General features: G+C 43.1%; 2 protein-coding genes across 3 annotated transcripts; one reads left to right on the top strand and one right to left on the bottom strand.

Annotated features, from left to right (window-relative positions):
* The first annotated feature begins 135,442 nt into the window (after positions 1-135,442).
* PLPPR5 (phospholipid phosphatase related 5) lies at positions 135,443-456,775 on the top strand. The gene is made up of 6 exons (XM_077277317.1): positions 135,443-136,423; positions 264,335-264,467; positions 285,059-285,309; positions 350,492-350,668; positions 351,879-351,998; positions 456,130-456,775. The coding sequence occupies exons 1-6, from the start codon at positions 136,193-136,195 to the stop codon at positions 456,160-456,162; spliced, it is 945 nt and encodes a 314-aa protein (XP_077133432.1). The 5' UTR covers positions 135,443-136,192; the 3' UTR covers positions 456,163-456,775.
* On the bottom strand, positions 456,732-494,470 carry LOC143788003 (uncharacterized). Of its 2 annotated transcripts, none has more exons than XM_077277315.1 (4): positions 493,434-494,470; positions 487,661-487,753; positions 485,585-485,672; positions 456,732-456,835 (listed from the first exon to the last, which is right to left on the bottom strand). In XM_077277315.1, exons 1-4 carry the CDS (start codon positions 494,241-494,243, stop codon positions 456,813-456,815), a joined length of 1,014 nt encoding a protein of 337 aa, XP_077133430.1. In that variant the 5' UTR covers positions 494,244-494,470; the 3' UTR covers positions 456,732-456,812. The 2 variants fall into 2 exon arrangements, with proteins under 2 accessions (XP_077133430.1, XP_077133431.1); XM_077277316.1 differs by having other exon boundaries at positions 456,751-456,835; positions 485,609-485,672.
* Positions 494,471-576,716: the final 82,246 nt, after the last annotated feature.

Genomic DNA, 576,716 nt, shown 5'->3' with positions numbered 1-576,716 from the left:
TATATAGTATATACCTCTATGTCATCTCCTCTGTAAATAGTATATACCTGCTGTATGTCATCTCCTCCTGTATATTGTATATACCTGTATGTGATCTCTTCTGTATATAGTATATACCTGTATGTCATCTCCTCCTATATATAGTATATACCTGTATGTCATCTCCTGTATATAGTATATACCTCTGTCATCTTCCCTTTATATAGTATATACCTGCTGTATGTCATCTCCTCCTTTATATACCTTTGTGTCATCTCCTCTTTTATATAGCATATACCTGTATGTCATCTCCCCCTATATATAGTATATACCTGTATGTCATCTCCTTCTGTATATAGTATATACCTGTAAGTCATATCCTCCTGTATATAGTATATACCTGTATGTCATCTCCTGTATATAGTATATACATGTGTGTCATCTCCCCTGTATATAGTATATACCTGCTGTATGTCATCTCCTCCTGTATATACCTATGTGTCATCTCCTCTTTTATATAATATATACCTGTATGTCATCTCCTCCTGTATATAGTATATACCTGTGTGTCATCTCCTCCTGTATATAGTATATACCTGTAAGTCATCTCCTCCTGTATATAGTATACAGGTCCTTCTCAAAAAATTAGCATATAGTGTTAAATTTCATTATTTACCATAATGTAATGATTACAATTAAACTTTCATATATTATAGATTCATTATCCACCAACTGAAATTTGTCAGGTCTTTTATTGTTTTAATACTGATGATTTTGGCCTACAACTCCTGATAACCCAAAAAACCTGTCTCAATAAATTAGCATATTTCACCCGTCCAATCAAATAAAAGTGTTTTTTAATAACAAACAAAAAAACCATCAAATAATAATGTTCAGTTATGCACTCAATACTTGGTCGGGAATCCTTTGGCAGAAATGTCTGCTTCAATGCGGCGTGGCATGGAGGCAATCAGCCTGTGACACTGCTGAGATGTTATGGAGGCCCAGGATGCTTCAATAGCGGCCTTAAGCTCATCCAGAGTGTTGGGTCTTGCGTCTCTCAACTTTCTCTTCACAATATCCCACAGATTCTCTATGGGGTTCAGGTCAGGAGAGTTGGCAGGCCAATTGAGCACAGTAATACCATGGTCAGTAAACCATTTACCAGTGGTTTTGGCACTGTGAGCAGGTGCCAGGTCGTGCTGAAAAATGAAATCTTCATCTCCATAAAGCATTTCAGCCGATGGAAGCATGAAGTGCTCCAAAATCTCCTGATAGCTAGCTGCATTGACCCTGCCCTTGATGAAACACAGTGGACCAACACCAGCAGCTGACATGGCACCCCACACCATCACTGACTGTGGGTACTTGACACTGGACTTCAGGCATTTTGGCATTTCCTTCTCCCCAGTCTTCCTCCAGACTCTGGCACCTTGATTTCCGAATGACATGCAAAATTTGCTTTCATCAGAAAAAAGTACTTGGGACCACTTAGCAACAGTCCAGTGCTGCTTCTCTGTAGCCCAGGTCAGGCGCTTCTGCCGCTGTTTATGGTTCAAAAGTGGCTTTACCTGGGGAATGCGGCACCTGTAGCCCATTTCCTGCACACAGTGGACTCAGTCCACTGCTTCCTCAGGTTCCCCAAGGTCTGGAATCGGTCCTTCTCCACAATCTTCCTCAGGGTCCGGTCACCTCTTCTCGTTGTACAGCGTTTTCTGCCACATTGTTTCCTTCCAACAGACTTACCATTGAGGTGCCTTGATACAGCACTCTGGGAACAGCCTATTTGTTGAGAAATTTCTTTCTGGGTCTTACCCTCTTGCTTGAGGGTGTCAATGATGGCCTTCTTGACATCTGTCAGGTCGCTAGTCTTACCCATGATGGGGGTTTTGAGTAATGAACCAGGCAGGGAGTTTTTAAAAGCCTCAGGTATCTTTTGCATGTGTTTAGAGTTAATTAGTTGATTCAGAAGATTAGGGTAATAGGTCGTTTAGAGAACCTTTTCTTGATATGCTAATTTATTGAGACAGGTTTTTTGGGTTATCAGGAGTTGTAGGCCAAAATCATCAGTATTAAAACAAGAAAAGACCTGACAAATTTCAGTTGGTGGATAATGAATCTATAATATATGAAAGTTTAATTGTAATCATTACATTATGGTAAATAATGAAATTTAACACTATATGCTAATTTTTTGAGAAGGACCTGTATACCTGTGTGTCAACTGCTCCTGTATATAGTATATACCTGTGTGTCATCTCCCCAGTATATAGTATGTACCTATTATTTGGTCAGTATTTTTACCTCAGTATTTGTAAGCTAAATTGGCAGCCTGATAAATCCCCAGCCAACAGTAAGCCCACCCCCTGGCAGTATATATTAGCTCACACATACACATAATAGACAGGTCATGTGACTGACAGCTGCCGTATTTCCTATATGGTACATTTGTTGCTCTTGTAGTTTGTCTGCTTATTAATCAGATTTATATTTTTGAAAGATAATACCAGACTTGTGTGTGTGTTTTAGGGCGAGTTTCATGTGTCAACTTGTGTGTGTTGAGTTGCGTGTGGCGACATGCATGTAGCGACTTTTGTGAGATGAGTTTTGTCTGGCGACATGCGTGTAGACACTTTTTGTGTGTCGAGTTGCATGTGACAGGTTAGTGTAGCAAGTTGCGTGCAGCAAGTTTTGCGCGTGGCGAGTTTTATGTGTGGTGCGTTTTGAGTATGTGCAAGTTTTGTGTGAGGCAACTTTTGTATGTGTTGCAACTTTTGTGCATGTGGCAATATTTCCGCGTGTGCAAGTTTTGCATGTGGCGAGTTTTCCATGAGGTGAGTTTTGCATGCGTGGTGAGTTTTGCACGTGTGGCGAATTTTGCATGTGGCAAATTTTGTGCGTGGTGAGTTTTGAGTGGCGACTTTTGTGTTTCGACTTTTATGTGGCGAGGTTGGTGTATGTGTGGTGAAATGTGTGCTGAGGGTGGTATATGTGTTCAACACGTGGTAGTGTGTGGCGCATTTTGTGTGTGTGTTCATATCCCCGTGTGTGGTGAGTATCCCATGTCGGGGCCCCACCTTAGCAACTGTACGGTATATACTCTTTGGCGCCATCGCTCTCATTCTTTAAGTCCCCCTTGTTCACATCTGGCAGCTGTCAGTTTGCCTCAAACACTTTTCCTTTCACTTTTTCCCCATTATGTAGATAGGGGCAAAATTGTTTGGTGAATTGGAATGCGCGGGGTTAAAATTTCACCTCACAACATAGCCTATGACGCTCTTGGGCTCCAGATGTGTGACTGTGCAAAATTTTGTGGCTGTAGCTGCGACGGTGCAGATGCCAATCCCGGACATACACACACACACACACACACACACGCGCGCGCACACACGCACACACACACACACACACTTTCAGCTTTATATATTAGATTTATGACCCATACCGGCATGTTGTCCATCGCTTTGATGTTCTAATGCAGGGGTGGGGAATCTTTTTTTCTGCCAAGGGCCATTTGGATATTTATACCATCCTTCGGGGGCTGTAAAGACTCTGTCCACAAAGTACATCCTGACTCTGGCTCTGGTTTCAGGATGTAGTCTTTCATTGCATGCCCTTCAATGTTCAGTAGTGACCACTGTGTTTGTGTGCTAACAGAGCAAGACGAAATTAATGAGCTGGTTGTAATCAAAATACAGCTCCCTGCCCAAGAATGAGGTCCCTGATAATCTGCTCGGGGCCTGATAAAAGGTCATCGAGGGCCGTAAATGGCCCTAGGGCCCGAGGTTCCCTACCCCTGTTCTAATGATTTAGCTGATATTTGGAATAATCTATATTTAAGTGATCGATTTGTAGGTCCATTGCCTAATACTACAGACATTGCCCATCGTTCCATTCATTGTGAGCGATGATTGCGCTCTGTGCCTGGAAGCATTCATTAACTAAATTACTAATAACACTGCTGGGTCAGAGGATAGTGTTGGGTTGATATTAAAAAGTGTATTCACTTCCCTGGTAATATGAAAGTGCTTTTTTCCTGCTAGTAGGTAAGATATATGCAGGTGGACAGCATGGCAGAAGGGTAGAGAACTGCAATTCCCAGCAGAGAGCTTCTGCACTACAGCTAGCTATTGATATGTGTGAGTAGCAATTAATATTTATAATGCTATACCTCAGGGTTGTAAGCTCTCATGTAATAATATTTGTAAATATCACAGTTATTTCCTCTTCGTAAATGCTCATTGAAGGTTTACATCCTCCCTATTGCTGGACATAGGGCTTATACCCATATGCGAGATAAAAAACAGTCCCATTTCCAGACTGAAAAAACGGGCGAGTGCTATGTGAGTGTCATGCGAGTATAATACAATTTTTAAAGGCAACATCCATATCACATCCATATGCAATCCATGTGCAGTGCGATTTTAACATGAGCTTTTACATACAGCAGTTCTCTGTCATTTACACATCGTTTTAAAATGAAATATTCTTCAAATATATATATATATATATATATATATATATATATAATAGATAGATAGATAGATAGATAGATAGATAGATTAAAAGCCGGCAAATGATCTGCCGCATACAGTATAATTACAGACAGGTTAGAATAGAATAAAAGCCGGGAAATTCATCTGCCGGCTTCTGTAAAATCACTGCAAGTGTCAACAGGATAGAAGAGATGGATTACATACAGTGAATACATATAGAATAGGTAGATATATAGATGTCAGTGACAAATATAATTAGTACAGTGTGTGTGCAAATTACTGGAATGCACCTTTTCTGGGGCAGCTGAGTGCTGATGTTTTTAGCCAGGGGGGCCAATAGCCATGGTCCCTTCCTAGGCTATTAATATCAGCCCGCAGCTGACTGCATAGCCTTTGCTGATTATTAATTAAAGGGGAACCCCGCTTAGTTTTTTTTGGGGGGGTCCCCTATTTTACTAGCCAGTAAAGGCAAAGTATCCAGCTGTGAGCTCATCTTAATAGCCTGGGAAGCTCCATGGGTATTACCCCCTTCCCAGGCTGTAAACATCTGCCCCCAGTCGCTGGCTTTCCCTCTGCTGGTTGCGAAAATTGTGCGTGAGCCCACGCCATTTTTTTTCCTAAAATGATCTTCTATTAATTAAATACTTGTCCAGTAATTTGCACACAAACTGTACTAATTATATTTGTCACCCACATCTATATGTATCTACCTATTCTGTATGTATTTACTGTATGTAAGCCATCTCTTCTATCCTGTCGGCTCCTGCTGTGATTTTACAGAACCCGGCAAATGAATTACCATCTATTCTTCTATCTATCTGTCTATCTATGTATTATAAACACATATCTATGTGTGTGTGTCACTGACATGTGTATATATATATGCATTCTATGTGTATATATCTATTTTATCTTTTCTATCATAACCTGTCAGTGTGATTTTACAGTAGCCGCATATGAATTTCCGGCTTTTCAAAGGACACCGCTGCATTAAAATCGGACAGCACTCACATGGTGCGAGCGCTGTGCAATTTTTTTCTCGCACCCTTTTACTTGCATTTTTTATCGGATTGCACTCATCCATATTTCTCGCAAATGGGTATGAGCCCATAGAGAGAAAGTTGGAGAAACTAGAGAAAGTTGGGAATCAGCAAGGGTGGAAAGGAGTCACAGTTGATACATTTTCTAGTATCCTGCCTCCACAGTGGAATCCTTGCTGGTTGTATTCTGTAAGGTTTAGTATTGTAGGTTCTGCAAAACAGATTTTATTTTATTTTCCAGCAAATAATTGATTTATAATAGTTTTCATTTATCCGCACTCAGGGAATATTCGAGAGGTATACAACTGGCAGTGGTTTTTAAACCCGTCCCACACCACGTGCATGCTGCTGTCCCTTTAAACTGGCATTTCTACATGAGTGGTTGCCATGGAGATGTTGATCTGTAATAGCGGTGCTCCAGTTTGTCTTTGCATCACTGCAAACCCTGCAGCGGATGTAACATTTAAGATGTTTCACTACCGTCAATGTCATTATTAATTCTGTTTTCATATTTTATGGCTTTGCCCTATGAGAGCAAAATATTTTCAGCCAATCTATTTACATTGATGGGACTGTCACAGTTTAGTGCAATGTCTGTTAGCTGCCATCAGTGAAAGAAGAGGTTGATTTATCTCCAATGGTCTTTTGCCACCTGGTGGTGGAAATGAGGTATTGCACATTCTGCCTTTGCTAACTTGGAATCTTTTTTTATTGACAAATGTTACATTACATAGTCAATAGAATAATATGTGCATTGATTTTCTAAGAAGATGTTGGAATAAAAAGTGAAAAAAAAATCAATTGGAAACAGAAAACTGGAAAAAGACTGTATATTCACATACGTTCATGATTTTCAAGCTTTATGCATTGAGTTGTTTGTGGGTCTTATAAAAAGTAATACTCTAGAGTGTAGCAAATCTGTTCTAAACAAATAAAATTTTCAAATTTTGCACAAAAAAAAAAATAATTAATATTCTCCATAAGAGAGATAAGTTTTATTATGTTGTGGGATCTGAAGAGAATTCAGAACATAAAAATGAACATTTTGTATCAACTTTGAGGAAAGTTTAATTTCCTCGCTACATTTTAGGAATCTGATGAATTTGAATCTAGGTAGAATTGCTCATCTCTATAATATTCCATTTCTTTTTTTAAAGGGCACTGATGAGCAGACTGCAGCTAGTAGTAATGACATACAGCATAAACCCAATTCAAAATCCCTTTTAATTCTGAAATTACCTGTAACAAATCCTCATACAAATACGTTTAGGATTTTAAGGGACCAGCAGGTTGGAGTCTGCACAGTTGGGCCCAACCGATCAGGAAGTGATGGATCATGATCGATCACAATGATATGTCATTACTTTAAAGTTTGAAAAACTGATTTATTGAAACTCCTTTCAAAAATGATCATCATTTCTTAGAGAATTGCCTATAGTGGTTCTCCACAACCCTAACATATTTTGTGATTTTGCCATTAATCCTTTGTCTTATTGCATCTAAATACTCCCAAGTTCTCATGTGGCCAGCTTTTACCTTTTTTCTCTGCCCCAGACTTCTGGTCCACTTTTACTACATTTCCCGTCATGTGTTGTGCTGGTGTAAGCAAGAATCTAGCCCAACCCCTTAAAATCCTGCCCAAACCCCTCTGCATCCAATCAGCAGCTTCATATTTCCATTCACATAATTTCTGAAAATCCTTCACACTGGTGAGTAGCGAGTGTACAATTCGGATGAGTGCTAGCTGATGTTTCATTGGATAGCACTCACTCCAATGTTATGCTATAGAGCGGCGCCAATTAGTAATTTTTTTCTCATGCCGAGTCGGCATGAGAAAAAAATGCTGTATGCTGTGACTGGCAGCATAAATTGGATGGCGCGCACCCATACACGTCTATGGGTGCGTCCAAAGTATCGGACTGCATTATGATAACATCCGAGTTCAGTCTGATACATGCCAACTCACACAATGGAGAAGATGGAGAAATTAAGTTCTCCATCTTCTCCGCACCTGGGATCTGATTCTCGCATGCGAAATAATCTGATTACAGTAAATTGACACTCGGCTCACGCTCACAGCAGAGTTCGAGCTGAGGGTCATTTGCATATATCATATCGCATGAGGGAATCATCGGCTGATATAAGCTAGTGTGAGTGAACCCTAAGCAGGAGAGTGCTACTGACAACTTCTTTACACGAGTACAGCACCACGCACCACATACAGTAAACTTCCTTTTATTATACTCCGACCAGTTTTCATCCTTTCATTACTACTCATTTCTAATCATCTATGTAGCATGAATGCTCAGACAAACTATCAACTGGTTCAAAGTGTCCTATCTCCACCATCAACAAAGTTACCTGCTCCTATTATTCCATTCAAATCCCAGAAAAAAAGCCAGATTAGACAACACAAAGCTAGAAGAAAGAACTGTACGCCAACAATTTCGTGATACATTTGTGACATCCATGTCAGTGCTTGACTCCTCTTTTTTATGCTTCTGTCTCTTGGCAGCGGCGCTCCTTTGTTGCAGGTTAAGGTACCTTCACACGAAACGACTTTGTAACGATATCGCTAGCGATCCGTGACGTTGCAGCGTCCTCGCTAGCGATATCGTTTAGTTTGACACGCAGCAGCGATCAGGATCCTGCTGTGATATCGCTGGTCGCTGAATAAAGTCCAGAACTTTATTTGGTCGTCCGATCGCCGTGTATCGTTGTGTTTGAAAGCAAAAGCAACGATACCAGCGATGTTTTACACTGGTAACCAGGGTAAACATTGGGTTACCAAGCGCAGGGCCGCGCTTAGTAACCCGATGTTTACCCTGGTTACCAGCGTAAAAGTAAAAAAAACAAACAGTACATACTCACCTGCGCGTCCCCCAGCGTCTGCTTCCTGACACTTACTGAGCGCCGGCCCTAAAGTGAAAGTGAAAGCACAGCGGTGACGTCACCGCTGTGCTGTTAGGGCCGGAGCTCAGTCAGTGTCAGGAAGCAGACGCTGGGGGACGTGCAGGTGAGCATGTACTGTTTGTTTTTTTTACTTTTACGCTGGTAACCAGGGTAAACATCGGGTTACTAAGCGCGGCCCTGCGCTTAGCAACCCGATGTTTACCCTGGTTACCCGGGGACCTCGGCATCGTTCGTCGCTGGAGAGCGGTCTGTGTGACAGCTCCCCAGCGATCAAACAGCGACGCTGCAGCGATCGGCATCGTTGTTGCTATCGCTGCAGCGTCGCTTCGTGTGAAGGTACCTTAACATGGAACAACAATGTAGTGGTCCTGCTTATTCTCTGAGACTTGTGTGCCAAATCTGACTTTGAGCTCGGGGATTAACTTCCCTTTGCCAGTTATTAGGTCTTCTAGACCTGGTTCAAACATGTCTGCCTTTTTCCTGCTTGTAGCTTGCTGTTATTGTAGCGACCCAGTCGAGAGTGTGTCCTTCCCTTTAAGAAATCCTGCATTGTGAGAAGCTTCTGTACACTACAGCTCACTCTCTAGTTGCCACTCTACATTATCCCCTGCATTTGTGAGCTGTAATTCTCCATTTCTAGTCACCTCCATTTTAGATGCACTGCATTTCTCATTTGCTGTGTTCTGACATCATCTAATGGTGAAAGTGTACAACGACTCATAATTATTGTATTGTAAGGATCTGGATGTGAATCCGGTGTCGTATTGGCCAGCTCCTAGTCACATGGTCAATAGGAGGAGCTATTTTCCTGGCAAGTCTAGAATGTTCTTTAGTCTGAGGGATGCCCTCAGGGAGAGCAGAACACATGTGGAGGCTGTTTTCACTACAAGGTCTCCTGCAGTCAGGGCTGTATTTAGAGTTTCTGCTGCCCTAGGCACTTTTAGTGCTGCCTCCCCCTTTGGTGAGTATGACACTATCGGCAGTGACTTTGGCAAGAATCGCTGATGTGAAAGTTGCCTTTTGCAGCAGATCGGGCAGTTTTTCCGCATCTGCCATGTAACAGATCACTTACGGCAACACTGCGTTCAGCCTCATTCATTCCCTATGGGATTTGCGGCGCGTGTAGTGTGCAGCAGCAAATTTCAGGCCACGCCTCTGACCACACCCATTTCACAACTAGTCACACCCATATCCACATCCCAAACACACTCATTTAGAACTGCTGATCACACTGTTTCATAAACAATAATTATAAACAAAAAAAATATGGCCACACAGTGCTCCATACTGTATAATGGCCACACATGATGCTCAATACTGTATACTGGCCACACATGATGCTCAATACTGTATAATGGCCACACATGATGCTCCATACTGTATAATGGCCACACATTATGCTCCATACTGTATAATGCCCCCCTCCCATCTTGTATGCATGGCTCATCTCCTCCTCATCCTGTATGCATGGCTCATATCACCCCTCCTGTATGCATGGCTCATCTCCCTCCCATCCCATCCTGTATGCATGGCTCATCTCCCCCTCTCCTGTATGCATGGCTCATCTCCCTCCCATCCCATATGCAAGGCTCATATCCCCCCTCCTGTATGCATGGCTCATATCCCCCCTCCTGTATGCATGGCTCATCTCCCTCCCATCCCATATGCATTGCTCATATTCCCCCCTCCTGTATGCATTGCTCCTCTCCCTCCCATCCCATATGCATGGCTCATATCCCCCCTCCTGTATGCATGGCTCATATTCTCCACCACACATGTATGCATGTCTCATCTACCTCCCATCCCATATGCATGGCTCATATACCCACCCCCACTCCTGTATGCATGGCTCATCTCCCATCCTATATGCATGGCTCATATTCCCTGTTGTGAATTCCGTCTGGGCTCCCTCTGGTGGCCTTTAGCGATACTGCGGGTCTGTAGCTGGGCTCAGTTGCCTCATTTCCTGCTATGCTGGTTCCTATTTAACTCCACCTGGACCTTTACTTGTTGCCTGCTGTCGGTGTATTCAGTACTGGTTCTGACCTCTCCTGGATTTCCCTTGTGACCTGTCTCCTTTTGGAGAAGCTAAGTCTTGCTAGTTCTTTTTGCTCATTGTTTCCTTGAAAATGTTTCTCAGTATATGATGAGTTCTGTCCAGCTTGCTTATATGTGATTTTTCGCTTGCTGGTAGCTCTGGGGTGCAGAGTGCTCCCCTCACATCGTGAGTCGGTGTGGGGGTTCTTGTACTTTCTGCGTGGATAGTTTTTGATAGTTTTTGTACCGACTGCACAGATCCCTTGCTATCTTCTGTCTATTTAGTGTTAGCGGGCCTCATTTGCTTAAACCTGTTTTTCATTCCTACGTTTGTATTTTCCCCTTAACTCACCGTTATTATTTGTGGGGGGCTGTCTAAACTTTGGGGTTATTTCTCTGAGGCAAGTGAGGCTTTGCTTTCTCTCTAGGGGTAGCTAGTTTCTCAGGCTGTGAAGAGGCATCTAGGTTTTTAGGTAACGCTCCACGGCTGCCTTTAGTGTGTGTGGATAGGATCAGGATTGCGGTCGGTATAGTTCCCACATCCCCGGAGCTTGTCCTACTATTCAGGTTTACCTATCAGGTCAGTTTGGTGATCCTACCACCGGATCATAACAATTCCCCCCTCCTGTATGCATGGCTCATCTCTCAACCCCCAGCTCTCGCTCCTGCTCCCCCTCCCATCTTGCATGGCTCGGCTCCCCATCCTCCTTCATCCCCCATCCCTCATACTCACCTTTCCCACACCACATGGCAGCGCCGAACATCCCTCTTTCTCTGTCCCGACTCCCGCGGTACAGCACGTTCCTCCTGCGTGAGCGGTCATGTGTTACCGCTCATTAAGGTCATGAATATGGGCATATTCATGACCTTAATGAGCGGTACCACATGACCGCTCACTCAGGACGCGCTGCAGGCACTGAGACCAGGCATCGCTGGAGCAGGGTGAGTATGACGTCTTCAAGGAGGGTGGGAGGCGGGCAGGTGGGCGGCCTGGGTGGGAGGTGTGGCAGGGGGGGGCGGTCGGGAGGTGATCCAGGACTTAAATAAAAAAAAAACTTGCTCAGGTGCCGCCCCCCGCATCATTCCGCTCTAGGCACGTGCCCTCAAGTGCCTAGTGGCAAATACGGCCCTGCCTGCAGTCCTAAGAGCCTGTGTTCCCTCTAACACCTCTACAGACATCATTCTAAAGTCTTTCCGACTGGAATCACCTCAGTTTTTACATTCACCTATAAGTACTTTTGCACGTTGGTAACCCCTTATTGCTGCATCTACCTCCTTCTGTAAGCTATCAAAAGACACTGTTAAGTGCTCTTAAAGCTCCAGACCCCAGTCACATCTCAGCATCTAAGTGTGAACTGTAATCGCCATGGACTATCCATGAGAGACTGCTCCTTATTTGTACCGAGTTATAATTCCCATTCCGGCTGAAGTAAAAGCAACTGTTATCCCCAAGACCGGTTTATGTCATAATTCCTTCGGCTGCGGACACCATGTGGGGGTAAATAGCAGGGAGCGTTCGGCCTGGTCATTACATTGTTTTTCTCAGCCTGTATTTTGACTATTCACCTACCTTACATTCTGCCTCTGCTCAGAACCTCTTATTTTTTATGCAGATTCCCAACTATCCTCTTCCAGCCTGCTCCTCCGGTCATTAGCCTGCAATAGAAGCCCTTTTATTCTGCCAGGTTACCACGTACAGAGTCCCTGTAACCTCAGGCCGAGAAGAGCTCAGAGATGAAGTGTTGATAATAAAAGTATATTAGAGCACTATAGTTTGGTGGAGCTAGGACGTATGAAAGGTGGTTAAATAATAGTGGAAAATGTCTTTCAAATAACATCAACTACCCCCATATCTCCCACCTGCACTTTCCCTACGTGCCATGGACACAAATGATCTTTGTATGCGTATGGGAGAATTGAAGTGCGTCAAACAGTTCTGAGACCGGTCTAAGAATATTTTGATGACAAATGGCAAAAGTACAGTACTTTTATAACTGATGAATGACCTTTTATACATTTTGCATTGCAACCTGTGATTTTTTAAAGACTATAGACAATTTTGCAAAAAAAATATATATATTTCTATAAACAATTTACAATTTGCAACCTGTTGTGCCTACATGTGATCTCATATTCCTCTAATGATTTTCCTTTCTAATACAGTCTCTGTATCATCTCCTCTCCCTTGTACAAGTACTGATGTTGTCTGTGGGTGTGATCTCTCTCCACTTCCCATGTGCAGTCTCTACCTGGGCTCTCTCCTTCCTCTTTACACTGAAGTCATTTTTTGATCTCTCCCATTCCACCTGCTGGTACTTTTCCTCCTCTCTAATACGTTTTGTTCTGCTGTCTACATACGCCTCCAACTTTCTTCTGCCATTTCTGAAACCGTGCTGCTGGGTGAGTAGTCATGGGTGCGCCGAGAGTTTAAAAAGTTCGCAAATCTATGTTGGATTCATCAGCACAGCTATGTAAACTGCACAGACTCTACAACAACAAATTGGGAACAAATAAAGAAATGTACACAACAGTCTTTAGAAAGTTTTTTTTTTACATTAAAACAAGAGAAGTGTAAAGTCATGTATAGTTTTCTGAATATCTCTGAATAGATATATATATATAATCTATACAAATAGGTATAGAGCCTATATTGTATATGCCATTTACAAATCTGTTGCTCTCGTATGTAGCATAGGACCTCCCTACTTCACAAGCCATTACTTCTCTGCTGTCTTCCTTTGACAAAGGAGCCCTTGAATCTCTCAGGCACCAGGATCCATCATCCAACATCAAGATGCTTTGGATCCTAGGCTACAGTAAGTGTAAAGTAATATCTATTCCTTACATTCATCATTACTAAACATTTTTCAAATAGCAAAACAGGGTAAAAGGGTTGTCCGGTCACCACATATTGATTATCTTTTTACATGAGATCGGTGGGGGTCTAACAACTGTCACTCCCATTGATCAGCGGTTATTTGTGATTGCAGTTACTGGATATCTGAAAAGTTTCAAAAGCTGAAAAATGTCTAGTTGGGTATTGCAATGACTCCGGTGTAAATAGCAGCTGATCGGTGTAGAGGCCGAGTGTCGAACTCTCATCATTCTCAAATTGATGACCTATTCTTTTGAATAAAGGTACCGTCACATTAAGCGACGCTGCAGCGATAGCGACAACGATGCCGATCGCTGCAGCGTCGCTGTTTGATCGCTGGAGAGCTGTCACACAGACCGCTCTCCAGCGACCAACGATGCCGAGGTCCCCGGGTAACCAGGGTAAACATCGGGTTGCTAAGCGCAGGGCCGCGCTTAGTAACCCGATGTTTACCCTGGTTACCAGCGTAAAAGTAAAAAAAACAAACAGTACATACTCACCCAGCGTCATACCTCCCCCAGCTTCTGCTTCCTGACACTGACTGAGCTCCGGCCCTAACAGCACAGCGGCTTTCACTTTCACTTTAGGGCCGGCGCTCAGTCAGTGTCAGGAAGCAGACGCTGGGGGAGGTATGACGCTGGGTGAGTATGTACTGTTTGTTTTTTTTACTTTTACGCTGGTATCCAGGGTAAACATCGGGTTACTAAGCGCGGCCCTGCGCTTGGTAACCCGATGTTTACCCTGGTTACCAGTGTAAAACATCGCTGGTATCGTTGCTTTTGGTGTCAAACACAACGATACACGGCGATCGGACGACCAAATAAAGTTCTGGACTTTATTCAGCGACCAGCGACATCACAGCAGGATCCTGATCGCTGCTGCGTGTCAAACTAAACGATATCGCTATCCAGGACGCTGCAACGTCACGGATCGCTAGCGATATCGTTTAGTGTGACGGTACCTTAAGTCATCAATATGCTGTGGCCAGACAATCCCTTTAATTTAGTGAAATTCAGTATAATTAGACACATAAATGTTATGACCCCAATGGCGAGGGTCTCAGAGGAACGTGGAAGTCTGCAGAGTACAAAAATCCAGCTCATAGGGCAGTGGTAACTGGGTTGACCATATATCTACTCCTAACGCCAACACTAGAAGTAGCCGGGGATCATTCCTACGTTGATTCTAGATGACACGCGCCAGCCGGAGAATCTAGCTACCCCTAGTAGAGGAAAACAAAGACCTTTCTTGCCTCCAGAGAAGGGGACCCCAAAGCTGGATAGAAGCCCCCCACAAATAATGACGGTTAGGTAAGAGGAAATGACAAACACAGAAATGAACCAGGTTTAGCACAGAGAGGCCCGCTTACTGATAGCAGAATAAAGAAAGGTAACTTATATGGTCAACAAAAACCCTATCAAAATCCACACTGGAAATTCAAGAACCCCCGAACCGTCTAACGGTCCGGGGGGAGAACACCAGCCCCCCTAGAGCTTCCAGCAAAGGTCAGGATATAGATTTGGAACAAGCTGGACAAAAATACAAAACCAAAACAAATAGCAAAAAGCAAAAGGCAGACTTAGCTGATATAACTGGAACCAGGATCAGTAGACAAGAGCACAGCAGACTAGCTCTGATAACTACGTTGCCAGGCATTGAACTGAAGGTCCAGGGAGCTTATATAGCAACACCCCTAACTAACGACCCAGGTGCGGATAAAAGGAATGACAGAAAAACCAGAGTCAAAAAACTAGTAACCACTAGAGGGAGCAAAAAGCAAATTCACAACAGTACCCCCCCCTTAGTGAGGGGTCACCGAACCCTCACCACGACCACCAGGGCGATCAGGATGAGCGGCATGAAAGGCACGAACTAAATCGGCCGCATGAACATCAGAGGCGACCACCCAGGAATTATCCTCCTGACCATAGCCCTTCCACTTGACCAGGTACTGAAGCCTCCGCCTGGAGAGGCGAGAATCCAAGATCTTCTCCACCACGTACTCCAACTCGCCCTCAACCAACACCGGAGCAGGAGGCTCAGCAGAAGGAACTACAGGCACAATGTACCGCCGCAACAAGGACCTATGAAATACATTGTGAATAGCAAACGACACAGGAAGATCCAGACGAAAAGATACAGGATTAAGGATTTCCAATATCTTGTAAGGCCCAATAAAACGAGGTTTAAATTTGGGAGAGGAGACCTTCATAGGAACAAAGCGGGAAGAAAGCCATACCAAATCCCCAACGCGTAGTCGGGGACCCACACCGCGGCGGCGGTTGGCAAAGCGCTGAGCCTTCTCCTGTGACAACTTCAAGTTGTCCACCACATGATTCCAGATCTGCTGCAACCTATCCACCACAGAATCCACCCCAGGACAGTCAGAAGGCTCCACATGACCCGAAGAAAAGCGAGGATGGAAACCAGAGTTGCAGAAAAAAGGCGAAACCAAGGTGGCGGAACTAGCCCGATTATTAAGGGCAAACTCAGCCAACGGCAAGAATGTCACCCATTCGTCCTGATCAGCAGAGACAAAACACCTCAAATAAGCCTCCAAAGTCTGATTGGTTCGCTCCGTCTGTCCATTAGTCTGAGGATGGAAAGCAGACGAAAACGACAAATCAATGCCCATCCTACTACAAAAGGATCGCCAGAACCTGGAAACGAACTGGGATCCTCTGTCTGACACAATATTCTCAGGGATGCCGTGCAAACGAACCACGTTCTGGAAAAACACAGGAACCAGATCGGAAGAGGAAGGCAGCTTAGGCAAAGGAACCAAATGGACCATCTTGGAGAAGCGATCACATATCACCCAGATAACGGACATGCCCTGAGATAGCGGAAGATCAGAAATGAAATCCATGGAGATATGTGTCCAAGGTCTCTTCGGGACAGGCAAGGGCAAGAGCAAACCGCTGGCACGAGAACAGCAAGGCTTAGCTCGAGCACAAGTCCCACAGGACTGCACAAATGACCGCACATCCCTTGACAAGGAAGGCCACCAAAAGGACCTGGCCACCAGATCTCTGGTGCCAAAAATTCCCGGGTGACCTGCCAACACCGAGGAATGAACCTCGGAAATGACTCTGCTGGTCCACTTATCCGGGACAAACAGTCTGTCAGGTGGACAACACTCAGGCCTATCAGCCTGAAATCTCTGCAACACACGTCGCAGATCCGGAGAAATAGCTGACAAGATAACTCCATCTTTAAGAATACCAACAGGATCAGCGACTCCAGGAGCATCAGGCACAAAGCTCCTAGAAAGAGCATCGGCCTTCACATTCTTAGAACCTGGTAAATACGAGACAACAAAATCAAAGCGGGAGAAAAACAATGACCAGCGGGCCTGTCTCGGATTAAGGCGTTTAGCAGACTCGAGATACATCAGATTTTTGTGATCAGTCAAGACCACCACACGATGCTTAGCACCCTCGAGCCAATGACGCCACTCCTCAAATGCCCATTTCATGGCCAACAACTCCCGATTGCCCACATCATAATTTCGCTCGGCAGGCGAAAACTTCCTAGAGAAAAAGGCACAAGGTTTCATAACAGAGCAACCAGGGCCTCTCTGCGACAAAACGGCCCCTGCCCCAATCTCCGAAGCATCCACCTCAACCTGAAAGGGAAGTGAGACGTCAGGCTGGCACAAAACAGGCGCCGAAGTAAACCGGCGTTTCAACTCCTGGAAAGCCTCCACGGCAGCAGGAGCCCAGTTAGCTACATCGGAGCCCTTCTTGGTCATATCCGTTAAAGGTTTTACAATGCTAGAAAAATTAGCGATAAAACGACGGTAGAAGTTAGCGAAGCCCAAGAACTTCTGAAGACTCTTAACTGACGAGGGCTGAGTCCAATCAAGAATAGCTCGGACCTTGACTGGGTCCATCTCCACAGCAGAAGGGGAAAAAATGAACCCCAAAAAGGGAACCTTCTGTACACCAAAGAGACACTTAGAGCCCTTGACAAACAAAGAATTTTCACGCAAAATTTTAAAGACCAACCTGACCTGCTCCACATGCGAATCCCAATTATCAGAAAAAACCAAAATATCATCCAGATAAACAATCAAAAATTTATCCAGATACTTCCGGAAAATGTCATGCATAAAGGACTGAAAAACTGAAGGCGCATTGGAGAGCCCAAAAGGCATCACCAAGTACTCAAAATGACCTTCGGGCGTATTGAATGCGGTTTTCCATTCATCACCTTGCTTAATGCGCACAAGGTTGTACGCACCACGAAGGTCTATCTTGGTGAACCACTTGGCACCCTTAATCCGGGCAAACAAGTCAGACAACAGCGGCAAAGGATACTGAAATTTGACAGTGATCTTATTTAAAAGCCGATAATCAATACAAGGTCTCAAAGATCCGTCCTTTTTTGCCACAAAAAAGAATCCCGCACCAAGAGGAGAAGAAGACGGACGAATATGTCCTTTCTCCAGAGACTCCTTGATATATGAACGCATAGCGGTATGTTCAGGTACCGACAGATTAAACAGTCTTCCCTTAGGAAATTTACTGCCTGGGATCAAATCTATAGCACAGTCACAGTCCCTATGAGGAGGCAGTGCACTGGACTCAGACTCACTGAAGACATCCTGATAATCAGACAAATACTCCGGAACTTCCGAAGGCGTAGAAGAAGCAATAGACACAGGCAGGGAATCCCCATGAATACCACGACAGCCCCAACTTGAGACTGACATAGCCTTCCAGTCCAGGACTGGATTATGAGTCTGTAACCATGGCAGCCCTAAAACAACCAAATCATGCATTTTATGTAAAACCAGGAAACGTATCACCTCGCGGTGTTCAGGAGTCATGCACATGGTAACCTGTGTCCAATACTGCGGTTTATTTGCTGCCAATGGTGTAGCATCAATACCCCTAAGAGGAATAGGATTTTCTAATGGTTCAAGAGTAAAACCACAGCGCTTAGCAAATGAGAGATCCATGAGACTCAGGGCAGCACCTGAATCTACAAACGCCATGACAGGATAAGATGACAGTGAGCAAATCAAAGTTACAGACAGAATAAATTTAGGTTGCAAATTACCAACGGTGACAGGACTAACAACCTTAGCTATACGTTTAGAGCATGCTGAGATAACATGTGTAGAATCACCACAGTAGTAGCACAAGCCATTCCGGCGTCTATGAATTTTCCGCTCATTTCTAGTCAGGATTCTATCACATTGCATTAAATCAGGTGTCTGTTCAGACAACACCATGAGGGAATTTGCAGTTTTTCTATCACATTGCACCGAATTAGGTGTCTGTTCAGACAACACCATGAGGGAATTTGCGGTTTTGCGCTCCCGCAACCGCCGGTCAATTTGAATAGCCAGTGCCATAGTATCATTCAGACCTGTGGGAATGGGAAAACCCACCATAACATTCTTAAAGGCTTCCGAAAGGCCATTTCTAAAATTAGCGGCCAGTGCACACTCGTTCCAATGTGTCAGCACGGACCATTTCCAAAATTTTTGGCAATACACTTCAGCCTCGTCCTGCCCCTGAGACATAGCCAGCAAGGCCTTTTCTGCCTGAATCTCAAGATTGGGTTCCTCATAAAGTAAACCGAGCGCCAGAAAAAACGCATCAAGATCAGCCAATGCCGGATCTCCTGGCGCCAGCGAAAAAGCCCAATCCTGAGGGTCGCCCCGTAAGAACGAAATAACAATTTTTACTTGCTGAGCAGAATCTCCAGATGAACAGGGTCTCAGGGACAAAAACAATTTACAATTATTCACGAAATTCCTAAACTTAAACCTGTCTCCGGAAAACAGTTCAGGAATCGGTATTTTAGGTTCTGACCTAGGATTTCTGATAACATAGTCTTGTATGCCCTGCACACGAGTAGCCAGCTGGTCCACACTTGTAATCAAGGTCTGGACATTCATGTCTGCAGCAAGCATAGCCACTCTGAGGTAAAGGGGAAGAAGAAAAAAAAAAAAAAAAACTCAGAATCTTCTTTCTTATAATCCCTCTTCTGCAATGCATTAAACATTTAATACTGGCCTGGCAAACTGTTATGACCCCAATGGCGAGGGTCTCAGAGGAACGTGGAAGTCTGCAGAGTACAAAAATCCAGCTCATAGGGCAGTGGTAACTGGGTTGACCATATATCTACTCCTAACGCCAACACTAGAAGTAGCCGGGGATCATTCCTACGTTGATTCTAGATGACACGCGCCAGCCGGAGAATCTAGCTACCCCTAGTAGAGGAAAACAAAGACCTTTCTTGCCTCCAGAGAAGGGGACCCCAAAGCTGGATAGAAGCCCCCCACAAATAATGACGGTTAGGTAAGAGGAAATGACAAACACAGAAATGAACCAGGTTTAGCACAGAGAGGCCCGCTTACTGATAGCAGAATAAAGAAAGGTAACTTATATGGTCAACAAAAACCCTATCAAAATCCACACTGGAAATTCAAGAACCCCCGAACCGTCTAACGGTCCGGGGGGAGAACACCAGCCCCCCTAGAGCTTCCAGCAAAGGTCAGGATATAGATTTGGAACAAGCTGGACAAAAATACAAAACCAAAACAAATAGCAAAAAGCAAAAGGCAGACTTAGCTGATATAACTGGAACCAGGATCAGTAGACAAGAGCACAGCAGACTAGCTCTGATAACTACGTTGCCAGGCATTGAACTGAAGGTCCAGGGAGCTTATATAGCAACACCCCTAACTAACGACCCAGGTGCGGATAAAAGGAATGACAGAAAAACCAGAGTCAAAAAACTAGTAACCACTAGAGGGAGCAAAAAGCAAATTCACAACACATAAACATGACCAGAAGCAGTCCTATACCGTATACATATCTCTAAAGCAGAATTTCAGTTTAAGTCCACACATGAAAGAAAGAAAAAACAGGACAGCGCCAAGGAAAAAAAAGAAAAAATGCATGATAAAAAGGGCATGTGGGGAGTGGGGTTGTGCTAGGTAGAGTATGACCTCATTCCACAATTTTCTCCTGTCCTGCAAAATCTGACAGTATGATCCAGCTGCACCAGGTTTTGTTAAACTTTTCTTGTGCATCAATATCAGTAAGGGTGCGTTCAGATGTCCGTACAAATCGATCTGAGATCGGAACTACAATGCATGGACTGTCTGTGATGCTAGTTATTTCTAACGGCAAAGCCGTGAGTCAGAATAGTTAAGGAGTCCTAGATCAGAAGCCAGGAGGGTACGTCATAAACAGAAGGAAGAGACAAAAGCCTGGTCAGGTAAGGTTCCGAGGTCAGAATACAAAGTGGAGAGCGGATCAAAGCAGAAGGGGTTAAACAGACGGATGGTCAGAACGAAGTCCAAGGCCAGGCAACAAAAGATCAAGCATTCAGAACTCAAGGCAAAGGAAGCACAAGCTTCATTAGCTGAATGTACGCCTGGCAAATGTATAGGAGAAACAGCTCTGTTAAGTAGCCTGGCAATCACCTGGGATAATGAAGACTGCCGACGCCTCCCAGTCTCAGATTAGATATTCGAGCTGTCAATCAACACACTGACATCTCAGCACGCTCCTGTACCAAATAGGATGGCTGAGCTGTCAATCAAAGTACTGACAGCTTCAGCACCCCCTGCACCTGATTGGACGGCTGAGCTGTCAGTAACTGCATCCCAGACATGCTGAGGGGTGGCACCGTGACACTGTCCGCAAGTCTCCCGAGTGTCGACCCAAGCATGACCGCTTCATAGAAATATATGAAGCTGTCATGCAGGGTCCAGAGACCCTTGGCTAGTCTGCACTCCGATCTAAGACTGATTTTTACAGTCATCTGAATGCGCCCTAACACAATGGACCACATTCCACAAGTCTCATTACTAGAACAAAATAAAAGTCTCTGTCTCCTGTTTTTCTATTCTCTCCTTCTCTCTTCATATATCCCTCGCTATTTTTTATGTGCAAATTTAAATGGACCTTGAGAATGATTATGAGGATCTGCAGAGGTTTACTGTTCCCTTAATGATCATGGATTCAATATTTTCAGGCTAATTATGATTGCGGAGATGCTCCCCCTGTTTCTATGTTCAGCAAATACAAATCTTAATTCCAAGCAATGTTATAATACTAATAGGATCTGTTTTTGCAGTTTGGTTTTAGAAAATCATAATTTCATTTCTTCCTCACTCAAGATCTTTTCAGATGTTATTTTACAACAGCTTGATTGTTTCTTACTATTGCAGCGACAAAAAATTGGTTATTATGTTGCGAAAACCCATGCCATCCCCAGAAGTGCCCTCTCGTGGTTTTTGAGGCTGTATTAACATGCAATATGCACCATTTGGGGCCTTATCTCTTCTTCCTCTAAGCTGCTGCACATTTCTCATCCCATGAGTCCAGCACAGCATCTGCTTCATTTTGCCTTTATTTTCTATTAAAAAAATCTGATGTTACAATGCTTGTATCTGCACCTGATGCTGTATGTTACACCGTAGACACATTCTAACAGGGAATTCCAATTTTAACAAATAAATGGTTTTCCTTGCATAATAGAGAGGAGTATATTTTTCAGCATCCTTTAATTTACAATTCCTCACAGTCTTTAAGATCTCTGCTTTCTTTTATTCAATGACAACACTTATTGTTTACTTACATATACAGTAACTTAGTCATGTGAAATACACATACTGAGATCTTTAGAGGTGATTTCTTTTTACCCTGTTGAATCCAACATAACAAAATGTGTCATGCTCCATTGCATGCCATATTACTAAAAGGATTCACTTATAAAAGCATTGCCCAGCACCAATGATGCATCAGACGCTGTCACATGGAGTCCCTGAGGATTGTCTCAGATCCTTAAATGGATAAAATTGCAAAATGATGATACCAAGAAGCATCTTTTCAATTTACCTCTTAAAAAAATCCTTTCTGTTCTCTAGAACTGATAAATTCTTAATTTTATAGTTTTCTGCTAAATGTCTAAGTTACTGTCCACAGCTGCAGTCTATTAGAAGTGGACGGTTTCCTAGGCAAATAGCATAGACTTACGAGCAGTTTTCAGTAAACCTTGTAAGTGTAAGGAGATAGATAACTGAGAAGACTCACACAGTTAAAGCCTAAAAGAGTGGCTGGAAGCGAACACTGCCATCTGCTGGTCAAAGACCATAGAGAATGTGAAAGGAAAGATGAAACAGAAAGGATTGCATTTGTAGGAACCCAAGAGCGAAGTGCATGTTCCCTCAGGGAAGACATTGGAGGAGATACCAGGTCAGGTGATAGCTGATGTGCAGTTAGTAATTATAAAAGGCCCAGGAGGGCAGGGAAGGGGAAGAATTGATACCCGAATATGTAGCCGGATGGACGTGCGATGCTGGCTTACAGCCGCCATTACAGACCAGAGTAAAGTCTCTAAAGAGATCAGTTCCGAGTGAAGACTCTAGAGAGACCAGACTCAAGTGAAGACCAGAGAGAAACCAGACCCAAGTGAAGACCAAAGAGAGACCAAGTGGGCCGAGTAACTCACCAACCTGGGATTTGCGGCCTAGAGGATAGTATCGCCGACTCCCATTAGGACTGAATCACTCGAGCAGTGCACCTGTGTTCCTCACTGCAGAGGCAAAGCTGCCTCTGTTTGCAGCATGAGAGAGCGCACAGTTCAGACAAAAAGTGCAAACATGCCACTGATGAACTGTTCATCTTTAAGAATGTTCTGCTTTACCAGGAAGCAGGAAACCAGGAGGCAAAAAGTAGTGCACTCTTGAACAAAGAAGATTAGACATTCTGATGACCTATCCAGTATGAGAACAATGGGGGTCTAACACTTGGGATTCAAACCAATCAGCTAGAACTAGCTCCAGCGGTGACCAGGCATAAGCAACATAAGGAGAAAAGCAGCCAAATGCATTGCTTAAGGCAGAGGTCTCAAACTGCATTCCTTGAGGGCTGCAAACAGGTAGTTTTCAGGATTTCCTTGTATTGCACAGGTGATCATTTCATCACCTGCACAGATAATGATTCTAGCACCTTGTGCAATGCGAAGGAAATCTTGAAAACACGCATGGTTTGCGACCCTCAAGGAATGCATTTTGAGACCCCTGGCTTCGGGACTGCTGTCAAGGACTACCCCTTATCTTTTATTTGCTTGTATGGGCACTTGGCACCACCCACCAAGCAATGTCTGACCAATATTGTAGCTCAGTGGTTAGCTGGGGTCCTGGGTTCAAATCCCACCATGGAAAACATCTGCAAGGAGTTTGTATGTTCTTCCCGCATTTGTATTGGTTTCCTAATTGTTCTCTGTTTTCCTCCCACACTCCAAAGACATACTGCTAGGGAATATAGATTGTGAGCCTTGATAGGGACTGTGTCTCTGAAGCACTGTGCAATTAATGGTGCCAAATAAATGAGGAAAATAAATAAAAACGTGGGTCTGCTAGATTATGCCCCTTACATCCGGTAGCTTCTGTAGTGTACTACAACTGATCGATGGCAGTGCTGAATGTTGGACCCCAACTGAATTCATATTGATGACCAATCCTATAGATTGTACAGTGATATATCAGTCTCGGACAGCCCCTTTAAATACTTTTGCAAGATATTGATTAGTAGTTCATGTCGGATATTGAAGGCAAAAAGATAGTTAAAGGTGCAGTACAGTTTAATACGTGTTTTATAGATTTCTCTCCCTGATTTTAACACTAAGCTGTGAGCTCTGATGTCCTTTCACTATCCAGATTTATTATAAAACAGCTGCTGCATTTCCTGCTTTTGCTTTTATACAGGCTATATTAGTCTCTCCAGTTTGGCTGCGGTTTACCATGTGATGTGATAGCTGCAAAGCATTATAGAGAAGCCCACCTGCCTTGTGAACATTCTCTGGTTGATGCAAGCTTCTGCTCTGTTTAAAATAGCAGCAGGAATTTTTGGCAAATCACATGACACTTGAATTCGCCAGGTCCAGCATATTTCCAACTCTTCAACATAATTAAAGTTGCATTGAATCAATTCGCTCTTCTCAGTTAAATAGACTAAGGGGAAAAGTCAGCTTACCTTTACAGGATTCAACGTCCAAACGTGGGATTTCAAGGAAGAGAAGAAGAAGAGAAGAAGTTACCACAAGGCCCGGCACTCACGTTGCTGGAATGGCGCCGTCACTGGAAGTGAGTGCAGACTGTTTTTATTTTATATTGAGGAATATAGCATTTGAGAAGGGGTACCTGAGTAATAGATAACCCCTTTAAGGCACATTCATACTTGCTGTCCATCATGAATGAGTGTTCCTAGGACTGCTTGCTTCCTATTGGCCAGTCTAAATAAGTTACCCAAAATGTTTGTTAATTAAAAAAAATGGTTCATCACCAGTTAAAATATTTTTTAAGGGGGTTATCCGGACTCAGAAATAAAGTCTGCCAAATCATGATAATATATGAGGCGCATGATTCGCATGCTATCTTGATTCCCCTCTATTCCCAGTGCAAGTGGAAGGTATTATCCAGCTTCTTTAAATAGAAGGGAATAGAGAGACGTCAGTATGTGACTGCAAGTATGCAAATCTCACACATGCCGTCATGTAACAACCCACCTGTATATGCAATATAGGACAATTTTGACAGCATGTGCATTACACACCGTCATAATTCAACAGTCACATAGAACGCCTGTAGACTTTTCCTTTGAGACTGGACAACCTTTTTTAAACTTATTAAAAACCACTGTTCTCGGCAGAACGTGGTCCTGTGTAATCAGGTGATGTGCTGTCGATAATATGTTTTATGCACACAGCGATCAGCTCTGCGCGCATGGAAGTTCAGTAAGTCTTTTTAACCTCTTACCGACCTCTGATGTCCCCAGTATGTCATGGAAGGGAATGACTTCCCGTCATGCCAATTTTGCGTCATAGGAGCTGTGCGCTTGTAATTGCAGCCAGGTGTTCAGCTAACAACATAGCTTATATCTGGCTCTCCGAGCATTTTAACCCCCTAAATGCTGGTATTAATATTGATCACAGCATTTAGAAGGCAGATACAGGGAGGGGACTTCCTCTCCTCTCTGACTGGCGCCTCCGTGACTTCATCACAAGGTCCCAATCATTGCCATGGTGACCCAATGTCATCATGACAACCGGGCTAGCAAGCTTGTCAGACCATGCTCAGAACATGGTCTAACAATCTTGTGCGTCAGTGCAGAACTGACCATTATAAAGCACTGCCATGATAGTGCACTGCAATGCTTTATAACTGCGATCAGACTACAGAAAGTAAAAGTTCCATAAAGGGACTAAGTAATAAAGTAAAAAAAAAAGTTTAAACACATTGTGAAAATATGTTTTAAAAATCACAACATGATAATAAAAAATATATTGTACACATAAATTTATATTGTTATGTAGACAATATTTAGTACTGCCGCTTCCAAAATGACCAACACCATAAAACTGTCATACTAGTTAACCCCTTCAGTGAACACCGTAAAAAAAACGCGTGGCAAAAATACCTATGCTTTTTCATTGTACCGCCAAATAAAACGCAATCAAAAAGACGAATGTAAAAAAAAAAGGTATTGCAGAAAATGTCATTTTGTTTAAAGGAAAATTATAGCTTTTAAAATATGGAGATGCAAAAACTTGTTTTTGCAATAAAAAGCATCTTTTAGTGTGTGACAGCAGCCAAACATAAAAACCCAATATAAATATGGTATCGCTGTAAACGCACCGACCCGAAGAATAAAGTCGTCTAATCATTTCTACTGCACGAGGAACGGTATAAAAAATAAATAAAACCAATTTTTCATCTGCTGTTGAGTTTTTCATTCTGTCTCCGAAGGATCACAGTAAGGCTTGGCTCACATTTATTTATCCTGCGCACTACCCTGAGCGCTTACACCGGGTTTCTGTGTAAATCTTTGAAGTACGTGATTTAGATGGAACCCACGGTGGAAGATTCTCTATAATGAGGCAGCTGGAGGCATTGTAGATGCCGTCTGGCCTATGATCCAGCAGTGTCCATCTTTTTAGGTATGCATAAAAGCGCAGTCCGCCACAGTTTTGTGCACTTCTGAAATTAAGGACACCGCTCAACAGAGGCCAACAAAACGAAGTCCAGAGTATTTCTGCTGCCTCACTATAGTGAATTGATCCCTCATAGGTTTCATCTGAATCAAGTCACTTTGAAATTTAGATGGAAACCCCAAAGTAAGTGCTCAGCATGGAATGCAATGTGATTAAAAATGTCTCCTAAACTGTTCTAACAAAAGCTTCAAATCAATCCACAAAAAAACAAGTCCCCACTCAAGGTCTGTCATTTGTTAACAGAAATATAGGGGGCTTCCACGTTACTGGTAATACAAAGGCTCTGGAGAATCAAAATAACTCCTTGCCCCCCCCCCCAAAAGAAGTTTAGCAAATTTTGAACTCCCAAATCCAAATGCCCCCTCCCTTCTGAGCCCCATTGTGCCTAAACCACACTAAGCATTCACACGTTTTGCATTTTTGTAGCGATGAGAGTCCAACTAATTTAAGGATGCATGTCTCCAGAAGCACAAGCTGGGCATAATGTCTTGGCACTACAATTTGCTGCTAACAAAAGACTGACTGGCACTTTCAAGCTAATGTGAATAGGTGCATACTAGGAGCAGCTACCTCCATATACAATGTACAAAAGAAGTGGCACTCTGTCGTGCTAAAGCATGTGGACATGGAATACATGAAATATGAATAGCAATATTGCTCTGTATAAGAAGAAAAACTTGAGACGCTTAGCACATAATTTGGCCAATTCATGCATGCCCATCAACCAACGACAAGGTGGTCTCACGCTGCTTCACTGCCCAATGGTATAAAATTTTCTGACCAACCTGTGATGTCAATACTATCATTGCACCCCTACATGAATTTATTGAGAGATATAATTCGTAAAATGGGGTCACTTAATGGAGGTTATGCTGTTCTGGCACCTCAGAGTCTCTCCCAGTGGGTTATGGCACCCACAAACCTAACAGTAAAATCTGCACTATAATCTGGTGCGCCTTCACTTCTGATTCACTTCACTTTTCCGACTATGTGTAGACTATTAGTGCACTCAGGAGAAATTGCACAACAAACTGAGGTCAAATGTTTTCTACTAGCCCTTAGAAAAATTAAAAACTTGTGTCTAAAACAAAAGTTTAGTGCTAAAAATGTAATTATTTTTTTCTCCACTGACCAATGGTATAAAATTCTGTGATGCTCACTGCATCCCTAAATGATTTTATGGGGGGGGGGGGGGCGTAATTTGTAAAATGAGGTTACTTATGCTGCTTTGACACTGAAGGGGCTCTACCAATATCGCATGGCACCCTCAACCCATTCCAGCAAAATCTGAACTCCAATATGATGCTTTTTTCCTTCTGAGCTTTGCCTTAGTGTACTCAGGAGAGATTGCACAACAAATTTTGGTGTACATTTTTTCCTGTTAACATTGTGAAAATGAAGAAATTGAGAGCTAAAACAACATTTTTTGGAGAAAATTATTTTTTGCCATTTTTACAGTTCAATGTTGTAATATTCAGTGAAGTTCCTGTGGGTTCAAGGTGCTGACCACACATCTAGATAAATTCCTTGAGGAGCCTAGTTTCCAAAATGGGGTCACTTGTTGTTTTTTCCACTGTTTAGGCACATCATGGGCTTTCCAAATGCGACATGACATTCACTAATGATTTATTTAAGTCAAACAGTGATTCTTCCATTCTCAGCCCTGCCATTCGTCCAAACAGTAGCTTTCCCCCATATACAGTGCATTGCGAAAGTATTCGGCTCCCTGGAACTTTTCAACCTTTTCCCACATATCATGCTTCAAATAAAGATACCAAATGTTAATTTTTAGTGAAGAATCAACAACAAGTGGAACACAATTGTGAAGTTGAACGAAATTTGTTGGTTATTTTAAATTTTTGTGGAAATTCAAAAACTGAAAAGTGGGGCGTGCAATATTATTCGGCCCCTTTAACTTAATAACTTAATACTTTGTTGCGCCACCTTTTGCTGCGATTACAGCTGCAAGTCGCTTGGGGTATGCCTCTATCAGTTTTGTACATCGAGAGACTGAAATTCTTGCCCATTCTTCCTCGGCAAACAGCTCGCGCTCAGTGATGTTTGATGGAGATTATTTGTGAACAGCAGTTTTCAGCTCTTTCCACAGATTCTCGATTGGATTGAGGTCTGGACTTTGACTTGGCCATTCTAACACCTGGATACATTTATTTGTGAACCATTCCATTGTAGATTTTGCTTTATGTTTGGAATCATTGTCTTGTTGGAAGACAAATCTTCGTCCCAGTCTCAGGTCTTTTGCAGACTCCAACAGGTTTTCTTCAAGAATGGTCCTGTGTTTGGCTCCATCCATCTTCACATCAATTTTAACCATCTTCCTTGTCCCTGCTGAAGAAAAGAAGGCCCAAATCATGATGCTGCCACCACCATGTTTGACAGTGGGGATGGTGTGTTCAGGTTGATGAGCTGTGTTGCCTTTACACCAAACATATCGTTTGGCATTGTTGCCAAAATGTTTGATTTTGGCTTAATCTGACCAGAGCACCTTCTTCCACATGTTTGGTGTGTCTCCCAGGTGGCTTGTTGCTAACTTTAAACATCACTTTTTATGGATATCTTTGAGAAATGGCTTTCTTTTTACTACTCTTCCATAAAGGCCAGATTTGTGCAGTGATTGTTGTCCTATGGACAGACTGTCCCACCTCAGCTGTAGATCTCTGCAGCTCATCCAGAGTGATCATGGGCCTCTTGGCTGCATCTCTGATCAGTCTTCTGCTTGTTTGAGATGAAAGTTTAGAGAGACGGCCGGGTCTTGGTAGATTTGCAGTGGTATCATATTCCTCCCATTTCAACATGATCGCTTGCACAGTGCTCCTTGGGATGTTTAAAGTTTTGGAAATCATTTTGTATCCAAATCCAGCTTTAAACTTCTCCACAACAGTATCACGGACCTGCCTGTTGTGTTCCTTGGTCTTCAGGATGCTCTCTGTGCTTCAAACAGAACCCTGAGACTATCACATAGGAGGTGCATTTATACGGAGACTTGATTACACACAGGTGGATTATATTTATCATCATTAGGCATTTAGGACAACATTGGATCATTCAGAGATCCACAATGAACTTCTGGAGTGAGTTTGCTGCACTGAAAGTAAAGGGGCCGAATAATATTACACGCCCCACTTTTCAGTTTTTGAATGTCCACAAAAATTTAAAATAACCAATAAATTTTGTTCAACTTCACAATTGTGTTCCACTTGTTGTTGATTCTTTATCAAAAATTTACATTTGGTATCTTTATGTTTGAAGCACGATATGTGGGAAAAGGTTGAAAAGTTCTAGGGGGCCGAATACTTTCGCAAGGCACTGTATATGATGCACATATTTTGCATTTTATTAGGTGCAGTCATTACGACTCTCTGAGCAAGGAAAAAAACAATTTGTTCTCCCATTAACATGCAGGTATTTTCTTGATGGTGAATTTCAGGTTTTCCTTTGTGCTGCTGTTCCAGCATTCTAAAAAGTACAAATGTAAAAAAGGGCATCAATTGACAAAGTCACTGTGCAAAACACATTTACTCTGCAAGCGAATGATGCCATTATAATGGTTTCAGTACCGAGAATACCCCCTAAAACAGCAGAAACATTGTTTTCTCCACTGCAGGCTCCAAGAAATCTTATTTCACAAACAATAGAGAACCACAATTACAAGAAATTGAGTGAGGAAAATAGCAGGGGGTGCTCCGACAGTACACAGAGAAATAATGGTGGCCTAGTGTGAGCTAAACCATTCACTGAATTCTCAATAGTAATTGAAGAGAATTTCCCGATAAAATGACGCTACGTAAGACTTCACCTAGAAAAAGTCACTGAAACTTTTCTTTTTGGGAGAAATTCCAACTGTGAATGGCTGAATACATTCTTGCTATTAATGTGTGAAGTTTTAGAGCAGATGATTTCTGCTGCGTGAGAGTTCACATTCATTTAACTTCCTAGTATCATAGCGATAAAGTTAAAGCAACCATATATTTCATAGCTGTTGTACGCTGTGTATAAGAGGATGGACACCAAATTTTGTTGAGTTATCCCTTACTAATAAGAAGAGTAGTCCAAGTGGTGGTTTGGAATGGGTGTCTAAGCTCTTACAGCGAATCTGTCAGCAGGTTTTTGTTATGTAATCTGAGAACACTATTATGTAGGGACTGAAACACTGATTTTAGTGATGTTTGCTATAGTTACAATATTGTTAGTGTTTTATCAAAAGGAGATTATCACTACCGGACTAGCTGTCCATGTGCCTCCTGGTCTAACCACGCCCCCAGCACTGATCAGCAGCTTATTGTCAACATACAACGTACATAGAAAGCTCCTAATCATTGGTGTGGGTGTGGTCAGCTTTCTGAGCTGTAATACTTCTACACCAGAAAAAACTTTGCTTGTATCACAATTGTTACACCCAACAAAGTAAGTTACACATTGCTGGGATCAGGGTCTACTTCCCTACCTTCTGCTGCTATCTGATGAGCACACCAAAGAGAGAAAAAGAGAGCACAAAAAGTCCCAAAATAAAATAAAATCCAATTTATTCATGAACAATACAATACAGATAAAAGTAGTAATAATCAGTGGAAGATAAAGCAAGATAGTACATGTCCTAGGTGTAAAGTACTGGGACCAACAGAATTCTAGTGGGGGGCAAGGAATAGGAAATAGCAGCAATTCAAAATAAAATATAAATATAAAGTGCAAGTGCTATCTAAAATTGGGTGTTCCCATATAGCTATAAATCAAAAAAGCACACACTGTTAGGGGTCGAGTTCCCGCCTCAGCACAGGGGGAATCTCGGGCCATCTCCTCTGCGGTCTCCCATTCTTCTCCAGCCACAGTAGAGCCTGCTCAGCGGAGACGTCGGCTCAGCTTGACACTGTGCGGATGGTTTCTGATGCTTTCCCAGGCTCAGCCATTGTAGCCAGTACTGGTCAGTGGCGAGCAGATGTCTCTAGGACGAAGTCCTGCTTTTTCCCTTCTGAGCATGCCCAAGGTAAGACCTCCCATTGGAGGTCAGGGGTCACATGCTCAGGTACTGCTGCAGCTTCCATTGGTCCTCTAGGTAGGTCCTAAAGTTGCTCAGTTACTGTAGCAGCTTCTATTGGTCCTCTAGGAAGGTCCTGAAGCTGCTGCAGCTATAAAAAGTTTGCATGGCCGCACGGCCATGCGCTAGCATCATTTCATGTTATGAGCTTGCTAATTGTGGTCGTGACTGTATGATTGTATTCAGGGACCCAGCTGAAATAAGCCCCTAGAATACCGGCACCTCCAGTGAGGAGTTTGTATGATTGTTTTCAGGGTCCCGGCTGAAATAAACCCCTAGAATACTGGCACCTCCAGTGAGGAGTTTGTATGATTGTATTCAGGGTCTAGGCTGAAATAAGCCCCTAGAATACCGGCACCTCCGGTGAGGAGTTTGTATGATTGTATTCAGGGACCCGGCTGAAATAAGCCCCTAGAATACCGGCACCTCCAGTGAGGAGTTTGTATGATTGTATTCAGGGACCCGGCTGAAATAAGCCCCTAGAATACCAGCACCTCCAGTGAGGAGTTTGTATGATTGTATTCAGGGTCCCGGCTGAAATAAGCCCCTAGAATACCGGCACCTCCAGTGAGGAGTTTGTATGATTGTATTCAGGGACCCGGCTGAAATAAGCCCCTAGAATACCGGCACCTCCAGTGAGGAGTTTGTATGATTGTATTCAGGGTCCCGGCTGAAATAAGCCCCTAGAATACCGGCACCTCCGGCGAGGAGTTTTTGTGTGCTTCTCTGTGTGCGTGACCACTGACTGCCATCAGCTCAGCAGTTAGCTGTGTTCCCCTGTAACGCTAACAGGGCACAGCGTGTTCTTTTCTGCATGACTCAGTGAAGTAACTGAGTTCACTTATACCACCATATAGTGCCGTCATTTTCTAGTCTCCTGCACGGTGGACCCCAGGCTGCGAACGCACCAATTATAACATCCATATTTACTCGGTGCGTTCCGCCAGTCCTCACACACACCACCTAAAGTCCAGCTTCTTAACACATGCAAAAAACAAAAATTGATATGTGCACAGTTTGATTTCACAGACGTTTGATTTACTTGGAGTTATATTCTGTTGTTTAAGTGTTCCCTTTATTTTTTTGAGCAGTGTATGTTGAGGGTGCCAACAATTTTGTCTGGCCCATTTTTGTGGTTTTGTGTGAAGTTATGTCCAATTTGCCTTCTTTTCTTCTTTTCTGTTTTTTTTTCGTGCTGTTCCAATACACACAAAGGAAATAAACATGTGTAGAACAAAATGTGTAATTGCAATAATTTTGTGGGAGAAAAACTTCATTTCCTGGAACAATTTCAAGGTTGCCAACACTTTTGGCCATGACTGTGTACCTGCACCTTCTGCTCTGGGAACCTAATCTATACAATCTCTACCGTTGGCAAAGCAGCATCAGACACATCAGAAAATTCTGTATTTTGCAGATTAACAATTCATGTAAAGATTAATCTCTTGTTGATTATCTCAATGTGTTGTACGCTGCATTCTCAGAGTTTTTTTTATTAATTCCTTCTGTGACAGATAGCATCTTATGCAATGCTCAGCTGTGTCCTCTGGCAAAACTCCTCAGTGTTTTCTTCTTGACTTCCAGACATCCACATTTCCTTAAGATTGGTTCATGCATTCATCACCCTGAATAGATGCCTTTATATTTTCTCACTAAATATATTTTAGCACTGGATTCAATTCCATAACTTTAGTAGAAATATGACTGATACATTGTGTTTTATGATCCTTTGACATACTTATCGTATTACTCATACTGGAGCAATTTTATTAAAATTCTTCTCTGCGGTTCTGCTGAAGGGCTTTTATTTTAACTTTAGCACACAATGGTAGAGAGGTCATAAACAGGTCTTTGAGCAGAAATAGTGTAAACCAGATATTACTGATACCACCATGTTTTATGGCGAACCAGTAAGAGGGGAGTATTCAACGACCAACCCTTTGTATTGTTCTATCTGCAGGAACTTCCTGGTAATTGGCATCATACTTTTTAATAATTCAAAACAGAGATCTGATTGAAATGGCGAATTATTCAACGTTTTGCACTGTCTTTGATATATCTCCCTCACTGCACCTATGTTCTTTCCTATACAGATAACTGCTTAGTCTGGAGGCATATCTATAATTGTCTTTAAAAAGGGGTAAGAAAAATGGACAGGTTTAAACAAGCCAATATTACGTTGGCCACACATGTGATAGAATTCGTCCGTCATTTATCACTCCTGACTCCCCCATACACACGAATGGTCAACTTAGCCAAGTGATCATGTATTTTCAATTGGGAAAGTAGAGGAAGCTGCTGCCAAAGAATGCTGGTCAGCCATATTGGATGATTTTGGCTGTTTTTTGTCACAAAGAGGTTTTCCGAGTTTCAGACATTAATCATCCATATCAGACTGTTGAGGGGGCTCAACACACAGCACATTGACCAATCAGCTGCTCTTGGATCCAGTAGTGGACAAGTGGAAACTGTAAAAGTACAGCATGACTCCATATACTATGCAGTAGCTGCTCCCAAGCTGAGCTACTCTACCCAAAGAAGCCACTTCCCAGTGTACAGAGTTCTGTAGTTTTGGCTCTGCCCTCTGCATACTTTCAGCTGACACTAGAGCTCACAGCAGCTGATCGGTGACAGTGCCGGCTATCAAACCCCACTGATCTGATGTTGATGACCTACTCTAAGGACAGGTGCAGATGACCGTATTTTCAGTTCGAGTCCCATCTGGTAAAACATTGGATCGCACTTGGACCAATGTTAGTCTATCGGCCTTGCACATGTCTAATTTTTTTTGCCCTGACAGATACTATCGGAGGACAAAATCACTGCATGCTCGCATTTGATCCAATATTCAGATTGCATTCTACCATACAAGTCAATGAGTGCTTGGAAATCATCGTACCACATTGGATGAAATTTGCTTACAGTCAGATTTTCACAAACTGTCACAATAGGGAAGATATATAAAAAAATTCTCTATCTTCTTCACATCTGAGAGAATCGAATCACACTATGATCACACTCGGAACAAACTCTGATCAGACTTTGGTTGGAATGTGAGACCCAATTCTCTCAGATGAAAAAGTGTACGTCCCTTTAATTAATAATGTCTTATGACAAAGTCCCTGATAAAGTGCTGGAGGGGGGATATGTTTCACTATGCCTAATGGCGTCAGTGACATGAAATGCAGAGTTATTCCTCCAGCACACTATGCGTTGTGAGGGGTTAAGTTAATTTGCATAATGGGCTGGCTTTTATGTGGACATCAATAGAGTCAGTGGGAGGATGCGCACCTTATCTCCACTCAAGGGTGTTGTCTGGGGCTTAAGTAGCTGGCCTCCAAAGGCAGCAGTGTTCAGTGTCTGGAGAGGAACACTCCAAAGAAGTTGTTGTGCTGGAACCAACCTGAACTGTGTGTATTCTGCTAGTGGTGAGAGGGAGGAACCCCTACTCCTAGAAGGATTGTGCTTTTTGATACCATTTTGTTGTGTTTACCTGTTTTTGCCCAGAGGGCTGTATTTATTTTTTTCTACACCTTGGTTTATGCTGTCCATAATAAACCAAAGGAAGTTCTTAAAGCCGCAGTGTTCCCGTGTCTACTTCCTTGTATAGCTGAGTGAGCTGATCTACCACAGTCTACATTGTTGGATTTTCTCATTTGATACTTTGCAATTTATTGTCTGATCTTGGTTAGATGAAAAGGTGATTTGTAAGGACTGTTATTATCTACTGTACAATAGTCAATCACACGCAAGTCATATTTCATCTAGTAGTGGGCACAGCTAGGGCATTACAGTTAAAGTATTAAAATTAAAACATTAAATTGTAAATTTAAAATGAAGTGGCTCAACAAGTATAATAATAATAATAATATATGCATTTCTTTAAAATAAATACTTGTTGGTCCACTTTAATTTTAGAATTAAAAGTTAATTTGAATACTTTACTTTAATTTTAATAAATCATATTACTTATGGTTGGATTCAATACCTATTACTTTCTTATGGAAAACTGTCAGCAGGGTAACCAAGCATTGCCTGCAGTTGTGCATACATTAACATTTCCACAGTTCTCCAGATAGATGCAACTTGAATCTCTTGGGCTCAAATGCAAAATATATATTATTAGTATTTTTATTAATATTTAACTGCCTTCGACTTGGTCTCAAGCCATTATTGACTTGTTGGATGAGCGATCCTGCAGGAAGATCTTGTGCAAGCCTAGATAGGTCCACCAGGGTCTTCTACACCATTATCTTGATAGTATCAAGCCATCGGTTGCTGGTCTTCCTCTCCGCCTTGTTCCTTCTATTATCCGACCATGATGACTTTCCCTCGTGATTGCTCTCTTCATATAATGTGTCCAAAGTAGGCAAGTCCTAGCTTGGTGACCCTTGCTTCGAGTGACATGTCTGGCTTGATTTGGTCCAAGATTGATTTGTTGTTCTTGTCATTCATGGTGTTGATAACATCCTTCTCCAGCATCACATTTCGAAGGCGTCAATTCTTCTCCTATCAATGACATCTATAATAGGCCCTATCATAATATATATATACTGTATATATATATATATATATATATATATATATATATATATATATATATATATAAAAACATATTAGACCTATGATACTATAAAATATTTAACAGGATCCCAATTTACCATGTGCCATTTATAGAACTGAAGTAGCAGAGAGATCTTAGACCTGGTTGCACTTCTGACCTCGGCTCATCCTATAACTACACCTCTTGTATCTTTACTAATATGTGGTCATTTTTTTTATTTTGGGAAGAAACTTCCTATCATTTTCTGATCTTTCCTCCGTGGCCATAAGAGTAAATAAATCCATCATCTAAATAATCTGTTTCTATGATGAGTACAGAAATGCAAACTTCTAATACTGTATAAAAGGATTTTTACTATATAACAGCATGTAAGATTGCAAAAATTATTTGCTCAAAAGCAGGCCTTTTCAGTTTAGCAGCTTGTCATTGGCCCTACTGGGCTTAAAGTATTGCTTCGGTCTAAACGTGTCTATTTCCTATTAGGGTTAGGAGGGTTATGCCTGTTATAACAAGTCTGTGCGAGCGTAACACTCGGACTGTTTTCAGCTTTGTCTTGCAGCTGGAATAAGATTTAGGTCTTGGAGTCCAAATAAGGACAATCGCAGAAGCAGCTTCTGTGCACATCTGCGATGGGGGGGGGCACCAGATAAGCCAAGAGAAAACAGAATGGAGGCGTTACTGACTCATTTATTTATTTTCTAAAATGTTGGAGCCGTTTGAGCTTCATTGATTAAATTCTAAGAGTGTGATCATAACAAAATTCTGTAGATCTCCTGTCGAGTTGGCAATGTCACAGTATATAGGATATCACACTTCCAAGAAACACTGCTGATTATTTTCATCAGAAACATATCCCAGGTGATGCTGAGCGGCACATCCAGGCTTATGTGTTTTTTTTTCACCTGGAAAGAAAATACATGTATTATTTTCAAAATGCAGATATATATACATTCCCATGTAATTTAGTTAGTAGTAAATAATGTTTTCACCGACTGGCCGGGTAATTAAAACCCTGGGGGTAAGATTGTATCTATATTGGATAATTTACCATATTGGATTTGGAGATTTGATAAGCCATGGGATACTGAATAGTTGGTCCCCGCAACTTAAAGGGATTTTTTCAGGTACAGGAAAAAAAACTATTTATTTAAATAAAGGAAGAAAATATGAACAAAAAAGCAAAAATATTGTTTATTTATTTTACCGTGATAATTGGTTATGTAAGCGCTTCTCAAACAGAAGAAGAAGAAGAAAAAAATTGATGCGTGTAGGGCACTAGACTGGAAGCAGCTCGCGGCTGCAGGAATCCATGAGCTTCTTCTTTACTCATGCTATGAAGTCTTCTATAAGAAGCCACTGGCATCACATTGTGACGTCAGCATCAGGCAGCCAATCATTAGGAGATTATAGAGCTGCGCAGGAGCATCTCATGTGCGGTGAGGGTTTATTTTATTTTTATGCTCTTTTATTTCAGGCCCAGAGGGAGGAGTCAGGGGCACTATAATTACATAATATTTAGGTTGATGGTGCTCGGTGTTGTTTTTTTCAAATATTCAGGGAGGGCAATTCATTTTTTTAAATTAAAAGCTCAGAGTTTCTTTAAAGGGAATCTGTCAGCAGGTTTTTGCTACCTCATCTGAGAGCAGCATAATGTAGGAAAAGTGTCCCTGATTCCAGAGATGCATCACTTAGTTTACACAATCAGAATATTTAGATGTAGCAATACAGCAGAGCTGAGAAAGGTAACCCCACCCACACTACAGCTTTCTGGGTACATTGTCTATAGACAGGGAGCTGCTTATCACAGGAAGGGGTGGAGTCAAACAAAGGCTTTTGTGCCATGTAGTCCAGGAAGTGATAGTCTCCTGCAGATAAAACACTCATTGTATTGAAACAACAGCACACAGCCTAATAAGTGACACATCACGGAAATCTGTGTCTCAGCCCCTACCTCATGCTGTTCTCATATTGCATATCAAAATCCTACTGACAAATTCACCTTAATATTTAGGAGGCACAGTTTATTTTTTAAAAATATTTAAGGAGCAGAGTGAAATATTTTTAATATTTGGGGGCAATGTGTATTTGTTTCTATTCACGGGGCATAATATATATTTTTACATTAATGGGCACAGTATATTTTATATTCAGGGACACAGTATATTACTTGTACATTCTGGGGGCCCAGTATATTCATTCTATGTTCTGGGGCATGTTATATTACTGTATATATTCATGGTTTGCAGAGACGTCCTTCCTCTTTGGTTGATGGCTCCAGCCAGGAGACATTTTTAAATCCAGCGCAGACACTTGCATGATCTGAGCTCAGAACGCCTCTGTCATGTGCAATGATCCCTGGTGTATACACCTCAGCCTCAGGAAGCTCACTGAGCATGACAGAGGCGTTCTGAGCCAGATCATGCAAGTGTCTGCTCTGGATTTAAAAAATGTCGGCACTGAAGTCACCTGGCGGGAGCGATCAAGAGATTGTCTCAGCAAAGCCTGACTTGGTGACTCGGCCAGTATACCGTACCACCTGGATAAATCAGCGTAAGGACTCATGCACACGACTGTATTTTCGGTCCAAGTTCTATTCGATAAAAAAAATGGATAGCCCTCTTACCAATATTATTATATTTTTCACTTAATGAATCTGCATGTGAAAAAAAAATTGCAGCATGCATTAGTTGACTACCATTCAAGTCTATGGGAATGAGAAAGAAAAATGGATGCCATACAGAGCCACAGTATGACATTAGATTTTTAGGAACATATTGCATTTCTATAACATAGGAAATTGTAAATGATCTTGTAAATGATTAAAGAAGTTGTCCTCTACTTGGACAACTTCTTCTCATACCCCTCGTTTGGCCCAGATAACATTATAAAGCTTATGTTCACCTCCCGTGCCGGAGCCGTTTCAGCGGTGTCGGCACTCATTCTCCCCTTGGCTTGCATGCGGTGATGTGACACTGGCGCCGCCTTCAGACGTTTGGAGCATGAAGAGGAAGTCAGAAATTAGCTGCAACCCGTACTTCCCCTTCAAGTTCAAATTGTCCGAAGGCGGAGACCGTGACGACATCACATGTCAAAAGACCACATGAGAGCCCCGGGGAGAGCGAGTGACCACACTGCGGGAATGACACCAGCACAGGAGATGAGTATAGGCTTTATTATTTTATGGGGGCCAAATGTTTCGATCAAGAAGGGGTTGTCCTAATAGTGGACAACCCCTTTAATAGCTGCTGAGTAAAAAAAATGAAAAACTGATTGTTCATGGATAGCACAAAGATGGCAAGTGAGAAAAAAAATTGTCCCACATTCTGGATGCAATTCTAGGTGGTTTTTTTCTCACAGCGGGAAGTTTTTACTTGATGAATACAGAACAACTTTTACAAGCAAAGTTTATCTAAAAACATCCTAGTAATGATCACGGAATTTCCTGAAGAGATTAGTTTAATTGGCAATTTTTGGGTGTCAGGTTCCCTTTATTTGCATAATCAGGGGGCATACTATATTAATTTTATATTCAGGGGGGGCACAGTATGTTCATTTCTAGCTTTCATTCAGACAGAATACCTTTCCATCACTGCAAACAAAGAAAATGTTTAAATTCTGTTGAAAAGAATCGAGAGGGTGCATTACAAATATGAGGCCACAGACTCAAGTCTTGTGCAAGAGGATGCAAGAACAGGTGTTACTGAGAAGGCAAACTGTTTTTTTTCCTATTTTAAAGTAAAACTTCCAACACAGCTAATATGTATTGTGTATTCACGTGTCTAGTTATTATTGTAAAAAATAAAAATTTGATATGGGTGACCGTAGGTAATTTTATTAGTCAGAATTAGGGTTGAGCGAAACGGATTGGACAAATTCAAAAATCGTCTACTTTCGGCAAAGGCCGGTTTCATGAAACCCGACCCAATCCTAGTGTGGGATCGGCCATGCGGTCGGCGATTGGCGCGCCAAAGTCGCGTTTTGTATGACACTTTCACCGCCATTTCTCAGCCAATGAAGGAGGACGCAGAGTGTGGGCAGCGTGATGACATAGGTCTCGGTCCCCACCATCTTAGAGAAGGGCATGACAGTGATTGGCTTGCTTTCTGCGGCGTCACAAGGGCTATAAAAGGGCGTGCACGCCGACCGCCATCTTACTTCTGCCAATCTTAGCATAGGGAGAGATTGCTGCAGCTTCATCAGAAGAAGGGATATAGTTAGGGAGGGGAAGATTAACCCCCAAACTGCTTGTGCTGTAGCGATTTCCATTGTCCAACACCACCTTTTTTTGCAGGGACAGTGAAGGCTATTTTTTTGTGCATCAGCTCTGTAGCTTATTAGGCTGCTTTATAAGGCTCCCTGATAGCTGCATTGCTGTTTGCACGCTGCTGTGCAAACCAACTGATTTTTTTAAAGCAAAAATCATGTTGCTCCTTTCTGCACAGTTATCTTGTTTATTTGTCCACACTTTTGTGTGCAGCAGTCCTTTTTACTGCTGCCATACTTGTCCTGAGATCATTGTAGGGAGATTGAAATTGTACTACAGTCCTTGTATTTTTTCATATATCTTCCAGCCACTTTCTGCCACTTACATTGCGTTGTTTTATACACTGGGCCTGAGTTTTGGTTCAGTCTCCCCCCCAAAAAAGCGATATTTAAATTCCCACAAAGTGGATATATTTCAGTCCTGTTAGTTTGTCGTATATCATCCAGCCACTTTCTGCCACTAACATTGCGTTGTTTTATACACTGGGCCTGAGTTTTGGTTCAGTCTCCCCCCCAAAAAAGCGATATTTAAATTCCCACAAAGTGGATATATTTTAGTCCTGTTAGTTTGTCGTATATCATCCAGCCACTTTCTGCCACTAACATTGCGTTGTTTTATACACTGGGCCTGAGTTTTGGTTCAGTCTTCAAAAAAAAAGGGAGATTTAAATTCTCAACAAGTTTATATACACCTTCTACCTGGTTTTACAGTACCATATAACGGTTGTTGTTTTGGTTAGATTTTCCCAAAAAAATGAGGAAGTCTGGTGGAAGAGCCCGTGGGCATAGGTTGCCAGCTGGTACTGATGGTGGTGGTGGTAGTGGTGCATCTGGTGGTAGTGGCAAAAGCACAATAGCACCTAAGGCTGGAGGTGTTGATCCAGCGTCATCGGCTGGCTACACAAGGCCTCGATGGCTCCCTTATCTGGGAGTAGGAAAACAGCTTTTAAAGCCGGAGCAGCAGGAAAAAGTTTTGGCTTTCCTTGCTGACTCAGGCTCTAGCTCTTTCGCCTCCTCTTCAGAAAGTTCAAAATATAAAAGCAGCGAGTCGTCAGTGGATGCTCCCAGTCAGGAACAAGACATTTCCTTGTGTCCTTCACCCAAACCAAAAGTGAAGGATGCGCCAGGTGACACAACAGGTTACTCCATGGAGCTCTTTACACATACCGTGCCTGGGTTAGAAAGGGAAATTGTTAACTGCCCATTACAAGATGAATCTGACATGGAGTGCACTGATGCACAGCCACAGCTAGATTATTATACTGTTCCATTGAATCAGATCACTACATTGCCCTCGCAGTGTACTGAGCCAGAATCTGACCCTGATGAGACTATGGAGCCCCGTCTCGAACACTATAGCACCTTACACGGTGACACAGAGGAAGGTGCACATGACATTGAAGAGGAGGTGATAGATGACCCGGTTGTTGACCCAGATTGACAGCCATTGGGGGAAGAGGGTGCCTCTGCCAGTAGCTCAGAAGCGGAGGGGGATGATCCGCAGCAGCCATCTACATCGCAACAGCTGTCATCTGGCAGGCCCGTATCAGGCCAAAAACGTGTGTCAAAAACAAAAATAGTTTTACGACAGCTTGGCCATCCGGTGAAAGTAGCAAAGCGTGCAATGCCTGAAAAGGTATTCCATAGTAGGAAGAGTGTAGTGTGGCAATTTTTTAACCAAGATCCGTATGATCAGTGCAAAGTTATCTGTAAGAAATGCTCAAAGACCTTTAGCAGAGGGAAGAATCTTCAAAATATAAATACAACGTGCATGCTTAGACATTTAACCAGCATGCACTTGCAAGCCTGGACTAACTACCAAACATCCCGTACCGTTGGTGCACCTGCTCAGAATGAAGGTAGTCAGCAACGCTACATTGCTTCCCTCACTGTAAGCCCACTGGTTAGGACACCACCAGCAGCAAAGGTGGAGGTATCGTTGCAAGGCCAAAGCAGTCAGGGAATCACAAGGTTATTGGTAGGATACACTGTATGTAGGCCAACATCAAGAATACCATCACCAACCCTCTCTCAATCAACCATGTCCACCATCCCCACCGCTAGTTCCACCATATGCAGCTCTCCAGTCCAGCTCACCCTACAAGAGACTCTCATTAGGAAAAGAAAGTACTCATCCTCTCATCCGCGTACACAGGGTTTGAACGCCCACATTGCTATACTAATCTCGTTAGAGATGATGCCCTACCGGTTTGTTGAAAGCAAAGCTTTCAAAGACCTGATGGCCTACGCAGTACCACCCTATGACCTACCCAGTCGGCACTTCTTTGCGAGAAAAGCCATCCCAGCCCTCCACCAGCATGTCAAAGACCGCATTGTCGATGCACTGAGGCAGTCAGTGGAAAGGTGCACCTCACAATAGATGCATGGACCAGTAGGCATGGCCAGGGACGTTACATGTCCATCACGGTGCACTGGGTTAATCTGGTGGATGCAGGGTCCACAGGGAACAGCCATAGAGGGACAGTTCTGCCTAGCCCACGGTCTAGGAAACAATTGGCTGTAGGCATTCGCCACCCCTCTTCCTCCTCCTACAGAAGCGAAAGCTCATCCACAGAGTGCAGTAGCATGACCACTCCATCCGCAGCTGCCAGTTTTGCACACGAGGTGTCCCATTATTGAACAGCTAGTGGTAAGCGTCAGCAGGCTGAGTTACAAATGAAGTGTATGGGCGACAACAGACACACCGCAGAAGTACTGGCCGAGTACTTGCAACAACCAACGCAGTCATGGCTGGGCAGTGTACATCTTGAGGCAGGCAAGGTAGTCAGTGATAACGGAAGGAATTTTATGGCTCCCATAGCCCTTTCAGAACTGAAACACATACCTTGCCTGGCTCACACCTTGAACCTGGTGGTGCAGTGCTTCCTTAAAAATTATCCGGAGTTACCAGCCCTGCTCCTGAAGGTGCGAAGACTTTGCTCGCACATCCGCCGGTCGCCCGTACACTCCAGCCATATGCAGAACCATCAGCGATCGCTGAATCTTCCCCAGAACCACCTAATAATCGACGTTGCAACAAGGTGGAACTCCGCACTGCACATGCTTCAGAGGCTGTGCGAACAGAGGCATGCTGTAATTAATTTGTGAGAGGATACACATACATGGGCAGGCACTTGGATGGCAGACATGGAGTTGTCTGGTGTGCAGTGGTCGAATCTACAAGACCTCTGTCAAGTCCTTCAGTGTTTTGAGGAATGCACAGAGCTGGTAAGTGCAGACGACGCCATCATAAGCATGAGCATCCCACTAGTGCGTCTGCTGATGCAAAGTTTGATGCACATTAAGGAGCAGGCAACTGCAGCCGAGGAGGAGGGAAGCCTTGATGAAAGTCAGCCATTGTCTGCTCAGGGAACTCTCCTGGATGAGGTGGCAGACGAAGAAGAGGAGGAGGAGGATAATGGGGATGAATATTTATGGGAGGAGGATGCTGGAACATTGGCCCACATGGCTGAATATGCCTTGAGTATCATAAAAGGGACCCCCGCATTATCAAAATGATGACCGATGACGATTACTGGTTGGCCTTCCTCCTGGATCCACGATATAAAGGAAAATTAGAAAATATCATGCCACATGAGAACATTTAGCAAATATTGGCTACCAAACAAGCAACTCTTGTAGACCGTTTGGTTCAGGCATTCCCAGCACACAATGGCGGTGATGGTTCTCACACGAGCCGTAGGGGGCAACATGGCAGAGGTGTTAGAGGTGCACAAATCTGAAGTGGCGTTGGACAGAGGGGTTTTATGACCAGGTTGTGGAGTGATTTCGCCATGACCGCTGACACGACAGGTACTGCTGCATCGATTCAAAGTGACAGGAGACAGCATTTGTCCAGTATGGTTACGAACTATTTTTCCTCCCTTATCGATGTTCTCCCTCACAGGTCATTCCCCTTTGATTACTGGCCATCTAAAATAGACATCTGGCCTGAATTGGCAGAATATGCATTACAGGAACTTGCTTGTCCTGCTGCTAGTGTGCTATCAGAAAGAGTCTTCAGTGCTGCTGGTTCAATACTGACCGAAAAAAGGACACGTCTGGCTACCCGAAATGTTGATGATCTAACCTTCATTAAAATGAACCAATCATGGTGTGAAGAAACCAGATTGTATCTTAATTACCCAGACAGCTATGTTTTTGCAAAACAATAAGGGTACTGTCACACAGTGCAATTTTGATCGCTACGACGGCACGATCCGTGACGTCGCAGCGTCGTATGATTATCGCTCCAGCGTCGTAGACTGCGGTCACACGTTGCAATCACGGCGCTGGAGCGATGCCGAAGTCCCCGGGTAACCAGGGTAAACATCGGGTTACTAAGCGCAGGGCCGCGCTTAGTAACCCGATGTTTACCCTGGTTACCAGCGTAAACGTAAAAAAAACAAACCGTACATACTTACATTCCGGTGTCTGTCCCCCGGCGTTCTGCTTCTCTCCACTGTGTAAGCACCATAGCCGGAAAGCAGAGCGGTGACGTCACCGCGTCACCGCTGTGCTCGCTTTCCGGCCGGCAGGCGCTCACAGTGCAGAGAAGCTGAGACGCCGGAGGACTGACACCGGAATGTGAGTATGTACTGTTTGTTTTTTTTACTTTTACACTGGTAACCAGGGTAAACATCGGGTTACTAAGCGCGGCCCTGCGCTTAGTTACCCGATGTTTACCCTGGTTACAAGCGAACACATCGCTGGATCGGTGTCACACACAACGATCCAGCGATGTCAGCGGGTGATCAAGCAACGAAAGAAAGTTCCAAACGATCTGCTACGACGTACGATTCTCAGCAGGGTCCCTGATCGCTGCTGCGTGTCAGACACTGCGATATCGTAACGATATCGCTAGAACGTCACGAATCGTACCGTCATAGCGATCAAAATTGCACTGTGTGACAGTACCCTAAGAACTGACTTTTCATCTGTATATTGTCTTGTGCATTTAAGTGTTTATGTCTGGTGGTTCAAGAAGACAGACTTGCAAACTGATACCATTTAACATACAGTGTAAAGGCCCCGTCTCACATAGCGATTTACCAACGATCACGACCAGCGATACGACCTGGCCGTGATCGTTGGTAAGTCGTTGTGTGGTCGCTGGGGAGCTGTCACACAGACAGCTCTCTCCAGCGACCAACGATCAGGGGAACGACTTCGGCATCGTTGAAACTGTCTTCAATGATGCCGAAGTCCCAATGCAGCACCCGGGTAACCAGGGTAAACATCGGGTTACTAAGCGCAGGGCCGCGCTTAGTAACCCGATGTTTACCCTGGTTACCAAAAAAAAACAAACAGTACATACTCACCATCTGATGCCCGTCAGGTCCCTTGCCGTCTGCTTCCTGCTCTGACTGAGCCGCCGTACAGTGAGAGCAGAGCGCAGCGGTGACGTCACCGCTGTGCTGTACTTTCACTTTCACTTTGTGGCGCTCAGTCAGTGTGGGAAGCAGACGGCAAGGGACCTGACGGACATCAGATGGTGAGTATGTATGTTTTTTTTTTTTTTACATTTACGCTGGTAACCAGGGTAAACATCGGGTTACTAAGCGCGGCCCTGTGCTTAGTAACCCGATGTTTACCCTGGTTACCAGTGAAGACATCGCTGGATCGGTGTCTCACACACCGATTCAGCGATGTCAGCGGGACCTCAACGACTAAAAAACGGTCCAGGCCATTCCGACACGACCAGCGATCTCGCAGCAGGGGCCTGATCGCTGGTACGTGTCAGACATAGCGAGATCGCTACTGAGGTCGCTGTTGCGTCACAAAACTAGTGACTCAGCAGCGATCTCGCTAGCGATCTCGCTACGTGAGACGGGGCCTTAAGTCTGTAATAGTGACTTGTACATAGTGTGTGTTTATCTTTGTTTATTGATGTGTGCTGATATGCTAATTGTGCATTGAATTCCAGAACTAGCTTGGTGACTTCTAAAGCAGAGAAGGAAAGACTGTGCAAATAGATTGAATGGTCAAGTAGTACTACGTAATCTCAGCACCATTGTTTGCCATATCTTGATGTTGAACTAAAGGACACTGGGTAATTCTAAAAATAGCTTAGGGTACCGTCACACAGTGCCATTTTGATCGCTACGACGGCACGATCCGTGACGTCGCAGCGATCGTATGAGTATCGCTCCAGCGTCGTAGACTGCGGTCACACGTTGCAATCACGGCGCTGGAGCGATGCCGAAGTCCCCGGGTAACCAGGGTAAACATCGGGTTACTAAGCGCAGGGCCGCGCTTAGTAACCCGATGTTTACCCTGGTTACCAGCGTAAACGTAAAAAAAACAAACAGTACATACTCACATTCCGGTGTCTGTCCCCCGGCGTCTCAGCTTCTCTGCACTGTGTAAGCACAGCGGCCGGAAAGCACAGCGGTGACGTCAGACGTCACCGCTGTGCTCGCTTTCTGGCTGGCCGGCGCTCACAGTGCAGAGAAGCTGAGACGCCGGAGGACAGACACCGGAATGTAAGTATGTACTGTTTGTTTTTTTTACGTTTACGCTGGTAACCAGGGTAAACATCGGGTTACTAAGCGCGGCCCTGCGCTTAGTTACCCGATGTTTACCCTGGTTACAAGCGAACACATCGCTGGATCGGTGTCACACACAACGATCCAGCGATGTCAGCGGGTGATCAAGCAACGAAAGAAAGTTCCATACGATCTGCTACGACGTACGATTCTCAGCAGGATCCCTGATCGCTGCTGCGTGTCAGACACTGCGATATCGTAACGATATCGCTAGAACGTCACGAATCGTACCGTCGTAGCGATCAAAGTGTGACTGTGTGACAGTACCCTTACATGCCTTGAGTATAAAAAGATTCAGAGATCACATGATTGAGGCTGAAGTAATACAGAGCTACCAGCCAGACATTCTGCAAACCACCCAACAGACAAGAGAAAGGACTGCAGCCAATTCATCATGGCACCATCACGAGGGACACTGATCTAGGATTCTATAGGATACAACCTAGGGGTTTTCAGCTCCAGTTGGAAGGACACAGATCTGATCCAGTGACCATCTCTGCACCATGGATATGTTTGGAGAAAGCCAGGGTTGGGACCCGCTGGTCGCCTGGTTCCATGGAGATGGTCAGATAAGCCAGGTGGTGACTCTCGTGTCAACTGGCTTTGGACCTTGTATGGACTCTATGGACAGTTCTTGGTCATCTCCCTATGCTTGTCGTTACCCCTTCTCTGTGCGTTCATCCACAGATGGAGTAGTGACCCTGGGAGCTCTGACATCAAGTCAACTGGCTTTGGACCTTGTATGGACTCTATGGACAGTTCTTGGTCATCTCCCTATGCTTGTCGTTACCCCTTCTCTGTGCGTTTATCCACAGATGGAGTAGTGACCCTGGGAGCTCTGACATCATGTCAACTGGCTTTGGACCTTGTATGGACTCTATGGACAGTTCTTGGTCATCTCCCTATGCTTGTCATTACCCCTTCTCTGTGTGTTCATCCATAGATGGAGTAGCGACCCTGGGAGCTCTGACATCATGTCAACTGGCTTTGGACCTTGTATGGACTCTATGGACAGTTCTTGGTCATCTTCCTATGCTTGTCCTTACCCCTTCTCTGTGCGTTCATCCACAGATGGAGTAGCGACCCTGGGAGCTCTGACATCATGTCATACTGGAAATACATGGAGACGCAGTGATCTTTTAGATGCGCCCATGTGACCCTGGGAGCCCTGACATCGTGCCATACTGGAAAGACTTGGAGACACAGTGATATTTTATATGCGCCCATGTAACCAAATAATTCCAGCCATGGGGGGATTGTTCTGTTTGCTATTGTGTGTTGTGGTTCAATACAGTATTGCCACAGTGTTTTACCTAAACTCTGTGTTGTCTGTGTAGCGTATTGACCACGGGGAGATAGAGCGGGCGTTCAGTGGTATGAGCCGTGGTCCATGCAGTCTTGCTAAAGACAGCTGGGCCAGCGGACGAGAGCACCCACTGACCCCATTTCTCTACACATGGATTTTAAATTATTTTGCCCCACCTTCCCCTGCTGACACGTAGCTTGCCTGAAAAATGTCTTGCTTTTGGCCTCCTCTTACTGACTTCTCCAATTCCTCCATTTGCAGCTGCTGAATGTCCACCATAGGCCATTTTTATACCTTCCTAAACAGCCTGACTCGCCCCACAGGGCCGTGGTCACCACCTGGCGCAAGCACCCGTGCGAGTGCCGTTTGCCTGAACAGGTGGGTGTGCCCACTCTTGGGTGACGGCATTGGCACAGGGTCCCTCATAGTACAATGAAGTGTCTCTGAGGGTGGTGGTACACAACCAACATCAGACACACCATCGTAATATGAGGGGCCATGTGCCAGTACCGCCGCCCATGAGAGAGTGTTCCCCCCAGCTCGAACAGTGCTCTACCACTTGCAATACTTACCTCTCTCTGCTCCACCACTATGTAGTCTGTGCTGTTAAATCCTTCAATGGCACTGCCAATACAAATTTGTTGAAATGATAGATGATAGTTAAAATATACAGGGGCCCTGGCCTCCATTTAGACCAGTTCATACTTTGCGTCTACTACCACTGTCTGCTACTCAGCAGAGGAGCCCACCCCTGTACCTAGCTATGCCACCTGTTTATTTATGAACATTTTTTTGGCAGACATTTAGCCCACTTTATTATTTGGGCCTACTAACTGTGTCTGCCACTCATTACAGTTGTCCTCCACTGAACAAAGCAATGCCACCTATTTAGTGCTGTTACCAATTTTTAACTGCATTTAGGCTACATTATTATTTGGGCCTACTAAATGTGTCTGCCACTCATTACAGTTGTCCTCCGCTGAGCAAAGCAATGCCGCCTGTTTAGTCCTGTTACCAATTTTGAACTGCATGTAGCCTACTTTATTATTTGGGCCTACTAACTGTGTCTGCCACTCATTACAGTTGTCCTCCACTGAACAAAGCAATGCCACCTGTTTAGTCCTGTTACCAATTTTGAACTGCATTTAGGCTACTTTATTATTTGGGCCTACTAACTGTGTCTGCCACTCATTACAGTTGTCTTCCACTGAACAAAGCAATGCCACCTGTTTAGTCCTGTTACCAATTTTGAACTGCATTTAGCCTACTTTATTATTTGGGCCTACTAACTGTGTCTGCCACTCAATACAGTTGTCCTCCGCTGAACAAAGCAATGCCGCCTGTTTAGTCCTGTTACCAATTTTGAACTGCATTTAGCCTACTTTATTATTTGGGCCTACTAACTGTCTGCCACTCATTATAGTTGTCCTCCACTGAACAAAACAATGCCACCTGTTTAGTCCTGTTACCACATTTGAACTGCATTTAGCTCACTTTATTATTTGGGCCTACAGTATATCTGTGTTTCCTCCTCATCCTGCCCATTGCCCAGCCACTGCTAGATGAGTCTGCTGGTACATTGACCCAGACCACTACATTCCCCTCGCACTCAACACAGCCAGAATCTGACCCTGCTGAAAGTCAGGTTCCCCTTCCCACATACTATACCACCTTACACGGGGACAAAGAGGAAGGTGCAGATGAAAGTGCAGGTTCCTTCATCAGGTGGGGGGGCATACTCATTGGCGACATCACTGGCACAGGGCCCCTCATAGTATGTAAAAGTGTCTCTGCCGGTGGGAGGCGCCACCCGCCGTCAAACACACCGCCGTACTATGAGGGGCCCTGTGCCAGTGCCAACGAGTGGACCCCTCCTGCTTGCTCAGGATCACAGCACTTGCAAAGTTGAAATACTTACCTCTCCCTGCTCCACCGCCGTGACGTATTCTGCATTTCCTGGGCCCACGAAAATCTTGAGCCAGCCCTACCCCCCACAACTTTAGCCAAATGACCCCCAGTTTTCAATGCCTAACTATTATTGTAAAGTACATTAAGATTGACAAGCTCCAGTAATAAGAATTGATGTTTTTGGCATTAAAATGGGCACTGTAGGTGTTTTCCTGTCCTCCACTCACTGCCGACTTTGATTCCCCATTGACTTGCATTGGGTTTCGTGTTTCAGTCGGCCCCCGACTTTTCACAATAATCGGCCGATTTCACCCGACCCGACTTTTGATAAAGTCGGGTTTCACGAAACCCGACTCGATCCGAGTGGACCCCTCCTGCTTGCTCAGGATCACAGCACTTGCAAAGTTGAAATACTTACTTCTCCCTGCTCCACCGCCGTGACGTATTCCGCATTTCCTGGGCCCACGAAAATCTTGAGCCAGCCCTACCCCCCACAACTTTAGCCAAATGACCCCCAGTTTTCAATGCCTAACTATTATTATAAAGTAAATTAAGATTGACAAGCTCCAGTACTAAGAATTGATGTTTTTGGCATTAAAATGGGCACTGTAGGTGTTTTCCTGTCCTCCACTCACTGCCGACTTTGATTCCCCATTGACTTGCATTAGGTTTCGTGTTTCAGTCGGCCCCCGACTTTTCACAATAATTGGACGATTTCACCCGACCCGACTTTTGACAAAGTCGGGTTTCACGAAAACCGGCTCGATCTGAAAAAAGTATGTCGCTCAACTCTAGTCAGAATTGCTTCCACGCAGAAAAGGAGAAACGGTTAAAATAGATGTAAAAGTTGTTATTCTTAGGAATCTGTCATTCTTTATTTATTTTCCTGCACCTCACCTTTTTCTCTATATAAATTTAGTTTTTTAGCCAACTGGATATGGTCCTGATGAAGACTCCAATAGAGAAGAACTGATGACCATGCCCACTTTGATAAAAAGACTAGATTAACAAACAGGGAAGAGGGGACCATATATCGTGAAGGGAAAGGTGCAGGAAGAAAAGTAAAACAATGACCAAATAGGAAACGGTGGAATTTCCACCAAATAAAAATTGCATATTTATGGAAAGTGACAGGTCCTCTTTAAGTATAATCCCTCATTTTACAACCCATCTCATAGATATCAGTTTTCAAGCAACTTCATCTGGAGACAACTGAAACATTTTCATCAGCCCATTAAGAAGACATTGTACATTGAACTTGACGTAACTCATTTATTTTTCTGCATAAATTCTTCCCATGCATTTCATTAAACTGCGAGTCCTATCGAATCCCATCATACTTAGTTATACTATAAGTGCCCAGATAGAGGATTATTTTTAGCTGAATTATGCATCAGGAGCTACAAATACAAAGTAAGCTTGACAGCTAGAAGCGCAAATAACCCAAATGATTTGAGCACACAGGTAATTACTGATTAATTCTCCAAAAAGGTGTGTAAATGTTTTCAGTACATCTGTCTTCCAAAATGGTAAATATGTTTGAATCATTCATTAATGCCAACTCAATCCTTAAAATAAGGGAGCATTTACACTGTACGATTATCTGGAACAAGCGCTCCTAGGAGGCTCTTTCTACATACTTGTATACACAATAATCAATAAGCATCTATCACTGGCTGAGAGCATGTTAAATAGTCTGAAAAAGCTCTCCCAATATCACAAAAGATCTAAAGGAGCATCACTCCCAAGGAAACGTATCAGATACTAGCGAATTGAGGGAATGTAGATACTCAATAATATAAAAAAGAAGTCAATTTTATTTAAAGATACAAAAAATATATATTGTGTAGATAAAATACAACAGCATGACAGAATACATAACAAATTCCAGCATGCGGACAGGAGGAAAAACAACCAGTACACTGAGAGATAGGGCACACTACCGGATCTGACCTGGGTGAGTCTAGTAATATGATGCGATATGCTTGGTATAAGGTAAAGAGTCACAGAGGGAACCCCGCCCTCTCCGTACAATACATATCCATAGATTAGTCTAACCAGTGGCCACCACCTAATAAAGACTTACCCATAGTTGGTCACGGTCTGTGTGTTTCCTTCCCGCTACCCCTGACGCGCGTTTCGCACGATGGCTTTCTCAAAGGGGAGGTAACAAATGTGTCTAATTGTAGCTGCGGCTTATATAGGGAGTTAGACATCAGATTTTAATTGGCGCATGCGCATCTGCATCCAAAGCTTAAATTAGTGCAATCTCCAATGGCGTGATTGTGCGGCGTGTGTGCGGGCGGAAAACCGCCTATGGTACCAGTGTGCATCCACACCGCACAACGTATAACCGCCATGGAGATTATACAGCATCGGATACGCAGACTCGCGCATGCGCGCTGCCAATGCCAATAGTCCCGGAAGTCAAAGCGGCCCGACCCGGAAGTGCCCGAAAGCCTATGCGCCTACGTGCGGTGAGCGTCTAGTATCCACAGGTCCACGGCAGTGTTGCCATGGGAATCCGGGTAAGTATTGCGCGTGCGCATATAGGGCACAGCTTCCCCGGAATATAAGAGCTTATTCTCAGGCATTATCGCATATCTGTATACAAATGACAATTCATGTGTCTTGAGAAAAAATATATATGACTATGTGTCACATTGTGGACCCTAGAGCTGGACCTACAGAAAAAACGGGGAGGAATCATATCGGAGGCATACATATGTGTTGCAAAATGATTGCGGACAATACTAGTACCCTCTTGAGTACCTAATGTGATTAAAAATCCATATGGAAAAAAATAAATTAAGTGCAAAATAACACCAAAAACTAAATATACAGTCTAGAAAAAATCCATAAAGTACCAGCTAAGAATGATATTGATCATACAAACATGACCACTACGTATATTGTAGAAGTGCATGGATCAGTGTATATGACACATACATGCCTGTATAATTAAAGTGCGTAAGTGACAAAGATAAATATCCAGACTTTAATCTGGAGATTGTATCAAAAAAAACAATCCATTATATTACAGTGAGGTATATCGATAACAACAAAAAGACTGAAAATCAATATGACAAATGAAAAAAATAAAAATAAAAAAGTACAATTTAAAATCTATATATAACATCCCCCCAGAAAATATTCCTCCTTCCTTCAGTTCAGCTCCCGAGAAGAGGAAAGTTCATAGTGTCTTCTGTTTTACGAAACCGTCCCAATGTCCAACTCCATATATTTGGCGCAGCAGATTGTATGTCACATGTGGAGAAGAGTACTAAATGAAAATATACATAGATACAAAAATAGAAAAATTAGAAAGATAAAAAGACACACAAAGTTAAAAAACACATGCAGGGCTCCAAGATATATATGTATAAAACTCTAATTTGTACCACTATACATAGACTCAATGGTGGAAACAGGACCTCCCGGGGAAAATGCAATCAGTGGCAATCAAAGGGGACAAAGAGACAATAGAGCATGGTGGGTCATAGGAAGGGGACAAATGTGATTTTCTCATTTAGCCCCTTAGGTGAAACTGTATCAAGAACAGTGATCCACCTACATTCACGTTGCGCAAGAATTTTTTTCAAATTGCCGCCCCTAATCCCTCCATGGACACAATCAATGCCCCTTATTTCTAGTCCCCTCGGGTCGCATCTATGATGTTCCCTAAAGTGCCTGGGTAGGGTCTTTAAACTTGCGATATCGGACACTTCTATTGCACTAATTTAAGCTTTGGATGCAGATGCGCATGCGCCAATTAAAATCTGATGTCTAACTCCCTATATAAGCCGCAGCTACAATTAGACACATTTGTTACCTCCCCTTTGAGAAAGCCATCGTGCGAAACGCGCGTCAGGGGTAGCGGGAAGGAAACACACAGACCGTGACCAACTATGGGTAAGTCTTTATTAGGTGGTGGCCACTGGTTAGACTAATCTATGGATATGTATTGTACGGAGAGGGCGGGGTTCCCTCTGTGACTCTTTACCTTATACCAAGCATATCGCATCATATTACTAGACTCACCCAGGTCAGATCCGGTAGTGTGCCCTATCTCTCAGTGTACTGGTTGTTTTTCCTCCTGTCCGCATGCTGGAATTTGTTATGTATTCTGTCATGCTGTTGTATTTTATCTACACAATATATATTTTTTGTATCTTTAAATAAAATTGACTTCTTTTTTATATTATTGAGTATCTACATTTCTTCTACATACTTGTGCAGTATAAACAGATCGTTGATAACACGACGAACAAACAAAACATTTGTTTTAACTTTATCTTATCATCTTGCTTAACCCTAGAACGCATACCCATAGAAATCTACACATTCACGCACCTGGGGCCTTTTAGGCCTGTTTACAATTATCATGGAATAACTCAAATAAAAATACTTTTCAAAGTTTATTGCAAAGTAAGGATGCATTCCCACTAGCGCAGGGGTCCGCCAGGACAGGATTCTGTAATGGATCTGACCTCCTGGTGACCCCAGCTAAGGCTGGTGGACGCATACCTGGGGCCTCGCAGGCCTGCCAGGTTACTTGTTTTCTATTTTGTGTAAAATTACTTTAGTTAGAATTTTGAAACTCTAGGTATTCCTCAGGTATATAGTTGTTAGTAATTTCCAGTTGTTCATATATTTTTATGTTATAGGCATTTCGGTATAACAACCTTTTTTTGGGACTACCCCATATTCACGCACCTGGGGCCTTTTAGGCCTGTGTGCAAATAACACGGAATAACTCAAATAAAAATACTTTTCAAAATTTAGTTTACAATTGCAAGGTAAGGATGCATTCCAACTAGCGCTGGGGTCCCCCAGGAGGGGATCCATAATGGATCTGACCTCCTGGTGACCCCAGCTAAGGCTGGCGGAATCCCGCCATTCCGGCAGCCTTAGCTGGAGTTACCAGGAGGTCAGATCCATTATGGATCCCCTTCTGGCGAACCCCAGCGCTACTGGGAACACAGCCTAAGATGTGTATATTTCAAAACATAATTCTGTGCATAAAACAACAAAAAAGTAAGTAAACGGGCACGCCAAATATAGGCATTCTATATGCAATTTTTTTATGAAAACATTTTTTGGTTGTAGCAAACTTGGTGCAGGAATATTTATTTGTAACTTTACATATTCCCCCGACAATTCTCGCATATTATTTTTTCGGCTGAATGTTCCTTGCATACATTTTGTCCGCAAGTAGAACAGAAACGCTCCAATTTTCTTTCCTTCTTTGCTGGACAAAAATAGCAGCGCTTTCTTTTTTTTCTCTTTGCTCTGGATGTTCCAGAAAGCGTATTCCACATCAGATCATTGCCTCCGTAATTTGCCTTGATAAGCATATCATGCTGCTTCTCTCCATCATAGTAGGCATCAAAAGTTCATAAGACGCCATTGTTGCTTGATTGCAGAAACCGAATACACTCTCGCAGATTGTTCGCTGTGCATTGTGCTTCATGATTGGAGGAATTTTCGCGGCGGTTTGGCCTCATAGTACCAACAAGTGTAAGTTGCTTTTGAAGCAAAAAGTTGGCCATTTCAAAATTGGTAAAGTAATTATCCATTGTAATATTTTTATTCTTTTTTTTTTTTATTTTTCTTATTTTTATTATTTTTATGTTGTCATGCAGAATCCACACTCTTCCCAGCAATAGCAGAGTCATAAAAGTTCTTCCCCAGCAAAAATACAAACAAAAAGACTGAGTATCACATGTAAACCTAGTACAGGCCTAAAAGGCCCCAGGTGCGTGAATATGGGGTAGTCCCAAAAAAAGGTTGTTATACCGAAATGTCTGTAACATAAAAATATATGAATAACTGGAAATTACTAACAACTATATACCTGAGGATTACCTAGATTTTCAAAATTCTAACTAAAGTACTTTTACAGAAAATAGAAAACAAGTAACCTGGCAGGCCTGTGAGGCCCCAGGTATGCTTTCTAGGGTTAATAAGATTCTCGGCAGCACAGCGACCCGTGTAAACAGGACATGTGCTGCTGAGAACAATGCTGATTATCTGCACAGAAAGTTCTCCTCCTGATTGCACGTTGCAAGAACTTTCAGGCTATACAAATAGTCTATTAAATGATCAGTGATCGGTAAACAGCAGTTATTTAATCGTACAGTGCAAATCCAGCCATAAGCAACATTTACAATGAAAGACTATCATGAACGAGCATTCTTAAGAATCTTTCTGTGTAAACAGGCTGCCTATCGCCCGATGAATGAGTAAACGCTTGTTCATCAGGTGAAAAGATCTTTTATGCAGTGCTAAAGACCATTGCTTTCTGTGGTCCATCATCCTGTGTAAACAGGACTCGTGCTGCCGAGAACAATGACAGTCTACATACACTGAGCAATCTATTATCATTTACTGTGGTCTGTCAATGTAAACAGGCTATATAACTGCCGCCATTCAGTAAATGTTTTTCGATTGGTGGTTGTTTAGTGCTGCTGGATTGGTCTGTGAAAAATGTCTTATTTGTTACTGTATATGCTGTTATACAAGTGTTGAGGTTCATCGGAAAACGTTTATGTTATGTTTATGTTTCCAATGTGGCCTTCTAGCTCATACACAGGAGCACTTATTAGGCCAAGGGTGCCTATGTTCTCTAAGAGAGAGCTGTCACCAGACATGTTTGGTGGCGGTTCACTTTCAAGAGAACAAAGCAATCGTCATTCCAAAATCAGACATGCCCGATCAGCATCTCTTCCAAAATCAGTTTCCGGGCCCTCATACACATTAGACTGTCATCTGAATGCGTCAATATTGTTGGGTTCGGTCGACATTATTCTAATGTGTATAGACGATTTTAGTCTCCCATCAGTGTCTGTTCAACTATTTTGGCAAATACATGGAGGGTTAAAATGTGACAGATGCAGTTATCTCTTCTGAGGTCATCACTGTGGCAAGTGATTGGCTGCAGTGGTTACATGCTGAGACATGCGAGTGGCCACCATTAGTGGTGCTTAGTGCACATTGTTTTATTTTCCAATATAATGTATAACCAGTATACAGTAAGTTAAAGGTTAGCACCAATGCAGGCAGATGTTGGTACCACTGGACGAAGGGTGATGACAAAGGTGATGAACTGAGTCCTTGTGTTAAGACCCTCGCTCCTATTGAGTTTTCTCAAAAAGAGAACACCAGTTTTTATGTTATCAGCAAAAGTGATATAGAGAATTATGAGACTTTCGAGTTCAGACTAGAGTTGAGCGACTTTCATTTTTTTAAGATCGAGTCGGGTTTTGTGAAACCCGATTTTGTCCAGAGTCGAGTCGAGTGCAGTCGGCCGATTATCGCTAAAAGTCGGGGATCGACCGAAACACGAAACCCAATGCAAGTCAATGGGGAAGCATAGTCGGCAGTGAGTGGAGGCCAGGAAAACACCTACAGTGCCTATTTTAATGCCAAAAACATCCATTCTTGTTTCTGAAGCTTGTCAATCTTAATTAACTTTATAATAATAGTTAGGCATAGGGAATTGGGGGTCATTTGGCAAAAGTTGTGGGGGGAGTAGGGCCGGCTCAAGTTTTTCGTGGGCCCAGGAAATGCGGACTACGTCACGGCGGTGTTGCAGGGAAAGGTAAGTATTGCAACGTTGCAAGTGCTGTGATCCTGAGCAAGCAGGGGGGGTCCACTCGTTCGCATTGGCACTGGCACAGGGCCCCTCAAAGTACAGCGATGTGTGTTTGCATGGCGGGGGCGCCTCCCACCAGCAGCGACACTTTTGCGTACTCTGAGGGGCCCTGTGCCAGTGACGTCGCCAACGAGTATGCCCCCCCACCTGATGAAGGAACCTGCACTTTCATCTGCACCTTCCTCTCTGTCCCTGTGTAAGGTGGTATAACATGCGGGAAGGGGAACCTTACTTTCAGCAGGGTCAGATTCTGGCTGTGTAGAGTATAAGGGGAATGTAGTGGTCTAGGTCAATGTACCAGCAGACTCATCTAGCAGTGGCTGGGCAATGGGCAGGATGAGGAGGAAACAGATATAGGGCCAAAGAATAAAGTAGGCTAAATGCAGTTCAAAATTGGTAACAGGACTAAACAGGCGGCATTGCTTTGTTCAGTGGAGTAGCAAACCCAAGAGCAGCAGACACTGTTTCAAGGGCCTAACCACACTAGTAGGCCAAATGCAGTTTAATATCTGATAGTATAGGGTGAAAGCCAGAATGTGGAAGCTCAGCTTTGTTCAGTTGAGGACAACACCAGGCAGGGGCAGACAGACACCTTTAGTAGGCCGGAACAGCCAATTTTTTAAAAAAACAGCAGTTAGTAAGAGGCAGAAGGTAGAAGCTCAGCTTTATTCAGTTGAGGACAACACCAGGCAGGGGCAGACAGACACCTTTAGTAGGCCGGAACAGCCAATTGCATTTTTAAAAATGGTAATTTGGAACTGAAGGTTGAAGCTCAGCTTTATTCAGTTGAGGACAACACCAGGCAGGGGCAGACAGACACCTTTAGTAGGCCGGAACAGCCAATGGCATTTTTAAAAATGGTAATTTGGAACCGAAGGTAGAAGCTCAGCTTTATTCAGTTGAGGACAACACCAGGCAGGGGCAGACAGACACCTTTAGTAGGCCGGAACAGCCAATGGCATTTTTAGAAATGGTAATTTGGAACAGAAGGTAGAAGCTCAGCTTTATTCAGTTGAGGACAACACCAGGCAGGGGCAGACAGACACCTTTAGTAGGCCGGAACAGCCAATGGCATTTTTAAAAATGGTAATTTGGAACAGAAGGTAGAAGCTCAGCTTTATTCAGTTGAGGACAACACCAGGCAGGGGCAGACAGACACCTTTAGTAGGCCGGAACAGCCAATGGCATTTTTAGAAATGGTAATTTGGAACAGAAGGTTGAAGCTCAGCTTTATTCAGTTGAGGACAACACCAGGCAGGGGCAGACAGACACCTTTAGTAGGCCGGAACAGCCAATGGCATTTTTAGAAATGGTAATTTGGAACAGAAGGTTGAAGCTCAGCTTTATTCAGTTGAGGACAACACCAGGCAGGGGCAGACAGACACCTTTAGTAGGCCGGAACAGCCAATGGCATTTTTAGAAATGGTAATTTGGAACCGAAGGTAGAAGCTCAGCTTTATTCAGTTGAGGACAACACCAGGCAGGGGCAGACAGACACCTTTAGTAGGCCGGAACAGCCAATGGCATTTTTAGAAATGGTAATTTGGAACAGAAGGTAGAAGCTCAGCTTTATTCAGTTGAGGACAACACCAGGCAGGGGCAGACAGACACCTTTAGTAGGCCGGAACAGCCAATGGCATTTTTAAAAATGGTAATTTGGAACAGAAGGTAGAAGCTCAGCTTTATTCAGTTGAGGACAACACCAGGCAGGGGCAGACAGACACCTTTAGTAGGCCGGAACAGCCAATGGCATTTTTAGAAATGGTAATTTGGAACAGAAGGTTGAAGCTCAGCTTTATTCAGTTGAGGACAACACCAGGCAGGGGCAGACAGACACCTTTAGTAGGCCGGAACAGCCAATGGCATTTTTAGAAATGGTAATTTGGAACAGAAGGTTGAAGCTCAGCTTAATTCAGTTGAGGACAACACCAGGCAGGGGCAGACAGACACCTTTAGTAGGCCGGAACAGCCAATGGCATTTTTAAAAATGGTAATTTGGAACAGAAGGTAGAAGCTCAGCTTTATTCAGTTGAGGACAACACCAGGCAGGGGCAGACAGACACCTTTAGTAGGCCGGAACAGCCAATGGCATTTTTAGAAATGGTAATTTGGAACAGAAGGTTGAAGCTCAGCTTTATTCAGTTGAGGACAACACCAGGCAGGGGCAGACAGACACCTTTAGTAGGCCGGAACAGCCAATGGCATTTTTAGAAATGGTAATTTGGAACAGAAGGTTGAAGCTCAGCTTTATTCAGTTGAGGACAACACCAGGCAGGGGCAGACAGACACCTTTAGTAGGCCGGAACAGCCAATGGCATTTTTAAAAATGGTAATTTGGAACAGAAGGTAGAAGCTCAGCTTTATTCAGTTGAGGACAACACCAGGCAGGGGCAGACAGACACCTTTAGTAGGCCGGAACAGCCAATGGCATTTTTAGAAATGGTAATTTGGAACAGAAGGTTGAAGCTCAGCTTTATTCAGTTGAGGACAACACCAGGCAGGGGCAGACAGACACCTTTAGTAGGCCGGAACAGCCAATTTTATAAAAAAAAGCAGTTAATAAGAGGCAGAAGGTAGAAGCTCAGCTTTATTCAGTTGCAGCTTCTTGGCAATAATATAAAGAAGACGCGACAGGACAACACTCGGTGGATGCCATATCTGTGTTTTCAATGGAAAAAAACCTTTCAGTTAACTACTTGCAGGAGCAATTTTTTGTAGCTGGTGGACAATTTTTTTTAAAAAAAGCAGTTAATAAGAGGCAGAAGGTAGAAGCTCAGCTTTATTCAGTTGCAGCTTCTTGGCAATAATATAAAGAAGACGCGACAGGACAACACTCGGTGGATGCCATATCTGTGTTTTCAATGGAAAAAAACCTTTCAGTTAACTACTTGCAGGAGAAAGTTTTTGTAGCTGGTGGCCAATTTTTGTACTGTACCAGTTTTTTCTTGTATGTGTTTTTGTTTTTAATGTTAAAATGTCTGCATTTGATATCTCTCCAGTATTTTCTTTTTTATAAGCAAAATACTGCAGTTTTACATCGGTTACATGGATACACAGGCAGCTTGGTGGTGAGTGTAGGAGTATTTAAAGTAGGGACCGCAGACAGGCTATCAAAGGCCTAAAATAACAAACAATAGGCTCATGGCAGTTTTATATCGGTTACATGGATACACGGGCAGGCAGCTTGGTGGTCAGTGGAGGAGTATTTAAAGTAGGGACCGCAGACAGGCTATCAAAGGCCTAAAATAACAAACAATAGGCTCATGGCAGTTTTACATCGGTTACATGGATACACGGGCAGGCAGCTTGGTGGTCAGTGGAGGAGTATTTAAAGTAGGGACCGCAGACAGGCTATCAAAGGCCTAAAATAACAAACAATAGGCTCATGGCAGCTTTACAGCGGTTACATGGATACACGGGCAGGCAGCTTGGTGGTGAGTGGAGGAGTATTTAAAGTAGGGACCGCAGACAGGCTATCAAAGGCCTAAAATAACAAACAATAGGCTTATGGCAGTTTTACAGCGGTTACATGGATACACGGGCAGGCAGCTTGGTGGTCAGTGGAGGAGTATTTAAAGTAGGGACCGCAGACAGGCTATCAAAGACCTAAAATAACAAACAATAGGCTCATGGCAGTTTTACAGCGGTTACATGGATACACGGGCAGGCAGCTTGGTGGTGAGTGGAGGAGTATTTAAAGTAGGGACCGCAGACAGGCTATCAAAGGCCTAAAATAACAAACAATAGGCTCATGGCAGTTTTACAGCGGTTACATGGATACACAGGCAGCTTGGTGGTGAGTGGAGGAGAATTTAAAGTAGGGACCGCAGACAGGCTATCAAAGGCCTAAAATAACAAACAATAGGCTCATGGCAGTTTTACAGCGGTTACATGGATACACGGGCAGGCAGCTGGTGATGAGTGGAGGAGTATTTAAAGTAGGACCCGCAGACAGGCTATCAAAGGCCTAAAATAACAAACAATAGGCTCATGGCAGTTTTACATCGGTTACATGGATACACGGGCAGGCAGCTTGGTGGTGAGTGGAGGAGTATTTAAAGTAGGGACCGCAGACAGGCTATCAAAGGCCTAAAATAACAAACAATAGGCTCATGGCAGTTTTACAGCGGTTACATGGATACACGGGCAGGCAGCTGGTGATGAGTGGAGGAGTATTTAAAGTAGGGACCGCAGACAGGCTATCAAAGGCCTAAAATAACAAACAATAGGCTCATGGCAGCTTTACAGCGGTTACATGGATACACAGGCAGCTTGGTGGTGAGTGGAGGAGTAGTGCAAGGAGTGTCTGTCCCAGTACTCCCAAAATATAAATAGATGTTAATGTCTCGCAAAACAACCAAAACAAAAAAAAAGGTGGCATACTTAGGTACAGGGGTGGGCTCATCTACTGAGTTTCTGACATAGTAATTTGGCAGTAACTATTTAATGGTGCCAATATAGGACACAGACACAGACTACTTTAAGTTGCATCATAGATGTCTACAAATTTGTATTGTCAGTGCCAGACATTGAATGATGTCAGCGAATAGACTAAAGATTGGTGGAGCTGTGCGACATAATTTTGCACGTGGTAGAGCACATTTTGAGCTGGGGTAGGGGGGAACTCTCTTGAGGCCGGCGGGACCGCCCCAGGGCCCCTCATGTTACAACGGTGTGTCTGACGTTGGGTGCGCACCACCACCGCCAGAGACACTACATTGTACTATGAGGGACCCAGTAGCAATGCCGTCAACCAAAAGCGAGCACACCCACCTCTTCAGACAAACAGCAGTCTCACGGGTGCTTGCGCCAAGTCGCGATACCACGGCCCCGTGTGGGGAGTTTTGCCATTTAGGGAGGTGTAAACATGTCGTATGCTGTACAATCAGCTGCAGCAAATTAGACATTAGAAAAGTAATTCACAGGCAAGAGCTTTTCATAGGAAAGCTAGGTGTCGGCCGGGCAAGGTGGGGCAAAAGATTTCGAAATCCAGTTGTGGTTCATTTTAATGAATGTTAGATCGTCAACATTTTGGGTAGCCAGACGAGTCCTTTTTTTGGTTAATATTGAACCTGCAACACTGAATACTCTTTCTGATAGGACACTTGCTGCCGGGCAAGCAAGCTCCTGCAATGCATATTCTGCCAATTCTGGCCAGGTGTCTAATTTGGAGGCCCAGTAATCAAATGGGAATGACGGTTGAGGGAGAACATCGATAAGGGATGAAAAATAGTTAGTAACCATACTGGACAAATGTTGTCTCCTGTCACTTTCAATTGATGCAGCAGTACCTGTCCTGTCTGCGGTCATAGCAAAATCACTCCACAACCTGGTCAGAAAACCCCTCTGTCCAACGCCACTTCTGATGTGTGCACCCCTAACACTCCTAGTCTGCTGCCCCCTGGAGCTCGTGTGAGAACGATCACGTGCGCTGTGTGCTGGGAATGCCTGAAGCAAACGGTCAACAAGAGTTGATTGTTTGGTTGCTAATATTAGTTCCAAGTTCTCATGTGGCATAATATTTTGCAATTTGCCTTTATAGCGTGGATCAAGGAGGCAGGCCAACCAGTAATCGTCATCGTTCATCATTTTCGTTATGCGTGTGTCCCTTTTTAGGATACGTAAGGCATAATCCACCATGTGGGCCAAAGTTCCAGTTGTCAAATCTCCGGTTGTGATTGGTTGAGGGGCAGTTGCAGGCAAATCTACGTCACTTGTGTCCCTCAAAAAACCAGAACCCGGCCGTGACACGCAACCAATTTCCTGTGCCCCCGGGAAAGGTTCGGCATTAAAAATATACTCATCCCCATCATCCTCCTCGTCCTCCACCTCCTCTTCGCCCGCTACCTCGTCCTGTACACTGCCCTGACCAGACAATGGCTGACTGTCATCAAGGCTTTCCTCTTCCTCTGGTGCAGACGCCTGCTCCTTTATGTGCGTCAAACTTTGCATCAGCAGACGCATTAGGGGGATGCTCATGCTTATTACGGCGTTGTCTGCACTAACCAGCCGTGTGCATTCCTCAAAACACTGAAGGACTTGACACATGTCTTGTATCTTAGACCACTGCACACCTGACAACTCCATGTCTGCCATCCTACTGCCTGCCCGTGTATCCTCCCACAAATAAATAACAGCACGCCTCTGTTCGCACAGTCTCTGAAGCATGTGCAGTGTTGAGTTCCACCTTGTTGCAACGTCTATGATTAGGCGATGCTGGGGAAGGTTCAAAGACCGCTGATAGGTCTGCATACGGCTGGCGTGTACAGGCGAACGTCGGATATGTGAGCAAAGTGCACGCACTTTGAGGAGCAGGTCGGAGAACCCAGGATAAGTTTTCAATAAGCACTGCACCACCAGGTTTAAGGTGTGAGCCAGGCAAGGAATGTGTTTCAGTTGGGAAAGGGAGATGGCAGCCATGAAATTCCTTCCGTTATCACTCAGTACCTTGCCTGCCTCAAGATCTACTGTGCCCAGCCACGACTGCGTTTCTTGTTGCAAGAACTCGGATAGAACTTCCGCGGTGTGTCTGTTGTCGCCCAAACACTTCATAGCCAATACAGCCTGCTGACGCTTGGCAGTATGTCATGATCTCAATGGCAAGAGAACATAGCATAAGCATATATAGGAACTAGCTCTTGGAAGATGGGAACTGAGCTGACCATGAACTAAACCTAACGCACAACTAGCAGTGGCCGGGTAGCATGCCTACGTTGATTCTAGATGCCCAGCCCAGCCGGAGGACTAAATAAAGCTAGCAGAGGAAAATATTAGTCCTAGCTCACCTCTAGAGAAATACCCCGAAAGGAGACAGAGGCCCCCCACATGTATTGGCGGTGAGTTGAGATGAAATAACAAACGTAGTATGAAAATAGGTTTAGCAAATTTGAGGTCCACTTACTACATAGCAGAAGACAGAAAGGACACTTTCATGGTCAGCTGAAAACCCTATCAAAAACACCATCCAGAAATTACTTTAAAACTCTGGCATTAACTCATAACACCAGAGTGGCAATTCCCGTTCACAAGAGCTTTCCAGACACAGTAACGAAACTACAGCTGTGAACTGGAACAAAATGCAAAAACAAACATGGACAAGAGTCCAACTTATCTAGTAGTTGTCTAGGAGCAGGAACAAGCACAGAGAGGCTTCTGATAACATTGTTGACCGGCAAGCAACTAACAGAGCAGCAAGGTTATATAGCGACTCCCACATCTTGATGGGAACAGGTGAACAGAGAAGATGAAGACACCAGTTCAATTCCACCAGTAGCCACCGGGGGAGCCCAGAATCCATATTCACAACAGTACCCCCCCCCTCAAGGAGGGGGCACCGAACCCTCACCAGAACCACCAGGGCGATCAGGATGGGCCCTATGAAAGGCACGAACCAGATCGGAGGCATGAACATCAGATGCATTCACCCAAGAATTATCCTCCTGGCCGTATCCCTTCCACTTGACCAGATACTGGAGTCTCCGTCTGGAAACACGAGAGTCCAAGATTTTCTCCACAACGTACTCCAACTCACCCTCAACCAACACCGGAGCAGGAGGCTCAACGGAAGGCACAACCGGTACCTCATACCTGCGCAATAATGACCGATGAAAAACGTTATGAATAGAAAAGGATGCAGGGAGGTCCAAACGGAAGGAAACAGGGTTAAGAATCTCCAATATCTTATACGGGCCGATAAACCGAGGCTTAAACTTAGGAGAAGAGACCCTCATAGGGACAAAACGAGAAGACAACCACACCAAATCCCCAACAGAAAGCCGAGGACCAACACGACGGTGGCGGTTGGCAAAAAGCTGAGTCTTCTCCTGGGACAACCTCAAATTGTCCACCACCTGCCCCCAGATCTGATGCAATCTCTCCACCACAGCATCCACTCCAGGACAATCCGAAGATTCCACCTGACCAGAGGAAAATCGAGGATGAAACCCCGAATTACAGAAAAACGGGGACACCAAAGTGGCAGAGCTGGCCCGATTATTGAGAGCGAACTCCGCCAATGGCAAAAAAGCAACCCAATCATCCTGGTCAGCAGACACAAAACACCTCAGATATGTCTCCAGGGTCTGATTAATCCGCTCGGTCTGGCCATTCGTCTGAGGATGGAAAGCGGACGAAAAAGATAAATCTATGCCCATCCTAGCACAGAATGCCCGCCAAAATCTAGACACGAATTGGGTCCCTCTGTCAGAAACGATATTCTCAGGAATACCATGCAAACGAACAACATTTTGAAAAAACAGAGGAACCAACTCGGAAGAAGAAGGTAACTTGGGCAGAGGAACCAAATGGACCATCTTAGAAAAACGGTCACACACCACCCAGATGACAGACATCTTCTGAGAAACAGGCAGATCTGAAATAAAATCCATCGAGATGTGCGTCCAAGGCCTCTTAGGAATAGGCAAGGGCAACAATAATCCACTAGCCCGAGAACAACAAGGCTTGGCCCGAGCACAAACGTCACAAGACTGCACAAAGCCTCGCACATCTCGTGACAGGGAAGGCCACCAGAAGGACCTTGCCACCAAATCCCTGGTACCAAAAATGCCAGGATGACCTGCCAACGCAGAAGAATGAACCTCAGAGATGACTCTATTGGTCCAATCATCAGGAACAAACAGTTTATCAGGTGGGCAACGATCAGGTCTCTCCGCCTGAAACTCCTGCAAGGCCCGCCGCAGGTCTGGAGAAACGGCTGACAATACCACTCCATCCTTAAGGATACCTGTGGGCTCAGAGTTACCAGGCGAGTCAGGCTCAAAACTCCTAGAAAGGGCATCCGCCTTAACATTCTTAGAACCCGGTAGGTATGACACCACAAAATTAAACCGAGAGAAAAATAATGACCAGCGCGCCTGTCTAGGATTCAGGCGCCTGGCGGTCTCAAGATAAATCAAATTTTTGTGGTCAGTCAATACCACCACCTGATGTCTGGCCCCCTCAAGCCAATGGCGCCACTCCTCAAAAGCCCACTTCATGGCCAAAAGCTCCCGATTCCCAACATCATAATTCCGCTCAGCGGGCGAAAATTTACGGGAAAAGAAGGCACAAGGCCTCATCACGGAGCAGTCAGAACTTTTCTGCGACAACACTGCCCCAGCTCCGATCTCAGAAGCGTCGACCTCAACCTGAAAAGGTAGAGCAACATCAGGCTGACGCAACACAGGGGCAGAGGAAAAACGGCGCTTAAGCTCCCGAAAGGCCTCCACAGCATCAGGGGACCAATCAGCAACATCAGCACCCTTCTTAGTCAAATCGGTCAATGGCTTAGCAATATCCGAAAAACCAGCAATAAATCGACGATAAAAGTTAGCAAAGCCCAAAAATTTCTGAAGACTCTTAAGAGAAGAGGGCTGCGTCCAATCACAAATAGCTTGAACCTTGACAGGATCCATTTCAATGGAAGAGGGGGAAAAAATATATCCCAAAAAGGAAATCCTCTGTACCCCAAAAACACACTTCGAACCCTTCACACACAAAGAATTAGACCGCAAAACCTGAAAAACCCTCCTGACTTGCTGGACATGAGAGTCCCAGTCATCCGAAAAAATCAGAATATCATCCAGATACACAATCATAAATTTATCCAAATAATCGCGAAAAATATCATGCATAAAGGACTGGAAAACTGACGGAGCATTAGAAAGACCAAAAGGCATCACTAAATACTCAAAGTGGCCCTCGGGCGTATTAAATGCGGTTTTCCACTCATCCCCCTGCCTGATTCGCACCAAATTATACGCCCCACGAAGGTCAATCTTAGAGAACCACTTGGCCCCCTTTATGCGAGCAAACAAATCAGTCAGCAACGGCAATGGGTATTGATATTTAACAGTGATTTTATTCAAAAGCCGATAATCAATACATGGTCTCAAAGAGCCGTCTTTTTTTGACACAAAGAAAAAACCGGCTCCTAAGGGAGATGACGATGGACGAATATGTCCCTTTTCCAAGGACTCCTTTATATATTCTCGCATAGCAGCATGTTCAGGCACAGACAGATTAAATAAACGACCCTTTGGGTATTTACTACCCGGGATTAAATCTATGGCACAATCGCACTCTCGGTGCGGAGGTAACGAACCAAGCTTGGATTCTTCAAAGACGTCACGATAGTCAGACAGGAACTCAGGAATTTCAGAGGGAATGGATGATGAAATGGAAACCACAGGTACATCCCCATGAGCCCCCTTACATCCCCAGCTCAACACAGACATAGCTCTCCAGTCGAGGACTGGGTTATGAGATTGCAGCCAAGGCAATCCTAGCACCAAATCATCATGTAGATTATACAGCACCAGAAAGCGAATAATCTCCTGGTGATCCGGATTAATACGCATAGTTACTTGTGTCCAGCATTGTGGTTTATTATTAGCCAATGGGGTGGAGTCAATCCCCTTCAGAGGAATAGGAGTCTCCAAAGGCTCTAAATCATACCCACAGCGTTTGGCAAAGGACCAATCCATAAGACTCAAAGCGGCGCCAGAGTCGACATAGGCGTCCGTGGTAATAGATGACAAAGAGCAAATCAGGGTCACAGATAGAATAAATTTAGACGGTAAGGTGCAAATGGAAACAGATTTACCAAGCTTTTTAGTGCGCTTAGAGCATGCTGATATAACATGAGTAGAATCACCACAATAGAAACACAACCCATTTTTCCGTCTAAAATTCTGCCGCTCGCTTCGGGACAGAATTCTATCACACTGCATACTCTCTGGCGACTTCTCAGTGGACACCGCCAGATGGTGCACTGGTTTGCGCTCCCGCAAACGCCTATCGATCTGAATAGCCATTGTCATGGACTCATTCAGACCCGTAGGCACAGGGAACCCCACCATAACATCCTTAATGGCATCAGAGAGACCCTCTCTGAAAGTCGCCGCCAGGGCGCACTCATTCCACTGAGTAAGCACAGACCATTTACGGAATCTTTGGCAGTAAATTTCCGCTTCATCTTGCCCCTGAGATAGGGACATCAAAGTTTTTTCTGCCTGAAGCTCCAAATGAGGTTCGTCATAAAGCAACCCCAAGGCCAGAAAAAACGCATCCACATTGAGCAACGCAGGATTCCCTGGTGTCAATGAAAAAGCCCAGTCTTGAGGGTCGCCCCGGAGCAAGGAAATCACAATCCTGACCTGCTGTGCAGGGTCTCCGGCAGAGCGAGATTTCAGAGACAAAAATAATTTGCAATTATTTCGAAAATTCTGAAACCCGGATCTATTCCCCGAGAAAAATTCCGGCAAAGGAATTCTCGGCTCAGATACAGGTGCATGACAAACAAAATCTTGCAAATTTTGTACCTTCGTGGCGAGATTATTCAAACCTGCAGTTACACTCTGAAGATCCATTACAAACAGGTGGACACAGAGCCATTCAAGGGTTAAGAGGAGGTAAGAAGCAGCTAGACAGCAATTAAGGGCTAGGCAGCAAAACTCTGAGGGGAAAAAAAAAAAAATTTCCCTTCAACACTTCTTTTTCTCCTGCTTCAGCCCAAACAATTAACACTTTGCGGGCCGGTCAAACTGTCATGATCTCAATGGCAAGAGAACATAGCATAAGCATATATAGGAACTAGCTCTTGGAAGATGGGAACTGAGCTGACCATGAACTAAACCTAACGCACAACTAGCAGTGGCCGGGTAGCATGCCTACGTTGATTCTAGATGCCCAGCCCAGCCGGAGGACTAAATAAAGCTAGCAGAGGAAAATATTAGTCCTAGCTCACCTCTAGAGAAATACCCCGAAAGGAGACAGAGGCCCCCCACATGTATTGGCGGTGAGTTGAGATGAAATAACAAACGTAGTATGAAAATAGGTTTAGCAAATTTGAGGTCCACTTACTACATAGCAGAAGACAGAAAGGACACTTTCATGGTCAGCTGAAAACCCTATCAAAAACACCATCCAGAAATTACTTTAAAACTCTGGCATTAACTCATAACACCAGAGTGGCAATTCCCGTTCACAAGAGCTTTCCAGACACAGTAACGAAACTACAGCTGTGAACTGGAACAAAATGCAAAAACAAACATGGACAAGAGTCCAACTTATCTAGTAGTTGTCTAGGAGCAGGAACAAGCACAGAGAGGCTTCTGATAACATTGTTGACCGGCAAGCAACTAACAGAGCAGCAAGGTTATATAGCGACTCCCACATCTTGATGGGAACAGGTGAACAGAGAAGATGAAGACACCAGTTCAATTCCACCAGTAGCCACCGGGGGAGCCCAGAATCCAAATTCACAACAGCAGTAGCTGGCCCATAATGGGACAACTGGTGTGCAACAGTGTCATCTGCCGATGGAGTGGTTGGCAGACTGCGTTCTGTGGAAGAGCTGTAGCTTCTGCAGGAGGACGAGGAGGAGGAGGAGGAGGGGGTGCGAACGCCTACAGCCAACTGTTTCCTAGACCGTGGGCTAGGCACAACTGTCCCTAAATTGATGTCGCCTGTGGACCCTGCATCCACCACATTCACCCAGTGTGCCGTGATGGACACATAACGTCCCTGGCCATGCCTACTGGTCCATGCATCTGTAGTCAGGTGCACCTTTGTACTCACAGATTGCCTAAGTGCATGGACGATGCGCTGTTTAACATGCTGGTGCAGGGCTGGGATGGCTTTTCTGGAAAAAAAGTGTCGACTGGGTAGCTCGTATCGTGGTTCAGCGTACTCCATCAGGGCTTTGAAAGCTTCACTTTCAACTAACCGGTAGGGCATCATCTCTAACGAGATTAGTCTAGCTATGTGGGCGTTAAAACCCTGTGTACGCGGATGCGAGGATAAGTACTTCCTTTTTCTAACCAGAGTCTCATGTAGGGTGAGCTGGACTGGAGAGCTGGAGATCGTGGAACTTTCGGGTGTGCCGGTGTACATGGCAGACTGAGAGACGGTTGGAGACGGTATTGTTTCCGCCGGTGCCCTAGATGCAATATTTCCTCCTACAAAACTGGTGGTTCCCTGACCCTGACTGCTTTTGGCTGGCAAAGAAACCTGCACAGATACTGCCGGTGGTGCGGAAAATGGTGGCCTTACAGTGACGGAAGGGATGTTGCGTTGCTGACTAGCTTCATTGGCTGAGGGTGCTACAACCTTAAGGGACGTTTGGTAGTTAGTCCAGGCTTGAAAATGCATGGTGGTTAAGTGTCTATGCATGCAACTAGTATTTAGACTTTTCAGATTCTGACCTCTGCTTAAGCTAGTTGAACATTTTTGACAGATGACTTTGCGCTGATCAGTTGGATGTTGTTTAAAAAAATGCCAGACTGCACTCTTCCTAGACTCGGATCCCTTTTCAGGGATTGCAGACTGAGCTTTAACCGGATGGCCACGCTGTCCTCCAACAGGTTTTGGCTTTGACACGCGTTTTGGGCCAGATACGGGCCCGGCAGATGGAACCTGTTGCGATGTTGATGCCTGCTGCGGCCCCTCCTCCACCTCCGCTTCTGAACTACTGCCGCCTGCACCCTGTTCCCCCAATGGCTGCCAATCGGGATCAATAACTGGGTCATCTATTACCTCCTCTTCGAGCTCGTGTGCAACTTCGTCTGTGTCACTGTGTCGGTCGGTGGTATAGCGTTCGTGGCGGGGCAACATAGTCTCATCAGGGTCTGATTGTGGATCTGTACCCTGAGAGGGCAATGTGGTGGTCTGAGTCAAAGGAGCAGCATAGTACTCTGGCTGTGGCTGTGCATCAGTGCACTCCATGTCAGAATATACTTGTAATGGGCATGGCCTGTTAAATGTTTCACTTTCTAAGCCAGGGACGGTATGTGTAAAGAGCTCCATGGAGTGACCCGTTGTGTCGCCTGCTGCATCCTTCTCTCTTGTTGTAGTTTTTGCTGAGGAGGACAAGGAAGCGACTTGTCCCTGACCGTGAACATCCACAAGCGACGCGCTGCTTTTACATTTACCAGTTTCGGAAGAGGAGGCAAAAGAGCTAGAGGCTGAGTCTGCAATGTAAGCCAAAACTTGCTGTTGCTGCTCCACCTTTAAAAGCGGTTTTCCTACTCCCAGAAAAGAGAGCGTTCGAGGCCTTGTGTAGCCTGACGACGAAACTGGCTCCACAGCTCCAGACTTAGGTGGAATATTTTTATCCCCACGACCACCTGATGCTCCACTACCACTACCATCATTACCAGCTGACAATGAACGCCCACGACGACCTCTTGCACCAGACTTCCTCATTGTTTTAAAATCTTAACCAAAGTAACTTTATTTGTTGCTGTCAAACAACTTACACGGTGAGCTATAACTTCAGTATGATTTCAATATCCCTTAACAGGTTGGTGAGACCACAAGGAAAATCAGGCACAATGTTACACACTCTGTTTTCTGTGGCACAAAATCACAGAGATGACACACACGCAGGACTGTCACTCAAGCACTAATGTCAATATTAATCTCCCACCTAATTTATTTATTTTTTTTTCTCAGGGAGACTTTAGAAACCAAATAATATTAAAAAAAAACAACAAAAAAAACAACAAAAAAAAGGCTTTCTATGGCCCACAATTAGAGAGAGAGAGGTGGCACACCCAGGAGTCAAGACTGGCGCACAAGCTGAAAGGGCAATATTACTCTCCCACTGTTTTTTTAAGTTTTTTTTTTTTTATTTTCAGGGAGACTTTAGAAACCAAATAATATTAAAAAAACCAAAAAAATAAATAGCCTTTCTATGGCCCACTGAATGAGAGAGAGAGGTGGCACACCCAGGAGTCAAGACTGGCACACAAGCTGAAAGGGCAATATTACTCTCCCACTGTTTTTTTATGTTTTTTTTTTTTTCAGGGAGACTTTAGAAACCAAATAATATTAAAAAAACCAAAAAAATAAATAGGCTTTCTATGGCCCACTGAATGAGAGAGAGGTGGCACACCCAGGAGTCAAGACTGGCACACAAGCTGAAAGGGCAATATTACTCTCCCACTGTTTTTTTTTTTTTTTTTTCAGGGAGACTTTAGAAACCAAATAATAAGAAAAAAAATAAATAAATAAATAGGCTTTCTATAGCCCACTGAATGAGAGATAGCACACACAGCAGTGGCACACAAGCCCTGACTGAGGCCAATATTTTTCTCCCACTGATTGATGTAGTGTTTTTGTGTTGAGGTAGATTTTAGAACACAAATCAAGGAAAAAAAAAATGCTTTCTATGGCCCACTGAATGAGAGAGGTGGCACACCCAGGAGTCAAGACTGGCACACAAGCTGAAAGGGCAATATTACTCTCCCACTGTTTTTTTATGTATTTTTTGTTTTTTAAGGGAGACTTTAGAAACCCAATAATATTTAAAAAAATAAATAAATAGGCTTTCTATGGCCCACTGAATGAGAGAGGTGGCACACCCAGGAGTCAAGACTGGCACACAAGCTGAAAGGGCAATATTACTCTCCCACTGTTTTTTTATGTATTTTTTGTTTTTTAAGGGAGACTTTAGAAACCCAATAATATTTAAAAAAAAAAATAAATAGGCTTTCTATGGCCCACTGAATGAGAGAGAGAGGTGGCACACCCAGGAGTCAAGACTGGCACACAAGCTGAAAGGGCAATATTACTCTCCCACTGTTTTTTTATGTATTTTTTGTTTTTTAAGGGAGACTTTAGAAACCCAATAATATTTAAAAAAAAAAATAAATAGGCTTTCTATGGCCCACTGAATGAGAGAGAGAGGTGGCACACCCAGGAGTCAAGACTGGCACACAAGCTGAAAGGGCAATATTACTCTCCCACTGTTTTTTTATGTATTTTTTGTTTTTTAAGGGAGACTTTAGAAACCCAATAATATTTAAAAAAAAAAATAAATAGGCTTTCTATGGCCCACTGAATGAGAGAGAGAGGTGGCACACCCAGGAGTCAAGACTGGCACACAAGCTGAAAGGGCAATATTACTCTCCCACTGTTTTTTTATGTATTTTTTGTTTTTTAAGGGAGACTTTAGAAACCCAATAATATTTAAAAAAAAAATAAATAGGCTTTCTATGGCCCACTGAATGAGAGAGGTGGCACACCCAGGAGTCAAGACTGGCACACAAGCTGAAAGGGCAATATTACTCTCCCACTGTTTTTTTTTTTTTTTTTTTTTTTCAGGGAGACTTTAGAAACCAAATAATAAGAAAAAAAATAAATAAATAAATAGGCTTTCTATAGCCCACTGAATGAGAGATAGCACACACAGCAGTGGCACACAAGCCCTGACTGAGGCCAATATTTTTCTCCCACTGATTGATGTAGTGTTTTTGTGTTGAGGTAGATTTTAGAACACAAATCAAGGAAAAAAAAATGCTTTCTATGGCCCACTGAATGAGAGAGGTGGCACACCCAGGAGTCACGACTGGCACACAAGCTGAAAGGGCAATATTACTCTCCCACTGTTTTTTTATGTATTTTTTGTTTTTTAAGGGAGACTTTAGAAACCCAATAATATTTTAAAAAAAAATAAATAGGCTTTCTATGGCCCACTGAATGAGAGAGGTGGCACACCCAGGAGTCAAGACTGGCACACAAGCTGAAAGGGCAATATTACTCTCCCACTGTTTTTTTATGTATTTTTTGTTTTTTAAGGGAGACTTTAGAAACCCAATAATATTTAGAAAAATAAATAAATAGGCTTTCTATGGCCCACTGAATGAGAGAGGTGGCACACCCAGGAGTCAAGACTGGCGCACAAGCTGAAAGGGCAATATTACTCTCCCACTGTTTTTTTAAGTTTTTTTTCTTTTATTTTCAGGGAGACTTTAGAAACCAAATAATATTAAAAAAACCAAAAAAATAAATAGCCTTTCTATGGCCCACTGAATGAGAGAGAGGTGGCACACCCAGGAGTCAAGACTGGCACACAAGCTGAAAGGGCAATATTACTCTCCCACTGTTTTTTTTTTTTTTTTTTTTTTTCAGGGAGACTTTAGAAACCAAATAATAAGAAAAAAAAATAAATAAATAAATAGGCTTTCTATAGCCCACTGAATGAGAGATAGCACACACAGCAGTGGCACACAAGCCCTGACTGAGGCCAATATTTTTCTACCACTGATTGATGTAGTGTTTTTGTGTTGAGGTAGAATTTAGAACACAAATCACGGAAAAAATAAATAGGCTTTCTATGGCCCACTCAGTGAGAGATGGCACACACAGGGATGGCACTGTAGCAGAAATGCCAATCTTAATCTCCCACAAAAAAAACCAAAAAAAAAAAACAGGGACTGTCCTACAATTACTATCTCCCTGCAGTAATCTAAGCCAGGTATGGCAGGCAGCAATAGGAGTGGACTGATGCACAAATTAAATAAAAAGTGTGGACAAACAAAAAAGATAGCTGTGCAGAAAGGAACAAGAGGATATGTGCTTTGAAAAAAGCAGTTGGTTTCCACAGTGGCGTACACACAGCAATACAGCTATCACGGAGCCTTCTAGGGCAGCCCAATGAGCTACAGCGCTGAGGAAAAAAAAAAAAAAAATAGCTTCCACAGTCCCTGCACACCGAAGGTGGTGTTGGACAGTGGAAATCGCTACAGCACAAGCGGTTTGGTGGTTAGTGGACCCTGCCTAACGCTATCCCTGCTTCTGACGAAGCGGCAGCAACCTCTCCCTAAGCTCAGATCAGCAGCAGTAAGATGGCGGTCGGCGGGAACGCCCCTTTATAGCCCCTGTGACGCCGCAGACAGCAAGCCAATCACTGCAATGCCCTTCTCTAAGATGGTGGGGACCAGGATCTATGTCATCACGCTGCCCACACTCTGCGTTCACCTTCATTGGCTGAGAAATGGCGCTTTTCGCGTCATTGAAACGCGACTTTGGCGCGAAAGTCGCGTACCGCATGGCCGACAAGCACAGGGGTCGGATCGGGTTTCATGAGACGCCGACTTAGCCAAAAGTCGGCGACTTTTGAAAATGATCGACCCGTTTCGCTCAACCCTAGTTCAGACCATTGGGATCTGAAAATAAGTTTTTTTTTTACCCGTGCTGGAAGAACAGTGATCATGGCATAGCAATAGCGGGGCAGAGGTACAGTAGAAATTGTTCACGAGGGACCCCATCTCTCTCATCATTAAGCTTCTGTTACAGATTTCAAATTGGGTCTCAGGACATCCAAGTTACATTTCTGATAGTTGTTAGATGTTACTGCATCATGAATAATGGTTGTTATCATATAACATGAAAAACATTTGTGTAAGGGCACAGTACAGTTTGATGGAAACAACCTCAAATACTTCACAGTTTATTTTAATGCACGTTATTGTAATCTTTTCAGATAAGAATGATAAGGCAAATACGTGGCGCGAGAAAAAGGAGTTATACCATCATTCACTGCTTTCTCTTTGTGGAGGTAGGTAACATGTGGGAATGTAATTAAATGTTTTTTCATTATTTCACATCGACACGCTGATGTTAAAGTTTTAGCCCTGATTAAAATATGAGACACAATAGACACGCCAGATGAAACTAATAGAAAAAAAATTGCAAAAAAGTATGTTAAAATTATAATAAAAAAGTAGACTGCTGGCCTGATTTAAATAAACCGACAGGTATTATACGTAAAACTCAGAATAACACATAAAGTTTTGTGGAGGAATAATGACTTTTACTTATTGAGAGCAAATTCAAAAAAGTCCAAAGTTTAAAAAATGCTCATCCACAAGTAAATAGAATCCAGGCGAAGAAGAAAAGTCACAAAAAATAGTCTGATGGATAAGACAGGCTCTATTTATTTATCATTTTGTTGTTCTGTCTCTCTCTCTATTCTTTTACTCTTTCACTTTATTCTACTATCTCGATCAATCTATATTTAATTTTATGAACTATCTACTTTATAATGACCAAGAAAGAAAGAAATGCAGCACTGGTCCCAAAAGAACAAATCTCCAGGCTTCTAACCAGTGATCCTCTTGTACTAAACACCCCTGTAGTAAGGAAGATTTGTAAGATTCATCAAAACCGGCAATTTTTGGAAACATCTCTGGAGTAAGATTTTATGGAACACCAGATCTTGTTATGAATTAGACGAGTCGTGATGTTATCCTCCATTCCACCTCAGCTCTAGATCTGGGAGAAATTTCAATGGAAATGCCACAGTGCTGAGTTATGCCAAATTTTGTGACTTTTCAAAACTTTTTTACCACTTTTTTTGGCCGACAAACCTTTGATGAAATGGGCCCTATGAGAAAAACGGCACATGTTACCTATAGCAGCAAAATACAGAAAAACAATTAATGCTCTCCATAGCAACCTATTACAGAACAGCTTTCATTGCTCAAAAGTATTAGTGGAGAATAAAATCCCATTGTGACTAGCTGCTATCGAGAAGAAAGACAATTTATCTATTAGACAGTTGTGTCAAGCCACAAAATATATAAAGAGAAAGTGCAAAAAATCTACAGTCCTTTCTAGCCCAAGGTTATTTTTTACGAAATCAAAATAAGTTTTACTGCCTCTGTGCTGAATACGTGCCGAGCTTTTTGACTGCAGGGTTCAGGACACTTGGTTTCCAACCTTCAGTTTTCTTTTTTCCTTAACAACTTATGCAAAACTCAGGGATGGCTAACACTTTCATGGCCACATTTATACATAAAACTTAATACATTTTGTATAGTACAGATACTTACAAACCGTACAAGCTCTCTGGGCTTCAACACAAATTTTATTTCATGATAGAGATGAGTAAATCTACCAAAATTCAAATGTGACCATTTCGCTCAAATTCTGCTAAAATTCAGATGAAAATTGATTTGCAGATAAAAAAGACATTAATTGTCCTTGGAGATCTCTCCACAACCCAAAGCATGGTAAATGGAGGGGTTAGAAAAATCATAAACATTATACACACCTGTGCTGGTGCTGCGGTCATTTGTCCAGTCCTCTGCTGGCTCCCTTTCTCCTTCCCACTCAGGTTTTATCTATGATCCATACTCTTTAGCATCAACTAAGTCCCAGGCATCACTGTCTAGTCTTCACACAATGATATGACGATGCCTGAGGCCAAGTCAATGCTGGAGGTGCCAAAGTGGAAAAAAAAAGAGAAGAATGCAGGAAGAGAGCCAGCAGAGACCAGGCGAGGAGCTACAACATTAGGACAGGAGGTGGGCGAGGTGAGAATATTTTTTTTTATGTTTTAACCCCATCATCACCTTCAAATAATCAAGCCAAATGGCCACTGGAAGTATTCTGGTGAATTTTAATTTCTGTGAAATTAGAAGCAAGTTTGATTCACCTTGAATCGATTCGTTTATCTCCACTTTTTTTTTTACAGTCTGTGAACTTGGGAACAGTTGGAAAAGCTTTTAGGGCCAGTGAGGGTTATTCCAAAAAAGTTTGATGAGGTCAATTTATTATGGGCTCAGATGGGGTCATGTGGAATCTGTTAAGACCGCACAGTCTGGCCATTGTACATGGCAATTACCAGCTCACTCTTGATGGCCAATGAGTGCCAAATTTCCCCAAAAGTTCATGCAGCCTTTGACCACCATGACTGAGTAGTTTCAACCAACCTTTTGTAGACAACTCGTAGAGATGAATACGTGAAGTATTTATTCTTTTTGTATCAATTCATCAAATGATTGCCATTGGAGAAGATTTGATTGAGATTGGTTCTGTTCGTCAGTATTAACCTATAATAATTAGTTTGTAACCACATTTCTCATCATTGGTTGTTGTACTCTAAGTGCCTTTTCGCTTCTAGTACAATTTAATTACAGTACTTTACATTACTTCTACTCAATTAAGAGGGAAATTGTCAAAGGTGTTTCTCTGGGGATAGAAGAGAAATCAATCTTTTCTCCTGCTGAATCACATCTGTTTCTGTGATACAAAGTATCCCAGCTGTGACAGTTCGGCACTCTGTGCCTTCCAGTAGTAATTATTCAGGTCTGTCTAAGGTTGCTATAAGCATCTCTGATTTATTGAGACGTAGAGTAACGAGTCAAGCAAATTACTGCAAACGTCTCTGACTTTGGATTTACACGACTATTTACAGCCATTTAGATTTTCCTAGCCAGAAATTTGTTTCCATGCCCTCTAAGAGCAGAATATCAATATGAAGATTTGTTAATGAATTACCAAGTTCCTCTATCAAGTTGGGCTCAATTGATAACTTTTAGAGGCCTACAATAATTTCTCAACAAAAAACAATGTTTTTACATGTTTTACAGCTTTTTCTTTTTGGAGACAGAAAAAAGCAATAGGAAGGGTTCATTTTGCAGTCTAAGAAAACTTAAACTGTTTTCTCTATATAAGAAAACTTAAAAGATGACCTGTTACATAAAGAAAAAATGCAGGGATTGCATATTTGTCAGGGAATCCCCACATGTATTCAGGCTGTCTAGCAGCCGCAAATCGTGCAGCTGCGGGGACTCAAACATAATCTACAAGCACGCCCAAGGTACTCGGAAAAAACCCCTAGCATGCTCAGAAAACTCGAGTAACGAGCACACTCACTCATCACTAATGCCAACGAATGTGTGTTATAAAGATATATGACTGCAGTACCTCAACAAAGGTTTTTTTTTTATACTTTTTTGATTTATTGATATAATATTTTTTATGCTGATGCTAGAAGTCCTTCCCCACAAATTTCCCTTGACTAATCTTACCGTCTTGTATATAAAGCTAATTAAACCTTGTTTAAGCCTCATTCTATATTCTTGATGAAGACCAATACAGAGTCGTAATCTAGCTATTATCTATTAAGCACAACAGACTTTTTTTCATCTTTACTACCCATTGGGACACTGTCTACCTGTTTGTGGTTGCGGATTTTTATCTAGTGGGATTCCATGGTTTATGGACTCTGTCTCATCGCAATGAGAGTGCTACTGACCTCTCCATATGTGCCTTCTTGAGTTCCAGTTTTATTACACAGGGTGCTACTTTCTTGGAGCCTTGCTTCTTGCTTAAAGTGGTTGTCCACAACTAGGATAACCCCTTATTAAACTAAATGTTCGGCCCCTACAAAATAAATAAACCTATACTCACCTCCCGTGCAGGCTTCATTCCAGTGGTGTAGGCACTCGCGGTCTTGGGGCTGTGATGCAGTGAAATGACACGTGATGCTCGAAGTCCAATCAGCCCTTGCGTCACAATCTCCACCTTTGGACAAACTGAACATGAAGCCAAAGTCCGGACTGCAGCTGATCTCAGACTTCCTCTTCATGGTCATTTTGACAGGTGGCAGAGACAGTGACACCAGCGCTGATTGGGCACCGAGCACATGTCATTTCACTGCATCGTAGTTCCTGGGTTGCAAGTGCCGACACTGCAGAAATGGAGCCGGCACGGGAGGTGAGTATAGGTTTATTTATTTTATCAGGGCCGAACATTTAGTTTAAGAAGGGGTTATCCTAGTAGTGGACTTTGTGATCCAAGAAATGTCTATAGATGGAGATAGAGGTACACTGTAAATACTAACATTTTGGGGATACTGGGCAGAGTGTGGTTAAGTGGGTTTTCTGATCTTGTACGTATCTCACATATCTTGGGGACTTCTAATAAATGTGTTATAGATGTGATATCTCAAGAATTTTTTTCTTTGCAATTTTTAGTACTCTAATATTAAAAAAAAACATGTACACCCACCTATTCAATGACAGGTTGGAGGGACCCCATTCTCAAGATTAATGTGGATCCCTGTGATGGGACCAACATCTATTATATATTTATAGCATATCCTAGCCGGATAATTCCAGAAGAGAAAAAGTAGCGCACTCCTCGATCCAGGTAAAAAATCTTTATCTTTATCTTGATCGGGACCTGTAGAAGCGCCTTCTGCGCGAAACAGCTGTAGTCCATCACTCCTTCCCCACCACGTTTTCTCCCGCCCGCCTGTTGTTATAAAGATGTCCCAAAAAAGATAAAGATTTTTTACCTGGATCGAGGAGTGCGCTACTTTTTCTCTTCTGGCATTATCATAATTGAACTCTTTGAATGCGGCACCTTCGAAAGGATCGACTACATGTGACAACGGGGTCTCAGCTACTTGGAAAAAACTCCACACACGAGGGGTGAGTGCGTTTCAGCGGTGCTGATTCTCTTTCCTTATCTTTCGTTTTTTTTGGATATATCCTAGCCGGACTAGCGATGGTTCAACTGAATCTAATTGAGATGACTTCAGTATCCAGGTGGTGTAATCATAATACTAACATTAAAAGACACTTATTAAAGTTGCCTTATGTTTATGCAGGGACATTGTGCTGTGGAGGTTTTTAAGATACTAAGAAAGTGAAATAACTGTCACTTGATAAATATCTAGGATTTGTTGAATTATTCACTATTACGCATAAATCATTTTCTATACAAACATCAAATTCTGCAGTATTGTTGAGAATGTGCTACATCTGTAATTATATGTATACTTATTAATTTTCTTCCTTAAATCTTATTATCATAGACCAAGACTGGCTATCCTGTCATGCTTTAGCAACTCTTGAAATAGAATTCGCCTTGCATATCAGTCCTGTTAAAGGGCATCTATCTTGGGTCAGAATTTAATTGGTGTATGTAAACTCCTTGAAAATTGTATTTTTTTTTTTAAACATATACTTTGCAAAGATATTCTTCAGCAGCTGACATGCAGCTTTATTGATTTGACACACTAGTGTCATCCATTTTTTTTGGCAGTATGTGTGGTAGATTTACAGACAGCTGAAAAGAGACAGAGCATATGACTTACTGTCAGAAAAGCTAAATGTTAATAAATATATCTTTCACTGTATAGCAAATTAAGCGTCATGCCTGTCAAAAGGTATAAAAATTCACATCAATCTGTGCAATCCTGAAACCGTATGTCTTGCTCAGAAAATATGGAAAGGTCCAGATTACAAGGTGCCTTTAAATATCCACTTGTCAGAATAGCAGGAATAATAGTAATGTATCTCCAAATGATGAAGATAAGGATGATGATGCTTAAAAAACACAAGTCCTGACTATATTATTATTATTACTCATCAAAGTTACTGTGGATATGATTATGGTATATACACTCACCGGCCACTTTATTAGGTACACCATGCTAGTAACGGGTTGGACCCCCTTTTGCCTTCAGAACTGCCTCAATTCTTCATGGCATAGATTCAACAAGGTGCTGGAAGCATTCCTCAGAGATTTTGGTCCATATTGACATGATGGCATCACACAGTTGCCCCAGATTTGTCGGCTGCACATCCAAAAGATGCTCCATACAAGGCAGGATGGATCCATGCTTTAATGTTGTTTACGCCAAATTCTGACCCTACCATCCGAATGTCGCAGCAGAAATCGAGACTCATCAGACCAAGCAACGTTTTTCCAATCTTCTACTGTCCAATTTCGATGAGCTTGTACAAATTGTAGCCTCAGTTTCCTGTTCTTAGCTGAAAGGAGTGGTACCCGGTGTGGTCTTCTGCTGCTGTAGCCCATCTGCCTCAAAGTTCGATGCACTGTGCGTTCAGAGATGCTCTTAGGCCTACCTTGGTTGTAACGGGTGGCGATTTGAGTCACTGTTGCCTTTCTATCAGCTCGAACCAGTCTGCCCATTCTCCTCTGACCTCTGGCATCAACAAGGCATTTCCGCCCACAGAACTGCCGCTCACTGGATTTTTTTTCTTTTTCGGACCATTCTCTGTAAACCCTAGAGATGGTTGTGCGTGAAAATCCCAGTAGATCAGCAGTTTCTGAAATACTCAGACCAGCCCTTCTGGCACCAACAACCATGACATGTTCAAAGGCACTCAAATCACCTTTCTTCCCCATACTGATGCTCGGTTTGAACTGCAGGAGATTGTCTTGACCATGTCTACATGCCTAAATGCACTGAGTTGCCGCCATGTGATTGGCTGATTAGAAATTAAGTGTTAACAAGAAGTTGGACAGGTGTACCTAATAAAGTGGCCAGTGAGTGTATAAGGGTTCATCCACATAGTCATATTACATCTTCTTTTTGTACAGAGCAGTATAGGGCTTCCTTAAATATGTATTTGCTCTGTGTTGTACCTTTTGTGAGGCAGCGACAGGTGTTATATGCGAGGGTCGCTATGTGTCCCCCGGGATGCGCACAGAAGCGTACTGAGACTGCTGGAGTGCATTGCAGTCACAGGAATAGCTGTGATTGCAGTGCAAAATAAAAGTAAGTTTGGTTTTGGGCAAGCTATTTGCCCAAGGCAGATTTAAGAGAACCTGGCATAGGCTTTTATTTTTGGAGCGGACTACGGGATGGTAGTGGGGCAGTCCATTTCTCCAGGCCCGGTCTTACAAGTATAAATCCAAAAGCAAAATATACACACCACACCGAAAAAAATGGAAGGGGTGTCAGGGTATATCTAATAGGGTTCAGTGCCAATTGAATATAATAAACCAATAAGAAAAGAAGCACCAAGAGAACCAAATATAAAATATGGTAACAACTTTATTGAGTACAAGAATGTAGACATAAAAAAACACAGAAAAAACACAGGACAGATGACAGGGAACACACCATAAAGGTGGCACCACAGGAACCGGCAGGCAAACCACAGTACAAGAGCATCACAATAAGCCTAAATCATGTGCACCCAAATAAGGTAAACATACATATATACCAATATGTTTGGACAAATGCCAATAATGAGGGGCACCGATAAGGAGTAGCTATATCCAAAGGAGGACATATAGAGATGCAAAAGAGTGAAAATAAAGAGGATAATACCTGCGGGACCGTGATGCCACCCACCCCAACGCCGCGTTTCGGCCTCGTGCCTTCTTCCGGGGGTATGGCATCATCAGTAGGGGCCAGTGTTTTAAAGGTTATAATAGCCAATCCAGATCGCCGTAACAATAAGGCCCATATGTCGGCGTATCTCCTGCCCAAAGTTCACAAGCAACTTCAATCACCTCCAGGTAGGCCTATCATCTCTGGGGTGGGTGGGCTTACGGAAAACATTGGGAAATATATTGACTTTTTTCTCAAGCCCCTGGTGGAGACTATACCCTCTTATCTAAAGGATACATCAGATTTTTTACAGAAGATTGACTCCATCCATGTTGACGAGGACATGCTCCTCGTCACATGTGATGTTGAGTCACTCTATACCAATATTCGCCACCAGGATGGCTTGAGGGCAGTCTCACACTTTCTTACTATGACGAGTCTCTCCACCATTGACATCAATTTTTTGTCTCTTCTCTTGAATTTTCTCCTGACACATAATTTTTTTCTTTTTAACGGATCCTTCTTCCTGCAGCTCCAGGGAACAGCGATGGGCGCGGCTTGTGCGCCCTCGTATGCCAACCTGTTCCTGGGGCTGTGGGAGAGGGATCTATTCTCGTCAGATCATGGTTCGTCGATGGAGCGGGTCATATTTTGGGCCTGCTACATCGACGACATATTCTTGATCTGGCGAGGGACTCCAGTTGAATTACGGTCGTTTGTGCAGGAGCTAAATGACAATCAATTGAATATTCATCTCACTTATAAATATGATTTTTCCCGCATTGATTTTCTAGATGTCTTGGTGGAGAGAAGTGTGGATGGCTTGCTTTTGACCAGTGTTTTCCGTAAAGAGACAGCTGTGAATGCAGTACTACATGCTTCATCTTCCCACCCACCCCATGTGATAAGAGCGGTCCCCACGGGACAATTCCTCCGGTTGAAAAGAATATGTACCACCAACGAGTCTTTTGAAATCCAAGCTGAGGATTTGAAAAACCGCTTTGTGGACCGCGGCTATAGCAAAAGAAGTATTAAAAAAGCGTACAACAGGGCGAAGTATTCAGATCGCCATCAACTCCTTTTTTCTTCTAAACCGACCAAAATTACAAATCAGGTCAGATTCGTTACACAGTACCATTCTAGGTGGGGGGAGATGTCCAATACCTTGGCTAAGCACTGGCCCATTTTGCTTGCGGATCCCATTCTAAGACAATATTTGCCTTTATATCCATCTGTCACGGCACGGAGTTCTAAAAACTTAGGGGATCACCTTGTTAGGAGTTATCTTAAACCGGCATCACCTTCTCCAATTTTTTCCAATGTACCTAATCGTTCTCGATGGGGTTGCAGACCATGTGGGAACTGCATAGCATGCCCCAACATTAATTCTGCTACGCAATTTTTGTCATCAGACGGCCGTGAATACACCATAACGCATACGATCAATTGTCAGACTACAATGGTGGTATATCATGGGACATGCCCTTGTAATAAATTATACATTGGGCTTACAACACACACCCTAAAAGTTAGGGCACGGGAGCATGTATGTGACATCTTGGCGGCTGCCAAGGTGGAGAATGCAGAGTGTCTAAAAACTATTCCTAGACATTTTAAGTTATATCACTCCTGTGATCCCTCCGGTTTTAGGATTAAGGGCATTGATCATCTGATTGTTAATTTACGTGGTGGTAGATTGAGTCGCCATCTAGCGCAGAAAGAGGCGCGTTGGATATGGAGACTCCAGACATTACATCCCTTGGGTCTCAACGAAACACTTAGTTTCGCCTCATTCCTCTGATCATCATAGTCACACTTTTTAATTGGCATCTTGTTTCGTGTTATATATTTTTAACCCTTTTGTTGTGTTATTGTTTTATTCTTTTTAGATCGGGGTCCTCAGGATCCTCATCATTGTGGCTCCTTACTTTTCTCTTAGAACCATGTGGGATATTAACCTTCTATGAAGATTACAGTGACTGACTTACGGATTACTCATTTTTGAATGTTATTTATTGTTCACGTGAATTTATTCTGTAGCACTGGTATAACCATGATCATTGTTATTTATTTCTTCCAGTATTTGTTTTTTATACCTTTTTTTATTTATTGCACAATTTAGCTTTTGCAATTTTTTCTCTTTTCCCCCCTCTTTTTGTGGGGGGTTCATTTTATCATTTACACTTTTGCACCTTGCACTTTATGATCACTATTGCACCTTATAGTTACTGATTGGTCCCACTTGTTCTTATGTCCGCAATGTTTTTTAATTACATATTTTTTTATTTGGGTTTCTCAGCCAGTGGTTTTGTTGGGGTGCCGTTCCTATTATACTTACCTGACCCAGTGCGCATGCGCGTCGGCGCTCTGTTGCCAGGCGATGCTGATGGCGTCTCACAGGCTTGTCTGGGGTCTGACATCGCCGCCGCTCACGTGATCACATGTGGGCGTTCTTTGGTGACGCGGTCCTCGGCCTTGCTTGACGCCCTCGGTGTCGGCCTGTCTTCTGGATGCAGCCAATTTGCGCATGCGCCGACATATGGGCCTTATTGTTACGGCGATCTGGATTGGCTATTATAACCTTTAAAACACTGGCCCCTACTGATGATGCCATACCCCCGGAAGAAGGCACGAGGCCGAAACGCGGCGTTGGGGTGGGTGGCATCACGGTCCCGCAGGTATTATCCTCTTTATTTTCACTCTTTTGCATCTCTATATGTCCTCCTTTGGATATAGCTACTCCTTATCGGTGCCCCTCATTATTGGCATTTGTCCAAACATATTGGTATATATGTATGTTTACCTTATTTGGGTGCACATGATTTAGGCTTATTGTGACGCTCTTGTACTGTGGTTTGCCTGCCGGTTCCTGTGGTGCCACCTTTATGGTGTGTTCCCTGTCATCTGTCCTGTGTTTTTTCTGTGTTTTTTTATGTCTACATTCTTGTACTCAATAAAGTTGTTACCATATTTTATATTTGGTTCTCTTGGTGCTTCTTTTCTTATTGGTTTATCAGGTCTTACAAGTGGCCCATGGCCACAGATTTCATTAAAAAACCCTGCAGCAAAGGGTTGGGTGTGTCAGTCTTGGTTTGCAAACTTGCAGAGCAGGTGGCTCTACAAAACTCAGACTGTGTGAGGCAACATGGAACCAAGCAGAGCCAAAAGGCCTGGCACCGTTCAGAATAGCACGATGGTGCAGTTGCCCATGGCAACAGGTCTCGGAAAAGGGACTGTCTTGGTTCCCAGCTGTGATCAGGAGGATTCCACATTCTGTTTCTTTTGTGAGTTTTTTTGGACATTAAAAGAGATTTTCTTTGAACTTTCCTGTGGTCCCTGCCTATTTGTCACACTGCACCAACCCTGCTGCACTACACTTTGCATGCCTCCAATTTTATACAGGGTTACATGCCTTTTAGAAGTGAATTGAACAGGAAAAACATGTGGACTCAATATGTATGGATATGTTTTTCCCCAAAGCATTGCTTCTAGGTGAGATGCAAATTGTCAAGCTTTCCGAGATGAGGAGATTTTCAAGTTGCAATGCTCCTCTGGGAAATATGAGGCTTGAATGTCTCCTCAACTTGGCATACTTGACATGTCACTCTCCACAAGGAGAAACATTACCCCTTGGATGCCGGTCAGCCGCCTCTCACCCAGCCAAACCAGATCTCACACTTTGCACTGACGAGGGGCAGTACCCCGAAACAGTGTATACAAATTGAGATTCTGTTTTTGGTTTTTATCCTAAATCATGTGACCAGGCTCGTTAAAGGGTCGACATTTGGCATGGATGAGGAAGGCAGGACTGAGAGGTGACTCAGAATGTCCCAGGTGTGGTGAGGAAGGCGCTGATCTGCTACATATGATGTGGTCGTGTGCTCGCCTACAACTCTTTTGGGTGAAGGTACTTAACTTGATCCAGGAGGCGACAGGAGTAGATGTGGTGCGTAACCCTCTGACTTGCCTTTTGGGCTGTATGGATGATATTGCTACGGATGAATGTGGAAGGCTGACTATCGCAAGATTGTTGTATGCTGCGAGAAAGCTTATCGCAATGCACTGGTTGGATGAAAAACCGCCAGGGAAAAAGGAATTTATCAACAAGATAAATTTTATTGTCCTTATGGAAAGAAATATATACAGTAAGAGAGGTCAGAATACAAAATTTGAAAATGTGTGGGGTGGATGGATGGATTACCCAGGTGTGGCGTCTGCTGAGGTACTGCAAAGTAGAATGGGTGTTGTGTAGTTGATTCTGGGGGGACTCCTACATGTACAGGCGTGTTTTTGTAAAGCTTGTTATCTTTTCTCAAGAGGTGATGCTGTCAGATGGTTGTATTGGATAATGGGCAAGAGATTGGGGGGAGAGAGAGGGGGGTTGGGTAGGTGGTAAGGGTGTTGTTTAGTAAAATGAAAATATATTGTCAGGTCATGTATCTAATGTACGTTATTTGTCTGGAAATTGTATCGGACTGTGTTAATGGCGTGTCATATGCTTTAATAAAAAATACATGATTTAAAAAAAAAAAGGGTCGATATTTACTTTTTGGATCGCTACTTCCTATAGGTGGCACTAGAGTTCTAGTCCTCTTCCTCTCTGATGTGACAATTTTCATATTACCTAGAGGAGCATTGCGGCCTGAAAGTCTGCTCATCTCGTTGTGCTTAGCATGTCATTCTCAGCAAGGAGAAACAATACCCCTTGGATCCCCTTCTAGTTTCTGTTAAAACACAGTCAATACCGGGACTGTACAGGTCCATACTACTGCAATGTTCTAAGAATAATTATTCATACAGGAAAAATATATATCTTTGTACCATGTTGGCCAGGAGACAGAAAAATATTAAGATTTTAGACTCCTTAGTGGTTGATACCTTTTAATGGCTAACTGAAAAGATGGAACAAATTGCGAGCTTTCGAGACTACTCAGGTCTCTTCATCAGAATTGTGTTATCCTATGCCTGATGAAGAGACCAGAGTACTTTCAAATCTTAAGAATAATTACTGAAATTCATAGTCCTTTAGTGATAATATCCTGCTAATAAAACACTGATTGTTTTGAAACTACAGCACACACAGCCTAAAAAGTGAAACATCGCTGAAATCAGAGTTTCAATCTACTATTCTGCATTTCTTTTAAAGGGACTCTGTCACCCCCAAAAAGGTATATGAGGTAAGCCCACCGGCATCAGGGGCTTATCTATAGCATTCTGTAATGCTGTAGATAAGCCCCCGATGTAACCTGAAAGATAAAAAAAAGAGGTTAGATTATACTCACCCAGGGGCGGTCCGGCTGCGGTCCAGGTCTGATGGGCATCGCAATCCGGATCCAGCGCCTCCTATCTTCTTACGGTGACGTCCTCTTCTTGTTTTCACGCTGCGGCTCTGGCGCAGGCGTACTTTGTCTGTCCTGTTGAGGGCAAGGCAAAGTACTGCAGTGCACAGGCGCCGGGAAAGGTCAGAGAGGCCCGGCGCCTGCGCACTGCCGTACTTTGTTCTGCCCTCATCAGTGCAGACAAAATACACAACGGGGGCAGCGGATGCATTTTTCCAGCGCATCCGCTGCCCCATTGTGAGGTGTGGGGAGGTGCGGGGAGGTGGGGGCGGAGTTCCGGCCGCGCATGCGCGGTCGGAAAAAGCAGACCGTCGGCAGCAAAAAACGTTATATGTAACGTTTTTTGCTCCCGGCGGACCACCACAACACAGCGCAACCGTCTCACAACGGTTGCAACGTGTGTCAATGCGTCGCAATGCATCGCTAATGTTAGTCTATGGGGCAAAAATGCATCCTGCAGACAACTTTGCAGGATGCGTTTTTTCCCCTAAACGACGCATTGCGACGTATTGAAAAAAATGCCAGTGTGAAAGTAGCCTTAGATACCAAGAGAGCTTGTCGTAAATTAAGAGAAAAGACAGAGGCATAGTCTGGTCATGATCTGAGGTCAGAATTCCAGGGAAGTAGTTTATCAAGACAAAGGGACTAGGCTAAGGGATAGTCAAAGGCAAATCCAAGGTTGGGCAACAAATATCTGAATTCAAGCACTGCGTGCAGACACCAAACATACATCACTAGAGCTAAGCTACAAATAGCAGTAATTGTAGGCAATTAACTAGCTAGATAGGCAGGAAATATTCCAAAGAGGAGAAACATGGAGGAAACCCCTCACGCACTGGCACTAATTGGGTGGCTGAACTGTCACTCAAGACATTGACAGCTCAGCACCCTCTAGCCTCTGATTGGATGGCTGAGCTGTCCATCACCATACTAACAGCTCAACACGCTCCAGCCCTAAATTGGCTGGCTTAACTGTCAGGCCATGTGTACACGTTCAGTATTTTTCGCGGTTTTTTCTCGTTTTTTCGCTATAAAAACGTGATAAAAACACGAAAAAAACGCAAAAAAAACCCGCTTACATATGCCTCCCATTATTTTCAGTGTTTTCCGCATTTCTTGTGCAAATGTTGCATTTTTTTCCGCGAAAAAATCGCATTGCGGAAAAAAAAGCAACATGTTCATTAAATTTGTGGAATTGCGAGGATTCCGCACACCGAGGAATGCATTGATCTGCTTACTTTCCGCATGTGGCTGTGCCCACCATGCGGGAAGTAAGCAGATCATGTGCGGTTGGTACCCAGGGTGGAGGAGAGGAGACTTTCCTCCACGGACTGGGCACCGTATAATTGGTAAAAAAAAAAGAATTAAAATTAAAAATAGTCATATACTCACCTTTGATGGCCCCCGGAGTCTTCCCGCCTCTCAGCGGTGCATGCTACCGCTTCCGTTCCTATAGATGGTGTGGTGAAGGACCTGCAATGACGTCGTGGTCACATGACCGCGATGACGTCGCGGTCACGTGACCGCGACGTCATCGAAGGTCCTGCACCACACCATCTATTGGAACGGACGCCGCTGAGGAGATCAGCTGTCTGCAGAGGGTGAGTATAACCATTTTTTTATTTTTTTTATTATTTTTAACATGATATCTTTTTACTATTGATGCTGCATAAGCAGCATCTATAGTAAAAAGTTGGTCACACTTGTCAAACACTATGTTTGACAAGTGTGACCAACCTGTCAGTCAGTTTTCCAAGCGATCTGTAGCATCTGTAGCTTGGAGATCTTTAGCATTCTGCAAGCTAATTTCGCTTGAAAAATGCTAAAAAAAACCGGGAAAAAAACGGGAAAAAACGCAAAAAAAAATGCGGATTTCTTGCAGAAAATTTCCGGTTTTCTTCAGGAAATTTCTGCAAGAAATCCTGACGTGTGCACATACCCTCACTCACTGCATCCAGACACACCAATGGGAGGATTCATGACAGGTGTCTTATTTCAGTGACGCAGAGGACCTAATAAGCTCTTTACTCTAATCCTGATGTTTGCCAAAATAAAAATATTTTAGGCACGTATCTTAATATTGTTAGATTGATAACATCTGCTGCTGATGTCTGTGAAAGTGGTGGACTCCAGCTGATACTAAAGATTGTATTAGTGGAATCCTATTTCTTATAGAGAATTGGTCACACATGTGTAGAGATTCAGTCATAGCTGTCACCATGTCTAACTTATACATTAATGGAGAGTGACCGAGGCAGTCACCTAATCCAACCAGAAGGACCTTCAGGTTTATCATGGTAATCATACCTTCCTTAGATGCCTCTTCTCAAGACTGATCACATTTTATTATTTTATTCCTTCTGGTGATGAGCGAGTGTACTCGGTACTCGGGTTTTTCTAGTATGCTCGGGTGGTCTCCGAGTATTTTGGGCGTTCTTGGAGATTATGTTTGAGTCGCCACAGCTGAATGTTTTATGGCTGCTAGACAACCTGAACACATGCAGGGTTGGCCTGTTTGTTAGTGAATCCCCACAAGTATTCAGGCTGTCTAGCAGCGGCAAATCATGCAGCTGCGATGACTCAAACATAATCTCCAAGCACGCCCAAAATACTCAGAGACCACCCAAGCATGCTCGGAAAACCCGAGTATCGAGTACACTCACTCGTCACTAATTCCTTCCTTATAACTAAGATTCTACATGCCCCTTATCAGTTTTGTGGCTCTTCTATGTACCTTGTTTAACTTTTTTCTATGTCTTGATGCTCAGAACTGAAATTCATGTTCCAGATGAGGTTATTCTAAATGCTTTTTGAAGCGGTAGTATTATGTTTTTGTTCTGCGAGTCAAGGCCTCTTTAATGCATGACAATATCCTAATGGCATTAGAAACTGCTGATTGAAATTGTATGCTGCTATTTAGTGTGTGATCTACAAGTTCACCAAGGTCCTTCTTTTCAAGTGACTCTCCTAGTTTTACTCCCACCAGAACATGTGGTGCCCATGTTAGCTTGTAACTTATGAATAGAGATGAGCCACCTCCCTAGTGTTCGGGTTCAGTTCTGTTCATCGAACAGGGACATGTTCGACAAACTGTTCGTCGAACGTTCGACGAACACCGTCGAACCCCATTGAAACCAATGGCAGGCAAACACAAACACAAACACATACAAACACATGGAAAACACCTTAAAAGGTGTCCAAAAGCTGACAAACTGCTCAGAAGACACAACAAACACATGGAAAAGTCACAACTACATATAGTCATGCGAAATGAAAAGAGATGGAGGAGTAAAAGGAGGAGGAGACACAGATATAGGCATGTCATGCCCTTCTAAAATCAAGAAAGGCTGGAGTAAAAATCTAAACTCACTCTACCAACACCCAGACGTCTTGACAAAAAAAATAAAAAAAGAAATATCTTCAGGTAGAATGGCGGTGGGTCCATTCAGAACACTTTCCTGAGAAGATGTAGTGGTACCCCCATTGGGAGTTGTGCCAAAAAATGAACCCAATACATTCAGACTAATCCACCATTTGTCATATCCAAGGGGCAGGTCAGTAAATTACAATATCGACGTGGAGCCAAGTACAGTACTATGTACTGTACCTCCTTTGACAAGGCAATCATGCGGGCCAAGAAGTTGGTAAGGGGCACCCTAATGGCCAAAACAGACATTGAGGGGGCGTTCGGGTTACTACCGTGCCTCCGAATAGTGTCCTCCCATTGGGCTGCTTCTGAGAAGGAGCATACTACATAGATCGCTGTTTGCCCATGGGGTGCTCTATATCCTGCTCACTATTTGAGGCATTTAGTTGCTTCCTCGAATGTGTCATCATGGACGTTTGTAAGGCGGCACATATTATCCATTACCTCGATGACTTCTTATGCCTGGGCCCAAAAGATTCGCCATAGTGTGAAAACACACGGTAGTCCACCTGTGAGAAGGAGAGAGCTGGAGGGAGAGTGGACACCCCAGAGCCGAGGGGTTAGATTGAGAAAGAAAGAAGGCGGTGTAGCTTGCTTCATGGGTGAGGTACTCTGCTGAGTAGCAGAAATTGCTACTAGGCCCAAAAGGATTTCCTGGGCCAGATGCCATTACAAAATAGTAGTTAGGTAAACAGGCGGTGTAGCTTGCTTCATGGGTGGGGTATGCTGCTGAGTAGCACTAAATTCTACTAGGCCCAAAAGGATTTCCTGGGCTAGATGCCGTTAAAAAATAGTACTTAGGTGAACAGGTGGTGTAGCTTGCTTCATGGGTGGGGTACGCTGCTGAGTAGCACCAAATTCTACTAGGCCCAAAAGGATTTTCTGGGCCAGATGCTGTTAAAAAGAGTACTTAGGTAAACAGGTGGTGTAGCTTGCTTCATGGGTGGGGTACACTGCTGAGTAGCACTAAATTCTACTAGGCCCAAAAGGATTTCCCTGGCTAGATGCCGTTGCAAAATAGTAGTTAGTTAAACAGGCAGTGTAGCTTGCTTCAAGGGTGGGGTACGCTGCTGAGTAGCACTAAATTCTACTAGGCCCAAAAGGATTTCCCGTGCTAGATGCCGTTACAAAATAGTAGTTAGGTAAACAGGTGGTGTAGCTTGCTTCATGGGTGGGGTACGCTGCTGAGTAGCACCAAATTCTACTAGGCCCAAAAGGATTTCCTGGGCTAGATGCTGTTACAAAATAGTGCTTAGGTAAACAAGCGGTGTAGCTTGCTTCATGGGTGGGGTACGCTGCTGAGTAGCACCAAATTCTACTAGGCCCAAAAGGATTTCCTGGGCCAGATGCTGTTAAAAATAGTGCTTAGGTAAACAGGCGGTGGGTGGCTGGGCTACTCTGCTGACTAGCAAACACTGAAGCTTTGGAGCAGACCTCTGAATCCCAGGCCATAGTATGAGTAAACAACTCTGCAGATGACCTCACCCACCTGGAATTGACGATGGCAATGTCATGTAAAACTCAGCAAGGGGACTAAATAAAAGAGTCTCCATTTTTTTCAAAAAATTCAGCCACAGACACCACTTAAGTGGCATCAATTTTGCCAGAGTTATTTAAAAACGGTTGGTGAGATGATTTTCAAAAATCATCAAGCTTTTAGTCTCCCCAAGATGACACAGGGGTAGAAAAGTCCTTGTGGATCCAGGATTTGTTCATCTTGATGAACGTTAGTCTGTCTACATTGTCACTGGACAGCCGCGTGCGCTTATCTGTCAGCACACCACCAGCAGCGCTGAACACACGTTCAGAGAGAACGCTGGCTATGGGGCACGACAAGATCTCCAAGGAGTGAGTGGCAAGCTCAGGTCATTTTTCAAGATTGGATGCCCAAAATGAGCAAGGCTCCAGTTCCACAGTCATGGCATCAATGTTAACTTGGAGATACTCTTGTACCATCCTCTCTAGGCGTTGGCTGTGCATCAGACTTCTTGTCTCCTGTGGCCTTGCAAAGGATGGTCTAAAAAAATCTTGAAACGATTGGAAACAATTGCTGTTACCACCAGATACAATGTTACTGTTACGGTTAGAGTGATGACTCGATAGTCCCACGGTTGGCAAGTTAGAACTCAGAGATTGACTACGTGCACCACTGGTGTTTTGTGGAAAAGCAGATGTTAGATTCTGTAACAGTCTCTGCTGATACTCCTGCATGTGTGAATCCCTTTCTATGGCAGGAATTATTTTGCCAAATTTGCTTTTGTACCGGGGATCTAAGAGTGTGGCAACCCAGTAGTCGGTATTACTTAGGATTCTGACAATCCGAGGGTCATGTTGCAGGTAGTGCAGCAAGAAGGCACTCATGTGTCTTGCGCATCCAGGAGGACCAAGTCCTTGTTGTCTTGGTGGTGGCGAGGTGAGAATCATGCTTCCTTTGTCTGCCCTCTCCCCCCAACCTCGCACAAGAGAAATTTGATCAAGGTCTCCCTCATCTGATGAGTCTTCCATGCCCAGCGCCAGTTCGTCCTCCACTTCTTCCTCACCTCCTGCACCTTCCTCAACAGTTTGGCTGCTACCATGCGCCCTCGGTAATCCCTCTCCCCCAGCCTCTAATGCCAGCCGCCTTGGTGCTGCCAACCTTCTTGACCTTGGAGATATGGTGCCTTCCGCATATGACTCCTCCTGTTCCTCCTCCTCCTCTTGTTCCACCACCTGACTCGGAGCACTGTGTAAGGTGTGCTCCAGCATGTAAATCACCGGAATGGTCACGCTGATAATGTCATCGTCAGCACTAAACATCTTCGTTGCTATTTCAAAACTGTGCAGAAGGGTGCATAGGTCCCTGATCTGAGACCACTCCTGCAGCGTGATTTGCCCCACCTCTTGAGCTCATTGGCCCAGGCTATACGTCATAACGTATTGCACCAGGGCTCGTCGGACAGTGCAGACACTGCTCCTAGGCCCAAAACTATTAACTGGATTAGATGCAGTAAAAATTGAGATACACAGGCGGTATAGTTTGTTTCACAGGCTGGCTACTCTGCTGACGTGCAGACACTGCTCCTAGGCCCAAAACTATTAACTGGATTAGATGCAGTAAAAATTGAGATACACAGGCGGCCTAGTTTGTTTCACAGGCTGGCTACTCTACTGACATGCAGACACTACTCCTAGGCCCTAAACTATTAACTGGATTAGATGCAGTAAAAATTGAGATACACAGGCGGTATAGTTAGTTTCACAGGCGGGCTACTCTGCTGACGTGCAGACACTGCTCCTAGGCCCTAAACTATTAACTGGATTAGATGCAGTGAAAATAGAGATACACAGGCGGTATAGTTTGTTTCACAGGCTGGCTACTCTGCTGACGTGCAGACACTGCTACTAAGCCCCAAACTATTAACTGGATTAGATGCAGTGAAAATAGAGATACACAGGCGGTGTAGTTAGTTTCACAGGCGAGCTGCTCTGCTGACGTGCAGACACTGCTACTAAGCCCAAAACCCCAAAATGATTTACTGGGTTAGATGCAGTAAAAATTGAGATACACAGGCGGTGTAGCTAGCTTCACAGGCGGGCTACTCAGATGACTATCAGACAATGCTTCTAGCCCAAAAGGATTTGCTGAGCTAGATTACACCAAATACTGTTACAAACACTTGCACTGCACTGGCTCAGACCTGCCTGGCAAACAGTGCTATGAACTGCTGTAACCTACCCTGAAAAGGGCAGATATTACAACTAGTCCCGACTCCTCCCGACTCCCTAAACCTATCTCTCTGACAATTCGCTCCAAAAAACACTCTTAGTCTGTATAGCGCCCACAGCAGCAGCGGTGCCGTCTAACACTAAGCTGCAGCAGTGAGGAAATGGTGGCCACGGGGCAAATGACTGGTTCTTATAGGGTAAGGACATGTGACATACACAGCCAATGACACATGCCCTTGCTTGTGTGCATCACATGCACATTGGTGTGTGTGCAGTGCTGATAGGCTGAGAGACTGCACCGCCCCTCTGTAAATGCGGGAAAGAAAAAAAAATGGAGATCGGCGTTATTTCAGCACAGATCTATCCCCCGCCCACTATACACTGAAACAGTCCATTAACAATGATAAACAGTTTTAATGTGCAAATCAAGCTAGGCTGTTGGTGAACGAACAGTTATCGAACAGAAACTTGAACAGCCGAATTTTAAGCAAATTGTTCGGGTTCGTCGAACGACTCGAACACCGCCCAAAACAGCTCGAATTTGAAATTGGCGAACAGTTTGACTCGAACACCGCTCATCTCTACTTATAAACATCTTCCATAGTCTTCACTACTCTGCGTATCTTGGTTTTATCTGCAAAAGTTGAAACATTGCTATTGTTCCATCTTCCATATCATTAATACATAAGTTAAATATTACCAGACCCAGCACTAAACCTTAGGGTGCATCACTTAATTATATTAATATCAAAAGTATCATATAAATCATATAAATAGCCATTCTCAAGATAATCTCATATTATCTTAATTATATAATATCCTAAAATGATGCATAACTTTGATATATCTGTGTTTATTTAATTTGGACATGATGGTTGGACATGTTTTTCAGCTTCAGGTTATAAAAATATTTAATCCATTGATCGTCTGCAGCTATCTTCCAATGCTTCCAAAAACATATATAGACATCTTCCCTTTGTTAATTCAATAAAATGTTTTCAAAATTAACAGCTCATGCAAAATAAAAAAAATGGCAAAATGAGCTGACAACATACAAATTCAACTGGGATCTGGAAGAAGAACAAACATTTATAAGAGTTGACTGAAACTAGAAAACAAGATTGAAAGAAGCAGGTTTTGCTGGTTTTCAGAATGGAGTGTGTCGCCTTTAGCTTGTTTGCCAATTACAGGGACAGGGACACTGGGGAAAAAAACATTTTAGACTTTTCCAAAATTCATGTTTTGCTGATGGATAAAAATATTTTAAGTAGCAGAAACATACAAAGATGAGTCTGCCCGTTTAATGTACATTTTCCTTACAAGCGTTCCTTTTGAAGCAGATTTATTAGAATTCTATTTTTTGCCACCCTCTGTTATTCACCCTGGAAATGTAAGAATTAGAGATGATCAATTTTTAAGGTGTTGCTACTGCAATATATTATAGGTCAATGAATGCACAGTTACACTGACTATGCAGGTCCAGCACCTCTCTATCTCATGAGTCTTTGAATTAATATTCCCAGACTGACCTCCACTCCCATTTTCAATGGTACAGCACAATCCAATTTTCCCTGTTCATAGATGGAATGAACTCCAATTCTTAGGCTGTAAATCCTAAAATCGTGCTAACGGGTCATCACTCTTTTTTTTACTGGCTGTGAAAGTTCCCCCTCTTTGACTGCTAGACCATATTATATGATAGCTGAAGGGCAATATGATCAAGCCTGCACGGCTGCCCTTGACTGATGATATTAGTTCACTCTGTGACCCTTTAGTAGTGTGTGAAATGGAGCAGGGAATTTTTTATTTTTTTTGCCGATCCTCGGGAATCACAAGCTGTTTAAATTTGCGGGGAAATGTGAATAGTAGGAAATTTGGCTCAAAGTCGATTCTCTGTGGATCAATCAGTTCGTCTCTGGTAAGAATGCTAGGAATACTTAATAAGTGGATATTCCCAGGGACGTATTTGCCACTAGGCACCTGAGGACAGGTGCCTAGGGTGGCACAATGCGGGGGGGGGGGGGGCGGCACCTGAGCAAGGTTTTTCTTTTTAAATAAAGTCCAGCCAGGGTCACCTTAAACCCCAAACCCACACCCCCAGCCCGCCTCCCTGAAGACATCATAAAGTATGACTCATACTGTATGATTCATACTCACCTACTCCAGCGATGGTCTGGTCTCAGCGACAGCAGCTAGTGCTGTGCGAGCGGTCACGTGGTACCGCTCATTAAGGTGATGAATATGGATGCATATTCATGACCTTAATGAACGTTACCACGTGACAGCTCACGCAGGCAGAAGGTGCTGCGCCGGCCGCCGGGACAGAGGTGGAGGAATCTGTTCTGCGCAGGCGGTGTGGAAAAGGTGAGTATGACTGTATGACAGCCAGGGAGGACGGGGGGAGGATTAAGGAGGATGGGGAGCCGAGCCCTGCAAGATGGGAGCTGATCAGCCATGTATACGGGGGGGTCAGGGGAGATGAGTCAGAGCCACCCACCATGCATACAGGAAGGGGGAGATGAGCCACGCATACAGGTAGGGGGGAGAAGATTGAGCCACCCATGCATAGAGCCAGGGAGGGGGAGATGAGCCACCCATGCATACAGGAGGGGGAGATGAGCCAAGCATACAGGAGGGGGAGGGGAATATGAGCCATGCATACAGGAAGGGGGAATATGAGCCCGGCATACAGAGGGGGGAATATGAGCCATGCATACAGAGGGGGGAATATGAGCCATGCATACAGGAGGGGGGATATGAGCCATGCATACAGGAGGGGGGATATGAGCCATGCATACAGGAGGGGGGATATAAGCCATGCATACAGAGGGGGGAATATGAGCCATGCATACAGGAGGGGGGAATATGAGCCATGCATACAGGAGGGGGGATATGAGCCATGCATACAGGAGGGGGGATATGAGCCATGCATACAGGAGGGGGGAATATGAGCCATGCATACAGAGGGGGGAATATGAGCCATGCATACAGGAGGGGGGAATATGAGCCATGCATACAGGAGGGGGGATATGAGCCATGCATACAGGAGGGGGGATATGAGCCATGCATACAGGAGGGGGGAATATGAGCCATGCATACAGGAGGGGGGGAATATGAGCCATGCATATGGGATGGGAGGGAGATGAGCATACAGGAGGGGGATATGAGCCATGCATACAGGAGGGGGGATATAAGCCATGCATACAGAGGGTGGAATATGAGCCATGCATACAGGAGGGGGGATATGAGCCATGCATACACGATGGGGGGAGATGAGCCATGCATACAAGATGGGAGGGGGGCATTATACAGTATTGAGCATCATGCGGGGTCATTATACAGTATGGAGCATCAAGTGTGGTCATTATACAGTATGGAGCATCATGTGTGGCCATTATACAGTATTGAGCATCATGTGGGGCCATTATACAGTATTGAACATCATGTGGGGTCATTATACAGTATGGAGTATCATGTGTGGCCATTATACAGTATAAAGCATCATGTGTGGCCATTATACAGTATGGAGCATCATGTGTGGCCATTATACAGTGTAAAGCATCATGTGTGGCCATTATACAGTATGGAGCATCATGTGTGGCCATTATACAGTATTGAGCATCGTGTGTGGCCATTATACAGTATGGAGCACTGTGTGGCCATATTTTTTGGGGGTTATAATTATTGTATATGAAACAGTGTGATCAGCAGTGCTAAATGGGTGTGGTTGGGACATGGATATGGGTGTGACTAGTTGTGAAATGGGTGTGGCCACAAACTTTATACCTCTTTCCCTTCTTCAAAAGTTGGGAGGTATGGTACCGCATTTGCCAGATCACAGCAAGTGCCGCAAATCCCATAGGGAATGAATGAAGCCAAACGCAGTGTTGCCGTAAGTCATCCGTTACGCGGCAGATGCGAAAAAACTGCCAGATCTGCTGCAAAAGGCGACTTTCACAACAGCGATTCTTGACAAAGTCACTGTCGATAGCACTAAAAGTGCCTAGGGCAGCAGAAACTCTAAATACAGCCCTGGATATTCCCCATTGTTATTAGTACCCCCTTCAATAATGATGACACTGTCCAACGTGTGCTAATAGTGACAGGATGTTGCCTGAGACACCCTAGTGATAAAGGTAATGCAAACACCCAGATGTCAATGTATACATTTATTCTAGTAGGAATAACATAGAAATTGCACTATGCAGAACTCTAAAAATAGATGATCTCAGATAATTCCATTTTAATATAGGACTTGTGTACGTGCCAGTAACATGGATCTGTGCTATAATAATCTGCCATAGTTTGCAATTGATGCACAAGAACCTCCATGCATCTAATTTTAAGGGTATCTGTGAAAAATCAATAATGACATGTTAGCATGCTCAAGACATCAGCCAAAACGGCAAATGAGGGCCACAGGCACTAGACATTTGTTTGTTTACTTATCATTAAGTTTAAAGCAATGTCCATGGAATACTGTATTTAATTGATGATAAAACTACATAATTTTTTTTACTGCCTATTTTGGTAAGTTAGCAGACAGAGTTCCTACAGGTGACACAAAATAACTTATGTGACTTAAATACTGGACATTTGTTCCATTTCATGAAGTCTTTTAGATGTGCCCCTTTGGTGCATACCAAATTCCCATCATTTGTTACAACGTTGATAGAATTCTGGCTCGTTTTACTTTAGAAATCTCTCCCATTGACTTTAGCTTTCTCTGCCGAATAAGCCAACATATTTCAGGAAAATCCATATGTCAGTTTCAACTTTAGGTACATCTCTGCATAGCCAGACTTTAAAGTTAATGTACACTCTTGAATGCCCTTTTAATGGTTAAAAATTTAAATAGGATCAGAATTCTATGCAGATTAATTTATTAACACATTTATAGTGGTCCTCTGATATAGGGCTCCAAATCTCCTGTCCAGACATACATTTAACTGCCTATATATTGGCTATCTACAGCTGCCACTAGAGCTGCATGCTGTCTTATCTTTAACTTCTGTTGTATGATTGTTCGTGGAATCTGGCAATTTTTAGTAGAGGTTCCATAGAATGTCTTGTCACCAAAACCTCTGCCTAAACGTTCCCAATCAACCATTTCACCCCTGTAAAGGCATCTGATGTTCAGTGACAAAGGTCCATGGGTTGAATTAACAGAATAGCTGCTGGCCTGTGGAGCGAGTTGGTAGTGGAATTGTTACCAAGCCAGGTCTATTTATTCCTAGGGACAAATCCAATTATAAAATCAGAAGACAATTATGTAGAAAGGAGAATATCCTCAGCCAAATCCAGAGAAACATAGTGATGAAAAAGGTTTTGCCATCCAGCAAAGTTAGTTAAAATAAAAAAAAGCCTTTACTATGATTTCATTAAAATAGTAGAATGAACATAGAAAAATATTTGGTGCATTTCAAACTTGGCTGATTCTTAATTGTAGATAAAGTAAAAAAATGATAAAAATTACTGGTATAAAAACACATAAAGTCCATTTATTTTTAACCATTTTCATCACTTTGAAAAAAGCTCCCAAGATTTATCTGTGTATAGTGAAGTCGGCTGCCCAGGAATCAGATTGCACCAAATACATATATTTGATGGGGTGTGCTGTAGTTATAAACTTTCTTGTATTACTCCTGAGAAATGGAACCAATTCCAAAATCTTTAGGCAACTGAAGGGTCTAACAGTCTAAGGTCAAGGGTAAGTGATCTAATGGGATAAACAGCAAATGGTAATGGTAGACGATTTGGGTAAGGTACCAGAATAGCAATCATGATATGTGGCATCAAAGTAACAAACACCAACACTGGTATAGTGATAGGCAACTGAAACAGAGGGCAGTAAGCCCCACCATTGGCCACTAGTTGGAACATAAGATTGGCATCTGGCAACACTTTCTTCTATATCTATACATGTCAACTCACAGCCCAACTAGAGGAGAGATTGCTCTCCCAGCTAAATGGCGAGCTGAGTTGTGAACCCAATCCAAAGATAATGTCTTCTCCTCCTTCAAGTTAGAAAGATGGTGCCTGAAAACGGGGGTAGTTTGCACTAGAGCATAATGAAGTCAGCATGTGACAAGTCCAATGTGCACAAGTATAGAGTGAAGTCTCATGCTCCATCTTTGGGGCAGCCGTTGGACGCTACGACCATTATAAGGATATGCTAAAATTATATCAAGAAGAGAATTTTGAAGTTAAAAATCGAATTACGATATAAGGTGGAGATTTGTTATTTATCTACACTTTTCTTTTCTTTTCTTTTTTGCATAATCTTGAGGATTATGAACAGTTAAAACTGATCTGGCCAAGGTCTCTGCTGTTGTGATTTATTGCAATGATAATTACATTCAAGACTTTGTTTTTATACATTACAGCTGTATTATAATTCTAATATTTTGCTTTACAATTATTATGATAGAAATAATAATTTCAGTGGAAAAATGATTGCAGTGTAAGCTTCTAAAGTCATTTCTCCCCTTTGGCACGTACCACTTTGTCTCTCTCTTTGAAATTTTGCTGTCATGTACTGTTTTCTGCTCTACTTTGAACCACTTTCCTTTCCCTGGTGTGTAAATCTTCAAAGTAAAGAATGCTTGTTTGTGCATCAGATGGTGCATCCAAAATCCTTTGGTTTAATTGGAATTTATAAATACATAAAAAAACAATTCCCAGGTCAGACACACAAAAATGTAAATAGGAAGTTCATAGGCTTATGATATAAAGTATCATGGTATACAAACATAACAGCAATCCCTGCATGCGCTGCGGCTGTCGAACAGCCACAAAACATGGAGCCGCGGGGACTCAAACATATTTTTCGAGCAGGCTGAAGATACTCTGTTAGCACACGAGAATGTTTGGATAACACCTTATCAGAACACCTTCCCTCATCATCACTAGTTCTTAACTCTCCGGAAATCAGATATCGTTTTTGGTTGCTGTTAAAGAAGCACTCCTATGAAACTTTTAATTGGATAAACCAGAGTAAGTATATATGGTATGTAGTGTAAGTGTTGTAATATATGCAATGATTACCACCTTTCCCCATTTCAAGTGCTGCTTCAGTTCTCTTCTGAGTCATGTGACTTCTATTTTGAATTGCCGGCTCACACCGTGGTCGCTTTAATTCATTTATAATGTTTTATGGTAATGATTTCTTCCAGGCTCCGGGGCATGCGGTGCCTGGAAGAAATCACTGCCTCCTGACTTCATTAGTATGGTATCCCCCTCTCATCAGCGTTACACTGACCTGTTCAGCGCTGTAATCTCACCCTGTCCTTCTGTCTATAGGTAGTGTCTGCATTGATCTTCTGCGCAGGCGCCTGTGAGTCTCTACTACTTAAAGAGGTTGTCCAGTCTAAAGCTACAAAACTGTAATCACTTTATGTGACTGCAGACTTGTGATCATCACATCGGGCATGCTATGAGGATTCTCCGGTGCTGGTATGAGGAACAGATGGTCATGTTATCGCAAGCATGCAATATTCATACTCACAGCCAAACCCCGACTATACTGTTTCCGGCCTCACTCAATACATTTGCATTGAGCAGTGCTGCGCCCATCTAGTCAGAATGTGGTCCAGAGTATACATATCACATACTTGCAGTCACATGTCCACATGCTCCCAGCATGTGTTGTGAGTATTCACATAGAGTGACTACAGTCTTGTAGATTTAGACCAGACAGACACTTTAAGAAAAATACAGTACGGGTTGACTGGTGGGATGTTCTCCTCTTTCCTCTTCCCTTGGATCTTTCATGACATGTCTTCTCTGAATGTTCTTCAGATTCTCCTCTGTACACAAACCTGATTGATCTTTTCTTAACCCCTGGCTTTTCTTGTCTAGACGCATCAAATCTTTTGCATTTGTCTATAGGAACCATACAGCCAAACAATTTCCATTATGTTTGCTTTTACCTCTTCTCTTCTAGACATTATCCTGAGAATCACTAGACCAGTTTAGAACACCAGAAACTCTACTTAGTAAAAAGAAAGAAAAACTGTGGTGAGGCATAACTATTTTAATATACATATGATAGAATTAAACTAAGTACAGTTCTGGCAACAATTCTAGATGGGATCCTTCATTGTCCATGTTCTACATAGATTTGGTCAATATTTTTCTACAATAGAACCTTATGTTGATTATTTTTGTCTCTTTTAAATAGAACAACTTTTAAACTGTACTATTGATTTTACTCCATATTACGCATTTTGAAACTGCACCACTCTCACCATATGTGATGAAAATGGGATAAAATCTCACAACATGTAGTATGTCTTTATTAAAAATAACTTTCCAAGGAAGCAATTGCTACATCCAGAGCATCGTTCAAAAACATTTACGTCCACAAGTCTTCCAAGTTTAAAACTTCATTCTCACGTTCACAAGCATGGCTCTCTGTCATGATCTCTGCAGGCAGAGATCATAGCAAGCCTATAGAGGGACAAGCTCTCGGAAGATGGAACTATACTGACCATGAACTAAGCCTGCCGCGCAACTAGAAATAGCCAGGTAGCATTTCCTATTTATCGCTAGATGCCCAGCTCTGGCCTAAGACCTAAATAGCTAGCAGAGGGAAATATAAGACCTGGCTCACCTCTAGAGAAATATTCCAAAGAAGCCAGTAGCCCCCCACATATAATGACGGTGAGTTCAGATGAAACAACAAACGCAGCAGGAAAATAGTCTTAGCAAATTTGAGGTCCGCTTACTAGATAGCAGAAGACAGATAGTATACTTTCATGGTCAGCAGAAAAACACTAACAAAACACCATCCAGAGATTACCTTAAACTCTGGCATTAACTCATAACGCCAGAGTAGCAATCCCTGATCAACGAGAGCTTTCCAGACACAGTAACAAAACTTCAGCTGTGAACTGGAACAAATAGGCAAAACAAAACATGGACAAAAGTCCAACTTATCTAGTAGTTGTCTAGAAGCAGGAACAAGCACTGAGAGGCATCAGATAACATTGTTGACCGGCAAGAAACCACCAGAGAAATGAGCTTAAATAGCGACACCCACTACTGATGGAACCAGGTGAAACAGGAAAGAGGATGACAAGTCCAATTCCACAAGCGGCCACCGGGGGAGCCCAGAATCCAAATTCACAACAGTACCCCCCCCTCAAGGAGGGGGCACCGAACCCTCACCAGATCCACCAGGGCGACCAGGATGAGCCCTATGGAAGGCACGAACAAGATCAGAAGCATGAACATCAGATGCATTGACCCAAGAATTATCCTCCTGGCCGTAACCCTTCCAGTTGACCAGATACTGGAGTTTCCGTCTGGAAACACGAGAGTCCAAAATTTTCTCCACAACGTACTCCAACTCACCCTCAACCAACACCGGAGCAGGAGGCTCAACTGAAGGTACAACAGGTACCTCATACCTGCGCAATAACGACCGATGAAAAACGTTATGAATGGAAAAGGACGCAGGGAGGTCCAAACGGAAAGAAACAGGATTAAGAATCTCCAATATTCTATAAGGGCCGATGAACCGAGGTTTAAACTTAGGAGAAGAGACCCTCATAGGGACAAAACGAGAAGACAACCACACTAAATCTCCAACACAAAGCCGAGAACCAACACGACGATGACGGTTGGCAAAACGCTGAGTCTTCTCCTGGGACAACTTCAAATTGTCCATAACCTGCCCCCAGATGTGATGCAATCTCTCCACCACCGCATCCACTCCAGGACAATCCGAGGATTCCACCTGACCGGAGGAAAATCGAGGGTGAAACCCCGAATTACAGAAAAACGGGGACACCAAGGTGGAAGAACTGGCCCGATTATTGAGGGCGAACTCTGCCAATGGCAAAAAAGCAACCCAATCATCCTGGTCAGCAGAGACAAAACACCTCAGATATGTCTCAAGGGTCTGATTAGTCCGCTCGGTCTGGCCATTAGTCTGAGGGTGAAAAGCAGATGAAAAAGACAAATCTATGCCCATCCTAGCACAGAATGCCCGCCAAAATCTAGACACAAATTGGGTACCTCTGTCAGAAACAATATTCTCAGGAATACCGTGCAATCGGACAACATTCTGAAAAAACAGAGGAACCAACTCAGAAGAAGAAGGCAACTTGGGCAGAGGAACCAAATGGACCATTTTAGAGAAACGGTCACAGACCACCCAGATGACAGACATCTTCTGGGAAACAGGCAGATCTGAAATAAAATCCATCGAGATGTGTGTCCAAGGCCTCTTAGGAATAGGCAAGGGCAACAGCAGTCCGCTAGCCCGAGAACTACAAGACTTGGCCCGAGCACAAACGTCACATGACTGCACAAAGACTCGCACATCTCGTGACAGGGAAGGCCACCAGAAGGATCTTGCCACCAAATCCCTGGTACCAAAAATTCCGGGATGACCTGCCAATGCAGAAGAATGTACCTCAGAGATGACTCTGCTGGTCCAATCATCCGGAACAAACAGTCTATCAGGCGGACAACGATCCGGTCTATCCGCCTGAAACTCTTGCAAGGACCGCCGCAGATCAGGAGAAACGGCCGACAAAATTACTCCCTCCCTAAGGATACCTGTGGGTTCAGAATTACCAGGAGAGTCCGGGTCAAAACTCCTAGAAAGGGCATCTGCCTTAACATTCTTAGAACCCGGTAGGTATGACACCACAAAATTAAAGCGAGAAAAAAATAAAGACCAGCGCGCCTGTCTAGGATTCAGGCGTCTGGCAGTCTCAAGATAAATCAAATTTTTGTGGTCAGTCAATACCACCACCTGATGCCTAGCCCCCTCGAGCCAATGGCGCCACTCCTCAAACGCCCACTTCATGGCCAAAAGCTCCCGATTCCCAACATCATAATTCCGCTCTGCGGGCGAAAATTTGCGAGAAAAGAAGGCACAAGGCCTAATGACGGAGCAGTCGGAACCTTTCTGCGACAACACTGCCCCAGCTCCGATCTCCGAAGCGTCAACCTCAACCTGAAAAGGCAGATTCACATCAGGCTGACGCAACACAGGGGCAGAGGCAAAACGGCGCTTAAGCTCCTGAAAGGCCTCTACAGCATGAGGGGACCAATTAGCAACATCAGCGCCTTGTCTGGTCAAATCAGTCAGTGGTTTAACGACATCCGAAAAACCAGCAATAAATCGGCGGTAAAAGTTGGCAAAGCCCAAAAATCTCTGAAGACCCTTAAGAGAGGAGGGCTGAGTCCAGTCACAAATAGCTTGCACCTTGACGGGATCCATCTCAATGGAAGAGGGAGAAAAAATATACCCCAAAAAGGAAATTTTCTGGACCCCAAAAACGCACTTAGACCCCTTCACACATAAAGAATTAGACCGCAGAACCTGAAAAACTCTCCTGACCTGCTGGACATGAGAGTCCCAGTCATCAGAAAAAATCAGAATATCATCCAGATATATTATCATAAATTTATCCAGAAAATCGCGGAAAATATCATGCATAAAAGACTGGAAAACTGAAGGGGCATTAGAAAGACCAAAAGGCATGACCAAATACTCAAAGTGGCCCTCGGGCGTATTAAATGCGGTCTTCCACTCATCCCCCTGCCTGATCCGCACCAAATTATACGCCCCACGAAGATCAATTTTAGAGAACCACTTAGCACCCTCTATACGAGCAAACAAATCAGTAAGCAATGGCAATGGGTATTGATACTTAACAGTGATCTTATTCAGAAGCCGATAATCAATACATGGTCTCAAAGAGCCGTCTTTTTTTGAGACAAAGAAAAACCCAGCTCCCAAGGGAGAAGAAGATGGACGAATATGTCCCTTTTCCAAAGACTCCTTTATATATTCCCGCATAGCAGCATGTTCCGGCACAGACAAATTAAACAAACGACCCTTTGGATATTTACAACCCGGTATCAAATCTATAGCACAATCGCACTCACGGTGCGGAGGTAACGACCCAAGCTTGGGTTCGTCAAAGACGTCTTGATAATCAGAGAGGAACTCAGGGACTTCAGAGGGAATGGACGACGAAATAGAAACCAAAGGTACGTCCCCATGAATACCCTTACATCCCCAGCTCAACACAGACATTGCTCTCCAGTCCAAGACTGGGTTGTGAGACTGCAACCATGGCAATCCCAGTACCAAATCGTCATGTAAATTATACAGCACCAGGAAACGAATAATCTCCTGGTGATCCGGATTGATACGCATGGTTACTTGTGTCCAGTATTGTGGTTTATTATTAGCCAATGGGGTGGAGTCAATCCCCTTCAGAGGAATAAGAGTCTCCAAAGGCTCTAAATCAAAACCACAACGATTGGCAAAGGACCAATCCATAAGACTCAGAGCGGCGCCAGAGTCAACATAGGCGTCCGTGGCAATGGATGACAAAGAACAAATCAGGGTTACAGACAAAATAAACTTAGACTGAATGGTGCCAATGGAAACAGACTTATCAAGCTTCTTTGTACGCCTAGAGCATGCTGATATAACATGAGTAGAATCCCCACAATAGAAACACAATCCATTCTTCCGTCTAAAATTCTGTCGCTCGCTCCTGGACAGAATTCTATCACACTGCATACTTTCTGGCGTCTTTTCCATAGACACCGCCAGATGGTGCACCGGTTTGCGCTCCCGCAGACGCCTATCAATCTGAATAGCCATTGTCATGGACTCATTCAGACCTGCAGGCAAAGGGAACCCCACCATAACATCCTTAACGGCATCAGAGAGACCTTCTCTGAAAGTTGCCGCCAAGGCGCACTCATTCCACTGAGTAAGCACAGACCATTTACGGAATCTTTGGCAGAAAACTTCAGCTTCGTCTTGCCCCTGAGATAGTGCCATCAAAGTTTTTTCTGCCTGAAGTTCCAAATGAGGTTCCTCATAAAGCAAGCCCAAGGCCAGAAAAAACGCATCCACATCGCGTAACGCAGGATCCCCTGCTGGCAATGAGAAGGCCCAATCTTGAGGGTCACCCCTGAGCAAGGAAATCACAATCCTAACCTGCTGAGCAGGGTCTCCAGCTGAACGAGACTTCAGGGACAAATAAAGCTTACAATTATTTCGGAAATTCTGGAAGCTAGCTCTATTCCCTGTGAAGAACTCCGGCAAAGGAATTCTCGGCTCAGATACCGGAGCATGTACCACAAAATCTTGTAAATTTTGTACTTTCGTGATGAGATTATTCAAACCCGCAGTTACACTCTGGAGATCCATTATTGTCAGGTGCACACAGAGCATACAGAGATTAGGAGGAGAGAGAGAAAAAAGACTGCAGCAAGGCAGACTGGAGGAAAAAAAAAAAAAAAAAAATTCCAGCAGACTTCTTATAACTCTCCTTTCTCAACCTGGGTCTTTAACACTTTATTGGCCGGTCAAACTGTCATGATCTCTGCAGGCAGAGATCATAGCAAGCCTATAGAGGGACAAGCTCTCGGAAGATGGAACTATACTGACCATGAACTAAGCCTGCCGCGCAACTAGAAATAGCCAGGTAGCATTTCCTATTTATCGCTAGATGCCCAGCTCTGGCCTAAGACCTAAATAGCTAGCAGAGGGAAATATAAGACCTGGCTCACCTCTAGAGAAATATTCCAAAGAAGCCAGTAGCCCCCCACATATAATGACGGTGAGTTCAGATGAAACAACAAACGCAGCAGGAAAATAGTCTTAGCAAATTTGAGGTCCGCTTACTAGATAGCAGAAGACAGATAGTATACTTTCATGGTCAGCAGAAAAACACTAACAAAACACCATCCAGAGATTACCTTAAACTCTGGCATTAACTCATAACGCCAGAGTAGCAATCCCTGATCAACGAGAGCTTTCCAGACACAGTAACAAAACTTCAGCTGTGAACTGGAACAAATAGGCAAAACAAAACATGGACAAAAGTCCAACTTATCTAGTAGTTGTCTAGAAGCAGGAACAAGCACTGAGAGGCATCAGATAACATTGTTGACCGGCAAGAAACCACCAGAGAAATGAGCTTAAATAGCGACACCCACTACTGATGGAACCAGGTGAAACAGGAAAGAGGATGACAAGTCCAATTCCACAAGCGGCCACCGGGGGAGCCCAGAATCCAAATTCACAACAGCTCTCTTTCTGAGAAAAGAATTATGCAAATTGCCTCTTCAGAGAAAAAGAGAACTTAAACTCTATAGTGCCACCTGTTGGAAGTAGCGATCCTACAAGTCACAATTAACCCTTTAACGAGTCGTGCAATATAATTTAGAATACAAGCCAAATCAGTATCTCAATTCGCAGACACGGTGTTTCGGGCTGTTGGCCCTCGTCAGTGCGAAGAGGCAATTTGCATATTATATTTCCCAGAGGAGCATTGCACGGCGAATAAGCTTCCTTACCTTGACAAGCCAGAGCTGGTATGTCACTCTCCATAAGGAGAAATGTTGCCCCTGAGAAAAGAAAGTAACTTTTCCTTTTAATCTCAAATACCAAACTTTTATTGAAGTCACAGAGCAGAGCCGTGACCTCATCGAACCAACGTACAGTTACGTATTTTTTCATTGCCCATCAGGACAGCCATTTATGCAGGAAAAAATATTAGATGGCATGGAAGTGAATTACTTTATTTATATGTGAGCCATAACATTGGGACCCATTATTCTATTTTTTAAAAATAATGTTTTTAGGTAAGATTCAGCAAATTCATTTCCCAACATGTCATATTTCTGTGAGCTTCCAACAGTGTTAATTTATTAATCGATTGTATCAGGAAAAGACGCTGAAATGTCTTTTAGCATTTGCTAATTAATATTATTACATCTGCAGCTCTATTGAGCCAGAAAGGCACCGATGTATTTTAAAGTGGATATGATTTCCCAGTTTCTTGATTTTATGAGTGCTTGGTTCAAGTCTCTAAAGTGATTCTACATTGAGTTGTCAAAAAATAAAGAATCAACACATCTTTTGTGCATTTTTCAAGCACTCATTCACTGATTGTCCTATGGCTCTCCTAGGTACCAGCTATAAACGTTCACATCCAGTTTTCTTCATAGATGTAATGTAGCTGTATAATCAATGATTCTCAAGAATGTAACAGTGTTCTTCAGACCAATAAAGCAGGCATAGCAATTATTGCCCACCTCAACCTTTTCGACACCATAGTCACTATTGGCCATTGGGACTCCCTCTTACTCCATTGTTGCCTCTTAGAACATGGGTTGACATGGAATCCAGGAGGACCCTATGGAAGGACCCTACATCTGCCATCTGTATTTGTTTAGTAAGCCCTGTGTGGGGCAGAACCTCAGTAAATCACTTTCATACAATACTACACTGTAATACAGGAGTTTTGTAGAATCCTACTGATGCAATTAGATGAATGTACAGTCAAGTTCAATAGCAAGATGGAAAAAAATATTTACATAGCATTTATTAAAAGAAATGTAAAACGTTTTATGGGGTATTCCTATCTCTGAAATCCTATCCCAATATGTAGTAAGTGTAATAATAATATTAGCAAATAGCTCCATTTAGAAATTTAGTATAGTTTTTCTGATTCATTATGTCGCTAACCCTATTTGCAGAGCATTGCAGTAGCTTAGATATCATGGTTATGACCACTAACAACTAACAAACTGTTGCTATTTGAGTGGTTGTAATTATGTAGACCTAAGATACTGCAATGCCCTGCACATGGGGTAAGCGACATAGAGAACCAGAAGAACTGTTCTACTTTTCTAATTGGCGATATTTGCTAATATCATATTATCATTTTTACACCTACTATTGGGATAGAATAATGGAGATTGGAATACCCCTTTAAAGGGAACCTGTCACCCCGTTTTTTCCGTATGAGATAAAAATACTGTTAAATAGGGCCTGAGCTGTGCATTACAATAGTGTATTTTGTGGACCCCGATTCCCCACCTATGCTACCTTAATACGTTAACAAAGTAGCCGTTTTCGCCTGTCAATCAGGCTGGTCTGGTCAGTTGGGCATGGTGTCTTCCCCCAGATCTTGCTTATTTTTCTGTTGGTGGCGTAGTGGTTTGCACATGCCCAAGTCCAGAATCCACTGCACAGGGGAGGGAAAAGAGCGTGATCTGCGCTATTCCCCTGGTGATCGGTGGGGGCGGCCATCTTCCTGTGGCCGCGCGTGCGCAGATGGAGCACTCTGCTGCCCGGGGCTTCAGGAAAATGGCCGCGGGATGCCGCGCGTGCGCAGATGGAGATCGCGGCGGCCATTTTCCTGAAGCCGAGTTCGCTCTTTTCCCTCCCCTGTGCAGTGGATTCTGGACTTGGGCATGTGCAAACCACTACGCCACCAACGGAAAAATAAGCAAGATCTGGGGGAAGACACCACACCCATCTGACCAGACCAGCCTGATTGACAGGCGAAAACGGCTACTTTGGTAACGTATTAAGGCAGCATAGGTGGGGAATCGGGGTCCACAAAATACACTATTGTAATGCACAGCTCAGGCCCTATTTAACAGTATTTTTATCTCATACGGAAAAAACGGGGTGACAGGTTCCCTTTAACCCTTTCATGACCTTGGGATTTTCCGTTTTTCCATGTTCGTTTTTCGCTCCCCTCCTTCCCAGAGCCGTAACTTTTTTATTTTTCTGTCAATTTGGCCATCTGAGGGCTTATTTTTTGCGGGACGAGTTGAACTTTTGAACGACATCATTGGTTTTACAATGTCGTGTACTAGAAAATGGGAAAGAAATTCCAAGTGCGGTGAAATTGCAAAAAAAGTGCAATCCCACACTGGTTTTTTGCTTGGCTTTCTTGCTAGGTTCACAAAATGCTAAAACTGACCTGCTATTATGATTCTTCAGGTCAGTACGAGTTCATAGACACCTAACATGACTAGGTTGTGTTTTATCTAAGTGGTGAAAAAAAATTCCAAACTTTGCTAAAAAAAAAAAAAAATTGCGCCATTTTCCAGTACTCGTAGCGTCTCCATTTTTCATTATCTGGGGTCAGTTGAGGGCTTATTTTTTGCATGCTGAGCTGGCGTTTTTAATGATAGCATTTTGGTGCAGATACGTTCTTTTGATCGCCCGTTATTGCATTTTAATGCAATGTCACGGCGACCAAAAAAACGTAATTCTGGCGTTTCAAATTTTTTTCTCACTACGCCGTTTAGCAATCAGGTTAATGCTTTTTTATTGATAGATCGATACCAAATGTGTGTAAGTTTGATTTTTTTTTAATGATTTATTTTGATTGGGGCAAAAGGGGGGCGATTTAAACTTTTATATATTTTTTTTTTCACATTTTTTTTCCTTTTTTTTTTTTTACTTTTGCCATGCTTCAATAGCCTCAATAGGAGGCTAGAACCAGGCACCACTCGATCGGCTCTGCTACATAGCAGCGATCTGATGTTCGCTGCTATGTAGCAGAAATTCAGATGTGCTGTGAGCACCGACCACAGGGTGGCGCTCACAGCTGCCGGGGATCAGTAACAATAGAGTTCTCAAGGACCTCTATGGTTACTATTCTGAAGCATCGCCGACCTCCGATCATGTGACGGGGGTCAGCGATGCAATCATTTCCGGCCACCCGGCCGGAAGCGGTAGTTAAATGCCACTGTCTGCATTTGACAGCGGCATTTAACTAGTAAATAGGCGCGGGCAGATCGCGATTCTTCCCGTGCCTATTACGGGCACATGTCAGCTGTTCAAAACAGCTGACATGTCCCGGCTTTGATGCGGGCTCACTGCCAGAGCCCGCATCAAAGAGGGGCTTCAGACCTCGGACGTACTATCCCGTCCGAGGTCAAAAAGGGTTTTTAAATAAAAACATAAATAATTTTTTCTCAGTATTAGAGGGGTTATTTATTCTTAAATTATAAGTCTGCTGTCACTATATGTGACTGCAGACTTGTGAATCCTGACAATGCTCACACTGTGCACTGCGAGGATTCTCAATTGCCTACACCAGGAATGGTCAGAGAGGCCCGGCGCCTGCACACTGCAGTACTTTGCTCTGCCCACAACAGGGCAGACAAAATACGCCTGCGCAGGAGCCGCGGCAGGAAGACAAGAAGAGAACGTCATTGTATTAAGATGGGAGGCGCCGGACCCGGACCGCGACGCCCATCGGACCTGGACCGCGACGCCCATCGGACCCGGACCGCGACGCCCATCGGACCCGGACTGCGACGCCCATCGGACCCGGACCACAGCGGGACCGCCCCAAGTGAGTATAATCTAACTTGTTTTTCTTATCTTTCAGGTTACATTCGGGGCTTATCTACAGCATTACAGAATTCTGTAGATAAGCCCCTGATTTTGGTGGCCTTAGCTCATATACGATTTTTGGGGTGACAGATTCCCTTTAAATAAATATTTTGCTGAACTTTTTTCATTATGTTTTGGGGACGTTTGCATGTTTTTTATATTATATTGATACTAATTTGACTTAAGGGGCTTATTATTTTAATGCATTATTGCCTATCAGTGATGCTTCTGGCGATGTCCCTGAATTTATATGAGATAGACTGATGACATCTGAAATATTAACACAATAAACATTACATACATTAGGAATTGTTCCAATATCAAGTTTTGGACATAATTTGCATGTCGGGAGAACATGTACAAATTTCCCCTTGCATATGTTTTTCAGCAGGAGAGAGGGAAAAACGCCTGCTCTTGGGGTGAACCTACTGTGCTGTTATGTTCACAATACTTAGATAAATACCTTGTACAATTGTCAGTAATTTTCTATCTCCAATGCGTACAGCCATTTAGAGACACATGCAGTGTGCTGATCCTCGCTGGTAATGCTTATTGAAGAAGCCATTATGTTACATTAACTTGCCATCATTCAGATCACTGCACACTTTATTATTCATTTGGTAGTTGGATTCCTTCAGTATTATTTTTGTAAATGATTAGTCTTTCCCAGGATCCAAGAAGTATCGTTTCTCCTTGCGGAGAGTGACATGTTAAGCATGTCGAGATGAGGAGACTTAAAGCTGCAATGCTCCTCTGGGAAACATGCAAATTGTCTCTTCAGAGAGGAAGAGACTAGAAATCTAGTGCCACCTATTGGAAGTAGCAATCCTAACAGTCAATGTCGACCCTTTAACGAGCCTTGTCACATGACCTAGAATAAAAGCTAAACCAGAATCTCAATTTGCAGACACTGTGCTTCGGGGTACTGCCCCTCGTCAGTGCAAAGTGGAGATCTTTAACATGCTTAATATGTCACTCTCCGCAAGGAGAAACAATACTTCTTGGATCCCGGTCAGACGCCTCTCACTCAGCCAAACCAGATCTCCACTTTGCACTGACGAGGGGCAGTACCCCGAAACACAGTGTCTGCAAATTGAGATTCTGGTTTAGCTTTTATTCTAGGTCATGTGACAAGGCTCGTTAAAGGGTCGACATTGACTGTTAGGATTGCTACTTCCAATAGGTGGCACTAGAGTTCTAGTCCTCTTCCTCTCTGAAGAGACAATTTGCATAGTCTTTCCCAGTTACTTTTACAACTCTGATGTAGCCACTTGAGAATAGTTCAACATACTAAAAATGGCGTAAAATGTTGTAATATGAAATCACATCTTATGGAGAATATGTTATTCTTTGTGACAGATTAGATCTTTTGGAAGGTACTAATTTGGATCATATATATTCATAAAATTAAAGAAGCACTCCTCCTCCTCCCATCAAAGTTTTATCTTCTTAACATATTGCAGTCATCATATTATATAGCACTGTGTACTTACAATTGCTCATTTTGCCTTTCTACCCATCTAATTTTTCTCTTTTCATTTAGGTCTATGACATTACGCTATTAAATATTGATTATCTAAATAATTCTAAGATCTATATAGAAACCGGAGTCTATTTTCCCTGCATGAGTCACTACTGCAAAAGTCCATGGTGGAGGAGGGAGGAGCTGGGTCAGGAGTTGAAGAGGGAGATGATTCATGTAAGGAAAAGAGACTTCCTGTTTTTACAAAGAGCAGAAAAAAAAGAGAATAATTATCTCGGTAGAAAGGCAAAATGAGCAATTGTAAGTACACAGTGCTATATAATATGATGAGTGCAATGGACTGTATTAAGAGGATAAAAACTTTGATTGGCGTGGCCATGGAGGGTTATTGGTAACGGCTCCACATGCCAGGATCCCACAACCCAGAAGTTCAAACCTGACTTTAGCTAGAAAGTCAAGGCCTTTACGAGTCCATTAATGACATCTGACAGCAATTTTGGTAACGTTTGTAATTTAGTAAAATCACCAATCTGCGGCGGCTCATTGTTCTTTTAAGTAAAAAGTGCAGCCACAGACTGCTGATAGCTATTGCTTACATAGATAAGCAAAGCTCACAAGGGGTACAAGAATCCAAATAATCTAAGTAGGGGTAAACAGGATCAGATGTCATAAATAAAATATAACTATTAATATTTAAGACTAAAATACGGGCAGGGCCGGACTGGGACTAAAATTCAGCCCTGGCATTTGAAGTTACACGGGCCCACTTGTCACATGGTGAATATAGAATATATTTGTGCACCCGTATGTCATAAGATGTGAGGTGCGTTTAACAAGACTATATAACATACAGTCCCAGATGGTCCAGTATTACAGCTCACTCATATTATTATTATTGCTCCAAGGCCGGGGTCACATGAGCTTATAACATGGCTGAGTGCTATGTGTACAGCTCAGATCTGCGATTATTTTCACATGTCGATTTGGCAGGAGAGAACAATCGCGGCATGCTGCGATAGGCAGCAACATTCGGGTCTATGGGTGCATGTGAAACATCAGACTGCATTTGGATGTCATCCCAGTGCAGTCCGATTTATGCAGAGAAAGGTAATGGAGGAGATGGAGAAATTACTTTCTCCCTCTCCTCCGCAGCTGTGCTCTGATTCTCCCACGTGAGAGGGAGGAGGAGGATCGGAGCACAGAGCTCTGACACTCACTTCAGAGCTGGAGCCGAGGGTCATTGGCATATCGCATCCATTGCTCTTGCATCTCATGTTATATGCTTAGTGTGATTCCAGCCTTAGTTGCAATACCAAAGAAAGTTGCTACTTTACACACAGAGCGGGGTCTCGTAGACAATGAAGATGATGCTGCGCTTTCCATAGTGCTATGGTCTGGTCCAAAGTGACCACATCTACTATATAATTGTCTGAGGGCACTTCCATCTGTCTGTCTGTCGCGGTTATTCGTTCGCTGATTGGTCTCGGCAGCTGCCTGTCATAGCTGCCGCGACCAATCAGCGACGCGCACAGTCCAGAAGAAAATGGCCGCTCCTTCTTCCCCGCAGTCAGTGCCCGGCGCCCGCATACACCACTCCGCTCACCGCTCACACAGGGTTAATGGCAGCGTTGACCGCGGAGTAACGCACTCGGTTAACGCTGCTATTAACCCTATGTGACCACCTTTTTACTATTGATGCTGCCTATGCAGCATGAATAGTAAAAATATCTAATGTTAAAAATAATAAAAAAATAGTTACATACTCACCCTCCGGTGGCCCCTGCATGCATTGCGGTCTCGCGAGATGATGACGTGTGGTCTCACGAGACCGCTACGTCATCATCTCGCGAGACCGCAATGCACTCTTGGGACCGGAGCGCGCAACAAGCATCGGGTACCGGCCGCTCCAGGAGGTGCAACAAGCATCGGGTACCGGCCGCTCCAGGAGGTACAACAAGCATCGGGTACCAGCCGCTTCGATCCGGAGGCTCCAGGAGGTGAGTATGTAACTATTTTTTATTTTAATTCTTTTTTTTTTTTTACAGGGATATGGTGTATACTATGTGACTGGACAATATACTACGTGACTGGGCAGTATACTACTCGGCCCTGTGCTGCATACTGCGCGGCTCTGTGCTGTATACTGCGCGGCTCTGTGCTGTATACTGCGCGGCTCTGTGCTGTATACTGCGCGGCTCTGTGCTGTATACTGCGCGGCTCTGTGCTGTATACTGCGCGGCTCTGTGCTGTATACTGCGCGGCTCTGTGCTGTATACTGCGCGGCTCTGTGCTGTATACTATGTGGCTGCCCAGTATACTATGTGGCTGCCCAGTATACTACGTGGCTGCCCAGTATACTACGTGGCTGCCCAGTATACTACGTGGCTGGGCAATATACTACGTGGCTGGGCAATATACTACGTGGACATGCATGTTCTAGAATACCCGATGCGTTAGAATCGGGCCACCATCTAGTTAGCTATATTTTGCTTCTATGGGAAAAATGTGCACAGAAGTTTAGCATATCTGCAAGAAAAATGAACACGTTGGGAATGTGAAGCACTCACTGCAGGTCAGTTTACACTGCTTAAAAAAGCCCATTGGGCAGTAGATTTTTATACGGTAAATCCCATCCACATTGATGAACTGTAAGATGCTGCCTTTTTGATGCAACAAAAATATGTAGCGCCAAAACACACCAAAATCTGAGAAGCCTACAGCGTTTTGGACACAGCGGATATGTGCTGCGTCCAAAGTGCTGCCTAAGGCTATATGCACACGTTGCAGATTTTTCAGCTCAGTTTCTGAAAAATCCGCAGGTAAAACGCACTGCATTTTACCTGCGGATTACCCACGGATTTACAGCGGATTTCTAGCGTTTTTGTGCAGACTTCACCTGCGTTTTACACCTGCGGATTCCTTTAAAGGAATGTAAAACACTGCGGAATCCGAACAAAGAATTGACATGCTGCAGAAAATACAACACAGCGTTTCCGCGCAGTATTTTCCGCAGCATGTGCACTGCAGATTTGGTTTTCCATAGGTTTACATGGTACTGTACAACGCATGGAAAACTGCTGCGAATCTGCAGCGTCCAGTCCCCTGCAGATCCGCAGGCAAATCTGCAATGTGTGCAGAGACCCTAATACTGAACATCTATACATACCCTTAAAGTGAACCTGACCGCTGATACGTGCTGAGTGACCCATGGGCAGCACATATCCGGTATTGGCTGTACGATCTAAGCCAGGTATGTTTGTCTCTGAAACTCTGCGGCATCACAGAGAAAAACATGTCTGACTTCTCCTCTTCGGCTGCCAATGACTGGTGTGTACTCGCACGCAGGAAGAAACTTGTCCCTCAGTGGGAGCGGATGGGGAGAAGCCACCAGGGACCCGCCTGTCTGACTAGTCATCCGTGTGGCTGTGGTTCTCCGCGGCTTTTAAAGTGTTTTTTCCCTGAAACAGCAGCAGCATTTCAGAGTCAACCATACCTTTCTGGAATCATACAGTCAATGTCTGATACATGCAGCCTGCGGAACGAGCAGCATGCATCAGCCATCAGATTCTCTTTAAGATCCCATAGGTGCCATTTATGTCACATGGTTGACTATTATCCTTATCCCTTTGAGAACTATAACTCCCAGCATGTACAGAAGCTCCTATGGCATGCTAGGAGTTCTAGTTCACCACAGGAGTGGTGATTTTCTTTTGAGTTAGGGTATGTTTCCACGGTCAGTAAACGCTATGGATTGGACGCTGTGTACAGCCGCAGCGTCCAATCCGCAGCATAAAGATGTTACAGCATAATAGTGGAGGGGATTTTATGAAATCCCATCTCCACTATGCATGCAGGGACACCCACGGCTTCTCTGCGTATACACACATGCGGTGCGTCTTTCTAGACCGCAGCATGTCTATTTATCTGCCAGAGATGCTCCGTCTCTGCCAAATAGCACAGTCCAATGTTTAGAATGAGGTGATTCCGCATGGTTCAATATACACATGCGGAATCACCGCACGAACAAAAGCCAACAGCGCTTACGACAGAGCGGGAATGTGCTGCGTCCAAAGCGCTGCCAATACTGATTGTGGAAACATAGCCTTAGACCAGGTTCACATTGCGCTAACAGCAGCCCGTTCGACACTTGCATTAACGGGCTGCTGTTAATGCAAGTACTGATATGTCGTCGCGCTAGCGCAGATAGAGCTAGCAGATGCTCTGTCTGCGCTAGTGGTGATGGACCCGGAAACGCTGCAGCCCGCGTCACAGGGTCCGTCACTCAATGACGGCACATCGCTAGCGCACGACCATTGTGGGCATGCGCTAGCGATGCGTCTGTCATAGGAATGAATGGCGGTGTTAACGGACTACGTTACACCACGTTATGTCATGGTGTAACGTAGTCCGTCTAACGGACGCCTGCAATGCAGTGTGAACCTGGCCTTAGTGGCATTGGAGCAGAGTGGACACAGCTTTTTTTTTTCCTTTCTTAATTCTATTAATGCTTGCCTTTTAGCAGCTTCTTTTTTCAACTCTGGTACTTCCTGGGCTTCTGCTCAGGACACTCACGTTAAGGTTATCAGACAGCAGCTCCTAAATCTTTTCTGTCCCTGCTGCCTGGCTGGACAGGAGGAAGTGGGCGGTCTGATGTCCTGATCACCGGCTGCAGTAAAAGTGGCAGGGTCGGAGCAGAAGAGAAGAGCAGAAGAGAAGAGCAGAGCGCGCCTCTCCGCCTCTCCCCCTCCCTGTCTATGTTACCTCACTGCAGCTGGTGACCAGGGCATCAGACGGCAGCCGCAAACTTCATCCCATACAGCGGCAGTGATTTTAACAGAGTAGCGCGCTGCTGGCTGCAGAAGCTGACAGCATGAAGGAGCAATAGATCGAGCAGCCCACTACAGGGACCGGCCATTCTGGCATTTGCCAGAAATGCCCGATGGCCAGTCCGGCCCTGAATACGGGTAACCAATGCCTCGCAATGACATATACAGACGATAAACAGTGATAAACTGAACCAGTGCTCAATTAAAAAATACTTGGATCTTATCATTAGAAATTTTCAATCAGCAAAAACATCATGCAGGAGGGAGAAAAGGGAAATGAAGTCAGACAGGTAAAACTATGTCCCCTGTCGTGCCCAATGCAATATCTCCTGTCCTGAGAAGGACAGTGCCCAAGTGTTATTGCTCTAAAAATGTCCTTGTGCAAACCCAGTGCATTTCATCACCCTGTAATGGGGGACTCCTCAGGTCAGATGAATGTATATAAAATTAATAGACTCTAAAGAGTCCTGGGTAATAAGAACCCTCCTACCTTTCAAAGAGGACAATTTAGGGGGTGCTGTAATAGTATCACAGCCCCTTTATATGGTAGAATGCTGACAGAGTTCTGTGCAACACACGGACCAAAGGCTCTCAGCACCAACATGATGCTGCTCTCGGATTACATAGCAAAAATCTGGCAACAGATTCCGTTTCCAGAATTTATATCAAGAGGAATATCAATTAATCACTTTGACATGGAAGTTACATTTTTGACCTTACAAGATTATTTGCTATCTATCTTAAAGAGATGTCCCTACCTTCATTTTACAACTGAGCATATTGGTTTTGAATACCTAGATCATAAGTATTTATTTAAAAGGAATTATTTGCCAGCACAAACCCCGTTAAATTAGGGAATCTTACAGGTACTACCTGGGAAAAATGCTAGCTTGTCCTTTTACCCTAATTAAGCGAATTACCAAACTGCCTGTTGGGGCACCACAATTAAAGCGTGCCCTGTGAGTGAATTAGTGGACCACATGGATAGCATTTGGCTTCATCTTCTGTCCTAAGCTTCTTAGGGTAACAGGCAGATGGCTACATTATAAGGCTCTATCTGGGTGAGGTTTGTCTCCCTTACGGGTGGCACGGGAAGTCACCCATTTATGACAGTATAATATTATAGAATTGAACTATCCAGTACTCTACAATTCTAATTTGTTTTCAAAGATGCGTTTTTGACCTCGAATAATAGCGTTTTAGACTAAGACAATGTTCTGTTAATCTAATGTTCTTTATTGCTAATCTGTCACAATTTGTACCATGCTTTCAGAGAAGACTGGAAAATTACTAATATAAAACTCCCTAAATAAAAAAGTTCACATCTCTCAAAGAAGACAAATGACAGAGCATCAATACTTCTCCTCGGAGAGTATAATCTGACAGAAGATGTCCACCCACATAATACAGTCTATAAGATGGAAGTTTCTGAATGTTTTAGTATTCATTGCTATTGTTTATATTCATAGGGAAAAGAAGATGAATGTTTACGACAATACAACGATTTGCAAAATAAATTGGATAATTAATTTAGTTATGAATTTCATGTAACTGGTAGAATTTGTAAGATTTAAAAAGAGCATTTTAGAAGATTTTTGGCACTTAGCTTAGCTTAGTTATAAAGCAATGTTAGCCTTAAAGAGGTGTCCCAGTCAAAACCGATAAGTCTGCAGTCACTCTGTGTGACTGCAGACTAATGAATCCCCCCAGCGCACGCTGGTTTCAGACCGAGGAACAGAGGGTATGTATGAGTTATACATACTCCCAGCCAGGATGCACAGCTTTGCTCTGCATACACTTGTATGGAGTGAGGCCGCGCACTCCGGTCGGCCATGCTCACTGGCCATCTGCATGTCTGTTCGGGCCTTGGCTCTATACAAGTGTATGGAGCAAGGCTGAGCCCACTGGCTGGGGGTATTTAAAACTGATACATACCCAGGCCTGAAACTGGTGAATCCCCACTGGGGGAATTCATAAGTCTGCAGTCACACAGAGTGAAGGCAGACCTATTGGTTTTCACTGGACAACCTCTTTAAAGAGGACCTGTCACCAAATCAAAAGTGATCAGGTTTTGCCCTTATTTTATTCTCATTTTTCCACTGAGTATGCTGTTTTTTTTCTAAATCCATCGTATGGTTCTAGAAATATGGTCATTTTTACTTAGTTTTAATTTTTAGTTTTCTTCACCAAGGGGGGCATTGCTCACAGGATTCTCTGGAGGGATTTTTTAGGCCACTCTGCAACATTTATCTAAGTAACACCGCTTTTGCAAAGACTATAAAAATGTATGACTTAATAAAAGGTCTTATATCGCTGGAACCATATAACGGATAACTCCCCCCCCACACACACACACACGCACAAATAACACTCAGGGGGAGCAGCGGAAATTAAATAAGCACAAAACATGGTCACTTTTACTGGTGACAGGTCCTTTTCAAAGCGTTTTTTCCCATCTATTATATTGATGACATATCCACCTCTGTCTCGAGAACTGGGCCACCACATAACAATAGAGCTCTCTCCATTAACTTGTGTGGGAGGTCAAAAAATTGCAGAGGAACTGCAATCAACAAATATGTTGTTAACAAACACAATGTCAACTTTGGGCCTAAGAAACCTAAATGCTGGGCTTGGCTTTTTCCAGTTGTTTTTTTAATCAATGGCGAGAGCTGAGAATTCGCAGCCACATGTTTCAGAAGCCCTTCACAGCATGTATGGAGATCCCAGGTACTGGAGCCCACCAGTTGACAACTTTCCTAGTGGTTAATAATTTCCTTTTGATGAAAAAATCTAACAAAAAAGGACGCAACACACTTGTATAAGAATAAAATATATTATTTATTAAATTCATACAAAACCATATACTCCATAATATAAAAAACGAATTTCGAACCCGTCACCAATGTTCTAAGTAAATATATTTCTAAAGGTGCTATTGACATGAAACTCTCACCAGATGTGGGTAGCAGCCCATCCAAAACACACCGGCAAAGAAGCCAACCTATAGATGTCTATAAATTATGTGTAATAATGAGAAATGACACAGAGATAAAGTATTGATCATGCTTACAGAAATGTATTTAATAATTTGTACAAAAGCCTTTTGTTGATGATGACAGCTCCAAGATGTCTCCTGTATGGGTAAACTAGTCACAGGCATTGCTCAGGTGTAATTTTGGCCCATTCTTCCACACACTCTTCAAATCCTAAAGATTCTTTAGGCTTCTTCTATGAACTTTGAGCTTTAGTTCCTTCCATAAATTTTCTATTGGATTCAGGTCTGGTGATTGGCTGGGTTTTCAAAATTGTTTATAATTTCAAGGGAATTCATAATTGTATACATAATCAAAAAATATAGACACTCATATTACAGAGCATGTGCCTAAATATCTAAACCCAGTTAGATGTAAATTTAAAATATAAATTAAGACATAATAGGTACCCCAAAAATCACTCAAGATGTCAGGACTACGATGCACGTTTCGCACACTGCTATCTCAAGGAGACACCCTTATCATTTCATTTTAAGTTGAAATTGGTGTCCATTAGTGATGTGAACATAGTTTAACCTGTAATTTATGGTGATTTGTGAAAAGAAATTACAAAAATAATATTTAATCTATTTTTTTTAATTGTGTTTTCCTACAAACGTCCGAACATCTGTGTAATGTTAAAATTACTGTCTCTAGCTATAAGTAAAACACATGTTACAACTTGTGAATGGAAGGAAAGTAGAAAATGTAGGCTGACTACATACACAGCTAAATGCTATTAGAATATGCACAAAAGGGATTATTCCATCAATCCCTTTTAATGAATCCCTTTAAAAGAATTATTGCTTTTTAATTTGGACACTGCAGGTAAAATATAAATTACTGCATCAATTTTAATATAATGTAGATTGTGCTCAGTCTACCAGAACAGTTCTTTATAAAAAACACGGCGGTGCAAAAACATTGGACTAACCAGGACTCAGACAAGGAAAATAGGTGAAATATTACAAAATTTTGTACGCCCCCTGACGAAGTACTTGCTCCGAAACGTGCGTCGGGGCGCGTGTATGCTGGACCTATTCATCCCTTAAAGGTACATCGCTTTATACTTATAACCCTATATGCTTTGTAAGTTCACCTGATTATTGATTTGCACTGGTTCACTTTTTGAGTGTGCTGGCTTTCTATTTAGGGAATTGCTGTCCCTTGCACTTTATTTTTTATATATCACTTGGCACAATTTTGTGACAGTATATACTGTCCTTATTTGTATTTTATTTAGATTTTGGCGTTTTTTGCACATATTTTGCAATCCTTGCACAGATATTTTAGCATATTGGTCTATGGGTTATTACCTTTTTAGGGATTTTAAATGATTTATTATGTATATTGAATAATGTTTTTTGTATCTATGCAGCATACATGCGCATTGATTTTTTATTTGTATTTTTATAGTGGAATATTGTTACCACAAATAAATTAATAAAAATTTTGTAATATTTCACCTATTTTCCTTGTCTGAGTCCTGGTAAGTCCAATGTTTCTGCACCGACGCGTTTTTTATACATATATAGGAGTGGTTTCCACTTTTTTCCTTTTCTTCCTAAAAGCACCACTACTGATTTATATACACAAGGTATAGTATACACTGGCAAATTAGACATTATTATTTGTGCTTTGGTTGTTGTTTCTAAACAGAACAGTTCTTTGCTGTTGTTTTCCATCAATACAGGGTGAGATCCTTACTGATTAAACTCTTTATGTGATGTAGATATGGAGCATAGAGAAAAGGTTGTCCAGGCGAAAAAAAAAAATTTTTAAAGCTTTTTCTTTTTGAAAAAGATGCTCAAATTGGCAGGCAGATTTGATTTTTTTCTGTTTTAGTCTTTAATTTACTCTAAGTCAAAATGGCACCAACTGCCATCAAAAGGTCTGAGATTTCCCTTTGATCCCAAAGCATTATAAACAGAGGAGTGGGAAAAGTTTTTAAAAAATAAGCAAATCACATTATACTCACTTGTTCAAAGATGGACTTCACCTGGCTCCTTACACTGCATCCTCCTCATTTTCCTGGTCCTCAGCTCCATACTTTGGTTCTTCCGGCACTGAGGCCCACAAGGTCATGTGTGAGGCAATGCACGTCATTGACATAAATAAATTGGTCACAGACCTGGAAAAAAGGTAGACCCGCGTTGAGGACTATGCGGATGCGATGGAGGTTTGCATAGAAGTTAGGTGAGGGTTTAAGGATGGATGAGTATAATGTTTTTGCTATTTTAACCCCTTTCAGGCACTTAAAAGGCTCCAGTAAAATAGCAGCTGGCTGTCCAGAATCCGAGTTTTCTGGGGTTTTTGGTAACAAATTTGATTAATTACAAATCAATTTGCTCAGCTCTAGTTATAATAATAAAAAAAGAACTACACACCTAATCAATCACTCGCAACTTTGCTGCTCCAGTGGTCTACTCTGGTTCTCAACATCCATCTGTTATACGTCTACTGCAGCTAATCAGAGGTGGTGGTGGTTGCTTATACGGCCAGTAATAGCCGAGGATGTCAATTTTGCCTATTTTATTTTATTTTTTTTTAAATTTTGTGCCTTTAGTCTGCTTCTTTTTAAAAATCCAGGAGATCCCATTTAAGATTGCTGACAACTGTGAGTGATCTAATAACAGACATCTAAAGTTGTCAGGTTTGGACATTGAGAAGCTTTTACAAGAATTTCGGAAACAGTTGTAAAGAGAATAGAAAATGCCACATACTTTTTTTTTAAGTTTGTCTTTTTTTTTTGGTAGATGGGAGGGGGCTGACTTTACTTGCATTTTTTTTTAGCTGAATAACCAATAAAAATAGAAAGATCACCTTTAACCATCAAATACGACTGCACTGCTATTTTAAACCCGCTGCTTGTATAAAAATAAATCAGGTCTTATTTCTGCTCTCCAGAGAATAATGGGAAGGCACGCTGGTTTATCTGTCAACTCCTATATTCATGGGCTTCAACCATCATGTACTATATGAGCAGTGTTCAATAGGGCTGTAGCAATAGTGATGGGATGTAAATCAATGTTGAGCTGACATTGAAGAGAACACAAAACTTTAAAAAGGTAGTGATTGAACAAAAATAAACACAGAAAATAACTGTTGTCATTTGTCATTGAAAACAGCATTTTTTGAATCCACAAGGGTAATTGTAATGCAATTCTGAAACTTTTCCGAGAGTATAGCATTTCTTCAGAGAGTGACAGCTTAGCTGTGAAACACAGAAAAAAAACTTCAAGATCAAAGAATACACACAGAAAATAGGATCTCTGACCAAAACAATAAATTAACTCGGACTCAGGAGATCCTCTAGTGGACTTACTCTCTGCCCTTTCCTCTCACCCCTCTTAAAAAAACAGTAGCGAAGAACACCATTTTGCAATGATTTTGGAGTCTATCACCAATAGTGTCTTTTCCTTAGAAGTTGATTCACATATAATCGATTAGATCTTGTTGATATAATGTCCTATGCATACTACCATGACAACATAATTTATGGTACAATTAAAAGTTGACATGTTTATGTTCAGATTAGATGATGGGTGGACCTTTAGAATCAAGCCTACCGGTGCCTCCAGAAAAAAAACCCAGTCCAACTCTGTTCAAGATAATATGATAAAAGTGCAGTCACATGGCCTTATAAATCGGACCAAGATTGTGAAACACCGACTGGAAAGGCAGCCCTTTCGACCCAAGCGTGACAGCTTTATGTATTTCTATGCAGTTGTTACAGTCAGATGAACAGAGCTGCCGGCCAGTCCGTGCACTGCGTTACAATACCTGTCCGATTGACACCACCGTCTGACTTCACCTTTACTGTGAGGGCACACAAAATATGACTAATGAGTGGATGGCCAGTCTTGGGAGGTAGCCTGTGATAGTCCAATCTATCCCCATTAAGCTGAGTTCATATGAGCATATAAAAAATTGTACATTCCAGATGCAGAAAGCGCAGACAATTTTCAACTCATTTGTGATCCTTGTGCAATCTGTATAGCATCCATTTCTACACATCAGCAGTTATTGAAAATTACAAAACCAAGTACGGTTTCATATGTTAAAGAATTGCACTGGACCTATAAAAAGGGGGGTCAACAGCATATATCCTTATAGGATTTATAACGCAGCAAGGGTCCATACATTTGACCAAAATCCGGGGTGGGGAGGGCAGGTCCAAATTTTGCCATTGACGTCAACAGCTCTACATGGTCAACAGAGCAGAGTGGAAGAGAAGGACCTGCTCTGTTGACATGACATCACAGGAAGTGGGAGAATTACACCGGGAGCTGTTCTGTGACCACTCTGAGCCAGGAGAGTGCAGAACACAGCAGAACAAACAGGTACTTAGCAACTACATACAGGTAAATGCTTAACTCCCCAGAAGAAAAAAAATAGTGACCCAGATAACCCATTTAAAACTTGATGTGTTATGAATCTATGATATTATACTACAGCAAACTTTAAAATTACATTTTCAATGGATTTTGCTTCGTAATAGTATGTCAACCTAACACTTGCTACATCTGTATGTTCTGACAATGGACCACATAGCATAGAGTAAAAAACAGTGATTTTACTGCAGCAGCTGCATTTAAATTACCATAAATATTTTTATTTTTCATGCAGAAGCAAGTCTTCAATATTGCTGATCAGAAATCTAAACTCTTTGTCTGCCAAACAACACATATATGTGATAATCTACTGTAGTGAGTTTTTGCACACATGCTATATTAATTCAGTTTGATTTACCACAAGTGGTATTGGAAATTGACCAAGTACTGCAATATAAAACACCCGGGCAATGTTTGGATCATCAGTGATGCAGCACAGCAACCAGTTTAAGTGGTGAAGCCTCCACAGTTAGATGCTAGGTCTGGTTTCAACGTCATGTGGAACATATCCACCTCCTCCACATCCTTTTGAATGGACATCACTCCATATATAACAGGTCAGAACATTGCATCCACATCCCATCCTCAGACTTTTTGCTCTTGTTAGCTTAAGTGGTGCAAAACTGCTTTACAGCTTATTAGCATAGGAGACAAAAGCCATACATTGGACAAATTGCTCTCTGCATCAAGCAGCAAATCTCATGCTGGATATCTTCCCTTCAACTAAAACTGGTCATTTTCATAAGCAATAAAGCCTTGAATATTGTGAATGCATTTTGTTTGAGCTAAGTAAATCATGCTCCCTGCATGGTGCACATTCTTATTTTGATTGCAAAAAGTTTGATAAAGAAAAATACCCACTTGAAGAATGTAACAGTTATGACTAGGAAACTCAGTCCTCACTGGACTGTGTCCTTTCACCAGTAGAAACCCTGAGTGCTGACCCAATGCACTCCTGGGTCTGAAGATTGGACCAGTGGCAAGAACTGGCTCAGATTGACCTTGAGCATACTGTCTTGTCCAGACTCCTGTGTATTATCAGATAGGGTATTCATTGCTTCACTGTGGCTTTATCACGCCCAAGCAGACCAGTGCTGCTGCCAATGCCCCCACTCAGCTAGGCATTTACTGCCTGTCCATATTATTACATCTTTTCTATGCTACTGCTGCTCCCAGGCTGCCAGTTGTTTGCCCTACTCAGCCAAACATCTCCTGCTTGTCCATCATGTTGTATATTGTGCTGTTGCTGCTGCCATTGCTATGTAAATAGCCATACATCTCCTTCCTGTTCATTGTGTTCTATACAAAACCAGCAATGGGGGCAGACTAGACAATTGTTCAGGGCCCCCAGTTCCTTGGGTGCCCTCAGTGTCTACAGCAGGAGCAACACTGAGAGTAGTATTTTAAGTGTAGCTTCTGATGTGGAGACTACTTCAGGACCTTTGGACCTTTGGTGAGATCATGATCACATGACCGGTCATGTGACCATGATGTCACCACAGGTTCTGCACTCTGTGAAAATTAGAAGAACTGAAGAAGAGATGGGCTAGTGGTGAGTCCTCTAGTGTGCGTCTGCCTGTGTGTCTCTGTGTGCTTCTCTTTGACTGTCTGTCTTTGTATCTGTTTGTCTCAGTGTGTCTATCTGTGTGTCTGTGTGTGTATATGTTCCTTTATCATCACTGGCCATCCTGTGGCAGTATGTCACGTTTACCTGGTGCAGAATACAAAGATTTCCTCATATAACATAACTGATAACATCACAAATAAAAAAATAAACACATCACCAGCAAAAAAGATGCAGCACAGTCAACATTCATAATAAAATTGTTAATATTTATTGGATTTATATTGCAGAAATTGATACAGCTAATAATTATATCCCCTTAATGACCGCCAATACGTCTTTTTACTGACATGAGATATAAGAGACTAGCATCTCCATACAGGCGACAATCGTCACGCTGCAGCAATGCAGGTATGTGCAGACTCCATGAGGGCGAGTGGGTGAGAGAAAAAGAGGTTGCACTTGCCGCACCGCAGCACAGTGCATGCTGCACCACGCCACCAGGAGGCGACAGAGAGTGGTCAAAACAAGCCAAGTAAGTAATGGTTGGTAAGCATATAGTTTAAAGGGGAAAACAGAACTCGTAATCAAAATACAAGCCGAGGATCAGAACCAGCCAGGAGCAAAGGTATCGGAGACGTGAGACAGAGAACAGAGTCAGAGTAAGCCAGTAGGTCTGAAGCCAGACAGACGTGTGGTAGCAAAGATGGGAGACAGGAGACGAAGTCAGAGTTCAAGCCATGTCAAAAAACGGAGGGGATACGCACCAGAGTCACACTAGGTCAGGTACAGGAGACAGGTCAGGCACTGGTAAGTCAGGTCAGAGGCAAAAGGAACACTGGGGTTAAACAGGTTAGCAGCCCCAGCAAGCCCAAAAGTATCACTGACACAAGCTTCCAGTAGAGCACCAAGAAATAGCCACTCCCAAATCAAAGAGAGGCAGAAATAGTTAACCCCACCATGACCAGGCCGGAGTAGGAGAAACAAAGCAAACTCCGACCAGGATTATGACAACAATCCAGAAGCTGTCGGCTGTACACTATAGCTGATCAGTGTTGTCACCGTCCATATCTGTTTAACCCCTTAGATGCTGCTGTCAATAATGACTATATCATATAAATGTTTAAAAGAGTGTGACTTCTCCCTCTTTATCCCCATCGGCACACTGAGATCATGATTGTGTGGTCCTGATGTTTGTCATTGCAATTCATGACCAAATAGTGGCCTCACAGTCTGCCGGCTACGGTGGCCTGTTCAGAAGTAGGTGACATTTAGGGGGTAAAAATCGACTTTTTCATTCCTATCATGCTACTTTGTATTAATTCCTGAAAAGCACCTGAAGGGTTAATGAACTACGTGAAGGCAAATTTAAATATGTTGAGGTGTGCAGTTTTTAAAATGGATTACTTTTGGGGGTTTTCCAATACACAGGACCCCTAAAGTCACTTCAAACATGGACAGGTCCCTAAAGAAAAATAATTTTGTAAATTTCCATGAAAAAATGAAAAATTACTGCTACACCTCCTAAAATACTAACAAAATAAAATAACATTTTACGACTGGTGCTGATGTAAAGCCAACATGAGGGAATGTTATTTTTTAATGTCTTGCTGTGGTATGACTATCTGAATTAAAGGGATAATCATTCAAAGTTTGAAAATTGCTAATTTTTTTTAGATTTTTGTCAAATTTCTGATATTTTTTTCATAAATAAACACAAAACATATCAACCTAAATTTACCATTATCATAAAGTATAAGGTGTCACGAAAAAAAATCTCAGAATCACTGGAATTGTCAAAGCATTTCAGAGTTATTATCAAATAAAGTGACACTGGTCAAATTTTTAAAATTTGACTCTCTCACTAAGGGATTTAAACAGGACAGAAAGAGGAAATAATAGATGCAGGCACAAGAGAATGACAGACAAAGAACAGTTCCTATAGTATATTGAATAATAACATATATAATATTATGGCACTGGTATCTAAGTACATAATAATATAGCTGCAGAGATTAGGGATGAGCAGAGCCTTGGAAGTTTGGGTTATGGTACTTGACCTGAACTTTATTCCAAAGTTTGTTTTGGGTACCAGAACTGTACCCAAACTTGAAGCAGAACCCAAACCCCATTGAAAACAACGGGGATCCCTGCATTTGAGCTGTAAATTTTGTCTCTCCCCCTGACTTCCCAGGATCTCCGAACATTACAACAGACTTCTAGAAGTCCGTATTTGATGTTTAGCACTGGACACTGACTGTCCGGTAGGAACCAGAACTTTTAAGTTCGGGTTCGCTCATCTCTACTGCAGATCCTATAGTCAAGCTGACTTGTGTAAATAATATGATAAAATGATTTAGCGCATGAGACAGTGTCCTATTTCATATTATATGTAATACTATAGTGAAATACACCAAATCACTATACACAGCAGTAGTAAAAAAAAGACAGGTGTTAATAATACAGTGTATTAAAGGAGCATAATAGCATGGTAATGATTAGAGATGAGCGAACTCTTCGGAAAACGTTCACCAATCTCAAATTCGGCATGAACGTAGCACATTCGGATTGATATTTGCTTTCATGAGCATTTTTACTTAAAGTTGTCAAAATTTGGTCACAGTTTGGTAAATCATCATCGCTTTTCCACTAATGCTTTTGTCATTGGATATTGGTGCTGTATGATGAGCATGGGGGACATGTTTAATGAGGGGAGGTGGTGTGGAGAGGTTAGAGGAGTGGTGTGCACTTTTTTATTTCCCTTAACTTTATGAGTGTTGATACCGGCAGCTAATCAGGGTGCAGAAACCATCCTCAACGTCACAACACAAGGTTTTCTGTGATTGGCTGCTGAAGTAAAGTCCTTGGCCATATAAATAGCGAACGCTCTGCTTTGCGGGTGCCATTGTCTCAGTATCACAATGCTGAGAGGTCGTTCCTGTGCTAGTGCTGCTGCTGAAAGTGAACTTGTCAGTTAACTAGATAGGATCTTGTCCTGTGTGAAATCGATCTTCCAACATCAAAACAGATTAGTATGTTCAGTACTAATTATCCTTTTGTAGCAACTCCAAGAAAAATTTGCTACTATCTTTCCTCACCAAAACAACTTTCTGTCTTGGAATATATAGAGAAGAACTCGGCACTCAGGGTATACAATGAAATAGTGAACACATATGAATGTTTTGGTCTTAAGTTCCGGACCTTCAACAGAATATAACAGATTGCCGTGAATGGAGCAGTTTAGGAAGAGTAGTGCAAAGGTCACGCGTTCAGATGAAGGTCTGGAACTTAGGACCAAAATGTTAATATATCTTGTAATTTTCACTATTTCATTGCATACCCTAAATACCGAGTTCTTTTCTATATATACTTTATGGACTGGACCCCTTCTCCTGCACCATCTCTGTCAAGGAGTGATGTAGAGTTCCATATATTATAACTTTCTGTCTTTGTTTCTGCTGCCCAAAACAAGGCAACCACTTTATCCTCAATTTATTTTCTTTTAAAGAAGGTAATGTCCTAATGTATCAAGGTGTTCATTTATTATCAATGCTGTCTACAATGCTTAGCTGAATCTTGCAGTGTTATCTCTGCAATTATCCCAGTTTTCTGGTGAAATTACATTGAAATGTGAGGTGTTCAGAATGGAGCCAACAGTTTTTCCAACACTTGTGACAATTCAAAGTGTCATAAAAAAGGTTTCTAGTAGAAGAAAAAAAAGTTGGTAAAACTGTGCTGCTGGTTCTGAGTTCACAATCAAGATCCCATGTGCGATTTCAGATCATTTATGTGGTTTTAATCTAATTCTCAATGGGTTTTGAAGTTACGAGAGGCGTTCATTAAAGATTTCCCCTGACCCCCTTCCTGAGGACTGAGAGCAATGAAACTTGACAATGTTATTAGTCCTTCTCTACATGGGTGCCACCTAAGGTCACACTTCTCCCATCTCTTTAAGCAACTGTAAACACCTCGCTTGTAGAAGTCAACAGGTTGCTCCAACAGCCACGTTGTGTCTTTGGAAATCAGAGTCTTATCATCTGGAAAATGCTTGCCCTTCAAAAATAACTTCATTGTTGGAAAGAGGTGGAAGTCCGATGGTGCGAGGTTGGGTGAATTCATGGATGCGGTAGAATTTCAAAGCCACAGGAGTATGCTTCCATTTGGGCAATATGTGAGCTGTGAACGGATGCACTGTCTTTTAGAAGGTGGCCACCTTTGGTAAGCATGCCAACTATCTTGGTTTTGATGGCCTCACGCAATTTCCACAGCAGTGAAGCATAGTATGCCCCAGTGATTATGGTACACTTAGCTAGGAAATCCATCAATACTACTCCGTGTTGGTCCCAAAATACTGTATGCATGACCGTGCCTGACGAGGGCTGGGCCACCTGCCTTTTTTGGAGGTGGTGAGTCATGATGCTTCCATTGCATCGACTGGACTTTAGTCTCAACATCATTGTGCTGGACCCAGCTGTCATCCCGTGTGATCAGTCCTCCTTGTTTCCATGACATAGCATGTGGTTCTCCTGATGAACTGTGCTAACTTTGAAACTCATTGAGATTATAACCGCATAGATGATCTGAATACGGAACCTGCAGCACAGTTTTACCAACTTTCTTTTCTTATACTTGATTACTATTTTGCATTTTCCAACCTGTTGTTGTTGCAGCAGCTGACATTACTATCTTCCAAAGCGCAAACCTTTGTTGTGGGTCACACAACCTTATAAGATGAGCAGTTACATCCTTTAATACCTCATTGGTTTATTCAGAACCTCTTACTCTTGTACTGTCCCCCTTATTTTTCTGCTACAAAAAGGTTTCTCTAACATGATAGTGATAGAGTGATAGTACATCATGATAGAGAAAATGTTGCTTGCTACGATATAATTTACAATTGAATGGTAGACTAGTAATAAATATTATTGCCAATTTTCACATACTCTTCCTTGTCTTCATATTCTTCTCATTTACATAAAACTCTCCTTTTTGCTCCCATTTGTCCTTCTTGTCTCCCAATTTATTGCTTTATGTTCATCTCCACCTACCTGGTTTCCTCATGTTTTTAGCCACTAATTTTATCCTTGTATTTCCTGGTGTCATTGCAGCTTTTCTTACAGTTTATTAGGTGCTATAATTATTGTTTCTTTAAAAAGCCCTGATACCATGCTAAGGACTGTCTCTGTCCATTCTAAAAGTATAGAAGAGGACAACACATTTTATCGAGACTTGCAATATGTCTTAGGAAAAAAGACAGAATATCAATTAGCAGAAACACTGTGTTTTAGGGTATTGCTCCTCCTTAGTGCAAAGTATGAGCACCGATTTGGCTAGGTGAGAGGCTAACAGATGGAGCCATATAGTTCCAATCTTCTTCCTTTCTGAAGAGGCAAGTTGCAAATCAAATTTTCCCATAGGAGCATTGCACGGCGAATAATCATCCTAATCTTGGCATGCCAGAGCTGGTATGTCACTTTCCACAAGGAGAAATGCTACCCCTTAGACCTCAGTCCAGGACCTCTCACCTAGGGAAATCAGTTCTCATACTTTGCACTGATGAGGGGCAATAGCCTGAAACACTGTGTCTTCAAATTGAGATTCTGATTTGGTTTTTTCCTAAGTCATATTACAAGGCTTGTGAAATGGTCGATAGTGACTTGCAGGATCGTTGCTTCCAACAGGAGGTGCTATAGAGTTCTAGACTTCTCTGAAGAGGCAATTTGCATATAACTTGTAGTAAATAAATGATTAAATAGTAATAGTACATGTAAATAACAGAGGCTACTTAGTTAACACTATTATGATAAAAGTGTAAAAACCGTCCCACCACGACAAGGTGTACCCAGTCGGGCTGGTCCTATTCTGTCTGCTAAATATTCATTTCCATCTATCGGGTTGCCTCGGGTTCTTAGCCACTAAATTTATCCTTGTATTTCCCTGCTTTTCTTTATTATGAGATATAATTAGTGTTCTTTTTAGGAGCTTTGAGTTCATGCTAAGGACTGTCACTGTCCATTGTAAAAGTGCAGAAGAGGATGTTATATTCTAGGCTGTAGAGAAAGCATTTGCTTCTTAGATGGGAGGAGTATAAGCAATGAGGGGGACGTTACATTGCAGAGATTTAAAAAAAATAGTGTGATTTGCCAGGTTCATCCAGTACACATGCCAGCATAATTGAGACTATATGTGTAACAGCCATAGAAAGGATCCTTCAGCGCCAAGTTGCTACTCCGACTACCTATTCAGCAATGGATGGACACGTACTGTATTCTATGGAAGGACGAGCTGATATCACTTCCTAATTCAGAATTATTAAGCTCTGTTCTTCAGATCAGGACAAGGGCTTCTCTGTCTCTCTCCGCACAGTGGGAGGATCTGAACCTTTTCTGCTGGGATTTCTGGTTTTAATTCCAACCTCAATAGTGGGAAAGAGAGGATGGCTTTGCAATGGGGCAGGCTCACCACTTGAATTTCTTTTTCCGAACACAGCACTGTGGCAAGGAAGAAAAAAAAAAGCTATCCTCTATTTTTCACCACCTGGGAAGCAGCTGGAACCATGTGAATTCTGTTTGGCAGCTACGATGGATCAGTGATCAGGCGAAAGGGAGAAATCATTATTGCATGCTTGAGCTTGAAGCATCAGTCTTTGAAGGCAACTTACTATGTGTGGGCATCTGATCTAAATCTGCCAGTGGATCCAGACAACCATTTTAATTAAGTAGATGATCTTGTTTGCTGGAAGCTGCTTTCTAGGTGAAGGAAACGAGGGAGCTGAACTCGACAATCCTTGTATCATTGTGTCTCCAGCATAGAGATGTAGATATCAGCACTGGTGGCATGGACAGCTCCTAAAGCTCCGGTTGTGCCTTTGATTGTGTGGATGGTTCTTTAAATGAGTTTTCAATTCTCCCTGACGATCATGCTTTATTTCCAGATGGTGATTATGGCAGGGACTGTAATGCTGGCTTATTACTTCGAGTACACGGACACGTTCACTGTGAATGTCCAGGGGTTTTTCTGCTTTGACAGTTCCTACACCAAGCCCTATCCAGGACCTGATGAGAGCAGTGATATCCCTCCAGTTCTTCTCTTCTCTCTGGTCACTGGGGTACCTGTGCTGGTGGTAAGCATTTCTTAATCACTCTAATTAATATGTGCTGTCTGTTTTTGGTAAGAAGCTGGCACCTTTCTCTGATCATGCCATGCACATATATGCAATGTGGGTGAGATTAATAATTGTAAAGTGCTGCTGAATATTTTGGTGCTACAGAAGTAAAATTATTATTATTACTATTATTATTGTTATTAAATGGAAACTCATTCAGATACTACAAGAAGGGGTTAAATAGTACTTGTTTCTGCACTGATTATTGCATGTTATTATGTTACGTGCCATTATGAATGCAGATTTCCCATTTTATGAATTTTGATCTTTATCCCACTTTATTTGCATATTTTTTTCTTATTCATTGTGGATTGGTTTTAACTGCCTGCAGCTCCCTCTTCTGACAATCTCTCCTCTCCGATTCCTCCTCCTCCTCCCTTTTCTCTATTTTTTCTAGACTTAAAGCTGCTGCTCTCTCTCTCTGTCTCAAGTCACAGTGAGCTTTCATGTGCTGTGTCTTAATGCAGCGCAGATCTGCAGTTCACTGCTGTGTATTCTTGGGGTCAGCATTAAAGGGAACCTATCACAAGGAAAATGCAGTCAAAACTGCAGTCATCATGTTATAGAGCAGGGGGAGCTGAACAGACTGATGTATAGATTTCTGAGAAAAGATTCAGTATAAACTGTGCTTTCATCATTTAAACCTCTGCTCTTCCTAGGGTTTTGTGTCCAGTGGGCAGTCCTATCAGTGACTGACAGCTCCTTTTCTAGGCATGCTTATACAGAGACAGCTGTCAGTCACTGATAGGACCGCCCACTGGACACAACACCCTATCAGTGATTGACAGCTCCTTTTCTATGCACGTTTCTACATAGACAGCTGTTAGTCACAGGTAGGACCACCCATTGGACTCAAAACCCTATCAGTGACTGACAGCTCCTTTTCTGTGCACGTTTCTATATAGACAGCTGTCAGTCACTGATAGGACCGCCCACTGGACTCATAACCCTATTAGTGACTGAGAGCTCCTTTACTATGCACGTTTCTACATAGATAGCTGTCAGTCACAGGTAGAACCACCCATTGGACTCAAAACCCTATTAGTGACTGACAGCTCCTTTTCAATGCACGCTTATATATAGACAGCTGTCAGTCACCGATAGAACCACCCACTGGACACAAAACCCTATCAGTGACTGACAGCTCCTTTTCTTTGCACGTTTATACATAGACAGCTGTCAGTCACTGGTAGGATAGCCCACTGGACACAAAACCCAATCAGTGACTGACAGCTCCTTTTCTTTGCACGTTTATACATAGACAGCTGTCAGTCACTGGTAGGATAGCCCACTGGACACAAAACCCAATCAGTTACTGACAGCTCCTTTTCTATGCATGCTTATACATAGACAGCTATCAGTCACTGATAGGATCACCCACTGGACTCAAAACCCAATCAGTGACTGACAGCTCCTTTTCTTTGCACGTTTATACATAGACAGCTGTCAGTCACTATTAGGATAGCCCACTGGACACAAAACCCAATCAGTTACTGACAGCTCCTTTTCTTTGCACGTTTATACATAGACAGCTGTCAGTCACTGGTAGGATAGCCCACTGGACACAAAACCCAATCAGTTACTGACAGCTCCTTTTCTATGCATGCTTATACATAGACAGCTATCAGTCACTGATAGGATCACCCACTGGACTCAAAACCCAATCAGTGACTGACAGCTCCTTTTCTTTGCACGTTTATACATAGACAGCTGTCAGTCACTATTAGGATAGCCCACTGGACACAAAACCCAATCAGTTACTGACAGCTCCTTTTCTATGCATGCTTATACATAGACAGCTATCAGTCACTGATAGGATCACCCACTGGACTCAAAACCCTATCAGTGACTGACAGCTCCTTTTCTTTGCACATTTATACATAGACAGCTGTCAGTCACTGATAGCACTGCCCACTGGACACAAAATCCTAGGAAAACAGAGGTTAAGATGATGAAAACACAGGTTATACTGATTCTTTTCTCATAAAACTACATATCAATCTGCTCAGCTTCCCTTGCTCTATAACATGGTGCCTGCAGAGAGGACGGCATTTTCATTGTGACAGGTTCCCTTTAAGGTTCACTATTATTCTATTGGGAAAAAAAGAAGAGTAGCGGCCTTTTATATGAATCATTCAGTGCTGACATGCCACAACTAAGTAATCTCCTACATAAAGGGGATCCCATCTGTGACCTGGTACATGATGGTGGTTTCATGTGCTGTCGGATCAGTTATAGGCTAAGATTGATGGCTGCAAGCTTCTTCATTCACAAAATGGTGTTGTCAAATAACCGCTGACCACTTATTATAAGATTAGGGGGGTTTAGGCAGGATTCAACCCAATTCCTTTTCTACTTAATGAAATTAAACTTTAACCCATTCAGTGCCTTATAGAATAACCACAGTAATGTATAACCTCATATGACCAATTAGTTCTGTACAATCCTCCTTCTCTCCATTTCATTGCAATGATTTACATGAAACTATGGTTTTGCTGGCGATATTCATTAGTTCGGTTTTTAACAAGATATGATAATCATCTGGGTTTTTTTTATTTTACTTGCATTGTTCCTTGCTAAACGGCTATTACACATTCTTCTTGACTGCAGTACATGGAGCATTGATATTGTAATTGGAAGTCATTTATGACAATTGCTATTACATTTAAGGAGGGAGAGGAGTGACGAGAGGTGATGCATTCTTTATTTATTGTCATAATAACTTTTTCAAGTAACCTAGGAGAATGGTTAATTGGGGACCGTATGTCTAGTTCCTCCATATATTTATTTTGCAACTTAAGTGTATTCTAGGCCTTTGGTAATAAATGGGTTAAAATGAATTATAAATGTTCTGTTCATATTTTAATAATATATCTAATAAAATGAAATGTAATATAATATTGTGTAATATTTGTCTATAATTAAAAGAAAACAATTACAAAAATAATTATTTACCATGCTGTCCATTAAATACTTTTTTTTCTAATTTGTACTCAACATGTGAGAAATTATGGCTGAGGGTTAGATTGTTTATTGTGCTAAGATGATAAATATCAGCTAAAATCTGTACAGGAAATCATTAGTATTGTATTGCCCTGCAGCAGCCCCGCAGGAGGAATGAGGAACTGCACATCTCTTATTAAACTCAATGGTCTGTGTTATGTATGGATCCACTGTGTCCTCCGAAGACTCTGACAGAGAGTCACTTTTGTAACTAATCTCCAACTTGGGTCAGAATTGTCCTAGATTTATGTGAGTGAAAAGAGTATTTGCAAGTGAATTTCCTAAGACTCGGCTTACAAAGCAATTTTGACTGTGAGATTGCCATGTGACACTACTACTACAGGTGAATGGGGGTGCAATGCAAGCCTTAGGTTACTGCAAAAAGTCCAACTGGGTCTGACATTTTGTGATTTGCTTGGTTGCTTGTCAATCACAGTCGCGGTACTGTATGGGTTGTAATGCAGCCTGTTGTGAATTCCGTTCTTGGGCTCCATCCTGTGGTTACGAATGGTATTTTTGGGGGTTCTGCTCTTGGGCTCCCTCTGGTGGTTTCGAGTGGAACTTAGCAGCTGCTTTCACTAATCAGTTCCCTGGCCTTGTTATTTAACTGGGCTTTTGGCTGTAGTTGATGCCAGCTGTCAATGTTTTTCCTGTGGATTCAGTTCTTTCCTGGAAGTTCTCTGTTGGCCAGTCCATTTCAGCTTAAGATAAGTTCTGCTAGTTTTTGGGTGTTTCCCTGCTTATGACCTTCTGTTCAGTTTAAGTTATGTCTCTTTTGTCCAGCTTGTCATTATGAAATATTCTGGCTAGTTGGAAGCTCTGGGGTCGCAGATTTGCCCTTCCACACCGTGAGTCGGTGTGGAGGTTATTTTTGTAAACTCTGCGTGGACATTTAGTTTTTATACTGACCGCACAGTAGCCTTTTCTATCTCTGTCTATTTAGATAGTATTGGCCTCCTTTGCTAAAATCTAGTTTCATTTCTGAGTTTGTCATTTCCCTCTCCACTCACCGTCAATATTTGTGGGGGGCTATCTTCCTTTGGGGGTTTCTCTGAGGTGAGATAGTTTTCCGTTTCCATCTTCAGGGGTAGCTAGTTCTTAGGCTGTGAAGAGGCGTCTAGGCAGAGATAGGAACGCTCCACGGCTATTTCTAGTGTTGGTGTTAGGAGTAGGGATTGCGGTCAGTAAAGCTACCACCTCCTCAGAGCTTGTACATTATTTGTTTTACCCACCAGGTCATTTCAGTGCTGCTTCGTAATCACTAGGTCATATCAGTGATTTCTGTCTGTGGAGCTGCCACCTCCTCTGAGCTTGCCCATGATTGGTTTTACCCACCAGGTCATCTCAGTACCGCTCCGTAACCACCAGGTCATAACAGCAGCCCCTTCTACCTGTATAACACATGAGGCATCAGTGGCATATAGCAATTTTTGAATGTGTGTCCTGTTTTGCAGTCAAAGTCATCATGTAATGTCAAAAGTCAACCTTCTTAATTCTCTATAATGCACTTTTGGCGGTTATGGGCTCCAACATCTCTTTTTTCCAATACAGTTGTCCTACAAGACTACAAGAATTTAGCCTTTTGAAGGCTTAAGGCACCACTCAAGTATTTTTTTTCATTTTATCGCTGGAGTGGTGTCACTAATATAAGTTACTTGCCCCTAGTAATACACTTACCAACCAGTAATACACTTACCAACCGCCATCTTCTTCTCATCTTCTGCAGGTTTTCACCTGCTGAATCACTCCAGTGTTTGCTGGCAGTCCAGAAGCCACTGCTCAATGTTAGTCCATGAGGGCCAGAATGAGGCCAGAACAAGGGTCTCATACACTTACATTGTGAGCTTGTGACCATTACCTTTGACTTCCGGTCAGTCAGAAGCTGCGGTCACAAGATGGCAGAGTGAGACCAGAGTGGCACTGGGAAGAACAGAAGACTGCAGCTCGTAATAAAATACTAGTGGCATGGAACATAGATTAGCGATACCACTCTACGCAGTAAAATAATAAAAAGAATGCTGGAGTGGTGCTTTAAAGTTTACCTCTAGCTTCAGATGACTAACACTATTCTGCATTTTACTTGTTTCCCCCTCTGCTAGCGCTCTTTCTACTTGTCATTTTTCTTCAGACAAACTACTATGATGTCCCCCACTACAAAATACACAGAAACATGAGGGATTCCTGCTCTCCCATCTTTTTATAACACATTTTTGTCCTTTTAATGTCACATTCACCCTAACAAATGGGCTGTACTTCAATAAATGTTATAATAACCACAACCAATTTACCTATTGGTAAACTAATACCCAGGTAAAAATGAAGTACACTTTTCTTGATAAAACATAATATTTTATTAATATCAATATATTAAAAACATTTTAAATAGTTTAAAGAAAGGAACTGAAAAAGAAAAGAGGGACACTATCCCATAGTATGCATTGCGATCAGGAAACATAGATCTATAGAACTCTAACAGAATTAATCACAATAGAGTCCCGTGTTTCCGTGTCGATTCAGCAAGAAAAGGGTTAATGCCCACCACTTTTCTGAGCTGTAAATAGCCATCAAAATGTTAAAAAATAAAAAAAAATCCTTACACTCCTCTTACCGCTCACCTTTCTGGTCCAATGGCTGGCTGGAAAGGCAAAATGAGCAATTGTAAATACACAGTGCTATATAATATGATAATTGCAATATATTAAAAGGATAAAAACTTTAATGGGAGGAGGAGTGGTTCCTACATGATTATACCGAAAGGATTTTGTAGTTGGCTTTATGCACAGAAAAACAGAAGCCGTTTTTATTGTGCAAGACTCCAGATATCATCTCTTAGTTCTGGTTTGCCCCGTTCCATTCCTAACCTAGTCATTGTGCGTTCTTGTGAATAATTTATCTAAACAATCAAACCCTAAGAGAAAGATTTCTAGTGTGAGCTTTTCTTTTTTAATGTATCTTTTCCTAATCCTTCATTCTTCAGCATACTGAGGAAACGGCCTAGAATATAAAAGCAACAAATTTCCTACTACCTCAAGCATTATAAATAACTAGCTATTGAACCCGTTCTACGCCCGGGTGGCGAGCATTTATATTGGTATATGGTCTCCATCCTGGTATGTGCTGCTCCCATCTTGCTCTCCCATCCTGTCATGTGCTGCTCCATCCTGCATCCCCATCCTGTCATGTGCTGTTCCATCCTGCGCCCCCATCCTATCATGTGCTGCTCCATCCTGCGTCCCCATCCTGTCATGTGCTCCCATCCTGCGCGCTGAGTGCGGGCGGCTGTGCTGAGTGCGGGCGGCTGTGCTGAGTGCGGCCGGCTGTGCTGAGTGCGGGCGGCTGTGCTGAGTGCGGCCGGCTGTGCTGAGTGCGGGCGGCTGTGCTCAGTGCGGGCGGCTGTGCTCAGTGCGGGCAGCTGTGCGTGGCGGTGCTGAGTGCGGGCGGCTGCGCGTGGCGGTGCTGAGTGTGGGCGGCTGTGCTCAGTGCGGGCGGCTGCGTGTGGCTGTGGTGAGTGCGGGCGGCTGCGCGTGGCGATGCTGAGTGCGGGCGGCTGAGCGTGGCTGTGGTGAGTGCCGGCGGCTCTGCGTGGCAGTGGTGAATACGGGCGGCTGTGCATGGCGGTGGTGAGTGCGGGCGGCTGTGCGTGGCGGTGGTGAGTGCGGGCGGCTGTGTGTGGTGGTGGTGAGTGCGGGCGGCTGTGCGGGCCGCTGTGCTGAGTGCGGACGGCTGTGCTGAGTGCGGGCGGCTGTGCTGAGTGCGGGCCGCCGTGCTGAGTGCGGGCCGCTGTGCTGAGTGCGGGCCGCTGTGCGTGGCAGTGCTGAGTGCGGGCAGCTGTGCGTGGCGGTGCTGAATGCGGGCGGCTGTGCGTGGCGGTGCTGAGTACGGGCGGCTGTGCTGAGTGCGGGCGGCTGTGCGTGGCGGTGCTGAGTGCGGGCGACTGGGCGTGGCGGTGCTGAGTGCGGGCGGCTGCGCGTGGCGGTGCTGAGTGCGGGCGGCTGCACGTGGCTGTGGTGAGTGCGGGCGGCTGCGTGTGGCTGTGGTGAGTGCGGGCGGCTGCGCGTGGCTGTGGTGAGTGCGGGCGGCTGCACGTGGCGGTGGTGAGTGCGGGCGGCTGTGCGTGGCGATGCTGAGTGCGGGCGGCTGCGCGTGGCTGTGGTGAGTGCGGGCTGCTGCACGTGGTGGTGGTGAGTGCGGGCGGCTGCGCGTCGCGGTGGTGAGTGCGGGCGGCTGTGCGTGGCGGTGGTGAGTGCAGGCGGCTGTGCGTGGCGGTGGTGAGTGCGGGCGGCTGTGCATGGCGGTGGTGAGTGCGGGCGGCTGTGCGTGGCGGTGGTGAGTGCGGGCGGCTGTGCGTGGCGGTGGTGAGTGCGGGCGGCTGTGCTGGGTGCCGAGTGCCTGAGCAGGCGGGGACACCGGCGCTCTGGGGGGGGTCAGGTGCCGGAGTCGCCGCTAGCTCAGGCCTCCGGCACTTGCTATATTTACCTGTCTCCCGTTCCACTGCTGCGTGCCGCTCCATCTTCCGGGTCCTCTGTCTGTGACTGTTCAGTCAGAGGGTGGCGCGCATTAAGCACGTCATCACGCCCTCTGAACCGTTCAGTTCAGAGGGTGCGATGACGCGTTAATGCGCGCCGCCCTCTGAGTGAACAGTCGCAAGCGGAGGATGGAGCAGCACGCATCTCTGGAACAGGAACAGGAAAATATTGCATACTCACCCTCCTGGCTCGTCCCTGCTTCTCCGTTGGAGATCGCGGTGTGCGTTCAGTGCTTACGCATACCGCGATCTCCTGGGAGCGTCACTCTGTGGGGTCCAGACTGCGACGGCGCTTGCGCAGTCTATAAAGGCTTCGGACAGAGTGACGCTCCCAGCGTTATATTATAGATCTTTTTAACTAACCTTATTTAAACACTATAGTAAATTATTGAGAAGTCTACATGCACAATGTTTTTGCTTTTGCCATTTTGGGGGTTTGTGTTTTTTTGTCAAAACAGTATGTTTTGAGTATAGCTATTTCACGCCATATAATCTGTAGGTTTCCCTATATGACTTAAAGGAAGTATGTCAGCTTATTTATGCTGCCTGAACCACGAGCTGCATGAATCAGAGGCTATCACCATTATTGCTGCTTTTTATGTTATAGTCTTATACTCTTTGGCATTCAGAGAATATATACCTTTAACCCCTTAAGCCCCAAGGGTGGTTTGCACTTTAATGACCGGGCCAATTTTTACAATTCTGACCACTGTCCCTTTATGAGGTTATAACTCTGGAATGCTTCAACGGATGCTGGTGATTCTGACCCTGTTTTCTCATGACATATTGGGCTTCATGATAGTGGTAAAATTTCTTTGATATTAGCTGCGTTTATTTGTGAAAAGAATGGAAATTTGGCTAAAATTTTGAAAATTTCGCAATTTTCCAAATTTGAATTTTTATGCCCTTAAATCACAGAGATATGTCACAAAAAATACTTAATAAGTAACATTTCCCACATGTCTACTTTACATCAGCACAATTTTGGAACCAATATTTTTTTTTTGTTAGGGAGTTATAAGGGTTAAAATTGACCAGCAATTTCTCATTTTTACAACACCTTTTTTTTAGGAACCACATCACATTTGAAGTCATTTTGAGGGGTCTATATGATAGAAAATAGCCAAGTGTGACAGCATTCTATAAACTGCACCACCCAAGGTACTCAAAACCACATTCAAGAAGTTTATTAACCCTTCAGGTGTTTCACAGGAATTTTTGGAATGTTTAAAAAAAATGAACATTTAACGTTTTTTCACAAAAAAAAGTTAATTCAGCTCCAATTTGTTTTATTTTACCAAGGGTAACAGGAGAAAATGAACCCCAAAAGTTGTTGTACAATTCGTCCTGAGTACGCCGATACCCCATATGTGGGGGTAAACCACTGTTTGGGCGCATGGCAGAACTCGGAAGGGAAGGAGCGGCTTTAGACTTTTCAATGCAAAATGGACTGGAATTGAGATGGGAAGCCATGTTGTGTTTGGAGAGCCTCTGATGTTCCTAAACATTGAAACCCCCCACAAATGACAACATTTTGGAAAGTAGACCCCCTAAGGAACTTATCTAGATGTGTGGTGAGCACTTTGAGCCTCCAAGTGCTTCACAGAAGTTTATAATGCAGAGCCGTAAAAATAAAAAATCATATTTTTTCACAAAAATGATATTTTGCCCCCAATTTTTTATTTTCCCAAGGTTAAGAGAAGAAATTGGACCCCAAAAGTTGTTGTGCAATTTGTCCTGAGTACACTGATACCCCATATGTTGGGGTAAACCACTGTTTGGGCGCATGGCAGAGCTCGGAAGGGAAGGAGCGCCGTTTGACTTTTCAATGCAAAATTGACTGGAATTGAGATGGGACGCCATGTTGCGTTTCGAGAGCCCCTGATGTGCCTAAACATTGAAACCACCCACAAGTGACACGACTTTGGAAAGTATACCCCTAAGGAACTTATCTAGGTGTGTTGTGAGAGCTTTAAAGCCCCAAGTGTTTCACTACAGTTTATAACGCAGAGCCGTGAAAATAAAAATTCCTTTTTTTTCACAAAAATTATATTTTAGCCCCCAGTTTTGTATTTTCCTAAGGGTAACAGGAGAAATTGGACCCCAAAAGTTGTTACACAATTTGTCCTGAGTATGCTGATACCCTATATGTGGGGGGAACCACCGTTTGGGCGCATTGCAGAGCTCGGAAGGGAAAGAGAGCCATTTGGAATGCAGACTTAGATGGATTGGTCTGCAGGGGTCACGTTGCATTTGCAGAGCCCCTGATATACCTAAACAGTAGAAACCCCCAACAAGTGACCCCATATTGGAAACTAGACCCCCCAAGGAACTTATCTAGATGTGTTGTGAGAACTTTGAACCCCCAAGTGTCTCACTACAGTTTATAACGCACAGCCGTGAAAATAAAAAAATCATTTTTTTCCACAAAAATTATTTTTAGCCCCCAGTTTTGTATTTTTCCAAGGGTAACAGGATAAATGGGACCCCAAAAGTTGTTGTCCAATTTGTCCTGAGTACGCTGAAACCCCATATGTGGGGGGAACCACCGTTTGGGTGCATGGCAGAGATCGAAAGGGAAGGAGCGCCATTTGGAATGCAGACTTAGATGGATTTGTCTGCAGGTGTCATTTTGCATTGCCCCTGATGTACCTAAACAGTAGAAACCCCCAACAAGTGACCCCATATTGCTAACTAAACCCCCCAAGGAACTTATCTAGATGTGTTGTGAGAACTTTGAATCCCCAAGTGTTTCACTACAGTTTATAACGCAGAGCTGTGAAAATAAAAAATCATTTTTTTCCCACAAAAATTGATTTTTAGCCTCCCAAATTTTTATTTTCCCAAAGGTAACAAGAGAAATTGGACCCCAAAAGTTGTCCAATTTGTCCTTAGTATGCTGATACCCCATATGTTGGGGTAAACCCCTGTTTGGGTGCACAGGAGAGCTCGGAAGGGAAGAAGCACTGTTTTACTTTTTCAATGCAGAATTGGCTGGAATTGAGATCAAACTTTAGCCCCAACCCTAAGGGTACCGTCACACAGTACCATTTTGATCGCTACGACGGTACGATTCGTGACGTTCTAGCGATATCGTTACGATATCGCAGTGTCTGACACGCAGCAGCGATCAGGGATCCTGCTGAGAATCGTACGTCGTAGCAGATCGTATGGAACTTTCTTTCGTCGCTTGATCACCCGCTGACATCGCTGGATCGTTGTGTGTGACAGCGATCCAGCGATGTGTTCGCTTGTAACCAGGGTAAACATCGGGTAACTAAGCGCAGGGCCGCGCTTAGTAACCCGATGTTTACCCTGGTTACCAGCGTAAACGTAAAAAAAACAAACAGTACATACTTACATTCCGGTGTCTGTCCCCGGCGTCTCAGCTTCTCTGCACTGTGTGAGCGTCTGCCAGCCGGAAAGCGAGCACAGCGGTGACGTCTGACGTCACCGCTGTGCTTTCCGGCTATGGCGCTTACACAGTGGAGAGAAGCAGAACGCCGGGGACAGACACCGGAATGTAAGTATGTACTGTTTGTTTTTTTTACGTTTACGCTGGTAACCAGGGTAAACATCGGGTTACTAAGCGCGGCCCTGCGCTTAGTTACCCGATGTTTACCCTGGTTACCGGGGACTTCGGCATCGCTCCAGCGCCGTGATTGCAACGTGTGACCGCAGTCTACGACGCTGGAGCGATAATCATACGATCGCTGCGACGTCACGGATCGTGCCGTCGTAGCGATTAAAATGGTACTGTGTGACGGTACCCTAACTGTAGCCCAAACCCTAACTTTAGCTCAACCCTAATTTTAGCCCCAATCCTAATTTTAGCCCCAACCCTAACCCTAACTTTAGATCTAACCCTAACCCTAACTTTAGCCCCAACCCTAACCCTAGCTTTAGCCCTAAACCTAACTGTAGCCCTAACCCTAACTGTAGCCCCAGCACTAACTATAACTTTAGCCCCAACCCTAACTGTAGTCCTAACCCTAGCACTAACCCTAGCCCCAACCCTAGCCCTAACCATAGCCCTAACCCTAGCCCTAGCCCTAACCCTAGCCATAATCCTAGCCCTATCCCTAGCCCTAGCCCTAACCCTAGCCCTAACACTAGCCCTAACTCTAACCCTATCCCTAGCCCTAATGGGAAAATGGAAATAAATACATTTTTTTAATTTTATTATTTTTCCCTAACTAAGTGGGTGATGAAGGGGGCTTTGATTTACTTTTATAGCGGGGTTTTTTAGCGGATTTTTATGATTGGCAGCTGTCAAACACTAAAAGATGCTTTTTAATTGCAAAAAATAGTTTTTGTGTCTCCGCATTTTGAGAGCTATAATTTTTCCATATTTTGGTCCACAGAGTCATGTGAGGTCTTGTTTTTTGTGGGACGAGTTGACGTTTTTATTGGTAACATTTTTGGGCACGTGACATTTTTTGATCGATTTTTATTCCGATTATTGTGAGGCAGAATGACCAAAAACCAACTATTCATGAATTTCTTTTGTGGGGGGCGTTTATACCGTTCCATGTTTGGTAAAATTGATAAAGCAGTTTTATTCTTTGGGTCAGTATGATTACAGCAATATCTCATTTATATTTTTTTTATGTTTTGGCGCTTTTATACGATAAAAACTGTTATATAGAAAAAATAATTATTTTTGCATCGCTTTATTCTGAGAACTATACATTTTTTATTTTTTTCACTTATGATTAGTGTTGAGCGATACCGTCCGATACTTGAAAGTATCGGTATCGGAAAGTATCGGCCGATACCGGCAAAGTATCGGATCCAATCCGATACCGATACCCGATACCAATACAAGTCAATGGGACTCAAGTATCGGACGGTATCCCTGATGGTTCCCAGGGTCTGAAGGAGAGGAAACTCTCCTTCAGGCCCTGGGATCCATATTAATGTGTAAAAGAAAGAATTAAAATAAAAAATATTGCTATGCTCACCTCACCGAGGGAACCGGCAGCGTTCTTTGCTTAAAATTCGCGCGTTTACTTCCTTACGTGAAGTCCCGGCTTGTGATTGGTCGCGTGCCGCCCATGTGGCCGCGACGCGACCAATCACAGCAAGCCGTGACGTAATTTCAGGTCCTTCAGGATTTTAAAATTACGTTCTGGCTTGTGATTGGTCGCGTCGCGGCCACATGGGCGACGCGACCAATCACAAGCCGGGACGTCACGGGAGGCAGGACACGCGCGCATTTTAAAATGCGCGGGTGTCCAGCCTCCCGTGACGTCACGGCTTGTGATTGGTCGCGTCGCCCATGTGGCCGCGACGCGACCAATCACAAGCCAGAACGTAATTTTAAAATCCTGAAGGACCTGAAATTACGTCACGGCTTGCTGTGATTGGTCGCGTCGCGGCCACATGGGCGGCACGCGACCAATCACAAGCCGGGACTTCACGTAAGGAAGTAAACGCGCGAATTTTAAGCAAAGAACGCTGCCGGTTCCCTCGGTGAGGTCCAGGCTGCGTCGGAGAGGTGAGTATAGCAATATTTTTTATTTTAATTCTCTCTTTTACACATTATTACATTAATGTTGTTTCGATACCGATACCCGATACCACAAAAGTATCGGATCTCGGTATCGGAATTCCGATACCCGCAAGTATCGGCCGATACCCGATACTTGCGGTATCGGAATGCTCAACACTACTTATGATGCAGTTTGGCAGCTCATTTTTTTGTGTGACAATATGACATTTTCAGCGGTACCATGGTTATTTATATCCGTCTTTTTGATCGCGTGTTATTTCACTTTTTGTTCGGTGGTATGATAATAAAGCGTTGTTTTTTGCCTGCTTTTTTCTTTTTTGTTTCAAAGGTGTTCACTGAAGGGATTAACAAGTGGGAAAGTTTTATAGGTTGGGTCGTTATGGATGCGGCGATACTAAATATGTGTACTTTTATTGTTTTTATTTATTTAGATAAAGAAATGTATTTATTGGAAGAATATTTTTTTACATTATCACATTGCCCCGGGGGGGGGGGGGGACATCACTATATAGTGACAGATCGCTGATCTGACACGTTGCAGAGCACTGTGTCAGATCAGCGATCTGACGTGCACTGCTCCAGGCTTACAGGCGCCTGCTCTAAGCAGGCGCTTGTAAGCCACCTCCATGCAGGACCCGGAAGTAGCCCCGTGGCCATTTTGGATCCGGGGCCTGCAGGGAGGAGACGCTCGGTACAACGCGAGCACATCGCGTTTACCGAGGGTCTCAGGGAAGCCCGCAGGGAGCCCCCTGCGCGATGCTTGCCTATGCCCCCGGAACGCTGGGATCATCTTTGATTGCAGTGTTCCGGAGGTTAATGTGCCAGGAGCAGTCCGTGACCACTCCTGGCACATAGTTCCGGATGTCTGCTGCGATAGTCAGCTGACACCCGGCTGCGATCGGCCACTCTCCCCCCGTGAGCGCAGCCGATTGTATATGACATACTATCCCATCACTGGGAATTAAGTCCAAGGTCACATTGACAGGATAGTATGTCATATGGGATTAAGGGGTTAAAACCCAGCCGAAGAGCATGTGACGGATGACTTGTCCAAGAGGCAGGTCCTTGGCAGATTCAATCCATCTAGCTCATTTAGACTGGTAGGTCTCTCTTTATGTGTATTTATAGTTAGAGACATGTCAGTCCTGTCCTGTCCTATATTTATAGTGAGAGACATGTCTGTCCTGTCCTGTATTTATAGTGAGAGACATGTCTGTCTTGTCCTATATTTATAGTGAGTGACATGTCTGTCCTGTCCTGTATTTATAGTGAGAGATATGTCTGTCTTGTCCTGTATTTATAGTGAGAGACATGTCTGTCTTGTCCTGTATTTATAGTGAGTGACATGCCTGTCCTGTCCTGTATTTATAGTGAGAGACATGTCTGTCTTGTCCTGTATTTATAGTGAGTGACATGTCTGTCCTGTCCTGTCCTGTATTTACAGTGAGAGATATGTCTGTCTTGTCCTGTATTTATAGTGAGAGACATGTCAGTCCTGTCCTGCATTTATAGTGAGAGACATGTCTGCCCTTTCCTGTATTTACAGTGAGAGACATGTCAGTCGTGTCCTGTCCTGTATTTATCGTGAGAGACATGTCAGTCATGTCCTGTATTTATAGTGAGAGACATGCCAGTCCTGTCCTGTATTTATAGTGAGAGACATGTCTGTCCTGTCCTGTTGTTTATAGTGAGAGACATGTCTGTCCTGTCCTGTCCTGTATTTATAGTGAGAGACATGTCAGTCCTGTCCTGTATTTATAGTGAGAGATATGTCTGTCTTGTCCTGTATTTATAGTGAGAGACATGTCTGTCCTGTCCTGTATTTATAGTGAGAGATATGTCTGTCTTGTCCTGTATTTATAGTGAGAGACATGTCTGTCTTGTCCTGTATTTATAGTGAGTGACATGCCTGTCCTGTCCTGTATTTATAGTGAGTGACATGTCTGTCCTGTCCTGTATTTATAGTGAGAGATATGTCTGTCTTGTCCTGTATTTATAGTGAGAGACATGTCTGTCTTGTCCTGTATTTATAGTGAGTGACATGCCTGTCCTGTCCTGTATTTATAGTGAGAGACATGTCTGTCTTGTCCTGTATTTATAGTGAGTGACATGTCTGTCCTGTCCTGTCCTGTATTTACAGTGAGAGATATGTCTGTCTTGTCCTGTATTTATAGTGAGAGACATGTCAGTCCTGTCCTGCATTTATAGTGAGAGACATGTCTGCCCTTTCCTGTATTTACAGTGAGAGACATGTCAGTCGTGTCCTGTCCTGTATTTATCGTGAGAGACATGTCAGTCATGTCCTGTATTTATAGTGAGAGACATGCCAGTCCTGTCCTGTATTTATAGTGAGAGACATGTCTGTCCTGTCCTGTTGTTTATAGTGAGAGACATGTCAGTCGTGTCCTGTCCTGTATTTATAGTGAGAGACATGTCAGTCCTGTCCTGTATTTATAGTGAGAGACATGTCGTCCTCTCCTGTATTTATAGTGAGAGACACGTCTGTCCTGTCCTGTATTTATAGTGAGAGACATGTCAGTCCTCTTCTGTATTTATAGTGAGAGACATGTCTGTCCTGTCCTGTATTTATAGTGATATACATGTCAGTCGTGTCCAGTCCTGTATTTATAGTGAGAGACATGTCAGTCATGTCCTGTATTTATAGTGAGAGACATGTCATTCCTGTCCTGTTCTGTATTTATAGTGAGAGACATGTCAGTCCTGTCCTGTTCTCTATTTATAGTGAGAGACATGATAGTCATGTCCTGTATTTATAGGGAGTGACATGTCTGTCCTGTCCTGTATTTATAGTGAGAGACATGTCTGTCTTTTCCTGCATTTATAGTGAGAGAAATGTCTGTCTTTTCCTGTATTTATCTTGAGAGATATGTCAGTCCTGTCCTGTTGTGTATTTATAGTGAGAGACATGTCAGTCCTGTCCTGTATTTATAGGGAGCGACATGTCTGTCCTGTCCTGTATTTATAGTGAGACATGTCAGTCATGTCCTGTATTTATAGTGAGAGACATGTCAGTCCTTTCCTGTCCTGCATTTATAGTGAGAGACATATCGGTCCTGTCCTGTCCTGTATTTATAGTGAGAGACATGTCAGTCCTGTCCTGTATTTGTAGTGAGAGACGTGTTAGTCCTTCCTGTCCTGTATTTATAGTGAGAGACATATCAGTCCTGTCCTGTTCTGTATTTATAGTGAGAGACATGTTAGTCATGTCCTGTATTTATAGTGAGACACATGTCAGTCCTTTCCTGTCCTGTATTTATAGTGAGACACATGTCAGTCCTTTCCTGTCCTGTATTTATAGTGAGAGACATATTAATGTATTATTAAGCTTCAAGTCCTTTCTGTAGTTTAGCGCGAATTTTAACTATGGGATTATGTGTTATTTTAATTGTTAGTTGTTTTGTCTTTTTTGTGGTTATTTTGACCATATATAGTCTCCCTATATCAACGGATATGGATGTGTGTAAAAATAGCATATTATATGTTTAACATCTATATCTGCTCCAGTTAGGCCACAACAGAAGTAACATCTGGGATAAGGACTATGGAAACCAGATAACTTAGTCTTCTCTGATGAGTAATAACTTTAAGAAGGAGCATATTATATGGAGGGCGATCTCCCATAACATCTTCTTTGAAAAATCGCAAGATCTACACTAAGTGGATGAAGATGCCGTACTATACCGTTATATCTGTAATTACAATGTCACGTATTGTATCTTGCGTCATTTTGATAGGGAGATGTAAATGCAATGCTTTGTAACTATAGATTTTGTTGTACCTATGAAACTATGTATGGATTATTCCTGCATTGATGTTGCATTTGCGGTCAATTTATAGGTTTAGCTGGGGGATTATGTCTACAATACCTCCTGTTGGAGCTGGTTTCCTAAGGGATGCTTGGCAAACTCTGAGTTACGCTATATTCGTTCAGTCTTTTCTGTAACTTACAGACATCCATTCTGTCCTATCCAGTGCCAGTGGCTGGAGCATGCACCGCGCATGCGCTGCCTCTCGGTTAGATGTGCGGCTGCTCTGTGTGGTTGGCGTCAGCATGGTTACGGACCTGGTCAGGTGACCGGATCAGGTGACAGTGTGACGCGATCTTTGAGCGCCGCTCATCTTCCCGCGACGCAACATGGCGGTGGCGTGCCGCTTACAGCTGATTTCAGGATTTACTAAGATGGGAGCAGTATAAAAAACCGGACAATTATGTTATCTATGACCTCCTGACGAAACTGCGGGGGCAGTGAAACGCGCGTCGAGGTGCGCTACGGGACCACCACTCAGGGATACACAATGACTGCAGGTAATATATGAGCTTACTGTGGCGTGCTGTACTTTTATACAGAATATTTGCACTATAGACACCACGCAGCTCTTCTATAAACTATTAGCCTGGCTGGTACTCAGGTCTGGTGTCTCTATAGGACATTGTTACCATTAGTATCACAATTTGGGTCACCTTTTACATCTATCTTTAAAGTTCCGTTACTCTGGAACTCAGTGGTATTTGACCCACTATGATTAGAGTAATTTATGTGAACCCCTAGCGGATATACTATAATCTGGCAGCCTTTTACCTTCCAGGCAGTTATAGTGATATACACCTTATCTGAGTGGTGAGCCCTATCGGTTTTCTTCTTATATATAGCTTACCTTGTTCCTCCCCTGTTTATAGGGTATTGACATGTAATTGTATATGTATTTATAATCTGTTCTATTTGATATGTATATGTCTTGATACATGTTGGTTTAATAAATTTATACCTTTTTACATATTTGTACCTTCCCTGTTCTCTATTGGGTTCATATTTATATATGGAAGGGATCACTTTGTGATCGTATGTTAGGCAGTTCGCTTTAGTTGATATCAGTCCTGTCCTATATTTATAGTGAGAGACATGTCAGTCCTGTCCTGTCCTGTATGTATATTGAGAGACAAGTCAGCCCTGTCCTGTCCTGTATTTATAGTGAGAGACATCTCAGTCCTGTCCTGTTTTTATAGTGAGATACATGTCTGTCCTGTCCTGTTCTGTATCTATAGTGAGAGACATCTTAGTCATGTTATGTATTTATAGTGAGAGACATGTCAGTTCTTTCCTGTCCTGTATTTATTGTGAGAGACATGTCTGTCCTGTCCTGTTCTGTATTTATAGTGAGAGACATGTTAGTCATGTCCTGTATTTATAGTGAGAGACATGTCAGTCCTTTCCTGTCCTGTATTTATAGTGAGAGACATATCAGTCCTGTCCTGTCCTGTATTTATAGTGATAGACATGTCAGTCCTGTCCTGTATTTATAGTGAGAGACATGTTAGTCCTGTCCTGTCCTGTATTTATAGTGAGAGACATGTCAGTCCAGTCCTGTATTTATAGTGAGAGACATGTCAGTCCTGTCCTGTATTTATAGTGAGAGACATGTCAGTCCTGTCCTGTCCTGTATTTATAGTGAGAGACATCTCAGTCCTGTCCTGTTTTTATAGTGAGATACATGTCTGTCCTTTCCTGTCCTGTATTTATAGTGAGAGACATCTCAGTCCTGTCCTGTTTTTATAGTGAGAGACATATCAGTCCTGCCCTATCCTGTATTTATAGTGAGAGACATGTCTGTCTGTCCTGTTCTGTATCTATAGTGAGAGACATCTTAGTCATGTTCTGTATTTATAGTGAGAGACATGTCAGTTCTTTCCTGTCCTGTATTTATTGTGAGAGACATATCATTCCTGTCCTGTCCTGTATTTATAGTGAGACATCTCAGTCCTGTCCTGTTTTTATAGTGAGAGACATGTCTATTCTCTCCTGTCCCGTATTTATAGTGAGAGACATCTCAGTCCTGTCCTGTTTTTATAGTGAGAGACATATCAGTCCTGCCCTGTCCTGTATTTATAGTGAGAGACATGTTAGTCATGTCCTGTATTTATAGTGAGACATGTCAGTCCTTTCCTGTCCTGTATTTATAGTGAGAGACATATCAGTCCTGTCCTGTCCTGTATTTATAGTGAGAGACATATCAGTCCTGTCCTGTATTTATAGTGAGAGACATGTCAGTCCTGTCCTGTCCTGTATTTATAGTGAGAGACATATCAGTCCTGTCCTGTCCTGTATTTATAGTGAGAGACATCTCAGTCTTGTCCTGTTTTTATAGTGAGAGACATGTCAGTCATGTCCTGTATTTATAGTGAGAGATATGTCAGTCCTGTCCTGTATTTATAGTGAGAGACATGTCAGTCCTGTCCTGTATTTGTAGTGAGAGACATGTCAGTTCTGTTCTGTATTTATAGTGAGAGACATATCAGTCCTGTCCTGTATTTATAGTGAGAGACATGTTAGTCCTGTCCTATATTTATAGTGAGAGACATGTCAGTCCTGTCCTGTATTTATAGTGAGAGACATGTCAGTTCTGTTCTGTATTTATAGTGAGAGACATATCAGTCCTGTCCTGTATTTATAGTGAGAGACATGTTAGTCCTGTCCTATATTTATAGTGAGAGACATGTCAGTCCTGTCCTGTATTTATAGTGAGAGACATGTCAGTCCTGTCCTGTATTTATAGTGAGAGACATGTCAGTCCTGTCCTGTTTTTATAGTGAGAGACATGTCAGTTCTGTTCTGTATTCATAGTGAGAGACATGTCAGTCCTGTTCTGTATTCATAGTGAGAGACATGTCAGTCCTGTCCTGTATTTATAGTGAGAGACATGTCAGTCCTGTCCTGTTTTTATAGTGAGAGACATGTCAGTTCTGTTCTGTATTCATAGTGAGAGACATGTCAGTCCTGTCCTGTATTTATAGTGAGAGACATGTCTATCCTGTCCTGTATTTATGGTGAGAGACCTGTCAGTCCTGTATTGTATTTATAGTGAGAGACATGTCAGTCCAGGGAGCAGAATGTTTAGAAGCCACTGGTGACCCACCACTTGAACTAGTCTTCTGAGTTGCATGTTTCCCGGCTGGCATTGAAAAGTATGTTTGTATACATGGCTGGGCTCCAATAATGGAAGTGGACTCTGATTCAAGCTCTCAGTGGTTCCTTTTAAAAACACCAGTAAAACCACTGTTAGAAAGATTTAAAATAAAAACTCAAAGGACAGACCACACTAGAAATTTTTTTTTACAAAATGCTTGACAACAATTGCAATTTTTTTTTACATATCCTGTTCCCGTTTTTGCATGACAGAAACTGGGATCTGAAATTTTTCATTTGACTTTTTTAAGTTTTTTGTTGTGTTTTTTTTTTAAAATCAAAGCACACTTTTGTTATGACGCTTTTATTTTGTCTTTGTTAAAAAAATACAAGTGTTAATATTTATTGGTTTCCTGCGCTTTTGCAATTACAACTCATGTTATTGCTAGAGAAATTCTGGAATCACATGATCTATGACTCAAATCACCTGTAATGTTAAATAATGGAATAAAGAAAAAATCTAATTAAATAATTAAGGTAAATTCTATGTTTAAAAAAATGTAGAAAAAAATCATATAAAATATAAATGTATATTATTTCTGGGGTACATTTCACACAAAGGGCATGATAAAATTGCACAAAAAATGTGCGTGAAGGTATTTTTGAGACTGCTCACACAATCACATCGCAGTCTAGCTGAAACCTGAAAAAACCTGAAAAAGCCCTGTGCAGCTGCGCTTTTTTTAATACTGTATTTATTTGCATAACTACTTAATAATAATTGTTTCCCCTCCAAGACTGTGCAGCCAATAGAAACGGCCCCACTGTTTTGCACAGCTTGATTAATAGCTTGCTGTCTGTGTGAAGTCAGGCACTAAGCAAGAAAACTGGCATTGAGGTATCAATCAAGGTAAAGGTCCTGGGTGGGCAAACAGCCACTGAAGGCAAAGGCAGGGGATGTGCTCTGACATAGCCAGAGCACTTAATGCCTCATTTACATATTAATTCAGAGACTAGTTTCTCAGGAATGCAGCAACAGATAGACGATATAAAGGTGTTGATGGATTTAGCTTTCATAGACCTGCATGTGGTTTGCATTAGGTTGATCTTTCTGACAGATTCCCTTTAATAGATGCTGTTTGTCTTACATTTGTCATGAAAGCAGCATGTAAAGATAATAATACAGCACAAGTTAGCTCCTCTAACAGCATGATAAGTAAACCCACAAGTCGCAGCTGCGGATGACAAGTCTTGTCCAGATTATTTTACGTTGTCATGACAGCATTGACTGGAAAACATAATGTATCATTTGTACGAAGTTTTTATCTTTGGAAAATAATAATAAAGACACAATCTACTTCCAAATATACTAACCATCTGCAGAAAGGAAAAAACAACATTCCCTATTTTTCATCCAGTTTATTCTGTATTATTAGTCTTACTAATGGCAGGGTTCACATCACATTTTTCCCCTCCACTTAGCATGTATGCTGGGTAAAGCTCTCAATGACCTGTCCATAGTTCTCCATTAGTCCAATAAAGGCCATACGATTGTATTAAAGGGAGGGCAATTCATTTTTTTATTAAAAGCTTGCAGCATTTCATTAAAGGGAATTTGTCACCAGATTTTTGCTATCTCATCTGAGCGCATCATAACGTACGAAAAGAGACCCTGGTTCCAGCTATGTGTCACTTAATTTACTGGGTGCATACAGCAGAGCTCAGAAAGCTGACCCTGCCCACATCACCACCTTCTCTGTACATTGTGTAGTGACAGTGAGCTGCTTATCACAGGAGTGGGCATAGTCTGACCAGGGCTCATGGGAGCATTAGTCTGGACAGTAATTATCTCCTGGTGATAAAACATTTATTGTATGGAAATAATGGCACACAGCCTAATAAGTAACACATTGCTGATATACCAGTCTCAGCCCCTACCTAATGCTGCACTCAGATTGCATAGCAAAATCTTGCTGTTAGATTCCCTTTAATTCCTGTCAGACCAATCTGATCAATTTCTATGAAGAGGTAAGTTCCGGACTGGACCAAGGGAACCCCGTGGACGTAGTGTATATGGACTTTTCAAAGGCCTTTGATACGGTGCCACACAAAAGGTTGATACATAAAATGAGAATAATGGGGATAGGGGAAAATATGTGTAAGTGGGTTGAGAGCTGGCTCAGGGATAGGAAACAAAGGGTGGTTATTAATGGAGCACACTCGGACTGGGTCGCGGTTAGCAGTGAGATTCCACAGGGGTCAGTATTGGGCCCTCTTCTTTTTAACATATTTATTAATGACCTTGTAGGGGGCATTCAGAGTAGAATTTCAATATTTGCAGATGACACTAAACTCTGCAGCGTAATCAATACAGGGGAGGACAATTTTATATTACAGGATGATTTATGCAAACTAGAAGCTTGGGCTGATAAATGGCAAATGAGCTTTAATGGGGATAAATGTAAAGTCATACACTTGGGTAGAAGTAATAAGATGAATAATTATGTGCTTAATTCTAAAACTCTGGGCAAAACCGTCAATGAAAAAGACCTGGGTGTATGGGTGGATGACAAACTCATATTCAGTGGCCAGTGTCAGGCAGCTGCTACAAAGGCAAATAAAATAATGGGATGTATTAAAAGAGGCATAGATGCTCATGAGGAGAACATAATTTTACCTCTATACAAGTCACTAGTTCGACCACACTTAGAATATTGTGCACAGTTCTGGTCTCCGGTGTATAAGAAAGACATAGCTGAACTGGAGCGGGTGCAGAGAAGAGCGACCAAGGTTATTAGAGGACTGGGGGGTCTGCAATACCAAGTTAGGTTATTACACTAGGGGCTATTTAGTTTGGAAAAACGAAGACTAAGGGGTGATCTTATGTTAATGTATAAATGTATGAGGGGACAGTACAAAGACCTTTCTGATGATCTTTTTAATCATAGACCTGAGACAGGGACAAGGGGGCATCCTCTACGTCTGGAGGAAAGAAGGTTTAAGCATAATAACAGACGCGGATTCTTTACTGTAAGAGCAGTGAGACTATGGAACTCTCTGCCGTATGATGTTGTAATGAGTGATTCATTAATTAAATTTAAGAGGGGACTGGATACCTTTCTGGAAAAATATAATGTTACAGGGTATATACACTAGATTCCTTGATAGGGCGTTGATCCAGGGAATTAGTCTGACTGCCGTATGTGGGGTCGGGAAGGAATTTTTTTCCCCAATGTGGAGCTTACTCTTTGCCACATGGTTTTTTTTGCCTTCCTCTGGATCAACATGTTAGGGCATGTTAGGTTAGGCTATGAGTTGTACTAGATGGACTTAAAGTCTTCCTTCAACCTTAATAACTATGTTACTATGTTAATAGCTATGCATTGGTACTCAACAAGGTATGTAATATTATAGTACTATTGACTACATTATTCCATAGAACAGTATCCAGCAAAAAAATAAATGCCATAGAGTAAAAGTTTTTTTTACAACTGGGTCCTAATGATGACAAGTGACATTGTATGACAATGTATGCAAAAGAGGCTTCCATTTAACATACACGTCTGGAGTTTGGAACATATGCCAAACAGAAAACATAAATGTATTGTGAACAGGGCTTAAAGGCATTGTCCTTTTAGTCCTTTTGTCCTTGATCAAAATGTTTGGTTCCATAATATAATAAAGCTTATACTCACCTCCCGTGCCGGAGCCATTCCTGTGGTGTGGGCACTTGCTATCCCCGGGGCAACCGTACAGTTGTTGTGATGTGTGATGGCGGCGCCCAATCAGTGCTTGTGTCACTGTCCTCGTTTTTGGACAAATTGAACATGAAGAGGAAGTCCGGGCTACAGCTGATCTCAGACTTCCTCTTCATGTTCAATTCGGCAGGAGGCGAGGACAGTGACGCCAGCTCTGATTGGGCGATGGGGTCACGTGTCACAACAACACAACGGGAGCCCTGGGAGAGCGAGTATGTTCTATGGAACTGATGGAGAAAAAAAGGTTTGCCTATTTCCTGCAGTCCTATAGTGAATGAATGGAAAAATAGAAGGAAATCAGCTCATCACGTTGTCAGGATGCAGGCAGGGAGTCTCGCATGGAAAGGCCCAGAAGAGGCAAAACTTCAAATGGAAAGATCCGTAACCCCATCTTGATTGGAAAAGGGCTGTGTCGGTCTCTAATTCTGTTCCCTTCATTCACTATGGACAGAAGAGTGGTATTCCAGCGGTATAACCATAGTAAAATCCAAGGAAAACTTTATTAGTCAAATATTAAACAATAGTTAACCATGAATAAAGTTTCCTAATCCAAAACGTGTTGGTTAGTGTGCCGCTGGTGGTTCTACCATCAATTTTTTTTTTTTTTTTTTGACTAATAAGGTTTTCCTAGGATCTTACTATGTTTGTCTCGCTGGAATACCACTCCTCTTTCCATAGTGAATGAGTGGAGCAGAATTAGAGACCGACACAGCCCTTTTCCAATCAAGATGGGGTTACGGATAGCCTCATTCCTAGGATTGCTGGGAGTCCTAGACGTTGGATCTTCCAACGATCATATTTTTGGATGACCCATTTAGGGTAAGATCACACTAGGTGTTTTTTCAGCATTTTTTTCTGCAGGAAAGAAGATACAGAAAAAAAGTCATGTTTTCCTTGGTTTTTCTGAATATTTAGCCGAATGATTTTACAACAATCATGTCTTGCTTTAATACTACAGTAAGTATATTCATTTATGGATAACCTAAACCTTCCATTTTTTTATTGTTACATGTGCTACAGTGTGTTTGTGCATTGTCTATTCATAGGTATTGCATGTAAATACTTCCAGCATGGTTGTTTTCAGCCTTGAGGCATTCATGCATAGTCTATGATTAAAATCATAGAGCTATGTTCCACAATTAAAGGAAAGGACATTGTCTAGCTGTTAGCTGGCAGATTATCATATATTTATTTTTATTTCCATTTTCCAGATTGAATAGAATGGTTTATTGACCTTCAAGTAAGCAAATATCAGCTACAATCCAATACAGCGCTCGTTTTCTATTTAATGTAGACACACATCTAAATTAGGAAAATCAAATAGCCCCATAGGAAACTTTTTAAAGCAATTTCAGAAGTAGATTATATTCAGCCAGAATGAATTTCCTGCAAGGCATCATTAAGATTCATTAAAAATATTTTCCTACCATGCTATGTGGTAAAATAGTAGAATATACTAGGAAAGGAGAGGTTAACGCACAGACATCTAAAAGTCAGGAATTAAGTGATGCAACATTAAAGGTGTTATCCCACAAACAAATTACATTTTAATAAATTCATCTTGGAATAATAATAGGTTGCACAAATAAAAATGTTAAAAAAATGTTTCTGTGCTGAAATAATATAATTGTGGTCAGAACACTAGTGTTGAGTGATACCGTCCGATACTTGAAAGTATTGGTATCGGATAGTATTGGCCGATACCCGAAAAGTATCGGATATCGCCGATACCGATACCCGATACCAATACAAGTCAATGGGACACCAAGTATCGGAAGGTATCCTGTATGGTTCCCAGGGTCTGAAGGAGAGGAAACTCTCCTTCAGGCCCTGGGATCCATATTAATGTGTAAAATAAAGAATAAAAATAAAAAATATTGATATACTCACCTCTCCGATGCAGCCTGGACCTTACCGATGTAACCGGCAGCTTCCGTTCCTAAGAATGAGCGCTTGAAAGACCTTAGATGACATCGCGGCTTGTGATTGGTCGCATTCTTAGGAACGGAAGCTGCCGGTTACATCGGTAAGGTCCAGGCTGCGTCGGAGAGGTGAGTATATCAATATTTTTTATTTTTATTCTTTATTTTACACGTTAATATCGATCCCGATACCGATTCCCGATATCACAAAAGTATCGGATCTCGGTATCGGAATTCCAATACCGCAAATATCGGCCGATACCCGATACTTGCGGTATCGGAATGCTCAACACTACAGAACACGACAGATCCTTGCAGGAAGGGGAAAAAAAGAGATTGTACAGACAGAACAGAATGTGGTTGCAGCTGATTCTTTCTGTGAGATAAAAAATGTCACTGTCTGTTTTATCACAGGAGAGAACGCGTCTGCCTTGTCTCCATTTCCCTGCGCTCATAAAAAGTTAAGTCCATGTCATACAAGCTCTGCGGCAGCTGGAGCTCCTACCTCATTTCCTTGATGTACAATAAGCTCAGGGGTCTGGAGACAAAACAGCAAAAACACTTGCTTCTGTGATAAAACAGGCATGAAAATGTTTTACTTCACAGAAAGCAGCAGCCTTATTGTCACGCACTACTTATGGATTGTGGACACCAACCAGGTCAATACAACTAGGAGTGCACTATTCTATCCCTGTCTCCCAGATTATTCTGCCTTGCTATGCTCCTATATCAATCCTTAACTGTCCCCTCCTCTACATAGGGAGGTGGGAAGCCAAAATGTATAGGATAACACTAACCGGTGAAACTAAAGAGGATGGACAGGGACAAATGGCAATCACAATCATATAAAATACACTCCCCGAACAATAGAGTGGAACACAGAGGAGTTAAAGGAAAGAAAATAAAATAAGAAAGGATGAGGATGTGCACGCAAAGAAATCTCCAAGCATCAATCTCCTGAACAAATTTCCAAACACCAACTCCAACCATGACCTACACCTCTAACTCCAAACAGGGAGTAAGAACTAACAATGGTAATTCCTAAGTGCCAGAGGCGAGCATATATAGCAGAGGAGAGTGGCCAACACTGAACAGCTGAGACCACCCAGATAGGAAAGCGCCAAGATCTTCAACTGAACAGATTAACCTATGGACTGCCAGCAAAGAAAAGCCTGCACTATTTAATAAGATGGTGAAGTACTTCTAACCAGTACAGGAATTTGTGAAACCAGATGCTGTAATCTTCTGGCCCCTCTCTGTTGCGGTACCCCCCTGACACCTATTCTTCCTCCCCAGGCCAGGAATTCTGGCATGTGCGGACCATGTTATCTCAGCACATTTTTTCAACACATCAACATTGTGGAATTCCAAAATCTATTGATTAAAATGTACTTTGTTCATGGGGTAACCCCTTTATACATTGCCGGTATTATACACAGCAATTCTTTGATATTGTAATACATTGGGAAAATCACAAACAATTGCAGGTTTAAGTCTCTGATTAATAAAATGAAAACAAAAAAAAGATAAAAATCCAACTTTGGTTCCTGAAAAATACACAAACACTTTTTTTTATATCACTGTAATTCTACTGCCCTGGAGAATCATGGTACACAATAAATGCTGTAAAAATAAAAAACAAAAAGCAATTTGCATTTTTTTAAATTATTTCACCTCACTTGTTTTTTTCCATTTCTCAGTACGTTAGATGATTTAATAAATATTGTCACTAAAAAATGAAAGGAAACCTGTCACTATGAAAATGTCGTCCAATCTTCATGGACCATGTTATAGAGCATGGGGAGAGGAGCTGATTGATATATAGTTTTGTGAGAAAAGATTCTGTATAACCTCTGTTTTAATAATTTAAAACTTTTGCTCTTTCTGGGAATTTTTGTCCAGTGGACGATCCTTTAAGGGAATGACAACTTTCTTTGTATAATTTTACATACAAAGGTGGCTGTCAGTCAATGATAGGATGGCCCATTAGACTGAATAAACCAGAAAGAGCCGAGATGTAAATGACTAAAACACTGATTATACTGAACCTTTTCTCACCAAACTTTATGTCAATCTGCTCCCCTCCGCCTGCTCTATAGCATGGTGTCTGCACATTGGACGGCGTTTTTATGACAGGTACCCTTTAAACTTGTTCTAACAAAATCAAGCTATCATGGCAATGTTGATGGAAAAATAAAAATGTTATTAAAAAAGAAAGTTTAAAACAAAATCACACAAAAAAATGGCTACTTTCATTTAGGGTTAAGGAAAATACTTATTTTGACGAATGGATAGATGTGCATGTTGTCCTTATTCATCAGTATTTCTATACTAAACCTCCTTACTACTAGCACAAATTCTGCAGCTCCAAGCAATAACTCATATCCAGTGTGACACAAACACTATTTGTACGAATGAACAAAGCATTTCATAAAGAATTAATTCAAGATTAATTAAACTCTTTTGAAATTGGAACTCTCCAAACCTCTGGGGTATTTTTATTGAGCCGTTAATGAAAATAGAGCTTCATAAAAATTCACTTTCCCTGTGACACAAATCAATACCAGCAAAGACATGAGGTTTGTGAAAACATGCCTTATTGATAGTATATTGCAATGATCATTGGCAGGCATGGGTCAAAAGTGAGAAATTATCTCTGTCATAAGGTCTGACCTTCACATTATTGTGTAAGGATTCGGCCACTTTGTGCTAATATTCCATTAAAGGAAACTTGACAGTGGACGCAAGCCACAGGCAAGATGTATTGCTACTACTACAACCTTGCATATCTTACTCTGAAAGGCTTCGGCATTCAAAAGAAAATATACTTTGAAAATCCTGTTGGGAAATATGCAATGACTATGTTTGATCCAAATGGCTCCTTTCCACCTTTGCTTCCTTAAACTGATATGTTTCAACCAATGCATAAATATAGAGCGATAACTGTCAGTCTAGAGGACTGAAAAAGGGAGAAGCCGCCAAGGACCAGCAGCGGACTAGTTATCCAAGACGCAATTTTCCCGGCCAGCTTTTGAAAGTGTGCCTACCGTCAGGCTCCCTTTCTGCTGATTGGCGAAGGGCCAATTAATTGTAATATTCCTGTCCAAAATAGTCATAAAGCCACTCTCCGGGATGAAATACAAATTCATTATGTAATTGGTTGACGGAAATCACTTTGTGCATCTTAATACGACTCACTGAACACTGTCTGGGAGACCATGGTTGATGTTGCCCAAAAAGTTGATCGTCAATATATTAAGAAACTGACAGACTCCATGGGTGAAGCTTAAGACTATTATTGAAACAGGCAACTATATTGGTCAGTGATATGTAAACAAAAAATAAAAAAATATTTTGCACATATTTAGTTGTTTGGTCACTATTCTCAACAGATGAAAATAAACAATTGAGATGGGCAAACGTTTTTCATTAAGTTGCATAATGATAATTGCCCAATAATTCTGCACACATAGATTTTTTATTTTCCTAAGAAATTCAAAACCTCACTTTTACTTTTTTAAATATTCAGGTTTATTAACTTTTTGGATTGACCGACAGTTTTGTAGTTCAACAATAAAATTAATCATCAAAATACGAATTGCCTTATAATTCTGTGCACAGTTTACAGAAGGTGTACACCTTGAAATATTTAGAATAGATTACAGAAAACTATTTGTAAATTTACGTAAATTTGAAGCAATTAAATATTGGTTGCAAAAGTAGGCATAGACATAACACATAAAAAGAAAATCTCAGGTTAACCTAATATGATTCTTGGGGTTAACTTTAAGGGACGACCAATAATGTTAAACTGGCACCCTAACTTTTTATATGCCCCACAATGAAACAGCATGATGTTCTACACCGCTCCATTCACCTAACAATCAGCCACCTCTTTGTTGGCCCAGGTGTCAATTTGTTTCTTTAACCCCTTCATGACTCAGGCTATTTTGGCCTTAATGACCTTGCCGTTTTTTGCAATTCTGACCAGTGTCCCTTTATGAGATAATAACTCAGGAACGCTTCAACGGATCCTAGCGATTCTGAGATTGTTTTTCGTGACATATTGGGCTTCATGTTAGTGGTAAATTTAGGTCGATAATTTCTGAGTTTATTTGTGAAAAAAACGGAAATTTGGCAAAAATTTTGAAAATTTCGCAATTTTCACATTTTGAATTTTTATTCTGTTAAACCAGAGAGTTATGTGACACAAAATAGTTAATAAATAACATTTCCCACATGTCTACTTTACATCAGCACAATTTTGGAAACAATTTTTTTTTTTGCTAGGAAGTTATAAGGGTTAAAATTTGACCAGTGATTTCTCATTTTTACAACAAAATTTACAAAACCATTTTTTTTAGGGACCACCTCACATTTGAAGTCAGTTTGAGGGTTCTATATGGCTGAAAATACCCAAAAGTGACACCATTCTAAAAACTGCACCCCTCAAGGTGCTAAAAACCACATTCAAGAAGTTTATTAACCCTTCAGGTGTTTCACAGCAGCAGAAGCAACATGGAAGTAAAAAATGAACATTTAACTTTTTAGTCACAAAAATGATCTTTTAGCGAAAATTTTTTTATTTTCCCAAGGGGTAAAAGGAGAAACTGGACCATGAAAGTTGTTGTCAATTTGTCCTGAGTACGCTGATACCTCATATGTGGGGGTAAACCACTGTTTGGGCGCACGGCAGGGCTCGGAAGGGAAGGAGCGCCATTTGACTTTTTCAATGAAAAATTGGCTCCAATCTTTAGCGGACACCATGTCGCGTTTGGAGAGCCCCCGTGTGCCTAAACATTGGAGCTCCCCCACAAGTGACCCCATTTTGGAAACTAGACCCCCCAAGGAACTTATCTAGAAGTATAGTGAGCACTTTAAACCCCCAGGTGCTTCACAAATTGATCCGTAAAAATGAAACAGTACTTTTTTTTCACAAAAAAATTATTTTAGCCTCAATTTTTTCATTTTCACATGGGCAACAGGATAAAATGGATCCTAAAATTTGTTGGACAATTTCTCCTGAGTACACCGATACCTCACATGTGGGGGTAAACCACTGTTTGGGCACATGGTAAGGCTCGGAAGGGAAGGAGCGCCATTTGACTTTTTGAATGAAAAATTATCTCCATCGCTAGCAGACACCATGTCACGTTTGGAGAGCCCCTGTGTGCCTAAACATTGGAGCTCCCCTACAAGTGACCCCATTTTGGAAACTAGACCCCCCAAGGAACTTATCTAGATGCATAGTGAGCACTTATAACCCCCAGGTGCTTCACAGAAGTTTATAACGCAGAGCCGTGAAAATAAAAAATAATTTTTCTTTCCTCAAAAATGGTTTTTAGCCCAGGATTTTTTTATTTTCCCAAGGGTAATAGGAGAAATTGGACCCTAAATGTTGTTGTCCAGTTTGTCCTGAGTACGATGATACCCCATATGTGGGGGTAAACCACTGTTTGGGCGCACGGCAGGGCTCGGAAGGGAAGGCACGCCATTTGGCTTTTTGAATGGAAAATTAGCTCCAATCATTAGCGGACACCATGTCGCGTTTGGAGAGCCCCTGTGTGCCTAAACATTGGAGCTCCCCCACAAGTGACCCCATTTTGGAAACTAGACCTCCCAAGGAACTAATCTAGATGTGTGTCGAGCACTTTGAACCCCCAAGTGCTTCACAGAAGTTTATAACGCAGAGCCATGAAAATAAAAAATAATTTTTTTTTCTCAAAAATGATTTTTTAGCCCACAATTTTTTATTTTCCCAAGGGTAACAGGAGAAATTGGACCCCAAAAGTTGTTGTCCAGTTTTTCCTGGGTACGCTGATACCCCATATGTGGGGGTAAACCACTGTTTTGGCACACGTCGGGGTTCGGAAGGGAAGTAGTGTCGTTTTGAAATGCAGACTTTGATGGAATGCTCTGCGGGCGTCAGGTTGCGTTTGCAGAGCCCCTGATGTGCCTAAACAGTAGGAACTCCCCACAAGTGACTCCATTTTGGAAACTAGACCCCCAAGGGAACTTATCTAGATGTGTGGTGAGCACTTTGAACCCCCCAAGTGCTTCACAGAAGTTTATAACGCAGAGCCGTGAAAATAATAAATGTGTTTCCTTTCCTCAAAAATATTTTTTTAGCCCAGAATTTTTTATTTTTTCAAGGGTAACAGGAGAAATTTGACCCCAAAAGTTGTTGTTGAGTTTCTCCTGAGTACGCTAATACCCCATATGTGGGGGTAAACCACGGTTTGGGCACATGCCGGGGCTCGGAAGGGAAGTAGTGACGTTTTGGAATGCAGACTTTGATGGAATGGTCTGCGGGCATCATGTTACGTTTGCAGAGCCCCTGATATGCCTAAACAGTAGAAACCCCCCACAAGTGACCTCATTTTGGAAACTAGACCCCCCAAGGAACTTATCTAGATGTGTGGTGAGCACGTTCAACCCCCAAGTGCTTCACAGAAGTTTACAACGCAGAGCCGTGAAAATAAAAAAATAATTTTTCTTTCCTCAAAAAAGATGTTTTAGCAAGCAATTTTTTATTTTCACAAGGGAAACAGGAGAAATTGGACCCCAATATTTGTTACCCAGTTTGTTGTGAGTACGCTGATACCCCATATGTGGGGGTAAACCACTGTTTGGGCACACGTCAGGGCTCGGAAGGGAAGTAGTGACATTTGAAATACAGACTTTGATGGAATGGTCTGTGGGCGTCACATTGCATTTGCAGAGCCCCTGATGTGCCTAAACAGTAGAAACACCCCACAAGTGACCCCATTTTGGAAACTAGACCCCCAAGGAACTTATCTAGATGTGTGATGAGCACGTTCAACCCCCAAGTGCTTCACAGAAGTTTACAACGCAGAGCCGTGAAAATAAAAAATCATTTTTCTTTCCTCAAAAAAGATGTTTTAGCAAGCAATTTTTTATTTTCACAAGGGTAACAGGAGAAATTGGGCCCCAATAGTTGTTGCCCAGTTTGTTGTGAGTGTGCTGGTACCCCATATGTGGGGGTAAACCACTGTTTGGGCACACGTCAGGGTTCGGAAGGGAAGTAGTGACATTTGAAATGCAGACTTTGATAGAATGGTCTGCGGGCATCACGTTGCATTTGCAGAGCCCCTGATGTGCCTAAACAGTAGAAACACCCCACAAGTGACCCCATTTTGAAAACTAGACCCCCGAAGGAACTTATCTAGATGTGTGGTGAGCACTTTCAACCCCCAAGTGCTTCACAGAAGTTTATAACGCAGAGCCGTGAAAATAAAAAATAATTGTTCTTTCTTCAAAAATTATGTTTTAGCAAGTAATATTTTATTTTTGCAAGGGTACCAGGGGAAACTGGACCCCAACAGTTGTTGCCCAGTTTGTCCTGAGTATGCTGGTACCCCAAATGTGGGGGTAAACCACTGTTTGGGCGCACGTCGGGGCTTGGAAGGGAGGGAGCACCATTTGACTTTTTGAACGCAAGATTGGCTGGAATCAATGGTGGCGCCATGTTGCGTTTGGAGACCCCTGATGTGCCTAAACAGTGGAAACCCCTCAATTCTAACTTCAACACTAACCCCAACACACCCCTAATCCTAATCCCAACTGTAGCCATAACCCTAATCACAACCCTAACCCCAACACACCCCTAACCACAACCCTAACCCCAACACACCCGTAACCCTAATTCCAACCCTAACCCTAATCCCATCCCTAACCTTAATCCCAACCCTAACCACAACTGTAACCCCAACACACCCCTAACCCTATCCGTAACCCTAACCACAAGCCTAATCTTAACCCTATTTCCAACCCTAGCCCTAATTGCAACCCTAACTCTAAGGCTATGTGCCCACGTTGCAGATTCGTGTGAGATTTTTCCGCACGATTTTTGGAAAATCTGCAGGTAAAAGGCACGGCGTTTTACCTGCGGATTTACAGCAGATTTCCGGTGTTTTTTTGGGCGGATTTCACCTGCGGATTCCTATTGAGGAACAGGTGTAAAACGCTGTGGAATCCGCACAAAGAATTGACATGCTGCGGAAAATACAACGCAGCATTTCTGCACGGAATTTTCCGCACCATGGGCACAGCGGATTTGGTTTTCCATAGGTGTACATGGTACTGTAAACCTGATGGAAAACTGCTACGAATTCGCAGCGGCCAATCCGCTGCGGATCCGCGGCCAATCCGCTGCGGATCCGTGGCCAATCCGCTGCGGATCTGCGGCCAATCCGCTGCGGATCCGCAGCCAAATCTGCACTGTGTGCACATGCCATAACCCTAACCCTACCCCTAACCCTACCCGTAACCCTAACCCTACCCCTAACCCTACCCCTAGTTCTAACCCTAGTTCTAACCCTAACCCTAGTGGAAAAAAAAATAAATATTTTTTTTATTTTATTTTTGTCCCTACCTATGGGGGTGATAAAGGGGGGGTTTATTTATAATTTTTTTTATTTTGATCGCTGTGATAGAACCTACCACAGCGATCAAAATGTACTTGTAACGAATCTGCCGGCCGGCAGATTCAGCGGGCGCACTGAGCATGCGCCCGCCATTTTGGAAGATGGCGGCGCCGATGGAGAAGACGGACCGACACCGGGAGCCTCGGTAAGTATAAGGGGGGGAATCGGGGCACGGGGGGCGTTGGAGCACGGGGGAGGAGGCTGTTGTGAACTGTGTTTCTGGGCTCCCTCTGGTGGTCACTAACGGTACTGTGTTTGGCATGTCTTGTTGCAGGCCTGGGCTCCAGCTGGGTCATTAAGCAGCGGGTGTTCCCTATTTAGGTCTCCTCTGGACTCAGTCTCTTGCCTGGCATTGTTGTATCCAGTCCTATAAGGTTTCCTCCTGATTCCTTTCCGTCTGTCTCATGCAAGAAAAGCTAAGTCCGTTTTGAATACTTTTATCATTTGCATTTTTCAGTGTTTTTGTCCAGCTTGCTTGATATGTGATTTTCTGGCTCGCTGGAAGCTCTAGGGTGCTGATATTCCCCCTCCGCACCGTCAGTCGGTGTGGGGGTACTTGTAATATTCAGCGTGGATGTTTTTGCAGGGTTTTCTGCTGACCGCATAGTCCACTTACTATTTTCTGCCTATCTAGACTAGTGGGCCTCACTTTGCTGAATCTAGTTCATCTCTACGTTTGTGTTTTCCTCTTGCCTCACCGTTATTATTTGTTGGGGGCTTTCTATATCTTTGGGGTTCAATTTCTCTGGAGGCAAGTGAGGTCTTATTTTCCCTCTAGGGGTAGTCAGTTCTCCGGCTGGCTCGAGACGTCTAGAATCAACGTAGGCACGTTCACCGGCTACTTCTAGTTGTAGTTGTTAGGATCAGATATGCGGTTAGCCCAGTTTCCACCTCCCTAGAGCTGTTCCTATGTTTTTTGTTGACCTTGCCGGAATACCAGAGATCCTCTACCACTGGGATCATAACAGAATGCCAGGCCCAAAGAAAATGTTTATTGCATTGCAGAAGCGGGATTAAAAAGAAGTTCTGATTTTTTTATTTTTTTTTTGTGTTGCTGCAGTTCGTCTAGCTTCTTCCATCCCCTTTTTCTCTGAGTGGCTTGAGCTCTGCTGCAGATATGAATGTCCAGACTCTGACTTCTAGTGTGGATCAGCTTGCTGCTAGGGTGCAAAGCATTCAGGATTTTGTTATCCATAGCCCTATGTCTGAACCAAAAATGCCTATTCCTGAGCCGTTTTTTGGAGATAGATCTAAGTTCCTGAATTTTAGGAATAATTGTAAATTGTTTCTGTCTCTGAAACCTCGTTCCTCTGGTGATCCCGCTCAGCAAGTTAAGATTGTTATCTCCTTCTTGCGCGACCCTCAAGATTGGGCCTTCTCTCTGGCGCCAGGAGATCCTGCATTGGTGAATGTTGATGCGTTTTTTCTGGCACTTGGTTTGCTTTATGAGGAGCCTAATCTTGAAAGTCAGGCTGAAAAGATGTTGCTGGCTATCTCTCAAGGCCAGGACGAAGCTGAGGTGTATTGTCAAAAATTTCGGAAATGGTCCGTGGTTACTCAATGGAATGAGTGTGCCCTGGCCGCAAATTTCAGAAATGGTCTTTCTGAAGCCATTAAGAATGTGATGGTGGGGTTTCCTATCCCTACAGGTCTGAATGATACAATGGCTCTGGCCATTCAAATTGATCGACGTTTGCGGGAGCGCAAATCTGCTAATCCTTTGGCAGTGCTGTCTGAACGGTCACCTGATTCTATGCAATGTGACAGAATTCTGACCAGAGCCGAGCGGCAAAATCATAAACGTCAAAATGGGTTGTGTTTTTACTGTGGTGATTCAACACATGTTATCTCAGCATGCTCTAAGCGCTTAAAAAAAATTGTTGTTAATCCTGTCGCCATTAGTACTTTTCAGCCTAAGTTTATTTTGTCTGTGACTTTAATTTGTTCATTATCTTCTTACTCAGCTATGGCTTTTGTAGATTCTGGTGCTGCTCTGAGTCTGATGGATTTGTCGTTTGCCAGGCGCTGTGGTTTTGTCCTGGAGCCTTTGGAAAATCCTATTCCTCTTAGAGGAATTGATGCTACGCCATTGGCAGAGAATAAACCTCAGTATTGGACGCAAGTGACCATGTGCATGACTCCTGTACATCAGGAGGTGATTCGTTTTCTGGCACTGCATAAAATGCATGATGTTGTTGTTTTGAGTCTGCCATGGTTACAGGCCCATTATCCAGTTTTAGATTGGAAAGCTATGACTGTGTCAAGTTGGGGTTGTCAGGGGATTCATGGCGATTCTCCATTGGTGTCTATTGCTTCTTCTACTCCTTCTGAGATCCCTGAGTTTTTGTCAGACTATCAGGATGTATTTGATGAACCCAGGTCCAGTGCCCTTCCTCCTCATAGGGACTGTGATTGTGCTATAGATTTGATTCCTGGTAGTAAATTTCCTAAGGGACGACTCTTTAATTTATCTGTGCCAGAGCATGCCGCGATGCGGAGTTATATAAAGGAGTCTTTGGAGAAGGGACATATTCGCCCATCCTCTTCTCCTCTTGGTGCAGGATTCTTTTTTGTGGGCAAGAAAGATGGGTCTTTGAGACCTTGTATAGATTATCGTCTTCTGAATAAGATCACGGTGAAATTTCAGTATCCTTTGCCATTGTTGTCTGATTTGTTTGCTCGGATTAAGGGTGCCAGTTGGTTCACCAAGATAGATCTTCGCGGTGCGTATAACCTTGTGCGCATAAAGCAGGGAGATGAATGGAAAACAGCATTTAATACGCCCGAGGGTCATTTTGAGTACCTGGTGATGCCTTTTGGACTCTCTAATGCTCCTTCTGTGTTTCAGTCCTTCATGCATGACATCTTCCGGAAATATCTGGATAAATTTATGATTGTTTATCCCGATGATATTTTGGTTTTTTCTGATGATTGGGAGTCCCATGTGAACCAGGTCAGGATGGTGTTTCAGGTTCTGCGTGAGAATGCTTTATTTGTGAAGGGTTCAAAATGTATCTTTGGGGTACAGAAGGTTTCTTTTTTGGGTTTTATTTTTTCCCCTTCTACTGTGGAGATGGACCCAGTCAAGGTCCGTGCCATTCATGACTGGACTCAGCCCACGTCTGTTAAGAGCCTGCAGAAGTTCTTGGGCTTTGCTAATTTTTACCGTCGTTTTATCGCTAATTTTTCTAGCGTGGTTAAACCTTTGACGGATATGACCAAGAAGGGTTCTGATGTTGCTAATTGGTCTCCTGCGGCCGTGGAGGCCTTTCAGGAGCTGAAGCGTCGGTTTACTTCAGCACCAGTCCTGTGCCAGCCGGATGTCTCTCTTCCCTTCCAGGTTGAAGTTGATGCTTCGGAGATTGGTGCAGGGGCCGTTTTGTCGCAAAGAAGTTCTGATGGCTCCGTGATGAAGCCATGCGCCTTCTTTTCAAGAAAATATTCGCCTGCTGAGCGGAACTATGATGTTGGTAATCGGGAGTTGTTGGCTATGAAGTGGGCATTTGAGGAGTGGCGACATTGGCTCGAGGGAGCTAAACATCTTGTGGTGGTCTTGACTGATCATAAAAATCTTATTTATCTCGACTCTGCCAAGCGCCTGAATCCTAGACAGGCTCGTTGGTCATTGTTTTTCTCCCGTTTTGACTTTGTGGTCTCGTACCTGCCTGGTTCGAAGAACGTGAAGGCTGATGCACTTTCTAGGAGTTTTGTGCCTGACTCTCCTGGAGTCTCGGAGCCGGTTGGTGTTCTCAGAGAGCGAGTGATTTTGTCTGCCATTTCCCCAGATTTGCGACGAGTGCTGCAGAAATTTCAGGCTGATAGGCATGATCGTTGCCCACCGGAGAGACTGTTTGTCCCTGACAGATGGACCAGCAGAGTTATTTCTGAGGTTCATTCCTCGGTGTTGGTGGGGCATCCTGGGATTTTCGGTACCAGAGATTTGGTGGCTAGGTCCTTTTGGTGGCCTTCCTTGTCGCGGGATGTGCGTTCGTTTGTGCAGTCCTGTGGGATTTGTGCTCGGGCTAAGCCTTGCTGTTCTCGTGCCAGCGGGTTGCTTTTGCCCTTACCTATCCCGAAGAGGCCTTGGACGCACATTTCCATGGATTTCATTTCGGATCTTCCGGTATCTCGGAAGATGTCTGTCATCTGGGTGGTGTGCGATCGTTTTTCTAAAATGGTCCATTTGGTGCCTTTGCCTAAGTTGCCTTCCTCCTCTGATTTGGTGCCTTTGTTCTTTCAGAATGTGGTTCGTTTGCACGGCATCCCTGAGAATATTGTGTCTGACAGAGGATCCCAGTTTGTGTCCAGATTCTGGCGGTCCTTTTGTGCTAGGATGGGTATTGATTTGTCTTTTTCGTCGGCTTTTCATCCTCAGACTAATGGCCAGACCGAGCGAACTAATCAGACGTTGGAGACTTATTTAAGATGTTTTGTTTCTGCTGATCAGGACAACTGGGTTACCTTTTTGCCACTGGCCGAGTTTGCCCTTAATAATCGGGCTAGTTCTGCCACTTTGGTTTCACCCTTTTTCTGCAACTCTGGTTTTCATCCTCGTTTCTCCTCGGGTCAGGTTGAACCTTCTGACTGTCCTGGGGTTGATTCTGTGGTGGATAGGTTGCAGTGGATTTGGAACCATGTGGTGGACAATTTGAAATTGTCACAGGAGAAGGCCCAGCGTTTTGCCAACCGCCGCCGCGGTGTGGGTCCCCGACTTCGTGTTGGGGATTTGGTTTGGTTGTCTTCTCGGCATGTTCCTTTGAAGGTCTCCTCTCCTAAGTTTAAGCCTCGCTTTATCGGTCCTTATAAGATTTTGGAAATCCTTAACCCGGTGTCTTTTCGCTTGGACCTTCCAGCGTCATTTGCTATTCATAATGTGTTCCATAGGTCCTTGTTGCGGCGGTACGTGGTGCCTATGGTTCCTGCTGTTGAGCCTCCTGCCCCGGTTTTGGTTGAGGGTGAGTTGGAGTACGTGGTGGAGAAGATTTTGGATTCTCGTATCTCTAGACGGAGACTTCAGTATTTAGTTAAGTGGAAAGGCTATGGTCAGGAAGATAATTCTTGGGTTGTCGCCTCTGATGTTCATGCGACTGATTTGGTTCGTGCCTTTCACACTGCTCATCCTGATCGCCCTGGGGGTCTTGGTGAGGGTTCGGTGACCCCTCCTCAAGGGGGGGGTACTGTTGTGAACTGTGTTTCTGGGCTCCCTCTGGTGGTCACTAACGGTATTGTGTTTGGCATGTCTTGTTGCAGGCCTGGGCTCCAGCTGGGTCATTAAGCAGCGGGTGTTCCCTATTTAGGTCTCCTCTGGACTCAGTCTCTTGCCTGGCATTGTTGTATCCAGTCCTATAAGGTTTCCTCCTGATTCCTTTCTGTCTGTCTCATGCAAGAAAAGCTAAGTCTGTTTTGAATACTTTTATCATTTGCATTTTTCAGTGTTTTTGTCCAGCTTGCTTGATATGTGATTTTCTGGCTCGCTGGAAGCTCTAGGGTGCTGATATTCCCCCTCCGCACCGTCAGTCAGTGTGGGGGTTCTTGTAATATTCAGCGTGGATGTTTTTGCAGGGTTTTCTGCTGACCGCATAGTCCACTTTCTATTTTCTGCCTATCTAGAGTAGTGGGCCTCACTTTGCTGAATCTAGTTCATCTCTACGTTTGTGTTTTCCTCTTGCCTCACCGTTATTATTTGTTGGGGGCTTTCTATATCTTTGGGGTTCAATTTCTCTGGAGGCAAGTGAGGTCTTATTTTCCCTCTAGGGGTAGTCAGTTCTCCGGCTGGCTCGAGACGTCTAGAATCAACGTAGGCACGTTCACCGGCTACTTCTAGTTGTTGTTGTTAGGATCAGATATGCGGTTAGCCCAGTTTCCACCTCCCTAGAGCTGTTCCTATGTTTTTTGTTGACCTTGCCGGAATACCAGAGATCCTCTACCACTGGGATCATAACAGGTGGCATAGGAGCAGGGGGGGAGCGGACAGGAGGACGGGGGAGCGGAGCACAGGATGGAGGGGACTACGGGACAGATCGGTGGCTTGGGGGGGCGATCGGTGGGGTGGGGGGGTGATCGGTTGGGTGGGGGGGCTCACATCAGTGTTTCCAGCCATGGCCGATGATATTGCAGCATCTGCCATGGCTGGATTGTAATATTTCACCAGTTTTTTAGGTGAAATATTACAAATCGCTCTGATTGGCAGTTTCACTTTCAACAGCTAATCAGAGCAATCGTAGCCACGGGGGGGTGAAGCCACCCCCCCTGGGCTGAAGCACCACTCCCCCTGTCCCTGCAGATCGGGTGAAATTGGAGTTAACCCTTTCACCCGATCTGCAGGGACGTGATCATTCCATGACGCCACATAGGCGTCATGGGTCGGATTGGCACGGGTTTTCATGACGCCTACGTGGCGTCAAAGGTCGGGAAGGGGTTAATCCAAATATTGGCCATGAAAGTGAATCGGGTCAACTATTGGAGAATGGAGGTCATGTACAAGTTAAACACATACTCAGTTTCAAGTTGCATGGGGGAATGAAGGAAGGGTTCCAGTTTAATTTTTTTGGGGGGACAAGACAGGGCCTCTGGTCCAGCCATTTCTCCTTTCATCTCCTTTCATTGTATATGAGATTCCTTCTAGGTTCTAAATTATTTAGAGCCAGATCATAACTGGAGTCCAGTTGTCCATGCACTCAATACAAAATATTGTCCTGGATTGCTCTATAATTTCTTGCCGTAGCACAATATTTATATTACAGAAAAATTACACTTTGAGCAGACAGATATTTGAAAAAGAAGACATACTGTATGTCCATTAAGTTCAGTTAGGGAAAGGGAGTGCGCATGGATAACAGAGGGGTAGCTTAGTCTCTTAGGGTAGATTTAATTATTTGGCTGTATCATTATTTTTCAGTTGATTACTATATAATCTTGAATTCCCAGCATCAGCCTAATCCATTCTGATTATTTGGTAGTCTCTTATAGTGAATAGATTGCCTTGCTGGTGTTTTGGAAATAATACAGACTGCCGCATCTCGCCAGCGCTGCAGATCAGAGAAGGACTTGCCAGGACATTAGGGATTTGGCTCAATCTGATACTGCAGGCTGGAAAATATTCAACAAAATGTTTCAACTGTCATATAATAAATGCTTTCTCTTGTTAAGATTCTGCCTTGATCTAATAAGAAATATTGAAGTTATCGTGAATTTATACAGTATGTCTGCTGCTCACATTCACTTCTGCTTTGTGTATTAATTAAATTTGGATTTTTCCAAATGAGTCTGTGTTGCTTACTAAGGAAGTGAGAGAGTATAGGAGGGGCAACTACAAATCCTATCTCTAGGGTCATGTTTGGTCACAGCAAAAGTATTTACGCCATTAGATGTATTATTGTCTTGATTGATATATTCATAGTAGAGATGAGCGAATATCCTGAAATTCGATGTGGCTGGTTTGATGTATTTAAATCAAATCAAATCTCCTGAGAATGGGTTAAAAAACCCTAAACTTTATACTCATCTCACATCTCTGTAGAACCAGAACTCATCTCACATCTCCTTGGACTTCCCCATACCAGTCCACTAATGCCTCTACCGATCTGCTTCTCTTTCTTTTTTTATTCTTCCGGTCTCACCACCGCCTAGGCCCCACGTAATCATATGGGTTGTGGTGGACTTCAATAGCTTGCACTGTTTCCTCACATGGTCACAGTAGAGATGTGATGCATCTTATTGACATGTGTCACACCCTCCATGACATCTTGGGGCTTAGGCAGTGAAGACAACGCTGACCAAGATGGAGAAGAAGAACAAAGTGGAGCCATTGGAGTACTAGGTATGGAAAGGCGGCTGTGTGACCAATATTGTAGGGCTGAGGAAATTTCTACCTTCAGAATCCTGCAAAATCCCACCAAAATTATAGTAATATGTAAAAGGAATGTCTTTACCGAATTTTCTTATTTTAAAGGTAATTGCTGAGGCAAAACCCAAGGCTCCCAAGACCAGATACAAAAACTTAGGTCCCCCTGTCATCAAGTTCAACTTATACCACCACAGTCGTCTAGTGCAGCAGGGGAACAATTTAGTCACCATAGGAAAATGTCAAATTCTATTAAAACACTGTTCCATCAATTATCAACCTTCTGGGTCACTATAATTTCAATACTGAGAGTGTAACAGAATAAACAAGCACAAGCTTACTTATCTGTGCACTGGCTATTTCAGCTTCTGACTACAGTTTTTTGTCTATTATTAGAAACCCTTGGCTAGTTGAAGATGGTCCAATAGATCAGTCATTTTCTGCTCCTGACAGCTGAAACTATTGATCAGTAGACATCTTTATTCTTGACCTCTACATCTGTATGTCATGTCAAAAATATAATAAAATGTCAGTATCTCCTTAGGCTAGGACACGGTGATACGTGACAGTGCAACATGAGATCACAATCATCTGCTGCCTTAATTCCAGTAATGATGTTTAATGGAATTATGCAGAAATTCTGTAGGATTGGAATGTGCGCAACCTCATTCGCTATCATTACTTGCGATGTTGTCTTATGATGTGTTGGCTTGAGTTATCTTGCAGCATTCACCCTAACCATGTACAGACATAGTAGCTGCCAATGTAACTGCTGATTCACTACACCAATAAAGTATGGAAGAAGAAATCCAGTTACTCCAATTTTAACACAGATGAAGAAAAATATATTGAAATTATTTATCAGCATATCGGTTTTCACATAAGGAAATGGGCCAACATTTCTGTAGGACTCAGACCTTGATGACCTCAGGTATGGGCTGGTTCATTTTCCCATAATCTCTTGCAGTTAGGACATCATATGGTAAAGCAAAGCCAACAAGGAGGTACCCTGTACAATTGTAGAAACAAGATGTGCAGCAGACATTTTATGGTAAAACTGGATAGTGAGAGGATATCAAAGATACAGTTCAGCCATAGAAATAGGAAAACAAATCCATAAAACACTGAAGGCCCTAAGGACCTCTACATATTAGATTAATTTAGAAGAATTTACTGTCAAAATTTGGAGAAGCTGGCAAATTTTAATTTCAAAAGACTAACGACTCTACTTGTTAAGAGTGACATGTTTGTCATATCAGTGTGTGGAGACTTATAGGCCATGCAACGTTCTTCTGGGAAATTTAAAATTCAAATTGTCTCCTCAGAGATGAGTCGGTTCACTGATTTCAGGTGCACCTTGCCTGGATGGAGATCACCACTTGAAGCTGCCCAGGTCTTGGTCGAAGTAGCAATGTAGAAAGAAGAAGATTTCTCCAGTAATGACCAGTGAGGTTAATATAAAACTTCACATTTATTTACAAAGCGTTAAAATCCATAGTTATTGGCAAATCACAGTAAGTCCACAAAACCAACGCATTTTATCTTCAAGCCTTCGTCACGGTCTGAGGCTTGAAGCCGAAAACACATTGGTTTTGTTGACTTACTGTGGTTTGCAAATAACTATGGATTTTAATGATTTGGAAATAAATGTGAAGTTTTATACTAACCATCAGTCTTCACTAGAGAAAACTTGCTCTTTCTGCATTATGTAAAAGTCTCCTGCCTTTTAAAATGTCCATCTTATAGCATCAGAATGAATGGTCGGTCCATGTGTCTTTTTCAGAAACATACTTTGTTCTAATAATGGGATATGTCTGGTGCTTATATTGTACCTGTTATTAAGGAGACAGACATCTGAGTCAGTCTATAGAAGCTCAGATCTATTACATTGCAAGTTTAATTGAATATACGTTAATGATTAATACAGATAGGGTGAGAAGGTTTCTGAGGAGGTCGTTGGAAAAAATGAAAACTTTGTAATACCAGGTATTTGATGTGAGCCAGATTGTTCCTCTGGGAAAATACACTTAAAAATACCTTTGGGTCTTTGTTTCTGAAAGGGACATAGCAAATTGTTCTGCCACGCTGATCTTAAATGGATGTGTTGGTATAGCAACAAGTACAGAATGTTTTCCTTGATTATAGTCTATAGCGAACAAGCCATCAGCAAATTTTGAGGTGAGAAAATCCCTTTTTATAGAGAAATATGTTTTTTTTTCAAGTATACGTGATATACTGGAGAGAGGGAAATTAGACAGATAGACATTTCCCCATATTATATACTTTTTATATACTTCATTTCAAGCCATATATTACTTTCCTTCTATACAGTTAATCATACTGTATATACTCGTGTATATGCCAAGTTTTTCAGCAAATTTTTTGTGCTGAAAACGCCCCCCTCGGCTTATACACGAGTCACGGTACAGAAAGCCGGTGGGGGAGAGGGGGGGGGCAGAGCAGCGGGTGCAAGGAACCAGCGCACACATCATAGTCACCTACCTGCGCGCCCTCGGTGCTGGCACTGCATCTCGTTCCAGCTGCCGGCACCTGCCTGCAGCTCTCCTGTGCTCAGCGGTCAAGTGGTACTGCTCATTAAGGTAATGAATATGGGCGCGTCTCCACTCCCATAGGCATGGAGCGCATATTCATCACCTTAATGAGCAGTACCACGTGATGGCTGAGCACAGGAAGAGCTGCAGGCAGGCACTGGCGGCCAGAACGAGATGCAGTGCCAGCACCCAAGGCGCGCAGGTAGGTGAGTATGATGTTTTGCTTTTTTTTCAATAGGAAACATGCACACAGGGATAGGAGATAAGGAGGCATGCATACAGGGATGGAATGGGGGAGGCATACATACAGGGATGGAACGGGGGAGGCATTCATACCAGGACATGGAAGGGGGGAGGCATGCATACAATGACAGGGACAGGGGAGGCATGCAGACAGGGACAGGGATGGGGAGCATTCATACCAAGACAGGGAATGGTGAGCCATGCATAGCAGGACAGGGATGAAGGGACAATGCATACCCAGCTTATACTCACGTCACATTCTTTGCAAACTATCTCTAGCTCAGTGAATTTGGGTGGAGGTGTTGATGAACAGTAATGTTCTGGACTGTGATTTGCGTACATCAATATGCTTTGATGTAAACAATTCCATTGTAGCTCTGGCAGTATGTTTAGGGTAACTGTCCTGCTGGAAGGCAAACCTATGCCACAGTTTTAAGTCTTTTGCAGCCTCTAACAGGTTTTCCTGAAGGATTGTCCTGTATTTAGTTCCATCCATCTTCCCATCAACTTTGATCAGCTTCCCTGTCCCTGCTGAAGAAAGCAGTCCCTTTAGCATGATGATGTAACCATCATGTTTGACAGTGGGGATGGTGTTTTCAGGGTTACGTGTAGTGTTAGCTTTCTGCCAAGATAGCATTTTGCATTTAGCCCAAAAAGTTCTACTTTGATCTCATCTGACCAGAGCACCTTCTTCCACATGCTAGTTGTGTCCTCTACATGACTTTTTGCAAACTGCAAATGGGATTTCACATAGCTTGCTTTCAAAACTGGCTTTCTTCTTGCCATTCCTCCACAAATGCCAGATTTGTATAATATACATCTAATAGTAGACCTGAAGACAGATTATCCACCTAAGCAGTGGATATCGGGAGCTCCTTCAGAGTGGCAATGGGTCTCTTGGCTACTTCTCTAATTAGTGCTCTCCTTGCTTGTGATGTCAGTTTAGATGGACGGGCAAGTCTTGGTAGGTTTGCAGTTATGCCATATTCCTTCCATTGTAGATAATGGATTGAACAGTGCTCCATGATATGTTCAAAGCTTGGGCTATTTTTTCTATCACCATCCTCTGTTTCACTCTTCTCCACAACTTTATCCCTGACCTGTCTGGTGTGTTCCTTGGTTTTCATGATGCTGTTAGGTCCCTTTTGTTTTCAAACAAACCTCTGAGGCTTTACAGAACAGCTGAAGTTATACTGAGAATAAATTACACACAGGTGGACTCAATTTACTAATTATATGACTGCTGGAGGCAATTGGTCACTCAGGATTTTATTTACGGGCATCAGACTACAGGGGGCTGAATACAAATGCATGTCACAATTTTCAGATTTATATTTTTAAAACAATTAGAAAACTAAGTATCATTTCTTTTACACTTCACAAATACGTGCTATTTTGTGTTGGTACATTACATAAAATTCCAATAAAATACATTTAAGTTTGTGGGTATAACGATAAAAAATGTTGAAAAGTACACAGGGTATGAATACTTTTTCAAGGAATAGTATCAATCAGATTACCTACTTTTTTACATTTAATTTTCAATTTTTAAATCACTTTTTCTTATGGCTGCATTGTCTTACTCCACTTTCACATCCGCTTCTAGCTGTAGTGAGTTTGTGACTTTTTGGGCTACTTTTTTAAAAATCTATCTTAAGGGGAATCTGTCAGCCGGATTTCAGCCCCCAAACAAGCTTTATGCATATGTAGCCCTTTTCAAGACAAGTCCAGCAATACCTGGCCAGTCTGTTCCACCATTACTGAGAAATCTGCATTTGAATTGATATGCAAATGAGGCTGAAGGGCTATTGTAGATTTGAAGCCTCCATCACTCCAGCTCTATTCCCTGGAGTGACCAAGGCTTCAGATCTACCGAATCATTTGCATATTAATTTAAAAGCTGATTTCTCAGCAACAGAGGAATAGACTGGTCAAGTAAAAGTATTGCTGGACTTGTCTTTGAAAGAGCAAAATGTGCATCTAAATAATTTGTGGGCTATGCCACTATTGATGAATCGGTCCCATAATATTTAGAGAAGAAAAACAAGTGATGGGTTCTCGTTAATCTACAATCAGTAGGACCAGGTACTACTGAAAAGATAGAGAAAATCATATAAAATTCCTTATAAAGATAACAAAAGAAAGCCTAAAAGAAAGAAAAGAAGGAATAAATGTTATATTAATTTAAATCAAAATGGCTCATGTATCCACTCTGTTCACTCATTTGTTTCCATGTTGCTAAACTCCACAATACAAATTTTAGTTATTTGCTAAAAATTATCCCCAAATTATAATACTTTCTCTATGGAGAATGGTGAATTACAGGAATTTGCTGGATTATAGAAATAGTAGTAAAGATTAATACATTTACACATTTTAGTACTTTTTCCTAACTTTAGATACATTTTATAATAATAATAATATACACTTTTTCATTCAATCCTCACAGTGCAATTACCAGCAATCATTTCCTGCTACCTCCATCAATCGACCTAGATATTTGTCAGGGTTCCCATCTCTGAAAAAGTGACATTTCTCTCCAACTGGAGCACAGACTTATAGTATCAATGGAAAAAGCTAAATTTTAAGTTATCGCTGCTTTTTAGGTTGGTATAAATGCTTGCAGCTATCTCAAGAGAACTAGGCTGAATACTTCATAATTAGTGTTGAGCATTCTGATACCGCAAGTATCGGGTATCGGCCGATATTTGCTGTATCGGAATTCCGATACCGAGATCCGATACTTTTGTGGTATCGGGTATCGGTATCGAAACAACATTATTGTGTAAAATACAACATTAATGTGTAAAATAAAGAATTAAAATAAAAAAATATTGCTATACTCACCTCTCCGACGCAGCATGGACCTCACCGAGGGAACCGGCAGCGTTCTTTGCTTAAAATGCGCGCTTTTCCTTCCTTCCGTGACGTCACGGCTTCTGATTGGTCGCGTGCAGCCCATGTGGCCGCGACGCGACCAATCACAGCAAGCCATGACGTAATTTTCAGGTCCTTCTAGGCATTAAGTATTTTAAAATTACGTTCCGGCTTTGTGATTGGTTGCGTCGCGGTCACATGGGCGACGCGACCAATCACAAGCCGTGACGTCACGGGAGGCAGGAAACGCGCGCATTTTTAAAATTACGTCGCGGCTTGTGATTGGTTGCGTGCCGCCCATGTGACCGCGACGCGACCAATCACAGCAAGCCGTGACGTAATTTCAGGTCCTGAATGCAGAAATAGGCATCAGGACCTGAAATTACGTCACGGCTTGCTGTGATTGGTCGCGTCGCGGTCACATGGGCGGCACGCAACCAATCACAAGCCGTGATGTAATTTTAAAAATGCGCGCGTCTCCTGCCTCCCGTGACGTCACGGCTTGTGATTGGTCGCGTCGCCCATGTGACCGCGACGCGACCAATCACAAAGCCGGAACATAATTTTAAAATACTGAATGCCTAGAAGGACCTGAAAATTATGTCACGGCTTGCTGTGATTGGTCGCGTCGCGGCCACATGGGCGGCACGCGACCAATCAGAAGCCGTGACGTCACGGAAGGAAGGAAAAGCGCGCATTTTAAGCAAAGAACGCTGCCGGTTCCCTCGGTGAGGTCCAGGCTGCGTCGGAGAGGTGAGTATAGCAATATTTTTTATTTTAATTCTTTATTTTACACATTAATATGGTTCCCAGGGCCTGAAGGAGAGTTTCCTCTCCTTCAGACCCTGGGAACCATCAGGAATACCGTCCGATACATGAGTCCCATTGACTTGTATTGGTATCGGGTATCGGTATCGGATTAGATCCGATACTTTGCCGGTATCGGCCGATACTTTCCGATACCGATACTTTCAAGTATCAGACGGTATCGCTCAACACTATTTATAATTGTAAGCAAAAATTTTCAGAAAAAAAAAGAAATGCTATCAAAGTCTGGCAGCACTTTATATTAAATTAATCCGTCTTTACACATGACTGTATGTGCAGTCAAATGTATTCTTCTTATGTAGCTTGGCATCTTATATAAGCATTTAAAAAATCATTGGAATATATGTAATCTAATAATATAACGTCAATAGTGACCGGATTTGTAACTTATTATGAACAGGTACACCTTAGCATAGACCACCAAATTGTTATTATTAGTGGACAACTCACCTAATTAGCTGCAGTAAGTGCTACTGCACCTTTATTTTTAATCCACTTCCAATTGATGGTTTGTATTTTAAACTAACTCTTTCTGATGGGAGTCCAAGATTTGACATTTATGTTTTGGAATATAAATCCTGACCATATCTATATATATAATTGTCTAAGGGTTTTTCTGTCTGTCTGTCCTAGAAATCCCGCGTCTCTGATTGGTCAAGGCCGCCAGGCCTCGACCAATCAGCGACGGGCACAGCATGGCGACGATGATGTCATAAAGGTTGCCTCGTCCAATCAGCAACGGGCACAGTCTGCCGCGAATTCGCCTCGACCAATCAGCGACGGGCACAGTATCGACGTAGATGTCATAATGGTTGCCATGGTGACGATGATGTCATAAAGGTTGCCTCGACCAATCAGCGACGGGCACAGTCTGCCGCGAATTCTGGAATCATCATTGTCCATATACTACGGGGACATGCATATTCTAGAATACCTGATGCATTAGAATCGGGCCACAGTCTAGTATCTTAGATAATTGTCTGCAAAAATTGTGCCAATTTCAACGAGATCTGTTACAAACTTAAGGTCCTGTTCAGATTAAATTTGGGATCAACCAGCTAAAAGCTGCTCACATACATGTTAAACATAGCCATAGGGTCAGTTCACACACAGAGGCCTCTATTGAGCTGGCATGGACCAGACTTCCTCCACAAGAAGGAGCATAATCACATAGTTTTAAAATGGAGCAAATCTCCAGAAATTTGATTTGGGCATAGTCTATTTACATGGAAGAGAATTAAGGGAGAAAATTCAATTTTTGAACGGTATGCTGATAACAAGCTGGATGGTCCCTCTCCTCTTAAGTTTGCAGAACATAGTGTCCATTGTTATGATCCTAGTGGCAAGGATCGCAAGTTTGACTAGCTAAGTAACTAAACCGAAGACCAGCTCTGGGGAAGTGGTATCTGGATTGACCGCAACCTGATCCTATCCGCAAACAACTATAGGCAGCCGTGGAACGTTACCTGAAAATCCTAGACGTCTCTTCACGGCCTGAGAAACTACCTATTCCTAGAGGGAAAGTAAAGTCCTTACTTGCCTCAGAGAGATGACCCCAAAGATATAGAAAAGCCCCCCACAAATATTAACAGTGAGTTAAGGGGAAAGCGCAAACGCAGAGATGAAATAGATTTAGCAAATGAGGCCCGCTAACACTAGATAGCAGAAAATAGGAAGGGAGCTGTGCGGTCAATAGAAAACCCTAAGCAAAATATCCACGCAGAGATTGCTCGAGCCCCCGCACCAACTAACGGTGCGGGGGAAGCAACTCCGTACCCCAGAGCTTACCAGCAGCAAGAACTCACATATTAGCAAGCTGGACTAAACTCATCATACACTGAAATCATATTGCAGACTGATGAGCAAAAAATAATCAAACAGAAAATTAGCTTCTCCAGAAGAGACTGAAAACCAAGATAATCAGGGGAGATCAGATTAGCACTGAATACATCGACAGCCGGCAACAAGTGGAGGTGAAGCAGAGCTAAATAGGAAACTCCCTAGTGCAAAACGAGGCAGCTGATTCAGCCACAGATCCGCAGGATAACAAACAAAGCCACCAGGGGGAGCCCAAAAACAGAGTTCACAACAGTCCATGGTTTCCATAAAGAATTTAAAATTTTGATTCATCTGACCACAAACCATTTTTATATTTTGCCTCAGTCCATTTTAGATTAGCTTTGCCCAGAGAGGACAGCAACATTTCTAGATTGTCTTGTCCCTTACGCAAATGGATTTCTCTAGCATCTCTGAATTTTTTGATAATATTATGTACTGTTGTTGGTGGCATCTTCAAAGTCTTAGCAATTTTATGCTAATGAATATTTTTTTCAGAAATTTTTACTCAATTTTTACAAGCAGTTGTTCACAGATTGGTGATCCACTGACTATCTTCATTTCTGAGAGACTCTGCCTCGTTAGCATGTTCTTTTTATACACAGTCATGTGACTGAAAATTTACCCTCCAGCTATTTTTCATTAGTTCCACTTATTTTATCAGCCTCTGGATAACTCAGTCCCAACTTTTGTGAAATATTTTGCTACCCTCAATTTTTAAATGAGTTAATTTTTCAAATAAAATGGAAAAATGTCCAACACCGGACTTCTGATCTGTGTTCTATGTTCTGTTATGAATAATATGTGGATGTTAGAGATTTCCAAACCTTTGCATTTTGCTTTTCATTTGTAATTTACACATCGCTCCAACATTTTTGGAATTGGAGTTAACATTGGAGTAGGTAACAAGCAGTAAACAATCCAATTAAAAATCTCTCCTTCCTTGAGAACAGAAAATATTTTTAATAAGTAAATTGCAAAGGTACTTGGTTTTTCAAGTACTTTGCAATGTTAACCATTTATCATATTTAGAATAAGTAACTTATATAGTTGATTTGTCTAAATATCCTTTTAAATCATAAAGTAGCACATCCTGCCAAGGAATCGCTTGCCAAATAACAATATCATCTGTGACTTTGACTACATTAATGTTGCCATGTGGAAAATAACTGAGTACAAACAGGTCTCTATTATGTAAATCCATAGCAACTGACTTGTGTCTTTATGTGCTTAATGTAAATGTAACCGTAAGCACAATTGTATTTCTTAGCTACAAATGAACTAGACGTTCTTCGATGTTTTCAGCAGTTTCATGTATATATGCTCTTTCATATCACATACTGTATATTAATTGAGGTCTATAAATCAACATAATTATTCCAATTGGAATATAATCCAAGGAAAAGTGAATCTTTAAAACTGGGACAAGAAGCTTAATGAGGACGGTAGCTTTCGGTTCAAAGTAATTGCTGGGAGACATTTGCTTATTCTCGAATAAGATACCGTATATACTCGAGTATAAGCCGACCCGAGTATAAGCCGACCCCCCTAATTTTGTCACAAAAAACTGGGAAAACTTAATGACTCGAGTATAAGCCTAGGGTGAAAAATGCAGCAGCTACCGGTAAATTTCCAAAGTAAAAATAGGTACCAATAAAAGTAAAATTAATTGAGACATCAGTAGTTTAAGTGTTTTTGAATATCCATATTGAATCAGGAGCCCCATATAATGCTCCATAAAGTTTGATGGGCCCCATTAGATGCTCCATATTAAAATATGCCCCATATAATCCTGCACAAGTGTTATGGCCCCATAAGACGCTCCGCACAGCCACTTGCCCCATATAGTGCTGCACAAGTGTTATGGCCCCATACAGATGCTCCGTACAGCCACTTGCCCCATATAGTGCTGCACAAGTGTTATGGCCCCATACAGATGCTCCGTACAGCCACTTGCCCCTTATAGTGCTGCACAAGTGTTATGGCCCCATACAGATGCTCCGTACAGCCACTTGCCCCTTATAGTGCTGCACAAGTGTTATGGCCCCATACAGATGCTCCGTACAGCCACTTGCCCCATATAGTGCTGCACAAGTGTTATGGCCCCATACAGATGCTCCGCACAGCCACTTGCCCCATATAGTGCTGCACAAGTATTATGGCCCCATACAGATGCTCTGCACAGCTACTTGCCCCTTATAGTGCTGCACAAGTGTTATGGCCCCATACAGGTGCTCCGTACAGCCACTTGCCCCATATATTGCTGCACAAGTGTTATGGCCCCATACAGATGCTCCGCACAGTCACTTGCCCCATTTGCTTTTGCTGCCATAAAAAAAAAATCACATACTCACCTCTCCGTCGCTCAGGACCCCGGCACTTTTACCTGCTCCTCGTGTGGCTCCGTCTTCGGCACTGACGTTCAGCAGAGGGCACGCACTGACTAGGTCACCGCGCCCTCTGACCTGAGCGTCACTGCCAGAGGACGATGAAGACAGAGCCGCACTGGAACGAGGAGGGGTAAATATCGCGCAGCGCTGCGCTCCCGCTCCCCGTATACTTACCTGCTCCTGGCGCTGTGTCCCTGCTTCTTCCCCGGCCCTGCATCTTCTTCCTGTATTGAGCGGTCACCGTTACCGCTCATACATTAATGAACATGTGGCTCCACCTCTATGGGAGGTGGAGCCGCATATTCATTTCTGTAATGAGCGGGACCATGTGACCGCTCAGTACAGGAAGAAGCTGCAGCGCTGGAAGAAGCAGGGACGTCCAGGGACCGTGCCGGGAGCGGGTAAGTATAATTACACAGCCCCCGCCCCCCCTCACCTGCCGACCCCCGGGTATGACTCGAGTATAAGCCAAGAGGGGGACTTTCAGCCCAAAAAATGGGCTGAAAATCTCGGCTTATACTCGAGTATATACGGTAACATTACAATAAACACGGCCAACAGAAGCATTCATAGAAGAGTTAGGGAATGGTCACACAATTTGTTGCAGAACTTTCTGTGACTGTTCAATAGCTAAAAACTATGGTGGATTGAAAGTTGAAAAATGTTGTATTTGTTATGCTTTGCTTTTATAGCGCCATCATATTCCGCACCGCTTTACAACCATTATCATTGCTGTCCCCATTGGGGCTCACAGTCTAGTTTTCATTTCAGTATGTCTTTAGAATGTGGGAGAAAACCAGAGAACCCAGAGTAAGCCCACACAAACACGGGGAGAACATACAAACTCCTTGTAGATGCTGTTCTTGTTGGGATTTGAACCCAGGACCCCAGTACTGCCAAGCAACAGTGGTAATCACTGAACCATCATGCTGCTCTAAGAACATTTCATTTACAGTAAATTCATGAATGAATATTCCCTGTACTAATAGTCTTTATTAGTTTTACACTTTCAACACTTTTTTTTTTTAGCAATAAAGGACAATTCTTTATGAACATTAGCCCAATGAATTCATGAAAGTTTGTGAATACTTCTAAAATGTTCCATATTTCTGCACACATTTAACCAAAAATTCCTTTAGACCTCTATACAAATCCTAAAAGTAGATAAAGATAACCAAATCAAGCCAAAGAGTCAAAAATGTTGGAGTTTTTAATGAGGAAAATTATTCAATATCAAGTCGGATAGTTGCAAATGTAAGTTAATCTTTAGGATTGGCAAATAATTTGGAGGCAATATTCAAATCTGGTGTTTTCAATCAATGGGATGACAATCTTGTCTGAGTGAGTGACCTGTTTTATTTAAAGAACGGAATGACAAACTCACTAACAAAGTATTAGAGGGGAGGTGCGTTTCACTAAGGGTGTCAGCTTCTGTGATAGTAACCTAGGAAACCTAGGGGTTAATCAGCCATGTTTAGTGCTAGGTTAATTGAACAGCTGTAGAGTGAGAGGAGTCCAGAGGATAAATACTTAGCCTTCTAGAGCATTCAGTGTGGGGTGTTGGTATATTAGTTGTGTTGAGCTATTTATATTGCTCTTGCTTGAATTGTTTATTGCAAAAAGCAGAAAGTTGGACTTGAACTCTAGTGCTACTTATTGGATATAGCAGTCCTAAAAGTCAATATTAACCTTAACTCTTTTATCAATATTAGCATTAATCATTTAAAGAGCCTCACCACATGACTTAGGAGAAGTTAGCCAAACAAGACACTCCATTTGCAGACACATGTTTCATGATCTTTGCTCCTCATCAGTAGAAAGCAGAGTATCAGATTTGGATTTTAGTATTGCTTCATCCATTAGGTGGTACTTGAGCTCAAGTCTTCTTCTTCTCTGAAGAAGCTATTTGCATATTTAAATTTCCATAGGAACATTGCGTGGCCTATACATTTTTTTTAGATGATGTGGTATTCTTCGCAAGGAAAAACTTTTACCCCATAGACTCCCTGTCAGTGGCTTTTCAGAGAGGCTATTGGATATTCATTGAAACATGTGAACTTTTATGGTGCTGCTTTTTTCTTTGTAGCTTGGGTACACAATGGAATGCTCTTTTTTTTAATGCTTGGATTAGGGTGGCCATGGAAATTGTGTATACGCAATTTTTTATTACGCTGATGCTATAACTGCAATTAGCGCTAAAATATATGCAAATAAATAATGACTATGGACAATTATTGTTGAACTAGTAACATAAATAATATATTAAAAAATGTGATCTTAGATAATTGATATGAATATTATAAAATATTAAATATCATTTTCTTTGTAATTAGTTTCGAATGTCTTTGACACTTTTTTTTAGCATAAATATTTAATATATTTAAAATATTTAAAGGGATTGTCTGGTCCAAATCAATAATTCTGCAGTCACTTTGTGCTGCAGGGATTCACCGGTTTATAATCCAGGATCGGAGAGTATGTATGAGTTAAACATACTCCCTGCCTATCCAATGAGCTCGGCCTTGCTCCATACACTTGTATTGAGTGAGGCTGTGCCACGACTAGTGATGCAACCGCTAAGCGGGAGTGGCCAACTAGAGGGCATGGTCTTGCTCAAAACAAGTGTATGGAGTGAGGCTGCGCCCACTGGATGGGCTCTGTCTGGGAGTATATATATCAGGCATACATACTCTCCAGTCCCAGCAACCGGCAAATCCAGTACATGTGCTGGGGTGATTCATAAGTCGATTTGGGAATAATAAATTTATTTGGACCCAACAACTCCTTTAAATAAAATATAATTCACATTATATAATTACTGTACCAAGATATTGCAAGTCTAAGAAAATTAACCTGTATCATACCTCCAAGATAAACTGATTTGACTACCTCCATAAAAATTAATCTCATTATGGTGCAGCTTGTGATAATAAAAGCTTCTGGTTTCATTAAAAGAGGACCTTTCACCAAATTTTTCATATTGAACTGGGAACACTAGGTAATAACTTTTTTTAGCAGAGATATTTGCAATTAAAGTATTTGGTACCTAATGCATTCATTTTTGCTAAGGCCAAGTGCATGTTATCAGATAGCAACTCAATCAGAGAGAAGAAGTACAGACCCCTGGAGAAAACAATTTAATGACACCCAATTGAACAAAGTTAACTCATTAAGTGCCAAATACTTTGATTGCTAACATCTTCGCAACAGAGAGTTAAAATAAAACAAGAACAAAGTTTTATTCCTCTCCACAGTTATTAGTACATAATATATCCACTTCAATATCAAAACTTTGGTGAAAGTTCCTCTTTAATAGCTGAATCTAAACAGGATAACAGGAGAAAGTGAAAACATTCGCTTATGTGTCCCGCATGGATGAGCGGATCGACCTACAGAGGATAAAGTTTGAGTCGAATTTCCCGAAATTCACTGATCCACGTAAATTCAAATACTTTGAGTTTCTATTCAAGATTTAGAAAATAAAACTTTCCCAACACCATTTCCCATATTACTGAATCATCAGTGAATGGCAGAGATAAGAAAATCTTTTGTAATTTCAATTAGCCAAATCTGCCAAATTTTTCTTGAATCTTAATCCTGCAAAAGTTGAAATTACTTGGAAAATACACTTGAGAGAGAGAGAGAGAGGAAAGAGCGAGAACCTAGCTGACTATAACAGCTGACACTTTACAGGTGAGGAAGAACTCCACTGACCATAAGAGCCTCTTCTTTCCCATTCCCCTATCATGTAGATTTTCTTTTGCCTTTTCACTCCAGTCTGCAGTTTCTGCCTATCCCTACATCTCTGTTATGCATAGAATTATACCTCACCATCTCAGCAATACACAGTATGATGTCTCCACAGCTCTCTATATACAGCATAATGGGTCCACACAGCTTCCCTATACAAAGTATGGTATCCCAGTTCTACCTACTGTATATACAATATGATGGGTCCAGAACTCCACTATGCACAATATGATGCCCCCATAACTCTCCTGTACACTGCATAATGCCCCCTACAATGTATGCTATACCTATAGTAGTTCCCACACTGTATGATGGCCCCTACGGTAATGTACACACTGTACTGTATGTTGGCACCATAGTAGTGCCCACATTCTATGATGGACACACTGAAGTCCCCACACTCTATGATGCCCTCATAGTCCCCTTGCAAGTACAATTAAAACATAACCATCAAATACTCACCTAATCCCAAATTCTGACGAGTCCACCAGCAGACAGCAGCAAGGCACAGGTGGTGATGTCACCATGCCATGGCACTCACAGGATGTCAGAGTCCTGGTGTGATGTTGTCATTTTGTTGCACCACTCCTACCAGGGTCTCACACTGTGAGTCACCCTGCCATTCTGTTGGTCGCACACCTAAAGAGACCTGCAGCCTGTAGAGTGGCGAGTTTTAGTGCTGATGTTAACACCAGAGAAGGTTAATAGCTCTGTAGAGGCAGCGTAAAATTGGTGACTTTTATGTTTTATGCTCTTCAGCAGTCAGCAACCCTGCTCCGTTACTTAACGCTGTCTGTCACTTCTTCGTTGAGTTGCTGTGGCTCCTTTCACTTCTTAGCAATAGCACTCACAGTTGATCGTGGAATATTTAAGAAGAAAGACATTTAATGAACTGACTTGCTACAATGGTGGCATTATATTACAGGACCATGCTGGTATCAGTGATTTCTTTAGAGTGAGCAATTATTTTACATGTTAGTAAAGGCAGGCTATCTGCTTGATTTTATACACTTTTAGCAATGGGAATAAATCCAATGATAAATGTGTTCTCCAATATGTGTGTCCATATAGAGTAGGAATTCTCCTCTAAAGAGTTTGCCTGTGAAGAATAGAGAATAAATCACAAAACTTAGGAAAAGCAGTACACAACATTGGAAAGCCAGTTGAATGACATGTCTAGAACTGAGAACTGCTTCATCAATGCAAGTGTTTTGCCTGATACCCTATTACCCTCAATGATGCCAATTCAAAAACATTTCAAGCTAAAGGATTTGTTTAGAGCTAGTAATATACTTGTTGGGAGATGTGAGATTTCGATGAACGATTTTGCAAGTGTAGAAGGTTAGAGATTAGAGTTGAGCAAATTTTTGAAAGTTCGGTTCTGATTATGATCGGCATCTGCAATATTCTCCGAACACAACCGAACGTCATTGGAGTCAGTGGGAGTGGAAATGACCCAATATGTTCGGAATCAATCGTCAAAGAAAAATATGGCATGAATAGGGTTCCAATATGGCACAAATATGGCAAATTCAGATTCGGCGATCGATTCCTAACATATACGCTCAACTCTATTAGAGATCACACTGAATGAGAAGAAGACCATTTGATGCAAAAGGGGAGGCATGACAGAAGTCTTGTTTGCCAGAATGTGAGGATCTGATTACAGTGGTAGAGAAGAGGTTTTATTAACAGATGAAAAGATTAATGTGGGTTGATATCTGTGAATAATAGAATAAATGTAGGACAGAGCAGAATTGGAAAGGCTTTTGTATGTAAACTGGGAAAATGTCATTTTCATTCTGATTGCAAACCAATGAAGGAACGTTATAAATGAATCCTCTTTAAAATCCAGCATAATTACATACGGTGCTGTGCAAATTAATTGGGACAAAGCATTTTTTAAGTAAAATAGTAAGTTGGTTACCAGTCAGTGATTCAAACCAGTTTTAATATATAATAAATAAATATTGGTCAACTAGCCAGTGGAAAAAGGTAATTTTCAGAATTAGTATGTAACAGTGCATTATAATATTTTATTTTTTTTCTTTGTCCCAATTAATTTGCACAGCACTGTATTAGCTATAGTTTAATTAAATATGACAATGCCTTACTTGATAAAAAAAAACATTTTATGTCAGAAATTCACAGATTTTTTAAAAACGTCTATCCTTTTCTGTGTGTGTATGAAACAAGCAAATCATTGATTAAAAGTGACAGGAAACACATTATTACATTTCACATTCCAGTCTTTTCTATTTCCTTCTTAGCAGTTCATTTTGACACATAAATGTCATATACAATGTTCTCGATCCATGTAGACCTTCTCTGGGGACGTCATTTATGGCTGTTTAGACTCCACGTGTTTCACTCTAGAGGACTCTTTAGCCTACTTTACAAAAGTGAGAAATAAAACTTCTCAGTGTCAAGACAGATCTTTTCAAAAACTCTTCGGCAGAGGTGATGTTCTAATGGTGTAGGTTTATGTATTATATATTATATACAGGATGTTTACTACATTATATATGCGTTTGGATGCATAACTGTAGAAGTTAAAGTATCAAAAGATAAAGTTTTTGAATCTCACTCTTTATTACTATTTTATAGGAAATAGATGGTTAAAATAACAATGTGACATTAGCTATTACTCTACTTAAATTGAGATGAGACCGCAATAATATCCTAGACAGATTAGTGGAACAGAAGTAGCAGATGGCCCTGTTCATCCATTGTTCAAAACTGTTAATCTCTTGGATCACACAGATTACCATTAGAGTTCTGCCCTCCATCCTGCCGAGAAAAGCCAAAAAATGAATAAAGTCATGGAAAAAGCAGTTCTCATCTATGGATATTAGGAATATGTGTATCACTAGAGTTTTTGGGAAAACCTTTGTAGAGAGACCAAGGGAGGATACTTGGGATATAGGGACTAATAGAAAGAAGTCAACCTATAAAACTTCTCTTCTTCATTTGCTGTAAATCTTGAACCTGACTTGTTGATTCTACCACCTATAATGACTCCTTCCACTTTTACTTACAATTTATTCCTCTTCAGTCAGTAGCACATAATTGACTCTTATTAAAAACGCTCATTAATGGTTCACATCCTTTTTCTTTACTAATTAAAGCACCAATATTTGATACAAGCTTAGCATTAAAGAGCTATTTTAATTATCTACTGTTTATAAGCATAGGACTACTTACAGATTAATCAGGGAATGTGCTTTTAGCTATTCAGTTGTTAAAGGGAACTTACCATCCGTTTCCTACTGCCGAAACCATTGGCAGCATGAATCATATCCAAGCTGTATGATTGCCGTCAGGTATATTGTTCTTTTTAAAGTAAACTTTAATACTCGGGAACTTTTACTCACACAACTTAGTGTGGCTCTCTGCCCGTAACATCAGGCTGCGTGTCAAGTCCACTAAGTTTGCACCTCACTACTTGGGTCCCTTCAAGGTCCTTGAACAGGTTAACCCTGTGATCTACTGTCTGGCCCTTCCTCCACGCCTAGGTATCACCGACACCTTTCATGTGTCCCTCTTGAAGCCCGTATACATGTCCCGGTTTTCCGAGTCATCTGCCTTGACATCGGGTTCTTCTATGGACGATTACGAGGTGAACGCTATTTTGGGGTGCAAAGTGGTTCGTAGCAAGAAATTTTCTTTGGTGGACTGGAAGGGTTATGGTCCAGAGGACAAGTCTTGGGAACCTGCTGAGTAAATTCGAGCTCCACAGCTCATTGTGGCCTTCGAGCGTAGGGAGGTCCAAGGAGGGGGGCCCTAAGGGGGGGTAATGTTAGGGCTCGTGTTCCCGCCTCTGCACAGGGAGAATCTCGAGCCATCTCTGCTGCGGTCTCCCATTCTTCTCCAGCCACAGTGGAGCCTGCTTAGCGGAGACATCGGTCCCAGCATCTGGCTCAGGCAGATACTCTGTGTCTGGCTACTGCTGTTTTTCCAGGCTCTGCCATTATAGATAGTACTGGTCAGTGGTGAGGACTCGCTTCTGGGACTAAGTCCTGCTTTCTCCCTTCTGAGCATCCCCAAAGGAAGACCTCTCATTTGAGGTCAGGGGTCACACGCTCAGGTCCTGAAGCAACTCCCATTGGTCCTCTAGGAAGGTCCTGAAGTTGCTGCAACTATAAAAGGTTTGCATGGCCGCACGGCCATGCGCTAGTATCAGTCTTTGTTATGAGCTTTGCGCCAGTGTGGTCATGTATGCTAGCGATCAGGGCTCGACTGATATAAGCCACTAGAATACCGGCACCTCCAGTGAGGAATTGTTTGTGTGCTTCTCTGACTTCATGACCACTGACTGCTATCAGCTCAGCAGTTAGCTGTGAACTCCTATGAGCTTAACAGGACACAGTGCTTTACTTTCATGGCGACTCTGAGAAGTAACAGAGCTCGCTTATACCACCATATAGTGCCATTTGCTAGCAGCAGGTTCTCCTCCTGCACGGTGGACCCCAGGCTGTGAACGCACCAATAATAACATCTATATTTACTCGGTGCGTTCCGCCAGCCCTAACAGGGTGGGGACCATACCCAGAGGTAAGACTAGCCCAGCACTTTTCCACATGGCTAGAGGTGATTAACAGGTCTCTCCATTGCATGTACTTAAGAATACACCTGTCAATCACCTCGAGCAGCGTTGAGAAGAGCCGGAGCATTTTCTAGGAAAATATACCTGGCTCCAATAATGCAGCCAAGATCCGATTCATTCTGCCCGCATTAACCAGATGACAGGTGGGCAACATTAATCAGATGGCAAGTTTCCTTTAAGAACCTTTTCTCTAAATAGCCAAAAGCACACATCCTGATTGACCTGCAAGTAGTCATCTGCTTATAAATAGTGCTCGGACCAGGTCTTATCCAAGCATGCCTGTGTGCTAACCGTGTGTCTTCGGCATGCTCGAAAAATATGTTTGATACATGTCTTGCAAGTGTTAAGCAATCCATGCATGTGTTGCGATTATTGAACAGCCGCAAGACATTTAGCCGCGGGAATCAAACATATTTTTCGAGCACACCGAAGACATTCAGTTAGCACCCGAGTGCTTGGATAAGATCTTATTTGAGCACATTCGCTCATCACTGCTTATAAATAGTTAATAATTAAAACAGTTCTCTTTCAAAGCTAAAACCAAGCATTGGCACTTTAATTGGTATAAACAGTACCTGGCTGCAATTGTGTATATTCTGCTGACAGTTTAGATGGACGACAGGTTCCTTTTAGACTATTGGAAGAACCATGGGTGTTAAGAAAAGACGTTGTTCACAATGCTGTCAACCCCATGTGTTCTAGTACTAAGCATACTAGGGTTGCTGAGGTAAGAAGAGGGCACACATAACTTCTGTCAGCCATGTCTTTCTAATATAATAATGGGATGCCAGGGGTGCTGAGATAAAGAAATGCTGCTCACACTGCTGTCCAGCCCATCTATCTGAACGACTGCAAGTGGTATAAGTTTTCTCCGGGTCACAGCAACCGAGCTTCCTACTGCATATGGACACATGCACCTTTGCTAACATTCTAAGGCCGGTTTCACACGTCAGTGGCTCCGGTACGTGTGGTGACAGTTTTCTCACGTACCGGAGACGCTGACTCACGTAGACACATTAAAATCAATGTGTCTCTGCACATGTCATCGTGTTTTCACGGACCGTGTGTCCATTTGAAAAACACGGAGAGATGTCAGTGTTCGTGGGAGCGCACGGATCACACGGACCCATTAAAATCAATGGGTCCTTGTGCCGTCCGTGTGCCATGCAGGAGACAGTGCTACAGTAAGTGCTGTCCCCCCAGCATATGGAGCCGCATATTCATCACTGTAATGAGTGGTACCACGTGACCGCTCATACAGGAAGAAGCTGCGGCGCTGAGAGGAAGAATTGAGGGAGCCGGGTGAGTATTTTATTTCCAGCGGGCGAGCGCACGGGGGGTGGGAGGGGAGTGGTGATAAGGATCTTTATTTTAAACACAAAAATAATAAAAAAAACTATGATTTTTCATTCCTTCTCTCCAGCGAACGCTGCTGGGGAGAAGAAATGAATGGCGGCTTCAGCACCAGATGCAGGGGACAGCGCTTATCTCTAGCGCTGTCTCCTGCACGGTCCGTGTGGTACCCAGTCGGCACACGGGCGGCACACGGCTGCCGCACATGTGCCACACTGATGTGCCACGTGAGCACACGGACACATGGACACAGATAACTCCGGTACCAATTTTTCCGGTACCGATTTTTCCGGTACCGGAATTATCTGGACGTGTAGGACAGGTCTTAGACAGATTTCAGTCATTGTAACAAGGCAGTGGCTATTTTAATAATTATAGTTATTCTCTTTCTAGACTTAATGATTGTAATTTGCTAATTAAAAGTATTTAGGAATTTATTTGTAATAATTTTCTGTTCAGCTGTATTGACTGTTGGAATCATAAGCAAAACCTATTTTACTGTCAAATGAACACTGTAAAAACGAAAAGCAAAAGACAATGAAAGCGCTGCTTTTTTTTCACCTCACTTGGAATTTTTTTCTCTTTTTCAGTAATTTATACAGCTCTGGCAAAAATAAAGAGACCACTGTAAATTGTTCAGTTTGCCTGATTTTTCTCTTTATAGGTATATTTTTGAGTAAAATGTAAATTGTTCTTTTATCCTATAAACTGCTGATAACAAGTCTCTGAATTTCCAAGCAATACATTTTTTTTTCTGAAAAGGAGAAATGGTCAATATTTTAAAAAAACAGTGCTTTCAGACCACAAATAATGCAAAGAAAACAAGTTCATAATCATTTAGAAACAACAATACTAATGTTTTAACTCAGGTAGAGTTCAGAAATCAATATTTTGTGGAATAACCATGATTTTTAATCACAGCTTTCATGCGTCTTGGCATGCTTTCTACCAGTCTTTCACACTGTTCCTGGAGCAAAAATTTAAGTAGTTCTTCTTTGTTTGATGGCTTCTGACTATCCATCATCCTCTTGATTACATTCCAGAGGTTTTCAATGGGGTTCAGGTCTGGAGATTGGGCTGCCCATGACAGGGTTTTGATGTGGTGGTCTCTTAATTTTTGTCAGAGCTGTATGGTAAAGTGACTAGTGTCACTACAACTCATCAAAATATTGTTATGACGACAGTAAGGTAAAAAAGTTAAGGCTAGGAACAAAGTTTGAAATTATGAAAATATGAATTATACCATGGTGGGTATATTAGACAATGACAGAACTGTTTGTCTTTACAGAAGGCTAACTGTATTTTGTGGACTATAAGACACATTTACAAATTTTGGGTATGAAAATGGGAAAAAGCTTTTTTAATAAACTGGTGCTGCATCTTATAGTCCTATTTGACAGTAACTTATCTGGGGGGTCAGCGGAGGTGGAGCGGGGTCACAGGAGGCAGGGTCACTGCTGCAGATGACCGGTGGCTGCAGGAGTGCGGTGATGCTTCGGGAGCAGGGCTTGGAGGAGGGGGTGACCCAAAAACTGCAAGGCTGTGGGCCCTGGTCTGTCAGAAAATGTCAGCATTGAACGGAGTACCTGCACTTTCCTATTAATTTCCCTGTGGTGGCCTTCAAGAAAATGGCCGTCCGAGGCGAATCATGCACAGATTGTGATCTCGGCTCCAGAGATCTCATGAGCTGAGCTCTCAATCTACGTATGCACCACCTCCGTTGGCCATTTTCCTGGAGCCCACCTCAGAGGAATCAAAGGGAAAGTGCAGGTACTCCATTCAATGCTGACATTTTCTGACATCTCAGGGCCTGCAGCCTAGCAGCGCCAGGACACCCCCTCTTCCCAGCACGGAGTCTGCCGCATTGCCCCACTCGTTCCACCACTGACCTCCTACAACAGCAACCCTGCCTCCTGTGACCCCGCTCCACCACAGCCACCTACCTTCCTCCCCTGGTAAGCTTAATTTGGATCATAAGACACACCAGTTTCCTCACAAATTTTTGTGGAAAAAGTGCTTTTTCTAATCCCCAAAAATTTGGTAATTTGCTGGAAACTGGAATGACCCTTTAATAGAGAAAAATATTCTTATCTTCTTAAAGGGAACCTGTCACAGCCAAAATCAAAGGTGAGCTAAGCCCACCAGCATCAGGGGCTGATCCACAGCATTCTAGAATGCAGTAGATAAGCCCCCGATGTATCCTAAAAGATGAGAAAAAGAGGTTAGATTATACTCACACAGGGGCCTTCCATCTATGTCCGATGGGTGTCGCGGTCCGGTCCGGCACCTTCTATCTTCATCAGATGACGTCCTCTTCTTGTCTTCATGCTGCGGCTCCGGCGCAAGTGTACTTTGTCTGCCCTGTTGTTGCCTCTCTTTCCCGGCGCCTGCGCACTGCAGTACTTTGCTCTGACCTCAACAGGGCAGACAAAGTACGCCTGTGCCGGAACCGCAGCATGAAGACAAGAAGAGGATGTCATCATAAGAAGATGGGAGGCCCCGGACTGCGATGCCCATCATACCGGGACCGCCCCTGGGTGAGTATAATCTAACCTCTTTTTCTCATCTTTTAGGATACATTACAGAATGCTGTAGATAAGCCCATGATGCTGGTGGGCTTAGCACACCTTCGATTTTGGGGGTGACAGATTCCCTTTAATCATCATAATTTTTTTTTTTTCATTATCAAGGATAATACAGGAAAGTACAGGTATGCCGCATATGAGCATGAGGGTATTCCTGGCATATCACAATACAACGTACATTTTTCATTTTCAAAAATTGGGTTCAGAACTAAAACAATCCATCTATATCTATTATTTCCTTTGTAGCTCTGCAAATGAACTGTAGTCAATGTAAAGACTACAGAAACAATTACAAGTGAACCTTTACTCACACAACAATTAGATCTTACTTAGCATCTTGGGCGCCTGTAGCATTTCTTCTAAGAAAATGTTAACCTTAATGGTTGCTAAATATAACAATTAAAGCTCAATTCTCTGTAGAATAAAAATGAATTCATTTGTCTGATTATATGCTTAGTGTGTGATACTTAGCTGATGTCTTATGTAACCACATTCATACTTTCCGCACTGACGGGTTGGAAGGAGTCTTTTCATATACCGAAGTGAAAAGCCGCTCTTGTTTCAGTGACTAAGTCATGTCAACACTTCTGTGACTCACTGACACTAGTAATAAATGATGAAAAATTTCCAGTCCTCAAAATATTTTAAAATTTGAAAAAAAGCTCCTGTATCGCCTGAGCACAGTGATCCTCAATCCTATGCTCATGAGTTTCTTTACAAGGGTAGCTACTTCTGAGGATGGAAAAAATGAGCAATTCATTTCCATTAGTTTCCACTTTTGTTTTTGCTTACGTAAAACTACTTGAGCTTACGTTAAACTTAATGGTGTTGTCCACTTTTGGGACAATGTTGATTTTTTTTAAAATTCTTACGTAAATGCATAAATTTAGGATTCAACATAATTTTTGCAATTGGGTTTCATTTAAAGGAACCTGCCATGTCAAGATTACTATTAACCGGTAGGAATATAGTTAATCAGCAGGTTAATAGTGTTCTAAAGCCATGTGGTCGCTGAACTAAAAGCCCGGCTGCTGGGAGCAAATGAATACTATTCCTCCTGGAAACTGCTGGCTTTCAGTCATAGTGGCGCAGCTGCTGCACCTTCAGTCACAGCTCAGTACATAGTGAGTGGCACCCTGGCACTAACTGACAGCCAGCTCTGTGCTGACACACTGCTGAGTCAGCTGTCAGTGCGGCGGTCGCACAGCTTTAGAACATTATTAACCTGCGGATTAATCTCATATCTACAGGTTAATAGCATATTTTGACACGACAGATTCCCTTTAAATATTTTGCACCATTGCCTTCTACAGTCTCAGATTTGCAATCTCTATTACAGGCTGCAGAATTAGTTGACTGACAACCCTGATGGTCTGACAGGAGAGTTTTTAACTCTTATCTGTCTTTTCCTGAGCTTCACCCAGCTGATTTATGACAAAAGACCACATTATAGTTGAATGTGCAAGTAAACAAAGAGCCGGTAAAAGCCAAACTGTGCAACATTTTTAATGAAACCCAACCGCAAAAACAATTTACAGTGCTATATACATGTATTTAATAAAAAAAGCAAGCACCAAAGACAGTGGGGTGTGGCGATAAATTCAAGGGGATGTCTTAGGGTATGCTTACACTGGCATATAACACGACCAAGTGCTATCCGATGTTTTATCGGATAGCACTCAGCCCAATATTGTACTATGGGGAAGAGCAGAGTTGCAGATCAGACTCACATGACATTCGAATCAGACCCTGACAGTTTGAGATGAGTATCATTAGTATACCCTAAGGTTGTTTTTGTTTTTTAACCTTTTGCTTGACTTCTACAATTTGGCAAAATGGAGGGTACATCTGGAGCAAATTACAAAAAATCTGTAGTCTGTACCGTTTTTTGTAAAGTTTGATTAGTATTCAATTCAAATAAATTTGTCCATCTCTACTGATATCTCAATCCCCCCAACATGTTTCCCCAGTGAATTGGCATCATCAAGGGTGCAAGTAAAGCAATGGGCAACAAGGTTTCACTTTTACTACCTAAACAACTTTGACCTGACAAGACATGGACATCATATTATCTCTGAAGATGCCATGTAGTATCTTGTACCTAGATATTGACAGCAGATCTTTTCAGTAGGAAGAGTGGGTACTACTAACTACTACATACCTGGGTCACCACTCAAGACCTAAAGTTTTGAAGTAACTATGATCCAGTTTTGCAGCCCACGCAATTTGATTCTTGACTCTCAGACCTTGACCATTTTTTCTGCTTCCCACACATCAGCTTTGGGAACTGTTTACTTACTGTCTAAGATATCCCACCTCTTATTAATAGATATCAATGTCACAAAATAATGATGCTGACACAAAATAATTGCTGTCCATATGTACCTGTGTAATCCATTTTGCTTTTAAACTTGATGGAAAAAGAATTCATATTTTATGTACCAGTGAGCGCCACCTTATTTTCTACTTTTAAGTAATGTCAGATCCATGCCAATGAAACTGTTGCCAGATGTCGGCCTGTTATGATCCTGGTGGTTAGAACACATGAACTGACCTGATAAGTAAACCAAAAAATAAGGACAAGCTCTGGGAATGTGGGAACTTTACTGACCGCAATTCTGATCCTATCAAACCACACTAAAGGCAGCCGTGGAGCGTTCCTAACTCGGCCTAGATGCCTCGTTCACAGCCTGAGAAACTAGCTACCCCTAGAGAGAAACAAAGCCTCACTTGCCTCAGAGAAATTTTCCCCAAAGTGAAGCAGCCCCCCACAAATAATAACGGTGAGTTTAAGGGGAAAACACAAACATAGAAATGAAAATAGGTTTTAGCAAATGAGGCCCGCTAATAACTAAATAGTCAGAAGATAGCAAGGAATCTGTGCGGTCAGTATAAATACTACAAAAGTGTCCACGCAGAGAATACAAAAAGACCCCCACACCGACTCACGATGTGAGGGGCGCAACTCCGCACCCCAGAGCTTCCAACTAGCAATCAAATAGCATATAAGCAAGCTGGACTGAACTCATAACATACTGAGAAACATTTTCAAATAGAAATGAGCACAAATGGACTAGCATGAACTTAGCTTCTCCACGAGGAGACAGGTCACAAGGGAAGTCCCAGAGAGATCTGAACCAGTACTGAATACAACGACAGCAGGCAACAAGTAAAGGTCCAGATGGAGTTAAATAGGCAGCAGGCCTAGCAGGAAACGAGACAGCTGGAGTCCAGCTACAGACCTGCCGTAACACTAAAAGCCACCAGAGGGAGCCCATGAACAGAACTCACAAAGTGCCACTCATGACCACAGGAGGGAGCCCGAGAACGGAATTCACAACATCGGCCATCCAAATAATAGTGTATAAGTTGTGCCGGTACTCATCTGTATTGATTGTCGCACAACAATCAATGTAATTTACTGACTTTAAGCCAGACTTCCACAATGACATACAGTGGCCATTGACTTCATGTTTGGTTGGTAAAACTGAAGTATTACCTTTAAATCATATGACAATCGGTTTTTGCATGTGGACAAGCATTCGACAAGAGGCGGACAGCATGGCACCTGAGCCTTATGGAAAATGCTAAATTATATTTGAGTAATAGAGGAAGACATCAAAAACAATAACAAATGTTTCTGAAAAATCTAGAAAAATACATAAAAACTATTTACTTATGTCTACAAATGTGAATACCGGTAATATCGTAAATCCCACCAAATAAAAAACTAATTTTCAACCTTATTTAAAATCTCTGCGCAGTTGAACTACGTATGGTCTCAATATATATTTTCCAGCTTTTAGATGTTTCTATGCCTGTAGGAAAATTGAAAAAAAAATTACTTTAACCCCTTTCTGCCATTGGACGTACTATTCCGTCCATGTGGGGTGGGCCCTAATTCCCAAGGACGGAATAGTACGTCCAGCACGATCGGCCGCTCTCACGGGGGGAACGCGGCTGATCGTGGCCGGGTGTCAGCTGCCTATCGCAGCTGACATCCGGCACTATGTGCCAGGAGCGGTCACGGACCGCCCCCGACACATTAACCCCCGGCACACCGCGATCAAACATGATCGCGGTGTGCCGGCGGTACAGGGAAGCATCGCGCAGGGAGGGGGCTCCCTGCGCGCTTCCCTGAGACCCCTGGAGCAACGCGATGTGATCGCGTTGCTGCGAGGGTCTCCTACCTCCTATCCCTGCAGGCCCCGGATCCAAAATGGCTGCAGGGCTGCATCCGGGTCCTGCAGGGATTACTTCCGGTTGCAGAGCAGGCTGCAGATGAAAGCTGCAGTCTGCACGGCTGTAAGTGAGATCGGTGATCTGACAGAGTGCTGTGCACACTGTCAGATCAACGATCTGTAATGTCCCCCCCTGGGACAAAGTAAAAAAATTAAAAAAAAAGTTCCCACATGTGTAAAACAAAAAAGAAAAAAAAAATTCCTAAATAAAGAAAAAAAAAAAATATTATTCCCATAAATACATTTCTTTATCTAAATAAAAAAAAACACACAATAAAAGTACACATATTTGGTATCGCCGCGTCCATAACGTCCCCAACTATAAAACTATATCACTAGTTAACCCCTTCAGTGAACACCGTAAAAAAAAAAAAACCGAGGCAAAAACAACGCTTTATTCTCATACCGCCAAACAAAAAGTAGAATAACACGCGATCAAAACGACGGATATAAATAAGCATGGTACCGCTAAAAAACGTCATCTTGTCCCGCAAAAAACGAGCCACCATATAGCATCATCAGCAAAAAAATAAAAAAGTTATAGTCCTCAGAATAAAGCGATGCCAAAATAATTATTTTTTCTATAAAATAGTTTTTATCGTATAAAAGCGACAAAACATAAAAAAATGATATAAATGAGGTATCGCTGTAATCGTACTGACCCGAAGAATAAAACTGCTTTATCCATTTTACCAAACGCGGAACGGTATAAACGCCTCCCCCACAAGAAATTCATGAATAGCTGGTTTTTGGTCATTCTGCCTCACATAAATCGGAATAAAAAGCGATCAAAAAATCTCCCATGCCCGAGCATGTTACCATTAAAAACGTCAACTCGTTCCGCAAAAAACAAGACCTCACATGACTCTGTGGACTCAAATATGGAAAAATTATAGCTCTCAAAATGTGGTAACGCAAAAAATATTTTTTGCAATAAAAAGCTTCTTTCAGTGTGTGACGGCTGTCAATCATAAAAATCAGCTAAAAAACCCGCTATAAAAGTAAATCAAACCCCCCTTCATCACCCCCTTAGTTAGGGAAAAATAAAAAAAAATTAAAAAATGTATTTATTTCCATTTTACCATTAGGGTTAGGGCTAGGGTTAGGGCTAGGGTTAGGGCTAGGGCTAGGGTTAGGGCTAAGGTTAGGGTTAGGGCTAGGGTTAGGGCTAGGGCTAGGGTTGGGGCTAGGGTTAGGGCTAGGGTTAGGGCTAGGGTTGGGGCTAGGGTTAGGGCTAGGGTTGGGGCTAGGGTTAGGGTTGGGGCTAGGGTTAGGGCTAGGGTTAGGGCTAGGGTTGGGGCTAGGGTTAGGGCTAGGGTTGGGGCTAGGGTTAGGGTTGGGGTTAGGGTTGGGGTTAGGGTTAGGGTTGGGGCTAGGGTTAGGGCTAGGGTTAGGGTTAAGGCTACAGTTAGGGTTGGGGCTAAAGTTAGGGTTAGGGTTTGGATTACATCTACGGTTGGGAATAGGGTTGGGATTAGGGTTAGGGGTGTGTCTGGGTTAGAGGTGTGGTTAGGGTTACCATTGGGATTAGGGTTAGGGGTGTGTTTGGATTAGGGTTTCAGTTATAATTGGGGGGTTTCCACTGTTTAGGCACATCAGAGGCTCTCCAAATGCGACATGGCGTCCGATCTCAATTTCAGCCAATTTTGCGTTGAAAAAGTAAAACAGTGCTCCTTCCCTTCCGAGCTCTCCCGTGCACCCAAACAGGGGTTTACCCCAACATATGGGGTATCAGCGTACTCGGAACACATTGGAGAACAACTTTTGGGGTCCAATTTCTCCTGTTACCCTTGGGAAAATACAAAACTGGGGGCTAAAAAATAATTTTGGGGGGAAATTTTTATTTTTTTATTTTCACGGCTATGCGTTATAAACTGTAGTGAAACACTTGAGGGTTCAAAACTCTCACAACACATCTAGATGAGTTGCTTAGGGGGTCTACTTTCCAAAATGGTGTCACTTGTGGTTTTTTTTACTGTTTAGGTACATTAGGGCTCTGCAAACTCAATGTGACGCCTGCAGACCATTCCATCTAAGTCTACATTCAAAATGGCGCTCCATCCCTTCCGAGCCCTCCCATGCGCCCAAACAGTGGTTCCCCCCCACATATGGGGTATCAGTGTACTCGGGACAAATTGGACAACAACTTTTGGGGTCCAATTTCTCCTGTTACCCTCGGGAAAATACAAAACTGGGGGCTAAAAAATAATTTTTGTGGAAAAAAAATATTTTTTATTTGCATGGCTCTGCGTTATAAACTGTAGTGAAACAATTGGGGGTTCAAAGCTCTCACAACACATCTAGATGAGTTCCTTAGGGGGTCTACTTTCCAAAATGGTGTCACTTGTGGGGGGTTTCTACTGTTTAGGTACATTAGGGCCTCTGCAAACGCAATGTGACGCCTGCAGACCATTCCATCTAAGTCTGCATTCCAAATGGCGCTCCTTCCCTTCCGAGCCCTCCCATGCGCCCAAACGGTGGTTCCCCCCCACATATGGGGTATCAGCGTACTCAAGACAAATTGGACAACAACTTTTGGGGTCCAATTTCTCCTGTTACCCTTGGGAAAATACAAAACTGGGGGCTAAAAAATAATTTTGGGGGGAAATTTTTTTTTTATTATTTTCACAGCTATGCATTATAAACTGTAGTGAAACACTTGAGGGTTCAAAACTCTCACAACACATCTAGATGAGTTGCTTAGGGGGTCTACTTTGCAAAATGGTGTCACTTGTGTTTTTTTTTACTGTTTAGGTACATTAGGGCTCTGCAAACGCAATGTGATGCCTGCAGACCATTCCATCTAAGTCTGCATTCAAAATGGCGCTCCATCCCTTCCGAGCCCTCCCATGCGCCTAAACAGTGGTTCTACCCCACATATGGGGTATCAGCGTACTCAGGACAAATTGGACAACAACTTTTGGGGTCCAATTTCTCCTGTTACCCTTGGGAAAATACAAAACTGGGGGCTAAAAAATAATTTTTGTGGGAAAAAAATGTTTGTTTTATTTTTATGGCTCTGCATTATAAACTTCTGTGAAGCAGTTGGTGGGTCAAAATGCTCACTACACCTCTAGATAAGCTCCTTAGGGGGTCTACTTTCCAAAATGGTGTCACTTGTGGGGGGGTTCAATGTTTAGGCACATCAGTGGCTCTCCAAACGCAACATGGCGTCCCATCTCAATTCCTGTCAATTTTGCAGTGAAAAGTCAAACGGCGCTCCTTCCCTTCCAAGCTCTCCTATGCGCCCAAACAGTGGTTTACCCCCACATATGGGGTATCAGCGTACTCAGGACAAATTGCACAACAACTTTTGGGGTCCAATTTCTTCTCTTACCCTTGGGAAAATAAAAAATTGGGGGTGAAAAGATAATTTTTGTGAAAAAATATGATTTTTTATTTTTACGGTTCTGCATTATAAACTTCTGTGAAGCACTTGGTGGGTCAAAGTGCTCACTACACCTCTAGATAAGTTCCTAAGGGGGTCTACTTTCCAAAATGGTGTCACTTGTGGGAGGTTTCAATGTTTAGGCACATTAGTGGCTCTCCAAACGCAACATGGCATCCCACCTCAATTCCTGTCAATTTTGCATTGAAAAGTCAAACGGCGCTCCTTCCCTTCCGAGCTCTCCTATGCGCCCAAACAGTGGTTTACCCCCACATATGGGGTATCAGCGTACTCAGGACAAAATGTACAACAACTTTTGGGGTCCAATTTCTTCTCTTACCCTTGGCAAAATAAAAAATTGGGGGCGAAAAATCATTTTGGTGAAAAAATATGATTTTTTATTTTTACGGTTCTGCATTATAAACTTCTGTGAAGCACTTGGTGAGTCAAAGTGCTCACCACACCTCTAGATAAGCTCTTTAGGGGGTCTACTTTCCAAAATGGTGTCACTTGTGGGGGGTTTCAATGTTTAGGCATATCAGGGGCTCTCCAAGCGCAACATGGCGTCCCATCTCAATTCCAGTCAATTTTGCATTGAAAAGTAAAATGGCGCTCCTTCGTGAAACAGTGGTTTACCCCCACATATCGGGTATCGGTGTACTCAGGACAAATTGTACAACATCTTTTGGGGTCCATTTTCTCCTGATACCCTTGGTAAAATAAAACAAATTGGAGCTGAAGTAAATTTTGTGTGAAAAAAAGTTAAATGCTCATTTTTATTTAAACATTCCAAAAATTCCTGTGAAACACATAAAGAGTTAATAAACTTCTTGAATGTGGTTTTGAGCACCTTGAGGGGTGCAGTTTTTAGAATGGTGTCACACTTTCGTATTTTCTATCATATAGACCCCTCAAAATGACTTCAAATGAGATGTGGTCCCTAAAAAAAATGGTGTTGTGAAAATGAGAAATTGCTGGTCAAATTTTAACCCTTATAACTCCCTAAGAAAAAAAAAAATTGGTTCCAAAATTGTGCTGATGTAAAGTACACATGTGGGAATTGTTACTTATTAAGTATTTTTTGTGACATATCACTGTGATTTAATTGCATAAAAATTCAGTTGGAAAATTGCGAAATTTTCAAAATTTTCGCCAAATTTTCCTTTTTTCCACAAATAAACGCAGGTAATATCAAATAAATTTTACCACTATCATGAAGTACAATATGTCACAATAAAACAATGTCAGAATCACCGGGATCCGTTGAAGCGTTCCAGAGTTATAACCTCATAAATGGACAGTGGTCAGAATTGTAAAAATTGGCCCGGTCCATAACGTGCAAACCACCCTTGGGGGTGAAGGGGTTAAATTCATTATTGCTTTTTACCTTGTAATTTGAAATGTATCCAACTCATAACAGTTCATAGATAGTAATACGGTAACATTTATACATTTTCAGCCAACTATTTCTTGTGTTATCCTTAGTATTCTTTGTTCTGCATTTCTGGATATCTACAGCCTTCTTCTATTATTTTTTATTCTGAATTCTCAATGATAAGAGTTAAAATTACTAAAGATACATGAATAAATATGATAGAGATCTACATGTTTGTATCTATTAAACATTTGGTATTCACATGGGATTTGTTCTGCATAATCGAATCCTTCGTTTCCTATAGAGTCCAGTTATCTTTACTGAATAAGCGAAACAGAATTGCTTTGAGCAAACTTTATCTGTCGACACAATATCTGATTGCGGAACATAAGAGAGCAATGGTTTTCATAAACACCAAGGTCCCAGAAGTGTTTTATCAGCATATATTACCAGTGAGACAAAAATAACTTTAATTAGAGATACAGCCAAAGGAGCCGAGCTGAAATTTATTGTTCTGGCTGTTGTATTGTGTTCAATGTGGTAATAAAATGTTCTATGTAAGTGCATAATGCATAGACAAGTAGAGGCTGGAGCATTTCACTGTGCTGTGGCTGCGGGGGCAGGAGGAATATTCATGCTCACTGGACCAGCTGTGGCCCTGGAGTAACAGCTGTGTGTGCCGGCAAGAAGCTAAGGACTTCCTTACATAAGATAAGGTATTTCATTTTAAAAGGAACCTGACAACAGGATTTGTCACGCTTAGTGTTGAGCGATACCGTCCGATACTTGAAAGTATCGGTATCGGAAAGTATCGGCCGATACCGGCAAAATATCGGATCCAATCCGATACCGATACCCGATACCAATACAAGTCAATGGGACTCATGTATCGGACGGTATTCCTGATGGTTCCCAGGGTCTGAAGGAGAGGAAACTCTCCTTCAGGCCCTGGGAACCATATAAATGTGTAAAAGAAAGAATTAAAATAAAAAATATCGCTATACTCACCTGTCCGACGCAGCCGGGACTTCAGCGAGGGAACCGGCAGCGTTGTTTGTTTAAAATTCGCGCTATTACTTGGTTACGTGAATTCCCGGCTTGTGATTGGTCAGGTCGGCCATGTTGCCGGGACGCGGACCAATCACAGCAAGCCGTGACGAAATTACGTCACGGCTTGCTGTGATTGGTCCGCGTCCCGGCAATATGGCCGCCCTGACCAATCACAAGCCGTGACGTCACGGGAGGCTGGACACGCGCTCATTTTAAAATGGGCGCGTGTCCAGCCTCCCGTGACGTCACGGCTTGTGATTGGTTGCGCCGCGGTCAACCAATCACAAGCCGGGAGGCTGGACGCGCTCATTTTAAAATGGGCGCGTGTCCAGCCTCCCGTGACGTCACGGCTTGTGATTGGTCAGGGCGGCCATATTGCCGGGACGCGGACCAATCACAGCAAGCCGTGACGTAATTTCGTCACGGCTTGCTGTGATTGGTCCGCTTCCCGGCAACGTGGCCGACCTGACCAATCACAAGCCGGGAATTCACGTAACCAAGTAATAGCGCGAATTTTAAACAAACAACGCTGCCGGTTCGCTCGCTGAAGTCCCGGCTGCGTCGGAGAGGTGAGTATAGCGATATTTTTTATTTTAATTCTCTCTTTTACACATTTTAACATTAATGTTGTTGCGATACCCGATACCCGATACCACAAGAGTATCGGAATCCCGGTATCGGAATTCCGATACAGCAAGTATCGGCCGATACCCGATACTTGCAGCATCGGAATGATCAACACTAGTCACGCTATCAGTCTCCTAATAGTTATTTAATGATCCCTGTTTTATACCTAAATGCTATATATATATATATATATATATATATATACACTCACTGGCCACTTTATTAGGTATACCTGTCCAACTTCTTGTTAACACTTAATTTCTAATCAGCCAATCACATGGCGGCAACTCAGTGCATTTAGGCATGTAGACATGGTCAAGACAATCTCCTGCAGTTCAAACCGAGCATCAGTATGGGGAAGAAAGGTGATTTGAGTGCCTTTGAACGTGGCATGGTTGTTGGTGCCAGAAGGGCTGGTCTGAGTATTTCAGAAACTGCTGATCTACTGGGATTTTCACGCACAACCATCTCTAGGGTTTACAGAGAATGGTCCGAAAAAGAAAAAAAATCCAGTGAGCGGCAGTTCTGTGGGCAGAAATGCCTTGTTGATGCCAGAGGTCAGAGGAGAATGGGCAGACTGGTTCGAGCTGATAGAAAGGCAACAGTGACTCAAATCGCCACCCGTTACAACCAAGGTAGGCCTAAGAGCATCTCTGAACGCACAGTGCGTCGAACTTTGAGGCAGATGGGCTACAGCAGCAGAAGACCACACCGGGTACCACTCCTTTCAGCTAAGAACGGGAAACTGAGGCTACAATTTGTACAAGCTCATCGAAATTGGACAGTAGAAGATTGGAAAAACGTTGCTTGGTCTGATGAGTCTCGATTTCTGCTGCGACATTCGGATGGTAGGGTCAGAATTTGGCGTAAACAACATGAAAGCATGGATCCATCCTGCCTTGTATGGAGCATCTTTGGGATGTGCAGCCGACAAATCTGCGGCAACTGTGTGATGCCATCATGTCAATATGGACCAAAATCTCTGAGGAATGCTTCCAGCACCTTGTTGAATCTATGCCACGAAGAATTGAGGCAGTTCTGAAGGCAAAAGGGGGTCCAACCCGTTACTAGCATGGTGTACCTAATAAAGTGGCCGGTGAGTGTATATAAACACAGTTCTCACAATAAATAAGTATACCCCCTTTGATTATTATTATCATTATTTAGCGGCCTTCAGCTCAGTTACATGCCATGGCAACTTGATGGATGAACAATAATATATGGAAAGATCAATCTTGTGCAAGTCTACATAGGTCCACCAGGGTCTTCCCTGCTGTTATCTTGATAGTATCAAGCCATTGAGTTGCTGGTGTACCTGTTTGCCTCGTTTCTTCTATTCTTCCAACCATAATGTCCTTCTCCAGTGCTGTCTTTGTATGATGTGTCCAAAGTACCGTATTTTTTGGACTATAAGACGCACTGTACCATAAGACGCACCCCAAATTTGGGGTGAAAATTGCAGAAAAAAAGATTTTTTATAAGATGTGGGTCCGTCTTATTGTCCGAATTTAAGATCTCTTACCTGAGGGCAGGCAGTGGCAGAGCAGGGTCATAGGAGGCATGGTGTCAGCAGAGGTGCGGTGATGCTGAGGCGCGGTGGGCGGTACGGCGTGCACCTGAGCATGGTCCCTTCCTGCTTAGGTGGGTGATGCCATGGCCTGGTGTCAATGGGGAGGTTGCGGCAGTGCTGTGGCGGCGGAAGATGTGCGGTCACTTCCTCAGGTAAGGTGATGCCGTGGCCCGTTATCCAAGGAGAGCAGCAGAGCTGTGTTAATCATCAGTTTCTTGGTGGCGGCGGCCACGGTCCCTTCCACATTTGAGGGGACGCCACGACGGTATTGAAGGAGAGCAGTAGAGCTGGGTGAGTAACGGTTTTCCCGGTGGCGGCAACCATCTTCCTGAGGCCGCGCTTGCGCAGATTCAGTACTCTGCTTCCCAGGGCTTCAGGACTTACAGTGCTGGTAAGCCTGCATTCTAACTATAAGACGCACTCCCCATTTTCCTCACAATTTTTTTGGGGAAAAAGTGCGTTTTATAGTCGGAAAAATACGGTAGGCTAGTCGTATCTTGGTGATGCTTACTTCGGGTGACATGTCTGGCTTGATTTGTTCCAAATTGAATTTGTCTGTTCTTCTTGCCATCTATGGTATTGATAACATCCTTCTCCAGCACCACATTTCAAAGGCATCGATTATTCTTCTGTCTTGTTTCTTTATCGTCGAGGTTTTGTATCTGTATGTGACAACTGAAAAGACCAAAGGATGGACAAGCCATGTCTTTGTCGCCAGTGAAATGTTCCTCAGTGTGAAGACCTTGTCCAATCATTTCATTATTGATTTGTCCATAACTATTGACTTCTTGTGTCATCGCTTTATCTTGAATTATCTTCAATCTGAGTAGGTTAAAGCCCTTTACAACTTCCAGTTCGTTGACATTCATCTCAAATGAGTCCAAGTCGCACCTGGCAGAAGTCAATATTTTTTTCTTATTTTTGTTGAGTATCAGTTCCCTATTCGAGCTTTCCATCTTGACTTTCCATCATAAGTCCTTCATTCCATCAACGCTTGTTGCTATCAGTGTTGTGGCTGAAAAAAGCTCATAATACCACCTGGGGTAAATCTAGCTGTCATTTTCCTTCTAAATGGGGGCAGACTGACATAATGATACAACAGATTTAGATTTATTGTTATGACATATCACCAGTAGCTGATCCCTTTAAAGTGATTGGGACTCTGGAGTGACCGAGATTATGAGGGTTTGTTTTTTGCAGGATGAGTTGTACATTTTTATGGCACCATTCATTATAGTATATAATGTACTGGAAACAGGGAAAAAAATTCCAAGTGCATTGAATTTGTGAAAAACAAAACACAATTCTGACATTGTTTTTTGGGATTTGCTTTTGTGGTGTACACTGTGTGGAAAAAATGACCTTGAAATATGATTCTGCTCATCCATATAATTATGGCAATACCAAACATGTACTGTTTTTCCTTTATTAGTTTCGTGGTGAAAAAAAAATCAGAAGTTTGAAAAAAAATTACAAAAAAAAATTTTGTCTTTATTTTCTGAGACCCATAACGTTTTCATGTTTCAGTCTATGGAGCTGTGTGAGAGCTTATTGTTTTTGGGGAGAGTTTACATTTTTATGGATACCATTTTGGTATAGATATGAAATTTTGATTTCTTGTTACAGCATTTTTGTGGTATTGCAACGACGGGAAAAACGTAATTTTGGCTTTCTTGCTTTTTTTCAGTTATCCGTGTTTACCGATCGGGATAATTATTTTTCACTGTTCTTGTTAGTTCCCTTAGGGGACTTGAATCTGCGATAGTTTGATGGTTTGTGCTTGGTACGGCAATGGTACACAAGACAGCTTCGTTATGACAAGCACAGAGGTCTTTAACAGACCCCCGGCTGTCATAGCAACCCATCAGCCACCCGTGATCACATCACCGGAGTGCCAATAGGTGCATGGAATGATGAGTCCCCATGCAGGCATGCTGTTAATGCTGCTTTCAGAGCTTGGCAGCAACACTTAACTGGTTAACATTCACGGGCGGCGTGTTGTTGATGGCAGGTCCTGGCTGCAACACACACGTACATGTATGGTGAATGTTGGTAAGGTGTTAATGAGTCATATATTATATTAGCTAAAGGTGATACGAATAAGGCCTCAATTATGAAATTGGTTCAAAAGGAAATCTGTCCTTGTTTCACATAGCAGCCAATTAGATCTCAGCTTTCATTTTATTGAGAGCGCTTTCAAAATGAAAGCTGCGCTATGATTGGTTGCTATGGGAAACACAGGCTGTGTTTATTTTAGACACTTTCGATAAATCTGCCTCATCTTACATTTTTGAGACTTCTATTGCAACTTAGTCACAGAGCAGCTGCAAATGCACTTTTTCCCTAGATGCATTCACACTTGTCCTTATTTGAAAAGGAGCTCTCAACACTTTTTTCCTCGCTCAAGCCCACACAATAGAATTACTGGCGTAGGAAGCATTAGTCTTTCAGAATGTTTTTGGAGTGTAGGAGGAAAATAGAGAACCAGGAGAAAACCTACACAGACATGTCGAAAACATTTACACTTCATGCAGATATGAACCGTTGTCACATTTAAAGGGGTTGTCCTGGACATATGTCCTATCCAGATGATAGGTCACCAATATGAGATTGGTGGGAGTTACCTGGCACCTCCATCACTGATCAGCAGATATCTGCTCTGGCAGTGGCCGAATGAACTCATTGTATGAGTTGGAACAGTGCAGCTCCATATATTGTTAAAAGGGTTGTCTACGTTCGTGAAAGTGGGCCCTAAATGATTTCAAATATCTAAGATAAACATAGCAAGTGATAAACCTCCTGCGTCCAGTAATGGCTGTCCACTGCTGCTCTGGTGTCAGGGTATTGGCTGCAGTCGTGATATCACGTCGACAGTGTGCATCACTGCTGTAGATGATCACTGAAGTCAGCGACTGTGCATGTACACAGCATGAGCTGTGACGCTTAGTGATTGGCTACATGTAGATTCGCTGACAAGACGTCAAGACTATGGCCAAAATACTGAAAATGGAGCAAACACAACATCTATAACTGAATTCAGAGAGTGTGAGTACAGTGCTTGTCATTTTAGGCACTTTACAGTGTTTGACAACCACTTTAAAGGGACACTGTCACCTGAATTTGGAGGGAACAATTTTCAGCCATAGGGGTGGGGTATTTGGGTGTTTGATTCACCCTTTCCTTACCCGCTGGCTGCATGCTGGCTGCAATATTGGATTGAAGTTCATTCTCTGTCCTCCATAGTACACGCCTGCGTAAGGCAAGATTGCCTTGTGCAGGCATGTACTACGGAGGACAGAGAATGAACTTCAATCCAATATTGCAGCCAGCATGCAGCCATCGGGTAAGGAAAGGGTGAATCAAACACCCGAAAACCCCGCCCCTATGGCTGAAAATTGTTCCCTCCAAATTCAGGTGACAGTGTCCCTTTCAGAAGATAAACTGCAGCACTCGGCAGTGGCCATTAAGCTATTTACTGTGCTGTAATGCACCACTCCATACATTGTTCACATTAGTCCACTACAGGAGCAGATATCAGATGATAGGTTGAAGTCAACACTGATTTCATATTGATGACCAATAAAGGGCATCGTCTAGCCATGGAAAAATTAGGCTGCCCTAAATACAGTAGATCTGACACTCTTTGAATGGTGGAGTACAGTAGGGTATCATTCAGCAGAAGTAGTGTCAGGGAAAAGTAGCCCAATGACTGGGCGGTGGAACTACTAATCCAGCTTAAGGCGACCCCATGAAAAAAAGAGAAAGAAAGATAAAAAGAAAGAGAGAGAGAAAGAAAGAAAGAAAGACTAGATCTAAAGATAAATTGAAAACTAAAGAATTTGTCATGTCATAAAAGAAAATTAAAAGAAAATTTGGTAAACTATTTTCCTTTTCTCATCCAGTTTTGCACTTGTGCAAAACATAATTTGTGAGCTACAAGACTATTTAGTGTATAAGCCTTAGGGGTCTCTTCCTAGACAACAGAAGAGGCTCCCAACACAATGACTTTTAGTCCTACATGTACAGGGTTGCGGAAAACCCTTATTTAATTCCTTTAAAGCAATACCCTCCTAGGCTTTGCATGAATAGATTTTTAGATTCATTTGACCAATAAGCACAGCTAAACTCACAAAAGGGACTAATGTTTAGCAGGCCAGATGTTCCTCCATTTCACCTCCTCAGGCTACACTGAGCATTATCTGTCTAGGGGCAGAGTTTCCTTTAAGGCAATTTTTCAACTGGAATGGTTTAGAATACAAAACAGATTTTATTTTTTCCATCGTTCTTGCTTTTAACGGGTCAGTAGACCATACATGTTCTTGTATTTGTGGAACAATTGTATGATAACTATTTTGCTACGCTGTACCATCAGTCAATTTATTCACTAACAGAAAGTTGATGAAACTATCTGCCACATGATTATTATTCCAACATATCTGCAAGTGTAATGACTGCAGAAAACTTTTAAACATGTGTGAATGTTATAGGTTAATCTTGTACAAACCACAAACATTTTTTCATCATACAACAGTTTAAAACCCATGCTATTATGGATGTTTCATGACCAAATAACTAGACATGAGCAAAAATTCCAAAATTCATTTTCAGCAAATTCGCCTATATCGTTTGACAGATTTTATTCCGTCTAAATGGATTTTGGTCTAAATCAAAGGTGCACCGATTGCTGTGAACAGACATTTACTATGTTCTGAAGTCTTTCTATGTCCTAAAGGGAAGGCGACAAAATAAATTTAAAAAAAATTATACTCACCTGTCCTATTCCCTCACCTTAAGACGATGGCATTATCAGTCCAAGTGCGATCAGGCAAAACATTGGATCACATGTGGACCAATATTATTCATTGGGGTCATGCATATTTCTGATTTTTTATTTGGACGGAGCCAGCGTGTGGAAAAAAAATCACAGTATGCACGAGTTTGAACAGATATTCGGATCACTCTGTACCATGCAAGTCAATGAGTGCGTGGAAACAGATGTAATCCGAGTGCAGTCCGATTTTCACTGATTGACAGAATGAAGAAGATGGAGAATTTGTTTTCTCCATCTTCTCGTCTGCCGAGATAATCGGAGCACACCATGCTCATATTTTGATCAAACTCTGACCAAAGTGTGATTTGCATAATTGACCCAATTCTCTCGGATAAGAGAATAAATGCTCGTGCAACCCTTACAATATAATTATGCCACATCTGCCACCACAGTTTTCCTGACCCTTCAATGGATTCTTCTAGCTCTGAAGTCCACATGGGCATGTGAGCATCAGTGCCAGTGAAACCAAAGACTCACAGGAGGATGAGGAAATCTGAAGCGATTGTGGCATAAGGAGTCTGGTGAGGACAGTTTTTTTTATATTTTAAAGGGAACCTGTCACCCCCCCAGTCATTTCAAACTAAAAGAGCCACCTTGTGCAGCAGTAATGCTGCATTCTGACAAAGTGGCTCTTTTAGTTCTGGGTGCTGTAACTAGAGAAATAATCAGTTTTATAATTTGTCAGAAATACCTGGTCTTCAGTCAAGTGGGCCGGCGTTTCTCCCCTGCTTCAGACAGCACACAGCTGTCACTCACATCTTGGCGCCGGGCGCCGCCTCCTCCTCGCTGCTGTTTTCAAAAGTAGCCGGCGCCTGCGCTCTTATCCCCTGCCTGATGCAGGCGCAGTGAATGCTGGCTGTCTTTCCTCATATGCAGCCCAGCTGACTGCGCCTGCGCGGCCGCCCTGCCTGTGATTCCCAGCCCCGCAATGTGAATAAATCATAAGTCACTGTGGGGCTGGGATTCACAGGCAGGGCGGCCGCGCAGGCGCAGTCAGCTGGGCTGCATATGAGGAAAGACGGCCAGCGCTCACTGCGCCTGCACCAGGCAGGGGAAAAAAGCGCAGGCGCCGGCTACTTTTGAAAACAGCGGTGAGGAGGAGGCGGAGCCCGGCGCCAAGAAGATGTGAGTGACAGCAGTGTGCTGTCTGAAGCAGGGGGGAAACGCCGGCCTACTTGACTGAGGACCAGGTACTTCAGACAAATTATAAAACTGATTATTTCTCAAGTTACAGCACCCAGAACTAAAAGAGCCACCTTATCAGAATGCAGCATTACTGCTGCACAAGGTGGCTCTTTCAGTTTGAAACGACTGGGGGGGTGACAGGTTCCCTTTAATCATGAAACAATTCACTCATTTCTGCAACAGAAATAATCCAACTATATAAGTTTTTGAAGTTAAATGTGAGACTTTTTATCATAACAGGGAGGATTTTTTTCACCTTTTTGTGCAAAAATTTTTATTATTGCCGCTGGCCCTATTGCATGTTTTGCACTTATCTGGCAGAGTCTTTTCTGTCTATTGGTGGAGAAGGCATTTACTTTTCGGAGTGAGTTTCTATTGTTGCCTATGATGATCTTAAAAAGAGAATATTGTAACTCCCTTAGAAAAAAATTTCCTTCTTACCCATAACGACCAATCAGATAAGCCATGTTTTAGTATTACAGATGTGTATTCTGGGCTTTTAGGGTAAATGTAGCTTTTAGCTGTGTGAATTCAGGAGGAGTGTCTTGAGTGTTGTTGTTTTAGATGTAAAACAAGTAATGTATATGTGATTGTTCACTTAGCAATTTTGTATCAGCATTGCAGAAAACAGCTTCGGCTGAAATAACTGTGTTGCGTTGAATGTTCTTTACGGTTGTCTGCTCGAGGGAAATGAGAGCTGCCTGTTCAGTCTACTGGAAAGCAGATTCATAAATAAAAACACAATATTGAGAGGGGCATGAGGTCACTTATAGTTATGTAGATGTGATTGTAACGAACCCTGGGGTGCTGGCTGCTGCAGAAGCACTTACAGATTCCTTCAGTTGGCCTGCTTTTCGTAGTAGATGACTGCATGATAATATTTGGGTCTGATACTAAGATACTAATTTAAGAGAATTATATCAATATATATTTGGAGAACTTCTTATCCTCTTTATATGAAAAGTAGGAACACATACAATGTTTCGCATTACATTTCACGTAAATACCCTCAAGTACTAAGCACGAGGACCCCAAGTGAACCCTACTAATAGTTTACGATTTGCTCAAGAAGGAGGAAGATACTTTGATGCTTTCTGAAAACCTTCTATTTGAATAATGTTACATTTTAATAAGTAAAAAATATTAAGTTATGGAGATGATATGTGCCATGACTAGTGATGATCGAATACATTCGGCACTATTCATTACTTGCGCGAATAGTAAGCTACTCGGGCTGTTCGTTACTCATCGAGTAATTTGCTATTCGTCTCGGTATATTCGAGTGGCCCACCCAGCAAGTTTGGCGCTTTATTTGCAGCCAATGAACATGCTGGGCTTGCTTGCCAATCACAGTAATGCCAGCGCCATATTTGGTGTGGCATTACTGTGTTTGGCTGGCCTTAGAGCATCATAGCGGATATTTAATCCCTGCCGGCTTTATCTTGGGAACATTACAGCTGGAAACAGCGTAGGGTGAGCATAGTGTCAGCGTGGGGAGAGTGAAAGCAGCGTATAGGGAGAGTTTGTGATTACAAAAAGCTCTTTTAAGAGCTACTGAGTGTGAAGATTAGTTCTCTGTCAGGTGGAGATAGTGTGTTATCATTGCAAGTACATGCATCAGATCTTTGCTAGTTTGCATTGTGTTGTATAGTGTAGGAACAGACTGTGGGATTAGGGAGAGAGAGGCAGGGTTTCATCCAATACCAACATTTACAAAGCAGCTCTTTTTAAAGCCAAATAATTTTGCTTAGTACCAGCATATATTAAAGAATTTTGGGGGGCGTTACATGTTTACTGCAACCAGCAAAATAATATTTGTCAGTGCCAGCATATGGTAAATATCTTTTTCAAAAGCTAATTGCTAAATAATATTCCTTGCCCATTGCTGAAATAGCTAATATTTATCTAGCAGTTGTGTGACTGGCGCAAAACCCGCTGAGCTACGCAAACATCACTATTTACCAGTGATTTCCCTGAGTCTGCTGTTGGAGTGTGTCATAAAGGCAATATAAAATAAAATTGAACATTTGACTCTTTGTAGTCTGCCACACATGGCAGAGTTCATCTGCAGATGCCTTTCCCAAGACCCTTGCGTGAAAGACATTTTGCCCACAATAAAATACTGGCTGTGCACATTTCTTGACCCACAGTACAAGGGGAAATTTCCTTCTCTCATGTTGGAGGCAGTAGTGCCATTTTCAGTATATGCATGCCAGATGGCCGTTGTGGAAGGCTTGCTAAAAAGATTACCCTCAGACAATACTGCTGGCTGATGTACTGGCTCTTTTTACCCACAAGGATTACACAAGGGGAGGGACACACACACCAGGTGCAACTCGGGGGGGCGATGTCCACCATCTGGGCCATTTTCATGAAACCGTCACATCAGCAAGGGCTATCTGTGGGTGTAACTTTGACAAGGAGAAGTTGACCAAGATGTTGAAGGAGTACTTAAGTGACTATACCAGCATCCTTCCTGATTCTTCAGTGCCCTTTAACTATTGGTTGTCCAAGCTGGTTGGCCCAACCTTTCCTTGTACACCTTTGTGGTGCTGCCATGCTCTGCCGCAAGTGTGTTGTCTGAGCGGGTTTTTATTTTGGCCAGTGCAATCATAACGAATAGGTGCACACGCCTGTCAATGGAAAATGAAGACTGGATGACTCGTCTAAAATTGAACAAGGGCTGGATTTCCTCCGACTTTGTAAGCCCTGTGGATGACAGCAACCTAACGTAAATGAAGCCCAAATGTTCTTTTTTTGGAAGTTGTCTAAACGTCCATGCCTTACCATCCAAACCCATTTTGTTAAGGAAATCACATCCTACTCCTCATGCTTCTGCAACAAGTACTTAGTGGTCATGCATGTACCCACATAGGTAATGTTTTAAAATTGTTGGAAACCTTTGTACATTATGCAATATTGAAACTCCCTATCTCTAGCAAAGATAATAACTGCAAAATGTATTGTGAGGTCCCCATCACAGTCTTTTTCAACTTGTATGATACAGACCCCTTGGGTAATTTTTGTAAACCTTGGTACTTTGTGCTATGGTGAAACTTGTACTCCCTATCTCTAAACAAGATTTCCAGCTCCAGGACGTAAATATAAAAATATTGTATCTTTATTCCATAATTTAAAATAGCAAAAGCTGACAAAAAAACGGAGAAAAGATCACACGGCAGTCATGACTGAACGCGTTTCGAAAACTAGGTTCTTAGTCCTCAGTACTGTCAGCCTTTGCTATTTTAAATTATGGAATAAAGATACAATAGTTTTATATTTACGTTCTGGAGCTGGAAATCTTGCTTTGTTTGGTGCTTCATCCACGTTACAGCGGAGACGTCTTTTCCCTGCTCGGATGCTATAACCACAGCTTTTGGACTTTCATGGGTGCGCTGAATACTCGTGTTTTTTTCTGACTCCCTATCTCTACCTGTTCTAATAACTGTAAAATGTATTGTGAGGTCCCCATCATGGTTCCTTTCAGCACGTACGATACAGACCCCTTTGTAGTTTTTGGAAAACTTTGCACATTGTGCAATGGTGAAACTTGTACTATCTGCACCTATTCTAATAAATTCAAAATGTATTGTGAGGTTCTCATTACGGTCTCTTTCAGCATGAATGATACAGACCCCTTTATAAGGATGTCAGGGACAAGATAATAGATCTGCACAAAGATGGAATGGGCTACAAAACCATAAGTAAAACACTGGGTGAGAAGGAGACAACTGTTGGTGCAATAGTAAGAAAATTGAAGAAATACAAAATGACTTTTAATTGACATCGATCTGGGGCACCACGCAAAATCTCACCTCATGGGGTATCCTTGATCATGAGGAAGGTGAGATATCAGCCAAACACTACACGGGGGAACTTGTTAATGATCTCAAGGCAGCTGGGACCACAGTCACAAAGAAAACCAATGGTAACACATTACGCCATAAAGGTTTAAAATCCTGCAGTGACCACAAGGTCCCCCTGCTCAAGAAGGCACATGTGCAGGCCCATCTGAAGTTTGCCAATGAACACCTGGATGATTCTGTGAGTGATTGGGAGAAGGTGCTATGGTCAGATGAGACAAAAATTGATGTATTTGGCATTAACTCAACGCGTTGTGTTTGGAGAAAGAGAAATGCTGCCTATGACCCAAAGAACACAGTCCCCGCTGTCAAGCATGGAGGTGGAAACATTATGTTTTGGCAGTGTTTCTCTGCTAAGGGCACAGGACTACTTCACCGCATCAATGGGAGAATGGATGGAGCCATGTACCACAAAATCCTGAGTGGCAACCTCCTTCCCTCTGCCAGGACATTAAAAATGGGTCGTGACTGGGTCTTCCACCAAGACAATGACCCAAAACATACAGCCAAGGCAACAAAGAAGTGGCTCAAAAAGAAGCACATTAAGCTCATGGAGTGGCCTAGCCAGTCACCAGACCTTAATCCCATAGAAAACTTATGGAGGGAGTTGACGCTCCGAGTTGCCAAGCGACGGCCTCAAAATCTTAATGATTTATAGATGATCTGCAAAGAGGAGTGGACCAAAATTCCTCCTGACATGTGCGCAAAACTCATCATCAACTACAAAAAATGTCTGACTGCTGTGCTTGCCAACAAGGGTTTTGCTACCATTAAGTCTTGTTTGTCAGAGGGATCAAATACTTATTTCTCACTGCAAAATGCAAATAAATTTATATAATTTAAACATTGTGATTTTCTGGATTTTATTTTTGATATTCTATCTCTCAATGTTAAAATTAACCTACCCTTAACATTATAGACCGTTCACCCCCACAAAATCTGAATGCTTTGAATGATTCCCTAAAGGAACAAGTAGAGATTACAAAAAATTTGCATCAGAACCAGATTTCTCCAAGAAGGAGTTACAATTACAGAACTCGGTGGAGAGATTCCAGTATCACTTGAAGGATAAAAAACACAAATTTTTTATAAGAGACCTTCAAGAATTTAAAGACAACAAAGCATATTCTTTCTCTACCAGCAAATTTCCACATAGAACAGAGACTGATATTTCATCCTCCGAAGCAGAAGTGTCAGACAGTGAGGCCAGACCAAGTGGACAAAGGGGTAGAGGAAGAGGCAAAGGAAGAGGTAACAATTGGGGACGAGGTAATAACAGAAGATCCTCTCCCAAGAATAGTTTTTTAGACCTAAGCTACCCTCTCCGAAGCCGGTCGAACCGGCCCACTTAAGTACACAGGTCATTAATTTGTCCTCTAGACCACTAAGTGAGGAGGAATATAATCTTCTGAGTAGGGGCCTGTCCTTTGTACCAACTTCGGACATGGACACCTTTGAGGTAATAAAAGATCTAAATTTGTTCGTCAGACGCCTGAAATGGAAGAAATTTTTTCTCAGGGAAGATCAAAAGCAATGTGCCGAATTAGGCATTCCTGACGATCTACTCAGAGACGTCCATTTTTTATTCCATCTCGGTGATCCGGACCCCAACCTTGATGGGCTGGGCCCCTTTACGGGTCTCAAAAATAAAAGCACAAAAATGCCCCCCCCAACAGGGGACCTAAGTGCCATTGACTAGGGTTGAGCAAAACGGGTCGGCCATTTTCAGAAGTCGCCGACTTTTGGCAAAGTCGGGTTTCATGAAACCCGACCCGACCCCTGTGTGGGGTCGGCCATGAGGTCGGCGATCTTCTGAATCTGGTATCGGAATTCCGATACCGAGTTCCGATATGTTTGCGATATCGGAAATCGGTATCGGAATCCACATTTAAGTGTAAAATAAAGAATTAAAATAAAAAATATTGATATACTCACCTCTCCGACGCAGCCTGGACATCGCCGCTGGTAACCGGCATCTTCCGTTCCTAAGAATGGCGCTTGAAAGACCTTTCGATGACGTCACGGCTTGTGATTGGTCGCGGCCGCCCACGTGACCGCTCAGCGACCAATCACAAAGCCGTGACGTAATTTTCAGCATCACCATAAAACCCTCCGATAAAGGGGGCAATGTGGTCATTATGAACACAACCGATTACCATGACCTATGTCTTTCCCTGTTGGACAGAAAAGAGGAATATAGGATTTTGACAAGTAACCCCTTGGAACTTTTTGGGGAGGAATTAAAATCCATCATTAGGAGAGGGTACGAGGACGGTATTCTGGGCAAGGATGAGAGGGATTTTCTTCTTCTAAAAAACCCAGTTATACCTACTTTCTATTGTCTTCCGAAAGTGCACAAGGGTACCAATCCCCTGAGGGGAAGACCTATCATCTCCGGCAGTAACAGCCTCACTGAAAGACTCGGTGTATATATAGACAGTATTTTGAAACCATTTGTTGGCTCCCTGAATTCCTTTGTACGTGACACCACAGACCTTTTAAGTAAACTGGATGGTATTTATCTAGATCCCGACATGATACTGGGGAGCATTGACATAGAGGCACTATATTCATCCATCCCAGACGACAAAGGTCTGCTGGCTGTGAACCACTATCTGAGCACAAGAGGGATACAATATGAAAAACACAATAAATTTATCCTGGAGGCTTTGGAATTTTGCTTGACCAAGAATGTATTCCTGTTCGATCGTAAGTACTTCCACCAGCTCAGGGGCACCGCGATGGGCAGCCCTTGTGCACCCTCGTATGCCAACCTGCTCCTGGGCTGGTGGGAGGAAACGGAGGTTTTTGGGAACCCCACCACAGCCCCGGACGAGAGGATAGTACTCTGGTTAAGATATATTGACGATGTTCTGGTAATTTGGAAAGGCAGTGCCATGGAATTCGGTGCTTTTGTCGAGAGCCTCAACATCAATAATTTAGGTCTTCGTTTTACCTATGAGGCTAACTCGACTAAGCTAGCGTTCCTAGACATCTGCATTGAGAGGAAACAAGATGGGGAGATAGGCACTAAAACACACCGAAAAAAAAACAGCCACCAATTCCCTCCTCAGATGGGAAAGTAACCATCCCATCCCACTGAAAAAAGGTATCCCCAAAGGCCAATACTTGAGAATTCGCAGGAACTGCTCGAGTATTGACACCTTCCGGGAACAAGCGGATGACCTCAGGAATAGGTTTTTGGAGAGGGGTTACCCAGAAGGGGTCCTCAACAGGGCTTATAAGGATTCTTTAAAAAAAGAAAGAAAACAACTATTGATTCCAAAGCCCAAAACTAATGAGGAGAACGTCATCCGCTTTATTACCAGGTTCTCTAATGGAGCAAGGGACGTTTAGAATGTGCTATTGAAGCACTGGTCCATTTTACAGATGGACAATGATATATGTAAATATATCCCCAAGTGGCCTCAAATCACCTACAAAAAGGGAAGATCCCTCTCAGATAGATTGGTTCACAGCCACTATCAGCCAGCAAATAGACCCACATGGTTGAATCAAACAACAGGTTGCCACAGATGCGGATCGTGCAAGGCATGTGCCTCTATCATGTCTACAAAAACCTTCCAGAGTAATGTAACTGGTACTTCCTACTCCATCCAACATTTCATTAACTGCCGCACAAAAGGGGTAGTATATAAAGCCACTTGTGAATGCGGTTTGGAGTATGTGGGGAAGACGAAGAGGAAATTTCGAAAAAGGGTTGGGGAACATCTCCGGGACATCGCCCACAGGAGAGAAACCCCCGTAGCCACCCATATGAACCACTTCCATCAGGGTAACCCCAAGAAAATCATCATGTCGGCATTGATAAAATACCTCCACCTATAAGAGGAGGAGATTGGGACAAAGTTATCCTTCAAAGGGAGAGCAGGTGGATATTCACGCTCCAAACAGTGCAACCAAAAGGATTGAATGAGCTGCAATCTTATAGTTGCTTCTTATAAGTTGCCCTTTGTATATGTTTCATCCCCTTTAGAGATACTCCAAAAGGGACAGCCATCGTGGAGTGGGGGCGCCATTGGCGCAGGACTTTAGGGCGCCAACCCCCACGTTAGGCAGGCCTACAGTCCTAAGGGTGAGCTTGAAAATCCCCCTTTCCCCCAAAGAAACAATAACTAAAAACCAAAAATAAAAGTAAAAAAGGCACTTTTAAGTTTGTCACATCATCTACTTTCCTTTCTCCCATGCACTATCTAGGGATAAGATAGGGATTGTTAGTTTGGGACAGCCGCCGTTGAGTGGGGGCGCCTTTTCTCTGTGTACTTTTCTTCTAGGGTGCCAACCTCCATTGACAGGCAGGGCACAGTTTACAATAGGGTCAGCTTTTCATAGGGTTTACAGTCTCCCATGCACACCCTTCCTCACCTTTTCTTCTTCCTACCATGCGTAGGCCTAGCGGTGTCGCGTCCGTATAAAGGAATTCATAGCCATTATATCAATTTCACCAAATTGAGCCAATTGCAGCAGAATACCTCTGTGTGACTCTTCTCTGACACATCTGGCCCATAGTACCCATTTCTCTTGCTGTCTTTTTAATAATGGTATAGGTTAACCCTGAATCATGCCACTTTTGGGGTATAGGACGGTGCTAATATGCTAATATGGAAAAATATCCGTCCTACTCTCTATCCTCATGTATATTGTGGGTTGGTCCATATATATATTGATACTCCCGCTCTACATGGGGCTTTCAATGGGCCTGTTATACCATTTCGGTTAACATGTCCCATATCGCTAGTACGGTGGTTGGGGCCCTAAAGATCTGGATGAGCGCCGCATGCGCAGTACGGGGGAACCTTGCGTTCCACCTGCCTGCGTGGCTTGCGCTCCATCGCTTCAGACGAGCGTCCCATTCCATACCGGAAGTGCTTTACATGACCTAAGACGCGTCACACGCCGGGGGCAGAGTTTTCCCCACGCGCTACAGGTCTGAACCTTGAAATGCCACAGGAACGAGGGAGACCGGTAAGGCAGCCTGGTTAGACCCTGCTACTCCCCTGATGATTCCAGTAGGATGAAACGCGTCGGGAGACGCTGTCCATCGTCACGGCTTCATTTGATCTCTTCCCACTGAGGGTCCCCATTATGGCAGAGTATACTCTTTAGATGCGGGTGAGATCTACCCACAGCAGTGGGTCATATTTGTTTGGCGCATATTACATTTATTAGTGCTTTGTTGGAGCACTTCTTGTATGTGTCTCTAGGAACAAGTGACACTAATTTGCACACTAAACCACAACTGGAATGCTTATCTGTTATTGATGAGGAAGCAGGAGTTCCTTTATGTATGTGGATTAGTGGATTATGCGCTGTTGTTTCTTTATGCCTAATGAAGCTTTAGTGACGTGCTGCTAACATTTATTGACTGGCACTATTTAGTTGTCTGTTGGAGGTGTGTATTGTCCTGGTGACTAACACTAGGGTTGAGCGAAACGGGTCGATCATTTTCAAAAGTCGCCGACTTTTGGCTAAGTCGGCGTCTCATGAAACCCGATCCGACCCCTGTGCTTGTCGGCCATGCGGTACGCGACTTTCGCGCCAAAGTCGCGTTTCAATGACGCGAAAAGCGCCATTTCTCAGCCAATGAAGGTGAACGCAGAGTGTGGGCAGCGTGATGACATAGATCCTGGTCCCCACCATCTTAGAGAAGGGCATTGCAGTGATTGGCTTGCTGTCTGCGGCGTCACAGGGGCTATAAAGGGGCGTTCCCGCCGACCGCCATCTTACTGCTGCTGATCTGAGCTTAGGGACAGGTTGCTGCCGCTTCGTCAGAAGCAGGGAGAGCGTTAGGCAGGGTCCACTAACCACCAAACCGCTTGTGCTGCAGCGATTTCCACTGTCCAACACCACCTTCGGTGTGCAGGGACTGTGGAAGCTATTTTTTTTTTTTTTCCCCTCAGCGCTGTAGCTCATTGGGCTGCCCTAGAAGGCTCCGTGATAGCTGTATTGCTGTGTGTACGCCACTGTGGAAACCAACTGCTTTTTTCAAAGCACATATCCTCTTGTTCCTTCCTTTCTGCACAGCTATCTTTTTTGTTTGTCCACACTTTTTATTTAATTTGTGCATCAGTCCACTCCTATTGCTGCCTGCCATACCTGGCTTACATTACTGCAGGGAGATAGTAATTGTAGGACAGTCCCTGTTTTTTTTTTGTTTTTTTTGTGGGAGATTAAGATTGGCATTTCTGCTACAGTGCCATCCCTGTGTGTGCCATCTCTCACTGAGTGGGCCATAGAAAGCCTATTTATTTTTTCCGTGATTTGTGTTCTAAATTCTACCTCAACACAAAAACACTACATCAATCAGTGGGAGAAAAATATTGGCCTCAGTCAGGGCTTGTGTGCCACTGCTGTGTGTGCTATCTCTCATTCAGTGGGCTATAGCAAGCCTATTTTTTTTTTTTTTTTTTTTTAATATTATTTGGTTTCTAAAGTCTCCCTGAAAAAAAAAAAAAACCTAAAAAAACAGTGGGAGAGTAATATTGCCCTTTCAGCTTGTGTGCCAGTCTTGACTCCTGGGTGTGCCACCTCTCTCCCTCTCATTCAGTGGGCCATAGAAAGCCTATTTATTTTTAAAAAAAAATATTATTGGGTTTCTAAAGTCTCCCTTAAAAAACAAAAAATACATAAAAAAACAGTGGGAGAGTAATATTGCCCTTTCAGCTTGTGTGCCAGGCTTGACTCCTGGGTGTGCCACCTCTCTCCCTCTCATTCAGTGGGCCATAGAAAGCCTATTTATTTTTTTTTTTTAAATATTATTGGGTTTCTAAAGTCTCCCTGAAAAAAAAAAAATACATAAAAAAACAGTGGGAGAGTAATATTGCCCTTTCAGCTTGTGTGCCAGTCTTGACTCCTGGGTGTGCCACCTCTCTCCCTCTCATTCAGTGGGCCATAGAAAGCCTATTTATTTTTTTTTTAAATATTATTGGGTTTCTAAAGTCTCCCTTAAAAAACAAAAAATACATAAAAAAACAGTGGGAGAGTAATATTGCCCTTTCAGCTTGTGTGCCAGGCTTGACTCCTGGGTGTGCCACCTCTCTCCCTCTCATTCAGTGGGCCATAGAAAGCCTATTTATTTTTTTTTTAAAATATTATTGGGTTTCTAAAGTCTCCCTGAAAAAAAAAAAATACATAAAAAAACAGTGGGAGAGTAATATTGCCCTTTCAGCTTGTGTGCCAGTCTTGACTCCTGGGTGTGCCACCTCTCTCCCTCTCATTCAGTGGGCCATAGAAAGCCTATTTATTTTTTTTTTAAATATTATTGGGTTTCTAAAGTCTCCCTTAAAAAACAAAAAATACATAAAAAAACAGTGGGAGAGTAATATTGCCCTTTCAGCTTGTGTGCCAGTCTTGACTCCTGGGTGTGCCACCTCTCTCCCTCTCATTCAGTGGGCCATAGAAAGCCTATTTATTTATTTTTTTTAAATATTATTGGGTTTCTAAAGTCTCCCTTAAAAAACAAAAAATACATAAAAAAACAGTGGGAGAGTAATATTGCCCTTTCAGCTTGTGTGCCAGTCTTGACTCCTGGGTGTGCCACCTCTCTCCCTCTCATTCAGTGGGCCATAGAAAGCCTATTTATTTTTTTTTTTTTAAATATTATTGGGTTTCTAAAGTCTCCCTTAAAAAACAAAAAATACATAAAAAAACAGTGGGAGAGTAATATTGCCCTTTCAGCTTGTGTGCCAGGCTTGACTCCTGGGTGTGCCACCTCTCTCCCTCTCATTCAGTGGGCCATAGAAAGCATATTTATTTTTTTTTTTAAATATTATTGGGTTTCTAAAGTCTCCCTGAAAAAAAAAAAATACATAAAAAAACAGTGGGAGAGTAATATTGCCCTTTCAGCTTGTGTGCCAGTCTTGACTCCTGGGTGTGCCACCTCTCTCCCTCTCATTCAGTGGGCCATAGAAAGCCTATTTATTTTTTTTTTTAAATATTATTGGGTTTCTAAAGTCTCCCTTAAAAAACAAAAAATACATAAAAAAACAGTGGGAGAGTAATATTGCCCTTTCAGCTTGTGTGCCAGGCTTGACTCCTGGGTGTGCCACCTCTCTCCCTCTCATTCAGTGGGCCATAGAAAGCCTATTTATTTTTTTTTTTAAATATTATTGGGTTTCTAAAGTCTCCCTGAAAAAAAAAAAATACATAAAAAAACAGTGGGAGAGTAATATTGCCCTTTCAGCTTGTGTGCCAGTCTTGACTCCTGGGTGTGCCACCTCTCTCCCTCTCATTCAGTGGGCCATAGAAAGCCTATTTATTTTTTTTTTTAAAATATTATTGGGTTTCTAAAGTCTCCCTTAAAAAACAAAAAATACATAAAAAAACAGTGGGAGAGTAATATTGCCCTTTCAGCTTGTGTGCCAGTCTTGACTCCTGGGTGTGCCACCTCTCTCCCTCTCATTCAGTGGGCCATAGAAAGCCTATTTATTTATTTTTTTAAATATTATTGGGTTTCTAAAGTCTCCCTTAAAAAACAAAAAATACATAAAAAAACAGTGGGAGAGTAATATTGCCCTTTCAGCTTGTGTGCCAGTCTTGACTCCTGGGTGTGCCACCTCTCTCCCTCTCATTCAGTGGGCCATAGAAAGCCTATTTATTTTTTTTTTTAAATATTATTGGGTTTCTAAAGTCTCCCTTAAAAAACAAAAAATACATAAAAAAACAGTGGGAGAGTAATATTGCCCTTTCAGCTTGTGTGCCAGGCTTGACTCCTGGGTGTGCCACCTCTCTCCCTCTCATTCAGTGGGCCATAGAAAGCCTATTAATTTTTTTTTTTAAATATTATTGGGTTTCTAAAGTCTCCCTTAAAAAACAAAAAATACATAAAAAAACAGTGGGAGAGTAATATTGCCCTTTCAGCTTGTGTGCCAGTCTTGACTCCTGGGTGTGCCACCTCTCTCTCATTCAGTGGGCCATAGAAAGTATTTTTTTTTTTTTCCTTGATTTGTGTTCTAAAATCTACCTCAACACAAAAACACTACATCAATCAGTGGGAGAAAAATATTGGCCTCAGTCAGGGCTTGTGTGCCACTGCTGTGTGTGCTATCTCTCATTCAGTGGGCTATAGAAAGCCTATTTATTTATTTATTTTTTTTCTTATTATTTGGTTTCTAAAGTCTCCCTGAAAAAAAAAAAAAAAAAACATAAAAAAACAGTGGGAGAGTAATATTGCCCTTTCAGCTTGTGTGCCAGTCTTGACTCCTGGGTGTGCCACCTCTCTCCCTCTCATTCAGTGGGCCATAGAAAGCCTATTTATTTATTTTTTTAAATATTATTGGGTTTCTAAAGTCTCCCTTAAAAAACAAAAAATACATAAAAAAACAGTGGGAGAGTAATATTGCCCTTTCAGCTTGTGTGCCAGGCTTGACTCCTGGGTGTGCCACCTCTCTCCCTCTCATTCAGTGGGCCATAGAAAGCCTATTTATTTTTTTTTTAAAATATTATTGGGTTTCTAAAGTCTCCCTGAAAAAAAAAAAATACATAAAAAAACAGTGGGAGAGTAATATTGCCCTTTCAGCTTGTGTGCCAGTCTTGACTCCTGGGTGTGCCACCTCTGTCTCTCATTCAGTGGGCCATAGAAAGGCTATTTTTTTTTTTGGTTTTTTTAATATTATTTGGTTTCTAAAGTCTCCCTGAAATAAAAAAAAAACTTAAAAAAACAGTGGGAGAGTAATATTGCCCTTTCAGCTTGTGCGCCAGTCTTGACTCCTGGGTGTGCCACCTCTCTCCCTCTAATTGTGGGCCATAGAAAGCCTTTTTTTTTTTTTTTTTTTTAATATTATTTGGTTTCTAAAGTCTCCCTGAGAAAAAAAAAAAATAAAATTAGGTGGGAGATTAATATTGACATTAGTGCTTGAGTGACAGTCCTGCGTGTGTGTCATCTCTGTGATTTTGTGCCACAGAAAACAGAGTGTGTAACATTGTGCCTGATTTTCCTTGTGGTCTCACCAACCTGTTAAGGGATATTGAAATCATATTGAAGTTATAGCTCACCGTGTAAGTTGTTTGACAGCAACAAATAAAGTTACTTTGGTTAAGATTTTAAAACAATGAGGAAGTCTGGTGCAAGAGGTCGTCGTGGGCGTTCATTGTCAGCTGGTAATGATGGTAGTGGTAGTGGAGCATCAGGTGGTCGTGGGGATAAAAATATTCCACCTAAGTCTGGAGCTGTGGAGCCAGTTTCGTCGTCAGGCTACACAAGGCCTCGAACGCTCTCTTTTCTGGGAGTAGGAAAACCGCTTTTAAAGGCGGAGCAGCAACAGCAAGTTTTGGCTTACATTGCAGACTCAGCCTCTAGCTCTTTTGCCTCCTCTTCCGAAACTGGTAAATGTAAAAGCAGCGCGTCGCTTGTGGATGTTCACGGTCAGGGACAAGTCGCTTCCTTGTCCTCCTCAGCAAAAACTACAACAAGAGAGAAGGATGCAGCAGGCGACACAACGGGTCACTCCATGGAGCTCTTTACACATACCGTCCCTGGCTTAGAAAGTGAAACATTTAACAGGCCATGCCCATTACAAGTATATTCTGACATGGAGTGCACTGATGCACAGCCACAGCCAGAGTACTATGCTGCTCCTTTGACTCAGACCACCACATTGCCCTCTCAGGGTACAGATCCACAATCAGACCCTGATGAGACTATGTTGCCCCGCCACGAACGCTATACCACCGACCGACACAGTGACACAGACGAAGTTGCACACGAGCTCGAAGAGGAGGTAATAGATGACCCAGTTATTGACCCCGATTGGCAGCCATTGGGGGAACAGGGTGCAGGCGGCAGTAGTTCAGAAGCGGAGGTGGAGGAGGGGCCGCAGCAGGCATCAACATCGCAACAGGTTCCATCTGCCGGGCCCGTATCTGGCCCAAAACGCGTGTCAAAGCCAAAACCTGTTGGAGCACAGCGTTGCCATCCGGTTAAAGCTCAGTCTGCAATCCCTGAAAAGGGATCCGAGTCTAGGAAGAGTGCAGTCTGGCATTTTTTTAAACAACATCCAACTGATCAGCGCAAAGTCATCTGTCAAAAATGTTCAACTAGCTTAAGCAGAGGTCAGAATCTGAAAAGTCTAAATACTAGTTGCATGCATAGACACTTAACCACCATGCATTTTCAAGCCTGGACTAACTACCAAACGTCCCTCAAGGTTGTAGCACCCTCGGCCAATGAAGCTAGTCAGCAACGCAACATCCCTTCCGTCACTGTAAGGCCACCATTTTCCGCACCACCGGCAGTATCTGTGCAGGTTTCTTTGCCAGCCAAAAGCAGTCAGGGTCAGGGAATCACCAGTTTTGTAGGAGGAAATATTGCATCTAGGGCACCGGCGGAAACAATACCGTCTCCAACCGTCTCTCAGTCTGCCATGTACACCGGCACACCCGAAAGTTCCACGATCTCCAGCTCTCCAGTCCAGCTCACCCTACATGAGACTCTGGTTAGAAAAAGGAAGTACTTATCCTCGCATCCGCGTACACAGTGTTTTAACGCCCACATAGCTAGACTAATCTCGTTAGAGATGATGCCCTACTGGTTAGTTGAAAGCGAAGCTTTCAAAGCCCTGATGGAGTACGCTGAACCACGATACGAGCTACCCAGTCGACACTTTTTTTCCAGAAAAGCCATCCCAGCCCTGCACCAGCATGTTAAACAGCGCATCGTCCATGCACTCAGGCAATCTGTGAGTACAAAGGTGCACCTGACTACAGATGCATGGACCAGTAGGCATGGCCAGGGACGTTATGTGTCCATCACGGCACACTGGGTGAATGTGGTGGATGCAGGGTCCACAGGCGACATCAATTTAGGGACAGTTGTGCCTAGCCCACGGTCTAGGAAACAGTTGGCTGTAGGCGTTCGCACCCCCTCCTCCTCCTCCTCCTCGTCCTCCTGCAGAAGCTACAGCTCTTCCACAGAACGCAGTCTGCCAACCACTCCATCGGCAGATGACACTGTTGCACACCAGTTGTCCCATTATGGGCCAGCTACTGCCAAGCGTCAGCAGGCTGTATTGGCTATGAAGTGCTTGGGCGACAACAGACACACCGCGGAAGTTCTGTCCGAGTTCTTGCAACAAGAAACACAGTCGTGGCTGGGCACAGTAGATCTTGAGGCAGGCAAGGTAGTGAGTGATAACGGAAGGAATTTCATGGCTGCCATCTCCCTTTCCCAACTGAAACACATTCCTTGCCTGGCTCACACCTTAAACCTGGTGGTGCAGTGCTTATTGAAAACTTATCCTGGGTTCTCCGACCTGCTCCTCAAAGTGCGTGCACTTTGCTCACATATCCGACGTTCGCCTGTACACGCCAGCCGTATGCAGACCTATCAGCGGTCTTTGAACCTTCCCCAGCATCGCCTAATCATAGACGTTGCAACAAGGTGGAACTCAACACTGCACATGCTTCAGAGACTGTGCGAACAGAGGCGTGCTGTTATTTATTTGTGGGAGGATACACGGGCAGGCAGTAGGATGGCAGACATGGAGTTGTCAGGTGTGCAGTGGTCTAAGATACAAGACATGTGTCAAGTCCTTCAGTGTTTTGAGGAATGCACACGGCTGGTTAGTGCAGACAACGCCGTAATAAGCATGAGCATCCCCCTAATGCGTCTGCTGATGCAAAGTTTGACGCACATAAAGGAGCAGGCGTCTGCACCAGAGGAAGAGGAAAGCCTTGATGACAGTCAGCCATTGTCTGGTCAGGGCAGTGTACAGGACGAGGTAGCGGGCGAAGAGGAGGTGGAGGATGAGGAGGATGATGGGGATGAGTATATTTTTAATGCCGAACCTTTCCCGGGGGCACAGGAAATTGGTTGCGTGTCACGGCCGGGTTCTGGTTTTTTGAGGGACACAAGTGACGTAGATTTGCCTGCAACTGCCCCTCAACCAATCACAACCGGAGATTTGACAACTGGAACTTTGGCCCACATGGCGGATTATGCCTTACGTATCCTAAAAAGGGACACACGCATTACGAAAATGATGAACGATGACGATTACTGGTTGGCCTGCCTCCTTGATCCACGCTATAAAGGCAAATTGCAAAATATTATGCCACATGAGAACTTGGAACTAATATTAGCAACCAAACAATCAACTCTTGTTGACCGTTTGCTTCAGGCATTCCCAGAACACAGAGCACGTGATCGTTCTCACACGAGCTCCAGGGGGCAGCAGACTAGGAGTGTTAGGGGTGCACACATCAGAAGTGGCGTTGGACAGAGGGGTTTTCTGACCAGGTTGTGGAGTGATTTTGCTATGACCGCAGACAGGACAGGTACTGCTGCATCAATTGAAAGTGACAGGAGACAACATTTGTCCAGTATGGTTACTAACTATTTTTCATCCCTTATCGATGTTCTCCCTCAACCGTCATTCCCATTTGATTACTGGGCCTCCAAATTAGACACCTGGCCAGAATTGGCAGAATATGCATTGCAGGAGCTTGCTTGCCCGGCAGCAAGTGTCCTATCAGAAAGAGTATTCAGTGCTGCAGGTTCAATATTAACCGAAAAAAGGACTCGTCTGGCTACCCAAAATGTTGACGATCTAACATTCATTAAAATGAACCACAACTGGATTTCGAAATCTTTTGCCCCACCTTGCCCGGCCGACACCTAGCTTTCCTATGAAAGGCTCTTGCCTGTGAATTACTTTTCTAATGTCTAATTTGCTGCAGCTGATTGTACAGCATACGACATGTTTACACCTCCCTAAATGGCCAAACTCCCCACACGGGGCCGTGGTATCGCGACTTGGCGCAAGCACCCGTGAGACTGCTGTTTGTCTGAAGAGGTGGGTGTGCTCGCTTTTGGTTGACGGCATTGCTACTGGGTCCCTCATAGTACAATGTAGTGTCTCTGGCGGTGGTGGTGCACACCCAACGTCAGACACACCGTTGCAACATGAGGGGCCCTGGGGCGGTCCCGCCGGCCTCTAGAGAGTTCCCCCCTACCCCAGCTCAAAATGTGCTCTACCACATGCAAAATTATGTCGCACAGCTCCACCAATCTTTAGTCTATTCGCTGACATCATTCAATGTCTGGCACTGACAATACAAATTTGTAGACATCTACGATGCAACTTAAAGTAGTCTGTGTCTGTGTCCTATATTGGCACCATTAAATAGTTACTGCCAAATTACTATGTCAGAAACTCAGCAGATGAGCCCACCCCTGTACCTAAGTATGCCACCTTTTTTTTTGTTTTGGTTGTTTTGCGAGACATTAACATCTATTTATATTTTGGGAGTACTGGGACAGACACTCCTTGCACTACTCCTCCACTCACCACCAAGCTGCCCGTGTATCCATGTAACCGCTGTAAAACTGCCATGAGCCTATTGTTTGTTATTTTAGGCCTTTGAAGCCTGTCTGCGGTCCCTCCTTCCACTAGTCCTCCACTGACCAGACCACTGCTGCCCGTGTACCCCTGGAACCAATTATAAAGTGCCTACAGCCAGCCCATTTTTTTATGTTAGGCCTTTGAAGCCTGTCTGCGGTCCCTCCTTCCACTAGTCCTCCACTGGCCAGACCACTGCTGCCCGTGTACCCCTGGAACCAATTATAAAGTGCCTACAGCCAGCCCATTTTTTTATGTTAGGCCTTTGAAGCCTGTCTGCGGTCCCTCCTTCCACTAGTCCTCCACTGACCAGACCACTGCTGCCCGTGTACCCCTGGAACCAATTATAAAGTGCCTACAGCCAGCCCATTTTCTTATGTTAGGCCTTTGAAGCCTGTCTGCGGTCCCTACTTTAAATACTCCTCCACTGACCACCAAGCTGCCTGCCCGTGTATCCATGTAACCGCTGTAAAACTGCCATGAGCCTATTGTTTGTTATTTTAGGCCTTTGAAGCCTGTCTGCGGTCCCTCCTTCCACTAGTCCTCCACTGACCAGACCACTGCTGCCCGTGTACCCCTGGAACCAATTATAAAGTGCCTACAGCCAGCCCATTTTCTTATGTTAGGCCTTTGAAGCCTGTCTGCGGTCCCTACTTTAAATACTCCTCCACTGACCACCAAGCTGCCTGCCCGTGTATCCATGTAACCGCTGTAAAACTGCCATGAGCCTATTGTTTGTTATTTTAGGCCTTTGAAGCCTGTCTGCGGTCCCTCCTTCCACTAGTCCTCCACTGACCAGACCACTGCTGCCCGTGTACCCCTGGAACCAATTATAAAGTGCCTACAGCCAGCCCATTTTCTTATGTTAGGCCTTTGAAGCCTGTCTGCGGTCCCTACTTTAAATACTCCTCCACTGACCACCAAGCTGCCTGCCCGTGTATCCATGTAACCGCTGTAAAACTGCCATGAGCCTATTGTTTGTTATTTTAGGCCTTTGAAGCCTGTCTGTGGTCCCTCCTTCCACTAGTCCTCCACTGACCAGACCACTGCTGCCCGTGTACCCCTGGAACCAATTATAAAGTGCCTACAGCCAGCCCATTTTCTTATGTTAGGCCTTTGAAGCCTGTCTGCGGTCCCTACTTTAAATACTCCTCCACTGACCACCAAGCTGCCTGCCCGTGTATCCATGTAACCGCTGTAAAACTGCCATGAGCCTATTGTTTGTTATTTTAGGCCTTTGAAGCCTGTCTGCGGTCCCTCCTTCCACTAGTCCTCCACTGACCAGACCACTGCTGCCCGTGTACCCCTGGAACCAATTATAAAGTGCCTACAGCCAGCCCATTTTCTTATGTTAGGCCTTTGAAGCCTGTCTGCGGTCCCTACTTTAAATACTCCTCCACTGACCACCAAGCTGCCTGCCCGTGTATCCATGTAACCGCTGTAAAACTGCCATGAGCCTATTGTTTGTTATTTTAGGCCTTTGAAGCCTGTCTGCGGTCCCTCCTTCCACTAGTCCTCCACTGACCAGACCACTGCTGCCCGTGTACCCCTGGAACCAATTATAAAGTGCCTACAGCCAGCCCATTTTCTTATGTTAGGCCTTTGAAGCCTGTCTGCGGTCCCTACTTTAAATACTCCTCCACTGACCACCAAGCTGCCTGCCCGTGTATCCATGTAACCGCTGTAAAACTGCCATGAGCCTATTGTTTGTTATTTTAGGCCTTTGAAGCCTGTCTGCGGTCCCTCCTTCCACTAGTCCTCCACTGACCAGACCACTGCTGCCCGTGTACCCCTGGAACCAATTATAAAGTGCCTACAGCCAGCCCATTTTTTTATGTTAGGCCTTTGAAGCCTGTCTGCGGTCCCTCCTTCCACTAGTCCTCCACTGACCAGACCACTGCTGCCCGTGTACCCCTGGAACCAATTATAAAGTGCCTACAGCCAGCCCATTTTCTTATGTTAGGCCTTTGAAGCCTGTCTGCGGTCCCTACTTTAAATACTCCTCCACTGACCACCAAGCTGCCTGCCCGTGTATCCATGTAACCGCTGTAAAACTGCCATGAGCCTATTGTTTGTTATTTTAGGCCTTTGAAGCCTGTCTGCGGTCCCTCCTTCCACTAGTCCTCCACTGGCCAGACCACTGCTGCCCGTGTACCCCTGGAACCAATTATAAAGTGCCTACAGCCAGCCCATTTTTTTATGTTAGGCCTTTGAAGCCTGTCTGCGGTCCCTCCTTCCACTAGTCCTCCACTGACCAGACCACTGCTGCCCGTGTACCCCTGGAACCAATTATAAAGTGCCTACAGCCAGCCCATTTTCTTATGTTAGGCCTTTGAAGCCTGTCTGCGGTCCCTCCTTCCACTAGTCCTCCACTGGCCAGACCACTGCTGCCCGTGTACCCCTGGAACCAATTATAAAGTGCCTACAGCCAGCCCATTTTCTTATGTTAGGCCTTTGAAGCCTGTCTGCGGTCCCTACTTTAAATACTCCTCCACTGACCACCAAGCTGCCTGCCCGTGTATCCATGTAACCGCTGTAAAACTGCCATGAGCCTATTGTTTGTTATGTTAGGCCTTTGATAGCCTGTCTGCGGTCCCTACTTTAAATACTCCTCCACTCACCACCAAGCTGCCTGCCCGTCTATCCATGTAACCGCTGTAAAACTGCAATGAGCCTATTGTTTGTTATTTTAGGCCTTTGATAGCCTGTCTGCGGCCCCTACTTGCAATACTCCTCCACTGACCACAATGCTGCCTGGAGTGCCTGCCTGTGTATCCATGTAACCGATGTAAAACTGCCATGACTGCCTACTGTTTGTTATTTTAGGCCTTTGATAGCCTGTCTGCAGCCCCTACTTGCAATACTCCTCCACTGACCACACCAATGCTGCCCGTGTACCCCTGGAACCTATTTAAAAGTTCATAGAGCCTAGTTATATATTTTATTTACTATTAATAAGGCCATGATGGACTACGCTGTACCACGCTACAAGCTAACCAGTCGACACTTCTTTTGCGAGAAAAGCCATCCCAACCCTCCACCAGCATGTAGAAGACCGCATTGTCCATGCACTCTGGCAATCTGTGAGTACAAAGGTGCACCTGACAACAGACGCATGGACCTGTAGGCATGGCCACGGAAGATTACGTGTCCATTATGGCGCAATGGGTTAATGTGGTGGATGCATGGTCCACAGGGGACAGCCTACTAAGTCTGTCTGCAGTCCCTAATTCAAATTGTCCTCCACTGTCTAAATCGGAGCTTCCACCTTCTGGCTTTCGGCCTATAGTATCAGAAATTAAACTGCATTTGGCCTTCAACTTTGGTTAGGGCCTACTAACGGCTTCTGCCCCTCCCTGGTGTTGCCCTCAACTAAATAAAGCTGAGCTTCAACCTTCCGGCTCTCATTAAGTGGTTTTAAAAAAAAAAAATGGTGGTTAGGGCCTACTAACGGCTTCTGCCCCTCCCTGGTGTTGCCCTCAACTAAATAAAGCTGAGCTTCAACCTTCTGCTCCAAATTACCATTTTAAAAAATGCAATAGGCTTTTCCGGCCTACTAAAGGTGTCTGTCTGTGTGCCCCTGCCTGGTGTTGCCCTCAACTAAATAAAGCTGAGCTTCAACCTTCTGCTCCAAATTACCATTTTAAAAAATGCAATAGGCTTTTCCGGCCTACTAAAGGTGTCTGTCTGTGTGCCCCTGCCTGGTGTTGTCCTCAACTAAATAAAGCTGAGCCTCAACCTTCCGGCTCTCATTAAGTGGTTTTAAAAAAAAAAAATGGTGGTTAGGGCCTACTAACGGCTTCTGCCCCTCCCTGGTGTTGCCCTCAACTAAATAAAGCTGAGCTTCAACCTTCTGCTCCAAATTACCATTTTAAAAAATGCAATAGGCTTTTCCGGCCTACTAAAGGTGTCTGCCCCTCCCTGGTGTTGTCCTCAACTGAACAAAGCTGAGCTTCCACATTCTGGCTTTCGCCCTATACTATCAGATATTAAACTGCATTTGGCCTACTAGTGTGGTTAGGCCCTTGAAACAGTGTCTGCTGCTCTTGGGTTTGCTACTCCACTGAACAAAGCAATGCCGCCTGTTTAGTCCTGTTACCAATTTTGAACTGCATGTAGCCTACTTTATTCTTTGGCCCTATATCTGTTTCCTCCTCATCCTGCCCATTGCCCAGCCACTGCTAAATGAGTCTGCTGGTACATTGACCTAGACCACTACATTCCCCTTGTACTCTACACAGCCAGAATCTGACCCTGCTGAAAGTAAGGTTCCCCTTCCCGCATGTTATACCACCTTACACAGGGACAAAGAGGAAGGTGCAGATGAAAGTGCAGGTTCCTTCATCAGGTGGGGGGGCATACTCGTTGGCGACGTCACTGGCACAGGGCCCCTCAGAGTACGCAAAAGTGTCGCTGCTGGTGGGAGGCGCCCCCGCCATGCAAACACACCGCCGTACTTTGAGGGGCCCTGTGCCAGTGGCAATGCGAACGAGTGGGCCCCCCCCTGCTTGCTCAGGATCACAGCACTTGCAACTTTTAAATACTTACCTTTCCCTGCAACACCGCCGTGACGTAGTCCGCATTTCCTGGGCCCACGAAAAACTTGAGCCAGCCCTACTCCCCCCACAACTTTCCCCCAATTCCCTATGCCCAACTATTATTATACAGTTAATTAAGATTGGCAAGCTTCAGAAACAAGAATGGATGTTTTTGGCATTAAAATGGGCACTGTAGGTGTTTTCCTGGCCTCCACTCACTGCCGACTATGCTTCCCCATTGACTTGCATTGGGTTTCGTGTTTCGGTCGATCCCCGACTTTTAGCGATAATCGGCCGACTGCACTCAACTCGACTCTGGACAAAATCGGGTTTCCCAAAACCCTACTCGATCTTAAAAAAATGAAAGTCGCTCAACCCTAACTAACACAATAACGGCGACCAATGTCCATACACCCTTTTTGCTTTGTATACATGAGGACACGTGGACCCCAATGAGTTTAGGGGGCACCTCATCTTTGCAGTTTTCAGTGTTTCAGGAGTGTGTTAAACACAGCAAAAATTAAGGACTAGTCACAATCTTCTGGTCCATTGTGGCTTTATATGACCTTCAAATTAACCCCTTCTCCCCAAAGCCTGTTTTCACCTAAGTGACACGGCCAATTTTTAGAATTCTGACCACTGTCACTTTATGAGGTCATAACTCTAAAACGCTTCAACGGATCCTGGTGATTCTGACATTGTTTTCTCGTGACATATTTTACTTCATGATAGTGGTAAAACTTCTTCGATATGACTTGCATTTATTTGTGAAAAAAACAAAAATTTGTCGAAAATTATGAAAATTTCGCAATTTTCAAACTTTTAGTTTTTATGCCCTTAAATTAGAGAGTTATATCTCATAATATAGTTAATAAACACCATTTCCCACATGTCTGCTTTACATCAGCACAATTTTGGAAACATAATTTTTTTTTGTTAGGGAGTTATAAGGGTTAAAATTGACCAGCGATTTCTCATTTTTGCAAGAAAATTTGCAAAACCATTTTTTTTTATGGACCACCTCACACTTGAAGTGACTTTGAGGGGTCTATATGACAGAAAATGCCCAAAAGTGACACCATTCTAAAAACTGCACCCCTCAAGGTACTCAAAACCATATTCAAAAAGTTTATTAACCCTTCAGGTGCTTCACAGGAATTTTTGGAATGTTTTAAAAAAATTGAACATTCAACTTTTTTTTCACAAAATTTTTACTTCAGATCCAATTTGTTTTATTTTACCAAGGGTAACAGGAGAAATTGGACCAAAAAAGTCGTTGTACAATTTGTCCTGAGTACGCCGATACCCCACATGTTGGGGTAAACCATTGATTGGGCACATGGCAGAGCTCGGAAGGGAAGGAGCGCCATTTGACTTTTCAATGCAAGATTTGCTGGAATTGAGATCGGAACCCATGTCGCAATTGGAGAGCCACTGATGTACCTAAACAGTGGAAACCCCCACAAGTGACACCATTTTAGAAAGTAGACCCTCTAAGGAACTAATCTAGATGTGTGGTGAGCACTTTGAACCTCCAAGTGCTTCACAGAAGTTTATAATGTAGAGCCGTAAAAAAAATTCATATTAATTTTCACAAAAAATGATCTTTTTGACCCAAATTTTTTATTTTTTCAAGGGTAACAGGATAAATTGGACCCCAAAAGTTGTTGTGCAATTTGTCCTAAGTACGTTGATATTTCATATATGGGGATAAATCACTGTTTGGGTGCATGGCAGAGCTCGGAAGGGAAGGAGCGCCATTTGACTTTTCAATGCAAAATTGGCTGGAATTGAGATCGGAACCCATGTCGTGTTTGGAGAGCCCCTGACGTGCCTAAACAGTGGAAACCCCCACAAGTGACACCATTTTGGAAAGAAGACCCCCTAAGGAACTTATCTAGATGTGTGGTGAGCACTTTTAACCCCCAATTGTTTCACTAAAGTTTAGAATATAGCGCTGTGAAAATTAAAAAATCATTTTTTCTTTCCACAAAATGATGTTTTAGCCCGCATTTTTTTTCCCAAGGGTAACAGGAGAAATTGGACCACAAAAGTTATTGTCCAATTTGTCCTGAGTACGCTGATACCCCATATATTGGGGGGAACCACTGTTTGGGCACACAGCAGAGCTCGGAAGGGAAGGAGCGCCGTTTGAAATGCAGACTTAGATGGATTGGTCTGCAGGTGTCATGTTGCATTTGCAGAGCTCCTGATGTACCTAAACAGTAGAAACCCCCCACAAGTGACCCCATATTGGAAACTAGACCCCCCGAGGAACTTATCTAGATGTGTTGTGAGAACTTTGAACCAACTAGTGTTTCACTACAGTTTATCACGCAGAGCCGCGAAAATAAAAAATATTTTTTTTTCCACAAAAATGATATTTTAGCCCCCAAGTTTTTATTTTCCCAAGGGTAACAGGAGAAATTGGACAACAAAAGTTGTTGTCCAATTTGTCCTGAGAACGCTGATACCCCATATGTTGGGGGGAACCACTGTTTGGGCGCACAGGAGAACTCGGAAGGGAAGGAGCACTGTTTTAGTTTTTCAAAGCAGAATTGGCTGGAATTGAGATCGGACGCCATGTCGCGTTTGGAGAGCCCCTGATGCGCCTAAACAGTGAAAACTCCCCAATTCTAACTGAAACCCTAACCCCAACCCTAACCCCAGCCCTAACCCTAGCCCTAACCCCAACCCTAGCCCTAACCCTAGTCCTAACCCTAGCGCTACTTTCACACTAGCGTTTTTTTGCATACGTCGCAATGCATCGTTTTGGCGAAAAAACGCATCCTGCAAAGTCATCTGCAGGATGCGTTTTTTCCCCATAGACTAACATTAGCGACGCATTGCGACGTATTGACACACGTCGCAACCGTTGTGCGAAGGTTGCGTTGTGTTGTGGCGGACCGCCGGCAGCAAAAAAACGTTTTTTAGCGGATTTTTATGGTTGGCAGCCATCACACACTAAAAGACGCTTTTTATTGCAAAAAATAGTTTTTGCATCACCACATTTTGAGAGCTATCATTTTTCCATATTTTAGTCCACAGAGTCATGTGAGATCTTGTTTTTTGCGGGACGAGTTGACGTTTTTATTGGTACCATTTTCGGGCACATGACTTTTTTTATCGCTTTTTATTCCGATTTTTGGGAGGCGGAATGAACAAAAATCAGCAATTCCTGAAATTCTTTTAGGGGGGCGTTTATACCGTTCCACGTTTGGTAAAAAGGATAAAGCAGTTTTATTCTTCGGGTCAGTACGATTACAGCGATACCTCATTTATGTAATTTTTTTTATGTTTTGGCGCTTTTACACAATAAAAACTATTTCATATAAAAAAATAATTGTTTTTGCATCGCTTTATTCTGAGAGCTATAACTTTTTTATTTTTCTGCTGATGATGCTGTATGGCGGCTTTTTTTTGCGGGACAAGATGACGTTTTCAGCGGTACCATGGTTATTTATATCCGTCTTTTTGATCGCTTGTTATTCCACTTTTTGTTTGGCGGTATGAGAATAAAGCGTTGTTTTTTGCCTCGTTTTTTTTTTTTTTTTTTACGGTATTCACTGAAGGGGTTAACTAGTGATATAGCTTTATAAGTGGGGTCGTTACGGACGCGGCGATACCAAATATGTGTACTTTTATTGTGTGATTTTTTTTATTTAGATAAAGAAATGTATTTATGGGAATATTTTTTTTTTTTTAATTTATTTAGGAATTTTTTTTTTCTTTTTTTTTTACACATGTGGGAATTTTTTTTAAAACTTTTTTACTTTGTCCCAGGGGGGGACATCACAGATCGGTGATCTGACAGTGTGCACAGCACTCTGTCAGATCACCGATCTGACAGACAAGGGCAGAGGCTTGCCGGCGCCTGCTATTAGGAACTCTCTGCAGGCGCCGGCAAGCTAGGGCATCTTATGACCCGGAAGGAGTTCCACGGCCATCTTGGATCCCTTGGTCCCTGCGCGATCCCCCTCTATGCTGCTGTCACTATTGACAGCAGCATCAGAGGGGTTAAATGCCCGCGATCGGCGATAGCGCCGATCGTGGGCATTGCTGCGGGGTGTCAGCTGTCATATACAGCTGACACCCGCACCCGATCACCGCGGCGTTCAGCGTGAGACCGCTGTGATTGGTCCGCCGTACTAGTACTGCGGCTGGCACTAATGCAGTGCTGGCAGCGCAGTACTAGTACGGCGCATGTCGGGAAGGGGTTAATAGTGCAGTCAATTTTTAAACATTATATGTTTATGTGTATTAGTCTTTTCATCCTGTGTTGGGTTTAGGGCACAATCTGTTCACTGGTCCTCTTTCCCCTTTTTTTGTGAGTATGTATCATTAGTTCATTTTATGTGATTTATTAAAGGTTAAGTTTTAATTGTATCCAATTGCTATAGCTTCTGCATATTTTTCTTTTGGATTAATTACCCAGCTGACTTGTGAAAGATAGATCAGATAGGGAGGATATGCAAGATGGAGGAAAGATAATTAGTTCAGATTTGTCCACATTCAGTTTGAAGAAGCAAGAGGAGAAGAAGGAGGATATGGGTGATAGACACTCTGGGATTCTGGAGAGCTGAGAGGTGACATCTGGGCCAGAAAGGTAGATCTGAGTGTCATCAGCAAATAGATAGTACTGGAAGCCATAGGACTTTATGAGTTGTCCCAGGCCAAGGGTATAGATTGAGAAGAGAAGGGGTCCTAGGACAGAGCTTTGAGGGACACCAACAGAGAGGGTGTGAGATAAAGAGGTAGTATGGGAGTAGGAAACGCTAAATGTGCAGTTGGTAAGGTATGAGGTGATCCAGGATAGGACAAGGTCTTCGACACCAAAGGAAGAGAGGATCTATAGTAGGAGGCAGTGGTCAACTGTGTCTAATGCAGAGGACAGGTCTAGAAGGAGGAGTATAGAGAATTGTCTGTTAGCTTTCACTGTAAGTAAGTTGTACGTAAGTTTGGTCAGGGCAGTCTCAGTAGAATAATGGGTACAGAGGCCAGATTGTAGGTTGTCGAAGAGCGAGTTAGATGCAAGGTGAGAGGAAAGTTCAGCGTGGACGTGCTGCTCAAGGAGTTTGGAAGCAAATGGGAACAAAGATATGGGGAAATAGCTTGACATAGCGCTAGGGTCAAGGGATGGCTTTTTGAGAATAGGTGTGATTGTGGCATGTTTGAAAACAGAGGGGAAGGTACCAGAAGTTAGTGATAGATTAAAGAGATGGGTTAGGGATGGGATTATTGTAGTGGTGAGGTTGGGGAAGAGGTGGGATGGGATTGGGTCAAGTGCACAAGTGGTGAGGTGTGATTAGGAGAGAAGATGAGCAAGCTGTCCTTCAGTGATTTTGGTATCTAAAACAATCACTAGCCCCCCCTTGTCTGTCATTTTAACTGTAGTTTCTGACATCTTCCTGATTTCCTGGCGTGCTTTATATTGGGCAGGGTTCAGATTAGATTTATGCTTTATACAATTAGTTGACACGTCCAAATGTCATAACTCTCTCTCCATTACTATTTGGAAATGGTCTATACACTCCACCCTGGATTGAACTGAATAAAATGTGGGATTCCTCGCTTCCATTTTATCAGCTGAATTAATAGAATTCTGGTTAGGTGAACAGTTTATTTGCAAATCTTGAAGATCACTCAGGGCCAATTGTTTACTCAGAACATTAATTTAGTTTGATGATCAGATCACCTGTGTATAGCAGAAGTGCTCACTTGCTATGAGCGCAAACCACCGGGTGGCCCTCATAGCAATCCGGTTATGACAACTATAGAGGTCTGTTGAAGACCTCTGGTTGTAATGCCAACCAATTGGTGACCCGTGATCATGTGATGTCACTGATGGGCGGGATTTACGGCGCACTTCTGGTAAGCGCTAGTTAAATGTAAGAGATTGACAGTGGCATTTAACCAGTTAACAGCCGCTGGGTGGATCTCGATCCCACCTGCAGCTGATAGAGGCATATGTCACCTGTTCAAAACAGCTGACATGTGCCGGGAAAGATGTGGGCTCAGTGCTGGAGCCCACATCAAAGGGAGCATTTCCAAAGCGGGCGTATTATTATGCCCAACATCAGAAAGGGGTTAAGAGAGGATAAAAATTTTGATGGGAGTTCTTATTTCAGAGCCGGAGAATCATATTATTAGAGTGGGGGTTCAGCTAAAATGATCCTTTGCCTCTAAACATTGCATAGGTTTGCTAATTTATTTTTCAATGGAGCAGAAGGTAAATAGAAAATAATATAATGGGGGAAAATAAGCCAACTTGCCACTTTACCACTCACCAACTACGCTGTCAATATTTGTAGCTCTGTAAATTGTACTTATGCTTTGGGTAGACCTATCGTAGACAGTAAATTATGTGTAGCTGGTAATTTCTCATAATACTGTTGAGATCATGACTTCATTAGCACAGGTATAGATGTTTGCTTGACTTCTATGCACTCTAAGTATTTCTAATAAGCAATATTAAAAAAGTGGTTTCTTGCATCACTAATGGGTTACAGAAGCTTATTTGTATAGTCAGGAGAATGTGTGGGTAGATAGTCTTACTGACCTCCTCATGTCAATGTGTTCTTTCCTTGCTAATGAATTGCAGAGTGAAAAAACTTTCAGTAAAGTAGTGAACTTCAAGTGTGTACTGTTTTCAAAGAGGATTTTAACAGCATTTGTATGAAAAGATCTTAAATTAACCGAACTGGCCAGTGATGATGTTACAATTAGCATCACAGATGAAAAGCAACAATAGATGAAATTAACAGCAATTAGTTAATTTAAAAAGTTACAATTTATAAGGAATTACAATTTGGTGGTGATTCTTGTTAGTAATTTTATTTTAATTAAACTTAGATTAACTAATTACTGTTAAATTAATTTATTGTTGCTTCTCATATTGTGAGCTGTGGCTCACTGGTAAAGCAACAGCCTGTGGACACTGAGATGTGTGATGCTAATCATAACATCATTACTGACCCTTTTAAAGGTCAAAGGGATATCCAGTTTTAATATATCTGAGGAAGGAGTTGTAACGCGTAATGCAATAAAAAAAATCTTCAGCTACCTGACTTTCAATATCTTTCAACCTATGGATTGTCCAGAAAATTCAGAATTTTTTTTCTGATTCTCAAACATTCATTCCAGTATCGGCAGTATACAACTAGGAACCAGTGGTCAGAGCTGCAGCCGTCTCTAGTTGACTCACATACCGACTCAAATGTTGTCCACTCCCCAGGTGGGCATTTTACGATCTGATATGGAAACAAGATCCACAGATTTACACAAGAAGCGCTTTCCCTATTTCTGTATTAAATAAACTAAAAAACAATTAAAATAAATAATATCAATAATATAGTTAATAGATTTTGTGATACCACGTTCTAGGGAAATATTATGATAAATGTTGACTTCCTAAAGACTATTTGAACTTGAAATTACTAGTAACACTGTGGTCAAGTCAAATATATTAATTTTCCACTAAGTTATACTTCAAAGGGGTCTAAGAAGCTGAGATGATGATGAGTGCAATTTGCAGCATCCACACATTAAAGTTTTGTTTAGAGCGAATCTGTCACCCCTCTTGACATGTCTTTTAATAATTACTTTTATTCTTTATTAAATAGCATCTATATTTTAGAACTTTGTGTTCTGTTGTTCCTCTATTATCCCTAGAAACAAATTGACATCTGAGTGCTATCAAATCTACACCATCACATACTGTCAGCACTGGACTGATTTAAACTGTGCAGAGACATGCCTCCAACTGGTAACACCCAGGTTTCTATTAAAACTTCTAGGAAAAGAAAGTCCAGAATTCTCAAATTATGGAAAAACAAAGACAAAAAGCAACAAGTTATAAATGTAAATATGTTATTCCCAGTCTAGTAACTATTTTGCTCTCAAGACAGAATGCTGGTTGAAATTGATATGAAAGGCTGCAACATTTTTGCTTCGAGCACAGCTATGCAAAAACTTTGTGACTTCTGGTGTTTTTACGTCAGTTTTATCCAGCTTCGGCAAAATCGGATGCAGAACAGAGGCACAATTCCACAACTCGTCGAATTCATGACGGACTGGGGTGTTTCTCATATCAAAAATCTTACTTCTGTCCTTTTCAGACATGCTGCACCTCTTAATGAATCCAGCACTTCTGACTCCATGACCTCCCTCATCAAGACCAGTTTTGATTAATCGGGCTGAAGTGTCTTGTTGATGCCACAACAGGCACCAAATTAATTGATTATTATTATTATTAAACATTTTTATAGTGCCACTTATTCCATGGCGCTTTACATGTGAACGGGGCAAATATAGACAAGTACAATAAACATGAGTAAAACAAGGCACACACAAGTACATAAGGAGGGAGGACCCTGCCCGCTAGGGCTCACAGTCTACAGGGGATGGGTGAGGATACACTAGGAGAGGGTAGAGCTGATTGTGCGGCGGTTCAGCAGGTTGAGGATCACTGCAGGCTGTAGGTTTGTCGGAAGAGGTGAGTCTTCAGGTTCCTTTTGAAGTTTTCCGTGGTAGGCGAGAGCCTGATGTGTTGGGGTAGAGAGTTCCAGAGTATAGGGGAAGCACGGGAGAAGTCTTGGATGCGGTTGTGGGAGGAAGAGATGAGAGAGGAGTAGAGAAGGAGATCTGAGAGGATCAGAGGTTGCGTGTAGGTAGGTACCGGGAGATCATGTCACAGATGCATGGAGGAGACAGGTTGTGAATGGCTTTGTATGTCATTGTTAGTGTTTTGAACTGTAGCCTCTGGGCAATAGGAAGCCAATGAAGGACCTGGCAGAGAAGAGAGGCTGAGGAATAATGGGGAAACAGGTGGATTAGTTGGACAGCAGAGTTTAGGATGGATTGGAGTGGTGCCAGAATGCTGGAGAGGAGGCCAGAGAGTAGGAGGTTGCAGTAGTAGAGGCAGGAGATGATAAGGGCATGTTCAAGTGTTTTTGTGGCTTCATGGTTAAGGAATGCACGGATCCAGGAAATATTTTTGAGTTGGAATAGGCAGGAGGAGGCAAGGGCATGGATATGTGGCTTGAAAGAGAGGGTAGAGTCAAGGATCACCCTGAGGCACCGAGCATGCAGGAGCGGGGAAAGTGAGCAGCCATTGACATTGACGGATAGGTCAGATGGAGGGGTAGAGTGAAATGGGGGAAAGATGATGAATTCTGTTTTGTCCATGTTCAGTTTTAGAAAGCGAGCAGAAAAGAAAGATGAAATAGCAGACAGACATTATGGGATTTTGATCAGTAAGGAAGTGAGGTCAAGTCCAGATAGGTAGATCTGCATGTCATCAGTGTAGAGATGATATTGTAAACCGTAGGATTCTATGAGCTGTCCCAGGCCAAAGGTGTAGATGGAGAAGAGTAGTGTTCCTAGAACTGAGCCTTGGGGAACACTGACAGACAGGGGGCGAGATGAGGAGATGGCGTGGGAGAGGGAGACACTGAATGTTCGGTCTGTTAGATATGATGAGATCCAGGCTAAGGCCAAGTCTGTGATGCCAAGAGATGAGAGAATCTGTAACAGGAGGGAGTGGTCCACAGTGTCGAAGGCAGAAAACAGGTCCAGGAGGAGGAGGACAGAGTAGTGTCGCTTGCTCTTGGTGATTAGTAGGTCATTGGTCACTTTAGTTAGGGCAGTTTCAGTTGAGTGATGTGGTCGGAAGCCAGATTGTAACCGGTCAATGAGGGAGCAGGAGGAGAGGTGGGAGGACAGTTCAAGATGAACATGCTGTTCCAGTAGTTTTGAGGCAAAAGGAAGAAGTGATATCGGGTGACAGCTGGACACAGAGGATGGGCCGAGGGAGATTTTTTTTGAGGATAGGTGTGATTGATGCATGTTTGAAGGATGAGGGAAAGACACTATTTGTAAGTGAGAGATTAAAGAGGTGTGCTAGGGTTGGGATGAAGACTGTGGCGTGGTTAGGGATGAGGTGGGACGGGAGCGGGTCAAGCGTGCAAGTGATGAGATGTGATCTTGACAGAAGGGTGGAAAACTGATCGTCTGTCACGGTGGAGAAGCTGGCTTTAGAACAACAGGGCTGAGAAGGAGGAGGGGCATAGGGGGCTGCGGGCCAAAGCTTTGTCTGATGTTATCGATCTTCTGCTTAAAGAAAGAGGCAAAGTCTTCAGCAGAAATGAGAGGAGAGGGAGGAAGTGCTAAGGGACAAAGTAGAGAATTGAAAGTGTTGAAGAGCTGTTTAGGGTTGTGAGTCAGGGAGAATATGAGAGTTGAGAAGTAGGTTTGTTTTGCGGCATTGAGAGTGGACTTGAAGCTGGTGAGGGACTGCTTGTATGCGATAAAGTGCTCAGCAGAACGAGATTTCTTCCATCTCCGCTCAGCGAACCTGGAAGCCCGTCTCATTTCTTTGGTCAGGCTGGTCAGCCAGGGCTGCCTGTTGATTGTACGAATTTTGCTATGTGTGAGGGGACGGCCAAATCAAGTGTAGCTGTTATTGTGGTGTTATAAAAATTGGTAGCAGCATCTGTGTCATGGAAGGAAGCTTTGTCTGTAAGAGGGAGAAGGGACTCAGAGAGTGAGTGTAAATTGAGCTGTTTGAGATTTCTGCGAGGGTGAGTGAGTTTGTCGAGTGGGGGTTGCGCACTAGGAGAGGAGAGGGAAGAAAATGTCAGTAGGTTGTGGTCAGACAGGGGGAGGGGTGAGTTAGGGAGATTAGTAAGATAACAGAGGCGGGTGAAGATGAGGTCCAGTGTGTGGCCATCTTTATGGGTGGCTGCGGATGACCATTGAGTGAGACCAAAGGAGGCAGTGAGCGATAAAAGTTTAGAGGAGGCTGAGGTGGAAGTGTCAATGGGGATATTTTAATCACCCATGATGATAGTGGGGATGTCAGCAGAGAGGAAGTGAAGTAGCCAGGTGGTGAAGTGGTCAAGAAAGGTGGGGATGGCTAGTTCTAGGGGTAGTAGATGACAGCCAGCTGGAGGTTGGAGGGGGAGTACAGTAGATGCAGATTCAGTGTACCTCAAACGAGGGAAGAGTAGCGGAGTGTGGTAGCGGAATTGGGGTAAAGGAGCAGGTATCGGACAGGAGCAAGCCAACTCCTCCACCACGTTTGTTGCTGGGGCAAGGGGTGTGAAAGAGATTGAGTCCACCATATGAAAGTGCAGCTGGAGAGGCTGAGTCAGATGGGGTGAGCCAGGTTTCAGTGATGCCAAGGAAGGAGAGTTTGTTAGTGATAAAGAGGTCATGGATAAATGACAGTTTGTTGCAGACAGAGCGTGCGTTCCATAGTGCTCCAGGTAGGGTGACCAGGGGAGTGAGGGCTGGATGAATGGGTATGAGGTTACCGTGGTTGCAAAGACATGTAGAGGATCGTGGTAGGGGATTAGAAATTAGTGTGGGGATGTGTTGAGAAGGGCCAGGATAAGGGGATACGTTGCCAGCAAGGAGGAGCAGCAGACAGAGCGTTATAAGGTGGGAGCAGGATAGGACATGATGTGGCCGTGTGTGTCTGGAGAAAAAGGATTGTATGTGGAGGAACAGTTCTGTGGAGGAGGTGAGATGGCTGGGGAGCATGGAGGAAGAAATGACTGGTTCCTTACTGGGTGGGGGGATTACAGGAGATAGGAAGAAATAAAGTAGTATGGGGTTAATATAAAAAGAAACCGAAACATTATAGTAGTTTTCTATTCCTTTACCTTCCAGCCAATTCCAGTCCAATTCATAGTAATTGATGCACAAATACTGTCCCCCACCATCCCAGTTGATTCTACCAATAACGAACTTTTGAATGGCGTTTTCTGGGTTTTTAGAAAAAAAAGGTTAAGAGTGGGATATCTTATAACATAAATATCACTGTTCTGGTGGTTGCTGCAGCTTCTGCATTGATGACTCTCAGTCTATCATGCAGTGAAATTCTGCAGCCAATCACTGGCCTCAAAGGAGACATTTGAATGTGCAGAATATGACCAAGGAGACTAGATTGGTCACATTGTTCACAATGTGTACGATGGGGTGTATCATTGCAGGATAGCCATTGACCTTTAAAGTAGTAACATTGCAGTGGCGGGGATTCAACTGGTCATGGGTTTACTTTTTAATTTTTTTATGTCTTATTATTCTTTGGCTAATATATCTAAAATCTCAAAAAAATATTTTAATAAAATGTTGATATAATAAAGCTATCAAATGCACAACAATAGATCACACAGTGAAGTGCTTTCGAGTAGTTAAAATAATGTGTCATTTTGTGAACACATCAGACATTTTTATGTGAATAGTTTTGGCTGATTTTTAATATTCACATTTTATAATCAAATTAAAAAAAATATGGGTGAAGAAAAAAATTACACAAAGATATTTTAGTGGTTAACAGCATGAATCATGTCATACAATACAATGGCTCTTCCTCCCACACTGAAACACTTGCTGACGTCACAAAACACAAACACTTGAAGACAATTAGAGCCACGATGACTCTCTAAGGCTACGTACACCTTCATACAGAATTGTTTTATTGTTAATTTGCTTCCCAAATGCAAACTTATGCAGGTTTTTGCATTTCCTACCATTTTGCTGCTTTAGAGAAAGTCCTTCAAGACTGTCTCTGGTCGTGGTGTGGTACAGGGAGTGTAACGAACACACTGTACTGACTTCCAGGTTCTAATAGATGAAAAAGTCCAAGGAATAGACTGAAGCACCAAAGGGTAAAAATTAATCAAAACGTAACTTTTACAGCAGATTTAAAAAAATACCTTGGGGAAAAGATTAAAAAAAAGATTAGAATCCTCAAGAGTACACATTTCAGTTTAACAACTGCCATGCCTCAGGATTCTATCCGGTGATCCTGTGCTCTTCTGTTGGCGTCTCTGTCCCCTGAGCCACAGCAGATTCTTTTTCTGTCTAGGTGCTGATTACATTTTGCCTTTATACATTCTTTTCGAACAGCACGTGTTTTTCATTTATTGGCTAGCCTGTCCTATCACAGTGCAGCTGCTACTAGCTCCTCCCTGTTAGTCTTCTCTACTGGTGATAGTCTGTAGTGGATTTTGCTTGGAGTTCTAATTCTACTTCTAAGTATGTAGGCCAGTCAGGTAAGTGTAGTGCTAAGGTTTCTTTTTTACACTGTACTCTCCCATGATTCCTTAAGTTGTAGGTGAGACACTCGATGTCCTTTTAGGGATCCAGATCTGAGTTGCCTTTTCTAGTTTTTACCTTCAAAGTGTAGCCAGGTCACGCTGAAGCCACCAGGCCTGCATTACTGGATACTACAGTCTATACCAAAACTGGGTGAGGTTTGTGCAGCTTTTTCATAAGATCCTTTATCCCCATGTTTACTACCACGTGTACATAACAACAACTCTTATTAATAGTTATGAGTAAGGGTTGCTAACCTGAAACGCATAAGGTCATGGATCCTAATATTTTACATTTATTTTCTCATAATATATTTTTTTAAATCCACCATTAAGGTTATATTTTGTTAAATTTTTTTCCCTGTTGGTGCTAGAGTCTGTTCCTTGGACTTTTTCATCCTCAAAATTCAATGCTCAAATTAAAGGGCGAAACCTAATAGTCAATGTCCAACTTTATAATTTTAAAAGCTAACCACTTTTGTAACTTACATCAAATGAAATCATTACTTCTCTATACATTCTTCTTCTTTCAGTTCTTCTTTCATTTTGGATAATGTTCCATTTAATTTTCTCAGTATGTACTGTGGAGTCTTGTATGGAACATCATCTAGAGGCTAAGGTTGTATTCTGTCCCTCTCCTTTTATTGCCTTAAAAAAGTATGTCATCAAGGGGCTGGTCATTCCACACAGCTGCCTTGAAATGGGAGGTAGTCACATCTATTTCAGAGGCTATGCTGGTCTCTGTTCTACCGAGCACACGCCAACTGCCAATTCATTATGCTCTACCGTGCATGTGCCGACTGTCAATTCACAATGTTCTCTTCCTTTCAATGCACACTAACAGTGCGCTTCCTCACCTGCTATTAAAAGATAGCAATTATGGTGAAGATGGAGAGGCATGCATTTGAATTGACAACCGGCGCATTCTCAGTAAAGAGAAGTGACGACTCCGAGACAATCGGTAAGCACACTGCTAAAGCGCATAGAAAGGGAAAGGGAAGCGAGCAGGTAGAGCACAGTGAGCATGCATCAGAAATGACAACCTGGGCATGCTCAGTAGAACAAAGACCAAACCAGCCTCGGCAACTGATGACACAGTTGACTCTTCATTTTAGGTCCTTCAAAGAAGGAAGGTGGAATGACCGTAGCCTCAGTCCCTTATAGGTTGAGACTATCCAGGGCATGCTGGGAGACGCAAATGAAAGTTGAAAAAATCTGAAACAGGAAGCATAGAGAGGAAAAGCTAGGGCATTTTCAACTAATGTGAATTACAAAAAGATTATTTTAAAAAAATAGGCACTTTGGGGTTTTGGATGACTTCTTTATTATTATCTCTCAGCATTTTTTTTATACTCCTGAGCCTGGTATAACATTAAAATAAGTACAAAATGAGTCAATTATGTTGTTACACTAAAGATTGCTGCAGCCTAAAAATGTCATTTTCTGTGTTAGAAAAACTCTTTATTTAATAGAAAAGTTGAAAGAGTAATAGTTGTTTTTTTTTATGAAAGTAATAGTACAAGTAAAGATAAGAAACTTGAAAATATATTCTATTACAGAAATATGTCTGTCTCCTCCTACACTGATCTTTCACCTTCAATTTACTGGGAAAATCTATCTTTAGTGAAAACAGATTTTAAAATCACCAATGAATCAAATAACATTGCTGCTTATTGAAGTCTATGGAGTGGGAGGAAAAAAACGGAGGGAGCAGATAGAGGCAAACATATATATGCTGCTGCAGGTTTACTTAAAATTTCAACTATATAACAGTTAAATTTTAATATAGAAAAAATTGCGAAACCTTTTAATACCAGTACTTTTTAAAAAGTAGAAAAACAATATATGTATCAAGTTTAAAGTGATTTTCCTCTGTTGTACTTCCTATATGTTACGATGATAATGCTGTGGCTACATTGGCCTTCATTTGCATGCATAAGATATATCTAAAGGTTTCTTTATTACTCACCATGATATGTATATTGTTGATAGTGGTGTGTGGTTGGCTGCTATAACGGTTTGGTTGCATTGCAATTGGAATACTATTTCTATGCAAAACAGTCTACGTATTAGTGATTGAGATTTGACCCTAGGTCTCTATGTTTGTGCCAATTGAGTTGGTGAATGGCACACTGATTGTCTGCAGTGGATACCAAAACCTCTGTGTACCCTGTTAATGTGGATCTGCACTGGGATATTCCCTGATTTAAATAATGTGCACCAAATTATCCCTATTATAGTTTTTTATATCTAATTATCTGATACAATAAGGAATATAATAGAGTTCTATGGACTTGGTTACATACTGCATTCCAATTGGATGACATTTTTATGTCCAATTCTGAACTTTGCACTTTTATTTTGGATTTTATAAGTATCTTATTAAAAGTAAAATTTTAACCTCATCTGCTATACACTCTAAGGTGATAATTAGTGTTGAGCATTCCGATACCGCAAGTATCGGGTATTGGCCAATATTTGCTGTATCGGAATTCCGATACTGAATACGGAATCGGAAGTTCCCAGTGTATGGTTCCCAGGGTCTGGAGGAGAGGAAACTCTCCTTCAGGCCCTGGGATCCATATTCATGTAAAAAATAAAGAATAAAAATAAAAAATATGGATATACTCACCCCTCCGGTGGACCCTGGACCTTAGCGGTGTAACCGGCAGCCTCCGTTCCTAAGAATGCAGTGAGTGTAGGACCTGCGATGACGTCGCGGCTTGTGATTGGTCGTGTGAGTTCTGGGTGAATGAGAAATGTCTTATACAGCGTTTTAAAGAAGGCAATGAAGATTCGTTCCTTATGACTCTATAATCCTTTATGAAAGGTAAAACTCAGAATCCACTCAACTAGTCTGATTAACAGCTCCTTAGTGTCCCTCCTCCCTGGTGCCGCAGCTGAGATCTCACACTACTCAGTACAATTTGCAGCTATCAGGAAGGTTGAATTCATGACATGACTCATGATTTTGCTTGACTCAAATAGTGTTCATTTTAAAATCTGCATTTTACAGCCATTCTGACATTGATCTTCATTGCAAGTACAACAGCCTAATTAGTCTGAGATCTACCATATATATTAATATATTCAGTGTTGTGGAATCTAGTGACAGATACACATTAAATGTGATGACCTTTGTTTTTGGAGCAAGTAGCAGTGCGGATTAAAGGATATGCAGTACAATCTTTTAGAATCATAATATGTAAAGGGTTGGTTTCCATTGAAATACATAAGAGTGCATATGAGCTGTATACCAAAAATAGTTAAGGATTTTAATTCAGACTTATGTGAATGTCACTGTGTGCAAGTATGGATCTTTCATGTTATGGAATGATTATCTTTTGTAGATGCCTACTGTATTTAGCTTTTAGCTTAAAACCTCTACATTTCTAAGGTCTTATGTATCCAGATCAAATCCATATTATCAGTAAAGCTATAGTAAGGCCAATGTCAGCCTAGTACATTTTTTCAAGTTTTCCTCCACAACCACAAAATAATAAAAAATACAACACTTACTTCCTCATCCTAAGCAACAAGCTGACAACTGATGGCATTGATGGACAATCTTTTCAATTAATACCATTTTCTATCTGCGAATTTGTTGTTTTCTCCTTCTATATCAATGCTAAAGTTAATTCAAATACAGAAGGGGAATGCAGCATTACCCAATCTCACAGGTGCAAAGATCGCTATTATCCCTCAAATAAATCAAATAAGCTGATAAATGAGAATGATAGTTTATGGACATGTCAATGTTGGACTTTGAAGAGGCTGTTTCATTATTACGTAGAACTTGATGTCTGATATCTAAGGCAAGAAAGTAAATGTAATCATTTATTCTGACTACCTGTGAAAATCTAAGTACTAATGAAAATATCTAAAGGACTCCATTCAATCAACAAAGTGAAAAATAAAGTCCTTTTTATTTCTGCTAAGTTGAATTAGATCGGAAAATATATTCCACAAATAACGTATACTAAGTGGCATATGTTTTTATATAGTAAGCTATAGGCAGCATATGCTACTATATCTATTGGCATTTGTCAGAGCCTCCCATCAGAGTTATACATCAAGCAATGCTCCTGAGTTATACATCTGTCTGATGGCTCAGATAAGGTGCAAATAGAGCTGAAAGTTGGCCAAGCACATTAGATGGCTGTTGACCGAACGGTCCTTCGGTCGATTGTTTGTCCCACAGGCACCTCAGCCTCGTGCTCATGTTTTGAGAAAGCTGCCAAATTACACATTGGTGGGTGGCTTGTCCCATGATGTTATACAATCATCAACCCAGAATCTAACATACATGATCGACATCTTCCCCGACCATCAGTCGCCCGGGGCCCCCATATACATTAGACTGTCGGTCGAATCTGTAAGCATTACTCTAAGGTGTATAGAGGCTATAAGAGCGTCCATTGTTGATTTATGACTATGTCTCACTATTCTCTTAAAGGTATTGTTAGGGACTGTGATGAGGTTCCCATCACAGAAAGTGATGCCAATTGCTAGGAGATTGCTATCCTCCTCACCTCTGACTCATAGCTTTTCATTAAATAGCAGTATTTCGGGCCAGCTAATTTGTAGAAAAAGGTATTACAAGTAAATTCAAGTGAACTAGTGTTGCCGCCCCTTCACTTTCAGGATTGACATTGGATGGCTTATCACTTTATTAGATGGCAAAATACCATTAACTGTTCTCCATGTACATTCTTGGTCTTGCACTGAGTTTGCACATGACGATTCTGCAAGGTACATTTAAATCTCATTATTGTAATGATTGGTTTTAATAACATACTAAGTTATATTGAAATTATGAGAGTAAATAATTTTGAGAGGTCCTGTTAAAGAACTATGCAGAATCAGTGTTGTTGTCATGCAGAGGAAAAACTGGAATAAGCACAATATGGTCTTATCTTAGTAGAAACTATCAAGATAAAGCACAGTTTATGCTCACCTGGGGGGTTGTGGGAGTCACAACCCCTATGTAAGCTTACAAAAAGGCTAGTGCAGATCCACAAAGTGGAGAAACTTGGCAGGCTGGAAATAAGTGGGTAAAAATTTGGGCTGTCAGTGGTCCAAAGATGAGCAGGAGATGGAAATAGTTGAACTGAGGTTAATTGTCAACACATTTCGAAGTGACACACTTCTTCATCAGGACAAGCCACAATGATTACAGCCCGCAAGAGTGTTACCCTGAGATGCTATAATTAAAACTCTAATTATTAATAAATCAATGACATAAGCAAATGAGGGATCTTAATCCTGAATTTGGCAGAATTTTAAAAAATAAGATTTAAATCATGTTATCCAATTGTAGTAGAGATAAGAGGCTGTGTCCGGACACTTAGAAACGTTTATATAAGGCAATTTTGTACTTATGTTTGCATATGCCACAAGCCTTTTTTAATCTATTCAATGTCAAGAACAATTTACGCATTTACCAAGAAGTCACACAGAAGTCCTTGTAAGACACAAAAGTAAGACACAAAACTTGTCACGGTGAAAAGAACAGCGCAAAACCAATGATCGTCCCAATTAAAGTGACTCATTCCTTAAATACAAGATCTACTTTGATATGACTTTTGTAGTTCAGAATGTTGATCTTGAGAAGTAAGGAAAAACACTCCTAATAACAAGTAGACTAATTTTAGAGCTGATGGGACTCGTCACCGCTACTGTGGTGAATCCTGATAAATCACTACAATTACACATTTTTTTATTATAAATTCCCTTGCCCTTTATGACAATAGAAATGCTGACAAGGAGAGAAAGAATCATTGAATGTGTCAAAAATATGTCAAGACTGGAACTTGAATTTGAATTAACCCCCGGAGCTTTTTTCGGTTTTGCGTTTTCTTTTTTCGCTCCCCTTCTTTCCAGAGCCATAACTTTTTTATTTTTCCATCAACATGGCCATGTGAAAGCTTATTTTTGCGGAACGAGTTGTACTTTTGAATGACAAGATTGGTTTTAGCATGTCGTGTACAAAAAAATTCCAAGTGCGGCGAAATTGCAAAAAAAGTGCAATCCCACACTTGTTTTTTGTTTGGCTTTTTTGCTAAGTTCACTAAATGCTAAAACCGACCTGCCATTAGAATTCTCCAGGTCATTATGAGTTCATAGACATCAAACATGTCTAGGTTCTTTTTTTATCTAAATGGTGAAAAAAAATTCCAAAATTTGCTAAAAAAAAAAGTTCCATATTGTGAGAACCGTAGCGTCTCCATTTTTTGTGATCTCGGGTTGATTGAGGGATTATTTTTTGCGTGCTGAGCTGATGTTTTTAATGATACCACTTTTATGCAGACACTTTCTTTTGATCGCCCGTAATTGCATTTTAATGCAGTGTCCCGGCAACCAAAAAAACCTAATTCTGGCATTTCAATTTTTTTCTCGCTATGCCATTTAGCGATCAGGTTAAACCTTGTTTTATTGATAGATCGGGCGATTCTGAACATGGCAATACCAAATATGTGAAGGTTTGATTTCTTTTTTAATTGTTTTAATTTGAATGGGGGAAAGGGGAGTGATTTAAACTTTTATATTTTTTTATAATTTTAAAACTATTTTTCTTTAACTTTTGGCATGCTTCAATAGCCTCCATTGGAGGCTAGAAGCTGACACGACTTGATCCGCTCTGCTACATAGAGGGGATGCTCAGATCGCCTGTATGTAGCAGAATTACTGCATTGCTAAGAGTGCCAACCACAGGGTGGCGCTCATAGCAATCCAGAATCAACAACCATAGAGGTCTCAAGGAGACAGGGGTCAGCGGTGGGCGTATTTCAGGCCCGATGGCTGGAAGCGCTCGTTAAATGCCGCTGTCAGAGTTTGACAGCGGCATTTAACTAGTTAATAGGCACAGGTGGATCACTGTTCCACCCGCACCTATTACGGGCACATGTCAGCTGTTCAAAACAGCTGACATTTCCTGGCTTTGATGCGGGCTCACCACCGTACTGCCATTGGACAAACTATTCTGTCCAATGGCAGTAAGAGTTTCACCTAGTCTAAAACATTGAAGTCCAATCTTTAGGGAAAGGACATCAACATTTGAGCCTTGGAAGTTAAATCCTTGGAACTTCTGACAATAATTGGAATAAAGGAGAAAGCAAAAGGAAAAAATGTAAAAAAAAAAAAAAGATGGAAAGAAAATTAAATATCTTTGCTGATCTTAAAGGGAACCTGTCAGGCTGGAAGTGAATTGACTGTGTAAATTCACTTGAACTACTTCTTCAAAGAACACTGACTATTCCCTAATGCGCTTCCAGCTTGATTTGCTTATGGCTATTATGTTAGATTTGTCGTGATGGCCACATTGGATCTTTAATAAAATGTATCATTTTCATTGAAGTATAAGCACCCATACAGCCTCATCACTAATTCCTTTTTTTAAAACGTGCTTGCGTGTTCCTTTAAAGGAGTTGTCTAGCCATACAAAAACTGTGTAGGTACCATGCGTAGGATAATAACAATCTGTTGCATATCAACCTGCTGTCACCACTGTGGGTCCAGCCAAGGCCTTACTGGTGGTCTGTGTCAGCCTGGAAGCCATGTTATCACTCTTCTACTGTCACAGAGACCCTCAGCCCTATGATTGGCCTTAGCAGTCGGATGACTTGAACAGCACGTCACCAGAGAATCATCCTATGATGACCTGTTCCTGTCACCTAACCACTACAGCTTATCGCAAGGTTTGGCGGATTTATAACAGTTGAATAGGAATGTCATGGCTTCTGATCCATCTTGCCCTTTAGCCACAAAAGTGACAGCATATCCACATCAGTTTGATATTTTTACCCTATGGCGACTCTACAGTTTTTAGCCTTGCTGAAAAACCTCTTTAATTTGCAGATATAAATGACTATTTAGCGTGAGTGCCTAGTAAGTTTTAGATGTTTGTTCTTCACAATATTTTCTTTTTGGAGGATGCGGCTGATATCGTGCACTGCCACTAACTAATATCATTCCAGGTGGTGAGTATATTGAACTAGCAATTTAATGATGCCGTATGTTTCAGAGTATGTACGCATGCCAGAGAAAAGATTAGTATCTACTCCGAAATGCATTGCATCAATAAATTGTTAGTTCAATTTACTTACCATTTGGAATCATCTTCATCAGTGACAACGTCCAATATCCTCCATTCCTATGTCCATTATGTCCTCCTTCAGTTTGGTGTGAGTACAGCGGTTGGAGCAGCAGCCATACTCATATCACATCACTCTTTTTCAGAGTTATACTGTGCACAATCCGACCAGGTGAGCGTTCCACCCTCAGAGTCATCCTCACCTACAGCCACCGGTATTACACAGGGAGTGCCTCTTTTTTTTTTCCTCTTCTCAAATATTTCTTTTTTTATCTCCTTAGAAGTAGAAATGTTTTGTTACTGTGATATGGCAGAGAATTTTCTCAACTCGTTCATGAGATGAGCGATCTCAGATGTTTACTTACTCGCGAGTTGAGCCTAGAACCCCAGCACTGGAAGCATTGTGCCACTGTTTCTAGCAAATCTATGATTTCAGATATGTCTTGGAAGTTTTCAATAGATGAAAGTCATGTAATCTGTAGAAAATGCAATTATATTTTGTAATCATGTGAAAAACATAAAAAATTCCAAATATTCAATTTGGGATACGGTATTTGATTTAATTTCCTTGAAAATAATTGAACAAGTAAATGTGTGACACATGACATATCTTATATCCTATGCAGATCACCAATTAAATGTTGTTTATGTGACTTCTAAATAGCCATGTTTATTTTTGTGTTTCCTATTTAGATAATCGTTGGAGAAACTGTAGTCTTTTGCCTACAAGTAGCAACGAGAGACTTTGAGAACCAGGAAAAAACTCTTTTAACTGGAGACTGTTGCTATATTAATCCACTCGTGCGGAGAACCGTCAGATTCCTTGGTAAGCTTCTATTTTGATGTTTTCCATGTAATGGTGAATTTTAGAGAAACATACTGCTGTGAAGTGTTACCCTTGAACATTTGTCTATACTTAGATCATTCAAACTTGTATAATCTGACATCAGTATCATATTTTACAAGCAAATAATGTATTCTGTCTCTACTGTAGGCAAGATAATATAGATAGACTTGTTCTACCGGACATTTGTTATCATCAATCTTACAAACGTCATTTATGAATTGTCAGAAAGAATCAACAAGACCATAGACAGTCATAACTCCTTGAATAAAATGCAACCCTGAACTATTCTACTTTTCTATCAGCTTTCTTTTTAACCAGCTACCATTTGACTTTGACGCCCACCACTCTACTGAAACCACATAAACCAAAGTCAATAATGATCTGTTAACTTTTAAAGCCTCATGATATTACTTCATGTTTCTCCTTCATGACTTGTCCTTGCCCTTCAGCACGCGTGTTACAAAACCTCTTAGCATCACAAGTGTCCCCATCTCCTGAATCGCTTTGCACCACATTAACCAAACATTTACTTTTTCCCTTTTATATGCCTTATACCTCACAAATAGTGTTGAGCATTCCGATACCGCAAGTATCGGGTATCGGCCGATACTTGCGGGTATCGGAATTCCGATACCGAGATCCGATACTTTTGTGGTATCGGGTATCGGTATCGAAACAACATTAATGTGTAAAATAAAGAATTAAAATAAAAAATATTGCTATACTCACCTCTCCGACGCAGCCTGGACCTCACCGAGGGAACCGGCAGCGTTGTTTGCTTAAAATGCGCGCTTTTACTTCCTTCCGTGACGTCACGGCTTGTGATTGGTCGCGTGCCGCCCATGTGGCCGCGACGCGACCAATCACAGCAAGCCGTGACGTAATTTTCAGGTCCTCAATGCCTAATTCTAGGCATTCATGATTTTAAAATTACGTTCCGGCTTGTGATTGGTCGCGTCGCGGTCACATGGGCGACGCGACCAATCACAAGCCGTGACGTCACGGGAGGCAGGAGACGCGCGCATTTTTAAAATTACGTCACGGCTTGTGATTGGTTGCGTGCCGCCCATGTGACCGCGACGCGACCAATCACAGCAAGCCGTGACGTAATTTCAGGTCCTGATGCCTATTTCTGCATTCAGGACCTGAAATTACGTCACGGCTTGCTGTGATTGGTCACGTCGCGGTCACATGGGCGGCACGCAACCAATCACAAGCCGTGACATAATTTTAAAAATGTGCGCGTCTCCTGCCTCCCGTGATGTCACGGCTTGTGATTGGTCGCGTCGCCCATGTGACCGCGATGCGACCAATCACAAGCCGGAACGTAATTTTAAAATCATGAATGCCTACAATTAGGCATCCAGGACCTGAAAATTACGTCACGGCTTGCTGTGATTGGTCGCGTCGCGGCCACATGGGCGGCACGCGACCAATCACAAGCCGTGACGTCACGGAAGGAAGTAAAAGCGCGCATTTTAAGCAAACAACGCTGCCGGTTCCCTCGGTGAGGTCCAGGCTGCGTCGGAGAGGTGAGTATAGCAATATTTTTTATTTTAATTCTTTATTTTACACATTAATATGGATCCCAGGGCCTGAAGGAGAGTTTCCTCTCCTTCAGACCCTGGGAACCATCAGGAATACCGTCCGATACTTGAGTCCCATTGACTTGTATTGGTATCGGGTATCGGTATCGGATTAGATCCGATACTTTGCCGGTATCGGCCGATACTTTCCGATACCGATACTTTCAAGTATCGGACGGTATCGCTCAACACTACTCACAAACTAACATTTGTTGTCTCCTATTTACACAAAACCTCCTCATCTTACCCATTCCCACCAAGGATATTTCCTAAGTCCCATAGTCTTCAACATCTATGCAGTTCATAGAATTCCTTCTCTTTTGGTATCAATTTTACATTGATAATAGTCAAGTTTAATTCCTCCCCGCTCACCCGCCGTCTTCTCGAATAATGACTCGTGTGTAAGCCGATGGGGCGTTTTCAGCACAAAAAAATTGGCTGAAAAACTTGGCTTATACATGAGTATATACAGTATATCAGATCCAAGTTCCTTGAATCAAGTCGATACAATTGTGCTAAAGACAATTTTACAGTACACACAAGCCCATGTGTGTATGGAGTGTCTATGGAGTTATACAAGCTATTTTACAAGCTATTTTGGTAGATTAACAGGAAATCCTGTAAGATAAAGAATACTTGGTTAGTTCCTGTAGGATGTACAGATGTTTAATCCTACAGGGAATACTCACTTGGGAGTGGGCCTTACTCAGACATTGCTTGCTTTTTGGACCGGCTTCCCTCAAATTTGCCGGGAATGGATATCAAAGATCAGAAAGTCCTGTAAAATGTGGAACAGTTGGCAGGTATGGTATTTTTCTTGGTAGTGGGCTTTAATATCCTTGTGCATCGTGGGATTAAAGCTCTTACTTTTGCAATGTACCAAGAGTAGGTCACATAGCTGGCTGTCAGTGACAACGGGGGACCTCAAGAACAAGAAAGAAGGGTTTTATAACTACTTCTTTATGAGCATGCATGCAAATCAATGGCTGCAATATAGTAAATGTTGCTGTCTCTATTAGACACAGCAATCACGGTATTGCACAGCAGGGCTGCTGAGACTTAGCGGACCCGTATCAGCTCTGTCAGTGACTGATTCTCCAAGTTTTAGTGAAAAACTGCAAAATATAAGAATACCTTAAAAAGAAGGAATATTCGCCAAAGATTTTTTTATATGACGTTTTTATTTTAAATATTATGTACAAGAACAGTAAACCATAAAATAAAGAAAAAGAAAAATACACTGTCCACTCCAGCACAAACCATCATCACAGCTGTAATGAAACCTGTGAATATACTTAATACTTTTTTGTAAAACTAATATTACATTTACAAATTTAAGGAATTACAAAAATATATGTTTTTCATCTTTAAGACAAAATAAATAGTGATGAGCGAGTATACTCGTTGCTCGGGTTTTCTCGAGCACGCTCGGGTGGTTTCCGAGTATTTGTTAGTGCTCGGAGATTTAGTTTTTGTTAACGCAGCTGCATGATTTGCGACTGATGGACAGCCTGAGTACATGTGGGGGTTGCTAGGGAATCCCCACATGTAATCAAGCTGTCTAGCAGCCGTAAATCATGCAGCTGCGGTGACTAAAACTAAATCTCCGAGCACTAACAAATACTCGGAGGACAGCCGAGTGAGTATACTCACTCACCACTACAAGTAAACTCAAATTGGTGGTAAAATATTTAACCTGATAAATGACTTGCCAAGATATATAAGTTTTTGACACCAGAAAAATGGCGCGTCAGACTTAATCCATGTGCCAAAAAAATTCTCTAAAATACATTTTGTTCATAGTCACAGAAATAAAAAAAAAGGTCAGGACTTTGAAACCACTAGATAGTCAATATTTTCAGGGTTTTTAGGACCAAAAGACTCAGATACAGCGATTCTCTTCATGCGATAGGCAAGCTATATATTCATAGAGTGCAACCTTCTCTCAGCCTCCTCTCTTTGGAGTGATGACAAATGATTTATGCATTTATATCCAGCGGCAGGCATTAGTCATTGGTGAGTGGGGATGTAGAAGACACGTGGGGGAACTGTTCTCGTAAATACAGTGAACTCATAACCGTGAGTCAGCTGTATTGTTTCTAGTTAGATTACACAAATAGTGGGAGGTTTGACCTAATAGCACAGGAAATCTTTATATGTTGCCCTTATCTTGGCACAAATGTAAATAAAACTCATCACTCAAAAAGGATAGGCGAAAATGTGATGGTTTAATTATGGAATTATTATCCAAAACAGTCCATAAATTATGACGTTTTGGTCCACACAAGACCTTCATCAGATAAATGCTGTATGAACAAAGAGATAATAATATTAGTGACCATTATAACACATGATGTACAGTAGATAGGTGCAGAACCAAACCAAACTGTGAGTTGATCCATATGCAGAAATTACAAGCATCCATTGGACATAGTGAAAAGGTGATCTGGTGAATTGAAATTGGCAGGATTCGGGTGCTGCCCAGGACTGAAATGTCAGTGTGAAGGTTGTATCAGCATGTATCAGCGTCACTATAGGGCGGGGACATGTGGATGATGTAATTTAGAGAGGTGTAATTTGTAAGCTGGGATGGAGGGAGGGATTCTGGACAAACTAGTGAGTTTTGCTAATATCATGTTAGCGTTGGGAAAGTGTTTACTTGCAGTCTGATAAATGAGCAACGAGTTTATGGATCCATTTAACGATGTGTAGTCTGGAAAAAGAGCTACAATTAAGGCATGTGTATGGCAGTCATATGAGGATGAGTTATAGAGATGAATGGAAAAGGGAAGTAGAGTTCAATGGGAAAATGGAAAAAAGAATGGGAAAACAAAAGAGAGTGATCAGTAAAAACAGGAAAAGGAGTCGAAGGGGGGGACAAGAAGGAAAAATGGAGTAAAAGGGAAAAAAAGGCACCAGGGGTAGTGACTAGTATAATATCAGTGGGAACATTGTGCTCCAGTGTGACAATATTCTCTAACAATTCTGTTAAGAAACAAAATACAGCATCAATGATGGTAGAAGATAAACAAAGTCTTCTGTCGCTACAGAAATGCATAGAATGTATATAATATGTAATGAAGTATTAGTCACATAGCTAAAAAAAGTTTACGCATCATAAGGTGCAATGAGAATAAATAACATCATGTTTGTTGTAATATGACATAAAATCATCGGTTTATAGAGTCATAAATTGATAAGTGGAACCCAATTATGCTAATAAGGATTGGATATGCTATGGGTTCTGTCATGGATCACGGGTAGGATCATCATCCCCCACCACTCACACCAATTTGTCATGAACTGGGGTTGATTGGTTGCCCCTGGTTCTTTCTGAAGGAGATTTATCTATACCCCACTTCCCAGTTCTGGTTTGTAACTTGCAGCTCTCTGGCGCCCCCCTTACCCTCAGGTCAGTCTCAGTACTGCTCCTAGGATAATTAGTCACCAGAAAGGCTGCCTTACTTTGTACTGGCTAATAGGCACACTGCAGCGAGGGTGATATAACTACTCCCACTCAGGAGGGAACAATAATTATCAATGCTGCCATTGTTACAAAGCCTCCCAAATGCACAGGACAACTCCGCTGCCACCAGCTCCAATTTCCTGCATAGTAACAGGTCCGGAGTCAACCCAAATTAGTAGCGTAATTCCCTTCAGAGGATGTGACTGTAAGTTACAGAGCAAGGAGAGACAAGCTAGTAATTTTTATATTGTACTCCAAAAAAGGTAGGCAGTGTTTACAGAGGTATAAAAATATTATAAAGAAGGCAATCATCGTATGTACAATACAATTACAAATAAAATGGGATTAAAGTTGAAAAACTCTTACATTTCGTTATGTCATATCATGTCATGGCTGACCGTGTGCTGTAGGGGATGAGCGAGCATATATCCAGATGCATCACACCCCTGTCTGTCAGCTAGACCCCAGACAAAGACACGTGAAGATTGCTGCTTCACTCACTTATTTCCTGGTCTAAAACCAAGCCACTTCCCCTGTGGTGACCTCACTTAGAGGCTGAATCCTCCCCTTTTCTTAGGAGTTATGGCACCCATTTTTATGCCTAGCTCGCTGTACGAACTTTGTATATGAAAGACACAATGATCAGGAGGTGCACCACATCGGGGAGATTCTTTTAAGTGTAAACGCGGTGTAGTTACATGACCCGCTTATGGAGAAACCCACTCTTTGCACTCGTTGGGTTTAGCTTCTAGCGGTTTCAGTGAGTTATAGATCCCTCTATGGAAATCCGGAATATATAATCCTTATATCTCTAGCCTTGATCGGTGCCACTATATATAACCTTAAAAGAACAACTGAAACTCATGGTTTCTATTCCAGTTTTAACCAGTACCAGGTGGAAGGGGGAATGAGTAGGGTAGGGAGACTTGTCTGCCCGCAGAATAGAGCCATATAAATTCTTGAGGGAGGGGGAAAAGAGGAGTTTAGAATTACACACACAAGCAGAGGGAGAAAGAGTGGCTCAGAATTCCAGCCTTGGTTTGGCAGGTAGAGGAAACTGCAGCTGAGAGCTCTGTATTTGTAACTAATGTAGTCAGAACTTCTTCCTATTTCATGACAGGTTCCTAAGTGATTTCTGTGATTCAGTGTGCAGTATCAATGCTAATTTGTTTGTCTTTGCACATGCACCTGTATTTATTTTTGTATTTTGAATTTTAATGGATCCTAATAAAGTATATTATTTTTAATCTTATACACCTATTTCAATACGCTAATCCCTACCTATTTAGATTATAATACTATCTGCTATATACTACTGTAAAAGGAACTGCCAGCAGTGGATCATGATGATTTGTGCACCCAAATGCATCCAGCGTGGCAGAACAATCCTCAGACAGCCATTAATAACCTCAGTAAAGCAGCCAAAACATGTACAGGCAGGGATGTCTGCACTTGGCACTTATAGTCAATACTGAATAAATAATAAATCAAGATTTTTTTACAACATTTGCTTAAATTTTTCATAATGGGCATATCATTAAATTGTCTATCAACACTGTGATTTTCATAGTTACACAACTTTTTCATCTTGCTGTTGCAATTTCAAGGTTGAGGAGGTTATTATGCATAGCATTCAATATTGTTGCTTTTTAAACTAAGGAAAAAAATATTAATGCCAGATCCAAATTAAAAGTAAAAAGCTTAGTATAAATAAATGTAACCAACTTCAGAGAAACATACAATTTTACAAAGCAAATAAATAAAACATGTTTGCTTGGTATTTGTTTTCTGTCATCCACGCTTTTCCTTAGAAGAGTGCTCATATAGTCATGTACCCTAGAAGAAGGTACACTTTCTGTATTTTCTGGTTTAATAATCATTAAGTTGCAGAAATAATTAGCAGACTTTAATTACCTCTAAATCTCTGTGTTCAGGATATGCTTATTTACCAGATTCGAAGTGAATTTTGTAGCCTTATTTCTCAAGCAATTAATAGCATACCTAATTAATTTGTGTAATAATGTGATAATAGTGCAAACAGCCTACTTACACTTTAACAACCCCATCTATTTTAGTGTCTCAAGGGACAGGTCTCTTTGGCATAGTTCTTAGTATTATGGAGGAAAAGCCTATGTGAATATTTGATTTTCCAATTAATTTGTCAAACCAAATTACTGTCCATTCTTTTCCCAAAAGATACCAAACATGGATTTAAAATCCATTAACATAAGTAGCATTGTATGTTATATACCCGTTGTTCAAAAATTAAATTAAAAAAAAGCACTTTGCTCAAAAAATTACAGGGTTCAGTGGCAGAAAATTATGGCTTTTTTTCAAACAGTCAGAATTTGTGGTTTAACACTAGAAGTCCCAGAGACGGGTCATTTGACATTTCTACCTTTGAAACCCAGAGAAGGGTCAAATGACCTAAAGGATTTTATCTATAGCTTATCTTATCTCTATTCACTGTCTTTTGTTCTGTAATTAAGGCCATTACTGTTGCACCACAGGAGGTTGTTTGCTGTTTTCCATCGAGTTTACCCATGTAGCTTCAAGTTTCAAGTTAGGGTACCGTCTCACAGTGGCACTTTGGTCGCTACGAAGGTACGATCCATGACGTTCCAGCGATATCCATATGATATCGCTGTGTCTGACACGCAGCAGCGATCAGGGACCCCGCTGAGAATCGTACGTCGTAGCAGATCGTTTGGAACTTTATTTCGTCGCTGGATCTCCCGCTGTCATCGCTGGATCGGTGTGTGTGACACCGATCCAGCGATGCATTCGCTTGTAACCAGGGTAAACATCGGGTTACTAAGCGCAGGGCCGCGCTTTGTAACCCGATGTTTACCCTGGTTACCATCGTAAATGTAAAAAAACCCAAACAGTACATACTCACATTCCGGTGTCACGTCCCTCGCCGTCTGCTTCCCGCACTGACTGTGAGTGCCGGCCGGAAAGCAGGGCACAGCGGTGACGTCACCGCTGTGCTCTGCTTTTACTTTACGGCCGGCGCTCACAGTCAGTGCGGGAAGCAGACGGCGAGGGACCTGACGGACACCGGAATGTGAGTATGTACTGTTTGGTTTTTTTTACATTTACGATGGTAACCAGGGTAAACATCGGGTTACTAAGCGCGGCCCCGCGCTTAGTAACCCGATGTTTACCCTGGTTACCCGGGGACTTCGGCATCGTTGGTCGCTGGAGAGCTGTCTGTGTGACAGCTCCCCAGCGACCACACAACGACTTACCAACGATCACGGCCAGGTCGTATCGCTGGTCGTGATCGTTGGTAAATCGTTTAGTGTAACGGTACCCTTAGTTCTGTTCATTTTATTGTATTTGATAATATAAAGACTACACATATTGTATTTAGTTTAGTTTTATTTGAGCAAAAAAGCGCTGAAACAATGAATCATTTTTTATATATTTTAAATAGAGAATTAGAAATTTTAGAGCAAGGTACAGCTGTGAGTAATGTCCAAAAGCATTTGTGTCTAAGGCTATGTGCACACTTTGCGGATTCCACTGCGGATTTTTCCGCAGCGGAATTCCAAAATCCGCAGTGAAAACCCGTTGCAGTTTTTACTGCGGATTTATCGCCTTTTTTACTGCGGTTTCTTCTGCGGATTTTCATCTGCAGTTTCCTATTGGAGCAGGTGAAAATCCGCAGAAAAGAAGTGACATGCTGCGGAATGTAATCCGCAGCGTTTCCGCGCAGATTTTTCTGCAGCATGTGCACAGCGTTTTTTGTTTCCCATAAGTTTACATTGTACTGTAAACTCAGGGGAAACTGCTGTGGATCCGCAGCGGTCAAAGGTACCGTTACATGTTACGATCTCGTCGACGATATAGTTAGAAATGTCATGTGATCACATCGTTCGTGCAATCAGTTTCACATCATCCAAGAGGCGTCACATGCAACTATCTTGTTAACGATGTAAATTTTGGCTCCGCGTTAGCCTCATTGCAAACGTTTGCAGAACGATTTTTCACAATGGCAGGAATAGGAGAATTTAGACTGACATCATTCATCTCAACGTTACACTGAACGATGCTGCACATCTTCTGACACATAATTGGACGAGGATCGTCAGATTTGAGATCCTGACCTCAAATCTGCGATCAGCGATCCAACGATGTGTTCGTCCAATATCTTCACGTTACACGCAACGATGTGAAAACGACATCGCATGAACGACGTGATCACGTGACGTTTTCAAACGATATTGTCAACGAGATCGTAACGTGTAACTGTACCTTTAGGCCTCAATCACACTAGCGAAAAAAAATCGCAGCATGTTCATTCTTCTGCAAATTTGGCGCGAAAAAAATTCACACAAGAGGACTGAAATTTTAGTGTGAAAAATATACAAAAGAACAACTGTTATTTGTTTCGATGCTTTTTATTTTTTTTTTAAAACCAGTAAGATTTTTTTTTCACTAAAGGGTTATTTCACACCAACATCAAACAAATAGTCACATTTTCAAGATGAGCAGTGTATAAGCGGCATGGCCAAACAAATGTGATAAAACAGTGAACAAGAAAATAATATAATCAAATTATACAACAGGGAGGGATGTTGGTGGAGGAGTTGGAAGAGGGGAGGGGGGAAAGGGTAAAGACAAATACATGGGGGTAGGGGAGTAAAGGAGCACGCATCAAAGGATGCTTTTTATTTTTATTATAAAAATGTTAAAAAAAATACAAGGAATAAAACAATTCCACACATATTTTCAATAGGCTGCAGTGGGGGGCTGTGTGTGTGTGAGTGGCATGTCCTTGTGTGACTAGCATTTCAGCACTCACTCAGCAGTCTGTCTGAACATGTCGGAACATACCTGGCACTGCCTGGGTATGTCCCTGGTACATTTGCCACACGTGTATTTGTAGCAGTCAACACATCTCTCAGTTACACAATTGTTCGTGCATCGATGGTTGACCTGACACTTCACCCTTTTGCCAGGGCTGGGTGTGGAAGGAAGTTGCCAAAGGAGTTTCTCCTTGCGTGCCTTCTTTAAACTATTAGGACCTGATGCTTCAAAGCTTTCACTCAGAAGTTTGGCATGAAAGCTTTGAAAAGTCACAAAATTTAGTTGCTACCTGGAGTTACACCAAAATGTAGCCACTCTTGGAGCTCCTATGACTGTTTCTCCAAGCTCGGTCAGAATGAGTTGGGACTGTGGAGTGTCAACGTCTGCTGGTCAAGTTCATGGTGAGCAGAGGCATTTGCTACACCCCAAATTTTACTCCATCAGGGTCAGGAATAGGATTTGTGTTGAGGCGCACAGAGGTGTACCCCAATCGTCTGACGCTCTTGATTCATGAAGATCCTCTGCCATAGCGCTGGTAGCACTTGTGATACCCCATCAATATACTTACCTTTTCGAACTCAGCGATTCTAGGTCGAAGACTCAGGACAGGTCGAAGCGTGCTTTTTGTATGTTGTTTTCTTGTCATGACCCTCCATGTTATGCTCCACTCCATGTGTGTTCTTTCTCAATGAATACAAATTTTACAAATTTCACCACTGAGAGTGCGGTGAACTTTTTCTTTTCATGAATCAGGAATATTTGACTCCTGCATGCCCCCTCATCAACACCTGTGTGAACAATGCCTGTTTTGGCGAATTGCGTCCTCAGTACTTAGTGTTGTGTGGGTAGACGTTGGCACAATTTTCTTAGAAAAAAAACTTTTTTTTCATATTTCCTGTTAGGACATAAGGGCTAAACTCCCTTCCCCATCTTTCGGATTTCCGTCCCCATTTTTCAGTCTCCCCTCAATCATGTACTGAATGGCTAGCCACAACTTCCCCTTACAAGTAACAGCTAATTACAAGAGGTTTCAGAAGCTCAGCTGATTGCTTGGCCAGTTTCTTTTCAAGAGTTTGTTACCGTAAAACGACTAATCTAACTCATTTTGGAGCCATATTGTAATATACTCATTATCATTAATTACAATTATTGTACAATTATAATTAATGAGAGGGTTTGACTAATGAAAAGAATAATTTTCTTCCAGGATTTCTAAACTTTTTCCACTTCTGTTATTATCCTCCCCTTCTCCAAAGAACGCCAAACCACTTGAGGGCTTGTTTTGAACTGATAGTTTTGAACGCAACTTTAATTTTTGCAATGAATTTACTGAAAATGATTAAAAAAAATCAAAGTGGTTTGTAATTGTAAAAAAAAAACACAACAAAACACAATTCCAACATTGATTTTAATTCGGATTCCTTTAGCAAAAATGAACGGGCAAGATACTTTTTCAGGCCATTATGATTATACCAGATACCAAATTTTTAAATGATTTTGCAGATACCCATCTTATGTAGCACATTATGTATATGTTTGTGGCTGAATAAAATCTGAATTTAAAAAAAAAATGTTTTGTGTTAACATTTTCTGAGACCCATAACTTTTTATTTTTCCATAGTTGAAGCTGAATAAAAAATAGTTCTTTGTGTGGTCAGTAGTAGTTCTCAGTGATACCATTCTGGGGGACACACAATGTTTGTTTCCTTTTTATTGTATTTTAGGGGTAGTGCAGTGACCAAAAAATGTAGGTGTTTTTTTCCTTTAAATGGAATTGACTGAATGGGTTGATTAATTTTATATTTTCATACATTGCACTTACAAACATGTGGATACCAAATATGTTTATTTTTGTATTTCTTTATTTTCAGATTTACAACAAGGAAATAATTTAATTGCATTTATTTATTTTTTAATTGATTTGCAATCTATTGATCTCTTATACCATATACTGCAATACTTTAATATTGTAAAAAGGATAATATTGCATCATGGGGAGGATAGTAATGAGCATCAGAATGGCGTATAAGTGGTTAAACAACAGCATTTAGAGCTAAACTTAGACCTAGGTTACTGATTGTACCTACCTGTTAACAGAGAGGGCTCAGCTCCTGAGCCTGCTCCATATACCCACACCTAAGGTGTTCTTTTATGTACATTGCATATCAGTAAGGATTTAAAATAAAAGGTTGCACTTAGTTTCAGTGAAACTTGAATGGTTACCCGCCACATCACCTATATGGTTTGCTATATACAAGCTATTCCCCACAGCAGTATCACTAAGTGGACAGACAGATGCCCGTATTTTTTGTGTGAGGATCGCATTGCAGTCCTTGGACTGACCGCCGGATCTCCTGACCTGAGTGTGACAGCTGCCTAGAAATACATCACGCTGTCATGCTCAGGTCAGGAGAGGTGCCAGGACAGTCTCGCAGTCTGTGCCCTTAAAGGGAAACTGGCAGCAGGTTTTTGCTATGTAATCTGAGGATATCATGAGGATGCATCTGAGATACTGAATTCAGTGATGAGTCACTTATTCGGCTGTGTGCTGTTGTTTGTATACAATAAAGGTTTTAGCACAAGGAAATTCTGATTGACTGGATTATAGTGCACGTGAGCACTGGTCCAACCACACCCCCACTTCTGATCAGGAGCTCACTATCAATAGACAATGTATACAGAAAGCTGTGGTGTGGACGGGGTTGGCTTTCTGAGCTCTGCTACATGCCACATTTAAAGGGAACCTGTCACCTGAATTTGGCGGGACCAGTTTTGGGTCATATGGGCGGGGTTTTCGGGTGTTTGATTCACCCTTTCCTTACCCGCTGGCTGCATGCTGGCCGCAATATTGGATTGAAGTTCATTCTCTGTCCTCCGGAGTACACGCCAGCGCAAGCCAATATTGCCTTGCGCAGGCGTGTACTCCGGAGGACAGAGAATGAACTTCAATCCAATATTGCGGCCAGCATGCAGCCAGCGGGTAAGGAAAGGGTGAATCAAACACCCGAAAACCCCGCCCATATGACCCAAAACTGGTCCCGCCAAATTCAGGTGACAGGTTCCCTTTAAAAACTCTACACTATGTCGCATCTATTTCACCCAGTAAGTGATACATTGTTTGATTTAGGGTCTCTTTTCCTACATTATGCTGCTCTCAGATAAGGTAGCAAAAACTTGTAGACAAATTCCCTTTAAAAGCTTAGACCACTTCCTCAGTTTCTCTATGATGCTCACTCTCACAGCGGCACTTTGCTGCGGCACTCCACATCAGGATCCTCCCTCTTTCTCTGCACTTCAGGTCCTTGTCCTCACAGTGACTATCTGACACTGATTCAGAACTTGAATTTCAGATTAGCACATAAGAACCCTTCTGTCACTGTATTTTCCAATGAACTTCTCCCTCTCATGTGTTTAAAAAAGATAAAGCTTCTATCTGGTCCATGAAAACTACACAATTGTCCTTAAATCATCAAATATTTTTATGTCCAGTTAATAGTGTTGAGCATTCCGATACCGCAAGTATCGGGTATCGGCCGATACTTGCGGTATCGGAATTCCGATACCGAGATCCGATACTTTTGTGGTATTGGGAATCGGAATCGGAAGTTCCCAGTGTATGGTTCCCAGGGTCTGAAGGAGAGGAAACTCTCCTTCAGGCCCTGGGATCCATATCCATGTAAAAAATAAAGAATTAAAATAAAAAATAGGGATATACTCACCCTCTGACGCGCCCTGGTAGTAACCGGCAGCCTGCTTTGCTTAAAATGAGCACGTTCAGCACCTTCCATGACGTCACGGCTTCTGATTGGTCGCGTGCCGCTCATGTGACCGCCACGCGACCAATCACAAGCCGTGACGTCATTCTCAGGTCCTAAATTCCTAATTCTAGGAATTTAGGACCTGAGAATGACGTCACGGCTTGTGATTGGTCGCGTGGCGGTCACATGAGCGGCACGCGACCAATCAGAAGCCGTGATGTCATGGAAGGCCCTAAACGCGCTCATTTTAAGCAAAGAAGGCTGCCGGTTAACAGCGGTGAGGTGCAGGGGCCTCCGGAGAGGTGAGTATATCAATATTTTTTATTTTAATTCTTTATTTTACACATTAATATGGATCCCAGGGCCTGAAGGAGAGTTTCCTCTCCTTCAGACCCTGGGAACCATCAGGATACCTTCCGATACTTGGTGTCCCATTGACTTGTATTGGTATCGGGTATCGGTATCGGCAATATCCGATACTTTTCGGGTATCGGCTGATACTATCCGATACCGATACTTTCAAGTATCGGACGGTATCGCTCAACACTACCGGTTAATAATATTAAACTGTGAAATAAATGTCATCATCCTTTTTTTTCTCCCATGGCTCAGTTACAGGGATAATCTTTTGCAATAAAAGCCTGAAATATGAAGATGTATTCTCATTTCCATGTAAGAGCTGAAAAAGCTTAAAAAACTGAAAGCTTAAATATAAATTATAAGTTAGAAATATACCTAAATAATGTATTCATAACTTTTTAGAAATCAATGTCGCAGGTTTACATCTAGATAAGTCTATTATGACCTGAACGGATATTCTATGGAATCTCATAATAAACATATATTTTGTTATACCTCTTTAAGACCATTTTTTTCTGAAGAATTCTGTAAAAATCTATGAGAAAGAAAACTATGTGCACATATTGTAGGGAGTCACGCTCTCAGGTAGGTATTAGGTAGCGGTCACACAGGCAATGTCGTTTGGACCAAATCTGAACAGATTCCAGTCCTTTCTCCCAAAGCAAACTTTATACACAGAAAAGTCAAAATTCCACCAGTCTCAGTATCCCCTACAGTCTGAGATCAAGCAGCTTCCAGCGCCAAAGCAAATTGTTCAAAAAGACCTAGATCCATCAAGTTCAAACTTTCTCCACCAATTGTTCATCTTGTGACTAAATTAACTATAACCCGCGATGTTATGTGTAAAGAGGAAATCACCCAGCCCTTTTTTAAAAGCTGTTATAGTGTCTACTAGTGTTGAGCATTCCGATACTGCAAGTATCGGGTATCGGCCGATATTTGCTGTATCGGAATTTCCGATACCGAGATCCGATATTTTTGTGATATCGGGTATCGGGTATCGCAACAACATTAATGTAATAATGTGTAAAAAAGAGAATTAAAATAAAAAATATCGCTATACTCACCTCTCCGACGCAGCCGGGACCTCAGCGAGGGAACCGGCAGCGTTGTTTGTTTAAATTTCGCGCTTTTACTTGGTTACGTGAAGTCCCGGCTTGTGATTGGTCAGGGCGGCCATGTTGCCGGGACGCGGACCAATCACAGCAAGCCGTGACGAAATTACGTCACGGCTTGCTGTGATTGGTCCGCGTCCCGGCAACATGGCCGCCATTAACCAATCACAAGCCGTGACGTCACGGGAGGCTGGACATGCGCGTATTTTGAAAAGCGCGCGTGTCCAGCCTCCAGTGACGTCCCGGCAACATGGCCACCATTAACCAATCACAAGCCGGGACGTCACGGGAGGCTGGACATGCGCGTATTTTGAAAAGCGCGCGTGTCCCAGCCTCCAGTGACGTCCCGGCAACATGGCCGCCATTAACCAATCACAAGCCGGGACGTCACGGGAGGCTGGACATGCGCGTATTTTGAAAAGCGCGCGTGTCCAGCCTCCAGTGACGTCCCGGCAACATGGCCGCCATTAACCAATCACAAGCCGGGACGTCACGGGAGGCTGGACATGCGCGTATTTTGAAAAGCGCGCGTGTCCAGCCTCCCGTGACGTCACGGCTTGTGATTGGTTAATGGCGGCCATGTTGCCGGGACGCGGACCAATCACAGCAAGCCGTGACGTAATTTCGTCACGGCTTGCTGTGATTGGTCCGCGTCCCGGCAACATGGCGCCGTGACCAATCATAAGCCGGGACGTCACTGGAGGCTGGACACGCGCGCTTTTCAAAATACGCGCATGTCCAGCCTCCCGTGACGTCACGGCTTGTGATTGGTTAATGGCGGCCATGTTGCCGGGACTCGGACCAATCACAGCAAGCCGTGACGTAATTTCGTCACGGCTTGCTGTGATTGGTCCGCGTCCCGGCAACATGGCCGCCCTGACCAATCACAAGCCGGGACCTCACGTAACCAAGTAAAAGCGCGAATTTTAAACAAACAACGCTGCCGGTTCCCTCGCTGAGGTCCCGGCTGCGTCGGACAGGTGAGTATAGCGATATTTTTTATTTTAATTCTTTCTTTTACACATTAATATGGTTCCCAGGGCCTGAAGGAGAGTTTCCTCTCCTTCAGACCCTGGGAACCATCAGGAATACCGTCCGATACCTGAGTCCCATTGACTTGTATTGGTATCGGGTATCGGTATCGGATTGGATCCGATACTTTGCCGGTATCGGCCGATACTTTCCGATACCTATACTTTCAAGTATCGGATGGTATCGCTCAACACTAGTGTCTACCATTACTACCGCTTGTGGTCCGGCATTGCACATTCTGGCTGCTCTAACTGTAAAGAACCCTTTCCTATTTAGCTGTCGGAATCACCTTTCTTCCACCTGTAATGAATGCCCTCTAGTCCTTCGTATGGTCCTTGGAAGGAATAAGTCATGCACCAGACCTTCGTACTGACAACACATATATTTATACATGTAAATGAGATCTCCTCTGAGGCGTTTTTTTTTCTAAGCTAAACAAACCCAACTTTTCCAACCTCTTGGCCTTCCATGCCTTCTAAAAATCAAGTTGCCCGCCTTTGAACGGACTCTTATTTCTGAATGTCCTTTTTTAAATGTGGAACCCAAAACTGGACCCCATATTCTAGATATGGCCTCATAATTGATTTCTAGAGGGGTAACAATACATTGCGATTGTGAGATTTTAGCTCTCTTTTTAAACACCCTAAGATCTTGTTTGCTTTTGCAGCTGCTGCTTGACATTGAGTGATGCTGCTCAGTTTACTTGTAACCAGAATACCCAAGTCCTTCTCCTGTTCTGTAGTCCCATGTATGGTTCAATTTATTGTATATTCAGCAATGGGATTACTCTGTCCTAGGTGGTATGTTCTACATTTATCTACATTAAACCTCATTTGCCAAGTGTTTGCCCATTCAGACACCTTGTCCAGATCGTTTTGCAAAATTGTACTGAATGCCCTTCAACACACAGACTGCTCTACTTTTCTAGCTGACCCGTGCTGTCTCCATTCAGAGAGAGACCATCGCTTGTCTCTCTACCAGCTACAGCTCACATTTTGGCTGGTCACTCACCAGATTCAATTCACTCAACTCTGCTCAACATCCAGCAGACTGACACACAGTAAACCCATTCAAAGACAAAGCTAGCCAGGTAATTCTAATTAATACCTGCGGTGCTAGGATTTAACCCAGTACTACTTGGCTTTGCTACACAATGTATAAAATCAGAAGCATATGGAAGCAGAATATATAAGTAAAAAGGCTCATGTATTATACTCCCGGCAGAGATACAAATCCTTATTTTGAATATTTAAGCTCACTAGTATAGATAGAACATAATTAGCACTACACCATCAACATCAACCAGAAACATTAGTCTCTGATCCTTCCCTAGTAAAAGTTGCCGATATACTGGAATATATTTTCAGACTTGCACAAATTCTGTTTTTCACAAAATTTTCTGCAACAGTATTTTTTGATCTTTTAGTCAACTGTTTTTATGGTTATTGAAGTACAATTATCAGTTTTTCATAAGTTTTAAAATTTTTATTGACAAATACATCAATTTTATGCAAAGACACAATATTTATTCTGTTGACCTTTATTTTTGAAGACTTCAATAATTCTTCCTAACATGCTGTAAATCTGCTTCAGGGCAAAATCCTGACTTATGGCAGCCCATTTTTGTCTAATCAGAGCTTGGAGTTTATCACAATTTCTGTGCTTTTGTTTGTCCTCTTGCATTTTGAGGATTTATAATAGTATCCCAAAGGGGTTGAGATCTGGTGACTTTCCTGGTCATAGATCCAAAATCTCAATGATTAGTTCTTGCATTTTCTTACTATTACACCAACAGTTGTCTCCTTCTCACCCAGTGTCTTACTTATGTTTTTGTAGCCCATTCCAGCTTTGTGCAGGTCTATGATCTTGCCCCTGACATCCTTGTAAAGCTTTTTGGTCTTGCCCATGTTGTAGAGGTTAGAGTCTGACTCATTGAGTCTGTGGACAGGAGTCTTTTATGAAGGTGACTATGTAAGACAGCTGTCTATAATGCAGGTAATGAGTTGATTAGGAGCGTGTAACTGGTCTGTAGAAGCCAGAACTCTTAATAGTTGGTAGGGGATCAAATACCTATTTAACACTGCAAAATGAAAATAAATTTATATAATTTATACAATGTGATTTTTCTGGCTTTTATTTTTGTTATTCTATCTGTCATTGTTAAAATTAACCTACCCTTACAATTATAGACTGTTCATGTCTTTGTCAGTGGACAAACTTACAAAATCAGCAGGGGATCAAATACTGATTTCCCCTACTGTAATCTAATTATTATTACTAATAATGATTTGTTGGCTTTACAGTTCATCTTCAGTTCCTATACTTTCTGACATTGCTGCAGTTTTGGCTCAAACGCTTAATAAACAGTTGTAAGAGAGATGAAAGCAGAGGAATATTTGCAATGAGGAAATAAATCTTATCCAACTATTTTATGCTCTCAGTGTCAAAACTCCAGCAAAGCAAAGCGACTACCTGTAGTGATGACTGTATTCCCCTGCACATGAAATTTTAAATAACCAATGAAGATAACAAATAGTGAAGAGTGAACGTGCTTGGATAAGGTGTTATCCGAGCACGGGTGCTAACTGGGTGACTTCAGCTCGCTCAAATAATATGTTCAAATCTCCGAACCTGCATGTCTCGTGTCTGTTCAACAGCCGCAACACATTCAGGTATTTCCTAACATAACATCTTATCAGAGCACATTTGCTCATCGCTAATAGCAAAGTCAAGTGTTCTAGATTGTGGATAACCAGTGGCACATTAGTAAACACTGTCACGTTCCTATAATAGGCTAACGTCTGATATCCTCAAGTAACGTAATTAACTTTTTGGTCTACTGACATTTCTGACATTGTGTCACACACAGTAAGGGCTTGACTCTTTTTCCTGGTCACTAAGATAGGAGAAGTAGGAGAATTAGCACACTACCAAAACCTCGCAACAGTCTCAGATTAATCCACCAAGCGCCTTCTCAAACAACAACCACAAACCACCATGTCCTAACCATGCAGCATAAGCTAACACTGACAATAAGTGCTAGCCAGGGTCCAGACTATATAGGAGATGGGAGTGGCTAACAGTGAACAGCTGAGAGCCTTAATGCAGGAAAGCTTCCAAGAGCTCTCAACTGTGCAAATAACCCCTTTACTAATAAAAGAAAGCTGCACAATTTAATATGAAGGTGAAGTGCTTCTAAACACTGCAGCAGTAGGAGGAATCAGGCGCTGCAGTCTTCTGGCTCATCTCTGTTGCGGTAAACCAGTGACAGCAGGTGTTGAGTTTTAAAAACTACAATTGTTAATATTTACTTTTTATCAATTAACAAAATGCAAAGTAAGTGAACAAATGAGAAATCTGAATCCCGAGTCCAGGAAGTGATGATATGCCCCCTAGGACTCTGTGATGTTGAGGTCAGGGCTCTTTCTAGAATTACATAAAGAGACAGAAAGATTTGCACAAGCAACATCCACGGAAGATCTATAGTTACATCTCCAAAATGTTTAAAATACCCTTCCTGCCGAGTTTCTTTAAACATTGTTTGCACATAAAAGAATTGATGCATTGAAGCTATTTTGAAGACAAATAGCGTTGACATCAAATATTGATATTTTTTAAATTTCTATTTTGTTGATTCACTTTGCATTTTGTTAATTGATAAAATAAACTATTACTGGTACACTTTCAATTTTTGAAAGCATTCTTACATTTCAGCACTGTAACGACAACTGCCTTTATCTTTTGCATCTTACGGTATGAACAGATAGCATCACCCTGTGGCTTATGGTTAGGTCAGTAGTCAGTAGAAAAGAAGGCAGATGGAGATTCCACATCATGATCCAATGATGGGTTTGTTTTTATGGTTTTATTTTTAGTTTGTAAGCATGAAGACACATACTGTAGGTATGACACAATCGGTAGGATGGATTTAACACTTTTACAACCTTATTACCCAAAGTTGCAAGTGATAATACCCAATTAATAAAAACTTATTGCCCATGCAAAGTTGCAAGTGATACCCAGTAAATAATACCTAAGCATCTTCTACAAAATTACATAAATGCAATTTTTACATTTCAATTAGTTTTCTATAGTCTTGCAAGGGTGTTCTACCAAGGTGGTGCCAAATTATAAGATAAGGCACTGCTTTAAAAGTAACCCATACTCAAATTGTGTAAGAATTTAAAACCCTGAGTTTATGACTGTACAATGTGTTCCACCAGCCTATATATACACTGGAAGGACATGGTGTATGTCCGGGGTACATATACTGCAGGTTGAGAGAACATGAGATCCAGGGCACTAAGTTCATGGAGGGCTTTTATGGATTTACAGAAATAATGTGATCTATGTTGCCTTTGGCTAATCAGTGCTTTATATTTTTGATATAGAACTTACAATTAATATTTCATTAATAAGCTCTTTCCTTCTTTTGCAGGGATTTATACTTTTGGACTATTTGCTACAGATATATTTGTAAATGCTGGACAAGTTGTTACAGGGAACTTGGCACCACATTTTCTTACAATTTGTAAACCCAACTACACAGCACTTGGTTGCCACCAGCTTACACAGTTCATCACAGATGCCAATGCTTGCACTGGAAATCCAGACCTTGTACTCAAAGCAAGGAGAACATTTCCATCCAAAGAAGCAGCTCTCAGTGTATATGGAGCAATGTATCTGGCTGTGAGTAAAACTTGATAAACAATATTGACCATGTACTGATATGTAACACTATATACTGATGTTTACAAAATGTTGACAATTTTCGTTAGGAGCCATATAATATTTCGAAGTTAATCTAAATGATCTAAATGATCTTCTTTACCAACAGTACAGGGCTCATAGTAAGGATGAGATAAAACCATGATAAGGATGGTTTTACACAGTGTTTACCCCACTTTTTATGGAGTTTTTGCTTATTTTTTTGTGGTTTATGGTGGAAAGGTTTTTGGCATTTCTCTATAGGATTATCTGCCAGGTAAAACTTTGGTTTTGAGTATTATTACAGCAACGAACAAAATTAAAGCGGTTGTCTTAGGAGAGTTTTTGGTGGCATAACCCTACAATAAAATTATAAAGGTGCCTTAAAAGCTCTACTTGGCATTCAGCGAAGGCTTGTAAAGTACATACTGAAGATAAGGCTGTAATATTTCACTCTCGTGTGGCTCACATGCATAGAAAATAAGATGAGATCTTTGGTAGGGCAGTTGACCAAATGTTCCTGGAAGTGCACATGAGTGGGGAGATCGTGTGTGGGGAGATCGTGTGTGGGGAGATCATGTGTGAGGAGATCGTGTGTGAGGAGATCGTGTGTGTGGAGATCGTGTGTGAGGGGATTGCATGTGCGGAGATCGTGTGTGGTTAGATCGTGTGTGCGGAGATCGTGTGTGCGGAGATCATGTGAGGGGAGATCGTGTGTGGGGAGATCGTGTGTGGGGAGATCGTGTGTGGGGAGATCATGTGTGGGGAGATCGTGTGTGGGGAGATTGTGTGTGGGGAGATCATGTGTGAGGAGATCGTGTGTGGGGAGATCATGTGTGTGGAGATCATGTGTGAGGGGATTGCATGTGCGGAGATTGTGTGTGGTTAGATCATTTGTACCACCCAGCTAGAGCAGAAGTAGAATATTAGTATACTTAAAATGTGCACAGTCTTTTCATTTAAAATAATATTAAATGTCAAACATTTTGGGGTCTCAAATTATGCTCTCATTATTAGAAATGAATGGACCTGTGGAAGTTCGCGTTCTAGTACCCAATCCAAACTTTATTCCAAAATTCTGTTTGGGTACCAGAACACCATCCAAATTTCAACCAGAACCCAAAACCTATTAAAAACAATGTGGACCCAAACTTTTGAGCTGGAAGATTCTCTCTCTCTCTCCTCCTGGACTTCCATCAAAGACCTGAACATTGCAAAGGACTTCCGGGAGAAGTCTGGCATTTAACATGGGACACTGACTGGTACAAACCCCAAACTTTTATGTTTGGAGTCACTCATCTCTACTCATTACGCTTTCAAAGTGCTTAATGACGATCCTATCTGTTTGCAACAGTAATCATAATATATCGAGCAGCGCACAGTAAACTCAACAATCATAAAACTCAGCAATGATAGCACAACTAGCTAATGTGATTAAATTTCCTCCGGTCTGCTACATCAGATTAGTGGTAATGTTTAGCTTCATATTTACTATGATGAGACTATACTGTCACAATCCAAATAGAGGACAGAGGGCACACCGCCTCCTGTTACATCCTTTGATACGTTATTGGCAGTTTTCCACAGTTTTAATATAATTTCATTAATATTATTACTAATAATCCTTATTTATCGATCCTCCCTGATTTGCTGCTTTTACAGTTCATCTTCAGTTCCTATACTTTCTGACATTGCTGCAATTTTGCCTCAAGCGCTCAATAAACAGTTGTAAGAGAGATGAAAGCAGAGGAATATTTGCAATGAGCAAATACATCTTATCCAACTATTTTATGCTCTCAGTGTCAAAACTCCAGCAAAGCAAAGCAACTACCTGCATTGATGACTGTATTCTTCTGCACATGAAATTTTACATAACCAATGAAGATAACAAATAGTGAAGAGCGAAAGTCCTGGGATAAGGTGTTATCTGCGCATGCTCGGGTGCTGACTGGGTGACTTCGGCATGCTCTAATAATATTTTGTGCCCCCGCGGCTGTATGTCTTGCGGCTGTTCTGTCCAGGCCTATTTCATGAGTTTTATTTCTTTTTAATTTTGTGGAAGCATGGGTAAAAAGCAGTGTCTGACTTTCATTTGTTCATTTTAATAATTTTTTTTTATTTATTATTACTTTTGTCACATTCAAGTTATTTCTGTGACCATTGTGGGTTTTTCTGTCATTAAACGAGGGGTACCAACAATTACGCATGTTAGGTGTCGAGTTCCCGCCGCTGCACAGGAGGAATCTTGAGCCACCTCCGCTGCGGTCTCCCACTCTTCTTCAGCTGCAGTGGAGCCTGCTCAGCGGAGACGTCAGTCCCAGTGTCTGGCTCAGTCAGATACTGTGCACTTGGTTACTGCTGATCTTTCAGGCTCAGCCATTGTAACCAGCACTGTTCAGCGACGAGCAGACACTCCTGGGACTAAGTCCTGCTTTTCCTCTACTGAGCATGCCCAAGAGATGACCTCTCATTGGAGGTCAGGGGTCACATGCTCAGGTCCTGTAGCAGCTCCTATTGGACCACTAGGAAGGTCCTGGAGAGCTTCCTCTATAAAAGGTTCTCATGGCCGCATGGCCATGTGCAAGTATAATTCAGTATTTGTGGATGTGTGGATGTATGCCTGTTCTGGTGAAAGCTCCGAATCATTCCCATCCCTAGAGTGGTTGAATGCTCGCGAGTATTTTAGCTGTCTAGCGCCAGATAGTGCCATCCAGCACCAGGCACAAAATATACTGCGTCTATCTTGCAGTGACCGCGGCTGCGGTACTGTACGCACTCTGTGCAGCTATCTTTAGCAGCTCCTGACAATCCATCAGTGTAGGGTGGGAACTCCCATTTGATCTCAGCATCTGACTCAGGGCATCATCAGGCACGGGCTCAAAAGCCACCGAGGGTCAGAGCGGGATCAACCACTAGTATAGTGGGGGTGAGATGCAGGGATCCCACTAGTATCCAAATGCTGCGCCCTGTGAATGCTAACAGGGCACAGTGTTATCTTTAATTCCGGTGACTCTGTGAAGCAACAGAGTTCGTTCCTAAACAGACCGGGTGACGGTACCCGTGTCTATTCAGGCGTAGTACCGCTATATAGTTCCGCAATTTACTAGCAGCAGGTTCCACTCCTGCACGGTGGACCCCGGGCTGTGAACGCACCTATACTATCTCTATATTTACTCGGTGCATTCCGCCAGCCTTAACAACGCATCTCTAAGCTGTGTGTACCAGAACATAAAATATTTACGGTACATTGTAGTTTAGATGTTATGCAAAAATGTGGTTGTGCCCCTTTTTCTAAGCCCAGACAATTTTTTAAAGCAAAGCTACTAGACTGGAGCTAAAAGTTGTAGAATTTTTTTGCAAATATTCCTTTCTCCAAATTTTGTTACTACTTGATGCCAGAAAACTGGCTTAAAGGGAAAAATACATTTCCCACCTGTCATGATTTACAACTGAGAAACCTAAAATTGTGAGTTTAGTAGTAATGATAAACCATGGAAGGTGCTTCCAAGATTTTTTTTACTACACAATGAACTCTGTAGAAACAAAACATGAAAAGTAATGGCAGAATTGCTGTTTTTTAAACATTTTACATCACTTTGAATTTCTTTTTATGTTTTGCCCTACATGATTTGGTAAAGTAAATGGTGTCATTCAGAACTACAACTAGTCTACCAAAGAGTCGTCCCCCTCATGTGGTTGCATTGATGGAAAAAAAAACCAATTGCTTTTAGAAGAAGGAGAGGAGAAAAGGGAAACATTGTCGGGATCTGAAGGGGTTAATGAGCATAGGCTGATTCACTGCAAGATCCAAAGAATTATTCCTTCTGTAAGTTTTGCTGTTGGGTCTTCCCAAAGAGCAGAGGACAGATGTAAACAGTGTTTGCCTCCCTTATGGCTTATTGAAACAAGCTTTACTGAATTAAATGTGGGATGAACGAGGATCAGGATGAACTTGACCTTGTTAGATATTGAGGAGCAGCTGAGACCTGCTGATATTGTGAAAAATAAAACAGTGATATTGAATAGGAGAAAATGATTTCTGCAAGTGTTTTTAATGATTTGCATCAGCTTGCTGAAACTGTGCTGCTTTTTTTTACTTTATTTGATAGTCATGACTAAAAGTGTTGGCACCCTTGAAATTGTTCCAGAAAATGAAGTATTTATCCCAGAAAAATAAAGCAATTATAAATGTTTTTTATACACACGTTAATTTCCTTTGTGTGTATTGGAATAACACAAAAAAAAAGAGTAGAAAAGGCAAATTGGGCATAATTTAACAGAAAAACCCCCAAATGGGCCTGACAAATTTGTTGGCAACTTTTCAAACTTATGGGTGAAAAACTTTTCAACTGTTTCAAGCATGCGATGCCATATTATAATTGGGCTTAAATGAGTTGCTGATCCTTGGCTGCTTTTTGTAGTGGGGGTTTGCCTAGGATCATCTATTCAGGGAGAGCAGATGACCAGTGGGGTGCCATTGCGCCCCCACTGGTCGTCGGTAGGGTTGAGCGACCTTTACTTTTATAGGATCGGGTCGGGTTTCACGAAACCCGACTTTTTCAAAAGTCGGGTCGAGTGAAATCGGCCGATCCTATAAAAAAGTCGGGGTCGGGGTCGGCCGAAACTCGAAACCCAATGCAGTGCATTGGGTTTCCAATGGTTCCCAGGGTCTGAAGGAGCGGAAACTCTCCTTCAGGCCCTGGGATCCATATTTAAGTGTAAAATAAAGAATTAAAATAAAAAATATCGCTATACTTACCCTCTGACGGGCCCTGGTACTAACCGGGAACCTTCCTTCCTTAGAATCAGCCTTCCAGGACCTTGCGGTGACGTCGCGGTGACGTCGCGGCTTGTGATTGGTCGTGCGGCCGCCCATGTGACCGCTCGCGCGACCAATCACAAGCCGCGACGTCACCGTGACGTCACCGAAGGTCCTGGAAGGGCTGATTCTTAGGAAGGAAGGCTGCCGGAAAGAAGCAGGGCGTGTCCGAGGGTGAGTATATACCTAATAGGAATATACTCACCCTCGGTTTCATTCCGGCAGCCTTCCTTCCTAAGAATCAGCCCTTCCAGGACCTTCGGTGACGTCACGGAGATGTCGCGGCTTGTGATTGGTCGCGCGGGCGGTCACATGGGGGCCGCCCGACCAATCACAAGCCGCGACGTCACCGTGACATCACTGCAAGGCCCTGGAAGGCTGATTCTAAGGAAGGAAGGTTCCCGGTTAGTACCAGGGCGCATCAGAGGGTAAGTATAGCGATATTTTTTATTTTAATTCTTTATTTTACACTTAAATCTGAATTCCGATACCAATTCCCGATATCTTAAACATATCGGGAATCGGTATCGGAATTCCGATTCCAGATTCAGAAGATCGCCGACCTCATGGCCGACCCCACACAGGGGTCGGGTCGGGTTTCATGAAACCCGACTTTGCCAAAAGTCGGCGACTTCTGAAAATAGTCGACCCATTTCGCTCAACCCTAGTCGTCGGCTCTCCCTGAATAGTCAATTGCAAATTAAAAGAAAGAACCTGAAAAAGTCCCTGGTGAAATCACAGTTTTTGGGTTATAGATAATTTAGTGACAAGTAATTTCTTTAGTGACAAAGGTTGAACTTGATGGACCTGTCTTTTTTCAACCCATGTGTTAGGGGTCGAGTTCCTGCCTCTGCACAGGTGGAATCTCGGGCCATCTCCGCTATGGTCTCCCATTCTTCTGCCGCAGTGGAGTCTGCTCAGCGGAGACATCGGTCCCAGCGTCTTGCTCAGTCTGACTCTGTGCAAAGGGTTACTGCTGCCTTTCCAGCTTCTTCCATTGTAGCCAGAACTGGGCAGCGGCGAGCAGACATTTTTGGGACTAAGTCCTGCTTTTCCCCTTCTGAGCATGACCAGGGTAAGATCTCTCGTTGGAGATCAAAGGTCACATGCTTAGATACTGCAGCTAATCCTATTGGTTCTCTAGGAAGGTCCTGAAGGTGCTCAACATCTGTGCCAGTCTCCCATTGGTCCTTCTGGGAAGGTCCTGTACTTGCTGCAGCTATAAAAGGTTCGCATGACCGCACGGTCATGCGCTAGTATCAATCCAAGTTATGTGCTTTGCGCCAGTGTGGTTATGTGTGATTGTATTCAGGGACCCGGCTGAAATAAGCCCCTAGAATACCGGCACCTCCGGTGAGGAGATTGTTTGTTTGCATAACCACTGACTGCTATCAGTTCGGCAGTTAGCTTGTGCTCCTGTGAGTCTAACAGGGTGCAGTGTGAAGTAAAAGAGCTAGCCTATACCGCCAAATAGTGCCACCATTCACTAGCAGCAGGTTCCTCCTGCACGGTGGACCCCAGGCTGCGAATGCACCAATAATAATAAACATCTATATTTACTCGGTGCATTCCGCTAGCCCTAACACCATGTAACTATGTAATGTGAAAGCTGGTAAAAATATAAGATCAAGGTCATATAATGGCAAAAAATATTGTTACTCCTCTAAAACACACAATGGACAGCTTATTCTGTAAAGTTACTTGAAATAATATGTACCCTTTAAAAAGGTATTTTTCAAGTTTGCAAATGATCTCCAATCAATGGATAGGGGGATAACTTCCTGATTGTCTGGCGTCCCACCATTCGGACCCCCACCGATCCTGAAAACTGGGGTTTTGAAGAGCTCTGTATTAATAGAGCAAAGAACAGTCATGTGCACTTTTTTCTTTCTTAACTCCTTAATCCCATATGACGTACTATCCCGTCGAGGTGGGGTGGGCCTTAATTCCCACCAACAGGATAGTACGTCATATGCGATCGGCCGCGCTCACGGGGTTAGAGCGGCTGGGTGTCAGCTGACTATCGCAGCTGACATCTGGCACTATGTGCCAGGAGCGGTCACGGACCGCCCCCGGCACATTAACCCCCGGCACACTGCAGTGTTCTGGCAGTATAGGGAAGCATCGCGCAGGGAGGGGGCTCCCTGCGGGCTTCCCTGAGACCCTCGGAGCAACGGGATGTGATCGCGTTGCTCCGAGTGTCTCTTACCTCCTCTTCCTGCAGGCCCCGGATCCAAAATGGCCGCGGGGCTGCATCCGGGTCCTGTAGTGAGGTGGCTTACCAAGCGCCTGCTCAGTGCAGGCGCTGGTAAGCCAGGAGCGCTGTAAGTCAGATCGCTGATCTGACAGAGTGCTGTGCAAACTGTCAGATCAGCGATCTGTGATTTCCCCCCCTGGTACAAAGTAAAAAAGTAAAAAAAAAATTTCCACATGTGTAAAAAAAAAAAAAAATTCCTAAATAAAGAAAAAAAATATATATATTATTCCCATAAATACACTCACTGGCCACTTTATTAGGTACACCTGTCCAACTTCTTGTTAACACTTAATTTCTAATCAGCCAATCACATGGCGGCAACTCAGTGCATTTAGGCATGTAGACATGGTCAAGACAATCTCCTGCAGTTCAAACCGAGCATCAGTATGGGGAAGAAAGGTGATTTGAGTGCCTTTGAACGTGGCATGGTTGTTGGTGCCAGAAGGGCTGGTCTGAGTATTTCAGAAACTGCTGATCTACTGGGATTTTCACGCACAACCATCTCTAGGGTTTACAGAGAATGGTCCGAAAAAGAAAAAAAATCCAGTGAGCGGCAGTTCTGTGGGCGGAAATACCTTGTTGATGCCAGAGGTCAGAGGAGAATGGGCAGACTGGTTCGAGCTGATAGAATGGCAACAGTGACTCAAATCGCCACCCGTTACATCCAAGGTAGGCCTAAGAGCATCTCTGAACGCACAGTGCGTCGAACTTTGAGGCAGATGGGCTACAGCAGCAGAAGACCACACTGGGTACCACTCCTTTCAGCTAAGAACAGGAAACTGAGGCTACAATTTGTACAAGCTCATCGAAATTGGACAGTAGAAGATTGGAAAAACGTTGCTTGGTCTGATGAGTCTCGATTTCTGCTGCGACATTCGGATGGTAGGGTCAGAATTTGGCATAAACAACATGAAAGCATGGATCCATCCTGCCTTGTATGGAGCATCTTTGGGATGTGCAGCCGACAAATCTGCGGCAACTGTGTGATGCCATCATGTCAATATGGACCAAAATCTCTGAGGAATGCTTCCAGCACCTTGTTGAATCTATGCCACGAAGAATTGAGGCAGTTCTGAAGGCAAAAGGGGGTCCAACCTGTTACTAGCATGGTGTACCTAATAAAGTGGCCGGTGAGTGTACATTTCTTTATCTAAATAAAAGTACACATATTTAGTATCGCCGCGTCCATAACGCCCCAACCTATAAAACTGTCCCCTTAACCCCTTAAGTGAACGCCGTAAAAAAAAATTTAAAAAAAAACGAGGCAGAAAACAACGCTTTATTATCATACCGCCAAACAAAAAGTGGAATAACACGCGATCAAAAAGACTGATATAAATTACCATGGTACCGCTGAAAACATCATCTTGTCCCGCAAAAAACGAGCTGCTATACAGCATCATCAGCAAAAAATTAAAAAGTTATAGTTTTCAGAATAAAGCGATGCCAAAATAATTATTTTTTCTATAAAATAGTTTTTATCGTATAAAAGCGCCAAAACATAAAAAAATGATATAAATGAGGTATCGCTGTAATCGTACTGACCTGAAGAATAAAACTGCTTTATCCATTTTACCAAATGCGGAATGGTATAAATGCCCCCCCAAAAGAAATTCATGAATAGCTAGTTTTTGGTCATTCTTCCTAACAAAAATCGGAATAAAAAGCGATCAAAAAATGTCATGTGCCCGAAAATGTTACCAATAAAAACGTCAACTCATCCCTCAAAAACAAGACCTCACATGACTCTGTAGACCAAAATATGGAAAAATTATAGGTCTCAAAATGTGGAGACGCAAAAACTTTTTTGCTATAAAAAGCGTCTTTTAGTGTGTGACGGCTGCCAATCATAAAAATCCACTATAAAAAACGCTATAAAAGTATATCAAACCCCCCTTCATCACCCCCTTAGTTATGGAAAAATAATAAAATTAAAAAATGTAATTATTTCCATTTTCCCATTAGGATTAGGGCTAGGGTTAGGGTTATAGCTAGGGCTAGGGTTAGGGCTAGAGTTAGGGCTAGGGTTAGGGTTAGGGCTAGGGTTATGGCTAGGGTTAGGGCTAGGGTTAGGGCTAGGGCTAGGGTTAGGGTTAGGGTTGGGGCTAGGGTTGGAGCTAAAGTTAGGGTTAGAGTTGGGGCAAAAGTTAGGGTTAGGGCTAAAGTTAGGGTTAGGGTTGGGGCTAAAGTTAGGGTTGGGGCTAAAGTTAGGGTTAGGGTTGGGGCTAAAGTTAGGGTCAGGGTTTGGATTACATTTACTGTTGGGATTAGGGTTGGGATTACAGTTAGGGGTGTGTCAGGGTTAAGGGTGTTGTTAGGGTTACCATTGGGATTAGGGTTAGGAGTGTGTTTGGATTAGGGTTTCAGTTAGAATTGGGGAGTTTCCACTGTTTAGGCACATCAGGGGCTCTCCAAACGTGTCCAAGTTCTCTTGTTACCCTTGGGAAAATAAAAATTTGGGGGGCTAAATATCATTTTTGTGGAAAAAAAAGATTTTTTATTTTCACGGCTCTGCGTTGTAAACTGTAGTGAAACACTTGGGGGTTCAAAGTTCTCACAACACATCTAGGTAAGTTCCTTGGGGGGTCTAGTTTCCAATATGGGGTCACTTGTGGGGGATTTCTACTGTTTAGGTGCATCAGGGGCTTTGCAAATGCAGCGCGACGCCTGCAGACCAATCCATCTAAGTCTGCATTCCAAATGGCGCTCCTTCCATTCCGAGCTCTGCCATGCACCCAAACGGTGGTTCCCCCCACATATGGGGTATCAGCGTACTCAGGACAAATTGGACAACAACTTTTGGGGTCGAATTTATCATGTTACCCTTGTGAAAATACAATACTGGGGGCTAAAAAATCTATTTTGTGAAAAAAAAAAATAATTTTTATTTTCACGGCTCTGCGTTATAAACTGTAGTGAAACACTTGGGGGTTCAAAGCTCTCAAAACACATCTAGATAAGTTCCTTAGAGGGTCTACTTTCCAAAATGGTGTCACTTGTGAGGGTTTTAATGTTTAGGCACATCAGGGGCTCTCCAAACTCGACATGGTGTCCCATCTCAATTCCAGTCAATTTTGCATTGAAAAGTCAAATGGCGCTCCTTCCCTTCCGAGCTCTGCCATGTGCCCAAACAGTGGTTTACCTCCACATATGGGTATCAGCGTACTCAGGACAAATTGTACAACAACTTTTGGGGTCCATTTTGTCCTGTTACCCTTGGTAAAATAAAACAAATTGGAGCTTAAATAAATTTTGTGTGAAAAAAAGTTAAATGTTCATTTTTATTTAAACATTCCAAAAATTCCTGTGAAACACCTGAAGGGTTAATAAACTTCTTGAATGTGGTTTTGAGCACCTTGAGGGGTGCAGTTTTTAGAATGGTGTCACACTTGGGTATTTTCTATCATATAGACCCCTCAAAATGACTTCAAATGAGATGTGGTCACTAAAAAAAATGGTGTTGTAAAAATGAGAAATTGCTGGTCAACTTTTAACCCTTATAACTCCCTAACTAAAAAAAAAATTTTGGTTCCAAAATTGTGCTGATGTAAAGTAGACATGTGGACAAAAATGGAAAATGTTACTTATTAAGTATTTTTTGTGACCTATGTCTGTGATTTAATTGCATAAAAAGTTGGAAAATTGTGAAATTTTCAAAATTTTTGCCAAATTTTGTTTTTTTCACAAATAAACGCAGGTAATATCAAAGAAATTTTACCACTATCATGAAGTACAATATGTCACGAGAAAACATTGTCAGAATCTCCAAGATCCGTTGAAGCATTCCAGAGTTATAACCTCATAAAGGGACAGTGGTCAGAATTGTAAAAATCAGCCCGGTCATTAATGTGCAAACCACCCTCGGGGCTTAAGGGGTTAATAGGACAGGTGGGGATAGCCAAGTGGAGCGTCCCCTCGTTAAGGGCAATGGGGTACTCGGTACCGGGTCCCTCTCGGTTTCTGAGGAATGTCACGGTGGCCCGACCCGGTCCGTGGTCCTTTGAGTGGCGCCCAATTAAAAGGGTGAAGTTTGTCTGTTGTTTGTGACGCCACCTGTGGTACTCGGTCAGGGTGACCGATGCTGCTAGGGGTCCGCTGGGGGTGATGGAGTGGCAGCTAGATGGTATACCTTCCCACAGGTGAAGTATGTCCCCCGGGCTTCCTAGATGTGTAGGTGGTGATGGTGGACAATGTAAGGCGCAATGAATAACAAGGACACAAAGGTTGCAGTCTCTTTACCTTTTACTGAAGATTTCATCGTCCACAGTCCAGAGTACCATTCACAGGGCAGGCAGAGACCAGCTGGTCCGAAGGCATATCCAGAGTTCTCTTAACCAGGTGGAAATCAGTAGCCTTCCTAGTAGCACCTGGGTGTTGTAGTACTTCCCTGCTAAGCACCACGGGATAGTCCTCACAACTTTCGTGGATGTTTCTGATGTTCTCTCTCTCTGTCCCACAGATGGTATGGATAGGATGAACCCGTATGACTGGGATGGCCTGAGGCTTGTTTATAGGGACCCTAGAGATGCCCCGACCCCCACAATTTGCCACCGTGTCTTCTTAGGTATTTAGGTCAGGCAGCCAACTTGGAATTGACTGTCCTGCCGGTCTCTGAAGTAATGCATAGAGTCAATTACTCCCTCGATGTTCCGGCCACTGGCTACGTGCCTCAGAAGGAGGCTGCCGATCTCGGGGCAGAACTCCTCCCGGTATTATCTCCTTGTGCTGTGACTTTGCTTCTCACTCTCTACAATACACTTCTCTTTGTGTCATTTCTTAGAATACTGCCGCACGTGGGGCAGGTGCAGCTCCGTAGCTTTCTATCTCGTGCTAGGCCTCTGCCAGGATGCCACCCCTGTCAGGGACCCTCTGTCTGCAGCTCAGATGTTCCTCCTTTCCCCCTGTCTGCCTGACAGGTGTTGCCTGGGCAAAGCCCAGCCAGCTTCTCTCTAACTTTCTATCCAATCCACCAGTTTTACCCTTCTGTGAGGAGTACCCTACTAGATAGGAGCATGGCTCCCCCTGGTAGACTGGAGTGTGAAATATGTTGTGATGCCGTGATACCTGGAAAGATTAACTCCTTTAGTGCCATCAGACGTAATATCACTCCTCCTGGTGGAAGAATGACATTACTGCAGCAACTAGGACTCTGGGGAGCTGCACAAGCACTCCCATGAGAATGAATAGGGCAGGAATGCACAAGATCAACCACCTTCCCATTCACACAGGGCTCTTCAGATCCCCAGTTCTCAGGATCGGTGGGAGATCTAGCAGTCAAACACCTTGTGATTAGGAAGTTATCCGCTCTTCCATGGATAGGGAAAAACTTCCAAACTTTGGATTACTCCTTTAATTGAATTGGGGGTCAATTCTCCTGAAAACCGATGGCTCGTTTGTCCCATAATGCTTTTTGGTAGACCCTTGATTTCTTATATAAAAAAGAAGTCTTGACCTGACCGTTTATAATATTTGAGTTATCAGTTTTGCATTAAAAAAGTAGCAGAGCCATCTGCAGAATTGGAAGCGACACTGAAATATTCATGAATGTCTGTAATAAGCTGAAAACACACATTTTCTAGTAAAGTTACTTTTAACATTATGCTTCACTGTTGGTTAACTAAAAAAACTTTTATCTCACATCTCCCCAATACACAGTCCATTTGTGAATAATGGTACATTCAGTCTTGTAATGAAATTCACTTCAAGATAGCCCAGTCAGTAATTTAAGTAAATTGCAGCTATGCAGTAAACTTTTATGTTGTAGTGCCATCAGATTTTCCTTCCAGAGTGGAGTCTGCAGTGTTTGCAGCCCGCACTGCTGGCATTTCTCTCCAATTAGCAGATTCACACTCTGATGGCTTGTGCCAAATTTAATGTTCAATTTCAAAAAGTGCGTAGCTCGTGAAAGTGAGAGGTTTGAATGACAGGATTCTAAATTAAGTGACAGCGCTGACTTCCAGCAAATGGAACAGAATATTCCATATGCTTTTATACTCTCAATATGATACCACAGGGAAAGAAGACACTTTAACTATTTCAGTAAAAAAAATTTAGATGTCAGTATTTTGTCCCTATCTATTTCAAATATTATTATTATTACTAGATGGAGGCCCGATGCTATCGCATCGGGAGGGTGATGACGTCCTGATGGGGGCAGCCTTTGCAGCACTGAGATTCTCTTATCCCCAAGCCCCATATAATGCTGCATAAAGGTTGATTATGGCCCCATAAGATGTTGCATATAAAATAGGCCCCATATAAGGCTGCATAATGGTTGATTATGGCCCCATAAGATGCTCCATAGAAAATGTGCCCCATATAATGCTGCAGAAAGATTGATTATGGCCCCATAAGATGCTCCATAGAAAATGTGCCCCATGTAATGCTGCATAAAGGTTGATTATGGCCCCATAAGATGTTGCATAGAAAATAGGCCCCATATAATGCTGCATAATGGTTGATTATGGCCCCATAAGATGCTCCATAGAAAATGTGCCCCATATAATGCTGCATAAAGATTGATTATGACCCCATAAGATGCTCCATAGAAAATGTGCCCCATATAATGAGGCAAAAAGCTTGATTATGGCCCCATAAGATGCTCCATAGAAAATGTGCCCCATATAATGCTGCATAAAGGTTGATTATGGTCCCATAAGATGCTGCATAGAAAATAGGCCCCATATAATGTTGCATAATGGTTGATTATGGCCCCATAAGATGCTCCATAGAAACTTGTGCCCCATATGCTGCTGCTGCGATTAAAAAAAATGATATACTCACCTCTTGTCCTGAGCAGGTCACCAGCACTTGTGATATTCACCTGTCCCTGTTCCACTGCCGGGCACCGATCCATCTTCTGCGTCCTCTGCAGTGACTGTTCAGGCAGAGGGCGGCACGCACACTTAACACGTCATCGTGCCCTCTGTCCTGAATGTCACAGCCAGAGGACGCGGAAGTTGGAGCAGCGCGCTGCAATGGAACGGGGACAGGTGAATATGGGAATGCTCCCCCTCCCCCGTTATACTCCCTCCCCCTGCTCCTGGCGCGGTCCCTGGCAGCTTCTCACTGACAGATGGTCTCCGGGAGCCAGCAGCTTCTTCCTATGTTCAGTGGTCACATAATACCGCGGAACACAGGAAGAAGTTGCGGTCGCCGGAGAAGCAGGTACATGCAGGGACGTGGCAGGAGAAGGTAAGTATAATGGACCTCCCCCGCTGACCCGGAAGGTCCAGCGATGACCCGCTGGTGGTACTGTGCAAGGGCCTAGTACCACCAGCGGGTGACTTATTGGAATACCCATCACTTGGGTATTCCAATATGGCGGTCAGCGTACTTCCGATGCGGTGCGGTGGATTGTGGGATTCAAAGATGTCCAGACGGAAGTGGATGACAGACAATTTAAGGCAATTACATATATATAATATTATTATTATTATTAAGAAACTAACTAGACAAAAAAGGAAAACTTCATGTATTAAGTACGAGTGCAGAGGTAATTATACAGCAGATTTCTGTATCCCTCAAATAATGTGCTCAACAGCATATATAAATATAAAATAAAAAATATGCAAAACTAAGTGATATATTAAGGTCCACATGAAGAACTGTATGCCAGGTACCTCACTACCCCAGATAGTGTCCCATAGTATAGAATTAATAAAGTGCTAGTGCAATTGAAACAATTGTAGTTTCTAATTCCATGTATTTCTGTAGCTCTTCACATTCACAGGTGGTCTTTGGCCCTTGGACAACACTTCTCATATTTTTTTCACTCCTTTGTAAGTTTTGAAACAATAAGGTTGCGAAGGCCATGAGACAGCTCACTGGTTTTACCCATCATGAGATGCTTCTTGTGTGGCACATTGGTATTGATACACCTTTTTATAGGCCATCAGTTCAATCAGTTGATATTATTTTTCACCAAGTGGGGGAATTGCTTTCTAATTACTGATAGATTTCAGCTTGTGTCAGTACTTACCGTGTTTTTTTGCACCTCTCTTTCTTCATGTGTTCAATACTTTTTCCCTATGTAATTTCACATTATTGCACATAACTTAATTTACAGATATCTATGGTTTGATTTCTTTTCCTGTGTGGAATGGTTGGGTTGCTACCGACATCTGGTAAGAATTTCATGTCAAAAACACCTTTAGAAATATATTTACTTTGAAAATTTGTGACGTGTGAAATACTACTTCCCCTTTTAAAAATGTATAACATCTTTTACTATTTTTGCCGCAGAAAATCTCTTTTTACTACAAACTTTTTTTTGGGGGGGTCTTCTGATAGCCAAAACGTTTTCAGTTTATAAGGTTGCATGAACACTTGTCTTTTTTGTAACGAGCTGTTATTTTTATTGGTGTCATGCAATTTTTTAATTACTTTTTTATTTTATATTTTGACATGCGGAATAAGCATAGAATGCAATTCTTGCATTGTTTTTAATGTTTTGTTTTCTTTGGCAATGTTCACCATTCTAGAAAAATAATGAAACAGATAGATATATAGTATGGGTTGTTGAGGACACGATGATGCCAAATATGTTTGATATTTTTAGGGCACTTGCTTATTTTCCAACATAAACCATCTTCCATTGATTAAACGGAGATTTTTTTTTTACTTTTTTTTCCATCGAAGATATTTTTACTTTTTTTGAATTTACAATACTCATTTGATCACAAAGGTTATAGACTATCAAATTACATCACATCATTACAATCCTTTCCTCACATTGGTTATACACTATCCTATGTATGTAATACTGTCCATTGTGTAACCTGTCAGTGTTTGACTGTTAGCTCACCGGAGTCCTGCAGGATTTAATAGGCTGAGAAATATAGTAGACACGAAAGCCATTTTTAGGCCTCTGGCTGCCATTGCAACCCATCAGAACCCCGCAATCGTGCTGCAGGGGTACCAATGGGCTGACAGACATTTTTCTTCTATTAAATTAATTACATGCCTGGTCAGTAGCGACCATAGCATGTAAAGACTTAACCACCTGAGATTGCACATTGCTGCGATCCCTGCTGTAGAAGGAACTTTGCCCGCTCCATCCTTGTTCCATACATATACGGCATCATGCACTAAATAGCATATCACCACGCTTTACATTTATAGCAGGGTGTGTGGATGGGTTAAGGCAGTGTTCCCCAAGTCCGGTCCTCAAGAGCCACCAACAGGTCATGTTTTCAGTATTTCCTTAGTATTGCACAGGTGATAATTGCATCACCTGCACAGGCAATAATTCCATCACCTGTGCAATACTAAGGAAATCCTGAAAATATGACCTGTTGGTGGCTCTTGAGGACCGGACTTGGGGAACACTGGGTTAAGGGCTGTCTATTTTCAAATTATTTTTATCAACTGTTACTCTTACGCTGAAGAATTAAATAAGATTAAAGTTCACACTTGGTAACTGTGAAAAGATTGGTTTGCTTCACTTTCACGGCAGGGAAGCAGAATAAAGCAGTGGAAAGGGAAGATCATGAAAGGGAAGCAGCTCAAACTGAGAAATAAGTTTTATAAGGAGATGCTCAAATTAGGATGATTTTTCTTAATGAGACTTCATCTGTATTGATGTTTTATTAAAGGGCCACTGTCACCCCCTCCAGCCGTTATGAACTAAAAGAGCCACCTTGTGCAGCAGTAATGCTGCAGTCTAACAAGGTGGCTCTTTTAGTTTTTGATTAAGTTATTACCTCAATAAAGCGTTTTGAAAATTGTCCACAAAGACCAGATATTGTACCTGGAGGCGGTCCGAATCGTCCTCTATGAATCTCCCAACGGCCGTCACTCTTCTCTTCAGGGGCGATGGTCGCCGCCCCCTTCGCACTTTTTCTTCTTAAATCCGGCGCCTGCGCTGTGCGTGCCTGCCTGGGGCCTGCGCAGTCTTCATTGTCGGTCATAGCGCAGATCCAGGGCTCCTGACAGCGGCGGCAGCAGCGGAGCTGTTACCCCAGTGGTGGCCGCTGTCTTCAGGCTCCTCCGGGCGCGGTGCGGTGTTATCCAGCGCTGTACGGTGTTATCCAGCACTGTAAGGCTATGTTCACACGTTCAGGATTTCCATCCTTTTTTTTTCCTGACTGAAACTGCAGGTCTCTGCAGAAAACGCAGGTGCGTTTTTTGGTGCGTTTTTGGTGCGTTTTTGGTGCGTTTTTTGGTGCGTTTTTTAGTGCGTTTTTTGATGCAGTTTTGTCTGCAGATTGTCTGTGTTTGACAGAAATAAAGTTTACTGCAGTGGGGGGAAAAAAAAATGATGTCATTTCCTTGTCCAACCCTTTTCTTCTTCCATCCTCCATTTTGGGACTAAACACCAAAATGAGTGGACGTGTTTTGAATGACAGCGCTCCGCGTTTTGCGCCGCATGCGTCACTGCAGCGCACGCATCCGGGCGCAGAGGACGCAGCAAGTTGCATTTTTGCTGCGTCCAAAATCAATCAAAAAAAGGACGCATGCGGCGCAAAACGCAGCGTTGTGCATGCGTTTTGCTGCGTTTTACTTTGCGTTGTGTGTTGCGGCGCCGACGCTGCGGCGCACAACGCAAATGTGAACATAGCCTAAGTGCCACGTATTTCAGTGCCACGTGCCACGTATTTAAGTGCCACGTGCCACGTATTTCAGTGCCACGTATCACGTATTTAAGTGCCACGTGCCACGTATTTAAGTGCCACGTGCCACGTATTTCAGTGCCACGTATCATGTATTTAAGTGCCACGTGCCACGTATTTCAGTGCCACGTGCCACGTATTTAAGTGCCACGTGCCACGTATTTAAGTGCCACGTGCCACGTATTTCAGTGCCACGTATCACGTATTTAAGTGCCACGTGCCACGTATTTAAGTGCCACGTGCCACGTATTTCAGTGCCACGTATCACGTATTTAAGTGCCACGTGCCACGTATTTCAGTGCCACGTATCACGTATTTAAGTGCCACGTGCCACGTATTTCAGTGCCACGTATTTAAGTGCCACGTATTTAAGTGCCACGTGCCACGTATTTAAGTGCCACGTGCCACGTATTTCAGTGCCACGTGCCACGTATTTAAGTGCCACGTATTTAAGTGCCACGTGCCACGTATTTAAGTGCCACGTGCCACGTATTTCAGTGCCACGTGCCACGTATTTAAGTGCCACGTATTTAAGTGCCACGTGCCACGTATTTAAGTGCCACGTATTTAAGTGCCACGTATTTAAGTGCCACGTGCCACGTATTTAAGTGCCACGTGCCACGTATTTCAGTGCCACGTATCACGTATTTAAGTGCCACGTGCCACGTATTTAAGTGCCACGTGCCACGTATGTAAGTGCCACGTATCACGTATTTAAGTGACACGTGTCACGTATTTAAGTATCCACGTATCCCACGAAGATTTTCCATGGAGAACAGACACATCCAGAGATATGTCTGCTCTCCACGGATGCAGCAACACACTGACAGGAGCCATAGTTCCTGTCGGTGTGTCACTGCGCATGCGCGAGCGAGTTTACCGGCGGTCATTGACCCCGGCACTCTCGCTTAACGGCAGTGCTGCGTGGGAAAGTTCAACGCAGCTGTACTGCTGTTAACCGAGACGCCGGAGCCATTGAACTCCGGAACAGTACGCGATACACTGCTAGGAGCTTCGCTCCTGGCAGTGTATCGCCGGAGAGCAGGGGATCGGCGTGGGACACTCGTTTTATGGATTCTGCGGACAGGGAGTATGAATTTGGTTTATTATTTTTGGATTTTTTCCTGGAGGATCGAGGGCTTCGCCTACAAGTGTGCTGTTGGTGAGTATATACTCTGTGTTATGTGTTGTATGTACTGTACTGTGTGTCATGTATGTGTATTGTGTGTAGGTGTTTGGTGTAAACTTTACTATTGTGCTAAGTCGCCGGACACAGGGACAACTCTCCCATCCTAATACCGGATGGGAGTAGTAGTCCCATACGGCGACTTAGCACAATGGTGGCACTAGCGTCGCATGGGGACACACGCACGCACACACACACACACACACACACACACACACACACACATACCAAATCAATCAAACGGCCGACACGATCCCCATGCGCCGGTATGCCTCCATGTCTCTCCGCCCACGCACTTCCGGCCCCGCACTTCCGCCGGCTTCCCCGCACTTCCTGCTGCAGCGGTTCTGCACATCAAACCGCAGTAAAACACGCAGATATATTTTTGATCTGCGTGTTTTACTGCGATTTTGACCTCACAATGGAGGTCTATGGGTGCAGAACCGCTGCGGTTCAGGAAGAAGAATTGACATGCTCCTTCTTTTTTCCGGGAGCTATTCAGCACGGCTTTTTTTTAAAATTTCCGGACCATGTGCACAGTGTGTCCTGTTTTCCATAGGGTACAGTGTACTGTACCCTGCATGGAAAACAGCTGCGGAACCGCAGCGGCAAAACCGCCGCGGTTCCGCGGTAAAAAACGCACTGTGTGAACATGGCCTAAGGCTCCATGGACGTCACTGCGCTCCAGCAGCTGGAAAACTACAACTCCCAGCATGCCCTGACTGCCAGGTCTATCGGGGGACGCTGGGAAATGTAGTTTTCCTGCAGCTGGTGCAGAACAGACGGCAGAGGCTTGCTGTATTCAGCAACAGGGTGGCCGCACTGCCTGCACAGGCGCAGTCAGGCACCCTGCGTCTGAGTGTGACTCACAATGAACACTGCGCAGGCCCCAGGCAGGCACGCACAGCGCAGGCGCCGGATTTAAGAAGAAACACCGCGAAGGGGGCGGAAACCAGCGCCCCTGAAGAGAAGAGTGACGGCCGTTGGGGGATTCATACAGGACGCTTAGGACCGCCTCCAGGTACAATATCTGGTCTTTGTGGACAATTTTCAAAACGCTTTATTGAGGTAATAACTTAATCAAAAACTAAAAGAGCCACCTTGTTAGACTGCAGCATTACTGCTGCACAAGGTGGCTCTTTTAGTTCATAACGGCTGGAGGGGGTGACAGTGGCCCTTTAAAGGAATTAAAGGGGTATCCCAGCTAGAAGTATTTATCACCAATCCACTAGATAAGTGAGAAATAAATCATGGAAGCTGAGACAGATCTCCACTGACTGTTAGCACCTGGCTGTTTTTTATCAGTTAGAAGAAGCAGGGAAAATGGGAGAGGATCATTCAGCTCACCAAGTGTGGGTGTATAGCCGCCACCATAATGTGCAGTGTGCGGGCTCTAGCCCGCCAGCTGGACAACGGACAAAAAGGAAGAAACAGGGTTCCAGCATCTGCTTTGCATTGTAAGAATGAAACATGACTTTTAATGATAGTATTAAAAGAAAAAGATCAAAAACAAGGGGGGGATTGAGCATAAGAGGGACTGGGGGGACTAAGGACATATGTCAACGTGTTTCGAGCTAGATGCTCTTCGTCCTGACAATGAATGTGTCTAAATTCAGGGTACATATACTCTGAACAGGAGGTTGGAGGAGCAGATGCACACCTGAGACAATGAATCAACATAGGAAAAGGGGAAAGGATTTAGCCGGAACGTAATTTTAAAATACTGAATGCCTAGAAGGACCTGAAAATTACGTCACGGCTTGCTGTGATTGGTCGCGTCGCGGCCACATGGGCGGCACGCGACCAATCAGAAGCCGTGACATCACGGAAGGAAGGAAAAGCGCGCATTTTAAGCAAACAACGCTGCCGGTTCCCTCGGAGAGGTGAGTATAGCAATATTTTTTATTTTAATTCTTTATTTTACACATTAATATGGTTCCCAGGGCCTGAAGGAGAGTTTCCTCTCCTTCAGACCCTGGGAACCATCAGGGATACCGTCCGATACTTGAGTCCCATTGACTTGTATTGGTATCGGGTATCGGTATCGGATTAGATCCGATACTTTGCCGGTATCGGCCGATACTTTCCGATACCGATACTTTCAAGTATCGGACGGTATCGCTCAACACTAGTTGTAGCATTCCTGAGCTATAACCTTAAAGTGACAGTGGTCAGAATTGGCTTGGTCATTAAGGTCTAAATTGGCTTGGTTACTAAGGGGATATGGACCATCAGTTCCATAAACTTTGAATGAGAAGTGGACACAGACAGAGGAGGGCTCCTGTGCAAGAACAATACACGGGTCCAATAGCTCATGGTAATGCACAATTCCATCTGCTTTTGAGGGGGCAGTGGGTCTCATTACCTCCTTGACTCCTGTGCGGCTGCACAGGTTGCACCAAATCTATGTCCGCCAAGGATTTGAATAGAATTCAACTGCTGCACCTTTCAAACTTTTTCTATCCATCATCTTGTTTCTTGTAAAAGGGGTATCAGTGCAGGTGCCTGTATTTGGACCCTTAATTATCTAGCATTTCTGACCTTTCTATTGGATAAATGATAAATCGTCCTGCTGGAATGCCCTTTAAGAACTGAATGATACTCTGTCAGAAATAGTGAGAGTTCATGTGTGTTTCAAAAACTTTAACTTTTCCAAATAGGGATGCAGTCATGAAAAATTACCCAATAGCATGTGTCAATCCACCCCGCACCTCAAAAAACACCAACAGCTATTCCTTTTCTGCTACATGGAAGTCGGTCATAGTATTTATTGAAATATTAGAAAACAGTAAATAAGGAAATCTTATTAAGTTGTTGAGCTGGGAATTAATATGCCAGCTGCCTCGTGGTGGCCATGTCTGCCAGCAAAGCTCCAACTCACAGATCCATTGGTTCACATTTGTTCACATACCGCCAGCTTTGACTTTAATATGCACCTTGAACATAAAGAAAAGTATAAGAATGCAAATAACAAACATGTTTAAAGTGAACCTGACACCTGGATAGCACTCTCTCACTCCAGGGTATACATTGGATGAGTGCTATCCGATTTCTTATTGGATAGCACTCGGACCAATGTTATTCAATGGGGCAGTGCTTGATGCATGCTACTCACCCATCCACGTCTATGAGTGCATTGAAGACATCGTACAGCACTCAGAGGACATCTGACTCACAGAGTGGAGAAGATAGAGAAAGTTACTTCTCCTCATCTGAGAGAATCCGATCACACCCTGATCAAATTCTGATTAGAGGTCCATTTGCATAATCGTCCCGATTCTCTCAGATGAGAAAATCTATGGCAGTCTGACCATAGCCGTAAACTAACAATATGACTGCATCTGTCTTTGAAGGCTGTTTGCAGGCTATCCCAATGTGTGGGGAAAGATTCCAGTATATAGTGATAATAACCTTTTCAAACAACTTTTGCCGCATATCTATAGACACTTGCACTAAGGGTGGACGAGGCCAGGCCTGCCCGGCTACTAAAACGTGACTGATTCCTAATCCGTTCTCATTGTCTCCTCCCAGAACTTTGTATCCTGCAGTGTTCACAAGCCAAGAGTCTGGGCATATGCAGCGTGACCTTAAGCTTCTGGCATGTAGGTAGAGGTCCACTGTGCATGCCCAAAATCACTGCGTTCACAAGCAGCTGAGGGATACAAACAATTGTAACGTTCCCTTTATATAGTATATTTTGGAATTTGCCTGCAGTCAGCCTTGAAAGGTGCAGCCATATAATTAGTTTATAGGTGTTGAACCATGCAGTGTTGAACTGGGGTGCCAAAGGCCCACCAGTCCAACACTGGAGGTCAGTGCCCCACTTTTCAGCTACATGTAAATGTGACATTATCCTCAATCATAAATCTATATAACAATGAACTGGATAGATTGTTGAATGAGTAAGATGCTGCCTGTGTCTGTACATAGTGATTTAAGAATATAGTGCAAAGTACTGCTCATATAAGAGGATGGCGGCCCACTCTTGCACAGTGGCCCACCGGAGGATTCTCCTATTCTCCAGTGGGCCAGTCCAAACCTAGATGCAGGTGTCAGGTTCCCTTTAAATATCTTTGTTATTGGCATTCTTCTACTTTTCTTTATGCTCAAGGTGTATATTAAAGTCACAGTCGGCGATATTTAAACAAATGGATCTGTGAGTTGGAGCTTCAAAGGCAGACATGTCCTCCGGGATTCGGGCCGCTGGCATATTGATTTCAGCTCAATTTTATAATAAGCTTACGTTATGTGCTGTTTTATAATATTTGTAAACATATTAATATGCCTCTCAAGACATTATGTGGTGACAACAGAGAAAGAGGGGTAATGCGCCGCCAGTAAAAAAAAGAGGAAGAGGAGGGCAAATGTATAGATTACCGAGGCCTATCGACAGTTGAAAAGTAGTCAGTCTTTGCTTTTATGTTATTTTTCCTGTTCCCCTGAGTATTCTTTTTTTTTAAACCCACCATATAATTTCAAAGATATGGGCAAGTTTAGTGCTAATTTTCATGGTCTTTTTCAAGGGGGCATTGGTCACAAGATTCTCTGGGGGCATTTCTTTAGGCCACTCAATGCCCCTTTGATAAAGACCATACAAATTTGAACTAAATAAGAAAGATCTAAAAAAATGAATACTCAAATCAAAGAAGAGTAAAATCTGGCTATTCTTGAACTGCTGACTGGTCCACTTTAAGTAGAAGCCCCAGAACATGCCATTAGGCTATCAATAAGGTAGATGAGATATTTGGCAAGCATAGGGTGAGTTTAGCTGATTTTGTCAATTTTATCAAGAGTAAGTCAAAGGCATTAAAAATTGATTGATACAGTTCATATGTTAGGAAGGAATGGCTGCAGGGGAGTAGGGCATTTATAGGCTTTCACTTTTAAAATGGGAAAATTTTGCTGATCAAAGCTCCAGCTCTTCTCACTTGAATGATTTTTTGGCACTTTGTATTCTTTATTGCATTGCGTTGGAAACTTTTAATGAAGTTGATAGAACCTAGAATTGTCCTCATCATGCACCAAATAATGAACATATTACAGGTTTCTAAAAGGGAGAAAAAAATGCATTTCCGTCATCCAAATGGTAAAATATCAATGTACGTTGGAGACATGGAGGCATCATCGTGTATATTTGCACATACTGCAAAAATTAAATGAAAATACTATAACAAAGAGATTGATAGGAAGGTCAAACAAATGCATGGAGTTCTTTCACCATGATAGACACTTGTCAATCTAGCTACAATTTAAGCATCATGTGACAGGACAATTCCAGGCTAGCGCACCGATCCCCAGCAGATTCCCAACATTATTGTCATGGTTTGGACATTGTTAATGCACTGCCCTCTCAGGGTTAATTGTTTTGGCCTCCTTTTGGATCTGGGAGCGATATTTATACTCACACTGGACTAGGATTCTCTGTCAGTTATACTTTCGTTTTATCTGTGTGCCTGACCCCCTGGTGTGCGTGTGCATACTCAGTTGTTTGTTTGCTCTCCGTGCTTGATCTGGTCTGTTTGATCCTCTCGGGTTCTTTGCTTTGTGCTTCTATTCATTCGCTTACTCGGCTTTCTGATGTCCAGCTTCTACCTGACTATCCTTCTGTCTCACCCTCCAGTACCTCGCATGTCCCCTGGTTATTGACCTCGGCATGTTTGTCTACTCTCCGGCACCGTTCGCCTCCTTTGCACTCCGTCACCTGGCTCTGCCCCTGGCCACTCCCCTCTGTCACATGGTTCAGGTCCTGCTTGCTACCCGGTGAGTTCTCGGCCATTCTGTTCTGTGCTCCCCTTACTGTGGCGAGTAGCCTCTGGCAGTAGTTATACCTGGGAGCCTTGACAATTATTATCCTGCCTAGTACCACTGCCCAATGGCTTGATTGGTGGCCAGTTCTGCTGATAAATGTGGTATCGCAGCACTAAATTGACATGAACTTAGCACATGGGGTAACGCTAAGTCTGGTTTAATACAAAGGATCAATGCATTTGTCATTCTGTGAAATTTCCATAAAGATTTAAAGGGAACCTGTCACCCCCAAAATCGATGGTGAGGTAAGCTCACCATCATCAGGGGCTTATCTGCAGCATTCTGTTATGCTGTAGATAAGCCCCCGATGTTACCTGAAAGAGGAGAAAAAGAGGTTGGATTATACTCACCCAGGGGCGATACCGCTGCGGTCCGGTCAAATGGGTGTCTCAGGTCCGCTCCAGCGCCTCCTATCTTCATTCCATGATGTCCTCTTCTGGTCTTCACGCTGCGGCTCCGGCACAAGCATACTTTGTCTGCCCTGTTGAGGGCAGAGCAAAGTACTGCAGTGCGCAGGCTCTGGGCCTCTCTGACCTTTCCAGCGCCTGCGCACTGCAGTACTTTGCTCTGCCCTCAACAGGGCAGACAAAGTACACTTGCACCGGAGCCGTGGCATGAAGACCAGAAGAGGACGTCATGGAATGAAGATGGGATGCGCTGTACCGGACCTGAGATGCCCATCGGAGCGGGACCGCCCCTGGGTGAGTATAACCTAACCTCTTTTTCTCCTCTTTCAGGTAACATCGGGGGCTTATCTACAGCATTACAGAATGCTGTAGATAAGCCCCTGATGATGTTGAGCTTGCCTCACCATCGATTTTGGGGGTGACAGGTTCCCTTTAAAGTTTATTTTCACTTACACAGTGGCATAATTATAGAGTCATATGGACCCCAGGGCAAAATTTTTATCTGACACTAATGTACTATCTGACTTATTGTGGGTTATGCAGAAAACTTATCTGTAACCACAAGCTACCGCTACTAGAAATGCCAAAACGGATATTGGTGTTGCAAAGAAAGGTGAGCACTGCTCCTTACCTAGAAGATGGCACAATAGGGGTTACGACTGGCATAGCAGTGCTGGTTGTAAGTGTCGGTTGCTGTGAATACAGGACACCTAGCGGCAGGAGTGGGCTGTGAGAATGCCCGTAGTTAGAGAACGCGCAGAGCCAGAAGCGCTCCAGCCGGTAGCGATCCTGGATGCGCATGTGAAAAAATGGCCGACACTGCTAACCCAGCAGCGTGTGACGTCACAAAAACTATGGCATGTAGAGCGGGGCAAGAAGCTAACCAATGCGTTTCGAGGGACTCCGTCCCTCTTCGTCAGGGTTACCGCCCCCTCACTGCCGATCGCTATATATAGTTTACCAGTGTAATTGAGGAATTAACAAATTAACAAATTAACCCCTAAAAGGAATATAAATGCGCAATAATTGCTCCCATTGATTTGTTATAATAACACCCCTATATTTATATAATGTGTGGGATGCTACAGCAATATGTAGTGGGACTGCCAACAATGCTTATATAAAATACATATATAAAAAACAATCATTTTTATTTTTATTACAATGAAACAACCAAAACTATGGAAACAGGGAACTATTGTCCACACCAATCTGGCTAACCCCTCCACCTATAACCCACTTCAGGAATATTCTAGTGCTTTCCACACATTCGATATGCTTGTATCTAAGGACATAAGGAGAATTAATCCCAGAAACCCAAAATATGCTCCACATAACCTAACATCTAAAGAAAAAAAGGCAATAAAAGACCTTCAAAATAATCAGGATATTATTGTACGGCCTGTGGACAAGGGGGGAGGGATAGTAGTTCTTGATCGATCTATGTACCATAAGGAATCAATTAGACTCTTACAGGATCAAGTAACCTATAAAAAACTGACTGGGGACCCCACTTCACATTATATTAGTAAGCTTAATGTCCTAGCACAGAAAGGCAAATCATCGGGCATTTTGAATGCTAAGGAATTTAAATTTATAATGAACAAGAATCCAAGTAGGGATTTATTCTATCATATCCCCAAGCTCCATAAGAGCCTCACCTGTCCCCCTGGTAGACCTATAATATCAGGCATTAACAGTTTAACATCTAATCTGTCACGATATGTTAACACACTTACAAAAATGTATGTCAAGAATACCATCATATTTAAAAGATACAGGCCATACTCTACAGGTCTTGGACACTATAAAATGGGAACGGAATTATGTAATAGGTACACTAGACATCAGGTCATTATATACAGTCATCAACCAGGATAAAGGATGCCAAGCAGCTGAGTATTTTCTTATGGCCCTTGATATATACACAAGGGAACAGACTCTTTTTATTGTGGATTGCATTAAGTTCATTTTGCAACACAACTATTTTATATATGAGGGCCACTATTATTTACAAACTTGGGGCACCGCCATGGGCACGCGGTTTGCCCCAAGTTATGCTAACATCTATGTGGCCAAGTGGGAGGAGTCCCACATATATAAAGAGGGTAAGCTACATCCTGGTTTGGTGATGTGGCGTCGCTTTATTGATGACATTTTGTTTATATGGGAAGGGTCCCAAACTGAGCTCAGTACCTTTTTATCGGGACTTAATAATAATTCCTATGGCCTGGAATTTACATCACATACAAGTTCTGTGGAGGCTAACTTTTTGGATCTCACCATCTATGTGGAGAATAACCAATTGCGTACCAAATGCCACCGGAAGGCGGTAGACTCTAATAGTTTTATACATCTTACCAGCTGCCACCTTCCGGTTTGGCTTACAAACATACCGAAAGGGCAGTTTACAAGGATTAGACGCAATTGCTCAACAATTGAGGACTATCACTTGGAATCAAGTTTTCTCACTAAAAAATTTGTGGAAAAGGGGCACCCTATGCCGCTGTTGGAAAAAACAAGAAACGAGCTGGCCCAAACAGATAGGGGTGCTCTACTCGGACCAACATCTAAAGAGGGCTTAAAGAATAGTGATTTACCGGAACAAGTGTATGGTCTGTCATTTGTGACACAATTTCATGCGGGTTATAACAAATTTGCCCGCATTATCCGCAAACATTGGCCTGTCTTACAGAAAGACAAAGTGGTAGGTGAACTTCTTCCTCCTCACCCTAGATTTATATATAGGAAAGCACAAACATTGGGCAATCTCATAGCCCCTACTTTGGCTATTAACAGTAAAAAGGGCTTTCAAACAGCGAATCAATCAAATGCTGGCTTTTTGCCATGTGGTGGCTGTTTTGGTTGCTTACATACTTCTTTTAAAAAGATCCGACAAAGTACGTTTTATGACACAGACGGCGCTAAAAAATTCCAAATCAAAGAAAAAATTTCCTGTTTTTCCTCAGGAGTTATTTACTTTATTAAATGCCCATGCGGGAAGTTATATGTTGGTCGTACCAAACGCCGTCTTATGGAGCGTATTAAGGAACACTTTAGAAACATACAAAACGGCTTCTTAGGACACCCCCTTTCTCATCATTTTAAGGACAAACATAACCAATCCTTGAGAAATGTCACCTTTTGTGGTATACAGACTGTTCCTCACAGCCAAAGGGGTGGGGACTACCTGATGAAAATGTCTAGGGTTGAATCCCTATGGATTTTTAATTTAAATAGTCTGGCCCCTATGGGCCTAAACTATGAATTAGAACTATATGCGTTTTAATTTCTTTTTAACTTTATTAGTTTTAATGAAAATGTTTAAATATACGGATATACCTTCCTAATTATACAATAATTATAGGTCACCTATTAAGGTATGAAGTGACACATTAGCGGATGACAGTAAAAAAGATCTTTATTAACCAATAATTTAAAAATAACAATTTTTTAAAATAGACAGGATGGTGTAAATAAATGGACCTCCAAAATATAAACAGGTGGTGACCCGCGATTCCCAGTAGTAAGGTATTTTATAAATATACATAAAAAGTGTTACTATATTAGCGGCAATAATATCCCTATAGAAGAGGCACGGCTGTTTATGTGGATGGACGTGGAACACGTCTCTTTTGGAATCCCACACAACAGTCTGATATCTAAACAATGGGTATAGTAAAGAATTAAGTAAACAAAAATATGTATATATATATATATATATATATATATATATATATATATATATATATATATTAAAACCCTGTTGTTCTGTTTAGATTTCACATACACTTGTACTGTTCCCGGTCATTTTTGACCGTCCTTATAAAATAATCATTTTTAGCTAATCTAAGTGGTTTTTTTAAACAGTTTTTGCACTATTATATTGCTTGTGAAGATGGTTGTTCAAATACCAGAAAAAAAAATAAATACAAAGCTTGTTTTATATTTTTTTTATATCCAAAAGGGAACATGGTATTTTTTCGATTTTTGTAAAAATTGATTATTTTTGCAGCTAAAAAAAAAATCTTGATCTAAATGTTAACTATAAGTAATAATATCAAACATTATGTAGATATACTTTTTTCAAAGGCAAAAAAAAAAAAAAAAAAGCTTTTTTCTCTATAAAATGGCAAAAAACGTTGTTTTTTATACACTTATACTGTTCCCGGTCATTTTTGACCGGACCTAACAAAGTTGTGATTTGTACCTAATTCAAGTGTTATTTGATTACCTGTTGCATTGTTTTACTGTATGTGAACATGGTTTTCAATAATCAGATGAAAAATGAAATCAAAAACTTTTATTTTTTGAATCAAATAAATTAACATTTATGTACAGTGTAATACTGTACAACCAGCAAACACATGGAAAATCAGAAAATCATGATTTACAATATGAAATGTTGACAACTGAATGGAACTAGATCTATATGAACAGCAGGGTAAATAAAAACCAGTGAAATAAATTGCGCATAGCTATACTGGAAGCGAATCCGTCGGCTGTATCGCAACTTGAAAATGTTGGTATGTGTAAATCTGTTCTGACCAAAAGTAGTCAGATACATTGATAAATAGTAGTAGATGCAATATATAGTTCAAAATGAGGTGATAGCACCTTTATTTTTGTCAAAAATTGTCTGGAGAGCTGAATAAAGGCCTATCGGTCATTTTTGACCGAACAGTACAAGTGTAAAAAAAATTGTACCAAATAAAGTAAACAAAAATAAAAAAAATAAAAAATTCCCACAGAGAGTAACCCACTAATGACGAAAAGTCATGGAGCCTCAAGTCTCAGAATCACACGCTGAATTTTTATAACATTATAGAATTTCAAAAACGGTCATTTTTGACCTAACAGAACAGCAGGGTTAAGCAATACTCTCATACCAGGGGATAGATAATGGCTCTGACAGTGTATTGTGATGGTATAGGGGATGAAATTAGTAGGTTGCTACCAATGATTGCTGCTGTGCAAAAAAGTGGCAAGAAAACCAAAAAGGAGAATGGCCACTAGGTGGCAGTGTGAGGCATGAAAGAGAAAACATTGTTTCCTAAGGGGAACAACCAGTAGCAAAGAAAAAAAGAAAACAAAAGAAAAACCATAACAGAGCCAGAACTAGCATTTACCTGATGGTGAGTGGCAGTGGGTGCCCGACGAGCGCCGTTTCGCCTTTTGGCTTCTTCAAACAAGAGGGGCATTGCCAAAAGGCGAAACGGCGCTCGTCGGGCACAGGAGGTGACCCGCTTCCCCAGTCGATCGGCATTTGCCACTTTTTTGCACAGCAGCAATCATTGGTAGCAACCTACTAATTTCATCCCCTATACCATCACAATACACTGTCAGAGCCATTATCTATCCCCTGGTATGAGAGTATTGCTTAATATATATATATATATATATATATACATATACATATTTTTGTTTACTTAATTCTTTACTATACCCATTGTTTAGATATCAGACTGTTGTGTGGGATTCCAAAAGAGACATGTTCCACGTCCATCCACATGAACAGCCGTGCCTCTTCTATAGGGATATTATTGCCGCTAATATAGTAACACTTTTTATGTATATTTATAAAATACCTTACTACTGGGAATCGCGGGTCACCACCTGTTTATATTTTGGAGGTCCATTTATTTACACCATCCTGTCTATTTTAAAAAATTGTTATTTTTAAATTATTGGTTAATAAAGATCTTTTTTACTGTCATCCGCTAATGTGTCACTTCATACCTTAATAGGTAATTTATTTCAGCATCTATTATCGAAGTGCTTATGCTCTGCCTATACTAAACCCCTTTTTTTCGGATTATGGGATTAATAATTATAGGTCATATACATTTACTTTTATTTCCTATTTATAAGTAACTTTTAATTCATATTCCTTAGCAATTTTTCACCGTAGTGGTATATACACTCACCGGCCACTTTATTAGGTACACCATGCTAGTAACGGGTTGGACCCCCTTTTGCCTTCAGAACTGCCTCAATTCTTCGTGGCATAGATTCAACAAGGTGCTGGAAGCATTCCTCAGAGATTTTGGTCCATATTGACATGATGGCATCACACAGTTGACGCAGATTTGTCGGCTGCACATCCCAAAGATGCTCCATACAAGGCAGGATGGATCCATGCTTTCATGTTGTTTACGCCAAATTCTGACCCTACCATCCGAATGTCGCAGCAGAAATCGAGACTCATCAGACCAAGCAACGTTTTTCCAATCTTCTACTGTCCAATTTCGATGAGCTTGTACAAATTGTAGCCTCAGTTTCCTGTTCTTAGCTGAAAGGAGTGGTACCCAGTGCGGTCTTCTGCTGCTGTAGCCCATCTGCCTCAAAGTTCGACGCACTGTGCGTTCAGAGATGCTCTTAGGCCTACCTTGGTTGTAACGGGTGGCGATTTGAGTCACTGTTGCCTTTCTATCAGCTCGAACCAGTCTGCCCATTCTTCTCTGACCTCTGGCATCAACAAGGCATTTCCGCCCACAGAACTGCCGCTCACTGGATTTTTTTTCTTTTTTGGACCATTCTCTGTAAACCCTAGAGATGGTTGTGCGTGAAAATCCCAGTAGATCAGCAGTTTCTGAAATACTCAGACCAGCCCTTCTGGCACCAACAACCATGCCACGTTCAAAGGCACTCAAATCACCTTTCTTCCCCATACTGATGCTCGGTTTGAACTGCAGGAGATTGTCTTGACCATGTCTACATGCCTAAATGCACTGAGTTGCCGCCATGTGATTGGCTGATTAGAAATTAAGTGTTAACAAGAAGTTGGACAGGTGTACCTAATAAAGTGGCCAGTGAGTGTACATTTTAATATCCCTTTCCATATCCCCCTCCCTTCTCTTTTTTCCATAGTTTTGGTTGTTTAATTGTAATAAAAATAAAAATGATTGTTTTTTATATATGTATTTTATATAAGCATTGTTGGCAGTCCCACTACATATTGCTGTAGCATCCCACACATTATATAAATATAGGGGTGTTATTATAACAAATCAATGGGAGCAATTATTGCGCATTTATATTCCTTTTAGGGGTTAATTTGTTAATTTGTTAATTCCTCAATTACACTGGTAAACTATATATAGCGATCGGCAGTGAGGGGGCGGTAACCCTGACGAAGAGGGACGGAGTCCCTCGAAACGTGTTGGTTAGCTTCTTGCCCCGCTCTACACGCCGTAGTTTTTGTGACGTCACACGCTGCTGGGTTAGCAGTGTCGGCCATTTTTTCACACGCGCATCCAGGATCGCTACCGGCCGGAGCGCTTCTGGCTCTGCGCGTTCTCTAACTACGGGCATTCTCACAGCCCACTCCTGCCGCTAGGTGTCCGGTATTCACAGCAACCGACACTTACAACCAGCACTGCTATGCCAGTCGTAACCCCTATTGTGCCATCTTCTAGGTAAGGAGCAGTGCTCACCTTTCTTTGCAACACCAATATCTGTTTTGGCATTTCTAGTAGCGGTAGCTTGTGGTTACAGATAAGTTTTCTGTATAACCCACAATAAGTCAGATAGTACATTAGTGTTTTAGCGCGATATCTTAATTTTATGTTTGTTTTTGTTCACCTGTAGGTGTGACGGGTGAGGCACGGTACCTGTCTGATATCAGCAGCTTGCACATATATTTTTCATTAGCGCCAGTGTGTCATTGTTTTTTTCTTTTAAAATTTTTATCTGGACCCCTCACAATCATGTTTCTAAGAGACAGCCATTCCAGTGGCATTGCCAGAGCCAATCTGTAACAAACAGATATCTGTGGCTGATTGCTTCCAGAGCATCCTCGTACTCCCCCCCTCCCCACTTCTACACTGCACTAAATGAAGAAAAAAAGGTTATAGTGCCACCTGGTGACCCAAACAATAACAGTGACAGTGTCCTGAAAAACGTCACTTTTTTCCTTCATCTGGTGCAGTGTAGAGGTTGAGGATAAAAGTAGGGAATGTGTTGAAGAAGAGATCAGTTATAGATGACCGTGTGCTATTTTCTGTACAGATGAGTTGCACATGCATGTTTTGTCATGGATTCAACACGTACCCATTATAACTTATGCTGCTATAGAAATGTTTGTGTTTTCACATGGATCGTGTGCTGTGCAAAACACACGGAGACATTTTTTTCTGGGAGCACAGATGACAAGGGTCATCAGTTGTTTGAAGCCATGCTATGTCTGCCCCTGAATTAGTGGATGCTAATTGTTGTGAATTCCGTTCTCGAACTCCCTCCTGTGGTCATGAATGCTACTTCGGCGAGTTCTGTCCATGGACTCCCTCTGGTGGCTGTGAGTGGAGCTGCTGGTTCTGAGATTCCTTCCTCAGCTGGCCTCGTTTATAGCTAGGCTGGTTTCCCTATTTAACTCCACTTAGATCGTTACTCCATGCCAGCTGTCAATGTCTTAGTACTGGTTCAGATCTCTCCTGGATCCTTCTGATGACCTGTCTACTCCAGCAGAAGCTAAGTCCCTGCTAGTTATTTTGCTGTTCATTGTTTTCCTGTCCAGCTTGCTATCATGATATTGATTTGCTAGCTGGAAGCTCTGGGATGCAGAGTGGCACCTCCGCACCGTGAGTTGGTGCGGGGGTCTTTTTGCACACTCTGCGTGGTCTTTTGTAGTTTTTTTGTGCTGACCGCAAAGATACCTGTTCTATCCTCTAGAGAGAGAACCAGAAAAACCGCCCCCCTGACGAAGCTGACGCGAAACGCGCGTTGGGGCAACGGTGCTGTCCAGGTCTGACGCCAGTATTGTGGTAAGAGCACGGGGATGGGTGTGAAAATATAGTTACTTAGGTATTAGCCTGTGTACAGGGCTATACTGTGTTTCTTTAGATGACCCTACTTTCTCCTTGACTCTGTGCCCATTTTACTAATTATTTCTTGCATATTGCATTTGATTGTTGTATAATATGGCGTCGGTGATGGACAGCACCGTTAGTTTGGTCTGTGCTACCTAACTCACCTGATATTTTCTATATATGTTTTAAAGGGTTTTGATACATGTGTTTTTGTTATCTATGTAACTTAATAAAATTTGATACAATTTATGGACATGTACTCCAATTTTTTCTGGTTCTCTTTGTAGTAGGAGTGTCCTTTTTCAATTATTCGTGTCCCCCATATCTTTAGGCTCCCCCACTGGGGTTGTGAGCATGTGGAGGGACAGTGGATGGTTATTTTTCTTCTTGGGTTTGTTTTATTATACTGTTCTATCCTCTATCTGTTTAGTGAAGTCTGGCCTCCTTTGCTAAAACCTGTTTGGGAGCAGGGTTCTTTTTTGTGGCCAAGAAGGATGGTTCTCTGAGACCTTGTATAGATTACCGCCTTCTTAATAAAATCACGGTCAAATTTCAGTACCCTTTGCCTCTACTGTCTGATTTGTTTGCTCGGATTAAGGGGGCTAGTTGGTTCACCAAGATAGATCTTCGAGGGGCGTATAATCTTGTGCGTATTAAACAAGGCGATGAATGGAAAACAGCATTTAATACACCCGAGGGCCATTTTGAGTACCTGGTGATGCCATTCGGGCTCTCTAATGCTCCATCTGTGTTTCAGTCCTTTATGCATGACATCTTCCGAAGGTACCTGGATAGATTCATGATTGTATATTTGGATGATGTTTTGGTCTTTTCGGATGATTGGGAGTCTCATGTGAAACAGGTCAGAATGGTATTCCAGGTCCTTCGTGCTAATTCCTTGTTTGTGAAGGGGTCTAAATGTCTCTTCGGAGTTCAGAAGGTTTCCTTTTTGGGCTTCATTTTTTCCCCTTCTACTATCGAGATGGATCCTGTTAAAGTTCAGGCCATTTATGATTGGACTCAACCTACATCTGTGAAGAGCCTCCAGAAATTCCTGGGCTTTGCTAATTTTTACCGTCGTTTCATCGCTAATTTCTCTAGTGTGGTTAAACCGTTGACTGATTTGACCAAGAAAGGTGCGGATGTGGTGAATTGGTCCTCTGTGGCCGTTGAGGCTTTTCAGGAGTTAAAACGTCGTTTCTCTTCAGCCCCTGTGTTGTGTCAGCCAGATGTTTCGCTCCCTTTTCAGGTCGAGGTGGATGCTTCTGAGATTGGAGCAGGGGCTGTTCTATCTCAAAGAAGTTCTGATGGCTCTGTGATGAAGCCATGTGCTTTCTTTTCTAGGAAATTTTCACCTGCTGAGCGTAATTATGATGTCGACAATCGGGAGTTGTTGGCTATGAAGTGGGCATTTGAGGAGTGGCGACATTGGCTTGAAGGAGCCAAGCATCCCGTGGTGGTCTTGACGGATCACAAGAATCTGACTTATCTCGAGTCTGCCAAGCGGCTGAATCCTAGACAGGCTCAATGGTCTCTGTTTTTCTCCCATTTCGATTTTGTGGTTTCATACCTTCCAGGTTCTAAGAATGTGAAGGCTGATGCCCTTTCAAGGAGTTTTGTGCCTGATTCTCCGGGAGTTCCTGAGCCGGCTGGTATTCTCAAAGAGGGGGTAATTTTGTCTGCCATCTCCCCTGATTTACGGCGGGTGCTACAGGAGTTTCCGGCTGATAGACCTGACCATTGTCCTGCGGAGAAACTGTTTGTCCCTGATAGATGGACTAATAGAGTTATCTCTGAGGTTCACTGTTCGGTGTTGGCTGGTCATCCTGGAATCTTTGGTACCAGGGATTTGGTGGCTAGGTCTTTTGGTGGCCGTCCTTGTCACGGGATGTGCGTTCCTTTGTGCAGTCCTGTGGGACTTGTGCTCGGGCTAAGCCCTGCTGTTCTTGTGCCAGTGGGTTGCTTTTGCCCTTGCCAGTCCCGAAAAGGCCCTGGACGCATGTTTCCATGGATTTTATTTCAGATCTCCCTGTCTCTCAAAGGATGTCGGTCATCTGGGTGGTTTGCGATCGCTTCTCTAAGATGGTCCATTTGGTACCCTTGCCTAAACTGCCTTCCTCCTCTGATTTGGTTCCATTATTTTTTTAGCATGTGGTTCGTTTGCACGGCATTCCGGAGAACATCGTGTCGGACAGAGGTTCCCAGTTTGTTTCGAGGTTTTGGCGGTCCTTTTGTGCTAAGATGGGCATTGATTTGTCTTTTTCTTCGGCTTTCCATCCTCAGACAAATGGCCAAACCGAACGAACCAATCAGACCTTGGAGACATATCTGAGATGCTTTGTTTCTGCTGATCAGGATGATTGGGTGACCTTCTTGCCTTTGGCTGAGTTCGCCCTTAATAATCGGGCCAGTTCAGCTACTTTGGTTTCGCCTTTTTTCTGTAATTCTCGTTTCCATCCTCGTTTTTCTTCAGGGCAGGTTGAGCCTTCAGACTGTCCTGGTGTGGATTCTGTGGTGGACAGGTTGCAGCAAATTTGGAATCACGTAGTGGACAATTTGTCATTGTGCCAGGAGAAGGCTCAACGTTTCGCTAACCGCCGTCGCTGTGTTGGTCCCCGACTTCGTGTTGGGGATTTGGTTTGGTTGTCGTCTCGTTATGTTCCTATGAAGGTTTCTTCTTCTAAGTTTAAGCCTTGTTTCATTGGTCCCTATAAGATTTCTGAAATTCTCAATCCTGTGTCATTTCGTTTGGCCCTTCCAGCTTCTTTTTCCATCCATAATGTGTTCCATAGGTCGTTGTTGCGGAGGTATGTGGCGCCTATGGTTCCCTCCGTTGACCCTCCTGCTCCGGTGTTGGTCGAGGGGGAGTTGGAGTATGTGGTGGAAAAGATTTTAGATTCTCGTATTTCGAGACGGAAACTTCAGTACCTGGTCAAATGGAAGGGCTATGGTCAGGAAGATAATTCCTGGGTTGTGGCCTCTGATGTCCATGCTGCCGATTTAGTTCGTGCCTTTCATTTGGCTCGTCCTGATCAGCCTGGGGGCTCTGGTGAGGGTTCGGTGACCCCTCCTCAAGGGGGGGTACTGTTGTGATTTCCGTTCTCGAACTCCCTCCTGTGGTCATGAATGCTACTTCGGCGAGTTCTGTCCATGGACTCCCTCTGGTGGCTGTGAGTGGAGCTGCTGGTTCTGAGATTCCTTCCTCAGCTGGCCTCGTTTATGGCTAGGCTGGCTTCCCTATTTAACTCCACTTAGATCGTTACTCCATGCCAGCTGTCAATGTCTTAGTACTGGTTCAGATCTCTCCTGGATCCTTCTGATGACCTGTCTACTCCAGCAGAAGCTAAGTCCCTGCTAGTTATTTTGCTGTTCATTGTTTTCCTGTCCAGCTTGCTATCATGATATTGCCTTGCTAGCTGGAAGCTCTGGGATGCAGAGTGGCACCTCCGCACCGTGAGTCGGTGCGGGGGTCTTTTTGCACACTCTGCGTGGTCTTTTGTAGTTTTTTGTGCTGACCGCAAAGATACCTGTTCTATCCTCTATCTGTTTAGTGAAGTCTGGCCTCCTTTGCTAAAACCTGTTTCATTCCTGTGTTTGTGACTTCCATCTTAACTCACAGTTAATATTTGTGGGGGGCTGCCTTTTCCTTTGGGGAATTTCTCTGAGGCAAGGTAAGGCTTTATTTCCTATCTTTAGGGGTAGTTAGCTCTTAGGCTGTGAAGAGGCGTCTAGGGAGAGTTAGGTACGCTCCACGGCTATTTCTAGTGTTTGTGTGATAGGATTAGGGTTTGCGGTCAGCAGAGCTCTCACTTCCCAGAGCTTGTCCTGTTCTACAGTTTAACCATCAGGTCATTCCGGGTGCTCCTAACCACCAGGTCCATAACAGCTAATACAGTATTTCACATTACATTATTTTTTGCAATGAAAGCAAAGAAAATGTATTCTTGTAATGTAATTCATTAGACAGCCCTCTGGAAGACATAATTAAACTACAGGTATATTTCTACCATGCTTCATTTCCTTGGTTACCAAAATCAAATTTCATTTAAATTCATTTTTAGGAAGATTTGCATAATTTATTGTTATGTGGAATAAATCCTGCTGCGTACAGAATGTATTTTTTGCATCTATGAATGGGGCTTTTTTTTGCAGTTTATTATGTCAGACCATAAAATGGATCATTTTAGGCCGTGTGCACGCGTTTTGCTGCATTTTTGCCACATGGATTTGTCACAAAGCCTGAAGGGAATCCTGCTGCCAGCAACGTATGTGAGAATCCTGAATTGTCATGCACATGTTGCTTATTTGTGACTTGCAGATTTGGTGCAGATTTGAATCTGCAGCATATCAATTCTTTCAGCATTTTTGCAGCGTTTTTTCACCCACTGACTTCAATGAAGTCAGTCAAAATGCTACAAAAATGCAGGTATAAAAATGATTGCTGATTTGCAGTGTTTTTGCTTGCGTTTTATGCAATTGTATTTAGACAGCAGTTACTGCTGTAGAGATAGATAACAGACAGATATAGATATACTGTAGGTAGATAGAGATAAATACATGTATAGACATGCAGACTGATATATAGACAGACATAAAGATACATAATTGCACAGATATTTATTAAATAAATAAATGAATGAAAAAACAACGTGGTGTCTGCCCCCCCCCCATTTTTTGCAACCAGCCTAGGTAAAGCAGATAGCAGTGGACTGATATATTCAGGCTGGGAAGGTCCATGGTTATTGTCCCTTCCCAGCCTAAAAATATCATCCATCAGGTGTCTCAGTAGTGGAGCATCATATGAGATATGCCAATTCTAGTGAGTTTGGAGCGCCCCCAGACGCCGGGCCGCGGGGTACTCGGTACCGGGCCTCTCTGTCTCGGTCTTGGGGTTGTAACGGTGGCAAGACCCGGTCCGTGACCCTGCTAAGGGGCGTCCAATGAAAGGTGTGATGGTGGTGCGTGGTGTAGGTCGCGATGAATAACGAGGACACAGGGTTGCAGTCTCTTTACCTCTTTACTGAAGGCTTCAGGATCCTCAATCCAGAGTACTGCTAACAGGGCTGGCTGAGACCGGCCGGTCCGAAGGCACATCCAGAGTTTCCTTTGCAGGTGGAAATCAGTGCCTACCTTCTAGCGCCTGTTGGTTGTAGTACCTCCCTGCTGAGCACCACGGGATAGTTCTCACAACTGTTGTGTCTGTTTCTGATGTTCTTTCTCACAACTTGTATCTGTTCTGATGTTCTTCTCCGTCCCCCAGATGATATGGCTAGGACGCACCCATATGACGGGTAGGCCTGGAGTTCTTCCGGGACCATAGTGACGCCCCTCTCCCACAATTGCCCCCTATGTCTGCTTAGGTGATTTATGTGAGACAGGCAACCTATAATTAACTGTCCTGCCATTGGTTTGAAGTAATGCTTGGAGCCCAATACTTCCTCGGCGTTCCGGCCACCGGCTACGCGCCTCAGTAGGATGTTGCCTCAATCTTACGGCACGACTCCTACTGGTATTATCTCCTTTTTGCTGTGATCTTGTTTCTTACTCTCCACAATAAACCTCGCTTCTTGTCCTTTCTTGAGATACCGCCGCAATGTCGTGCAGGCGCGGTTCCTTAACGCACTGTCTTGTTCGCTAGGCCTCTGTCAGGATCCCACCCCTGACAGGGACCCGCCTGAATCTTTCCCCGCAACACCCTCTGCCACAGGATGTTGCCTGGTTCCAACCCAGTCAGCTTCTCACTAACTTCCTATCCAACCCCCAGTTTTACCAGATTGTGAGGAGTGGCCTAATACATAGTACCCTTTGCTCCCCCTGGAGGCCAGACTGTGATGTGTATTGGTGTCTGTGATACCTGGTCAGGTGAACTCCTTAAGTGCCATCGGACATACCATCACTCCCCTTAGTGGCGGAGCAACAGTACAGCAACGACCAGGACTCTGGGGCGCTGCACTTTGCCTCTGTTTTTCCTAATGCCCTGGTGCGTTGGCAGTCGATTTAATGGTAGCTGGGGTTGAGATCAGCTGTGAATTGTCCAAAAACACAGCTGAAATCAAGCCCTGATGTTAGTAATGGCAAGGTGTTTATCAGACACCCTATTAGCCCAGTAAGAAAAACGAAAAACAGATACAAAATTACTTTATTGAAATAAACACTCCTTTACCTTGATTGCCAACACAATAGGGCAATCAAGAATATTTATTCACAAAAAGATGTCCAATAAGCTCAACAGGGTGCAATTTTGTAATATGTGGGGGGATTGTACAATTATATGTCTATATGTCTGTCTATGTCTGTGTGTCTATATGTATATCTCTATCTATTATCTATATCTATCTCTATCTATTATCTCTATAGCATTCATTGCTGTCCAAAAATGCAAGGAAAAATTAGCATAAAAAATGAGGCAAAAACACATGTGTTCGCTGCTGTGTTTTTCCTGCCATGATATGCCAAGTGATGCAGGAATGGTGCAGAATTTTCTGCATCCAAATACTCAATGTATGCTCACACTGTAAGGTTTAGTTGTTGGTTTGAGGTTGGATGTGAATCTTTTCTTTTCCCAATGTTTGCAATGTAGTGATCTTCTCTTTGTATCTGCTCTCTGTGTGAGTAATGTACTGTGGAAAAATCTTGTCTTGTCTAAGATTTCAAATTAGGTCAGAGGCAATGCACTACAACCGTACCCTGTGTATCGCAACAATCTTCTCTGACAGATGTGCCGTTTCAGTCTTTTCAGAGTCTAAGTGGCACTTGTTAGGAGGACCGCCCTGTCAGTATGACAAATGATTGTTCTGGTCAAGCAATGCGTTAAGCTGACCGGTCAATCAAGGGAGTCAATCAGTGGTCCATTCACAGGAGAGTTTTGTTCTCCTAAAACCGGTCGGTTTTGCACTATTAAAATTCCCCGTTTACTGTACCATTTGGTATAATATTTTGCACACTAAACAACAAATCCAGAACTGAGCAGCACCAGGTAAACTAAATAATTTTCAGAGGCTGTGACTATAGAGGACAGATATTTTCAAAGACTTCAAACACGAAGCTCTATTGTTGCATGTACGGGAGGTGCTCTGCATATAACAGGAAGGTAAAAATCCACATGTTGCAAAATTCAAACAGATGCGGTACTCACCCGAAAGTTGCTGAAATCAGTGTCCTTTATTTGCTTTATACGGCATTAGACATTTGCGGAGAGGCGGTAGTGTCCACTCTCTTCTCCCCGCACCCCTCTCCGTCTCCTGCCTCCTCTCCGCAAATGTCTAATGCCTTATTATAAAGCAAATAAAGGACACTGATTTCAGCAACTTTCGGGTGAGTGCCGCATCTGTTTGAATTTTGGTATAATATTTTGCTTTACCGCCTGGGACGATATTCTAACCAACTCCCTAGAATTCTGTTTGTCCACTACCTCTCTGGATTATTCTCTGGAAGCCCATTCTGGTTTGACCTCAGACTGTTTTACTGTGAGTGCTGCCTTATTTTCTGGATTCTGCTGCCGCTATCCCTTTCCTTTCTGGTTCTGATTTTGACCTCGTAGACTCATGCACACGACCGATTATATCAAATCTGTGCTATCTGTGGTTTTTACAGATAGCACTTGCAACCATGATATTTTTGGGGGCTGGGCATATGTCTGATTTTGATCTGAGTGTCAGATCAAAATCAACAAGAGAAGTCTATGGGTCTGGACAACATCCGGAACAGTATGGTCTGATTTTCACAGACTGACAGAATGGACAAGTTGGACTTATTCCTTTTATTTTTCTTTCAATGTCCAAGAAATACTGATGCCAATCTGATCAAACGCTGATCAGAGTCTGATCAGAAGGCCACGTTCACACATTCAGTATTGGGTCAGTATTTTACACCAGTATACGTTCAGCTTTCCTTCAGTGTTTTCCACTGGTTAGCAACTACTCTGCAAATGCAATGTGAAAGTCCCAGCAACAATGTCCAGATCTCTGTAGAAGGGTTAAATGGTGAATAGCTGGGAGTCTCTCACCCTTTGCTAAATAGAGTGGACAGTGCAAAGTCTGGCTATGAAGACCCTTTATGGATTGATGGGTTTGTTATACCATGTCTATTGCAACATTATTTTGCTTTCCAAGACCAGATGGCCAGAAGCAATGGAAAGCATTTATAGAAAACATGTTGGGAAAGAAAAAGCTGAGTTATAAAGCACCATTCTTTGCCTGCCAGTTTGGCTGTCAGAAGGCTGCTCCATGGCAATGTAAAGTCAGTGTGCAATTAGCAATCTACAGACCACCATGATGACGAATGGAAAGATTAAAAAAAGGAAATATGGAAAATATGAAATTCATTACAATAGAAAACCTTGTGTATAAATCTGTCTTTACAGCATTTCATTGATATAAAAGCATCACCAGCAGCAGAGGTAATGGCCACTTTAGCTCCTACTGATGTTAATTGGGTTGCCAAGGACTGTAAAAAATTAACTAAATGTCAATCCTTTGTATTTTAAGTAAATTGGTGTTAACGCCTAGTCATGAAAGAACGTGACAGCTACAGGCTCATACTCATAACCATTAGTGATGAGCGAGTGTACTCGTTGCTCGGGTTTTCCAGAGCACGCTCGGGAGACTTCCGAGTATTTGTTAGTGTTCGGAGATTTAGTTTTCATCACAGCAGCTGAATGATTTACAGCTACTAGCCAGGCTGAGTACATGTGGGGGTTGCCTGGTTGCTAGGTAACCCCCACGTGTAATCAAGCTGGCTAATAGCTTTAAATCATTCAGCTGCCGTGATGAAAACTAAATCTCAGGACACTAACAAATACTCGGAGGTCTCCCGAGCGTGCTCTGGAAAACCCGAGCAATGAGTATACTCGCTCATCACTAATAACCACCACTTTTTCACCCACTGAGGAAGCTAAACAGGTGAAACACTTTTTTTTTTTTTTTTTGGGGGGGGGGCAACAGTGATTTGTGAGCACAAGTCTGACCAAACATGGGACGGATTTGTATAACTCACTTTGGTATTTGAAAGGGATTCCATTAATGGCACCATTTAATTCTGCTATAACCCTACATTGCTGTCTGGCTTGTTAATTTAACTTCTTATATTGGATCTATATATTTATCGTGATTTTAAAATATACAAACAGAATTTAAGTCTTTTTTATGTAAGAGGTTGGTAGCGTTTGACCTTTTTTAATTATATTGGAATTAAAGGTTCATATTCCTGGTAGTCGACATACCAGAAAATAATTTTCGGGCTGTTTCACTACTAGTAGCACTGAAAAATTACACCAGAACCGTATTTGACAGTCTTTTGTATTAATGGGATGCGCTCCTTTTGTCTCTCCCTGTCTCCACCGCCCTTCTTCGCTATGAATATGTTGAAAATATTACTCTTATATTTCAAGTATGCACTTTACTATCTCAGATTTTGCCAGAATTTGCAAATGAATCTGTGCTTCCCTTTACGCTTATCCACTTCAGTGGAGATATCACAGTACCTGGGCTGTGCTTGAAGAAATGAAGAATCCTCCATGGTATATAATGAAAGTTTTTATTAACCAACGCATTTCGGTGCCGGACTGTTGCCGAAACGCGTTAGGTTATAAAAACATACATTTTTTACCTTCAAGGATTCTTCACTTCTACAAGCACAACCTAGGTACCATAATATCTCCATGAAAGTGAATTGCTATCTGTAAGAATTGCTTTTGCATCAGCAGAGATATAGGCGCAGATTCTAAGGCTTTTATAGGTGTTGTGTCCCTTCACAACCACCTCAGGTTAGCACTACCATCACCCTCTCTTATTTCTCTTGCGGTATTGCTCTATTATGCACTCCTGTCCCAACTAGACCTCACCCTATACCATTATAGACATATTCATACAATGATATTTCTCGTCCAAGTGCTGTCTTTGTAATAAACAGATAGCACATGAAGTTATAGCATTGAATAAAACTATTCATTCATTAAAAAAAGTCTCTGCTCTGTTATAGGATTCATGTGCCAATTTTGATAAACTTTGAGCGTGTATTATTAATACTTGTTTTTTCAGATCAGACTTGAACATGCCAATCTGTGAGACTGTCTTAGAAATGCATGGCGCATAGGGGCCATTTGTGTTTTCACCGGATCTGTTTTTTTTAGCGGCCATAAAAATGGACACAGTTGTCTCAGTCTGTCCTAAAATGGTCCCAGAAAATGGCTTTCCTCATCATTTCAAGCTAGTAATTCCCTTTGTAGTACAAGTGACCAAGTGAACACTGAAGTTGCTATATTTTCTGACAAGGATAAAAAATATTTTATGTAAAAGGTGACTGCTTAATGGATGTGGACAATGGAGGCGTTTTAAACAGAATCAAAGTGCATTATGCATTAGCAGTGGGGAAGCTCATCAGGATAAGGATACACAGGAAAGGAGAAAGCACCATGTCGTTGTCACATTTATTCATGTAATCTGCGCCAAGGTGTTAGATCAGTGATAATATAGTCTTTTTTATGCCAATAGCAACATCTCAACATATGAAAACCCTTATTATGTGAATATTTCCACATTGTTTTTAAATCTCTTAGATGTTTCATTTTATTTAAATGTTCATTGGTCATTTCCACACATCTTGACAGATTTTTTTACAATCTGCAAATCACCTTTTTCAAGTTGCATTGCCCCTGCGAAATCACTCCAAAGTGACTGCGACTAGTTTCATCCTTGTATTTTGCTGTCCACTGCCTGTTGTCAAGTGTCATCCACCTTTAGCAGCAGATGAGCTGAGTAACATTATAGTCTCTGGCATATCAGGGAGGAAGGTTAAGTCATTTGACAATAGTAGGCACTGTTCAATTTGGAAAGGGAGGAAAAGAAATTTCCAAAATTGGTGATTGAACTGGAACAATCCATAAAAATGAAGATGCCCAATTATAGATCGCTAGATTCAGGAAAGTTTCTTGACTCATTTAGCTGGAATGTGCATAAAAACAAGATATAACTTCTACAAGTTTTGTGTTAACGGGCAGGAACACTTTAGCTCAGAGCTACATTTCATATGCGTTTGCTACCTGTTTAAATAACCAAAGATACATTTGATTTCACAACTTGCCTATAGAAAGCTAATTTTATAAACCACAGTTTTTTCAGCTAAAACTTAACAGAGTGCTACTGGAAAAAAAATGGAGAGACTAGACTAGACGTACATATTTGCATGTAATGATCTGAACTGGACATTTACATATAGAGTTATTTCAGAATAGAAGTACCAGTGGTGAATATGAATATGTGCTTCATGTACTCTTGCATCGCAAAATAGTCTGAAAGACTTTCTAATGAATAATTCCAATGGGAATCTACATTTTTAATGAGGTTTCTGTTTATAACAGTTGTCTCCTTATGACAGTCATTGTCCATATGACCTAATAGTGACTGCTCCTATGAGCCACAGCTGCAAATAGCAAATGGCAACTCTAGTTCTTCTGAACCTTGCCAGCAACTTAACTCTACATTTCCCCTACAGTAGTGAAATTGCACAGTAGTATTGGCATTTCCTAAGTTTTTCCTGCTTAAAAAAATTTCAACTAAAAACTTAGTGTTATTTTTAATCGGACAGTGACATTTTGAAGATTACCACTTTTTAATTAGAAATCTACCTTCCAAATGATGTTTTTTTTAATGGGTCATACATGTGGAATTGAATACTTAAAACATTTTATTTGCCAAAATGGGGCATTTTGCAATTCACTTGTGTAGATTCAGCCAGCGAACACCATTTTGTGAACCGTAATGGACCATCAAAAGACTAAAAATTATTTTAAAAAATCCTTACCACTCATGTCACCACTCATCTCTCCAACAAGGGCCTGAACATAAACTTCTGATCACCGCCGCTTGTGCTGAAATCCCCTTTGTGATGTCATGGTCTCATTAGGACTGGAAGTCTTGGCATAGCGTAAGAGGTTCGGGAAATTCAACACGAGTGGTGGTGATTAAAGAAGCAAAATAACTTCTCTGCAAATCAAATTTTACAGGAAAATCCTTGCAAACAGGTGAATTCGAATTTTGCCTGATCTGCTCATCTCTAGTCATAAAGGTGGTTTTAACAAATTTTCTTTGGCTTTGAGATATCAGAGAGCATTGCTCCAGTCCAGACTTTACTGACTGTAGAACAATTTTGTCACATCGCTAGGAGTTGCTACCCTTCAAATTTTTCCTCTAATTTGAAGCTAAGGTTTCTTTATTGAATCACAGATAAAGATCCAAAAAAGCAAGGACCTCCCCAAGAAGCTGGCTAGTAAGTATAAAGGGGCTTAGGAAAGTTGTTATTGGTGCAACAATGGTTCAAGTCTTCAATGGGAAACACAAGGAAAAAAACTACCGTATTTTCCGGTGTATAAGATGACTTTTTAACCCTGTGACGTCATCGGAGGTCCTTCGCTCAATGGATCCTTAGGAACGGAGGCAGCTGCTTGCACCGCTGAGAGCCGTGGGCCGTCGGAGGGTAAGGATATCCCATATTTTTTTAATTCTTTTTTTACATGAATATGGATCTCTAGGCCTGAAGGAGAGTCTCCTCTCCCCCAGACCCTGGGAACCATCCACACCGCACACGCCGTAAAAGATGACTGGGCGTATAAGATGACCCCCATCTTATACGGCGAGTATATCCCAAACTCCATATTTTATATGGAAAGTTGGGGGTCGTCTTATACGCTCAGTCGTCTTATGCACCAGAAAATACGGTATGTGTTAGGCCTCCTTCACAGGTCCTGATTCATGATGAGCGAGTGTACTCGTTGCTCGGGTTTTCCCGAGCACACTTGGGTGACCTCTGAGTATTTGTTAGTGTTCAGAGATTTAGTTTTCATCATGGCAGCTGAATGATTTACAGCTATTAGCCAGCTTGATTACATGTGGGGATTCCCTAGCAACCAGGCAACCCCTACACGTACTCAGGCTGGGTAGTAGTTGTAAATCATCCAGCTGAGGTGATGAAAACTAAATCTCCGAACACTAACAAATACTCGGAGACCACCCGAACGTGCTCGGGAAAACCTGTGCAACGAGTACACTCGCTCATCACTAGTCCTGATATTTCCAGTACTGGAAAAAGCAGTACCTGTGTTATCTGTGTCCGTGTGTGGCAACCGTGTGCCATCCATGTGCACCATCAGTGTGACACATAGTGGAATAGAATGCAGAATAGAAATGACAGATGTTAAGGTGTTAGATGCATAAAGACAGATAGATACAGGTGCTTCTCACAAAATTAGAATATCATCAAAAAGTTAATTTATTTCAGTTCATCAATACAAAAAGTGAAACTCATATATTATATATATAGCGTGATCTATTTCAAGTGTTTATTTCTGTTAATGTTGAGGATTATGGCTTACAGCCAATGAGAACCCAAAAGTCATTATCTCAGTAAATTAGAATACTTTATAACACCAGCTTGAAAAATGATTTTAAAATCCAAAATGTTGGCCTGCTGAAATGTATGTTCAGTAAATACACTCAATACTTGGTCGGGGCTCCTTTTGCATCAATTACTGCATTAATGCAGCGTGGCATGGAGGCGATCAGCCTGTGGCACTGCTGAGGTGTTATGGAAGCCCAGGTTGCTTTGATAGCAGCCTTCAGCCTGTCTGCATTGTTGAGTCTGGTGTCTCTCATCTTCTTCTTGACAATACCCCATAGATTCTCCAAGGGGTTAAGGTCAGGTCAGGTTAAGGTTTTTGTATTGAAGAACAGAAATAAATTAACTTTTTGATGATATTCTAATTTTGTGAGAAGCACCTGTAGATAGATAGATAATGAGATAGAGCAATGTCAGCCAGATATATAATTAGCACCGTGTGTGTGTTGCTTACTGTACATATATTTAGCTAAAAATTAAATAAATAAATAAATGAAAAAATGGAGTGATGTTACCTTTATTTTTAATAACCAGCTAAAGGAAAGCAGACAGCACGCCCTGAAATTATAATAGAGAGGTATCTGTTAGACCATCCATTGCTAACAACGTAGTCAAAAGAAATAAACACACAAGTTCTTTATGTGTAAAAAATCACTCCCCAACAATTTCCCTCTTTCTTAAACAAAAATCCACACCGGTCTGCCATAGTCCAAGTAGAGGTCCCTTGACAATTCCCGTTCTCACTCTGTGAGAACATGGCTGCTGTGACAATTGGTGACGTCAGTGAGGTCACCACAGTTCACAGCCGCCAGGTCTCACTAGAGCAGCGCAAGAGCTGGAATGATGATGAGTGGTGACACCATTACTTATCATTCTGGCTCTCATTCTGCTCTCTGTGTGTCTCCAGTACATGTGAAAACTGTCACCACATGTGCCGGAGACACTGACGTGGAAAACGGGACTTTATTGGCTGAAGCTCTGGTTGTGATTTATGCCATAATGATGAACTGAAAAATGTTTGCAAATCATAGATTCATGATGCTCATCTTGCTAAATTTTATAAGACTATGCAAGCCAACTCAGAGGAATAGGGCGAGTGCTTCAACTTACTATACTAGTTCAGCACAGCTACCTAGGAAAATTATACGAGATTACATTTGGAGACTGATTTGTGAAAAGCAATTTTCTTTAATTGCAAACCCTGAAAATCTGCTTAGTGCAAAATCTTTTGTGGTTATTTTTGTATAACTTTAGTATAAATGCCAGCATATTTTAATTTATTCGTTTATATGTTGTTTTTTTTCCAAACTTTATTTGAATGGAAACTTACATACAGTATTTGTCCATTTTCAAAATTCTAGTCATAACAGCAACGTTAATAGGGATTAATTGAAATCTGCATAAACAATCAGGAAACAGTGCTTACTAACAAGGAACAACTAATATAGAGTGTGACTCAACGTAGAACATAATGGTACATCATGTTTAGGATCTAGAAATATGCAGAGGGCTGAGGAGCTAAGTCCCACAGTACCTGGCAGATTTTGGTTGTGTTAGGTTAATTTCCCACTATATGTTTTATTTCTCATGCCCACTGTACTTATTTTTAGCTTGGCATAAATTGACCAGCAGTTTTAAAATCTGCAACATGGTAATCTCTTTTGCAGATACTCTAAGTTTTATGTACAGAGTTTCTCCATAGAACTGCATTAGATGCAGAAAATCAACAAGTAAAAAATGCACATGCATTTTAGTGTGTTTTTGATGCAGAAATCTGATAAAAAAAATATAATCTGCACATGACAGTATTAATAAAGTTTTGCCAATGCAAGATACTAGCAAGTGTCAAAAAGAAAGCAGCTTAATTTGAAACATGACATCCTAAAATGAGAACAAATCCACAGCACCAAAAAACAAGATAAAAGCACATGTAAAAAAACGCCATGAAAAAAAAAGAGCTCAAGGAACCTAATTCATCTAATAGGTGCAGAAACTCTGCAGCATCAAAAATGCACCAAATGCTATTGCTGGAACGTGGCACAGCCGGTATCTGCTTGTAACAGTGGTGACCAGAGCTTGCTCCAAGAGCTGCTGTTAACTATTTAATCATCATTGTCAATAACGAACATATACAATTGTGCTCAAAAGTTTACATACCCCTGCAGAATTTTTGCTTTCTTGGCCTTTTTTTTCAGAGAATATTAATGATAACACCAAAACAATTTTTGTCCACTCATGGTTAGTGGTTGGGTGAAGCCATTTATTGTCAAACTACTGTGTTTTCTCTTTTTACATCATAATGACAACCCAAAACATCCAAATGACCCTGATCAAAAGTTCACATACCCTGGTAATTTTGGCTTGATAACATGCACAGAAGTTGACACAAATGGGTGTGAATGGCTACTAAATGTAACATCCTAACCGGTGACCTGTTTGCTTGTAATCAGTGTGTGTGCATAAAAGCCGAGTGAGTTTCTGGGATCCAGACAGACTCTTGCATCTTTCATCCAGCCACTGGTGTTTCTGGATTGTAAGTCCTTTAGATCTTCCCAATGGCCCGCAGGCACTCCACAATTTCTAGAGTATTCCTTAAGTAATCCAGCATATCTTGGCCCTTATTTAATTTAGACTGATATAGCTTTCTCATTAAACAGAGCTTATTGCTGATATTTATTCTTGGATGCACTTTCTGTAGCTGTTCCCACATTTCTTTTGCAGTTTCACATTGACATGCACATTTACATGCACAATCAGATCATTAATCACCTATAGGCCCTTCATTGGCTTCCTATTGCCCAGAGGCTACAGTTCAAAACACTAACTATGACATACAAAGCCATTCACAACCTGTCTCCTCTATACATCTGTGACATGGTCTCCCGGTACCTACCTACACGCAATCTTCGATCCTCTCATGATCTCCTTCTCTACTCCCCTCTCATCTCTTCCTCCCACAACCACATACAAGACTTCTCCTGTGCTTCCCCCATACTCTGGAACTCTCTAACCCAACACATCAGACTCTTGCCTGCCACGGAAACCTTCAAACGGAACCTGAAGACCAATCTCTTCCGATAAGCTACAACCTTCAGCGAACCTCTGTCTGCTGAACCACCGCATGACCAATCCTACCCTCTCCTAGTGTATCCTCACCCATCCCCTGCAGACTGTGAGCCCTCGCGGGCAGGGTCCTCTCTTCTCCTGTACTTGTGTGTGCCTTGTTTTACTCATGTTTACTGTACTTGTCTATATTTGCCCTGTTCACATGTAAAGCGCCATGGAATAAATGGCGCTATAAAAATGTATAATAATAATAATACTGAGGGAGATAGTGCTTTATGCTTTTTTGATCCTTCTCTTTCCAGTCTTCTGTAAGTGGGTCAAGTCTAGACTCCTGCATGTATTTCCATGTACTTTCTCTCATCAGTGGCACCTTTACCTTGAATTTCCAGGATTAGTAGTTCTGGTTAGTAAGATTTGGCACTGTGAACGTCACAGAGTTGTTGCTGGTGGCTATGTTTGCTTCTTCTTCTTTCAGTTTCTGGATCTGTGGGTGGCTGTGTATCTGGGCCCATAACCAGTTGGCAGCGGATTAATCTCTGTACTGTCCAGCCGTTCATCAGTAAATATATATTTATTCAGGAACAAAGATAACAGCTTACAACTTGTATTTCTTATAGCTTAGGATCTTAGCATCTTTTCTGTCAGCTTGTAAAGTGAAAGTAATAACTGAGTCTCAGCTATACACAGTGAATAGTGCTTTACTGCAATATAACACTATTGCTGGAGACAGAAAATCATGCACTAATAAACAGTAGTAAATAGTAGTTGTTGCAATATATACAGTACAATAATAAGCATTATTCCAACAGTAATAACAACTATACTCATCTCCACTACTTGCCCCATTCCAGTGATGTCGGCTTTGACTCTCCCAAAGATTGCGTGACATTGGCCGCAGGGATAGCATGACATAACAATCAGTGCTGGCTTCACTCTCTCCTCCTGTGGACAAATCAAGATATCAAGATGTCCGTAGGAGTGGAGAGTGAAGCTAGCGCTGATTGGCTGCAGAGATTGCTTGACATAACAATATCATGTGATCCCCGGGAAAGACAATGAAAACACCGCTGGAACAGCACTGGCACCAGAGATGAGTGTAAGTATTATTAATTTACAAGGGGAAACATAGAGATTCAGAAGGGGTTGTCTGAGTAACTGAGAACTCCTTTAATAGAGATTGTTTTGCTTTGGTTTAGGGATGTATTGAACAAATGAAAAAAAAAGCAGTGCAAAGAGGTATGGAACAGACCCAAATATAAATAGCTAATATGAAGCTTAAAAACCACTCTTCAAAGATTCGTGCTGCTGCAGCTCTTTATACCAAAATTACAAACAAAAGCAGATAATATGAAGCCAACATGACACTCAGCATGTTGAAAATTTGTACCTTGGATGGTGAATTTGTCACAAGAAGGGAGGTTTGTGTAGAGGTAATTACTGTTAGATTATGCCAGACAGCATAGCAGACTCAGAGATTCCTAACTCATTTTAACGAGATCTACATGGGAAATTACCCACTGAAATTGAGCTGTTCCACTTTTTCAACAGAATTGAAAATTAGTTTAATGATTTCATCTGAAAGGCAACACACCATAAAAATGTAATTTTGATTGGAATTCTAACATTCTGGCACCTTAGTGATGACTGAAAGTCAAACGAAAATGATCACCTCTTCTTGTTTTAGAATAAAAGCTTTCAGGAAAATAGTCACAGCCGAGATCTAATGGTCACATAAAATAATAATTGGGAAGAGCTGTAGTAATGTTTTAACGTGCCCAAAGATAAAAGAACTGACAGTGCAATAAAGAGTTGAAGTACACATTTTAGGCATTAATGTATTGTAAACCCACCAAATGTATTAGTATTGAGGAGGACCCAAAGACATAGCCCAACACTTTGTTATTCTCCAATTCACAAAGATAGATATTTATAGATTATTGCGATAAATAAATCTAAGATCTCATGTAGTCAGCCATATTATGCCTCATTTTTTTGTGGAGCATTAATTGGGCGCCCAAAGAGGAGCATGAGCCTTAAAAGATTTATCCAGGATGGGCCTAAAAACTAAAAGGTAGGTAGTTGCTAAATACTTGCCTGTCCTACCAGGCGCCCGCACAAAGTGGTCATTGATCGTTCCTACCAGCGATTCAGTTGTTTCACGTCAACAGAGCAGCTCTTGCTCTACCAAGTTGCTCTGTCAACTTGTCGTGACTTCCAACATCATGCTGATTGATAGCCACTCCCCGCAGTTAGGCATTGGAGAGCCAGCTGTCAAACAGCATCACAGCAACAGTTATGCCCTTTCAATGGAGTAAAGTGGAAGAGAGGCTGCTGCTCTGTCAACATGAAGGTGCTGAATCACCGGCAAGAGCAGTTGAGATCATAGCTGGACACAAAAGTTAGGTTGTTAGCAACTATCTGCCTGTTATTTCTTAAGCCCATTGTAAAAAAAATAGTCCCATATAATTCCTTTACAGAAGAACTGTTGTATCAAAAAACACTATTAACCCTCAGATATTGGGTCAATCTGCAGGTTAATAGCATTCTAAAGCTGTGCAGCAGCAGTGAGGCAGTGCAGAGATGGCTTTCAGTCAATGTATAGCCATCACTCACCATGCTGAGTGGTGACTAAAGCCGCACAGGCCTCGCCTCAATGACTGAAAGCTGAAGACTGCCGTGAGGAATAAATTTCATCTCCTTCCTTTAGCCTGGCTTTCAGTACAGCAGATGTACAGCTTTAGAACGCTATTAAACTGCCGATTAACCCCCATGTCTGCAGGTTAATAGCGTTTGTGGACATGTAAGGCTGTATATTAATGTAAATATTATGTGTGCCTCCTTTTGTATGAATATAATAAAAAAATATGTATGGATGTATTATTACTTCTAGTGAAAAATAGCTTGATATGTATGCCACTTGATGGGACTGGAGAGTCCCTGTGGATTGGTAGTACCCAATTGAAGAGCCTCACAAGACTTGCAGGTCAAATAGGCATTGAAGAAGGACATTTACAGATGCACCGTCACTTGTTTGAAGGCCACCAGCATCCTTTGAGCCTGTTTTTTCATGTACTTTTTCCTTGCCTTTCTACTTTCATTTGAATAGATGTATCAGACTATAATTTAGGCTAGCAAATTGAGCAATGGAGAAACAGTTTCCAACCTTCAATGTGGTTAGCCAACTTATTACATTTTGTGGAAAAACAGCTGTGTATGTTAATAAAAAACAAAAACACAAGGCTGCTTATCTAATCTTCCCTCTTATGATGTAGCATAGACCCTCCAACATTGCTCCCATTCTTCTTTTACATCCAGCAACCACATGATCACTAAAGCCAATGAGTGAACATGGCAGCCATAGCCCTACTGTTATCATAAATGCTCAGCAATGTCAGCCATGACACCAGAAAGACAGCACATGACCATTGCCACCACTGAATGGCTTCTGAGGTTATGCAAATGTAACGCAAGATCGGGAGCACTGCTGGAGAATCAATGGAGGATCATCAGGGGGAAGAATTGATGAGCAGTGTTGTTTTTGTATTTTTTGACTACATTCTCAATTTGTTTTTTTATAATGTATAAGTCAGATAACAATTTTAATCATTCAGTGTAATTACACATGGTCTGCAGAATCCCTTCAGGTGAATGTATTGCTGTTTATAGAACCTTAGTATTGAAATATACAAGGTAAAGTATGTTATGAGTTTTCCTTTCAAGGTTCATGCCTTTATATTTTGCATGTATACCAAATTATGTTCCGGTTAATTACTTTGGTTTTGATGTAGTATTTTGTACTTTGTTCAAACAGGGATGTGGCTCCTTTTGTTGAGCTAGGCATTTCATTTATATAGAATCCCATAGTCAGGTATCTGACCAGGTGCTCTAACCTTATCTACATTGATGTCGCCTAAAACTAACTGAGGTTTTAATACTAGAGGATAGGGGTGCGCCTTATCGTGTTGGGACGGGTTTTATGCTTTTTTGATCAAAAGCAGTGTTACGAAATTCTCTATGTAATTTTTTTGTACTATTACTATTTACTTACAGCAGGGTAAATTCTCATTTTGTTTCTTCCATAGGTTTTATCTGTTAAATGGCCACAGTGTAAAAATGCTCTCATACGTTGCATGTACACCAACTTATGCTCCAGCTCATTTCTTTGGTTTTGATGTAGTTTTTTTGGACTTTGTGTAAACAAGGGTGTGGATCCCTTTTTTACTGTAGGCATTTCATTTACATAGCTTTCCATAGTCAGGTGTCTGACCAGATGGACCCTAGTCCTGCTCTACCACATCTGCATTGAGGTCGCCTGACACTAGGTCAGCTTTCAGGACTAAAGAATAGGACTATCCCACCTGGAGTGTGCCTTGTCATGTTGGGATGGCATTTACTCTTGTTTTAATAAAAAAGAGTCTACTAAGTACCCTATGTTATTTGGTCATACTATTACTATTTACTTACAGCAGGGCATATGCTTATTTTGTTTCTATCTTACGTTTTCTCTGAAGCTTTATATTAGCTATTTTGATGCGACTTTGCCAAGTTATTTTGCACATTTTTTGGAAGCCTTTTGACCTGATAGTTTCAAGTTTGCAGTGGATTCTAGAAACATGTCACATCTTTTCCCCCCCGATGAAGCAACATACTACACACGCAAAACGCGCGTTGGGGTCCATAAATGTCCTCGTGACACTCCTCCACCTGCTATAGGTAAGGGTGCAATACTTTAACTTACTTTTCAACTATGCACAAGCACTTTTTGGTATAATGTCTGAGTGATGGTTTAGGCTCACTCTTGTGGCAGCCACTCAGACAACCTTAACTTAGCGTTATTATACGCCTATTTTAACATGGTTATCATCCTTGCCCTTGCCTAGGGTAGATTTAACTTACCACACTGCACTTGTAGCACTACTGATTGTCACCAGGATATCTTTCCATTATCATGGTCTTTTGTCATCTTTGTTCATGCTTCTATTTATGTCACCAATTTACTTTTTTCTGGTTTTTTTCTAAATAAAAGTAATATTGCAGTGCCCCAGAGTCCTGGTCGTTGCAATAATGTCATTCTTCCACCAGGGGGAGTGATATTACGTCTGATGGTACTAAAGGAGTTCATCTTTCCAGGTATCACAAAACAGACACCACACTTCACACTCCATTCCACCAGGGGGAGCCTTGTTTCTATCTATTAGGACACTCCTCACATTAGGGTAAAACTGGTGGGCTGGATAGAAAGTGAGTCAGAAGCTGCCTGGGTTTGACCCAGAGAGTACCTGTCAGGCAGAAAGGGGGAAAGGAGGAACATCTGAGCTGCAGACAGAGGGCCCTTGTCAGGGGTGGGATCCTGACAGAGGCCTAGCACGAGACAGAAAGATACGGAGCTGCGCCTGCCCCACATGCGGCAGCATCCTAAGGAAGGACAAGTGTTGTGAATTTGGATTCTGGGCTCCCCCGGTGGCCGCTTGTGGAATTGGACTTGTCATCCTCTTTCCTGTTTCACCTGGTTCCATCAGTAGTGGGTGTCGCTATTTAAGCTCATTTCTCTGGTGGTTTCTTGCCGGTCAACAATGTTATCTGATGCCTCTCAGTGCTTGTTCCTGCTTCTAGACAACTTCTAGATAAGTTGGACTTTTGTCCATGTTTTGTTTTGCCTATTTGTTCCAGTTCACAGCTGAAGTTTTGTTACTGTGTCTGGAAAGCTCTCGTTGATCAGGGATTGCTACTCTGGCGTTATGAGTTAATGCCAGAGTTTAAGGTAATCTCTGGATGGTGTTTTGTTAGTGTTTTTCTGCTGACCATGAAAGTATACTATCTGTCTTCTGCTATCTAGTAAGCGGACCTCAAATTTGCTAAGACTATTTTCCTGCTGCGTTTGTTGTTTCATCTGAACTCACCGTCATTATATGTGGGGGGCTACTGTCTTCTTTGGAATATTTCTCTAGAGGTGAGCCAGGTCTTATATTTCCCTCTGCTAGCTATTTAGGTCTTAGGCCAGAGCTGGGCATCTAGCGATAAATAGGAAATGCTACCTGGCTATTTCTAGTTGCGCGGCAGGCTTAGTTCATGGTCAGTATAGTTCCATCTTCCGAGAGCTTGTCCCTCTATAGGCTTGCTATGATCTCTGCCTGCAGAGATCATGACAGTACTGTTGTGAAGGTACTGTTGTGAATTTGGATTCTGGGCTCCCCCGGTGGCCGCTTGTGGAATTGGACTTGTCATCCTCTTTCCTGTTTCACCTGGTTCCATCAGTAGTGGGTGTCGCTATTTAAGCTTACTGTTGTGAATTTGGATTCTGGGCTCCCCCGGTGGCCGCTTGTGGAATTGGACTTGTCATCCTCTTTCCTGTTTCACCTGGTTCCATCAGTAGTGGGTGTCGCTATTTAAGCTCATTTCTCTGGTGGTCCCTCAGACTAATGGCCAGACCGAGCGGACTAATCAGACCCTTGAGACATATCTGAGGTGTTTTGTCTCTGCTGACCAGGATGATTGGGTTGCTTTTTTGCCATTGGCAGAGTTCGCCCTCAATAATCGGGCCAGTTCTTCCACCTTGGTGTCCCCGTTTTTCTGTAATTCGGGGTTTCACCCTCGATTTTCCTCCGGTCAGGTGGAATCCTCGGATTGTCCTGGAGTGGATGCGGTGGTGGAGAGATTGCATCACATCTGGGGGCAGGTTATGGACAATTTGAAGTTGTCCCAGGAGAAGACTCAGCGTTTTGCCAACCGTCATCGTCGTGTTGGTTCTCGGCTTTGTGTTGGAGATTTGGTGTGGTTGTCTTCTCGTTTTGTCCCTATGAGGGTCTCTTCTCCTAAGTTTAAACCTCGGTTCATCGGCCCTTATAGAATATTGGAGATTCTTAATCCTGTTTCTTTCCGTTTGGACCTCCCTGCGTCCTTTTCCATTCATAACGTTTTTCATCGGTCGTTATTGCGCAGGTATGAGGTACCTGTTGTACCTTCAGTTGAGCCTCCTGCTCCGGTGTTGGTTGAGGGTGAGTTGGAGTACGTTGTGGAGAAAATTTTGGACTCTCGTGTTTCCAGACGGAAACTCCAGTATCTGGTCAACTGGAAGGGTTACGGCCAGGAGGATAATTCTTGGGTCAATGCATCTGATGTTCATGCTTCTGATCTTGTTCGTGCCTTCCATAGGGCTCATCCTGGTCGCCCTGGTGGATCTGGTGAGGGTTCGGTGCCCCCTCCTTGAGGGGGGGGTACTGTTGTGAATTTGGATTCTGGGCTCCCCCGGTGGCCGCTTGTGGAATTGGACTTGTCATCCTCTTTCCTGTTTCACCTGGTTCCATCAGTAGTGGGTGTCGCTATTTAAGCTCATTTCTCTGGTGGTTTCTTGCCGGTCAACAATGTTATCTGATGCCTCTCAGTGCTTGTTCCTGCTTCTAGACAACTTCTAGATAAGTTGGACTTTTGTCCATGTTTTGTTTTGCCTATTTGTTCCAGTTCACAGCTGAAGTTTTGTTACTGTGTCTGGAAAGCTCTCGTTGATCAGGGATTGCTACTCTGGCGTTATGAGTTAATGCCAGAGTTTAAGGTAATCTCTGGATGGTGTTTTGTTAGTGTTTTTCTGCTGACCATGAAAGTATACTATCTGTCTTCTGCTATCTAGTAAGCGGACCTCAAATTTGCTAAGACTATTTTCCTGCTGCGTTTGTTGTTTCATCTGAACTCACCGTCATTATATGTGGGGGGCTACTGTCTTCTTTGGAATATTTCTCTAGAGGTGAGCCAGGTCTTATATTTCCCTCTGCTAGCTATTTAGGTCTTAGGCCAGAGCTGGGCATCTAGCGATAAATAGGAAATGCTACCTGGCTATTTCTAGTTGCGCGGCAGGCTTAGTTCATGGTCAGTATAGTTCCATCTTCCGAGAGCTTGTCCCTCTATAGGCTTGCTATGATCTCTGCCTGCAGAGATCATGACAGACAAGAAAGGAATTGTGTTGCAGGGAGTGAGAAACGAAGTCATAGCACAAGGAGACAACACCAAAGGAGTTCTGTCATGTAAGAGGCTGCCTCCTTCTGAGGCGCGTAGCCGGTGGCCGGAACACCAAGGGAGTAATTGACTCTATGCATTACTTCAAAGACCGGCAGGACAGTCAATTCCAAGTTGGCTGCCCGACCTTAAAACCTAAGAAGACACAGTGGCAAATTGTGGGGGTCGGGGCATCTCTAGGGTCCCTATAAACAAGCCTCAGGCCATCAGTTATACGGGTATGTCCTATCCATACCATCTGGGGGACAGAGAGGAAGAAATAACATCTAATACATCTACAAAGGTTGTGAGGACTATCCCATGGTGCTCAGCAGGGAGGTACTACAACACACAGGCGCTAGTAGGAAGGCTACTTATTTCCACCTGGATAAGAGAACTCTGGATTTTGCCTTCAGACCGTCCGGACTCTGCCTGCCCTGTGATCAGTGCTCTGGACTGTGGATGCTGAAGTCTTCAGTAAAAGATAAAGAGACTGCAACCTTTGTGTCCTCGTTATTCACTGCGCCTTACATCGTCCACCATCACCATCTACACTTCTGGGAAGCCCTGGGGATACACTTCACCTGTGGGAAGGTATACCATCTAGCTGCCATTCCATCACCCCAGCAGACCCCTAAGCAGCGTTGGTCACCCTGACCGAGTACCACAGGTGGCGTCACGAACATTCTTCATATAAACTGTTTCCCCCCTTTTATTGGACGCCCCTCATAGGGCCACGGGCCGGATCAGGCCACCGTGACAATCCCCATCGAGTACTGAAGGACCCGGTACCGAGTACCCCATTGCCCTTGCGTGGGGGCGCTCCAATATGTTAGTGTCATACAACTCCAGGTTTCTTATTGCTCTATTTAGTTTTTTGGAGTGGCAATCTCTGTTTACATTCACATATGGATTACCCACGCTGTGTGGATTTTGCATAACATGTGCCTAATGAATATATTGCTATTTACCAATAAAATGTGGCCTATGAATTGCAAAGTGTATTTTTGAAGGATATCAACTTAAAAAAGCATATTTGAAGGATTTATGATTTGGACTTTAGAGTAGATCCATTGTAAAATCCTCAATAACAAAAACTCAGTGTAAACATACTGCGTTATATGGTAACCGGTGACGCCATGTGCTGCCAGACTGCCTCCTGCGCTCAGCACTGCTGCCAGAATAAAGCCTAATAATCCAGAAAAGCAGATAATGAGGCATCCACTCCTGTCTTCTCCTGTAGGTGCTGGATTATTAGTGTGCAGTACAAGACCCAGTAATACCCTGTTCAGTGAATCCTGACATCAACCAGCTCACTTATTTACATTTAATAGGTGACCGTAAGTCGAGATGATAGAACTTGACATTGTCCAGAGAGACATAAAACATCGTCCTGACAGTCTCCACCGCGCATTAGAAGACTTGGGGATACAAATTGCTTCTTTGATTACTGCGGTGATGTAACAGTCTGCCTTCATTAATGTGATTTTGGACGTGTTCTTTTGTTTTTACTACCGTTTCGGGCAGGCAAACTGTTGTGGATGAGAAAGAACGTGTGTGCTGAGCCCTATGGTTTTACCCTATGCAAACATGATTATCATGTCAAATATAACGTGATTCACTGTAACGCAGGATAACAATGTTTTTTTCTCTCCGCCTGACAAATAACATTCTCTTTCTGCCTTTTCGAAATGTGGGTGGCTGCTATAGCAACCGCAGGCTCTTCATGGTGAAAATAAGCCTTTTAAACAAGTTTTTTTTTCTTATTGAATATGTCTTCCTGAGCATTATCACAGTCATTGTGAGCTGAACATCAAAGATCAAATGTTAGATTATTGCTGTGAACGCATTAACATTTAATGTATTCTGCATTTTGACAAGACAAGCACAAATCCAGAAACAAACAGACAATTTGTTCCAATGTATCCTTGTGGAAGACGCTGAGTGAACATGAAAGAACTGAGAATATGTGTAAACGTGCTATGGAGGATTAATTTAAGTATGGTAGATAGCAGGCCATAGTAATTGGTCTTTTTGTGATTTTTTGAAGGTACCTTTCTTTTTTAAGAAATAAAACCTTGAATTTATCAGAAGTAGAGATGAATGGATCGATTCATGGGACTCTGGTCCTGCCTCCAAGTCAGTGGTACTAGGCTGGTAGATGGGAAGCCAGCGAGTCTTAGTTTCTGGTTTTCCTGGCTCGGCATTTTATTTTCCGGGCTGGTGCGACATTGTCTGTGCATCACGTTGCAAAAAGGACATTGCGTCAACCCTGACAAATCAAATACCGCACCGTGAACACCATAAAGTAAGAGATTTGTGGGGTCTCCTGTCTAGTGGCCATGTACCACTGGCCCAGAGTCCTACAAATGGATCCACTCATCTCTAATCACAACCTGTTTGGTTTTTCTCTGTAGTCAAATCCATGGAACATCCTGAATCCTATGGTCACAATCTACTCCACTTTCCACATTCTTCAAGCTATGATTGTTAAGGTATTTCCATATGGGTTAAATATGCGGTGGAAAATCTGTAAGAAAAATCAACAGAATATTATAGTACTAGCCTCGTGGATGAGATTTCATGAAAAGCAAAAATGATCCAGGATTGATCATTTTATATTCGTAGCATGCCAAGTTATAATAGGGTTATTCAGTAAGCAAAGGTGAAAATCTACTGGAAGTCTGCAGCATTTCCGCTGCATTTAAGCTCAGAGAAGGAAGTTTCCTTTTTCTGATTGATTGTAAATAGAGTAGAGATTTGGGCTGAGCAGCAGTTGGAAGCAGCTTCTAAAGAAGCATGAACTGGCTATGTGAAACAGTACAGTAGCATGGTGTTTGGGAGAGCAGGAAGCAAAAAAAGGAAATTAAGTATTTTATAAAAAATCCTAATATTGCAATAACTGCAGGATAAATAAAAATGTATTTTTAGCCATCATTCTACTTTTCAATGGTAAAGAAAAATTTTCAGCAGCATTAATTCCACAGCCATTCATAGATTTTGTCATCACTGTCCCGATTGGGGCTTAAAATCTAAATTCCCTATCAGTATGTCTTTTGAGTGTGAAGGGGAAACCAGAGAGTATTTTTCCAGTAGATTAACACAGTGCAGTTTTTGGTACAGTTTTTGAGATTTTTAGCTTGACATAAAGGTCCAAGAAATTATTAGGTTTCCATTGGTGGTACCGTTACTCATTTCTATTCTTTGGAAATAGTAATTCTTACTGTGCACTTATTGTAAAGCAAATACTTAGAAAAGAAACATTTTCACACATGAATGATTGATTTTTCCTATTCTTGAGCACCATTTTTATCATTTGGAAACAACTGTTCTTGAATTTGCCTTGTGTAAATTATTATTATTACTAACTCTTCTTGTCGCTGCTTGATAATGCGGATAATTGCCCATTGTAAATTATTGTGACTGGCTTCTTTACAATCAGTAGGTTACACATAGGAACTAGAAATATTTATTTCTCATAGATGACTGAGTAGTAATTTTATCTTGGGTAAGGCTCCGACACCTATTACTACCTATCATTGGGGTATAATTTACCTGTCTGCAGTTTTACATTGGATAAAATATGCTATAAGAAAAGAATAGCTAATAAGTAATTTAATAAGACCGATTCATCAAGGGCGGCGTTGTTCACACTGGTCTTGATGAGGAGATGTGCTGGAGTCAGACGCTCCCGATTCACGAAGAAGAGTATGCGTCTACATGAATCAGGAGCATCGGACGAGTGGCGTGGCACCTCTTTATGAATCCTACTCTAGCCCCTTGATGAGCAGCAGTGGCTACATCCCTATCCGGCCTCAGTTCTGACAACTTTTTCAGGGCTGAGAGAAAATGGCATGAGAGCGCCAAAGACAAAATTTTAGTACATAATCAAACTACACCAAAATTTTGCAACTTTTCCATGCTTTTTAAGCCAAATACTGGTGGATAAGCTTGCATGAATTGGGCCCAATGTATTTACAAATTAACATTATGCTCTAAAAAGGGACGAAGCATTTCATTGCGAAACGCGCGTCGGGTGTTGTGGGTCCTCAGCCATTATTTTTCAGGTATAGTACCTTTCACCATGTACTCTCCTATTACTTAATTTTTTAAACATATACTTAATACCTATGTATGCACCTTTCCTTGCATGTTCCTTGCATAATCTGTTTCATCATTTTGGACATTTGGTGTGCATATAATTTTCATGCATGTTATTTATTTACATGTATAACCCATAGCCCTGCATCCATTTTGAAAATCCTTTATACTTAGGTAACTTTGCTATTTCAACCTAATTGTTAACTTTAATGCAGTGCTATTGGTTCTGTATGAGCACAGTGTGTTGTATTGCCTCATATCATTAATATTAGGTGTCTTACCTCTTTCACATGTGCAATATGGCAATAACTACTGTATTAATTACTTGAATTCTCTTCTTGGAACTTTGATATACACCTGATTGTTGATGTAAACATAACATATTTAGGTCTCTTCTGAGTACTTTTTTACATTTATATATAGTACCCACCTCTTTCCTGTTACCTGCGGTGTCTCCCTTTTGTTTTATATGTTGTTTTTAATATATTCAATAAACTATATTTTTATCAATTCATACTCTGGCATGTTGTAAAGTTTCTTTTTTTTGGTGTTACTATACATGGTTTTTACTTTACGGCCTAAAATATAGGATAATTAGTTGGTGTATTTATCCTATTCAAATCAATAGAGGGTGGATTTGCAGTATCCGGCCGCGGACATTATTTCTTCATTGGAGCTGTGCAGCTTTATTAGTGAGCAATTCCGGCTGCCACTGACACCAGAAACAGCTGATCGGCGGGGTAACCCGGTGTCACACCCCCACTGATCAGTCATCCTAAGAATAGGCCATCCATGAAAAAGTCCCAGACAACCCTGTTAAGGATAATCTGCCATAGAGGGTTTTTCTATTGACATAGAAGTGTATTTGAATTCCAGCCTTCGAGGATTTTGATTGCACGTTGTGAAATTGTATTCAATTTTATTTTATTAAAAATTGCCTTTCGTTTTACTTTTGTTATGTTTTACTCACTGATATAGCACTATTATTTCCACAGTGCTTTACAGACAGCGACACCCCGAGTCGGCATGTAAAAAAGAACTTTACATACGGAATCTATTCTCTAAATGACGAATTGTTTGGTTATGAATGATAATTATATTAAACAATAAGATTCGACAGAAACCTAAAGGAGGATGCGCTGGTGCCACTGCAGGACAAATGTGGTATTACATGGCTGTATTTCACATGAAAGAGCAGTTTTGTAATAAATTCTCCTACTGAGTTTTCGAGAACAGCAAATACTTCTTTTATCTATAATGTCTACATGGCCTAATGGAGTTCACGTATAGGAGCTGACCTTTAGGATTATCCCTTTTAGGGACTTTTCCACATAATATTTTCTCAATTATTCAGTTCTGTATTGGAATTGCTGTAGTAAGATGAATATTATTTCATTAACATATGATGGTCATTCAACTTTATGCTCTTCTTAGATAAAAGAAAATAGGCTCCCGGGAACAGGAGGGCCGCTCCTGAACAGCTTCCACTAACTGATATCATGACTACATTTCAACCACTTTTCATTTTAGGAGTATAATATGGAAATTCATTTTACAAGCTTTTTTTTTTACCATACCAAGCAATAAAAATAGAAAGAGCGGTGTCCATTCCATAAGACTAGGCACATTACTTCTTATGACAAGCTATTGTCCTCACTTGATATGTGTCCAAATGCTCGAGACAGATTTCTGCTCTAAAAAAATGTAACATTTTCTCGGTGATTATGCAGCACACAGCAATTTCACTCAACTTCGCCCAAGGTCAACAACAGCAACGTCAACCATCAATGTCTTTGTGTATTTCAAAATAGTGCGTGAAAATATTTATAATAAAAATCACAGCGAGACCAATGTGCTTACTTTACAAAAATGCCTAATTCTAGAAGAATAAAATTTACAATACAATCTCTTTACTTAGCATTAATACACAATGGCCGATTCTTTACGATGGCAATCGTCCAGGGAATAATTAGTTTCAGTAAAACGACCACTGGTATAATCTCTGACGTATCACACTATAGTCACCAAGAAGCCAGTGGCCATGCTAGTTTTTTCTAAAATATTAACTTTTATGTAACGATTATGATATTCTGGGATTTATGTAAATTAATAAGAGATAATAGTGTTATAGAATAACCCCTTTTTCACCAGAAAGTTAAACTGATGATTGCTGATTGTCTGGCTACTGAACCTCCAACAATTTGATGTGATCATCTCTAGAGCCTCAACCACGCTAAGGTCACACCACTGTATTTTCTCTTATTTGAGAAAATCGGGTTCATTATGCTGATCAAACTCTGATCAAATTCTGATCAGATATTGATAGGAGTGTAATCATAGTGTAATATGATTTTCTAGGATGAGACGATGGAAAAAATATTTCCCCACCTTCTCTATTCTGTCACTCCATGAAAATCAATCCGCACTTGGATATCACCCGAGTGTGGGTTGATGTTTTCCATGGACTCATTGGCTTGCATCGCCGAGGAACAAAAATCAGACATGTGCACGGCCCCATAAAGTAACATTGGTACGAGTGCAATCTGTGTCAACACAACACACGTTGTCTTCTAATGAGTACAGGACCGAAATCCAAGTTGCCTGGATTTTTGGCTACTTTGGCTTATTTAGGCTTATTTAAGGGAGGTCACTAACTTCACAGTTTTTCTGTTTCTGTTTTTATTTTAGTGTATTATTATTGATGTATTTCATATTTATTTCACAGATGTACATTACCAGCACCATTAAAGCCAAAGGGACACGACTTGCAAAACCTGTCCTTTGCCTGGGCTTAATGTGTCTGGCATTTATTACTGGAATAAACAGAGTGGCAGAATATCGGAATCACTGGTCAGATGTCATAGCCGGGTTTCTTATTGGAATATCAATATCTGTGTTTCTGGTATGTATAAAAAATTGTGTGTAGTTAATTTCCTATATAAGTTCTAATGGACATGTTTATTGCAAAGACTCTGTTGGAGTTTCTTAGTAAAGGAGTGAGTTGGGGCAATGGGCTGGTTCAGTAAGTATAACTTGTAGCATTGAGGTCTTTCAATGGAATTCCATATTTGCAAACAGTCACCATTTAGCCAAGCTTAAAAAGTGCCATGGTTTATGCAAGTTGGACTTTAAAAAGGATGTTTAGGTAATTTTGGGAATGACTGAGAGCAGGTCCAGGGGCAATTCTAAAATGACTTGGGTTAATCCAATTTATTTTGCTACTGAGCCACAAGAACAAGAACCTGTGCCGGACTCTACTTTTCAACTCTCAATAAGGCTTATTTTACACTTGCCGTGTTTTTTTGCGGCTCGTTTTTGCGGGCCTTTTCTTTTTATTTTCAATGGGGGCCATGTCTGTAAGCCGTGAAAAATATCGAGCAGGCTCAATATTTTTTCACGGCAGTAAATACATCCCTCACGGCCATACAGCGTACAGCGCTCCAACTAATTTTAGTGGCCCGTTTTTGTGGCCCCATAGAAATTTATTGGGGCCGCAAAAACGGGCTGCAAAAACACGGCAAGTGCAAAAGAAACCTAAGGGATCGGGAATGGAAAAGTCAGTGGGAGGTGTACTATTCTGTCCTTGGTAACAGAACTTTAATGGGGTTATCCAGGACTTTTATTATTTTTTGTATGGGGTTTAGAATGAACAGGCATGTAATTTCTAACAACTTGCTTGTTCTGCATGGGGATGAACTTTGCCACTGATTCATCTGCTTCATTTCATGTATCGTCAGCAGTGCACCACCTTTTCTTCCATTCTGCTCTGTCAACGGGGTGTTACAGCAGATGTTATGTTGATTGACAGTCAGCTCCCTGCAGCTAAGTAGCAGGGAGTCAGCTGTCAATCAGCAAGACATTAGCATAGATGCTCTGTCAACGTAGCAAAGCAGAAGAGATGTCGTTAGGAGCGGTCTTGACCACTCTGAGCAGGCAGGTAGTTAGCAACTGCCTGCCTATTCGTTCTTAGCCTCATATATTGAAATAATACAAGTCCTTTAATGAAGGGACTTATGGTATGGCCTACATCTCGTCTATCTGTTCTACTTTTAAAAATTGAGACATATACATATGAAAGCTACAATAAGTTACAAAATGTTTGTCTTACACAGGTTGTGTGTGTGGTTAACAATTTTAAAGGACGGCAGGCAGAACAGGAAAAGTCTCCCATTGATAATTTGGCACAGATGCCGATGATCAGCTTTCCTCGGGTAGAAAGCCCTTTGGAAAAGGTAAGTCCCTTGATGTTCTTCTTTTTATTTCATCTATATCTTTGAAAGTGAGTTTTTGATCTTATAACATAAAAATAGGTATTTGACACTAAAAAAAAAACCAGTTGAAAGGATTTTCTTTTTATTAAATATTTCTTCAGCAAATATCACTGCCGTTGGCAAGCTGCTCTAGCCCGTCTCTGCTGCGGCACAGAGCCAACCCAGTTTTTAACAGAACAGCAGAGTAATTTCAGACAGACTGTCTGCCAAGGATCCACTCGCTACACTGACTTTTGAATAGAGTTGTCAGACAGCTCATATCTAACAACTAGTCTCAAATTTGTATTAAGATCTTCAGCACAAAACTGAAAATTAAGCAAACTAGCAAATATTCAGAAAAAAATGGATTTCTTTATGTTTTACTGCTAATTTTAAGGCTATGAATAGTTTGTGATCATATTTTATTTCGTTGGAGCATCTAAAACAAAAAAAAGGAATAAAGAAAACAATTTTGCAAAAAGTGTTGGTTTTGCTTCAATAAATCCAAGTTAGGCTAGTTTCACATTTGCGTTTAAAAACGCAGCGTCTAAAACGCAAACGCAGGTGATGAAAAAACACATGTAAACGCGTGCAAACGCTGCGTTTTTTAGACGCATGCGTTTTCTCATGCGGTAAAAAAACACGGCGTTTCCATGCGTTTTTTCCTGCGTTTGCGTTTTTGAAACACATGCTGAGAAGTGTGTGACAGCTGCCAATCATCAAAATTAGGGTTGAGCGAAACAGATCGGCCAATTTCAAAAGTCGCCGACTTTTGGCAAAGTCGGGTTTCGTTTTATATATATATATATATATATATATATATATATACATATATATATATATATATATATAAACCAATATAAAGAAACCTTCACTAAAAGACCAAAAAATAATTGAAAGAATGTACTAAATTTTATTGAAAACAAAACATACATAAATATAAAATCATGATAGTGGCCACCAGTGCCACTATATTATGTTTATCTATTTATTTCATTGACAACTTTTTCTCACATTAGGTCATTAATGCCGTCAAATTTGGCGGTTTTTTGTCTTAGGTGCATTGGTCACATTATTGCACTTTACTTCATTTATTTTCATGTTGGTGTTTTCTAAAATATGCTGTCATTTAGCACATGACTATTCTTTAGTCTGGTTCTTGTTTTTTTACACATTTTTCGGGAAAGCCTGCTGTAGCACGGTGCGTATTTTCTACTTGTTTTTCAGCTAGTGCACACTGTTGCGCTGGTCTTACATGTTATCTACCTTTACTTTTTTAGCTACACCTATTGGCAGATTCCTCGCTGTACGCACGTGCTCTTGTTGTATTTTACCTTACTTCATCGCTGGCACCGGCTTTTTATCTGCGCATGCGCCGGGCGGATATGTATGGGGCAACTGTTGCCACGTTTTTCTGCGCCTGCGCACACCTTTGGCTTTATTGCTGGCACTGGCTTTTGTCTGCGCATGCGCTAGGCGGACATGTATGGGACAACTGTCGCCATGTTTTTCTGCGCTTGCGTACTCTTGTGGCTGCACTCTGCTATCATTATTACAGACGCCTAGTTCCTCTGCTCATGCGCACTTTATATTCTTTCTAGCGCGCTTGTTTTTTCATTTATTCTTGCCGATTTTTTCTTATTATGGGCTGCCCGGGCTATATGATGTGCTCTTGGTGTGTTATTCATACTATTGTTCGCTTCTATATACGCAATCCATTGTTGTAGCAACTGTTGCCACTGGTTCTTGCGCCTGCGCTCTTGTACACTACTCCGGTTCCTGTTTCCGGCTGCTTCTTCCGGTTTCACTTTCAACACTGCGTATCATTTGTATCTCAGGTGCCGGTTCTTTTCTTTTTATTTCTCGCTCCGCCATTGGTCATGACCGATATAAAACCCCCTTCTGGCCAGTACCCAACCACCCCTGGACGAAGCATTTCCTGTGCGAAACGCGCGTCGGGTGTGGTGGGTCTCCGGGTCTACTCCTGTGGTAACTATACCTTATATGATTTGCATATTTTATGCTTGTAATGTATACACTTTTATTGGTTCCTGTGTTTCTTATTTTTAGCTCAGGTCTTGGCACTATTTAGCCTTGCATTTTGTACTGCTGCACAAGTATACAATATAATTGCACTATTGCACTTTATTACTCTTACTTATATGTTCTTTTTTGTGGCTCTGCTAATTTATGACACATTATGTGTTTAGTACCCTGATTGTACAATAACATTAAACTTGTTGTATGCACTACTACTGTATTTAGACCCGTGGTCCCACCATTTTTTCCTGCACTGGTGGCCACTATCATGATTTTATATTTATGTATGTTTTGTTTTCAATAAAATTTAGTACATTCTTTCAATTATTTTTTGGTCTTTTAGTGAAGGTTTCTTTATATTGGTTTAAATATTCGGTACCCTTCATGACCCCATAAGGGATATTATTCGGTGTTTTCTATATGTATATATATATATATATATATATATATATAATTGAGACACATATATATATATATATTTATATTTACTTCAGCGCGATATAGCAGAAAAGCCGATTGCCGGCTTTTCATTTCTCCTGCCTAAACCCGACATGATATGAGACATGGTTTACATACAGTAAACCATGTCATATCCCCCTTTTTTTGCATATTCCACACTACTAATGTTAGTAGTGTGTATGTGCAAAATTTCGGCGCTGTAGCTATTAAATTTAATGGTTAAATCGCGGAAAAAATTGGCGTGGGCTCCCGCGCAATTTTCTCCGCCAGAGTGGTAAAGCCAGTGACTGAGGGCAGATATTAATAGCCTGGAGAGGGTCCACGGTTATTGCCCCCCCACCGGCTAAAAACATCTGCCCCCAGCCACCCCAGAAAAGGCACATCTGGAAGATGCGCCTATTCTGGCACTTGGCCACTCTCTTCCCATTCCCGTGTAGCGGTGGGATATGGGGTAATGAAGGGTTAATGTCACCTTGCTATTGTAAGGTGACATTAAGCCAGATTAATAATGGAGAGGCGTCAATTATGACACCTATCCAATATTAATCCAATTGTATGAAATGGTTAAAAATAACACACACACAATATTGCAAAGTATTTTAATGAAATAAACACACAGGTTGTTGTAATATTTTATTGCTCTCTCAATCCACCTGAAGACCATCGTTCTGTAACAAATTAAAAATAATAAACCAACAATATACATACCTTCCGTAGATCTGTAACATCCCACGATGTAAATCCATCTGAAGGGGTTAAAATATTTTAAAGGCAGGAGCTCTGCTATAATGCAGCTGTGCTCCTGCCTGTAAGCCCCAGGGAATGAAGGTAATGTAGGTCAATGACCTGTAGTTACCTTCAGTCGCGGTGATGCGCCCTCTGCTGGATGTCCTCATATGACCTCGAGACTGGGAAAAAGTTCCCAGTCTCGAGGTCATATGAGGACATCCAGCAGAGGGCGCATCACCGCGACTGAAGGTAACTACAGGTCATTGACCTACATTACCTTCATTCCCTGGGGTTTACAGGCAGGAGCACAGCTGCATTATAGCAGAGCTCCTGCCTGTAAAATTTTAACCCCTTCAGATGGATTTACATCGTGGGACGTTACAGATCTACGGAAGGTATGTATATTGTTGGTTTATTATTTTTAATTTGTTACAGAACAATGGTCTTCAGGTGGATTGAGAGAGCAATAAAATATTACAACAACCTGTGTGTTTATTTCATTAAAATACTTTGCAATATTGTAGGGTAGGGTTAGGGGTAGAGTTACGGTTAGGGTTTGGATCCCTTTATCACCTTGATGGTGGGGGGTGGCTTATCAGTGTGTATTCTTGTTTTTTTCTATTGAAACGCATGCGTTTAAAACGCAACCAAACGCATGTGCTTAAAAACGCATGCGTTTACATAGACAGCAATACGTTTTTTTGCCGCAAAAAAACGCATGCGTTTTTTTGCGGCAAAAAAAGCCTCTAGAAATTGCTACATTTTGCATTTCTGCAACAAAACGCAAGCATAGAAAAGACGCATGCGTCGTCAAACGTGGCAAAACGCATACAAAATAAACGCATGTGTTTTTAATGTTAAATATAGGAAAAAAAACGCATGCTTTTTTTGCGTTAAAACGCAGCGGCAAAAAACGCAAATGTGAAACCAGCCTTAGCGCTATGTATCTCCATGGTGACAGACTACAAACTCACCCTGTGTGTAGTCTGAAGCTGCAGTCATGGGTTTCTCAACTTTCCCTACCCTCTCATTATGCTTATCGGCAGACAGTAAAAGCAGGGGCAGAGGTTGTGAAATAACACAGGACTGCTAGTATCTACTACACAATTTTTTTTCTGTAATGTGTAACCATGGAGACATATAATTCTGAAAAAGATCTGAGTACACAAAATTCTCCAATATGTTTTAATGCAGACAATTTACAAGATGTCTATTTTTTCTTTTACGCGTTTTAGCTCATTAGTCTGTCTGCAGATATTGTTCAGAATAAATTTAAGCAAGCAACTTTAAAATACTTTTGCTTTCATGTAATGGCTGTACATTAAAGGAGTTGAGATTTTTTTCCATTTAATGAATATGCTAATGTAGCACAGAATATTTATCCAGAAATATGGAGTCCATGTAGGTGAGCAAATATTTTATTTTAGCACCACATTGGGCCTATTAGCACAGTCATCAAATATAATGGATAACCCCTTTAACCTACAACAGATTTGTGGTTGAAAATTGTTGCATACCAGTAATTTTTTGAAAAAAATATTTGTATTCCCATTTTTTATTGTCCATACCATCTTTTTTTTAACCTCTTGCAGTCAATTTTCATTTTTTCACTTTTATTTTTTCATCCCATTCTTCCAAGAGACAAAGGCCCTTATTAATCAAAGCTTTTAAGCCAGAATTCTGATGTAAAAAAAGTTTTAAAAAGTCATAATTTTATTCATAGCACAAGGCTGCACAAATTGCTGCAACTGTTGAAGATTTACATCATTTTCACCCATCTCCAACAAAGTAGACAGGGATGTGACAGAGCATGGTGACCCAGCTCATAAACTTCATGATGCGCGGGAGTCTCGGGAGAAACGGTCCAGATTGCCTTCACTATTAGCCCCCTCTGCATCCGGGCCCCGATGCAGCCGCACCGGCTGCACATGCAGTATGTCCGCCCAGCCACTCACTGCCCTCAGAAACCTTGTTATTAAATACTTTGTTAATTTGACTATATGCTCTAATGCTAACCTCACATACCAGAATGACTCCAGTGGAGGGCCTACTATAGGCTATGGAAGTAGCAGTTGGTGTTCAAAGAGATGCCTTCAAAGATTGACATCTCAGGTTCCAAATAACAGAGATTAAGGGAAAAGTCAGTTGGCCATTTAACTCAGACGAGGATCGCAACGCAATGCTCTGACTGGCTAGCGGCTCTCCCAACCCGAGCATGACAGCATGTATTTCTATGCAGCTGTCACATTTGGGTCAGGAGAGCTGACAGCCAGTTTTAGAATTGCGTTGCGATCCTCATCTGAGCTGTAAGGCTGTCTCTACGGCTGGCTCTTCCCTAAGGCTAGATCTGATCAGTGGTGGTATAGGTAGGTGCTAGCTGTGTAATTCAGCTGGTAGCCTCCATTTATATTGACAGCACAGCTTTTTTCTCCTGCTTTGTACACCCACACCCTACATGTGACTTACATTTACAACAAACGTTAGTAAGTGGTTAAAAATGGGTGAGTTCTAGCGGAAAGGATTGGGGCCTTTTTTATAACCCAAAAAACTTACTATCAATTTGACTTTCACAGCTACACTGAAATTAATAATATGCGAGACATTCTTAATATATTATAAGCATATTACAAAAGCGCACCTTAGAAAAAGACTGGTGTCCGAAATGCCAGTATTAATACATTCCATCAAAGTTATTTAATTTAATTAGTATTGATTTATTTGATCTTACAGAATCTCTGTGTTTCCCACATCACACAATCACTGACTCGTTATCTAGTAATTGTGATTTATCTTTTTTTTTGCTTTAACACTATTAGTTGTAAATTAATTTATTAGGTTATAACAAAAAGAATTCTCAATTTTGGTGACCTGATGTAGCACCATAAATACTTTTGCTCTACAAAAGATTGTTTCTGTAGGGTATAAAATTAACAGCAGACAGTATGTGAAAGCAAGACCTTTAGAGAACTCATTATTATTTCAATATCACTCATGTTATCTGGAGCATGAAATCATTTTAGCAAACACAAAAATTGCTGTAGAAAAACATCAAATTATTATCAGTAACTTAAACGAAATTCATATCTACATCGGTTGAAATCCTCCCGTTTGGACTGGGTCCAATATTGCAGCAATAAATGGGCCATATTTACATTTATTTGTATTACTACTAGCAGTCCATCATCCCAGCAACTATTTATTTGGCTTCATAAATATGTTATTAATAAACTTCACAGACCTGACTAAAAGTAATTAGTATACGAATGAGCAAGGGTTCAAGGGGTTGTCCACTTTGTACAATTCCTTTTGTTAGTGCACAGTCAAACAGCCATATAAAATGGGATTGAAATCAAACAAACCTGTATGTTCTCCCCGTGTTTGCATGGGTTTCCTCCGAGTACTCCGGTTTCCTCCCACATTCCAAAAAACATACTGATAGGGATTCTAGATTGTGAGCCCCATCGGGGACAGCGATGGTAATGTGTGCAAACTGTAAAGCGCTGCGGAATATGTTAGCGCTATATAAAAATAAAGATTATTATTATTATTATTATTATTATTAAACCAAAATGCACAGATTGGCTGGTGGCTCTCCTGACAACTGCATAGAAGTACATGGAGGTGTCACACCGAGGTCGGGAGAGCCGCCAGCCAGTCCGTGTACTGTGTTCCAATCTCGGTCAGATTTATACAGCTGTCTTACTGCGCCCTTAAAAGGGTCGATTGATAATTTGCTGATACAGGATATTCTGCTGCTAGAACCCCAAGCAATCAACGCTGGACTTGGTAGCAAATGTACAATTTTCCTGCCACCACTTCTCATTGAAATCAATGCCTTATACTAGCAATGGATATATGTGCTGGGTCCTGCAAAGAGGTGGTCTGTACAACTGTTCTCTGTCTAATAGATGAGAGTCATTAAATGGGTCCCCAATGTGTTTTCTAAATCAATCAATAACTAAATAGAAAAATCATTGTCTTCATTAAAGCACCAGCTCAGCGGGTTATTTTTAATTCAGTGCTTGAGTGGTGCTACTAATCTAAGTTCCCTGATCCTAGTCTTATATTTACCAAAAAGAGAACCCAAGCCATGTATATGGCTATTCCGTAAATAAATACAATCCTACAAACAGAGGGAAGTCAATGCCAAGTAATGAAAAAAGTATACACCTTTTATTAAGCAATCAGAATAAAAAAATGTAAAAAGTTGTTAATGGAGGTACATATGCAAAATATGCTGCAACACACCAGGCATGAATGAATCCTATTACAGAGGGTTCTTATATCAATCACTTTTATGGGTCACGATATCATAGGGTTTTTACATTGCCAGGTACATATCACACAGGCTAAGTTTTAACAAATACAGAACATATAGATGCTGGTATTTAGAAAGACCACATAACAAATATATCTTTCTAAGTGGTCAGTGCCTATTAAGGTGACTTTTTAGCTAGTATACAATACATAGGTGCTTAGTATATGATTTAGCATTAAAATGACTTTAGCTGGTATTCAATAAGAAAGTGCTTAGTGCATGGTTAAACACTAGTGGGTCATACTGTATGTATGGCATAGTGCATGATTAGTTATGTGGCCCACCAGGGTACACCATGTTAGCTGTGAGTACAGACTACCACTAAAGTACATAAGTGTTTATAGCCGCAAAGCATGAAAAGCTCTGACAAACTGATGCTGTGTGATTAGATATGTTTATAGGCTAGTAGGGTCTATGGTGTTGTACTAAGACAGCATTAGCCTAGGATGAGCTCTATGAAAAAATAGTAAGTGACAAAGTATAAATGGAGTTGTATAAATGCATGACCTGAAATGCAGTCCAGAGCCCCAACGCGCGTTTCGCATTTTTCCTGGGGGGGTGTTTGGGGGAAGTGAGTGCACAGTCTATTTATAGTCCTGTTCTTATCAGCTTCTGTCTCCAGTGCTTCCTGTCCTGCACGACATCTTGCTACCTCATCATCTGACTGACCGGAAGTCAGAGGTAATGGTCATAAGCTCAAAGGAATCCCTGTATGCGTTGTGGCTGTCTAACAGCTGCGAGACATGCAGCCATGGGTACTCAGACATATTACTCGAGCACGCCCAAGATACTTGGATAACACCCGAGAATGCTCTGTTAACACCTTTTGCGAGCACGTTCACTCATCATTAGTAACAAAGCAAATTATTCTCAGCATCTGTTCAGATTGCATTGCAACCTACTGTAGATCCCACCAACCTACTGTAGATCTGTGTGCTGCTTCATCATCTGCCCTATGACGGAATCATGGCAATATTTTGTTGTAGAGTTTGCAGGAGTAAGGCGCACCAAATTAGTTAAGAGGCACAGAACAGTACTACAGCATAAATTATAGTGAATTTGTCTTGACAGTGCCCCTACTATTGAGCTCTACCCTCGTTTAAAAAGTTAACAGAGCTGGCATAAAAATGGCAAAAGTTGCAAAAGTTCAATTTGTTTCACACATAGTTTTACATCAATTTTCTAGTACAAACTGTTTAATGAATCGAGCTCAACATCTTTTTTGATATCTAAAAGACCCATAATAAAAATTACACAAAATTATTTCTCAAGGCTGTGATAGTTTTGCAGGATTTTCCAACACTGGTTGTGTACAATCTTTATCGCAGTAATTGGAGATTTACTCTTATCTTGCGCTCATGTTGTTTGAGGTCTCAGATCCGCATGCAAATTAATATGCATGAGAGTGTTTCTCCTTGGTCTTTTTAATTTAATGTAGTAAAGGCAAATTGTTTTTTTCTCAGTATGCAGTCCAAATTATACATACATTCACGTAGCCTTTCAAACAACGAGTCAATAGATGTAGTTTCTCCATGGCAACAGCGGAGCGGGGAGTACTGTGCTTCTGTTCCATTGCAATCAACCAACCTATGTGTGTAATTGGTGTTCCTAACCTATCCCATTAGTGCCCTCTTAACAGTCCGTGAATTCAGTGGGTTGATGCACTCGCTTTGCATTATTTACACAATCGATGTTTTATAATTCTACGATACCAACCTCCTTGATGGGCATAGGGCCAAGAAAATTATGATCATTGAATGAATTGACTGCTGATTTTCATTACAAGTATACCAGCCAGCAGGAAAACACGCTGTTGCAGTAATACCATAAATTAATTGATTTTTAATTTGGTCTAGTAACACAATTATAAAAGGACTGTATTGGAAAATTGCACACATATTGTTCAAGTATTGCAATTTATAATATACAGTGACTGCACATAAGGGCAAGGGCAGTTTGTAATCAATCTTAACACATAAACTTGGTCAGCCCCAACCTGCTAAAGGAAAGGCTACTGACTGTAAGAACCTGGTGTTGACGAGCTGCTTTAAATTGAATGTTTCTTTAAGGTGGAGATAGTGGGTGGGCTTAAAAGGGTTGAACCAAGTTCAGAAGTTAGCTTCCATCCCAGGGTTAGAGGATAACTTCCCAATCACTATGGATACAACCACTGTGACCCACACCAATCCCAAGAACCAGGGCTTCGAAGAGCTACGTTTGAATGGAATGGTGCATGATCATGAGCCCCTATTCTACATTCATCTAAATATATAAGAGGCATCGTGATTACTTGCTAATCCCGCCCCCTGCACAGTAGCTCCGCCCCCCACATCACCACACACAATCCCGCCCCCCCACCACATTACCACACACAATCCCGCCCCCACCACATTACCACACATAATCCCGCCCCCTCACCATATTACCACACACAATATCGCCCCCCCACCACATTACCACACACAATCCCACCCCCACCACATTACCACACACAATCCCGCCCCCACCACATTACCACACACAATATCACCCCCCCACCTCTTTACCACACACAATCCCGCCCCCCACCACATTACCACACACAATATCACCCCCCACCACATTACCACACACAATCCCGCCCCCCACCACATTACCACACACAATCCCGCCCCCCCACCACATTACCACACATAATCCCACCCCCCACCACATAACCACACATAATGCTGCCCCCCACCACATTACCACACATAATCCCCCCACCACATTACCACACATAATCCCGCCCCCCACCACATTACCACACATAATCCCGCCCCCCACCACATTACCACACATAATCCCACCCCCTGCCACATTACCACACATAATCCCGCCCCCCAAAACATTACCACACATAATCCTGCCCCCCACCACATTACCAAACATAATCCTGCCCCCCACCACATTACCACACATAATCCTGCCCCCACCACATTACCACACATAATCCCACCCCCACACCACATTACCACACATAATCCCACCCCCACACCACATTACCACACATAATCCCGCCTCCACCACATTACCACACATAATCCCGCCCCCCCACCACATTACCACACACAATCCCGCCCCCCCACCACATTACCACACATAATCCCACCCCCCACCACATTTTCACACATAATGCTGCCCCCCCACCACATTACCACACATAATCCCCCCACCACATTACCACACATAATCCCGCCCCCCACCACATTACCACACATAATCCCGCCCCCACCACATTACCACACATAATCCCACCCCCCGCCACATTACCACACATAATCCCGCCCCCCAAAACATTACCACACATAATCCCACCCCCCACCACATTACCACACATAATCCCGCCCCCCCACCACATTACCACACATAATCCTGCCCCCCACCACATTACCACACATAATCCCGCCCCCACACCACATTACCACACATAATCCTGCCCCCACACCACATTACCACACATAATCCTGCCCCCCACCACATTACCACACATAATCCCACCTCCACCACATTACCACACATAATCCCGCCCTCCCACCACATTACCACACATAATCCCACCCCCCACCACATTACCACACATAATCCCACCCTCCCACCACATTACCACACATAATCCCGCCCTCCCACCACATTACCACACATAATTCCACCCCCACCACATTACCACACAGAATCCCGCCCCCTACCACATTACCACACATAATCCTGCCCCCACACCACATTGCCACACATAATCCCGCCCCCCCACCACATTGCCCCACATAATCCCGCCCCCCACCACATTACCACACAGAATCCTGCCCCCCACCACATTACCACACATAATCCTGCCCCCCCACCACATTACCACACATAATCCTGCCCCCCACCACATTACCACACCACCACACATAATCCCGCCCCCCACCACATTACCACACATAATCCCGCCCCCCCACATTACCACACATAATCCCGCCCCCCCACATTACCACACATAATCTCACCCCCCCACTACATTGCCACACATAATACCACCCCCCACCACATTACGACACCTAATCCCGCCCCCCACTACATTACCACACATAATCCCGCCCCCCACCACATTACCACACATAATCCCGCCCCCCCACCACATTACCACACATAATCCTGCCCCCCACCACATTACCACACATAATCCTGCCCCCCACCACATTACCACTCATAATCCTGCCCCCCCACCACATTACCACACACAATCCCGACCCCCAACAACATTACCACACATAATCCCGCCCCCCACCACATTACCACACACAGTCCCGCCCCACCACCACATTACCACACATAATCCCACCCCCCACATTACCACACATAATTCTGCCCCCCCACATTACCACACGAGGCTCCGTCCCCCCACATTACCACAGGAGGCTCCATACCCACATATTACCACACGAGGCTCTGTCCTCACACATTACCACACAAGGCTCCGTCCCCACACATTACCATACGGGGCTCCATCCTCACACATTACCACACGAGGCTCCACCCCACACATTACCACATGAGGCTCTGTCCCCACACATTACCATATGTGGCTCCATCCCTCCACATTACCACACAAGGCTCCGTCCCCACACATTACCACACGAGGCTCCGTCCTCAAACATTACCACACGAGGCTCCGTCCCCACACATTACCACATGAGGCTCTGTCCCCACACATTACCATACGAGGCTCCGTCCCTCCACATTACCACACAGGGCTCCGTCCCCACACATTACCACACGAGGCTCCATCCTCACACATTACCACATGAGGCTCCATCCCTCCACATTACCACACAAGGCTCCGTCCCCACACATTACCACACGAGGCTCCGTCCCTCCACATTACCACACAAGGCTCCGTCCTCACACATTACCACACGAGGCTCTGTCCCTCCACATTACCACACAAGGCTCTGTCCCCACACATTATCACATGAGGCTCTGTCCCCACACATTACCACACGAATCCAGTTTGCTTTTGATTTTACACTGTGAATAAAATTAGTATTATTCTGATTTTTAATTATTATTATTGTTATTAACTACATTTTAAGTTAATTTACCACCTGCGTAAGCGCTATTGAATGTCATTATTTACTTTAGTTTAATCACTAGCAGCGTTAATTAGATAGCAATGAGCATGCCGAGCGTTAGCTGGCTGGAAACAGCTAGTTCGAAATAAGAGTGCTAAACATCATCCAAAAGCTGCACTCAGCTATCTCTAAAGATCCCATTAAGTATGAATAATTCGCATCTCTGCTCAATCACATGGGGCTCTTCAGAACCCCATTTCTTGGGATCAGTGGTGATCCCAGCGGTTAAACCCCCAAAGATTAGGAAATTATTCACTAATCAAAGGATAGGGGTTAGCTTCCAAACTTGGTATAACAACTTTAAGGGTGATATATGAAAAATGCAAAGGGAGGTGAATACTTTAGCAAGCCTCTGTGTGTATGTATTTATATATACAGTGATGAGCAAAAGGAACTTTTGACTTTCAGGCTCCATGCCTCACCATCGACTACTGATTTGAAGGTGAGATTACCACTAGAGTTGAGCGACTTTCATTTTTTTAAGATCGAGTCGGGTTTTGTGAAACCCGATTTTGTCCAGAGTCGAGTCGAGTGCAGTCGGCCGATTATCGCTAAAAGTCGGGGATCGACCGAAACACGAAACCCAATGCAAGTCAATGGGGAAGCATAGTCGGCAGTGAGTGGAGGCCAGGAAAACACCTACAGTGCCCATTTTAATGCCAAAAACATCCATTCTTGTTTCTGAAGCTTGTCAATCTTAATTAACTTTATAATAATAGTTGGGCATAGGGAATTGGGGGTCATTTGGCAAAAGTTGTGGGGGGAGTAGGGCCGGCTCAAGTTTTTCGTGGGCCCAGGAAATGCGGACTACGTCACGGCGGTGTTGCAGGGAAAGGTAAGTATTTCAACGTTGCAAGTGCTGTGATCCTGAGCAAGCAGGGGGGGCCCACTCGTTCGCATTGGCACTGGCACAGGGCCCCTCAAAGTACAGCGATGTGTGTTTGCATGGCGGGGGCGCCTCCCACCAGCAGCGACACTTTTGCGTACTCTGAGGGGCCCTGTGCCAGTGACGTCGCCAACGAGTATGCCCCCCCACCTGATGAAGGAACCTGCACTTTCATCTGCACCTTCCTCTCTGTCCCTGTGTAAGGTGGTATAACATGCGGGAAGGGGAACCTTACTTTCAGCAGGGTCAGATTCTGGCTGTGTAGAGTATAAGGGGAATGTAGTGGTCTAGGTCAATGTACCAGCAGACTCATCTAGCAGTGGCTGGGCAATGGGCAGGATGAGGAGGAAACAGATATAGGGCCAAAGAATAAAGTAGGCTAAATGCAGTTCAAACTTGGTAACAGGACTAAACAGGCGGCATTGCTTTGTTCAGTGGAGTAGCAAACCCAAGAGCAGCAGACACTGTTTCAAGGGCATAACCACACTAGTAGGCCAAATGCAGTTTAATATCTGATAGTATAGGGCGAAAGCCAGAATGTGGAAGCTCAGCTTTGTTCAGTTGAGGACAACACCAGGCAGGGGCAGACAGACACCTTTAGTAGGCCGGAACAGCCAATTGCATTTTTAAAAATGGTAATTTGGAACTAAAGGTTGAAGCTCAGCTTTATTCAGTTGAGGACAACACCAGGCAGGGGCAGACAGACACCTTTAGTAGGCCGGAACAGCCAATGGCATTTTTAAAAATGGTAATTTGGAACTGAAGGTTGAAGCTCAGCTTTATTCAGTTGAGGACAACACCAGGCAGGGGCAGACATTCACCTTTAGTAGGCCGGAACAGCCAATTGCATTTTTAAAAATGGTAATTTGGAACAGAAGGTTGAAGCTCAGCTTTATTCAGTTGAGGACAACACCAGGCAGGGGCAGACAGACATCTTTAGTAGGCCGGAACAGCCAATTTTTTAAAAAAACAGCAGTTAGTAAGAGGCAGAAGGTAGAAGCTCAGCTTTATTCAGTTGAGGACAACACCAGGCAGGGGCAGACAGACACCTTTAGTAGGCCGGAACAGCCAATTGCATTTTTAAAAATGGTAATTTGGAACAGAAGGTTGAAGCTCAGCTTTATTCAGTTGAGGACAACACCAGGCAGGGGCAGACAGACACCTTTAGTAGGCCGGAACAGCCAATTTTTTAAAAAAACAGCAGTTAGTAAGAGGCAGAAGGTAGAAGCTCAGCTTTATTCAGTTGAGGACAACACCAGGCAGGGGCAGACAGACACCTTTAGTAGGCCGGAACAGCCAATGGCATTTTTAAAAATGGTAATTTGGAACAGAAGGTTGAAGCTCAGCTTTATTCAGTTGAGGACAACACCAGGCAGGGGCAGACATTCACCTTTAGTAGGCCGGAACAGCCAATTGCATTTTTAAAAATGGTAATTTGGAACAGAAGGTTGAAGCTCAGCTTTATTCAGTTGAGGACAACACCAGGCAGGGGCAGACAGACACCTTTAGTAGGCCGGAACAGCCAATTTTTAAAAAAAACAGCAGTTAGTAAGAGGCAGAAGGTAGAAGCTCAGCTTTATTCAGTTGAGGACAACACCAGGCAGGGGCAGACAGACACCTTTAGTAGGCCGGAACAGCCAATGGCATTTTTAAAAATGGTAATTTGGAACTGAAGGTTGAAGCTCAGCTTTATTCAGTTGAGGACAACACCAGGCAGGGGCAGACATTCACCTTTAGTAGGCCGGAACAGCCAATTGCATTTTTAAAAATGGTAATTTGGAACAGAAGGTTGAGGCTCAGCTTTATTCAGTTGAGGACAACACCAGGCAGGGGCAGACAGACACCTTTAGTAGGCCGGAACAGCCAATTGCATTTTTAAAAATGGTAATTTGGAACAGAAGGTTGAAGCTCAGCTTTATTCAGTTGAGGACAACACCAGGCAGGGGCAGACAGACACCTTTAGTAGGCCGGAACAGCCAATGGCATTTTTAAAAATGGTAATTTGGAACTGAAGGTTGAAGCTCAGCTTTATTCAGTTGAGGACAACACCAGGCAGGGGCAGACATTCACCTTTAGTAGGCCGGAACAGCCAATTGCATTTTTAAAAATGGTAATTTGGAACAGAAGGTTGAGGCTCAGCTTTATTCAGTTGAGGACAACACCAGGCAGGGGCAGACAGACACCTTTAGTAGGCCGGAACAGCCAATTGCATTTTTAAAAATGGTAATTTGGAACAGAAGGTTGAAGCTCAGCTTTATTCAGTTGAGGACAACACCAGGCAGGGGCAGACAGACACCTTTAGTAGGCCGGAACAGCCAATTGCATTTTTAAAAATGGTAATTTGGAACTGAAGGTTGAAGCTCAGCTTTATTCAGTTGAGGACAACACCAGGCAGGGGCAGACATTCACCTTTAGTAGGCCGGAACAGCCAATTGCATTTTTAAATATGGTAATTTGGAACAGAAGGTTGAGGCTCAGCTTTATTCAGTTGAGGACAACACCAGGCAGGGGCAGACAGACACCTTTAGTAGGCCGGAACAGCCAATTGCATTTTTAAAAATGGTAATTTGGAACAGAAGGTTGAAGCTCAGCTTTATTCAGTTGAGGACAACACCAGGCAGGGGCAGACAGACACCTTTAGTAGGCCGGAACAGCCAATGGCATTTTTAAAAATGGTAATTTGGAACTGAAGGTTGAAGCTCAGCTTTATTCAGTTGAGGACAACACCAGGCAGGGGCAGACATTCACCTTTAGTAGGCCGGAACAGCCAATTGCATTTTTAAAAATGGTAATTTGGAACAGAAGGTTGAGGCTCAGCTTTATTCAGTTGAGGACAACACCAGGCAGGGGCAGACAGACACCTTTAGTAGGCCGGAACAGCCAATTGCATTTTTAAAAATGGTAATTTGGAACAGAAGGTTGAAGCTCAGCTTTATTCAGTTGAGGACAACACCAGGCAGGGGCAGACAGACACCTTTAGTAGGCCGGAACAGCCAATTTTTAAAAAAAACAGCAGTTAGTAAGAGGCAGAAGGTAGAAGCTCAGCTTTATTCAGTTGAGGACAACACCAGGCAGGGGCAGACAGACACCTTTAGTAGGCCGGAACAGCCAATGGCATTTTTAAAAATGGTAATTTGGTACTGAAGGTTGAATCTCAGCTTTATTCAGTTGAGGACAACACCAGGCAGGGGCAGACATTCACCTTTAGTAGGCCGGAACAGCCAATTGCATTTTTAAAAATGGTAATTTGGAACAGAAGGTTGAAGCTCAGCTTTATTCAGTTGAGGACAACACCAGGCAGGGGCAGACAGACACCTTTAGTAGGCCGGAACAGCCAATTTTTTAAAAAAACAGCAGTTAGTAAGAGGCAGAAGGTAGAAGCTCAGCTTTATTCAGTTGAGGACAACTGTCATGATTCTCAATGGCGAGAGAACATAGCCCAGCATATATGAGAACTAGCTCTTGGAAGATGGAAACTATACTGACCATGAACTAAACCTGCCGCACAACTAGAAGTGGCCGGGTAGCATGCCTACGTTTTTTTATCCCTAGATGCCCAGCGCCAGCCGGAGAACTACCTAATCCTAGCAGAGGAAAAGACAGTCCTGGCTCACCTCTAGAGAAATTTTCCCAAAAGGCAGACAGAGGCCCCCACATATATTGGCGGTGATTTTAGATGAAATGACAAACGTAGTATGAAAATAGGTTTAGCAAAAATCGAGGTCCGCTTACTAGATAGCAAGAAGACAGAAAGGGCACTTTCATGGTCAGCAGAAAACCCTATCAAAACACCATCCAGAAATTACTTTAAGACTCTAGCATTAACTCATAACACCAGAGTGGCAATTTCCGCTCACAAGAGCTTTCCAGACACAGTAACGAAACAGCAGCTGTGAACAGGAACAAAATGCAAAAACACACAAGGACAAAAGTCCAACTTAGCTGGGAGTTGTCTAGTAGCAGGAACATGCACAGAAAGGCTTCAGATTACATTGTTGACCGGCATGAAACTGACAGAGGAGCAAGGTTATATAGCGACTCCCACATCCTGATAGGAGCAGGTGAACAGAGGGGATGATGCACACAAGTACAATTCCACAAGTGGCCACCGGGGGAGCCCAGAATCCAATTTCACAACAGTACCCCCCCCTCAAGGAGGGGGCACCGAACCCTCACCAGAACCACCAGGGCGATCAGGATGAGCCCTATGAAAGGCACGGACAAGATCGGAGGCATGAACATCAGAGGCAGTGACCCAAGAATTATCCTCCTGACCGTATCCCTTCCATTTGACCAGATACTGGAGTTTCCGTCTGGAAACACGAGAGTCCAAGATCTTTTCCACAACGTACTCCAACTCACCCTCAACCAACACCGGAGCAGGAGGCTCAACGGAAGGCACAGCCGGTACCTCATACCTGCGCAACAATGACCGATGAAAAACATTATGAATCGAAAAGGATGCAGGGAGGTCCAAACGGAAGGACACAGGGTTAAGAATCTCCAATATCTTGTACGGGCCGATGAACCGAGGCTTAAACTTAGGAGAAGAAACCCTCATAGGGACAAAACGAGAAGACAACCACACCAAGTCCCCAACACAAAGCCGAGGACCAACACGACGACGGCGGTTGGCAAAAAGCTGAGTCTTCTCCTGGGACAACTTCAAATTGTCCACCACCTGCCCCCAAATCTGATGCAACCTCTCCACCACAGCATCCACTCCAGGACAATCCGAAGATTCCACTTGACCGGAGGAAAATCGAGGATGAAACCCCGAATTACAGAAAAACGGGGACACCAAGGTGGCAGAGCTGGCCCGATTATTGAGGGCGAACTCCGCCAAAGGCAAAAAAGCAACCCAATCATCCTGATCCGCAGACACAAAACACCTCAAATATGTCTCCAAGGTCTGATTAGTCCGCTCGGTCTGGCCATTAGTCTGAGGATGGAAAGCAGACGAAAAAGACAAATCTATGCCCATCCTAGCACAGAATGCCCGCCAAAATCTAGACACGAATTGGGTCCCTCTGTCAGAAACGATATTCTCCGGAATACCATGCAAACGAACAACATTTTGAAAAAACAGAGGAACCAACTCGGAAGAAGAAGGCAACTTAGGCAAGGGAACCAGATGGACCATCTTAGAGAAACGGTCACACACCACCCAGATGACAGACATCTTATGAGAAACAGGCAGATCCGAAATAAAATCCATCGAGATGTGCGTCCAAGGCCTCTTCGGGATAGGCAAGGGTAACAACAATCCACTAGCCCGAGAACAACAAGGCTTGGCCCGAGCACAAACGTCACAAGACTGCACAAAGCCTCGCACATCTCGTGACAGGGAAGGCCACCAGAAGGACCTTGCCACCAAATCCCTGGTACCAAAGATTCCAGGATGACCTGCCAACGCAGAAGAATGAACCTCAGAGATGACTCTACTGGTCCAATCATCAGGAACAAACAGTCTACCAGGTGGGCAACGATCAGGTCTATCCGCCTGAAACTCCTGCAAGGCCCGCCGCAGGTCTGGAGAAACGGCAGACAATATCACTCCATCTTTAAGGATACCTGTGGGCTCAGAATTACCAGGGGAGTCAGGCTCAAAACTCCTAGAAAGGGCATCCGCCTTAACATTCTTAGAACCCGGTAGGTAAGACACCACAAAATTAAACCGAGAGAAAAACAACGACCAGCGCGCCTGTCTAGGATTCAGGCGCCTGGCAGACTCAAGGTAAATTAAATTTTTGTGGTCAGTCAATACCACCACCTGATGTCTGGCCCCCTCAAGCCAGTGACGCCACTCCTCAAAAGCCCACTTCATGGCCAAAAGCTCCCGATTCCCAATATCATAATTCCGCTCGGCGGGCGAAAATTTACGGGAAAAAAAAGCACAAGGTCTCATCACGGAGCAGTCGGAACTTCTCTGCGACAACACCGCCCCAGCTCCGAAAGCGGCGCTTGAGCTCCCGAAAGGCCTCCACAGCATCAGGGGACCAATCAGCAACATCAGCACCCTTCTTAGTCAAATCAGTCAATGGTTTTACAACATCAGAAAAACCAGCAATAAATCGACGATAAAAGTTAGCAAAGCCCAAAAATTTCTGAAGACTCTTAAGAGAAGAGGGTTGCGTCCAATCACCAATAGCCTGAACCTTGACAGGATCCATCTCGATGGAAGAGGGGGAAAAAATGTATCCCAAGAAGGAAATCTTTTGAACCCCAAAAACACACTTAGAACCCTTCACACACAAGGAATTAGACCGCAAAACCTGAAAAACCCTCCTGACCTGCTGGACATGAGAGTCCCAGTCATCCGAAAAAATCAGAATATCATCCAGATACACAATCATAAATTTGTCCAAATAATCGCGGAAAATGTCATGCATAAAGGACTGGAAGACTGAAGGGGCATTTGAAAGACCAAAAGGCATCACCAAATACTCAAAATGGCCCTCGGGCGTATTAAATGCGGTTTTCCACTCATCCCCCTGCTTGATTCGCACCAAATTATACGCCCCATGGAGATCAATCTTAGAGAACCACTTGGCCCCCTTTATACGAGCAAACAAATCAGTAAGCAGTGGTAACGGATATTGATATTTAACCGTGATTTTATTCAAAAGTCGATAATCAATACACGGCCTCAAAGAGCCGTCTTTCTTAGACACAAAGAAAAAACCGGCTCCTAAGGGAGATGACGAAGGACGAATATGTCCCTTTTCCAAGGACTCCTTTATATATTCTCGCATAGCCGCGTGTTCAGGCACAGACAGATTAAATAAACGACCCTTAGGGTATTTACTACCCGGGATCAAGTCTATGGCACAATCGCACTCCCGGTGCGGAGGTAGTGAACCAACCTTGGGTTCTTCAAAAACGTCACGAAAGTCTGACAAGAATTGAGGAATCTCAGAGGGAATAGATGATGAAATGGAAACCAAAGGTACGTCCCCATGAGTTCCTTTACATCCCCAGCTTAACACAGACATAGCTCTCCAGTCGAGGACTGGGTTATGAGATTGCAGCCATGGCAATCCCAGCACCAAAACATCATGTAGATTATACAGCACCAGAAAGCGAATAACCTCCTGGTGATCCGGATTAACACGCATAGTCACTTGTGTCCAGTATTGTGGTTTATTACTAGCCAATGGGGTGGAGTCAATCCCTTTCAGAGGTATCGGAGCCTCCAATGGCTCCAAATCATACCCACAGCGTTTGGCAAAGGACCAATCCATAAGACTCAAAGCAGCGCCAGAGTCGACATAGGCGTCCGCGGTAATAGATGACAAAGAACAAATCAGGGTCACAGATAGAATAAACTTAGACTGTAAAGTGCTAATTGAAACAGACTTGTCAGGCTTCTTAGTACGCTTAAAGCATGCTGATATAACATGAGTTGAATCACCACAATAGAAGCACAACCCATTTTTTCGTCTAAAATTCTGCCGCTCGCTTCTGGACAGAATTCTATCACATTGCATATTTTCTGGCGTTTTCTCAGTAGACACCGCCAAATGGTGCACAGGTTTGCGCTCCCGCAGACGCCTATCGATCTGAATAGCCATCGTCATGGACTCATTCAGACTCGCAGGCACAGGGAACCCCACCATAACATCCTTAATGGCATCAGAGAGACCTTCTCTGAAAATCGCCCCCAGGGCGCACTCATTCCACTGAGTAAGCACAGACCATTTGCGGAATTTTTGGCAGTATATTTCAGCTTCATCTTGCCCCTGAGACAAGGACATCAAGGCCTTTTCCGCCTGAAGCTCTAAATGAGGTTCCTCATAAAGCAACCCCAAGGCCAGAAAAAACGCATCCACATTGAGCAACGCAGGATCCCCTGGTGCCAATGCAAAAGCCCAGTCTTGAGGGTCGCCCCGGAGCAAGGAAATTACAATCCTGACCTGCTGTGCAGGGTCTCCGGCAGAGCGAGACTTCAGGGACAAAAACAATTTGCAATTATTTTTAAAATTTTGAAAGTGAGATCTATTCCCCGAGAAGAATTCAGGCAAAGGAATTCTAGGCTCAGACATAGGTGCATGAACAACAAAATCTTGCAAATTTTGTACCTTTGTGGCGAGATTATTCAAACCTGTAGCTACACTCTGAAGATCCATTTGAAACAGGTGAACACAGAGCCATTCAAGGATAAGAAGGAGAGAAAGAGAGGAAGGCTGCAGTATAGGCAGACTAGCAAGTGATTCAATTAAGAGCACACTCAGAACTAGAGGAAAAAAAAAAAAAAAAAATTGTAGCAGACTCCTTTTTTCTCTCCTTTCTCAGCCAGTAATTTAACCCTTTTTTTTTTTTGGCCGGTCAAACTGTCATGATTCTCAATGGCGAGAGAACATAGCCCAGCATATATGAGAACTAGCTCTTGGAAGATGGAAACTATACTGACCATGAACTAAACCTGCCGCACAACTAGAAGTGGCCGGGTAGCATGCCTACGTTTTTTTATCCCTAGATGCCCAGCGCCAGCCGGAGAACTACCTAATCCTAGCAGAGGAAAAGACAGTCCTGGCTCACCTCTAGAGAAATTTTCCCAAAAGGCAGACAGAGGCCCCCACATATATTGGCGGTGATTTTAGATGAAATGACAAACGTAGTATGAAAATAGGTTTAGCAAAAATCGAGGTCCGCTTACTAGATAGCAAGAAGACAGAAAGGGCACTTTCATGGTCAGCAGAAAACCCTATCAAAACACCATCCAGAAATTACTTTAAGACTCTAGCATTAACTCATAACACCAGAGTGGCAATTTCCGCTCACAAGAGCTTTCCAGACACAGTAACGAAACAGCAGCTGTGAACAGGAACAAAATGCAAAAACACACAAGGACAAAAGTCCAACTTAGCTGGGAGTTGTCTAGTAGCAGGAACATGCACAGAAAGGCTTCAGATTACATTGTTGACCGGCATGAAACTGACAGAGGAGCAAGGTTATATAGCGACTCCCACATCCTGATAGGAGCAGGTGAACAGAGGGGATGATGCACACAAGTACAATTCCACAAGTGGCCACCGGGGGAGCCCAGAATCCAATTTCACAACAGACAACACCAGGCAGGGGCAGACAGACACCTTTAGTAGGCCGGAACAGCCAATGGCATTTTTAAAAATGGTAATTTGGAACTGAAGGTTGAAGCTCAGCTTTATTCAGTTGAGGACAACACCAGGCAGGGGCAGACATTCACCTTTAGTAGGCCGGAACAGCCAATTGCATTTTTAAAAATGGTAATTTGGAACAGAAGGTTGAGGCTCAGCTTTATTCAGTTGAGGACAACACCAGGCAGGGGCAGACAGACACCTTTAGTAGGCCGGAACAGCCAATTGCATTTTTAAAAATGGTAATTTGGAACAGAAGGTTGAAGCTCAGCTTTATTCAGTTGAGGACAACACCAGGCAGGGGCAGACAGACACCTTTAGTAGGCCGGAACAGCCAATGGCATTTTTAAAAATGGTAATTTGGAACTGAAGGTTGAAGCTCAGCTTTATTCAGTTGAGGACAACACCAGGCAGGGGCAGACATTCACCTTTAGTAGGCCGGAACAGCCAATTGCATTTTTAAAAATGGTAATTTGGAACAGAAGGTTGAGGCTCAGCTTTATTCAGTTGAGGACAACACCAGGCAGGGGCAGACAGACACCTTTAGTAGGCCGGAACAGCCAATTGCATTTTTAAAAATGGTAATTTGGAACAGAAGGTTGAAGCTCAGCTTTATTCAGTTGAGGACAACACCAGGCAGGGGCAGACAGACACCTTTAGTAGGCCGGAACAGCCAATTTTTAAAAAAAACAGCAGTTAGTAAGAGGCAGAAGGTAGAAGCTCAGCTTTATTCAGTTGAGGACAACACCAGGCAGGGGCAGACAGACACCTTTAGTAGGCCGGAACAGCCAATGGCATTTTTAAAAATGGTAATTTGGAACTGAAGGTTGAAGCTCAGCTTTATTCAGTTGAGGACAACACCAGGCAGGGGCAGACATTCACCTTTAGTAGGCCGGAACAGCCAATTGCATTTTTAAAAATGGTAATTTGGAACAGAAGGTTGAGGCTCAGCTTTATTCAGTTGAGGACAACACCAGGCAGGGGCAGACAGACACCTTTAGTAGGCCGGAACAGCCAATTGCTTTTTTAAAAATGGTAATTTGGAACAGAAGGTTGAAGCTCAGCTTTATTCAGTTGAGGACAACACCAGGCAGGGGCAGACAGACACCTTTAGTAGGCCGGAACAGCCAATTGCTTTTTTAAAAATGGTAATTTGGAACTGAAGGTTGAAGCTCAGCTTTATTCAGTTGCAGCTTCTTGGCAATAATATAAAGAAGACGAGACAGGACAACACTCGTTGGATGCCATATCTGTGTTTTCACTGGAAAAAAAACTGTCAGTTAACTACTTGTAGGAGAAAGTTTTTGTAGCTGGAGGCCACTTTTTGTATTGTACCAGTTTTCTGTTGTATGTTTGGAACTGAAGGTTGAAGCTCAGCTTTATTCAGTTGAGGACAACACCAGGCAGGGGCAGACACCTTTAGAAGGACGGAACAGCCAATTTTTTTAAAAACAGCAGTTAATCAGAGCCAGAAGGTAGAAGCTCAGCTTTATTCAGTTGAGGACAACTTGAACTAGGGACTGCAGACAGACTTTGCAGGCTGTCTCCTGTGTGGACCATGCATCCAATACATTAACCCATTTAGCCACAAAGGACACGTAACCTTCCGTGGCCAGGCCTACAGGTCCATGTGTCTGTTGTCAGGTATACCTTTGGACTGACAAATTGACAGAATGCAAGGACAATGCGGTCTTTAACATGCAGGTGGAGGGGTGGGATGGCTTTTCTCGCAAAAGAATTGTCAACTGGGTAGCTCATAGCGTGGTATATCGTAGTTCATCCTGGCTTTATTAATATTAAATTAAATAAAAAAATAGGCTCTAGGCACTTTATTATTGGTTCCAGGGGTACACGGGCAGCAGTGGTCAGGTGAGTGGAGGCCTAGTGGAAGGAGGGACCTTAGACAGGCTTCGAAGGCCTAACATAATAAAATGGGCTGGCGGTAGGCACTTTATTATTGGTTCCAGGGGTACACGGGCAGCAGTGGTCTGGTCAGTGGAGGCCTAGTGGAAGGAGGGACCGCAGACAGGCTTCAAAGGCCTAACATAATAAAATGGGCTGGCTGTAGGCACTTTATTATTGGTTCCAGGGGTACACGGGCAGCAGTGGTCAGGTGAGTGGAGGCCTAGTGGAAGGAGGGACCGCAGACAGGCTTCGAAGGCCTAACACAATAAAATGGGCTGGCTGTAGGCACTTTAAAATTGGTTCCAGGGGTACACGGGCAGCAGTGGTCTGGTCAGTGGAGGCCTAGTGGAAGGAGGGACCGCAGACAGGCTTCGAAGGCCTAACACAATAAAATGGGCTGGCTGTAGGCACTTTAAAATTGGTTCCAGGGGTACACGGGCAGCAGTGGTCTGGTCAGTGGAGGCCTAGTGGAAGGAGGGACCGCAGACAGGCTATCAAAGGCCTAAAATAACAAACAATAGGCTCATGGCAGCTTTACAGCGGTTACATGGATACACGGGCAGGCAGCTGGTGATGAGTGGAGGAGTATTTAAAGTAGGGACCGCAGACAGGCTATCAAAGGCCTAAAATAACAAACAATAGGCTCATGGCAGCTTTACAGCGGTTACATGGATACACAGGCAGCTTGGTGGTGAGTGGAGGAGTATTTAAAGTAGGGACCGCAGACAGGCTATCAAAGGCCTAAAATAACAAACAATAGGCTCATGGCAGCTTTACAGCGGTTACATGGATACACAGGCAGCTTGGTGGTGAGTGGAGGAGTATTTAAAGTAGGGACCGCAGACAGGCTATCAAAGGCCTAAAATAACAAACAATAGGCTCATGGCAGCTTTACAGCGGTTACATGGATACACAGGCAGCTTGGTGGTGAGTGGAGGAGTATTTAAAGTAGGGACCGCAGACAGGCTATCAAAGGCCTAAAATAACAAACAATAGGCTCATGGCAGCTTTACAGCGGTTACATGGATACACAGGCAGCTTGGTGGTGAGTGGAGGAGTATTTAAAGTAGGGACCGCAGACAGGCTATCAAAGGCCTAAAATAACAAACAATAGGCTCATGGCAGCTTTACAGCGGTTACATGGATACACAGGCAGCTTGGTGGTGAGTGGAGGAGTATTTAAAGTAGGGACCGCAGACAGGCTATCAAAGGCCTAAAATAACAAACAATAGGCTTATGGCAGTTTTACAGCGGTTACATGGATACACGGGCAGGCAGCTTGGTGGTCAGTGGAGGAGTATTTAAAGTAGGGACCGCAGACAGGCTATCAAAGGCCTAAAATAACAAACAATAGGCTTATGGCAGTTTTACAGCGGTTACATGGATACACGGGCAGGCAGCTTGGTGGTGAGTGGAGGAGTATTTAAAGTAGGGACCGCAGACAGGCTATCAAAGGCCTAAAATAACAAACAATAGGCTCATGGCAGCTTTACAGCGGTTACATGGATACACAGGCAGCTTGGTGGTGAGTGGAGGAGTATTTAAAGTAGGGACCGCAGACAGGCTATCAAAGGCCTAAAATAACAAACAATAGGCTCATGGCAGTTTTACAGCGGTTACATGGATACACAGGCAGCTTGGTGGTGAGTGGAGGAGTATTTAAAGTAGGGACCGCAGACAGGCTATCAAAGGCCTAAAATAACAAACAATAGGCTCATGGCAGCTTTACAGCGGTTACATGGATACACAGGCAGCTTGGTGGTGAGTGGAGGAGTATTTAAAGTAGGGACCGCAGACAGGCTATCAAAGGCCTAAAATAACAAACAATAGGCTCATGGCAGCTTTACAGCGGTTACATGGATACACGGGCAGGCAGCTGGTGATGAGTGGAGGAGTATTTAAAGTAGGGACCGCAGACAGGCTATCAAAGGCCTAAAATAACAAACAATAGGCTCATGGCAGCTTTACAGCGGTTACATGGATACACAGGCAGCTTGGTGGTGAGTGGAGGAGTTGTGCAAGGAGTGTCTGTCCCAGTACTCCCAAAATATAAATAGATGTTAATGTATCGCAAAACAACCAAAACAAAAAAAAAGGTGGCATACTTAGGTACAGGGGTGGGCTCATCTACTGAGTTTCTGACATAGTAATTTGGCAGTAACTATTTAATGGTGCCAATATAGGACACAGACACAGACTACTTAAAGTTGCATCATAGATGTCTGCAAATTTGTATTGTCAGTGCCAGACATTGAATGATGTCAGCGAATAGACTAAAGATTGGTGGAGCTGTGCGACATAATTTTGCACGTGGTAGAGCACATTTTGAGCTGGGGTAGGGGGGAACTCTCTTGAGGCCGGCGGGACCGCCCCAGGGCCCCTCATGTTACAACGGTGTGTCTGACGTTGGGTGCGCACCACCACCGCCAGAGACACTACATTGTACTATGAGGGACCCAGTAGCAATGCCGTCAACCAAAAGCGAGCACACCCACCTCTTCAGACAAACAGCAGTCTCACGGGTGCTTGCGCCAAGTCGCGATACCACGGCCCCGTGTGGGGAGTTTTGCCATTTAGGGAGGTGTAAACATGTCGTATGCTGTACAATCAGCTGCAGCAAATTAGACATTAGAAAAGTAATTCACAGGCAAGAGCTTTTCATAGGAAAGCTAGGTGTCGGCCGGGCAAGGTGGGGCAAAAGATTTCGAAATCCAGTTGTGGTTCATTTTAATGAATGTTAGATCGTCAACATTTTGGGTAGCCAGACGAGTCCTTTTTTCGATTAATATTGAACCTGCAGCACTGAATACTCTTTCTGATAGGACACTTGCTGCCGGGCAAGCAAGCTCCTGCAATGCATATTCTGCCAATTCTGGCCAGGTGTCTAATTTGGAGGCCCAGTAATCAAATGGGAATGACGGTTGAGGGAGAACATCGATAAGGGATGAAAAATAGTTAGTAACCATACTGGACAAATGTTGTCTCCTGTCACTTTCAATTGATGCAGCAGTACCTGTCCTGTCTGCGGTCATAGCAAAATCACTCCACAACCTGGTCAGAAAACCCCTCTGTCCAACGCCACTTCTGATGTGTGCACCCCTAACACTCCTAGTCTGCTGCCCCCTGGAGCTCGTGTGAGAACGATCACGTGCGCTGTGTGCTGGGAATGCCTGAAGCAAACGGTCAACAAGAGTTGATTGTTTGGTTGCTAATATTAGTTCCAAGTTCTCATGTGGCATAATATTTTGCAATTTGCCTTTATAGCGTGGATCAAGGAGGCAGGCCAACCAGTAATCGTTATCGTTCATCATTTTCGTAATGCGTGTGTCCCTTTTTAGGATACGTAAGGCATAATCCGCCATGTGGGCCAAAGTTCCAGTTGTCAAATCTCCGGTTGTGATTGGTTGAGGGGCAGTTGCAGGCAAATCTACGTCACTTGTGTCCCTCAAAAAACCAGAACCCGGCCGTGACACGCAACCAATTTCCTGTGCCCCCGGGAAAGGTTCGGCATTAAAAATATACTCATCCCCATCATCCTCCTCGTCCTCCACCTCCTCTTCGCCCGCTACCTCGTCCTGTACACTGCCCTGACCAGACAATGGCTGACTGTCATCAAGGCTTTCCTCTTCCTCTGGTGCAGACGCCTGCTCCTTTATGTGCGTCAAACTTTGCATCAGCAGACGCATTAGGGGGATGCTCATGCTTATTACGGCGTTGTCTGCACTAACCAGCCGTGTGCATTCCTCAAAACACTGAAGGACTTGACACATGTCTTGTATCTTAGACCACTGCACACCTGACAACTCCATGTCTGCCATCCTACTGCCTGCCCGTGTATCCTCCCACAAATAAATAACAGCACGCCTCTGTTCGCACAGTCTCTGAAGCATGTGCAGTGTTGAGTTCCACCTTGTTGCAACGTCTATGATGAGGCGATGCTGGGGAAGGTTCAAAGACCGCTGATAGGTCTGCATACGGCTGGCGTGTACAGGCGAACGTCGGATATGTGAGCAAAGTGCACGCACTTTGAGGAGCAGGTCGGAGAACCCAGGATAAGTTTTCAATAAGCACTGCACCACCAGGTTTAAGGTGTGAGCCAGGCAAGGAATGTGTTTCAGTTGGGAAAGGGAGATGGCAGCCATGAAATTCCTTCCGTTATCACTCACTACCTTGCCTGCCTCAAGATCTACTGTGCCCAGCCACGACTGCGTTTCTTGTTGCAAGAACTCGGACAGAACTTCCGCGGTGTGTCTGTTGTCGCCCAAACACTTCATAGCCAATACAGCCTGCTGACGCTTGGCAGTAGCTGGCCCATAATGGGACAACTGGTGTGCAACAGTGTCATCTGCCGATGGAGTGGTTGGCAGACTGCGTTCTGTGGAAGAGCTGTAGCTTCTGCAGGAGGACGAGGAGGAGGAGGAGGAGGGGGTGCGAACGCCTACAGCCAACTGTTTCCTAGACCGTGGGCTAGGCACAACTGTCCCTAAATTGATGTCGCCTGTGGACCCTGCATCCACCACATTCACCCAGTGTGCCGTGATGGACACATAACGTCCCTGGCCATGCCTACTGGTCCATGCATCTGTAGTCAGGTGCACCTTTGTACTCACAGATTGCCTGAGTGCATGGACGATGCGCTGTTTAACATGCTGGTGCAGGGCTGGGATGGCTTTTCTGGAAAAAAAGTGTCGACTGGGTAGCTCGTATCGTGGTTCAGCGTACTCCATCAGGGCTTTGAAAGCTTCGCTTTCAACTAACCGGTAGGGCATCATCTCTAACGAGATTAGTCTAGCTATGTGGGCGTTAAAACCCTGTGTACGCGGATGCGAGGATAAGTACTTCCTTTTTCTAACCAGAGTCTCATGTAGGGTGAGCTGGACTGGAGAGCTGGAGATCGTGGAACTTTCGGGTGTGCCGGTGTACATGGCAGACTGAGAGACGGTTGGAGACGGTATTGTTTCCGCCGGTGCCCTAGATGCAATATTTCCTCCTACAAAACTGGTGGTTCCCTGACCCTGACTGCTTTTGGCTGGCAAAGAAACCTGCACAGATACTGCCGGTGGTGCGGAAAATGGTGGCCTTACAGTGACGGAAGGGATGTTGCGTTGCTGACTAGCTTCATTGGCCGAGGGTGCTACAACCTTAAGGGACGTTTGGTAGTTAGTCCAGGCTTGAAAATGCATGGTGGTTAAGTGTCTATGCATGCAACTAGTATTTAGACTTGAAAAACACCAAAAAAGGAACAATCCAAGAAAAAACACCAAAAACAGGCAGAGATGCTTACCTGTCTGAATAGGCCTCAATACTAATGCACAAGCAGGATGCAGCGGACCCAAATGAAATAGCAAATGCACAGGTGCAATACCTGATGAGACAGCCAGCCTTCAATAAGGGTTTGGCCGTGTGGTGCACCCGTGCACTAAGATAAAAACTGTATGTGGCGTGTTCACACAGGGAATGCAGGCATCTGGCTCCAGCCTATTAATAACGCCCTATGGCGGGCTGCCCAGTGCCAAAATGCATCCCGTGTGAACAGAGGCCACAGTGTACAGAACCAATTGGGCCCAGCTGCACCCTGCAAAAAGATATACGTGCAAAATCAAAACATATAAATATATGTAAGGTATTGGTTGATATTCTGGCCATAATATGGAAGCTGGCAACCCACGTCAAGGGTCCTTACTTATTGCCAGTCCTACACTAACATGAAAAACACCAAAAAAGGAACAATCCAAGAAAAAACACCAAAAACAGGCAGAGATGCTTACCTGTCTGAATAGGCCTCAATACTAATGCACAAGCAGGATGCAGCGGACCCAAATGAAATAGCAAATGCACAGGTGCAATACCTGATGAGACAGCCAGCCTTCAATAAGGGTTTGGCCGTGTGGTGCACCCGTGCACTAAGATAAAAACTGTATGTGGCGTGTTCACACAGGGAATGCAGGCATCTGGCTCCAGCCTATTAATAACGCCCTATGGCGGGCTGCCCAGTGCCAAAATGCATGTATTTAGACTTTTCAGATTCTGACCTCTGCTTAAGCTAGTTGAACATTTTTGACAGATGACTTTGCGCTGATCAGTTGGATGTTGTTTAAAAAAATGCCAGACTGCACTCTTCCTAGACTCGGATCCCTTTTCAGGGATTGCAGACTGAGCTTTAACCGGATGGCCACGCTGTCCTCCAACAGGTTTTGGCTTTGACACGCGTTTTGGGCCAGATACGGGCCCGGCAGATGGAACCTGTTGCGATGTTGATGCCTGCTGCGGCCCCTCCTCCACCTCCGCTTCTGAACTACTGCCGCCTGCACCCTGTTCCCCAATGGCTGCCAATCGGGGTCAATAACTGGGTCATCTATTACCTCCTCTTCGAGCTCGTGTGCAACTTCGTCTGTGTCACTGTGTCGGTCGGTGGTATAGCGTTCGTGGCGGGGCAACATAGTCTCATCAGGGTCTGATTGTGGATCTGTACCCTGAGAGGGCAATGTGGTGGTCTGAGTCAAAGGAGCAGCATAGTACTCTGGCTGTGGCTGTGCATCAGTGCACTCCATGTCAGAATATACTTGTAATGGGCATGGCCTGTTAAATGTTTCACTTTCTAAGCCAGGGACGGTATGTGTAAAGAGCTCCATGGAGTGACCCGTTGTGTCGCCTGCTGCATCCTTCTCTCTTGTTGTAGTTTTTGCTGAGGAGGACAAGGAAGCGACTTGTCCCTGACCGTGAACATCCACAAGCGACGCGCTGCTTTTACATTTACCAGTTTCGGAAGAGGAGGCAAAAGAGCTAGAGGCTGAGTCTGCAATGTAAGCCAAAACTTGCTGTTGCTGCTCCGCCTTTAAAAGCGGTTTTCCTACTCCCAGAAAAGAGAGCGTTCGAGGCCTTGTGTAGCCTGACGACGAAACTGGCTCCACAGCTCCAGACTTAGGTGGAATATTTTTATCCCCACGACCACCTGATGCTCCACTACCACTACCATCATTACCAGCTGACAATGAACGCCCACGACGACCTCTTGCACCAGACTTCCTCATTGTTTTAAAATCTTAACCAAAGTAACTTTATTTGCTGCTGTCAAACAACTTACACGGTGAGCTATAACTTCAGTATGATTTCAATATCCCTTAACAGGTTGGTGAGACCACAAGGAAAATCAGGCACAATGTTACACACTCTGTTTTCTGTGGCACAAAATCACAGAGATGACACACACGCAGGACTGTCACTCAAGCACTAATGTCAATATTAATCTCCCACCTAATTTATTTTTTTTTTTTTTTTCAGGGAGACTTTAGAAACCAAATAATATTAAAAAAAACAAAAAAATAAATAGCCTTTCTATGGCCCACTGAATGAGAGAGGTGGCACACCCAGGAGTCAAGACTGGCACACAAGCTGAAAGGGCAATATTACTCTCCCACTGTTTTTTAAGTTTTTTTTTTTTTATTTTCAGGGAGACTTTAGAAACCAAATAATATTAAAAAAAACAAAAAAATAAATAGGCTTTCTATGGCCCACTGAATGAGAGAGAGGTGGCACACCCAGGAGTCAAGACTGGCACACAAGCTGAAAGGGCAATATTACTCTCCCACTGTTTTTTTTTTTTTTTTTTTTTTCAGGGAGACTTTAGAAACCAAATAATAAGAAAAAAAATAAATAAATAAATAGGCTTTCTATAGCCCACTGAATGAGAGATAGCACACACAGCAGTGGCACACAAGCCCTGACTGAGGCCAATATTTTTCTCCCACTGATTGATGTAGTGTTTTTGTGTTGAGGTAGATTTTAGAACACAAATCAAGGAAAAAAAAAAATGCTTTCTATGGCCCACTGAATGAGAGAGGTGGCACACCCAGGAGTCAAGACTGGCACACAAGCTGAAAGGGCAATATTACTCTCCCACTGTTTTTTTATGTATTTTTTGTTTTTTAAGGGAGACTTTAGAATCCCAATAATATTTAAAAAAATAAATAAATAGACTTTCTATGGCCCACTGAATGAGAGAGGTGGCACACCCAGGAGTCAAGACTGGCACACAAGCTGAAAGGGCAATATTACTCTCCCACTGTTTTTTTATGTATTTTTTGTTTTTTAAGGGAGACTTTAGAAACCCAATAATATTTAAAAAAAAAATAAATAGGCTTTCTATGGCCCACTGAATGAGAGAGGTGGCACACCCAGGAGTCAAGACTGGCACACAAGCTGAAAGGGCAATATTACTCTCCCACTGTTTTTTTAAGTTTTTTTTTTTTTATTTTCAGGGAGACTTTAGAAACCAAATAATATTAAAAAAACCAAAAAAATAAAAAAGCTTTCTATGGCCCACTGAATGAGAGAGGTGGCACACCCAGGAGTCAAGACTGGCACACAAGCTGAAAGGGCAATATTACTCTCCCACTGTTTTTTTAAGTTTTTTTTTTTTTATTTTCAGGGAGACTTTAGAAACCAAATAATATTAAAAAAACCAAAAAAATAAATAGGCTTTCTATGGCCCACTGAATGAGAGAGAGGTGGCACACCCAGGAGTCAAGACTGGCACACAAGCTGAAAGGGCAATATTACTCTCCCACTGTTTTTTTTTTTTTGTTTTTTTTTTCAGGGAGACTTTAGAAACCAAATAATAAGAAAAAAAAAAAATAAATAAATAGGCTTTCTATAGCCCACTGAATGAGAGATAGCACACACAGCAGTGGCACACAAGCCCTGACTGAGGCCAATATTTTTCTCCCACTGATTGATGTAGTGTTTTTGTGTTGAGGTAGATTTTAGAACACAAATCAAGGAAAAAAAAAATGCTTTCTATGGCCCACTGAATGAGAGAGGTGGCACACCCAGGAGTCAAGACTGGCACACAAGCTGAAAGGGCAATATTACTCTCCCACTGTTTTTTTATGTATTTTTTGTTTTTTAAGGGAGACTTTAGAATCCCAATAATATTTAAAAAAATAAATAAATAGGCTTTCTATGGCCCACTGAATGAGAGAGGTGGCACACCCAGGAGTCAAGACTGGCACACAAGCTGAAAGGGCAATATTACTCTCCCACTGTTTTTTTATGTATTTTTTGTTTTTTAAGGGAGACTTTAGAAACCCAATAATATTTAAAAAAATAAATAAATAGGCTTTCTATGGCCCACTGAATGAGAGAGGTGGCACACCCAGGAGTCAAGACTGGCACACAAGCTGAAAGGGCAATATTACTCTCCCACTGTTTTTTTAAGTTTTTTTTTTATTATTTTCAGGGAGACTTTAGAAACCAAATAATATTAAAAAAACCAAAAAAATAAATAGGCTTTCTATGGCCCACTGAATGAGAGAGAGGTGGCACACCCAGGAGTCAAGACTGGCACACAAGCTGAAAGGGCAATATTACTCTCCCACTGTTTTTTTTTTATTTTTTTTTTTTTCAGGGAGACTTTAGAAACCAAATAATAAGAAAAAAAATAAATAAATAAATAGGCTTTCTATAGCCCACTGAATGAGAGATAGCACACACAGCAGTGGCACACAAGCCCTGACTGAGGCCAATATTTTTCTACCACTGATTGATGTAGTGTTTTTGTGTTGAGGTAGATTTTAGAACACAAATCAAGGAAAAAAAAAAAATGCTTTCTATGGCCCACTGAATGAGAGAGGTGGCACACCCAGGAGTCAAGACTGGCACACAAGCTGAAAGGGCAATATTACTCTCCCACTGTTTTTTTATGTATTTTTTGTTTTTTAAGGGAGACTTTAGAAACCCAATAATATTTTAAAAAAAAAATAAATAGGCTTTCTATGGCCCACTGAATGAGAGAGGTGGCACACCCAGGAGTCAAGACTGGCACACAAGCTGAAAGGGCAATATTACTCTCCCACTGTTTTTTTAAGTTTTTTTTTTTATTTTCAGGGAGACTTTAGAAACCAAATAATATTAAAAAAACCAAAAAAATAAATAGGCTTTCTATGGCCCACTGAATGAGAGAGAGGTGGCACACCCAGGAGTCAAGACTGGCACACAAGCTGAAAGGGCAATATTACTCTCCCACTGTTTTTTTTTTTTTTTTTTTTTCAGGGAGACTTTAGAAACCAAATAATAAGAAAATAAATAAATAAATAAATAGGCTTTCTATAGCCCACTGAATGAGAGATAGCACACACAGCAGTGGCACACAAGCCCTGACTGAGGCCAATATTTTTCTACCACTGATTGATGTAGTGTTTTTGTGTTGAGGTAGAATTTAGAACACAAATCACGGAAAAAATAAATAGGCTTTCTATGGCCCACTCAGTGAGAGATGGCACACACAGGGATGGCACTGTAGCAGAAATGCCAATCTTAATCTCCCACAAAAAAAAAAAAAAACAGGGACTGTCCTACAATTACTATCTCCCTGCAGTAATCTAAGCCAGGTATGGCAGGCAGCAATAGGAGTGGACTGATGCACAAATTAAATAAAAAGTGTGGACAAACAAAAAAGATAGCTGTGCAGAAAGGAACAAGAGGATATGTGCTTTGAAAAAAGCAGTTGGTTTGCACAGTGGCGTACACACAGCAATACAGCTATCACGGAGCCTTCTAGGGCAGCCCAATGAGCTACAGCGCTGAGGAAAAAAAAAAAAAAAAATAGCTTCCACTGTTCCTGCACACCGAAGGTGGTGTTGGACAGTGGAAATCGCTACAGCACAAGCGGTTTGGTGGTTAGTGGACCCTGCCTAACGCTCTCCCTGCTTCTGACGAAGCGGCAGCAACCTCTCCCTAAGCTCAGATCAGCAGCAGTAAGATGGCGGTCGGCGGGAACGCCCCTTTATAGCCCCTGTGACGCCGCAGACAGCAAGCCAATCACTGCAATGCCCTTCTCTAAGATGGTGGGGACCAGGATCTATGTCATCACGCTGCCCACACTCTGCGTTCACCTTCATTGGCTGAGAAATGGCGCTTTTCGCGTCATTGAAACGCGACTTTGGCGCGAAAGTCGCGTACCGCATGGCCGACAAGCACAGGGGTCGGATCGGGTTTCATGAGACGCCGACTTAGCCAAAAGTCGGCGACTTTTGAAAATGATCGACCCGTTTCGCTCAACCCTAATTACCACCATTTTCTAGACAATCATCTTGGCTATCTCATACATAAATATGACTTGCAACTATTTGAACATATGATTAGTTTTGCAGATTCTTGTCATGTCGCTTCATTGTTACTGTTTTGCTACTAAAATCTACATTTTAATATTTATTATTTTGTTAACAGTTTGTAAATCCACCTTTGACTTTCAACACTGCCTGACTCCTTTTGGGCAGCTCTTGATCAAAGTCAAGCATGTCTTGACCGACATCTGATCCCAGATCCCTCCTGTACTAAGTACATTCATGCAGATACATGCTTGTATACCATATGGAAAGCTCCTAAAATATGAATACCAGGTTTCAGCATATACTTTTACCTGGTGACAGAGCAAGTGTTGGGTCGTAATTGGGTCTCACCACCCCAACGCACATTTCGCCTAATCTTTTTCCGGGGACATGCACGTGATGGCCCAGCACTTGTTCTGACACCAGGTGAAAAGTATACACTGCAACCTCGTATTCATATCGTAGGAACGTTCCATACGGTATAGAAGCATATATCTGCATGAATGTACTTAGTACAGAAGGAGACCATTATGCACCTATGCACTTAAGCACCTTAATGGCTATACAGTGGGGCAAAAAAGTATTTAGTCAGTCAGCAATAGTGCAAGTTCCACCACTTAAAAAGATGAGAGGCGTCTGTAATTTACATCATAGGTAGACCTCAACTATGGGAGACAAAATGAGCAAAAAAAATCCAGAAAATCACATTGTCTGTTTTTTTATCATTTTATTTGCATTTTATGGTGGAAAATAAGTATTTGGTTCATCTCAATACTTTGTAATATATCCTTTTTTGGCAATGACAGAGGTCAAACGTTTTCTGTAAGTCTTCACAAGGTTGCCACACACTGTTGTTGGTATGTTGGCCCATTCCTCCATGCAGATCTCCTCTAGAGCAGTGATGTTTTTGGCTTTTCGCTTGGCAACACGGACTTTCAACTCCCTCCAAAGGTTTTCTATAGGGTTGAGATCTGGAGACTGGCTAGGCCACTCCAGGACCTTGAAATGCTTCTTACGAAGCCACTCCTTCGTTGCCCTGGCGGTGTGCTTTGGATCATTGTCATGTTGAAAGACCCAGCCACGTTTCATCTTCAATGCCCTTGCTGATGGAAGGAGGTTTGCACTCAAAATCTCTCGATACATGGCCCCATTCATTCTTTCATGTACCCGGATCAGTCGTCCTGGCCCCTTTGCAGAGAAACAGCCCCAAAGCATGATGTTTCCACCACCATGCTTTACAGTAGGTATGGTGTTTGATGGATGCAACTCAGTATTCTTTTTCCTCCAAACACGACAAGTTGTGTTTCTACCAAACAGTTCCAGTTTGGTTTCATCAGACCATAGGACATTCTCCCAAAACTCCTCTGGATCATCCAAATGCTCTCTAGCAAACTTCAGACGGGCCCGGACATGTACTGGCTTAAGCAATGGGACACGTCTGGCACTGCAGGATCTGAGTCCATGGTGGCGTAGTGTGTTACTTATGGTAGGCCTTGTTACATTGGTCCCAGCTCTCTGCAGTTCATTCACTAGGTCCCCCCGCGTGGTTCTGGGATTTTTGCTCACCGTTCTTGTGATCATTCTGACCCCACGGGGTGGGATTTTGCGTGGAGCCCCAGATCGAGGGAGATTATCAGTGGTCTTGTATGTCTTGCATTTTCTAATTATTGCTCCCACTGTTGATTTCTTCACTCCAAGCTGGTTGGCTATTGCAGATTCAGTCTTCCCAGCCTGGTGCTGGGCTACAATTTTGTTTCTGGTGTCCTTTGACAGCTCTTTGGTCTTCACCATAGTGGAGTTTGGAGTCAGACTGTTTGAGGGTGTGCACAGGTGTCCAGGTGTCTTTTTATACTGATAACAAGTTTAAACAGGTGCCATTACTACAGGTAATGAGTGGAGGAAAGAGGAGACTCTTAAAGAAGAAGCTACAGGTCTGTGAGAGCCAGAAATCTTGATTGTTTGTTTCTGACCAAATACTTATTTTCCACCATAAAATGCAAATAAAATGATAAAAAAACAGACAATGTGATTTTCTGGATTTTTTTTTCTCAGTTTGTCTCCCATAGTTGAGGTCTACCTATGATGTAAATTACAGACGCCTCTCATCTTTTTAAGTGGTGGAACTTGCACTATTGCTGACTGACTAAATACTTTTTTGCCCCACTGTATAAATAATCTTGTGGACCCATATATTCTAACAAAAGGCGCTGAGCCAAATAGGTAAATATATGCTCCCTTATTTTTTTGCACTTTTCATTTGCTCTATAGTAAGGTTTCATGCCGTGGAATGAGTTTACTCTGTATATTTTTTGTATCCTGATTATACTACTACAAGAAATGATTCTTCATCGTTGATACGAGGCACCTTTTTAACTCCTTTACTTGTTATGAATTTTGAATGAAATTTTGCATATTTTCCAATTTACTCCTATCACTGATTTATTCTGGATCCTGTTGATCTGGATTATGTGTTGCAAATTTGAGGTTGTGTATGACAGTTTCATGTCACAGGTCATATGCTAGTTACACCAAATATTGAATTTCTCTTTTGTTTATTCACTTTCCATTCTGGTAACTGATAAAAATAAATTGTTAACATCTCTTTTTGAAAGCTTTCTTGCTGTGAAGCATTTTTTCACACATGCCTAAAACTTTTGCAATGTATCAGACACACAAACAGCAAAATTTTCTTCTATCTTTTCCTGGTAAATATAGTAACTTTCAGGGCAAGCTAAATAATGTCAAAATAAATCAAGACTGTAGCAGGCCATATAAATTAGAAAGTTGTTGGCCAAACAGTCATTCACCAACAGCTATGTCTCCCGAGTTCCTCATCGGAATGTTCTTACTGTGGCTTATCTCCACTTGCTTTCTTCGCATAGTTCATTCTGATTACATCTCATACCTATTACGTATGTGTCTGAACCTCAGTCTATGCAGCTAAACGGGACCAAGCTTCTACCGTGGACAGTGCTGAGAGATGCAGGTGTGGTCTTGCTTTCCATTAGTGTGCCTGGGACTTGTGCTGCTACCAAGCCAGATAATCTATAGCACCCTATAAACTTCATATAACTGTTGACTCAACGATGGTTTGGTCAATCATTTTGCCGGCAGCTATGCAGCCAGACTCCTATAAACAGTCACTTGACCAAGTGCTTCTGTGTTCTCTATGAAAACTGTTGAAAGAAAGAGCGCAAATAGTGTCTTATCTGAGAAGATTAAAAGGTTAATCCATAAGATTGCACTCACCAGATGTAGCTTAGTTGAAGCATTGAAAGGATTCACTGCAGCAGATCCACGAGTCCAGGAAGGACCAGCCGTAAAATTTCTGCGCTGCTGAATAACTGGAATTCCAGTGAATTCCAGTGGCTTTATTATTCTACGCGTTTCAGAGTTCAAGACTCCTTCATCAGGAAACAGCACAGGAACATCCTGTAGTGTTTCCTGATGAAGGAGTCTTGAACCCTGAAACGTGTAGAATAATAAAGCCACATGTACCAATAATTCTGGAATTCTAGTGATTCAGCAGCGCAGAATTTTACCACAAGTATCCCAATCTGTGTTCTTTATGAGAGGGTTACTGACAGAACTCTGGTGGCTGCTTATCTAAGTAAGAAAAAAAAAAAGGATTGGTAGTCTGAAATCAAACATGCCTGATCCCTTACTTCCCGACAAATCTTCTATTGTGGACCCCACACGCATTAGAATGTTGGCCAAACCCATTGATATTGGCAGGTTCAGCTGATGTTAGTCTAATGTGTATGGGAAACTTTTACGTCTTACTACAGAGCAGTGATTTTCAGTTGTGATCAGCTCTATGCTGTGATTCTTGAGCAGGCCACACTGTATTTAGACCGTCAGCAGCTTGTTGCAAGGTACTAGTTATAAGTTGTTGCTTACCGTGATCTAATGCTTTGTTAATCCTGCTTTTTGAATCTCCCAGTTACTAACCTTGATTCATATTTCTGACAACCTCACTGTTTCACAATTCTGACCCTGACCTTGACTTCCTAATTTTCACCAGTCATCATGACTATTCTCTGCCAGCTCACTGCACCGGCCAGCAATCACTCTGTGGATGTAATCTATGGGGTCCTGCATAAATCCAGAACCCTTTATAGGAGTTAAAGGATGATGTCCAGGATTCTCCTGGATTTGCTAAGCTTATGTAAATCTTGTCTGTGGAAACCATATTAAGACCTGCCAGGCTTTCACACATGGTGCACCATTACAGTATCTAGTTGACTTTCTCTCTAATATGTCCCTGACTGTAACTGATGTCTTTGCAATGAAATAATCAAGGTTAGTTGCCTCATTTGACAGAGGTTTTATTCTTGTGGCATATAGGGTGCAGTTGTCTTCATTAAACTTTAGAATTACAGCAAATTTTTGTAATCACATTTCTTGATACATTCATGATTCATCTCTGGTGATAAAAACAAGTTTATTACTGTTTATATAAATTCTCATCACTGTTGATGTGTGTCTGTAGTTCACGAGTGCAGGCAATCTAGTTTTAATGTAAAGTGTTATGATGGCAATATATATGTAAAAATTAGCAAGTACCTGAGATGATTTCAGGCAATTAAAGTAAACATTACAGATTCAATAATCTTCACACCGTGAAACATCTTTGAGATGCCCACCCAAAATTCCATAGAAATATGGTCTTCCACAAGGATGATCCTCTTAAAAGAGATAACCAATACTATTAGAAATTATAATTAGTAATGCCCCCTATATGGTATGGCAAAGACTTTCCCGATATAGGCCCACATGGGTTTGTGAATTGTGTGATGGTTTCTGTTTTTACAGGATTTATTACAGATATAAGGAACCCAGGATGCAACATATATTAATCAAATCTCATTGGCTTCTAATAAGCAAATGGTGCATTTTTGTGCCTTAAAGTGTTTTCGCTAATACTACTTTCTTATGAATATACTGATGATAAGCATAAAATGTAACCAGAAACTATTTCCTTTTTTTTGTTACCAATCAGGCAGAAGATATGTAGTTTACCACAATGTATTAACTTTGGTCAAGTTGTTCTTCAACCGCATGCTCCTCCATGTCATCAAGAATGCTTTATATACATTAGCGACAATACTGTATCTCACTGAAGTGATTTATTATCTGACATAGGATGTATCTAAACAATACACCTCATATTCTGTTTTGCTGTAAATGAATAAGAAAACAATTTGACTTATGTGTGACATAGGCCACACAAGAGCAATGCGGAGAAAACTACGAGGAAGACTCAGAAAATCCCAACTCCTTCAGAACTCGGATTGGAAGACTCCTCTCTTGGATCTCTGGAACAAATCGATTTGAACATCTACACAAAACAAGGCAATAATTGTATGTGCGCGAGAGCGCACCTGTGTGTTGGTTTGTGGTGTTCTTTTGAGATTGCCGTGATTATCTTTTGTGGATGATATCAGGTATTTCTCAATTGGGTTGTCCCAATTTGGCAAGTTGTTAGCTATCCACATAAGTGACAACTTGGTGGTTGCTTGTGTGACCTCTGGAACCTCCACCAATCTGATGGAACAGCATGGTTTCACATGATCGCTGCTTTTCATTGTCTATGGGAAATAGTCGAGAACAGATATATCTCTGACAGTCTTTTATACAATGGATAGAGTTGTGGCATGCATTCTAACAGGGCATATCAAAGCTTCTTTCTCAGGATTGGTGGAGGTCCTTTGTAAGGGCCAAGTTATCACCCATGGGTGCGTGATAACTTGCTAGCCTACTTCGGACACATTTTTTAAACTCATATGATTTGTCAAAAAAATGTGCACTTTTGTTGACAAGGAGCAGGAAAAATCAGACTCATAAAGCTCAACTTTCCATGGCAACAAAGTGTGAAATTATAAAATAGTCTACTTTTTAAGAAACATGGCCAATCTTGCCAGTGGCTTGGGTCTGGTATGCCAGCTTTGGCCATTTACTTACATATGGATGAGCTGCAAAACGAGAAACAGCTAATAGTTTAAAGTAGTGCTGCTTTGCTGGATATAACATAAACTATTTTGTGATCTCAGACAATCCCTTTAAGGCACTATTTACATTATGTATGGGATAACTATTTAAGGTATACTTCTATTTCCATCCATCATGATATGTACACAAAAAGGATGCAACTTCGCAAACGTTTTTGTCATAAATCTTGATAATGTACGGTATACAGTATCTGCTTATTACAAGCATATACTTTACCATTTATTTTTCTTTATTGTTATAAGTAATTGTATCACTTTTTATAGTCAAAAAAGTACTGTTTATAGTGATAAAATATGTTTTATATCAAACAAGTCCAAAAATACAATGTAAAGAGAACTTATTGATAACGAGTAGAGTTGAGCGACTTTCATTTTTTTAAGATCGAGTCGGGTTTTGTGAAACCCGATTTTGTCCAGAGTCGAGTCGAGTGCAGTCGGCCGATTATCGCTAAAAGTCGGGGATCGACCGAAACACGAAACCCAATGCAAGTCAATGGGGAAGCATAGTCGGCAGTGAGTGGAGGCCAGGAAAACACCTACAGTGCCCATTTTAATGCCAAAAACATCCATTCTTGTTTCTGAAGCTTGTCAATCTTAATTAACTTTATAATAATAGTTGGGCATAGGGAATTGGGGGTCATTTGGCAAAAGTTGTGGGGGGAGTAGGGCCGGCTCAAGTTTTTCGTGGGCCCAGGAAATGCGGACTACGTCACGGCGGTGTTGCAGGGAAAGGTAAGTATTTCAACGTTGCAAGTGCTGTGATCCTGAGCAAGCAGGGGGGGCCCACTCGTTCGCATTGGCACTGGCACAGGGCCCCTCAAAGTACAGCGATGTGTGTTTGCATGGCGGGGGCGCCTCCCACCAGCAGCGACACTGTGCCAGTGACGTCGCCAACGAGTATGCCCCCCCACCTGATGAAGGAACCTGCACTTTCATCTGCACCTTCCTCTCTGTCCCTGTGTAAGGTGGTATAACATGCGGGAAGGGGAACCTTACTTTCAGCAGGGTCAGATTCTGGCTGTGTAGAGTATAAGGGGAATGTAGTGGTCTAGGTCAATGTACCAGCAGACTCATCTAGCAGTGGCTGGGCAATGGGCAGGATGAGGAGGAAACAGATATAGGGCCAAAGAATAAAGTAGGCTAAATGCAGTTCAAAATTGGTAACAGGACTAAACAGGCGGCATTGCTTTGTTCAGTGGAGTAGCAAACCCAAGAGCAGCAGACACTGTTTCAAGGGCATAACCACACTAGTAGGCCAAATGCAGTTTAATATCTGATAGTATAGGGCGAAAGCCAGAATGTGGAAGCTCAGCTTTGTTCAGTTGAGGACAACACCAGGCAGGGGCAGACAGACACCTTTAGTAGGCCGGAACAGCCAATTTTTTAAAAAAACAGCAGTTAGTAAGAGGCAGAAGGTAGAAGCTCAGCTTTATTCAGTTGAGGACAACACCAGGCAGGGGCAGACATTCACCTTTAGTAGGCCGGAACAGCCAATTGCATTTTTAAAAATGGTAATTTGGAACAGAAGGTTGAAGCTCAGCTTTATTCAGTTGAGGACAACACCAGGCAGGGGCAGACAGACACCTTTAGTAGGCCGGAACAGCCAATTTTTTAAAAAAACAGCAGTTAGTAAGAGGCAGAAGGTAGAAGCTCAGCTTTATTCAGTTGAGGACAACACCAGGCAGGGGCAGACAGAAACCTTTAGTAGGCCGGAACAGCCAATTGCATTTTTAAAAATGGTAATTTGGAACTGAAGGTTGAAGCTCAGCTTTATTCAGTTGAGGACAACACCAGGTAGGGGCAGACAGACACCTTTAGTAGGCCGGAACAGCCAATTGCATTTTTAAAAATGGTAATTTGGAACTGAAGGTTGAAGCTCAGCTTTATTCAGTTGAGGACAACACCAGGCAGGGGCAGACATTCACCTTTAGTAGGCCGGAACAGCCAATTGCATTTTTAAAAATGGTAATTTGGAACAGAAGGTAGAAGCTCAGCTTTATTCAGTTGAGGACAACACCAGGCAGGGGCAGACACTCACCTTTAGTAGGCCAGAACAGCCAATTGCATTTTTAAAAATGGTAATTTGGAACAGAAGGTTGAAGCTCAGCTTTATTCAGTTGAGGACAACACCAGGCAGGGGCAGTCAGACACCTTTAGTAGGCCGGAACAGCCAATTTTTTAAAAAAACAGCAGTTAGTAAGAGGCAGAAGGTAGAAGCTCAGCTTTATTCAGTTGAGGACAACACCAGGCAGGGGCAGACAGACACCTTTAGTAGGCCGGAACAGCCAATTGCATTTTTAAAAATGGTAATTTGGAACTGAAGGTTGAAGCTCAGCTTTATTCAGTTGAGGACAACACCAGGCAGGGGCAGACAGACACCTTTAGTAGGCCGGAACAGCCAATGGCATTTTTAAAAATGGTAATTTGGAACAGAAGGTAGAAGCTCAGCTTTATTCAGTTGAGGACAACACCAGGCAGGGGCAGACAGACACCTTTAGTAGGCCGGAACAGCCAATGGCATTTTTAAAAATGGTAATTTGGAACAGAAGGTAGAAGCTCAGCTTTATTCAGTTGAGGACAACACCAGGCAGGGGCAGACAGACACCTTTAGTAGGCCGGAACAGCCAATTGCATTTTTAAAAATGGTAATTTGGAACAGAAGGTAGAAGCTCAGCTTTATTCAGTTGAGGACAACACCAGGCAGGGGCAGACAGACACCTTTAGTAGGCCGGAACAGCCAATTGCATTTTTAAAAATGGTAATTTGGAACAGAAGGTTGAAGCTCAGCTTTATTCAGTTGAGGACAACACCAGGCAGGGGTAGACAGACACCTTTAGTAGGCCGGAACAGCCAATTGCATTTTTAAAAATGGTAATTTGGAACAGAAGGTAGAAGCTCAGCTTTATTCAGTTGAGGACAACACCAGGCAGGGGCAGACAGACACCTTTAGTAGGCCGGAACAGCCAATTTTTTAAAAAAACAGCAGTTAGTAAGAGGCAGAAGGTAGAAGCTCAGCTTTATTCAGTTGAGGACAACACCAGGCAGGGGCAGACAGACACCTTTAGTAGGCCGGAACAGCCAATTGCATTTTTAAAAATGGTAATTTGGAACAGAAGGTTGAAGCTCAGCTTTATTCAGTTGAGGACAACACCAGGCAGGGGCAGACAGACACCTTTAGTAGGCCGGAACAGCCAATTTTTTAAAAAAACAGCAGTTAGTAAGAGGCAGAAGGTAGAAGCTCAGCTTTATTCAGTTGAGGACAACACCAGGCAGGGGCAGACATTCACCTTTAGTAGGCCGGAACAGCCAATTGCATTTTTAAAAATGGTAATTTGGAACTGAAGGTAGAAGCTCAGCTTTATTCAGTTGAGGACAACACCAGGCAGGGGCAGACAGACACCTTTAGTAGGCCGGAACAGCCAATGGCATTTTTAAAAATGGTAATTTGGAACAGAAGGTAGAAGCTCAGCTTTATTCAGTTGAGGACAACACCAGGCAGGGGCAGACATTCACCTTTAGTAGGCCGGAATAGCCAATGGCATTTTTAGAAATGGTAATTTGGAACAGAAGGTAGAAGCTCAGCTTTATTCAGTTGAGGACAACACCAGGCAGGGGCAGACATTCACCTTTAGTAGGCCGGAACAGCCAATTGCATTTTTAAAAATGGTAATTTGGAACAGAAGGTAGAAGCTCAGCTTTATTCAGTTGAGGACAACACCAGGCAGGGGCAGACATTCACCTTTAGTAGGCCGGAACAGCCAATTGCATTTTTAAAAATGGTAATTTGGAACAGAAGGTTGAAGCTCAGCTTTATTCAGTTGAGGACAACACCAGGCAGGGGCAGACAGACACCTTTAGTAGGCCGGAACAGCCAATTTTATAAAAAAAAAGCAGTTAATAAGAGGCAGAAGGTAGAAGCTCAGCTTTATTCAGTTGCAGCTTCTTGGCAATAATATAAAGAAGACGCGACAGGACAACACTCGGTGGATGCCATATCTGTGTTTTCAATGGAAAAAAACCTTTCAGTTAACTACTTGCAGGAGCAAGTTTTTGTAGCTGGTGGACAATTTTTTTAAAAAAAAGCAGTTAATAAGAGGCAGAAGGTAGAAGCTCAGCTTTATTCAGTTGCAGCTTCTGGGCAATAATATAAAGAAGACGCGACAGGACAACACTCGGTGGATGCCATATCTGTGTTTTCAATGGAAAAAAACCTTTCAGTTAACTACTTGCAGGAGAAAGTTTTTGTAGCTGGTGGCCAATTTTTGTACTGTACCAGTTTTTTGTTGTATGTGTTTTTGTTTTTAATGTTAAAATGTCTGCATTTGATATCTCTCCAGTATTTTCTTTTTTATAAGCAAAATACTGCAGTTTTACATCGGTTACATGGATACACAGGCAGCTTGGTGGTGAGTGGAGGAGTATTTAAAGTAGGGACCGCAGACAGGCTATCAAAGGCCTAAAATAACAAACAATAGGCTCATGGCAGCTTTACAGCGGTTACATGGATACACAGGCAGCTTGGTGGTGAGTGGAGGAGTATTTAAAGTAGGGACCGCAGACAGGCTATCAAAGGCCTAAAATAACAAACAATAGGCTTATGGCAGTTTTACAGCGGTTACATGGATACACGGGCAGGCAGCTTGGTGGTCAGTGGAGGAGTATTTAAAGTAGGGACCGCAGACAGGCTATCAAAGGCCTAAAATAACAAACAATAGGCTCATGGCAGCTTTACAGCGGTTACATGGATACACGGGCAGGCAGCTGGTGATGAGTGGAGGAGTATTTAAAGTAGGGACCGCAGACAGGCTATCAAAGGCCTAAAATAACAAACAATAGGCTCATGGCAGCTTTACAGCGGTTACATGGATACACAGGCAGCTTGGTGGTGAGTGGAGGAGTATTTAAAGTAGGGACCGCAGACAGGCTATCAAAGGCCTAAAATAACAAACAATAGGCTTATGGCAGTTTTACAGCGGTTACATGGATACACGGGCAGGCAGCTTGGTGGTCAGTGGAGGAGTATTTAAAGTAGGGACCGCAGACAGGCTATCAAAGGCCTAAAATAACAAACAATAGGCTCATGGCAGCTTTACAGCGGTTACATGGATACACGGGCAGGCAGCTGGTGATGAGTGGAGGAGTGTTATGACCCCAATGGCGAGGGTCTCAGAGGTACGTGGAAGTCTGCAGAATACCAAAAAACCAGCTCATAGGGCAGTGGTAACTGGGTTGACCATATATCTACTCCTAACGCCAACACTAGAAGTAGCCGGGGATCATTCCTACGTTGATTCTAGATGACACGCTCCAGCCGGAGAATCTAGCTACCCCTAGTAGAGGAAAACAAAAGACCTTTCTTGCCTCCAGAGAAGGGGACCCCAAAGCTGGATAGAAGCCCCCCACAAATAATAACGGTGAGGTAAGAGGAAATGACAAACACAGAAATGAACCAGGTTTAGCACAGAGAGGCCCGCTTACTGATAGCAGAATAAAGAAAGGTAACTTATATGGTCAACAAAAACCCTATCAAAATCCACACTGGAAATTCAAGAACCCCCGAACCGTCTAACGGTCCGGGGGGAGAACACCAGCCCCCTAGAGCTTCCAGCAAAGGTCAGGATACAGATTTGGAACAAGCTGGACAAAAATACAAAACCAAAACAAATAGCAAAAAGCAAAAGGCAGACTTAGCTGATATAACTGGAACCAGGATCAGTAGACAAGAGCACAGCAGACTAGCTCTGATAACTACGTTGCCAGGCATAGAACTGAAGGTCCAGGGAGCTTATATAGCAACACCCCTAACTAACGACCCAGGTGCGGATAAAAGGAATGACAGAAAAAACCAGAGTCAAAAAACTAGTAACCACTAGAGGGAGCAAAAAAGCAAATTCACAACAGTACCCCCCCCTTAGTGAGGGGTCACCGAACCCTCACCACGACCACCAGGGCGATCAGGATGAGCGGCATGAAAGGCACGAACTAAATCGGCCGCATGAACATCAGAGGCGACCACCCAGGAATTATCCTCCTGACCATAGCCCTTCCACTTGACCAGGTACTGAAGCCTCCGCCTGGAGAGGCGAGAATCCAAGATCTTCTCCACCACGTACTCCAACTCGCCCTCAACCAACACCGGAGCAGGAGGCTCAGCAGAAGGAACTACAGGCACAATGTACCGCCGCAACAAGGACCTATGAAATACATTGTGAATAGCAAACGACACAGGAAGATCCAGACGAAAAGATACAGGATTAAGGATTTCCAATATCTTGTAAGGCCCAATAAAACGAGGTTTAAATTTGGGAGAGGAGACCTTCATAGGAACAAAGCGGGAAGAAAGCCATACCAAATCCCCAACGCGCAGTCGGGGACCCACACCGCGGCGGCGGTTGGCAAAGCGCTGAGCCCTCTCCTGTGACAACTTCAAGTTGTCCACCACATGATTCCAGATCCGCTGCAACCTATCCACCACAGAATCCACCCCAGGACAGTCAGAAGGCTCCACATGACCCGAAGAAAAGCGAGGATGGAAACCAGAGTTGCAGAAAAAAGGCGAAACCAAGGTGGCGGAACTAGCCCGATTATTAAGGGCAAACTCAGCCAACGGCAAGAATGTCACCCAATCGTCCTGATCAGCAGAGACAAAACACCTCAAATAAGCCTCCAAAGTCTGATTGGTTCGCTCCGTCTGTCCATTAGTCTGAGGATGGAAAGCAGACGAAAACGACAAATCAATGCCCATCCTACTACAAAAGGATCGCCAGAACCTGGAAACGAACTGGGATCCTCTGTCTGACACAATATTCTCAGGGATGCCGTGCAAACGAACCACGTTCTGGAAAAACACAGGAACCAGATCGGAAGAGGAAGGCAGCTTAGGCAAAGGAACCAAATGGACCATCTTTGAGAAGCGATCACATATCACCCAGATAACGGACATGCCCCGAGATAGCGGAAGATCAGAAATGAAATCCATGGAGATATGTGTCCAAGGTCTCTTCGGGACAGGCAAGGGCAAGAGCAAACCGCTGGCACGAGAACAGCAAGGCTTAGCTCGAGCACAAGTCCCACAGGACTGCACAAATGACCGCACATCCCTTGACAAGGAAGGCCACCAAAAGGACCTGGCCACCAGATCTCTGGTGCCAAAAATTCCCGGGTGACCTGCCAACACCGAGGAATGAACCTCGGAAATGACTCTGCTGGTCCACTTATCCGGGACAAACAGTCTGTCAGGTGGACAAGACTCAGGCCTATCAGCCTGAAATCTCTGCAACACACGTCGCAGATCCGGAGAAATAGCTGACAAGATAACTCCATCTTTAAGAATACCAACAGGATCAGCGACTCCAGGAGCATCAGGCACAAAGCTCCTAGAAAGAGCATCGGCCTTCACATTCTTTGAACCTGGTAAATACGAGACAACAAAATCAAAGCGGGAGAAAAACAATGACCAGCGGGCCTGTCTCGGATTAAGGCGTTTAGCAGACTCGAGATACATCAGATTTTTGTGATCAGTCAAGACCACCACACGATGCTTAGCACCCTCGAGCCAATGACGCCACTCCTCAAATGCCCATTTCATGGCCAACAACTCCCGATTGCCCACATCATAATTTCGCTCGGCAGGCGAAAACTTCCTAGAGAAAAAGGCACAAGGTTTCATAACAGAGCAACCAGGGCCTCTCTGCGACAAAACGGCCCCTGCTCCAATCTCTGAAGCATCCACCTCAACCTGAAAGGGAAGTGAGACATCGGGCTGGCACAAAACAGGCGCCGAAGTAAACTGGCGTTTCAACTCCTGGAAAGCCTCCACGGCAGCAGGAGCCCAGTTAGCTACATCGGAGCCCTTCTTGGTCATATCCATCAAAGGTTTCACAATGCTAGAAAAATTAGCGATAAAACGACGGTAGAAGTTAGCGAAACCCAAGAACTTCTGAAGACTCTTAACTGACGAGGGCTGAGTCCAATCAAGAATAGCTCGGACCTTGACTGGGTCCATCTCCACAGCAGAAGGGGAAAAAATGAACCCCAAAAAGGGAACCTTCTGTACACCAAAGAGACACTTTGAGCCCTTGACAAACAAAGAATTTTCACGCAAAATTTTAAAGACCAACCTGACCTGCTCCACATGCGAATCCCAATTATCAGAAAAAACCAAAATATCATCCAGATAAACAATCAAAAATTTATCCAGATACTTCCGGAAAATGTCATGCATAAAGGACTGAAAAACTGAAGGCGCATTGGAGAGCCCAAAAGGCATCACCAAGTACTCAAAATGACCTTCGGGCGTATTGAATGCGGTTTTCCATTCATCACCTTGCTTAATGCGCACAAGGTTGTACGCACCACGAAGGTCTATCTTGGTGAACCACTTGGCACCTTTAATCCGGGCAAACAAGTCAGACAACAGCGGTAAAGGATACTGAAATTTGACAGTGATCTTATTTAAAAGCCGATAATCAATACAAGGTCTCAAAGATCCGTCTTTTTTTGCCACAAAAAAGAATCCCGCACCAAGAGGGGAAGAAGACGGACGAATATGTCCTTTCTCCAGAGACTCCTTGATATATGAACGCATAGCGGTATGTTCAGGTACCGATAGATTAAACAGTCTTCCCTTAGGAAATTTACTGCCTGGGATCAAATCTATAGCACAGTCACAGTCCCTATGAGGAGGCAGTGCACTGGACTCAGACTCACTGAAGACATCCTGATAATCAGACAAATACTCCGGAACTTCCGAAGGCGTAGAAGAAGCAATAGACACAGGCAGGGAATCCCCATGAATACCCCGACAGCCCCAACTTGAGACTGACATAGCCTTCCAGTCCAGGACTGGATTATGGGTCTGTAACCATGGCAGCCCTAAAACAACCAAATCATGCATTTTATGTAAAACCAGGAAACGTATCACCTCGCGGTGTTCAGGAGTCATGCACATGGTAACCTGTGTCCAATACTGCGGTTTATTTGCTGCCAATGGCGTAGCATCAATACCCCTAAGAGGAATAGGATTTTCTAATGGTTCAAGAGTAGTGTTGAGCATTCCGATGCTGCAAGTATCGGGTATCGGCCGATACTTGCTGTATCGGAATTCCGATACCGGGATTCCGATACTCTTGTGGTATCGGGTATCGGGTATCGCAACAACATTAATGTTAAAATGTGTAAAAGAGAGAATTAAAATAAAAAATATCGCTATACTCACCTGTCCGACGCAGCCGGGACTTCAGCGAGGGAACCGGCAGCGTTGTTTGTTTAAAATTCGCGCTATTACTTGGTTACGTGAATTCCCGGCTTGTGATTGGTCAGGTCGGCCACGTTGCCGGGACGCGGACCAATCGCAGCAAGCCGTGACGAAATTACGTCATGGCTTGCTGTGATTGGTCCGCGTCCCGGCAATATGGCCGCCCTGACCAATCACAAGCCGTGACGTCACGGGAGGCTGGACACGCGCCCATTTTAAAATGAGCGCGTCCAGCCTCCCGGCTTGTGATTGGTTGACCGCGGCGCAACCAATCACAAGCCGTGACGTCACGGGAGGCTGGACACGCGCCCATTTTAAAATGAGCGCGTCCAGCCTCCCGGCTTGTGATTGGTTGACCGCGGCGCAACCAATCACAAGCCGTGACGTCACGGGAGGCTGGACACGCGCCCATTTTAAAATGAGCGCGTCCAGCCTCCCGGCTTGTGATTGGTTGACCGCGGCGCAACCAATCACAAGCCGTGACATCACGGGAGGCTGGACACGCGCCAATTTTAAAGTGAGCGCGTGTCCAGCCTCCCCTGACGTCACGGCTTGTGATTGGTCAGGGCGGCCATATTGCCGGGACGCGGACCAATCACAGCAAGCCGTGACGTAATTTCGTCACGGCTTGCTGTGATTGGTCCGCGTCCCGGCAACATGGCCGACCTGACCAATCACAAGCCGGGAATTCACGTAACCAAGTAATAGCGCGAATTTTAAACAAACAACGCTGCCGGTTCCCTCGCTGAAGTCCCGGCTGCGTCGGAGAGGTGAGTATAGCAATATTTTTTATTTTAATTCTTTCTTTTACACATTTATATGGTTCCCAGGGCCTGAAGGAGAGTTTCCTCTCCTTCAGACCCTGGGAACCATCAGGAATACCGTCCGATACATGAGTCCCATTGACTTGTATTGGTATCGGGTATCGGTATCGGATTGGATCCGATATTTTGCCGGTATCGGCCGATACTTTCCGATACCGATACTTTCAAGTATCGGACGGTATCGCTCAACACTATTCAAGAGTAAAACCACAGTGCTTAGCAAATGACAGATCCATAAGACTCAGGGCAGCACCTGAATCTACAAACGCCATGACAGGATAAGACGACAGTGAGCAAATCAAAGTTACAGACAGAATAAATTTAGGTTGCAAATTACCAACGGTGACAGGACTAACAACTAGGGTTGAGCGACTTTCATTTTTTTAAGATCGAGTAGGGTTTTGGGAAACCCGATTTTGTCCAGAGTCGAGTCGAGTGCAGTCGGCCGATTATCGCTAAAAGTCGGGGATCGACCGAAACACGAAACCCAATGCAAGTCAATGGGGAAGCATAGTCGGCAGTGAGTGGAGGCCAGGAAAACACCTACAGTGCCCATTTTAATGCCAAAAACATCCATTCTTGTTTCTGAAGCTTGCCAATCTTAATTAACTGTATAATAATAGTTGGGCATAGGGAATTGGGGGAAAGTTGTGGGGGGAGTAGGGCTGGCTCAAGTTTTTCGTGGGCCCAGGAAATGCGGACTACGTCACGGCGGTGTTGCAGGGAAAGGTAAGTATTTAAAAGTTGCAAGTGCTGTGATCCTGAGCAAGCAGGGGGGGCCCACTCGTTCGCATTGCCACTGGCACAGGGCCCCTCAAAGTACGGCGGTGTGTTTGCATGGCGGGGGCGCCTCCCACCAGCAGCGACACTTTTGCGTACTCTGAGGGGCCCTGTGCCAGTGACGTCGCCAACGAGTATGCCCCCCCACCTGATGAAGGAACCTGCACTTTCATCTGCACCTTCCTCTTTGTCCCTGTGTAAGGTGGTATAACATGCGGGAAGGGGAACCTTACTTTCAGCAGGGACAGATTCTGGCTGTGTAGAGTACAAGGGGAATGTAGTGGTCTAGGTCAATGTACCAGCAGACTCATTTAGCAGTGGCTGGGCAATGGGCAGGATGAGGAGGAAACAGATATAGGGCCAAAGAATAAAGTAGGCTACATGCAGTTCAAAATTGGTAACAGGACTAAACAGGCGGCATTGCTTTGTTCAGTGGAGTAGCAAACCCAAGAGCAGCAGACACTGTTTCAAGGGCCTAACCACACTAGTAGGCCAAATGCAGTTTAATATCTGATAGTATAGGGCGAAAGCCAGAATGTGGAAGCTCAGCTTTGTTCAGTTGAGGACAACACCAGGGAGGGGCAGACACCTTTAGTAGGCCGGAAAAGCCTATTGCATTTTTTAAAATGGTAATTTGGAGCAGAAGGTTGAAGCTCAGCTTTATTTAGTTGAGGGCAACACCAGGGAGGGGCAGAAGCCGTTAGTAGGCCCTAACCACCATTTTTTTTTTTTTTAAAACCACTTAATGAGAGCCGGAAGGTTGAAGCTCAGCTTTATTTAGTTGAGGACAACACCAGGGAGGGGCAGAAGCCGTTAGTAGGCCCTAACCACCATTTTTTTTTTAAAACCACTTAATGAGAGCCGGAAGGTTGAAGCTCAGCTTTATTTAGTTGAGGACAACACCAGGGAGGGGCAGAAGCCGTTAGTAGGCCCTAACCACCATTTTTTTTTTAAAACCACTTAATGAGAGCCGGAAGGTTGAAGCTCAGCTTTATTTAGTTGAGGACAACACCAGGGAGGGGCAGAAGCCGTTAGTAGGCCCTAACCACCATTTTTTTTTTTAAAACCACATAATGAGAGCCGGAAGGTTGAAGCTCAGCTTTATTTAGTTGAGGACAACACCAGGGAGGGGCAGAAGCCGTTAGTAGGCCCTAACCACCATTTTTTTTTTAAAACCACTTAATGAGAGCCGGAAGGTTGAAGCTCAGCTTTATTTAGTTGAGGACAACACCAGGGAGGGGCAGAAGCCGTTAGTAGGCCCTAACCACCATTTTTTTTTTTTTTAAAACCACTTAATGAGAGCCGGAAGGTTGAAGCTCAGCTTTATTTAGTTGAGGACAACACCAGGGAGGGGCAGAAGCCGTTAGTAGGCCCTAACCACCATTTTTTTTTTAAAACCACTTAATGAGAGCCGGAAGGTTGAAGCTCAGCTTTATTTAGTTGAGGACAACACCAGGGAGGGGCAGAAGCCGTTAGTAGGCCCTAACCACCATTTTTTTTTTTTAAACCACATAATGAGAGCTGGAAGGTTGAAGCTCAGCTTTATTTAGTTGAGGACAACACCAGGGAGGGGCAGAAGCCGTTAGTAGGCCCTAACCACCATTTTTTTTTTTTTTAAAACCACTTAATGAGAGCCGGAAGGTTGAAGCTCAGCTTTATTTAGTTGAGGACAACACCAGGGAGGGGCAGAAGCCGTTAGTAGGCCCTAACCACCATTTTTTTTTAAAAACCACTTAATGAGAGCCGGAAGGTTGAAGCTCAGCTTTATTTAGTTGAGGACAACACCAGGGAGGGGCAGAAGCCGTTAGTAGGCCCTAACCACCATTTTTTTTTTTAAAACCACATAATGAGAGCCGGAAGGTTGAAGCTCAGCTTTATTTAGTTGAGGACAACACCAGGGAGGGGCAGAAGCCGTTAGTAGGCCCTAACCAAAGTTGAAGGCCAAATGCAGTTTAATTTCTGATACTATAGGCCGAAAGCCAGAAGGTGGAAGTTCCGATTTAGACAGTGGAGGACAATTTGAATTAGGGACTGCAGACAGACTTAGTAGGCTGTCCCCTGTGGACCATGCATCCACCACATTAACCCATTGCGCCGTAATGGACACGTAATCTTCCGTGGCCATGCCTACAGGTCCATGCGTCTGTTGTCAGGTGCACCTTTGTACTCACAGATTGCCAGAGTGCATGGACAATGCGGTCTTCTACATGCTGGTGGAGGGTTGGGATGGCTTTTCTCGCAAAAGAAGTGTCGACTGGTTAGCTTGTAGCGTGGTACAGCGTAGTCCATCATGGCCTTATTAATAGTAAATAAAATATATAACTAGGCTCTATGAACTTTTAAATAGGTTCCAGGGGTACACGGGCAGCATTGGTGTGGTCAGTGGAGGAGTATTGCAAGTAGGGGCTGCAGACAGGCTATCAAAGGCCTAAAATAACAAACAGTAGGCAGTCATGGCAGTTTTACATCGGTTACATGGATACACAGGCAGGCACTCCAGGCAGCATTGTGCTCAGTGGAGGAGTATTGCAAGTAGGGGCCGCAGACAGGCTATCAAAGGCCTAAAATAACAAACAGTAGGCAGTCATGGCAGTTTTACATCGGTTACATGGATACACAGGCAGGCACTCCAGGCAGCATTGTGGTCAGTGGAGGAGTATTGCAAGTAGGGGCCGCAGACAGGCTATCAAAGGCCTAAAATAACAAACAGTAGGCAGTCATGGCAGTTTTACATCGGTTACATGGATACACAGGCAGCTAGGTGGTGAGTGGAGGAGTATTTAAAGTAAGGACCGCAGACAGGCTATCAAAGGCCTAACATAACAAACAATAGGCTCATGGCAGTTTTACAGCGGTTACATGGATACACGGGCAGGCAGCTTGGTGGTGAGTGGAGGAGTATTTAAAGTATGGACCGCAGACAGGTGTCATGATCTCCATGGCCAGAGAACTAGCATAAGCCTCTATAGGAACAAGCTCTTGGAAGATGTAACTATACTGACCATGAACTAAACCTACCGCATCATCTAGAAGTAGCCAGGTAGCATGTCCTACTTTTTATCCCTATATGCCCAGCGCCGGCCGGAGAACTAAATAATGCTAGCAGAGGGAAATATAAGACCTGACTCACCTCTAGAGAAATGCCCAAAAAAAGGAGACAGAAGCCCCCCACATATATTGGCGGTGATATGAGATGAAACAACAAACGCAGCAGGAAAATAGTTTTAGCAAATTTGAGGTCCGCTTTCTAGATAGCAGAAGACAGAAAGCATACTTTCATGGTCAGTAGAAAACCCTAACAAAACACATCCAGAAATTACTTTAGGACTCTGGCATTAACTCATAATACCAGAGTGGCAATTCCTGATCAACAAGAGCTTTCCAGACACAGTAACGAAACTGCAGCTGTGAACTGGAACCAAAATACAAAAACAAAACATGGACGAATGTCCAACTTATCTAGTAGATGTCTGGGAGCAGGAACAAGCACAGAGAGGCTTCTGATAACATTGTTGACCGGCAAGCATCTAACAGAGAAGCCAGGTTATATAGCGACACCCAGATCTAATCAGAACAGGTGAACAGGGAAGATGATGTCACAAGTTCAATTCCACCAGTAGCCACCGGGGGAGCCCAGAATCCAAATTCACAACAGTACCCCCCCCTCAAGGAGGGGGCACCGAACCCTCACCAGAACCACCAGGGCGATCAGGATGGGCCCTATGAAAGGCACGAACCAGATCAGAGGCATGAACATCAGATGCAGTGACCCAAGAATTATCCTCCTGGCCATATCCCTTCCACTTGACCAGATACTGGAGTCTCCGTCTGGAAACACGGGAGTCTAGGATTTTTTCCACAACGTACTCCAACTCACCCTCAACCAACACCGGAGCAGGAGGCTCAACGGAAGGCACAACCGGTGCCTCATACCTGCGCAATAACGACCGATGAAAAACGTTATGAATAGAAAAGGATGCAGGGAGGTCCAAACGGAAGGAAACAGGGTTAAGAATCTCCAATATTTTATACGGACCGATGAACCGAGGCTTAAACTTAGGAGATGAGACCCTCATAGGGACAAAACGAGAAGACAACCACACCAAATCTCCAACACAAAGCCGAGGACCAACACGACGGTGACGGTTGGCAAAAAGCTGAGTCTTCTCCTGGGACAACTTTAAATTGTCCATCACCTGCCCCCAGATATGATGCAATCTCTCCACCACCGCATCCACTCCAGGACAATCCGAGGATTCCATCTGACCGGAGGAAAATCGAGGATGGAACCCCGAATTACAGAAAAACGGGGAAACCAAGGTGGCAGAGCTGGCCCGATTATTGAGGGCGAACTCCGCCAATGGCAAAAAAGCAACCCAATCATCCTGGTCAGCAGACACAAAACACCTCAGATATGTCTCCAGGGTCTGATTAGTCCGCTCGGTCTGGCCATTAGTCTGAGGGTGAAAAGCAGACGAAAAAGACAAATCTATGCCCATCCTAGCACAAAATGCCCGCCAAAATCTAGACACAAATTGGGTTCCTCTGTCAGAAACGATATTCTCAGGAATACCATGCAAACGAACAACATTTTGAAAAAACAGGGGCACCAACTCGGAAGAAGAAGGCAATTTGGGCAGGGGAACCAAATGAACCATCTTAGAAAAACGGTCACACACCACCCAGATGACAGACATCTTCTGAGAAACAGGCAGATCTGAAATAAAATCCATCGAGATGTGTGTCCAAGGCCTCTTAGGAATAGGCAAGGGCAACAATAATCCACTAGCCCGAGAACAACAAGGCTTGGCCCGAGCACAAACGTCACAAGACTGCACAAAGCTTCGCACATCTCGTGACAGGGAAGGCCACCAGAAGGATCTTGCCACCAAATCCCTGGTACCAAAAATTCCAGGATGACCTGCCAACGCAGAAGAATGCACCTCAGAGATGACTTTACTGGTCCAATCATCAGGAACAAACAGCCTATCAGGCGGACAACGATCCGGTCTATCCGCCTGAAACTCCTGCAAGGCCCGCCGCAGGTCTGGAGAAACGGCTGACAAGATAACTCCCTCCTTAAGAATACCTGTGGGGTCAGAGTTGCCAGGTGAATCAGGCTCAAAACTCCTAGAAAGGGCATCCGCCTTAACATTCTTAGAACCTGGTAGGTACGATACCACAAAATTAAACCGAGAAAAAAATAATGACCAGCGCGCCTGTCTAGGATTCAGGCGCCTGGCGGTCTCAAGATAAATCAAATTTTTGTGGTCAGTCAATACCACCACCTGATGTCTGGCCCCCTCGAGCCAATGGCGCCACTCCTCAAACGCCCACTTCATGGCCAAAAGCTCCCGATTCCCAACATCATAATTCCGCTCAGCGGGCGAAAATTTACGGGAAAAGAAGGCACAAGGCCTCATCACGGCGCAGTCAGAACTTTTCTGCGACAACACTGCCCCAGCTCCGATCTCAGAAGCGTCGACCTCAACCTGAAAAGGAAGAGTCACATCAGGCTGACGCAACACAGGGGCAGAAGAAAAACAGCGCTTAAGCTCCTGAAAGGCCTCCACAGCATCAGGGGACCAATTAGCAACATCAGCACCCTGTCTAGTCAAATCGGTCAATGGCTTAACGACATCCGAAAAACCAGAAATAAATCGACGATAAAAGTTGGCAAAGCCCAAAAATTTCTGAAGACTTTTAAGAGAAGAGGGCTGCGTCCAATCACAAATAGCTTGAACCTTGACAGGATCCATCTCAATGGAAGAGGGAGAAAAAATATATCCCAAAAAGGAAATTCTCTGAACCCCAAAAACGCACTTAGAACCCTTGACACACAGAGAATTAGACCGCAAAACCTGAAAAACCCTCTTAACTTGCCGGACATGAGAGTCCCAGTCATCCGAAAAAATCAGAATATCATCCAGATACACTATCATAAATTTATCCAAAAAATCGCGGAAAATATCATGCATAAAGGACTGGAAGACTGAAGGGGCATTAGAAAGACCAAAAGGCATCACCAAATACTCAAAGTGGCCCTCGGGCGTATTAAATGCGGTTTTCCACTCATCCCCCTGCCTGATCCGCACCAAATTATACGCCCCACGGAGATCAATCTTAGAGAACCACTTGGCCCCCTTTATGCGAGCAAACAAATCAGTCAGCAACGGCAATGGGTATTGATATTTAACCGTGATTTTATTCAAAAGCCGATAATCAATACATGGTCTCAAAGAGCCGTCTTTTTTTGACACAAAGAAAAAACCGGCTCCTAAGGGAGATGACGATGGACGAATATGTCCCTTTTCCAAGGACTCCTTTATATATTCTCGCATAGCAGTATGTTCAGGCACAGACAGATTAAATAAACGACCCTTTGGGTATTTACTACCCGGAATTAAATCTATAGCACAATCGCACTCACGGTGCGGAGGTAGTGAACCAAGCTTGGGTTCTTCAAAGACGTCACGATAGTCAGACAGGAACTCAGGGATTTCAGAGGGGATAGATGATGAAATGGACACCAAAGGTACGTCCCCATGAGTCCCCTTACATCCCCAGCTCAACACAGACATAGCTCTCCAGTCAAGGACTGGGTTGTGAGACTGCAGCCATGGCAATCCCAGCACCAAATCCTCATGTAGATTATACAGCACTAGAAAACGAATAGTCTCCTGGTGATCCGGATTAATACACATAGTCACTTGTGTCCAGTATTGTGGTTTATTATTAGCCAATGGGGTGGAGTCAATCCCCTTCAGAGGAATAAGAGTTTCCAAAGGCTCTAAATCATACCCACAACGATTGGCAAAGGACCAATCCATAAGACTCAAAGCGGCGCCAGAGTCGATATAGGCGTCAGTAGTAATAGATGACAAAGAGCAAATCAGGGTCACAGACAAAATAAATTTAGACTGTAAAGTGCCAATGGAAACAGATTTATCAAGCTTTTTAGTACGTTTAGAGCATGCTGATATAACATGAGTAGAATCCCCACAATAGAAACACAACCCATTTTTCCGTCTAAAATTCTGCCGCTCGCTTCTGGACAGAATTCTATCACACTGCATGCTTTCTGGCGTCTTCTCAGTGGACACCGCCAGATGGTGCACTGGTTTGCGCTCCCGCAGACGCCTATCGATCTGAATGGCCATTGTCATGGACTCATTCAGACCCGCAGGCACAGGGAACCCCACCATAACATCCTTAATGGCATCAGAGAGACCCTCTCTGAAAGTAGCCGCCAAGGCACACTCATTCCACTGAGTAAGCACAGACCATTTACGGAATCTTTGGCAGTAAATTTCAGCTTCATCTTGCCCCTGCGATAGGGACATCAAAGTTTTTTCTGCCTGAAGTTCCAAATGAGGTTCCTCATACAGCAAGCCCAAGGCCAAAAAAAACGCATCCACATTGCGCAACGCAGGATCCCCTGGTGCCAATGCAAAAGCCCAGTCTTGAGGGTCGCCGCGGAGCAAGGAAATCACAATCCCAACCTGCTGTGCAGGGTCTCCAGCAGAACGAGATTTCAGGGACAAAAATAGCTTACAATTATTTCTAAAATTCTGAAAGCTAGATCTATTCCCTGAGAAGAATTCCGGCAAAGGAATTCTCGGCTCAGATACCGGAGCATGAATAATAAAATCTTGCAAATTTTGTACTTTCGTGGTGAGATTATTCAAACCTGCAGTTACACTCTGAAGATCCATTATTAACAGGTGAACACAAAGCCATTCAAAGATTATAAGGAGAGAGAAAAAAAAGAAAGACTGCAGCATAGACAGACTGGCAAGTGATCCAATTAAGAGCACAGAAAAAAAAAAAAAAAAAAAAAACTCTCAGCAGACTTCTTATTTCTCTCCTTTCTCAGCCAAGGATTTTAACCCTTTAGTGGGCCGGTCAAACTGTCATGATCTCCATGGCCAGAGAACTAGCATAAGCCTCTATAGGAACAAGCTCTTGGAAGATGTAACTATACTGACCATGAACTAAACCTACCGCATCATCTAGAAGTAGCCAGGTAGCATGTCCTACTTTTTATCCCTATATGCCCAGCGCCGGCCGGAGAACTAAATAATGCTAGCAGAGGGAAATATAAGACCTGACTCACCTCTAGAGAAATGCCCAAAAAAAGGAGACAGAAGCCCCCCACATATATTGGCGGTGATATGAGATGAAACAACAAACGCAGCAGGAAAATAGTTTTAGCAAATTTGAGGTCCGCTTTCTAGATAGCAGAAGACAGAAAGCATACTTTCATGGTCAGTAGAAAACCCTAACAAAACACATCCAGAAATTACTTTAGGACTCTGGCATTAACTCATAATACCAGAGTGGCAATTCCTGATCAACAAGAGCTTTCCAGACACAGTAACGAAACTGCAGCTGTGAACTGGAACCAAAATACAAAAACAAAACATGGACGAATGTCCAACTTATCTAGTAGATGTCTGGGAGCAGGAACAAGCACAGAGAGGCTTCTGATAACATTGTTGACCGGCAAGCATCTAACAGAGAAGCCAGGTTATATAGCGACACCCAGATCTAATCAGAACAGGTGAACAGGGAAGATGATGTCACAAGTTCAATTCCACCAGTAGCCACCGGGGGAGCCCAGAATCCAAATTCACAACAGACAGGCTTCGAAGGCCTAACACAATAAAATGGGCTGGCTGTAGGCACTTTAAAATTGGTTCCAGGGGTACACGGGCAGCAGTGGTCTGGTCAGTGGAGGCCTAGTGGAAGTATGGACCGCAGACAGGCTTCGAAGGCCTAACACAATAAAATGGGCTGGCTGTAGGCACTTTAAAATTGGTTCCAGGGGTACACGGGCAGCAGTGGTCTGGTCAGTGGAGGCCTAGTGGAAGTATGGACCGCAGACAGGCTTCGAAGGCCTAACACAATAAAATGGGCTGGCTGTAGGCACTTTAAAATTGGTTCCAGGGGTACACGGGCAGCAGTGGTCTGGTCAGTGGAGGACTAGTGGAAGTATGGACCGCAGACAGGCTTCGAAGGCCTAACACAATAAAATGGGCTGGCTGTAGGCACTTTAAAATTGGTTCCAGGGGTACACGGGCAGCAGTGGTCTGGTCAGTGGAGGCCTAGTGGAAGTATGGACCGCAGACAGGCTTCGAAGGCCTAACACAATAAAATGGGCTGGCTGTAGGCACTTTAAAATTGGTTCCAGGGGTACACGGGCAGCAGTGGTCTGGTCAGTGGAGGCCTAGTGGAAGTATGGACCGCAGACAGGCTTCGAAGGCCTAACACAATAAAATGGGCTGACTGTAGGCACTTTAAAATTGGTTCCAGGGGTACACGGGCAGCAGTGGTCTGGTCAGTGGAGGACTAGTGGAAGTATGGACCGCAGACAGGCTTCGAAGGCCTAACACAATAAAATGGGCTGGCTGTAGGCACTTTAAAATTGGTTCCAGGGGTACACGGGCAGCAGTGGTCTGGTCAGTGGAGGACTAGTGGAAGGAGGGAGCGCAGAAAGGCTTCAAAGGCCTAACATAACAAACAATAGGCTCATGGCAGTTTTACAGCGGTTACATGGATACACGGGCAGGCAGCTTGGTGGTGGTGAGTGGAGGAGTATTTAAAGTAGGGACCGCAGACAGGCTATCAAAGGCCTAACATAAAAAAACAATAGGCTCATGGCAGTTTCACAGCGGTTACATGGATACACGGGCAGGCAGCTTGGTGGTGGTGAGTGGAGGAGTATTTAAAGTAGGGACCGCAGACAGGCTATCAAAGGCCTAACATAACAAACAATAGGCTCATGGCAGTTTTACAGCGGTTACATGGATACACGGGCAGGCAGCTTGGTGCTGAGTGGAGGAGTATTTAAAGTATGGACCGCAGACAGGCTTCGAAGGCCTAACACAATAAAATGGGCTGGCTGTAGGCACTTTAAAATTGGTTCCAGGGGTACACGGGCAGCAGTGGTCTGGTCAGTGGAGGCCTAGTGGAAGGAGGGACCGCAGACAGGCTTCGAAGGCCTAACACAATAAAATGGGCTGGCTGTAGGCACTTTAAAATTGGTTCCAGGGGTACACGGGCAGCAGTGGTCTGGTCAGTGGAGGCCTAGTGGAAGTATGGACCGCAGACAGGCTTCGAAGGCCTAACACAATAAAATGGGCTGGCTGTAGGCACTTTAAAATTGGTTCCAGGGGTACACGGGCAGCAGTGGTCTGGTCAGTGGAGGACTAGTGGAAGTATGGACCGCAGACAGGCTTCGAAGGCCTAACACAATAAAATGGGCTGGCTGTAGGCACTTTAAAATTGGTTCCAGGGGTACACGGGCAGCAGTGGTCTGGTCAGTGGAGGCCTAGTGGAAGGAGGGACCGCAGACAGGCTTCGAAGGCCTAACACAATAAAATGGGCTGGCTGTAGGCACTTTAAAATTGGTTCCAGGGGTACACGGGCAGCAGTGGTCTGGTCAGTGGAGGACTAGTGGAAGGAGGGAGCGCAGAAAGGCTTCAAAGGCCTAAAATAACAAACAATAGGCTCATGGCAGTTTTACAGCGGTTACATGGATACACGGGCAGGCAGCTTGGTGGTCAGTGGAGGAGTAGGGACCGCAGACAGGCTATCAAAGGCCTAAAATAACAAACAATAGGCTCATGGCAGTTTTACAGCGGTTACATGGATACACGGGCAGGCAGCTTGGTGCTGAGTGGAGGAGTAGTGCAAGGAGTGTCTGTCCCAGTACTCCCAAAATATAAATAGATGTTAATGTCTCGCAAAACAACCAAAACAAAAAAAAAGATGGCATACTTAGGTACAGGGGTGGGCTCATCTGCTGTGTTTCTGACATAGTAATTTGGCAGTAACTATTTAATGGTGCCAATATAGGACACAGACACAGACTACTTTAAGTTGCATCATAGATGTCTACAAATTTGTATTGTCAGTGCCAGACATTGAATGATGTCAGCGAATAGACTAAAGATTGGTGGAGCTGTGCGACATAATTTTGCACGTAGTAGAGCCCAGTTTGAGCTGGGGTAGGGGGGAACTCTCTTGAGGCCGGCGGGACCGCCCCAGGGCCACTCATGTTACAACGGTGTGTCTGACGTTGGGTGCGCACCACCACCGCCAGAGACACTACATTGTACTATGAGGGACCCAGTAGCAATGCCGTCAACCAAAAGCGAGCACACCCACCTCTTCAGACAAACAGCAGTCTCACGGGTGCTTGCGCCAAGTCGCGATACCACGGCCCCGTGTGGGGAGTTTGGCCATTTAGGGAGGTGTAAACATGTCGTATGCTGTACAATCTGCAGCAGCAAATTAGACATTAGAAAAGTAATTCACAGGCAAGAGCTTTTCATAGGAAAGCTAGGTGTCGGCCGGGCAAGGTGGGGCAAAAGATTTTGAAATCCAGTTGTGGTTCATTTTAATGAATGTTAGATCGTCAACATTTTGGGTAGCCAGACGAGTCCTTTTTTCGGTTAATATTGACCCTGCAGCACTGAATACTCTTTCTGATAGGACACTTGCTGCCGGGCAAGCAAGCTCCTGCAATGCATATTCTGCCAATTCTGGCCAGGTGTCTAATTTGGAGGCCCAGTAATCAAATGGGAATGACGGTTGAGGGAGAACATCGATAAGGGATGAAAAATAGTTAGTAACCATACTGGACAAATGTTGTCTCCTGTCACTTTCAATTGATGCAGCAGTACCTGTCCTGTCTGCGGTCATAGCAAAATCACTCCACAACCTGGTCAGAAAACCCCTCTGTCCAACGCCACTTCTGATGTGTGCACCCCTAACACTCCTAGTCTGCTGCCCCCTGGAGCTCGTGTGAGAACGATCACGTGCGCTGTGTGCTGGGAATGCCTGAAGCAAACGGTCAACAAGAGTTGATTGTTTGGTTGCTAATATTAGTTCCAAGTTCTCATGTGGCATAATATTTTGCAATTTGCCTTTATAGCGTGGATCAAGGAGGCAGGCCAACCAGTAATCGTCATCGTTCATCATTTTCGTAATGCGTGTGTCCCTTTGTAGGATACGTAAGGCATAATCCGCCATGTGGGCCAAAGTTCCACTTGTCAAATCTCCGGTTGTGATTGGTTGAGGGGCAGTTGCAGGCAAATCTACGTCACTTGTGTCCCTCAAAAAACCAGAACCCGGCCGTGACACGCAACCAATTTCCTGTGCCCCCGTGAAAGTTTCCGCATTAAAAATATACTCATCCCCATCATCCTCCTCGTCCTCCACCTCCTCTTCGCCCGCTACCTCGTCCTGTACACTGCCCTGACCAGACAATGGCTGACTGTCATCAAGGCTTCCCTCTTCCTCTGGTGCAGACGCCTGCTCCTTTATGTGCGTCAAACTTTGCATCAGCAGACGCATTAGGGGGATGCTCATGCTTATTACGGCGTTGTCTGCACTAACCAGCCGTGTGCATTCCTCAAAACACTGAAGGACTTGACACATGTCTTGTATCTTCGACCACTGCACACCTGACAACTCCATGTCTGCCATCCTACTGCCTGCCCGTGTATCCTCCCACAAATAAATAACAGCACGCCTCTGTTCGCACAGTCTCTGAAGCATGTGCAGTGTTGAGTTCCACCTTGTTGCAACGTCTATGATTAGGCGATGCTGGGGAAGGTTCAAAGACCGCTGATAGGTCTGCATACGGCTGGCGTGTACAGGCGAACGTCGGATATGTGAGCAAAGTGCACGCACTTTGAGGAGCAGGTCGGAGAACCCAGGATAAGTTTTCAATAAGCACTGCACCACCAGGTTTAAGGTGTGAGCCAGGCAAGGAATGTGTTTCAGTTGGGAAAGGGAGATGGCAGCCATGAAATTCCTTCCGTTATCACTCACTACCTTGCCTGCCTCAAGATCTACTGTGCCCAGCCACGACTGCGTTTCTTGTTGCAAGAACTCGGACAGAACTTCCGCGGTGTGTCTGTTGTCGCCCAAACACTTCATAGCCAATACAGCCTGCTGACGCTTGGCAGTAGCTGGCCCATAATGGGACAACTGGTGTGCAACAGTGTCATCTGCCGATGGAGTGGTTGGCCGACTGCGTTCTGTGGAAGAGCTGTAGCTTCTGCAGGAGGACGAGGAGGAGGAGGAGGGGGTGCGAACGCCTACAGCCAACTGTTTCCTAGACCGTGGGCTAGGCACAACTGTCCCTAAATTGATGTCGCCTGTGGACCCTGCATCCACCACATTCACCCAGTGTGCCGTGATGGACACATAACGTCCCTGGCCATGCCTACTGGTCCATGCATCTGTAGTCAGGTGCACCTTTGTACTCACAGATTGCCTGAGTGCATGGACGATGCGCTGTTTAACATGCTGGTGCAGGGCTGGGATGGCTTTTCTGGAAAAAAAGTGTCGACTGGGTAGCTCGTATCGTGGTTCAGCGTACTCCATCAGGGCTTTGAAAGCTTCGCTTTCAACTAACCGGTAGGGCATCATCTCTAACGAGATTAGTCTAGCTATGTGGGCGTTAAAACCCTGTGTACGCGGATGCGAGGATAAGTACTTCCTTTTTCTAACCAGAGTCTCATGTAGGGTGAGCTGGACTGGAGAGCTGTAGATCGTGGAACTTTCGGGTGTGCCGGTGGACATGGCAGACTGAGAGACGGTTGGAGACGGTATTGTTTCCGCCGGTGCCCTACATGCAATATTTCCTCCTACAAAACTGGTGATTCCCTGACCCTGACTGCTTTTGGCTGGCAAAGAAACCTGCACAGATACTGCCGGTGGTGCGGAAAATGGTGGCCTTACAGTGACGGAAGGGATGTTGCGTTGCTGACTAGCTTCATTGGCCGAGGGTGCTACAACCTTGAGGGACGTTTGGTAGTTAGTCCAGGCTTGAGAATGCATGGTGGTTAAGTGTCTATGCATGCAACTAGTATTTAGACTTTTCAGATTCTGACCTCTGCTTAAGCTAGTTGAACATTTTTGACAGATGACTTTGCGCTGATCAGTTGGATGTTGTTTAAAAAAATGCCAGACTGCACTCTTCCTAGACTCTGATCCCTTTTCAGGGATTGCAGACTGAGCTTTAACCGGATGGCAACGCTGTGCTCCAACAGGTTTTGGCTTTGACACGCGTTTTGGTCCAGATACGGGCCCGGCAGATGGAACCTGTTGCGATGTTGATGCCTGCTGCGGCCCCTCCTCCACCTCCGCTTCTGAACTACTGCCGCCTGCACCCTGTTCCCCCAATGGCTGCCAATCGGGGTCAATAACTGGGTCATCTATTACCTCCTCTTCGAGCTCGTGTGCAACTTCGTCTGTGTCACTGTGTCGGTCGGTGGTATAGCGTTCGTGGCGGGGCAACATAGTCTCATCAGGGTCTGATTGTGGATCTGTACCCTGAGAGGGCAATGTGGTGGTCTGAGTCAAAGGAGCAGCATAGTACTCTGGCTGTGGCTGTGCATCAGTGCACTCCATGTCAGAATATACTTGTAATGGGCATGGCCTGTTAAATGTTTCACTTTCTAAGCCAGGGACGGTATGTGTAAAGAGCTCCATGGAGTGACCCGTTGTGTCGCCTGCTGCATCCTTCTCTCTTGTTGTAGTTTTTGCTGAGGAGGACAAGGAAGCGACTTGTCCCTGACCGTGAACATCCACAAGCGACGCGCTGCTTTTACATTTACCAGTTTCGGAAGAGGAGGCAAAAGAGCTAGAGGCTGAGTCTGCAATGTAAGCCAAAACTTGCTGTTGCTGCTCCGCCTTTAAAAGCGGTTTTCCTACTCCCAGAAAAGAGAGCGTTCGAGGCCTTGTGTAGCCTGACGACGAAACTGGCTCCACAGCTCCAGACTTAGGTGGAATATTTTTATCCCCACGACCACCTGATGCTCCACTACCACTACCATCATTACCAGCTGACAATGAACGCCCACGACGACCTCTTGCACCAGACTTCCTCATTGTTTTAAAATCTTAACCAAAGTAACTTTATTTGTTGCTATCAAACAACTTACACGGTGAGCTATAACTTCAGTATGATTTCAATATCCCTTAACAGGTTGGTGAGACCACAAGGAAAATCAGGCACAATGTTACACACTCTGTTTTCTGTGGCACAAAATCACAGAGATGACACACACGCAGGACTGTCACTCAAGCACTAATGTCAATATTAATCTCCCACCTAATTTATTTATTTTTTTTTCTCAGGGAGACTTTAGAAACCAAATAATATTAAAAAAAAAAAAAAAAAAGGCTTTCTATGGCCCACAATTAGAGAGAGAGAGGTGGCACAACCAGGAGTCAAGACTGGCGCACAAGCTGAAAGGGCAATATTACTCTCCCACTGTTTTTTATGTTTTTTTTGTTTTTTTCAGGGAGACTTTAGAAACCAAATAATATTAAAAAAACCAAAAAAAAAAAAGGCTTTCTATGGCCCACTGAATGAGAGGGAGAGAGGTGGCACACCCAGGAGTCAAGACTGGCACACAAGCTGAAAGGGCAATATTACTCTCCCACTGTTTTTTTATGTATTTTTTGTTTTTTCAGGGAGACTTTAGAAACCCAATAATATTTTAAAAAAAAAAAAAGGCTTTCTATGGCCCACAATTAGAGAGAGAGAGGTGGCACAACCAGGAGTCAAGACTGGCGCACAAGCTGAAAGGGCAATATTACTCTCCCACTGTTTTTTATGTTTTTTTTGTTTTTTTCAGGGAGACTTTAGAAACCAAATAATATTAAAAAAACCAAAAAAAAAAAAGGCTTTCTATGGCCCACTGAATGAGAGGGAGAGAGGTGGCACACCCAGGAGTCAAGACTGGCACACAAGCTGAAAGGGCAATATTACTCTCCCACTGTTTTTTTATGTATTTTTTGTTTTTTTCAGGGAGACTTTAGAAACCCAATAATATTTAAAAAAAAAAATAAATAGGCTTTCTATGGCCCACTGAATGAGAGGGAGAGAGGTGGCACACCCAGGAGTCAAGACTGGCACACAAGCTGAAAGGGCAATATTACTCTCCCACTGTTTTTTTAGGTTTTTTTTGTTTTTTCAGGGAGACTTTAGAAACCCAATAATATTTAAAAAAAAAAATAAATAGGCTTTCTATGGCCCACTGAATGAAAGGGAGAGAGGTGGCACACCCAGGAGTCAAGACTGGCACACAAGCTGAAAGGGCAATATTACTCTCCCACTGTTTTTTTATGTATTTTTTGTTTTTTTCAGGGAGACTTTAGAAACCCAATAATATTTTAAAAAAAAAATAAATAGGCTTTCTATGGCCCACTGAATGAGAGGGAGAGAGGTGGCACACCCAGGAGTCAAGACTGGCACACAAGCTGAAAGGGCAATATTACTCTCCCACTGTTTTTTTAGGTTTTTTTTTTTTTTTCAGGGAGACTTTAGAAACCCAATAATATTTTAAAAAAAAAATAAATAGGCTTTCTATGGCCCACTGAATGAGAGGGAGAGAGGTGGCACACCCAGGAGTCAAGACTGGCACACAAGCTGAAAGGGCAATATTACTCTCCCACTGTTTTTTTAGGTTTTTTTTTTTTTTTCAGGGAGAATTAGAAACCAAATAATATTAAAAAAAAAAAAAATAGGCTTTCTATGGCCCACTGAATGAAAGGGAGAGAGGTGGCACACCCAGGAGTCAAGACTGGCACACAAGCTGAAAGGGCAATATTACTCTCCCACTGTTTTTTTATGTATTTTTTGTTTTTTCAGGGAGACTTTAGAAACCCAATAATATTTAAAAAAAAAAATAAATAGGCTTTCTATGGCCCACTGAATGAGAGGGAGAGAGGTGGCACACCCAGGAGTCAAGACTGGCACACAAGCTGAAAGGGCAATATTACTCTCCCACTGTTTTTTTAGGTTTTTTTTGTTTTTTCAGGGAGACTTTAGAAACCCAATAATATTTAAAAAAAAAAATAAATAGGCTTTCTATGGCCCACTGAATGAAAGGGAGAGAGGTGGCACACCCAGGAGTCAAGACTGGCACACAAGCTGAAAGGGCAATATTACTCTCCCACTGTTTTTTTATGTATTTTTTGTTTTTTTCAGGGAGACTTTAGAAACCCAATAATATTTTAAAAAAAAAATAAATAGGCTTTCTATGGCCCACTGAATGAGAGGGAGAGAGGTGGCACACCCAGGAGTCAAGACTGGCACACAAGCTGAAAGGGCAATATTACTCTCCCACTGTTTTTTTAGGTTTTTTTTTTTTTTTCAGGGAGAATTAGAAACCAAATAATATTAAAAAAAAAAAAAATAGGCTTTCTATGGCCCACTGAATGAAAGGGAGAGAGGTGGCACACCCAGGAGTCAAGACTGGCACACAAGCTGAAAGGGCAATATTACTCTCCCACTGTTTTTTTATGTATTTTTTGTTTTTTCAGGGAGACTTTAGAAACCCAATAATATTTAAAAAAAAAAATAAATAGGCTTTCTATGGCCCACTGAATGAGAGGGAGAGAGGTGGCACACCCAGGAGTCAAGACTGGCACACAAGCTGAAAGGGCAATATTACTCTCCCACTGTTTTTTTAGGTTTTTTTTTTTTTTCAGGGAGACTTTTGAAACCAAATAATATTAAAAAAAAAAAAAAATATATAGGCTTGCTATAGCCCACTGAATGAGAGATAGCGCACACACAGCAGTGGCACACAAGCCCTGACTGAGGCCAATATTTTTCTCCCACTGATTGATGTAGTGTTTCTGTGTTGAGGTAGATTTTAGAACACAAATCACGGAAAAAATAAATAGGCTTTCTATGGCCCACTCAGTGAGAGATGGCACACACAGGGATGGCACTGTAGCAGAAATGCCAATCTTAATCTCCCACAAAAAAAAAAACAAAAAAAAAAAAAAAACTGTCCTACAATTACTATCTCCCTGCAGTAATGTAAGCCAGGTATGGCAGGCAGCAATAGGAGTGGACTGATGCACAAATTAAATAAAAAGTGTGGACAAACAAAAAAGATAGCTGTGCAGAAAGGAAGGAACAAGAGGATATGTGCTTTGAAAAAAGCAGTTGGTTTCCACAGTGGCGTACACACAGCAATACAGCTATCACGGAGCCTTCTAGGGCAGCCCAATGAGCTACAGCGCTGAGGGGAAAAAAAAAAAAAAATAGCTTCCACTGTTCCTGCACACCGAAGGTGGTGTTGGACAGTGGAAATCGCTGCAGCACAAGCGGTTTGGTGGTTAGTGGACCCTGCCTAACGCTCTCCCTGCTTCTGATGAAGCGGCAGCAACCTGTCCCTAAGCTCAGATCAGCAGCAGTAAGATGGCGGTCGGCGGGAACGCCCCTTTATAGCCCCTGTGACGCCGCAGACAGCAAGCCAATCACTGCAATGCCCTTCTCTAAGATGGTGGGGACCAGGATCTATGTCATCACGCTGCCCACACTCTGCGTTCACCTTCATTGGCTGAGAAATGGCGCTTTTCGCGTCATTGAAACGCGACTTTGGCGCGAAAGTCGCGTACCGCATGGCCGACAAGCACAGGGGTCGGATCGGGTTTCATGAGACGCCGACTTAGCCAAAAGTCGGCGACTTTTGAAAATGATCGACCCGTTTCGCTCAACCCTACTAACAACCTTAGCTATACGTTTAGAGCATGCTGAGATAACATGTGTAGAATCACCACAGTAGTAGCACAAGCCATTCCGGCGTCTATGAATTTTCCGCTCATTTCTAGTCAGGATTCTATCACATTGCATTAAATCAGGTGTCTGTTCAGACAACACCATGAGGGAATTTGCGGTTTTTCTATCACATTGCACCGAATTAGGTGTCTGTTCAGACAACACCATGAGGGAATTTGCGGTTTTGCGCTCCCGCAACCGCCGGTCAATTTGAATAGCCAGTGCCATAGTATCATTCAGACCTGTGGGAATGGGAAAACCCACCATAACATTCTTAATGGCTTCAGAAAGGCCATTTCTAAAATTAGCGGCCAGTGCACACTCGTTCCAATGTGTCAGCACGGACCATTTCCGAAATTTTTGGCAATACACTTCAGCCTCGTCCTGCCCCTGAGACATAGACAGCAAGGCCTTTTCTGCCTGAATCTCAAGATTGGGTTCCTCATAAAGTAAACCGAGCGCCAGAAAAAACGCATCAAGATCAGCCAATGCCGGATCTCCTGGCGCCAGCGAAAAAGCCCAATCCTGAGGGTCGCCCCGTAAGAACGAAATAACAATTTTTACTTGCTGAGCAGAGTCTCCAGATGAACAGGGTCTCAGGGACAAAAACAATTTACAATTATTCATGAAATTCCTAAACTTAAACCTGTCTCCGGAAAACAGTTCAGGAATCGGTATTTTAGGTTCTGACCTAGGATTTCTGATAACATAGTCTTGTATGCCCTGCACACGAGTAGCCAGCTGGTCCACACTTGTAATCAAGGTCTGGACATTCATGTCTGCAGCAAGCATAGCCACTCTGAGGTAAAGAGGAAGAAGAAAAAAAAAAAAAAAACTCAGAATCTTCTTTCTTATAATCCCTCTTCTGCAATGCATTAAACATTTAATACTGGCCTGGCAAACTGTTATGACCCCAATGGCGAGGGTCTCAGAGGTACGTGGAAGTCTGCAGAATACCAAAAAACCAGCTCATAGGGCAGTGGTAACTGGGTTGACCATATATCTACTCCTAACGCCAACACTAGAAGTAGCCGGGGATCATTCCTACGTTGATTCTAGATGACACGCTCCAGCCGGAGAATCTAGCTACCCCTAGTAGAGGAAAACAAAAGACCTTTCTTGCCTCCAGAGAAGGGGACCCCAAAGCTGGATAGAAGCCCCCCACAAATAATAACGGTGAGGTAAGAGGAAATGACAAACACAGAAATGAACCAGGTTTAGCACAGAGAGGCCCGCTTACTGATAGCAGAATAAAGAAAGGTAACTTATATGGTCAACAAAAACCCTATCAAAATCCACACTGGAAATTCAAGAACCCCCGAACCGTCTAACGGTCCGGGGGGAGAACACCAGCCCCCTAGAGCTTCCAGCAAAGGTCAGGATACAGATTTGGAACAAGCTGGACAAAAATACAAAACCAAAACAAATAGCAAAAAGCAAAAGGCAGACTTAGCTGATATAACTGGAACCAGGATCAGTAGACAAGAGCACAGCAGACTAGCTCTGATAACTACGTTGCCAGGCATAGAACTGAAGGTCCAGGGAGCTTATATAGCAACACCCCTAACTAACGACCCAGGTGCGGATAAAAGGAATGACAGAAAAAACCAGAGTCAAAAAACTAGTAACCACTAGAGGGAGCAAAAAAGCAAATTCACAACAGAGGAGTATTTAAAGTAGGGACCGCAGACAGGCTATCAAAGGCCTAAAATAACAAACAATAGGCTCATGGCAGCTTTACAGCGGTTACATGGATACACAGGCAGCTTGGTGGTGAGTGGAGGAGTACTTAAAGTAGGGACCGCAGACAGGCTATCAAAGGCCTAAAATAACAAACAATAGGCTTATGGCAGTTTTACAGCGGTTACATGGATACACGGGCAGGCAGCTTGGTGGTCAGTGGAGGAGTATTTAAAGTAGGGACCGCAGACAGGCTATCAAAGGCCTAAAATAACAAACAATAGGCTCATGGCAGCTTTACAGCGGTTACATGGATACACAGGCAGCTTGGTGGTGAGTGGAGGAGTATTTAAAGTAGGGACCGCAGACAGGCTATCAAAGGCCTAAAATAACAAACAATAGGCTCATGGCAGCTTTACAGCGGTTACATGGATACACGGGCAGGCAGCTGGTGATGAGTGGAGGAGTATTTAAAGTAGGGACCGCAGACAGGCTATCAAAGGCCTAAAATAACAAACAATAGGCTCATGGCAGCTTTACAGCGGTTACATGGATACACAGGCAGCTTGGTGGTGAGTGGAGGAGTATTTAAAGTAGGGACCGCAGACAGGCTATCAAAGGCCTAAAATAACAAACAATAGGCTCATGGCAGCTTTACAGCGGTTACATGGATACACAGGCAGCTTGGTGGTCAGTGGAGGAGTATTTAAAGTAGGGACCGCAGACAGGCTATCAAAGGCCTAAAATAACAAACAATAGGCTCATGGCAGTTTTACAGCGGTTACATGGATACACGGGCAGGCAGCTTGGTGGTCAGTGGAGGAGTATTTAAAGTAGGGACCGCAGACAGGCTATCAAAGGCCTAAAATAACAAACAATAGGCTCATGGCAGTTTTACAGTGGTTACATGGATACACGGGCAGGCAGCTTGGTGGTCAGTGGAGGAGTATTTAAAGTAGGGACCGCAGACAGGCTATCAAAGGCCTAAAATAACAAACAATAGGCCCATGGCAGCTTTACAGCGGTTACATGGATACACAGGCAGCTTGGTGGTGAGTGGAGGAGTATTTAAAGTAGGGACCGCAGACAGGCTATCAAAGGCCTAAAATAACAAACAATAGGCTCATGGCAGCTTTACAGCGGTTACATGGATACACAGGCAGCTTGGTGGTGAGTGGAGGAGTATTTAAAGTAGGGACCGCAGACAGGCTATCAAAGGCCTAAAATAACAAACAATAGGCTTATGGCAGTTTTACAGCGGTTACATGGATACACGGGCAGGCAGCTTGGTGGTCAGTGGAGGAGTATTTAAAGTAGGGACCGCAGACAGGCTATCAAAGGCCTAAAATAACAAACAATAGGCCCATGGCAGCTTTACAGCGGTTACATGGATACACAGGCAGCTTGGTGGTGAGTGGAGGAGTATTTAAAGTAGGGACCGCAGACAGGCTATCAAAGGCCTAAAATAACAAACAATAGGCTCATGGCAGCTTTACAGCGGTTACATGGATACACAGGCAGCTTGGTGGTGAGTGGAGGAGTATTTAAAGTAGGGACCGCAGACAGGCTATCAAAGGCCTAAAATAACAAACAATAGGCCCATGGCAGCTTTACAGCGGTTACATGGATACACAGGCAGCTTGGTGGTGAGTGGAGGAGTATTTAAAGTAGGGACCGCAGACAGGCTATCAAAGGCCTAAAATAACAAACAATAGGCTCATGGCAGCTTTACAGCGGTTACATGGATACACAGGCAGCTTGGTGGTGAGTGGAGGAGTATTTAAAGTAGGGACCGCAGACAGGCTATCAAAGGCCTAAAATAACAAACAATAGGCTCATGGCAGCTTTACAGCGGTTACATGGATACACAGGCAGGCAGCTGGTGATGAGTGGAGGAGTATTTAAAGTAGGGACCGCAGACAGGCTATCAAAGGCCTAAAATAACAAACAATAGGCTCATGGCAGCTTTACAGCGGTTACATGGATACACAGGCAGCTTGGTGGTGAGTGGAGGAGTATTTAAAGTAGGGACCGCAGACAGGCTATCAAAGGCCTAAAATAACAAACAATAGGCTCATGGCAGTTTTACAGCGGTTACATGGATACACAGGCAGCTTGGTGGTGAGTGGAGGAGTATTTAAAGTAGGGACCGCAGACAGGCTATCAAAGGCCTAAAATAACAAACAATAGGCTTATGGCAGTTTTACAGCGGTTACATGGATACACGGGCAGGCAGCTTGGTGGTCAGTGGAGGAGTATTTAAAGTAGGGACCGCAGACAGGCTATCAAAGGCCTAAAATAACAAACAATAGGCTCATGGCAGCTTTACAGCGGTTACATGGATACACAGGCAGCTTGGTGGTGAGTGGAGGAGTATTTAAAGTAGGGACCGCAGACAGGCTATCAAAGGCCTAAAATAACAAACAATAGGCTCATGGCAGTTTTACAGCGGTTACATGGATGCACAGGCAGCTTGGTGGTGAGTGGAGGAGTATTTAAAGTAGGGACCGCAGACAGGCTATCAAAGGCCTAAAATAACAAACAATAGGCTTATGGCAGTTTTACAGCGGTTACATGGATACACGGGCAGGCAGCTTGGTGGTCAGTGGAGGAGTATTTAAAGTAGGGACCGCAGACAGGCTATCAAAGGCCTAAAATAACAAACAATAGGCTCATGGCAGCTTTACAGCGGTTACATGGATACACAGGCAGCTTGGTGGTGAGTGGAGGAGTATTTAAAGTAGGGACCGCAGACAGGCTATCAAAGGCCTAAAATAACAAACAATAGGCTCATGGCAGCTTTACAGTGGTTACATGGATACACAGGCAGCTTGGTGGTGAGTGGAGGAGTATTTAAAGTAGGGACCGCAGACAGGCTATCAAAGGCCTAAAATAACAAACAATAGGCTCATGGCAGCTTTACAGCGGTTACATGGATACACGGGCAGGCAGCTGGTGATGAGTGGAGGAGTATTTAAAGTAGGGACCGCAGACAGGCTATCAAAGGCCTAAAATAACAAACAATAGGCTCATGGCAGCTTTACAGCGGTTACATGGATACACAGGCAGCTTGGTGGTGAGTGGAGGAGTAGTGCAAGGAGTGTCTGTCCCAGTACTCCCAAAATATAAATAGATGTTAATGTCTCGCAAAACAACCAAAACAAAAAAAAAGGTGGCATACTTAGGTACAGGGGTGGGCTCATCTACTGAGTTTCTGACATAGTAATTTGGCAGTAACTATTTAATGGTGCCAATATAGGACACAGACACAGACTACTTTAAGTTGCATCATCGATGTCTACAAATTTGTATTGTCAGTGCCAGACATTGAATGATGTCAGCGAATAGACTAAAGATTGGTGGAGCTGTGCGACATAATTTTGCACGTGGTAGAGCACATTTTGAGCTGGGGTAGGGGGGAACTCTCTTGAGGCCGGCGGGACCGCCCCAGGGCCCCTCATGTTACAACGGTGTGTCTGACGTTGGGTGCGCACCACCACCGCCAGAGACACTACATTGTACTATGAGGGACCCAGTAGCAATGCCGTCAACCAAAAGCGAGCACACCCACCTCTTCAGACAAACAGCAGTCTCACGGGTGCTTGCGCCAAGTCGCGATACCACGGCCCCGTGTGGGGAGTTTTGCCATTTAGGGAGGTGTAAACATGTCGTATGCTGTACAATCAGCTGCAGCAAATTAGACATTAGAAAAGTAATTCACAGGCAAGAGCTTTTCATAGGAAAGCTAGGTGTCGGCCGGGCAAGGTGGGGCAAAAGATTTCGAAATCCAGTTGTGGTTCATTTTAATGAATGTTAGATCGTCAACATTTTGGGTAGCCAGACGAGTCCTTTTTTCGGTTAATATTGAACCTGCAGCACTGAATACTCTTTCTGATAGGACACTTGCTGCCGGGCAAGCAAGCTCCTGCAATGCATATTCTGCCAATTCTGGCCAGGTGTCTAATTTGGAGGCCCAGTAATCAAATGGGAATGACGGTTGAGGGAGAACATCGATAAGGGATGAAAAATAGTTAGTAACCATACTGGACAAATGTTGTCTCCTGTCACTTTCAATTGATGCAGCAGTACCTGTCCTGTCTGCGGTCATAGCAAAATCACTCCACAACCTGGTCAGAAAACCCCTCTGTCCAACGCCACTTCTGATGTGTGCACCCCTAACACTCCTAGTCTGCTGCCCCCTGGAGCTCGTGTGAGAACGATCACGTGCGCTGTGTGCTGGGAATGCCTGAAGCAAACGGTCAACAAGAGTTGATTGTTTGGTTGCTAATATTAGTTCCAAGTTCTCATGTGGCATAATATTTTGCAATTTGCCTTTATAGCGTGGATCAAGGAGGCAGGCCAACCAGTAATCGTCATCGTTCATCATTTTCGTAATGCGTGTGTCCCTTTTTAGGATACGTAAGGCATAATCCGCCATGTGGGCCAAAGTTCCAGTTGTCAAATCTCCGGTTGTGATTGGTTGAGGGGCAGTTGCAGGCAAATCTACGTCACTTGTGTCGCTCAAAAAACCAGAACCCGGCCGTGACACGCAACCAATTTCCTGTGCCCCCGGGAAAGGTTCGGCATTAAAAATATACTCATCCCCATCATCCTCCTCGTCCTCCACCTCCTCTTCGCCCGCTACCTCGTCCTGTACACTGCCCTGACCAGACAATGGCTGACTGTCATCAAGGCTTTCCTCTTCCTCTGGTGCAGACGCCTGCTCCTTTATGTGCGTCAAACTTTGCATCAGCAGACGCATTAGGGGGATGCTCATGCTTATTACGGCGTTGTCTGCACTAACCAGCCGTGTGCATTCCTCAAAACACTGAAGGACTTGACACATGTCTTGTATCTTAGACCACTGCACACCTGACAACTCCATGTCTGCCATCCTACTGCCTGCCCGTGTATCCTCCCACAAATAAATAACAGCACGCCTCTGTTCGCACAGTCTCTGAAGCATGTGCAGTGTTGAGTTCCACCTTGTTGCAACGTCTATGATTAGGCGATGCTGGGGAAGGTTCAAAGACCGCTGATAGGTCTGCATACGGCTGGCGTGTACAGGCGAACGTCGGATATGTGAGCAAAGTGCACGCACTTTGAGGAGCAGGTCGGAGAACCCAGGATAAGTTTTCAATAAGCACTGCACCACCAGGTTTAAGGTGTGAGCCAGGCAAGGAATGTGTTTCAGTTGGGAAAGGGAGATGGCAGCCATGAAATTCCTTCCGTTATCACTCACTACCTTGCCTGCCTCAAGATCTACTGTGCCCAGCCACGACTGCGTTTCTTGTTGCAAGAACTCGGATAGAACTTCCGCGGTGTGTCTGTTGTCGCCCAAACACTTCATAGCCAATACAGCCTGCTGACGCTTGGCAGTAGCTGGCCCATAATGGGACAACTGGTGTGCAACAGTGTCATCTGCCGATGGAGTGGTTGGCAGACTGCGTTCTGTGGAAGAGCTGTAGCTTCTGCAGGAGGACGAGGAGGAGGAGGAGGAGGGGGTGCGAACGCCTACAGCCAACTGTTTCCTAGACCGTGGGCTAGGCACAACTGTCCCTAAATTGATGTCGCCTGTGGACCCTGCATCCACCACATTCACCCAGTGTGCCGTGATGGACACATAACGTCCCTGGCCATGCCTACTGGTCCATGCATCTGTAGTCAGGTGCACCTTTGTACTCACAGATTGCCTGAGTGCATGGACGATGCGCTGTTTAACATGCTGGTGCAGGGCTGGGATGGCTTTTCTGGAAAAAAAGTGTCGACTGGGTAGCTCGTATCGTGGTTCAGCGTACTCCATCAGGGCTTTGAAAGCTTCGCTTTCAACTAACCGGTAGGGCATCATCTCTAACGAGATTAGTCTAGCTATGTGGGCGTTAAAACCCTGTGTACGCGGATGCGAGGATAAGTACTTCCTTTTTCTAACCAGAGTCTCATGTAGGGTGAGCTGGACTGGAGAGCTGGAGATCGTGGAACTTTCGGGTGTGCCGGTGTACATGGCAGACTGAGAGACGGTTGGAGACGGTATTGTTTCCGCCGGTGCCCTAGATGCAATATTTCCTCCTACAAAACTGGTGGTTCCCTGACCCTGACTGCTTTTGGCTGGCAAAGAAACCTGCACAGATACTGCCGGTGGTGCGGAAAATGGTGGCCTTACAGTGACGGAAGGGATGTTGCGTTGCTGACTAGCTTCATTGGCCGAGGGTGCTACAACCTTAAGGGACGTTTGGTAGTTAGTCCAGGCTTGAAAATGCATGGTGGTTAAGTGTCTATGCATGCAACTAGTATTTAGACTTTTCAGATTCTGACCTCTGCTTAAGCTAGTTGAACATTTTTGACAGATGACTTTGCGCTGATCAGTTGGATGTTGTTTAAAAAAATGCCAGACTGCACTCTTCCTAGACTCGGATCCCTTTTCAGGGATTGCAGACTGAGCTTTAACCGGATGGCCACGCTGTCCTCCAACAGGTTTTGGCTTTGACACGCGTTTTGGGCCAGATACGGGCCCGGCAGATGGAACCTGTTGCGATGTTGATGCCTGCTGCGGCCCCTCCTCCACCTCCGCTTCTGAACTACTGCCGCCTGCACCCTGTTCCCCCAATGGCTGCCAATCGGGGTCAATAACTGGGTCATCTATTACCTCCTCTTCGAGCTCGTGTGCAACTTCGTCTGTGTCACTGTGTCGGTCGGTGGTATAGCGTTCGTGGCGGGGCAACATAGTCTCATCAGGGTCTGATTGTGGATCTGTACCCTGAGAGGGCAATGTGGTGGTCTGAGTCAAAGGAGCAGCATAGTACTCTGGCTGTGGCTGTGCATCAGTGCACTCCATGTCAGAATATACTTGTAATGGGCATGGCCTGTTAAATGTTTCACTTTCTAAGCCAGGGACGGTATGTGTAAAGAGCTCCATGGAGTGACCCGTTGTGTCGCCTGCTGCATCCTTCTCTCTTGTTGTAGTTTTTGCTGAGGAGGACAAGGAAGCGACTTGTCCCTGACCGTGAACATCCACAAGCGACGCGCTGCTTTTACATTTACCAGTTTCGGAAGAGGAGGCAAAAGAGCTAGAGGCTGAGTCTGCAATGTAAGCCAAAACTTGCTGTTGCTGCTCCGCCTTTAAAAGCGGTTTTCCTACTCCCAGAAAAGAGAGCGTTCGAGGCCTTGTGTAGCCTGACGACGAAACTGGCTCCACAGCTCCAGACTTAGGTGGAATATTTTTATCCCCACGACCACCTGATGCTCCACTACCACTACCATCATTACCAGCTGACAATGAACGCCCACGACGACCTCTTGCAACAGACTTCCTCATTGTTTTAAAATCTTAACCAAAGTAACTTTATTTGTTGCTGTCAAACAACTTACACGGTGAGCTATAACTTCAGTATGATTTCAATATCCCTTAACAGGTTGGTGAGACCACAAGGAAAATCAGGCACAATGTTACACACTCTGTTTTCTGTGGCACAAAATCACAGAGATGACACACACGCAGGACTGTCACTCAAGCACTAATGTCAATATTAATCTCCCACCTAATTTATTTTTTTTTTTTTTTCAGGGAGACTTTAGAAACCAAATAATATTAAAAAAACCAAAAAAATAAATAGCCTTTCTATGGCCCACTGAATGAGAGAGAGAGGTGGCACACCCAGGAGTCAAGACTGGCACACAAGCTGAAAGGGCAATATTACTCTCCCACTGTTTTTTTAAGTTTTTTTTTTATTATTTTCAGGGAGACTTTAGAAACCAAATAATATTAAAAAAACCAAAAAAATAAATAGCCTTTCTATGGCCCACTGAATGAGAGAGAGAGGTGGCACACCCAGGAGTCAAGACTGGCACACAAGCTGAAAGGGCAATATTACTCTCCCACTGTTTTTTTATGTATTTTTTGTTTTTTAAGGGAGACTTTAGAAACCCAATAATATTTAAAAAAATAAATAAATAGGCTTTCTATGGCCCACTGAATGAGAGAGGTGGCACACCCAGGAGTCAAGACTGGCACACAAGCTGAAAGGGCAATATTACTCTCCCACTGTTTTTTTATGTATTTTTTGTTTTTTAAGGGAGACTTTAGAAACCCAATAATATTTAAAAAAAAAAATAAATAGGCTTTCTATGGCCCACTGAATGAGAGAGGTGGCACACCCAGGAGTCAAGACTGGCACACAAGCTGAAAGGGCAATATTACTCTCCCACTGTTTTTTTATGTTTTTTTTTTTTTCAGGGAGACTTTAGAAACCAAATAATATTAAAAAAAACAAAAAAATAAATAGGCTTTCTATGGCCCACTGAATGAGAGAGAGGTGGCACACCCAGGAGTCAAGACTGGCACACAAGCTGAAAGGGCAATATTACTCTCCCACTGTTTTTTTTTTTTTTTTTTTTTCAGGGAGACTTTAGAAACCAAATAATAAGAAAAAAAATAAATAAATAAATAGGCTTTCTATAGCCCACTGAATAAGAGATAGCACACACAGCAGTGGCACACAAGCCCTGACTGAGGCCAATATTTTTCTCCCACTGATTGATGTAGTGTTTTTGTGTTGAGGTAGATTTTAGAACACAAATCAAGGAAAAAAAAAAAATGCTTTCTATGGCCCACTGAATGAGAGAGGTGGCACACCCAAGAGTCAAGACTGGCACACAAGCTGAAAGGGCAATATTACTCTCCCACTGTTTTTTTATGTATTTTTTGTTTTTTAAGGGAGACTTTAGAAACCCAATAATATTTAAAAAAAAAAATAAATAGGCTTTCTATGGCCCACTGAATGAGAGAGGTGGCACACCCAGGAGTCAAGACTGGCACACAAGCTGAAAGGGCAATATTACTCTCCCACTGTTTTTTTATGTTTTTTTTTTTTTCAGGGAGACTTTAGAAACCAAATAATATTAAAAAAACCAAAAAAATAAATAGGCTTTCTATGGCCCACTGAATGAGAGAGAGGTGGCACACCCAGGAGTCAAGACTGGCACACAAGCTGAAAGGGCAATATTACTCTCCCACTGTTTTTTTTTTTTTTTTTTTTTTTCAGGGAGACTTTAGAAACCAAATAATAAGAAAAAAAATAAATAAATAAATAGGCTTTCTATAGCCCACTGAATGAGAGATAGCACACACAGCAGTGGCACACAAGCCCTGACTGAGGCCAATATTTTTCTCCCACTGATTGATGTAGTGTTTTTGTGTTGAGGTAGATTTTAGAACACAAATCAAGGAAAAAAAAAAATGCTTTCTATGGCCCACTGAATGAGAGAGGTGGCACACCCAGGAGTCAAGAATGGCACACAAGCTGAAAGGGCAATATTACTCTCCCACTGTTTTTTTATGTATTTTTTGTTTTTTAAGGGAGACTTTAGAAACCCAATAATATTTAAAAAAAATAAATAAATAGGCTTTCTATGGCCCACTGAATGAGAGAGGTGGCACACCCAGGAGTCAAGACTGGCACACAAGCTGATAGGGCAATATTACTCTCCCACTGTTTTTTTATGTTTTTTTTTTTTTCAGGGAGACTTTAGAAACCAAATAATATTAAAAAAAACAAAAAAATAAATAGGCTTTCTATGGCCCACTGAATGAGAGAGAGGTGGCACACCCAGGAGTCAAGACTGGCACACAAGCTGAAAGGGCAATATTACTCTCCCACTGTTTTTTTTTTTTTTTTTTTTTTTTCAGGGAGACTTTAGAAACCAAATAATAAGAAAAAAAATAAATAAATAAATAGGCTTTCTATAGCCCACTGAATGAGAGATAGCACACACAGCAGTGGCACACAAGCCCTGACTGAGGCCAATATTTTTCTACCACTGATTGATGTAGTGTTTTTGTGTTGAGGTAGATTTTAGAACACAAATCAAGGAAAACAAAAAAAAATGCTTTCTATGGCCCACTGAATGAGAGAGGTGGCACACCCAAGAGTCAAGACTGGCACACAAGCTGAAAGGGCAATATTACTCTCCCACTGTTTTTTTATGTATTTTTTGTTTTTTAAGGGAGACTTTAGAAACCCAATAATATTTAAAAAAAAAAATAAATAGGCTTTCTATGGCCCACTGAATGAGAGAGGTGGCACACCCAGGAGTCAAGACTGGCACACAAGCTGAAAGGGCAATATTACTCTCCCACTGTTTTTTTATGTTTTTTTTTTTTCAGGGAGACTTTAGAAACCAAATAATATTAAAAAACCAAAAAAATAAATAGGCTTTCTATGGCCCACTGAATGAGAGAGAGGTGGCACACCCAGGAGTCAAGACTGGCACACAAGCTGAAAGGGCAATATTACTCTCCCACTGTTTTTTTTTTTTTTTTTTCAGGGAGACTTTAGAAACCAAATAATAAGAAAAAAAATAAATAAATAAATAGGCTTTCTATAGCCCACTGAATGAGAGATAGCACACACAGCAGTGGCACACAAGCCCTGACTGAGGCCAATATTTTTCTACCACTGATTGATGTAGTGTTTTTGTGTTGAGGTAGATTTTAGAACACAAATCAAGGAAAAAAAAAAAATGCTTTCTATGGCCCACTGAATGAGAGAGGTGGCACACCCAGGAGTCAAGACTGGCACACAAGCTGAAAGGGCAATATTACTCTCCCACTGTTTTTTTATGTTTTTTTTTTTTTCAGGGAGACTTTAGAAACCAAATAATATTAAAAAAACCAAAAAAATAAAAAGGCTTTCTATGGCCCACTGAATGAGAGAGGTGGCACACCCAGGAGTCAAGACTGGCACACAAGCTGAAAGGGCAATATTACTCTCCCACTGTTTTTTTATGTTTTTTTTTTTTTCAGGGAGACTTTAGAAACCAAATAATATTAAAAAAACCAAAAAAATAAATAGGCTTTCTATGGCCCACTGAATGAGAGAGAGGTGGCACACCCAGGAGTCAAGACTGGCACACAAGCTGAAAGGGCAATATTACTCTCCCACTGTTTTTTTTTTTTTTTTTTTTTTTTCAGGGAGACTTTAGAAACCAAATAATAAGAAAAAAAAAAATAAATAAATAGGCTTTCTATAGCCCACTGAATGAGAGATAGCACACACAGCAGTGGCACACAAGCCCTGACTGAGGCCAATATTTTTCTACCACTGATTGATGTAGTGTTTTTGTGTTGAGGTAGATTTTAGAACACAAATCAAGGAAAAAAAAAATGCTTTCTATGGCCCACTGAATGAGAGAGGTGGCACACCCAGGAGTCAAGACTGGCACACAAGCTGAAAGGGCAATATTACTCTCCCACTGTTTTTTTATGTATTTTTTGTTTTTTAAGGGAGACTTTAGAAACCTTATAATATTTAAAAAAATAAATAAATAGGCTTTCTATGGCCCACTGAATGAGAGAGGTGGCACACCCAGGAGTCAAGACTGGCACACAAGCTGAAAGGGCAATATTACTCTCCCACTGTTTTTTTATGGTTTTTTTTTTTTCAGGGAGACTTTAGAAACCAAATAATATTAAAAAAACCCAAAAAATAAATAGGCTTTCTATGGCCCACTGAATGAGAGAGAGGTGGCACACCCAGGAGTCAAGACTGGCACACAAGCTGAAAGGGCAATATTACTCTCCCACTGTTTTTTTTTTTTTTTTTTTTTTCAGGGAGACTTTAGAAACAAAATAATAAGAAAATAAATAAATAAATAAATAGGCTTTCTATAGCCCACTGAATGAGAGATAGCACACACAGCAGTGGCACACAAGCCCTGACTGAGGCCAATATTTTTCTACCACTGATTGATGTAGTGTTTTTGTGTTGAGGTAGATTTTAGAACACAAATCAAGGAAAAAAAAAATGCTTTCTATGGCCCACTGAATGAGAGAGGTGGCACACCCAGGAGTCAAGACTGGCACACAAGCTGAAAGGGCAATATTACTCTCCCACTGTTTTTTTATGTTTTTTTTTTTTTCAGGGAGACTTTAGAAACCAAATAATATTAAAAAAACCAAAAAAATAAATAGGCTTTCTATGGCCCACTGAATGAGAGAGGTGGCACACCCAGGAGTCAAGACTGGCACACAAGCTGAAAGGGCAATATTACTCTCCCACTGTTTTTTTATGTTTTTTTTTTTTTCAGGGAGACTTTAGAAACCAAATAATATTAAAAAAACCAAAAAAATAAATAGGCTTTCTATGGCCTACTGAATGAGAGAGAGGTGGCACACCCAGGAGTCAAGACTGGCACACAAGCTGAAAGGGCAATATTACTCTCCCACTGTTTTTTTTTTTTTTTTTTTTTCAGGGAGACTTTAGAAACCAAATAATAAGAAAAAAAATAAATAAATAAATAGGCTTTCTATAGCCCACTGAATGAGAGATAGCACACACAGCAGTGGCACACAAGCCCTGACTGAGGCCAATATTTTTCTACCACTGATTGATGTAGTGTTTTTGTGTTGAGGTAGAATTTAGAACACAAATCACGGAAAAAATAAATAGGCTTTCTATGGCCCACTCAGTGAGAGATGGCACACACAGGGATGGCACTGTAGCAGAAATGCCAATCTTAATCTCCCACAAAAAAAAAAAAAAAAAACAGGGACTGTCCTACAATTACTATCTCCCTGCAGTAATCTAAGCCAGGTATGGCAGGCAGCAATAGGAGTGGACTGATGCACAAATTAAATAAAAAGTGTGGACAAACAAAAAAGATAGCTGTGCAGAAAGGAACAAGAGGATATGTGCTTTGAAAAAAGCAGTTGGTTTCCACAGTGGCGTACACACAGCAATACAGCTATCACGGAGCCTTCTAGGGCAGCCCAATGAGCTACAGCGCTGAGGAAAAAAAAAAAAAAAATAGCTTCCACTGTTCCTGCACACCGAAGGTGGTGTTGGACAGTGGAAATCGCTACAGCACAAGCGGTTTGGTGGTTAGTGGACCCTGCCTAACGCTCTCCCTGCTTCTGACGAAGCGGCAGCAACCTCTCCCTAAGCTCAGATCAGCAGCAGTAAGATGGCGGTCGGCGGGAACGCCCCTTTATAGCCCCTGTGACGCCGCAGACAGCAAGCCAATCACTGCAATGCCCTTCTCTAAGATGGTGGGGACCAGGATCTATGTCATCACGCTGCCCACACTCTGCGTTCACCTTCATTGGCTGAGAAATGGCGCTTTTCGCGTCATTGAAACGCGACTTTGGCGCGAAAGTCGCGTACCGCATGGCCGACAAGCACAGGGGTCGGATCGGGTTTCATGAGACGCCGACTTAGCCAAAAGTCGGCGACTTTTGAAAATGATCGACCCGTTTCGCTCAACCCTAATAACGAGATGATGTTTTCCTGGAAAACACTGGAGCAAAATGGTGAACGTGGAGCAAATAAAGAAATATGTAATCCGCAGGTCACACTTACACTCTCTGCTATCATGAGTCTGACAGCAAAAATGGGATTAGGGACTTACTAATGATGCATATAGTAATAATCCACCATATTGCCTTATGTGAAAAGAAAATCTTGTGGAGGCAAAGATGAACAGTTCAGACGCTCCTCTGGATTAGTACATATCAAATCAACACTGTTTAGCATAAGATGCGTATGAGGACAGGCAGATCTTATTGGCAAAGTCCCCAAATATTCTATGTATTAAAAATTCTAATACAATGTTTTAGCCACGCATAAATGGTAGTAGTGGCCATCCAATAACATAATTTATATTTTTTTCATAACATCAATATTGGTCATGGAATAACTGTATTTGGTATAGATAGTTCTTTATCGTGGTTTAGGAATAAATTAATAGTGATGGATGGAGAGATGGTGGGACTAATTGACAAGGATCCCATGTCTGTGGTCAAAATATACACATATTGATGTGCCTATAGAAGGGAACCTGTCACCAGGTTTTTTACATAATGTATGAACTTACCATGTCTGTATTTTCACACATAATGTTTCATATCCGTGGGTGCCACGCCTGTTGTCGACTTCCAAGTTGGTAAAATTTTTTGAGGATTGGAGGAAAATGGCACATGCAAAAATCTCATTAAAAAAATTACTTTTTTTATTGATTAGCCATAAGAAATAGAAAAAAAAATTCCACTTGACATTGTTTGAGAATGTATAATCTTTTTTCTATTCCTTGTTAATTTGATCTGATGGTCACGTGGAACTTTCTTTCATAGTAGGCTTCAATGGAGGATCAAGATAGAAAGCATCCCTACGTTAGTATGACTCAACCTCGCCCGGTGCATGTTACACCTAGTTAGATGCTCTGAAATCTTAGTGACAACTGATCCCTCCAGGTTGTCTACTGCTTAGATGAGTTTGGTTTCCATGTTGATGATCCAGTGTACATCCATGGTGATTCAGTCCTTCATACTTAGCAATCCAGTCTTTCATAGTTGATGCTTGGAGACCCTTTGCCCACTTAACCACCTCCTGGTACCAACCTATTATCATGTCCAGTAGCAATAAGTCACGAGGACCAGGCAACCAATCTGCTATTGGATTTGTAGATCGGTGATTTATTTGCTCTACGGTTATCCTGAATAAGTTTTATTTTTGCATTATTTTATTATTATTATTTATTATTTTGCATATTTTTTTCTCCTTACTTACCTCCCTGCAGTGTGGGACTATGAGTGCAGCATGACATGTTGGAAAATACAATGATTTTAAAGGATAATGAAGCTGCTGATTGAGAGGTTGTGCAGCGCTCAGTAAAAAAGTTAAAGACTGCACTCAAGTGTCGAACAGCTTGTGGCCGTGTCTACAAATTTGTAGCTGGCATGCATTAACACAGCCTGTCTTGTAGCACTGCGCTTTCCAGCAGAGCTTTATTTCAATAAGCTGTACTACTTTTTATTTTTAACTGGCTTCATGTTCCCATGATGCATTTTAAGGTGATCTACTGCCGATCTGCTATATTGTACGCCTGATTTAAATGAAGGAGATACTTAGAGATTAGCGCACCATGGCACCGTTCATCACTTCGAGTCTTCTGCTCAGCTTCATTCTCAATACAAACAATAGACCGGGGAATTACAACATAGATTTAGCAGCCGTTTCACATTACTACAAAATTAGTTTTTCTCACGCCAGATGGATTTTATGACTTGCCTATGCTTGATCTGCATTCATTGATTTTTTTGCATGCTTTTTGTTGTGATTCTTATATTAACCATCTGAGTATATCGGACGCTTTGGCCAAAGTACTGACTGATATTGTAAGCTATACATTATTGTTTAGTAGACATGCAGTACTGTGCAGACATTTTAGGCAGGTGTTGAAAAAAATGTTCAATTCAAGAATGCTTTAAAAAATAGAGGTGTTAATAGTTTATTTTTTATCAAAACGCAAAGTGAAGGAACAAAAGAAAATTCTAAATCAGAATGATATATGATGTGACCACACTGTCCCTTTAAAACAGCATCAAAGCATCAGTTCTTCTGGGCACACTTTCACAGGGTCTTTGAATGTACTGGGCAGAGAGGTTGTTCTAAACATCACGCAGAAATAATCACAGATCTTCTATGGATGTAGGGTTGTACAAATCTTTCTGCCTCTTTGTTTAATCTCAGACAGACCTCAATGATTGTTGAGATCAAGGCTCTGTGGGGGCCATATCATCACTTCCAGAACTCCTTGTTCTTCTTTACACTGAAGATAGTTTGTAATGCTGTATGTTGGGAATCATTGTCATGCTGCAAAATTTGGAGCCATTTAGACCTCTCCTTCATGGTATTGCATGATAGTTAAGTATCTGCCTGTACTTCCCAGCATTGAGGATACCAAGAAATTGCAACATTGAGGACTCCAGATGCAATGGTTGGACCCTAGATGCAATGGTTGGATCTTAGATGCAATGGTTGATCAAGGAAACAGTGCATCAGATGAACACCTTCTTCCCTTCAAATTCGGAAGACATCCATAAATGCCATCAACTTAGAACTGGCAGCAACCAGTGTGACCCAGCTACCCCAATCTGCTGCCTAGAGAAGTCTGTCTAAAGTGGTCTTATTAGAAAATTGCAGCCAAAAAGCTATACCTTTGATATGGAGACAGGGAAAAAAGGCCAAGCAATTCACCTATGCACAAAACATGAGAACCTGGGTGCAGAAAAATGTAAGCAGGTGCTGTGAACTGAACAATCAAAATGTGAAATATTTGGCTGCAATCGAAGGTAGTTTGTTGCAAAGGACCAAGGACTTGGAGAGGGGGTACAATAATGAGTATATGCAGGCAACACTGAAGCATGGTGGAGGGTTGCATTTTTTTAAATGGAGTTGGGGATTTGGTAAGAAATACTAGCAGATCCTTATCCATCATGTAATACCATCAGGGAGGCATCTAAATGACTCCAAATTGATTTTGCAGCAGGACCATAACAGCCAATGTCATTAAAAACCATCTTAAGAGTAAAGAAGAACAAAGAGTCCTGGAAGTGATGATAAGGCCCCCATAGAGCCCTGATTTTAACATCATCAAGTCAGTCATGAAGAGACAGAAGGATTTGCACAAGTGACGTCTACAGATCTGTAGTTCTCCAAGATTTTTTAAACAACCTTCCTGCTGAATTCTTTTAAAAACTGCATACAAATATACCTAGGAGAATTGATGCTTTGATGCTGGTTTCAAAGCAAATATTGGTCACACCAAATATTGATTTAGATTTCTCTTTTGTTCCTTTACTTAGCATTTTGTTAATTAATAAAAAAACTATTAACATTTCTAATTTTGAAAGTTTCTTACTATGCAGCTCCAGACCTGCCTAGGAACTTAACAAGAAGCAAATCATAAATTATCTTCCTGCTTAGACCCCCAGCAATCAACCGTGATTTATCGGACCTTAGAAATAAGTGTTCAGTTTCCCTGCAGCACCACCACATGAAAAATGAAATATTACACTGTGCCTATTCAAATCGTTGGGTTGCCAGAAAGGGCAAGTTCTCCAGAGCGAGAGCCACTCTTAGTACCGACTCTAATTAAAAGGTGAAATTCCTGAAAAGAGAAATCTCTAAGGCCGGGGTCACACTAGAGAGTTTTACGGACGTATGAGAGGCGCAAAAACTACGCATTGCACACGGACCAATGATTGTCTATGGGGCAGCTCCCATCAGCCGTATATTTCTCGGACGTATTTTACAGGCGTAGAAAATCGCAGCATGCTGCGTTTGTCAGCGTATTGCACAAAAAAATCTGCCAATGAAAGTCTATGGGGGCGAGAAAAATACGGATTACACACGGACCATCAGTGTGACTTGCGAGAAATACTCACCAATGTTCTAGAAAAGCCGGCAATTCAGTGCGGTATACAGTAAAATCACACTGACAGAATAGAATAGAATAGACCAAATAAATGTCTACACATAGTATAGGTGTATATATATATATATATATATATATATATATATATATATATATATGTATATATATATCATTGAGACACATATATATATATATATATATATTTATATTTCATACAGAAAACTCAGAAAAATTCCCACGCTAGAGTTCATATGAGTTTATACCAGCAGGGGGCGCAGCACCGCAAGTCTAGGTAGCTATGTTCCCCTGCTTTCAATTCATTCCCCAGATTTACAGACAGGAGCACAGCTGCATTAGCAAAGCTCCTGGCTGTAAAATTATTTAACCCCTTCAGATGGATTTACAGCGTGGGACGTAACTGAGCGCCGGAAAGGTATGGGATATTGTTGCTTTTTTATTTTTGTTTTACAGAACAAGAGTCTTCAGGTGGATTAAGTGTATAATAAAGATATTACAACCCCATGTGTGTATTTATTTCAATAAAATACTTTATTCTTAATGTGTGTGTGTGTATTATTAACCCTTTAATATTATTGGATTAATAATGGATAGGTGTCTCATTGACACCTCTCCATTATTAACCAGGCAAGGTGACATTAACCCTTTATTACCGCATATCCCACCGCTACACGGAGTGGGAAGAGAGAGGCAAAGTGCCAGAATAGGAGCGTCTTACAGATGTGCCTTTTCTGGGGTGGCTGGGGGCAGATGTTTTTAGCTGGGGGGGCCAATATCCATGGTCCCTCTCTAGGCTTTTAATATCTGCCCTCAGTCACTGGCTTTCCCACTCTGGCAGAGAAAATTGCCCGGGAGCCCACGCCAGTTTTTTCCTTGATTTGACCCTTTATTTTAACAGCTAGAGCACCCAAATTTTGCACACAATCTACTTCTTATTAGTGAGGAATATGCAAAAACAAAGGGATATGAAATGGTTTACTGTATGTAAACCATGTCTCATATCATGTCGGGTTTGTGAAGGAGATAGGAAAAGCCGGCAATTGAATTACTGGTTTTTATGCTATCTAGCGCTGTATGAAATATAAATATATATATATATATATATATATATGTTTCTCACTGACATATATATAGATGTATATAAACTGTATATATGTTTTCAGGAATATTTGAGCCCATGGATCCATTATATGTCCATTTTGCAAGGTTGCGAGAAAAAAACGCAGTACGGATGCCATACGGATTATTACATACGGAGGATGACATGCGTAAAATACGCAGCCAGACCCTGCCTACGGATGACATACAGATCACTGTTTTGGGATCATTTCTGCGTATTATGCCTGTAAAAAACGGACCGCATTTCCATACGCTGAGTGTGACTCCGGCCTAACTCTAAAAGGAGTAGATAAAAATGAGCTTTGTAACTTTATAAACTAAAATACCTTTTAAAAGTGTAACTCACTTTCGGATTTTTATAGTCAAAGAAAAATGTTTATGCCATCAATACCATGACTTTTTTTTACGAATTCTGTGCATATATGCATGTGGTGTAGTGTGAGTGTGTTAACCCCTTAACAACCAGAGGCATTTTTGTTTTTGCATTTTCGTTTTTTGCTCCCCTTCTTCCCAGGGCCATAACTTTTTTATTTTTTTGTAAAAATGATCATGTGAAGACTTGTTTGTTGCGGGATGAGTTGTGCTTTTGAATGGCACCATTGGTTTTTGCATATCATGTACTGGAAAATGGTAAAAAAAATTCCAAGTGCGGTGAAATTGCAAAAAAAGTGCAATCCAACAGTTGTTGGTTTTTTTTTACCATGTTCAGTAAATGCTAAAACTGACCTGCCATTATGATTCTCCAGGTCAGTACAAGTTCATAGACATCAATCACATATAGGTTTTTTTTTATTGAAGTGGTGAAAAAAAATTCCAGTTTGTTTAAAAAAAATTGTGCCATTTTCCGATATCTATAGTGTCTCCATTTTTCATAAGCTCGGGTTGGGGGAGGGCTTATTTTTTGCATGTCGCGCTGATGTTTTTAATACCATTTTGGTGTAGATACGTTCTTTTGATCGCCCGTTATTGCACTTTAATGCAATGTTGTGGTGACCAAAAAAGCGTAATTCTGACATCTTTACTTTTTTTTCTCATTGCGCAGTTTAATGACCGGGTTAATTATTTTTTTCTATTGATAGATCGGGCAATTCTGAACGCGGCTATACCGAATATATGTATATTTGATTTTTTTTTACTGTTTTATTTTGAATGGGGTGATAGGGGGGTGATTTGAACTTTTATATTTTTTTATTTTTAAAATCATTTTTTTAACTTTTTGCATGCTTCAATAGTCTCCATGGGAGACTAGAAGCTGTAGTTGTCTGATCGGCTCTGAGACATACAGGCGACGATCAGATCGCCTGTATGTAGCAGAAATGCTCACTTGCTATGAGTGCCATCCATTGTCACCGATGGATGGGTTTAGTGACGCGCTTCCGGTAAGTGCGAGTTAAATGCCACTGTCAGAGATTGACAGCGGTATTTAAGTAGTTAACAGTTGTGAGTGGAATCGCGGGCACATGTCGGCTGTATATATCAGTTTGTCATGTGCCGGAAAGGTGTGGGCTCAGTGTCGGAGCCCGCACTAAACAAGGGGAGTCCGACATTGGCGTAAGATTACTCCCGATGTCGAAAAGGAGTTAATATATTGAAATACCGCCGTCTTCTGCTGGATCCAGCGCTGTTCCGCTCCTCTTCTGAGTGATGTCACCTCCCTTAATTCTGTCCAGGACACTCTATGCTCTACGCATGAGTCGGACCTCTCTTACTCTTTTTGACCCTCAGTAGGCTTAAATTATTACAGCCACTTCCAAATTATACAGAGCACAGTGTGACCCGGAGAGTCTGTAGAAGAGCAATGATGTCATTGAGAAGAGGAACACAACGGCGCTAGATTCCGGAGAAGACGGCAGTAGGCGAGTATATTAACACACACAATACACTGCATGCAAATATACGGTACATAGATTTGGAAAAAATGAGTGCTTTTTTTTGCAGGTTACTTGCTTTTAGACACCGGTAATTGCACTTTTGGAAGAAAAATACTAAAATTAGTAGAAATTACATGAACACTGCTTGTGCAGTAGTAACACTTGAGGATCTGTGTTTTGCAGCAGAACCAACTCCTGTGATACATAGTACAGTACCTGAGGAATGGGCTTGTTCAACCATGAAGAGCATTGTTTTACATGCTGCTAATGAGAGAACTCTAGAACCTCGATTAGCTCCTCTGGATGATCAGAACTAATGCAATATATGACAACTTTATTTTTGTTCATCCGCTGGATAGTTCTCTAACCAGTTTTAGATCAGCCAAAGAGACCACACCAAAAGAGAGAAGATGAAGCCCCTTCATGTGACCATAGTTCATTAACAGTATTCCCCTATGAAGCATTTTGGTTACTTTTTTTTTACATTAAAGGGACTCTGTCACCTGAATTTGGAGTGAACAATTTTCAGCCATAGGGGTGGGGTTTTCGGGTGTTTCATTCACCCTTTCCTTACCTGCTGGCTGCAATATTGGATTGAAGTTCATTCTCTGTCCTCCATAGTACACGCCTGCGTAAGGCAAGATTGCCTTGTGCAGGCATGTACTACGGAGGACAGAGAAGGAACTTCAATCCAATATTGCAGCCAGCATGCAGCCAGCGGGTAAGGAAAGGGTGAATCAAACACCCGAAAACCCCGCCCTTATGGCTGAAAATCTTTCCCTCCAAATTCAGGTGACAGAGTCCCTTTAAAGGCATTTTCTATGAAAATGTTTCCATTTACTGTAAAACACCATTTTACAGATGTAGCTTTCCTGAAATGTACACTTGAGACATGGAGGACTGCAGTGTTTTGCATGATGTAGAAATATATTGCCTTTACAGACTCCCAGGAGGTTGCAGGATATTACCAGAACACTATCCTGCTGGATAATAGAAGACTGCAGGTCCCCATAGTGCCAGTAGCTAACAATGTGTTATCTGCTCCACCACTTCTAATCGAATCAGCATGATTATAGTCCTGCTGAATGGATGTGGATTGTGGATTTCCAGGTTATATATCCATGCTAGCAGGGACATACTGTGTCTGTACTGAGTGCAGAATTATTGGCACACTTGAGACCTGGCGTCTAAAAAGACCCAACGGCTTCTATGCTACATGAAAGTACACAAGTCCTAAAAATGATATATCCTAATTGGGATGGCCAATGAAAGGGCCAAGAGACCTAAAAGTACTCTTACGTCTTTCCTAACTTTGTAGGTTATCACCTATCCACACAGTTAAGTATAACTTTCTGATCAATGGAGTCCCATCAATCCAAAGAATTAGGCTTTGGAATTTTCCAGCAGAATACAACGGTCATAGCATATGGTCACCGCAGCTTCATTTCTTATATAGTGGACTACCGGAAAAGCCAAGTACAGTGCTGAGCTATGTCTAGCAGTCCCATAGACAGTCCTATGGCTCTGTTCTAACAGGGCATTTTACATCCCTATTCTTTGGATCGATGGGTGTCCCAGTGGTCACGGTTTTATGGAAATGAACAGCATCGTTCAGGCTCTCATAGACTTGCATTGAGAGCTTGTGACATAGCGTCTGACATCTGGCCAGTCAGAAGCTGCACTCACAAGATATCACCATTGCCTAAAGAAAAAAAAACACTACTGCAAATATGCACACCACACAAAAATAATAATAATAATAATTATAATAATAGAAAAAGTTTTATTGGCACACCATAAACAGATTAAAACACAATTAAAATAAAAAAGAAAGCATATATCACTTAGGATAAGTAATGCAATCTTCAGTGTACAACAATATACAACCGAATGCCTATGCTAAACCTATTGGCTCATGAGGTACTGATAATATCGCCCTGGGTACGAGAAAAGATGGCACCGTTGGACCGGGGTGGCACTGAAAAACAGTGTAGGCACCGGAGAGTGAGTATATGACCGAAAACAGAGGGTATGCATTTAAAGTGCCTCTCCAGCGCTGAAAAACAAAATTGCTGGAGTAGTTCTTTAAAATGAAAGAACTGAGATGCAATTAAAATGTAGACATTCAGGTCTAATTAAATTGATTGAACACAAATATCATGTTTAGGAATTGCAATAATTTTTCTACAAATCCTCTTAATTTCTGGGGCTCAAAAGTAATTGGACAAATTAACTTTACCATAAATAAAATGTCAATTTCTAAAGCCGGGGTCACACTAGAGAGTTTTTTTGATATTTGAGAGGTGCAAAAACAAAGCATTGCACATGGACCAACGATTCTCTATGGGGCAGCTCCTATGTGAAGTATATTTCGCATTTTACGGGCTGAGATAATCGCAGCATGCTGCGTTTGTCAGCGTATTGCGCAAAAAATCCGCCAATGAAAGTCTATGGGGGTGAGAAAAATACAGATTACACACGGACCATCAGTGTGACTTGCGAGAAATACATACCGGTGTTCTATAGAAAAGCCGGCAATTCAGTGCAGTGTACAGTAAAATCACACTGACAGAATAGAATAGAATAGATAAAATAAATGTCTACATATAGTATAGGTAAAAATATATATATATATGTTATTGAGACACACATACACACATATATATATATATATATTTATATTTCATACAGCGCCAGATAGCCCTCTAGCGTGGGAAAATATTCAGAAAAATTCAGACGCTAGAGTTCATATGAGTTTATGCCAGCAGGGGGCGCATCACCGCAAGTCTACGATGCTACGTTCCCCTGCATTCCATTCATTCCCCAGTTTTTACAACCAGGAGCAACAGCTGCATTAGCAGGCTCCCGATTGTAAATTTATTTAACCCCTTCAGATGGATTTACAGCGTGGGACATGGCTGGTCGCCGGAAAGGTATGTCATATAGTTTCTTTTTTTTTTTTTTTTACAGAACGATGGTCTTCAGGTGGATTAAGCGTACCATAAAGATTTTAAAACCCCATGTGTGTATTTATTTCATTAAAATACTTTATTCATAATGTGTGTGTGTATTATTAACCCTTTACTACTACTGGATTAATAATGGATAGGTGTCTTATTGACATCTCTCCATTATTAACCAGGCTTAATGTCATCTTTCATTAGCAAGGTGACATTAACCCTTTATTGCCCCATATCCCACCACTACAGGGGAGGCTAACAGAGAGGCTAAGTGCCAGAATAGGAGCATCTTACAGATGTGCCTTTTCTGGGGTGGCTGGGGGCAGATGTTTTTAGCCCGGGGGGCTAATAACCATGGTCCCTCTCTAAGCTATTAATATCTGCCCTTAGTCACTGGCTTTCCCACTCTGGCGGAGAAAATTGCGCGGGAGCCCATGCCAGTTTTTCCCGTGATTTAACCCTTTATTTTAACACTTAGAGTCATCACCAAATTTTGCACACAGACACTTCTAACATTAGTAGTGAGGAATATGTAAAAAAAATGTATGTAAACCATGTCTCATATCCTGTTGGGTTTGATAAGGAGATAGCAAAAGCCGACAATTGAATTACCGGCTTTTAAGCTATCTAGCGCTCTATGAAATATAAATAAATATATATATATGTGTGACACTCACTGACATATATATATAAAATATATATATATACATATATATATATATATGACTGTATATATGTTTGCACGAATATTTGAGCCCATGGATCCATTCCATGTCCATTTTGCAAGCCGGCGAGAAAATCTCGCCGTACGGATGCCATATGGATGACACACGGATAATTTTTAGAGAAAAAATTGCATCCTCGCATTGAATACGGATCACTGTTCAGGAACTTTTCTGCGTATTACGCCTGTAAAAAACGGACCGTATTTCCCTACACTAATTGTGACGCCGGCCTAATACTTTGTAGAGAATCCTTTGCAGGCAATAATTGAATGAAATTCGGAAGCATGGACATCACTCAACACTGGGTTTCCTCTTTTGAGATGCTTTGGCAGGCCTCAGTTTATGCTTGTTTGTGGGTGTTTCTGTCTTAAGCTTTGTCTTAATCATGTGAAATGCTGCTTAATGGGGTTGAGATCTGGTGATTGACTAGGTCATTGCAGAATATTCAACTGTATCTTGAATATGTTTTGATAAGCATCTAAAAGTAAAAAAATGATGTCAGCGTCCAAACATTTTTGGACCTAGCTATTTTTATGCAGATTAAGATAGAAGTTGAATTCTTTACAGTACATAAATTATATGCAGACAGCTAGAAAAGATTAAACCATTATCATAGGTAGCAAACAATGTTTACCGCCTATCATATATATATGACATAATGATATAAATGTTTATATCTGGCAAAGGAAGCCTTCAGCCGCAAATCTCATAAGCATTTATACACTATGATAACAACTGAATGATAATGTGATTTCCAGAACAATAGACAATCCTAGCCGTATGTGCATTAGCGTCCTCGAAACCTCAGGAACTCAGTGTTCGGCTATTAGGAAATATACCTGCATTCATAAGATATTCATTGCGATGTGAAAAATTCTGGAGGAAACATGTATATCTAGCAGTCACTATCCTCAAAGTTTTTCAAAGCCATAGAACAATTGTCTACGGCCTGTGATGACCTTTTCTCCAGCCCAGAATTCCCAGAGACCGAAGTGCTCTTGTCTGCAGTCGTTTTGATGGCTGATGGCCCTGTAATTTTTTATTCCCCTGCACTACACTCACTACAGGACCATGCAATGCATGCAATGGAAGATTACTTCTGTGGGCAGAGTTACCTCACAATGCGCTATTGTTCCACAGAAGAAAATAGTAGCAGCGCCTCCAGTGATATGTAAGCCCCACCCCAGTGTCTCCAGTGATGTCTATTCCCCATCTCAGCGTCTCCAGTGATGTGTATGCCTCAGCCCAGTGTCTCCAGTTATGGCCGGTGTCACACTTGCAACTGCAATGCGAGAAACTCGCACAAGTCTCTTGCCTCAATACCTGGCATTACCGCCAGCACTCGGGACCGGAGTGTGCTGCTGCATGTATTGAGGTGAGAGACTCGCGTGAATTTCTCGCATTGCAGTTGCAAGTATGACACCGGCCTATGTGTATGCCTCAGCCCAGCATCTATAGTGATGTAAATGCCTCAACTCAGTATCTCCAGTGATGTCTATGCCCCAGCCCAGCATCTTCTATTATGTGTATGCCACAGCCCCTCATTTCCTGTCATGTGTATGCCTCAGCCCCGTGTCTCCTGTCATGTGTATTCTTCAGCCCTGGTGTCTCCTGTCATTTATATTCCCCAGCTCTGGTGTCCCCTGTGTGATGTATATACAGCAGTCTCAGTGTTTCCTGTATGATGTATATACAGCAGTCTCAGTGTTTCCTGTATGATGTATATACAGCAGTCTCAGAGTTTCCTGTATGATGTATATATAGCAGTCTCAGTGTTTTCTGTATGATGTATATACAGCAGTCTTGGAGAATTTCCCACTGTCAGGACACATGCAGAGTAACGTATATCTTTGTTCGGTATGACTTACTGCTGCAAATGCTTTATAAAACATATTATCGCAAAGAGTCACCTGCGCTCCAGACTGATATAAACCTGGAAAAGCAGTTACAAGTAGCAACATCATCCATGCTACCTAGCATCACAGCCGCACCAAAGAGAAGCAGCTCCAGCCATCACGTTAGGGGTGAGTTAATGAAATGTTTGGCCAAATACAGAGGGGTAATTTTCATGTTGATAATTTTGTACAGCCTCCGAAGGATGGTATGAATATCAAAATGGCCCTTGGCAGAAAATAGGTTCCTCACTCCTGTCATAGAACAAGACTCAGATTCAGAGTGGAACTTTTGACATATGCAAAACATCTTTTATACTTTATAAATATTTATTGTGATTATTTTTACGTTTTTTTTTTTAAATATTGTATATACTGTATGGATAAGCACAAGAAATGTATCTGCTTAAAGTGACCCTCTGCTCTATGGATGAAATTAAGGTAATTGGGAATAGGGTCCTATAATTCGTACATTTTAGTTCACTATGCTACTGATCCACTGTTTTTTCCCCTAACATTGCCACCACATTTCTTCGGCTGTCCGATGTCCAGTGTGCATCAGAAGTCTGATCCTCTCATTGTTCTCGGAATGGCTGCTATCAATTTGATGTATTACCTGCCTAGAAGAGATTATATGAGCTGTTTCATACACCTACCCTGTTTATATGGATCCATAATATTGATCCCCATAGATTATTATGAGCCACTCCCAATTGTACACATTTGAAGGTTTCCTTTAATAACTTCCATATAAATGTCAGAAAATGAAATTGTGGAATGTAGCATCCCATGCTGTTTTATAGAGGTATTCCCCCGAAATGCATTTCTTAGAGGCACCATATGACAGCACATATAGTACTTATGGTTCTGGGCAGTCTGCTTTATGCACGGGAGCTAGGTCTGCCAGAATTGGCTGGAGGCCCCTTCTCCTTGAAAATACTATATACACAAATCATATACTTTGATCCCACTAGCTAAGGGATACAATCTAATAATTAATGAAAGCAGCATCTAGAAATGAAAAAGCATGTTGTTCTATAGAAAATACACTCTGCCTCAATTGAATGAAAAAAAGAGCTGACAGTCTGATTTTTTACAGTCATCCTAGTCTAGGCGTAGACCACTTTTCTCATACTATCCTGGTGTTTTTCTGAGTGCAGTATTTTTTTTGTGAAAAAAAGTTGAAAAAAAGAAGTAGCAAAATGGCATTGTTTTTCTAAAAAAAAAAACCCTTCAATATGTTTTGCCAGTTGTCAAATGTTTTCATAGAAATATTGTTCGTGCTTCTCTGTAGAGCTTCTGAAAAAGCAATTAATCAGGGAAAGAAAAACAAGGTAGACATTTAATTCATTTTTAAACAGAGTTGAGTCTAGAGTTCAGCCATTGGGCAAGAGCATATACAGTATTTCTTCGCTTTCCAAAACTATATCATGGCTTAGCAATATTAAGGTGAGAATTGAAATAGACAAATTAAATATCAAATAAAAAAACAAATAATTGAAAGGTGTGTGTGCTCTTAAAGGGAATCTGTCACTAGGTTTTTGCTACCCCATCTAATAGCAGCATAATGTAGGGGCAGCGGTTCTGATTCCAGAGATGCATCGGTTACTGGGCTGCTTGCTGTAGTTTCTATAAAATCACTGTTTTATCTTCTCCAGATGTGCAGTTCTCTGAATGCGGAGCTCTGTATTACCCCACCTTCATCACTGATTGTACACTGTGCATAGGCAGAAATTTGACAAAGAAAGCTGCAAATCAGTGGTGGGGAGGGGGTGGGGTTATATAGAGCTCACGAATATGGAGGACTACATGGCAGCAAATTTACTAGTCTTCTAGCCTACATGCGCTGGGGGATTCATAAATCTGCAGTCTCACAGAGTGACTGCAGACTTATCGATTTGGACCAGACAACCCTTTTAACGTCTTTTTTTTGTAGGCAGCTGCTATCTCAGTAATATATGATAATTTTGCAAGCTAAGGCTTAATCTATTTAATTTGCATTCAACGCCAGTTGTAAAGGGACAAAGATAAAGCATATAAAAATTACAGTAATTAAATAGAGTTGTTCCGTTTCTCGAATACCAGTTTGATAGTTTTATACAATTTGTTAAATCAAATAGGAATAATTATTGGCAGCCATTCATATCAGTTGGAAAGATTACATATATACAAGACAAAACTACAAGACTACGATATATATGTCTTACACAGTACCTACTTTGTGTAGTTTGTTCAGGACCGAAAGCACTCCTGCCTTTTCGGTAACTTTTCAGAATAAGCTGTCCTGGGTGTGTCCATGAGGAATAACACTATTTCTGGCCATTGTGTGACTTGTGTACTGCAGTTTTACATGTTTTCTCTTCTGCTGGCTCTATCTCTAATTTTTCAGTTTTGTCTTAGCAACTGGGTGGAGACTGATGTCTCTCATACACGGCACACATAGATATGAAGGATGCCTGCTCTTCTGTCTCTATGCAGAACATGTTTAGAAATACAGGCGCATGAAAAACATTGTATGGCAATACTGAGCTGTGTAGATGTGAATCCATCACTGGTCTGACATATAACATTTACTAGAAAGCGACATCATGATATGAGTGTCTCTACTGCTTCTTTCTTTCTGTCTGCTCCTACTATCCCCTCCCTTTTTTGAAAAGACTTGAATAGGCAACGATAATCTGATGACTCTGTGAACTGGCAATCGTTCTTGTCTCGAGTTAAAAGGAATCTGTCATATTAAAAAAGCTATTAACCTGCAGATATGAGGTTAATCTGCAGGTTAATAGTGTTCTAAAGCTGCAGGGCCACAACACTTAAAGCACAGCTACCAGGAAGAAATTAACTTAATTCCTCCTGTCAGTCTCTGACTTTCAGTCATGGAGGTGTGGCCTGTGGGGCTTCAGTCACTGCTCAGTACACATTGTGTGGCAGATGTAATCATGCCCCAGCACTGACTCACAGTCGGCGATGTACTGATGCACTGCTGAGCCAGCTGTTAGTCTGTGCCAGGGCATGCTTACAGCTCACTATGTACTGAGTGGTGACTGAAGCCGCACAAGCTGTGATCTGTGACTAAAATCTGGAGACTGCCAGAACAGATAAAGGGCATTTCCACCTGGTAATCAGGCTTACAGTGTGGATCTGCAGGTTAATAGCATTTTTTTTACGTGACAGGTTCCCTTTGAAAGTTGTATTTTTGAGTAAATGATCTGTTCAGGAGGCTGGGAAGTAGGTGGCTCATAAGGAGAGAAAGAAGGATATTTCTCTCACACAATATATTAGAATAGTTTATTATGGTTACTTGCACCATTGTTTTATGCAAAGTTTGGCGAAACAACAGTGACCATTAAATGCATTAACAATAGATTTATAGTATCATGGCTGATAACCATCATGACTGCATTGGATATAGTCTACAATATGACATGGCTAGTTCTCATCAACTTCAAAAATGTTCCATCATACGTCAGATTTTGATGTATCATTTAACATCTTCCTGCAAGGAATATTCCAGCACAAGATTGATATTGTTGAGTTGGGTGAAATATTTTTATTTAAAAAAAAAAAAAAGAAAATAACACTAAGCTTTCACATTCCATCTACATTTGTCATCACATTCAGCTATTTTTCAACATTTGCAGAGACAGTAGAAATTGCAAAAGATGTAAACTGGCAAAAATATTGACAAAAAAAAAAAGAAATGTACCGTAAATGTCATAGAAAATAGTACAAATTGTTGTGAGTAATTACATATAGAGCAGAGCAGAATTTCACATGCAGACTATAGGAGCACATTAGGCCATGTAACTGTCCGAAACGTCATATTGTCTGTACAGTGAATTAACCTGCACTGATAAAACACTCTCACGTTCTTTGCATCTACGTTGGAGTGCTGAATTTAGTTTTATATTATATGAGGACATTCGCTACTCAATGTGACAGCAGGTCACATCCAAATACTACTGATACCCCTAAGAGCCAGGTAGAGAGCTGTAATAGGATCCCTTTTTAACCTCCTATTAAAACAGCAGAACCCGAACCTCCCACAATTCTATTGAAATAATCTAGAACAGGTGTTATCGTCATTAGCGTCCCATTGTGATCATAATTATTCTTTTTTAGGACTGTGACTGTTCCAGATTTTGCAGCTTTAGTTCAGCAATCAGAAATACTTGAAGTAATATATAAAAATAGGAAGTTCACAGTATTGGTGTTGACTATAAATGAGAGTATCAGGAAAAATTCTAATTCACCCGTTCGGCAGATTTTCTTGGAAATTTGATCTGCAGAGAAGTTTTCTCTGCTAATTTAATGTCCCTTTCTAAGCTCTGAGATTTTTCCCGAACCCTAGAGCATAACAAACAGATCATGTAAAAAATAAAAAAAATCCTTATTCTTATCTCACTGCTCTGTGGCCCCACCATTCCTGATCGTCCTCCGTCCATTCCTTGGGACATCTTCTGATCCTCCTGCCATGCTAGCACTGAAATCCCTGGCCCTCAAACACTGAGCTTGGACTTCCGGCTCTGATAATGCCCGGGAAGGTTCTACACAATTGCATGGAAGCTCAATACATCATGACATGCGCCTTAACCTTGTGCATGCACGTGCAGAACCATCCCGTACTTCATCACAGCTGAAAGTCCCAGCTCTGAGAGAGGCTGGGTGATTTAAGCATGAGCAGCAGGGATCACGAGATGCAACACGGTGACAGTGAAGAGCGGAGGGGCCGGAGAGGTGACTGATAAGGTATGCAACTATTTTTTATTTGTTTTTCCTTTTGGATGGTCCTTTATGGCTCAGAAAAATGTCAGTCAGCAGCCACTATTTTTTAAAAGAATCTCTATTGTTGGCCTAAACAATAGTCATTGGCAAAAAGGTCTCTGAGGCCTCCTAAAAATAATAAAATGAATAGCATAAAACCTTTGCTGTAAAGTATGAGGGCAACACAAAATACATCAGGACAGAAATGGCTTTTGTGTGGACCATCTCTCCATAGAGAGGTCAGAAGATCATGGAGTCTTATTGGCAATGCTCCATTTGAAACTCCATGGGAGCTAATATGCATGTTTTTCCCATGGAGTATTGCCAATAGCACTTCATACACAGCTGGGCTTTTAAAAGAGAGCAAGAGCCTCCCTCCCACCCCCAAAGCTGTATAATGGGAATTTAGCCAAGTAAATCCTTTTCTACACTGATGTTTGACAGTTCTCTGTAGATGGGTGCCTGCCTGATATGGCTTACTTTCTTAACCGTCTTTACAAGGCTTGTTAGAGAGTAGGATATTGACTTACAGGGTACAGTAGGTCTTCTTTCTAGAATGTATTCATTTACAGAGTAAAAATATAAATTCTAAAATTATATTTTTCCTCCTTATTTTTTATTCAAATGCCTGCCGCTATTTCTGGGTTTCTGGTAAGTAGGTCACCCAAGAACCTTTTTTTTAACTTGATTTTGCTTTTGTCTCTTTAGAACCACCTCACCGCCTTTGCCGAAATCACATGATGTTGAAATAGATGCCTACTCTCTGCACTGGACCTCCTCCCTCTTCACAGTTCACTCATCTCAACCGAGACATATTTGAAAAGAGCAGGAAGTACAAGCTACAGTATCTGGTCTATTTAATGATTTTTACAGTCTCAACAATATTGTCCGCATCTGAAGGTTGTTTTGTAATTCTAACTTGTTTTCCTTACTTTTTCAGAAAACCATTGAAGGCGTGTTAGAAATGTGAGCTAGTCAGTATGTCAGAATCCCACAATTCTTGGTCCTTAGAGCTTTCTAATCAATCATGTACAGTACCCTACCTTAGGTCACGTCTTCAGTTTGGGACTTTCTAACAAACCACCTTTAAAATCAAAAAGTTTGTTCAAGCTAATATAGCATGACCTATCTCCCATTTAGTAATAATTCAGTATGTACAGAAGAAAAATAAAGGAACTTATTTATGTTTTGTGCTACAATACTGTTTGCACATGGTATTTTGCTATATATTTCACATATGATTTATACCTTACGTTATATCAAGACTGGTGCTTATGTTTTGAAGGGAAAAATGCAAATTTTTACTGTAATAATTAATGTATCATAATTAAAAATTTATTTATTTGGAAACTTGTCTGGTGTGGATCAAAGGAAAGTCTTTTTTCATCTCTTCACTGGCTGTGCTTCCATGGATCTGAAGAAGAAAACGTTAGTAAGAAAAGGGTGATCAAAAATAAAAAATAAAATGCCAAAATATAAACTTAGCATAAACTCATGATATATGTAAGTGGAATAGGACAAGTGAGGATTATCAACATCTATCAAGACATACCAATACTCAAATTAATTTGTATTTTCTTTCTCTGTCTGCTACATAGATTGCAGGATTTATATACTTTTAGTTTTGTAATAATATTATTATAATTATTATTATTATTATACATTTTTATAGCGCCATTTATTCCATGGCGCTTTACATGTGAAATACGGGGCAAATATAGACAAATACATTAAACATGAGCAAAAAACAAGGCACACGGGTACATAAGGAGGGAGGACCCTGCCCGCGAGGGCTCACAGTCTGCAGGGGATGGGTGAGGATACACTAGGAGAGGGTAGAGCTGGTTGTGCGGCGGTTCAATATATATATTTAACATTCAATGAGAGATGAGTTAATATATCCGAGTGGAATTGTATTCTACTTCAGGTTTCCATTTTGCTGAACCATAAAGTGTCATCAAAACCTTAAACAATATACATACTTATACTCACCTTACCACTCATCTCTCCAGACCCCACTGTTCACCACCACCCATCCGATAATTGGCGCATCTTCTTATCACCTCCACTGAGCAATAAAGCAACCTCTTCATATTAGGCAAGGACATCCGGCTCTGATAAAGCCCAGGACGTTTCCGTGCGTGAGAGTGCACTGTTACTGTGCTCGTAATAACATTATGACCTTATGCATACTTGTGCAGAAACATTTCTGGACAAATCAAAGTTGGAAGTCCCAGTCTAATATGAAGAAGCATGAGGTTTTAGTGTTTGAGGACGGCAATGTGAAGATGTGCCAAGGGCCGGACTGGGGACAGTGAAAAGTTAAGGTTCCAGAGAGGCGAGTGGTAAGGTGAGCATGTTTTTTTATTTTCTATATCTTACATGGAAATTTTTTCGGGGCTTGCACAGCCCCCAGAGCATAATATGGGACATTCAATTCGTGGCTAAAAATGTTCATTGTTATTCAGATTTCCTGGGAAAATCTTCCAATGCATTCCTTCTTCGTGTTCCAGATTACAGACCTCAAGGACAAATTTGTTGAGCACAGTAGAGATGAGTTGATTTTGCGAGATTTGAATTTGCCAAATCTTTCAAATTTTCCTTTGAAATTCAATTTGCAGCTAAATTATTCCATGTGGATGTATGTTTCTCTGATGATGATTTTCAGTTCTTTATTTTGCTCTAGAGTTTCTCTACACTCCCAGAGAATAATATACGAAAGATGATAAAAAAAATTAAAAAAATAAAAAAACGAATACTCACCTCTTTGGTTACCCCACTTCTCGCTAAACACTGTCTGGTCCTTACTAATGCCTCATTTTTCCACAATCGCATATCTCATATTCAACGTCTTTACTCTAGAATAAGACTTCCATCCGTGACCAGGCTTCAGACGTCCCTGCGCATTGTAAGTTAGCATCATGAGGTCATGATGTATGCAGTGACCTTACGAGGCATAGGGACTTCCGAGGCCTAATAACCTTCAAGGCTTGGTCACGGCTAAAAGTCCCTTCCTAGTGTGAGGAAATGAATCGTGGAACTTAAAAGAGGTAGAAAAGGCCCAGCCCTGACTACTAGATGTTGGACAGTGAGCAATGGAACAGCTGAAGAGTTGAATAGCGAGGCATTAGTTTTTTGTTTGTTTTTTATCCATTTGCCTGCTTTCTATTTGCACTGAATTAATTGCAAAAAAAGAACACGTTTTCTACACTCTATTGGGAGATGTGTATATTATGTGTGTCTACTCAGTGGTTTAGAATTGCATTTAGAGATAGAATATTTAAATTGTATCACAAGTGATTTTTAAAAAAATCATTTAAAAAATTCCTTAAAAAAAAGATAAAGATGGACACAATTCTACCAGGTTTTATGTACTTTTTTTAAATAGTAAGTGTAAAAAAGACACCAATTTCAGTGCACACAGTGTGTTTAAAACAACATCACACCTGGCAAGGTTTTTTGAGGTAAAGAAGATTCAGGAAAAAGCCAGAACTGGCTTCAAAGACTTTTTTGCTATTGATTTTGGGGTGGCTTTGCCACAGAGTATTTTTTTTGCAGAATATGAACTATAACTAGAGAGCAACTTCTTAGTGGATGACACCCAAAGAATAAACTACTTTTTAGCTCTTTCGCCGTTTCCAAACCCTGAAGCAGTTACAGGAAGTCACAAAAAACTGAGCATGTGCAGAACAATGTCATTTTTACACAGCTGTGCATCATGTTCATTTTTGCTGCATTTTCAGAACACTTTTTCAGATGGATTTCAAGCAGATTTCACCTGAAAGACGTCATGTACAGTGATGAGCGAGTGTACTCGTTGCTCTGGTTTTCCCGAGCATGCTCGTTTGATCTCTGAGTATTTGTTAGTGTTCGGAGATTGTTTTCATTGCAGCAGCTGAATGATTTACAGCTACTAGCCAGGCTGAGTACATGTGGGGGTTGCCTGGTTGCTAGGGAATCCCCACCTGTAATCAAGCTGACTAATAGCTGTAAATCATTCAGCTGAGGTGATGAAAAATATATCTCCGAACACTAACAAATACTGGGAGATCACCTGAGCAACGAGTATATTCGCTCATCACTAGTCATGTGCATAATAACATATCCCCAGAAAACCAGTGATTGAGGGGTTTTGTCCAAAGTTGTCTTTTTAATAAACAAGCCATTCCCATCTCAGATTGAATTACTAACTGGAAAAAGCTCCTATATAATGTTTTACTCCAAAGGTAGATGAGCTATCTGTATGTTCAATCATTACCAGATTATTCTGATAGTAACATATGAACTACATCAACTGGTTAATTTCATGCAAAATGAAACATATTAAAACGGCATCAGAATGGATTCAAGCAAATGGGAAAGATAAAGGTAGGACTTTCTGCCAGATCTACTTCCGGCTTTGGCACAAAATTCTCAGATATTTTTTTTTTAACAAGGGTCTTTGTGACACTATTCAAAATCACGTTGTTTACCAATATGTCTGTGTTCACCACCATACGAATTTCTAAAAAGTGAGATGTGGAAGTGTGACAATGTACTAACTAATTTGATATTTTTTTTTACCAACTACTGAGCACAATGCCCATGAAATGAAAATGAGGCTTGGACTATTAGTCATTTTCTCAATTTCTATGAAACATGACACAATAATAAAATTACTAGCAAGGTAAGAAACTTGTTGCCCAAACTTCTCGACAAGTAGCTCATTTGAGCAGACCAGAAAACTCATGGTTAAGGGTTACAGACAAGCAATTAAAACTAGTGATGAGCAAATATACTCGTTACTCGAGATTTCTCGAGCACGCTCGGGGGTCCTCCGAGTATTTTTTAGCGCTCGGAGATTTAGTTTTTATTGCCGCAGCTGAATGATTTACATCTGTTAGCCAGCATAAGTACATGTGGGGGTTGCTTGGTTGCTAGGGAATCCGCAAATGTACTTATGCTGGCTAACATGTAAATCATTCAGCTGCGGCAAGAAAAACTAAATCTCCGAGCACTAAAAAATACTCGGAGGTCACCCGAGCGTGCTCAGGAAATCTCGAGTAACGAGTATATTCACTCATCACTAATTAAAATGTCACATCTATTACAAAATGGTATCAATAAAACTTGTCTTGTCTTGAAAATAAAAACAAATTGCATAGCTCCATTGACCGAAATTGAAAATGAAATGACAATACACTCCTCCCACCACCACCATTTTTTTGAAAATTTCTGATTTTTGTTTTACCACTAAAATAAAAAAAAACTAGACATTAGGGTTGAGCGAAACGGGTCGGCAATTTTCAGAAGTCGCCGACTTTTGGCAAAGTCGGGTTTCATGAAACCCGACCCGACCCCTGTGTGGGGTCGGCCATGAGGTCGGCGATCTTCTGAATCTGGAATCGGAATTCCGATACCGATTCCCGATATGTTTAAGATATCGGGAATTGGTATCGGAATTCAGATTTAAGTGTAAAATAAAGAATTTAAATAAAAAATATCGCCATACTTACCCTCTGACAGGCCCTGGTACTAACCAGGAACCTTCCTTCCTTAGAATCAGCCTTCCAGGACCTTGCGGTGACGTCGCGGCTTGTGATTGGTCGCGCGGCCCCCATGTGACCGCTTGCGCGACCAATCACAAGCCGCGACGTCACAGTGACGTCACCGAAGGCCCTGGAAGGGCTGATTCTTAGGAAGGAAGGCTGTCGGAAAGAAGCAGGGCGTGTCCGAGGGTGAGTATATACCTAATAGGAATATACTCACCCTCGGCTTCGTTCCGGCAGCCTTCCTTCCTAAGAATCAGCCCTTCCAGGACCTTCGGTGACGTCACCGAAGGTCCTGGAAGGGCTGATTCTTAGGAAGGAAGGCTGCCGGAAAGAAGCAGGGCGTGTCCGAGGGTGAGTATATACCTAATAGGAATATACTCACCCTTGGCTTCGTTCCAGCAGCCTTCCTTCCTAAGAATCAGCCCTTCCAGGGCCTTCGGTGACGTCGCGGCTTGTGATTGGTCGCGCGAGCGGTCACATGGGGGCCGCGCGACCAATCACAAGCCGCGACGTCACCGCAAGGTCTTGGAAGGCTGATTCTAAGGAAGGAAGGTTCCCGGTTAGTACCAGGGCCTGTCAGAGTGTAAGTATAGCGATATTTTTTATTTTAATTCTTTATTTTACACTTAAATATGGATCCCAGGGCCTGAAGGAGAGTTTCCGCTCCTTCAGACCCTGGGAACCATTGGAAACCCAATGCACTGCATTGGGTTTCGAGTTTCGGCCGACCCCGACCCCGACTTTTTTATAGGATCGGCCGATTTCACTCGACCCGACTTTTGAAAAAGTCGGGTTTCGTGAAACCCGACCCGATCCTATAAAAGTAAAGGTCGCTCAACCCTACTAGACATGTTTGGTATCTCTGGAACTGTACTGATAAGCAGAATCATATTGTGAGGTCATGGAGGACTGAACATGCAGAAGACCAGCCGGGGCAGTGGTGGTAGGACAGGTGAATGTTAGGGAGAGGTTTATTTTATTTCCAGATTTCTACAATTCAACAAAAAGGTGTCACTAATTTAGTATAAAAAAAAAATCAGATTTGGAAGAGTGTGAATTATTTTTTTTTAAAATGGCAAATTCAATTTGCCTAGAACAGATTTGTTCATCTCTAACAATACCCCTTTAAATGCCAACAAGTCTGCCAACCCCAGGAATCATTCACATATAAAAAATGTCCTTTTATACTTTGCAAATGTGATTTCTTTATTTTGCAGCTTTTCACCAAACTGCTATGCTTAATAAATTGATATATGTCTCCTGAAGTAGAACTAACACATTACAACTCTGCAGGGAGCATTTCTATAGAAGAATTCCACATTTATGTGGCAGAAAGTTGGCACGTATGATACAGTCTGCTCAGGTATATAAAATAGTTTGAAGACCAATAAAATAGCTAAATGGAGCCTTCTTTTTTAATAATGAATATTATATATAATTAGATGGTGGAATAATATTAAATGGTTACTCCAATTTTCACAAAGGGGTATGATCAAATAGGGCTTATAAATGGAAGCAATTTGGCAAACTACTGCTTATTAAACATTTCAGCCATCATTAAGATATTATTCTTAGATATTAACTTTTCTTTTGTTTACAGCTTCTTGCCTTAGAGACCGACCACTGCTCTTAGACAGCAAAACAACAGTACGTGTTAACACGAGATCTCACTCTTCGCACTAGCCCAGTGCTGCCACATGCTTTAGCAAGCTCACACCGAGAACTAACATCGTTAGAGCAATTAACAAAAGTAAAGGAAGCGGCAGGGTGAAATTAGTGCAAAGAGCCAGATATCATGAGCTTATTCTTTCACAGTGAGATGACCTGCAAAAGAGTTGCAGGATCCCACTCTGCATGACCGATTCAACTAACCAAAGGTTTTGGACAACTATTGTTAAAGGGAACCTGTCACCACCCCTGGCATTTTTAACTAAAAGCCACCTTGTGCAGCACTAATGCTGCATTCTGTGAATGTGGCTCTTCTTTTTGTGGTCCCTTCCAACTCTGCAATATTACTTTTTATAATTTGCATGCCATACCTTTAGTCTGTCCGGGGGGCACGTCTTTTCCCCCAGGACACAACCGCCTGCCAGCCATCACTCAGCCCCTCCATGCTCCGGGCGCCATCTCCTCTGTCTTCAGTAACATACCCGGCGCCTGGGCTGTGCTTTCCTTTTTCGGGCATGCGCCATTTACCTGAAAAAGGAAAGCATAGCGCAGGCGCCGGGTACATTATTGAAGGCAGAGGAGACGGTGCACAGAGGGGCTGAGTGATGGCTGGGAGGCGGTTGTGTCTGGCGGAAAAGACTTGCCCCCCGGACAGACTAAAGGTATGGCGCACAAATTATAAAAAGTAATATTGCAACGTTGGAAGGGACCACAAAAAGAAGAGCCACCTTCACCGAATGCAGCATTAGTGCTGCACAAGGTGGCTCTTTTAGTTAAAAACGCCAGTAGGGGGTGACAGGTTCCCTTTAAGAAAGTTGAGCCATGTCAAGAAGCATTACGGCTCCTACAGTGCCCTTTTAACGGTAAAGTATATTTAGAGAAATAACCAGTCTGAGGGGGACCACTCCTTTATTAAATAAAAAGGGCAGCTCCAGACTAGTGATAGATGCTCTGGCTTACTAGAGGAACACAGTGATATTTATCATATATGTTTATATCCTCTTATGAGGTCAAATATACTACTTGTGAATAATCCCATTACCAGTAGTAAGGGATTGTCTCTAAAGTCAGCATTAAAATAAATTTATTAAAATGCTTTCCCACATTTTTAACTCACCTCATCTGAGAGAAGCATGGTGTAGGTGGAGAGACCTTGATTTCAGTGATGTGTCACTTACTGGGCTGCTTGCTGCAGTTTTGATAAAATCCCTGTTTTATTTACTTCAGGTCTACCAGTTCAACGAAGGCTGAGCTCTGTATAACCCCGCCCACACCACTGATTGGCTGCTTTATGTACTTTTCACAGTTCATGGGCCGTACGTTGCCAATTAGTGGTGTGGGTGGGTTTATATAGAGCTCATGAATATGGAGGACTACATGGCATCTGGTGTACTAGTCCTCTAGTCATAATCTCATGCTGATAAAATAATGATTTTACTAAACCAAAGCAAGCAGCCCAGTAAGTGACACATTTTTCTAACCAGGGGCTGTCTCTACGTTATGCTACTCTCAGATTAGGCTGCAAAAGCCTATTACAAATTCCATTCAAATAGAGTTGTCCTCTGCTGGACATTTATGGTTCTTTTATTTTATGAATGCAATACTTTGTCAGAGCTTATATCCACTGGCACTCTGTTGAGGCCATTCAGCTTTGAGAAAAGTTTAGCATATAATATAGCAAATACACCTACTCTCAGACTGATTTTACTTATGTGTCTATTTTTACATTAATCTAGAAAGGACCGCTTTTCTCTTGTGTGATGTGTTTTTCCTCTGTGTTATATCTGTTTTATTTTTCTCAGCAGTTTTTTAAAATTGAAGCAGGTAGACTGTCTGAATGTTTATTCATCCATTAACTATTTATAATGGATTAGTGAAAAATGGATAAAACCCATATAGAATACTGAAGTACAAAGTCTGTCTTCCGTTTTTCATCCATGTTTAATGGCTCACAATTAATTCATATGTCTCAATCTAATACATAAAACAGATTGTTAGGGCTGGCGGAACGCACCGAATAAATATATAGTAATAAGGTGTGTTCGCAGCCCGGGGTCCACCATGCAGAGATGGAACCTGCTGCTAGGTAATGGCGGCACTATATGGCGGTACTGGCAGTATGGCGCCAGAATAAACACAGGTTCCGTCACCCGTATGAACTGATGTGAACTTTGTAGCTTCACAGAGTCGCAAGGAAGCAAAGGAAATGCTGTGCCCTGTTAGCAGTCACAGGGTGCAGCAGATGGATGCTACTGGGATCCCTGAAATTCACCCCAACTATGCTGGTGACTGATCTCGCTCTGACCCTTGTTGGCTTTTGAGCCCGCCCTTGAGGACGCCCTGAGTCAGATGCTGAGATCAAGCGGGCGTTCCCACCCTACACTGACCGGTTGTCAGGACTAATTAAAGATGTACCGCACAGAGTGTGTACAGCGCCGCTCTGGCGGACGCCACTAACCACCCTAACTAGGGCTAGGAAAGCAAACTAATTGCGCACAGTGCCACACTGGCGGTCGCTGCTGGTTTGACGCAGTAAGGATCGTGCTCTTGTGTTAAGGATAGCACTGTCAGGCGCTTGGTAGCTCCACCATTCGCGAGCAGTCAACAACACTAGGAATGGCTATGATTTAGGAGTATTCGCCAGAACAGGCATACATCCACATACACACAATAACAGGTTTATACTAGCGCATGGCCGAGTGGCCATGCAAACCTTTTATAGCTGTAGCACTCTGGGACCTTCCAATTGGAGCCACCACAGGACCTGAGCATGTGACCCCCGACCTCCAATGAGAGGTAGTCCCTTGGGCATGCTCAGTAGAGGAAAAACAGGACTTAGTCCCAGGAGCATCTGCTGGCCACAGATCAGTGCTGGTTACAATTACTGAGCCTGGAAGGGCAACAGTAACCAAGCGCACAGTATCTGCCTGAGCCAGACGTTGGGACCGACGTCTCTGCTGAGCAGGCTCCATTGTGGCTGGAGAAGAATGGGAGATTGCAGCGGAGGTGGTTCGAAATTCCCCCTGTGCAGCGGTGGGAACTCGACACCTAACACAGATGAGAATAGGAAAAGCTCTGAGTCTCAAGGACCAGAGACATAGATTCACTTTTAAAAAGGGATGTGTTGTATGGATATGTGACGACACATCATTTTATCTTAATTAACCAGACATCTATTTTCAGCAAGAAAGGATGAATAGACTGTTATCTATATGTTGACTTTTGAATTTGTGTGTTTCTTTCTGGTTTGTCAAGAAAACACAGACTTTTGTTTGTATAAGCCTGTAATATTGACTTGTATGATGACATTTGTTGTAACATATTGTGCTGTTATCCTGGATGACCAGTTATACAGGGTAATGGAACAATTATGTTTGCTGATATGTTGATTGCACATTGTCCAGGCCAGCCAGTTTCTTGATTTACAAAACAAAGGAAGAAAAACTATGCAAATAGTTTACATAATCAAACATTGCTAGTTGGTCTTATCACCATTCTTCCCCTTTGCCTATAAATACTGGATGAATTACAGTTGCTAGCTATAAAAGAGGTTATATGTCTCTGTAACATGAGTCAGCTATTCACCCAAGACATCCAGACATCAAAAGAACTTGAGACTCTCTACAGGACAGCAGCCAAGACATCATGGCTCCATCATGAGGGACACAGACTTTACATTCTACAGGATGCCTGCTTAGGTGACCATGGCCCTGGCTGGAACAATACAGATATGCTCTATTGACCATCATAAATCCATGGATACATTTGTGGTGGCCAGGAATGGGACCCCCGGATCACTTGGCTCCATGGAGATGTTCAGCGAAGCCAGATTGTGACCCTCTTGTCAACTAGCCTTATACCTCAATGGACTGTAATCTTCCTAAGCATGTAAACCAACAACATTGTGAGACAAATTCACTAAAATTTAACAAAATAAATAGAGAATATTCACTAAAGACAATCCAAAACCTACTCAAAAGGTGAATATATCAAGAAGAATCCAAAATTTGGAAACTTTAAAATAATTTTATTAAACACAATATTAGAAACAAGGAGAAACTGACAAAGATTACATCAACAATACCATAGTACAATGAGATAATAGATACATTTCATAATTAGGAGTACTGACCAAGGAACACAATAATAAATAATCCCTAAATAATCTTAATAAAGCACAAGTAATAAATAAACAGACTAAATGCAAAGTCTCAAATAAAGTGCATGGAAAGTGTACAAAAGGGATTATAGATAAATACCAATTAGCAAAGATTTGTGGCTCCCCAAAACTCCAGCTTCAATGTACATTTGACCAGCATGGCTTTTTCAAGGAGGAATGGGACCTGCCGATTGCTTGGCTCCATGGAGATGTTCAGAGAAGCCAGGTTGTGACCCTCTGGCCAACTGGCCTTATATCTCATTGGACTGTAATCTTCCTAAGCATGTAGTTAACTCTTCTGTGTGCGTGCCACAGGTGGGGTAGTCGGCCCTGGAAGCTCTAAAGTCACAGTAGCTCTTATCCCGTTGAGTCAGCGAAGGGTGAGTCTCTGTAATTTGCTCCATCTTGGTTATTTTGCTGGCACTGTTCTATGTGTTATTTGCCTGTTTTGTAGTTTAATAAAGTATTACCACGCTGTTTTACCCTCACCCTGTGTTGTCCGATTAGAGTTATGCCCACGGTTAAAGGAGAGCGGGCATTTGGTGGGATGATTCCTGATCCATGCAGATTCGGCTAGCACACCAAGGCACCTGCTGACCTGCTATGTCTCCACAGGATCAATGAAACTCATGAAACTCTATGGGCCTGTGAGCTGTCTGAGAAAAAAACAGACAGCATATGGATATGTACAATGGATGTGTGAATGCATCCATAGGGGAGCAGTATTTATTTACATTGGCATTGCTCCCTTGTTGCCTTTCATTGCAGTGTTTATAGGTGCAGAATATGCATTTTTGGAGAGTAATATTAGTTTTTGCTTATGCATACTGCACATGAAACTGTCTATTAGCATGCAAAGTAAGTAAAAATTCTACCTGCAGTAGCACTGATACATCATTGTTCACAAGAAAACAGCAACTGCTACAAGACAAAGATGTAAGATACAAACGTGCCTATAATATGTGAAGAGCATGTAAAAGAGAACAGACACTACAAGTGATTGGCTTTCAATACTTTGCAAGAGAAGAGTTGGACTGAGGTGCCAAGGGCCTACTGTATCATTGACTCTAGGGGTCCACTGTTCAGCTACATTACCTGACCCTTAGGCCTCTTTCACTCTTCCGTTTTTACAATCTGCCCAGAATCCGTCAAAATGTTGAAAAGACGGATCCTTTGCTGATTGTAAAAAACTGATTCACTGGAGCTGTTTTTTTGACAGTTCCAGTGCATCCTAGAAGGCTATATGCACACCTTGTGTATGCATCTTCGCTGTGGTTTTTCGCTGTGAAAACGCATACACAACATAACCCATGCTAAAAATAATAAAAAAATTAAAAAATCGTGATATTCTTACCTTCCGGTGTCCCGCTCAGCCTGTGCAGCCTTCCCGATGCTCGCGATGCTGCCGGCAGCTCTGGTTCCCAGTGATGCACAGCAAGCAATGACCTGTGATGATGTAGCTGTCTCTCGAGACTGCTACGTCATCAGGTCATTTCGCAAAGCATCACTGGGAGCCAGTGCTGCCGGCAGCATCGCGAGCTTCGGGGGGGGGGGGGCACGGGAAGACTGCGGGGGACACTGGAAGGTAATAATATCACAATTTTTATTTTTTTCATTATTTTTACCATTATATCTTTTTACTATTGATGCTGCATAGGCAGCATCAATAGTAAAAAAGAGAGAGAGAGAGAATTTCCCTGACGGGAAATTCTTCCGCGCATGCTCAGTTTGAAAAGATGCCATCCATTGCTGGATTCCTGCTTTCACAGTTAGCGATGGATCCTGCGCCCATAAGCTTCCATTATAGCCAAAGACGGGCAGCACAGGATCCATCGTTGAGTGATTTTCCGACGTGCAGAAAAAACGTTCCTCTCTACGTTTTCTCTGCCCGACGGTCAGTAATTTTTACAACGGATCCAGTGCACCACGACGAATGAAACATGTGGCCATCCTTCACAATCTGTCGCTAATACAAGTCTATGAGAAAAAAACGGATCCAGCAGCACCATTTGCTGGATCTGCTTTTTTCACAAAACGACGGATTGTGACGGAAAAAGAAAGACGGAAGTGTGAAAGAGGCCTTAGTCACAAATTACCTTATGCTTCCATATAATAATTTACTGGTTAGTTTGCTAAAGAATGAAGAGTTGCTGTGTTTTTACGCATACAATGAATCCCAATGCTCAAATTGTAGGCTGGGGGCCTACCGGGAGATTCATCCATTCTCCTGTGCGCCAGTCGGAGCCTGAGCAAGTGAGGAAGGTACAAAGGGTTCAAACAGTCTTAAAAGATGTAAAAGTAATGCTTGCATTGTCAGTGTCAAATAAATCAATATTTCTGATGCATAATTTTTACACTGAAAGACAAAAGATTCTGCAGGGATATGAGATGATAATTGATTTTCTTATCTGTGCCAGTTGTTTTAAATGTCTACCCATGCTGGCAATCGTGCAGCTCTGGAGGACTTTGAATTGTGCCAACTTTAATGGGATTATTTCTCATGATTAAATATATGATTCTTAAGCAAGATAAGTAGTCTGTACGCTGAGCTACCATATGTCATCCTGATATCTGATGTAGAACGGATGGCTCCGTTATAAAATGACACTCTACCCATTCTCTGCAGATGTATTGCTAGGAGGGTACTTGTGTAAACTAGAGACTGCCATGTTTCACTGCTCTGTAACTGCCATTTTATTTTTACATATGACATTTCATCATCATATATTATGTTGTAATTCTCAGTGTGCTTTGATTTGTGCCCTTGTGTTGGTTTTGTTCACATCGTTGCTACATTCTGGCTGCAAAATCTAATTATGCAGTGTCACATAAAGAAGCAATTTCATTCCAAGTTCTTTCAGACTGTATCATGCCGTATACAAAACTACACTGTATATCAGCAACTCATTGCAATGAAACAACATGCAAAATATACTGTGGTCACTGTCCAACTGAGGTGGAAAAGACCCAACAATAATATGGATTCTGGGGGCCCATTCTTCAGCTTTTATTTCTCAACTTTCATATCAGAAACTGGTCTACTGACTGAACTCATAGCTTCATATATGCCTATGAGAGTCTCAGGGGGCAATTCTCTAACCCCTTCATGATCTTTGGCGTACTTGTAAATCAAAAGTTGAATCCCTGACTTTGATGTGGGCTCGCACGCTGAGCCCGCATCTTTTCCCGTACATGGCAGGTGACTTAATAAGCAATAATCTGCCTTTAACAGCCATGGGTGAACATGATCGTAGGGCACTTATAGGTTATCATGGCAGACGGGAGTCTGCTGATGACCGCCGATTGTCATTACTATGCTCCTGTAAACGCTAGTGGGTCGCCCACCAGGGCCTGGGGTACTTGGCACCAGGTCCGGTCACTCTTAAAGGGAATCTCACGGTGGCAGCGACCCAGTCCATGTCCTGGGCGCCCAATTAAAGGGAAAGGTCTTTTAAGGGGAATTGTGAATAAAGTCTATTGATCGTGACGCCACCTGTGGTGTTCGGTCAGTGGGGACTGATGCCGCTTAAAGGGTTCCTCTGGGGTGATAGTATGGCAGCTAGATGGTGACGCTTCCCACAGGTGAAGCGGGGTCCCCAGGGCTCCCAAGGTGTATGGCAGGGATGATGTGTGGCAAGTAAATAACAGAGGACTCAGGGTTGCAGTCTTTACCTGGTTTACTGTTAGTAGCAGGCCACAGTCCAGGGTACCAGCAACAGGTACAGAAGGAATCCAGGCAGCCCGTAAACAAGTGGAAATCCCCTTGGCAGGTCAGGTTGGGAGCCTTCCACTTTGCGCTCACTATTAGTCCCTTGCTTCCTGAAGTGTCCTCACAAGGTCCTCGTTCTTCCCTGTCCTGGGACAGTACCTGTATGGAATGCAGCTTGAGCCATTCTTTCTGGGGTCTCTGCACGGTGACTCCAGGCTGCAGAATGCTGCTTTACCACAGGTGTTGTACTGGCAGTTTACGTATAGTCCTATGCCCTCCGATTCTGTCGCGTGACTTATAGTCTCCCACGTAATTAAAGAAAACCCCTGACGAAGCCTCATTCGGGAGGCGATACACATTGGGCTATGGTCTGCTAATCCTCCTGGGTATTCCAGCCTGGTTTCTTTAAGCTCCGTTTTGTATCAGACTACAGCTTTTTTAACCATTACATGGTCTTCATGCTGGTGCTTAGGGACCTTTATCGCCATATGGGTAGCCTTGTGGTTACTAGCTCTTCAGGGTTCTGTTAAATCTATCATGCCCTATATATGCTCTTAGATACCCCATGAGCCGCTAGGAAGGGAGGTATAATCTTGTATAATGTGCATACTACTGCTTCTACTTAACAGGCTGTATATTGTAACTTGTAGGGATTTATACTATGCACCCAGGTTGATTATAGCAGCATAGTGATTTTAATTATGTTTTAACTATGTGTGCCAATAAAGTGTATTTTGTCATATGATTATTGGGTGGTGTGCATATTATAGTAGTGTCCTTCCTTCTTTTTTCTTATAGTCTCCCACGACCTCAGGCACCCGCTGCCCGGTTTCTGCGCTCTGGCTCACAGTAGGCCCACTCACAGCCTCCCTGAGCTCCTTATCTCTCCTCTCCCTTCACTGTCTGCACCAGACTGAACTAACTCCTCCAGACCAGGATCTCTATTTAGGGAAGCTGCCGTGAAACCAGGTTTAGAGCTCCCTCTCCTGGCCTGGATTAAGAAGGTGTTGTGTATGTGGTAACCTGCCAAAGAAATCCCTCTTGTTTCCAGGCATAGCACCACCCTCCCCGAGTGGAAGGCAGCACAACTGTGGTACCCGAACTCCTGGGGTGCCACACTAGACTGTGGCTGACATTTATAGGAGAGTGTGATTTTAGCTATTCAAAGAAGTGCTGATGCACTGTTATATATAGCACAAGCAATCGGATGATCGCAGCTTCAAGGGAACTATTAAATGTAGTAGAAAGTGGGAAAAGTTTTAAGAGATAAAGAAAAATTCAAAAGTTCACCTCACCGCCCTTTTGCCCCATTAAAAATAAAACAATAAAAAAGAACACATATGCAATTAGAGGTGACTAAAACATTGTATATACCCCAAAATGGTATCAGTAAAAATGTCAGCTCAGGGTGTAAAAAATAAGTTATCCCCCAGCTCCATATCCCAAAAAATGAAAGGGTTATGGGTCTCGGAAAATGGTGATATATGTGAATTTTTTTTTCTTACAAATTTTCGAATTTGTTTTCACCACTTAGATAAATAAATAAAAATAAATAAATAAACTATACATAGGTCAGGTCAGTTTTACCAAATAGTGATCATAAAAAAAAAAATCAAAAGACAATTGTGAAATTGCATTTTGTTTTTTGCAAGTTCAATTGGAATTTTTATACCACTTTCCAGTGCATCACATGATAAAATAAATGATCTCATTCCAAAATACAACTTGTCCTACAAAAAAAACAAGCTCTCAAACAGCTATGGAGATAGAAAAATAAAGTTATGGATCTTGGAAAAAGAGGAGGAAAAAAATGAAAAATCACAAGGTTGTTAAGGGTTTAAAGTGATAATGCTAAACTCCTCAGTAAGTCACAATGCGCAACTCGGAATTTGAGTCAAAATATTGCGACATTTGGTGTTTACCTGCTAATCACAGCCAGCTACATCAATATGGGCATGATGTGTTTATTTCTGGTGGCAACGCACACTGGTTACTAGACGTGCCTGGTTTATTATATGGTGAATGCCACTTAATGAATCAGGTCCATGTATTTCATTGAGTGCTTCATTAAGATTGGCATTGGTCTTAATGAATCACCCCTAATTTAAAGTCATGACATGAGCCCTGCGATGAATTCGACAATTATGGTTAAACTACGCAATGCAGCTGTGTGAAGCCGGACTTCGCCTGATGCTTTGTATTTGCCTTGTATTAGGGACCCTCTTAGTTCTATGAGTTGGAGATGCATGTTTATACATTAGTAGACTAGATTTTTGTGGCCACTGTGAGCACTCAGCAGGGTAATTACTGTAAAAAATCACAATTGCTAAATGTTGACCAAAAAAACCCTGCTAAAATGCAGACAAGAGGATATATACTGAAGGTGCACGTAAAATGGGAATGGCACAAAACAACGTACAGCCATCACTACATCTAATTGTCGTAAAGGACATGGCTAGTGAGAAAGAAGAGAAGAGGGTGAAAAGGTTCAAGGAGTTATAAAAGACATAAAAGTAATGCATGCATCGTCAATGTCACATCGATCAATATTTCTGATGCATCACTTTTACAGAGAAAGACAAATGATTCTGTTGAGGATTGAGATTATAATTGATCTTCTTGTCTGCGCCCGTCATTTTAAATGTCTGTACATGCTGGCAATCGTGTAGCTCTGAAGGGCCTTGAATTATGCCAACTTATTTTTTTTTATTTAAATATATATTTCTTCACCAAGATAAGTAGTTTCTATGCTAAACTGCAACAAGTCATCCTGATATCTGATGGTGAACTGATGGTTCCGCTATAAAACCACACTGTCCCCTCTCTGCAGATGTATTACTTGGAGGGATCATACTTTTGTGTAAAATAGGAAATATCTGACATACTTCATTACTCTCACATAACTGCTATCCTATTTTTACATCTGACATTTTGCTTACTATATTTTACATTGTATAAAACACCATGGACCCCGATTGAAATTGTGCACACCAGTCTTAATGAAGGGACCACTGGAGATCTTTACTCCAGCGGTCCCATTATTAACACTGTGGTGCACAATCTTTAGCACCTAAAGATGCAAATGGCCCGCAATGAATTAGGCATCACTTATAACTGCTGTCCAATCCGGGACTGGAGTATATTTCTGGCATAATTTTAGCCACTATGTAGAGGTAGAGAAGGGAGAACCCATTGGGTCCAGCCGAACATTTGTAAAAAGTTTGGTTCGGATACCAGAATGGTACCCGAACTCTATCCCGAACCCCATTAAAATGAATGAGGGGCCTGAACATCCAGTGTTTCTTACGCTGTCATCTCTGTGACGGTGCAAGAAACACAGACTCTGAACGGCGGTAACCTTTTAAGTTAATGCCAGTCAGAGCGCTGCAGTTCCCAAGCTGCCATATGGAAGACCACATGTGAGCCAGCAGTTGTGACCGGCGGTAAAAAGGTCACTGCTGGTCACAGGCGTCGGCTGATAAGAGTAGACATTCAATGATGAGAGAATTAATCAGCCGGCACCTGTGCAATAAAAAATTAAATAAAAGGCATGGTGTTCCCTCGATTTTTTCTAACCAGCGCAGGCAAAACTGACAGGTACGGGCTGCAGCCCTCAGCTGTCAGCATTATCTTGGCTGGTTATCAAAAATGGAGTGGTCCCCATGTCATTTTTTAAAATTATTTAAATAAATAATTAAAAAATTTTATGGAGTCCCCCTCCATTTTGACAACCAGCCAAGCTAAAGCAGACAGCTAGGGGCTGGTATTCTCAGACTGGGAAAGGGCCATGGATATTGGTCCTCCACCACCTAAAAATCTCAGCCCGCAGATGCCCCAGAAAAGGTGCATCCATTATATGTACTAATTCTGGCACTTTGCCCAGCTTTTCCCACTTGCCCTGGGGCGGGCAAGTGGGGTATTACTTGTAGGGTTGATGTCAGCTTTGTAATGTCAGCTGACATCAAGCCCACAGGTTAGTAATGGAGAGGAGTTTATGGTCAAATTGTAATAAAGACAGCAAATCCAGAATGAAGTTCTTTATTTGAAATAAAACTCCCTACTCTCTTTTACCCATTTATTTTCAAAAATTAAAAATAAAACACCATATTCCTCACCTGTCCAACGATATGGATTATGTTATGTCCCACAATGCTCTCCAACTCTGCTACATCTGGATTTCATGGTTGAGCAGTGGCATGATATGACTGTTCAGTCACACTGAGCTAAGCCTGAGAACTCAGCTGTGGCTGACATTTATAGGTGATCATGATTTTAGGTACACATAGAAGTTATGATGATGTATAGCACAAGCAATCGGATGATCGCAGCTTCAAGTTCCCTAAGGGGACTATTAAATACAGTAGAAAGTGGGAAAAAAGTTTTAAAAGATAAAAGAAAAATCAAAAGTTCACCTCACCACCCTTTTGCCCCATTAAAAATAAAACAATAAAAAAGTACACATTTGCAATAAGAGGTGATTAAAACATTGTATATATACCTCAAATGGTATCGGTAAAAATGTCAGCTCAGGGTGTAAAAAATAAGCTATTATCCAGTTCCATGTCCCAAAAAATGAAAGCTTTACGGGTCTTGGAAAATGGTGATATATGTGAATTTTTTTTTCTTACAAATTTTTGAATTTATACCGTATAGCGCTCCATTATACTGTATGGAGCTGTGTGTGGTGCCAGTATACTATATGAAGCACTAGGAGACCATTAAACTGTATGGGGCACTATGTGGGGTCATTATACTGAATGGAGCACTTTGTGGGGCCATTATACTTTGTGGAGCACTATATGGGACCCAGTGAAGGGCCCCATTATACTGTATGGAGGATTATGTGGCACACACTATACTGTACAGAGCTTTGTTTCTGGCCATTAAACTGTTTGGAGGACTATGTGGCACCCATTATACTGTATGGAGGGCTATTTGGGATTGCATTTGGAGAATCATACCATGATGAGTTCACCATTCTTTGTCGGGGGGATTGAGGGAGGGGGGTAAAGTAGGTTTGTCATACCATGCATATGGAGGGTACTGTGGAGGAATTCACTTTGGGGGTATCTTAGTGTGTTTGGGGGCACTTTTGTTGGCATCATACTCTATTATCTGTATTAAAGTTTTTTATCCTTTGTTATTACATATTTAAATTAGGCCATTGAGCCACATGCTTTTTACTGCTCTTGCGTAACATATTATATTAATCCAATATTTTATTCTAAGATCTATTAATTAAAATGTACTTTGTTATTGGGAAACCTGCTAAGTTTTTTTTCTATATGAAAAAGTTCATTGTTATATTTGATAAGAAAAAAAGTCCTCAATTGTAGACATTTTTTAATACATAATATTAAAGCAACTCCGGGCGCTGCACACAGTATATTTGCACTGGTAATTCTACTGCTGCAGATAAACGGACATAACTACCAAAAATGTCCGATGTAAAGTGAAAAAATACCAATTGTCAAATATATATATATATATATATATCTGCGCTGTAGGTTCCAGAGGAGAATAATTAATAAAAGAATTTTCTACATATGTTGTCTATCATAAAATATATCCACAGCTACCTAGTTTGAGGTTTATTAGTGCGTTATTAATGCGTAAAAGATGTTAATATTTACCGGGTATCTCACAGTCGAAGTAGTCTGAATCTGTCCACAGTTACCGGATGTATCGCGGTCAAAATCTCCTAGGTTAATGCACACGGTGATATTAAAAACCACTTTCCTTTCAAGGGATGTGCGAGGAGAGGGTGAAAATAACTGTCCCGGCCGGTGACAGTCCCCCCTTACCTCACCGATGATACTCCTGGGTCTTCAGCGTGAGCCTGTGCTCCCACACGCTAGTTGCCGGCGAGGTGCAGTGAAGCTGCAGGACCTCGCGTGACGTCACTTACACGTGGTGTTACACGTGAACGGCTAACGGATTGCACACAGTACCAAAAAGAGTCTATCCAACGCGTTTCGAAGTCGGCGGACTTCTTCTTCAGGGATGGTACGGTGCCGGTCGAGGATACTTTATATATCATGTAGCGAGTGGAAGCGCTGGATCTTATTTGTTGAAAGCAAAGAGTTCAATTTCGCTATTTAGCCCATTTGGAATCAGTGTATTCATTTCAAAAATCCATTTGCTCTCCTCCCTTGACATCTGATGGATGAAGTTACCCTTCCGCCAATTTTTTTTAACAATTTTAATCCCAGTAACTACAATGTCTTTTATAGAGCCCTCATGGTGTTCTTTAAAATGTTGTGATAGAGGATGACCCACAAATTTCTTGTTGATATTCCGTAGGTGTTCCCCTATACGTACACTCAAAGGGCGTATAGTACGCCCTATATACAGTTTATCACATGGGCATCTAATGCCATAAATTACTCCACGGGTGGAACAGGTAATATGGTCTTTAATCTCTGCTTCATTAACTTTATGGAAAATACTAAATTGCTTTTTTGTATTTAATTCTCTACACGGTAGACATTTTTTACATGGAAAAAAACCAGACGGGATTTGTGATATGAGTGATGGTTTTAGCGATACAGGTTTACGAACAGATGGGGCTATGATATTACCCAAATTGTTCGCCCTCTTATAGACAAATCTTGAACGTTCTGTTAATATGTCTCCAATCACCCTATCTTCCTTAAGTAAACTCCAATGCTTATTTACAATTTTTCTCAAAAAATGGCTATTAGAGTTATATGGCATTATTATAGGTATCCCTTCATCTTCCATATTATTACTTTTTTTCTCTTTTGATTTAAGTAGTTTTTGTCTTGATTGTTTCCCTACCTGTTCCTTAACCCTTATCAGGGTCTCTTTATCATATCCTTTCTGGCAGAACCTCTCTATCAGGATATTTGTCTCTTTATTGAAATCCTCTGATTTGGAACAATTTCTGTGGGCCCTTATAAATTGGCTTTTGGGGACGTTCAGGAGCCAGCTGGGTAAATGGCAACTGTTTAGTGAAATATAATTATTTGAATCTGTCGGTTTATGATATAAGGTGGTTTGAATCCCATTCCCCTCTATAAAAATTTTTAAATCTAAAAAATGTATTTCTTTATTACTTGTATTAGCTGTAAAATTTAAAAAATAATTATTTTTATTAAGACCATTAATAAAATCTAATAATAAAACCGGACCCCCTGACCATATAAAAACTATGTCATCTATAAAACGCTGCCATAGGACCAGGTTCGCCCGTAGGAGTCCATCAATGTAGATATAATCTTCCTCCCACTTGCCGACATATAGGTTGGCATAACTAGGGGCGAACCTGGTACCCATGGCAGTACCCCACTGCTGGGAGTAGTAGTCCTCCCCAAAACAAAAATAGTTGTGGGTAAGTATAAAATTTATACATTCAATAATAAAAGAAAATTGATCGCCCGGTAAGGTTCCATCTTTGAGTAAAAAATGTTTAGCAGTTTCACAACCCTTCTGATGTTGGATAACTGTATATAGAGAAGTGATGTCGAGAGTGCCGATAATATAATGGTCCTGCCATTGGACAGTTTGTAATATCCGTAAAATATGTGCACTATCTTTAAGATAGGATGGAAGTGAGGGACATAATTTCTGTAAATGGCAATCGACATATCTCTACAGATTGGTTGTAAGGCCGCCTATGGCTGAAACTATTGGCCTCCCCGGTGGGTGTAGTAAGTCTTTATGTACCTTAGGTAGGTAATAAAAATAAGGGATTCTAGGGTGTGTGATATTGACAAAATCATATTCAGATTTGTTTAGAAAACCTTCATGTAATCCCATTTTTGTTAAATTTTGCATCTCATGGATATATCTCTCAGTTGGGTCCGCCTTGAGTATTTGGTATGTACATTTATCTCCCAATAGGCGTAACGATTCTCTGTTATAATCCTCAGTATTCAGAATCACTATTCCGCCCCCTTTATCTGCTGGCCTTATTGTAATTTCTTTATTATTTTGAAGTTGTTTAATTGCCATCCGTTCGCAATGAGACAGATTATACTGATATTTGGAACAGCTTTTATTTGATATTTTTCTGATGTCGTTTATAACGTTCTTCTGAAAAGCATTAAAGGCATCAGAGTATTCTTGAATCGGATGGAAGTTCGATTTGTTTTTCAGGAAGGTATGTTGATATGGATCAAGTATCGCTATATCGCCATTAGCTTTCTTACTGACGAATTTCTTCTTCGTATAGTGTTTTTTAATAGCCACCTTCCTCATAAATAATTTTATTCCTACAAAGGCTTCAAATTTATTAAATTTCGTGCTAGGGGCGTATTTTAAACCCTTGTTTAATAGATTGACTTCATGGATATTCAGCGTATAATTACTAAGATTAAAAATCTTCTGTTCTAACGTAGTTGGGTCGTTTTTTTGTTGTTGTTGTTGGTATTTATTCTTTTTTTTGGTAGATTTCCCGGCCCTGCACCCCCTCTTTCGTGATTTTTTCGAACCACCTGAAAAAAAGGAAGGTGGCTTTGTTTAGTCTTCTGTTGTTTTGATTTCCTTTGTTCAAGGCAGCGTTTTATAGATGACATAGTTTTTATATGGTCAGGGGGTCCGGTTTTATTATTAGATTTTATTAATGGTCTTAATAAAAATAATTATTTTTTAAATTTTACAGCTAATACAAGTAATAAAGAAATAAATTTTTTAGATTTAAACATTTTTATAGAGGGGAATGGGATTCAAACCACCTTATATCATAAACCGACAGATTCAAATAATTATATTTCACTAAATAGTTGCCATTTACCCAGCTGGCTCCTGAACGTCCCCAAAAGCCAATTTATAAGGGCCCACAGAAATTGTTCCAAATCAGAGGATTTCAATAAAGAGACAAATATCCTGATAGAGAGGTTCTGCCAGAAAGGATATGATAAAGAGACCCTGATAAGGGTTAAGGAACAGGTAGGGAAACAATCAAGACAAAAACTACTTAAATCAAAAGAGAAAAAAAGTAATAATATGGAAGATGAAGGGATACCTATAATAATGCCATATAACTCTAATAGCCATTTTTTGAGAAAAATTGTAAATAAGCATTGGAGTTTACTTAAGGAAGATAGGGTGATTGGAGACATATTAACAGAACGTCCAAGAATTGTCTATAAGAGGGCGAACAATTTGGGTAATATCATAGCCCCATCTGTTCGTAAACCTGGATCGCTAAAACCATCACTCATATCACAAATCCCGTCTGGTTTTTTTCCATGTAAAAAATGTCTACCGTGTAGAGAATTAAATACAAAAAAGCAATTTAGTATTTTCCATAAAGTTAATGAAGCAGAGATTAAAGACCATATTACCTGTTCCACCCGTGGAGTAATTTATGGCATTAGATGCCCATGTGATAAACTGTATATAGGGCGTACTATACGCCCTTTGAGTGTACGTATAGGGGAACACCTACGGAATATCAACAAGAAATTTGTGGGTCATCCCCTATCACAACATTTTAAAGAACACCATGAGGGCTCTATAAAAGACATTGTAGTTACTGGGATTAAAATTGTTAAAAAAAATTGTCGGAAGGGTAACTTCATCCATCAGATGTCAAGGGAGGAGAGCAAATGGATTTTTGAAATGAATACACTGATTCCAAATGGGCTAAATAGCGAAATTGAACTCTTTGCTTTCAACAAATAAGATCCAGCGCTTCCACTCGCTACATGATATATAAAGTATCCTCGACCGGCACCGTACCATCCCTGAAGAAGAAGTCCGCCGACTTCGAAACGCGTTGGATAGACTCTTTTCGGTACTGTGTGCAATCCATTAGCCGTTCACGTGTAACACCACGTGTAAGTGACGTCACGCGAGGTCCTGCAGCTTCACTGCACCTCGCCGGCAACTAGCGTGTGGGAGCACAGGCTCACGCTGAAGACCCAGGAGTATCATCGGTGAGGTAAAGGGGGACTGTCACCGGCCGGGACAGTTATTTTCACCCTCTCCTCGCACATCCCTTGGAAGGAAAGTGGTTTTTAATATCACCATGTGCATTAACCTAGGAGATTTTGACCGCGATACATCCGGTAACTGTGGACAGATTCAGACTACTTCGACTGTGAGATACCCGGTAAATATTAACATCTTTTACGCATTAATAACGCACTAATAAACCTCAAACTAGGTAGCTGTGGATATATTTTATGATGGACAACATATGTAGAAAATTCTTTTATTAATTATTCTCCTCTGGAACCTACAGCGCAGATATATATATATATTTGACAATTGGTGTTTTTTCACTTTACATCGGACATTTTTGGTAGTTATGTCCGTTTATCTGCAGCAGTAGAATTACCAGTGCAAATATACTGTGTGCAGCGCCCGGAGTTGCTTTAATATTTTGGATTTTATATTTTATATATTTTTATAAAATATTCATAACTACTGTTACTAACTGGCTGCAGCACTATCAGTTATTTTTGCCACAATGAGCGAACTCTGGTGTGACAGAAAGGAAAGGATCTATAAGATACAGAAATTTTTTCAAACAGATCTCCAAACAACATGTATGGATCCTAACAAGGAGGATCTAAGTAAAGCCATTAATTCATTAAGGACTCTAGAACAACATCTAATTAAGGAAATGAGAGACTTATGGGAGATAGCGACGTTAGAGAGGTACTTGTCATTGAATTGTATACCTAAAGGCCTGGTGGTATATAAACCCTTATCAAGAGACATTGGCGATTTAGATACTATGGCTGAATGGGACGCAATGTTTAATGACTTTTCTAGGAGTGTGGTAATGTTTATTATTAAAAAAAGAAAAGACGAACTAATTAGGGTCCGCAATGAAATCTCTGACCTGTTCGAAGATATTAAGCCCTTTGAGAATTCACAGGAGATTATATATCTCACTAGTAGTATAAGAAAGCGGATTCAGACGAAAGAAAAAGAGATTATAGAAAAAAAACAAAGAAAATTTTGTAGGGACTTAAGACTAGAAAACAGAGACAATCCTCAATTGAATGAAACAAATAAAATAGACAATTATCAACGAATAAGGGTAAATACATCTAACCATGAAGAGGAATGCTCTATGAGAAAGAATTGTCAACTAGTCACAATAGATGAAATTCAGGGAGGTGAGGGTTCTTCGTTATCTTTAAGCGAGAGATTTTCCATCCATGTCACTTCAGATACAGAGTATTTTTTAAATGAGATTATTGAGAATAACGTTAATACCGATTTGGACATTGAAGACAATACTCAAAACAATGGACCTGAAATCTCTACTCCAATACCCTCTGCAACCACTCAGAATAGGTTCCTCCTACTTGAAAATGGAGTGAACTCTTTCGAAAATGATCAAAGAGAATCAAGCCCTCAAAGACCAACTACCAGTAAAGCACTCACCCGAGCCCTTGAACAAAGGAAATCAAAACAACAGAAGACTAAACAAAGCCACCTTCCTTTTTTTCAGGTGGTTCGAAAAAATCACGAAAGAGGGGGTGCAAAATCTACCAAAAAAAAGAATAAATACCAACAACAACAACAACAAAAAAACGACCCAACTACGTTAGAACAGAAGATTTTTAATCTTAGTAATTATACGCTGAATACCCATGAAGTCAATCTATTAAACAAGGGTTTAAAATACGCCCCTAGCACGAAATTTAATAAATTTGAAGCCTTTGTAGGAATAAAATTATTTATGAGGAAGGTGGCTATTAAAAAACACTATATGAAGAAGAAATTCGTCAGTAAGAAAGCTAATGGCGATATAGCGATACTTGATCCATATCAACATACCTTCCTGAAAAACAAATCGAACTTCCATCCGATTCAAGAATACTCTGATGCCTTTAATGCTTTTCAGAAGAACGTTATAAACGACATCAGAAAAATATCAAATAAAAGCTGTTCCAAATATCAGTATAATCTGTCTCATTGCGAACGGATGGCAATTAAACAACTTCAAAATAATAAAGAAATTACAATAAGGCCAGCAGATAAAGGGGGCGGAATAGTGATTCTGAATACTGAGGATTATAACAGAGAATCGTTACGCCTATTGGGAGATAAATGTACATACCAAATACTCAAGGCGGACCCAACTGAGAGATATATCCATGAGATGCAAAATTTAACAAAAATGGGATTACATGAAGGTTTTCTAAACAAATCTGAATATGATTTTGTCAATATCACACACCCTAGAATCCCTTATTTTTATTACCTACCTAAGGTACATAAAGACTTACTACACCCACCGGGGAGGCCAATAGTTTCAGCCATAGGCGGCCTTACAACCAATCTGTCGAGATATGTTGATTGCCATTTACAGAAATTATGTCCCTCACTTCCATCCTATCTTAAAGATAGTGCACATATTTTACGGATATTACAAACTGTCCAATGGCAGGACCATTATATTATCGGCACTCTCGACATCACTTCTCTATATACAGTTATCCAACATCAGAAGGGTTGTGAAACTGCTAAACATTTTTTACTCAAAGATGGAACCTTACCGGGCGATCAAATTTCTTTTATTATTGAATGTATAAATTTTATACTTACCCACAACTATTTTTGTTTTGGGGAGGACCACTACTCCCAGCAGTGGGGTACTGCCATGGGTACCAGGTTCGCCCCTAGTTATGCCAACCTATATGTCGGCAAGTGGGAGGAAGATTATATCTACATTGATGGACTCCTACGGGCGAACCTGGTCCTATGGCAGCGTTTTATAGATGACATAGTTTTTATATGGTCAGGGGGTCCGGTTTTATTATTAGATTTTATTAATGGTCTTAATAAAATAATTATTTTTTAAATTTTACAGCTAATACAAGTAATAAAGAAATAAATTTTTTAGATTTAAATTTTTTTATAGAGGGGAATGGGATTCAAACCACCTTATATCATAAACCGACAGATTCAAATAATTATATTTCACTAAATAGTTGCCATTTACCCAGCTGGCTCCTGAACGTCCCCAAAAGCCAATTTATAAGGGCCCACAGAAATTGTTCCAAATCAGAGGATTTCAATAAAGAGACAAATATCCTGATAGAGAGGTTCTGCCAGAAAGGATATGATAAAGAGACCCTGATAAGGGTTAAGGAACAGGTAGGGAAACAATCAAGACAAAAACTACTTAAATCAAAAGAGAAAAAAAGTAATAATATAGAAGATGAAGGGATACCTATAATAATGCCATATAACTCTAATAGCCATTTTTTGAGAAAAATTGTAAATAAGCATTGGAGTTTACTTAAGGAAGATAGGGTGATTGGAGACATATTAACAGAAAGTCCAAGATTTGTCTATAAGAGGACGAACAATTTGGGTAATATCATAGCCCCATCTGTTCGTAAACCTGGATCGCTCAAACCATCACTCATATCACAAATCCCGTCTGGTTTTTTTCCATGTAAAAAATGTCTACCGTGTAGAGAATTAAATACAAAAAAAGCAATTTAGTATTTTCCATAAAGTTAATGAAGCAGAGATTAAAGACCATATTACCTGTTCCACCCGTGGAGTAATTTATGGCATTAGATGCCCATGTGATAAACTGTATATAGGGCGTACTATACGCCCTTTGAGTGTACGTATAGGGGAACACCTACGGAATATCAACAAGAAATTTGTGGGTCATCCTCTATCACAACATTTTAAAGAACACCATGAGGGCTCTATAAAAGACATTGTAGTTACTGGGATTAAAATTGTTAAAAAAAATTGGCGGAAGGGTAACTTCATCCATCAGATGTCAAGGGAGGAGAGCAAATGGATTTTTGAAATGAATACACTGATTCCAAATGGGCTAAATAGCGAAATTGAACTCTTTGCTTTTAACAAATAAGATCCAGCGCTTCCACTCGCTACATGATATATAAAGTATCCTCGACCGGCACCGTAACATCCCTGAAGAAGTCCGCCGACTTCGAAACGCGTTGGATAGACTCTTTTCGGTACTGTGTGCAATCCGTTAGCCGTTCATGTGTAACACCACGTGTAAGTGACGTCACACGAGGTCCTGCAGCTTCACTGCACCTCGCCGGCAACTAGCGTGTGGCTGACGCTCACGCTCACGCTGAAGACCCAGGAGTATCATCGGTGAGGTAAGGGGGGACTGTCACCGGCCGGTACAGTTATTTTCACCCTCTCCTCGCACATCCCTTGGAAGGAAAGTGGTTTTTAATATCACCGTGTGCATTAACCTAGGAGATTTTGACCGCGATACATCCGGTAACTGTGGACAGATTCAGACTACTTCGACTGTGAGATACCCGGTAAATATTAACATCTTTTACGCATTAATAACGCACTAATAAACCTCAAACTAGGTAGCTGTGGATATATTTTATGATGGACAACATATGTAGAAAATTCTTTTATTAATTATTCTCCTCTGGAACCTACAGCGCAGATATATATATATATTTGACATTTTTTAATACATATCAAGGTTACCGCGCAACTTTGTCCAAGCTTTCAATTTTGGTCCTCTGTGTATTTGAGTTTGACATCCTTGCAATACAGGAAAGGAAGAAAGAGAGAGACAATGTAGGGAAGCGAGTGCAGCCAAACAAAATTACATTAGTCTTTTCAGCAATGGTGCCAGGTCAAAAAGATTGACTTTCAGTAATGTTCAATATGATATGCCTATGGAAACTGGAGAAACAGAGTCTGCAGAGCATTAAGGGGAAGCGAGCACTGCCAACTGAGAACTCTGATGTCTGACTGATCACCAACGTACAAGGTATGATAATTCTATAGATGTCAAAACTGTAGGTCATTGTTGGGGAGAGAGCACAGCCATGTATTAGCCTGCTCAACAATTTATATTGGGTGAATCGCAAATCAAATGTCAAAGTGTTCAAATTCTCCTGGAAACTCAAATTTCAGGAAATTCAACTTGATCTCGGTCCTTTGCGAATCAACCCTCTCATCTCTAATGGACTTCTGCCATCCATGATGTTCAATTTCATCCTTGGAAATCTCGTAACTGAGAAGATAGATACATCTATCATTTTACTAATCTGTTTGATTGTCCAAGACTAACTCTGATATGATTCTGCTTGAGTCCATTTCTAATAACGTCTAACATTAGCCCTACAGTGACCATACCTCTCAAGGGCACAAGATCCTTACTTGTGTCAGCTGGGCGTCTCATTGGGCCTTCAGAAGAATTAAGTCTTGGTGCCGACAGATTTCTCTGCAAAAGTAAGAGCAATACATTTTTCTGAAAATATCAATTCATGATTCATTGGTCATTTTGTAAAAACAATGTACAATCACTCTAGAGCCCTGGAATGTAAGGGGCAGAATAAGAGCAAACTAGTGATTAAATTAAAGGGTGATTATTATTTCAGCCATTTATGACTGTTGCAAAGACATACAAGAACCAACCAGAAGAGGTTGGGGCAACTGAAACATCCCAGTGGGTTGTGCTACAGTGTTTTCTTATTCTCAATAAAAATGAGTTTTAGTTACAGAAGCAGCATAGTTCCACCTCCTAGATCCGATGCTTGGACATTGATTTTTCCTAAGCGGCAGTAATTGAAGTAACCCTTTCACCAGATCACCAAAACCAAGATATCTGGTGCTATTACGATCCTTGATATCGACACTGGAATACATTTTGGCAGGGACTGAGAGGTCCCTCTGCAATTAAGAAAAAATTAATATACATTCATTACATTCCACCTCTAGACTATCGGATGTTCCAGACTGGAATCCCATATTGGAAAATCCCATGGTAAAGTTGCTGTACTGTGACACAAAAATTATCAAAACTGGTCTTGTCTCATTTATAAATGTCTACATGTGGTTGTTCACATACTTTATCCGCTGAGATGTTTTCATGAATATTTTACATTACTTTCAGAATATTAATCTATCATCTACAATCCCGAAAGGCTGAACTCATGCATGTAAATGTATTTAAATGATATATTATATATTATGTGTCACCGAGTTTTGTCATTACTGGTATTTTTCCCATTATTGTCATAGCTCGTAAACTCAGAGCAGAACATTGTACTTTCATGAACTCGATCTTGTCCTGTGAAGGAGGATTGTAATTTCACATTTCTTAAATACTAGAAAAGGGAAAATGGCACATGTGTAGTATTCAAAGAGTTTGGCTCCGTTCCCACGATCAGTTTTTGTTGAGTTTTTTGACGCTACATATTTTTGTATCATAAAAAGTGCAGCATCTTATAGCTCCAGCAAAATAGATGGGTTTTATAGAAATCTCATGCCCTCCATTCTTCTTTTTTGTTTGATGTAAACTGAACTGCAGCATATTTTTAGAATTCGGAATCGCAACTTGATAAATTCTCTTGTGGGTATGTTGAGTTTTATGTGCAGAAACTCCCCATAGACTTGCATTAGGAGCAAAAAATTCATAGGTAAAAAATGAATATGTCTTTTTAGTGCATTTCCAATGCGGAAATTCTTGAGAAATTGATGTAATCTGCACCTACGTATATCAATAAAGTTTTAGCCAAAGTCAAATACCAGGAAGTATCAAAAAGAGAACAGTTTTTGGTTAAAAAATGACATAAGAGACTGAAACCACAATAAAAACAAATGTAAAAAACTGCACTTAAGAAATGCAATGTACAAAACTCAAGTAAGATAATTTACTTAATAGGTGCAGATATGGTTCAAAAAATCTAGCATATATCACTGGGAGGAACAAAGGGGTAACGTTCTTCTTTCGGAGAATGACATGTCAAGACATGTACACAAGAAAAGTCTGACACTTGGAGCAAGATGTAAAATGTTTATCAGAGGGTCTAAAAATAAATGAAAAGTTTAATTTTTTAACTTAAGGGAAACAATTAAATATGTGAAATAAAACACAATTTTATACTGATGTACAAAACACTAATCTTGAATCATCTTCATAGTTTTACCTCTATCCCATTTATCAGTCATTACCAATTCTTCACTTCTATTGCATTGCTGCAATTCTAAGTAAAAATTGTGGTGAAATGGATGCAATGCCTTATGATGGCCCCGAAGGGGCAGTGCACGGACCAGGGATTAATTCATAGGAGGGTAAAACATAAATCCCAGTGTCGTGCAGCTCTTCCCTTACTAGGCATAATGTGCTGCATGTATTTTGCATGCTGTGCTTTAAATAATTTTAGGTAGATTACTTAAAAAAAGAGATTTATGCATATCCTTCCTTACCTTACCACTCCGCGTGTGGCCTCTTGAAGAGCTTGAAATATTATATTGAGTTTTCATAGGGTATGGATGAAAAGCAGGAAAACCCCAAATATCCTACAAAGAGAATCAGTGCAGTATGTATATTTATTAGTTTTTGCATAAATATCTGCATCCCACTATGTTTATGTATTAAGCTCTATACTTTTCACCTATCTAAAGATTAATAAAATAAAATCAACATTTATTCCAGGTTTCTATACTGTCTTTTTAATGGAAAAATCATAACTTGGCCTAACATTATTGAAAAAAAATGACCAGCCATGGAAGAGGAACATCTGTGAAATACTGTGCTTGACTTTTTACCAAATTCTAAGAGAGTTATGTAGGAACCAGGTCTCGGCAGATACATAGCGTGTTTGCCTATCTGGATAACATTGGCAGCCCAACGTATAGATTGAAGGCTATTTTATGTATAGCTGTTGTCTGTGCGACTGATACTGGCCCTGGATAGTCCCATGCTCTTTTCTATTGGTTGGCAAGAACCTGTGTAGAAGACCAGTATTTCCAAAAAACAGCATGGAGAACATGGTCCAATGGTCCCAAATATTTGCCATGGTTCCTAATTCTATGTGCTATGCCATTGACCTTCGAATATTTGCTGACTTAGTAACAATACTTATTGTGGAAGTTTCCAGAAACACTTTTCAACAAAAGGAAACAATGAAAAATTGTAGATTTTTTTCCCGGTGCTCAAAATATGTCTTATTGCACTAGTGGGAATGGTAGGTCGTAAAATACCAAGACTGTTATGACAGTTATGCTGATAGAATCGCTGCCAGATATAATCTTTTTGCTGTCAAAATATTATATTACAAAAATAAAAGAATAAGCCCTGTTTTTTATGTATGTCTTTTTTTGCATTCTTCTTTAGAAGCAGAAGTTTTGAATTTGAAGTAAACATACAGTGCCTATAATTCGGCAGATGTATTCATTAGAGGTCGCTTGGCCTTAAGGCGATTTCTAAGTTTTCGCCAATACTGACATTAAAACACGACCTTTAATTTACTGAACCCACAGCAGAGCTCCAGTCATCTGACACTTTTATATATGCATATGTCTAAAATATTTTTTGGGGAGGACTTTGCAACTAATTCGGCTATGTATATTTTTATATATTTTTTTTTTCTTTAAAGGGAAACTGTCACTAGTTTTTTAGTGTGTGAAACAATAAAACACCTTTCTAGGCGCCTGTACTCCACTACTAAAATGTGTCCATCATGCCCTAATTTCCCCTCTATACCACCAAAAATAGTTTTTTATTGTCTCCTGTGCTTTATGTAAATGCCTTTGGTGCGGTCCGATGGGCGTCATTTCTAGTCGTCTGTGCCGCCTCTTTGCTCCCAAACGCTATCCTCCGCTTATGATAGATGTGGATGACGTGTGTAGTGTCATTCACATAGCCAAAAGAGATTTCGCACCTACGCATTAGCATCGCTGGCTCGCGCAGGCGCACTTTGCTCTACCCTGCAGGCAGAACACAAAACATGACTCCACATGCGCCTGGAAAATGTCACTACGGCTCTTTTTTACTAAAACCAATTTTCCGGAACGATGTTTCCCGAGCGCATGTACAGTTATGTTTTGTGCTCTGCTCGCAGTAGGGCAGAGCAAAGGGTGACCATGCTAATGCTCATGTGCAACATCTCGTTTGGCTATGTGGATGATGCTGTACGCATCATCCGCATCAATCAAAGCTGGAGAATGGCTTTTAGGAGCAAAGAGGTAGCACAGACCATGAGCAATGACGCCCGGACCAAAGCCATTTACATAGAGCACCAGAGACCGTAAAAGGTATTTTTGGTGGTATACAGGGGGAATTAGGGCATGAGAGAAACATTTAAGTAATGCAGTACAAGCACTCAAAAAGGTTGTGACATTGGTTCACACACTGAAACAATGGTGACAGGTTCCCCTTTAAGTGTCAGATACCGCATTCTATGCTAAATTAGTATGGATTGGAGCTCCATTTTTCTGATACCGAGCTCCAAATCCCCTGCACAGAGTTTTATTAAACTTCTGTTTTCTGAAGTCACCACAAGGGGGAGCTTAAAGGCTTACTGTATACTGATTAATCATGGATTTTAATGTAAGATGCATTCAATTAGTAAGAGCTGAAAGCATCCGGAATCTTACCATTAAAGTGGCTGTCTCATCTTCGTAAATGGCTAAAAGTATATTTATAAATTAGCAACTTTGTAATTTACCCTGTATTATAATCCTCTCCATTCTCAAGAATGGAAGGATTTTACATTTTTATTGTTGACTGTTCATTGCCTAAGTTATTGGACACATCTGCAGTCTATCAGAGGTGGCCAGTTTGCAAGGTAAGGCGCGGAATAGTTGCAAGCACTGCTCTAACGCTGGCGAAGTTGCCGGAGGTTCATTGTCCCTACACTTCTCCAATACTGCAAAGGTAAAGCCGCCTCTGCTTGCAGTAACGGAGAAAGCACAGTTGGGACTTAACCAAGCAACTGGTCTGAACTGTCATCTTCAAGAACGCATTGCTTCCTGGCAAGCAAAAATCTGTGAGGCAGGGGAGCAGTGTGCTCCTGAAGATAGAGGATGGGGAAACTCCTTTAAACATCCTGTAGCTGAAAAAGATCAAAAACACTAAACATGAAATTCTTAGTCCTATAAATACTTAAAAAGGTTGTCTACTATTGGAATATTTATGGACTATCATTAGGATAGGTCATCAATGTCTGATCGGTGGGGGTGCAACACCCAGTGCCACCGATGATCAGTTGTTCTCTGTGCTGGCAGCAGTGGCCCAAACTGCTCAGTTACGGAGCTGCACAGCTTTGTCAACTCTATAGTGGCTGTGTCCGGGTACTACACATCCAGCCCCTATTGACTTGAATAGGGATGGATGTGCAGTATTTGGATGCTGCCACTTTAAAGTTGACGTGCTGCACCGTAAATGAGCAGTTCTGGCTGCCGTCGACACTGGGAACAGCGGATTCGTGGCGGTGCCAGGTCTCGCACCCCTCAGACATTGATGACCTATTCCAAGGACAGTCCATCAATGTTACAGTAGTGGACAACCTCTTTAAATAAAAAATAATTTAGCGGTTTTTACCTATTTTGAAAGAAAAAGGCCAAAAGATGTGTATTAGTTCATTGCTCTTAATAATAAAATCAGTGCCGAAAATGTATAAGTATAAAGCAAATATTCCATGTCACGACTCAGGAAAATGACCTTTCATTCTAGAATCAGATCTCTGTTGTTTTTCTAGGGACATTTACAACTTTGATAGACACTTTTGAACTTTGATAATTTAATGTGCTGTTGCCTATTGAAGGCTTTGTACCTAAACAGCAAAAACAAACAAAACTGATAAACAACAATAAAAAAATATACAATAGCTGTTAGGAATGTATTATATAACTCATATTTAAAAATAATGAAGGCAATTACTATGATGTTTCAGGTCCTTAATGTAACACAATGATAAAGTAGTTGGTGGTATACAATGGATTCCTAGTAATGTATTCCATCGTTTCATTATTTAAATGTGCGCTCATTCAATCCATGTCTAGAAAACTAACCAGCTGAGAGGAGGAAGATGCCGCATAGCATATCAAACGGTATTAAGCCTGACATCCATGATCCACGTGTTCACACGGGAGATTAATATGGGAAACCAATTTAAATATGTAAATGATGTTTGCATTTTCTTATTTTTTCCCCCTTTTTCCCTAACAAGGAAAAAGCTGTGATCCTCTACTAATTATCAAGGCTAATTCATTATCTCCTCCATGATATGAAAGCAATAGGGGATAATCCAAAATGTAGGGTGATTTTATTTACTGAGTTACTTTTGCAATTCATTTATAAAGCTCTGAATATTTTTGTTTTGCCTTTATAATAAATTATCTAGTTGTAAATTTTGTAAACATTTTCATAAGCGTTCTGATGGGAGAGAACCTGACAATTCTGCATAGATTACTAGAGCCAAATAGGTATTGTCATCTATACCTAGAGAAGAGGTCTGTCACAGATTTATTAGGATTTACCTTTTATGTTATCAACAGATTTTATGTTCCGTACAGCCCCCCAATTTTTAGCTCCATGCGCCCCCTTTCTATTTTATTTTCACTTCCCCATTTCTCCCTTCTTTAGATGTTATCAACAATTCATAGAATACATGATAACTTGCTGATCAGTTGGGGTCCGACTGCTGGGGCTCCCAACGATCCCGAGAACTTGGCTCTGCAAAGCCCCATCTGAATGGAGCGGTTCCTGGACTTGCGCCCCATCAATCCATTACTTGTCTTTGGGACTATCAGAGAGTACAGCATCCTACTTTTTCTGGCTATCTCCTGGAGATTACATTGCGCAGTGGTGTGTCAATCTTTCCATGTAGACAGCCAGTAGCCTGGATTGGCAAGGGTAATGATAAGGAGTGCAGCACTTCCCTCCACCGATGGCGACACATCTGCAGCCTCAGTTGATTATTTGGCGGAGAGCGTCATCTTGGTTAACAACGGAAAGGTATTTTAAGACAAACTTTTTAATTTCATTGAAATGAGAACTATATGGTGTAGAGAATGCTACAAAAGATGGATTTTGCGTTAATTTTTGCTGCTTTGTTGCTGGAATTGTACAAAGACTATTTCTAGATTTATTTGTTATTTTTGTAAATGCATGTTTCATTTACATTTATTGATTTTTACGAGTTGGTCTATTATTCATTTTTCTTTTCATTTTTTATTTACTTTATAATCAAAGCGGTTTCAGCTTTTTAGTTATATATGCATCTTTATTTTGTTCCCATTGGTTATATCATGTGTACTCAGTCTAACCTATTTGCACTGAGTTTCGTGATCTGTCAGTATTTGGCTCTATGTCCTGATTTGTTTGGTCTCATTTAACTAGTTTACCCAGGATTCTGCTTTAGATCCTAAGATTAAGGGCACCGCTGCTAGCCAGAAACGCATCAGGATTTTAACATGTGGATTGGATTCCAAAGATTTTATGCTTTTCCAATAAAGTTTCTTATTCTACTAAAGAAGTGGACAGAAGTGCCACACTCCTTTTCACTCTCCTACCATTTACTGTGCTCCACCAGCAGGATCACACAGTCTACAACTGGTATATATGCACTACACATCTTGGTGAGCTCTCATCCTTCTTTCCATAATAATGTTCTACGCTATGCTACCAAATAATTTAAAAAAATGGCATGTGGGCGCCTCTGTCATTGATAGCCAGCCATGATAAATCTGACAGCTGAGGGTTGCAGCCCACAGCTGTCAGTTTTGCCATGCTGGTTATCAAAAATAGAACAGACCCCACATCATTTAAAAAAATATATATATTTATAGTACAGGTGCCAGCTGATTGAGTCATGGACAATCCTTTTCATTTCCTTCCATCTCCTCCTCTTTTACTTTATTCATATTAAGGAAAGAGGGGGCAGTGTGAAGGAGGTTTTCCATGACTACATGTCTGTGACCATAGAGACAGATAAGTCTGAATAAAAGCTTGTGCATTGGAACAATTGAAAATTATTTGTAAAAACGTACAAATCTTTTAAAAGGAATATATATGAGTAAAAAAATTATGGCTGCCTTTTTCCAACAACTGTGCCACACCTGGGTTGAGTCTGGTATTGCATCTCTGTTCCCAAGAGAGTCCATGGATAAGTTGCAATACCACTGACAAATAGAGGAGATAGTTATGGCGCTGTTTGGGAAAAGAACTTTAATCCTTGGTCATTAAAAGTCTCACCTGACTGTGTCCGGAATTCTCCTTTCCCAATGAAGCTGGATATATCCTCCTGACAAGTCCTATGATGTCTTCACATGTCCCGCTTTTTGAACTTTTGTGATTATTCTGACTCCAAATAAATTTTTCACTGTCAGTCCTAGAGATCTTATTCATTATAATGACAGGACTGGCTGGAAATGAATACCGATGATGATCTTTGGGAACCCTCTGAGATTGACCTTCAGAGCCTTTAACTTTTCCATTGGCACTTTTCAAAAGCATCCTGTTGTCACCGCAGGAGAGGAGCTTGACAGGTGGCGCTAGCCTTTGATTGGAAAGTTGTAAGATACATGTCTGAATGTGACCATGGTAGGAAGATTTTACCAAACATTCGGAGTAATTAGAATGAGATGATCTCCACGCGTTTTGGCCTCTGAGTTTTACTAGAGCATCTTTGTAGTTTTCCATGAGGTTGGTGGCATGATTTCCAGCTGCTCCTTCACAGTTGATCCTTTCATTGTTATGGATTGTGCACAGTATGGAGGCAGGTTTGTTAGTAGCAATTTGTTGTCTTTCACTTTGATCTGTGGAGATGTTGACCTTTACTTCGGAAGCATTAGGAGATCTATCCAGCTTGTATCTGCTTGATACATTATCTGTGATACATAGCAGTCTTTTTACTCTGTTGCCTTTTTCTGCAGCATTAATGTCTTTCGGAGCTGTGGAATATTTCATTGTACAAGGTCCAAAGGATTTTGTCTTCGATTTATCTTCTTGAATGTTACTGGTGCCTTTTAATAAAGAACCATGGAGGATATTGGTGAAGGGCATTACATTATCATCTGCTTTATACTTGGCAGTGGAAATCTTGAGATATAACTTTGAAGATATAACAAGGCTGTTTACATTGAGGTGTTTGCATTTCCATTTAGATGATCCAGATGAGCGAATTAAAAGGTCATCCTCTTACCATCCAAACACATATGGATAATAAAAAAAGAAACAATATGTTATATACATGATTAACGTGGAATTTAAAGCAGTTTACCATAGTTTGAGATTAGTAAAAGTCGGTTACATCTCTAGTTGTTTTCTAAGGTAGCGAAAGTTATAGGGACACTAAGGTTAAGGTCACAAGTCCTTACCACAAATTTTAGGACAGAATCTTTGTTATTTCTAGATTTCACCTTACACAATGTACAAAACATTTATTAATATGAAATACTCAATAAAATTCTGCACATGTATGACCATGATACCGATTTGAAATCTGCACTACGCTCTCATTTTTTATGTGGATTTTTTCCCGAAATGTGTGAATGGGATTTTGAAAAAAAACCAACTTTTTTTGTAATATACTGAAGATTGCTGCCAATTTGTGATGTGGAACCTGCAACACAAATCTGCGACAAATCCACAATGTGTTAAATAAACCTAATTTTAAAAGTGATGCAATGTGTTACACTTAGTAAAAGGATCTAAGATCATAAACATACCTTAAAGGGGTTGTACTGTCTTAAGCCACAAGTCTGTAGTCACTTTAGGTGACTGCAGACTTGTGAATCTATACTAACTGTGTGCTATTAGGATTCTATGGTGTTGGCACTAGAAGCCGTGGGAGCGTGTGACCACAAGTATGTACATGCCAACTAGATGGGCAAGGCCTCGCTCAATGCAAGTGTATTGACTGAGGCCAGACATAGTCTAGTCGGTATGTGGCATACTTGTGGTCACCTTGCATGTCCGACTTGCATGGCCAAGTGCAGTTAGAATTTCAGATCCAACTCGTACATGCTGCGATTTTTCCTTGGAGAGACTCGGTTTGAGGAAAAAATTCATACGGCACCATAGAATAACATTAGTCCTGCGATCCGATATTTTGTCGGGTCACATAGGACCAAAAATACAGTTGTCTGCACCTGCCTTTAGAGTAACTTCTAACGGTTAATGCAAACTCAAATTTGAGATGAATTTTGTGTAACAGAACAATTTAGAAACCAATTCTTCAGACAGTTTTACTTTTCTTAACATGACTTTGATTATGTTTTATTGAAGACAATTTTACATTAATCTTTTTCTGTTAATTCACATTATGAAAGGAAATGCTTAAAAATGCATGGGATTCATTGTTCAAATTGTAATATTACAACATAATTGCTAGTAATATAATAAACTGAAGACATTTTAACACATAACCCTATTCACCAACAAAGTAGCAAATTCATTTTTTTTGTTCGGAAAACACTAAGAGTAATTAAACTTCAAAGCAAAGTCATTGCTAATTCTCTAATAAAGATGCAAATTAAAAGAATGAGTTGTGTAACAGATTGGTATGATAAATTATGGTAAAATTCCCTACAGGCAGAAATAATTTCATAAAACAAAAGCACGTTAAACTAACACTGCAGATATTAATTAGTCAAATAAGGAAAATAATGGCCATTTTCTAATGTGTTTTCCTTGCACCCCTGAGAACAGAGAATTGGCATACTATTACGGAATTATAGGACTTGAGGTGATACCAGGTTTAACTGAGAAATTGGACGACATTTCTTTCTTCGTATTCATGTTGATTCATTCCACCAACATTGCTCACACCAGACCTAATGTTGCCAACCTTTCAGAATCTGCATTTCCAGTTGTAACCTCCAACCACAAGGGAGATGCGCTTAACTAAACTGAATAGATATATTCTCTTATTTCTCTCTATTATCTTCTTAGGTGGCTTCCATTTATTTCGAGGATACAGTATATATTAAAAATAATAAACCAATATCTTTCACAGGATATTGCTAAGCAAAACTCCTTGAACAACACACATACACAGCACAGAATACTCACAGACGTTACGGGCGGTAGCAAAAATATTGGATGGCGGCAATGAGCATTCATTATCTACATGACTCTAACATGACTTGGGGGTGCAGAGCCTGATATGCTGTGTATATACAGTGGCGGAAAAAACAATCTTTACACTTGGGTGGCAAAAGAAAACTTTACAAGTAAAATCCACATCACGATTTCTCTTCTTATAAGTGCACACAATGGAGGAGATAATAAAAAACTGACTAATAGCAAAAGTGGCTTACGACTGCAGATGGTGATAAGAAGTAAGAGTGACATGACGAAATACTAATTGCAATGAAATATCCAAAATAAAACACTTGAATGGTAAGATTTTATGGTTTTGTTATATATATGTCACATGTAAAGAGCTATGGAATAAATGGCGCTATAATAATAATAAATAATTATATATATATATTACCTGTGAAAAAAACAAAAACTTCCTTCTCACTCTCAATAGGGGTGGTCTTTTTTGTCCTTTCTCATTCTCGGGTCTTCTACCAGAGGCCTGGGAGTTTGAGGGTTCTGTGCAGGAACTTAGTTGTTCCCAGCATTGCGCTTTTCTGGACAGAGAGCTCAGATGTTGCTCCTGGGATCTGTTGTAGCCATTCTTCCAACTTAGGGGTCATGCAGTGGCATACCGCCTATGGCGGCAGGCCATGCGACTGCTATGGGGCCCTGAAGGGTGAGGGGGCCTGCCGGAGTAGGACCGCAATTATTGTGCCATGGGTGGATACCAATTGTGCTTTGGGGGAGCCCTGCAGGGTGGGTAATAATGAGGGTAAACTGGCCTGTTTATCTGACCCCATGGCTCAGGGGGGGCCCCTGGCCAGATTGCCCTCATGTGCGGCGGGCAGGGGGGATCCCTGCAGCTCTGTTGTCTACAATATAAAATGGCAGCGGAGCTGCAGCAATCCATCCTGCTTCCTGCCTGCACTTCCTGTCTTACACAGCAGTCAGCAGCGTGGCTGGATGACATCATCATTCAGCGCCGTGGCCACTGTGCCAGTCAGAGGAAGCTGCCAGTGATGGTGTGGGAGAGCATGCGGAGAGGTGAGAGGTGCTGTCTGCTGTGTGTGTGTACGTATGTGTGTGTGTAGAGATGTGTGTGTGCGGAGTGCTGCAGGAGAACATGCAAAGAGGTGAATGGTGCTTTGTGTGTGTAGGTGGAGGAGAGGGCAATGATGGGGTGATGGGGACAAGGCAATGATGGGGGTGACAGAGAGGGTAATGATGGGGTGGAGGGGGAGAAAGCAATGATGTTGGTGGTGGAAAGTGCAATGATGGGGATGGTGGGGAGGAGGAAATGATGGAGGTGGTGGAATGGGAAATGATGGGGTGGTGGTGAGAAGGTAATGATGGTGGCAGTGGAAAGGACAATGATGGGGGTGGTGGGGAAGGAGGCAGTGATGGAAGTGGTGGTGAATTAAGCAATGATGGGGTGGTGGGGGAAAAAGCAATAATGGAGGTGGTAGAAAGGACAATGATGGGGGTGGTGGGGGAGAAAGCAATGATGGAGGTGGTAGAAAGGGCAATGATGGGGTGGTGGGGGAGAAAGCAATATGGAGGTGGTAGAAAGGACAATGATGGGGGTGGTGGGGGAGAAAGCAATGATGGAGGTGGTGGAATGGGCAATGATGGGATGGTAGGGAAAATGCAATAATGTGGTGGTGGAAAGGACAATTATGGTGGAAAGGTCAATGAAGGGGTGATAGAGGAGGAGGAAATGATGTATGTGGTAGAAAGGACAATGATGGGGGTGCTGGGGAGGAGGAAATGATGGAAGTAGTGGAATGGGCAATGATGGGGGTGGTGGAATGGGCAATGATGGGGTGGTGGGGAGAAAGCAATGATAGATGTGGTGGAAAGGGCAATGATGGGGTGCTGGGGCAGAAGGCAATGATGGGGTGGGGAGAGGACAATAATGGGATGCTGGAGGAGGAGGACTATGAAGGGTGTGGGGGATTGGGAAGGGAGGAAGGGGGATTTATAATGGATTTAGGAACATGAGGAGGTGGAGGAAGACATTATTATCGCATACTATGTTTAACACAGTCCCTTAATATATAGTGTACTCACTTACTATACATAGCACAGCCCCTTAGTATACAGTGTACTCACTTATTATGTATAGCACAGTCCCTTAGTATATAGTATACTCGCTTATTATGTATAGCGCCATCCCTCAGTATATAGTGTAGTCACTTTTTATGTATAGCACAATCCCTTAGTATATAGTTTATTCACTTATTATGTTTAACACCATCCTTAGTTACATAGATTCCTCTTTTATCATGTATAACACATCCCGTATTACATAGCATCCTCTCTAGTTATATAGCTTCCTCTCCTGTTATGTACAAATCTGTCTCTTACATAGTTTATTCTTGTTATTTTTGTTATTCACAGCTCCCTCTTTTATTACATAGTCCGCTCTCTTGTTAGATATAAAATGACTGCTGATGGACGAGCCGGATCTCTTCCATTAGAAAAGAAGCTTTCCCATGCTCCATCAGCCATCATTGCATTATATACCTTTCAAGAGAAAACGTTATGTAATAAAAAACAGGGCTCTATATAATCCAATATGTAAGGGACGGTGCTGTACATAGCAAGAGAGGGCATTATATAAGGGACAGCAATATACATAATAAAGGAGACTATGTAATATATACATGCATGTGTATGTGGATATTATATATATTTATTTATTTATTTATTTATATATACGTAGTTTTGTCACCATAAAAGGAGGGGGCCCAGACACATTTCTTGCACAGAGGCACCAAGCTGACAATGTCCGCCCCTGGGCTGTGCTGTTCCATGTGCCTTTAATTAAATGTGCGCGCCACCATCACTCTGTACCTGGCTCCACCTAATTCCTCCTTTCTAGTCCTGCACTGCTCTTGGCTGATCTCTCTGGCTAGATTTGCACAAGGACACCACGCCTCCTGGCTGACATAGCTTTCCAGCCAGAGAGTGTATGCTGGGCCCGGACGGAATTAGTTGCACATGTGAGGGCAGCTACCGACTGTTGGAGGCTGAGCGTGAGGAGCTGAGGCTGTGTGGAGACACAAGATGGTGAGCTGGGCCCAGCGGTGAATTTTTTTATTTGTTTTTTTGGGGGGGCCATTCAGACTTTTGTTATGGGGCCCCATGATTTCTATGTACGTCCCTTGACAGAAGTATGCAAAGTACGTACTTGCGGTAACATGACTGCCGGCTACCAGCATTAGCACATGGAGTCACTTGTAGCCTAAGGCCGGACAACTCCTTTAACTACAGGTGTGATCCAATAACCTCTGGCTGCAAAGTATAAAAAAATGAATATGGCCCAAGCTACTGATGACCCATTCTATCACCCAGTACAATTGAGGGCAAAGTTGGTCCTGTATTTTACTTTTCCCTGTCTCTTCTAGGACTGAAGGCTCTATGATCTTTTTGGTCATTTCTCTAACTTATACATTAGGGCTGTTACGATAAAGGAGAGAAAAGCCTGTATAATCGAGGAGTAAGGGGAGACTTGTTGTCTTTTCATAATCTAAAAATATAAAAAGAAAAAAAAACATTCTAATGAGTGAAAGGAAGAAAGCAGAAAAGTGGTCATACAGGAGGAGAGCTGATATTTCATCACTGTGGGACCAATGTAAGCAATATTGTAGCTAGGATTCAATTACAGTGGTCAGGAAACAAAGGTCAGGAACATGAGAAAGAATAAACACCTAGAAATATGCAGAACAATAGACTTATTATAAAGATCTGTGAAAGGTAGTGATTGGGTTAATGACAGTGACTTTCTTACAACTAAACCTTTATCCCTCCTAAGCTTAACAGCCCAGAAACAATAGTGTTTCCCAATGGCTGATTAGCCTCCTTCTTGTATTTCACACTTCTTTCTTTATTCTCCATCACGCAGTCATATGCTTCATCCTATAAGAAGGGTACGGGAGAGCTCAAGGTTACCTTAACGCAGCAGTAATGTTCAGGGATTGAAGTATGATTTGAATTTCAATGAAAACTGGATAGACCATACCTAAATGTGATTGGAACAGGACATGTGGCTCTTGTGAATTATTGAATACTGGAGTCTTATATTTTAGTCAAATGTCCCAAGATGACTTTATGAAGTGTTGGCACATTGCTTTCAATAATTTACCTGGAAATGTCAGGATACTTCCTTTTAATGGCTTAAAAACACACTAAAAAAATCTCTCTTTGTAGTAGATGTGTTCTCTTGTGATGGGTTCTTTCTGTACTGTTTTATATCAAAGTAAAAAGCAGCAGAAAAACTAGTAGTAAAAGACAATTCTCATTTTATAACAAGATATTGCCTATCCAGTTGGGAAAATAACCCTTCTAAAACATTGTGCATATAATAGTCACCCCCAAGATGTATCGTAAGTGGGCTACACACTGTTGTAGGGGACTTAGCCCCTATAACAACCACACTAGCACTGTACCTGTTACTGTCACACACACGCTCCAGGAAGCAAGCACTGTCAAGCAGAAGTGAGGGAAGGGCCCCAATAAGTAAATGAGGAGGCATGGCGGGGCACCAAATGCTTGGCCACACCAAGGGTGCTCCAAAGCCTTCTCATTTGCATATGAATTAAAAGTTATTTTCTCCAGCACTGCACCACTAAAACACTGTATAGCCCATTTAAAGTGCATTTTGGGTTTGATTGACTCCCTTTAACTCAACATTACTGATAAGCGAATGTCCTCGGCGTGTTATCCGAGCATGCTCGAGTGTTATCTGAGTATCTTGGGTGTGCTTGGATAATATGTTCGAATCCCTGTGGCTGCATGTTTTGCGGCTGTTCGACAGTAGCAACACATGTGTGGATTGCCTGTTTGTTAGGCAATCCCTACATGCGTTGCGGCTGTATAACAGCCTCAAAACATGCAGCCACAGGGACTCGAACATATTTTTTGAGCACACTCAACATACTCGGATCATACCCGAGCATGCTCAGATAACACGTTATCCGAGGACGTTCGCTCAACACTAGTCAGCATCTATTCTCCAGGATCCATTAACAAAGACTAACCATCTTGAAGGACTTGGTGATATGACCCTGGTCTAGGATAGTACCTTCCCTATTAGTCAGTTCATCACATGTACTTAATACTGGAGATTAGATGTCCAACAGTAAATGCTTTTATTATAAATATGAAATATTTAGAAGAAAAAGCCAGAAGACCACAAAAGACTCAATAATAGACCACCAAGTGCTGAAGAATGTAAGAAGTGAAAATCATCGGTTTCTTTCTGTAGCCCTCAAACTGTTCCTCAACATCTACGTGGATTGGGTACTTATGATAGATGGCCAGCCTGAGATCAGCATGAAAAATGTTAAATTTTGACTGTGTGTACAAAAAAATAGAAACATTGCTACTTTGGTTCAGCAAAAACATTTTTTTAGAATAATCCATCATGCTTTAGCATCCGGCAGTCTGATAGATGAATCTGGCATTGGAACTTGATACATACTGCTGCCAGTTGCAAAGTTTGGCAGAAGAGGACAGTTCTTCATGTTTTGGCCTGTACTCGATGTTAACTGTCATCTTAAAGGAACTCTGTCAGCACAGAATGACTGTTCCTTAAATCATCAAAAATGTAGATATTAAAGGGGTCACCTGCTTTCAACAACCTTTGCCCATAGACTGCTTGACGTGTTAAAAACAAACTGAGTTTTACTTATCCTCCCTGTGTCCAGGACTGTGTATTTGCCATTGTCTTGGTTTCCATTGACTGGCTGTAGTTGGAAATGATTCTCCATTGATCGCACTGAAGGCAAATACTAAGCTGACTATATTGGTAAAGGAACTGAACTTAGCCAGATAGACCGCCAGAGAAGCAACATTTCATATGCAATATTTACCTGAATTATGTATTATCTAGATTCTAGACACCAAAAAAACTATGTGCCCTGACATCAATGAAAATTTTAGTATGTATGTATAGAGAATACATTAGTTTTGTGCTGAGTGACCTAATATAAATAAATGAGTTCTTGTAACAACCAGACCAGTACCTATCTCCTGTTTCCATCTCGGTGGCTGAGTAGGGCCTCAAAATTTGTTTCAGTCAATATGGGGCAACCTTGTTTAATTCCTGGGACTTTCGTGCTCCTCCGTCAGGGAGCTATTGGTTAATTGCTTCTTCACTGTTTAAATTGCTCTATTCTTTGAGCCCTGGGCGGGGCTGTCTTTTATGGTATCACTTATGCATGTTCTCAGCCCCTAAGAGAACACTTTTGTCTTCTTTTGTTCTGGGCGTCACTCCAGGCCTCTTCTGTGAGTTAGGACTAGCTGGATCTTTCCACTGTGGGCCGACCAGAAGTTACTTCTCAATGTAAGTCTAGAACAAGGCTCTCATAGACTTACATTGAGAGCTTGTGACTATTACCTCTGACTTTTGACCAGTCAGGAGCTGCTGTCACAGCATGGCAGAACGAGACTGGAAGGAGCTGGAAAGAGCAGAAGACGGTAGCTGGTGAGTATCTTACTAGGGGTAGCAAACAGAACTTAGTAATAACACTCCTGTGAAATAAAAAATGCTGGAGTGGTGATTTAAACTCCGGAACCTCTGACTCCCACTGCCAGATAAAAGTTTATCTACAATAGTTCAGACTTGTGCTATCAGCTCTTGCTTAGCTGGTTGACAACTTGTTGTCTGGCCATGGCCTGTTTCCTGACTATTATACTGCTTTCTAATTTTGTACCTTGACTGCCCTTCTGGTTCTATCCCAGCTACCTAATTACTTCACCATCAGACAGCAACTGACTTCAAGACCCCGACTCATGGCCCCCTCTGCAAGTCTAGATCTTTGTAAAGAGCAGGCCCTAAGATCTTATAAGCGGGATGGTGTATGCTAAGTCAGTCTTTGTTTTCCATTTTTAGAGCTGAGAGAGGACCACTGACAGCCACATAACAATGCTAGCGATAGTGAGGTCAAATCACATACCTTTAGTTTCCATAAAATACCTACAAGTTGCATAACAACAATCTAAAGTGAGTATTTTTCAATGAAAATACATGTTTTGATTCTTCCAGTTTTCCAGCATAGACTAAATTGTCACAGGATATTTGACCTCAATAACTTGGAATGCGGTCAAACAAACTTCCTTCAACACTTTTTGCTTTATGTCAATAGCTACAAGCGTGATAATGGATAATATATTACAACAAACAGCCGGAATCTATTTTTACTATACCAGGTCTTGTTGAAGAAACTGACTATAATGTTATAGAGCCACCAAAGCAATGCTAGAACTGGCATTTGTATTGGCATTTTCCTCCTGTTTGGGTGATTAACATGGTAACATAGTTCTTGGCACTCAAATATACGCGAAGCTTGCGAAAAGTTAAGTGTCTTGTACAATCATGAAATGCAATTATAGAAACCATTATTGTTGCTTAGCAATAAATTAGTGTTTGCCTCCATATATCAAATTACACTTTCTCAGTTTCCATACTTTCCTTTCCTCTATCTTTAGTTTTTAGCAAATATTCCTTCTAACATTAAACCGATTGTTCATAAAGGGGTTTTCAATTGAATTATGTTTATCCCATGTCGAAGTACTTTCTTTTAGAGGTTTTCACAAATCCCATTAATTGTAAATTAGCAGGATGGTTAAAAGATACTTCAACTATTTTTATATTGTAGGCAGTCCAGTAAAGCGGCCTACGGACAGTGGCTACAGTCGCACTTCTCTTGTGCCTGTGCAAATATCTTATACACAGCAATCTTTATCTGATGAAGGTCCAGAAGCTAGGTCCGAAACATTACATATCATTTTCTGGTTTGCATAGTTCTTTGAACAGATCTAACGGAACCGTTCTTGAGCGTCACCTTTACAGAGGAGTACCATATATCTACAACATTCAGATTTCTGCTAGTTGGCACTGACACTTCCTGCCAATTCAACCATGGTTGTTCCAATGGTTGGTCCACCACCCATGACAATTTTATGCCTGGTTGAAGTATCACTAAATAATTTGAATGAAAAACCCTTGTCCATTTTTCTATAAGCCTTAGCAACATGGTATTCAATAAAGCAGAGGTTCCCAAAGTGTGTTGCACAGAACACCAGGGTTCCTTGGAAATAGTGGTCGGTTTTCCCAATCCATTTGTTCCAGTGTCATTTGGTTACATCCCACCAATGCTCAGCGAGCATCATCAGGGCATCAGTTAGGGCAGAGTACTACATTTCCGAGGATACATACTCCGGTACTCCGTTGCCCAGAAATTCATGTCTTATTCATATCCAGATTAGACTTGCAAGTGCTGGATGAATCAATGCACTTGCAGTCTCCTCTCCGCTTCGCACCACCCCTCACTTCTTGATTGACTTGAGGAGCAGAGGTGATGTCATGAAGCAGAGCATCAGTTTTGACTGTCAATCAAGAAGCAGTGGGCTCCTTCAGTAGGTGAAGAAGAGCCAAGCCAAGGACAGAAAGTGCACTGATCTGCCCATTATATGACTAGGTTACCTCTTCTGAGAGAAGCATAATGGAAGGATAGAGAGAGACCTTGATTCCAAGGATGTGTCACTAACTAAGCTGGTTGATGCAGTTTTGATAAAACTGTTTTATCATCAGGAGATTATCATTAGAGGACTATAAATCTTCTGACATGTAGTCCTTTATATTCTTGATTGAGCTTTTTGTAACCCCACACCCACCACTGATTGGCAGTTTTCTGCCTATGCACACTGTACACAGAAAATTATCAACCATTGTTACAGACGGGAATAGACACAGCTCATTAATGAGAAAACTAGCAGAGCTGCAGTTTTACCTCTACAATACGCTGCTCATGGATGGAAAAGCAAAAACCTGGTCACAGATTCATTTTATGTACTAGTTCACATATTGTCATTTTTAATCAATTTTGTTAACTATTTAAATGATGAAAAGACGATTACTGAAAACTGTTTGAGGTCTCCTCTTTTTTTAGATTATTTTTTATTTTGGCTACAAAAAATATGTCCATTATACAGAAAGACCGCAATCACAAGTATAAACCAATTACCATTACTTACCAATAGATTATTTAATCTATAAATGTATGACCAGAAATTTGTTGTTGATCAATATACATGAAATTAAGTCCAATTTACCAGTACTTCCCATTAATACAGAATTAAACACATTTTCCTATGTGTATTTAACAGCTGGATACATGAAGGAATAGGAGTTTAGCATTTTATTCTATACTATTTTCTTTAGTGAATCCATCTTTAAGGATTGCAAATTTCAAGCAATAAAAAAAATATTTGTCCGAATATAAATTAAACGAACGTTTATAGCAAAACTCACCATCATCACTTGGAGTAGAGATGTCCCAGCCTTCACACACAAATTCAGCTTTTTCACATCTAATTGTAAATGATATAACATGTAATCAACAAATTAAGACAACAGATTTTTTTTAGAAACGGCAACAAAAGCAAAAATGTGCAAAAATAGTAAATAAATGTACAAATCTCTTTGTATCGAGCTAGGGCTGGTATTACTTTGCAGCTTCTGCCTCAAGGACCAAGGTGTAACAGTCATATCCCTTTCTCTTCTATTGTATACTGTAAGCCCTTGCGGGCAAGGTCCTCTCCCCTTACAAGTTACTCATGGAGTTGTCATTTAATATGAATATTTTTTACTTTTATATGTTGTTGTATATATGTGATCTACTGTCAGGGCTGGACTGATAATCTGGCTAATACCAAACGGGCCAGTCCGGCAGTTAACCCCATCACATCAACACTTATCAGTATCTGTGTCCTCTGGAGGCCGATACTGTTAATAAGTGTGATAGAGCAGAGAGAAATCAGCTCCCTGCTCCACTATCTACACAGAATACAGGCTGCTTCTAGACTGCGTATTGATGGATCGGTGGCTAACGACCTAAGACAAAGAGTTTGCTCCCTGCTGAGAAGGATGGGCAACGGCGCTCCTGTGAGAGCCACTAAAGTCTATGAATGGCTCTCACTGTGTGTAAAATGACAGGACTCTCCATGACTAGGACGATGACCCTACAGAGTTTGGAGCCATATAGAAGAGGTCAGTTGGCAGGAGACTTCTATGGAGGGTTTTTTAAATATATTTTCACATCTAAAAATTTAAAAATATATACTGTAACAATCAACAACTTGACATGTCTGATTTTTAGTGGTCATCATTATTCAGTCATTACTTTATGTTCTGGTAATTTGAATATGGTCTGGCCATGGATATGGTCTGGCAGTATTATTTGTCTGTTATATTGCAGTATTCAAGGTACAGTCATGTTTGATAATGATCAGCATGGTGGCATTGTTTGATCATTATTCGCTGAATGGACTTGAACAAACAAATCATCAATATCAATAAAGTCGTTGCAAAAAGTGAATACTCTATTTGGCTGTTAAATTGCCACTTACCTTTATCTGGATGAAGGCAGCGTGCATCTAGCGGCTCTTATATCCAAAGGTCCTTGTGGTCAATAAATAGCAATGTATCTTGATGTCCAAAAAAGTCTCACAGCAAGTCGACAAATATCTGTTCTTAAGTTTTCTAAGGAGGGGGTTTTCCTGTCCCGGCCGGTGACAGGCACCCTTTATCTCATGTGTTGCGCTTCAACAATTCTAGCGTCTGAGCAGAAGACCGCATGATCTGCTAGTATTTGCCAGCAAGGTGCAGAGAGGCTGCAGGACCTTGCGTGGTGTCACCTGCTGGTCTGAGTGATTCTATGTCTCTGGCCATTCAGATTGATCGGCGCTTGCGCGAGCGCAGAGTTGTGCGCACTATGGCGTTGTCTTCCGAGCGGAGTCCTGAGCCTATGCAGTGTGATAGGATTGTGTCTAGAGCTGAACGACAAGGATTCAGACGTCAGAATAGGTTGTGTTTTTACTGCGGCGATTCTGCTCATGTTATTTCTGATTGTCCTAAGCGTACCAAGAGAATCGCAAGTTCCGTTACCATCAGTACTGTACAACCCAAATTTCTGTTATCTGTGACCCTGATCTGCTCATTATCGTCATTTTCTGTCATGGCATTTGTGGATTCAGGCGCCGCTCTAAACTTAATGGACTTAGAATTTGCCAGACGTTGTGGTTTCCCCTTGCAGCCTTTGCAGAGTCCTTTTCCTTTGAGGGGCATTGATGCTACACCGTTGGCTAAAAATAAACCTCAGTTTTGGACAAAGCTGACCATGTGCATGGCGCCAGCCCATCAGGAAGATTGTCGTTTTCTGGTGTTGCATAATGTGCATGATGCTATTGTGCTGGGTTTCCCATGGTTACAGGTGCATAATCCGGTATTAGATTGGAAATCTATGTCTGTGACTAGTTGGGGTTGTCAGGGGGTTCATGGTGACGTTCCTTTGATGTCAATTGCCTCCTCCCCCTATTCTGAAATTCCTGAGTTTTTGTCAGATTTCCAGGATGTATTCAATGAGCCCAAGTCCAGTTCCCTTCCAACGCATAGGGACTGTGATTTTGCTATTGACTTGATTCCAGGCTGTAAGTTCCCTAAGGGCCGACTTTTCAACCTGTCTGTGCCAGAAGATACCGCCATGCGGAGCTATGTTAAGGAGTCCTTGGAGAAGGGGCATATTCGGCCATCTTCTTCACCATTGGGAGCAGGTTTTTTTTTTGTTGCCAAAAAAGATGGCTCCTTGAGACCCTGTATTGATTATCGCCTCTTGAATAAGATCACGGTCAAATTCCAATACCCTTTGCCTTTGCTTTCTGATCTGTTTGCTAGGATTAAGGGGGCTAGTTGGTTTACTAAGATTGACCTTCGAGGGGCATATAATCTTGTTCGTATTAAGCAGGGTGACGAATGGAAAACTGTGTTTAATACGCCCAAAGGCCATTTTGAATACCTTGTGATGCCATTCGGACTCTCTAATGCTCCATCTGTGTTTCAGTCCTTCATGCATGATATATTTCGGAATTATCTTGATAAATTCATGATTGTATATTTGGATGATATTTTGATTTTTTCAGATGATTGGGAGTCTCATGTGAAACAAGTCAGGATGGTATTTCAGATCCTTCGTGATAATGCCTTGTTTGTGAAGGGGTCTAAGTGCCTCTTTGGAGTACAGAAGGTTTCTTTTTTGGGCTTCATTTTTTCTCCCTCATCTATAGAAATGGATCCGGTTAAGGTTCAGGCCATTCATGATTGGATCCAGCCCACATCCGTGAAGAGCCTTCAGAAATTTTTGGGCTTTGCTAATTTTTATCGCTGTTTCATTGCCAACTTCTCCAGTGTGGTTAAACCCCTGACCGATTTGACGAAGAAAGGCGCTGATGTGACGAATTGGTCCTCTGCGGCTGTTTCTGCCTTTCAGGAGCTTAAACGCTGATTTACTTCTGCCCCTGTGTTGCGTCAGCCGGATGTTTCTCTTCCTTTTCAGGTTGAGGTTGACGCTTCTGAGATTGGGGCAGGGGCCGTTTTGTCTCAGAGGAATTCTGATGGTTCCTTGATGAAACTATGTGCCTTCTTTTCTCGAAAGTTTTCGCCTGCGGAACGCAATTATGATGTCGGCAATCGTGAGTTGTTGGCTATGAAGTGGGCATTTGAGGAGTGGCGACATTGGCTTGAGGGGGCCAAGCACCGTATTGTGGTCTTGACCGATCATAAGAATCTGATTTATCTCGAGTCTGCCAAACGGCTGAATCCTAGACAGGCCCGATGGTCCCTGTTTTTCTCCCGTTTTGATTTTGTGGTCTCATATCTTCCGGGTTCTAAGAATGTTAAGGCTGATGCCCTCTCTAGGAGCTTTTTGCCTGATTCTCCTGGGGTCCTTGAGCCGGTCGGTATTCTGAAGGAAGGGGTGATTCTTTCTGCCATCTCCCCTGATTTACGACGGGTTCTTCAGGAATTTCAGGCTGATAAACCTGACCGCTGTCCAGTGGGGAAATTGTTTATTCCTGACAGATGGACTAGTAAAGTGATTTCGGAGGTTCATTGTTCTATGTTAGCTGGTCATCCTGGGATTTTTGGTACCAGAGATTTGGTTGGTAGGTCCTTTTGGTGGCCTTCTTTGTTACGGGATGTGCGTTCTTTTGTGCAGTCCTGTGGGACTTGTGCGCGGGCCAAGCCTTGCTGTTCCCGCGCTAGTTGGTTGCTTTTGCCTTTGCCGGTCCCTGAGAGGCCTTGGACGCATATTTCTATGGATTTTATTTCAGGTCTTTCGGTTTCCCAGAGGATGTCAGTTATCTGGGTGGTTTGTGACCGGTTTTCTAAGATGGTTCATTTGGTACCTTTGCCTAAGTTGCCTTCCTCTTCTGATTTGGTTCCGTTGTTTTTTCAGCAATGTGGTTCGTTTGCATGGCATTCCGGAGAATATTGTGTCCGATAGAGGTTCCCAGTTTGTTTCTAGGTTTTAGCGGGCCTTTTGTGCTAGGCTGGGCATTGATTTGTCTTTTTCTTCCGCATTTCATCCTCAGACAAATGGCCAAACCGAGCGAACTAATCAGACTTTGGAAACTTATTTGAGATGCTTTGTGTCTGCTGATCAGGATGATTGGGTGGCTTTCTTGCCATTGGCCGAGTTTGCCCTTAATAATCGGGCTAGTTCTGCTACCTTGGTTTCACCCTTCTTTTGTAACTCTGGTTTTCATCCTCGTTTTTCTTCAGGGCAGGTTGAGCCTTCTGATTGTCCTGGGGTGGACTCTGTGGTTGACAGGTTGCAGCAAATTTGGGCTCATGTTGTTGACAATTTGGTGTTGTCTCAGGAGGGGGCTCAGCGTTTTGCTAACCGTCGTCGGTGTGTTGGTTCCCGGCTTCGGGTTGGGGATTTGGTCTGGTTGTCTTCCCGTCATGTCCCTATGAAGGTTTCTTCCCCTAAGTTTAAGCCTCGGTTTATTGGCCCTTATAGGATTTCTGAGATTATCAATCCAGTGTCTTTTCCTTTGGCCCTTCCAGCCTCTTTTTCCATCCATAATGTTTTTCATAGATCTTTGTTGCGGAAATATGTGGTGCCCGTTGTTCCCCCTGTTGATCCTCCTGCCCCGGTGTTGATTGATGGGGAGTTGGAGTATGTGATTGAGAAGATTTTGGATTCTCGTTTTTCGAGGCGGAAGCTTCAGTATCTTGTCAAATGGAAGGGTTATGGCCAGGAGAATAATTCTTGGGTTGTTGCCTCCGATGTTCATGCTGATGATTTGGTTCGTGCCTTTCATTTGGCTCGTCCGGATCGGCCTGGGGGCTCTGGTGAGGGTTCGGTGACCCCTCCTCAAGGGGGGGTACTGTTGTGAATTCTGCTCTTGGGCTCCCTCCGGTGGTTGTAAGTGGTAGCGCTGCTGTCTCTGAATCGCAGCATTTATCAGGTGTGTTCACTTTTTGCAATTTTGACTGGGCTATTTAGTTTTGCTTCACCCTTTAGTCAGTGCCAGTTGTCCATTGTTCCTGGAGGATTCACATCCCTGCCTGGTCTCTTCTGCTTTGCAGTTCATTTCAACAAAGATAAGTTCTGGCCTTGATTTTTGCTGTCCACATGCTGTGGCCTTATTGTTCAGTTCTTTTCCATGTTTTTGTTTTGTCCAGCTTGGTCTGTATAAGGATTTGTTTAGCCAAGCTGGTATCTCTGGAGATGCAGATATACCCTCCATATCTTTAGTTAGCTGTGGAGATTTTGTATTTTCTGTAGTGGATATTTTCTAGTGTTTTAATACTGACCGCATAGTACTCTGTCCTATCCTTTCTATTTAGCTAGAATTGGCCTCCTTTGCTAAATTCTCATTTCAGTCTGTGTATGTTTTTTCCCTCTCCTCTCACAGTCAATATTTGTGGGGGGCTGTCTATCCTTTGGGGATTTTCTCTGAGGCAAGATAGTTTTCCCTTTTCTATCTCTAGGGGTAATTAGTCCTCCGGCTGTGTCGAGATGTCTAGGGAGCGCTAGGTACATTCCACGGCTACTTCTAGTTGCGGTGTTAAGTTTGTGTGAAAATGTGTGCAAAACTGTAAAGCGCTGCGTAATATGTTAGCGCTATATAAAAATAAAGATTATTATTATTAAAGATTATTAAGTTCAGGGTCTGCGGTCAGTACAGGTACCACCTTCTCCAGAGTACGTCTCATGCTGCTCTTAGGCCACCAGATCATAACAGCTATTGTGCTGGGTTTCCCATGGTTACAGGTGCATAATCCGATATTGGATTGGAAATCTATGTCTGTGACTAGTTGGGGTTGTCAGGGGGTTCATGGTGACGTTCCTTTGATGTCAATTTCCTCCTCCCCCTCTTCTGAAATTCCTGAGTTTTTGTCAGATTTCCAGGATGTATTCGATGAGCCCAAATCCAGTTCCCTTCCACCGCATAGGGACTGTGATTGTGCTATTGACTTGGTTCCAGGCTGTAAGTTCTCTGAGGGCCGACTTTTCAACCTGTCTGTGCCAGAACATGCCGCCATGCGGAGTTATGTTAAGGAGTCTTTGGAGAAGGGGCATATTCGGCCATCTTCTTCACCATTGGGAGCAGGTTTTTTTTGTTGCCAAGAAGGATGGCTCCTTGAGACCCTGTATTGATTATCGCCTCTTGAATAGGATCACGGTCAAATTCCAATACCGTTTGCCTTTGCTTTCTGATCTGTTTGCTAGGATTAAGGGGGCTAGTTGGTTTACTAAGATTGACCTTCGAGGGGCATATAATCTTGTTCGTATTAAGCAGGGTGACGAATGGAAAACTGCGTTTAATATGCCCAAAGGCCATTTTGAATACCTTGTGATGCCATTCGGACTCTCTAATGCTCCATCTGTGTTTCAGTCCTTCATGCATGATATATTTCGGAATTGTCTTGATAAATTCATGATTGTATATTTGGATGATATTTTGATTTTTTCAGATGATTGGGAGTCTCATGTGAAACAAGTCAGGATGGTATTTCAGATCCTTTGTGAAAATGCCTTGTTTGTGAAGGGGTCCAAGTGCCTCTTTGGAGTACAGAAGGTTTCTTTTTTGGGCTTCATTTTTTCTCCCTCATCTATAGAAATGGATCCGGTTAAGGTTCAGGCCATTCATGATTGGATCCAGCCCACATCCGTGAAGAGCCTTCAGAAATTTTTGGGCTTTGCTAATTTTTATCGCCGTTTCATCGCCAACTTCTCCAGTGTGGTTAAACCTCTGACCGATTTGACGAAGAAAGGCGCTGATGTGACAAATTGGTCCTCTGTGGCTGTTTCTGCCTTTCAGTAGCTTAAACGCCGATTTACTTCTGCCCCTGTGTTGCGTCAGCCGGATGTTTCTCTTCCTTTTCAGGTTGAGGTTGACGCTTCTGAGATTGGGGCAGGGGCCGTTTTGTCTCAGAGGAATTCTGATGGTTCCTTGATGAAACCGTGTGCCTTCTTTTCTCGAAAGTTTTCGCCTGCGGAACGCAATTATGATGTCGGCAATCGTGAGTTGTTGGCTATGAAGTGGGCATTTGAGGAGTAGCGACATTGGCTTGAGGGGGCCAAGCACCGTATTGTGGTCTTGACCGATCATAAGAATCTGATTTACCTCGAGTCTGCCAAACGGCTGAATCCTAGACAGGCCCAATGGTCCCTGTTTTTTTCCCGTTTTGATTTTGTGGTCTCATATCTTCCGGGTTCTAAGAATGTTAAGGCTGATGCCCTCTCTAGGAGCTTTTTGCCTGATTCCCCTGGGGTCCTTGAGCCGGTCAGCATTCTGAAGGAAGTGGTGATTCTTTCTGCCATCTCCCCTGATTTATGATGGGTTATTCAGGAATTTCAGGCTGATAAACCTGACCGCTGTCCAGTGGGGAAACTGTTTGTTCCTGACAGATGGACTAGCAAAGTGATTTCTGAGGTTCATTGTTCTGTGTTGGCTGGCCATCCTGGGATATTTGGTACCAGAGATTTGGTTGGTAGGTCCTTTTGGTGGCCTTCTTTGTCACGGGATGTGCGTTCTTTTGTGCAGTCCTGTGGGACTTGTGCGCGGGCCAAGCCTTGCTGTTCCCGCTCTAGTCGGTTGCTTTTGCCTTTGCCGGTCCCTGAGAGGCCTTGGACACATATTTCTATGGATTTTATTTCGGATCTTCCGGTTTCCCAGAGGATGTCGGTTATCTGGGTGGTTTGTGACCGGTTTTCTAAGACGGTTCATTTGGTACCTTTGCCTAAATTGCCTTCCACTTCTGATTTGGTTCCGTTGTTTTTCCAGCATGTGCTTCGTTTGCATGGCATTCCGGAGAATATTGTGTCCGATAGAGGTTCCCAGTTTGTTTCTAGGTTTTGGAGGGCCTTTTGTGCTAGGCTGGGCATTGATTTGTCTTTTTCTTCCGCATTTCATCTTCAGACAAATGGCCAAACCGAGCGAACTAACCAGATTTTGGAAACTTATTTGAGATGCTTTGTGTCTGCTGATCAGGATGATTGGGTGGCTTTCTTGCCATTGGCCGAGTTTGCCCTTAATAATCGGGCTAGTTCTGCTACCTTGGTTTCACCCTTCTTTTGTAATTCTGGTTTTCATCCTCATTTTTCTTCAGGGCAGGTTGAGCCTTCTGATTGTCCTAGGGTGGACTCTGTGGTTGACAGGTTGCAGCAAATTTGGGCTCATGTTGTTGACAATTTGGTGTTGTCTCAGGAGGAGGCTCAGCGTTTTGCTAACCGTCGTCGGTGTGTTGGTTCCTGGCTTCGGGTTGGGGATTTGGTCTGGTTGTCTTCCCGTCATGTTCCTATGAAGGTTTCTTCCCCTAAGTTCAAGCCTCGGTTTATTGGTCCTTATAGGATTTCTGAGATTATCAATCCTGTGTCTTTTCGTTTGGCCCTTCCAGCATCTTTTTCCATCCATAATGTTTTTCATAGATCTTTGTTGCGGAAATATGTGGTGCCCGTTGTTCCCTCTGTTGATCCTCCTGCCCCGGTGTTGATTGATGGGGAGTTGGAGTATGTGGTTGAGAAGATTTTGGATTCTCGTATTTCGAGGCGGAAGCTTCAGTATCTTGTCAAATGGAAGGGTTATGGCCAGGAGGATAATTCTTGGGTTCGGTGACCCCTCCTCAAGGGGGGGTACTGTTGTGAATTCTGCTCTTGGGCTCCCTCCGGTGGTTGTAAGTGGTAGCGCTGCTGTCTCTGAATCGCAGCATTTATCAGGTGTGTTCACTTATTGCAATTCTGACTGGGCTATTTAGTCTTGCTTGACCCTTTAGTCAGTGCCAGTTGTCCATTGTTCCTGGAGGATTCAAATCCCTGCCTGGTCTCTCCTGCTTTGCTGTTCTTTTCAACAAAGATAAGTTCTGGCTTTGTTTTTTGCAGTCCACATGCTGTGGGCTTTATTGTTCAGTTCTTTTCCATGTTTTTGTCTTGTCCAGCTTGGTCTGCATAAGGATTTGTTCAGCCAAGCTGGTATCTCTGGAGATGCAGATATACCCTCCATATCTTTAGTTAGATGTGGAGATTTTGTATTTTCTGTGGGGGATATTTTCTAGTGTGTTAATACTGACCGCATAGTACTCTGTCCTATCCTTTCTATTTAGCTAGAGTGGCCTCCTTTGCTAAATCCTGATTTCAGTCTGCGTATGTTATTTCCCTCTCCTCTCACAGTCAATATTTGTGGGGGGCTGTCTATCCTTTGGGGATTTTCTCTGAGGCAAGATAGTTTTCCCTTTTCCATCTCTAGGGGTATTTAGTCCTCCGGCTGTGTCGAGATGTCTAGGGAGTGTTAGGTACATTCCACGGCTACTTCTAGTTGTGGTGTTAAGTTCAGGGTCTGCGGTCAGTACAGGTACCACCTTCTCCAGAGTACGTCTCATGCTGCTCCTAGGCCACCAGATCATAACAGAGACCAGAGAGCACAAAGTGAGTCCACCGGCTTAATTATAGTAAATGGCCCCATTGGCAAATTAGCCTGAGCCTCATTTTTCAGGGCTTCAGGTGAAATCCCTGACAGAGCCACAGACGGCAAAATTGTGATGTGTTCTCGGCCTTAGGCCTCATTCGTCAATATTATTAGGTCTCTTCTCTGTTACGACTCAATTTGATTCTCATTTTGAAAATGATGGGAACCATGTACTGATCGCCTGTGAAGCGCAACAGTTTCCTTTTATGTAGATACTTGATGGCTGTAATTTACGAGCATTGATTCTGAGACACAATTATGGCCTGGCTTATGGCCTTTCATGTGGTGCATTACAAAACCAAAGACTGAAGCCTGCAAATACTATACTGATATAAGTGCAATGTGGGATAAGATCAGAAGAGCACTTTTCTGCCCTTCTGTTCAGGAGCTTAGAAGCTGAAAAACTGCTAGATAATAAAAAAAAACTGTGATGGTTGATACATGGTGGCTGTGGCTATGAGGAAGATTTCTCAGTACCTATGTTATGTAAGGTCTGTGCTTCTCAGCCACGTACTTACCTGCAGATCACCTGAGCTTACTACAATAAAAACTAGATACTGTAAATAAAGTCCAACACTCAAACCATCAGTAATAAATGGCTGCATAGACTGAACACCATGTGGTGAGGTCTGTAGCACTTTTACATGGAACACTCCTGATTAGAATGGCAATACCAGAGAAAAAATGGAGTAATGTCAACAAACAAGCATTATAATAAAAATGTATACATTTATTGAACAAGTTTCACAATAGAAAAAGTATCAATAAATAACATCAAGCTTTAGAATAGGTAGAAATATGGCCACAGTGTCCGCAATAATCATCAATATTGGTGTAGTAACATAATAAAATGCGGTCATTCTGAAGAAGCGTCTGCAAAACGCGCGTCGATAGCGGCATGGCATGGGTCCCACCTACTATGGGTAAGCACTTGTAGACAACTATGAGTTTTTCTTGGGGGATTATTTGAGGATTGAAAAATCCCTATACGCACTTCAATATGGACAGGATATAATGGTGATAGTTGTTGTCTCCCCCACTTACCCTTACATATATTTTTATTATGTTACTACACCAATATTGATGATTATTGCTGACACTGTGGCCACATTTCTACCTATTCTAAAGCTTGATGTTATTTATTGATACTTTTTCTACTGTTAAACTTGTTCAATAAATTTATACATTTTTATTATAATACTTGGTTTGGACATTACTCCATTTTTTCTCTGGTATTACAAAAAAAACTAACTTCAGGATATAGGTTCATTTCACTACATTTTCAAAATACCGTCTACATGTTTTTAATTGGGTAAAACCTCATTCAGACTTCTGAGGTTTTTTAATGTGTATGAGAGAAAACTGATAATTTTATATGAGCATGCTCAAACTGATATTCATTCATTTTTGGTTCATGTGCCCATTTTTCCACTAGTGTAGCATCAGTTTTTCACGTGTGCAAAAAAAAAAATATATATAAATATATACATATATTTTTTTTTTTTGCACTCGAGAAAAACTGATGCTACATGTATGCACCATGCCTCTCCCACCAATTAGGAATAGGTTTGCTTGGTGTATGTGCCATCCGTTATCTTTACAGATAGATTGTGGACCCATTGCAATCAATTTACTTTTTGATATGTTCTTTTTTTCTTCAGACTGATTGTCTACAAAAGAAAGAAAAAAACTGACACATGTCCTATTTTGATTTGTTTTACTGATCAAATTTGCCAATACAATATCTTTGTAAAATAAAAATGGACAACTCACGAATCTCAGACATGTTCTGCTCATTTTTTGTTTAGTGAAAGGGGTGGACACTTAATTTTCCTAAGGGGTCACATGAGAAACAAGGACTGCTGTGGAGGGCCGACTCAATGTGACTTTACCACTGCAGCCGATTAACACCAAACCATTGGTAGTGACGTTGTTCTGTACTCCTCTGAAGCTAGCAACCTGAGAGTGGACCAGTGGCATGATCACGTCGTTGGTCCAAACTGTGCTCAAACTGTTAATCTTCAGAAGAGCACCAAAAGCAGAAACCCAAGCACGGGAGCAATGCTCTCCTGAAGAAAATACGTTGAGGACCACTATTTGTTAATTGTGTTTATGAAATTGATGAGTATTTTTCAACTTGCAATAAAAGATATTTGTGTCTCATTCACATGTGACTTAAGTCACATTCACTCCACATGGATGTCACATGAGCGAGAGTCCCAAAGATCATTTCATTCTGTCAATAGTATGACAAAATGAGACTCGTTCTGTATCAGGATCCCACTTTGGGTAAGGTGAAAAGATATTTGAACCACTCTATGAGGCATCAACATGTTTACCTGATGTCATCATTTGATGATTCCAACTTAGGGATGGACAAACGGTCTAAAAAAATTTTGGACATGTGAACATATCCAGAGACTATCATAGGTACGTGTTCTTTCCGTGAAAAACATGGAAATAACTTGCATGTGAAATATTAATGTGTGAATGAGGCCTAAATCTTTCCAGCACCACTCGGCCTCACTCAATAAATTAAGCAATAAAATATTCATTAAGTACATAATTAGTTATAAATATGGGCCTGAATCTAACCAAAGATAATAATAAGCCAGAATGCCACTCCAACCAATACTTCTTAAACAACACAACACTAGAGTTTTAAAGGAGTATTCCCGTCTTCAAGAACCATGGATACTTTAAGGAAACCTGTCACCACGTTTGGCCAATACGAGTTACGGCCACCCCCTTTCAGGGCTTATCTACAGCATTCTATAACGATCCGACCTGTAAGAGAAGAAAGATAACTTTTCTTATACTGACCTGGTGGGTGGTCCGGTCGGATGAGTGTCACTCTTCTTGGTCCGGCACCTCCCATCTTCTTGCGATGCCATCCTCCTGCTTGCTTCATGTGGATGACGTGTCCCTGCGTCATCCACACAGGCTCCCTGGCATCGCGCACCTATGCAGGTGTACTTATCTGCCATGTTGAGGGCAAGTACTGCAGTGCACAGGAGCCGGGAAAGGTCAGATAAGTACGCCTGCGCAGGAGCGCGATTCTGGGGAGCCTATGTCGATGATGCAGGGACACGTCATCCACATGAAGCAAGCAGGATGATGGCATCACAAGAAGATGGGAGGCGCCAGACCAAGAATAGTAACACCCCTAGGTGAGTATAATAAAGGTTATTCTTCTTCTCTTACATATCAGATCGGGGGCTTATATACAGCATTATAGAATGCTGCAGATAAGCCTTGAAAAAGGGTGGCCATAACTCGCATGGGCCAAAACTGCTGACAGGTTCACTTTACAGTAATGACTGTACATGAGAAAAGAGACAAACTTTATTGTAGCTAGGGAAAAATGGTGTGAGAATGTCACGAGTTGCAAAATTTTAGCAGTTTCATGTTGCGACATAATTTTGCAATTTTTCAAAGCTTCTTACATCAGAATTGTGATGTAAAAGCTTGTACCTTAACCAGTGTGTCATCCAAGTTGTGTCCGACTGTCAGTCAGCAGTCGATAGGAGAACCTTTGAAAATTCTAATTTTTCATGAGTAGTGTTGAGCATTCCGATACCGCAAGTATCGGGTATCGGCCGATACTTGCGGTATCGGAATTCCGATACCGGGATTCCGATACTTGCCGCGTATCGGATACCGGAATCGGAAGTTCCAAGATTCAAAATGCAGAAATTCAGCCAATGAGAATGATTCCAAGTGTGGGCACATCCTGTTTAGCATGGAGGGCATGAAACTACTGGCAAGGCTGTGATTGGCTGCTGAAATGATGTCATGCTGCAGTTTAAAAGTCGCTGGCGCCATTTTGCGATCACTCTGCTGTGAATTCAGTTAGTGACAGGACGCTGTTTGCTGACTGAGGGACAGTTTAGAGATAGCGATTTGCTTCTTTGTGCTTTCCAAAGGCTAATTTAGCAACCGCTGTGTTCACCTACTATTCACCTTGCTTTTGCCTTGTAGCGCTGTTTTCACAGCGATCTGCAAGGTCTGTGTGTGTGTGTGTGTGAGTGCAGCCCACTCTCTAGTCTGAGTGCAGCCACATAGGCCATCCATAGCTGGTTGTATTCAGTTCAGGGAGGGTGGTTCATTGCCTCATACTGTTCTTTTTTTTTTTTTTTTTTTTCAAGTAGTGTAGTCTGCTGCTAATTTATTCAAAAAAATCCTATTAGTGTCTTTCCACCCGTCTCCAGCTAATTTGTGGAAAAACACTACATAGGATAAAGTAGAGGAGGGTTTTTGGGCCTTGCAGCGCCGTTTACGTCTGTCTGCACGGTCTCCGTGTGACTGCAGCTCTATCTGTTGTCAGTTCAGCCCCCAAAAAAGAAATAAATAATAAAGTTCACCAAACACACCAGTTACACCACTTTACATTTCTGTAGGCCACATTAGCTCATATTAAAGTCTAGTCCACACTTTAGAAAATTAGTGTTTCTTATACCTGTTAGGAGGAGTTGCTCAGGAATAAGCACACAAATCCGTTAGTACTTTTCTGCTTATCTTTATCAGTCAACCAAGATGAAGAAGGCAGTGAGTAAGGCACGTGGGCGTGGGCGTGGGCGCGGAGCAGGGAGGGGACGTGGGGATTCTGTGCCTGCTGCGGGCACCGGTGACTCATCAGCACCCACTTTCACCAGGCAACAGTCGTTCATGCGCAGCTTTGTGTCAGAGCGCCGTACACCGCTGCTGCGTGAAGACCAAATTGAAGCTGTTGTTGGATGGATGGCAGCTAATGCATCAACTTCCATTAGTGCCACATCCTCTCAGACACAGAGCACTGGAGAGCAGCCATCTGTCTCTTCACCACCTGCCAAATTGCCCAGGCAGACAGAGAGCCCAGGACAGGAGCCGTCTCTACTTCTGTTCTCTGAATCTCTTGGCTTGGAAACAGGGGGCCAGCCAAGCAGCATTGGAGAAATGGAAGAAGAGGCAGGGTGCAGCTTTTTCTGTCTTCCTCTGAAGAGGCGGGTGGGCCAGTGGCTCCGGTCACCACATCGCAGGCCGCATCAGCTGATGATGACACTCAGGTGCCACTTACTGGTGCGTGCTCTGCTGCTGAGACTACCCAGGAGGAGCAGTTGGGGGCAGAGGGTAGTGTAGATGATGAGGTCCTCGACCCATCTTGGCGTGAGGGACAGGAAGGTGGTGGGAGCAGCTCTGAGGAAGAGATTCCCCGTACGGCCCAAAGAGGGAGAGGGAGGGGGAAGACTGCGGATCCTGCAGCCTCCGCTTTGGCACCCGTTAGGAGCATGTCTCTTCCAAAAGCCAAAAAGGGCGCTCCCAAGACTTGCAGTGCCTGGTCCTTTTTTGACACAGTTGCAGATGACATTTGCTATGTCAGATGCAACGTGTGTCATCAAAAAGTCAAAAGAGGTCGAAATGTCAGCAACCTCAATACCTCCAACATGTGGAAACATGTGCGCAACAGGCACCCGGCGGAGTTAGAAAAACACACTGAAGAGGTAGGCCAACCAACAGCGGCAGCTACCACCTCTTCAGCTCGTGTTGCCTCTTCCTCTAGCTCACACGCAGCTGGTTCGGCTTCCTCCCAGGATCGCCGTGGAAGAACCTCTGGCCCTGTTGTCCAGAGACCCGCTGTAATTCCACCCGCAGCACCACTTTCCCAGTCATCCACACACTCCCAGCCCAGTCTACAGCCATCGGTAGTACAGGCATGGGAGAAAAGGCGGCCTTTCTCGTCAAACCACCCACGAGCACAGGCTCTGACTGCAGGCATTGCCAAACTTCTGTCACTGGAAATGCTGTCATTCAGGCTGGTGGAGACTGACAGCTTCCGTGACTTGATGTCATTGGCAGTCCCCCAGTACAATGTGCCCAGCCGCTTTTACTTCAGCAGGCAAGCCGTCCCTGCCCTGCACAAGCATGTGGAGGGACACATAAAACACGCGCTACTGAACGCCGTCAGTAGCAAGGTCCACCTCACCACCGATGCGTGGACCAGTCAACATGGACAGGGGCGATACCTTTCCCTCACTGCCCATTGGGTTAATGTCGTTGAGCCGGGTACAGACCGTGCGAGTGGCGCAGGACGTGTCCTGCCCACTCCAAGGATTGCAGGAATCCATTCTGTGCGCATTGACTCCTCCTCTTACACCAGTTCCTCAGAATCATCGCTGCAGGAGCCGTCACAGTCCACCTCCACATGGACCCGTGATGAACGTGTACCTGTTACGACCGACATGAGCACAGCCGTGGCCAAACGTCAACAGGCCGTGTTGAAATTAATTTTTTTGGGGAATCGTAGCCACACAGCGCAGGAGCTCTGGAATGCCATCAAGCAGGAGAGCGATGTGTGGTTTGTGCCAGCGAATCTCCAGCCAGGCATGGTAGTGTGTGATAATGGCCGAAATCTGGTGGCAGCTCTGGGCCTCGGCAACCTCACTCACATCCCATGTCTGGCACATGTGCTCAATTTGGTCGTGCAGAGTTTTTTGAGGGACTATCCGGATCTTGATGCACTGCTGCACAAGGTCCGCCTAGAGTGTGCTCACTTGCGGCGTTCCAGCACGGCAAAAGCGCGCATTGCGGCTCTGCAGCGCCGACACCGCCTGCCGGAACATCGCATCATATGTGACCTACCTACCAGGTGGAATTCCACGTTACATATGTTGGAGCGGTTGTGTGAGCAGCAGCAAGCTGTAATGGAGTACCAGCTGCTTCAGGCGCAAAAAAGTCGCAGTCAGCGCCGTACAGACTTCACAACCACAGAGTGGGCCACTATGAATGACGTCTGCCAGGTTTTGCGTCCCTTTGATTATTCCACGCGGATGGCGAGTGCAGATGATGCACTAGTCAGCATGACTGTCCCCCTTATCTGCCTGCTTGAAAAATCACTGCAAGCGCTAAGGGATGATGTTGTGGAAGAGGTGGAGGATGAGGATTCACCATTTCCATCATCTTCTGGACAGTCAGCGCCACGTGGTTCCTCACAAACGCGTAGGCAGGGGACAGTTTGTGAGGAGGATGAGGAGGAGTCAATGGAGGAGGAAGACATCCGTCCAGAGGAGGGAGTTACACAATTGTCCAGTAGTCAGTGTGTACAGCGAGGGTGGGGTGATGACGAGCGGGCAGAGATCACGCCTCCAGCAGGGGACAGCGTTTCTTGGGCAGTTGGCAGTCTGCAGCACATGGTGGATTACATGCTGCAGTGCCTGAGAAACGACCGCCGCATCGCCCACATTCTCAACATGTCTGATTATTGGGTGTTCACCCTCCTCGATCCTCGCTACCGGGACAACGTAGAAAGCCTCATCACACCGTTGAACCGGGAGCGAAAAATGCGGGAGTACCAAGACACACTGGTCAATTCCATCATCTTCTCCATTCCAACTGAGAGAAGTGCTGCTAGTGCATTCCAAAGCAGCTCAGTGCGTCCAGGCAGTGGTGGAGGCTCTGCACAAAGAGGGAGCAGAAGCAGTGCCTCTGCCCAAGGCAAGACCAGTATGGCCCAACTGTGGCACAGTTTTCTGTGCCCCCCACAAAAGTCTACACCATCACAGACGGCTCCAGTCAGCAGGAGGCAACGGTTCCGTCAGATGGTGACAGACTACATGTCTTGCCCTCTTGCTGTACTCCCAGACGGCTCTTCCCCTTTCAAGTTTTGGGTCTCAAAGCTGGATACATGGCCAGAGCTAAGCCAGTATGCATTGGAGGTGCTGTCTTGCCCTGCGGCCAGTGTATTATCGGAACGTGTCTTTAGTGCTGCAGGTGGTGTACTAACTGACCGTCGCATGCGACTATCCTCCGATAACGTTGACCGGCTTACTTTCCTGAAAATGAACAAGGCCTGGATCTCGCAGGAATTTGCCACTCCTCCTCCTGATTAAATAATTAGGTCACTGTATACGTTATCCAGGTCTCCTGTTGTGTTCATCTTTCTACCACCTGAACTTAAATTCCTGGGCTCCAACACCGCCAGTTGAGGCTCAGAAGTGCCGTCTGCACAGTCAAAACATACGACCCAGTGTTATTGGGTTTCAGTAACGTCAGCTGATCCCCAGCTGTGTAGCCGGCAATGTGACATGCGACCGCCACGCTGACACAACAACTGAAATGTAAGGGAATCTGTCCCCCCCCCCCCAAGGCGTTTGTTACTGAAAGAGCCACCTTGTGCAGCAGTAATGCTGCACAAGGAAAAGGTAGCTATTTTTGTTTAGCACCTTGCACACGCAGAACTTAACACTTATAAAATGTGTCCACTGATACCGTAACACCGTCCCGGAGGTGGGACTTTCCTTCGTAATGTGACGCAGCACAGCCGTCATTCCTACCCCCCCGGCGCCGCGCACCGGCTCCTCAGCGTTGTTTGATTCCGTCCCGGAGCCTGCGCTGTTATGTTATCCCGTGGCCAGGCACACTTAGCGCTGCCCGTCTTCTGGCATCATTTGGTGTCAGGATGGCTGCGCCTGTGCGGCCGTGCTGGCAGAGAGCCCGCCTCGCAGTGTCTGTTCTGATTTAATCCCACTGGGGGCCTGGGATCCATGGACATGCGCAGTGCATATCTGAACCTCCACCTCTCACTCATCTCCCTATGGCTTCTTCAGACTGTTCGGTGTCAGCTGGTCCCTAATAGCATGCCACGGCCGTGACACCGCACAGTCTGAAGAAGCCGTAGGGAGGGGAGTGAGAGGCGAGGATATGCACTGCGCATGGCCATGGATCCCAGGCCCCCAGTGGGATTAAATCAGAAGACACTGCGAGGCGGGCTCTCTGCCAGCGCGGCCGCACAGGCGCAGCCATCCTGACACCAAATGATGCCAGAAGACGGGCAGCGCTAAGTGTGCCTGGCCACGGGATAACATAACAGCGCAGGCTCCGGGACGGAATCAAACAACGCTGAGGAGCCGGTGCGCGGCGCCGGGGGGGTAGGAATGACGGCTGTGCTGCGTCACATTACGAAGGAAAGTCCCACCTCCAGGACGGTTTTACGGTTGCAGGGGACACATTTTATAAGTGTTTAGTTCTGTGTTTGCAAGGAGCATGATGAAAAGAGCCACCTTTTCCTTTTGCATCTTTTGTGCTGCACAAGCTGGCTCTTTCAGCTACAAACGCCTTGGGGGGGGGTTAAAGGTTCCCTTTCGACTTTCTCAGGCTTCGGCCTACATTGTGTTCCTCTGCTTTTCCACCTGTCCCTGGGCTCCAACACCGCCAGTTGCCGTCCAGAAGTGCTGTACGCACAGTCAACAGTCCCTCCTCTGTTATTGGGGTTCAGTAACGTCAGCTGTTCCCCTGCTGTGTGTGTGGCAATCCCTCCTACCTCCTCCAACCTCCTCCTCCTCCACCTGTCCCTGGGCTCCAACACCGCCAGTTGCCGTCCAGAAGTGCTGTACGCACAGTCAACAGTCCCTCCTCTGTTATTGGGGTTCAGTAAGGTCAGCTGTTCCCCTGCTGTGTGTGTGGCAATCCCTCCTACCTCCTCCAACCTCCTCCTCCTCCACCTGTCCCTGGGCTCCAACACCGCCAGTTGCCGTCCAGAAGTGCTGTACGCACAGTCAACAGTCCCTCCTCTGTTATTGGGGTTCAGTAAGGTCAGCTGTTCCCCTGCTGTGTGTGTGGCAATCCCTCCTACCTCCTCCAACCTCCTCCTCCTCCACCTGTCCCTGGGCTCGAACACCGCCAGTTGCCGTCCAGAAGTGCTGTACGCACAGTCAACAGTCCCTCCTCTGTTATTGGGGTTCAGTAAGGTCAGCTGTTCCCCTGCTGTGTGTGTGGCAATCCCTCCTACCTCCTCCAACCTCCTCCTCCTCCACCTGTCCCTGGGCTCCAACACCGCCAGTTGCCGTCCAGAAGTGCTGTACGCACAGTCAACAGTCCCTCCTCTGTTATTGGGGTTCAGTAAGGTCAGCTGTTCCCCTGCTGTGTGTGTGGCAATCCCTCCTACCTCCTCCAACCTCCTCCTCCTCCACCTGTCCCTGGGCTCCAACACCGCCAGTTACCGTCCAGAAGTGCTGTACGCACAGTCAACAGTCCCTCCTCTGTTATTGGGGTTCAGTAACGTCAGCTGTTCCCCTGCTGTGTGTGTGGCAATCCCTCCTACCTCCTCCAACCTCCTCCTCCTCCACCTGTCCCTGGGCTCCAACACCGCCAGTTGCCGTCCAGAAGTGCTGTACGCACAGTCAACAGTCCCTCCTCTGTTATTGGGGTTCAGTAAGGTCAGCTGTTCCCCTGCTGTGTGTGTGGCAATCCCTCCTACCTCCTCCAACCTCCTCCTCCTCCACCTGTCCCTGGGCTCCAACACCGCCAGTTGCCGTCCAGAAGTGCTGTACGCACAGTCAACAGTCCCTCCTCTGTTATTGGGGTTCAGTAAGGTCAGCTGTTCCCCTGCTGTGTGTGTGGCAATCCCTCCTACCTCCTCCAACCTCCTCCTCCTCCACCTGTCCCTGGGCTCCAACACCGCCAGTTGCCGTCCAGAAGTGCTGTACGCACAGTCAACAGTCCCTCCTCTGTTATTGGGGTTCAGTAAGGTCAGCTGTTCCCCTGCTGTGTGTGTGGCAATCCCTCCTACCTCCTCCAACCTCCTCCTCCTCCACCTGTCCCTGGGCTCCAACACCGCCAGTTGCCGTCCAGAAGTGCTGTACGCACAGTCAACAGTCCCTCCTCTGTTATTGGGGTTCAGTAACGTCAGCTGTTCCCCTGCTGTGTGTGTGGCAATCCCTCCTACCTCCTCCAACCTCCTCCTCCTCCACCTGTCCCTGGGCTCCAACACCGCCAGTTGCCGTCCAGAAGTGCTGTACGCACAGTCAACAGTCCCTCCTCTGTTATTGGGGTTCAGTAACGTCAGCTGTTCCCCTGCTGTGTGTGTGGCAATCCCTCCTATCTCCTCCAACCTCCTCCTCCTCCACCTGTCCCTGGGCTCCAACACCGCCAGTTGCCGTCCAGAAGTGCTGTACGCACAGTCAACAGTCCCTCCTCTGTTATTGGGGTTCAGTAACGTCAGCTGTTCCCCTGCTGTGTGTGTGGCAATCCCTCCTACCTCCTCCAACCTCCTCCTCCTCCACCTGTCCCTGGGCTCCAACACCGCCAGTTGCCGTCCAGAAGTGCTGTACGCACAGTCAACAGTCCCTCCTCTGTTATTGGGGTTCAGTAAGGTCAGCTGTTCCCCTGCTGTGTGTGTGGCAATCCCTCCTACCTCCTCCAACCTCCTCCTCCTCCACCTGTCCCTGGGCTCCAACACCGCCAGTTGCCGTCCAGAAGTGCTGTCCGCACAGAGCCAACTGTGCAGCCGGCAACGTGTACTGCGACCGCCACGCAGGCACAACAAGTTAAATTTAAGGGAACCTGCCCCCCCCCCCAGGCGTTTGTTACTGAAGGAGCCACCTTGTGCAGCAGTAATGATGCAAAGGGAAAAAGTGCCTCTTTTCGTGGTGTTCCTTGCACATGCTGATCCTAACACTTATGAAAAGTGCCCCCTCCTACCGTGATACCGTACGGTTGGTGGAACTTTCCTTTGTGATGTGACGCAGCACAGCCGTCATTCTTACCCCCTTGGCGCCGTGCGCCGCCTCCTCAGCGTTGTTTGAATCAGTCCCGGAGCCTGCGCTGTTAGGTTAGCCCTTGGCCATGCACACATTTTGCGCTGCCCGTCTTCTGACATCATTTGGTGTCAGGCTGGCTGCGCCTGTGCGGCCGCGCTGGCCGAGAGCCCGCCTCGTACTGTCTTCTGATTTAATCCCACTGGGGGCCTGAGATTCATGGACATGCGCAGTGCATATCTGAACCTCCACCTCTCACTCATCTCCCTATGGCTTCTTCAGACTGTTCGGTGTCAGCTGGTCCCTAATAGCATGCCACGGCCGTGACACCGCACAGTCTGAAGAAGCCGTAGGGAGGGGAGTGAGAGGCGAGGATATGCACTGCGCATGGCCACGGATCTCAGGCCCCCAGTGGGATGAAATCAGAAGACAGTACGAGGCGGGATCTCGGCCAGCGCGGCCGCACAGGCGCAGCCAGCCTGACACCAAATGATGTCAGAAGACGGGCAGCGCAAAATGTGTGCATGGCCAAGTGCTAACCTAACAGCGCAGGCTCCGGGACTGATTCAAACAACGCTGAGGAGGCGGCGCATGGCGCCAAGGGGGTAAGAATGACGGCTGTGCTGCGTCACATCACAAAGGAAAGTTCCACCTACCGGACGGTATCACGGTAGGAGGGGACACTTTTCATAAGTGTTAGGTTCAGCATGTGCAAGGACCATAATTAAAAGAGCTAAGTTTACCTTTTCCAGCATTAGTGCTGTACACGATGGCTCTTTCAGCTACAAACGCCTGGGGGGGGTTAAAGTTTCCCTTTCAACTTGCTCCAGTGCAGGCTTCGGCCTACACTCTGCTCCCTCTCCTCCTCCTGCTGACCCTGGGCTCCAACACCGCCAGTTAGGGCCCGGTACTGCTAGCTGCACAGAGAAAAACACCAGCCAATGTGTCAGTGGGGTTCAGCACCGCCAGCTGTTCCCCTGCTGTGTAGCCGGCATCGTGTCCTGCAAAAGCCACGCAGACACAAGAACTGAAATTGAAGGAAACCTGTCCCCCCTCCCCCAGGTGTTTCTACGTTTTACAGCCACCTTGTACGACAGTAATGCTGCATGTGTGCAAGGTGGCTCAGAAACTTAGTCTCCTTGCCCATGGGGAACTGAACACGTCTAAAATGAGTCCTCTGCGACCATTAAAACGTCCCTCAGGTGTGATTTTCCTTTGTATTGACACGCAACAAGCTCCTTGGTAGCGCTGCCCGTCTTCTGGCATCATTGTTTGGCTGCCTGCGCCTCTGCGGCCGCCTTGCCCTACACAACGCCCCTCGGTGTCTTATTTATTTGTACTGCGAGGGTGTGATTGATGGGCATGAACGGTGCATTTCTTCGCCTGTCCCTCATCTACTTCCGCCTTCTTCGGACTGTGCGGCTTCATGGCCGTGGCATGCGATAAGGGATCAGCTGACGCCGCATAGTCTGAAGCGGGTGTAAGAAACCAAGCGAGAGGCGAACATATGTACTGCACCAGGCCATGAATCCCAGCCCCGCAGTGTTTTAACAATGTTAAGACACTGCGGGGCTGGGATTCATGGTCATCGCGAACCGCACCGGCCGACATTACATGATGTCAGAGGATGGGCAGCGCTAACAGCGCAAGGCCAAGGGATAACACGACAGCGCAGACTCCTGTGCAACAAATAACGATGCTCAGGAGGCCGCGCCAAGCACCAAGGTGGCATTTTTGCCAGCTGTACTGCGTCTCTTTACGAAGGGAACTCACGCCTCAAAATCAGTTTGACTGTGTAAGGGCCTAAATGTTATACGTGTTCCTTTCAGCGTGTGCAAGGAGCAAAATTAAAAGAGCAACCTTTGACTTGTGCAGCATTACTGCTGCATAAGCTGTGGCTCTTCTACTTTGTAACACCTGAGTGGGGGTTAAAGGTTACCTTTGAAATTGGTTCAATTAGGCTTCGGCCTACACTCTGCTCCCCCTGCAGAGCCCTGGGCTCCAACACCGCCAGTTGGGGCCCGGTACTGCTAGCTGCACAGAGAAAAACACCTCGCCAATGTGTCAGTGGGGTTCAGCACCGCCAGCTGTTCCCCTGCTGTGCAGCCGGCAACGTGTCCTGCAACTGCCACGCAGGCACAACAGACCCAAAAGCTGCCGCCAGTGCAGGCTTCGGCCTACACTCTGCACCATCTCCTCCTCCTGCTGACCCCGGGCTCCAACACCGCCAGTTGGGGCCCGTGTTGTGAAATTGGATTCTGGGCTCCCCCGGTGGCCACTTGTGGAATTTAACTTGTGTGCATCATCCCCTCTGTTCACCTGCTCCTATCAGGATGTGGGAGTCGCTATATAACCTTGCTCCTCTGTCAGCTTCATGCCGGTCAACAATGTAATCAGTAGCCTTTCTGTGCTTGTTCCTGCTACTAGACAACTCCCAGCTAAGTTGGACTTTTGTCCTTGTGTGTTTTTGCATTTTGTTCCTGTTCACAGCTGCTGTTTCGTTACTGTGTCTGGAAAGCTCTTGTGAGCGGAAATTGCCACTCTGGTGTTATGAGTTAATGCTAGAGTCTTAAAGTAATTTCTGGATGGTGTTTTGATAGGGTTTTCTGCTGACCATGAAAGTGCCCTTTCTGTCTTCATGCTATCTAGTAAGCGGACCTCGATTTTGCTAAACCTATTTTCATACTACGTTTGTCATTTCATCTAAAATCACCGCCAATATATGTGGGGGCCTCTGTCTGCCTTTTGGGAAAATTTCTCTAGAGGTGAGCCAGGACTGTCTTTTCCTCTGCTAGGATTAGGTAGTTCTCCGGCTGGCGCTGGGCATCTAGGGATAAAAAAACGTAGGCATGCTACCCGGCCACTTCTAGTTGTGCGGCAGGTTTAGTTCATGGTCAGTATAGTTTCCATCTTCCAAGAGCTAGTTCTCATATATGCTGGGCTATGTTCTCTCGCCATTGAGAATCATGACAGGCCCGGTACTGCTAGCTGCACAGAGAAAAACACCAGCCAATGTGTCAGTGGGGTTCAGCACCGCCAGCTGTTCCCCTGCTGTTCAGCCGGCATCGTGTCCTGCAAAAGCCACGCAGACACCAGAACTGAAATTGAAGGGAACCTGTCCCCCCTCCCCCAGGCGTTTTTACGTTATCCAGCCACCTTGTACAGCGGTAATGCTGCATGTGTGCAAGGTGGCTCATAAACGTATTCTCCTCGCACATGTGGAACTGAAAACACGTCTGAAATGTGTCCTCTGTGTGACCATTTAACCGTCCCGGTGGTGTGACTTTCCTTTGTAATGACACGCTGCAACCCCCTTGGTAGCGCTGCCCGTCTTCTGGCATCATTGTTTGGCTGGCTGCGCCTCTGCGGCCGCCCTGACCCACACAACGCCCCTCAGTGTCTTATTTATTGGGACTGCGAGGGTGTGATTGATGGGCATGATCAGTGCATCAGTTCGCCTGTCCCTCCTCTCCTTCCGCCTTCTTCGGACTGTGCGGCTTCATGGCCGTGGCATGCGATAAGGGATCAGATGACGCCGCACAGTCTGAAGCGGGTGTAAGGACCCGAGTGTGAGAGGCGAACATATGTGCTGCGCCAGGCCCTGCATCCCAGCCCCGCAGTGTTTTAACAATGTTAAGACACTGCGGGGCTGGGATTCTTGGTCATCGCGAACCGCACCGGCCGACATTAAATGATGCCAGAACATGGGCAGCGCTAACAGCGCTAGGCCAGGGGATAACACGACAGCGCAGACTCCTGTACAGCAAACAACAACGCTCAGGAGGCTGCACCCAGCACCAAGGTGGGATTCTTGACATCTGTGCTGCGTCTCATTACAAAGGGAACTCGCGCCTCCAACACAGTTTGACTGTTTAAAGGGCTAAATGTTATACGTGTTTCATTCAGCGTGTGCAAGGAGCGAAATTAAAAGAGCAACCTTTGACTTGTGCAGCACTACTGCTGCATAAGCTGTGGCTCTTCTACTTTGTAACCCCTGAGGGGGGGTTAAAGGTTACCTTTGAAATTGGTTCAATTAGGCTTCGGCCTACACTCTGCTCCCCCTGCAGAGCCCTGGGCTCCAACACCGCCAGTTGGGGCCCGGTACTGCTAGCTGCACAGAGAAAAACACCTCGCCAATGTGTCAGTGGGGTTCAGCACCGCCAGCTGTTCCCCTGCTGTGCAGCCGGCAACGTGTCCTGCAACTGCCACGCAGGCACAACAGACCCAAAAGCTGCCGCCAGTGCAGGCTTCGGCCTACACTCTGCTCCATCTCCTCCTCCTGCTGACCCCGGGCTCCAACACCGCCAGTTGGGGCCCGGTACTGCTAGCTGCACAGAGAAAAACACCAGCCAATGTGTCAGTGGGGTTCAGCACCGCCAGCTGTTCCCCTGCTGTGCAGCCGGCATCGTGTCCTGCAAAAGCCACGCAGACACCAGAACTGAAATTGAAGGGAACCTGTCCCCCCTCCCCCAGGCGTTTTTACGTTATCCAGCCACCTTGTACAGCGGTAATGCTGCATGTGTGCAAGGTGGCTCATAAACGTATTCTCCTCGCACATGTGGAACTGAAAACACGTCTGAAATGTGTCCTCTGTGTGACCATTTAACCGTCCCGGTGGTGTGACTTTCCTTTGTAATGACACGCTGCAACCCCCTTGGTAGCGCTGCCCGTCTTCTGGCATCATTGTTTGGCTGGCTGCGCCTCTGCGGCCGCCCTGACCCACACAACGCCCCTCGGTGTCTTATTTATTGGGACTGCGAGGGTGTGATTGATGGGCATGATCAGTGCATCAGTTCGCCTGTCCCTCCTCTCCTTCCGCCTTCTTCGGACTGTGCGGCTTCATGGCCGTGGCATGCGATAAGGGATCAGATGACGCCGCACAGTCTGAAGCGGGTGTAAGGACCCGAGTGTGAGAGGCGAACATATGTGCTGCGCCAGGCCCTGCATCCCAGCCCCGCAGTGTTTTAACAATGTTAAGACACTGCGGGGCTGGGATTCTTGGTCATCGCGAACCGCACCGGCCGACATTAAATGATGCCAGAACATGGGCAGCGCTAACAGCGCTAGGCCAGGGGATAACACGACAGCGCAGACTCCTGTACAGCAAATAACAACGCTCAGGAGGCTGCACCCAGCACCAAGGTGGGATTCTTGACATCTGTGCTGCGTCTCATTACAAAGGGAACTCGCGCCTCCAACACAGTTTGACTGTTTAAAGGGCTAAATGTTATACGTGTTTCATTCAGCGTGTGCAAGGAGCGAAATTAAAAGAGCAACCTTTGACTTGTGCAGCACTACTGCTGCATAAGCTGTGGCTCTTCTACTTTGTAACCCCTGAGGGGGGGTTAAAGGTTACCTTTGAAATTGGTTCAATTAGGCTTCGGCCTACACTCTGCTCCCCCTGCAGAGCCCTGGGCTCCAACACCGCCAGTTGGGGCCCGGTACTGCTAGCTGCACAGAGAAAAACACCTCGCCAATGTGTCAGTGGGGTTCAGCACCGCCAGCTGTTCCCCTGCTGTGCAGCCGGCAACGTGTCCTGCAACTGCCACGCAGGCACAACAGACCCAAAAGCTGCCGCCAGTGCAGGCTTCGGCCTACACTCTGCTCCATCTCCTCCTCCTGCTGACCCCGGGCTCCAACACCGCCAGTTGGGGCCCGGTACTGCTAGCTGCACAGAGAAAAACACCAGCCAATGTGTCAGTGGGGTTCAGCACCGCCAGCTGTTCCCCTGCTGTGCAGCCGGCATCGTGTCCTGCAAAAGCCACGCAGACACCAGAACTGAAATTGAAGGGAACCTGTCCCCCCTCCCCCAGGCGTTTTTACGTTATCCAGCCACCTTGTACAGCGGTAATGCTGCATGTGTGCAAGGTGGCTCATAAACGTATTCTCCTCGCACATGTGGAACTGAAAACACGTCTGAAATGTGTCCTCTGTGTGACCATTTAACCGTCCCGGTGGTGTGACTTTCCTTTGTAATGACACGCTGCAACCCCCTTGGTAGCGCTGCCCGTCTTCTGGCATCATTGTTTGGCTGGCTGCGCCTCTGCGGCCGCCCTGACCCACACAACGCCCCTCGGTGTCTTATTTATTGGGACTGCGAGGGTGTGATTGATGGGCATGATCAGTGCATCAGTTCGCCTGTCCCTCCTCTCCTTCCGCCTTCTTCGGACTGTGCGGCTTCATGGCCGTGGCACGCGATAAGGGATCAGATGACGCCGCACAGTCTGAAGCGGGTGTAAGGACCCGAGTGTGAGAGGCGAACATATGTGCTGCGCCAGGCCCTGCATCCCAGCCCCGCAGTGTTTTAACAATGTTAAGACACTGCGGGGCTGGGATTCTTGGTCATCGCGAACCGCACCGGCCGACATTAAATGATGCCAGAACATGGGCAGCGCTAACAGCGCTAGGCCAGGGGATAACACGACAGCGCAGACTCCTGTACAGCAAATAACAACGCTCAGGAGGCTGCACCCAGCACCAAGGTGGGATTCTTGACATCTGTGCTGCGTCTCATTACAAAGGGAACTCGCGCCTCCAACACAGTTTGACTGTTTAAAGGGCTAAATGTTATACGTGTTTCATTCAGCGTGTGCAAGGAGCGAAATTAAAAGAGCAACCTTTGACTTGTGCAGCACTACTGCTGCATAAGCTGTGGCTCTTCTACTTTGTAACCCCTGAGGGGGGGTTAAAGGTTACCTTTGAAATTGGTTCAATTAGGCTTCGGCCTACACTCTGCTCCCCCTGCAGAGCCCTGGGCTCCAACACCGCCAGTTGGGGCCCGGTACTGCTAGCTGCACAGAGAAAAACACCTCGCCAATGTGTCAGTGGGGTTCAGCACCGCCAGCTGTTCCAATGCTGTGCAGCCGGCAACGTGTCCTGCAACTGCCACGCAGGCACAACAGACCCAAAAGCTGCCGCCAGTGCAGGCTTCGGCCTACACTCTGCTCCATCTCCTCCTCCTGCTGACCCCGGGCTCCAACACCGCCAGTTGGGGCCCGGTACTGCTAGCTGCACAGAGAAAAACACCAGCCAATGTGTCAGTGGGGTTCAGCACCGCCAGCTGTTCCCCTGCTGTGCAGCCGGCATCGTGTCCTGCAAAAGCCACGCAGACACCAGAACTGAAATTGAAGGGAACCTGTCCCCCCTCCCCCAGGCGTTTTTACGTTATCCAGCCACCTTGTACAGCGGTAATGCTGCATGTGTGCAAGGTGGCTCATAAACGTATTCTCCTCGCACATGTGGAACTGAAAACACGTCTGAAATGTGTCCTCTGTGTGACCATTTAACCGTCCCGGTGGTGTGACTTTCCTTTGTAATGACACGCTGCAACCCCCTTGGTAGCGCTGCCCGTCTTCTGGCATCATTGTTTGGCTGGCTGCGCCTCTGCGGCCGCCCTGACCCACACAACGCCCCTCGGTGTCTTATTTATTGGGACTGCGAGGGTGTGATTGATGGGCATGATCAGTGCATCAGTTCACCTGTCCCTCCTCTCCTTCCGCCTTCTTCGGACTGTGCGGCTTCATGGCCGTGGCATGCGATAAGGGATCAGATGACGCCGCACAGTCTGAAGCGGGTGTAAGGACCCGAGTGTGAGAGGCGAACATATGTGCTGCGCCAGGCCCTGCATCCCAGCCCCGCAGTGTTTTAACAATGTTAAGACACTGCGGGGCTGGGATTCTTGGTCATCGCGAACCGCACCGGCCGACATTAAATGATGCCAGAACATGGGCAGCGCTAACAGCGCTAGGCCAGGGGATAACACGACAGCGCAGACTCCTGTACAGCAAATAACAACGCTCAGGAGGCTGCACCCAGCACCAAGGTGGGATTCTTGACATCTGTGCTGCGTCTCATTACAAAGGGAACTCGCGCCTCCAACACAGTTTGACTGTTTAAAGGGCTAAATGTTATACGTGTTTCATTCAGCGTGTGCAAGGAGCGAAATTAAAAGAGCAACCTTTGACTTGTGCAGCACTACTGCTGCATAAGATGTGGCTCTTCTACTTTGTAACCCCTGAGGGGGGGTTAAAGGTTACCTTTGAAATTGGTTCAATTAGGCTTCGGCCTACACTCTGCTCCCCCTGCAGAGCCCTGGGCTCCAACACCGCCAGTTGGGGCCCGGTACTGCTAGCTGCACAGAGAAAAACACCTCGCCAATGTGTCAGTGGGGTTCAGCACCGCCAGCTGTTCCCCTGCTGTGCAGCCGGCAACGTGTCCTGCAACTGCCACGCAGGCACAACAGACCCAAAAGCTGCCGCCAGTGCAGGCTTCGGCCTACACTCTGCTCCATCTCCTCCTCCTGCTGACCCCGGGCTCCAACACCGCCAGTTGGGGCCCGGTACTGCTAGCTGCACAGAGAAAAACACCAGCCAATGTGTCAGTGGGGTTCAGCACCGCCAGCTGTTCCCCTGCTGTGCAGCCGGCATCGTGTCCTGCAAAAGCCACGCAGACACCAGAACTGAAATTGAAGGGAACCTGTCCCCCCTCCCCCAGGCGTTTTTACGTTATCCAGCCACCTTGTACAGCGGTAATGCTGCATGTGTGCAAGGTGGCTCATAAACGTATTCTCCTCGCACATGTGGAACTGAAAACACGTCTGAAATGTGTCCTCTGTGTGACCATTTAACCGTCCCGGTGGTGTGACTTTCCTTTGTAATGACACGCTGCAACCCCCTTGGTAGCGCTGCCCGTCTTCTGGCATCATTGTTTGGCTGGCTGCGCCTCTGCGGCCGCCCTGACCCACACAACGCCCCTCGGTGTCTTATTTATTGGGACTGCGAGGGTGTGATTGATGGGCATGATCAGTGCATCAGTTCGCCTGTCCCTCCTCTCCTTCCGCCTTCTTCGGACTGTGCGGCTTCATGGCCGTGGCATGCGATAAGGGATCAGATGACGCCGCACAGTCTGAAGCGGGTGTAAGGACCCGAGTGTGAGAGGCGAACATATGTGCTGCGCCAGGCCCTGCATCCCAGCCCCGCAGTGTTTTAACAATGTTAAGACACTGCGGGGCTGGGATTCTTGGTCATCGCGAACCGCACCGGCCGACATTAAATGATGCCAGAACATGGGCAGCGCTAACAGCGCTAGGCCAGGGGATAACACGACAGCGCAGACTCCTGTACAGCAAATAACAACGCTCAGGAGGCTGCACCCAGCACCAAGGTGGGATTCTTGATATCTGTGCTGCGTCTCATTACAAAGGGAACTCGCGCCTCCAACACAGTTTGACTGTTTAAAGGGCTAAATGTTATACGTGTTTCATTCAGCGTGTGCAAGGAGCGAAATTAAAAGAGCAACCTTTGACTTGTGCAGCACTACTGCTGCATAAGCTGTGGCTCTTCTACTTTGTAACCCCTGAGGGGGGGTTAAAGGTTACCTTTGAAATTGGTTCAATTAGGCTTCGGCCTACACTCTGCTCCCCCTGCAGAGCCCTGGGCTCCAACACCGCCAGTTGGGGCCCGGTACTGCTAGCTGCACAGAGAAAAACACCTCGCCAATGTGTCAGTGGGGTTCAGCACCGCCAGCTGTTCCCCTGCTGTGCAGCCGGCAACGTGTCCTGCAACTGCCACGCAGGCACAACAGACCCAAAAGCTGCCGCCAGTGCAGGCTTCGGCCTACACTCTGCTCCATCTCCTCCTCCTGCTGACCCCGGGCTCCAACACCGCCAGTTGGGGCCCGGTACTGCTAGCTGCACAGAGAAAAACACCAGCCAATGTGTCAGTGGGGTTCAGCACCGCCAGCTGTTCCCCTGCTGTGCAGCCGGCATCGTGTCCTGCAAAAGCCACGCAGACACCAGAACTGAAATTGAAGGGAACCTGTCCCCCCTCCCCCAGGCGTTTTTACGTTATCCAGCCACCTTGTACAGCGGTAATGCTGCATGTGTGCAAGGTGGCTCATAAACGTATTCTCCTCGCACATGTGGAACTGAAAACACGTCTGAAATGTGTCCTCTGTGTGACCATTTAACCGTCCCGGTGGTGTGACTTTCCTTTGTAATGACACGCTGCAACCCCCTTGGTAGCGCTGCCCGTCTTCTGGCATCATTGTTTGGCTGGCTGCGCCTCTGCGGCCGCCCTGACCCACACAACGCCCCTCGGTGTCTTATTTATTGGGACTGCGAGGGTGTGATTGATGGGCATGATCAGTGCATCAGTTCACCTGTCCCTCCTCTCCTTCCGCCTTCTTCGGACTGTGCGGCTTCATGGCCGTGGCATGCGATAAGGGATCAGATGACGCCGCACAGTCTGAAGCGGGTGTAAGGACCCGAGTGTGAGAGGCGAACATATGTGCTGCGCCAGGCCCTGCATCCCAGCCCCGCAGTGTTTTAACAATGTTAAGACACTGCGGGGCTGGGATTCTTGGTCATCGCGAACCGCACCGGCCGACATTAAATGATGCCAGAACATGGGCAGCGCTAACAGCGCTAGGCCAGGGGATAACACGACAGCGCAGACTCCTGTACAGCAAATAACAACGCTCAGGAGGCTGCACCCAGCACCAAGGTGGGATTCTTGACATCTGTGCTGCGTCTCATTACAAAGGGAACTCGCGCCTCCAACACAGTTTGACTGTTTAAAGGGCTAAATGTTATACGTGTTTCATTCAGCGTGTGCAAGGAGCGAAATTAAAAGAGCAACCTTTGACTTGTGCAGCACTACTGCTGCATAAGCTGTGGCTCTTCTACTTTGTAACCCCTGAGGGGGGGTTAAAGGTTACCTTTGAAATTGGTTCAATTAGGCTTCGGCCTACACTCTGCTCCCCCTGCAGAGCCCTGGGCTCCAACACCGCCAGTTGGGGCCCGGTACTGCTAGCTGCACAGAGAAAAACACCTCGCCAATGTGTCAGTGGGGTTCAGCACCGCCAGCTGTTCCCCTGCTGTGCAGCCGGCAACGTGTCCTGCAACTGCCACGCAGGCACAACAGACCCAAAAGCTGCCGCCAGTGCAGGCTTCGGCCTACACTCTGCTCCATCTCCTCCTCCTGCTGACCCCGGGCTCCAACACCGCCAGTTGGGGCCCGGTACTGCTAGCTGCACAGAGAAAAACACCAGCCAATGTGTCAGTGGGGTTCAGCACCGCCAGCTGTTCCCCTGCTGTGCAGCCGGCATCGTGTCCTGCAAAAGCCACGCAGACACTTGCTCTTGTACCTTCTGCTCCCCATCCTGGTTCCAGTACCGTCAGCTGGTTCCGGGCAGAGCCTTTGGCTTAGGTGCCTCCCTCTGGGTATCCGAGTTCCACCAACATCAGGTGGTCCTTGGTAGTGCTTTCAGGCATGGGTACCTCCTGCTTAGTATCCGGGTTCCAGTAACGTCAGCTGGTCCTCGGTAGTTCCATTGGCTCTTGGACCTTCGGCTACCCATCCGGGTTCCAGCACCGTCAGCTGGTTCTCGGCACTGTCTTTTGCTCTTGTACCTTCTGCTCCCCATCCTGGTTCCAGTACCCAGCTGGTTCCGGGCAGAGCCTTTTGCTTAGGTGCCTCCCTCTGGGTATCCGAGTTCCACCAACGTCAGGTGGTCCTTGGTAGTGCTTTCAGGCACGGGTACCTCCTGCTTAGTAACCGGGTTCCAGTAACGTCAGCTGGTCCTCGGTCGTTCCATTGGCTCTTGGACCTTCGGGTAGCCATCCGAGTTCCAGTTCCATCAGCTGGTTCTCGGCATTTTCTCAGCCTTCTTGTACCTTCTGCTACATTTCCAAGTTCAAGAAACTAAACACGATGACCCGGAAGACCACCCCTAAGATGACGACGACACCAGAGACGACAACCACCGTGATGACGACGACCCTGGAGACGATGACCCCGAAGACCACCCCGATGACGACGACCCCGGAGACGACGACCCTGAAGACCACCCCGATGACGACGACCCCGGAGACGACGACCCTGGAGACGACGACGACTAGGAAGACCGAGAAGCAGAAGAACAAGAGGCTGCAGAACAAAGAGCAGAAGAACATTAAGCATAACACTAAATATCAGAGCAAAAAATATTATCTAAATTATAAGCAGAAGAAGACTAAGCAGTGTATGGGGGTGAGTCCGTTCCTCCTCGTGGTGCCCCTGGATAAAGCCTGATGCTGCAGGCCAAACTGAACGCGGACAAATGTAACTCTTTTGTGACAGGCAGAACGGAAGGTGTAATCTTCAAACTTTTATAGATAACAACTACGGGAATGCCTGTCACAAATAAGAATATGATGAAGAAGTAGAATATGATGAAGATAATAGTAAAATAAAAAGAATATGAACAATGTAACCAAAAAAATAATAGGTAGAAGATGAAGAAGAAGATGAATAAGGTGAAGAAGTTGATGTCAAAGAAGCTGATGATGAGGATAATGAAGAAGAAAGTGTGGGAGAAGTAAAAAAGAAGGTGAAGGGCGTGGAAGTAGTGAAACATCAATATCTGACAAAATAAAAAAAAAAATTAACATAGTCAAAATCTTTCTACCGCCGAACGTCATAAAAAACCCCCAAAATCCTGCTATTCTATTACATTGGGCTAAACCTCTGTGCCTTTAATGTCTCCGCCACGTCCCCCAATACATCCTACATTATTCTTAGTTGTTTTCCTTCATGTAGAATGAACCTACAAGTTTATAAAGGGATTATTTTAATTCCGATATTTTCGTCCCATTGACTTGCATTGGGATCGGGTATCGGTATCGGATTGGATCCGATATTTTGACGGTATCGGCCGATACTTTCCGATACCGATACTTTCCGATATCGGAAAGTATCGCTCAACACTATTCATGAGTAAAATGGACAACTGGATTTGTAAAAACTGAAAAATAGACCAAAAAAAGCATATAGTAAAAAAAGTTTACCGCTTCTAAAAAAATATATATCTCAACGAGGCCTAGGAGTTTTGATTCAATGTTTTAGACAAGATTTGAGAGTCTGGATAAGGAATATACTTCCTTTTTGATATAACATTTTCATGTCCTCTATGTGTTGCTTACACAAAACTGGCAGAAGCTCCTGGCCTCCTGCAGTCTGTGTAATTCTTCACAGAGCATCTGTTCTTTCTCCTTGGAATTGCTACTCTCCGTGTGGGCTTTAGATTTGCAACAACTATTGACTAAAAGGTTGCCTGTCATAAGAGGAGCTCATGGTGAATATGGAATCCTAGGAGAGAGCAGACGATGGTAATTAAGATAGATTTTATGGAGGATCTGCCAAGAATCTAAAAGTAAAAGAAGGTTATTAAAGGGTAACTGTCCTTTTACACAAAAATTGTAGAAAAGTATGGGCTTGTTACCCTAATCTCTTACAACACGTTAAAAATGCTTTCAGTGTACAATCTATCCATAAATTACCCTAATTATCATGCACTTTTTTGAGTGGGCTTGTAGTCTTCTTAAGCCACTAGCAGCACTCTATGTGCTGGAACTTTTGGGGGTTTTTGTGTGAAATTATGTCCAATTTGCCTGTTTCGCTCTGTTTTTTTGGGTTGTTCCAATACACACAAAGGAAATAGACAATCATGAAATCAATAAGTAAAACATTTTCTGGGAGAAATGCTTCATCTTCTTTAACAATTTCAAGGGTGCAAACTTTTTCGACCATGACTGCATAACATAAACCCTGTATGGTCTTATCCTGCAGTCAAGTTCTGTTTTATACATCCTCCACTTTTTTGATTCATTACTACCTGGATGTGGTGCTGGTGATGGAAGAGACATCAGAGCCAATATCTCTAGGTGAGCACATGCACTTTACAGCAAGATTCTGGGTGGGTGGAACTTTTAGTGTCAAACAGCCAGGCAGAATAGGTGTGAGTGGCGTCAAATAGTTTAGGAGAAGTAATCAGCTCCCCACTGTTCAATGCAGTAGCACCACACCCAACTTAAACTCCCAACTAGTGATGAGCGAGTGTGCTTGTTACATGAGTTTTCCGAGCATGCTCGGGTGTTCTCCGAGTATCTTGGGCATGCTCGTATATTATGTTTGAGTCCCAAAAGCTGCATGATTTGCAGCTGTTAGACAACCTGAACACATGCAGGGATTGCCTGTTTGTTAGGGAATCCCCACATGTATTCAGGCTGTCTAGCAGCTGCAGAGACAAAAAACAATCTACGAGCATGCCCAAGATACTCGGAGAACACCCGAGCATGCTCGAAAAACTCGAGTAACGAGCACACTCGCTCATCACTACTCCCAACATAATGTTGCCAAATATTTCTTGATTTTTCTTCCTACTTCACTGTTGTTTCTCCTTCTGACCTAGCTTTTGACGAGAGTATGCTTGTTCTTTTTTATCCTGACTCTGACCCAGGCTTTCCTGACCTAGCTTTAACTGACCACCAGGTATCTGACCTCTGCTTACTTCTTAGCTATGGTTTTTGTCTTCTGACTTTGTCTTGTACCTGCCCTCTTTGGTTTTGACACGGCTAGATGACTATCTTCTGAGAGCTCAATCCACTGGCCAAGTAGTTACTCCATTTATGCAAACAATGGGTCCCTGTATAGGGGGTTAAAGAGTGAAGGCCAGAGTACTTCTGAAACATGCTAAATGGAGTGGCTTACACAGTGCCAGTGAAAGCCCTACTAAGAGCTGCCTGGTTACCACATAGAGTTCACTCTTAATATTCCGAAATTGCAAATTGTGTGACATATACAAAAAGTATGACTTTGGGACAAGGCATTTTTTTAAATTTGTGACTATAGACAGACATGGGTTTATATATGAGTTTTAGGCACAAAACAGTTGCTAAATTTTGCAATGAAAAATGAAATAAATAAATGTTGGCTAGCATTGTTTGTTTTGGAAAATTATATGAAATGGTAAGTGCTCCAGCATTTGGTTCATGACCAAAACAAAAAGAAGAAATGAATATTATTCAACATATATAAAAATTAGACTGTATACTAATAAATGAGATGAACATGAGTTAGACTAGTAAACTTTATAAAAGGGTTGGTCCAGCACCTAAAGTGTATTTTCTAAATAACTATCTTTACACCTAACCACTTTTGAAATTAGTTTTGTTACACAATACCCTACACTAGGGTTGAGCGAAACGGGTCGATCATTTTCAAAAGTCGCCGACTTTTGGCTAAGTCGGCGTCTCATGAAACCCGATCCGACCCCTGTGCTTGTCGGCCATGCGGTACGCGACTTTCGCGCCAAAGTCGCGTTTCAATGACGCGAAAAGCGCCATTTCTCAGCCAATGAAGGTGAACGCAGAGTGTGGGCAGCGTGATGACATAGATCCTGGTCCCCACCATCTTAGAGAAGGGCATTGCAGTGATTGGCTTGCTGTCTGCGGCGTCACAGGGGCTATAAAGGGGCGTTCCCGCCGACCGCCATCTTACTGCTGCTGATCTGAGCTTAGGGACAGGTTGCTGCCGCTTCGTCAGAAGCAGGGAGAGCGTTAGGCAGGGTCCACTAACCACCAAACCGCTTGTGCTGCAGCGATTTCCACTGTCCAACACCACCTTCGGTGTGCAGGGACTGTGGAAGCTATTTTTTTTTTTTTTTCCCTCAGCGCTGTAGCTCATTGGGCTGCCCTAGAAGGCTCCGTGATAGCTGTATTGCTGTGTGTACGCCACTGTGGAAACCAACTGCTTTTTTCAAAGCACATATCCTCTTGTTCCTTCCTTTCTGCACAGCTATCTTTTTTGTTTGTCCACACTTTTTATTTAATTTGTGCATCAGTCCACTCCTATTGCTGCCTGCCATACCTGGCTTAGATTACTGCAGGGAGATAGTAATTGTAGGACAGTCCCTGTTTTTTTTTTGTTTTTTTGTGGGAGATTAAGATTGGCATTTCTGCTACAGTGCCATCCCTGTGTGTGCCATCTCTCACTGAGTGGGCCATAGAAAGCCTATTTATTTTTTCCGTGATTTGTGTTCTAAATTCTACCTCAACACAAAAACACTACATCAATCAGTGGGAGAAAAATATTGGCCTCAGTCAGGGCTTGTGTGCCACTGCTGTGTGTGCTATCTCTCATTCAGTGGGCCATAGAAAGGCTATTTTTTTTTTTTTTTTTTTAAATATTATTTGGTTTCTAAAGTCTCCCTGAAAAAAAAAAAAAAACCTAAAAAAACAGTGGGAGAGTAATATTGCCCTTTCAGCTTGTGTGCCAGTCTTGACTCCTGGGTGTGCCACCTCTCTCCCTCTCATTCAGTGGGCCATAGAAAGCCTATTTATTTTTTTTAAAAAATATTATTGGGTTTCTAAAGTCTCCCTTAAAAAACAAAAAATACATAAAAAAAACAGTGGGAGAGTAATATTGCCCTTTCAGCTTGTGTGCCAGTCTTGACTCCTGGGTGTGCCACCTCTCTCCCTCTCATTCAGTGGGCCATAGAAAGCCTATTTATTTTTTTTTTAAATATTATTGGGTTTCTAAAGTCTCCCTTAAAAAACAAAAAATACATAAAAAAACAGTGGGAGAGTAATATTGCCCTTTCAGCTTGTGTGCCAGTCTTGACTCCTGGGTGTGCCACCTCTCTCCCTCTCATTCAGTGGGCCATAGAAAGCCTATTTATTTTTTTTTTTAAATATTATTGGGTTTCTAAAGTCTCCCTTAAAAAACAAAAAATACATAAAAAAACAGTGGGAGAGTAATATTGCCCTTTCAGCTTGTGTGCCAGTCTTGACTCCTGGGTGTGCCACCTCTCTCTCTCATTCAGTGGGCCATAGAAAGGCTATTTTTTTTTTTTGGTTTTTTTAATATTATTTGGTTTCTAAAGTCTCCCTGAAAAAAAAAAAAACCTAAAAAAACAGTGGGAGAGTAATATTGCCCTTTCAGCTTGTGTGCCAGTCTTGACTCCTGGGTGTGCCACCTCTCTCCCTCTCATTCAGTGGGCCATAGAAAGCCTATTTATTTTTTTTAAAAAATATTATTGGGTTTCTAAAGTCTCCCTTAAAAAACAAAAAATACATAAAAAAACAGTGGGAGAGTAATATTGCCCTTTCAGCTTGTGTGCCAGTCTTGACTCCTGGGTGTGCCACCTCTCTCCCTCTCATTCAGTGGGCCATAGAAAGCCTATTTATTTATTTTTTAAAATATTATTGGGTTTCTAAAGTCTCCCTTAAAAAACAAAAAATACATAAAAAAACAGTGGGAGAGTAATATTGCCCTTTCAGCTTGTGTGCCAGTCTTGACTCCTGGGTGTGCCACCTCTCTCCCTCTCATTCAGTGGGCCATAGAAAGCCTATTTATTTTTTTTTTAAATATTATTGGGTTTCTAAAGTCTCCCTTAAAAAACAAAAAATACATAAAAAAACAGTGGGAGAGTAATATTGCCCTTTCAGCTTGTGTGCCAGTCTTGACTCCTGGGTGTGCCACCTCTCTCTCATTCAGTGGGCCATAGAAAGCATTTTTTTTTTTCCTTGATTTGTGTTCTAAAATCTACCTCAACACAAAAACACTACATCAATCAGTGGGAGAAAAATATTGGCCTCAGTCAGGGCTTGTGTGCCACTGCTGTGTGTGCTATCTCTCATTCAGTGGGCTATAGAAAGCCTATTTATTTATTTTTTTTTTTCTTATTATTTGGTTTCTAAAGTCTCCCTGAAAAAAAAAAAAAAACATAAAAAAACAGTGGGAGAGTAATATTGCCCTTTCAGCTTGTGTGCCAGTCTTGACTCCTGGGTGTGCCACCTCTCTCCCTCTCATTCAGTGGGCCATAGAAAGCCTATTTATTTATTTTTTTTAAATATATTGGGTTTCTAAAGTCTCCCTTAAAAAACAAAAAATACATAAAAAAACAGTGGGAGAGTAATATTGCCCTTTCAGCTTGTGTGCCAGTCTTGACTCCTGGGTGTGCCACCTCTCTCTCTCATTCAGTGGGCCATAGAAAGGCTATTTTTTTTTTTGGTTTTTTTAATATTATTTGGTTTCTAAAGTCTCCCTGAAAAAAAAAAAAACATAAAAAAATAGTGGGAGAGTAATATTGCCCTTTCAGCTTGTGTGCCAGTCTTGACTCCTGGGTGTGCCACCTCTCTCCCTCTCATTCAGTGGGCCATAGAAAGCCTATTTATTTATTTTTTAAAATATTATTGGGTTTCTAAAGTCTCCCTTAAAAAACAAAAAATACATAAAAAAACAGTGGGAGAGTAATATTGCCCTTTCAGCTTGTGTGCCAGTCTTGACTCCTGGGTGTGCCACCTCTCTCCCTCTCATTCAGTGGGCCATAGAAAGCCTATTTATTTTTTTTTTAAAATATTATTGGGTTTCTAAAGTCTCCCTTAAAAAACAAAAAATACATAAAAAAACAGTGGGAGAGTAATATTGCCCTTTCAGCTTGTGTGCCAGTCTTGACTCCTGGGTGTGCCACCTCTCTCTCTCATTCAGTGGGCCATAGAAAGGCTATTTTTTTTTTTTTGTTTTTTTAATATTATTTGGTTTCTAAAGTCTCCCTGAAAAAAAAAAAAACATAAAAAAATAGTGGGAGAGTAATATTGCCCTTTCAGCTTGTGTGCCAGTCTTGACTCCTGGGTGTGCCACCTCTCTCCCTCTCATTCAGTGGGCCATAGAAAGCCTATTTATTTATTTTTTTAAATATTATTGGGTTTCTAAAGTCTCCCTTAAAAAACAAAAAATACATAAAAAAACAGTGGGAGAGTAATATTGCCCTTTCAGCTTGTGTGCCAGTCTTGACTCCTGGGTGTGCCACCTCTCTCTCATTCAGTGGGCCATAGAAAGCATTTTTTTTTTTTTTCCTTGATTTGTGTTCTAAAATCTACCTCAACACAAAAACACTACATCAATCAGTGGGAGAAAAATATTGGCCTCAGTCAGGGCTTGTGTGCCACTGCTGTGTGTGCTATCTCTCATTCAGTGGGCTATAGAAAGCCTATTTATTTATTTATTTTTTTTCTTATTATTTGGTTTCTAAAGTCTCCCTGAAAAAAAAAAAAAAACATAAAAAAACAGTGGGAGAGTAATATTGCCCTTTCAGCTTGTGTGCCAGTCTTGACTCCTGGGTGTGCCACCTCTCTCTCTCATTCAGTGGGCCATAGAAAGGCTATTTTTTTTTGGTTTTTTTAATATTATTTGGTTTCTAAAGTCTCCCTGAAAAAAAAAAAAAAACATAAAAAAACAGTGGGAGAGTAATATTGCCCTTTCAGCTTGTGTGCCAGTCTTGACTCCTGGGTGTGCCACCTCTCTCCCTCTCATTCAGTGGGCCATAGAAAGCCTATTTATTTTTTTTTAAAAATATTATTGGGTTTCTAAAGTCTCCCTTAAAAAACAAAAAATACATAAAAAAACAGTGGGAGAGTAATATTGCCCTTTCAGCTTGTGTGCCAGTCTTGACTCCTGGGTGTGCCACCTCTCTCTCTCATTCAGTGGGCCATAGAAAGGCTATTTTTTTTTTGGTTTTTTTAATATTATTTGGTTTCTAAAGTCTCCCTGAAATAAAAAAAAAAATTAAAAAAACAGTGGGAGAGTAATATTGCCCTTTCAGCTTGTGCGCCAGTCTTGACTCCTGGGTGTGCCACCTCTCTCTCTCTAATTGTGGGCCATAGAAAGCCTTTTTTTTTTTTTTTTTTTTTAATATTATTTGGTTTCTAAAGTCTCCCTGAGAAAAAAAAATAAATAAATTAGGTGGGAGATTAATATTGACATTAGTGCTTGAGTGACAGTCCTGCGTGTGTGTCATCTCTGTGATTTTGTGCCACAGAAAACAGAGTGTGTAACATTGTGCCTGATTTTCCTTGTGGTCTCACCAACCTGTTAAGGGATATTGAAATCATACTGAAGTTATAGCTCACCGTGTAAGTTGTTTGACAGCAACAAATAAAGTTACTTTGGTTAAGATTTTAAAACAATGAGGAAGTCTGGTGCAAGAGGTCGTCGTGGGCGTTCATTGTCAACTGGTAATGATGGTAGTGGTAGTGGAGCATCAGGTGGTCGTGGGGATAAAAATATTCCACCTAAGTCTGGAGCTGTGGAGCCAGTTTCGTCGTCAGGCTACACAAGGCCTCGAACGCTCTCTTTTCTGGGAGTAGGAAAACCGCTTTTAAAGGCGGAGCAGCAACAGCAAGTTTTGGCTTACATTGCAGACTCAGCCTCTAGCTCTTTTGCCTCCTCTTCTGAAACTGGTAAATGTAAAAGCAGCGCGTCGCTTGTGGATGTTCACGGTCAGGGACAAGTCGCTTCCTTGTCCTCCTCAGCAAAAACTACAACAAGAGAGAAGGATGCAGCAGGCGACACAATGGGTCACTCCATGGAGCTCTTTACACATACCGTCCCTGGCTTAGAAAGTGAAACATTTAACAGGCCATGCCCATTACAAGTATATTCTGACATGGAGTGCACTGATGCACAGCCACAGCCAGAGTACTATGCTGCTCCTTTGACTCAGACCACCACATTGCCCTCTCAGGGTACAGATCCACAATCAGACCCTGATGAGACTATGTTGCCCCGCCACGAACGCTATACCACCGACCGACACAGTGACACAGACGAAGTTGCACACGAGCTCGAAGAGGAGGTAATAGATGACCCAGTTATTGACCCCGATTGGCAGCCATTGGGGGAACAGGGTGCAGGCGGCAGTAGTTCAGAAGCGGAGGTGGAGGAGGGGCCGCAGCAGGCATCAACATCGCAACAGGTTCCATCTGCCGGGCCCGTATCTGGCCCAAAACGCGTGTCAAAGCCAAAACCTGTTGGAGGACAGCGTGGCCATCCGGTTAAAGCTCAGTCTGCAATCCCTGAAAAGGGATCCGAGTCTAGGAAGAGTGCAGTCTGGCATTTTTTTAAACAACATCCAACTGATCAGCGCAAAGTCATCTGTCAAAAATGTTCAACTAGCTTAAGCAGAGGTCAGAATCTGAAAAGTCTAAATACTAGTTGCATGCATAGACACTTAACCACCATGCATTTTCAAGCCTGGACTAACTACCAAACGTCCCTTAAGGTTGTAGCACCCTCGGCCAATGAAGCTAGTCAGCAACGCAACATCCCTTCCGTCACTGTAAGGCCACCATTTTCCGCACCACCGGCAGTATCTGTGCAGGTTTCTTTGCCAGCCAAAAGCAGTCAGGGTCAGGGAACCACCAGTTTTGTAGGAGGAAATATTGCATCTAGGGCACCGGCGGAAACAATACCGTCTCCAACCGTCTCTCAGTCTGCCATGTACACCGGCACACCCGAAAGTTCCACGATCTCCAGCTCTCCAGTCCAGCTCACCCTACATGAGACTCTGGTTAGAAAAAGGAAGTACTTATCCTCGCATCCGCGTACACAGGGTTTTAACGCCCACATAGCTAGACTAATCTCGTTAGAGATGATGCCCTACCGGTTAGTTGAAAGCGAAGCTTTCAAAGCCCTGATGGAGTACGCTGAACCACGATACGAGCTACCCAGTCGACACTTTTTTTCCAGAAAAGCCATCCCAGCCCTGCACCAGCATGTTAAACAGCGCATCGTCCATGCACTCAGGCAATCTGTGAGTACAAAGGTGCACCTGACTACAGATGCATGGACCAGTAGGCATGGCCAGGGACGTTATGTGTCCATCACGGCACACTGGGTGAATGTGGTGGATGCAGGGTCCACAGGCGACATCAATTTAGGGACAGTTGTGCCTAGCCCACGGTCTAGGAAACAGTTGGCTGTAGGCGTTCGCACCCCCTCCTCCTCCTCGTCCTCCTGCAGAAGCTACAGCTCTTCCACAGAACGCAGTCTGCCAACCACTCCATCGGCAGATGACACTGTTGCACACCAGTTGTCCCATTATGGGCCAGCTACTGCCAAGCGTCAGCAGGCTGTATTGGCTATGAAGTGTTTGGGCGACAACAGACACACCGCGGAAGTTCTATCCGAGTTCTTGCAACAAGAAACGCAGTCGTGGCTGGGCACAGTAGATCTTGAGGCAGGCAAGGTAGTGAGTGATAACGGAAGGAATTTCATGGCTGCCATCTCCCTTTCCCAACTGAAACACATTCCTTGCCTGGCTCACACCTTAAACCTGGTGGTGCAGTGCTTATTGAAAACTTATCCTGGGTTCTCCGACCTGCTCCTCAAAGTGCGTGCACTTTGCTCACATATCCGACGTTCGCCTGTACACGCCAGCCGTATGCAGACCTATCAGCGGTCTTTGAACCTTCCCCAGCATCGCCTAATCATAGACGTTGCAACAAGGTGGAACTCAACACTGCACATGCTTCAGAGACTGTGCGAACAGAGGCGTGCTGTTATTTATTTGTGGGAGGATACACGGGCAGGCAGTAGGATGGCAGACATGGAGTTGTCAGGTGTGCAGTGGTCTAAGATACAAGACATGTGTCAAGTCCTTCAGTGTTTTGAGGAATGCACACGGCTGGTTAGTGCAGACAACGCCGTAATAAGCATGAGCATCCCCCTAATGCGTCTGCTGATGCAAAGTTTGACGCACATAAAGGAGCAGGCGTCTGCACCAGAGGAAGAGGAAAGCCTTGATGACAGTCAGCCATTGTCTGGTCAGGGCAGTGTACAGGACGAGGTAGCGGGCGAAGAGGAGGTGGAGGACGAGGAGGATGATGGGGATGAGTATATTTTTAATGCCGAACCTTTCCCGGGGGCACAGGAAATTGGTTGCGTGTCACGGCCGGGTTCTGGTTTTTTGAGGGACACAAGTGACGTAGATTTGCCTGCAACTGCCCCTCAACCAATCACAACCGGAGATTTGACAACTGGAACTTTGGCCCACATGGCGGATTATGCCTTACGTATCCTAAAAAGGGACACACGCATTACGAAAATGATGAACGATGACGATTACTGGTTGGCCTGCCTCCTTGATCCACGCTATAAAGGCAAATTGCAAAATATTATGCCACATGAGAACTTGGAACTAATATTAGCAACCAAACAATCAACTCTTGTTGACCGTTTGCTTCAGGCATTCCCAGCACACAGCGCACGTGATCGTTCTCACACGAGCTCCAGGGGGCAGCAGACTAGGAGTGTTAGGGGTGCACACATCAGAAGTGGCGTTGGACAGAGGGGTTTTCTGACCAGGTTGTGGAGTGATTTTGCTATGACCGCAGACAGGACAGGTACTGCTGCATCAATTGAAAGTGACAGGAGACAACATTTGTCCAGTATGGTTACTAACTATTTTTCATCCCTTATCGATGTTCTCCCTCAACCGTCATTCCCATTTGATTACTGGGCCTCCAAATTAGACACCTGGCCAGAATTGGCAGAATATGCATTGCAGGAGCTTGCTTGCCCGGCAGCAAGTGTCCTATCAGAAAGAGTATTCAGTGCTGCAGGTTCAATATTAACCGAAAAAAGGACTCGTCTGGCTACCCAAAATGTTGACGATCTAACATTCATTAAAATGAACCACAACTGGATTTCGAAATCTTTTGCCCCACCTTGCCCGGCCGACACCTAGCTTTCCTATGAAAAGCTCTTGCCTGTGAATTACTTTTCTAATGTCTAATTTGCTGCAGCTGATTGTACAGCATACGACATGTTTACACCTCCCTAAATGGCAAAACTCCCCACACGGGGCCGTGGTATCGCGACTTGGCGCAAGCACCCGTGAGACTGCTGTTTGTCTGAAGAGGTGGGTGTGCTCGCTTTTGGTTGACGGCATTGCTACTGGGTCCCTCATAGTACAATGTAGTGTCTCTGGCGGTGGTGGTGCGCACCCAACGTCAGACACACCGTTGTAACATGAGGGGCCCTGGGGCGGTCCCGCCGGCCTCAAGAGAGTTCCCCCCTACCCCAGCTCAAAATGTGCTCTACCACGTGCAAAATTATGTCGCACAGCTCCACCAATCTTTAGTCTATTCGCTGACATCATTCAATGTCTGGCACTGACAATACAAATTTGTAGACATCTATGATGCAACTTAAAGTAGTCTGTGTCTGTGTCCTATATTGGCACCATTAAATAGTTACTGCCAAATTACTATGTCAGAAACTCAGCAGATGAGCCCACCCCTGTACCTAAGTATGCCACCTTTTTTTTTGTTTTGGTTGTTTTGCGAGACATTAACATCTATTTATATTTTGGGAGTACTGGGACAGACACTCCTTGCACTACTCCTCCACTCACCACCAAGCTGCCCGTGTATCCATGTAACCGCTGTAAAGCTGCCATGAGCCTATTGTTTGTTATTTTAGGCCTTTGAAGCCTGTCTGCGGTCCCTCCTTCCACTAGTCCTCCACTGACCAGACCACTGCTGCCCGTGTACCCCTGGAACCAATTATAAAGTGCCTACAGCCAGCCCATTTTTTTATGTTAGGCCTTTGAAGCCTGTCTGCGGTCCCTCCTTCCACTAGTCCTCCACTGACCAGACCACTGCTGCCCGTGTACCCCTGGAACCAATTATAAAGTGCCTACAGCCAGCCCATTTTTTTATGTTAGGCCTTTGAAGCCTGTCTGCGGTCCCTCCTTCCACTAGTCCTCCACTGGCCAGACCACTGCTGCCCGTGTACCCCTGGAACCAATTATAAAGTGCCTACAGCCAGCCCATTTTTTTATGTTAGGCCTTTGAAGCCTGTCTGCGGTCCCTCCTTCCACTAGTCCTCCACTGGCCAGACCACTGCTGCCCGTGTACCCCTGGAACCAATTATAAAGTGCCTACAGCCAGCCCATTTTTTTATGTTAGGCCTTTGAAGCCTGTCTGCGGTCCATCCTTCCACTAGTCCTCCACTGGCCAGACCACTGCTGCCCGTGTACCCCTGGAACCAATTATAAAGTGCCTACAGCCAGCCCATTTTTTTATGTTAGGCCTTTGAAGCCTGTCTGCGGTCCCTCCTTCCACTAGTCCTCCACTGACCAGACCACTGCTGCCCATGTACCCCTGGAACCAATTATAAAGTGCCTACAGCCAGCCCATTTTTTTATGTTAGGCCTTTGAAGCCTGTCTGCGGTCCCTCCTTCCACTAGTCCTCCACTGACCAGACCACTGCTGCCCGTGTACCCCTGGAACCAATTATAAAGTGCCTACAGCCAGCCCATTTTTTTATGTTAGGCCTTTGAAGCCTGTCTGCGGTCCCTCCTTCCACTAGTCCTCCACTGGCCAGACCACTGCTGCCCGTGTACCCCTGGAACCAATTATAAAGTGCCTACAGCCAGCCCATTTTTTTATGTTAGGCCTTTGAAGCCTGTCTGCGGTCCCTCCTTCCACTAGTCCTCCACTGGCCAGACCACTGCTGCCCGTGTACCCCTGGAACCAATTATAAAGTGCCTACAGCCAGCCCATTTTTTTATGTTAGGCCTTTGAAGCCTGTCTGCGGTCCCTCCTTCCACTAGTCCTCCACTGGCCAGACCACTGCTGCCCGTGTACCCCTGGAACCAATTATAAAGTGCCTACAGCCAGCCCATTTTTTTATGTTAGGCCTTTGAAGCCTGTCTGCGGTCCCTCCTTCCACTAGTCCTCCACTGGCCAGACCACTGCTGCCCGTGTACCCCTGGAACCAATTATAAAGTGCCTACAGCCAGCCCATTTTTTTATGTTAGGCCTTTGAAGCCTGTCTGCGGTCCCTCCTTCCACTAGTCCTCCACTGGCCAGACCACTGCTGCCCGTGTACCCCTGGAACCAATTATAAAGTGCCTACAGCCAGCCCATTTTTTTATGTTAGGCCTTTGAAGCCTGTCTGCGGTCCCTCCTTCCACTAGTCCTCCACTGGCCAGACCACTGCTGCCCGTGTACCCCTGGAACCAATTATAAAGTGCCTACAGCCAGCCCATTTTTTTATGTTAGGCCTTTGAAGCCTGTCTGCGGTCCCTCCTTCCACTAGTCCTCCACTGGCCAGACCACTGCTGCCCGTGTACCCCTGGAACCAATTATAAAGTGCCTACAGCCAGCCCATTTTTTTATGTTAGGCCTTTGAAGCCTGTCTGCGGTCCCTCCTTCCACTAGTCCTCCACTGGCCAGACCACTGCTGCCCGTGTACCCCTGGAACCAATTATAAAGTGCCTACAGCCAGCCCATTTTTTTATGTTAGGCCTTTGAAGCCTGTCTGCGGTCCCTCCTTCCACTAGTCCTCCACTGGCCAGACCACTGCTGCCCGTGTACCCCTGGAACCAATTATAAAGTGCCTACAGCCAGCCCATTTTTTTATGTTAGGCCTTTGAAGCCTGTCTGCGGTCCCTCCTTCCACTAGTCCTCCACTGGCCAGACCACTGCTGCCCGTGTACCCCTGGAACCAATTATAAAGTGCCTACAGCCAGCCCATTTTTTTATGTTAGGCCTTTGAAGCCTGTCTGCGGTCCCTCCTTCCACTAGTCCTCCACTGGCCAGACCACTGCTGCCCGTGTACCCCTGGAACCAATTATAAAGTGCCTACAGCCAGCCCATTTTTTTATGTTAGGCCTTTGAAGCCTGTCTGCGGTCCCTCCTTCCACTAGTCCTCCACTGGCCAGACCACTGCTGCCCGTGTACCCCTGGAACCAATTATAAAGTGCCTACAGCCAGCCCATTTTTTTATGTTAGGCCTTTGAAGCCTGTCTGCGGTCCCTCCTTCCACTAGTCCTCCACTGGCCAGACCACTGCTGCCCGTGTACCCCTGGAACCAATTATAAAGTGCCTACAGCCAGCCCATTTTTTTATGTTAGGCCTTTGAAGCCTGTCTGCGGTCCCTCCTTCCACTAGTCCTCCACTGGCCAGACCACTGCTGCCCGTGTACCCCTGGAACCAATTATAAAGTGCCTACAGCCAGCCCATTTTTTTATGTTAGGCCTTTGAAGCCTGTCTGCGGTCCCTCCTTCCACTAGTCCTCCACTGGCCAGACCACTGCTGCCCGTGTACCCCTGGAACCAATTATAAAGTGCCTACAGCCAGCCCATTTTTTTATGTTAGGCCTTTGAAGCCTGTCTGTGGTCCCTCCTTCCACTAGTCCTCCACTGGCCAGACCACTGCTGCCCGTGTACCCCTGGAACCAATTATAAAGTGCCTACAGCCAGCCCATTTTCTTATGTTAGGCCTTTGAAGCCTGTCTGCGGTCCCTACTTTAAATACTCCTCCACTGACCACCAAGCTGCCTGCCCGTGTATCCATGTAACCGCTGTAAAACTGCCATGAGCCTATTGTTTGTTATGTTAGGCCTTTGACAGCCTGTCTGCGGTCCCTACTTTAAATACTCCTCCACTCACCACCAAGCTGCCTGCCCGTCTATCCATGTAACCGCTGTAAAACTGCCATGAGCCTATTGTTTGTTATGTTAGGCCTTTGATAGCCTGTCTGCGGTCCTTACTTTAAATACTTTTCCACTCACCACCTAGCTGCCTGTGTATCCATGTAACCGCTGTAAAACTGCAATGAGCCTATTGTTTGTTATTTTAGGCCTTTGATAGCCTGTCTGCGGCCCCTACTTGCAATACTCCTCCACTGACCACAATGCTGCCTGGAGTGCCTGCCTGTGTATCCATGTAACCGATGTAAAACTGCCATGACTGCCTACTGTTTGTTATTTTAGGCCTTTGATAGCCTGTCTGCGGCCCCTACTTGCAATACTCCTCCACTGACCACAATGCTGCCTGGAGTGCCTGCCTGTGTATCCATGTAACCGATGTAAAACTGCCATGACTGCCTACTGTTTGTTATTTTAGGCCTTTGATAGCCTGTCTGCGGCCCCTACTTGCAATACTCCTCCACTGACCACAATGCTGCCTGGAGTGCCTGCCTGTGTATCCATGTAACCGATGTAAAACTGCCATGACTGCCTACTGTTTGTTATTTTAGGCCTTTGATAGCCTGTCTGCGGCCCCTACTTGCAATACTCCTCCACTGACCACAATGCTGCCTGGAGTGCCTGCCTGTGTATCCATGTAACCGATGTAAAACTGCCATGACTGCCTACTGTTTGTTATTTTAGGCCTTTGATAGCCTGTCTGCGGCCCCTACTTGCAATACTCCTCCACTGACCACAATGCTGCCTGGAGTGCCTGCCTGTGTATCCATGTAACCGATGTAAAACTGCCATGACTGCCTACTGTTTGTTATTTTAGGCCTTTGATAGCCTGTCTGCGGCCCCTACTTGCAATACTCCTCCACTGACCACAATGCTGCCTGGAGTGCCTGCCTGTGTATCCATGTAACCGATGTAAAACTGCCATGACTGCCTACTGTTTGTTATTTTAGGCCTTTGATAGCCTGTCTGCGGCCCCTACTTGCAATACTCCTCCACTGACCACAATGCTGCCTGGAGTGCCTGCCTGTGTATCCATGTAACCGATGTAAAACTGCCATGACTGCCTACTGTTTGTTATTTTAGGCCTTTGATAGCCTGTCTGCGGCCCCTACTTGCAATACTCCTCCACTGACCACACCAATGCTGCCCGTGTACCCCTGGAACCTATTTAAAAGTTCATAGAGCCTAGTTATATATTTTATTTACTATTAATAAGGCCATGATGGACTACGCTGTACCACGCTACAAGCTAACCAGTCGACACTTCTTTTGCGAGAAAAGCCATCCCAACCCTCCACCAGCATGTAGAAGACCGCATTGTCCATGCACTCTGGCAATCTGTGAGTACAAAGGTGCACCTGACAACAGACGCATGGACCTGTAGGCATGGCCACGGAAGATTACGTGTCCATTACGGCGCAATGGGTTAATGTGGTGGATGCATGGTCCACAGGGGACAGCCTACTAAGTCTGTCTGCAGTCCCTAATTCAAATTGTCCTCCACTGTCTAAATCGGAGCTTCCACCTTCTGGCTTTCGGCCTATAGTATCAGAAATTAAACTTCATTTGGCCTTCAACTTTGGTTAGGGCCTACTAACGGCTTCTGCCCCTCCCTGGTGTTGCCCTCAACTAAATAAAGCTGAGCTTCAACCTTCTGCTCCAAATTACCATTTTAAAAAATGCAATAGGCTTTTCCGGCCTACTAAAGGTGTCTGTCTGTGTGCCCCTGCCTGGTGTTGTCCTCAACTAAATAAAGCTGAGCTTCAACCTTCTGCTCCAAATTACCATTTTAAAAAATGCAATAGGCTTTTCCGGCCTACTAAAGGTGTCTGTCTGTGTGCCCCTGCCTGGTGTTGTCCTCAACTAAATAAAGCTGAGCTTCAACCTTCTGCTCCAAATTACCATTTTAAAAAATGCAATAGGCTTTTCCGGCCTACTAAAGGTGTCTGTCTGTGTGCCCCTGCCTGGTGTTGTCCTCAACTAAATAAAGCTGAGCTTCAACCTTCTGCTCCAAATTACCATTTTAAAAAATGCAATAGGCTTTTCCGGCCTACTAAAGGTGTCTGTCTGTGTGCCCCTGCCTGGTGTTGTCCTCAACTAAATAAAGCTGAGCTTCAACCTTCCGGCTCTCATTAAGTGTTTTTTAAAAAAAAAAATGGTGGTTAGGGCCTACTAACGGCTTCTGCCCCTCCCTGGTGTTGTCCTCAACTAAATAAAGCTGAGCTTCAACCTTCTGCTCCAAATTACCATTTTAAAAAATGCAATAGGCTTTTCCGGCCTACTAAAGGTGTCTGTCTGTGTGTCCCTGCCTGGTGTTGTCCTCAACTAAATAAAGCTGAGCTTCAACCTTCCGGCTCTCATTAAGTGGTTTTTAAAAAAAAAAATGGTGGTTAGGGCCTACTAACGGCTTCTGCCCCTCCCTGGTGTTGTCCTCAACTAAATAAAGCTGAGCTTCAACCTTCTGCTCCAAATTACCATTTTAAAAAATGCAATAGGCTTTTCCGGCCTACTAAAGGTGTCTGTCTGTGTGCCCCTGCCTGGTGTTGTCCTCAACTAAATAAAGCTGAGCTTCAACCTTCCGGCTCTCATTAAGTGGTTTTTAAAAAAAAAAATGGTGGTTAGGGCCTACTAACGGCTTCTGCCCCTCCCTGGTGTTGTCCTCAACTAAATAAAGCTGAGCTTCAACCTTCTGCTCCAAATTACCATTTTAAAAAATGCAATAGGCTTTTCCGGCCTACTAAAGGTGTCTGTCTGTGTGCCCCTGCCTGGTGTTGTCCTCAACTAAATAAAGCTGAGCTTCAACCTTCCGGCTCTCATTAAGTGGTTTTTAAAAAAAAAAATGGTGGTTAGGGCCTACTAACGGCTTCTGCCCCTCCCTGGTGTTGCCCTCAACTAAATAAAGCTGAGCTTCAACCTTCTGCTCCAAATTACCATTTTAAAAAATGCAATAGGCTTTTCCGGCCTACTAAAGGTGTCTGTCTGTGTGCCCCTGCCTGGTGTTGTCCTCAACTAAATAAAGCTGAGCTTCAACCTTCCGGCTCTCATTAAGTATTTTTTTTAAAAAAAAATGGTGGTTAGGGCCTACTAACGGCTTCTGCCCCTCCCTGGTGTTGTCCTCAACTAAATAAAGCTGAGCTTCAACCTTCTGCTCCAAATTACCATTTTAAAAAATGCAATAGGCTTTTCCGGCCTACTAAAGGTGTCTGTCTGTGTGCCCCTGCCTGGTGTTGTCCTCAACTAAATAAAGCTGAGCTTCAACCTTCTGCTCCAAATTACCATTTTAAAAAATGCAATAGGCTTTTCCGGCCTACTAAAGGTGTCTGTCTGTGTGCCCCTGCCTGGTGTTGTCCTCAACTAAATAAAGCTGAGCTTCAACCTTCTGCTCCAAATTACCATTTTAAAAAATGCAATAGGCTTTTCCGGCCTACTAAAGGTGTCTGTCTGTGTGCCCCTGCCTGGTGTTGTCCTCAACTAAATAAAGCTGAGCTTCAACCTTCCGGCTCTCATTAAGTGGTTTTTAAAAAAAAAAATGGTGGTTAGGGCCTACTAACGGCTTCTGCCCCTCCCTGGTGTTGCCCTCAACTAAATAAAGCTGAGCTTCAACCTTCTGCTCCAAATTACCATTTTAAAAAATGCAATAGGCTTTTCCGGCCTACTAAAGGTGTCTGTCTGTGTGCCCCTGCCTGGTGTTGTCCTCAACTAAATAAAGCTGAGCTTCAACCTTCCGGCTCTCATTAAGTGGTTTTTAAAAAAAAAAATGGTGGTTAGGGCCTACTAACGGCTTCTGCCCCTCCCTGGTGTTGTCCTCAACTAAATAAAGCTGAGCTTCAACCTTCTGCTCCAAATTACCATTTTAAAAAATGCAATAGGCTTTTCCGGCCTACTAAAGGTGTCTGTCTGTGTGCCCCTGCCTGGTGTTGTCCTCAACTAAATAAAGCTGAGCTTCAACCTTCTGCTCCAAATTACCATTTTAAAAAATGCAATAGGCTTTTCCGGCCTACTAAAGGTGTCTGTCTGTGTGCCCCTGCCTGGTGTTGTCCTCAACTAAATAAAGCTGAGCTTCAACCTTCTGCTCCAAATTACCATTTTAAAAAATGCAATAGGCTTTTCCGGCCTACTAAAGGTGTCTGTCTGTGTGCCCCTGCCTGGTGTTGTCCTCAACTAAATAAAGCTGAGCTTCAACCTTCTGCTCCAAATTACCATTTTAAAAAATGCAATAGGCTTTTCCGGCCTACTAAAGGTGTCTGTCTGTGTGCCCCTGCCTGGTGTTGTCCTCAACTAAATAAAGCTGAGCTTCAACCTTCCGGCTCTCATTAAGTGGTTTTTAAAAAAAAAAATGGTGGTTAGGGCCTACTAACGGCTTCTGCCCCTCCCTGGTGTTGTCCTCAACTGAACAAAGCTGAGCTTCCACATTCTGGCTTTCGCCCTATACTATCAGATATTAAACTGCATTTGGCCTACTAGTGTGGTTAGGCCCTTGAAACAGTGTCTGCTGCTCTTGGGTTTGCTACTCCACTGAACAAAGCAATGCCGCCTGTTTAGTCCTGTTACCAATTTTGAACTGCATTTAGCCTACTTTATTCTTTGGCCCTATATCTGTTTCCTCCTCATCCTGCCCATTGCCCAGCCACTGCTAAATGAGTCTGCTGGTACATTGACCTAGACCACTACATTCCCCTTGTACTCTACACAGCCAGAATCTGACCCTGCTGAAAGTAAGGTTCCCCTTCCCGCATGTTATACCACCTTACACAAGGACAAAGAGGAAGGTGCAGATGAAAGTGCAGGTTCCTTCATCAGGTGGGGGGGCATACTCGTTGGCGACGTCACTGGCACAGGGCCCCTCAGAGTACGCAAAAGTGTCGCTGCTGGTGGGAGGCGCCCCCGCCATGCAAACACACCGCCGTACTTTGAGGGGCCCTGTGCCAGTGCCAATGCGAACGAGTGGGCCCCCCCCTGCTTGCTCAGGATCACAGCACTTGCAACGTTTAAATACTTACCTTTCCCTGCAACACCGCCGTGACGTAGTCCGCATTTCCTGGGCCCACGAAAAACTTGAGCCAGCCCTACTCCCCCCACAACTTTCCCCCAATTCCCTATGCCCAACTATTATTATACAGTTAATTAAGATTGGCAAGCTTCAGAAACAAGAATGGATGTTTTTGGCATTAAAATGGGCACTGTAGGTGTTTTCCTGGCCTCCACTGACTGCCGACTATGCTTCCCCATTGACTTGCATTGGGTTTCGTGTTTCGGTCGATCCCCGACTTTTAGCGATAATCGGCCGACTGCACTCGACTCGACTCTGGACAAAATCGGGTTTCCCAAAACCCTACTCGATCTTAAAAAAATGAAAGTCGCTCAACCCTACCCTACACTTCTCCCTATCTAGGTTTTTTTTTTTACTTCACTTCCTGTTATGTTTTGTTTGAGAGGAGTCTCAAATATGACATCACAGGAGGCTGGGGCTGCACTCACTCCCTACAGCGTCTCCTGGAACAGGACATCATTACGGGCAGCACTGCAGTTACTTACTACAGTTTCTTGCATTGCCACCCTCTGAAGATAGAACCAGTGAGTGACACCAGCGCTGATCTACTGCTTCTAACACTGCCATCAAATTAATTGCCATCAGTGGGAGGTGCAAGTATTATTCACTGATTCTATAACAGCCCCTTGATGATGATTCATTTGAGGAGGTGCTAGAAGCTGTGGGAAAGTGATGCTGTCACTCACTGCTTCTATCTTCAGAGGACGGCTATGCAACAAACTGTAGTAAGTAAAAGCAGAGTGCCGATGTTACACTCACCTCTCACACAGCGTTTCTCACCATGGGCGGCACGGTGGTTCAGTGGTTAGCTCTGCAGCCTTGCAGCGCTGGAGTCCTGGGTTCAAATCCCACCAAGGACAACATCTGCAAGGAGTTTGTATGTTCTCCCCATGTTTGTGTGGGTTTCCTCCGGGTACTCCGGTTTCCTCCCACATTCCAAAGACATACTGATAGGGAATTTAGATTGTGAGCCCCATCGGGGACAGCGATGATAATGTGTGCAAACTGTAAAGCGCTGCGGAGTATGTTAGTGCTATATAAAGATTACTATTATGGATCCAAGACATTTTCAGAGTGTGGGAATGCAAGAAACTGTAGTAAGTAAGTGCAGCGCCGCCCCAGATGATGTCCTGTTCCAGGAGGGGCAATAGATGCTGCAGGGAAGTGAGTGCAGCCCCAGCCTCCTGTGACATCACGTTTGAGACTCCTCTTTAACAAGATGTCACAGGAAGTGAAGTTAAAAAAAAACATATAGGGATTAGATAGATAAGGAGAAGTGTATGGAATTTTAAAGCTAATTAGAAAAGTGTTCAGGGTGTAGAGATAGATATTTACTGTAGAAAGGACATTTTAGGAACCAGACTAACCCTTAAGCAATGCCAAAATGAAACACTGAGCAGATTACTTTCTAGCACCAAGCTAGACCCACTGTCCTCTTCGTAACACATCTTAATTCTTAAACTCTTATTCTCAGAGATGCAGGATGTTGCCATTGCCAACTTGTTCCAACTTACACTGAAAACATTAAAGCTTCTAAAAACATAATTATGCTGCTAAATAAACCCAGAAGGCTTGTTGTTAAAGTATGAATATAAAGTATTTAACCATTTATGCAATTGACTTTACATTTGACCACGCTGCTGATTTACATACTTATTGTTTCCTTGAAGCGTTCAATCAATCACAACGCAAAGAAAAACTTGATACTGAATCTGAAGTTTTTTCTTCAAGTTCGAGCTGAACAATATCCGATAAGATGGACAGCAAAATGACTACTTAGTGATACGTTTGCGCACGAGTTAAATATAATGACATATTCTTCTACAGTATTTGGTGGAGAATGCGGGATGTTTTCTAGCGCAGTGCTACTCTATAAATAAATCTCTTTTTCTATGTCAGCTTTGCATGTTCTTTGTTGGAAGACAGGGGTCTGTGCCAACCTTCTTTTTGCTTCAGGACTTTTATCAAGAAAGGTTACTAAAGACTTGCCTGATTTCCATATCAAGTTAATACAAAGCATGCCAAATGAAATTATTTAGAAGGTAACATTGTTCTATTGTATTATTTTTACCTTTTATCTGGCAGCTGAAGGACGGGTTCTCAGTTCTCCTGACATTTCTGTTATTTATAAAATAATTGTAATTCACAAAATAAGAATAATGTAGCACTTATTCTTAGAACGCAAACTACATTGTGCAGCTCCTCTATTTCCCTTTCTGGAAATGTATCAATGAATTGATGAGAGGCTGTTACAATTCTTCTTGTTAAAAGGATGTGAGTTGTCACTGTCAAGAATATTAAGTGCCAGCAAAAATAGAAATATATTCTATTAGCAAGGGGAATGGTAGTCAAGTTGTCAATTTATTAGGAGGAATAATGCAATATAGAACTCTAAGGCTAGTTTCACACTAGCGTTTTGCTGAGCTGTGGAGGGCTTTGGACTTCCTCCATGAAGCCCCGCCCACGGCTGCACCTCCACCGCTCAGTTCCGCCTACATCCACATGCAGCCTGCGTACCTATCTTTAATATTAGGTACGCAGGTCGTGCAAATGTATGCGGATGCCTCCGCATGCGTCGTTTTGACGATGCAGAGAAAAAAAGAAATTCCAACCATCTGCGTTCGACGCTGGTCGCCGCATCGTCAAAACGACGCATGCGGAGGCATCCGCATACATCCGCATGACCTGCATACCTGATGTTAAAGATAGGTACGCAGGCCGCATGCAGATGTAGGCGTGCTGAGTGGCGGAGGTGCGGCCATGAGCGGGCTTCACAGAAGAAGTCCACAGCCCTCCGCAGCTCAGCAAAACGCTAGTGTGAAACTAGCCTAAGACAACATGATTCAGAATTGTTTTTTAAGGGTACAAGTATTTACTAAACATGAGGAGTGTTGATCGATACTCTTTAAATGAAAAGTTCCCCCTAAGACAAAAAGAAGGTGAACTAGCCACTTGGGGTGTCAGAAACAAGACAGATGACCAGCTTCTAAGTGGATCAGAGTATATGTATATATGTGGCATTTTGACCCAATTGGGTTCCAGCTTGAGTGCAGCACATTGATAGACACAGATTCAGCAGGGTTAACATGTGTCAAGGTTATAGACAAACAAAAGAGGCCTTCAAAGTGGGCACAAGATTAATGAGGGCACAATATGAATAGCACAGATTTTTATGTTTATATCTCAGCAGTGAGGCACTAACCTCGATGGTGACTCATTAATAGGCAATAAGCTTAACAGTTACACTACTAGAAGGCACTAGACGTGGCAGTTACACTGCTAGGAGACAATAAGCTTGCCAGTTACACTACTAAAAGGCACTAAGCTTGAAAGTTACAAAACTAGGAGGCAATAAACTTAACAATTATAGTACTAGAAGGCACTAGGCTTGGCATTTATACAACTAGGAAGCAATAAGCTTAACAATTACACAACTTGGAGGCACAAGACTTGGCACTAAACATCACAGTTACACTACTGGAAGTCAGCCTTTCCGAATAGTCAGACATGCAGCTTGGTCCCCGGTGGCTCTTAAAGTATGTGGACCAGGCAGCATGTTTCAGAGGTCAGGTTCCCTTTAAGGTATTATGGGGAAAATTTATAAAACTGTCAAAAAGCAAAGTTGTTTTTGTTGCCTACGCAAATGAAAGACACAGTTTAAAATTTTCAAAAATTCTGAAATGATAACACAATGAAAAGCTGGGCTGTGATTGGTTGCTAAAATTTCCTTTAAGACAGTTTTTCTTCATGCAGCGCAGCTCTTGCTTAATGGCTGTGTCAGTCATTACAACTAAGGCCGGGGTCACACTTGTGAGTGCAATGCGAGAAACTCGAACAAGTCTATTGCATCAATACCCTGCACTGCCGCTGGCACTCGGGACCGGAGCGTGCAACTGCATGTATGTCTATGCAGCTGAACACTCCGGTCCCGAGTGCTGGCGGCAGTGCCGGGTATTGAGGTGAGAGACTCACACGAATTTCTCGCATTGCACTCGCAAGTGTGACCCCGGCCTAAGTCTCATTCACTGATCTCCATGGCCACTTTCTCATTATACTCTACCCCCTTTTGATTGCCAATGAGAATCTACCATATGAGAAAAAGATCCCTTATTGTATAAACCTCCAATTTTTTTATATTATAGACGTTGATATTTTTCTGGTCTGTAAACACGATAAGAATTAATTTATTTTTCCATTCTAACCCCTTAAAAGATTAGACTGTGTATAGCGAGACATGTCGTACAATTGGGGGTTGCTCCATTATTATATACAAATGGTTTCGGTTGCCATGGGAATCAGGAAGTCTCTCTTTATCGCAGCAGTTGGTATGCTTTAGTTAGAAAATCATCCTAAGTTTCTACGCCAAGTGTTCGCCGTGTTCATGAGAATCCATCCTGCAGACTAGAGGACCCATGGTATATACCTGCCATTATGGAGGCAGTCAGCTAGGGCAAAATATGCAGCAGCAAAATATCAATAGGTCCCTTTCTTTTAAGATAATGTTCTGTAAAATAGACGTTAAATATAATATCAGAATAATAATAGTGAATTTATTAGATGCAAAGAAACAAAATTGCTCACATTTATTTTCTAGTTAATTATTTGAGGATCTCCTGCATTTTTCTATTTTCCTAGTAAAATGCCAAAAAATAAAAATTCTAATAATTCTAAAAAAATTACAAGAATGATAATAATATAGCTTTGGTGTCGAGCACATGTGTCAATCTCTGGCCCGCGGGCCAAATCTGGCTCACAGGGAAATATCTGCAGGCTGATAACATTTGGCCCACGAGGAAGGCAGCCCTCCCACCCCCGTCCTGTAGTCTGAAGGAGCTGTGGGTCAAAGACAAACCAGCGCCCTGTGCAGTGTGCACACTGTGAATGAAATACTACTTGCCGCTCCTGCCTCAGACCTCCCACTGCACTGTCCAATCAGAGAACAGAAGTCCCAGCAGGTGACCAGACAAGAGATGCTTCTGTGTAAGGATAGATAAGACCTTACTTCTGCACATAGTAAATCCTCATGTGACCATGGCTTGCCTCTGCTGGGAGGAAGGGGCAGGAGAATTGTACTGGCTCCTGTGCCATTCCGATGCACAGCAGGGATTCCTCACACGTGCTGCTCTCCTGGGCTGAACATTACAGCACTATAGGTTTGCTTACATTTTCATTTCATAACACTTGTTTTTTTCTTTGCTACATTCTTGAGGCTTTTGATGTCAGTCTTGTCGAATTGCTAGTGTGCTTACGTTTTACTTGTTCGCTTCAAGATCCAAAATTTGCCATGTTAAAAGGCACCAAAGAAAAACACCCAGCATCACTTCCTCCTCCTCCTCAATCCCATACACTTCATGTAGCAAAGGACAATACAGTAGGAATGAGGTCCTGCATAAAGCGCCCGAATCTAGTGCTCTTCCCTGTGAGGTCACTCACCCCTTCAGTAAATAGTGAGTGTGGAGTTGAGTACCTGAAGGGGTAATGGCATTTCCTTGGTGTCGTACCTGTGAGGCACCATTTCAGCTACACTGCAGGGCCACGGTCATCTTGAGAATCATTAAAGGAGTTGTCCGGTTTAAAATGACAAGTCTGCACTCACTCCATGTGACTGCAGACTTGTGAATCCTCGCAGCGCACACCGCTCGCTGTGAGGATTCTCAGCTGTCAACACTGGGAACAGCGGTCACGTGACCGCACGTATGCGATATGCAAACTCCTGGCCAGAACCCGACTAGACTGTTTCCGGTCTTGTGCAATACACTAATATTGAGAATGCCAAAACCAATCTAGTTATGTTCTGGCCAGGAGTTTGCATAATGCATACAAGTATTTGCAATCACATGACTGCTGCTCCCACTGCTGACACCGGAGAATCCTCACAGCACTAAGTGCATGCACTGGGAGGACTCACAAGTCTGCAGTCACACAGAGTGAGTTCAAACTTGTCATTTTAGACCAGACAACACCTTTAACCCCTTCACAACATATGACATACTTATATTTATTGATAAGGAAAAATGTCCTCAATTGTAGAAAATGTTTTAAGAAATATCAAGGTCGGCCCGCAACAATTTTGGCCCCCTGTGTACTTAAGTTTGACATCCCTAGTGTAGAGCTAAATAAATATTTGACAAAGTGATAAGAATACTCAGTCCATACTTTCTTTTAAGCCATTGTCACTAAGAATGAATGATCGCTTTTATTTAGAGCTGGTGAAAATCAATTCACAGGAACTGTTCCATCAACAAAGTCAGTAATCTGTCACTGTTGAACAGGAGTCTCGAGAGCCACCTCTTACCTCCTAGGAAGAAAATCTTGAGGAAGACAAAGCACAAAATAAGGTCTTATTTGGGTAACAGTGTTGGAAAAAATGCAGATTTATGCTCAACTGGCCAGGTTGTGTGCACCCAACTACTGATAACGATTAGGGCTGCTGAAGACCCAAGAGGAGATGAATGCATAAATACTAGAAAAACAAATGGGTTATTTTGCACTGCCGTAGAAGAAAGGATGAAGGAAACCAATCCAAATGCAAGTGGTTTATTCTTCAATGCCTTTCGAAACATACAACTTCTTCATCAGGACAACCACGATCATGGTTTATGGTTATCCTGATGAAGTTATATATTTTGAAACGCGTTGCGAAATAAACCACTTGCATTTGGATTGGTATCCTTCATCCATTTTCCAATGGCAGTGCAGAATAACTGATTTGTTTTTCCAGTATTTATGCTTACCTCTTACCATCCGCAGCTCATTATAATGATGACATCATGCCAGGAATGGTTAATCAAAAAAAGAGCCAAGAATGCTGACAAGTAGAAGGACGTTCTCAGGGCTCCCGTTCAGCAACCACAGATTACTGATGTGGCTGATGGACTGAGAATTGATTGACACCAACTCTACTTTTATTGGTAATCATTTTGTGTATATACTTTGGGCAGTTATTGTTATAAAGTGATATATAGGCTTTTGCTTCAATGCAGTGGGAATTTTTGCTCCATGTGTCAGCCACATGTTTGTGACTGTCAGGAGTTCCCAATAAATGCCATTCAATCATACCTACAACAGAGCCATAGACTTCAATTCTTAGAGTTAAAAACATGGAGCTTTGGACCTCGTTTCACTTTTTTGGCTATATCCATGTTTGAATTTGGAAACAAACAGCACAGTAGACATTGTAGTAAAGCTAGATAAGGGTTAAATTCTAGCACTACAGGTACAGATTAGGTGCACCTGGATAGCCATGACTAGAACCAGGTCATGTGTTCACTAGTCAGTCACCTGGGGGAAGATGAGCAAAGTGGGTTGTGTTGGAGGCAAAGATAGCAAGCCAAAATCTCTCTGAGAGGAGACTACATGGGCCGTGTTCACCAGATTTCAAATATCAGTGGTTGCTATGGAAAATTGCCATTTTGTTGCTTTGCATTAATTGAAAAGGGACTGTGATTTTTGTTGTTACGTGTGCCTGTAAAAGGTTGTTGTTTCATTTAAAGAACTGTGCAAGTTTATAGACTTCCATAAACCTCAGTCTGTTTTGACACAAGAATCTGGTGCCTGTGTGAATGCTAGTGCCTACCTGAGAGCCTGTAACCCAACACATTATTGCTTCCAACTTGAATATTTTAGACAATTGAAGTAATTGGCACAGATTCATCAAAGCTTTTGAGCATAAAAAGCTTTGAAATGTTGCAACATGTTGGTGCAACGTCTCACGCCATTTTTGGCCAGCTATGTCAAAAAGGGAGGAGCTGCAGCAGGATGGGGGCGAAGCAACTCATGCTCACTAAAATCATAAGTGGGGCATTATTTATACTACAGATCTTACTCCAGTCCTTGACTGGAATAAGACTTGTGATGAGGCGCACAATGAGGCACCCGTCACGTTGCAGATAAGATGGATTCATTAAGAAGTGTGTTAGTAGTCGAGTTCCCGCTGCTGCACAGGGGAATCTTGAACCATGTCTGCATCAGCCACAGTGGAGTCTGCTCAGCGGAGACGCCGGTCCCAGCGTCTTGCTCAGTCTCACTCTCTGCAAAGGGTTACTGCTGCTTTTCCAGCTTCAGCCATTGAAGCCACTGCTGGGCAGCGGCGAGCAGACGCTTTTGGGACTAAGTCCTGCTTTTTCCCTTCTGAGCATGCCCAGGGCAATATCTCCCATTGGAGATCGAGGGTCACATGCTCAGATACTGCAGCAAATCCCATTGGTCCACCAGGAAGGTCCTGAAGGTGCTCGACTTCTGTGGCAGCCTCCCATTGGTCCTTCTGGGAAGGTCCTGTACATGCTGCAGCTATAAAAGGTTTGCATGACCGCACGGCCATGTGCTAGTATACTCTTGCTTATGTGTGTGTGTTGTGAGTGGGCAGCACGGTGGCGTAGTGGTTAGCACTGCAGCCTTGCAGCCTGGGCTCTAATCCCACCCAGGACAACATCTGCAAAGAGTTTGTATGTTCTCTCTGTGTTCGCTTGGGTTTCCTCCGGGTTCTCTGGTTTCCTCCCACATTCCAAAGACATACTGATAGGGAATCTAGATTGTGAGCCTCATCGGGGACAGCGATGATAATGTGTGCAAACTGTAAAGCGCTGCGGAATATGTTAGCGCTATATAAAAATAAAGATTATTATTATAAGATTATTATATAAAAGGTTTGCATGGTCGCACGGCCATGCGCTAGTATACTCTTGTTTATGTGTGTGTATTGTGAGTGAAAGTCGCTCATTAATCATCCCTTCCCTTGTGTTTGAATGCTCGCGTAAGGAGGATGATTGTAATCTAGCGCCCGACTTGTAACCAACACTGGTACACAAACAGAGTCTATTGCTGTGACCGCCAGTGCGGCGCCGTGCGCTATACCGCGCTTTCCAAACCCAAGTCTGGATGGTTAGTGGCGTCCGCCAGTGTGGCATCGCATGCACTCTCGTGCTATTTAATTATTAGTTTTGTTACATGCGGTACTGCGGCCATGTGACGCAACAGGGTTCGCCTATTTCACACAGGGTGAAGCTAACCAGTGTGTATCCTCATTGTACCGCCATATAGTCCATCATTGCTTATCAGCAGGTTCCATCTCTGCACGGTGGACCCCGGGCTGCGAACGCACCTTATTCCTTTTCTCTAATTATTTGGTGCGTTCCGCTAGCCCTAACAAAGTGTGCTCCTCTTAAAGGTGTTCTCCAAGAATGAGATAAATTAGTTTCCTGGATAAAAGTCACACTGCACCCTGTCCTAGTCACGGGCCAGGACAGGCTGAAAACTGGACATATACATCTCCCAACACCTGTGTCCCAACTGACAAGAGCTTTAATCACTCATACCTCAGTTATCGGCAGGAGCCAGACTGTGATATGTGAAGAATTATCCCATCCCATGGATGCAGATACTGTTGAAATAGTGACATCAGCAAAGGGGTGTTGGGGTTGGCATTGCACCCTAACACCTCTTGCCATAGCCATGCACTGCACACTGACCCACAGCAGCTCAGCGGTAGGGCCGGCAGTCAGTCTGTTCCAGGGGCGTGATTACAGCCGCTGTTCTCTATACTCAGCAGTGACTGAACCAGCGCAGCACCATCCCCTGACTTAAGTCAGAAAACTGTGGAGTGAATAAAGTTAATTTCCTCCTGGCAGTGTGGCTCTAAGTGCGGGCGCTGGGCAGATTCACAAAGCTATTAACCTGCAGATTGAAGGGAACCTGTCACCCCCAAAATCGAAAGTGAGCTAAGCCCAGCGTCATCAGGGGCTTATCTACAGCATTCTGGAATGTGTAGATAAGCCCCCGATGTATCCTAAAAGATGAGAAAAAGAGGTTATATTATACTCACTGAGTAAAAGCTCACAGACACAAAAAGAGGACTTAAAAATCCTCCAAAAATTGAAAAAAGTCACAGAGAAAAAAGAAGAGATGATTAGCTGCTGAAACCTCCAAACAAATGCACTATCAGGGTGCAGCGGATCCGATTAATGATGGCAAAAACACAGGTGCAAAAAATACTGATGAAACAATCACTTTCAATCCAGTGTTGGCTGTTTGGCATTAGTGCACAAAAAGATAAGAGATAATAGTCTAGAGATAATGATAGTGTATAGAGATAATGATAGTGCATTTGTTTGGAGGCTTCAGCAGGTAATCATCTGCTTTTTTCTCTATATTATACTCACCCAGGGGTGGTCCCAGTCCCGGTCCGGTCCGATGGGTGTCGCGGTCCGGTCCGGCGCCTCCTATCTTCATCAGATGATGTCCTCTTCTTATCTTAATGCTGCGGCTCCGGTGCAGGCATACTTTGTTGAGGGCAGAGCAAAGTACTGCAGTGCGCAGGTGCTGGGCCTCTCTGACCTTTCCCGATGCCTGCGCACTGCAGTACTTTGCTCTGTCCTCAACAGGGCACACAAAGTACGCCTGCGCCGGAGCCACAGCATGAAGATAAGAGGAGGACGTCATGGTAAGAAGATGGGAGGCCCCGGACCGGACCGCGAAGCCCATCATACCGGGAACGCCCAGGTGAGTATAATCTAACCTCTTTTTCTCATCTTTCAGGATACATCGGGGGCTTATCAACAGCATTCCAGAATGGGCTTAGCTCATCTTCGATTTTGGGGGTGACAGGTTCCCTTTAAGCTCCAGAGCACACGGTAAGGGTGATGTGTGATGACTGGTGAACTACGTGAGAAAACTGCCAGTGTTTGAGAAGGAGTGGAGTGTAATAAGGAGGTCATGTTTGCTCACCTTTTGATACTTTTTATTTTCACTTTCACTAAAACCTAGTAGACAAAAACAGGAAACCGCAGTTGAGTTGTCCAACCTTACATACTAATGCCACAAAGCAAATGACATTCTACAGTATTTCAAAGATACATAATCAAGTGGAGACTACACACTACCCCAGGGATTATTCTGTAGTCTCTGAAGCAAGACTTTGAGACAAGGTAAACCGGTCTGATTTTATGATGGATGGGGTCACAAAAGTTATTTTGCTGTAGGCATTAAAAGGTATTTTTTGATATCCAGTAATTGCCAGTCTAATATACATCCTCTTGCTTTATCTCAATATACTATCAGCCCTAGGTTTAAAAGGAATCTGTTGGCAGGTTTTTGCAATTTAATCTGAGATCAGCATTATATAGGTCAAATGAGCCTGATTCCAGGAATGTGTCACTCACTGGGCTGTGTAATGTACTTTCAATACAATGCCTGCTTTATCAGCAGTAGATTATCACTGCTTGACTATGCTACACCTGCACAGCAGTCAGGCTAAAATGTGTAACCCCGACCCCACTACTGATTGGCAGCTTGCTCACAATGTACAGCGTACACAGGAGGCAGCCAATCAGTGGTGTGGGCGGGGTTATACAAACTGGGAACCTCTATCGGACACAATATTCTCCGGAATGCCATGCAAACGAAGCACATGCTGGAAAAACAACGGAACCAAATCAGAAGTGGAAGGCAATTTAGGCAAAGGTACCAAATGAACCGTCTTAGAAAACCGGTCACAAACCACCCAGATAACCGACATCCTCTGGGAAACCGGAAGATCCGAAATAAAATCCATAGAAATATGTGTCCAAGGCCTCTCAGGGACCGGCAAAGGCAAAAGCAACCGACTAGAGCGGGAACAGCAAGGCTTGGCCCGCGCACAAGTCCCACAGGACTGCACAAAAGAACGCACATCCCGTGACAAAGAAGGCCACCAAAAGGACCTACCAACCAAATCTCTGGTACCAAATATCCCAGGATGGCCAGCCAACACAGAACAATGAACCTCAGAAATCACTTTGCTAGTCCATCTGTCAGGAACAAACAGTTTCCCCACTGGACAGCGGTCAGGTTTATCAGCCTGAAATTCCTGAATAACCCATCATAAATCAGGGGAGATGGCAGAAAGAATCACCACTTCCTTCAGAATGCTGACCGGCTCAAGGACCCCAGGGGAATCAGGCAAAAAGCTCCTAGAGAGGGCATCAGCCTTAACATTCTTAGAACCCGGAAGATATGAGACCACAAAATCAAAACGGGAAAAAAACAGGGACCATTGGGCCTGTCTAGGATTCAGCCGTTTGGCAGACTCGAGGTAAATCAGATTCTTATGATCGGTCAAGACCACAATACGGTGCTTGGCCCCCTCAAGCCAATGTCGCTACTCCTCAAATGCCCACTTCATAGCCAACAACTCACGATTGCCGACATCATAATTGCGTTCCGCAGGCGAAAACTTTCGAGAAAAGAAGGCACACGGTTTCATCAAGGAACCATCAGAATTCCTCTGAGACAAAACGGCCCCTGCCCCAATCTCAGAAGCGTCAACCTCAACCTGAAAAGGAAGAGAAACATCCGGCTGACGCAACACAGGGGCAGAAGTAAATCGGCGTTTAAGCTACTGAAAGGCAGAAACAGCCACAGAGGACCAATTTGTCACATCAGCGCCTTTCTTCGTCAAATCGGTCAGAGGTTTAACCACACTGGAGAAGTTGGCGATGAAACGGCGATAAAAATTAGCAAAGCCCAAAAATTTCTGAAGGCTCTTCACGGATGTGGGCTGGATCCAATCATGAATGGCCTGAACCTTAACCGGATCCATTTCTATAGATGAGGGAGAAAAAATGAAGCCCAAAAAAGAAATCTTCTGTACTCCAAAGAGGCACTTGGACCCCTTCACAAACAAGGCATTTTCACAAAGGATCTGAAATACCATCCTGACTTGTTTCACATGAGACTCCCAATCATCTGAAAAAATCAAAATATCATCCAAATATACAATCATGAATTTATCAAGACAATTCCGAAATATATCATGCATGAAGGACTGAAACACAGATGGAGCATTAGAGAGTCCGAATGGCATCACAAGGTATTCAAAATGGCCTTTGGGCATATTAAACGCAGTTTTCCATTCGTCACCCTGCTTAATACGAACAAGATTATATGCCCCATTATATGTAACCACTGTTACATTTACAGCAAAAAAACAGGGATTTTAGCAAAACTGCAGCAAGTAGCCCAGTAAGTGATACATCCATGGAATCAGGCTGCCAGATACTACATCATGCTGCTCTCAGATTACATAACAAATACCTACTGACAGTTTCCCTTTAATAACAAAATTCAATTTTCCATTATATTATTTCCAATAATTCACTTTGTTGAAGAAATGGATTCCATTTATCTTTTGAGTAAAGGGCTTAGGGGTTAGGGCTCATATACCCGTCATTTTGTACATACTTGCATGCAAAAAAAAAGACCGATTTTAATCAGATTGCTTGTTCCGAATTTCATCCATTTTTGGTCTGAGTGTTATTTTTTTTTACCATCTTTGTATCACGTCTTTATCAAATGTGAAGAAAAAAGTGATAGAGGTTTCTCAAGCATTTTGTAGAATGAGTCAGTGAAAGTCTGAGATCACTCAGACGATATCCGTGTGCCGTCTCATTTTTTTCCACTTACATTTTCATTGACATAAGCTAGTTTGGTCGGCAAATTGGACATTTCTCCATTTTTTATGTGGACCACTGGTCAACAAATAAAGCTGATATGTGATTAGATCCATAGAATATAAAATGTTAAGTGATATCACTGACAGCTTAGTACGTGAAAAACTGTTCTATGCTCATTCATGTCCTTTTTTTGTCCTAACCATTGCAACCTTAAAAACAGACACTACATGGATTGCACATGGACGCAATGTGCCAGTGATTTTCCATGGACCCATAGATGGGTAATTTTGACCCTTGACTTCGATCAAAATGAGACATGTCTCTGTCGGGTTTTTTTGCAGGCACACTGTCTAGACATGTGAACACCTCCATAGATTATAATTTCTTTGGGTTCCATTCATGAAAATCATGGGTAGAACACATACGTGAAAAATGGATGTCTGAACGAGGCCGCAGACTCCTTGAAGAACGTTCTATAGATAAGCGCCTGCTTAGCATCTGATGTTACTGCTGGCCTGACATTTCTGACAGAATAGGCCCAGTTCCTCTGGAGATATGCATGTGTTCTCCTCATCCTTGTAGACTCTTGCCAGTAATTGGCCATGTTTGTGTGTGCTGTTTCCCTCACGTCGTATGTGAATGCATACTGACTAGAATTGCTCTTCGCTTGTTGTAACTACTGGGTGTCAGACATCTCTTTGCAATCTTACTCCCACTCACAAGATGATACTCCAGTTTCTTGTTGATCTAATTTTAAAATGCAATTTCTTAAAGTGGAGAGAGGAACACATTACCCCACTTACAATTTGTGAAATTGATCTGACTTCCATTTGTAGCCGCGAGGTAGATTAGTTAATGGAATGTAAGAATGGAGAATGGCTGGTGTCGAGCAGTTATCGCAATGTGCTGTATATTGGTTTACATACTTTCTTGGCTCCCATACCGCTATAATAACTGAGCGCTGTGAGGATTCTCCAGTGCCGGTGTCAGGAGCAGGTAGTCATGTGACGGCAGGTATGTGATCTGCATACTTGCGGCCATATTCCGACTAGACTGTATCGGGACTGGCATTGAGTAATGCTTTGCCCATCTGGTTAGCACATGGTCACATGTATGCAAATCCCATATTTCAGTCACGCGCCTGCCGCCTGCACAGGAGAATCCTCAGTGCGCTTGCGATGTGAGGATTTTAGTGATCAGCAAATATACTCGTTACTCGAGATTTCCTGAGCACGCTCAGGTGTCCTCCGAGTATTTTTTAGTGCTCGGAGATTTAGCTTTCTTCACCGCAGCTGAGTGATTTACATCTGTTAGACAGCTTTATTACATGTGGGGATTCCCTAGCAACCAGGCAACCCCCACATGTACTTAGCCTGGTTAGTAGCTGTAAATCATTCAGCTGAGGAGAGGAAAACGAAATCTCCGAGCACTAAAAAAAACTCGGAGGACACCCGAGCGTGCTCGGGAAATCTCGAGCAACGAGTATATTCGCTCATCACTAGAGGATTCACAACTCCATTGCCACATACAGTGACTGCAGACTTAAAGACTGGACAATCCGTTTAAAGCAGATCTGTCACCAGATTTCAGAATACAGGCAAAATATATAATTAAATCGATATCTTACATCTAAAGAAACTAGTGTACGGACTTTGAAAATCCACGTCAGAAAGACTGTATAATCCTGATAATACATTTAAAAAAATGTAGGTACCAGCTAAAGAGTGAGAGATCTAATGAGTCCTCTGTATATTCAGTCAGCTGCAGCTTGTACTGAGCAGCGTGAGATCTCAACTGGGAGGAAGGACACTGAGGAGGTGTCTATCTGTCTTGGTGGGAGGACAATACGTTTAAACTTTTATTTGAACACACCTCTTAATTGTTGAATTCAGATTGTTCATTCAGTCCCATTGGCACAGGTGTATAAGATCCAGCCCTTAGCCATGCAGTTTGCTCTTATAAACATTTGCCAAAAAAAGAAAAAAAAAGTCTCAATCTAAAGAGCTGACTGATACCAATGTGGTCCTGTAATGGGACATCACAGGTGTAACAAGTCAGTTCATGAATTTCTTCCATCCTTTATATTCCAAGATTAAATGTTAATGGCATTATTGAAAAGAAGGAAACACAGTAATGTAAAGTGCATAAAATTCGCCAACTCTCTGCTAACTCAATACCTGCCGAGTCCAAACTTCCTTTGATATTAAAATTAGCACAAAAATGATATATTGGGAGCTTCATGGCATGAACTTCCATAGATGAGCAGCTGCCTGCATGCCTTACATCACCAAGCACAATGCAAGTGTCGGATGGAGTGATGTCAGAGAAACCGCCACTGGACTCTTGTGCAGTGGAAACGTATTTGCTTTTTTAATTGGCAGTCTGATGGGCAAGTCTGGAATTGGCAAATATCTGGTAAATATTACCTGCCTGACTACATCGTGCCTGTGACTGTGTCACAATGCAAAAAGCAAAGTTTATAAAGGCATAGAAGAAGACGAGAGTAGTTTTCAGCACAACCAACTAGATAAAAAAATGTAAGTTTTAGGTGTTGACGTTTTAACTTTAATGGACTTTTAACTTGATTCAATAAACTTACATTTTTTATCCAGTTGGTTGTGCTGAAAATTACCCTTGTTTTTTCCTCTGTCACCTGCAATCACCAGCAGGTATAGCACCCACTGGTTTCTAGACTCAGCAACGGATTTATCTATGTTACCAGGGTGAACAACTAACCCTGTCACTCTACCCTAACTCCTTCTATGAAGGCATAGTTGGATGAGTTTGGTGTGGAAGAATATGACCAACTGTAAAATGTCCTGACCTGAACCCCATTCAACACCTTTGGGATGAACTAGATCGGAGATTCTGAGCCCGGCCCTCTCTTACAACATCAGTTTCACAAATTCTCTTCTGGATGAATGGGAAAAAAAATCCCACACACACCTCCAAAATCTTGTTGAAAATCTTCTCAGAACTCTGATAGCTGGTATAGCTGCAAAAAGGGAACAACTGCAAATTAAAGGGAAGGTACCGCGTTTGTAGATCATTAATAAATCAATGTAATGTAGCATAACATGCTGTTATAACCAAGATTTGATTGCATTTGAAACATATTTTGTGTGTTATAGGAGTTTAAAGAAGGCACTGGGGGCTGACATCTTGCTTTCACAGCAGCAGCACGACACTATCAGTGTCATAATACAGCACTCCATGGTCATAGGAGATAACAGACCACTGCTGACCCTATCTATTGTAATGGAGCAGTCACTGCTGTGAACTGGGCATGCCTCTGTGGGCTGTACAATTCACAGTAGTGGGAGTGTTCTGCTGCCATATTCATGGAGCCCTTGGATCTGCTAACATAAGCAATCCTGCTTCCAGCACAACAGATCCTAGATTGAGGGCTGAGGGGAGTAAAATGCAGGAGAAAAGCACTGGCAGAATAGCAGCAATAACATCAAGGAGGAACAGTGTACCATTAGCATTATAGGAGCAGGAGCTGTCAGCTGCTCTGCAGGAGTTGTGATTAATCCTTTCCTAAGATAAGATAAGGAGCTGCAGTGAATGGCCAGGAGTTGTGGAGGGGGGAGGTGAGAGAATCATGCCATCTGGGTGAGAGAGACTGATGGGAAAGAGAAAAACAGTAACTGCTGGTGATAGCAGATCACAGGGCAGTCTCCCACAAAATGGCGCTGCCCTGTGATGCTACTCTTCATTCTGCCCCAGGGATGCTAGACCACCACCCAAAAGGGGAGGGAAATGGTGATGTCAGCAGTTACTGCCCCAATTTTCCAGCTAACAGTAAAGCTGGTAAGTCTTACTACAGCTGCTTGAGGTCTAAAATGGAAAATGCTCCCCCTAGTGGTAAATATATATATTTGCAAGAAAATATATAATATTTTTCATAAGGAAATGTTTGCAAACAGTGCAGTGCATTGCATTAATACATTTTAATTACTATTTTAAGCTTAATTTCCCTCAAAAAAACTACAAGAAAACTGGTGGGACCTTCCCTTTAATGCCTGCAAATTTAGCCTGGGATGTGATAAAAGCTCCTGTAGTTGGAAAGGGGAGATATCTCAATACATTTGTCCATATAATATATCTATTTTACACTTTTTTGCATAGGTTTATTTTAATTATTGGGTACCAAAATGTTGTGCAAACATATTATAAGCTTTACATGTAATTGCCCTATAATTTTCTATATTTCAACAATTTTTCCATGAGAAGAAACATTCTGGTGCACAACAAGTAGAAGAGATTCAAAAAAACTTGATTGGTGCTCTTTTTAGAACAAAGCAATGCTCTCAATTGGTTGTGCACAGTATTGCAACTCAGTCGCGGGATCAGACAAAATCTGAGCCTGGAAAGTAGTAAATTTAATGTCTATTATGGTTAAAAATCTTGAGGGCTTTCAAAGAGATGCTATTCTGGAGTATCTCATTAAGAAAAAACTCATGACACAGTATAACCATGGATTTATGAGGGTTTAATCCGATCAAAATAATTTGATCAACTGGAAGGATGCAAGGGGTCAG

Source organism: Ranitomeya variabilis, chromosome 8, assembly GCF_051348905.1.
Source record: "Ranitomeya variabilis isolate aRanVar5 chromosome 8, aRanVar5.hap1, whole genome shotgun sequence".
Classification (NCBI taxonomy): domain Eukaryota; kingdom Metazoa; phylum Chordata; class Amphibia; order Anura; family Dendrobatidae; genus Ranitomeya; species Ranitomeya variabilis.
This window is presented reverse-complemented; position numbering and strand designations above follow the sequence as displayed.

Bases quoted from the DNA above. Each gene is read 5' to 3' on its own strand.
- PLPPR5 (XM_077277317.1), top strand. From the start codon at position 136,193: ATGAGTTTTCAATTCTCCCTGACGATCATGCTTTATTTCCAGATGGTG. The intron at 136,424-264,334 runs GTAAGCATTTCT...TTTCCTATTTAG, and splicing joins CTGGGGTACCTGTGCTGGTG to ATAATCGTTGGAGAAACTGT. The intron at 350,669-351,878 runs GTATGTATAAAA...TGTCTTACACAG, and splicing joins TATCAATATCTGTGTTTCTG to GTTGTGTGTGTGGTTAACAA.
- LOC143788003 (XM_077277315.1), bottom strand. From the start codon at position 494,243: ATGCCCTTCACCAATATCCTCCATGGTTCTTTATTAAAAGGCACCAGT. The intron at 487,754-493,433 runs GTGAGACTTTTA...TTCTCTTTGTAG, and splicing joins AGAATTCCGGACACAGTCAG to GATATTTGGGGTTTTCCTGC. The intron at 485,673-487,660 runs GTAAGGAAGGAT...TTACTTTTGCAG, and splicing joins GCCACACGCGGAGTGGTAAG to AGAAATCTGTCGGCACCAAG.